Source organism: Leopardus geoffroyi, chromosome B1, assembly GCF_018350155.1.
Source record: "Leopardus geoffroyi isolate Oge1 chromosome B1, O.geoffroyi_Oge1_pat1.0, whole genome shotgun sequence".
NCBI classification, from domain to species: Eukaryota; Metazoa; Chordata; class Mammalia; order Carnivora; family Felidae; genus Leopardus; species Leopardus geoffroyi.
Genome location: NC_059327.1, coordinates 35,026,578 through 35,555,828, shown reverse-complemented (window position 1 = coordinate 35,555,828; position 529,251 = coordinate 35,026,578). Strand labels below are relative to the sequence as shown.

Genomic DNA, 529,251 nt, shown 5'->3' with positions numbered 1-529,251 from the left:
TCAGGAGTTGACGTCTCTCAGAGTTACCTCTCCAGAGCCCACATATCTGGGTGGGCTGACCATGATGATTTGAGAGATTCTCCGCAGAGCCCTAAGCACCCGCACTCCCCATGCCTTCTTCACCAGAAATTTGAAATTCCACCTATTCCTGGGAGTCAAGAACACAAATATCCCTAAGAGCTTAATCATATCAACAATTGCCACTTTGTAGCAAGTTTTTGTATGCAGGATCTTGACCTTTACAAAGATCCCTTTTTTACCATTTAGGAAATACATTCCCTCTGGGATGAAAAGTAACTTCACCTGGTGGTTAATTATTGCTGGATGATAATGCTTGGCTTATCAAGTCTTCTGAGCTCCAGCCTGGAAGGGGAGAGGGAACTCAGAAGCTCCTCTGGGGGGAGGTGCATATGGGGAAGAAGGTGGGAGCTCAAAAGAGAAGGCAAAAGTTGTTGCCTCTAGAACTTTGTATATAGGATTGCACTCCTTGTACCTCTTTTGCGTAGCACTCCATTCCTCCCTCGGGCAATGGGGACCTTGCCTCCCCCACCTAGACCCTGTGCCACCTCCCCTCTGCTTCATAGGGCTGATGTGAAGGAGACAGCAGAGTTCCCCAGAGCCATGGAGGTGGGCAACTTTGGCAGTTATTACTTTTTATTAGAGCTATAGTTAACACCCACCACCTATGGAAAGGATGGAATAGGTAATGACTGGGACCAGGGAAAGGAGGCTTCCTGGGAATAAATAAACTCGTGGTAATTATGTTCTTTTAATTACTATCATCAATTTTATTGGTGTTGCTGGGTGTGAGAGCTAGCAGTGAAACTGACCCACAGGAGAAACTCCCCTGAGGCCTGCTCTTCCCATCTAACCACCCCCTCACCCTGGGCCTTGCTCCCACCCTATGTTGGAAGAACAAGAGACACCACAGGCTACGATCCCACCATCTATCTCTAGGCACAGACATTGTGATCGAGGTGAAAGTTGAGGTTCATCAAGGAGACACATCCTTGTGTCCTTGGAGCAGAAGGATGTGACTGACTTAATAGGGGGCCAGCTCAGAAGGAACAAGGAGGTTGCGAAAGAGGGAAGGGACACCCATTCCTCTGGAGGAAAGGGTTCTAGGCTGACTGTGTGCATGTGTGCCTTGGGTCCTTTGGTACCTGCTACAGAACCACCTCCTTCCCAGCTGCCTTCCAGAGTCACCTGCCCTGACCTCAGCATCTACCCCTACTTGCTGGCAAAGACCTCCCCTGTATCTATTTGAAGGCTACCCAGCCGGGAAGGTCTCTCACATGGAGACTCCTGGTCCTGATGACTGTGCTTAGGAAATCTAAGGGACATCAGAGGTTTGCTCCTGAGAGCAGGACTCAGCATGGAGGGGCGTGTGGCTGGCAGCTGAGGGGTATCATCCTTCTTGGCTTTGGCAGAGTGAGTGGACTCTGCCTCTCACGGCCTTTGGTCATGAGATGTTGACACAGTCACCCAGCTACACTGGGTTGCTGAGCAACTCTCTGGACACACAGATGAACCCCCAGGGCAGGTGACCAGGCAGGCATATAGCAGAAAGCTGGGCATTTGGGGAGAGAAGAGTCTCCCACCCCTAGAAGGAGTCCTGGGGGGAAGTGACAGAATGATGTTTATCTTCCTACTGGGCAACAGAGTGCCAACGTGTCTGAGAGACTCAACCCACTTTCCCTGGCAACTTCTCCCTGGCACAATATGAGGGTCCATTGCCCATTTGAAAAAGCAGAACAGGAATTCCCAGGACAGTATGGCTGTGGAGCCTGAGGGGCACCTGCTAAGCCAAGAACACATGAATGTGGTTTGAAGAGGTGGAAACCCAGACATGTCACCTATGAGACTCCACTTTGAGGACTGGTCAGGGGCAGGCTTGGCTGGGCATCTGAGGCTACAGGTGAGACATAAGGCACAGGGGCTCTGAGACTGATGGCTAAGGAACCCTCAGCCACAGACGGCAGTTCTCCCCAAAGATCAACCTTCTCTCCCACCAAGCACTCTTCTCTGAGCCACCTCTGTATCTCATATGGTCCTAAAGACCAATACAAATCATAATTCTGTGACAGACACACTATTCCAAGGGTCTTTCATATATTAATGTATTGTATATTTAATGCATTTACATTTCACACTAACCCTGTCAGGTATGTATCTCGATTATCCACCTTTCATAGATGAGAAAACTGAGATACAAATAGGCTAAGTAACAGAGTTGAGGCCACCCCTGCTAGTAAGTGGCAGAATCAAGAACTGACAGTGTACGTTTTATTATCTACTTTACAGAAGGAGAAACCAAAGGCCAGGGAAATCAGTCAACTTGCTTGAAATCTCACACATAGGGCAAGGGCTGGCAGCAATGGGGGAAGGGGAGAGGAGAGGAGAGGGACTGCTGAGCTTGTCTTTGGCTATGTTGGTTGGAGTTGACCTCACAGAGGGACAGACTCCAATCTCAGTGGGCCCCGAGACTGTGATCTCCAGGAAGAAACAGCTGGGTCATGAGTCAGCCACAGGTGGTAGAGACTAGTCACACTTTCTCTGCACCTGAGTATCATCACCATGAACTCCTGACTCCAGGACCAGCTGACCTTGGGGTGCCCACTCGCTCCTCCAAGGAAAGAGAACATGGAAGAAGGGAGTCTGAACACTAGTGCTGCCCCCCCCCCCACCCCGCCTGCCTCCGTGAACAGCAGGGACAGAGGGCACAGCCCTGGCTCTGTTCTCAGTGAAACAGCTACCACCAAAGCCACTGGACACCTGAGAGCCAGCAATGGGGTAGGAAATTTTTATTTGCAGCAGTGAGTCGTAACATTGCCCCCAAGTGCCCCTGGGCATCTTGCCACCAGTATGCCCTCACACAGCCTGGGCACAGGGAGGTTTCCCCACCCTGTGCCTTCTCCACTGGTCTCCAGCTCAGAACTACCTATTCCCAGCATACAGCAGAGGGCAGCAGAAGCTTGACTCCCAGGTGCTACTCCCACAGGACCCTCACCCCCTCCACCACTCAGCTCGCTTTAGAAGGCAATGCATCTGGGGCCTGTCTCTGTGGACTAGAGAGGTCCCAAGATCCCCCAAGATGCTCTCTAGCCCTGCTCTACTCTTGGCACCCACCCAGTTGGCTCATGTTTGCAGAGTCCCTGGCTCGGCCAGCTCTTGGACCCACCTAAAGGAGCCTACACAGCTCAAGGTCCAATCCCAAAGGTGGGGCTGAACGACAGGGTGGTCTGAGGCTTCGGCAGCTATAGTAAAGAAAAGCTGGAAGGCTTTTATCTGGGTGGTCTCCTGTCCACAGGTGAGCGGCATTCAGGATCAGAGCAGGAAACTCCAGTAAGAACAGAGAACCCTAAGAAGAAGTCAGGGTCTGCTGTTGTTATTGCTTTGGGCAGAGGGGCTTTGCCCCCAGGAGATCAAGCTGGTGTCCAGAGGCTGGCACCACCATTCCCATCCTTATCAGCTACAGGGTGGGCACACCAGGGATGAGCAGAGGAGGGTGGGTACTTTGTGTCTTCTCCAAGAAGAGAGGCAAGGTGATGAAAGAGAGCCTCTTTAGGCAGCACTGAACCTGCATGTGTGCACACAGAAATGGGAGTGTCAGCAGGTGTGTGTGCGTGTGTCCACGTGTGCATGCAGAAGTACAGCATGGGTGAGTGAGCCCAGCAGTGTGAAGGATGTGGCTGTGGGCTGCAGGGCAAAGCACAAGTAGGTAAACAGACACCTGGAGCACCAACAGGAGAAACTGGGGAGTAGGAAGAATAAGCTGAAAAACAAGAGGGGGGGTGGCCCTGCCCTTCCTTCCCATACTCCTTCCCTGGGGCTGGAGCACGGGGAAAGCAGCAGACCAAGGGGGGGCCTTCAGGTAGGGTGTGGGGCCAACAAGTGTCCACATATGAGAGGGCACAGGGTTGCTGGGTTGCCTGGTGCGTATACAAGTCTTCATGCTGATTACAACTATGACAAGTGGCTCTCCTGGGCCAGTCCACAGTGTGGCCCATGCTCATGGGGGGTGCGGAGGGTGTATGTGAGGGCATGTACACAGGTTGGCTACATGTGTCTTCACATGGGCACACATGCTGCTCACACAGAGACTTCTGTTCAGTCTCAAGTGGCTGCCCGAGGAACACAGAGGCCTCGGCACCCCTCTAGGCACTGAGATCCACCACTATGTGTCGGTACACGAGCGTCTGTCCCTTGAAGCTAGGGGCCAGGAGCAGCTGAGCATCCCCAGCAGGCATGTAGCAGAAGGCCCGAGGGGCCTGCACAGCCAGCTCCTGGAACCGCACAAACTTTTGGCGCCCCTCATCCCACTGGTAGATCTGCGTGAAGGAGAAGTCGCTGCCCAGCGCCAGGTAGCGGCGGCCACCCACGAGGAAGGGCTGCATGGCCAGCGAGCCCCTGGAGGGCAGGGCCTGCACTTCAGAGAAGCGGGTGCCCTCCCAGCGCAGGATCTTGGAGTCACCGATGTAGCGGCTGAGACACAGGTAGCTGTCGCGCCCAGCACGGAAGTGTTTCACAGCCTGGGCATCAGGCACCTGTGTCACCTCACCCTGGGCCACAAACTGCTTCTGGGTGCGGCTCCACTGATAGATGACAGGTGCCTGGGAGCTACTGGACACAATCAACCGTGGCTTGCCCTCGCCATCTACAAACTCCAGGTCAGTGTCACGGTGCCAGGCATGCAGGGCCTGGTGGGAGTAGAAGCCATTCTGGTGCCAGCGGTAGAGGCTGGTGGCACCCGCCTTGGAGCTGTCGGCCACAGCAAAGTACCAGTCGCCGTCAATGCGGAAAGCCTCCAGGTCGTTGGGCTTGCGCACACGCTGTGGGTCGATATCCTGCAGCTTGGTGAAGCGTGTGGTGTTGGGGTCCCAGTGGTAAATGTAAGATCCACCAAACAGCTGGGCCACAACCACGTACAGCTGGCTGTCTACCACCATTGGCTTGCAGTGCACTGCAGAGGGGGCTGCCAGGGTGGAGGGAAGCAGGGTGAAGGCAGTGTCAGGCAGCCACAGGCCCCCAGCCCACGCCATGCCCTCGGCAAAGGGGGTCAGTTCCCTCCAGCCCCGGGCCAGAACTAAGGCTCTCCCCTAGAGCATCCCTCCCCCTGATGCCCACCCACTTTTCACAGCTAATAATCTGTCTCAGCATCATGCTCCCTCCGCCCTTGTTCCCAGAGTTTAAATATAAGCTGACACTAAGCACAAAATAGGTATCCCTAGCTATTGACCTGCTGTTTATCCATAATGTCATTATTGAACTTTTATTGTGTGAAGTCACTGTGCTAAGTGTGAACACAGTTCCTCAATTAATCACTCCGAAGTGGAATCTATTATTTTGCCCAGAAGCAGGCTCAGAGTCTAAGTGACTTGCCCAAAGCTACCTGACTGGCCAGATGCCAGGCAGGGGAAGGAGGAAGAGTCTGTGCCTGTCCACAGCCTGGTGATAGAGCCAAGGTATACAAAATGACAGCTTGATGTTTGGATAGTTGTGTATGAAAATGCATTCTCCTAAGAACTCCTACTTTTGAAAGGGCCTTAATGTATGAGGACGTCCACACAAATGTATTTGTCAACAACCAGACAGATCTGACCCCTTCTCAGGCACCCAAAGCACATGGGGCCACACTCTTTACCTATCTTAGTGTCCCCAGTCATCTCCTCTCCACCTCTCCCCTCTCCTTCCCCCCCTCTCCCCTCCCTTCTCCTTTCCTCTCCTCTCTTCCTTCCCAGTGCTGCTTCACCCATCCTCCTCCTCCCCTCCTCTCTCCCCAAGAAAGCTCAGGCTGAGCCCCAGGCTCTGGCAGTCACCCCCAAATCCCTTCCACAGCCTTGGTGCACCTGTGTAGATACTGATGATTCCCCCAGCACCCGAGCTGCAGCTCAGACCCTCCCTGCCCACACACCCAAAAGCACCTCAAACTCCAGCTGGCCATTACTGAGCAGATATGTGTCCTCAAACCTGGTCCTCTTCTCCCTCTGTGTTCTCAGCTTCAGTTTGTGGCTTCACCCAGTCCCCCCCACCAGAAACCTAGAGCCATCCCCAACACCTCCCTGTCTCTCACTCACCCACAACTAATTAGTCCTGAGTCCTGTCAATCCTCCCTTCTGCTTTCTAATATAGTTTGTGTAGGATTGCTGTTATTTTTTTTTCCCATAAATGTGTTATAGAATCTATCAGGGAGACCATCTGGCCCTGGAGTCTCCTTTTGGGGGAAGTTTTTGTTTTGTTTTGCTTTTGTTTTAATAAGGACTTTAAGTTCTTTTAGAGATACAGGGCAATTTAAATTTTCTGTTTCATCTTGTGTCAGTTCGCTCCTCCTTTCTAAATCTATCTCTCCACGCCACTACTATTGCCCCAGTCCAGGTTCCAGCAGATCCCCCTAATAGTGTACCCACATGACTTGGCCCATGCCAAGCCACACTGCATGCCGCATACAGAGAGAGTGTTCTAAAATACAGGTTGGGTTGGTTCACACACTCTGCTCAAAACCTGTCCATGACCTGGTCCTCATGTCTTTTGGGTTTCATCTGCCTCTCTCCACTTTGAACCATATGGTGCAGTCAAATGAGCTGCTTATGGTTTACACATGTACACATTCATACACTAAGCTGTTGCACTCCTTCTTGAATTTGCTCATGTTGTTCTCTCTGCCAGAATATACTTTCCACATTTTTTCTCTGAGCTAGGTATCCCTCAGCCTTCTAGATTCAGCTCAAATTCAGTGGATCCCAAACTGAGCTCACTAGCCACTCCCATCTCCTCCTTGGTTTACAGGCCCCACCCAGTTACTTAAGCCAGGCTCTTAGGCATCACCTCTGACTTGTCCTTCACCCTCACCTTCAAGACTCAGCTCAGGTGTCTGCTCCACTAGGAAGCCTTCCTTGATTGTCCAGGGTACACCTCTCCTTTGCGGTCCCAGAGCATCATGTACATATCTCCCTCCTCACACCCATCTATTACATGAATGTTATCTGTGTATATGTTGGCCTCTCCCCCAAAGACTGGAAAGTTATTATGGGCAGAGACCATGTCTCATCTATCTCTCTACCTATAGGAACCCACTGGAGAGGAACAATTAAGACCATCCCCACCCCAACCCCTTAAAGTGGGGCCAGCACAGCCAGACTGGGGCAGGTACCTGGTATTCTATCATAATCTCGAAGCTGCCGTTCAACATAGTCCCACTTGAGGACGGTGCAAGCGCTGGCACCTGGCTGGGCCAGAGCCAAATAGAGGTCACTGGAGTAAAGGAAGGGCTCGGCTGATACTGCTGGGAAGGGCAGGGTCTGGTACAGCACAAAATCTGCAGGGTCAAGAAGTGAGGGGTGGGGTGAAGAAGGGTAAGAGCTTGTTGGGTGATAAGGTTGCTGGATTGCAAGGCCAATGTTGGGGGTGGTTCTGGCAGTGCCTGTGGGGCTGCCCTGGGGAGGTCTGCTGGGGGCATCTCCTACCTGTGGTGATGCAGTCGAACTCCCGCAGCGGCAAATCCTGCACCTTGTGCTCTTGGAAGCGAGGCGGGCTGGCGCAATAGATGGGAGCCACCGTGGTGTTGGTGTGCACCAGCCACTCCACCAGCCACTTCACTTTGCAGTCACAGTTGAGTGAGTTGCCCCGCAGGTCCCTGGATCATGAGGGTGACGGAGGGAATATAGAGAGGAACAGGCTCCCAGCTGTTCTGCCCACCCAGGCTCTCTAGGTTTTTAGAAGTAGGTATAATCAAGGCCACTGCTGGTTGCTCACATGGCATCTTTGCACAGATTAGAGAAAGGTTCCCCTGGGGGTAGGTACACCCCTGTGGAGACATGCTTGGCCAGTGGAGTGGGAGCTGAGTTTTAGTCCCTACTTGCCTCCGAGGTCAGGGGCCTTTTCCAGTGTAGAACCTGCACAACTATGTTACATCTCAGTTCCTCCAGACCTTCCACAATCCTGGGTTGGTTTTCTTCTTGTGTAAGTACTGATTGATTGTGGCTATGCTCTAGGACTTCAGTGAAGGTTCAAATCAAACATAGATTTAAAAAGCACGTGTTTGGGGGCACCTGGATGGCTCAGTGGGTTAAGCACCTGACTCTTGGTTTCGGCTCAGGTCGTGGTCTCATGGTTCATGGGATTGAGACCCGCTGACATCATGGAGCCTGCTTAGGATTCTCTCTCTCCCTCGCTCTCTGCCCCTCCCCCCCCTCAAAATAAATAAATAAACTTAAAAAAAAAAACATATACACATAGTGTCTCGTGTGTATCCACACAGCCTTCCGGGAGGCATCTCCAAACCCAAGCCCTCCCAGCCTCTCAAGACCTTATGATCTTCCCAATTCTGGCTCCCACACCGCTCCCTCCAGGGATACGCCCCTCTGTGGCATTGTTAAAAGAAGTAGGGCTCAGCCTTACAAGTCACTCAGGATGTCCAAGGGCCGAAAGATGTCTCTAGGCAGTGTCTGCAGATTATTGTTGGCCAGTGATCTGCAAGAGAGACCCTGAGTCACCTGAAGATTGTGGCTAAGGCCATAGGCCACAGGAGATGAAGGGCTTTGGTCTGGTGTGCTTATGTACATGATGTACTCACAGGTGTGTCAAAGACTTGAGTCCTCTGAAGGTAAACTTGGATAGTGCCCAGATGTCATTGTTCTCAATGAAGCTGAGAAAATGAGAACTTGTCTTAGATGCCACTCAGCATCCCAGACCCCCAACCAGCTATTTCCCTCTGCTCCATCTAGATTTCTGCCCATGGTCCTAAGCCGGGCTTCCATTCTGATTCTGGAGACATTAAGCCTGTGGTGACAGGGCATCCAGGCAGGATGGTTTAGGCAGAGGGATGGATGAAATGACCCTCTGCTCGGGTCCTGCGGTCAGAGGATCCAAGGGCTCTCCACTCCCCCCATCTTCCCCCAGCCTTCCTCATTTACCCTCCCCTCTCAGCCCACCCAGGTCCCAGCTCCCTCCTCCCTTCTAGTTCCCATTTCCCGGTTCCTTGCCACACACAGGTACTGCAGGTGTGACAGTCCTGTGAAGGCATTGTCTCCAATCAGAGTAAACTTGTTGGAGTTGAGCAACCTGGAGAGACAGAGGGAGAATTAGAGCTTCCAAGCCTGTGCCCGCTGTGCCAGCCCCCAGCCTGTTGCCTCACCCTGGGGATTCCTCACAGACTGGCTGCCCTGCCACTCCACCTTGGGACCCCAGCCCCAGCCGGGAGCCCCAGAGAAGCCCAGCAGCAAGACTAGCCAGGAGCCTGTTCTGGTCCCAGAATCTTCTTCAAGGGTAGAAACAGCCAGGGGCAGATCTCTCCGGTCAAGCTGGGTCCTTCCCCACTGCATCATTCCTGTCTCCATCACCACTCTCTGCCTCCTACCCTCACCCCAGCTCACTCTGTCCCTTTCAGACTGGTGGTGAGTTTGAGGATAACCCACAGTGAAAGGAGTTGGGGTAACTCACAAGCACCCTTTCCTGCAACTGACTCTCCAAACAGAAACATTCCCTATTACAATTCCACACCCTCTCCTCCCTCCCTTTCAACCCCCAACTCTTCCTTCAAATCCTGGTGTCAGCGGTCTCTACGATGACCCTTCTCCCTGCAGTGTCCATCCTATGGCACCAGCCCAAGTTACTGACCCCAGTTCTTTTGGGTCTCCAGAGGAGGCAAGTCCATTCCTAATTGGGCCCTAAATATCCACTCTTGGCTTTTGCATGCACCCCCCAACTTCCTTCTTCCCACTGCGGCTCCCTTCACCCTTCCTGACTCTATGCTGCTGCACCTTTTGTGGCTATCCCATCCAGTAAAAGTAAGGGACACCTGCATGTTAATCTCCAATGGCTATCTTCATTTGCTCTCCTCCCCCCAGTCCAGGGTCTGCCCCCTTCCACTGCCCCACCCCCTACCCGCCCTTCCTCAAGGCCCTGTCCATACAGGAACTGCAGCAGTGGCAGGTGGGAAAACGCTCCATCCTGGATCTCCGAGAAGGCAGCATTCACCAGCGTCCTGCAGGGGACACCTGAGTCAGTACTGTGGGGACTTTGCAGGGACTGGGGGGGTGGGGGTGGGAGGGGCGGGGTTCACAAGGTGAACAGGGCAATTGTTCTGTGCACACTTGCCCTGGAAACCACTCATTTCACCAGCCTGGGCCACCCACCTAGGGCTATCTTTCTCTTCTCCTCATAAACTCATTGCCTTCCGTCTCACTATCCTCCCCTACTGCCTCCCTCAGTACCAGTGGCCCCAGGCTCAGCTTCGCTTTCAGCCAAAAGAAGGTTCCATCACCCATACCCTCAAGATCATCCAAACACCCACAGTGTGCTGGGTGCTGTGGAGGGATGGGGCACTGGGATGGCTGTGGGGATTAGCACCCTGCTTTCAAGGACCACACAGCTCATCTAGTCCCTGAGGCCACTTAACTGCAAGTGACAGGCTGGCTGGCCCAGTGCCAGAGTGGATGGGAGACCAGCGGCAGGCGTCTGTCCCCAGACAGGGCACTGTGTGGGTATATCCTACTTCTATCCTTTCCCCTGATTCCACCCTCCCTCCCCCCACAAAAAGCCTTTCTGCCCTTGGTGTGACATCACAGGCAGGAGCCCACATGCTCTTGTAAACAACCCCTCCCCCCATGTTCAGAGCCCTGCACACAGTAGGTCTCATTGATGCTGCCGGTGGTGATGATTCATTCTTGGCCATAAACTCCTGTTTTCCCCAGCCATGGCTGCTGAGCCTGCATGACTACAGAACTCCCTACCTGGAGGATGCCTTGAATCTCCAGTCCTGAGGACCCCTGGAGTCTTCCTGCTCCCCACGCTTTGTAGACGGGGAGCAAGGGTTTTCCCATCCACTCCCAGAGAGGCTCTTGCCTTCCTCCCCCTCTCCGCTCCCCCACCTCAGAAGCCAGGGCACTCACAGAGAGATGACCTCGGAGGGCAGGTTCCTGGGCACTGCCTTAGAGTCCACGCAGAAGGCGGTGTCCCTTGTGCAGGAGCAGCTAGGCGGGCAGGGGGGCGTCTTGGGGGGCCTCTTGGCACTGACTTGCAGCATCAGGCAGAAGCCGAGCGTGGACAGCGCCAGCAGCCGGAGCCCGGAGCCCCGCCTGGCCCGCAGCCCCGCCATGCTGACTGCAAGCAAGCTCTCCCTCGGGTCACCGGCCGCAGCCCCCGCCCCGCGGCTCTCCGCCACCCAGCGCGGGCTGGCACCTCCCGGCCACCGCCGCCAGCAGCCGCTGCCGCAGCTAGGGGCCCGGCTGCCCGCTGCGGAGAGCCGAGTCCTCCAGCCCTCGGCCGCGGGCTCCGTCCCCTCCCCTGCTCGTTCTCGCGAGCCGGCTGGGATTGCTGCGCGGGCCCGGAGCCGAGCGAGGGCTGACCGGCGGGGGCGGGCGCGGACTGCGGCGGGGGCGCGCGCAGGGCCGAGGGGGGCGGTGAGCGGGGGGGCCGGGGGGGGGGGTGTGGGACGGCGGGGGGAGTCCCGGGCTGGGAGTAGCCAAAGGAAGAAGTGGTTGCGGCTCTGGCCGCTGTATGCACTACCAGCGGTCTCTGGGGCCATCTGCTTGCGTGTCTGGCACCCAGAGGGTCTGTCGTGAGCGCAGGTGTGCGAGGTATACATGTGCATCCTATGATGGCATGACTGTGCACGCGTACACACCTGCCTCCGCACGGGAACGGGCACAAACTCCCTGCTGCGGGCATTTCTGCATTGTGGGTCCACGTGCTCTGTGTGCCTGTATATCTGTCCTGGCCCTTAGGGGACACATCCTCTAAACAAGAGTTCATGGGTGTGTCATAAGCCATGTATGTGTATCTGTGTTCTTTTGTTTCCAAGAGCCAGTGAACAGAATGTGCCTGTGTGTCTCTGTGGGAAAAGGGAAATGTTTGTCACTGAGTTGGACTGGGAGTGTGTGGAATTCTGGAACATATCTCACTACCCAACCACAGACTGTTGAAGCTGGGAAGAGCTTTGGGTGTTTTCCAGTCCATCTCTTTGTCACAAATGAGGAAACTGAGGCCCAAACTTGGAGGAAAGCAGCCAAGCTTTCCACAGTAGATGTCACATCCACTGTGTGGTGTGCCCTCTAGGCATGTAATCCTTCTAACCTTTTGAGGATGATAGTAAGCCCCCTTTTACAGATAAGAGGAGTGAGGCTGATAGTACCTGAAGAAAGCGACAGAACCAGGATTTCAACCCACAGTGCCCAATGCCAAAGTTCACAGTCATACTTCTACACCAGGAGTCTTCAAAGTGTGGTCCAGGGACTCCAGGGGGCCTTGAGAACCTTCCAGGGAGTCGCTGAGGTCAAAACAATTGTCCTAATAATGTTAGAACATAATTTTACCTTTTCACTTTCATGCTTTCACAAAAGTATCCTGGAATTTTCCAAAGGCTACACAATGTATCTTCTATTAAGCCAGAAATTAGGGGTGCCTGGGTGGCTCAGTCGATTGAGCATCCAACTTCAGCTCAGGTCATTATCTCACATCTCATGAGTTTGAGTCCCATGTTGGGCTCTGTGCTGACAGCTCAGAGCCTGGAATCTGCTTCAGATTCTGTGTTTCCCTCTCTCTCTGCCCCACCCCTGCTTGTTCTTCGTCTCACTCTCGTTCAAAAATAATAAACACTAAAAAAATTTTTTTAAGCCAGAAATTAAAGAGATTTACAGAGGGGTGCCTGGGTGGCTCAGTCGGTTAAGTGTCTGACTTCAGCTCAGGTCATGATCTCGCGGTCTGTGGGTTTGAGCCCCGTGTCGGCTCTGTGCTGACAGCTCAGAGCCTGGAGCCTGTTTCAGATTCTGTGTCTCCCTCTTTCTCTGACCCTCCCCTGTTCATGCTCTCTCTCTCTGTCTGTCTCAAAAATAAATAAACATTAAAAAAAAATAAAGAGATTTACAGAAATGCAAGGCAACAACATTCTTGCTTCTAATTTCTTTTGCTTTGTAAAATAAATTTATTTAAAAATTATGTTATTTATGTTAAAACATAGAATGAGTTTATCGCAATTTTCATTAATTAATTAACATTTAAAAATAACCTAAACAAAAGCTCTTTGGGGCCCTCAGTATTTTTTAAGAATTTTAAGGGGTCCAGGGCATCTGGGTGGCTCAGTTGGTTAAGTGTCTGACTTTTGATTGCAACTCAGGTCATGATCTGCATAGGGCTCTGCACTGTCAGGATCTTGCTTAGGATTCTGTCTCCCTCTCTCTCTGCCCCTCCCCAGCTCACACACACGCTTTCACTCTCTCTCTCTTTCTCTCTCTCAAAAACCAAATAAACTTTAAAAAAAAGAAGAAGAAGGATGTTCTCAAAATGTTTGAGAACCGCTGCTCTATACCTCCCTGGGGGTCCTCATGGGGACTGACTGTACCAAAAGTTCACAGGTACAGGACAAGGGGAGACTTGGTCAGGTTGGCTGGGCTCTCAGTCTGGTATTCTTTCCACATCAAGCCAGGAAACTGAGATCAAGATCACTGGGTTTAAGATGTGTCCCCAGCTGTCCCCAGCCTCTGCCAGTGGGGGCCTCTCTGGTAGGAGCTTATGTCCATATTCTCTCAACCAGGGATGTCCCTTCCCTTTGATGCTCACTTGCCAATGCCCATCCAGCTGCCCGTGCTGCCCTCCCATGCCAGCTTGTGGGAATACAAGCAATGGGGGTGGGGAACGTGGTTGGGGCAGCTGGGCAACCGTCCCCACTGGTCCCTGGCACGGCTCTGCCCAGCACACAAAGGGCAGAGTGAATCTTGTCCTAACCCCTGCAGCTGAAGAGCTGGAAGGAAGAAAAGAGGAGGCACACATAAAAGGAGTGGCTACCATAGGGCTTACATCACCCAAGGTTCTCCCAGAGGGATTTAACCTGGAGACAGACAAAAAGAGGGAGTCTGGGTCCTACTGTCAGCTAATGAGAAGAGATGTCTTGGCGGGGGGGGGGGGTGTCAGCGAAGTAGATGATGATAATCATGATGATCAGCTTGATGATGTCATTGGATCCTCACAAGAGCTTGGAGAGAGAGACAGAATGGGTAGACTGGTCCCATTTCACAGTTGTCCACACTAAAGCCTAGAAAGGCAGAATGACTCCTTTAGGGTCCCAGAGCTGTCAGTGAAGCATTGCAATGTCCACATACTGAAGGAACAAACTATCGACTGTTGGCCAAGAGCCACTTGGTGTTTGGCTATACCACTGAATATAATTCCATGTTGGCTGTGTGCATGCTCCTTGCCCTGCAACAGGTACACAGAATCCTCGGGGGAGCATGGTCTCAGGGCCAGTCCCAGGGAACATAGGGCAACAATAAGCACCCACATAGCAGAGGAGCACAGCAGTGGATGCTAAGTGGCAGGTTAAAGAGCAGCAGGAGACTGGGAGATTTTGGAGGAGGGATGGGGCACTGCCTGGAGTGGTGTGGTCACAGAGCAGGTGCGATTGGCTCTTGTCTGGCCTTTTAGGGTGGGTGGCTCTCAGAGAGGAGGAGAGGCATCAAGGGTGGGATTTCCAGGGGAGAAAAATGGCCTCAGTAAAGACCAAGACATGAGAAGTCTACAACAGAGGGCTGTTGTTGGGGCTGAGGTGATAGCTATGCATGCTCAGCTAAAGGTCCCTCCTCGCTTCCTGAGAAGGAAGACGAGGACTGCAAGACCTCTACTGGGTCAGTTCCAGAAGTCTCAGTGCTAGCATCTGGACTCCCCTTATGAAATTTGAGGGCAACGTTCTTTCCCCAATTGCTGAACAGGCAAAAACAAGTGTGTGTGTGTGTGTGGGGGGGGGGACCATAAAGCTTGTGAGAATTACAGCCCAAGGGCAGCCTGCAGGGGAGACTGAGGACCTGAGAGAGCAGAGGCTTCTTTCCAACAGAGATTCCTTTCCCTGCACCAGCTGATGACGGCAAGCCCTACACACAGCGCCTGCTCAGAACAAACTCCACAGCTGGACCATGCGGCCCCCTGAGATGCCCGCAAGGACCCCGAGATGCTTGCAGTCCTCCTTGGCTCTCCTGCTGGCCTCCTGCCCACCTGGCTTAGGCCCAGTGCATGTGAGTCAGCCAATCAATCCCAGCGTTGCCTGGACAACCAGGGGCGGGCAGGGGTGGGCACTGCAGGCAGCTGTCTCCTACATCTGGCACCTGCACACAGCCAGCCGAGGCTACACACAGTTGAGAGGAGGATGCTTCCCCCTCCTTCCTGGACCCCTCCCCCCTTCACTCCTCCTAGGACACTTGCTGTGAGAGGTTTTGGCAAATATTTAAAGGGGTAGTTGGGGCTATTGGAGGGTGGTGGGAGCAAACACCCTTCCCTTCCCTCTCTCCTTCCCTGAGCTTCTCAGGCACTCTCAGCTCAGATGCCATGCTGTTGTGCAACCTGGAGGCTGAAGGCCCTCCAGCTAGAGAGAGGGTCCTTGTGGGGAAGGGCAACCTGCCAGTGCTGGAGAGCTGGGGGTCAGCTCATGACTGAATGGTAGGGCCAAGGTGTGGAGGGAGCCCCCAGGGCAGGGACAGGAACTGGGGTGAAGTGTTGGAGGTAAAGTGTCAGGAGGACAAGGGAGTTAGGCCTAGAGGAGTGAGGGTGGGGCTCTGACTTACACACTTATGGAAGTTCCAAGGTAAAGGCACTATAGAGACCACCTGGCCTGGCAAGTGGAGGGGAACCCAAGAGAAAGGATGCAGCCATTAGTAGATTTGGTTTAGTACAACAAAGCAAAAGAAGTGTCTTTGAGGAAGGAGGTAAAGGGACAGAAGGGAGAAATAGAAGGTCCAGAAAGTGGATTATACTGGAGTGAGTAGCATTCCCAAGGCAAATTTAGGATCCGAGGGTATAAAAAGAGGAACACAGAGGAATAGGGTCATAGGCAGCACCAAGCAGATGAGATTCAAGGAAGAGGGGATTGGGACCCCATCAGTCACCACACCCATCCCTGTGCAAGGCTGCTGAGGTATAAGAAAGAACTGTCAGGTGTGGAATCTGCTATCAAAAGCCCTCAACTTGATCTCTGAAAATGGTTACTATTCACTTGATGCAGAAAACCCACAAAATCATTCAAATCAAGAGGTTCAAATCTTTACATTCATTTTAAGAACACTCATGAAACTTCCCAGATCATTAAGGGCATGTCTATCTGAAAAGCCACCAAGTATCTGAAGGATGTCACTTTACAGAAGCAATGTGTGCCATTCCATCATCATAATGGTGGAGCTGATAGGTGTGTCCAGGCCAAATGGTGGGGCTGCGCACAGGGTCAGTGGCCTAAAAGGAGTGCTGGATTTTTACCGCACTTGCTTGAACATGCAAAGAGTAATGCTGAACTTAAGGGCTTAGAGGTACATTCTCTGGTCATCGAGCACATCCAGGTGAACAAAGCCCCCAAAATGAGCCACTAAATTTACAGAGTTCATGGTGAGATTAATCCCAGCATGAGCTCTCCTTGCCACACTGAGATAATCCTTACTGAAACAGAGCAGATTGTTGCCAAACCAGATGAGGTTGCACAGATGAGAAAGATATCCCAGAAGAAACTGGAGAAACAACAGTATATGACCGGGGAATAAATTCAGCATAGAATAAATGGAAATGAAAGTAAAAGCGGTGGGGGGGGGGGGGGATGGCCTTCAGTTTACAAACAAGCCCAAAGCAAAGAAGGAAAAAACCACACATTAGTGGGTATGAATTTATAGCCAGAGGGGACAGAGTTTTCAGAATTAGGAAAAGAATGACCAGGGGCAAGTCTGAGGTTAGGTAGCAGATGTGCTGGAAGGGGCCAGGCAGGTGGCATACTTGAATTGAAAACGTGAGGCTCTCAGAGAAATGGCCATATATGGACCCCCACAAGGGATGCCAAAGCACAACCTGCCTTCAGCATTGCCTTTCTGGGTCCATAGGCACTACCTCCTCACTCCTGTTCCTGGAGCTCATCCCTATGCATGAGAGAAATTCTGTTGGGAAATGTGGTGGACTCCCCATTGGGTTAGACCCCTGGCTGCCTGAGAGGTTCAAGCTGGCAGAAGAACAGGGAAAGCCACAAGACTGCAGGGGCAGGTGCCAGCAAGAAAGGCGGCCAATGCCAGGAAGACACCCACAGTGAGAGGCGCAGATTGCCCAAGGGCAAATTTGCTCAGTGTGCCCAGCTTCGCTCTTGCCCGGGCCAAGAGGACTCATGTGCCACGGCCAAGAGCCCTTAGGCACTCTTGCAGCTGGCTTCTCCGGACATCAGTTCTGGAGGGCCAGGAACAAACAGGCTTCAAGGTCAAGGGCTTGGCTGGCAGAAGGGGCCTGGATCCTTCACCTCTGTCCCCTCTCCCTACTAGCACATATAAGATGCTAGTCACACTTAGGGGATGAGAGGGGAAGGCGTCTGCAGCAAGATGGATGTGGGCAGCAAGGAGGTTTTGATTGAGAGCCCGCCGGTGAGTGTGACCGTGTGTGTATACGTGTGTGTGAGCTGGGCCCTGCTTCATCCAACCTCTCTGAGACTGTTTCCTCATCCAAATTCATTCATTTAACTAACCCACGACTGTGCTAAGTTAGGGCAGGGACACCAACCACCAAGGCACAGTCCTTCGGGGAGACAGACGTGGCAGCCAATAATTCCAATGTGAGAGCCACCACAGTGGTCAATAGAAAGGGCTATAGAGAGCGCTGTGTAAGCAGCCACTACTTGGGAAGTCACAGGAAGCTTTGCAGAGAAAATGACATTTGAACTGGCTCTGGAAAAATAGGTAGGAGCTCACTAGGTGGAAGAGGCAGACATTGTAGGAAGAAGGGGGTAGTACGTGTAAAGGCGGGGAGGTGTGAGAGATTGTGGATTATTTGGGGGAACAGAGAGGGACTGGGCATGGCCGGGGTGCCAGGGGTCTGGAGGAAACAGCAGATGAGACTAGCAAAGCAGAGTCTCTTGGGTCTCTTCATGCTAGACTTCACGTCTAAGCATTTCTGTTGGAATCCAGGCCACCTCTTCCAAGAAGCCTTCTCTGATCTCACCCTCTTCTGCATGTCCATAGCATTGGTGTCCAGCTGTGGGAGGGTATCCAGCTTGTGCAGGGAGAAGAAGGGCCAACTTCATGATCTCACACCTATCTCCCTGCCTGCCTCACCATGTCAGGACTACTCAGCAGCCCCCCGGGGCCGGTTCAGCATCCCCTGCTGCCCTGTGAACCTCAAACGCCTCCTCATCGTCGTCGTGGTGGTAGTCCTTGTGGTCGTGGTGATTGTAGGGGCCCTGCTAATGGGTCTTCACATGAGCCAGAAACACACCGAGATGGTGAGCAGGCCTGGGATGGAGTGGGCAGTGGACACAGGACATGCCAAACAGAGGGGCTGAATGGGCTGGGTAGACAATGAATGGTCCAGGGGGACTGGAGGGGAGGAGGCAAGGGTGCCTCAAAAAAGGACAGAAGCACCTGGTGGCAAATCGGGCTTGGGTTTTTGCACCAGGCCTGTTGCTGGTATGGCAGCCTGTTCTTTCCAGGCTCTCTGAGCTATCAGGGAAGAAGGGATTGCATCTGAGTAAAGAGGGCTGAGAGTGGACATGGGTGCCAAAGGGATGAGTGGGGAAAGAGAAATGTCAGTCCACCCTATGCCCTCCCCCAGGTCCTAGAGATGAGCATTGGGGGACCAGAAGCCCAGCAGCGCCTGGCCCTGAGTGAGCGTGTGGGTACCACTGCCACCTTCTCCATCGGCTCCACTGGCATTGTAGCGTATGACTACCAGCGGGTGGGTATACCTGGACCGCCTGATGCTGGGGACGGGGGGCCAATGATGAGGCTTTGCTAGACCCACCCAGCTGTGCCATTTCATGCATATCCATCTCTCCCCAGCCCCTAGCTCTTTTGCTTGCCCAGGCTGATCCCCAGATTCCAATATGACTGCCTTCGGTGCCTAACCTAGAGGGAGATAGCCCAGGATCAGGGTTAGGGGGTGAGTAAGGCAGGGCCTTTCTGAATGAACCCTGGGGTTTCTGTCCTCAGCTCCTGATTGCCTATAAGCCAGCCCCAGGAACCTGTTGCTACATCATGAAGATGGCTCCAGAAAACATCCCAAGTCTTGAGGCTCTCACCAGAAAGTTCCGGAACTTCCAGGTGGGTGTGTGAGTGAGGAGGAATAAGTTGTCCCCCTCCCAGGGCTGCTCGGAGGAGCATTTGAGATGACAGCTATTTGTCACCTGTAGAGCGCTGCTCCTTGTGGGCTGCCAGGTGAGTGCCCCTCTCCAGACTCACCTGTGTCACACCTTCCCTCCTATTCCCCAGCCCCGCCCTGATGCTAAGCTGCTGGCCTCAGCTGAGCCTCACCACTTGGGGGCTTCTGACTCCAGCACAGCCCCCTCTTTACTGGTAAGGAAACCAAGGCTTTTAGGAGGCTCAGAGAGATGGTCTCACATGCCTGAGGTCCCACAATAAGGGCCACAGGTGGAACAAAAACTCAGTTCCCAGGCTCAAAATCAGGTGCTCTTTCCAGGTCAAGCCTGCAGTGTCTACCTCTAAGCTGGGCCAGGAGGAGGTCCGTGATGCTGGCTCAGCATCCTCTGTGGACCTGGACTTCCTGGGCACCACTGTGAGCACCCTGTGTGGCGAGGTGCCCCTCTACTACATCTAGAACCCCTCAGGTGAGCAGGTGTGACTGCCAGGGCACTGAGCAGCTGTGGCCCAGGAAGGCTTGGGCCACCTCCCCATGTCAGCTGACCAAGCAACAGGGAGGATCCACTGAAGCCAGGTCATCTAGGGAGCTCAGGGGAGGGAAGGTTCATAGATACCTCCCCCCAGTCTCTCCCTCTCATAATAAACAGTGTTTCTTTGCTTCTCAGGGCCTGTGGAAACCCCAAATGGACAGGAAAGATCCATGAGCAAAGGGTCTTTTGCAGAGACGCAGGAAGCTGCTCCTGCCCACACCATAGGGACTGGTGCTGGAGAAATGGGAGCTGTGGGGAGAGGTGGGAACGGGCAGCGGAGATGCTCCTGGGGCCAGGGGGCTACTACCATGAAAGAATAAAGCAACCCGATTGAAAAACGAAGGGTGAACCTTTTCTATCTCCCACACCCTCTCGCTCCCGCTCTTGGTGGGTGGGTCAGGGGAAGGGTAGGACCTTGGGGAAGCAATGGGGGTTTCCCCTTCCCACTTCGTCCAGGAGCGATGCGGGGGCGGGGGGGGCAGTGGCGAGGGGACTAGGCAATCCACGGGCTCGAGGCGCCCCCCAGTGGTGTCTCCCGAGGGAGGGAGAGAGACAGAGACAGCCAGACACCGAAAGACTGAACTAGAGAGACAGGGACCGCGATGGGAGAGAGCTAGGGTCCGAAAAAGGCAGAGACCGAGAGAGGCGGGCGGAGAAACGCAGTCAGAGACCGAGGGGGGCAGAGGCGAGCTGAAGCCCGGGAGAGACCTGACAGCGTGTCCCGCTGCCCGGGACGGGGCTCGGGCCCGGCGCCCACGGGACCAGCCGCCACTAGAGGGCACCTCGCGGGAGCGGCCGTCGGCCGGGCACCCCGGGGCCCGGCGCCCCCTCCCCGGCCCCGCCGCCCCGCGCCCCGGGCGGCCGAGCCCCCTCCCGGGGCGGGCCGGCTCTCTGCGGTCCCCGCCCCCGGCTGGCGCGCGGCCCGACCCGGCAGAGCGCTGTCCGGGACCCGAGGGAGGCCGAGCTCCAGGCGAAAACCCGCCCTCCAGCGAGCTCATTTCCCTAAAAAGGGGGGGGGGGGAGGGAGGGAGGAGAGAAGGAAAGAGGGAAAGAAGGGAAAGGAGCGGAGAAGGCTGGAGGCTCAGGGAGAGAGCCGAGGAGCCGCGCAGGAGAGGGGGCGGGAGACAGGAAGGAGGGGGGCGAGGACAGGGAAGGGGGAGAGGTAGAGACGCGCGAGGGGGGGGTGGTGGGTAGCGCGGGGAGGGAGCGCGCGGGCGAGCGGAGGGGAGCGCCCTCCCCTCGCCGCCAGTCCTCCGCTTCCCCTCTCGCCGGCTCCCGCGTCCGGGCGCGACCCGCCGCCGCCACCGCGCCCGCCGCCACCGCCGCCGCCGCGCCCTCCAGCATGCCCGGCGTGGCCCGCCTGCCGCTGCCGCTGCTGCTCTGGCTGCTGCTGCTCGCGCGCCCGGGCGGGCCACTGGACTTGGCCGACTACACCTATGACCTGGGGGAGGAGGAGGACTCGGAGCCCGTCAACTACAAAGACCCCTGCAAGGCGGGTAGGCGCCCCCCACCCCGCCGACCGGCAGGGGCGCCGGGGCCGGGGAGCGAGCAGGCCCGGCGGGGAGGCGCGGGCTGCTTAGGGTTTGGGGTTGGGGGAGGACAGTCCAGTGTGGGAAGCCGGGAGCTGCCTGGTTGGCAATGCAGTGGGGAACAAAAGAAAGAGGGAGAGAGGGAGGGGAAGTTTGGGGGACTTTTAGGACTGAAGTTTTGCTGCTATTTGTGGAAGCTGCTGCCGCTGCCTCCTCTTCCCAGAGGATTCCTGGGGAAAGCTCTTTGGGTCCAGGGAGAAACCTGCGGCCAAGGAGGCTTTTCCTCCTGCAGGAAACTTCTGGCCAAACTCCTGTGTGTGTGTGTGTGTGTGTGTGTGTGTGTGTGTGTGTGTGTATGTGTGCGCGCGCGTGCACTTTTCCCTTCTCCCCCATCTCAAGCTCCAGGACATTGGTGTTTTCCAGCCTGTCTGGGCTGCCCCCAGGCTGCACATCTGTCTGCCCAGGGGGTGCGGGAGGCCTGCATCTCTGAGCAGCAAGTCTCCTGAGGCCCCCACCCAGCCAAGAGAAAGAAGAAAGTCTTTCAAGGGATCCTCTGAAATCATGCTCCCTGGGTATCCCATGTGTCACCCCACCAAACACAGCAACCTTCTGGGACAGAGGAGACAGCTGTCAAAGTTAGAGAAGCCAGCCAGGGAGGGGGAATTACCTCTGCCCTTATGTGCCAGAGAGACCTAACAAGGCCAAGTTAGGGTGGAAAGGAGAAAAACACAGAGAACTCAAATACTGTATATCAGCTCTCTCAGTCCACAGACACTGGAGGCTAATTAGCTGAGGTCAGGGCCCTGGAGTGTGTGTTTGCGTGTGTGTGTTCTTTGTCCATGGAGACCCCAAGTAACCCCTTCACTCCTGCTGGGCCCAGAGGGGTCCTGCCCCTGGAGTGACCAGATGGCCAGGCACACAGGCCGTTTGCCTAATCAGATGACCCTGAACAGGCTGCCTGGGACAAGAGAACACACAGGGCATAAGATGTCAGAACCTTTCCTCAACTTCCTGCCTCTGATTTCAGCCTGTCTCCAAATAGCCAGGGCCAGGGGCAGTGGCACAGTCCCTAAGGTTCTAGGAGTGCCTGTATGTGGCATAAGAGGTTGGGTCACTCTAGTCCTAACCCTGGGCTCCCCACTTTGGGTGAATGGATCACAGTAAGCTGCAAAGTAGGAGACCCTTCTTCCAGTGGGAGAAGCAGAAGCCAAATCTCTCAGCCCTTCTTCTCCACCCCCTCTGGATTGTGGGTGACCCAGACATTAGCCATCATCTTTCTCCCTGGGCTTGGGGTGGGCATGAGGCTAAGCAGATAGAGCTTGGCCTTTGAAGGCAGGCCGACCTAGGCTGTCAATCCTGGACCCACAGCTCATTAACTCTACTGCCTGGCGGATGTTAATTATCATCTCTGAACTTGGCTTTTCTCACCTGTAAAATGGAACTGATAATACGTCTCTCTGTAGAGTTGGTGGTAAGGATTAAATATGAGAACATATATAAAACACTTATTAGAGATTAACACACAGTAAGCACTTAATAAATGTTTGCTGCCTACTCCCCTGTGTTCTGTGCCTCACACTCTCATTTCATTATTTTTTCTGAGGAATGGGCTTGGTTTTCAGGAAAAGGAAGTGTTCTCCCTGTCTCTGTCCTTGTATTACTTGTTTATTCCACTGGTCTACATGTACTGAATGCTGATATGTGCCTGGCCCTGGGCTTGATGTTGTGGGAGATACAGAAAAGTGTAAGACATGGCCCTTGCCCTCAGTGAGCTTCCAGTCCAGCAGGCGCACAAGACGTGTAAACAACAGCACAAACCACAATGCGTTATGTGCCACCTTGGAAGGAAAGGACTTAAAGGCTCAAGGAGCCTCTTGTCCCTCTGCAGTCCCAGTGGTGACGGTGGCAGAGAAACAGTGATCACAGCAGGCTGGGAAGGTTGGTGGGGGGGGTTCCTCATGCAGGAGGCAAGGCCTTAAAGAATGGGTAGGAAGTCACTCTGATGTATTTCACTCCTGGTTGGAATTGGAGTGATTTTTGGAAGAGGCAGCAGGAGGCTGAGGGCTCTATCCCCAGTCTCGGATTTCATGCTAGGGTGGGGCTGGCTGAGTTGGAACTTCAAACAAGGGCTCTGGAGAAAGCTCTGCACCAGGGTGAAGTGAGGCTGGTGGGGAGCTGGGCCAGGCCTGGGGGGTGGCCGAGAGGGCCCGAAAGCCTGACAAGGCCAAGATTCAGGGTTAGATCAGGCTTCCCTCTTGGGTGTGACTAGTGCAGCCTTGCGTACCTCTGCCCTGACTCCCTAAGACCCCACACTGACAACCCTCAAGCCTTAGGTCCCTGGGCTCTTTTCTCTATGTTGCTGTGTCTTCTTGCCCTCTCTGAGCTCTGGTGGTAGGTGTACCTGGATTTACCTCCTTTGGATGCACCTGATATGTCTGCTTCCCTCTTCTCCCTTGACCCTCTCCATCTCTCTCCTTTTCTCCTCCTTGCACACAGAGAACCAAGAATGAAAGCCCTGTTCACTCCCCTGGCTCACCTGTGATCTTTTCAAGATAACCAGGCCCCTTCATTTGAGATTACCTCTTGCAGTTACTGTCAGAGTTAGGGCAAAATTGAGGGAAGTAAGGAAAAATTAAGACCCTTGATACCCTGGAGAGTTCCCTGGATCTTCTGGGCAACACCAGAACAATAGGTGGGAAGCCAAATTGGCCTATGTGTGTGCTGATTGCTGGTCCCACCAAGCTTGCACTCTGGTGTGCAGGCTGTCAAATGCAAATACGAACTCTGTCTCTCTGTCTCTCTCATTCTCTCCCCCTTGCCCAGGGAGATTGCAAGTCAGCCCTGACTTCTTGTATGTTAGGATGCCAAACCATCAAGGGGGGAGGGGTCCTTCCCTGAGATTCCCAGCTCTGTTTGGTGCCCCAGGAGACTTGGCCATGACCCTCAGGACTCTGGGAGAGACCCAGGAGGCAGGAATTGGGACATAGTTGCTCCCATAAGCAGAGAAACACATAGGGACTACCCTTGAATCAGTGAGGACCTTCCTTTTACCTCAACCTGCATCCCAGAGGTTTGCTTTTAGGAGGTGAGGTATGGGGGTAGCTTACCAACCCTTATCACTCTCCTCAGCCCAGGGCCTTGTGGCCCAGATTTGGACTTCAAGGGGCCTTAGAGGAGTAGGTCACAAGCTCCGGAAGTTGAGAAGCAATCCCTTCTCTTGCCAGACCACATTCCCCCTCCAGACACTCTGAATGAGTCACCCACCCACCTATGCCCCTGCTCCCTGAGTCACCTTCTCTTTTAGGTGCCCCAAGGGAGGAGGAAAAGACAGTCTCCCTGGGCTCCAGATGGAGGGGAACCATGGGACTCCCCAGAAGAAGGAACTCTCAAGAATTCTAGTTTCTCTAGAGATCTGGGGAGAAGATATCAGGGGAGGACAGGGAGAGAGTAGAATGTGTCACTCAGGCCACTAAGGGCTTCCTAAGGGTATCCAGAGGAATCAGTTAATCTCTCTGTCTCTTTCTCTCTGTCTGCACCCCCCATCCATTTTTAAGGTCACCCTTCTCCTTTTGGGGGTATGGCCTGTGAAATGTGCACATGCAATTATTTGTATGTTTGAACACACTACGGCTTACACAGGGAAGTAGTAAGGATGGTGTTTGGGCACATTTATGGGTGCACCTCTGCTTTATGAGCAAGTCTCTTCAACTGTGCATATGGGTACTCCTGAGTACATGTAAGGATGCATGCAAATACGCACCTGTATATAAGCATACAGCTGTGATTAAGTATGTTCTCCCCAGCTAGAAGCTTGCATTTATGTGATAGGACATGCGTATACCCGGTACACATGGCATTGGGGCTCCATCACACCAGTGAGGGTCCTCTCCCTCTCCCCAGAAGGGGATGCCTTGCAACACCCTGTGGGGAGGAGACTCTGGAGTCAAGAGGCCTACCTAAGGATGGGCATATGAGGTCCACCTCACTCTTTTTCCTCTCCTGCTCCCAGCCTGGCAATGGAGCAGCCACGATTGCTCCTGGCTGGTTTACAGCCGGAAAACAAAACAAACTTTTGATCCTGTGTTGAAAACAACTACTACTCTGACCCTGACCTCAGGGCTTCCTTCCGGGTAAGGGTTAGGGGGGAGGTGTCCTGGACTTTCCAGCATCCAGATTCCCTAGCTTCCCCATGAGGGAATCCCAAATGGGCAGGGCCTTCAGGCTCAGCTCCTGGACAGAGAAGGTTCTCCTGCCCACCCCGTGTCTCCCCACCCCCACTCTGTTCCCACACATTCTTCAGTCATGACATCCCCACCACAGGACTCCGGCTCTGCAGAAGAGCTCTGCGGCCAGCCTAGGGCCTTCCCGCCTTCCACTTGCCCTGCTCCCTGCTCCCTTCCCCCACTGTCCTGGTTTCACAGGCCAGCACAGTTCTGTGGCCTCTGTACTTGGAATTCGAGGTTCTACTTCTGAGCACTCCAGGGCTTCCCTCAGCTGGGAGGCCAATGTGGGTGAACCAATGTGCCCTTGGAAAGTAGAGAGCAGATTATGAGCTTATGGGGCTGTTATTGGAGTAATATTAACAGTAGTCATTTAGTGGGTACTTACTGTGCTCCACACTCTGCTAGGTGCTTTATTTACATGCCTTATTTCATGCAGTAATTCTAGGAGACAGATTCCATTGTTAGCTTCTTTTTATGTAGGAGAAAATTGAGGTTTAGTAGAGCTTATATGACATGTCAGCTAATATTAGCCAAGCTAGGATTCAAAGACAGGTCTAACTACAAAGACTTTGCTTTTTGCTGCTGTGTGCAGAGACGAGTCTAAATATCCAACCACATGTGTATATGATAATGCCCACGGGCACGTGAGCTTGGAGGTACTTGTGTCTGTGCAAAGGTGTGAGGTTATTCATGTGGCATGAGTGTACCTGTCTGAATGTTGGTGTGCAGGAAGCCGTCACTGCCTCCTTGGAGTGTCCCTCTGATCCTATGATCTTTGCATGTCAGCTAAGAAATATCTTCTGTTGCTGTCCCACCAGTTCCTGAGCCAAGGCCACCAAGGGCGACATTTTACAGAAAAGCATATTGCTCGTGTGGTGGAAGAGATTCTGGGCCAGTTACCAGCTGGTGACCTTGGGCAACTCATTTCCTTTCTTAAGCCCAAGTGTTCTAATCACTAAAGTCGGGGAGGTGGGCTGGAATCTAGCCACTCGGTTCTCTCTCCAGCAATTTGTAATTGTACACGCCCAGGCAAATGCAGAGATGGAGTGTGGCTTAACGGGCACGTGCCGAGTGGGCCAGGATTAAGTGAATCCGTTAATGAGAAAGCACTTTGTCAACTAGGAAGCACAACATTGATTTCAACATTAACATAAGGTGTCATTATTGCTACCATTATTGGCTTCATGGGTTTGGAGCTTGCAGTTAGTTTGTGTGTGTTGAAGCTTGTGCATGTGTGTTTTTTTAGAACACGTGGTTTATGACTGTATTTTTGTGTGTGGATGTGTGTGTCTGAGTGAGTGTCTATCTTTGTGTATATGGCTCCACAGAGGTAATGAACTTGAGTGCAGTGAATGCCAGACCAGGAATCAGGAGGCCTGGGTTATGAATCCAGCCTCTCCAATGACTAGCAGTGTGGGAGACCATTTCCCTTCTGAGCCTCAGTTTCCATATCTGTAAAATGGAAGGCTGGCCTAGATAACTGCTAGAAGGACTCCCACGTTCTGTTGATCCAGGTGAAGTTCCCATCAGAGTACATATCTATGGGCATGTGTTTGCAGGCCTAAAGACTATTGATGTGATACTTCACTCGAATAAATGTTCTGGAGTGCCTTCTACCTACAAGGGTGGTGTGGGCGCTGCTGGGGGAGGGGGCATCTCTGTGACTCACATAGCTCTGTGTTTGAGGGCATGGCTGTGGATGTCACCAAATGTCTGTAGGATCACTAACCCATGTGGCTGATTCTCTGTGTGATGAAGTGTGTGTGTGTGTCCACCCAGCGGGCCATCTGGGGAGGAGAAACCTGTGTGCAAGGCCTCAAGGTTAAAATAATTTGTGTAATGCTGCCGCCAGGCCTGTGTAGCACTCAGGATGAGAAGCAGATGTTGCCATGGGTGGAGCTTCAGGGAAGCTGCTCTGCGCCCCACCTCCATCCAGCTCACCCTCCCGCCTCCCCAGCCCAGCTCAGCATGAAGCTCGCCTCTGAGCTCCTTCCAGAGCACTCAGCTTCCTCTTGCTCCCAGCTTCTCCAAAGGCAGGCAGATTGTTTAGCTCATCTCTCCAGAAACATCTCTCCCCAGGTCCAGAAATCAAAATGCCTATTCAGGGGGCTCTATTCCCCCAGGCCTTTCTTCCTCCAGAGAGGAGGCCCTGAGACTCAGAATAGGAATCGCTTGAAAACCGTTAAACTTTTTCCTCCTAGCTGGGCAGCTCCCATTAAGTGTCCTGGTTTCCCTAATAGGCCTATCTGCTCCAATTTTTGTTCACGGCCTCCCCTCAATTTAATTGAAACGGCACTTGTTGAGTGAATACCATAGGCTCGGAGCAGTGCCAAGGTTATGGGCCCACAGAGTAGATGCTCTATCATCTCACCCCCTTCTGTTTTCTTCATAGCATTCATCACTGTCTGGAATTCTTGGGTTCAGTGTTTATTTAGTTATGTATTGTTGAAGGTTAGCTCTATGTGAGCAGGGACCTCTTTTTTTTTAAGTTTATTTATTTATTTTGAGAGAGAAAGAAAGAGAGAGAAGAAGAAGAAGAGAGGGAGAGAACACAAGCAGGGGAGGGGCAGAGAGAGAGAGAGAGAGAATCCCAAGCAGGCTCCTTGTTGTCAGTTCAGGGCTCGATCTCACGACCATCATGAGGTCACGACCTGAGCCGAATCAAGAGTCAGATGCTTAACCGACTGAGTCACCCAGGTATTCCAAGCAGGAACCTCTTCTGTCTTGCTAATAACTCGAGTGGTACCTGGCTTACTAAATATTTGCCACAGAGCGATGGGAAAAGTGACATGATCGTGTCTTCCTCTGGTAGGGAGCGTGTATCAGCTTTGCTAGATTCCCAACTTAGAAGTGAGCACGAGTCTCCCCCGGGATCCTCAAATCCAGTCCCCTATGACCCCCTTCCTCAGAAGGCATTTGAAGACTGATGTTGCTATGGGGGTAAGGGTGGTACCCATGGGGTTGGAACTGTCAGTGCTGGGTAGGAGGATTAACTTCCCAGGCCTCGTCTTTTCTCTCTAGCTGCCTTCCTTGGGGACATCGCCCTGGATGAGGAGGACCTGAGGGCCTTCCAGGTGCAGCAGGCTGAGGACCTCAGGCAGCGTGCAACCCACAGGTCTTCCATCAAAACTACAGGTACTCTGGGTACAGGCGGGCCCTTCTATGTCCCAGAAATGGGTTCCAGAATTAGAGAAACAAGCAACCTCCCTGTTTCCCAACCAGGCCCTCTCAGGACAGAGGCTATGAGCTTGAACCCAGCATAATGGCTTATCTTCCCTTGGGATATCTTTGTCCCTTCCCCAGAGGAGCAGCAAGTATAGACATACCCAGGAGCAAAGAACTGACATTCTTTTTGCTTACAGTTTACAAAGTACTTTCACCAGCATTATCTAACCTTTCCCCAACCACCTTCAAAGGTAGATGTAGGACAAGTCCTGCATTGCAGATCCAGAAACTAAGACTCATGGAGATAACGTGACTCATTCAAGATCACATAGCTGGTCAGTGGCAGTGCTGGGACAGGAACCCAAGCCTTCTCACTCCAAATCTGATGCTCTTTGCTCAACACCCCAATCCCTCCCAGCTTCTCCTCATGCTCCCACTTTGCAAGCTTTTATACTTCCTTCAAAGCCCATCTCAAGAGCTTCTCTGATGAAATCTTCTCTGATCATCCCCCAGGCATGGTTATCCATCCATTTTCTGTGCTCTGTCTGCTCTCTGTTTACAGTATTAGTATCTCACTCATGGAACCATATTTCAATGATTTTTTTTATATGTCTATCTCCCCAACTGGACTCAAAGCTCTTTAAGGTCAGGGATGGGTCCTTCTTATCCCTGGGTGTGGCCTAGCAACCCACCTGGCACTTATGAATGGGTGAGAGAATAGGAAGAATGAGTGCCTGGGCTGGTTTAGTTCTGTCCAGCTTTGTCACTGCTCAGGAACATGGTGCTGCCCACAGGGAGCCCTCCCACTGACAAAGGATAGGGATTCTCATCCAGAGCCCATTCTGCACACACTCTGGTGGCTGTTCTGTCCAGCATGAGAGAGGATCTTGGCATGGGCAGCCATGGAGTAAAGGTCAAACTTCCCAGAGAGGAGCTGGCATTGGAGGGGAACATGGTGGCCTGATGACTAGCAAGGCTTACTTGGCCTGAGAGGGGACCAGCAGACATGGTTCAAGCAGAATGGAGGAACTGGAGCATGTGGGCCTGCCACTAACTCACTAGGTGACTTTGGGCAAATCTTTGGCTTTAGTTTCCTTATCTGTCGAATAATATACAGTGACACTTGCACAGTGCATCCCAGAGAGCTACTGTGTCAAATAAGAACATATATTTGGGAACACTTAAAGATGTCAAGCTCTATATGCTCCACAAGGAGGAAGTTTTATTAGATGAGAAGTCAACATTTCCTGGTCTCAAGTCCCCTATAGTTCCTAGGAAATTAGTACACCATTGTTCTCTTTTTCAGTTTTAGTCCATTCTTGCTATCTGTGGTAGTTATGAATAGAGTTATGGAATAACTTTGCTCTATAAAGTCACTGTGAACACTGAATTAACAAATACTGAGTCAGTCATCACTCCTAGGAGAAATACAGGGTTAGGTCTCTGCAAGCCTCTTGTCACAACATTCTCACCAACTGATCAGTATGTAACCCTGTCTTACGTATGTTTCTGTTTAAAGACCCCTTATTTAATACACAGTAGATTCATTAACTTTGAGCTATAGCCAACAGGACTGTAACTTAGGGGCTCAACAAAGCATATTAACACACGTGTATTTTCTCCATAGGGCACATCAGATCCTTCTTGCACTTAGGAACGCTGGACAGTGGTCTGGTGCCTCTGTACTATCAGGGCAGAAGGGGGTCATTTTAAACAGCAAAATCACCAATAAAAAGCCCCTACATACAAAAAAAAAAAAATGTGGCACCAAACAGACTATGAAAAAGATGCTTATTTACATTCTGAGAGCTGAACCAAGAAGGCAAAGTGTCACCTTGTTCAACCTCGGTTGGGTATGGGGGTGACTCATGTTTTTCACTGTCCTGTGCGTGTCAGTGATTGACCGTGAAAGAGCTAAGGTTATTGGTTTGGGGGTTACAAATAAATTTTAGTGAGTGGACAGATATGGAATCCCCCCAAAATGCAGATAGAGTATAATTTGTTTCCCCGTACTCCTATTCCTTCACTTGCTACCAGTGTCTTCCTCTCCCAACACCAGGAAACTCTTCTACCCCCAACTGCCAGAGCACCAGTGGGCAGCCACAGAGGAGAAACCGTGGGAGATGGAGAAGCAGGTCCCGGAGCCGGCGGGCAGCCACATCCAGACCAGAGCGTGTGTGGCCTGATGGGGTCATCCCCTTTGTCATTGGGGGAAACTTCACTGGTGAGCATGATGTTGTGGGGCCGAGGGAGCAGCCTGCATCGGGGCCTAGCCTTGGGGCAGCCTTGTCATGTGTAGTGGTATGAGTGGTGTCCTCTGCCTATCTGTCCAACAAGAGGCTGACATTCTGGCAGTGGGTTGAGGTGGGCCCGCCTGGACACTGTGGCAGCCTGGCCCCCTTCATCCTGGCAGGCAGTCAGAGGGCAGTCTTCCGGCAAGCCATGAGGCACTGGGAGAAGCATACCTGTGTCACCTTCCTGGAGCGCACTGATGAGGACAGCTATATTGTATTCACCTATCGACCCTGCGGGTGAGCAGGGGCCCCTGGGCACTGCACCCTCAGCCATCACCCCAGTCCACATCCTGCTCTGGGCACTACTGCTGCCCCATCTGGCACGATCCTACATCATCTGTCCCCACTCCTGCCATCGGGCATCTTTCCAGGAGCTGCCCCCTGGTGTGGCTATGACCCCTGAACACAGCCTGGGCATCCCACGCTCAGGCCCCTCCCCTGTACCTCACTCCCTCACCCTCCTGGCAGCCTCGCCCGGCCCCTGAGTGGATGCACTCCCCCAGCTCGGGACCGCCCCCCTGAGCTGGCCCCGCCCTCCAGGTGCTGCTCCTACGTGGGTCGCCGTGGTGGAGGCCCACAGGCCATCTCCATCGGCAAGAACTGTGACAAGTTCGGCATTGTTGTCCATGAGCTGGGCCACGTCATTGGCTTCTGGCACGAGCACACGCGGCCAGACCGGGACCGCCATGTCTCTATCGTGCGTGAAAACATCCAGCCAGGTACGCATCTTGGCCTGAGTGCCTAGCTGTGTGCCACACCTGCCCCCCCCCCCGCCCCCCACCCCAACCACTCCAGGGCCTCTAGTAGGGGTGGGAGCTGTTTCCTGGAGCCATAGCTTGTGGTCAGCTCAGTGTTGTGGCAGCCCTTGCCCAGGGCCCAGGTTGGTCCAGACCCTGCCCCTGAGGCATCTGCTTCCTGCCAGTAGCAGCTCAGAGACGGAAGATCAGTTGTGGAGCTGTTTGGGGGGCTGGGAGAGGTCCTGGTCCTGGACACACAGGCCATCCAGAACAGCCCAGAGCCCAGCTGGCCTTGGGGGGAGGGGGGGAGGGGGGGAGGGGAGAGTTGGCCCATCCCCCATGCCACCTCAGCCTTTCTCTTCACTTTTGCCCAGTCTTCTGCCCTCTGCCTATTCTCCCCTCTAAGGGTTTTTTTTTTTTCTCTTGTTTCTCCTGGCTACCCCCTCTTCCCTCCCTTCCTGCTTCCTTCCTCCCTCCCCAGGCCTCCTCTGCTCTTCCCTGCTTTCATCTCCCTGTGGTTCTAGAAATGGGTGCTTCCTTCCCATACTCTCTGAGCCTTCCCTCCAGCCAGTCCTCGTTGACCCTGCCCCTCTGCTGGACCGACTCTTCTAGAGACCCGCCCCTACCCCCCCAGACTTCCCTTGGCTGCTCCCTGGACCCTCAGGTAGGGGGGCACCTCTCAAGTACCTGAGGGGCCCCACTCCCCACCCTGAAAATGTGGCACTGTGTGGCACACAGACCCACCCCTCCCACCCCCCACACCTTTTTCCTGGTCTTCGCAGGGCAGGAGTATAACTTCTTGAAGATGGAGCTCCAGGAAGTGGAGTCCCTAGGGGAGACCTATGATTTTGACAGTATCATGCACTATGCCCGGAACACGTTCTCCAGGTGAGAGATGGGGCCTGGCCTCCTCTGGGGCAGCCTAATCCTGCCTTCTGTAGGGCATTCTCTTTGGGCCTCTCACTTTGCACTGGGCTGCCCTGCTGGGGCAGTCACCAAGGGTGAGAGTGGGCTTCTGGGTGGCCCCAGCTCCCGAGCAGAGGACCCATGGATGCTGCCTGCCCTGCTGTCCTCTTCCATTGAGGGTCCATGGCAGGGCCTGGACCCACGAAGCCTAGTACTGTGGACCCCTGGGATACCTGGCTCAGGAGGCTGAAGTCCAGCCATTTTGCCTGACACATATGTATATGCTGTGGCTCAGAACTGTATCAGCCAAGGGAGCTGAGCTTTTCCCTCATCTGTCAGCCAAAAGAGGACACATTTTTCTAATTGGGGGCATCCTTTGTAATCAGTTTGCCTTTTTGGAACCGGCTAATTTGCACAAAGGCTGGCTACTGCCCTGAACTAGCCCTTTCCTCTGCTTACAAGCGCACACACTCCTCCTGGGGGCCCACATTCCCCGAAATCATGACCGGAACCCCCAGAGGTAGTGGCCCAGCCTCTGCACCGGCAGCTTCTCCTTAGCAGAGTGTGGGAAACAGCCCCTCCCTGCTCCTTTACAGGCTCGCCTTCCAAGCCTGGCCTTTCCCATGCCTGGCTCTTTCCTTATCCTCTGTCTGCAGTCCTGCTCTGTCCCACGCACAGTGCTCCTCCTCAGTCTCCCTGCCTCCAGACCTGAGGGAACAGAGACCAAGGAAGGGTGGTGAGGTCATCCTGCCCCCCACAGCCACAGACCTCCCCTGGACATTTCCCACCACATCCCACCCCACCCCCTGCTGAGTTCCACCCAGCTGGGTGTGAGTCAGGGACCCTAGGGAGGCAGAGGGCCGCCTGTTTCCCTTCGTCCTGCTCCTCCCAGATGGAAACACCCAGGACTTAGCAGGCAGGAACTGGGCAGGGGGGACAGGAGACATGGATGGATCCGGAGTTGTGTGGTCTGACCACGGTGGAACCTGTCAAAAGCAGTCCATGCCAGCAAAATGAAGCACTGGCCTTGGTAGTCCTGGGAGAAGTTCAGTCACGGCCGAACGAGCATGAGGGGCCACAGAAGCAGAGGCTTGGTGAGGCTAGAGACATGGTCGCTAGGGGTCCCAAGCTCTCCTGAGGCTGGGGGTTGGACCTAGACTGAGCCAGAACACCACTAGGTTCCCAGGGCATGTGGAGCCTGTGTCCCTGACCTCCCAGCGTATTCCTGGGGCTCCCCCAGGCTCCAGCAGTGTGGCTGCCACGGAGCAGGGTGGCTGCTGGTCAGTGGGCAGCATAATGACAGGGTGAGCAATCTCCACCCGTCCCTGACCCTACTGAGGAATGTCTGGGCTCTGGCAGGGTCGTGACCTTGGGTACACACAGGCACACCACCCCTCCCTCCATCAGACTCTCACCCAGATCGGGGTTTTCCTCCTCAGGGGCATCTTCCTGGACACCATTGTTCCCAAGTACGAGGTCAATGGGGTGAAACCTTCCATTGGCCAAAGGACCCGGCTCAGCAAGGGGGACATCGCCCAGGCCCGCAAGCTCTACAAGTGCCCAGGTCAGGGCAGGGAGGGATGGACCAGGGAAGGGTGGAGGGCAGGGCCTGGGGCTGAGGAGGTTAAGGCTGTAAGTCTTAGAGAAGGCCAGCAGCTGCCTGGTGGTAGGAGTGGAGGTACCCAGGCAGGGGCAGTGTTCAAGTTAAGGAACCAAACTGGGGCTGGGATCAGGTGGTGAGGGGATCAGGTGAGATACTGAGCCATGTACCTTTAGAGGGACTGGGAGAATAGGGCAGTAGGAGCAGTAAAGGGGACTAGCAGCGCGATTCTCAGGGACGGAGGTAGAGTGAGGCCCACCAAAGGAGCTTGACCTTAACTCTGGAAGCCATGTTGCCTGGACAGCAGGGCATCCTGCAGCACTAGGCCAAATAGGTCCAATGGTGTGGGCTTATGTGTAAAGAGCACGGAGTGGATCTTAAAGGGACAGGACCACCCCAGACTCCTTCCTCTGCTTAGCCGTTCTTCTCTCCCCTGAGTGATGCCAGAGTTCAGGGCGTGGGAAGCCAGGAGGTTGGGGGAATTGAGCATCTGCAGCCAGCAGTTCAGTCATTTCCTTTCTCTGACAGCTTGTGGAGAGACCCTACAAGACAGCACAGGCAACTTCTCTTCCCCTGAGTACCCCAATGGCTACTCCGCCCACATGCACTGCGTATGGCGTATCTCAGTCACACCTGGAGAGAAGGTAACTGAGCGTCCCCTCCTCTGCCAGGACCCCAGAGTAAGAGAGCGTAGTTGATTGTGGCTGTGAATGACCTACCTGGGAAACGTAGACCCATTCACTGCACAAGAACGATGGAGCACTACCTTGAGGAGGGGCTGACTTACTACTCGAGAGGCACTTTTCCAAGGTCTTCTCAGATCTATCCACAGGGTTTTCCTGTGGTATCTGGACCTCTCACTCACTCCTTTACCTTCAGTGTCCTTCCGTGCATTTTTATCGTTCCCAATAGTCAACTATTCCTCTTGATTGGAATATGGTACTTAATGTACTCGTGCAGTCTTGAGCTTGACTAGATTTTATTACTGGTCACATTGTTCATTCCAACAGCTCTCAAGACCATTTGGAATCTGAATTGCACCATTCAGCAGGTGCCATCTCTCTTACTCTGTCCTGAGCTCATTTGATAAGCATATCTTTTCTGGGTCTTCTGAAACTGGTCTTTGATTGAAACATTGAACATGACATGAATCAAAGCAGAGCCAGGTTCCCTCTCTGAGCTGACACTGTTCATCTGCAGACTTTGGGCAGATTTATTCCACTGGCTATGATACCACTTGCTACACTACCATCCAGCCATGAGTCATCACCTTGTTGACTGCGAAGTGGGCTTCTCCGACCATGAATTTGTCACCTTTATATCCCTGGCATAGGAAACAGCTCATAAATGCTGAATATATAGATGGATTGCCTTACCAAATCAAAGCCACTGTTCCACCAGTTGGTGAAACACCTTTTAAAAAGGAAATGACATTTGTCTGATGTGCTTTATTTTAAGTGAACCTGAACCAGCTCCTAATAATCAAGTGTCTCTTTTCTAAAGGGTAGCAAGCTATCTGTTTATTTGGGGATTGACATTCAACTTAGTGGGTTGTGATTCCCAGGATTCACTCCAAACCCCTCTTCCAACACACACGCGCACGCGCGCACACACACACACACCCCTTTTGGAAACTGGCAAAGCTTTTGTTCTGAGTTTTCAAGATTACAGACACTGATCACATCTGTAAGTTATTTGAATGTCCTCTGATGTCATTTTTGAGCCTAGAGGCAACAGCCAATTTAAAGAGGTGCTCACTGACTCCCCTCCGATATGAATGAGTTTCTATTCCCTTTCCAAACTATGCTTCTTTTACTTTTTGCAATTTGAAGATCATTCTCATTTGTGGTAGTCTTTTATTGAGGGTTGAGTAATTCCGTCATCTCTCTCAGTTAACATTCTGTCACCCTCCCTCAAAAGTGAACCCACCCTAGGTGGCTCAGTCAGTTAAGCATCCAACTTTGGCTCAGGTCATGATCTCACAGTTTGTGGGTTCGAGCCCTGCATCGGTCTCTGTGCTGACAGCTCAGAGCCTGGAGCCTGCTTCAGATTGGATTCTATGTCTCCCTCGCTCTCTGCTCCTCCCTGCTCATGCTCTGTCTCTCTCTGTCTATCAAAAATAAACATTAAAAAAAAATTTTTTTAAAGTGAACCCATCCCTTCCTTGTTCTTTTTCTTGTCCTGAATCTAATTTAAAAATTGCTGTCCTTTTTGCTGTCTTCTTCTGACCATTCTCTGGCTTCCTTTATCTCTCTGCCAAAGGTCTCCACAACTTCTGCCTTTGGAAATCTCACAGCAAATAACAATAAAAACAACTAAAATTATTGAGCACATGATTGACCAGGCATGTGTTAAATTCTTTATGTGTTATGTCTTATAATTATCACAACAACATTCTAGGCCGGGTGCTAATGTTGTCCCCGTTCTGCATATGAGAGAACAAACTTGGAAAAATTAAGTAACTTGCCCAAAGATTATGACACAAAAGTCCATGATTGCAATACTGTGAATTCTAAACCCTGTCCCACATCAACAATTGCTAAAGTGCCCTTCCAGAGACCTGTGTGCCCACTACACACCCGGCATTGGGACAGAGAGATGCATGAGAGAGTCCCCAGCCCCTGAGGAACACAGAGTAGGGTAAAGCGTTGCTTTTTTTCCTGTTCAAGAAGTTTGCTCAGCCAGCAGGGATATGCCAACCTTGGTTAGGATCAGCTTCTTTCCCTGTGGTTCCAGGCTGGCATGGGCTGGCCCTAGTCTCTAGTAGACAAATGGACTTGCCCCAGGAGCCTCTCTGTGCCTTAGGCATGCTCCCTCCACAACACCCAAGAGACTCCCCATCCTTTTTCAGAGGCCTGCCTGGAGCTCCAGGAAGAGAAGTAAGCTACAGAGAAAAATTTCAAACTTTTCAGTGCGTAGCGGCAGAAATAGAAAAAGTAAAATTCACTCACGGTTCTGGATCAAATTGTAGAGCTGTAATTGAGTCAAAGATGGAACCCTGGGGGACAGGAACCCTCTAAGGGTCTGCAGAGGCTGGGGAGCCAGGGAGGATAGCGTCATGAAATAATAGTGACCATTCTTTGCTGTTTACCCATTACGTTTCAGGCAAAGTATTAGGCATCTTGTATGTATGACCTCATTATTCCCCACATCAGTTTTGTGGTGCAGGTGTTCTCGTCCCTTCTGTGTAGATGAGGGAGTCGAGGCTCAGAGGGCAGCAGTAAATCTGCCCACGTTTACACAGGCAGTCATGGTGGAACCAGCATTTAGTTCCAGGACCGTCCAACTCCAAAGTCTACGCTCTTTCAACAGTCAACCTTAAATAAACTCGCTTGCATTCGTGGGTGGACTTTGATGTTTCTTTTGTGCTGAGAGGTTGTTTTCACTTGCCTTCTAGTTCTCTGCTTATTGCCAGAAGTTTGAGTGATGCAGAAATTTTATGCAAGGCAGGGATATATCAAACAAGAAAGAGCCACTTTGGAAGGCTTCTTGTAGGACCCCCATGTCTCCACTGCACGTCATTAGCAGCTGTTCCAAAGAAGACTTAAGAGTGTTTCCCAAGCAACAAAGCCCACCCCTTAGGAGCAGGAAAGTGGTTTCAGGAGATCATGGTCCATTGTTGCAGCCGAGCCAAAAAGATAAGAACTTAAAATGTCTTTTGGATTTGGCAGTGTCCACCCTCATTCCCATCCCTGCCTTGTGATATCTTGCCTATTCTTCAAGTTCCAAATTCCGCTCATCTGTAATGCCTTCCCCAACCCCACCTCCAGTTCTCCAGTTGGGCAGCTATGACCCCTCCCTTAAGTCCCTGCTTCCTGGTGCTGAAGGGTGTGGGGCTCTGAGGGTGAAGGGAAAGTTGACCCTCATTCTTCATGCAGCTGTTAAGCAAAATTGACTGGCAGGCCTGGGGAGGCCACATGGAATATAAGTTTAAGGGTTTAAGTTTAAGACCCGAGTGCCTGGGTTTGACTCCCAGCCGTGCTATTTGCTAGATGCATGATCTTGGGGAAGTTGCTTAACCACTCTGTTCCTTTGTTTCCCCATTTGTAAAGTGGGTCTGATGGTTGTGCCTCCCTCATGTGGTTGATACAAGGATTAGACAAGTTAATGCGCGTAAAGTGCTCAGTGCTGTGCCTGGCACATGGCAGGAATTCCATCAATGTTGGCTGCTACTGTCATTCTGTAGCCTTTTTCTTTTTTTTTTTTTTTTTACATTTACTTAGAGAAAGAGCACATGTGCATGCATGCATGCAGTGGAGAGGCGAGAGGGATAGAGGAAGAGAGAGAACCCCAAGCAGACTCTGGGCTGACAGCTCAAGGGGCATGACCCCACAAAACTGTGAGATCATAACCTGAGCTGAAACCAAGAGTCGGATGCTCAATTGACTGAGCCACCCAGGTGCCCAATGTCATTCTATAGTCTTAATCTATTAAATCGGTAATCCCTGGTTGACTTCCTAGGTCCCCCTTTTGCCTCCTTCTACTTCCAGATTCTGGGATGAACCATTTCAAATTTCAAAATCTTAAGCAAACTCAACTCCAACAGTGAAATTAACTTTTTCTGAGTGGCATACACAGTACTATATATGTGTGGCATGTATGTATATTGCATGTGTGACACATACATGTGTCAATGTTATAAACTTTCCATGTATTGGTTTAATTCTCTAAGTCCTATGAGGTTGGTACTATTACCATTACCATCTTATAGATATGGAAATGGAGGCACAAAGGTGTTCAATGATGAGCCTAAGGTCATACAGCAAAGTCAGACTGAAGCCAGACTGTGAGTCCCCGGGGTCAACATATCGTCCCAATTGCTCCCTGAGAGCATCCAACAAATGTGGGGGGTGCTGCCCATTTGCGGGGTCCACTTGTGGACACTCTGCACCCTGTTTCTCATTGAATCCCCCAGCTCTTTATGATTACTGCTGTTTTTTAGACAAAGACACCAAGACACAAAGAAGTCAAGCCACGGGCCCATCATCACCAGCCAGGAAGTGGTAGAGGTGGCCAGGTTTTCTTTGGCAAAGGGCAGTGCCCCTGCCACCAGAGCACAGCTGTTTCCACATGACAGAAGCCATTACAACTCTTAATTAGACATCTCTGGTCTCAATATAGCCATGGTGTGCCCTCCTGGAGGATGCCTTTAACTGCCAGCACAGGTCTCTTCTTCCTGAGCGAGGTGACCACTGCTTCCTCCTGCCCCATAGGAGGTCTCGGGTGGGTCCTCTGGGCTTCTGCCGGTGGGCGTGGTTCTTCAGGAGGGTGTGAAGCCATCCTCCCTGGACAGAGCCAGCGTAGTTTCCGAGGGTGAAGGGAAAGTTGCTGCTGTTCTTGTCAGCTGCTGAGCAAAACTGATCGGAGGCCACATGGAATCGTGGTGAAGGATGTAAGTTTAGGAGCCAGACTGCCCTCACTCAGCCCTCTGCATTCCTTCATCCATCCAGCAACTCCTTAAAGATGTTTTTGTTGTTTGTCAGATATAGAGATAAGTATTTTGAAAAGTATAGGAATTCATATGGTAAAGAGTGAATATTCTGCCCTGGGTCCTCCTCCAAATCCCACTCCCCAGAGGCGACCAAACATTGGTAACACTTGGTATGTCCTTCCAGACTCTTCTAAGTATGTGTGCGTGCATGTGTGTATGGATATGTGGTCTTATGTAACTTGCCTTTCACTCAGCAGGAAATCATGGTCATTGTTCCATGTTAGCGCATCAAGTTCTACATCAGACATTTTGATGGTTGCTTAACATGCTGTCATCCCCATTCCTCTGATGTTTCATTTAAGTTTTTTCCAAGTTTTTATCATTACCAAAAATGCTACAGTAAATATCTCAAACCTGAGATCTTTATATACTTGGGAAAGTGTATCTATAAAATAGATTCCTAAAAGAAAAATCCTATCCAAGAAACATTTATTAAGCAACTACTACATGCCACACACCAAAGATTCCATATCGAGTTAAATAAAATTCCTGTCCTCATAGGGTTTACATTTTGGCAGAGTAGGGGTAAGGGGGAGACAGACAAGCAAATAAAAAGTAAATGCAATAGGTCAGATGGTAATAAGTGTTATGAAGGAAATCAGCAATAGGAGATAAAGGAGTGCGGTGGGGGTTACTGTAACATGTGGGATGGTCAGAGAAGGCCTCATTCACATCAGGTGAGTTGGAGTAGAAATGGATAGGAAGTGAGGGAACACATCAGGCAGGTAGCTGGGAAGAGCTTCTAGGCAGCAAGTGCAAAGGCCCCAAGGCAGGAGCAGGCTTGGTGTGTTTGAGGACCAGTAGGGTCCATGTGGCCAGAGCCAAGTAAGCAAGGAGGAAAGTGGTAGGCGATGGGGTCAGAGAGATAGCAGGGGGCTAGATTATAAATGGCCATAGAGGACATGGTAAGTAAGGACTTTGGATTTTACTCTGAGTAACATGCATTAAAGGATTTTGAGCAGTGGGGAGATATGATCCAATTACATCACGAAAGCTCTGCTCTGCTGGGAGGCAAGATCAAGAGCAGGGACTATTGAACTAATCTTGGAAAAAGATAATGGTAGGGCCAGGACTGAGAGTTCAAGAAGGGGTACAGATGGTTTGAGGAGAAAGGAGGAGAATGTGAAAGGTGTGCCTGGCAGCGCTAAGGACGCAATGGAGGTCAGTGGTCTCAAATTTCAAGTGAGACAAGCAACATGGTTGTATTTCCTCTAACCATGACTTCAGCCTCCTGGGAACAGGCACAGAGTAGGTGGAAAGTTGGATTGAAGCAGGGGTGTGGTTTTCCAGTGAATACAATGAGGAGAAAAGAGGAAAAAGAGAGTTGAGGTCCTATACAAGGAGGTGATGATAAAGATGGACCATGGGTTTGCTTTGAAGTGAGGTGACTGCCCCAGGCCTTTGCCACTTCATCTATGTCCTACTTTGGTCATTGATCCAGGCACACTGTCTGTCTCCAGAGCAAGAGCAGAACAGATTTTCAACTTCAGTTTTTCAAAATACCAGGACTTGTATCTTTATAATAACAATAATAACACTCAATGATGACTAATAATAATCATCAAGAGTAATAGGGTGCACTTTTCAAAACCTGGTCTTGCTCAATTTCATCTCAGAGTGCCACAATTCATAAATGTTTCCCCAAACACAAACACATTTCAGCTCATGTACAAATCAAAAGAAAAGAGGCAGGATGGGCTATGGATTCCAAGCCAGGCAAGGACTGATGTGAGTACGTGGAGATAAAGGGTGGGAAAACCCCATAGGCTCAGAAGGTGGAAGGTCATGGTGAACTGGAAGGATTGTTGGACTAGGTGTATGGAGCAAGTGAACGAGGAGAGATTGGGGCACGTGGATGGACCGTGGAGTGCTTGAACTTAAGCTTATGGGGGATGCACAGTTATTGATGATAACAGGGTCTAGGGCATGTCATGCCATGTGTGGCCGAGAAGAGGTGGAGAGAGGAAGTCAGGGAATGGGGAGGCCCAGAAATGGGAAGGGTCATCTAGGTGGCTATTGAAATCACCAAGAATTCTAAAGGGGTCGGTGTCAGGGAGTGACCGAGAGCCAGCGTTATTCTCTGACCATCGACCATCACAGCACTGACACAGGCTACAGACCACAGTTGCCAGTGCCTGCTTTGGGATCTTTTTCATTCTCACCTCCACTCTGACTGTCTCTAACTGCAGTGAGCCAGAGGGGAGATACACCTTGTCCCCTTTTCCTCCAGCAGAGAAGCCAGCTAGACCTAACAGGTGGGTTCCTGGGCCATTTGTGTCCACTGTATACACCTCTCAGGTCACCATGAACTGTTCCTGCTTGTTGGACTCTAGATACAAAAGAGGCTTTGAGGGCACATTCTGGAAACTACTAAAGCAATTTCCCTCTTGGAAAGTGCCTGTCTACTGTAAATATGCCCACTGGCTGAGGAGAGTTGGTATTTACCAAGGTGTCAAACGTTCCTCCAGTATTACATGACCATTTGATGAGCTCAAAGGCTGAAATGAGTTCATGAACAGGAGGCACTTAGGGCGGTGGCTGTACCTACGAGGTGCTACTTCAGGGTGAGGTGCTCTTTCCTCATTTCATGCTCGTGGCAGCTGAGGTCAGAGAGGTTGGGTGATTTACCCAAGGACTCCCAGCAAGAAATGCAGAGGTGACGTTCCAACCCAGGCCGATGTGTGTGGAGTCTGAGTTTTTTTACTCAGTGAGCTTTTCATGTGTATTTCTTATCCTTCTAAATCATGTGTATTTCTTATCCTTCTAAATCCTAAGCCCCTTGACAGGGACGGACGTTAAACCCACTCACAGGAAGGATTCAGATCTGGTATTCCCCTCAGCAGCTAGCATGACCCCTTGCCTGGAATCAACATTCAATGAATATGTGATGATGGGTGACTCAGCCCGTCTCTCTGCCTCTCCTCTCTGGACCCTTCATTTCCATTTCAGAGCCCCTGGTACCCACATGCCACCCTGGGCCCTTCCTATCACTGACACCTCATCCCTCTAATGGTGGTGTGATTGGTGTTGTTTAAGTCGACCAGGAGGAGAGATGGGTTTGTTTAACCCAAACCAGTGTCTCCTCACTAAGGGGATCAGTAAAATGAGACCTCTGGTCTTATACAGATATTCAGCAAGGCCATGTATGTTAAGTGATGACTGAGTTATCTGAGAAAGCTGGCCGTCATTGGCAGACAGCTGGGGAGAGGAGTGCCGTCTCTGCACCAGGAGCTCCTTTTCTGAGCCCCTTCACTATTTATGCAGAGTGAGGCAGGCAGTGGTCATGGGGCCAGCAGGCCAGGCTGGTGGGGAGCTGTGTAACCCTCTTCCTCTTCCCATTTCCCCTAGATCATTCTGAACTTCACGTCCATGGACCTGTATCGCAGCCGCCTGTGCTGGTATGACTACGTGGAGGTCCGAGACGGCTTCTGGAGGAAAGCACCCCTCCGAGGTAAGGCACTAGCCTGCCCCCTGCCTCCTCTGTGGAGCCTTCTTTTTTGTGTGAATTGAGGTCTAATTAACACGTAATACCCTCTTAGTTTCAGGTATACATCACAGTGATTGAATATTTTCATGTATTACTAAATGATCCCCATGATAAGGGTAGTTACCATCTGTCACCATACAACATTATTACAATATTATTGCTTATATTCTCCATGCCGTACATCACATCCCCATGCCTGATTTATTTTGTAACTGGAAGCTTGTGTCACTTCTCGGCCTTCTGGCTAAGATCAAGTGTACAACTGGAAGCTTGTGTCTCTTAATCTCTTTCACCTCTTTTGTCTACCTCCCACCACCTCTCCTTTGGCACCCATCAATTTGTTCTCTGTATCTATGAGTCTGTTTCTGTTTTGCTTTGTTTGTTCATCTGTATTGTTTTTGGATTCCACATATAAGTGAAATCATATGGTATTTTTCTTTGTTTCATTTAGCATCATACCTTCTAGGTCCATCCGTGGTGTCACGAATGGCAAAATCTCATTCTTTTCTATGGCTGAGTGATATGGATAGCCCACATCTTATTCAATCTATTCATCTACTAAGGGACACTTCGGTTGTTTCCATCACCTGGCTGTTGTAAATAACATTGCAATGAACATGAGATTGCATATCTCTCTTTGAATTGGTGTTTTTGTTTTCTTTTGATAAACACCCAAAAGTGGAATTGTTGGATCATAAGGTAGTTATATTTTTTTAGATTTTTTTTAAAGTTGATTTATTTATTTTGAGCGGAGGGCAGGGCAGAGAATGATGGAGAGAGAGAATCCCAAGCAGGAGCCACACTGTTAGCGCAGAGCCTTATGCACGGCTTGATCTCACAAACCATGAATGAGGTCATGACCCAAGACAAAATCAAGAGTCCGACACTTAGGGGCGCCTGGGTGGCTCAGTCAGTTAAGTGTCCAACATTGGCTCAGGCTGTGATCTCATGGTTTGTGGGTTCGAGCCCCATGTCAGGCTCTGTGCTGACAGCTCAGAGTCTGGAGCCTCCTTCAGATTCTGTCTCCCCATCTCTGCCCTTCCCCCACTCTCTCTCCCTCTTTCTCTCTCTCTCTCTCTCATCCTCTCTCTCTCTCAAAAATAAATAAACATTAAAAAGAGAGAGAGAGTTTGACGCTTAACCGACTGAGCCACCCATGCGCCCCGGTAGTTCTATTTTTAATTTTTTTTTTTTTTTTTTTTTTTTAATTTTTTTTCCCAACGTTTATTCATTTTTGGGACAGAGAGAGACAGAGCATGAACGGGGGAGGGGCAGAGAGAGAGGGAGACACAGAACCGGAAACAGGCTCCAGGCTCTGAGCCATCAGCCCAGAGCCTGACACGGGGCTCGAACTCACGGACCGCGAGATCGTGACCTGGCTGAAGTCGGACGCCCAACCGACTACGCCACCTAGGCGCCCCTATTTTTAATTTTTGAGGAATATCCATACTGTTTTCTAGAGTGGCTGCATCAGTTTGCATTCCTATCAACAGTGTACAAGGGTTCCCTTATCACCACTTCCTCAAACCTGTTGTCAGTGGTCTTATTTAAGCAAGCTCCACACTCAGCATGAAGCCTGATGCGGGACTTGATCCCATAACCCTGGAATCATGACCTGAGCTGAAATCAAGAGCTGGATGCTCAACTGACTGAGCCACCCTGGCGCCCCCCACCTTTTTTTTTTTTAACTTGTCTTCTTGATACTAGCCATTCTGATAGGTGTGAGGGGATATCTCATTGTAGTTTTGATTTTCATTTCCTGATGATGAGTGATGTTGAGGATCTTTTCATGTGTCTGTTGGCCATCTGTATGTCTTCTTTGGAGAAATGTCTACTCAAGTCCTCTGCCCATTTTTTAATCGGGTTGTTTGTTTTTTTTTATATTAAATTGTGTAAATTCTTTACATATAGTTTGGATAGAAATCCCTTACCCAATGTATGATTTGCAAACATCGTCTCCCATTCAGTAAATTGCTTGTTCGTTTTGTTGACCATTTCCCTCACTGTGCAAAAGCTTTTCAGTTTGATGTGGCTACTTCCTTCCTACACCTACTCATATTCTCTTCATCCTCCCCTGAAACCCATAGCTTGGCCAAGGGTGATCTGGTGTGGGAAACTGGACTCCTGATAGAGTTAGTGCCTGATAACTCCATCACCAAGTGTATAACTTTGGGCAAATCCCTTCCCTAGTCTGGACCTTAGGGTCTTTGGTATGGGCTTCTGGGCCTCCCTCAGAGGTGACTCTCAGTGTGTGGGTCAGGGGAGTCATATAAGTTGACAGAGGGAGACAGACAGGCACATCTCCACAGTTCTAGGCTCTCCTCATCTGGGCAATTTCAGAGGCTCTGTTTTCTCTATCTGCAAGGTCTGGCTTAAGGGTACCCACAATGCAGCCTGGCACACCACAGAGGCCTACCTACCTGGCACAGTCTTGTTTGCACAGGATACTTTGTCCCTTGGTGGTGGGGGGTGGTGAGTAAGTGGGGGATGTGTAGTCAGAACCACAGGACAGAAGTTATTTTAATGGACATGGAGTTAGGGCCAAAAGAAGCTTTTGCGTCAAGCCTGAGGAGCTGTGTGAATTCTCCTTCTCCAATCTGGACATAACCTTAAATAGCCCGGGACTACTCATTGTCACTAGAGTCTTTGCTCCACAGCCTGTGTCTGAAGCAGGATGACAAACCGTTACTAACCATCTCTTTTCCCCCCAGTTTCTGATATTTGAATATTTCTTATTAGTCACCCAAAGCAGCTGTCATTACAACACTTCCTCCTGAAGACATGTTAGCATTTCCAAGATTACAGTTTCTTTTTCATAACTTACATTCCTGGGTCAGCACCCTCTGTCCCTTGCTGAAGGTTGGGAAACACCCAATCTTACTCAGAACACACAAACCATCCCTACTTGATTCTCCACTACAAAGAATTCTACAAATGGCCAGCCTCATCTGCTTACACAGATTCCTGTCAGGTTTTATTTCAAAGGGGACATTTTCTGACCCAGTCCCTAGATTCTAGGATTTATTTGGGGTCCTCTGCCATCTCTTGCGTTTGGTCAAATGAAAACATTCTAAATGTACAAAGAAAGCTGAGTTCGTTCTTGGTTATTACTTGTTTGCATGAAGGTCAAATAAGAAAAGTAATGATAATATGCTCTTTGAAAAAAGTAAATAGGGCTGCTGGGTGGCTCAATTGGTTAAGTGTTTGACTCTTGATCTCAGCTCAGGTCTTAATAGGGTCGTGAGTTCAAGCCCCGCATTGGGCTCCGTGCTGGGCGTGAAGCCTACTTTTAAAAAAAAGGTAACTAAAACACAGATACAGTTTGATATTGTGCGAAGTCCCCTTTCCTCCCAGAACTCATATTCTATTCCTCAAGTGCATAAAATCCTGTAGAAGTCAGTACTCTCTGGCCCTTCAAGACCACACTAGACCTTAGACTAGTTTCAGGCCAACCGGAGGGCCTTGAGATTGTGTGCCAAGTGCAGACCAAGGCCAGAGCCCCTGAGCCCCTGAGCCCCTAGAGTGGTGGGACAGGCTCCCTGGAGGGACAGCCCTGGAGCAGGGAGGGGAGAGGGATCCACTTCAGGCCTCACTGCCCTCTGTCCACACTGTCTGCGCAGGCCGCTTCTGCGGGGGCAAACTCCCCGAGCCTATTGTCTCCACCGACAGCCGTCTCTGGGTTGAGTTCCGCAGCAGCAGCAACTGGGTCGGGAAGGGCTTCTTTGCCGTCTATGAAGGTACGGAAGAAGAGTGACGAGGGAGGATTGGGTGTGGTCCCTGGGGATCAAAACGCTCACTCCTGGCACACTAAGGGCAAGGTCAAGGGAGCATGAGGGAGGAAGCAGAGACCCCAGTGGGATTGGCCAGGCCTGGGGGTACTAAGAAGCTGGGGGGAGGGGTACATAGGAAGGACTGAAGGAGGGGAGAGAGGGGCTCTTGAGCTGAGCAGAGCATTCTAACTGACCTCACCCTGTGTCCCCAAAGCTATCTGTGGGGGAGATGTGAAGAAGGACAATGGCCACATCCAGTCACCCAATTACCCTGATGATTATCGGCCCAGCAAAGTCTGCATCTGGCGGATCCAGGTGTCTGAGGGCTTCCACGTGGGCCTCACCTTCCAGTCCTTTGAGGTAGGTCGGAGACCCTGCTGTCCCACCTGTTGTGGGTTTCCTGGTGTTGGGCCCTGGCCACCAGAGCTGCTCCAGCTGATCCAGCCCCTGACCCTCAGATCGAGCGCCATGACAGCTGTGCCTACGACTACCTGGAGGTGCGTGATGGGCACAGTGAGAGCAGCACCCTCATCGGGCGCTACTGTGGCTACGAGAAGCCGGATGACATCAAGAGCACTTCCAGTCGCCTCTGGCTCAAATTCGTCTCTGACGGATCCATTAACAAAGCTGGCTTTGCTGTCAACTTTTTCAAAGGTGCTCCTTCCCCATTCCCCACCTGGCCCACCCCCATGGCCAATCCATCTCCTCCATTCCTTCTTTTAATTTTTCAAATTGTGTTTTGTTGTGGTAAAAACACGTAGCTTGAGATGTGTCCTCTGGATGCATTTGTAAGTGTACTATACCATGTTGCTGGCCGAAGGCACGGTGCTCTACAGCAGATCTCCAAGTCTTATTTATTCATCTTGCTTGACTGTAACTTTATGCCTATTTGATTAGCAGCTCCACATTTCCCCCAGCCCCCAACCCCTGGCAGCTATCATTCATTCATTCATCCACTCATTCATTCATTCATTCATTTATTGAATCTATTTTAGATAGCTCGTATAAGTGGAATCCTGCAGTATTTGTCTTTCTGTAACTAGCTTTTTTACTGAATATAATGTTCATAAGGTTCATCCATTTTTATTCCACTGTGTGTATATAACACATTTTTTAAAGTGAAGAGTAATCGACACACAATATCCTGTTAGTTTCAAGGGTACAACATAGCGATTCAATGTTTATGTACATTATAAAATGGTCACCACGGTGAGTCTAGTTACCATCCATCACCTTACAAAGTTGTTACAATCTTGTTGACTTATATTACCTATGCTGTATATTACATCCCCACGTCTTGCTTTTTTTTTTTTTTTTTTTTTATAACTGGAAAACTGCACGTCTTAATTCCCTTCACCTATCTTGTTCATCCCTCCACCCCCTCTCCTCTGGCACCCATCAGTTTGTTCTCCATATCTATGAGTCTGTTTCTGTTTTGTTTTGTTTGTTCATTTGTTTTGTTTTTAGATTCAACATGTAAGTGAAATCATACAGTATTTATCTTTGTCTAGCTTATTTCACTTAGCCTCATACTTTCTGGGTCCATCATGGTGTCACAAATGGTAAGATTTCATTCTTTTCTGTGGCTGAGTAATATTCCACTGTATGTATATACCACATCTACTTTATCCATTCATCTATTGATGGGCACTTTAATTGCTTGCATATCTTGGCTGTTGTAAATAATGCTTCAGTGAACATGGGGCTGTATATATCTCTTCAGATTGGTGTTTTCATTTTCTTCAGATAAATGCCCAAAAGTGGAACTGCTAGATCATATTGTAGTTCTGTTTTTAAATTTTTGAGGAATCTCCATACTGTTTCCCAGAGTGGCTGAACCAATTTACATTCCCACCAACATGCAGAAGGTTCTATTTTCTCCACATCTTCCACCAACACTTGTTATTCTTAACTTTTTGATACTCTCCATTCTGACAGGTGTGAAGTGATATCTCAATGTGGTTTTGATTTGCATTTTCTCTGATGATGAGTGATATTGGGCATCTTTTCATGTATCCGTTGGCCATCTGTATATCTTCTTTAGAGAAACGTCTATTCAGGTCCTCTGCCCATTTTTAATCAATAGTCGTTGTTTTATATTGAGTTTTATGAGTTCTTTATATATTTTGGATGTCAACCACTTATTTCATTTAACATTTGTGAATATCTTCTCCCATTAGGTTGACTTTTTGTTTTGTTGATGGTTTCCTTCACTGTGCAAACGCTTTTTAGTTTGACGTAGTCCCATTTGTTTATTTTGCTTTTGTTGTCTTTGCCTGAAGAGACAGATCCAAAGAAAATATCATTAATACCAATGCCAAAGAGCTTACTGCCTTGGTTTTCTTCTAGGAGTTTCATGGTTTCAGGTCTAATATTTAAGTCTTTAACAGATTTTGAGTTTCTTTTTGTGTATAATGTAAGTAAGTGGTCCAGTTGCATTCTTTTGCATGTAGCTGTCTGATCTGTCCATTCATTGAAGAGGCTGTCTTTTCCCCATTGTATATTGTTGCCTCCTTTGTCATAGAATAATTGAACATATAATCGTGAGTTTTTTTTTTCTGGACTCTCTATTCTCTTCCACTGATCTATTTGTCTGTTTTTGTACCGGTACCATACCATTTTGATTTATTTGTTTTTGATTATAGCTTTGCACTACAGTTTGGAATATGGGAGCATGCCCCTCAGCTTTGTTCTTTCTCAAGATTGCTTTGGCTGCTTGGAATCTTTTGTGGTTCCATACACATTTTAGGATAATGTGTTATAGTTCTGTGCAAAATGGTATTTTGGTCAGGATTACTTTGGATCTATAGTTTGCTGTGGGTAGTATGGACATTTTAACAATATTAATTCTTCTAAATCCTGTAGCACATTTTCTTTATCCTCATCTGTTGGTGACCATTTAGGCTGCTTCTACATCTTGGCTATTGTGAATATTGCTGTGGTGACTTCATGTCTTCTTTATTCACCCATTCTACACAGAGATTCTATGAGGGATGCATAGACCATGGTACCCTGTGCTTGAATTTATGGCCTAACTGGGGAGAAGAGGTCAACTGCACTGAGAAACTGCATATCTCATTGAGTAAATGACACACATATGTAAAAGTAGCTGACACGTGGTAGGTGCTCAACTGTGAATTGAAATAGTAGTTCAGGAGTTGCCTTAAAGTCCAAAAGTTTGTGTAGAAGAAATGCCAGTGAGGCATAGAGGCAAGAAGTGCCATAAAAGCTTAGGGAGGAAGCAAGGCAGCATGGATTTCTTTTACCGGTGTGATTGTGGACAGGTAATCTGTCTGAACCTCATTTCCTCATCTGTAAAATGGGGATGGTAACAGTCCCTCCATCACTGGTCATGTCAGGATTGAAGGATAAATGAAGAAAGGCTGGGGAATGACACACAAGAGGCACCAATAAATGGTGGTGGTCACCAGCCCAGCCATTGTGGTCAAAGAAAGGCTCTGTGGGGTCTACCTGTCCCCTCCTTCAGGTTACTACCTGTCCCTTTGGGGCTCTCAGGAGTAGGAACCCCTGGGGACCGAGTTGGGGGGCTGGCTGGGGTAGGGAGGGCCACAGCCTCAAAGCTGAGTGGTCCACAGCTGACCCCTGTCCCCTGCAGTGGGGCTGGAGGTGGTCACAGGAAGCCTGAGGGACACTGGACTTGACTCTCAAGCAGAGCACAGGAGGCAGGCCCTGGCCTGGCAGTCACTGACACCCTTTCTTCCCAATTGGCAGAGGTGGACGAGTGCTCACGGCCCAACCGCGGGGGCTGTGAGCAGCGGTGCCTCAACACCTTGGGCAGCTACAAGTGCAGCTGTGACCCTGGGTATGAGCTGGCCCCGGACAAGCGCCGCTGTGAGGGTGAGTGCCTCCAACACAGCCCGAGGGCCCAGACCCTCTAGCCCAGATCTCTTAAGCCCTTGGACACACCCCTTCCTGGGAAAGCCCAGATTCCCTAGCACTTTCTTCACTCATCACCAACAAGGAATACATTTTATATGGCAGCCCTGCAGCCCCCTGAACACACTTGCCAGGTGTGATGCACTCTGGTATTTTTTTTTTTTTCATTTTTATTCACTTAAAATGCTGATCATGACCTGCTGATTGATTTCATCATCCTCCTGAAGGTCATGATCCCCAGTTTGGAAACCACTGTTTTCAGACAGGCAATGATTTTTCAGCCTCTCCCTATACCTGCCCCTGAGGTGAGAGCATTCCCTGCCAACTACCTGCAGCTCAGCCTGGGTTTGCTGTGTGTCTTTTCTCTACCCACCTTCCTCTCCCTGCCTCCAGTCCTCACTGCCCACCGGCCCAGCCTTCCCTGAGCCCTTCACTCCCCGCCTCCTTCTTAGCAGAGGCCCTGAGAAAGTAGAGTGTTCATGCATATGACTCCCCAATTCCTCATACTCTGAAGGTACACCCCTCACCCTGCCTGCTTCCCTTCCATCCTTTTTTTTTTTTTTTTTTTTTTAATTTTTTTTTTCAACGTTTATTTATTTTTGGGACAGAGAGAGACAGAGCATGAACGGGGGAGGGGCAGAGAGAGAAGGAGACACAGAATTGGAAACAGGCTCCAGGCTCTGAGCCATCAGCCCAGAGCCCGACGCGGGGCTCGAACTCACGGACCGCGAGATCGTGACCTGGCTGAAGTCGGACGCTTAACCGACTGCGCCACCCAGGCGCCCCCTCCCTTCCATCCTTGAGAGACCAGACACAAGCCCCAGGACTGCAGGGCATCCACACATCCCCCTCTTCTCCTTAATGCACCCTTACCCCTGGCCCTTACCTAGAGTGGGGACTCCTGGTGGCTGATGCCACCTCTGTTGTCCCCACAGCTGCCTGTGGTGGATTCCTCACCAAGCTCAATGGATCCATCACCAGCCCAGGCTGGCCCAAGGAGTACCCCCCTAACAAAAACTGCATCTGGCAATTGGTGGCCCCTACCCAGTACCGCATCTCCTTGCAGTTCGACTTCTTCGAGACGGAAGGCAATGACGTAAGTGCCCACCAGAGCTGAGGAGACTCAGGAAGGTCTGAGGCGTGGGAGCTCGGCTCAGTGCCTGTTTCCTTCCATATGAAATACCCAAAGAATGTAGAGGAGGAGAGACTGCTCCCAATTCCAGGAAGCAGGGGAGGGTCGGGGAGGAGGGCTTGAAGGTCAGGGAGTGCACAGGGGAATGTGGAGCAAGGCAAGACTCAGTCAGGGCTTGTGTGGGGAGCGCAAGAGGATCCTGTGGGGGTGGCTTGGCACCTTTTTGAGTTGTTAGATTATGTAAGATGGGTGACTAAAGACAAAAGGACAAAAGGGAGCCTTCCCAGGTGGGGGTGGTCAGGAGAGGCTTCCTGGAGGAGGCAGGCCTAGAGCTGCACTGCCCTGCAGGTGTGCAAGTATGACTTTGTGGAAGTACGCAGTGGGCTCACGGCTGACTCCAAGCTACATGGCAAGTTCTGTGGTTCCGAGAAGCCCGAGGTCATCACCTCCCAGTACAACAACATGCGTGTGGAGTTCAAGTCTGACAACACCGTCTCCAAAAAGGGCTTCAAGGCCCACTTCTTCTCAGGTAACCCGGACTACCCAGCTGTGAGCCCACCGCCCCTCCCCCCTGCCACACTACCCCTGCACTTTCTAGCCCTCTCTGTTACCAGGCCAGCAGGGTCTGTCCCCTGCTCCCCCCATTAGCCCACCACCACCAGGCCAACCCCTCTGCTCCTGAACCCCATTACTCCTGAACCCTCTGGGCTGTATGGGAACCAGCCTGAGGATGGGCAGTACATAGGCATGAAGAAATGAAAGGAGAGGGCTTTCCTTTCAGGAGCCATCATGCCGAGGCCCCAGAGAGGGCAGGCCCTGGAAACAGGGAGTTCAGCATGGCCAGAGAACGCAGGGTGCATGCAGAGGAGGAGGGTGTTTGCCTTGGAGTGTGTGGGGCAGATTATCTGGCAGCGGCCACATCTCTAATCAGACCCACATGCCAAATGGGTTCATGCCGAAGCCTTCAGAAACGATGAGGAGCCTCCCTCTCATCAACACCAAAGCCTTCCCACTCACCCTCAGCCCATAGGTGAGGGACTCAGATCCAACCAGCATATGTTTATTGAGAGCTGCCCCGTATAAGGCTTGTGATCAAGCCCCTTTGATGGACCCATTCTTGGGAGGCCTAAAATGCAGTCAACCTCTCTGAGTTGGGCCTCCAGGGGTCCCAGGAGACCTGCCCCCTGCCTTAGTCTTCCCTCAGTCCTCCATCCTGGGGCAAGGCTGGTGGTCTTTCAGAGGCACTCTTTGACTTGGGACATTGATAGTGTGGGGTGGGAACTCCATGAACTTGAGTTGGGGAGTGGGAGGTGGAGGGAGTGGCTGAAGCAGCTGGTTTTATATGGGAGTGGCCCAGGGATCCTGATCTCCAGCTGGCCTGGTGGGCCGGGCATGGGGTAGCAGGAAGGCAGGAAGCCCATGGCCTAGTCCACACTGCCTTCCTTTTCCCCCCCCTTTGCCCAGGGTCCTGCATCCTCAAGCCCCCTATGTTGCATCCCTGCACCCCTGCCTGCCCCACCTGGATGCCATGCACTGCCCCTGTGCACTGGTTCCCTGCTTGTCACTGCCAGCCATCCTGCTCTGCTTAAAGTGCCCCACAGCCCCTGCCCCACTGCTTGCTGAGACCCCCTCCCCTTGCAATGCGAATCCTTTTCTTCCCTAAGCCCACCTGGCACTCCTACAGGGTGCTCACCAGAGGGCCAAGGGGATGTAACACCTACTCAGGGGTGGGCTCAGCCCTGGGGAAACCATTACCTGCTTACTCTCGTCTCTTTCTGCCCTTCTGTTACTTGACTCTCAGAGGCGGGAGGGGGACCGACACATCTGTCAGGCTAGAGCCCAGGTCTCTCCACCCCTGGGTACTGCCCTGCCCTGGCCTGACACTGGGCCACCTGCCCCCTCAGCCCCACACAGAGACGCACACACACACGTGCACAGCCACACACACACACACACACACACACACACACACACACGTGCAATGCCCTGCTGCCTAAGAAACCTGCAGAGGACCCTCACCAGTGGGCATCAAGGTTCGTTCAGCCCTCAGGGCATGGGGCATCTGACTCTGGCCCCCCAGGAGGGGGGCTCTTTGGACTTTTGGGACACCCAGCGAGGAGACCCTAAGCCAAGAAGGAGAAGAAAGAGCCTGAAGACCTTCAGTCTGACCCCAGCCACCTTCCGGGGCATTTGGCACTGGAGGGTGAGTGCCGTCTCCTTGTCCGGGCCATGTCCACCCTCCCCGCTCCTGCCCCTCCTGCAACCTGCTCCCTGGCTCCTCGGCTCCTCTGAGGTGAGGCTGTGAGGCTGCCACTCCCACTCCCCACCCCCCCATGCCAGAGCCCTGCCCCGGGACGCTACAGCAGGCCTTCCTCAGGACTCACTTTTCTGTCACTCATCCATTCAGCCACCCACTTGCCCACGCACTCGTTCGTTTACTGGGCAGGTATTTCTTTTACCCCTCCTATGTGCCAGGCACCGTACTAGGTATTTAGGGTGCGCATATAGGGAAGGTGTGGGGTTCAAAACATTTCAGGCAAATCTTTGCTCCATTTGTAAGATGGGGCCCCTAGAGTTCCTAGTGTAGTCACAGGCGAGTTCCCGGGCTGTAGGGTGCCCCTCACCCCCACCTTCCTGCAGGGCCGGCAGCTTCCACAGGGCCCTCAGCGAGGATCCCCTGTGAGGCTGTAACTGAGAAGGAGCCCTGGGGAGGGAATTGGGGATCCCACCTCTTGACCTTGAGTTCCTGCGGGCCTTAAGGGGTCTGGCCCACCTGAGAATGGAGTGGAGAAGCCAGGCCTTCCGGAAGCCAGTGCTCAGGCCCCTCCACTACTGATGGAGACCAGGAACAGGGTCACCTTTGTCACAGACCCCACCTGCCCATTTGAATACCAGCGGACATCTTTCTACCTCGCGATTCCCCTCTGGAAATCTGGGTGTCCGTTCGATCTACACAGCTTCCCTGAACACCTGCCTCTGTGCCAAGCACACAGTCCCCAGAGTGACCGCAGACAGACTGGAGCATGTGTGGGAGTGACAAACACATGCCTGTAGCCTGTGTCTCTGTGTGTGTGTGCTCATGGGAGAGTGCGTGTGTGGGTTGACCCGAACTTGAGCAGCTGCATGTGTGAGCACACTTGAGTCCACAGGTCTGCTGAAGAGCCTGTGGTCTCTGTGTTTTTGTGTCTTTATACCCGCGTACTGGCCCCTGAGTGCCTGTCTATGCATCTGTGCGCACGCTTCCTCACACATATGTGGGAGGAAGTAGTGTGTGTCCCTTATGCACACGTGCACACAGGTGGATGGCTGGCCAGTGGTATGTGTGCATGCGGTCTCTATGTCTGCCTGTGGGTCCTGCGCCTGAGTGTGGTGTACCTGTGGGTCAGTGTCTGTGCCGCCCCAGTGGGACCGCAGTACATCCCCGAGGGATCCCGTGTCTGTGGGCATGCTGGTGTGGGTGTGTGTGTCTAAACACAGCCTGTAGCTGCAGCAGCCAGAGTGAGAGCTCGGAGCTCCCAGCCGGGCCCGCCCTTTCCGTGGGCTGCTCCCCTCTACCAGAGACTCTGTTTCTCTCCCTCCATATGTGCGGGCCTCGTGCCTACCCCTCCAGGCCTTCTTCCTGCCGTAGGCTCCCTTCCTTTCTGTCTCTGTCGCTGTGCCTCTTCCCACTTGCTCTTCCTCTTTGACCTGGCTGCGCCGGACATGGCCGTCCTGCATGTGTGTCCCGCCGCCTTCCCGCATTGCCCTGTGAATCTGCCTCTGAGGTCCCGGGTTGGTTTTCACTGCTCTCCCTCCCTGGTCCCTGCCCTCCACCCCCACCCCTTGGTCCCTTTTCTCCTTCTCTCTCTCGTTTCAGAAAAGAGGCCCGCTCTGCAGCCCCCTCGGGGACGCCCCCACCAGCTCAAATTCCGAGTGCAGAAAAGAAACCGGACCCCCCAGTGAGGCCTGCCAGGCCTCCCGGACCCTTTGTTACTCAGGAACCTCACCTTGGACGGAATGGGATGGGGGCTTCAGTGCCCGACCACCCCCCACCTCCACTCTGCCATTCCGGCCTGCCTCCTTCTGGCCGGACAGAACTGGTGCTCTCCTCTCCCCTTGTCCCCCCCTCCCATGGACAGGGGACCTTCCCTGCCCCCACTCCCTCCCATTTTGATGGTGTCTGTGACATTTCCTGTTGTGAAGTAAAAGAGGGACCCCTGCGTCCTGCTCCTTTCTCTTGCAGTCTGCTTGTCCGTGTGTCTGTTTTTCCACTTGTCCGTCTGTCCAGTAAGCAGGTAATGGTAGAGGGTGCCCATGTTGGTCAGCTCCAGCCCCCAGCCCTCCCTCCACCCCACTTCTACTTTCTCTCCCCACAGCTGGGCCACTCAGCTGGCTCCGCTGGATGCACTGCCCTGGACCCCATCGTGGCCTTGGCCCCCCCGGGGGGAGGAAACCCAGCCAGCCTCCCGCTTCCCCTGGGGTGACCACCCTGACCTCAGCCCTGCACAGACCTGGGCCCGCCTTGTTTGCTCCCCTGCAGACAAGGACGAGTGCTCCAAGGATAACGGCGGCTGCCAGCAAGACTGCGTCAACACCTTCGGCAGCTATGAGTGCCAGTGTCGCAGTGGCTTCGTCCTACATGACAACAAACACGACTGCAAGGAAGGTAAGCGCTGCCAGTGCAGCGCCCAGAGCCCCTCAGGGCCAGCAGGCCCAAAGGACTGGAGGCTGGGGACACGAGGACACAGGTGCCATCTCCATCTGGCCCGGTGTAGACTCAAGGTCACGAGTGGTCTCTGAGGTTACCTTGTTTTGCCTCCCACCTGGCCCACAGATTCTTCCGTCCTCAAAATATCCAAGCCACACATGCTTCCGTGTCTCCTTGTGCATGTTAGGAGAGGAGGGGCTCACATTCATCCCCAGGCTCCATTTTTAGACTGATCTTAGTGCTTCTTAAAATCCATGGGCAAGTCCTTGTCTTCATAACGACCTTCCTGTGGCAGAGAGTCGAGATGGCACAGAGGTCGAGAGCACAGGCTGGAGCCAGGCTGCCTGGCCCAGCCCCACTGCTTAGCCAGCTGCGCACCCTTGAGCACTTCTGTTTGTTCCTGTGTGACATGTAGGTCGCAATAGACCTACCTCATCAGGGCACAGGGCTCTCTGAAGTGCTCCAAGCAGTGCTGAGCTCATAGCAAGCACAGTCGTATGTCAGCTGTTATTGGTCACACTGCTGACCCCTGGGGACATTCGGAACAGGGTCACCGCCTCCCAGACACTAAAGCCCTGCAGATATTTGAAAACAGCCCTCATATCATCACCAACATCATCTTATAGCTCTTTGGACATGCTACAACACTGGCCTGTTCCAAGTCCCAAATGCCGTTGTGTCCCCCGCTTGCTGGGGCATACTATCCCAGCAGCACGACACAGACCTGGCTCTGCCACTGAATGTCTGTGTGACTTTGGGTGAATCACTGCACCTCTCTGAGCTTCCAGTTCCTCACCCATAGATGATTAACAATGGTAACTGCCTTGCAGCATACTAAAGTTTACAGATCTTGCTTGAACACTTAGCACAGTGCCTGGAAAATGCCTCTTCTCACTGTTCTTAGGTGGACAACCAAGGTATAAACAAATAAACTCCTGGATAAAATAAACAGAATTGAAGCACTCAGCAGTGACCCAATGGACACTAAAGAGCTTCCAACCCGATTACTTCGGTCTACCCAAATACAAAGTTCGTGATTCACAGGGCCTCCACGTCTTTTAGCTGGAGAGGACCTTATTCTGTGGTTGTCCAAAGTGCATTCTCTCTCTGTGTGTACTGTGTGAAAAAGAGTACATCAACATTAACAAGATAGCTGTGAGAGGTTTTACACTTCTAGGGTGGACGACCTGTACATAGCTGAGTCATTTTAGAAGCACTCATGATTCCTCCTCACTCAAATGATAGGCGAATTACAAATCAGTATTTCCTGACTCCTCCTTGCAGAGGTTGTGCAAAGTTCTGCAGGGACCTCAAGAGGGGAATTCCTCTGGGGTGCCTGGTTGGCTCCGTTGGTAGAGCATGCAACTCTTGATCTCAGGGTCGTGAGTTTGAGCCCCACATTGGGCATAGGGCTCACTAAAAAAAAAAAAAAAAAAAAAAAAGAGGGGAGTTCCTCTGCCCCCAGGAAGATTGCAGTCTAGCCAGGGGAGAAGTGGGCACACACAGAGAAGTTAGAGGGCCCCAAAGACCTGTGTATAAATGGGGGAGAGCAGCGAATGTGGCCTTGGAGAACCACAGAAGGATGATGGACACAGCCCATAGGTCCACTGTGGAGAGCCAGGAGCTCTGCCTGCCTCCACAGGGCCTCTGGGCAGCCTGCACACTGCTCTCTGGGCCTCATGGCTGTGTATTCATCCTGTGAGCCGCTGACCATAGGCACCTATCCATCCCTTTCTCCTCCCCAGCCCGCAGTGCACTGGCCGCCTGTTTTTCCCCAAGAAACCTGTCAGATTGGATGATAATAAATCATGAACATCAGCTTTTAAATTCGTTTGTGAGGCCACACTCTCAGAGGTGGGAAGGCAGATTGCAATGGATCAAAGAGTCATAAACAGTGAGAATGGGGTAATAGCAAGTTTTCTTGAAGAACAACTGAGAAGAAAAGGAGAAAGGATGGGTGGCAGCTAGAGGGGAATGTAGGGCTGTGGGGGAGTTACTTTAGGATGGGGCAAAGCATAGGAGGGTCCACAGGCTGGCAGAGATGGCACAGAGAGTGAGGGTGGATAATTTGTGGTACCAAGGTACCCAGGTGGACCTGGGACTCCTTTTTGGAGACGAGGAAGGAGGAAGGTGAGTTTGCAGGGAGGGGCTGGGAAGCTGAAGTTGTTCATATCTGAGGCCCTGATTTTTTTCAGGGAGGCAGGAGGTGAGGTGATCTTCTGAGAGGGAAGGGATGGGAGTGGAGAGGGCTGAAGATTTGGAGCCGTTGTTGAGGAGGTAAGGGGTGGAGGTGGTGAAGGACAGATCCAAGAGTATCAAGTGGTTTCGGTTCCCAGTGGTTGAGGTAGATGGGGTTTTCCGAGAGGACACAGTAGAAGGACAGTATGTTGATGAGCAGCTGGGGTGATCAGCCATATAGTCCAGCCAGATAGGGAAGCAAGTTAAGTCAACCAAGGAGGAAATATTGGGAGAAAATAGAAGGATCAAGACCCTGGAAGTCTCTCTAAAGCTGAAGAAGTGTTGAAAGGATAGTGAGGGCCTGAGCACCCTGGAAGAACAGGAAGTGGTCACAGAGAGGTGATGTGTTTGTAGCATCAGGAAATGGTAGGTGATGGCAAGGCCTAGAGTAAGGTCATGAGCAAGCCCGGCTTGAGAGGAAGAAGATAAGTGCCAATAGAGCTGAGAAGATCAGGAACAGAGAGGCTAGAGTGTTGGCTGACATCACCTGGGATGGCAGCAGGAATGGGTATAGAACTAAGTCAGGTGCCAAAGTCTTCTGTGAATGTGGAAGTGTGGCAGGATACCAGAGGATGACAACATCATGGAGGGCAGAGGGGGTGTGGCCAGAGGCCTCAAAGGTCCGGGGATCTGCACGGGAGTGCCTGTGAGGGCGGCTTTCATGGATGCTGCCAGGCAGACCTCGCTTGGAGGCAAGCAGCTAGATTTCCCCGGCCATGGGTAACCGAACAGAAAAGAAGTAATGTAAGCCTTCCATCAGTTTGTAGGTGGAGGACAAGAGAAAGAAGCAAGGAGGGCAGGAGGGAAGGGCTTTGTTCCTTTCCTCACAGGAGGCACTAGAGCACCGAGGTTCTTGCTGATCCCTTTACCCTCACTTCCCCACAGCCGGCTGTGACCACAAGGTGACATCCACCAGTGGCACCATCACCAGCCCCAACTGGCCTGACAAATATCCCAGCAAGAAGGAGTGCACCTGGGCTATCTCTAGCACCCCTGGCCACCGGGTCAAGCTGGTAAGGTACCCACACCCCAGCCTGCATGGGGACCCCTGCTCTTCCATGCCATCGGGCTACCACCTGTTTCCTATCAGTTCCAAAGCTCTGGGTAATTCAGAGGTCCTGACCAGAGCCATGCAGACTGCAGGCTGGTGGCCTGGCTGAGCCCACAGGGCTGTCATCCCTGTGAGGATCCTCATGAGCCCCAAGTCTGGTCTGGACAGAGGTCCGGTCCCAGTACATATTGGGGGTGTGCCTGCCATTACCCATTCCCGGGTCCTGCCTCACTGCTACCAGCAGTGCCCCTGGCAGGGGCTGCTTCCCTGGTCTCCATCAGCTGGGGTCTGGAGGCCTAGATTTGGGGCCACCTGCTGCCCCCCCACCCCAGACACATTCTGAACTTGCTATCCTCCCTCGTGCCCTCTAGACCTTCGTGGAGATGGATATCGAGTCCCAGCCTGAGTGTGCCTATGACCACCTGGAGGTGTATGATGGCCGTGACGCCAAGGCCCCCGTCCTGGGCCGCTTCTGTGGGAGCAAGAAGCCTGAGCCTGTCCTGGCCACGGGCAGCCGCATGTTCCTGCGCTTCTACTCCGACAACTCCGTCCAAAGGAAGGGCTTCCAGGCATCCCACTCCACAGGTGAGGCCATCTCAGGCTAGCCCAATGTCCTCACACTGTCTTGTTCTGCGAGCTTCTGCTGATCCTGCTCTCACAGGCAGGCCCAGGCTCTGGAGTTTCACAGGGGGATTAGAAAGAGTGTATGAAGGGACAGATGGACAGAGCTATGGCCTGGGTAGACAGAGACTGTGTTCTGAGGGTCGGGCAGGGGAGCAGAGAGTGAGCACTAAAGGGAGAGTGGGAGAGGTCCCGATTAGGGGCCGCTAAGTTGCCGGAAAACAGAGGACAGTGACGCCAGTGGGTGGGGAATCCAGGGATGGGGAGGGAAGCCCCACAGTCCCCAGCAGTAGGACGCCTGACTGTGTGGCAGCCCACCCACATTCCAAACCCAAAAGTCACTCATCTAGAGATATTTATTAACACATAACATGTATGATGAAGCAGTGCTCTAAGTGCAGGTCACAAAAATGAAGCAGACAAACATCTCAGGCCTTGAGGGGCTACTTAGCGATTGTTTGTCCATTTATCTAACAACCATTTGCTGAGCTCTGGCTGTATGCAAGACTCAGAGGGGCTTATGGAGGTGAATCAGGCATGAGCCCTTCACCCCTGCACACCAGGAACTCGCGGTCCAGAGGTGAGGTGGGACGTGCACAGATAGTTATAGCATGAGACAAAACATGATAAGGTCTAGCTCTGGGCAGGAGTTGGTGGGGTCATTCCAGCAGGGGGAGGAGCCCAGGCACAGCCACAATCCCAGGACAGCTCTGGGTGTGTATAGGTGACCGCAGGTCATTTCGTTTGGCCTGAGCAATTGGTATGTAAAGACAGGACAGTAGTGCAGTGGAAACAGTGCAGCAGTAGAGGAAGCCTGGAGCCCAGGCTTGGGAGGCCTGGAACATCAGGTGTCAGATGGGGGCTTCACAGGCTCCTTGTGGGTCTTGAGCCACCTGTTGCGGAGTCCCCAGGACTGCTGGGTCCAGAGCCTCTCATCCTTCCTTGTAGCTCAGGCCCTGTCCCACCCCCTCCTCACCCCTCCAGGGAGACATAAGCACCAGATTTCCTAGAGGCCAGAGGGCTTCCAGAGGAGGATGGACGCTGAGGACCCTGTCCTGCATGCTCTCATTTGCCCCTCCCAGCAGAGGGTCACAGACTGGAAGCCCAGAACTCTATCTGGCCCTCAGTTCCGCTCTGTTTGGCCCACAGTGTGTTTTTTAAAAATGTGAGCCAACATTGAAAAATCAAGAGTTTTCGCAGAAAATCCAGATGTGGTTCTTCTCTCTTAAGAATGGAAGCCCTGGCAACGCAGGGCCCACATTCTTCCATGACAGCCATCAGCTGGAGCAAATTAGCAATGTGCTCTTTTGACAAGCGTGCCCTCCCCAGTGCCTCAGTTCAGAGTTGCCTAACAGCCCGGTGTGTCCCTGGTCCTCTGTGGGCATCTATCCAGAAGTAGAGCAGCAGAGCACTTGTTCTGGGCCACGTCCCAGGCAGGTCCAAACCCACTCGCCCCTAGCCATGTGGCCCTCTCTCCATCGAGCCATGAGGGTTCAGCACAGTGAGGCGTGGTACCCTGTCCCTGGCCATGCTCGCGGGGAGTGGTGGCCAATCCTGTTGCTCCTCCCCCACAGAGTGTGGAGGCCAGGTTCGGGCAGAGGTGAAGACGAAGGATCTTTACTCCCATGCGCAGTTTGGTGACAACAACTACCCTGGGGGGGTGGACTGCGAATGGGTCATCGTGGCAGAGGAAGGATATGGCGTGGAGCTGGTGTTCCAGACCTTCGAGGTGGAGGAGGAGACAGACTGTGGCTACGACTACATGGAGCTCTTCGATGGCTATGACAGCACAGCCCCCAGACTGGGGCGCTACTGCGGCTCAGGGGTGAGACCCCGCCCCCTGCCCAGTGCCCTTGCCTCTGCAGGTGTGGGGTGCCGGTATGGGTGCTAGCACATGCCTGGCCCTTTGCAGGAGCTGGGAGACCCTGCCTGGTGGGTGGCTGCTCACAGAAGCCCGCCCTGCCCTAGGCCATCCCCACCCAGGAAACTCTGTCCTTTTTTGCCCAACACTGTGGTTTCTGCATCCACTGGGACAGGCCCTGCCCTGACCCAAGCCTGCTCAGCACCAGTTTGTTTGGACCTACAGGGTAGCTTGCATCCGGGGAGGTGGATGGAGTTCCCTCTACCACCCCCTCCCCCCCCCCCCCCCGCCCTTGTTCCAGTCCCAAAGCAGCTTACCAGGGCCCAGGGTCGGGGGCAGAGGTTGAAGCAAAAGCCAGGGACCTAGGACCTGAGCCGAACTGTGCTAACCAGTCATCTGGCTGAGCCATAAAAACACCCTCATCTCTTCCACTGCCAGTTTCCCTTCTTGGTGGGAGGCCAGCTGGTCCCAAAGCCCTTGGTGCTACTGTCCAAGCAGACACTGAGCATTGCTTCTTGGTCCATAAAATGGCACTTTCAGAGGCAGTGGGCAAAAGTTTGCTTGATTTTAACCGAAGCCACAGGAAAATGACAAAGGTGGATTTATGTTCCTCTCAGAGCTGTGGCTTCTTTTTGTTTTTGTGAATCCTTTCCCCTTTCGGAGAACACCGTCTTCTCCTCTCCATTACACACCCGTGCATGCGTGCACACACACACGCACACAAACACACACGCCCTCCTGCCCCTCACCTCCCTGGTCCCTCACCTCTCTCATGGCTATGCTCCAGTGTAACCTGGGCACCTTAGGAAGTGTTAAACTTCCTTCCTGGAGCAGCAGCAGCATCTGCTGGGCCCAGCATTAGCCAGCTGAATGTGCCCTTAGGACAGAGCTTCTGCTTCACAGGGTCTGGGACAGGGCAGAGAGGTGGGGGGGTGGGGCAGGAGCAGAGCACATAGGCCCTTCCCCTGCCTGGCTCACCACTCTGGAATCCCCTGGTCACCAAGCGGGCACCCCCTCCCCATTTTGCCCTTTGTAACTCCCTTGATCTGGCACATTCCAGTGAGCCACACACCAAATTGGGTGTCCCCAGGTGGCTTCTTCCAGACACTTCCACCAGGCTGGAGCCAACGGGAGGGAACCTGGGGAAGGAACCCAATCCTGTCAGGGCTTCCTGGCAGGGTTGCTGGAAATGTCCCCAAGGTTCTCGGAAATGATGCTTTCTGTGCCCTGAGAGCCAGGGCATCCGTGTGCTGAGGCTCTGTGGGCGGCTCTCACTCTGAGGGCCTGTACACAGAGGTAAGGAGGGGCTTGCAGGAGCTAGGCAGGGGCATCGCCTAGAGCCAACCATGGCCAGAACTGGGGGAGGATGGGAGGGGAATGGCCACAGCTATGTCTGGAGGACCCAGCTATTCTGTCTTCTCCGAGAGGCAGCTGAGACAGTGAGAGAGGGAGTGGGAGAACCCACTCCCTTTGCAAAACCCATTCACAACCACACTCTCATTTGCTCCCTCCCACAACCCCCATCAGCCCTTCTGAGCTTGGAGAGCAGGGAGCATTTACTCCCGCTTGCCCTTGAGGGAAGTGAGGCCCAGAGCGGGACAGTGCCTTGCCTGAGACTTCACAACTAACTTGTTAATAGCAGCGTTAATAGCAGCGCTGGGTATGAAGTGTGACTCTGGACTTAAGGCAAGCTCCTCTATCCCCTGCTTTTCTTCCCCTCCTCCAGGTGTCCCCTTAAACTCTTGCTATCAATAGTCTTCCCCCTGCTTCAAGGGGCTGGGGGAATCTGGTGAATGTCTGGGAGCCACCCACCTTCCTTAGAGCGGGGGATCCTGGGGAGGAAAAACAGCAGCCTCAGCCTCATGCCCATCCTTTTCCTCTGTCAGCCTCCTGAGGAGGTGTACTCGGCCGGAGATTCTGTCCTGGTGAAATTCCACTCAGATGACACCATCACCAAAAAAGGCTTCCACCTGCGGTTCACCAGCACCAAGTTCCAGGACACACTGCACAGCAAGAAATGACCACTGCCTCACACGGGGGCGGGGACGGGAGGCCTGCTGCCCTCAGTCACCTGGACTGGACAGTGGGAGGTGGGCAGGAGGTGGGCACCCCGTCCCTGTCCCCCAGGCGCCAGGACCTGCAGGCCGATGGTCCAGGTGAGGCTGTCCTCAGGAGGCGGGGGAATGGGACTGCTTCGTGAGCCCCTTCCCCGTGATCCCTTCCTCCTTGCCCCCACCAGAACAAGGGGCCAGGGCCAGGGAGCCAGAGCTTTCACGGAGACACTTGAAGTGGCCATTCCTCTCTGGGGGCCTGGCCTGGGGGGGGAGAGCGTCTGTCAGCAGACCCTCCCATCTTCCCTGCCCTCTCTAAGTGCACCGTATTGTGTATAGCCGGTGGCATAGCTTCATTGTAATGTACATTTCCCACCCCTTCTCCAACCTCGACATGGTTTTTTTGAGCCCCTATTTCCCCACTTCCTGGGGTGTGAGTTTCCATACGAGTCCCATAGGATGCACCGTGAGGGGCTGCAGAAGACGGGGTGGGGAAACAAGACAGGGCTTCTCTCAGGCCCAGCGGCTGGTCAGCCACACCAGGGCACACCAGCCAATAAACTGAAAGTGTTACAGCCAGTATCTTGTGCCAGATGCTGTCTGGGACATGGGGCGGGGGGGCGGGGGGGGGTGCGGTGCATCTCATTCCAGATGTGCAGGCTTGCTGTGTCTGAGACCAGCCCACAGCCAGGACACCTGGCCCTGCTGGCTGCACTTCCTTCCCTCGATTCCAGGACCCCTGAGGGTGTGATTTCACACTCAGGCACACACAAACACAGCCTCCTAGCACACTTCAGCCTGCAGGCGTACCGCATATACACGCACTGCTCATAGCCCTCCCACACAACGAGAGGAGTGGAACATTCTGTAAAGAGGCTGTTTGGGGGCGGGAGTGGGGGGAGGTAAGTAAAAGGGGATAGGCATGTGTCTGTCCAGCTGGTGTCCATCCATGTCTTCTGTCTCTGGGGAAGGGGTGGGTGGGCTGGAGGGTGTCCCAGGAGAGCTCGCCAGAAGCCAGAAAACTGGCATCAGCCTGAACGGATCTACTGACTGGCCCTGAAATCTGCCTTCCTGAAGGTCAAACACCCAGTGCTGGCCCCCTGCAGGTCCTTCTCTTCTCATGGAGACAAGAGCCAGACACTAGGCAGCCACTGAGCAAACATTCCAGCTCTGGCCCCCTCTCCCAAGGCTGTGTCTTGTCTGGCCTCCTCCTTCCTGCCACTGCCCCCTCCCTCCCCAGACAGCAGTGAGGCACAGACCTGTTTCCCAGAGACCAGGAGGAGAGAAGCCACATCCCTGCCCCTTCCATTCAGAGGAGCCTCTCTCTCCCTTTACATGGATCTCAAAGGGAACGAAAGAGAGAGGACCCACGTTCTTATGCCTGGGCTAGCCCCTCCCACATTTCAGAGAGAGCCAGGCATGCTGCTCCAACCCCCAGGGCTCCCTGAGATCCTTCAGTGGGTCTGTAGGTCTTTTACTGGCCTCAAGCTCCGCCCTATTGCAGAAGCACATGTTGTGCCTTATGCTCTCTGGACTGTGGGAGGGGACATACCCCTAGGCAGCATTATGGTACGGTACACCCCAGATGGGCCCTTGAAGCAGAAAGCAGTAGTGGAAACCAGACACATTGCTGGCATCTGATGTGTATGCAGGACCCTCTCCTTCCAGGAAGCCAGCCTGCTCCCAGTGTCAGGCTGCAGCCCTCTCTTTCCGTCCTGAGAGCAGATGAGGCCTTGAGGTCCTGCAAGAAAGGGGGGATGGCCCAAGGGGTTCCTGCCTATTGCTCCAGTGAGGTCACAGGCTGTGACATCATAACCACCCTTCCCCGCCTCCACCTCCTCTGACCTCGGTGCTCAGGACAGCCTGGAGGACCATGAGTAGAATGGAAAGGCCCGCAAACCATTGGAGCTGCCTGGGCATCTCACCCAGACACTTTGCCATTCCCACCTGGCAGAATTTGTAGTTGGTAGTCACAGCTCTCCTCACCAGCCCTCCAGGGCCCTCTGAAGCTCAGAGGACCCTACTCCCAGTTCACGAGTCACATGCCCAGAAGGAACCAGGCTCAGAACCCCCCCGGACTGTGGAGAGTGGCCTGCAGCCCAAAGCGAGTACCCAGTCTTCCACCCCGAACAAGGGCTCTGTGAACAGCAATGCCACAGCCAGAGGCAGTTCAGGATTGACTCATGCAGCCACCCCAGACGCCTGTCCCAAGACTCCATCACCACCATAGACCCAGATCCCTCTAACAACTTAGGAATCATGCTAGTGGGCCTTCCTTGTCTTCTCTGGGCCTATCTTCAGAGGCTGCCTCCCAGTGGTAGAGGCTGCTCAGGACCTGGGTGCAGGTCATTAATATATATTCCAGAACTTTATTCATGCACTCTTCAATGCTTTGCCCACCCTCACCTTCTGCCGGCTTCAGGGTTCTAGACTAGACCAACTCCAGTGTGGCTACCACCAGCTCAGTTGACTCCATGTCATGGGAAGGTACTCCTGCTCCCACAACTGTCTCCAAGCCCCAGAGGGCCCCCTGAGGGCCCCCTTGGTTCTGAGTACATGGCCAGTAGTGGAAGAGCTGGGATGGATCTGCCCGACTTCTAGGTTGAGATAAGCACCTGAAGCTTCAGACTTGTCCTTCCAGGAGCACCCTTTTAGCCTTCAGAGGACAGGACAAAAGAATTAGGAGACGCTGATCCAGGAGACCTGAATCTGCCATGGTTTGCCCAGTGGTGCTGGTCAGCTATTTCCTCCCTGGGCCTCTACTCCCCAAGCCTGTTATCCTCCCCAGCAACCCTCCTCCCTCCTGCCACTGCTGAGACAGACAAGAAGACTCAGGGTCTGTCTAGTCTCCAAGCAGCCAGAGAGCAGGGTTCCTCGTGGCGGGGGGGGGGTGGGGGAGTGGGGGGGGTGGATGTCTAGGGCCAAGTTTGGCTCAACTATAGTGGAAGGAAAGTCACGTGCCCTGTACCTCTGCTTCACTGTTTCTTTCCTCTTTTTCCCTTCCCCCTCCCCCAACCCTAACCCTATATGCTTCTCTGTCATGAAAAAGGTCACAAACTTGCATGCAAACATAGCCGGTTTTGAACATCAGTGCTACCATTTGGTGGCTGTGTGCCCCTGGGTGAGTCACTTAACCTCTCTGAGCCTCAGTTTCTTCATCTAGACACATGGAATGACAACACTTCACAGGGTTTCAAGGAAGGAATGAGATAACCTTTGAAGAGATCCTGGCAAATAGGAGGCTCTCCATAAATGGACCTTCTTTTCCTTTCCTCTGCCAGACAATTTTCCAGTTCCTGGACTACTCTCTTTCTATGCAAAAAGGAAACTTCTGGGTACACTAGTTTCCAGTCAAGCATTAGGAGCTTAGGGCAGATGTACTCCTGCCAGAGAAGGCAACACTTAGCCCGCAGCAAGGCGGGGCTTGTGGGGCAGCAGGAGACATTTCTGGCTAGCTGGTAGCCTTTCTGGGCACCTCCCAAGTCACACCCTGTGCTTGACTGTCCCTACACACAGGCTGATTCTAGAATCTGTGAAAAGATTTGCTGCTCCAGTTTGCAAAAATAGCAGTGTCTGATTTGGGGAGTGGGGATAGGGCAGCCAGCTGTCTTCCCCAGAGAGCCACGAGGCCCTCCCCACTCCCCCCCAACCCAGCCTCCTGCTGACCAGCCTGCTTCTCCTGCTCCAGCCTCCTCCCAACCCCACACCCTCCCCTCCCCCATCCCAGGAACATCTGGTTCCAATCTCCTCCAGATGCTGTGGCCAAGCTGTTTTACGGCCAATCACCTCAGCTCAGCTTCCTGAAGGCCTCCCTCCATTTGGGGGAATGGTCCCTCCTCATCCCTTTCCTTGGGACCCCAGCCACTTCTTTTCCTAACACAGAGAAGAGACGCACACCAAAACCATACAAAACTGTGAGGGTCCTCAGAACTGGCACCTCCCCTCCCACTACCTTGGGAGAACTGTCATCCATTCAAGATTAAAAGAACGTTGCTAGCCCAGAAGGGAAGGAATAGGCAGAGGAGACCAAAATAGGGAGGTGGAGGCATGAGTGTGTGTGTCCATGTGTATGTGTTGAGTCTATGCGTTTGTGCTATGCCCCACTTGTAACCTGGAAACACCCCTTGGTGGCCTCTGCCTCATTTTCCCTCTCTGCCTGTACTGGAGCGGGGCTAACTTGGAATCCCTTGGCTGGACAGTGGCAGCCACAGCCCAGGGTAATCTCTCCCCTTGTGGCTCTCTGTGGCAGCCAAGCGTGTCTTCTAAACCCAGCACAGGGAGGTGGTGTTTCTGTGTGTTTGCGTGTGCACCCACTCTCATGTAGACCTCTTTTCCCTCCACCAGGTCAGATTAGAGAAACACAGGCCAGAAGGGACCCCAGGGCAGATTCCAGCGAGTGCCCTGACCCAGCTCTGACGAGCGCCTTGAGCAGCACAGGGCTGGCAGTATGCCAGAGAGCAGCCATCTGGAGAGAGGAAGGAGAAGCAGGCTCTCTGGAGAAACCTGCATGTGGCTCCACCCCCACCCCCACCTCAGTTTGCTGCCTTCATCCCCCACTAAGAGGACACTGGGAGTCAATCTTTTCCTAAGAAACCCAGAGGGCTCACAAAAGGAAGACTAAAGCCTGCTCCTCTGGGGAGGATTCCAAAAACCCCTCTGGGGTGGGGTGGGGGTGTCCTGACCAGAGGTGGAAGGATGGATCCTGGAGGTCACTCCCCATCCATGGAATTCTGGACACCAGTGCTGCCCACTACTCCTTTAAAAGAAGGCTCCTTGGCATTTGTGACTCCACAGCCCCCCCTGGTGTTATTCAGGATGGAGGCGCAGCCTTGGTCAGCCAGAAGAGATGTGGAGGAGACCCTTGAGAGGGCCACATATTCGGATGGGCCTGCCCATGTCTTACGGCCCAGGTGGTCCCTGGCATACATGAGGGAGGACAGGACAGTGCAATGGGAAGATTCCAGCCTCTGAATCAAACCCAGGCACTGTCGCCTACCTGGCAATCCTTTTAACTTCTTTGTGCCTCAGTTTCTTTATCTGTTAAGTGGGAATATTACAGCACAGGGCCATTGTGAAGCTGATGTGTGTGAAAGCACCTGGCCAGATGCCTGGCCCATAATAGGCCCTCAGGAAGTGGTCGTTTGCCCTTCAGCTTTCCCCTAGCCCAAGGAGGCTATGCCCCAAGCTCTGGATGACACATGTTCATTTGGCCCTGAGCCCAGGCAAGTGTCAGCGAGGTGACTCTAATTTTTCTGGAGCTTTCATACTCTGGCAGAGGATCATTTTAATAAGTCCATAATAATAGACGCAGAGGTGACTCAGATCTGCAAATGAGGAACCCTGCTGGGGAGGGGACATTTGGGCTCTGGGGGAGGGAAATTCAGTAGCATCTGGGGTTGATGCAGTGTCAGGCTGCTGCACTGGGAAGGGCTCCAAAAAGAGGACCTTGATTAGGTCTGCAGATTGCTATAGGTTCTCCCTAAGAAGCCTCAGTTTCCCCTTCTGCAAAGTGCAAGGTCATAAGTACCAAAAGACCTTCAAAGTCCCTTCCAAGCTAGAGATATGGCTCTGCTCTCTGAGCTCTGCCTCCCACAGCAAGATTTGGAACACCCTTGGAGACAGTTCCAGATGTCTTGTCCTGGGGGGCATCCCCATTTGAGTTCCTCTGTGCTTGTGCAACTTGCCTAGTCAGAACTACCCCTCCCAGAGCCCAAAGAGAGTCGGGGCTCTCAGGCCATGGTGGTTTATTGATGCAAGCACAACACAGGCGGGTGTGCCCCCAGCTCAGGGCAGACACAGGGCCAGGGGAGAGCAGTGGGCCACCCCCACAGCAATGCTGTCAGCAGAGGCAGAAAAGGCCTGGGGGCCCATGTCCTCTCCTCCATGCATCTCCCAGGGCCCCCAGACCTGTTCTGTGCCACAGAGACAGCTGACCACACCACTCCCTGTGGCTACACAAGAGGCAACCAGCTGTCCCACCTGTGCCCTTACTGAGATATGGCCTTGTTGGCCTGCTGGCCCCTTCTGTACTTCATCACAGAAATCCGGCTCTCACTGTGGGGGCTGTTGTCCTCTGCCTGACATCACCTCCGTCATCCCCCAAACAGCTAGCTGCCTTCATCCACACCTCTACCCAACACCCCCCCGACCTGGTCCGCTTATCTCAGGGGTTCACCCTCACCACCCTCATGACCCATACAAAAGTAGGAAATTGGCAAAAACGCTGGGAAGCCCAGGAAGACTTCATCAAGAACTCCCCAGGGAAGGAGCTCTTTGCCAACAGGCTCGCAGTGGGGAGCAGACAGTGCCAGTGGGTGGGGTGTGAGGTGTGGTGGCAGGGAAGCCACAGTCCAGGTCACACACAGGCACAGGGCAGTCACGGAACCGTGGCAAAGAGAGCGAGCAAAGCGCACAGTCAGGCAGGGTGCCAGGGCTCTTAGGGAAAGCCCTCAATTCTAGTTCCACACTGGGTCCCCTCGGAGCGTGAGGCCGCCCATTCCTGGCCTAAAAGGGGTACCTCTGGGTCTCAGGGGTCTCTTTCCCCCTCCTCAACCCCAGTGGCTGCCATTGGGGGAACCAGACCTCAGTGCTCTGAGCAAGAGAGAAGGTATGCTGGGGTATTTATCATCTCCAGGTAAGAAAGGAAAAGTCCCAACAGCCCGGAGCCCCCAAAGCCGAGAGGAAAAAGAGGGCCCCTTTCTAGAGGGCAGGTGGAGAAAGGAAGGGACAGCTCTCCCCATGCAGGAAGAGGGTGCTGGGAGTCAAGGAGCAGCTGGGGGGCAGAGCGGTGCAAGAGACTATGTATAGAGGGAAAGGGCCAGGCCTGAAGTGGGAGGTCCCCGGCCCAGCAGAGCGGGGAGGGGCATTCTGTGGTTGGCCCTGAGTGGGGTGGGCGGGGCTAAAAAGGAGGACCCCGCTTCTCTCTGCTGTGCCTCTGGGGGCGGGCAAGCAACTCGTGGGCTTTGGCTAGGGTGGGCTGCTCAGCGAAAGCCCCCGGGCTGAGAGTCTCCGTTAAGTGGAGGCCGGAATGAAGCAAGAAACAGCAGGACGGGGAAACCGGGAATGGGGAAATCTCCAGAGATCTACCCTCCTTCCACCAACCTACCGCGGCTAAGAAGCCTTTCCAAGTCCGCCAGACGTTGAATAGGCCACGCCCACCAAGGGGACCGCCCTCTGTTGCCTCTAACGCCTGCGGGGTGGGGAAGGGGGAGGCCGTGGCGTGGAGGGAGCGGTGGGGGGGGGGGGGCAGAGGAGAGAAAGCCAGCTCCCTGAACCTAGGCCACCCATCGCCACCCTGCCTGTCATCTCTCTCTAGCCCCCCACCTCCCCAGGAGTCCCTAGCGGCCCACGCTGATGTTGCAGGTTTTGCAGCTGGGGTCTTTCTTGGCGTCAGCAGTGGACAGGCTCATGAGCTGGTGCCCGCTGATCTCCCCCAAGGTGCCCAGGGACAGGTCGACGGGCTCGGTATAGATGATCTCCAGGATGAGGTCCTGGGCATGGCGGAAGATCAGCTCCCCATCCTCCACGCTGCAGGTCAGGAACTTGTTGCAGGCAATGTCCAGGAGGGGCAGGCGGTCACGGCAGAAGCGGTCCCCCAGGGAGCCCTTGGGGGCCAGCACCAGGATGGCGTAGTGGTAAGCTGTGTACATACAGTAGAAGTCTGCAAAGTAGAGGTTGGTGCTGGGGTTGAAAAGGCGCTGGGCAGGGATCTGGAAGCGCCAGCGGCCGTAGGGGGAGTCCTGAGGCGGCTGGCCTGTGTTGAACTCTGTGTTGCAGCTGAAGAAGACGCCGTGGAGCATGCCACTGGTTGGAGAGCCATGGCTGCCGCTGTTGTCCTTCAGGTAGGGCTGCAGCATGTTCCCGCAGTGGGTCCTAACCACCCCCGGGGAAAAATGCCAAAGGGAAGAGAAAATGCCGCTGGTTAGCTGGGCTGAGGCTTGGCTGCTGTGTGTGGTTGAGAAGGGAGCCAGCGCAGCACCCCTCTCTCCCACCCGCTGCCGCCTCCATCAGTCACAAATAGAACATTCTAGAATGTGAGAGCAGGGAGAGCCCTGGAGATGGGCTGATGCAGCCCACTCCTTCGCAGAGGAGATGTCTGAACCTACCACTCCCCAGTTTAAAACTCTTTAATGGGGCTTTCATGAAAAGCAGGGCTATCACGATCTGTCCTTTCTAACCCCACCTCCCAACACCCCCACATCCGTAGGTAAGATCCTCCAGCCACATGTGAACCCCAACTTTCCTGCCTTTGTGCCTTTGCAGTGCTCTCCCCTCTGCCTGGACTGCCTTTCCCACCTCCTTTCACCTACCCTGGCAAATTCCTAATCATCCATCAAGGCCCAGCATAGGTATCCCCTGCTCTCAAAATCTTCCAGGAGCATCAGGCATTTGTATTCAACAAAACCATGTGCAGACACTGAATTTTACTCAACAATCACACACACACTCATTACATTCCATCTGTCTGTACTGTCCCCCCGATAGACTCTGAGGTTTTCAAGAGGGGGCACTCTGCCTTTATTCACCTTTATATCCTAGCACATATGGGTGCTTTCTGACTCTTTCTTACTTGCTGAAAGAGGAGCTCAAACTGGGCCAGTGAGCTCACCACACACCTCACTGCCTCTCTTCTTTAGTACAAACACCAAAGATCTCCCTTGTTCCCTGCTGCCCTGGGGTAGGGTCAGAACGCCCCACCCCAGCTGAATGCAATGACAAAGACAGTAAGAGTAGCAGCTTGCCCTAGTCCAGCCTTAGAAGGACAATGTCTTGGAGCAGTGTCAGCAGGCCTGGGAAGGATGGGCAGCCCCAGACCCAGCCTCACCCTTGCCTGGTCCTGGAAGTCTCAAGTAACTAGTGACTTACTGGCTTTCTGGGCTTCAGGCTCTCCATCTGTAGGCTGAGTGGGTTGGACCAGATCATCAATTGGATTGAATATTTCTGGACTACAGAGCCCCTCTCTTTCTTCCCCGAAGGAAATTATACATAGGCGGTCCATAGGCAATAAAATTGAAGATGTTCCAGCTGAATGATAGGTGTGGGGCCCACCAAGACTCAGCCTGATTTCTTCAACAACTCGTCAGTAACCCCCTCTCCCCCCACCCCAAAGTGCCCTGAGATAGCTTCCTGGAGCCTCCAGGCTATCCAGCACACAGTTTGAAAACAATGACCCTTCATGCATGGAAACCTGTCGCTCTGTGCTATCCTTACCACCTCCCCCAGGGACCCAGGGCTTGAACTGGAGAGATGGCTGACCCTTGGCATTAGAACCCAGTGAAAGGAACTGTCCCAAAGGAGGAACAAACCCGAGATCTTGTTCACCCAGGCCAGTTAGCATGGTTCCCCCAGGCAGCCCCATCCCAAGGAGAGCCCTCTCCTTCCTTGGAGCCCAATCCCAAATAGCCAGCCACCCCCCGAGAGCCAGCCTGTGATAAGATGCCATGGGGACTCTGGTCTGGCAATGACAAGGTGGGGGTGATGTCAGACAGCCAGGGCTGTGTGGACAAAGCAGAACCAGGGGAGGAAGGAGAGACCCAGGCCCTGCTAGGGGCCATGCTGTACCTGGCATGCTGGAAGTACTCCTTATGGTGGTTGCGGTAGAAGACAGAGAAGCGGAGCATGCGGCCTGCGATCTGTTCAGCCTTCTCCTGCAGCTGGGCCAGGTGTTCCTTGGCATAGTCTGCAAGAGTCCAGGCTGGTAAGCCCAGGGCCAGACTGAGCATCACAGCCTCCCACACTCACCCACTGTGCACATTGAACGCCAGCCCACAACTGTCCTCAGAGCAACAGGGGATACCAAAGAGTTACAGCACCTTGGACCACATAGGAACAGGCCAGGTGGCCCAGCTGGGAACATGGACAGCTGGGTGCACCTCTGCACCCTCGCTGCCAGAGGCTCAGGGCTCTGAGTCAGAAAGGGGCAGGGGCTGCCCAGTTAGACAATCACGCTGGGGACCCCAGGAGCTGTAATCACTAGCTATCCTCATGTGAAGAGGACCAGCAAGCAAAGGAAGGATTGAGAGGGGAGAATTTGAGGTCCTCTAGGGAGAACTCAAACCCAGCAGGCAAAAGGCTGTGGAAGCCAGTGGTAATTACAGGTGGGGGCTCATGAGGAGATCACAGAGCACTGAAGTGAATGGTTAGCCGGACCAGGGTCTGAGGCAGTGAGTGCATCTGCACCCCAGGAGAAGCAGGGAAGGCTGGAAACAGGATGGCAAGATTGGACACCTCCCAGGGCCAGGATCAGAGTCTGGGGCCCTGGGGCCCAGGCAGGGCGGCTGCTAGCCAAGACAGAGCCTTTGTACAAATTAGAAAAAGGTGCCCTTTCCTCCTTGCTGATGTAGCCCTGGCCAGGGTGCTGGGTTTGGCAAGAGTAGTGTGGACTGGACTGCAGCCATCCCCAACTCCCCAGTTTGAATTAAACTTCCACCATGTGTGGAGTTCTGGGGTAAACCCAGAGGCTTTCCCCACAAGGAGTGGGAGCACCTCCAGAGAGTGGGGTTTTGCAGCCGAGCTAAGAAAAAGCACCACTCAAAAGAGAATGGCATGTCAAGGAGACTTGGGGCATAGGCCTTGGCAGAGGATGGAACCAGCAGCTTCAGAGGCCCGGGGCTAAGAATGTTCCCTGCCCCTTCCTTGTGACAGAGAGAGATCTGGAGCAATTCTCACTGTGGACACCAAAGGAATGGAATATTGTGGGCAGATCGTGGGTCATCTACGACCAAGTACACATAAGCCTGGTGTTTGTTCATGCTGGAATTTGCCAACTGAATTCTGCTAAGAGGTTTGCAGGACCACCAAACAGGGGTCATTTTCCAGGCTAAGTGGAGCCTCAAGACAAGCAAATGTGATGACCTACTGAGTATCCATCTACCGACGATGGATGAACAATGTGTAGTCCGCACATACAATTGTTCAGCCTTGTAGAGGAAGGACGTTTTGACATATGCTCAACGTGGATGAATCTTGGGGACATTATGCTGAGCAAAATAAGCCAGTTGCAGAAGGACAAATACTGTGATTCCCCTCACGTGAAGTACCAACAGTAGTCAAGTTTACAGACCCAGAAAGTGGAATGGTGGTTGCCAGGGACTGGAGTGAGGAGGGAAGAGAGAGCTGCTGTTTAATGGGGTTAGAGTTTTGGTTTGGGAAGTTGAAATAGTTCTGGAGGTCAGTGGCACACCAGTGTGAACGTACTTAATACTACTGAGCTATACATTTAACAATGGTTAAAATGGGAAATTTTGTGTTGGTGTGCATTTTACTACAGTTCAGAAAAACATGCTTGCCCCAAGCCAGAAAAGTAATTCCATGCCTGTACGGGAATGGTATTGTCAACATGATTAGCAGGGCTCACGTCTGCCTCCTGTGTCAGACTGCAGGTTTGTTGCAGGCAGGGGCGAGGCTCATCCATGAGTATCTCCCTGACAGCCTGAGCATAGAGCCTGTATACAGCAGGTGTTCCTAAGTGTGTGCTGGGGTAAGATCACAACTAAGCCAGATGTGCTAAAGCGGCAGGACAGCAGGGCCTCACCCCCAGTGCAGAACTCGACTGTCTCGCTCCAGCCGGACACCAGGTACTCTCCATCACTCTGCTTTACGGCGGTCTGCACGGCCACGCTGTACTCTGTGCGGGGGCTCAGGAACCAGTGGCCTCTCACTGTCATGGGCAGTGGCACGGCCTTGGCCACAAGCTTGGTGGGGACATCCTGAGAAATGGGATACAGACGGAGAGCCAAGAGTCAAACTGGGAGTCACGTCCAATCTTGGCATTCTGCCAGACCTCACACTCCCCAGATGGCACCTGGGCCACCTGAGGAGGGCCAAAGTCTCCAAGATTCAATGGCTTGGTGCCCTGGGCACCATTTTCCTGAGGAAGGAAGCAGTGGCCATTGGGAAGGCCATATTGATAGCCCCCAGCCTCCACCCCTCATCAATGCCCCCTGACACCCACTCTCTTGGGAACTAGGGAGAAAGGCCACTGGGGTGGAGGCCGAAAAGTTGAGGGCGGTGAGACCTCCGTTTTCGAGGGAGACTTCGAGAGCTCTGCACACTGCAGTGCCGTCTCCACGGCAACGGCAAATGCTGAGAGCCAGGGAGGAAGGGAAAATATCCTTATTCTTTGGGGGGGGAGGGTTAAGGGGGTGGTGTTGAACATTCACGTCACCGTGGCAACTGGCCTGCCAAAAGACACCCAGATCGGGAGAGCCAGTTCCAAAGAGAGAGAGGGTGAGTAACCCACATGATACGGTCGTCGTGGGAACCAGCTCCTTCCCACCTCACTCTTCCCCCTTCATCTCTGCCAGCTTGAGAAGGTGGGAGCCTTCCTCCTGCCCACCCCCACACTGCTCTGACCCAGGGAAAGGACACTCCAGCCAGCGGAGGACTCTCTCATGTTTCTTTCCTAAACCCAGCCACACCACTAAGCCAGAGGGCCAGGGCCAGAGAGGATCACAGGGGCCTAAGAGGCGTCCTTGAGGACCAAGCAAAGGGCCCCACCCCTGCCCATGGCCCGAGTGGCCCACACAGTCAACAACAAAGCTGCTTCCTGAGTCGGGGGCTTTGTTGGATCCTGAGACACCAGCCCCAGGTGTGATGTCTGTGCCCCCCCACAACCCCCCACACCCCCCGCCCCACCCCCCCCCCCGCCCAGGTTTTCCTGATCCGTCTGAAGCCCAGTCATGATGCCGATAATGGTGTCCATGGTGGCTGGGCCCCAAGCCAGACACCACGCAAACATTACCTCACCAAAGCCTCTCACAAGCCTGCGGGGGCTGGCATTGTTATTCCCTTTTTACCAGTGAAGGAACTTGGGCTCAGAGAGGCTAAAGAACTTTCCTAAGATTACACAGGGTAATCTGAACCAGGCTACTCTGACTCCCGACGATCACCCACAAGCATTCCATCACCCTGCTCCCTTTAAGGAGGGGTGTAAACAAGAGGCCCTCTGCACACCCTCCACTCACCCGGTGCTTGAACTTGTTGGAGTTCTTATTCTCCTTCTTGTTAAGGTCAATGAAGTAATGGGTGACCCTCTCCAGGTCACTGTTCTCCATGGCCCAGGAGATGCGGAAGGAGTCACAGGTGATGTTGTTGACCTCGATGCTGTGGGGCGTGGACAGCAGCTCCATGCTCCCCTGTGGCTTGGCTCCTTTGGGGACTGATGGGAGAGGAAGAATTAGCAGCTTCCTCCCTGCCACCGAATTTTCTGGAATGTCTTGCTCCCAGCATCTCTTGCAAATTGGAACCTTGGGGATAATCCACTGATTACACCTGCCTCATCCAATCTGATGGGAAGATTGCATGGGAAGATTGCATGGTGGAGGGGTAAGACCAAAGGTGGGATGGGGTGTCCCCCCTGGGGGGTTCTTGGCTCTCCTCAGAGGGGTCTGCTGAGCAGACGCACCTGACAGGTGGCAAAGGCAGTGGGAATGCTGCAGACGCCAGGCAGGACAGATTTGCAGCAGATGGAACCGAGGAGGGGGGCTCTCAGCCAGCAGGCGTGAAAAGAGAAAGGGGGTGGGGGTGGAGAGAGCTGTGCGAGGCGTAGGAGAGACAGGAAGCACCCACGGAGGAGACCGGTGTGAGGGTTGAGGCGGGCAGAGGGCACTGGCAGCCGAGAGGCCAAGGGTGACAGGTCACTCCGGCTTGGGCCGCCCTCGTCTCTAGGGGTGACTCAGGGAGGGTCACCAAGATGCAGGGCTAGGAGGACAAGTGCCACGGAGATGCCCTTGGATACACTGGTGGCGGGAGGGGGCAGCGTGGGCCACAGCTCTTCTCTCACCCATAACTCTTCAACTATCACTCCCTCCTTTCAGCTGATCCTCTGTTGCTTGACTTGTTTAAATAATTGGTTTTACCTTTGACATTTTCCTCAGGCATCTGTGTGGTAATAATAACTGCATAAGCATCATATCGTGCAAACCTCACTCTCATTGCCCCCCATTTTATTTTATTTATTTGTTTTTAAAGTAGGCTTCATGCCCAGCACAGAGCCCAATGTGGGGCTTGAACTCAAGCCCCTGAGATAAAGAGTCGGATGCTTAACTGACTGAGCCACTCAGGGGCCCCTATCCCCATTTTACAGATGGGTTAACTGAGGTGGGGGGGTACCAAGATGCCAAAGGTCACACAGCCTAAAAAATGATTTGAATTCACATCTGAGTCCAGAGCTCTAACTCTTTATCATTAAGCCAAGGTTGTGTCCCCTCGTGTGTGCGTGTGCGTGTGTGTGTGACATGTGTGGCATGTGTATATGCATAGGTGCACATGGTTTTATTGCTATTTATTTTTCTTCCTTCTATCCTTCCCTTTCAAGTAACTGCATTTTCTCTCACCTTCCTCTTCTCTCACCTTTGCTTTTTCTACCCCGGCTGCTCTTCCAGGTATAAAAGGACCATAGCACTGTCACTCACCTGTGCTTTTGCTAGGAAGATCTGACCCTGTCCTTGACTGTGGCCTGGCTCATGAGGTCTGGGAAACAGGGTGGGGAAGGGAGAGGGAGTGGGGAGAGACTGTCTCTGGGACAAGAACATGAATGTGGGTTGGACTTGCTCCCGGGCATTCGCTTAGTGCCCAGTGAAGCTCATGCTTTCCTGGTTCTTTCTCAAGCCCCGTCCAAGCACACCTCAGCTTTCTGGAATGTGGTTTCCTTTTCTCCCCTTCTGCTTCTTCTCTTCTCTTTGCCCAGGTGCTAAGGGTAAGGGTACCTTGTGCCTTCGAAAGCAGGTACTTCTATTTATAGCTTCCAGAAGATCCAACCCACACTCTCCTGTCAATTAAGCCTGTTGTGGAGCCTGATACCTCTAAATTCATCCGTGGGCTGCCTGAGTGGCAGGCACAGGGTGAAGGATATGGGTGATGGCTTTTACCTATTCCAGGGTGTCCCCTGAGCCCTTGTTTCATTTGAGCTTCTTACCCTAAAGCGTGAGCCTGCCTGTTGTGAAGTCCAGCCAAATGCCGGTGGCTTGTGCACAGAGAATCCTACGGTAAACAAGCATGGGGGTGCTACCAGGTCCACCCAAAAATAAAACAGAATAGGATTGGTAAACAACTGGATGATAATAAACCAGTTTGCAATTCATGGGGACAGATGTGGAGACGTGGGGAGTTGCTATCCTCTGGGCTCCCTGTGAGAAGCTCCCCAGGGAGACACACGCATGCACCCACATGCACCCACACACACACACACGCACCAACACAACACACCAACACAGACACAATCCCACGCTAGAAAGGGCCTGAGCCACCATCTCCCATCCACAGGGGATTCAGTCTATGCCTACCCCACATGTGGACACCTATTCCTCAATACTCCTCTCTTCAGAGTCTCCTCCAGAGACGGGGCAGCCATCTTTGCAAAGGGGGGTGCATCTCCAGGACCTGGCTCATCCTTTCTTTCTACAGTTCTAGAAAAGCTGAGATTACTCCCCCATGCTAGTTTGGGAGAGTGGTCGTGAGTGACACTCGGGAGAACAGCAAAGCCAGGGTGGACCAAGGGTGGGTGTGAGCCCCAGTTCTCCAAGTCCAAGTGACTGGGGAAGGTCGGGGTGTGAGGGACAGGTTGAGACAGGACCTGAGAAACACCCACACTGCCAAGACAAGCATTTACACACCCACACACAGGTAGGCACATGTGTGCGTGCACACGTATACACACACGCACACATACACTAAATGTGCCCGCCCACACCTGCCGCACACGGGCTGCACACACCTCCTCGGACATTCTCGGTCCCACTCACTCACCTACGCACTCGGGTGCCTCCGCCACATTCCACATTCTAAGAATGTCCCACAGTTTCCCCTCTACAAGCTGTCACCTCCACACAGACCCACACATGTTCAAGTTCATAGGCTCACACACACACATATACAGGCACACATTCTCACAAGCTATATTTGGGGGGAAGAGAAAGCCACAGGCGCGTCCTACCTCCACAGAAGGCATACAACCCATATGCCTGCTTGCACACACATGTGTATTCACACGCACGTCAACCTCTGCCCATATTCTGATATTCTCTCTCAAGTCTTCCCCAGGCTCAAAGACCCCAGCTATGGAAATGTGGTTTGTCTCTAGCCACACTCTGCCAGCCCTGATCCTTCCCGTGCCAACAGGTTTGCCCACCTATGAGGGGCTGCCCACAGACAGTGGCTTCTGCCCACACTCTCCACCTACCTATCCCTTTCTGCTCTGGAGTCGCCCCTCCCCACATAGAAATGCTTTGGTTGCACGCATTCCCTCCCTCACCATGTACTCCCACACACATGACAAGTGATATGTCCACCCCATAAATATACTGCCTCACACTGCCCCCGCCCACATAACCCAAAGGCTACTCAGATAAGTGACCCCCCCCCACACACACGTACCTCACATGTACAAGAAACGTATGTTCCTAAACATGCCACACAGCTGTGGAGACCCACACATGAGCACAGGCGTGTACATACAGAACTATCTACGCAAGCAAACCTCCAGGCTCCTCGCAAGCATGCATACATGCCATGCACACGGATACCCCTTGCCCATGCCCATCCAGAAAAGCCACCCACAAGCCAGAGGGAAGTCTCTCCCCACCCCACTGTCCCTGTTGGCATCGCTGACTGCAGCAGAATGGTCACGGGGTGACTGACTGTGGTGCCCCGGGGACTGGATCCGGGGGTTAACCTCTTTGCCAAGGCCCTGGGGAACAGGGGACAAGGTCGTTGGCCCTGGCAATCCAGGTGGGTACCGTGGGCAGTGGCAGGCCCCTGGTGCCCCCACCTCCTAGCCCCTTGCCACCTGAGTCCCTCTCACAATTGACAGCAGGATGCTCTGGGGAGAAAGGGCACTCACCTGGCTCCACTGGGCTCTGCAGAGGAAGACCTGGAAGGGAGGGAAGGGAGAGACCTCTGTGTGGATGTGCTCCCCAGGGAGAGGGGCAGCGGCGACGCCTGGGTCACAGACAGAGGCGCGCTCGCTCTCCTCTCGCTCCTCTCGAGGCTGCCAAAGAGGCTTCTTCCATGCCCCGGCAGGCAGCTCCTGCCGGCTCTGCAGCGCACTGCTGCTGCCCCCAGAGAGGCGATGTTCCCAGCCAAGCGCAAGGAGAGGCAAGAGCGAAATCAAAGCAGCGTGGAGGAGAGAGAGAGAGGCAGAGAAGGCGAGAAAGAACGAGAGAGCCAGACTGAATCTGGCTCCACCAATGGGATCAGTGGCTGCCCAGCGTCAGGTGACGATAAGCAAGCTCGGTCCCTGATCGCTCTGCTCGCTCGCTCTCCTGGGCTGGTGTGGGAGGGGAAAGGGCAGAGGGTCTCCTGGGAAGCTACGGTGATGTCCTCAGAGATAGCAGCGGTGGCTGCCACTCTTTTCCTTGTTTTTCCAGGACAAGCTGCCCTCAGAAGTCCCTCTAACACACCCCTACTTGGAAATCTCTCACTTGAATGCAGCCCCCAAACTTTAGGTGCTGGGAGAGGGGTGGAGCTGTGCTCAAAGGCTTGGGAGCCCCTAAACAGGGATTCTGATTGGGGGAAGGGAAGGGGAGCCATGAAGGGAAAGGGTCCAGATGGGGGATGTGGGGGCGGTGTAGGGCAGGTTGGTTTGCCTTCAGTCTGGATTCTCTCCTCAGGGACTTAGGCTGATCCATGGCTCTATTTTTTTTTTTTTTTTTTTTACCAACTCTATCAAAACATATTAGACCTGCAGTCCCAGGGATTCCCAGTTGTCTAGGGAGAGTCCTCTGGCTGCTTAGGTGTCCCTGGGGAAAGGGACAAGAGAGAGGAGTTGTTGGGCAATGAAGGGTGTGCAGAGGCAAGAAAGGGGGTGGGAAGAACACACAGAGAGCCTGGAATTTTCTCATCCCAGCCAACCATCTGGGCCAGGGAGAGTACTATCTGCTCTCTTATTGACAGGAGGCTTTGCTACCACCAAAGGAAAACTCCAGGGATGCCACTGTGAAGAACACTCAAGGAAATTTGAATCAAGCAACCAACAGTGACAAAGAGTGTGCAGTGTGGAAAAGCATGGGCTTTACAATTAAACAGATACAATTAAAATTCTTGTTCTCTCACTTTCTAGCTGAGTGATCTTGGACTAGTTACTCAATCTCTCAGAGCTTTGATTTCTTCATCTGTCAAGTGACATTATAAACGCTGCCATCACTGAGTGAGAAATTATGTAAATCACTAAGCTGTGGGCCTGTACACCAGAAGGGCCCAGTCACCTATCAGAACTGTTATCATTGCCATCATTATTGACAATGTCTGCCTGCAAGGAGCCCACAGTCTTTTAGGGGGAAAAGGGTGGACATAGAGAACAAGAAATATACAACTAAGTTGCAAGGTACAGATAAGGATTCAGAGAAGAATTCGTCCGAACCAGCTTGAATACAGGTGGAGCATGGCCAAGAGGGGACCATGGAAGCAGGAGCATGGTGGGGGTGGGGAGGGCTTGGTGCAGGGGCAGCAGACAGACCGTGCAGGCTTCAGAGTGCCACAGAAGACATGAGCTGAGTGCACAGGACCCGGGGGCTGCGGACATCAGCAGGCGGTAAAGGTTAGAGAAGGTGACAGTGGACAGAATGTGAATATTGCACAGAAAGCAAAGACAAGCAGAAGCCAATCCTTCCCTAAATGGGTGTGGAGAATTTGAGCAAGTTGGGTCAGATCCTGAACCACAGAATGCAGTGCCGTGTGTTACACTGAGACAGGATTAAGCACTCCCTTCGCCAAACAGAGGTAGGTCCCGCCCCTTGCACACCTACACTGAAATGTTGCAATCCCGAAGAGATGCAAAACGTAATCTCATGGTTATGGCCAGCACCAAACATCTGGACCAAAACCTGGCCCTACAGCTAACCTGAGAGGCGGTGTGAGGAAAAGTCATGTTCTCTATGACTCGGTTCTCCCCTTAAAAGGAAGATGAGTCCCAGCACACCTCTGCCTCCCACCTTCCCGGGATGGCATGTGGAGACCGCGTGAGATCATGTGTCCCAAGCGTGAACAACAGCCATATGAATGCGCTTTTGTGGAGCTATGTGCTAGCATCAGGTGGAGGCACAAAGCCTCTCAGGGCTTCTGCTTCTTCTTGCCTCTGAGGACTTCTCTGCAGATCACATGAGAAAACACATGGTAAGAATGAAGCTTAACAAGCCAAATATAAGTAACTCTGTATGAAACCAAACAACCACCAAAATGCGCTTTTGCTGCATTTTTATTTTTAACAACTTTTTATTACACAAGTAATACATGATCACTATAGAATGATGAGAAATTTTAATTCTAAAATTTAGGAGAGAATTAAAATCATTCATTCCCCCACCATTCGAAATAGGCATATGAGATATATATTTTATTAACAAAAATAGAAAGTGTAAATACTGTTTTATAACCTGCTTTTTTCACTCACCAATACCTTTTCTGTTCAATACACAGTCTTTCTACAGTATTGTTTTAAACTGCTGTGTATGTTCTATTGTCAGGTCACATACCCTTTTTTTAGAGCCAATCCCCTATTCTTCTATGATTATTTTGTTTTTCTCCATTCTAAACAACACTACAATGCGCATTCTTTTTTTTATTTAAAAAATTGTTTTTTAACATTTATTTTTGAGAAAGAGAGCACGAAGAGGAGAGGGAGACACAGATTCCGAAGCAGGCTCCAGGCTCCGAGCTGTCAGCACAGAGCCCAGCATGGGGCTCGAGCCCACAAACCGTGAGATCATGACCCGAGCCGAAGTCAGTCGCTTAACCGACTGAGCCACCCGGGTGCCCCTACAATGCACATTCTTATGGCAAAACTCTTCCCATACCTTAATTATATTTCCAATTAAATATTAAAGGGTATAGACCTTATTTGGCTACTGACTTAAACTGTTCAAAAACAAACCCCATGTGACAATTGGGCAATTTGAATACTAACGGGGTATTTGATAGTTTTTAGGAATGACATTCTGATAATAAGATTTTATGGTTATTTTTCAAAAGAATGCGTCCTTCAGAGATAACTACTATAATATTTACAGATGAATGACATGATATCTGTGATCTATTTCAAAATAATCGGGGGGAAGGGGGACACAGGACGGACAGATGAAACAAGATTGGCATGGGTAGATAATTGTTGAAGCTGGGTCCTTGGAGGTCCAATAAACTATTCTCGGCATTTTTGTGCATGCTTGGAAGTTTCCATATTTAATAGTATATCTAAAGTATGATTCCAATGATAACAAAAGCATTTAAGTACCAAGACCCTAGGCACAGGATTCTCACAACAACCTTGAAAGGTGGATCTTTCAGTCTCATCTTGAAATGGTTGGTGGTGGGAAATGAGACTCAGTTCATAAGAAGTAAAACTAGATTCAAATTCAGGTCTGACTGCAAAGGCTGGGTTGTTCATGGTAGGACACAGAGCAAATAGAGTCTGAGGCAATAGATAGAGGCCGTAAGGAAAAAAGATTCACAGTCTTAATATTATTTGTGCATTTTAAAGACTGAAAATGTTTACGTGTATTTCCCCATGGTTGAACTAAGTGTGGAGATCTCAGGGCCAATGAATGCAAACACATCCAGACAGCTCATAAAAACAACTTTGTTCATTGACATGTGTTGGCAACGACAGGAGTGGGCAGTGACTATTTATAAGAACTGTGTGGATTTCTCAGTGCTTATTTACTTTATTGTTTTGAAATTATGTTTAGACCTCTTACAACCTTCACTACATTGAACGTTTAAAGTTCTTTAGCTGTTTTTTACTTAAAGACTTAATAATTTTAAGACTGGGAAAATGCTGAATTATATTTAAGGACACTGAAAAAGCTACAGGAGAGACACTAATGAAATGTTGGAGGGGCAAAAGGGACTTCAAGGGACAAAAGACCACAAGCAATGAAGAAAGAATCACAACCAAAATAAGAAGTGAAAAGACTAATATGATAAATCCATGGTCCTGGAATAGCCACTGAGTTACATCCGAGAGGACAAGCATAATGTAGAAGCTATGGAATACCATTGGGCACTTCCTGGCAAGACACCAGGGACAAGTCTTGACATAGTGTGTACAGAAACCGCTGCCATGCTGCAAAGGCTTCCCTCCACTCACTATTTGCTGCTTACCTACTTACTCTATGAAGCGACTTGCATGCAGAGAACCTATAGAGAAGACATACAGACACACAATGCAAAGATAGCTCTTACATCAATGGTGCTAAAGTTAAATCACTGATACAATCCACCAGAAAACAATCCACCCTTATTTCTCCAGCGCACATCTGGATTTGCTACTTGGTCTCAACACAAACTGGAATTCATTCATTCATTTAACAAAAATTTATTGGGGGCGCCTGGGTGGCTCAGTCGGTTAAGCATCTGACTCCTGCTCAGGTCATGACCTCGTGGTTCACGGGTTCAAGCCCCACATCGGGCTCTGCGCTGACAGTTCAGGGCCTGGAGCCTGCTTCATGGATTCTGTGTCTCCCTCTCTCCGCCCCTCTCCCGCTCATTCTCTCTCTCTCTCTCTCTCTCTCTCTCAAAAGTAAATAAAACATTAAATTTTTTTAAAAAATTTATTGGGTGCTTACTCTGTGTGAGACACTGTTTCTGGCAATTAGTATACTGTAGTGGAAGAAGGGGAAAAATCTCTGCTCTCATGGGGCTTACTTTCTGGTGGGGGGGGGGAAGACGGACAGACAAACCCTACAGTCTATTAGAGAAAATATATTAAATATATTAGAGAAAATATAGTGCTATAGATAAAAAGAAGTCCGTAAATAGGGAAAGAGAATGTCGTGGGGGAGGTTACAATATTTAATAATGCTATCAGAGAAGGCTTCCTTGAAAAAGTGACTCTGGGATAAAAAACCTGACTGAAGAGAGGAGGGGAGCTATGCAGAAATATGTGGGGGAAGGGCATTCCAGGTAGCAGGTGCAGAAGCCCAGAAGAGGAAACACATCAGATTGTTTCAGATACAGCAAGGGGACCAGTGCAACTAGAGCAGAGTGAGTGGGGGGCGTGTGGTAGGAGTCAAGGACAGAGAGATGGTGGGTGGAGGGATAGATTACGTAGGGCTGTGTAGGCCAGTCTAAATTCTTTGGTTTTTACTCTGAAATGGGAAGCCACTGGGAAGTTTAGAGCAGAGATGTGACCTGATGTGAAATGTGTTAATTATGCTACATTGAGACTAGATGGAGGGGGCCAAGGTGGAAACAGGGAGGCCAGTTAGGAAGCTATTAAAATGGTGACAGCAGAGGCGTCTGGGTGGCTCAGTTGGTTAAGCAGTTTGACTTTGGTTCAGCCATGATCTCACAGCTCATGAGTATGAGCCCTGCATTGACTCTCCTGTAGAGCCTGCTTCAGATCCTCTGTCTCCCTCTCTCTCTGCTCCTCTGCCTCTCTCTCAAAAATAAACAAACATAAAAAAATTTGTTTTAAATAATCACAGCAAAAAAAAAAAAAAAAAAAATGATGATGGCCAGGCCCAGGGTGGGATGTCAGTGAAGGTGGTAAGAAGTGGTAAGATTCGGGATAGATCTGGAAAAGCTGACATACTAGATGTGTCACACGAGAGAGAGGAGTGAAGAATAATTGCAAAATTTTTTACTTGAACTGCTAGAGGGATGGAGTTGCTGTGTATGGAGATGGGGAACACTTTAAAGTAGTTTGAGGAGGAGGGGCACCTGGGTGGCTCAGTTGGTTAAGCGGCTGTCTTTGGCCCAGGTCATGACCTCGTGGTTCCTGAGTCTGAGGCCTGCGTCAGGCTCTGTGCTGACAGCTCAGAGCCTGGAGCCTGTTTCAGATTCTGTGTCTCCCTCCCTCCCCTCCTCTCTCTCTCTCTGCCCCTACACCTCTCTCTCTCTCTCTCTCTCTCTCTCCCTCAAAAATAAATAAACATTAAAAAAATGGTTTTATGTAGTTGAGGAACATCAAAAGTTTGGGTGTGAGGGGCACCTGGCTGGCTCAGTTGGTAGAGCATGGGACTCTTGATCTTGGAGTCATGAGTTCAAGCCCCATGTTGGGTGTAAAGATTACTTAAATAAAAATAAAATTCAGGGGCACCTGGGTGGCTCAGCTGGCTGAGCATCCGACATCGGCTCAGGTCACAATCTCACGGTTTGTGGGTTCAAGCCCAGCATCTGGCTCCATGCTGATAGCTCAGATACTAGAGCTTTGGATTGTGTCTGCCTCTCTCTCTGCCCCTCCTTCACTTGTGTTCTGCCTCTTTCTGTCAAAAATAAATCAACATTTAAAAAATAATAATAAATAAACCTTAAAAAATTTGGGCGTGGACACAGGTTTGAGATGGCTCGCAGATATGCAGGTGGAAGGGTGGGCTAGGCAGAGATGCACATCTGGAGTTCAGAGAGGTCCATGCTGAGATAAGCAGTGGGGAGTCATCAGCATTTATCACAGGGGTTGAAGCTGAGAAACTGAACCATTGCCAAAAGAGTAAGTATAGAGAAAAAAGGGACGGGGTCTGAGGACTGAATCCTGAGCTCTCCAATGCACAGAGGTCAAAGACCTGAGGACGAACCAGCAAATAATGGTCTGCAAAATGATGCAAACAAATTAGGGTAAATTACTCATAGAGAACATGCAATGGCTTGAACTTGGATAGCATCTTCATACCACACGTTCCTTTTATTCTACACACATCCAAAACAGTTTCCTATTCATTTAGTATTTCCAATGCCCACCGAGAATTCATAGAAATAGGCTTTTGACAGAATGTTTATACCTTCTGAATTCTGCATTAGACCAAAAAAACTGTATTTGCTCTTGAGTTTATTAATTTCATTGTTATCAGAAAAGTATGAGATTATTGCCTTTACTATGAAATAGGTAGAAATAAAATGTTATTAATAAGATCGCTAGAACCACAGATGCAATGACATGGGGTTCAGCTGGTAACGATTTACAAGTTTCTTTTGAGGCTAGATAAAAGAATGTACACTCTTTGGAAGAAAATGGAGAGGGAGGTGTTAGAGTAAATAAAGAAAGGAGAATGGTGCCAAAAGTATATTAGTCTAATTAGAGGGAACACTGGAGAATATTCTTAATGAGAAATTACAGTAATTGTTGTTAGGAAGCAAGCCCCAAAATATTAAAGATAGAAGGCTTTCTTCTCTTGTCCTGTTGGGGTGAAAAATTTTGTGGAAATCCAATCAGCATTGCAGGAAGGAAACTGGTTAAATTATGGTGCAAGATAACAATGTGGAGTACTATTTAGCCATTAAAAACTATAAGGTAGGGGTGCTAGGTGGCTCAGTCCATTGAGCATCCAACTCTTGGTTCCAGCTCAGATCATGATCCCAGGGTCGTGGTATTAAGCCCCATGTCGGGCTCTGCACTGAATGTGGAACCTGCTTCAGAGTCTGTCTCCCTCTCTTTCTCTCTTTCTCCCTCTGCCCCTCTACCCCACGTGCACTGGCTCTCATTCTCTCTCCCTCGCTCTCTAAAATAAAAAATATTACAATTTAGAAGAATATTCAGTAACTCAAAAAATGTTTATAATATATTGTTAAGATGGAAAAAAAGCAGCTTTTAGAACCATATGTAAAACACCTCAATTTTAAAAAATCTACATGCATAGGGACATCTGGGTGGCTTGATAGGTTTGGCATCCAACTTGGGCTCAGGTCATGACCTCACGGTTTGTGGGTTTAAGCCCCACGTTGGGCTCTCTGCTGTCAGCACAGAGCCACTTTAGATCCTCTCTCTCCCTCTCTCTCTGCTCCTCCCCCACTCTCACTTTTTCTCTCTCTAATATAAAATAATAAAAACATTTTAAAAATCTACATGCATAGAAAAACAACTTTGTTTTATTACTACAAGTAATAAATACTTGTTTTAATACTTCAAGTGTATAACAGATGACTTTCATTTTCTTCTGGGTGCTTGTTAAAATTTTCCAAATTTTCTGCAATGAATAAGTATCTTTGTAAAAAACAAAACAAGAAACAAAAAACCTAGGAGATACTAAAAGGTCTCTGACCTCAGAGCCCAGAGAAATCAAAGCAACTTCATCTAGTGCTCTAGTCAGAAGGTAAGGGCTACTGTGTATAGCTCTATAGGAGACAGGAAGAGTCTTCCTTTGGTTGGGTTTAGTTATCATAAAACAATATGGAGAAAAGAAGTTGAAAAAAGTCTGGTTAGAAACTGACCTAAAAAAATATTAATTTAATATTAACATATTGAGAAATTGGCAAAAAAGTTTAAAATCTTAAGAGCCCGTACTCAAAAGGCTCCTGGGTGGCTCAGTCAATTGAGCATCCGACTTAGGCTCAGGCTCATGGTTCATGAGTTCGAGCCCTGCATCAGGCTCACTGCTGTCAGCCTGTTAGCGCAGAGCCCGCTTTGGATCCTATGTCCCACTCTTTCTGTGCCTCTACCTCTGTTCATGCTCTCTCTCTCAAAAAATAAATAAAACATTTTTTTAAAAGTATGTGGCAAAACATTACATATGTTATGTGCTCTACATTCCTAGTGGTAATGCATATTAGCATGACCCTTTTAAAAAAATTTTTTTTTTTAACATTTATTTATTTTTGAGACAGAGAGAGACAGAGCATGAACGGGGGAAGGTCAGAGAGAGAGGGAGACACAGAATCCAAAGCAGGCTCCAGGCTCTGAGCTGTCAGCATGGAGCCCGACGCGGGGCTCGAACTCACAGACCGCGAGCTCATGAAGTTGGACGCTCAACCGACTGAGCCACCCAGGCGCCCCAGTATGACCCTCTTTGAAAACAATTCAGCAATACAGATGAAGAACTATAAAATGTACAATGTTCAAAATGGTATAGCCATTGTGGAAATAGTGTGGCAGTTTCTTATAAAACTAAGCATATGCTACCATTCAACCAAACAATTGCACTCATGGGCATTTATCTCAGAGAAATGAAAATTTTTATTTATGTACTTACTTATTTATTTTTTGAGGGAGAAAGCATGAGCAGGGAAGGGGCAGAGAAAGAGGGGACAGAGGATCCGAAGTCAGCTCTGTGCTGACAGCAGTGAGCCTGATGTAGGGTTTGAACCCATGAACCATGAGGTCGTGACCTGAGCTGAAGTCTGATGCTCAATTGGCTGAGCCACCCAGGTGCCCCTTAATGTGTGTGTGTGTTGTTGTTGTTGTTTTTCAAAATTTATGTTTATACAAAAACCTGTACATATGTGTTCACAGCAGCTATATTTGTAATAGCCAAAAACCAGAAACAACCCAGATGTCCTTCAAAGAGCAAATAGTTAGGGGCACCTGGGTGACTCAGTCGTTTAAGTGTCTGACTTCAGCTCAGGTCATGATCTCACAGTTAGTGGGTTGGAGTCCTGTGTCAGGCTCTGTGCTGACAACTCAAGAGCCTGGAGCCTGCTTCAGATTCTGTCTCCCTCCCTTTCTGCCCCTCCCCCACTCATGTTCTGTCTCTCAAGAATAAAAAAAAACATTAAAAAACTTTTTTAAAAAGAGCAAATGGTTAAACAAACCATATATACTCAGCAATAGAAAGGAACGAACTAGTGATACATGCAACAATTTGGGTAATCTCCAGGGAATTATGCTGAGTGAAAAAAGCCATCCCCAGAAGTCACATACCATATGATTCCATTTTTGAATGAGTTCTACTTTTGAAATAACAAAAGTATAAAAGTGAAGAACAGATTAGTGTGGGCGGAAGGAGGGAGGTGTGGCTATAAAAAGGCAACAAAAAGGGCTCCTTGGAGTGATGGAAATGTCTTATATTTCCACTGTATCAATGTCAATATTCTGGTTGTGATATTGTACTATAGTTTTGCGGTATGTTTCTATTGGGGGAAACTTGAGACCTCTGTTATTATTTCTTAAAATCACATGTATACCTACTATCTCAATTTGTTTTTTTTTTTTTTTTTTTTAAAGAGTACATCTTCTTTTGGCCAGTTATCACAAGTCTGAAAAGTTGTCCTACGGAGGGGTGCCTGGGTGGCTCAATTGGTTAAGCATAGGACTCTTGATTTCAGCTCAGGTCCTGATCTCCAGCTGTGTGCTGACAGCACAGGGCCTGACTGGGATTCTCTCTTTCTCCCTCTCCCTCTGCCTCTCCCCTGCTTCAGCTCTCTTCCTCTTAAAATCAGTAAATAAACATTAAAAAAAAAAAAAAAAAAAAAAAAAGCTAGCCCTACGAATATAATCCAAAAGAAGAAAAAACATTAGATGCACCAGATGTTCACCACAGCATTATTTACGGGAGTGGGGGTGGGGGCAACCTAAGCGTCCAAATAGGAAAATAGGCAAATCATGACATAGTCATTGAGAATTACATCAGTTATTTGATGCAGCAACAAAGAAATGTTATTTCAAAAGGAAGGATTCAAAATTGTAGTACAATATGACAGCTCTATGAAAGGGATTGTAATATTTTACAGAAGTTTTAAAAGTAGTATTCTATGTGGAATTGTAGCAGAAATGTTTTCCTTCCCTCAAACTTTCCGCAGTATTAAGTGATTTTTACATGGTTTGGGGGTGGGGAGAAGAACAGTAAAGGCATTTTTTTTATGTTAAATTACAAATGCTGTAATCATCATAAAAGTTCTTTAAATTCTTGCCTCCCAGTCGATCAACCTTCGTTTTTCAGGTTCCGGGCTTGGAACAAGAGTCCGCCACAGCTGCCCTAGCGCTGCGCCCACAGCCCCACTACAGGACCCCACCAGGAATCCAGGGAAGGGACACCCCCCAAGCGAGGGCGAGGCCGGAGCCCAGAGTACAATGACCACTCCAAGGTCATCATCGAGCCCGCAGCCGCAACTCGGCCGGACCCAGGGATCCTCAACTCTGAGTCCGGATCTCGCTCTCGGCCCCTCGCCCTGTCCGGAGCCGCGACCCCACTGCTCCCAGAGGCTCCGCCACGGCAAATCCCCATATTGGGTCGTGCCGTGCCAAGACCCCCGGACCCCGAGCTGGACGCGTCTACCCACTCGCCGCTGTCCAAGACCCCCGAACGCGTCACCGCAGGGTAACCTACACCCCTCTTCCTTTTTCGCCCTCTCAACCCAGCTTTTCCCGACTCCGGGAAGAACCGGGAAGAGAAGGCGGAGGGGAGCGAGGCGCCGCGGGATAAATACTGTGGCCCGGCCCCGCCCATCGACCTCACTTCCGCCCCGCGGCAAGATGGCGGCGCCCGGACCCTGCCACGCAGACTTCCGCCGGGCGGAGAGACTCAGGGCCGGCTGCGGGCCGCGTCGGAGGTGAAGTCGGGACGCGCCTGGTGTGGAGCCACAGCTCGGGGGCGCTGGGGTGCGTTTCAGCCTCGTGCCTGACCCGGGTCCTGGGCAGAGGGCTAGCCAAGCTCTCTAAGTGGGTGGTCCGGGGAGTCTTGCCACGTGGAAAGGGAGGGACGCACTGACTGGGGGGCGGGTGGCCACGTGGGCAGGGTTCCGCCCAGGGTCCGCGTGTCCGCCCCCTCGAGTGACTTTGCTGCCCCTTTCGTCCTCTTCTCCCAGGCAACATGTCGCAAGGAAACGCCGCAGGCGAGCCGAGTGGTCCGGGAGGGCCCCGACCCCTCCTCTCTGGGGCCCGGGGGCTTATCGGGCGGAGGCCGGCCCCTCCACTTACCCCAGGTCGTCTTCCCTCCATCCGCTCCAGGGACCTCACCCTCGGAGGAGTTAAGAAGGTACCCGATGGCACCTTTCTAAAGAAACCCAACTACCTTGAATTCCAGGACCTGGGGTTCTACCGATGTTCACGTAGGGCCTGCCTTGTGCCAGGCGTGGCTTTGGGCCTAACAAATCTTGTCCCCAGACTTTGGCCAACAAATTCAAGGGAGCCTGCCCTACCTTTAAGTCTAGATACAGGGTACAAGATGTTGACATGTTTCTCAGAGATGGCTGAAGGGCCGAGAATCCTAACTAGTTCCCAAGCAACTTGAGCATTGTTTATTTACCTTTTTTATATGTTTTAGACACCTTTAAGAAACCATGGAAGCCAGCAGGCATAAATTTTGCCTGCAGTTTTAGAGTTACGAATTGGCCGTGGATCCTAAGGGGCAAACTTTTATCTAGAGTGTAATGAATCCTAGGCACAGCATAAGAGGCTCTGTGACCTTTTCTGTTGTGTTTATGACTGTAGATATAGGGATACCCCTGAAATTGGGGGGTGGGGTGGATAACAAGCATAAAGCAGCCAGTGTTTGAAGACTTGTTTGCATTGGAAAATGCTGGTGGCAGTCTAAGGCTATCATCCATTTGTGAGTGCTGGCCTACTTCCTACTTGAGCCTTGCTGCTAGACCTCTTTCCTGTGATACTCAATGGTTTCTATAGCTGTTTGAGGACAAGAAGTGAGATTAGATAAATAAGTTTTAGAAATCCCGAGGGCTCTCTTTTCAGAGGGCAGAAGCTGAGGCTGCTAGCTTAATGGTTTTTGGTATCCTGTTCCGTAAGCCCACTGTTATCATGACATGCTGTTCTTCCCTCTTAAGTACACGTATGTCTCTGTAAATCACTGGCAACAGTGTGGAATGTAGAGTGGTAGTCTTGGTCCATACAAGATGCCCTTTGAGAGTTGTCATTTTTCTCTGTACTTTGGGATCAGAACTTACCAAATTAGTGACTCCCATATTTTACTTTCAGAAAACCTTCACCCCAAATATCATCAGTCGGAAAATCAAGGAAGAGTAAGTAGCTGGGCCTTCTAAAAACTTTCCCCTTATTTACTTGCTCTGAATTTCGGTCTTTTGGGAAATAACTAGGTATGTTATTTCCTCAGACATCTAAATGTGCATATTTAGTTTTTTTCCCTAGTGATTTTCAACCCTGGCTCCAGGTGATTCTAATGTGCAAGTTTTAAAAAAAATATTGATGCCTAGAAATCCATTTCTAGAAATGGTGATTTAACTTTTTTGCAATGCAACAGTGATTATTTTTTTACAGCTGGAGTTGAGAGCCATTAGTTTAGACAAAGATGTATCAGGTTTTCACTTATGTTCTTTTGTATTACAACCTTTTGCTTTCAGGCAATTGTAAAAAGTCCACATTGGGGGCAGTCTCTGTAATTCAGCGTTTGAGTTATAATTCTAATACAGTTCTTCTCAAGCAAGAAGGTAAAGCAAAGCAAACTGAAAGGACGCTGCCCCATCAGGTAGAAAAGGTGCTAGCTAAACTTAGTATTGGGTTCTGTTTCTGATACAGTTACTGGCTCTCTACTTATCCACTCAGGTGGAGGAGCAGAGTGGTGTGAGGAAGTAAGACCAATTCTTTGAGGTGGAGTGAATGAGTGGTTTTCCTTAATCCATTTTCTTTTCTAGGCCCAAGGAAGAAGTAACCATCAAGAAGGAGAAGCGTGACAGGGATAGAGACCGGCAGCGAGAGGGGCATGGACGGGGGCGGGGCCGCCCAGAAGTGATCCAGTCCCACTCCATCTTTGAGCAGGGCCCAGCTGAAATGATGAAGAAAAAGGGTACCAAGCTGCTGGGGTTCCGGGAGGAAGGAATCGGTGGATTTCAGTTCAGACTGCCTGAGAGAAGGGCAAGGGCAGTAAAATTACCTTGCTCCCAGTTTAGTTTTCCTTGCTGTTGGCCTCTTCCGTACCCTTGGTGAACTGAGTGATTTCCTGCAGGGAACTGGGATAAGACAGTGGATGTGTCAGACATGGGGCCCTCTCATATCATCAACATCAAAAAAGAGAAGAGGGAGACAGACGAAGAAACGAAACAGATCCTGCGCATGCTGGAGAAGGATGATGTAGGTACTGGCAGACTGGGAGGAATGGGCTTCTGGGGGGCCGAGCTTGGTGGCAGAACTCTCTGATGTCCTGGAAGCCTGTGAGCAGGAGGAATCTTCAGTTAGAAAAGGCCGAGGTGGGCTGCAGTCCACCTGTGTGTATGCTAGCCAGACCACGTGACCCCCTGTCTCTTCTCTGGTAGTTCATCGATGACCCTGGGCTGAGGAATGACACTCGAAACATGCCTGTTCAGCTGCCGCTGGCTCACTCAGGATGGCTTTTCAAGGAAGAGAATGAAGAACCAGATGTTAAGCCTTGGCTGGGTGGCCCCAAGGAAGAGGACATGGAGGTGGATGTACCTGCTGTGAGAGGTACTCTGTGTCCATTAACGTCTCATCTCCTTTCCTGTGGATGCCCCCCCTCACCTGAATGCTCCCTAGGAATGAACCTCCCAGACTAATAAGCAGATCCCCCTCCCCCACGTTCTAGCTGTAAAATACATGACCTTACAGAGACTGTAAGTTCTCACTCGCAGAGGGTTCATGCTGCCATGGATCTGTGGGTCAGCCTCAGATAATCCTTTTTAGGTAAGTCATACAACTCCTGGGTCCTTCTTCATAACCATAACCCTCCAGCTTCCTAACTGAGTGACAGTGAAGCAGACAAGGATGAAGGGATGGGTACAATGAGAGGACGTAGAGGGTGGCCACTTGATAGCTCTTCCATTTGTTATCTTGGGCAGTGAAAGAGGAGCCCCGGGATGAGGAGGAGGAGGCCAAGATGAAGGTTCCTCCCAAAACAGCCAGAAAGACCCCAAGCCTTCCAAAGGACGTATCTGTGGCAGAGCTGCTCAGGGAGCTGAGCCTCACCCAGGATGAAGAGTTGCTGTTTCTTCAGCTGCCAGACACACTCCCTGGTCAGCCACCTACCCAGGACATCAAGCCTATCAAGACCGAAGTGCAGAGCGAGGATGGACAGATGGTGGTTATAAAGCAGGAGAAAGACCGGGTATGCTCAGGAGTGAGTTCTGTGAAAATGCGGGGGGACCAGGAAGGGAAACAGCAACCTGTTGGGGAAGCAAAAGTGTGCCACCCAAGCTGAAATGCCAAAATAATACACATTTGTTCTTTCTACCCATGAGGGGCTTGGGGCTTTGTACTTCAACCCCAATTACACGTGTTTACTTTTTACAATGAAATATTTTAAACATGTACAAATGAGAAAATGTCAGCAATTATGAATATTTTGTCCATTCGTTCATGTTTGCTTTGGGTTTTGTCGTTCAGCCAACGACAGGCAGCCTTGGGAAAAGGCCTTCTTGAGGAGCTCATTCTAACCTTTGCTGCTGCTGCCTTCCTTTAGAAAAGGTTTCATCCATGAAGGATGGAGGAAGCGGCTCCTTACCCAGTGTCCATCTCCTGATTCTCTCCACAGGAAGCCAGGCTGGCAGAGAATGCTTGTACCCTGGCTGACCTGACAGAGGGTCAGGTTGGCAAGCTGCTCATCCGCAAGTCAGGGAAGGTGCAGCTCCTCCTGGGCAAGGTGACTCTAGATGTAACGATGGGAACCACCTGCTCCTTTCTGCAGGTGAGAGCCTGTAGGGGTTGGGGATTATCACATGAGAATCATAGGACTGAGTAATGAGTTGTTTGGTTTGTTTCTCCTCACTGTCTCTGTTGGTTGGCAGGAGCTGGTGTCCGTGGGCCTTGGAGACAGTAGGACGGGTGAGATGACAGTCCTGGGACACATAAAGCACAAACTTGTATGTTCCCCCGATTTTGAGTCCCTCTTGGATCACAAACACCGGTAAAATGAGCAGATGGAGGATGATGGTGACTGTGCCCACGGCTGCTGCCTGCTCCAGACGTTTTGTTCTCAAATCTGTGCGACCCAGAAGGGGCCTGTTTAGCCCACCCACTCCAGCCTTTGGCGGCCATTGTCCCAGTTTTCCCCATAGGGCCCACGTGGCTCCCTCCCACAGCAGCTGTGAATGGCACAGTGGCCTTCCCACAGCATGGATCCTGCACATCCTCGCTGCTGGGGGGCTTGTCCCTTTTATTTATTTTTGTATTTATGTCTTATCTCTTCAAATGACTGCACCCTCCCCTGGTAGAGAGGGGAGGGTCTGTGGGAAAGCCCAGTCTCCTTCTCTTGCTGACTGTCTTGTTCTCAGGGTAGGAAGCATAAAGACTGCTGCTGCTTTTGCTCCCTCCTCCTTCCCAAGAAACAGTGTTGGAGAGAGAGCAGGGAATTTTTGAGTCTGGGACTCAGTGTGCGGTCCCAGTTCCATCAGTTACTAGCTGTGTGACCTTGGACAAACTACCTAACCTTTCTGAGCCTCATACTCCTCATAGGACAAAAATGAGGATAATACCTACCTCACAGGGTTGGTGTGAGGATTAAATGGAATGTTGTAGATGAAAATTCCTTGCACAAGGCCAGATATACACAGTAGGCACTCAATAAATGTTAGTTTCCCTTCCCTTTGCCTGAGTCTGTTTTCAAACAAAATAGAGGTTTCAAGAATCTCTTGAGAGAAGTGAATAGAGCTGCTGTATCTCTGCCTTCTTGCTGCACCTCCCATCACCCCCTAGGCCCTGAGGCTCTCAAGGTATAGGTTCAGGCCCTTCTCTGCCCATTTTCTCCTGAGCAGTTAAGTGCTGCCTGTTCACTGTGGTGAGTTGCAAGCCAAAGGTTCTACCAGAGGTGAAGTCAGAGACTCCTCCCAGCTCTCTACACTTGCCTTTGGGTGACATCATGGTCCCGGAACTCCTTCCTTCTATCCCTCAACTCCTCTCCCCTATCCCCCCAACTCCTCCAATAAGTAGCAGTACTCTTTTGACTTCCATTTAAATATTTCCCAACAGAATCCTGTGACCACTTAGAGTTATAACCACACTCAAATACTGCTGAAGAACAACCTCTGATAAGACAGAAATTAGGATTTATTGAAGAGCCGCCTCTTTGACACTTGACAGATGACCTCCCACTTCAAAGCTTCGAATTTGAGAGGCCCCCCTCTACCTCCTGTCCTACCGTCACCAGATCTGCATCTCAATCCCAGCTGGCCACAATGGCCTTTGAGTTCATGGGTCTTTGATCTTGTTTTTTGTACCAGGTCATTACACTCTTGAACCTTCCAGTGTAGTTTCTGGAGGAGCAGCTTCTCTTCCCTTGTCCACAGGCTGGGTTTTTTCCCTGGTTCAGTGGTAGGAGACATCTTTGGGATTAGGGAAGACTGCTCGCAGCAGTGTCTGTGGTTGTTAGATGCTGATGTCACAGCTCCCTGTTCACTGTAGTGAGGTGCTAGCTATAGGCTATACCAGAGGTAAAGTCAGAGACTCCTTCCAGCACCCTACAGTTACCCTTGGGTGACATCATGGTCCCAAGTTGAGAGCTTAGCCAACCACCTCTGGAACAGCGATGGACCACACAGGCTCATAAGAGTGCCTCCTCCTGACTTTTAGGTGGTCCCAGAGGTTTTGGATGGATATACCTTCCTTTGGTCTCACCTTTCTGTCCCTCAAGTCTGTTTTTTATTCATGACAGCTGGGGTTTTCCTGTCCTGAGCCTCTCAAACTGCCTAGCCAGCAGGTATGAGGGGTGATTGAACATTGCCCCTTCTGTAGCTAAGAGGTCACATGAACTCTGTTGGTAGTGTTGCTCTGGTGTCTTCATTATAAAGGACAGAAGTCTTCTGTGGAGGCATATACCATGAAAGTTCTGTTTTGTCTAACGCTGAGTTTTTGTTCTCTGGGCTTCAGTGCTGTCTTTTAGATAGCTAATGCACTGCCAGTGGGCCTCTTGTAATTCTCTGTTTCTCTTCTGTTTCTTTGGTTCAAAAAATCTTCTGCTTTTTTGGGCTAACTCAAAGGCCCTGCCTCCTTAGCTGTTTGGTATCTTGCAGTCTTTAGCTCTTTGACTTCTAAGAAAGCTTGAGGAAGAGTGTGTACCACTTTTATATTATTCATTTCAAGTATCTTAGGGATTGAATATTATGATCCTGCATCAGAGTCCCCGTGACCTGTCTCTATATCCCTGGTGTACAGATTGGAGGTCATCAGTGAAAGTGTGGAAAAAGATGAAGCAAGTCTGTTTTTTTAATTTTAGAGAGCATGTGCAAGTGAGGGAGAGGGGCAGGAAGAGAGGGAGAATCCCAAGCAGACCCCACACTCAGTGCAGAGCCTGACACAGGCCCAATCCCATGACCCTGAGATCATGACCTGAGCCGAAATCAAGAGTGGGACGCTCAACCAACTGAGCCACCCAGGCATGGCAGGTCTACTTTCTTTTAAAAAAATTTTTTTAGATGTTTATTTATTTTTGAGAGACAGAGCGCTAGCCGGGGAAGGAGAGAGAGAGAGAGGGAGACACAGAATCCCAAGCAGGCTCCAGGCTCTGAGCTGTCAGCACAGAGCCCAACATGGGGCTTGAACCCACGAACTGTGAGGTCATGACCTGAGCCAAAGTCAGACATTTAACCGACTAAGCCACCCAGGCGCCCCCCCAAGTCTACTTTCTTGACCAAGCCTCTGAAGTATACATTTCTACCAACAAATACATGCAAATAAGGAGAGTAAAAAGCCTAGAGTCAAGTTCATAGGTGTGAGTGCAAATGCATGCAAATTTATTACTACCTGCATCTGCGTGTAGGCATTTTGTTACGATTCTAAAAGAGAGAGCTATAGACTTTTTCATTTTTTAACTGTAAGTGACACAGTGTAGGCTTTAGAGTCAGGGTTGGGTTTTAATTCAGTTCCACCAGTAACTTTGGGGAAAATTGGTTACCCTTCCTAAGTTCAGTTTTACTCGCTTTCTGTAAAAATGAGTTCATAGTAGACTTTTAATAGAGTTGTTTTTCAATTAGAGCGAACATAAAGCGTTTATTTGTGTATGTACTGCTGAAGCGAGCACCATAAAGCATTTATTTGTTGCCAGACAGAAAAGTGTTTCTTGCAGAATGAGATTGGCACAAGTGTGACAGGAAACTGGGCGGACAGTGACATAAGCAATAAGGATGTTATCACCTGTAAGGAGAAGTCTAGAGATAAATGGCTCCAGACTTGGGCGGCAGCCAAAACGTTATCAAGATTTTTCTTAGATCCTTTGGTTTTGCTAGCCTCAGTACTGCAAAGTGGCTGCTACACAATGTCATTTCTTCAAATAACCGTCCAAAGACACAGCAAGAAGCAAAGTAAACAGCAGTAAAGGAACTTTCTCCTCATTGTGCTCTTAGGGAGGAAGTTCCTTCAGAGGCCCAAAGAGACTTGCCCCTGTGTTTCTGACAGCTGGGCCACGTAACTACCCTAGCATGGGGCACTGACCAAGAGGGATGGGTAGATCAGTTTGTCTCCTGGCCTTTGGCATCCTGTTACCTGAGACAGAGTTTTGTTAGTAGGGAAAAAGCAGCAATGATAGAGTTGAAGTATATCTAGGTAGAATTTTTTAAATGTTTAATTACCTTTTCTTCTAAATAAACCAGTTTTAACATTTTAGTACACGCTCTTTCAGACTCTAAAATTGTGTATATTCTGGATGATGATATAAACATTATACTGTCTTATGTGCATTATCTTGCTTGAAAGTATATATAGTTCTTTGTTAATGATCATCTTTTACTTAAGATACGTCTGAGGTAGGGGAGCCTGGGAGGCTCCGTCAATTAAGTGTCCGACTTCGCTCAGATCATGGTCTCATGGTTTGTGAGTTCATGGTTCTCTGCTGTCAGCGTGGAACCCACTTCAGATCCTGTGTCCCCTCTTTCTCTGCCCCTCCCCTGCTCGTGCTTTCTCTCTCTCTCTCAAAAATAAATAAACATTAAAAAAAAAAAAAGATATGCCTGAGCTAGCTGAACGAATTAAAGACAGGATCTTTTAATCCTGGACTACCCCTATGGTCCAGTTGAACTGATCACTTAACGCTTGGCTCTTTAAAGGAAAAGAGGTTTAATTCTAAGGTATTATGCACAGTTGCCTGTTCATCCTGTGATTCCACCACCATCCTAGTGCAAGACACTCATGGTTTGGGCTTTTGCCCTCTTCAGATGGCTGCAGCTAATGACAGATGTAGTATTAACAGCTCCTCTTGGACATGGTTCAGCTGCCAAAGTTCTCCAATAGAGGATAGGGACTGGAGTGCAGCTGGGTCTCAGGGTCATCCTCAGAAAAAATGGAGAGAGAATGCCAACTCTAGTAACTCCCTGTGTGGCCAACTTATGACTTCACTTTTCTGAAGCATTTCTTTCCTTCCCTTGTATTAGAGTAGTCATGGGTCCAACTCCACATGAACTGAAGCAGGGGTTGGGCTTTCTTCTATTTGTCTCATTTACATCTAAGATCTAGTCAGAAAAAATGTAGTCCTGATCATCATTGGCCTGACAACTGTATCTTGTGTGTTTTTCAAGGTTCAGTGGAAAAATAAAAACCATTCCAATTATTCTTTTTTTTCCAATTTTTAGTTAACCTACAATACAATATTAGTTTCAGGAGTAGAATTCAGTGATTCATCACTTCCATACAACACCCAGTGCTCATCATAACAAGTGCCCTCTTTAATACCCATCACCCATCTAGTTCATCCCCTACCCACTTCCCTCTATCAACTCTTGGTTTGTTCTCTATCTGTAGGAGTCTTGTGGTTTGTTTCCCTCTTTCTTCCCCCCTCCGCCCTTATGTTCATCTGTTTTCTTTCTTAGATTCCACGTATGAGTGAAATCATATGGTATTTGTCTTTCTCTGATTTATTTCACTTAGCATAATGTACTCTAGCTCCATCTATGTCATTGCAGATGGCAAGTTTTCATTCTTTTTGATGGCTGAGTAACATTCCATTGCATATTTACACCACGTTTTCTTTATCCATTCATCAGTCGATGGACATTTGGGCTCTCTTTTGGCTATTGTAGATAATGCTGTAGATAAACATCAGGGTGCATGTACCCCTTAGAATCTGTATTTTTGTATCCTTTGGGTGAATACCTAGTAGTAGTGCAATTGCTGGATTGTAGAGTAGTTCTATTTTTAACTTTATGAGGAACTTCCATACTGTTCTTCAGAGTGGCTGCACCAATTTACATTCCCACCAACAGTGTAAGAGAATTCTCCTTTTTCTGTATCCTCACCAACACCTGTTGTTTCTTCTGTTGTTAATTTTAGCCATTCTGACCAGTGTGAGATGGAATCTCATCTTGGTTTTGATTTGTATTTCCCTGATGATGAGTGATGTTGAACATCTTTTCTTGTGTCTGTTGGCCATCCGGATGTCTTCTTTGGAAGAGTGTCTGTTCATGTGTTCTGCCCATTTCTTAACTGGATTATTTGTTTTTTGGGTGTTGAGTTTGCTAAGTTCTTTATAGATTTTGGATACTAACCCTTTATCAGATATGTCATTTGCAAATATCTTCTCCCATTCTGTAGCCTACCTTTTACTTTTGTTGATTGTTTCCTTTGCTGTGCAGAAGCTTTTTCTTCTGATGAAGTCCCAACAGTTCATTTTTGCTTTCGTTTCCCTTGCCTCTGGCGATGTGTCCAGTAAGAAATTGCTTCAGCCAAGGTCAAAGAGGTTGCTGCCTGTGTTCTCCTCTAGGATTTTGATGGTTTCCTGTCTCAGATTTAGGTCTTTCACCCATTTTGAATTTATTGTTGTATAAACCATTCCAATTATTCTAAGCAGAAAAGTTTAATACAGGAAAATAAGTGTTTATAGACTCATTGGAAAGCTGGAGGAGTAATAGGTTGGGCCTCCAGGAATCAGAACGCCAGAGAAGGGACCACCAGAGGAGCTACAGCCTCCATCATAGTCAAGATGGTGGAGAATCTGGCCATAGAGCAGTTGAGTTACAGAACACACTGCATGCTGCATTCCAGTGATCACGAAATCCCCAGTCTCAATCACCTCTGAAGAGCCACAGAGAGAAAGACTGGACCCTGAAACACCTGCAGAAAAAAACCCACACAGATGGAGTGCCTCTGGGGTGCTAGATACAGTTGTAGCTTAGGATACATCAGTGTGAAACAGAAAGAACTCTGTCCTGCTGGAACTTTCATTTTGGTGAGGGAGACAGACAACAAGCATAAGTAAGTATGTTGCATGGTATTTGGAAGGTGACAAATGCTTAGCAATTTTTTTAAAATGGTAAGGGGAATCTACAGGTGGCAGCTCAACACATTATAGGAAGTTGAGAAAGTGTCATTTGAGGATGTGAACTGGCAGGATCAGGGAGTGAGGACAGCTAGAATCAGCAACAGTAAAGGAGGCTGGCTAGAGCTGAAACCACGGGAGACCAGTGGAAGAGGAGTTGTGGGGTGTGCATTCTAGGTCAGCCAGGGCTTTAGGCCACTGTAAGGAGTTTGGTTTTATTGTAAGTGAAATGGTTCACTGTGGCAAATGTTGTCTAAGTTTTAAAAGGTTCACTTCAGCTGCTGTGTTGAGGCAAAGGGAGAAGCAGTGACACCAATTCATAGACTGCTCCAGTCATCCAGGCAGCAGATGGTTGTGGTGTGGACCAAGGTGGGAATAGCGGATGTGCCTGGAAGTACTTGGACTGTAGATAGTTCTTTCAAAGGTAGAGCCAGCTTAGTCTGCTGATAGAGTAGATGTTAGGTGTGAGAGAAACAGAAGAATCAGACTCCACAGCTTTGGCATCAGAAAACAGCCAAAGCAGTGTGAAGATGGCTTTCACTTCCCCCTTTAAGATCTCAATTGGTAGAATCTAATTCACATCCAGAACCCCAGCACAAGAGATTTGGGGAAATGTGGTATTCCCTTTCTAACCCCGGATAATCAGGTGGCACTTGAGTGCTGGTAAGCTGTATTTACCAAGTTGGCTTCAGGATCCAAAATTTAAAAAAAAAATTTTTTTAAGTTTTTTTATTTATATTTGAGAAAGAGACCGCAAGTGGGGAAGGGGCAGAGACAGAGATGGAGACAGAGTCTGAAGCAGGCTCCAGGCTCTGAGCTGTCAGCACAAAGCCCAATGCGGGGCTCAAACCCATGAACCACGAGCTCATGACCTGAGCCAAAGTCGGATGCCTAACTGACTGAGTAACCCAGGTGCCCCAAGGACCCAAAATTTTAATAAAAGCTTTCTGTGACCATGTCATGCTGCCATCCAAAGTTAAAGTTCTCACTGATTCATTCCTTTAACACAGTATATTCCAAATGAAAACGCAGTTAGTACTTAAAACTAGCTGTACTGAGCATGGCTCTTAAACCTTTCCCCAGGGCAAGATAACCACAGGAATTCTTTTGCAAATGCCTCAATTATTTTCTTAGGATCCTTTATTAAAAATGGCTTTGCTGAGCCAATTCTATAACGTTTTTAAGGCTTTGATAAATACCTCCTGAGTACTCCTATCCATTCACATGCCCATTAGCAGTGTATAAGAGGAGGTTGCATACTTGTAAAGTTGAATGCATAGTCAAGATTCTGTGTTAAACTGTATAAATGTAGGAGGTGCCTGGGTGGCTCGGTTGGGCATCTGACTCTTGATCTCAGCTCAGGTCTTGATCTCAGGGTTGTGAGTTCAAGCCCTGTGTTGGGCTCCATGCTGGGCATGTAGCCTACTTAAAAAACAAAAAACAAAAAACAAACCAACAACTATATAAATGTTAAAAGATGCCAAGTAGCAGATCTGACCTGTACTCAACTGGCTGTCTGGATAGATAACTAATGTTCTTTCTCTCCCTCCATCAAACATCAGAGAGGGTTAATGTGGGAAGAATACACTGTTCCCACAATTGATTATATGCTCCCCAAAGTTGTGTTTTACTCAGCTCATTTTGGCCAGCTGTGTTCACTGTTGTAATTACATAATTCAGTTAAACATTGTATAAACTAATAAAGTATGAGGGCTAAGAGAAAGCGTTTCTGATGAAAATAAGGTAAATGTGTAACTAAGTTTTACATAAACTGATGAAATATAAGCATTAAAACAAAATTCTTATTTCTAAACTAAGGTAACTGCTGTGGGAAGACTTAATAAAGGTGAGTCAATAAAAAGTGCTGTTGAATTAAGTGTAGGCGAGATAAATGTATAAGTGTCATGTTAAAATATTTAAAATAGCTATGCTTCTTTCATTAAAAATGTTGCCCAAAATATCAGTTAAGATTAGATCAGCTATGAGAAACAAAGCCCCCCCCCCCAACAGTAGTTTAAACAAAATTATATTTCTCACTTATAAAACTGTAAAGATGCACAGTCTGAGCTGGTATGGCAGCTCAGCTCCACAAAGTCCCAATGGCCTAAGGTTCCTCCAGCTTATCTCCCTATGGTGTCTAGGGTGTGGACCTCATCCTCATGTTCTCAGTTGAAGACCAGAGCTCTATCCATTGCATCCCCACTCTAGGCAGCCAGACGAATGAAAAGTTCATACCCCCCACCCCTTGCCAGATGACAGGCTGTGTATCAGTTCTCTTAGGGAGGTTCTTGGGAGCTGTGTCATGATATTGATGATGATATACCTTTGTCCAGAAAGTAGAGACATAGTCACCCCTGGCCTTGAAGGAGGCTGAGAAATGTGGTCTTTGTCTTGAATGAGCATATACACTCCTAAAAGTCAAGGTTCATGATCATGAAAGAAACAGGATATTGAGGAATGACAAACAGCCTCTGTCACATCTATTTAACTTACTTTAAGAATAACTGAACAACTGCTGGTCCCAATTGTGACAGAGAAGAACTGCGAAGGCACATCACTTGCATAAGCAAACCCTCAATTGTGTAGATATCATGCGTGGTTGTTATAACCACTTCCTTGCATACACTCTCAGTGCCCTTGCCCCTCTCTCCTGTCTTATTCATTGGACAAAATCCCACTTTTAGGTAAATGGAAAGCTCTACCTACTCTGCATTTCCCCTGAGGGCTGAAACTTGGCTGGAGAAACACCCATCCAAGCTGATGATCTCACTTTTGGACCAACTTTCCTTGTCCACTTAACTTTCCTCACTCCCCAGAGAGGACCAGTGAATCCCTATTCCTGTGTCCTCAAACCTCCAGTACCTCTCTCCTTCTCACTCTTAGCTGATGACCCTGCCTCTTACTGCACTAAGAAAATAGAAGCACTCAGAATACGTGTTCCCTCTACAGCATCTATGGGTCTGTTTGCATCTGTGTCCGGGTCTACAGCCTCACCTCCTGTTACTATGGATGAACTGTCTTGCTCCTCCCTGAGACCATACCCTTCACTGGGGCACTCAATTCCGTCTCCTCTTGCCTATTCCAAGGGTATTGCTCCAGCAACCCCCCCCTACACAATACCCCAATTTCCCCTTCTATTAGATCAGTTTCGGGGCACCTGGGTGGCTCAGTTGGTTAAGCGTCTGACTTCAGCTCAGGTCATGATCTTGTGGTTCGTGAGTTAGAGCCCCATGTCTGGCTCTGTGCTGACAGCTCAGAGCCTGGAGCCTGCTTTAGATTCTGTGTCTCCCTCTCACTGCCCCCTTCCCGCTCACACTCTGTCTGTCTCAAAAATAAATAAGCATTAAAAAAATTTTAAAAAAGCAGAGACCAGTTTCACAGGATACAAATAGGCTCTTACGGATCCATCTTGAAAACAACAAATTTTCCTTCAAGGTTGTGTTGGCCTCCAGTTAACCTTTTTCCTCTGCTTTCCTTTTCAGCAAAACTTCTTGAAAGAGTTGTCTTTACTTGTCTCCAGTTGCTCTCATCCATTCCCTCTTGAACCCATAACAATCAGCTCTTCTCAAAGTCACCAGTGACGTCTTTACCAAACTTAATAGTAAATTTGCAATCCTTACTTGACTGAATCTGTTACCCCATTTAACACAGTTGAGCACTCCTTCCTTCTTTATGTACCTTCTTTTCTTGGCTTTGGAGTCACTGCCCTAACTGTTCCTTCTTGTCTCATGTTGGATGTGCTCCTCACCCTTCCTAGTCCCTCCCTCACCATCTCCCCACCTCTAAACATGGGAGTGCCCAGGGTTCAGGCCTTAGAGGGTTTCTCCTGTCCTTTCATCCCCTCAACAATCACAGCCAGGATCATGGTTTGAACTATGTCTAGGACTTTTAATTATTATCACCAGTTGGATCTCTCCTGTCCCCCGGCCCTATATCCAACTGGCCACTCTCCCATTTCTTCTTGAATGTCTACTAGGCAACTCAACCCTAACTACCAAATTTGGGGAAATACAGGGACCCAAAAAACATTAAAATCACCAAAGAGAGTCCAGTCTGCAAAATCTTGATTGTGTCTACAGGACTCCATTTCTTCAACAAACTGTAAGGGAAAAAAGAGAAATGAAGGAGGACCCTATAGATTAAAAGAAATTTAAGACAACTGTCTATCAGTTACAATCCTTAACTGATACGGATTCTGAGAACTGCAGAAAACTCTCAGCATGAACACTCCCTTCAAACCCCTGCCCTAAGGGTCTTGACCAAATTTTAACTTGGCATGTAACATCTCAAGGCCTCATCCCTGAGACAACCCAGCGCCTTTTGAGTTCCTGTTTGGAAAAGCTCAGCGCTGTCAAAACAAAAAACAACAACAACAACAAAAACTGCTGTTTGCTCCAGCTAACACCTGACGTCGGCCCCATCTCTTTTTCTTAGAGCACTCACTAAAAAGGGCTTACAACTGTGAATTCTTCCTCTGTCCCTTTGAGATGTATGTATATCTTCTATAACTCCCAACTCTGTCCCAAGGACCTGAAAGCCTTCCTTTGAAATATAATCAGTAAGGAGAGGGCTTCTGTCTCCCAGTCTCTGGGAGGATAGATTCCTAACTTCCATAATTGCCAGCTTAACAGATACTGCTGGCCTAATCACATTGACAGTGACCAACCCTTTGTAATTTTCAGCATGAGGCCCTGTTTTGCCCCTTTGCCTTCATTCTCCCTTTAAAATGCCAAGTTGCCTCTTCATAAATCAGAATGGAGCTCAGCTCTTTTCCCTGTTGTCAGTAGTTACTGAATAACTCTGTTTTCACTGCTTTAACTAATATCCAGCTTTATCATTGACATTTCTCACACATGTAAAAATAATTCATGAGGTAATCTGGTATGTCTATATGTCAACTAGATACTTGATAATATCAATAGTTGTTATTTTTTTTTTAATTTTTTTTTTCAACGTTTATTTTTTTGGGGACAGAGAGAGACAGAGCATGAACGGGGGAGGGGCAGAGAGAGAGGGAGACACAGAATCGGAAACAGGCTCCAGGCTCTGAGCCATCAGCCCAGAGCCTGACGCGGGGCTCGAACTCACGGACCGCGAGATCGTGATCTGGCTGAAGTCGGACGCTTAACCGACTGCGCCACCCAGGCGCCCCAATAGTTGTTATTTTTTAAGCCGTGATCATAGTGTTGTGGTTATATTTTTCAAAATCATAATTAAAAAGAATTTCTCCAGAATGTTACCACTTCTCACCACACTTCCAATCTAGCATTCTCTCTTCTGGGATTTCATGATTGCCTCCTAAACAATCCTCCTGCCTCTATACTGCCCCCCTGCCCCAGTCTGTTCTCAACACACAGCCAGAGAGATCCTGGTAAAATGTGCCATATCATGCCACTTTCCACCTCATTCAGAGTAAAAGCCAAGTCTGTTCAATCTACCAAGACCTCAAGGGACCCTCACATGTCCTTCATGACCTCGTGTCCTACCCTCCCGGGTCACTCAACTCCAGCCGCACAGGCCTTGCCACTTTTGAAACAGAGCAGGCAGGCTCCAGCTTTAGGTCTTTGCATTATTACCACCCCCCCCCCCCCAACCCCACCTAGAACCCACTTTCCCGGACATCTTCACATCTTGTTTTCTCATTCCTTCCGGTCTTTGAGACAACATAACCTGGATGCGCTGCATAAATTAGTGAAGTCCCATCTCAGACACTCCTTATGCCCCTTTTCCTGCTTTTCTTTTTTCCATAACATTTACCGCCATCTGACATATTATTTTTTTGTTTGTTTGATATTCCCTCTAGAACATAAGCTATGTGACAGTAGAGACTGTTTTGTTCATTACTGTATCCCCAGAACTTGAAATAGTTCCTTGCACATAATAGGCACCAAATGAATGTTTGTTGAAACAATGAAGGGATGACTATTATTATGTAGGTTGTAAGTGTGTGCTAAAGAACTGATAACCATATTCCTGACAAAGTGCAAAAAAGGACTTTTCAAGTCTCCTTTCTTCCTCCCAAGGGAAGAACGTTCCTCACTTTTCCAGAGAGAAGAAAGGATCTCATTGACCTTGTAGGCAGGGCTTTGGACCAATTCCATGTACTGTTCTCATGGCTTTCACTGCTGAGTGTGTAACTGGCACTGGTGTTTTCCATGAATGTACTGTGAATGCTCATAAGTGCCCAAAGGGATTAGACCAGTCCGGAATGCTGAATCAGGGAACTGCTAGTATTTGGCGGGACATCATAACCTTAAGGCCCCTTTGAGCTAAAAATCTCTCTAAATGATCATTTTCCTGATTGATCATTTTCCAAGGAGGCTGCCTTCACCATGAGGCACCCCTTGTTGGGGGTGGAGGTGAGGGGTTTCCTCCCTAATGTGGCTAAGAGGTATACCTCTTTTGAAAAGCAGTTCTTGTCAAAGCTGAGCGCCTGAAGGTGCTAGAACACACACCGATGGTGGCCTTGTGACAACTAATAACTTGGGAAAGGGCCCGACAAGTCTCACTGTTGTGATGGAAATGGTGTATTTAAGTCTGCAGCTGCCTGGCCTCAATGGCATTTTCAGCTTTACATGAAGAAAACATCTATCCCTTTGGGGGAAATGTTATCTTCTACTCCATAGCTAAAGCAAAGCCATTTGCTCAGTGGGGCTCTCAATCCACAGAGGCTCCCCTAAATGCCTGGGCGTGGTTCACTGATAGTTTGGCTATGCTGAAACCCATGATGTCCACTGGACTGCTGTGGCTGGTCGGCACCGGTGCCAGCTACGTGGAATGGAAAACAGATGTGGTCACTCCTCTCAGAGGGCAGAACTCAAAGCTGTCCTCACAGCTCCAGCCAGTACTCCTTGTTGAACGTTGTTACATTTCTACTGGCTGTTAACACTGGCCTAGCTGTTTGGTCTGCCACTTGGAAAACTACAGACTGGCAGATTAAAGACTTCCCTCTTTGGGGCCATGAACCATGGAAACAAATCGTGGCTGATGATGGAAATTTTTGGATCATTCATGTAAGTGCCCATGGTGAGGGTCCATTCTTTGAGACCGACTGGAGTCAAGCTGCAGGTTGAGCCTGCACCACCCAGTCACCTTTGCTGGGTGGACCCATCATTAAATCAGACACGCAGCATACCCACCAGCATAAACTGGGCACTGAGTAAAGGACTCAGATGCACCAGCTATTACTGTATGCCAGGCCTGTGACTCATAATAAAAGTTGAACCGTTTGTCTCTCCGTGAGGAAGGCCCATTGCACAGGATGAGACAGTTGAGACCATCGAACATTTGACCGCCTTCCTGGGGCTACCGGTGGTAGCTTACCACTGTTGATAATTTTTTTAGGTTGCAATGTTGCTGCAGTGCTGAGTCCAATCAGTTGGCTCTGGCTAGACCATTGTAACACTTGAAAGTGATATTTGTTATGTTTCTGGCTTTCCAGACATTTGCAGTCTGACCATGATGTATCTTTGATCGCAGTGAGCGCTCAAGCCACTCAAGGTATTTATTGATGGACCTTCTGTACCATCCACCATCCACAGGCATCTGTGATTGTTGAGCATTGGAGTGGATTCTTCAAAAATCAACTCAAAACGATTTCTGACCCTACCTCCATCACCTCCTCCTGATTCAGGCATGTTAGTTAGGCAGTGTGGTCACTAAATTTGACTGTTTTAGAAAGCAATCGTTTCTTCTTAACCACTGGTGGGGTGTTACATAGGCCTACTTTGAGAATTTGAGATTCTCTTATGCATGTGATGTTTCTTCCTCTTGAAGGCAACCCTGGAAGACCTGGTAGCTTCACCCTCTGGTGGCTGCCCAGCTAAAAGGGGGCCTTGGGGATTCAAATTTAATGCTGATTAAGTTTTTAAAATATTAACTTGTTATACGGTTTGTTAACATTCACACTACTAAGGAATATTAAATGTGACAGTCTGAATCCCTCCCCCAAGAATTTTGTGCCTAAAAGTAAATGATTTTGTGTTAGACCCCAGTTCCCAAACTGTATGTATCAGGAGGCTCTCCAGGGTGCTGCAGCAGTAAGCCCATGGGACACCACAGACTATTTTAAATGTTCAAGAGAAGCACCCTCGACATCTGTAGGAGACTGTGAACTGCTAGTACAAGGTAGATCATGGCTCCAGCATTAGAGTATTATCCTTTTAATAATGTCATATCTTTGCAAAGTTGGGTTTCCTGCTGTTGCTGTGATTAAAAAGCATGTACCATGTGAATATCAGTGTGGAACAAGCAATGAATATGGTGGTGTCCAATCTGACTCCAAGGTTTGAGAACTTGTACAGCACTCAGAACATCCCATTAGCAAATAATTATGGTTACTTAAAAATAGAATTAAAGTATTATATTTCTTCCAATTTATATGTATTATTTTTTCAAATGGTTACAAGCTATGACAACATAAATACGTGTTAAGTTACTGGGACCTCACAAACTAATAATGGGATTGTTAGGTGTTTCTTTTGTCCTGAGTTGCTGTGAAATAAATTACCCAGCACTAGGAACACAACCAATTAAATTTTATAAAATTACCCTTGTCCCTCTTGTACCTGACCGTTCTGGACAAATGGTCTTGGTGTGACAAATAGTAAGTTTACAGTTACTGGAATGGGAAACAGTGGAGAGAGAATAATGAATTACTTGCCAGGGAAAGACCACTTCAGTCCCTGAGAAGGCATGGGAGAGGGTGAGACCTTAATGATCTTTGTCTGTCAGAACTGCCTCTGAACTTCCCCGCAAAGGAAAGCACCTTGCTTCTCTCCACCTGTCACAAGCCCTTGACACTGAACTGACTGCTGAGTCGGCCTTCCTCTGCAAGATAGCTCTGACCTCCATTTGATCACCTTTCTCTTTAATCTTAGCTAGGGTCTATGGGAAAGAGCAGGAGCCGGTCTTAGCTTCTTCCCCTTCCACATGAAACACCCATCAGCACCTCCGGATTTCACCATCATTCCTGTAGCCATTGATCAGTCATTCCACTGGATGGATTGATGAATGCCACTTGGCTGGTGGTGTGGACAGGTAGAGGAGGGTGAACTGACTGCCTTCTAGCAGTCCCTCCAAAAACAAGGATTAGACTCAATTCTTTGAACAACACTATGAACCCCAAGGATTACAATCCTGCTGGGAGGTCACATTGGAGATACTGTCAGCCTGTACCCCTGACTGATGTAGGGTCCTACTAGGGGGACCCAACAATTATAAACCATGCTTTTTTTTTTTTTTTTTCCAGAAGCACCATGAATACTTTTGATACATGGAAGCCAGGCATTAACTTGCCTGTATCCCCAAATCATAGTGACTTGTATGTACTTTGGGGTGAGTAATAAGAGACCATGAGAACATGACTAGTAGATCATGTGGCTCTTAGACAACTGTAGAGACCTCTTCAAAATGAGCCTGTCTTTTATTACTGGGAGATAATTAGCTTGTTATTTGTGTGGCACTACGTGGGGAGTTATCTTCATGATGGGAGTTGTCCTATTAGAAAAAATGCTATAAAATTTGTCCTTGAATTTAGCTGAAGTGATTAATGACACCACCTTGACTCTGGAAGGTACTCAGACCAGAGCCCTTTCTTTCCAATTCTTGACAAAACTTCTTTAGAATAGCACTTGCAGGGCACCTGGGTGGCTCAGTTGGTTAAGTGTCCGACTTCAGCTCAGGTCATGATCTCACAGTTTGTGAGTTCAAGCCCTGAGTCTGGCATGGATCCTGCTTAGGATCCTCTGTACCCCCTCTCTTTGCCCTTACCCCTTTCTCTTACTGACTTTCTCCCTCAAAAATAAACATTTAAAAAATTTTTTTAATGTTTGTTTATTTTTGAGACAGAGAGACAGAGTGCAAGTGGGGGAGGGACAGAGAGAGAAGGACACACAGAAAATCTGAAGCAGGCTCCAGGCTCTGAGCTGTCAGCATAGAGCCTGATGTGGGGCTCGAACCCACGGACCGCGAGATCATGACCTGAGCCAAAGTCAGACACCCAACCAACTGAGCCACCCAGGTGCCCCCAAAATAAATAAACATTAAAACAGAAATAGAATAGCACTTGCTACATAATAAACTCCATATGAATATTTGTTAAACAACAAGTACATAAACAAAACCAATAAAGCCTGTGATCTGTGTTATTCAAGTCTTCTCTAACCTTACTGATTTTTTTGGTTTACTTGATCAGTCAATTACTGAGAGATGCATGTTGTCAACTTCCAGTTTGTTGGCGGGTTTTTCTATTTCTCTTTGTTTTCATCAGTTTTTGTTTTACATATTTTGATGCTATGTTATTAGATGCATAGAAATTTGGAATTGTCCTTGAATCCTCTGACATTAATTGACCCACTTTTTGTCTAATAATACTTTTGCTTTAAGGTTATTTTGTCTGAAATTGATACAGTAGCACCAGCTTCTTTTTTCTTTTCTTTTTTTTTTAAAGCATTTGACTTTCAGCCTTCCTCTATTATTATGTTTTATGTCTATCTCTACTTAATATTTATTAAACACCATATCATTGGACTTTGTTTTTTATTTTTTATTTTTTGGATTTTGTTTTTTATTTTATGTTTACTGAGCTGTCAGCACAGAGCCCAACGTGGGACTCAAACTCACGAACTGCAAGATCATGATCTGAGCCAAACTTGGACGCTTAACTGACTGAGCCAGCCAGGCGCCCCTGGATTTTGTTTTTTAAATCTAGCCCAATAATCTTTGTCTTTTATTTGGAAAGTTCAGTCCATTTGTATTGTAATTACTAACACTGTTGGATTTATTTCTACCATTTAATTTGTGCTTTCTCTTTGTCCAGATTTTTTCTATGATTTATTTTTCTTCTTTCTTGCCTTTTTGTTTGGATTGAGTTTTTTCTCATTTTTCCTCCTACTGATTGGAAATATATGCATTTACTTGTTTTTTTTTTTTTTTTTTTAATTTTTTTTTTTCAACGTTTATTTATTTTTGGGACAGAGAGAGACAGAGCATGAACGGGGGAGGGGCAGAGAGAGAGGGAGACACAGAATCAGAAACAGGCTCCAGGCTCTGAGCCATCAGCCCAGAGCCTGACGCGGGGCTCGAACTCACGGACCGCGAGATCGTGACCTGGCTGAAGTCGGACGCTCAACCGACTGCGCCACCCAGGCGCCCCTGCATTTACTTGTTTAAACAATTCTTAAAATAGGACTACCACATGATCCATGTGATCCAGAAATTCCAAATTCCAAGTGTGTGTGTGTGTGTGTGTGTGTGTGTGTGTGTGTGTGTATGTATTTGGAATTTCTGTATATATACATACATATATAATTCAGCTGTAAAAAGAAGGAAATCCTGCCATTTATGATGACATGGATGGAATTGGAGAGTATTATGCTAAGTGAAATAAGTCAGAGAAAGACAAATACCATATGATCTCACTTATATGTGGAATCTAAAATACAAACAGGCTGATAGATACAGAGAACAGACTGGTGATTGCCAAAGGTGGCGATGGGGGTGGCAGGGTGGGAGAGAAGGATGAAGGGAGTTAAAATGTACAAATTTCCAATTATAAAATAAATAAGTCATGGGATGTAATGCACAGCATGCTGACTATAGTTAATATGTACTGCATATTTGAAAGTTGTTAAGAGAGGAAGCCACCTGGGTGGTTCGGTTGGTTAAGCATCCAACTCTTGATCTCAGCCCAGGTCTTGATCTCACAATCGTGAGTTCAAGCCCTGACTTGGGCTCCATGCTGGGTGTGAAGCCTACTTAAAAAAGTAGGGGAGGTGCCTGGGTGGCTCAGTTGGTTAAGTGTGGGACTCTTGATTTCTTCAGCTCAGATCATGATCTCACGGTTATGAGATCGAGCCCAGCATCAGGCTCTACGCTGGGTGTGCAGCCTGCTTGAGATTCTCTCTCTCCCTCTCCATCTGTCCCTCCTCTGCTTGCATGTACACTCTCTCTCTCTCTCTCTCTCTCTCTCTCTCAAAACAAAGAAAGAAAGTTGCTAAAAGTAAACCTTAAAAGTTCTCATCACAAGAAAATAAATGATTTTTTGTGATTACATAAGGTAACGAATGTTAACTAGACTTATTGTGTGATCATTTCACAATGTGTACAAATATCAAATCATTATACTGTGCACCTGAAACTAATGTAATGTTTTATGTCAATTATACCTCAATTTTTAATTAAAAATTTTAAATTGTATGTTAATTATACTTCAATAAACAGTATTTTTTAAAGTTTTAATATGCATACTTATAGAGTGTAAAGTTAATTATTATACTCTCCTCCAGAACTTCATAATACTTTAATTCTAGTTACCTCCCTCTTACCTATTATTTTTCCCAACCTCCTGGCTCTCCCTTTTTTTTTTTTTTTTAACTTCACTGTATTGGACACCTCTTATGTCTCATTACAAATCCTCTTGGCCTTACTTCTCTTTATACAGCCAGCTCTGTAGTGAACAGTTCTCTGTGGGCACTCACCAGGTCTACACAATTACAATCTGATAATGCCTAGCCTCAGGCTTGCCCTGTCCATCCCCTGCCTTCTCCCCTGAGAAGGGGATGATGCCAAAGCACAGAAGAGCATAGGGACATGCTCTCTCTCACCTGGCATGGTGCACCTAGAAGGTATGAGGGGTTAACGCTCCTTGAGGTGAGCCTTTGACCAAGGGAAAGGAGAGAATCAATGGATACATGCATCCCCCTTACTCTCCTAGGTAGCGTCCCCTCCCCCCAGGATGAAGTCTTTTTTTTTTTTTTTTTTTTTCTTTTTTTTTTTTTTTTGAGGGTAGGGGGCGAAAGTGAGCAAGGGGCAGAGATTCAGAGAGAATCCCAGGAGGGGCAGAGGAAGAGAGAGAGTGGGAGAGAGAGAGACGGGGGGCACTTTTTTTTTAATGTTTATTTATTTTGAGAAAAAGAGAATACAAGTGGGTGAGGGGCAGAGTGAAGGGGCAGCCCGATGGGGGGCTCAAACTCACAAACTGTGAGATCATGACCTGAGCCGAAATCAAGAGTCAGTACTTAACTGACTGAGCCACCTAGGCACCCTGAGATAGAGAGAATCTTTTTTTTTTTAATGTTTATTTATTTTTGAGAGAGCACAAGTGGAGGAGGAGCAGAGAGAAGGGAACAGAGGATCCTAACTGGGCTCTGCACTGACAGGCTGACAGCAGCAAGCCCAATGTGGGGCTCGAACTCATGAACCAGGAGACCATAACCTGAGCCAAAGTCGGACACTCAACTGACTAAGCCTCCCAGGCGCCCCTGGGAGAGAGAGAGAGAATCTTTAAATTAAAAAAAAATTTTTTTTATTTTTAGAGTTTTTTTTAGTTTTACAAAAGAATTAAGCAGGAAGTATAAAGATTTTTTACATAACCTAGCCTCCTCAACTCCCCCCTCACTTCCCCTATTAGCATCATTATGCATTAGTGCAGTACATTTATTACAATTGATGAATTTTTTTTTCAATATATGAGGTTTATTGTCAAATTGGTTTCCATACAACACCCAGTGCTCATCCCAAAAGGTGCCCCCTCCTCAATACCCATCACCCACCCTCCCCTCCCTCCCACCCCCCATCAACCCTCAGTTTGTTCTCAGTTTTTAAGAATCTCTTATGCTTTGGCTCTCTTCCACTCTAACCTCTTTTTTTTTTTTTCCTTCCCCTCCCCTATGGGTTACTGTTAAGTTTCTCAGGATCCACATAAGAGTGAAACCATATGGTATCTGTCTTTCTCTGTATGGCTTATTTCACTTAGCATAACACTCTCCAGTTCCATACAATTGATGAATTAATATTGGTACATTATCATTAACCGAGCCATAGTTTACATCAGCATCACTCTCAGTGTTGTACAGTTCCATGAGTTTAACAAATGAATAATATTATGTATCTAATACTACACTCTTCTACAAAACACTTTCACTAATTTGAATATCTCCTTTGCCACACCTATTTTTTAAAGTTTATTTTGAGAGACAGACAGTGCACATGAGTGGGGGAAGGGCAGAGAGGGAGAGAATCCCAAGCAGGCTCTGCACTGTCAGTGCACAGCCCAACGAGGGACTTGAACCCACGAAATGTGAGATCATGACCTGAATGGAAATCAAGAGTCGGATGCTTAACGGACTGAGCCACCCAGGCACCTCAGTTGGCCACACCTATCAATCCCTTCCTGAAAGAGAGAGAGAATCTTTTTAATGTTTATTTCTGAGACAGAGAGAGACAGAGCATGAGTGGAGGAGGGGCAGAGAGAGAGGGAGACACAGAATCAGAAGCAGGCTCCAGGCTCTGAGCTGTCAGCACAGAGCCCAACGTGGGGCTCGAACTCACAACTGTGAGATCATGACCTGAGCTGAAGTCGGTCGCTCAACTGACTGAGCCACCCAAGCGCCCCAGAGAGAGAGAGAGAGAGAATCTTAAGCAGGCTCCATGCTCAGTGCAGAGCCCGGTGTGAGGCTCAATCCCACGACCCGGAGATCATGATCTGAGCCCAAATCAAGAGTTGGATGCTTAACCGACTGAGCCTCCAAGGCACCCCAAGATGGGTAGTCTTGATAGGTACTTCATATGGTTTCTTAAATGGTCCTGAGGAATGGAGCAACCAGACCGTTGTAGCAGTGGCCAAATTAATCATGTATCCTTGAATGAACTCTTCTGCCCTACAATTTCCTCCGTCCCTTACTCTTGTTCCCTAAGATCACACATACCAATAAAATCCTTGCACTTAAACTTTTATCTCAGGCTCTGCCTTCTGAGGAATTCCTGTTAAGCTACCCACCTATCAGACATTATTATTATTACTTGATTCAGACAACTACTTTCCTTATGACTCCTTTTTTCATCTCAGATTTTTCTTTTGGGTTCATTTTTCTTCATTTTAGTGTTTAGAATTTGTTAGAGAGGGTTTGTTGGAAGTAAATCTCTCTTCTTGTTTGTCTCAGAATGTTTTATTACACTCTTGTTCTGGAAAGAAAATTTCATTAGATATGCAATTTCTAGGTTGACAGTGTTTTGTCATGTTTTTTTCCCCCTCTTAACTTTTCAGCCCTGTGGATATATTATACCACTGTCTTCCAGGCTTTTTCTGTTGAGCCCATTTTCTTTCATTTGTAGGGAATGTGTTTTTTCTTATGTTTTGATATTCTGCCACACAATGTGATGTATGTATGTAGTATGATGTGCTAAGTGTAGATTTCTTCTTTTCTTTTGAGATTCACTGGGCTTTCTGATTCTTTTTTTTTTTTTTAATTTTTTTTTCAACGTTTTTTATTTATTTATTTTTGGGACAGAGAGAGACAGAGCATGAACGGGGGAGGGGCAGAGAGAGAGGGAGACACAGAATCGGAAACAGGTTCCAGGCTCTGAGCCATCAGCCCAGAGCCTGATGCGGGGCTCGAACTCACGGACCGCGAGATCGTGACCTGGCTGAAGTAGGACGCTTAACCGACTGCGCCACCCAGGCGCCCCAAGGGCTTTCCGATTCTTAAGATTTGTATCTTCAGAGGTGCCTGGGTGGCTCGGTCAGTTAAGCGTCTGACTTCAGCTCAGGTCATGATCTTCTGGTTTGTGGGTTCGAGCCCTGTGTCAAGCTCTGAGGTGTCGTTATCACATGCAAAACACATTCATCCCATCCCAGTACACACCCTATCCCCTAAACTTTTAACCCATTCCAGTGTTAACTCCCAGTCCAAAGTCTCATCTGGATATCATCTAAATCAAGTTTGATTCATCCAGGTAATTGTCCTCTCCAGCTGTGAACCTGTAAAGAAGAAACAGTTTTCCCTCCCAGATTGGGGTGTGAGTCCCAGCCCTGACATCTCTGAGTCACCTTTGGGGTTATTCTTTCCTCACCTTAAAGGATAAAGCAGACTGAATAGCTGTATTGTCCTGTCTTCTAGAGTCCCAGAAGTCCAAAAGCCTTCCTTTCTTTCATCCAGGCTCTGTTCCTTTTGGTTCAAACTGGCAGTGTCTCTGCTGGTTATAATCCCATCTTTACTCCCAGTTTCTGCTGAGATAGCTGATTAACTCCATAGTTAATCTTAGATAATCTCCTAATGGACTGGATTGTCTAGCCACACCCTTGGTGTTCTCTCCAGAGCAAGCTTTCCCATTTTTGCAATATGGGTAGGCTGAGAACTTTCCAAATCATCAAGTTCTAGTTCCTTTTTGCTTAATCTTTCATTCAATTAAAAAAATTTTTTTTAATGTATATTTACTCTTGAGAAAGAGAGAGAGAGAGAGAGAGAGAGAGAGAGAATGAGCAGGGAAGGGGCAAAGCAAGAGAGGGACACAGAATGCAAAGCAAGCTCCAGGCTCTGAGCTGTCAGCGTAGAGACCTACTTGGGGCTTGAACTCACAAGCAGTATTATGACCTGAACTGAAATCAGACACCCAACTGACTGAGCCACCCAGGTGCCCCAATCTTTCCTTCAATTTCTCTCTCTCCTCTCACATTTTACTAGAAGCAGGAAGGAGAAGCCAGGTCTCACTTTCAACATTTTGCTTAGAAATCTCCTTAGCTAAATACCCAAGTTCATTGCTTATGAGTTCCACCTTCTACAAAACACTAGAGCACAATTCAGCCCAGTTCTTTGCCACTTTATAACAAGGATTACCTTTCCTCCAGTTTCCAATAACATGGTTCTCATTTCAGTCCCAGATCTCACCAGAAGCACCATTAACATCCGTGCTTCTACCAACACTTTCTTCAGGGCAATCTAGGCTTTTTCTAGCATGCACCTCAAAACTCTTCCCGTCTATACTAATCACCCAGTTCCAAAAACACTTACAAACTTTTATGTATTTGTTACAACAGCACCCCACTTCATGGTTCCAAAATCTGTTATTAGTCAGGGCTCTCCGGAAAAACAGAACCATTAGGGTACATATACGGTGCTGTTTCAGTCTGAGAGCTGACAGGCTCAAGACCCAGAAACAGACAATGTTTTAGTCTGAGTCTGAAGGCAGGAAAAAGCGGATATCCCAGTTCAAAAGCAGTGAGGTAGGAGGAATTCTTTTTTTTCCAGAAAGGGTCAGACTTCTTGTCCTAATTAGGCCTTCTCCTGATTGGATGAGGCCCACTTACACTAGAGAGGGCAGTCTGCTTTATTCAGTCTCTCAGTTCCAATGTTAATCCCATCCAAAACACAAAATGTTTGACCAAATCTTTAGGCACCCCAGAGATGGCCTAGTCAAACTGATTAATAAAATCAAGCATCACAGGTATTATCTGTCTTATTTATTATAAGCATTCTGGTGGGTGTGAAATGATATCTCATTGTGGTTTTAGTTTGCAGTTCCCTAGTGACTAATGATATTGAGCATATTTTGCATGTGCTTACTAGCCATTTGTATATCATCTTTGGTGAAAGATCAGTTGAAATCACTTGTCCCCTGTTTTTTTATTGGATTGTTTTGTCTTCTTATTGAGCTGTGTGTGTGTGTGTGTGTGTGTGTGTGTGTGTGTGTGTGTTTATATGTTTTAGATTTAAATTGCAAATAACAAAAGAACTGTTCACTCATTTTATTGACCCTAAATGTGTTTTGTATGTATCTATTTTTCTTGTGAGTTCATATTTACTGACACTTTTTAATAGGACATTTGAGGCCAGGTTGAAGCTATATTTCTCCTGGGAGGATCTGTATTTACTTATACCTGAAACCCAGAGGTACTATAGACATAGGTCTACTTCCAAGTAAATCCTCCCTGTAGTTTCTAGGCCCAACAGGCAATGTAATTTTCTGCCCTTGACAATGCTGTGGCTGTGGTGACTATATTTTCTGAACAAAAATACTCTGGGAATGTGGTCAGAATGGAAGTAGTTATGAGGACAAAAGGCCAGAGTATTTGAAGTCATGATTGCCTGGGAAAATCAGATTGCAGGTAGTTATAGGGTCATCTTCATCCTGAGCTTTAGAGCCTGGCAGGGCTAAGTAGATGGAATTTGGTTTTATGAAAAGATCGTTGATAATTTAATTTTAAATACTTAAGACAGTATGATGTATGCGTGCTATTTTTAATTGATATCCTACGTATGGTTAATTAACAAGTGAAGTACCCTGATGGGGAGTATAAACTCCAGGAAAGGTTGATTAGCTTTTGAAAGATTCTAAGCAGATGTCCACACTTTAGAGAGCTTCAACCATCTTTATGTCCACTCAACACTGAGACTATATGGATTTTTCTTTGGTGAAATAAGTAGTATTCATAATGTATGGATTGGCTAGAAACACTGTACAGAGGCCACCTACTCTTGCATGACAAGGAACCCTAAATATGCCCTTTGATATATTACCATTACCCTTAGTAATGGTGCTCTTGGTTTAGGTTCCCAAACTGACAGCTTCAGAACATTACCTGAGAATTGTTGTTGTGAAGATCTGCTGAATCCTGCCCCTGAAATATTGTTTCCTGGGTATGGAATAAATCTTCCATGCGAAGTTTGATGAAAGTACCCAGAAGGATAGGTAGTTGGGACTTTACCAAGGTTACAAAACAGTTTTTATTATTGTTTTTGAGTGCACTTGCTACTAAATGTTTGCATGGGCAACAAAATTCTGCCTACTATATATGTTATTAGAACATAACATTTTAACATTGCAAGGCAGGAAGGTAGTAGGGTAGAAGAACTTACAACGTTACAACGTTAAACAAATAATATCTACAAACAGTAAAGGGGTATCTTGCAGATAGATCCCTGCTTTGTAAATCCTCCTGCTCCAATAATTTTCAAACTCTATTCTGATTTGAGAAAAAGAGGAGATTCCTTGAATGTGTGGATTAAAACAAGGTATGAAATATCTGAGGTTTGGAAAAGCCTTCTCTAGTGCTATTTCATGCAGAGTATTTGCATGTCTCAGCAGCATCAGCCAAGGTTTCTTGAAGCTTAAACCCATCCACCTTGGAAAAGCTGGATTTAGGTAAGGGTGTAGTTATTTGCCAAAATATTTGGAGTGGGGGAGAAATCTTTATTTTTTTGGGTGAAAATATTCTATAATTGCAAAATTAACCACCAATACTTTTATATACTTTGGAGAAAGCTTTTCTTGGCTAACAGATTCAAACATCCATAAATAATAATAGTAAGCAACATTTATTGCAGGCAATCTTGTGGTAAGTAATTTATATACATCATCCCATTAATGATGTATTTCCATACAACCCTGTGAACGGATGTTTTTATTCCTATCTTATATATAAAGAAAGCGAGGCACAGAGATCACATAATCAGGTGACCTTGAGTTTGAATGTAAACTCAAGTTTACCCTTTATTCACCACCTGTATTCCTATATCCTCTGAGAAGGATGGGGCAAGTCACTTACATTATGGACAAATTTTTTAACGGGAGTTGCCCACAGAACGGAGTCTAGAGCTTAGAAAAAACACACTTAATTAGGTTTACCCCTAACTTCCGGACACCTATTTCTAGCACTTCCTTGGTGATGAACCTTCTGTAGAACGAAGCTGCTAGAAAGGGAGAGGTTCTTTTCTGAGACGAGCCAATGAGATGGCTGCATCATGTGAGTGGCACGTCGTTTAGCCAATGGGTTCAGCCCTTGAGGCCTCGCGAGAAGACCAGAAATTGGTCTGGAGCATGTGGGCCTTTCGGCGTGTCGGGGGTGTTGAGCACCGGTTCTCCTGAAGGCCAGCAGAGCGGGGCGACGGCTGGAGATTGGTGAGTGGACGGGACGCAGGTTTGGAAGGCCAGGGAGGCGCAGCTGCTCCGGATGCAGGCCAGGTGGCCTTTCGCTCAAGCTCCAGGTGGCGAGTGGGGGCGGGGAGGGTTCCTTTCGGCCCACTGCGGACTCTCCACCCTCCACTCCCCAACCCCAGGCGGGAGGGGCTGTGGGTCCCCGGTGGGGCCGGGGCCTGGGCCGGGGCCAGGGCGGGGGCGGGAAGTCGTTATTTGAGGCTGGGTGTGTAGGAGGAACGCAAGGACTGGAAAAGGTGGGAAGCTTGTGGCCAGAGGAGAGCGTGAAAGTTACTTAGACGGAAACGGGGAGTGGGAACCCCGACAGAGCTATTGGTTTGGGGAATAGGACTTTGTTCTGGGGTGGGAGAGTAGGGTTCGCCTTCACAGGCCTCCCTTCTGGTTAGGCCCCAAGTCATGGTTCCCCAGCCCAGAGCTCCCACCTGGAGAGGTCGGGAAGGTAGGCCTGACCTGGGGCCCGTCCCTATCGCGCCTTCTAACCAACCGGCTCTCTGCTCACTAATCAAAGGAGAAAAGTCCATACTAAGGGAGGGCATACTGTAGGAGGAGCCTGAATCCCTAGAAGTGATGATGGAGATGAGGGAAGGGCTGAGAAAGAGGAGGATTCCAGAAATCCTGTAATTGGTAGGTATTATAGCGCCTCTCAGTGTGTGCTGGTTAGACAACTGATTCTTTGGGTGCTGTTGGGAAGATGTGAGCAAGGAGGCCAGGGCAACTGAAAAGGAGTTTAAACAATTAAAGGGGAGTACTATTGTAGCCTTTAAGGAAGGGAGGCATATCCTGCCATTTTAGTTTTACATTTATAGTTTAGTTAAAAATCAAAAGTTTGTTTTTTTGTTTTGTGGTTTTTGTTTGTTTGTTTTTTCCCAGATCCTGAACTATAACCATCTGTAGTATTGACTTAGGAATTCTGTCAGTCTTTTCTGTATGTGGATGGCCTGATTTTTTGTAGCTAATACTTAAGGCAAGTTTGCAAAAGTTAAGAGGTTTCCTTGTCAGTTAAGGGATCAGGGGTGGGTCAGGGCAATGAAGGAAGCTCTTTAAAGAAGGAGTCCCGACTTCTATAGATTATAAAGTGATTTTGAAGAGGCCTGATGGTCCTGAGATTTGAGGAGCCAGGAAGAGTCTTATCCCTGGTTACCTGGGTGAGAAAAGAGTGTTAAATGTCACCCGTGAGACCCAACAGGTATTGCAAGCTCAAAGCAGAAGAGTCTGCATTCTAGAGACTTCAGTTCTGGTAGAGTTTGAAAGAAGAGTTTTATAGAGAAGAATTGGATAAAGATTCAGAGAAGCAACTATGGAGATCAAGGGGGAGATGGAATAGTTTATGTGAAAGTAGACTGGGAAAAAAATTACGAGTCTAGTAGAGAAAAGAGAGGTCCAAAACGAAGCAAAACCCATAACTATTTACTGACAGAATAATTTTGTGGTATGATTATGTTAACTGTGAATTTGTTCATAAACCAAAATCCTGTCCATACATAAAAAGTGCTTCCTTGTGCAGTAGGTAGTTAACTCGCAGGACTGGGCTCTCTGAGAGGCTGTTTGGGTAGAAAATACAAGTACCTTTGAGGAGAGCTTGGCTTTTAAGGGCTTGCTGATGGAGAATATTCAAAATATTCTGGGCTAAATAGAGCTTTTGAAGTGAACATGATATAGGAAGGAGGCTGGTTGTATTACTGGTCTGACCTAAAGAAACTATATTTCCAGGGCATCTGGGTGGCTCCGTCAGTTGAGAGTTTGACTCTTGATTTCAGCTCTGGTCATGATCCCAGCATCGTGGGATTGAGCTGCGTTGGGCTCCTCACTGAGCGTGGAGCCTGCTTAAAATTCTCCCTCTTTCCTCCCCCACCCCTGGCTTTTGTGTGCATGCGCTCTCTCTCTAAAACAAAAAAATCCAACTATGTTTTTAATGCTTTGTGAATCTGTCTTGAAGGAAAAGGAAAACAATTGGGAATCTTTAATCTTTATAAAATGAAATGTTGGCAGGTAATTTATCAGAATAGGATCGACACCAGTGTCCTCTGCAGCCGTTCAATGGATCCTGTCCAACCACCCTTCAGGGGCTCTTCTGTGAACCCATCTCAGTGTGTACGGATGCCTGGCTCTTGGCCACAAGCTCCTAAACCTTTGGACTCAGCGCTGGGCAGGGCAGGATCTACAGGCAGAGGCCATGTATTTGGGAAGCCAGGGAAACCAAGCCCACGGAGTGGGCCAGCACAAAGGGTAAGACCATGTCTGGATGCAGATGTAGCAGCATACAGCTTATCATCAGAGGAAATAAGAGATTTCAGAGTGCTTAGAAAACTGAAGCCCTGTATGAAAAAAAAAATGGTTGGGGTTTTTTGGTTGGTTGGTTGGGTTGGGTTGGTTTTTCTTTAACAAGTAATTGCATGCCGGGCATCTGTTTCAAATCCTAAAGTTGCGAGAGTTTAGAAAAAGTGCCTCATAAAGAATGCTAAATAGATTTGGGTAAATGCTTTAGTTCCCTAGCATCTATACATATAAATGCATATACACAAATGACAAGTTTAAAGATAATAGCTTGTTGTTCTTTTCTAAGTGTTTAGATTTTCATGCTGGGTTGGGCTCTGTGATATTAGCAGACACTCCTGCTTCTGAGGTAATAATTGTTAAGAAAGTTTTTCCAGAAGGCTCCTTGCCCAAATCTTAAATAAAAAGATCTTCAGCTGTTGCTTTTAATGTGTGTACTCTTGCATGTATATGCATTCTTAATCTCTTAATTATATAGTAATTTTAAGAGTGGTATTTGTAATTTAAAAATCTCAAAGAATAAGGAGTTAGCACATATAGGAAGAAGCTGATAAACAGTTATGACAATTTTAAGAGTCGACAGTGTCAAATGTAATATTCTGTAGGAAGAAAAATTGATGACGTTATGTTGTATTTTTACTCAGATGACTTGCTTGAGTCTATAAGTGGCAGCTCTAACAGGTGTAACGGCAGTAAACTTTCAAAACTCCCGCAAGAAAACAGCAAGTTTTGTTAGAGGTTGTTAAAAAAACCCCACAAACTTCAGATACTTTTAAATGATCCAGTTTTTCTGAAAATATATTAACTAGTATATGTGTTTTCTCTTATCTTGGGTGTATAGGAAATAAACTAGAAGAATTGCACTCTGTTACTCTATACATCAAATCATGGGCTATAGCTGTATATATGCTTGACAGTCTAATGTGACATAGTTATAAATGTCATATATAGTCACATGTAGTTATAAGTGTTTATTAAAAGTGTTTATTGGGGTGCCTGGGTGGCTCAGTCCCTTAAGCATCTGACTCTTGATTTTGGCTCAAGTCATGATCTCAAAGTCATTGGATCAAGCCCTGAATTGGCCTCCATACTCAGCATGGAGTCTGCTTGGGATTCTCTCTTCCACTCCCATCCCTCCCCTCCCCCCGCCATGCGTGTTCACTCTCCTGCAAAATAAATAAATAAATGTTTTCTTTTTTAAAGGGTTTATTAAATATACCTATAATTTTTTTTATAAAGCATTTTTTCCTTTATAGTTGTAACATGTATAGAATTCAAAGATGATTTTTATTACATCTTCTTAAACACTTCACTATGTGCATTACAGAATGTGCATCACTTCCAGTCATTGAAATAACACTGTTATTTCATTTTAGAAATGAAATACATTCTGCATCTTAGAATAACTTTTGAAATATATCTTAGAATAACTCCACTCTTTTCATAGGAATGTGTGGATTTGGTCTCCATGTTCCGAGGACTGGGCCTTGAAACAGTGTCTCGGACCCCTCCGAAACGGGAAATGCCTCCATTAGGTATGTGAAAAACTAATTTGAAAAAAAATGTGGTGGTATGTATGTATGGTTGCTTTGTTCTTAAATTCGTACAGTTTATCTTCAGGAAAATAATTGTACTTTAAAACATTTTCAGCTCACAGTTATAGTTGGGTTTTGGCCCTTCCATTCAGGTAGAGGCATTTTAGGTCGAGGCTTGTCTACCAGTATGGTACGCAAGGACAAAGAAGAACCCCATCCCACTTTTCTGGATCCTTCAGTGCTGGCAGCTGGGGATAACAAGATGGCAGAGGCCTGTGTTGGTTGGAATAGGTAGGTAAAGTTGCCTTCTCAGGTAAGTGTCAAATTCAGATGAAATAGCTCTGTAAATCCAGAGAGCAACTCTGAAAAGGGTTGTATTATCTTTTAAACAATGCATGGTTTTATATTAAAGTATGGATATTTTGCAAGAATAATTAGGAGCCACTGATGTAATCAGTCATTAGAAAAGGGTAAAAAGTAGTTCTCCACTGAGCAGTTTACAACTCCGTTTGCTCTATTAAGTTAACCTGATTGTGTGGTTCTTTAACCTGGCTGATTCTAACTTCCACCTCAGTTCTGCCATGAAAGTTGGCCCTAAGAGTCAGTATTAATAGAAATTAGCGAAATGAGTCATGTAGGTGTATTGGATCTGGAGAGAATCCCAAGGTTGGGTCCCTGTTGCTGACTCCTCCAGGAAAAGAATGTAGACTTGGAGGAATCATTTAGATGGGTTGTAGATGGTCAAGAAAATCCTGATTTGTTCTCTTTCCAATGTTTCAGAATGCTTGGAAGAGGGAATTCGGATATGTCTTTATTCCCTTTGGGAAGAGCAGCTGGTGGTATAGGCAGAGGAGTATACAAGGCTCCTGCTACTCTCAGCTTGACTTCTCGGGATCCTGCCCAGCTGTCATCACCACCACCTCTGCCCCCATCCTCACCACACTCTCTGGATCACCCTCTACTTGGGACTGTAGAACACAAGGGAAAGTAAGTCCGGAGCACTGCCTTCTCTGCTTGGCATTGATGTGGGGAGAGGCCTTCTCATAATATTGTAAACACTGTTTTCTGTTGTATCTAAGCTCCTTTGTGGGTGGTAGCTACTGGAGGGTTGTTTGTTGTGTTTCTTGTTTTTTTTTTTTGCCAGTGGGGGGAATGACAAGAGGTGGGACAATTCCTGATGAAGTAAAATGGGTTGATGGTATAGATAGCATGTACCAGAGAGTGATTCAAGTGATTTTTCATTCTCTTCTCAATTCAGACACAGCAGTTCTTTGTCACATTGAAGATAAGGAAGTCATCTAGGAAAGATATTGCAGCAGTTTATCGTAGTGGAACTAATTTTTGTGTTCTTAGTTATCTGGCCTAGATTATTCCATTTATATTACTGGAGGAAAGAAGGTGAACTTGCCTCTCTAATTAGAAATTGCTAAGAATTTAGCTTCTAGCCTTCAAAGCTTGCTTTTGTGTGTCTTGTGTAAGCTAAGTGTAAAATATTACTTCCCTCAATGTTTTTTATTTCTTTTTATTTATTTTCTTGTGGTATGGGTTTGCACTTTTGTTTTGGGTATATATGCATGCTTTTGTTTATTTTTCAGAGAGCTTTTTATGAAGCAAGGATCAAAAGGTACACCTCAATCTTTGGGATTGAATCTTATCAAAATACAGTGTCATAATGAAGCAGTCTATCAATATCATGTGACTTTCAGGTATTCACAGCTTTTTTCTCTGTATTCACTTCTTAGCATTAATGAAATAGTTTTCCTGGAAAAACTGAATATTTTTCTGTGTGTTTCATAATGAACTTCTGCCTACAATAATGCAAAAACTCTGGTCTTTGCATTAAATTTAAGGTTAACGTTATTTATATTTAGCTATGTTACCATTTCAGATTTTGTTATTTTTGTTTTACCATTTTATGCGCCTGTAAGGTGGATTTTCTGTGAACTTAATGAAGCTTAAGTGCAGGGCCTTTTACTTGTATAGACCCCTTCCATAATCTTTTAACTTATTTTGTATCTATTATTTTGTATTTCTTGTCTTAAGGAGAGACCCCTCTCCCCCAGTGGTGTGAGACCCACATCTCACAAAACGCAGATCCTCCTTGCAATAAGTCTTCTACCATGATGGCTCTCCAGTGACAGTCTACGACAAAATCTGAGAGTGAGGGGTACCTGGGTGGCTCAGTCACTTGAGTGTCCGACTTTGGCTCAGGTTATAATCTCACTGTTCGTGGGTTTAAGTCCCATATGGGGCTTGCTGCTGTCAGCGCAGATCCCGCTTCAGATCCTCTGTCCCCTTTCTCTCTGCCCCTCCCCCACTTACACTCTCTCTCTCAAAAATGAATAGATATTGAAAAAAATCTAAGAGTGAGAAAATCAGAGAGAATAACTTTAATATTATGTCAGTAACTTCAGGGTTTCTCATTCTTAAAAATTAAGAAATCATTTTAGTTTGTGTTCTCTTTTAAAATCTCAGGAAACTTATTAGCTGGAGGTTATTGCTAGAATTGTGAAAATGAGTGTTTTGGAGTATCTTTGGGGAGAAAATAGGAAAATGGAAGACTGAATTTTTGAAGCACAGCTGCTAATTGGTACAAGAGGAATACGTGGAGTGTAAGAGAGAAGAAAGGAACAGTTAGGAGGAAATACCCTGAAGATAGATTATAAAGACCAAAGGAAGGGCTTCTTTGAAAAATTTTTTTTTTTAACGTTTATTTATTTTTGAGACAGAGAGAGACAGAGCATGAATGGGGGAGGGTCAGAGAGAGGGAGACACAGAATCCGAAGCAGGCTCCAGGCTCTGAGCTATCAGCACAGAGCCTGACGCGGGGCTCGAACTCACGGACCTCGAGATCATGACCCGAGCTGAAGTCGGCCGCTTAACCGACTGAGCCACCCAGGCACCCCAAGGAAGGGCTCCTTTGAATGAGAAGGAGGTGGTTGACTTTGGCCACCGTAAAAAAAGTTAACTGAATTTACTTTCAAGAGCACCCTTGTTGATTTGCTAGTAGCTTTGTTAGAGTTATAGAGAAAAAACTAGACTAAAAGAACCAAGGAGGGGCACCTGGGTGGCTCAGTTGGTTAAGCATCCGACTTCAGCTCAGGTCATGATCTCACAGTTTGTGAGTTCAAGCCCCCAGTCGGGCTCTTTGCTTTTAGCACAGAGCCTGCTTCAAATCTTTTGTCCTTCTCTCTCTGCCCTTCCCCAACTTGTTCTCTTTCTCTCTCTAAACAAACTAAATAAAACTTAAAAAAAAAAAAAAAGAACCAAGGAGAGCATAGGCCATGAGAAACAGCCACTAAATTGGCCATTTATTTAAAAAGTATGTAAGAGGAATGAGAAATGGAATGATAATTAAAGAGAGTACCAGGATGATTGCTTTAAAGCTGAGCACATTACAGATGAAGAGAAGGAACTAAAAAAAGAGGGTAAAATTGAACCCCTGAGAAGGGAGGGTAGTGGGAATGTCCCTGCTCTGGAATGTAAGGGAAAGGAATGAGCATTAACAAGAGGAAAGAACGCTTTCTGTGGAAATGGATTGACAAATGTTCATGATGCAGAAAGGAGTATGAGTCCTCACAGGTCTCTGCATTGACTGACAGTGAAAAAGACATGGATTTTATAAATTTTAAGATTGTAGATCTGGACCTTTGAAGCTGCAATATGAAGAGGATGCCAGGCCATGAAGAGGATACTCAGAAGATGTATTATAGTGGAGTGGTCATCCTGTGGCTTCCTTGTATTATGTGAAGGGAGTCCAGAAAGACAATTTTAAGTGTTGTGTTCAGGACATAGTGCCTTTCATGTATATGTATTTTTTTTAGAGAAGCTTTTTGAAATGTGATGTTAGCATGTGCGTGTTTAGTTTTGGGGACAGCTACGTTTGATTACCACTTGACGTTTTTATTTTTATTTAAAAAATTTGTTTTAACGTTTCTTCCTTTTTTTTGTCTTGAAATTTTTTCTTAATGTTTATTTTCTTTTAGAGAGAGATAGAGACAGAATACGAGTGGGTTAGGGGCAGAGAGAGAGGGAGACACAGAATCCGAAGCAGGCTCCAGGCTCCGAGCTGTCAGCACAGCACAGAGTCCGACACAGGGCTCGAACTCATGAGCTGTGAGATCATGACCTGAGCCGAAGTCGGTCGCTCAACCTACTGAGCCATCCAGGCGCCCCTTAACATTTATTTCTTTTTCAGAGACAGAGAAAGAGCACAAGCAGCAGAAGGGCAGAGAGGGAGGGAGACACAGAATCTGAAGCAGGCTCTAGGCACCGAGCTGTCAGCACAGAGCCCAGTGCAGGTCTTGAACTCACGAACTGTGAGATCATGACCTGAGCCGAAGTTGGCCGTTTAACTGACTGAACCACCCAGGAGCCCCCAATTTTTTAATCTTTCATCATGTACTTGAACATACTTCACCCTTTTAAGCCTTAGATTTGTTTAAATTTTGCAGTTAGAGAAGAGATGGTGTGTTACTGAGATGAAATGGGACAGTCCATTGTACCAAAGTAGCTACTGGAGCTTTTCAAAGCTGTAAGATTTGTGACAATGAATCAATAAAGTGTAGAAATTGCCACAAGTGAAAAAAAAGAGTAAAATTTTTTTATTACTTATTACTTATTTTTGTTAATTTTGGAGTGCAAGTGGGGGAGAGGGGCAGAAAGAGAGAATCCCAGGCAGGTTTCACGCTCAGTGCAGAGCCAGACTTGGGGCTGGATCCCATGACCCCAGGTTCATGACCTGAGCGGAAATCATGAGTCACATGCTCAACTGACTGAGCCACCCAGGCACCCCATAAAATCATGTTTTTAAAAAGTTTTTTTTAAAGTGTGTATCTCTGCAGGTTCTAGAGCAGGGATTGGCAAACTATGACTGGCCTGCAGGGCAAATCTGGCCCCCCCATCCATTTTATAATAAAGTTTTACTGGAACATAACCAGGCTCATTGGTGTACATACCATTTGTGGTGTTTAGGTACGTGTTGGTCAAGTTGAGTAGCTATACCAGAGACCATGTGGCCTGTAAAACCTAAAATATTTGCTATCAGGTCCTTTAATGAAAAAGTTTTCTGTCTGTCTTGTCTAAAATCTGGAAGAACATATGCTGACATGCTAAGGCAGTTGTCTTTGGGTAGTGGGTTTTTTTTCTGTGGGCAGGTATTCTTGGGTTGAAGTTCCTTTTGTAGTCAGGTAAACTGTATTTGAATTTTTCATACGACCACTAGATGGAGCAGTAGTTACAACTGACTGGTTCTTAACAAACCTATTTAGTAAAGGCTGCCATTTGAGCAAATTGAAGTAAAATCCTTTTTGTTTTCTAGCCCCAATGTGGAGTGCAAAAGCATGAGGTTTGGCATGCTGAAGGACCATCAAGCTGTCACCGGCAACGTTACTGCTTTTGATGGATCCATTCTCTATCTGCCTATTAAACTTCAGAAACAAGTGAGACCAAATAGGAAATGTATTTTGGAATGAAACCTAAGAGAGTTCTGGTGTTTTGAGTGGTAGGAAGTCATAGACATCCTGACGTTTGAGTTGTTCTTTCCTATTCTTAGAGGGAAACAGACTTCTCCATAACAACGAAATGTCAAACTAAGCCACTTTTTCATCTGAGTTCTCCAAGAAGTCCCTTCTTAAATAAGAGGAGTGGTTTGAAGCCTGTGAACTCAGTGATAGGAAATGGTTTAAGATTTCAGATGGAAAGGGATCTATTGCTAGTCAGTTCTCCATTACATTTCTCTTACCAAATCCTTTCTTAAATCCTTGTTGTCATGCTATGATTTTGTTCAGTGTGGACAGCAAGGTAAGGGGAAAGTGGAAAATATAGTTAAGATATTTCAGTGTTTTCTAGAACACATTTGATGAGATTAGGGCTTGGTAGTTTTGTCATTTTTTTTTTTTTTTACTTGCATATATTTATTTGTTAGGTCCTTGAGTTAAAAAGTCAAAGGAAAACTGATGATGCAGAGATCAGCATTAAGATTCAATTGACAAAGATCCTGGAGCCCTGTTCTGACTTGTGCATTCCCTTCTACAATGTTGTTTTCCGTCGGTGAGAAAACAGCTTATTTTCTTTAATCACAGTCTTGTGTTTGTAACAGTGCTCTTCAAGAAGCTTGGATGGTATTATATACCACAGTTCCTATAGAGATGAGTTTGGAAACATTTAATAAATAAATGGATGGTATTGAGGCTAACTTATTAAAAAATTATGTCAAGTGATTAGCCAGATTTGGGTATAATGAAGGTCAGTAGCAGGATGGGTTCCTTGGAATCATTCAGGAACTTTAAAAGTAGATGTTTATATTGTGTAATTTAATGGTGTTACTGACGGGGCTATTCAAAGTGGTAGTACACAAAAATTTTTGCTGGAAGAATTTTTTCTAGGTCCCTTGAATTTTTGGATACAGACAGTTCATATGTTTTTAACTTTTTATAAGATCCAAATTTTCATAAAACTTATTCCTGCACCACCTCTTTTTAAATGAAACACAGAACCTGATTTCTAACTAATAAGCTGAACTACCAGGTCAAACATAACTTCCTATGCCAGAGTGATCTTTACAAACAGAAATTGACTCTCTTGCATTCTTTTTAGTTAATTGTGAAAAATAATGTAAATGGAACTTGGGAAATCAACTCAGTTTTTGGTTACCTAGTAACTAAGACAACCTGTTGTCAGTTGTATGTACTCCAGGATAAATGCTTTGATAATTTTTCTTTTTCGTTTGGCAAGCGTGTTCTCAGCATAAAAGCTATATTGTGCAAAGGACACCAACATTTTTGGCATTTCAGGCTTTAAAAGGAAAATATAACTAAGAGTAATAGAGCTTAATTTTTTTTCGTTCTTCTCTAGAAGACCCATTTTTGCTCTTTATTTCAGAGTAATGAAACTTCTAGATATGAAGCTTGTAGGGAGAAACTTTTATGACCCTACAAGTGCTATGGTTCTACAGCAGCACAGGTCAGTGGTGTTTTTCTCTTCCTTACTTTGGAATGTTCTGGAAAGAAATTTTTCATTGTGATTACCATATTTAGTACAGAAATCTCAACAGTATTTTATGATTGTGAATACAATTTATCAGTTAAATCTGTTCCACAATTTAGTTTTTTTAGTAAGTTCACAATGATGTTGATTTAATTTGATTCGTGGTGCTTTTTCCATTGTTACTAGGGAGGCGGGTGGTATTTACTCACTTGTTTCAAATGGGGCAGGGAAGTATCTGTGGCCCTTTTAGAACCCTAAGATAAAACTCACCTGTCTCTTCAGGTTGCAGATCTGGCCAGGCTATGCAGCTAGTATCCGAAGAACAGATGGAGGTCTTTTTCTGCTAGCTGATGTCTCCCATAAGGTCATTCGGAATGATTCAGTGCTGGATGTCATGTGAGTGAATGGTGGGATCAACATTTAACAAGCTAACAATTTTCTGAAAAGTTTAATAATAGCTGGTAATAAATACAGATTGGCCATTGTTCTCTTTGGGTTTTAAATTGTAGAACTGATTAAGGGTACTGAATATATGTGCTCTATTGATAAGTCTTGCTGAGGTAGGTATTACTTGCTGTACTTTGAGGAGGAATTGTATTTAATGCTCTGGTTAAGAAGGCTTGGTTTATTTTTTTTTTTTTTTAATTTTTTTTTTTCAACGTTTATTTATTTTTGGGACAGAGAGAGACAGAGCATGAACGGGGGAGGGGCAGAGAGAGAGGGAGACACAGAATCGGAAACAGGCTCCAGGCTCTGAGCCATCAGCCCAGAGCCCAACGCGGGGCTCGAACTCACGGACCGTGAGATCGTGACCTGGCTGAAGTCGGACGCTTAACCGACTGCGCCACCCAGGCGCCCCAAGAAGGCTTGGTTTAAAACATTCACACCCTGAGGTACCTGGGTGGCTCAGTCGGTTAAGCGTTAAGCATGTGACTTTGGCTCAGGTCGTGATCTCATGGCTCACGAGTTCAAGCTCTGCTTCCAGCTCTGTGCTGAAAGCTCAGAGCCTGGAGCCTGCTTTGTATTCTGTATCGCTCGCTCTCTCTGCCCATTCCCCACTCGTATGTGCATGCGCGCTCTCTTTCTCTCCCTCTCTCTCAAAAATAAATAAACGTTGAGAAAAAGTGAAAAAAAAAAACACACTGACACCCTGGATTTTGTTTAAATGTGCTACTATAGTGAATCATTTACTATAGTAAATATAGATGTGTACAATTTGTAATGGCTTCATGAAATCTCATCTTATAGATTAAATCTGCGTTCATCGCAGAGTCTTTATGGCTATGTACTTAGAAGTGGAATCACTTAATGAAAGGGCTGAACATTATAGAAGCTTGATAAATATTTCTATAATAAAAATACTTAAATATACGTTGACAAATTACTCTCTAGAAGACGTTAGTTCATTTTTTTCACCATCTGTGTACAACTACTGGGTGTTATCAGGCTTATAAATCTTTGCTTATCTGATAAATTGATTGATTCATTCAATATGCATTTGAGCTCCAATTACATACCAGAGCCTTGAGATGTATCAGTTAACATAACAAAGATCCCTCTTCTCATGGAGTTTACATTGTAGTCAGGTAAGTGAATTGTATAGCGTACTGGAAGTGTTGAGAGCTTTGGAAGGAAGAAAAAGAACACAGGGTAGGAGAGATGGGAGTACCAGGGGTGGGATGGGGTAGGTTGGAGAGCTGTAATTTTAAATAGAGTGGTCAAGTTTGTGCCAATACTTGCAGGAGATGAGGGATTTAGCCAGGTGAATATATGGTCGAAAGGACTTGTCAGAGAGACAGCTAGGATAAAGGCCTTTAAAAGACAGAAATATGCCTGGCTCATTCAGGGAGTGGCAGGAAACCCAGGGTGGCTAGAGCAGAGCAAGTAAAAGAGTGGTAGGAGGAAGGGGAAGATGGAGGAAATGACAGTATAGGAAGGCTACTGTAAGGATTTTATCTTTTACTTTGAAGTGCAGGACTGGTGGCTGGAGTGACATGATGTGGCTTGAGTTGTAAAACGATCCCTCCCATTGCTGCGTGGAGGAGAGACTTTTAAAAGGGTAGGGATAGAAGTGGGGTGACCAATCAGGAGTCTCAGTGGCGACATGAAGATGGCAGCAGTGGAGGTGGTGAGAAGTGGTTGACTCCTGGTTTCGTGTGTGTGTTAAAACTTAAGTTTATTTATTTTTGAGAGCAAGAGTGTGAGTGGGGGAGAGGCAGGGAGGGGGAGGGAGGGGGGAGAGAGAGAGAGAGAGAGGGAGGGAGAGAATTCCAAACAGACTCCACACTGCCAGTGGAGAGCCCGATGCAGGGCTTGAACCCATGAACTGGGAGATCATGACTGGAGCCAAAGTCGGAAGCTTAACCAACTGAGCCACCCAGGTGCACCCTGGATATATTTTGAAAGTAGTGCTCAGTTTCTTTTCTACTCTTTCACCATTAAGTATGTTATCTGTGAGGTTTTTTTTTTTTTCCTTCAGTGTTCATTTATTCTGAGAGAGGGAGGGAGAGAGTGAGCAGGGGAGGGGCAGAGAGAGAGAGGGAGACACAGAATCCAAAGCAGGCTCCAGGCTCCGAGCTGATGCGGGGCTCGAACCCGTAAACTGTGAGATCATGACCTGAGCCGAAGTTGGACTCTTAACCGACTGAGCCACCCAGGCACCCCTCTGTGAGCTTTTTTAGAAGCCCTTTTTCAGATTGAGGAAGTTCCATTTTATTCCTAGTGTATGAAGTGTTTTTATCATGAAAGGCTCTTGGGTTTTGTTAATTGCTTTTTCTATTGAGATGATCGTTTTTTAAAATTTTTTTTTTAATGTTTATTTATTTTTGACACAGAGAGAGAGAGAGAGAGACAGAGCATGAGCAGGGGAGGGGACAGAGAGAGAGGGAGACACAGAATCAGAAGCAGGCTCCAGGCTCTGCACTGTCAGCACAGAGCCCGATGCGGGGCTCGAACTCACTGCAAGATCATGACCTGAGCCAAAGTCAGACGCTCAACCGACTGAGCCACCCAGGCACCCCGAGATGATCGTTTTTTATTTTTTTTCAACGTTTTTTTTTTTATTTTTATTATTTTTTTATTTTTTTATTTTTGGGACAGAGAGAGACAGAGCATGAACGGGGGAGGGTCAGAGAGAGAGGGAGACACAGAATCGGAAACAGGCTCCAGGCTCTGAGCCATCAGCCCAGAGCCTGACGCGGGGCTCGAACTCACGGACCACGAGATCGTGACCTGGCTGAAGTCGGACGCTTAACCGACTGCGCCACCCAGGCGCCCCGAGATGATCGTTTTTTAAAAAACATCCTGCTTTTAGGGCGCCTGGGTGGCGCAGTCGGTTAAATGTCCAACTCTAGATTTTGGCTTAGGTCATGACCTCACAGTTCGTGGGTTCAAGTCCCACGTCAGGCTCTGTGTTGACAGTGCAGAACCTGCTTGGACTTCTCTCTCTCTTTCTCTCTCTCCCCCTCCTTCCTTTCCCCTTTCTCTGCCTCTCCCCTGCTTGCTCTCTTGCTCAGAACAAATAAATTTTATTTAAAAAATCCTTTTTTAATTGATCTTTGGATATTAAATCAACCTTGCATTCATGGGATACATCTTACTTGCTCATGGTGTATGATTTTTTCTATATGTTGCTAGATTTGGTTTGCTTGTATTTCGTTGAGGATTTTTGTCTGTATTCCTAAGCAATATCTGTATCTTTCTTGTGAGGCCTTTGTCTGATTTTGATATCTCGGTAATACCGGCCTTATAGGAAGAGTTGGGAAGTATTCCCTTCCTCTTCTGTTTTTTGGAAGAGTTTGTGAAGGATTAGAATTCATTTTCTTTTGAACGCTTGGTAGAAAGTCAACAGAGAAGCCATCTGGGCTTTGGTTTTTCTTTGTGTGCAGTTTTTAAATTACTAATTCAATTTCTGTACATGTTAGATATTTATCAGATTTTCTGTTTATTTTTGGGTCAGTTTTGGTAATTTGTGTCTTTCTAGGAGTTTGTTCATTTTATTTAGTGATCTAATTTGTTAGCATATTGCTGTTCAAAGTGTTCCCTTACAATTCTTTTTATTTCTGTGAGCCAGTTGTGATGTCCCCTCTTGAATTCCAGGTTTTAGAAATCCAAGTCTCCTTTTTTCACAGTAGTCTACCTAAAAGTTTGTCAGTGTTGTTGACTTTTTCAGAAAACCAGTATTTGGTTTTGTTGATTTTCTTTATTTTCTGTTCTCTATTTCATTAATTCCCACTCTTACTTCCTTCCTTTTGCATACTTACGGTGTAGTTTGCTCTTCTCTTTCCAGTGTCTTGAGGTGGAAGGTTAGTTTATTTGGGATATATTTTTTTTTAATATAGGCTTTTACAGCTATAAATTTCTCTCTAAGTAATGCTTTAGCTGTATCCCGTACATTTTGGTATGTTGTGTCTTCATTTATATCTAGTTCAAAATATTTTCTAATTTCCTTTATGATTTCTTGTTTGATCCATTGATTATTTAGGGGAGTGTGTTGTTTAATTTCCATATATATATGAGTTTTCTGAATTTCTTCTGTTTTTGATTTCTAATTTCATTCTATTGTGGCCAGACAACAGAATTGTATTTCTATCCTTTTATATTTATTGAAGTTTGTTCTATGATCTAGCATATGATATATATTGGAGAACGTTCTGTGTGCGCTTTCGACATTGTAATTTTAACTCAAATTTTTTTTTACAAATCAAGGAAAGTGCCAGAATCAGAACAACTATGGTATACCTTTATATTGGAAGGAGAAATTCTTCCAGGCAGAGTTTGAGACTTTTGACATAGGCAAACTTAATGACAAACAAGAAAGAGAAGCACTAAAGTTGTCTAAGGATGTGTGTTTGTGAACCGTATTTCAGGTTCCAAGCACAGATAGAAAGGGCCATGAGATCAGTGATCCAACTATCATTGACCCTGGAATTTGAACTAAATAAACACAGTGAGCTTCTTTCACAAATTGCCAAGACAAGAAGTGCCTTCCTAACTAACGTTTGACCACTTGCTTTTTTACAAATTGGTTGCTGGATTAATGGACCTTCAAGTATGATGTCTCTGAAGTGGATTAGCTTAGTTTGGAGGCTTTATCTGGTTTATGCCTCCATGCATTCTCTATAGAACACCCTCATACATTTAATAGAGACAAGGAAATCTAGGGCAAAACAAAAACATATGAAAGAAGACTATGCATCTAGACAAATAACAGCAAAAGCAAAGTAAGCAAATGGAGAATAATCAAGTTAATGGCAAAAATAATTTTCAAAACGAAGACTTGGGTCCAAACAATGACTTTTTTTTTTCTTTTTTAATTTGCATCCAAGTTAGTTAGCATATAGTGCAATAATGATTTCAGGAGTAGAATCCAGTGATTCATCTCCTACGTAAACTACTCATTGCTCATCCCAGCAAGTGTCCTCCTTAATACCCCTTGTCCATTTAGCCCATCCCCCCCACCCAGAACCCCCCCCACCAACAACCCTCAGTTTGTTCTCTGTATTTAAGAGTCTCTTATGTTTTGTCCCCTTCTGTGTTTTTTTTTTTAATATTTATTTTTGAGAGACAGAATGCGAGCGGGGGAGGGGCAGAGAGAGAGGGAGAGACAGAATCCAAAGCAGGCTCCAGGTTCTGAGCTGTGTGTCAGCACAGAGCCTGACGCGGGGCTCCAACACACAGACTGCAAGATCATTACCTGACCTGAAGTCCGACGCTTAACCAACTGAGCCACCCAGGCACCCCCCTTCCTATTTTTATATTATTTTTGCTTCCTTTCCTTTATGTTCATTATTTTAAATTCCACATGAGTTAAGTCATATGATATTTGTCTTTCTCTGACTAATTTCGCTTAGCATAATACACTCCAGTTCCCTCCACATTATTGGCAAATGGCAAGACTTCATTCTTTTTGATTGCTGAATAGTACTCCATTGTGTGTATGTGCGTGTGTGTGTGTGTGTGTGTGTGTGTGTGTGTGTGTATCACAATCTTTTTTACCCATTCATTAGTTGATAGACATTTGGGCTTTTTCCATACTTTGACTATTGTCAATAGCGCTGCTATAAACAGTGTACGTGCCCCTTCAAAACAGCACACTTGTATCCTTTGGAGAAATACCTCGTAGTGCAATTGCTGGTCATAGGGTAGTTCTATTTTTAACCTTTTGAGGAACCTCCATACTGTTTTCCAGAGTGGCTGTAACAGTTTGCATTCCCACTAGAGTGCAAAAGGGTTCCTCTTTCTCCACATCTTTGCCAACATCTGTTGTCGCCCGAGTTGTTAATTTTAGCCATTCTGACTGGTGTGAGGTGGTATCTCATTGTGGTTTTGATTTGCATTTCCCTGATGATGAGTGATGTTGAGCATTTTTTCATGTGTCAGTTGGCCATCTGGATGTCTTCTTTGGAAAAGTGTCTTTCATGTCTTTTGCCCATTTCTTCACAGGATTACTTGTTTTTTGGGTGTTGAGTTTGATAAATTCTTTTTAGAGGATACTAACCTTTTATCATATATGTCATTTGCAAATATCTTCTCCCATTCCATCAGTTGCCTTTTAGTTTTGCTGATTGTTTCCTTTGCAGTGCGAAAGCTTTTTATTTTGATGCAGTCCCAGTAGTTCATTTTTGCTTTTGTTTCCCTTGCCTCCAGAGACATGTTGAGTAAGGAGTTGCTGTGGCCTAGGTCAAAGAGGTTTTGTCTGCTTTCTTCTCTAGGATTTTGATGGCTTCCTGTCTTATAGTTAGGTCTTTCCTACATTTTGAGTTTTGTGGGTGTGTATGGTGCAAGAAAGTGGTCGAGGTTCATTCTTTTGCATGTCGCTGTCCAGTTTTCCCAGCACAGTTTGCTGAAGAGGCTGTCTTTATTCCAGTGGATATTCTTTCTTGCTTTGTCAAGGATTAGTTGGCCATATATTTGTGGGTCCATTTCTGGGTTCTTTATTCTTTTCCATTGGTCTACGTGTCTGTTTTTGTACCAGTACCATACTATCTTGATGATTATAACTTTGTAATATAGGTTAAAGTCCGGAATTGTGATGCCTCCAGTCTTGGTTTTCTTTTTCAGGATTATTTTGGCTATTCAGGGGCTTTTCTGATTCCATACAAATTTTAGGATTGTTTGTTCTAGTTCTGTGAAGAATGCTGGCATTATTTTGATAGGGATTGCCAAACAATGACTTCTAACATGAAAGGTCATTAGGCATCCAAAGCCTAATGAAACTAGTCAGAGCTCAGCTTGTTGTTGGGATTGACTCACTGCAGCAGATCTGGTGGACAAATACAGTTAAGCACAGAAGGCCCAGTGAGTGCATCTGTTGGTCTGAAACTCCTGGAGTGTTGCTGAGGAAGAGCTCCCATAGTTACCTTGGTGAAACCTTCAGAATTGCCAAAGAATGATGAGACTTCTGTTTTATCTGAAATAAAGAAAAGGCTGAGTTCCTGCTTATTGCAGTAAAAAGAGACTGCTGACCTTACATAGAGTATTGGAGAGGTATGGAGTTCAGGACGGCAGTCTTGCAGAGGGGCAAGCAGTAGAAAGTGGTTGCTCAGGCAGTCTATTATTGATTGATTAGTACTCTGTGGGATGCTTATTGGATTAAGGTGTTTCTCAATGTATAGAAACAAGGGGTTGACATTGGTTAGATAGCTTGCAAGAGGTGACTTGATACGGATGTATTAAAACTGGATCTTATGGGGGTGCCTGGGTAGCTCAGTCGGTGGAGCATCTGTCTGACTTAAGCTCAGGTCGTGATCTCACGGTTCATGTTCGTGCTGATAGTGCAGAGTCTGCTTGGGATTCTCTCTCTTTCTGCCCCTCCCCTATTTACCCCCCCACCTCAAAAATAAACAAACATTTAAAAAAGTGTTTTTAGGGGCACCTGGGTGACTCAATATGTTAAGCATCCGACTTCTGCTCAGGTCAAGATCTCAGGGTTCTTGAGTTCAAGCCCCACGTCAGGCTCTGCTTTGACAGTGCGGAGCCTGCTCGGGATTTTCTTTTTCTCCCTCTCTTTCTCTCCCCCTCTGCCACTCTCTCTCTCTTTCTCCCTCTCTCTCTCTCTATCCCCAAATAAATAAAACTTAAAAAAAATTTTTTTAAACTGGATTTTATGGCTACTGGTTACTGTGGCTACAAAATTATCTTTTCCAAAGTTTGTGATGATTTCTTTTTTAATTTCCAGGAGGATGTGAATGTTTGTTATCATCTACTTTTATTACTTAATTTCTAACACATTAACATTAACTTAATAAGAATTTATTTTGTAAATGATTAGCAAGTGTTCTTATCCATTTTTTAATGATATATTTCCCCTCACTAACTTGAAATGCTACTAGTGATCACTGGACACTCAATCCTAATGTATATTCCAGTCTCATTTGGATCTTATTCTATTCTGTTTTTTCTTTTTTCAGATTTAGTAGGGCACAGTAGACACAATCAACCTTATACATTTAAAGTATACAATTTGAAGAGTTTTACTATACTTACATACCTATGAAACATCGCAGTGAAGATCATGAACATACCCATTTCCCACTCAAAATTTACTCATGTCTGTTTCAGACCTCTCTCTACCCACCATGGGCAGCAAGCACTGATCTGGTTTCTGCCACTAGAGATCAGTTTGCATTTTCTAGAATTTTCTAGAAATTGTAAGTAGAATTATATGGCATAGACTCATTTTTTGTTTTTTTGTTATTTGGTCTGCTTTCTTTTCAGCATGATTTTTTTTTTATTTTAATTTTTTATTTTAATCTCAGTAGAGAAGTCAGAGTAAAATAGTGCAGTTAAAAATCATTGATTTTTATCTACTTTTCAATGTTGAATATTGGAGTAACAAGATATAGGTCTATATTCTTTATCTCCTGCCTTCCTCAGTCCATTTTTAGCTTTTTCTTGATTGGGCCTCCCTCTTCCACATCTTCCACCTACCTTTTCTAATGCAAAAGACAATGATTAGGGGAATGGGCTTTGGTGAGAGAATATTAAAAACTGTCATGGAAGATTTTGAAAATAAATTACAGCTTAAAAAGTGTTTGAATATAGATTGTATACTAGTGGTTACTTTTGACTTCCACAGCTGCATATATATAGCGAACTGTGTTTGTAGCCATCTCTCCTCTGTATTTAACCTAGCAGACAGAATAAGGCCACACACACACACACACACACACACACACACACACACACTGCATCCGGCATGTATCAAGCACTGATGGCAATGATGGAGATGATATTTGCAAGCACTTAACACAGTTCTATTATCTGTGCTAGGCACTGTTCTCAACGCTTCATTTATATAAAGTCATTGTGTTCTCTCAACAACACTATGAGTTAGGTTCTTTCACTGACCCACTTTCACATGAGGAAACCAAGGCACAAAGAGCAGTAACTTGCTCAAAAGTTTCATAGGCTAGTAAGTGTAAGACGCAAGATTTGAACCCAGGCATTTTGGCTCTGGGTCTGTCATCAATGTTGAACTGCTTCAGGTGTCTGATTTTCATCACTTACTATATAGTCTTTCTTAGGGAGAGTTCTGCAGGACACTAATTATCCAGAGTGGTAATGAACTGAATGTTCATTCTGTGAGGTAAAAAGGAAAAAGGTGGGAGGAATCTGGTTAAATACATTGGAGGTAAATCAAGCTAAGTATGTTTCTTTAGTAGCCTGATATGCTAATGTATGCAGTGAATCTCTAAGCAGGGCTTATAATATGCAGAATGGACTCAACTTTTTATTTTTTTTATTTTTTTAATTTTTTTATTTTTGGGACAGAGAGAGACAGAGCATGAACGGGGGAGGGGCAGAGAGAGAGGGAGACACAGAATCGGAAACAGGCTCCAGGCTCTGAGCCATCAGCCCAGAGCCCGACGCGGGGCTCAAACTCACGGACCGCGAGATCGTGACCTGGCTGAAGTCGGACGCCTAACCGACTGCGCCACCCAGGCGCCCCTGGACTCAACTTTTTTGATTGTACAACCTTTTCCACACTTCTCACAACTTCTCAAGGGACCAGTGTTTCTGAAGAATATACCCTGGGTGACACTGACCCACAGAACAAAGTCCAAGCTCCGATCCTTGACTTACAAGGACATTCACATCTGGTCCCTGCCTATCTTCAGCCTGTGCTTACCATCTTCTGTCCCTGTTCCACCTCCTTGTCCTCCCCATCCCCAGATCCCTGCTTGTCCCCTGCATACTGCTGCCTCTGCCTGGAGTGTCACTCATTCCTCTGCCCCCTGGCATTTCTGCTTGGCAGATTGCTTCTTCAAGTATCAGCTGCCTCTGTAAACTTTCCTGGACTCCCTGGGCATATTCACACATGCTTCCTATGAGTTACCTGTGTTGGGCTTGTTCACGGCATTGTTTAGAGGTTACCTTGAGGGTACATTTGCCTATGGTGAGTCTGCTTATCTGCATCTTCAGCATCTTCACCAGTGCTGTATAATGATAGGTATTTGTAATCCTTTCCATTAGCTCAAAAGGGCAAATATAGTTGAATGTTTTGTTGTTCCACTGTAGACTATCCTAATAATGATGATACAAAATAATTATTTTGTTTGATTTGTTTGAATAAATGCCCTTTTTGAAGGCAAACTATGAATTTTACTAATTTGTAGTTGCTGTTTTTGACTTTTACCTTTTCACTATTTTTTATTGATTTTGATTTTTTTGGTAATGTTAAAGAAAAGAGATGAGAGTCCTATCTCTTTAAAGAGACAACTGGAGCCTTCTGGTGCTGTATAGCTGTGATAACATCTCACTTGCATCCCCTATCCTTTTCATTGTGCTCTGCATGTACAAATATGATGAACAGTCTTTTGTCTCTTTCCAAAGGCATGCCATGTATCAGCAGAACAAAGAAAACTTCCAGGATGAGTGCACTAAGCTTCTGGTTGGCAATATTGTTATAACCCGATACAACAATCGTACCTATCGCATTGATGATGTGGATTGGAATAAGACACCAAAAGATAGCTTCACAATGTCTGATGGGAAGGAGATCACATTCTTGGAATACTACAGGTGGAAGGAAGAGACTGACTGGGCTTGTGCCTTTGGGAGGGTGTGGAATGTAATCTACCATTCTATTGCAGGATATTGAGTTCCATAGTAGCAAACAGCAGGACACTTTTAAAATAATTGGATTGGTAATACACCTAAGGTTGAATGAGTTTGTTTGTGGGCTTTGATTTGAATATGCTACCCTTACAATTTCATTTCTTTTAGTGCATTTGGAAGTTACTTTATAAATTAATGCCAGGGCTTTGAATTATATTTCTTCTGCTGGTTTAGAAGTCTGGTTGGAGAGATGAAATTCGAGTCATTAATCATTTGACTATCATTTTGCCTTTCCAGTTGCCCAAGCCTTCAACCTGATACAGTTTTAAGCAAATTTTTCCCTGGACTATTAGACAATTTCTCCTCCATTTAATTGCAGTGTTAACTTGAGCCTGCCTTTTCCAGCTATAAATACGCTATAATGAGTTTCTAGTGGATTCTTGACAAGGGTATTATGCAAATTGCTTGCCTCAGTGCTAGTTAAGAGAGTCAGAATGTGTTGCTGTTAAGAGTAGTGATGCTGCTTCTGAAATGTTTTCCTGCCTGTGCCCTGCTCTAGCAAAAACTATGGGATCACAATTAAGGAAGAGGACCAGCCACTGCTGATCCACAGGCCCAGTGAGAGACAGAATAACCAAGGGATGGTGAGTGGGGAGTGTCAGATTTGTACTTCCAGCTTAAGTTCTTCATCTTCATCCATGGTGCTGGGGACCCTGGAGCAGAGTTACAATGTGGTTGGGGAATGCTGTGCACGGCTAGGACTTGCTTTTGAAGCCCCCGTGGTGAGGAGCTAAGTATCCATATGAGCAAGTTAGGTTAAGGAAGAAAGAATTTGCTGCTAAAGATTAGAGCACTGCATCCATTAGGGAAGTTGTAGACATTTAACAAACAGGGCTAGGGGCCAGGGGAAAGTGCCTTGATACTGATTCCTCGGTCTTAGGTGAGAAAGCTGAAGATCAATGGGTTAGATGAGATGGAGGTATCACATTAGCTTGTATGGAGGCCCAAGAGGGACAGATTGTTTTCTTCTAGTTTTTCCTTTCTTTTTTACCATATCAGTATTTTCCCCTTTACCAGGGTGCCTGGGTGGCTCAGTTGGTTAGGGTTCTGACTTTGGCTCAAGTCATGATCTCATGGTTCATGGGTTCAAGCTTGGGTTCAAGCATGGGGCTCTGTGCTGACAGCTTGGAGCCTGGAACCTGCTTCAGATTCTATGTCTCCCTCTCTCTCTGCCCCTCCCTTGGTTGTACTCTGTCTCTCTCTGTATCAAAAATAAACAAACATTAAAAAATATATTTTTTTCCCTTTACCTAATACAACAGGCTCAAAGTATTGTGACTGAAGGGAAAAGGGTAAAATACTTGCAGTGTTTCATTGCCCTCTTTGGGGTTTTATGTTCCCTAGTGTGCCAGTTATGTCCCTGCAGGCCCAGCCATGAGCATGGCATGTCTGTCAGGTCACGGGAACAAGACAATCTTCTACTTCCCTATTTTTGCTTTCCATTCTCTCTTCAAAGCTGCTGAAAGGCGAAATCCTGCTGCTGCCTGAACTTTCATTCATGACTGGAATCCCTGAGAAGATGAAGAAGGACTTCAAAGCCATGAAGGTGAGAACTGCCCATGTTGAATGGAAGTCCTTTTTGATAGCAGCTTGAGCTAGACCTGGGCAGGCTTGTGGCATCACCTGGGTAGGTCTGTTCTTCCAGGCTCCAGTTCTCCTTTCTATAAAACATGATCCAATGTCCCTTCCCACATGCTATGAAAAAGCTGATCAGATTTCCCTTTTGAAGAGTGTTAGAACAATGGAATGATTGGATTATAAGGTAAAAGGAAACAAGTATCTCTGTTTTAACCCTAACCAATCAAATAGATGACTGTAAGCTAGTCATATGATCATAAGAGGTTTTTTGAGAGCACTGAGTTTTTCTAGCATTGCTACAAGCCTTCAGTCTATTTGAAGGAGTGGAGGAGATAATGTAGCAAAAGGCAATCCACAAGTCAGAGGCTGACGTGAAAGGATAAAAGTTTATCTTGGGGCTTGTAGTGTCCAGGAGGTGTCAGGCTCAGCCCCCATAGGAAATAGCTGAGAAGCAGAGACGTGCGCAGCAGCATGAATCCAGAGCCAGAGTGCTTTGCCTCCACTCTGTCTGCAACGCTTGGGACTTTCCACACTTGAACTACTGTGCTGCCTCACTTTTTCAGCCCTTGTCTGTGTTACCCTTGGATCCATTCCTGTCTCCAATGCCACAGACTATTTTCAGTAACATCGTCAAGAGCCTGAAGTGAAGCTTAACATTCTTGTAAGAGATTTCTTTCATGTTTACTTTTGTTCCTTCTCTGTTTCTTACATAGGTCAAGGCTCCTTCCTTACAAGGCTCAGTCACCTAATGATTTTATGATCACAGAGCTATCTGTGTAGCCACGTTGACTGGTGCTAATGACTGCCTCGCAGGGAACAACTGTACTGTTCTTTGGTCTCAGAAAAATAAAGAACTCACTTATGTGATAGTCTTCATATACACCTTCTAGATAGATATTCATTCAACGATAACATTTAGAAAGCACCTATTATTGTTGAGTCATTGGACAAAAAGTGTCTTATGGTGACATTAAATATAGTGCTCTGTAGTATGACATGAAGATTAAGACTGGATGTGATTTTCCATTCTGTTATGTTTGACTCTGTGCTGGGTACAGAACGCTTTCCCCCATATTTTTCCGAAATATTAAATAGGTATAATCAAGCCCCCTTTGCTCCTGTTTCATAGACTTTCTTAGGAATTTTAAATTCAGAACCTGGCTTTGAGAAAGAGATAAGGTCATATGGGAGAAAGAAACAATAACATTTCAAATTCTTTTATGGTTAAAATTTTAACTGTAGACCTCATTCACATTCCTGACAGATGTTTATTAAAATCCTTGGAGGTATTTGAAAATTCTACAGATTTCAATGGGAAAGAGGTTTTCTTTTGGAAATGTTTTAGACACATTGGGGTTTAACTTCATGTTGGAGAAAGTAATACTTATAACATTATCTCTGTCTTAATTCTATTTAGGATTTAACCCAGCAGATCAACCTGAGCCCCAAACAACACCATAATGCTTTGGAATGCTTGCTGCAGAGAATTTCGAAGAATGAGACAGCTAGCAATGAATTGGCGCGCTGGGGACTCTGTCTCCAGAAGGATGTACATAAGGTGAACTGGAGGATGTAGTGGAGTAGGAACCAGCATTGGCCAGCAATTTTAAGAGCTTAATGAATGAAACTGGCTGATAGCTCCCTACCTTATCTTTATTTTGGAGTTTTGCTTTATTATCATACTTTTTTTGGGTCCTAGTCATAATATTTGAATTTCCTTATCTGAATTTGCTACTAGCTCTTACAGATTTTTCTTCTGTATTTCCCAGGGCTCCGAGGTGTTAATTTTTAGGCAGATGGCACAAGGAATATTGACTTAGAATTTACCTCATTTTCGGGTTTCCAACCCAAATAATTCTTAAGGTTCTGTGTGTCCTTTTCTTTTTTTTTTCTTCTCCAAGAAGTAACTTGTGATTCTTTGAATATACTATTGTCATGCTTTCTGTAGGCATAGAGAGTCTTAGTCTTACACAATCGAATTTTCTTACAGCCCTTTCTACCTGCGGTTTGCTGGAATCTGCTATGTTGTACTTTATGCAGTGTGATACGTAGGGCAGAGGCAGCATGAGATGGTGGAGTCCTTGGCCTTCAGTATCTGCTTATTTGTCTTTGAATCTGGGGGCGCCTGGGTGGCTCAGTCGGTTGGGCATCCAATTTTGGCTCGGGTCATGATCTCAGGGTTCGTGGGTTCAAGTCCCACGTCAGGCTCTGTGCTGACAGCTCAGAGCCTGGAGCCTGCTTTGGCTTCTGTGTCTCCCTCTCTGTCTGCAGCTCCCCCCTCTGTCTCTCTCTCTCTCTGTCAAAAATAAACATTAAAAAAAATTTTTATTTGGCTTTGAATCTCAGCTCTACCACTTGCCATCTTAATTACTTTGAACAAATTGCATAGCATATTGTAGTTTCTTTATCTGTAAAATGAGGATAATGATTGAATTATAAAAATTTAAATGGTACCATCTTTCGTATAATATGTGACACATAGCAGGTGCTCAGTAAACATTAGCTGTTGTTATTTTTCACCTGCTTTCGAGATTATACCCAAATAATTAATTCTGTCTTTTCTGTAATTCTTTTGCATTTTGAATTGACTCCTTGTTAAAAATTTCTTTTTCTCGGGGTGCCTGGGTGGCTTAATCAGTTAAGCGTCCAACTTCAGCTCAGGTCATGATCTCACAGTTCGAGCCCCACATCGGGCTCTGTGCTAACGGCTGGGAGCCTGGATGGAGCCTGCTTCAGATTCTGTGTCTCCCTTTCTCTCTGCCCCTCCTCTGCTCACACTCTTCTCTCTCTCAAAAATAAAGAAATGTTAAAAAATTTTTTTTAATTTCTTTTTCTCTGTTTTAATAAAAGTAATGGGTAGTGAATAAGGAAAATTTGAAATTTTAGAAAACATAAATAAAAACATCAGTAATTTCATCATCCAAAGATGATATCTCGGTGACTTATTTTAGATATTTATAAAAGATAACTTCAGGGGCACCTGGGTAGCTCAGTTTGTTAAGTGTCCAGCTCTTTATTTCGGCTCAGGTCATGATCTCGAAGTTGTGGGATCAAGCCTTGTGTCGGGCTCTGTACTGAGCTGAGCGTGGATCCTACTTAAGATTCTCTTTCTCTCCCTCTCTCTCTCTGCCCCTCCTCTGTTCACACATGTTCTCTCTCAAAAAATAAATAAATAGGGGCGCCTGGGTGGCTCAGTCGGTTGAGCGGCCGACTTCGGCTCAGGTCATGATCTCGCAATCTGTGAGTTCGAGCCCCGTGTCGGGCTCTGTACTGACAGCTCAGAGCATGGAGCCTGTTTCAGATTCTGTGTCTCCCTCTCTTTGACCCTCCCCCATTCATGCTCTGTCTCTCTCTGTCTCAAAAATAAATAAACATTAAAAAATTAAAAAAAATAATAATAAAATAAATAAATAACATAACAAAATAACATAAAATATACTTTGGTGTATTTCCTTTCCCTACACATTTTTCTGTGAGAATAAATCTTTTTCTTACAAAGTTGTGATTATATTGTGTATGGTTTTACATCTTCTTTTTCATTTAATATCATATCCTGAACATGTTTTCATGTTATTTAGTGTCAATTTGAAGACATAGAAAACATAAACCAAAGAAGAAAAAAGTTCATCTTGCTGTATCAGGATAACTACTCTTAACATTTTGGTACATAACCTTCATTGGATTTGTGTGTGTGTATGTATGTGCATGCTTACATGCTTACGCACACTCACACATAGCATGTATTCATATAGTTTCCTTTTTTCCCCTCAGTTTTTCCATGTCATTTAATATTTTTCTGAATATTTTAACGGCTGCCAGATAGTTTATTAACAATTTCCTTTTCTTTTACATTCAAATTGAATTTAGTATTTTTCTGTTAGAAATAGTTATTCAATGAAGAGCCTTGTAACTGAATCTTTTTACATGTTTATTTTCATAGTCAAATTTATGGAAGTGGAATTATTAGGTCAGGGGACACTTATGTTTTTAGTGCTTTTGTTGTATATTGCCAGTTGCCTTCTAGGCTCAAGTTTCAAGGTTTGAGGTTCAAGTTTTTACTTTCATATCATGAGTTTGATTCCTTACACTCTTGCTAATATGGGCATTGTTATTCTTTATGTTAGATTTTGATAATGGTAATTAAATCATTGAAATTTCTTTTGATTATAGATGAAATGAGTAGATATATTTTTTTAAATTTTGTATGTTTTTTATTTTTGGGAGAGAGAGAGAGAGTGTAAGCAGGGGAGGGGCAGAGAGAAAGGGAGACACAGAATCTGAGGCTGGCTCTGCTCTGAGCTATCAGCACAGAGCCTGATGTGGGGCTTGAACTCACGAACTGTGAGACCATGACCTGAGCCGGAGTCAGATGCTTAACTGACTGAGCCACCCAGACGCCCCTGTTATTACTTTTTTGTATTAAAATTTTTTTAATGTTTATTTATTTTTGGGAGAGAGAGAGTGCAAGCAGGGGAGAGACAGAGAGAGATGGAGAGACAGAATCCGAAACAAGCTCCAGACTCTGAGCCCAATGTAGGGCTCAAACCCACGGATTGTGAGATCCTGTGCCAAAGTCAGATGCTCAACCAATTGAGCCACTCAGGTGCCCCGCCTCTGTTATTTTTTAATAAGCAAATGGTAGAGATCATAGGAAGTAAAAATCCTCTGTAATTATACATCCCCAGAGATAATCACCACTAAGTGTAGATGCATTCAATTTTTTTTTTTTTTTTTAGTTTATTTTGAGAGAGAGCGCAAGCAGTGGGGGTGCGGCAGAGAGAGGGAGAGAGAGAATCCTAAGTAGGCTCTGCACTGCCAGTACAGAGCCCAATGCAGGGCTTAAACCTATGAACCTTGAGATCATGACCTGAGCCAAAGTCAGATGCTTAACTGACTGAGCCACCTGGGCGCCCCAGACTCAATTTTTATGATGCATACATTACTATTTATTTTTTTGTAAAAACAGGATCATATTACATGTTGTTACAAAGGGGCTGCAGACTGGTGCTGCCAGTCTGGAAAAGAGTATGGAGGTTCCTCAAAAAATTAAAAATAGAACTACCCTACTACTCAGCAATTGCACTACTAGGTATTTATCCAAGGGATACAGGTATGCTGTTTCGAAGGGACACATGCACCCCAATGTTTATAGCAGCACTATCAGCAACAGCCAAAGTATGGAAAGAGCCCAAATGTCCATCGATGGATGAATGGATAAAGAAGATGTGGTGTATATATATATATATATATATATATATATATATATATATATATACATACATATATATATACACACACACACACACATATATACACACACATTGTATACACAATGGTGTGTATGTATATATATGTATATATATATACACACACACAATGGAGTATTACTCGGCAATCAAAAAGAATGAAATCTTGCCATTTGCAGCTATGTGGATGGAACTAGAGGGTATTATGCTAAGCAAGGTTAGTCGTAGACAAATACATGATTTCACTCATGTGAGGACTTTAAGACACAGAACAGATGAACATAAGGGAAGGGAAGCAAAAATAATATAAAAACAGGGAGGGGGACAAAACATAAGAGACTCTTAAATATAGAGAACAAACAGAGGGTTGCTGGAGGGGTTTTGGGAGGAGGGATGGGCTAAATGGGTAAGGGAGTTAAGGAATCTACTCCTGAAATCATTGTTGCACCATGTGCTAACTTGGATGTAGATTATAAAAAATAAATTATAGAAAAAAAGTGATTTTAATGTTTGCAAAATAGTTCATTATGCTGTTACATCAACTAAATTATTTTCCTGTGTTTGGATATTTAGATCTGATTGACTTATTCCTAACTTTAATTTGTTCTTTCATTATATTTATGTCTTTTCCTGCCTGCTTTTCTTTTTAGAGTATAATAGTAGGTATAGTTTATGTTCAGCCTTATTGAGAAATTTTACTTTTCGGCACCTGGATGGCTCAGTTGGTTAAGCGTCTAGTTTTGGCTCAAGTCATGATCTCATAGTTTGTGAGTTCAAGCCCCACATCAGGCTCTGCGCTGACAGTGTGGAGCCTGCATGGGATTCTGTCTCCCTCTCTTTCTGCCCTGCACATACGTGCGCGTGCTCGCTCGCTCTCTCTCTCTCAAAATAAACTTTAAAAGAATTCTTTTTAAAAAAAGAAATTTTACTTTTAATTTTCTACTTGCAATTTGTCCCTTAAAATATTTTTAAAGATTATATTCCTATTTATCTTGAAATTATAGTTGTTTTATATGCATTGTCTACTTCTAAAGAGATAATGCTTTCTAATCCTTGTTTTGGGAGACCATGTTGGAAACTTCAATAATTAAAAAGCCTTGCCTATAAAAATTTTACCTGTATTTGTCCAGGGTTTTATTGACCTGGACTCATTGCTAGCAGTTTCATTTTTGTGCCATTCTCAGGGGTTATAACAGGAACAGGTCTATACAGTGGAGTTGACAAGGCCCAAGAGAGAACAGCGTCAGTGTTTTTTCCTAAATTAGTGTTTGCAAATGACTCATGTCATGTGTTCTTTGTTTTCTGTTATAGATTGAAGGACGTGTTCTGCCAATGGAAAGAATTAACTTAAGAAATACTTCATTTATCACATCTCAGGAGCTAAACTGGATTAAGGAAGTAACCAGAGACCTTTCCATCTTGACTGTAAGTGACTTTTAAGGTGGTGAAGAGAGAACCAGTATTACTAAAAATATGGAAATTAGAAAGCAGGAATGATTCAGTGTCGTCTTTTTGAGGGAGAGTACCAACTGAATTCCCATCCTGAATTATCTGCTAAACAGGGGTCCTTCAAATAGAGCAAATTCATGAGTTGTTAGAGGGAAGCACTTTGGTTGGCCATAGACTTAGGAAAAGGAAATAGATTGCTATGGTAATTCATATAGTGCAAGCCTATACCCAGTCTCCCATTTATTTTCCTTTATCTTCCTGGATTTTCCCTGGGAGTTCCTTGAAGATGTTTTTATCCATGAAAGAAGTAATTAAAACAGTCTCCCACCAAGAGAACTGAAGAACAAAATTGTGTATCAGTATTTTTAAATGTTTTTGGCTAATGTGGTCTTTTTGGCCATGCATAAAGTACATCTGTTTCTAAAACTTTTTATTGAAATATATTTAAAGGAAACGTATACTTACAAGTGTACAGTGTTCCACTGTGGGAGTATGCCACAGTTTACTTATCACCCACAACTATGTTAGTTATAGGAATTAGATCAAAAAGGACTCAAGCAAGAGAGAATTAAAAGCAGTTTCTTCTCTAGACTAATATCTCCTGGGTGTGAGTTTGGAGTGTTTAAGTTGTGGGAAGTGCTAAAAATAGCTTGTGGTTATTCCTAGGTCCCCATGCATTTCTGGGCACTGTTTTACCCAAAGAGAGCAATGGATCAGGCCCGAGAACTGGTTAATATGTTGGAAAAGATAGCTGGCCCCATTGGTATGCGCCTGAGCCCACCAGCCTGGGTTGAACTAAAGGATGATCGAATTGAGACCTATGTCAGAACCATTCAATCCATGCTAGGAGTTGAGGTAATAAACTAATTTGAGTATATGAGTAGAATGCTTGTTTTAAAATACTTGCATACTTGATTTTAAATTCTCTTGCTTATCAGTCTGCTGTTTATGATGCCCAGAAATCTGTGTCTTACTCATGTACACATGAAATACTATACCAAGTAGTCTTCATGCCCTTTGGTTAATTGATTCTCTCATTCTATGTTGGCAGTAGTCTCTCTCACTCTGGTGTTCTTTTTTCACGTAATTGACGGAGAGAATAGCTGACTTAACTTTAGTTCGTTATCTGTATAGAACATGTTGTGCTCAGAAAGCAACTTTTTGGGCCCAGTGCCATTTTGCACAATTCAGTACTGCACTGTCACGGTCTGGTCTGGCTTAAGATTTGAATTGCTCTGGCGATGAACTTGGCACCTGGGCCATCAGCTCGGTCCTGATAGCTGATTGTGAGCGCTGCAGCTGAGCAGGTCATAGCACTCATAACTCAGTAGTTCAAGCCTGCGGTTCTTACCTGTTTGCACACAAAACGGAGGAAGAAGCTTAAGGAACAAAAGCAGAGCAAATGTTTTGAGAAGTAATTAGTCTTTGACTTGAAGAGTCCATTGTTGTGAGATCAGTACTGGAATTAGATTTTTCTGGGATCTCTCTGATCCCCAACTCTGGGTTATCACCCAGAGCAGCATCCTCATATTCTGTCTTTGTAATTTCCTTCTGGTTCCCCATGCTAGCTGTACTCTGCCATGGCTACCCCCTGAGCCTGATCATTGATAATTCTGCTCTGCTTTCAGAAGAATTGCCCAGTGTAGTGCATCAACTCCCCAATCTCATACTTGTTCATGTTCTCTTTAGAAGAGTGTACTGCCAACAGTTTTCATGCAGCATGGATAGAAGTTTCATTCATGTTTACCAAACTTAACTCATCTTGGTCTTACTGTCTCTTTGTCATCTTTAGGGCATGCTGTTTTATTATTTTTATTATTTTATTATTTTTATTATTATTTTATTGTATGTTATTATTTTATTATTTATTAATTTATTATTATTATTTATTTATTATCCCACACATGTCTGCAGGAGCCAGATGAGAAACACAAGTGTAATGGGCTAGGAGGGGACTGTAGTGAACTTAAGAGAGTAATCAATCCCATGACTGCAGATAAAAGCCCAGCATTATCAAATAAATTTTTGATTTATTTGTTTTTCAGTAGAAGCAAAAAATCTGGATTTGTATGTGTGTGCCCCTCCATATGTTTAAATGTTAATTAAAAAAAAAAAACAAACATGTAACTCATTGCAGGGACTAAAAAGCTACATGTGTTTGATAGATCCAACCCATAGGCTCCCAGTGTGCAGCCTGTGTTCTACGTGACTTCAGAAGTTCTTTGATGTGATTGCTGGAACGTGTGTTCTCTGAGAAGTCTTAATCTAACACTAATCTTGATTTGGAATAATATATTATTGATTTACCATTAATAGCTGTTTCTGGCATAAAGGATTGGCACTTTCATTTCCCTTCAGTGCTACTTTTCTTTATTTATGCTGAAAGATCCTCTGTTTCCAGTGTTGGATCTCTTAAATGGTGAGGGATCACAGATGTTTATATGAGATATGCTGCTGGCAATATCATTCTCTCTCCTAACCAGGAAGGTAGGAAAAGCCACTTACAGGTTTGGCAATAGCTTCATTTCTTTGTACTTGGCTCTGAATCTTTTCTTGTGGTATTGCATCCCATGTTTGCTCAGTTTTGTGGTATGAATGTAATAAGGTGCTTGGTTTACTGAAGAGAGTGGTAAAAGCATTCTAGGGAATTGAAAGCAGCAACTAAAAAGTAATCTTTGCAAATTTTCAAGCCTGCCTTGTTCAGGCATCTTAATTTTCCTAGGGAAGAACTCAGGTAGTCAGGGCTACCTCTAGATAATTTATGGTATTCTAGCCCATATTTCTACAAAGAAGCCCTGAATCCAGCAAAGGTTCAAGGACCTGTTTGGGTTTGGAGTGTCTACCCTCTTTGTTTCAGTCCCTTTTGCCTTAAAGGTCCTATGACTTCACAGGCTCTTAGACTGCCCACAGCTGGAGTCCCATCAAGGTCCCCTGCGACTTCCAAAGCCTGACTTATATGTACTTTATCTCTTCAAGAGGAAGATACAGATGGTTGTTTGCATCATCATGGGAACACGTGACGATCTCTATGGGGCTATTAAAAAGCTGTGCTGTGTGCAGGCTCCTGTGCCCTCACAGGTGAGTGGAGAGCTAGGCAGGAGGCATACATGGAAACTCTATAACCTCCCTTGAGGTTTTGAAAAGAGGGGTACAGATGTTCAAAAACTGAAGTTACTATTAGAAGCCATCATGTGTAACCCTTCTGGTGGAAAGTTCCCCTTATTAGAGTAACCTGGTGAAAAGTAGAGGCTCTTTGTAAATAAATACTGCCTTCATATCCACAAATGAGTACTCTTGCTGGTTCAGACAGTGAGCTGCTGGGTGGTTTCACATGACTGGGTTCTGAGAGTATAGGCTTCACTCTGAAAGGGGAAAGCTGTTAATCCTAAGTAGGTTTGTTTGTTTGTTTGTTTAATTTATTCTGTGTGAGATCCTTTTGAAAGTTTTTGGGTTTTGGTTGTCTTTTTGTTTTGATGTGTGTTGTGTGTGCGCGTGCATGCCTACATAGAAATCCTAGAATTAGAGCTAGTCATGCATAGTGTATTGCCTGCTAACTGGGGTTTCTTAAACAAATGTAGTGTTTACTTCAGGCTTGTTTATATCGTCTGACAGGCTTATAGTGTCCCCTTTCTCCACACCCCTTTATTATAGGTCATCAATGTTCGAACCATTGGTCAGCCAACCAGGCTTCGGAGTGTGGCCCAGAAAATTTTACTTCAGATTAATTGTAAATTGGGTGGTGAGCTCTGGGGAGTGGATATTCCTCTGGTGAGTGATGCTGAGATGTTTCTTCATTCAATTTAGCTCTCCAGAGACTCCTACCTAGCTATTTTCCTAGTTTTCCTCATCGAGTTATCCTTATTCTCCATGCTTAGTGGTCTAAATGGTTCATGGCCTGCTTTTGTGTAGCCCACGTGCTGAGAATGGTTTCTATAACCTTAGTTGAAACCAATAAAAATAAGACTGATATTTTCTGACACAGGAAAATTATATGACATTCCATTTTCATTGTCCTTAAATGCAGTTTTATTGGAATATAGCTATACTTCTTTACAGACTAACTGTGGCTGCTCTTGTGTTGTAATGACAGACAAAATTGAGTAGTTCCTACAGAAACTGTGGCTCACAAAGCCCAGTGTTATTTACTGTACGGTCCTTTACAGGAAAAGCATACTGATCCTTGCTCTAGATCTCTGACTTATTCATAGTGTTTAAAAAAATGTCAAGTTGATTACAGTCTCTTTCTTCCTCCAGAATTCATTTTCATATGTTGCTTTTGGAGTTCAGATAATAATTGAAGATGGGGTGATGGATTGCTTGGTTTTTCTGGTTTGTTTTTTGTTTTCTAACCCAGAAACAATTAATGGTGATTGGGATGGATGTTTACCATGACCCCAACCGAGGCATGCGCTCCGTGGTTGGCTTTGTTGCAAGCATCAATCTGTAAGTCTACTCAGTTCCATTTTGTTTGGTTACCTCATTTTGATGCCTAATCTTATTGTAAATCCAGCAAATGCTTTTTGAATATTTTGTACTATAGTAAAAGTATACTTTAGAAAAGAATACTAAACTCTATTTTCTCCTTTATCTTTCTATTAGTTTATGCAGTCTGTTTAGCAAGCTTGTCAGGTCTGTAAGTTTGTTGCCTCAAATGTGGTCTGGTCTTCTTCAGAATGGGGGCTCTGTCTTGGTGTTTTTTCCCCCTAGGAATGAGGGATTTTTTTGTTTGTTCTGATTAAAAACAAGACCTGTTCATGCAGATACTTGCAGAAATTTAGAAAGTGAAGGTTCCTCGTGGACCATCTTTTATTGACCACCACCAAAGGTTTGAAGTATATATACTTTTCAAATTCTCACTTATGTGCATAGTAACACGTATAGGTGGTGCATGTATGTTTACAAAATGGCATATTGCTATGTATACTATTTCTTAACTTGTTTTATGTACTTAAATTGTATATTGTAGATATTTTCACATATCAATACAAAGAATCTCAACCAATTCTTTTTAACTGCTGCATGGAATTTATTGTATGCCAGAACACTATTTACCTAGTCCTCTGTTGGTGGATATCTGAAATTTTTTCAGTTGGAAGCAGTTTTGTATCAAATACCACAATTATGCCTATATTTTTACATTCTGTGTATGGTTTACATATATATCTTTTCTCATATTAACGTATGTTTTTATCTGTAACATAAATGCATTCACTAGATACCGTATCAGTGCATAGAGGCGCCTGTGTGCTGACGTTCAGACTGTGAGCCTTCCTCTGTGAGTGTGTGTTCATCTCTCTCTCCCTCTTTACTACCTCCTCCACAGCACACTCACAAAATGGTATTCTCGAGTGGTGTTCCAGATGCCTCATCAGGAGATTGTGGATAGCCTGAAGCTATGCCTGGTGGGCTCCTTAAAAAAGTTTTATGAGGTAAGGGGAACAGAAATTCTAGAGTTGTTTTTAAGGACTACCTATCTGACCACTTTAAGAGGAAGTCTGATTTAGTGGGAGGGATCCCATATTGGAGGTGAATCTCCTAAACAGACTGAAAAGTTAGTCATTGTTGAACAGGCAGCTCAAAGGGACTGCTTTCAGGCTTCTACTTGTACAGAGCAGCATAAAGAGATAAATGCTTTGATTTTGCTGGGTAAGTAATGATTATTTCCCAGATTGTAATAAGCCTGATGCCTATAGATATAATCTCATGCCCTTATCAGGGAAGTGAGGGTAAATTTCAGCAATTAAAGCTTTTGAATTTACTCAGCTTTTTATGACTATTATTAGGCACTTTTCATTTTGGTTCAAGACAAATGCCTCCCTATAATCACCCCTAGAACTCCCAGGAATGCTAACCATAGAGAATTGCTGTCATTAAACTGATACTGGGTCTGGCGCAATGAGCAAGCAAAATACTGGGTTTTGCCTAGGCCAGTACATCAAAGGAAGCGTTGATAAGTGGCTTTCATTTCTTAGGGTCAGAGTTAGCCCTTTGCATGGAGATTAACAGCAAGAAATTTAATAATTTCATATGATTACAGTCAGTCACTAGAACTCTACCTTGTTTCCTTTTAGATTAATGTTCCCTACACTGTCCTTCAAACAGTTTGATGTTTTTCAGTGTTAGAGATAAGGAAAAAAAAAAAAGTTGAATTTTGTCTCTAAGGAGACCTGTATGATACACTACTTTGTCACCAAGTTCTAACACCTTCATTTTTTTTTCCTTTTCCTTTTTTTTAAAATTTATATTCAAGTTAGTTAACATACAGTGTAGTCTTGGCTTCAGGAGTAGAACTCAGTGATTTCATCTCTTACATAAGGACACCCAGTGCTCATCCTGAAAAGTGCCCTCCTTAATGCTTGTCACCCATTTAACCTCCATCCCCACCAGCAACCCTCAGTTTGTTCTCTGCACTTAAGAGTCTCTTATGGTTTGTCTCCTCTGTTTTTATCTTATTTTTCCTTCACTTTCCCTATGTTCATGTGTTGAGTTTTTCAAATTCCACATATGAGTGAAATCATGATATCTGTCTTTCTCTGACTGACTTATTTCACTTACAACATAATACCCTCCAGTTCTAGCCACATTGTTGCAGATGGCAAGAATTCAGCCTTTTTAATCTCTGAGTAATATTCCATTGTATATATATACCACATTTTCTTAATCCATTCATCAATTGACGGACATTTGTGTTCTTTCCATAATTTGGCTATTGTTAATAGCACTGCTATAAACATTGGGGTGCATTTGTCCCTTTGAATCAGCACTCCTGTATACTTTGGATAAATGCCTAGTAGTGCAATTGCAGAGTTGTAGGGTAGTTCTATTTTTAATTTTTTGAGGAACCTCCATACTGTTTTCAGAGTAGCTGTACCAGTTTGCATTCCCACCAGAGTGCAAAAGGGTTCTCCTTTCTCCACATTCTTGCCAACATCTATTGTTTCCTGAGTTGTTAAGTTTAGCCCTCCTGACAGGTGTGAGGTGGTATATCTTATTGTGGTTTTGACTTGTATTTCCCTGGTGATGAGTGATGGTGAGCATCTTTTCATGTGTCTGTTTGCCATCTGGATGTTTTTTTTGGAAAAGCACCTCTTCATGTCTTCTGCCCATTTCTTTACTGGATTGTTTGTTTTTTTGGGTGTTGAGTTTGGTAAATTCTTTATAGACTTTGGCTATTAACCCTTTATCCAATATGTCATTTGCAAATATCTTTTCCCATTCTGTTGGTTGCCTTTTAGTTTTGTTGATTGTTTGATTTGCTGTGCAGAAGCTTTTTATCTTGATGAGTTCCAAATAGTTCATTTTTGCTTTTATTTCCCTTGCCTCCAGAGACATGTTGAGTAAGAAGTTGCTGTGGCCTAGGTCAAAGAGGTTGCTGCCTGCATTCTCCTGTAGGATTTTGATGGTTTCCTGTCTTACATTTAGGTCTTTCATCCATTTTGAATTTATTTTTGTGTATGGTGTAAGAAAGTGGTCCAGTTTCATTCTTCTGCATGTTGCTGTCCAGTTCTCCCAGTACCATTTGCTAAAGAGACTGTCTTTTTTCCATTGAATATTCTTTCCTGCTTTGTCAAGGATTAGTTGGCTATTTATTTGTCCATTTCTGGGTTCTCTATTCTAGTCCATTGGTCTATGTGTTTGTTTTTACAGGTTAAAGTCCAGGATTGTGATGCCTCCAGCTTTGATTTTCTTTTTCAGCAGTACTTTGGCTATTTGGGGTCTTTCGTGGTTCCATACAAATTTTAGGATTCTTTGTTCTAGTTTTGTGAAGAATGCTTATGTTATTTTGATAAGGATTGCACTGAATGTGTAGATTGCTTTGGGTAGTATTGACATTTTAACTGTATTTGTTCTTCCAATCCATGAGCATGAAATATTTTACCATTTCTTTGTCTTCTTCATTTTCTTTCATAAGCTTTCTATAGTTTTCAGTGTACAGATCATTTACCTCTTTGCTTAGGTTTATTCATAGGTGTTTTATGGTTTTTGGTGCAATTGTAAATGGGACTGATTCCTTGATATCTCTTTCTGTTGCTTCATTATTGATGTATAGAAATGCAACTGATTTCTGTACATTGATTTTATATCCCACGACTTTGCTGAATTCATGCATCAGCTCTAGTAGTTTTTGGTGGAATCTTTCAGGTTTTTCCATGTAGTGTCATGTCATCTGCGAAGAGTGAAAGTTTGACTTCTTTGCCAATTTGGATGCCTTTTATTTCGTTTTGTTGTCTGATTGCTGAGGCTAGGACTTCCAACACTATGTAAAACAACAATGGTGAGAGTGGACATCCCTATTGTGTTCCTGACCTGAGGGGGAAAGCTCTCAGTTTTTCCCCATTGAGGATATTAGCTGTAGGCCTTCATATATGGCTTTTATGATGTTAAGGTATGTTCCTTCTATCCCGACTTTCTTGAGGGTTTTTATCAAGAAAGGATGCTGTACTTTGTCAAATGCTTTTTCTGCATCTACTGACAGGATCATATGGTTCCTATCCTTTCTTCAAATGTGCTGTATCATGTTGATTGATTTGTGAATATTGAACCAGTCTTGTGCCTGGGAATGAATCCCATTTGATCGTGGTGAATAATTCTTTTAATATACTGTTGAATTCGATTTGGTAGTATCTTGTTGAGTTTTTTTGAATCAAGGTTCATCAGGGATATTGGCATGTAATTCTCCTTTTTAGTGGGGTCTCTGGTTTTGAAATCAAGGTAGTGCTGGTTTCACAGAATGAGTTTGGAAGCTTTCCTTCTATTTCTATTTTTTGGAATAGTTTGAGAAGAATAGGTATTAACTCTGCTTTAAATGTCTGGTAGAATTCCCCTGGGAAGCCGTCTGGCCCAAGACTCTTATTTCTTGGGAGATTTTTTTGATAAACGATTCAAATTCTTTGCTGGCTATGGGTCTGTTCAGATTTTCTATTTCTTCCCGTTTGAGTTTTGGTAGTGTGTGTGTGTGTGTGTGTGTGTGTGTGTGTGTGTGTGAATTTGTCCATTTCTTCCAGATTGTCCAGTTTGTTGGCATAGGATTTTTATAGTTCTCTTATAATTGTTTGTATTTCTGTGGTGTTCGTTGTGATCTCTCGTCTTTCGTTTGTGATTTTATCTGTTTGAGTCCTTTCTTTTTGAGAAGTATGGCTAGGGGTTATCAATTTTGTTTATTTTTTCCAAAAGCCAGTTCTTAGTTTCATTGATCTGTTTTACTGTTTTTGTTTTTTTATTTTTTTGGATTCTGTAACATTTATTTCTGCTCTAATTTCTATTATGTCCCCTTTTCTGCTGGATTTGGGCTTTATTTGCTGCTCCTTTTCTGGCTTCTTTAGGTGTAAGGTTAGGTTGTGTATTTGGGACCTTTCTTTTTTTTTTTTTTTTAATTTTTTTTTTCAACATTTATTTATTTTTGGGACAGAGAGAGACAGAGCATGAACGGGGGAGGGGCAGAGAGAGAGGGAGACACAGAATCGGAAACAGGCTCCAGGCTCTGAGCCATCAGCCCAGGGCCCGATGCGGGGCTCGAACTCACGGACCGTGAGATCGTGACCTGGCTGAAGTCGGACGCTTAACCGACTGCGCCACCCAGGCGCCCCTGGGACCTTTCTTAAGATAGTCCTAAATTGCATTGTATTTTCCTATTAGGACTGCCTTTGCTGCAACCTACACGGTTTGGACTGTCATGTTTTCATTTTCATTTGCTTCCATGTATTTTTTTTTATGTCTTCTTTAAGTTCCTGGTTAACCCATTCATTGTTTAGTAGGATGTTCTTTAACCTCCATGTATTTTGGGGGCTTTCCAAATTTTTTCTTGTGGTCGATTTAAATTTCATAATATGAAATACTCATGGTATGATCTCAGTCTTTTTGTACCTGTTGAGGGCTGTGTCACGACCCAAAATATGATCTATTTGGAGAATGTTCCATGTGCACACTAAAGAAGAATGTGTATTCTTCTGCTTTAGGGTAAAGTGTTCTGAATATATCTGTTAAGTCTATCTGGTCTAGTGTGTGATTCAGAGCTCTTGGTTCCTTATTGATTTTCTGCCTAGATGATCTGTCCATTGTTGTAAGTGAAGTATTAAAGTCTGCTAGGGGCGCCTGGGTGGCTCAGTCGGTTGAGCATCTGACTTCAGCTCAGGTCATGATCTCGCAGTCCGTGAGTTCGAGCCCCGCGTTGGGCTCTGTGCTGACAGCTCGGAGCCTGGAGCCTGCTTCGGATTCTGTGTTTCCCTCTCTCTCTGCCCCTCCCCCGCTCAAGCTCTGTCTCTCTCTCTCTCTCTGTCAAAAATAAATAAACATTAAAAAAAATAAATAAAGTCTGCTACAATTGGGGCACCTGGATGGCTCAGTCAGTTGAGCGTCCAACTTCGGCTCAGGTCGTGATCTCGTGGTTCGTGGGTTCCGGCCCTGCTTCGGGCTCTGTGCTGACAGCTCGGAGCCTGGAGCCTGCTTCGGATTTTGTGTCTTCCTCTCTCTTTGCTCCTCCCCTGCTCACACTCTGTCTGTCTCTCAAAAATAAATAAAGATTAAAGTCTGCTACAATTATGGTATTATTATCAATAAATTTCTTTGTGATTAATTGATTTATATATTTGGGTGCTTTCATGTTGGGGGCATAAATATTTACAATTGTTAGCTCCTCTTGATGGATAGATCCCTTAATTATGATATAATGCCCTTCATTTCTTGTTACAGTCTTTAAAATCTAGTTTGTCTGATACAAGTATGGCCACTTCAGCTTTCTTTTGATGTCCATTAGCATGATAGATGGTTTTCCATCCCCTCACTTTCAGTCTGCAGGTGTCCTCAGGTCTAAAATGAGTCTCTCAGAGGGGTGCCTGGGTGGCTCGGTTGGTTGAGTGTCCAACTTCGGCTCAGGTCATGATCTCGCAGTTTGTGGGTTCGAGCCCCGCGTCAGGCTCGGTGCTGACAGCTTGGAGCCTGGAGTCTGCTTCGGATTCTGTGTCTCTGTCTCTCTCTGCCCCTCCCCTGCTTGTGCTCTGTCTCTATCTATCAAAAATAAATAAAATGTAAAAAAAATTTTTTTTAAATGAGTCTCTTAGGGGTGCCTGGGTGGTTCAGTCAGTTAAGTGTCCAACTTTGGCTCAGGTCATGATCTTGCAGTCTGTGAGTTCAGGCCCTGCATTGGACTGTGTGCTGACAGCTCCAGAGTTTGAAGCCTGCTTCCAGTTCTGTGTCTCCCTCTCTCTGCCCCTCCCCAGCATGCATGCGTGTGCTTTGTAGCTCTCTCTCTCTCAAAAATAAATATTAAATAAAATGAGTCTCTTGTAGACAGCATATAGATGGATCTTGTCTTTTTATCCAGTCTGATACACTGTGCCTTTTTATTTAGTCCATTTGCATTCAGAATCATAATTTAAAGATACTAATTTAGTACCATTCTGTTATCTGTAGATTTCGTGTTTGTTGTGATGGTCTCTCCACTCACATAGTCCCCATAGGATCTCTTGCAGGGCTGGTTTAGTGGTCACAAACTCCTTTAGTTTTTGTTTGTCTGGGAAAGTCTTTCTCTCTCCTTCTATTCTGAATGACAGCTTTGTTGGATAAAGGATTCTTGGCTGCATATTTTTCTTATTCAACACACTGAATATTTCCTGCCCCTCTCTTCTGGCCTGCCAAGTTTCAGTGGACAGTTCTGCTACTAACCTTATGTGTCTACCCTTGTAGGCTAAGGACCTTTTGTCCCTAGCTGCTTTCAGAATTCTCTTTTTATCTTTGTATTTTGCCAGTTTCATTATGATATGTCATGGTACTGACCTGTTTTGTTGGTTTTGAAGGGAGTTATCTTTGCCTCTTGGACTTGGATGCCTGTTTCCTTCCCCAGATTAAGGAAATTCTCAGCTATAATTTGTTCAAATAAATCTTCTGCTCCTTTCTTTTGCTTTTCCTCTTCTATTACTCCTATGATAAAGATTTTGTTTAATTTCATGGAATCATGTAGTTCATGATCTAGTACTTTCCTCTCTCTCTTTTTTCAGATTATTTTCCATAATTTTATCTTCTGTTTCACCTATTCTCTCCTCTGCTTCTTCCATCCTTGCCTAGTCACTGTAACTAGTTTACTAGTTTACTTTGCATCTCAGTGATAACGTTTTTAAATTCATCCTGACTAGTTCTTAGGTCTTTGATCTCTGCAGGCAAGAGTTTCTCTGGTGTCTTCTGTGCTTTTTTAAAGCCCAAGTATTAGTCTTATGACCATTACTCTAAATTCTTGTTCACCTATATTGTTTATATCTGTTTTGGCAATTCTCTGGCTGTGATTTCTTGTTGAACTTTCTTTTGGGGAAAATTCCTCTGTTTTATCATTTTGGCTAAGTTTCTGTCTTTTGCAGGTTTTAAAAGCTTGTTATGTGTCCTACACCTGAGAGTATTATATTAAGAAGGAATCATAACACTGTCTAAAGCCTGGCACTTCAGCAAGTGTTTTAGGCGTGTGTTGCATGCACTCTGTTGTGCTTTGGCTGCTTTATCCCACTAGTCAGTCCTCTGTAGAGCTCTTCCTTGATTGTAGTAGTGGGGTGTTTAGACCTTCAACCAGGTATGCTTTGATTCGTTTGTTGAAATAACCCTGGGAAACAAAAGGAAAGGTGAGGGGAAGCCTTGATCCTGCCAAGCTGTCTCCCTCCAAATGTGGAGATCCTTCTGCCACTCCACAGATCAATTTCCTGGGTGTTCCAGGTGATAATGACCTCAATACAGCTGTGTTTGAGGGACAAGGAAAATCCTGGTTCCCCTATTTCTCTGCCATCTTAACTCCCTCCCCACACCTTCCTTTTCCTTGTTGTTGATGCTGTGGTTTTCCTTCAAGTTCTGTCTGTTAAGGCCTAGCTCAAAGATTACTTCTGTGAAGGCTTTTCCATTTCTTTCCACTGCTCTTTCCCGTAAAGAGACTTATTTCTTTATGTTCCTTCCTCTTCCAAGGCCCTTTGTTTATATTCTGTGTAGTGGATGTTATATCCTGCCTTATATTAGTTATTTGCATCCTTATTTCTCCGGGTTGTAAATTACTTGAGCACTGCTTGGTTATTGATGGCTGTGTAACAGATTTACCATAAAACTTAGTAGCATGCAGTGAGCATTTATAACGTTTAAGTCAAGAAGTTGGACAGGATGCAGTGGGCTCTGGTGCCTCTTCATGTGGTCTTTCCACATGAGCTAGTTTGGGCTTCCTCACATTGTGGTGGCAGGGTTCAAGATGTACGCTTTCCAAGAAACTGAGAGTCACGTGGAAGTCATGTTGCTTTTATACCTTAGCCTTGAAAGTTATGCAGTATCACGTTCACTGCATTCCATTTGTCCAGTATATCATTATGAATATGCTTTATAATTGGAGGAGCCAGTGTGGAGTAAGGATAGATTTAAAGAAACAACTAATCTGCTCTTTAAAGCTGTTACATACATTTTCATATTTTTGTTCTAATTTAATTGCCTTCCCCCCCCCCCTTTGATTTGCCACTGTTTGTACACAATAAATTTGTACAGAACTCTTTGGCATAGAAAGTAGCTGGTGGTTTGTTAACCAATCTAGTTCTTTCTCAGGCCATTTGTTCCATCAGTTTTATATCCTGAAGAAGCATTAACCCAATTTCCCAATATATTTGATTATCAGTATCAGGATTATCATAAGATTTGTTTAAGTAATATAACTGAATCTTGCCAGTGAGGTTAGTGTCACATCACATTGTGATATGGTAGTAAATATAATCTGAAATTTGAGTCAAAAGATAGTGGCATGTTGCTAGAGTCCCACTCAGGCATGAATAATTAGTCTAGTTTTTCATCATATTACATGACCAAAATGTCTCCCAGGACTATGCCAGTTACATTTCCAGACTTCCATTTGACATTGTCAGGTTCTAAAAGTAAAAGTAGTCTCAGCAACATGGCTTCACCCTTTCAGGTTGCTGGTATACTTGAGCTAACACAAAATAGGATCATCTCTTACTCTAAGCCTATTTGAGATACAAATACAATATTGCATAACGATTGATTCATTCTTTTATCCTCAGCTCCCATTCTTTCATCTTTCCAGTTCTATCCTAACATTTCTACCTTTGGAGCCAGTGTTAGGTTTGGCCACTGTACTGGTGTAGATTGCTGACAGCAGTGCTAGGATGGCAGGTGCTTCCCCCTTAATCCATTCTCATTAATAGGGAAGGGTTACACAGGTTCAGAATTAGTGAACTCTCTGACCTCTAGCTAAATACAGTTTATAAAGGTTTTTTTTTTTTTTAATGTTTATTTACTTTTGAGAGAGAGAGACAGAGTGTGAGTGGGGGAGGGGCAGAGAGAGAGGGAGACACATAATCCGAAACAGGCTCTAGGCCATCAGCACAGAGCCCAATGCGGAGATCGGACTCATGGACAGTGAGATCTTGACCTGAGCCAAGTCGGGCTCCCAACTGACTGAGCCACCTAAGCGCCCCTAGCTAAATACAGTTTAGCTGTATTTCCTGTGAACCTCCATTTTGCTAGAGGGGATCAAAGCACAGTCCACCTCATGAGGCCCTTAGGAATTTTATCATAAAGGTTTAAAAATATAGTTATAAAAAATATATACGACTACAGTTTTTTTTCTGTAACATTTATTCATTTTTGAGACAGACAGAGCACAAGCTGGGGAGGGGCACAAAGAGAGAAAGGGAGACACAGGATCTGAAGCAGGCTCTAGGCTCTGAGCTGTCAGCACAGAACCTGACACGGGGCTCGAACCCACAAACAATGAGATTATGACCTGAGCCGAAGTAGCCTGCCCAACCGACTGAGACACCCAGGCATCCCTGATTACAGTTTTTTGCTTAGGGATTGTTATAGGTTGAATTGTATCTCCTCCTACCCCCAACAAAGATACTGAAGTTCTAACCACCACCCAGTACTAGTGAATGTGTTTGGAAATAGGACCTTTGCAGATGAGATGGAGTTAAGATGAGGTCATTAGAGTGGGCCCCAATCCAATATGACTGTGGTCTTAATGAAAGGAGGAGATTTGAACACAGGGGCGGATACATGTAGACAAAAGACAATGTGAAGACAAAGATCACCATCTACAAGCCAAGGAACACTTAAGGCCACCAGAGGCTAGGAGGGAGGTCGTAGAACAGATTGTCCCTTATAGCCCTCGGAAGGAGTCAACCCTGCCAGCACCCTGATGTTAGACTCTTGTCCTCTAGCCCTGTGAAACAATGCATTTGTGTTGTTGAAGCCACTCAGTTAGTGTGGTACTTTGTTATGGTAGACCTAGTGAACGAATACACAGTTCATCCCAGTTCTAACACCTGCAGTTTCAGCTCTGGTCTGAGAACCAGTAGGAAAAAAGAATATTGAGATCTTGTGGGGAAAACAAAATATTGTTATGCTAGCATTCTTCTCCACTCCCCCTTCTCTAGATCCCCCAGGGAAGGGGAGGGACATTTTCTGGGCCCTGTTCATGTTGAATGTTAGTACACACTCTTGAAAGCATACAAATCAGCCTTTCATGACTTTATCCCTTTGGTGTTATACAAAAAAACGTTTCAATTGCCCATTCTATTCTCTACCAAACTGTTACTCTGAGGGTGAAAATATGTTCCTTGATCTGAGGAAATGTGAGTTGGCAGTCCAAATTGGTGCAGTATCTTCTGTTTCAGTCTTTTGTTTAGTATTTTGAACATTTATATCTACCAGCAGGTATGCATAGCCCAGTCAACAATAGATGTCTGTTTATGTCAAGAACTGTTTGTTGCCTCCTGGAGCTACCAGGGTCCGTGTAACTTGCCAACTATGTGCAAGGCCTTCCGCTCAGGGAATCTACCCCAGAACCATCTGCATTCTCTGTATCTCCTCTTGTCAGAAGAATTCCTGTTGGCATTTTGCACTTCTGAGGGTGTAAGAGAAATATCGAGATTCAACCCATTTCTGCATTGCCGTAGCCCCCAATGTCATTTCATGGATCCAGGTGTCACCTCAGACAAACAAGCACACCAAAATAACTGCTTATTAGTTCCAACCTCTTTTTGATCCTCAAGATAATGATTCCCCATTTACTCTCCCCCCTACTTACTGATTATGTCTACTGTGCTTTTCTGTCTCTGATTTATTGATTTTGGGTTATATAGAAGTAATCGTAAAATGCATGACATTTTGTGTCTGGCTTATTGCTTCAGTGTGTTTTTAAGGCTCATGCAAGTTGTAGCTCATGTAGTTGTAGCTCATGCAAGTTTTGTTTTTTTGTATGGATGAATAATATTCCATTGCATATTTATTTCACAATTGGTTTATCTATTCATTATTGATGGACATTTGGACTTGTTCCCACCTTTTGACTATTTAGAATACTGCTGTAACATGCTTGATTATGTATTTGCTTGAGTACATATTTGCATTTCTTTTGGGTAGATACCTAGGAGTAAAACTGATGGGCCATAAGGTAATTCCGTATTCAACTTTTTGAGGAACCAGCAAACTTTTCTGCAGTGGTTACAGCATTTTCTTTCCTACCAGCAATGTATAGGGGTCTCAATTTCTCTGCATCCTTGCCAATACTTTGTTTTCCATTTTTAACTATAACCATTGTGAAGTGGTATCTCATTGTGGTTTTAACTTGCATTTCCTTAATAACCAGTGATGTTGAACATCGTTTCATGTGCTTATTGTCCATTTGTAGATCTTCTTAGAAGAAGTCTTTTCAGATCTTTTCCCCATTTTTTAATTGAGCTATTTGTCTTTTTGTTGTTGACTTGTAAAGAGTTTTTTTTTTTTTTTTACATATTTTGGATACAGAATGCTTATTTGATAAGTGATTTGCAAATATTTTGTCCCATCCTATAGGATGTCTTCACTTTCTTGATAATGTTAATTTGATGCATAAAAATTTTTAGTTTTTATAAAGTCTAATTTTTGTATTTTTCTTTTTCTTTTTTTGCTTTTGGTGTCAAATCTAAGAATCTGTTGCCAAATCTGAGGTCGTGAACATTTATCCCTATGTTTTCATGTAACAATTTTGAGTATTACCTCCTGTATTTAGGTCATTGATCCATTTTCAGTTATATTTTGTATATGGAGTGAGGTAGGGATCCATCTTTATTCTTTGACATGTGGTTATCCGCTTATCCCAGCACCACTTGTTGAGGAGTCTGTATTCCTTCTCCATAGAATGGTTTTGGCATCCTTGTTTAAATGGTTTTGGCATCCTTGTTCGGTTGAGGGGCATCTGGGGGGCTCAGTTGGTTCAGTGTCCAACTTCATTTTGGCTCAGGTCATGATCTCATGGTTCATGAGATCAAGCCCTGTGTTGGGCTCTGTGCTGACAGCGTGGGGCCTGCTTGGGATTCTCTCCCTCTGGATCTGCCTGTTGGTCTGCTCACTCTCTCTCAAAATAAATAAATTAAAAATTTTAAATAAACTTTTTAAAAAATTTAAAAAATCAGCTGGGCATAGGGGTGCCTGGGTGGCTCAGTTAAGTGTCAAACTCTTGATTTTGGCTCAGGTTATGATCATGCAGTTTGTACGATCAAGCCCCTTGTCAGGCTCTGCACTGACATAGCTTGCTTGGGATTCTCTCTCTCCCACTCTCTGCCTGTGCCTCCCCTGCTTGTGTGTGTGCATACTCTCACTCTCTCTCAAAATAAATATTTTTAAAAAATCAGTTGGGCATAGATGTTTATTTCATAGAGTTTATCTCTGAACTCTAAATTCTGTTGGTCTAAATATTCTTGTCAGTACAAGACTGTTTTGATTACTGTTTTTTTATTTTTACTTACTATTTTTTATAATGTTGATAGATCTTATTTTTTTAAATGTTTATTTTTATTTTTGAGAGAGAAAGAGTCCAAGCAGTGGAGAGGCAGAGAGAGAGAGAGGGGGAGACACAGAATCCAAAGCAGGCTCCAGGCTCTGAACTGTCAGCACCGAGCCTGATGTGGGCTCAAACTCACAAACCTCAAAATCATGACTTGAGCTCATTCAACTGAATGAGCCACCCAGGCACCCCTGTTTTTTATTTTTTAGGTAGTTTTGAAATTGGAAAGTGTGAGTCTTCCAGGTTTTCTTTTTTCAATATTGTTTTAGCTGTTCAGTGCCCCTTAGAATTTCATATGAAATTTCCATCTCTGAAAAAAAAAAGCCATTGGAATTTTGATAAGGATTGCACTGAATTTATAGATTGCTTTGAATCTATAAATTTGAACTTACTAAGGAATAATTTTAAGTGTTTCAGTATTAAGTATATGTTAACTGCGAGTTTTCCGTAAACTTGTTTTATCATGTTAAGGAAGTTTCCTTTTGTTCATAATTTGATGAGCATTTTTATGTTGAAAGCATGTTGGGTTTTATCAAATGCTTTTTTTGCATATTAATTTTTAACAATCCTGTTCAGATTAATACCAAGTTGATTTCGGTAGTACATAAAAACTTTGTTCTTATGTGATTCTATTCTTCTCCTGTTTTTGTGTGCTAATTCTATATTATGGTTCTCCAGAGAAACAGAATCAGTAGTGTGTGTGTGTGTGTGTGTGTGTGTGTGTGTGTGTATAGAAGGAGATTTGTTTACGTTAAGGCTTACATAATTTATGGAGGCTGGCAAGTCCAAAAACTTCAGAGTGGGTCAGCAGGCTGGAGACCTAGAGAATAGCTGATGTTGAAGATCAAATTTGAGTTTATCCTAATTTGTATTCCTTAGGCTTCTTGGATGTTCAGTTAAATTTTTCATCAAGTTTGGTAATTTCGGGTCTACTGTTTCTTCAGATATCCTTTTTGACCCTTTCTCTCTCACCTCTCCTACTGAGACTACAGTTATTTGTATTTGATATGTTTGATGACATCACATTGTTTCAGAGGCTGTGTGCATTTTTCTTCTTTTTCCTTCTTCTTTTTCATACTGGATAATCTCAATTGACCTATCTCCTGCTTCAATGGTTATTTCTTATGCCTAGTCAAATTGCTGTCAAGCCCCTCTGGTGGAATTTTCCCTTTCAGTTATTACACTTTTTATCTCCAGAATTTTTTTTTTTTTTAATGTTTATTTTAGAGAGAGAGACAGACAGACAGATCACAAACCAGGGGTGGGAGGCAAAGAGAGAGGGAGACAGAGAAACCCAAGCAGGCTCCAGGCTGTCATCACAGAGCCCAGCGCAGGGCTTGAACTCATAAGCCATGAGACCGTGACCTGAGCCGAAAACAGATGCTTAACTGACTTGACTGAGCCACCCAGGCACCCCATTTAACTCCAGAATTTCTATTTGGTTCTTGCTTGTAACTTCTTTCTCTTCATTAATGATCTTTTTGGTGAGATACTTCCTATACTTTCTTTAAAGATTTTAGATCTGGTTTTCTTTAGTTCTTTGAACAGTATTTAAAAAAAATTTTTTTTAACATTTATTCATTTTTGAGAGACAGAGACAGCGTGAATGGGGGAGGGGTAGAGAGTGAGGGAGATACAGAATCTGAAGCAGGCTCCAGGCTCTGAGCTGTCAGCACAGAGCCTGACGCCAGGCTCGAATCCACAAACTGTGAAATCATGACTTGAGCCCAAGTCAGATGCTTAACCATATGCTTAAGCGACTGAGCCACCCAGTCAGTTGAGCCACCCAGGCACCCCTGGACAGTATTTAAAATACTGGTTTGGGGACGCCTGGGTGGCTCAGTCGCTTAAGCGTCTGACTCCGGCTCAGGTCATGATCTTGCAGATCATGAGTTCGAGCCCCGCATCGGGCTCTGTGCTGACAGCTCAGAGCCTGGAGCCTGCTTCAGATTCTGTGTCTCCCTCTCTCTCTGCCCCTCCCCCATTCGCTCTCTGTCTCTCTCTCTCTCAAAAATAAACATTAAAAAAAAATAATAAATACATTATAAAAAATATATAAATAAAATAAAATACTGGTTTAAAGTCCTTGTCCTTGTCCAGTAAAGCCATCTGGATTTATCCCAGGAAGTTTCTATTGACTACTTTTTTTTTCATGTGAATGGGCCATATTTTACTGTTTCTTGGAAGGGCTGGATTCTTCTGAGGTTTCTCTTTTTGTCTTATAGATGACTGTCTTCATCCTGTGTATATCAGGATCTGTGTCCTGATATCTTCCTTTTTTTTTTCTTAGTTTATTTATTTATTTTGAGAGAGAGAGAGAGCACATGTGTGCACAAGTGGGGGAGGGACTAAGAGAGAGGGAGAGAATCCCAAGCAGGCTCTGCACTGTCAGCATGAGCCCGATGCAAGGATCAGTCCCACAAACCATGAGATCATGGCATGAACTGAAATCAAGAGTCAGATGCTTACTCAACTGAGCCACCCAGGCACCCCGCCTAATATATTCTTATAAAAGCACTACTAGTCATATTTGATTAGAGTCTGTTCCTTGTATAAAAATGGGTGACAGTAGTTTAGACTTAATCGAGGCAGTAAATAGTCAACTGAAAGATGGGGTGCCTGGGTGGCTCAGTTGGTTAAGCATCTGACTTTGGCTCAGGTCATGATCTCACGGTTGTTGAGTTCAGGCCCCATATCAGGCTCTCTGCTGTCAGTGCAATGCCCGCTTCAGATCCTCTGTCTCCCTCTCTCTCTGCCCCTCACCAGTTTGTGCGCACATGCACACGAACTCTCTCTCTTCTGTCTCTGTCTCTCTCTCTCTCAAAAATAAACCAAAAAAAAAAAAAAAAGTCAACTGAAAGATAAGAAAAATGTCAAACTGAAACATTGAGATACAAAGGGATGGGAGATAAAGGGTTAAAATATAATATATGCATAAGTGGCCCAGAGGGAAGTTGAAGAGGGTATACAACAGAAGAAATACCTGAAAAGACAATAATAAAGAATATTCCAAGAGTCATGATAGAAAATAACAAAGCACAGATACAAGATACCCACAAAATCCCAAGTAGGATGTATAAAAACAAAAGTATACTAGGCACATTGTAATAAAAATCTTGAAAGACAAATACACACACACACACACACACACACACACACACACACACACGTTAAGAACAGTGAAAGGAAAATAAAAGAAAGGTTACGTTAAAAGAGCAACAAATGGACTAAAAGCTAACTTGTCAAAAGGAAAAGTGTAAGCCACAAGATAATAAAATTAATAGCTATACAGTGCTTAAAGAAAATAACTGCCAGGGGTGCCTGGCTGGTTCAGTCAGTAGAGCATGCAACTCTGATCTTGGGGTTGTGAGTTCAGGCCCCATAATGGATATAGACATTATTGAAAAAAAAAAAAATCTTAAAAAAAAATTGCTATCATAGAATCTAGTATTCACTAAAACTAATTTTTAATAAAGTGAAATAAAGACATTCCATGACAAATAAAAAAATTGAGGCTTTTTGTCACTGGCAAGCTTGTATTGAGGAAGATACTAAATGGCATTCTTTACCTGGAAGGAAAATTATCCTAGAGAGCAGCTTAGAAGTGGTTTTAAGAATAAAAGTGGGGGGGCGCCTGGGTGGCTCAGTCAGTTGAGCCTCCGACTTCGGCTCAGGTCATGATCTCGTGGTCCGTGAGTTCGAGCCCCGCGTCAGGCTCTGTGCTGACAGCTCAGAGCCTGGAGCCTGTTTCAGACTCTGTGTCTCCTTCTCTCTCTGCCCCTCCCCTGTTCATGCTCTGTCTCTCTCTCAAAAATAAATAAACGTTAAAAAAAAAAATTTCAAATTAATGACATTAGTACATACATCAGGAGGAAGTAAATGAAATTCCGTTGCTTTTAGTTGCTTGAACTGTTTAATATACCAATTTATATTACACTAGATTCGTTAAGGATCTATGTTGTGATTTCCAGGTTAGCCACTAAAAGTATAATAAAAGTATATAAATATCAAGATAAGAGAAAGCATAATAATTTTTTAAAAACTTAAAAAAAGGAAGAGAGGGAAAATGTGGAACAGGTGAGCCAAATAGCATGCATTTCTTGAATCTTGAAAATGTTATACCACATTAAAGAAGCCAGTCATTTCAGTGAACAGAAGACCACAGATTCCATTTATTCAGGTGTTCAGGGGGTACCTGGGGGGTTCAGTTGGTTAAGCTTCCAAGCTGAAACTTCCAAACTGAAACTCTTGGTTTCAGCTCAGGTCATCATGTCATGGTTCGTGAGATCAAGCCCCACATTGGGTTCTGTGCTGGCAGTATGGAGCCTGTTTGGGATTCTCTGTCTCCCTCTCTGTCTGCCCCTCCCCCACTCATACTGTCTCTCTCCAAATAAATAAATAAACTTAAAAAAATTTTTTTTTAAATGTTCAGGAGAGGGAGATACCAGAGACAAAAGGTATACCAGTGGTTGCTTAGGCCTGAGGTGGGGAGAGAGGATGAAATGGTGGTTAAGGTGGTAATGTTTCTGATGTAATATTGTACGTATCTATGAATATACCAAAAGTCAGTAAATTTTACACATTAAATTGGTGGGGTGTATGGTATGTGAATTATATCTGAATAAAAAGATGTTTAAAAAAAATTTTCAAAACCATACAGAAATTCTGGAATGTAAAATACAATAAATGAAAATTTCACTGGAGGAGTTTAATATCAGATTTGACTAGGCAGAAGAAATAACCAACAATCTTGAAGACAGGTCAATTGAGATTATCCAGTGTGGGGAAATGAAGAAAAAAAGAATGAAGAAAATGACTCAGAGATCTCGTGGGACACCACTAATCATACCAGCGTAAACATAATGTGATTCTCAGAAGGAGAACAGAGAGAATGGAGAAGAAAGAATATTGGAAGGAATAATAGCCCCAAATTCTCACATTTGATAAAAAACCAGTAGCAAACTTATCCAAGAAGCCCAATGAATACTAAGTAGTAAAAACTCAAAGATAACCACACCTAGACACATCACACTAAAATTGCTGAAAGAGCATGAATCATGAAAGCACCAAGAGAAAGCCACTTACTATATTCAAGGCATCTTCAGTAAGATTAAGACCTGATCTTTCATCAGAAATCATGGAGATCAAAAGGAAGTGAGATGACATATTCAAAATAATGAAAGAAAAAGGTTGAATAAGAATTCTATATCCAGGAAAAACTGTTTAAAAATGAGAGATACCTTGACAATATTAAGCTCAGTGAAAGAAGCTTGACGTAAAAAAGCTGCATTTTATATTCTTCCATTTCAATGAACTGTCCAGAATAGGCAAATCCATAGAGACAGAAAAGAGATGACTGGTTTCCAGAGAATGAGGATGTGGGTGAGAGTGGGGAGTAATTACTAATGAGTACAGGGTTTTGGGGGGTGGGGAGTGATGAAAATGTGGGATTAATGTTGGTAACTGCATAGCTTGGTGAGCATATTAAAAACCACTGAGTTATACACTTTGAAATGGGAATTTCATGGTATGTGATTTATGTCAGTTTTTTTTTTTAGATAAAGACATTTCCAGATAAAAACTGGGAGAATTTGGCACTGGTAGACCTGTCCTACAAGAAATACTAAAAGGAGTCCTTCATGTGGAAATAACACTAGACAGTAACTTGTGTCCACATGAAAAACTCAGTAGCACCAGAAATGATAACCATACAGATAAATATAAAAGAGAGCAAAAATGTATTTTGTCACTTTTTTTCTACTCCATTTTTGAGAGACAACTGCATAAAGCAATAAATGTGAGTGGATGTGCATACAGTGTATTAAGATGCAATTTGTCTGACAATAAAGGCACAAAGGAGAGAGGAGGGAATAGAGTCATACAAGCAAGAGTTTTTTTTAATTTTTATTTTTTCAAGCAAAGTTTTTAATATTGCTGGAATTTTATATTAGTCAACTAGATGATACTATTCCAAGTGAATATGTTAATTGTAATCTCCAGGGAAAACTCTATGAAAAGCACTCTGAAAAATATAAAAAAGGGAGTTAAAATGGTAACTAGAAAGTGTCTAATAGAAAATATAAGGCAGTTGTTGAAGAACAGAGGGACAAAAAAGTTACAAAGCATGTGGAAAACAGTGAAATGGCACATGTAAATCTTCCCCTCTTAGTAATTACCTTAATTGTAAATGGACTAAACATTCCATTCAAAAGATAGAAATTAGAAGAAAAAAATTAGAAAATGGATTAAGTGTGGGGCGCCTGGGTGGCGCAGTCGGTTAAGCGTCCGACTTCAGCCAGGTCACGAGCTCGCCATCCGTGAGTTCGAGCCCCGCGTCGGGCTCTGGGCTGATGGCTCAGAGCCTGGAGCCTGTTTCCGATTCTGTGTCTCCCTCTCTCTCTGCCCCTCCCCCGTTCATGCTCTGTCTCTCTCTGTCCCAAAAATAAATAAACGTTGAGGGGCGCCTGGGTGGCGCAGTCGGTTAAGCGTCCGACTTCAGCCAGGTCACGATCTCGCGGTCCGTGAGTTCGAGCCCCGCGTCGGGCTCTGGGCTGATGGCTCAGAGCCTGGAGCCTGTTTCCGATTCTGTGTCTCCCTCTCTCTCTGCCCCTCCCCCGTTCATGCTCTGTCTCTCTCTGTCCCAAAAATAAATAAACGTTGAAAAAAAAAATTAAAAATAAATAAACGTTGAAAAAAAAATTAAAAAAAAAATGGATTAAGTGAAAAATACATGGTTATGCTTTCTGCAAGAGACATATTTTAGTTTCAAAGACACAGTGGATTGAAAGTAAAGGATAGAACAAGAATATATACCATACAAATAATAACCAAAAGAGAGATGGAGTGACTGTACTAACACCAGACAGAATAGACTTTAAGATAACAATTGTTAATAAAGACACGGAAGGATGTTTTATAATGGTAAATCTATGAGGAAGACCTCTTTCTCTCTCTACCCCTCTTCTGCTCATGCACACTCTCAAAAATATTTAAAAATAAACATTAAAACAACAACAACAGGGATGCCTGGGTGATTCAGTCGGTTAAGCGTCCAACCCTTTGACTTTGGCTCGGGTCATGATCTCGTGATTTAATGGGGTTGAGACCCACATCAGGCTCTGTGCCGGCAGTGTGGAGTGCAGAGCCTGCTTGGGATTCTCTCTCCCTCTCCGTCTGTCTGTCTGTCTCTCTCTCGATTCTGTCTCCCTCTCTCTCTGTCCCTCCCCCACTTTCTCTCTCTCTCTCTCTCTCTCTCTCAAAAAAAAAAAAAACAAAAAAACAAAAAAACTTAAGAATGTTTAAAAAAAAAATTAAAACAACAAAAAAAACTCCCAGAAAACTAGCAATGGGAGAACTTCATAAACTTAATACAGAACATCTGCAGAAACCCTACCGCTAATATTATTATTAATTATGAAACAGTATATACTTTCCCCTAAGATTGGGAACATGTATTTCCCCTCTCACCTTTCCTATTCACATCATACTAGAAGTTCTAATGCAAAAATACAAGAAAAGGAAATAAAATATATAAATATTGTGAAGGAAGAAAGAAAACTGCAGATAGACTGTCTATGTAGAAAACCTCACAGAATTAACAACTAAAAAACCTGGAATGAACAAGAATTATAAAGTTGCAGGATACCAGGCTAATATATAAAAGTCAGTTTTTTTCCTATTTACCAGTAGTGAGCAACTGGAATTTGAATTTTAAAAATGCTATTTCTATTGGCACCAAAAAATTAAATAATTAAAGTATAAATCTAACAAAGTTGGTATAAGATCTACATGAGAAAATCTATAAAACTGTGATAAAAAAAAGAATAAATGGAGAGATATTTCATGTTCATTGATACGAAGACTCACTACCATTAATATGTCAGTTCTTCCCAACTTGATCTGTAGAGCCAATGCAATTCCAATAAAAATCTCAGCAAGTTATTTTGTGGTTATCTACAAAGTATACAGTTTACACGTAAAGGCAGAGGACACAGGATAGCTAGCAGAATACTGAAGAACAAAGTTGGAGGACTGACATTGCTCAACTTAAAGAGTTACTATAAAGCTATAGTAATCCAGGTGGTGTGGTCTTGACTAGAAAAATAGATGTCAATGAAACAGAATAGAGAGCCCAGAAATAGACTTCTACAAATAGAGTCCAGTGATCTTTGATAAAGGAGCATAGACACTAATGGAAAAAGTGTGGTCTTTTTTTATTTTTTATTTTATTTTATGTTTATTTTCTTTTTGAGAGAGACAGAGTATGAGCCGGGAGGGGCAGAGAGAGGGGGAGACACAGGATCCAACGCAGGCTCCAGGCTCTGAGCGGTTAGCACAGAGCTTGACACAGGGCTGGAACTCATGAACTGTGAGATCGTGACCTAAGCCACCCAGGCAGCCCTGGTCTTTGCTTTAAAAAAAAAAAAAAAAAATTTTTTTTAAGATTTTATTTTTAATCTCTATACCCAACATGGGGCTCGAACTCACCTTCCTGAGATTTAACAGTCACATACCCCACCAATTGAGCCAGCCAGGCACCCCAAAATGATAGTCTTTTCAAAAAATGATGCTGAAACAACTGCCTACAAAACACACACACAAAACCTAAATGCATACCTTTTACCAAAATTAACTTAAAATGTACCACAAACTTACATTTAAAATGCAAAATGTTAAAACTTCTAGAAGGTGACATAGGAGAAGTGCCTGGCTGGCTCAGTCAATACGGAATGCAACTCTTGATCTCAGGCTTGTAAGTTCAAGCCCCATGCTGGACATAGAGATTACTAAAAATAAAATCTTAAAAAAAAAAAACAACCAACTGGAGATATAGCAGGTTACCATAGGGAAAAAAATCTAGGTGACCTTGGGTTTTGGTGATGACTTTTTCAGATACAAAAGTACAATCCATAAAAGAAAGGATAAATTGGACTTAATTAAGATTAAAAACTTCCCCGGGGTGCCTGGCTGGCTCAGAAAAGCATGTGACTCTTGATCTCAAGGTCATGAGTTTAAGCCCCGTCCCCCATGTTGGGTCTAGAGATCACTTAAATAAACAAAACTTTTTTAAAAGATTAGGGGTGGCTGAATGGCTCAGTCGGTTAAGTGTCTGACTTGATGCCAGCTCAGGTCATGATCTCCCAATTTGTGAGTTCAAGCCCTGCATACAGCTCTGCACTGACAGTGCAGAGCCTGCTTGGGATTCTCTCTCTCTCTCTCTCTCTCTCTCTCTCTCTCTCTCTCTCTCTCTCTCCCCCTTCCCTGATTTTGCTCTTTCTCTCAAAAAAAAAAAAAAAATTAAAAGCTTTTCTGTGAAAGACACTAAGAAAATAGAAGCTATAGCCTGGGAGAAAATATTTGCAAAAAACCCACCTATCTGATAAAGGATTATTATCTAAAATATAAAGAACTCCTAAAACTTAGGACAGTCTAATTAAAAGATGGCCAAAACACTTGGGGGCAGCTGGGTGGCTCTGTCGGTTAAGCATCTGACTCTTGGTTTTGGCTCAGGTCATGATCTTGCAGCTTGTGAGTTCGAGCCCTGCATTGGGCTCTGTGTTGATAGTGTGGAGTCTGCTTAAGATTCCCTCTCTCCCTTCCCCTCCCCCCCCCTCCCTCCCTCTTTCTCCCTGTTTCTGTCTCTCTCCCTCTCCTCCCTCCCCCTCTCTCTCTGCTTGTCACCCACTTGTTCTGTCTCTCTCAAAACAGACATTAGGAAAAAAAAGATGGGCAAAAGACTTGAACACATACCTCACCAAAAAAGTTATAAAAATGGCAAATAAGTGTGTGTGTGTGTGTGTGTGTGTATGTCTGTAGGTGTATATATATATATACATACAGACATATATACACACACACTCAATATGTGTATATATATATACATATACATGCATATATATATACATACATATATATATATATATACATACAGACATATACACACACACACACACACACTCAATATAATACTCAATATAACATTGGGAATTGTAAATTAAAACAATGAGATAACACTACACTACACTCCCATTAGAATGGCCAAAATCCAAAACACTGACAATGCCAAATGTCAATGAGGATGTGAAGAAACAAGAACTCTCATTCATTATTGCTGGTAGGAATGCAAAATGGTATAGATACAGTGGAAGACAATTTGGCAGTTTTTTTTTTTTCAAAACTCTATTAAAAATACTCCTGAAGTGCCTTGCTGGCTCAGTTGGTAGAACATGCAACTCTTTGATTTCATGGTTGTGAGTTCAAACCCCATGTTGGGAGTGGAACCTACTTAACAAAAAGATATCTCTTACCGTAAGATCCAGCAGTAGCACTTCTTAGTATTTACCCAAATGAGTTGAAAATTTATGTCAGTGCAAAAACTTTCACAAAGGTATTCATTGCAGTATTATCCATAATTGCTGAAGCTTAGAAGCAACCAAGATGTCCCTCAGGTAAATGGAAAAATAAACTGCAGTACCACCAGACAATGAAATGTTACTCAGCAATAAAAAGAAGTGAGCTATCAATTCATTATGAGATGTGGTAGAACTTGAAATGCATATTACAAAGTGAAAAAAAGCCAACCTGTAAAGACTACATACTGCGTGATTCCAACTCTAGCACATTCTGGAAAAGACAAAACAATGGAGATAGTAAAGATCAATGGTTGCCAGAGGTATAGGAGTATAAGGAAGGGAAGCATAAATAGGGGGAACACAATGAATATTCAGGGCTGTGAAACTATTATATATGATACTGCAATGATGGACACATGGCATTATGCATTTGTCGAAGCCTAAAGAACATACAACACAAAAAATGAACCCTAATATAAATTATGGACTTTACTTACTAACAATGTGTCAATATTTGCTCATTAATTGTAACAAAGATACCATCTTAATATAATATGGTAGTGGGGGAAAATTGTAGGTAGGGGAGGGAGTATGTGGAACTCTGTATTGTCACCTCAATTTTTGTGTGAACTTAAAAGTGGTCTAAAAATAATCTCTTAACATACAGTGAGATACCACCTCACACTACAGTGGCTACAGTTTTAAAAGATACTGTGTTGTTGAGGATTTGGAGGTACTAGAATCCTCATACATTGCTGATGGGATTGTAAAATGGTGGAGCTACTTTAGAAAACAGTTTGGCAGTTCTTCGGGATGGTAAACATAGAGTTACTGTATGACTCAGCAATTCTACTCCTAGGTATATACCTCAGAGAATTGAAAACATGTCCACATAAACACCTGTACACAAATGTTCGTACAGTATTATTCATAATAGCTGCAAATGGAAATAATCCAAACTGTCCATGAACAGATGAACTGGCAAACAAAATCTGGTCTATCCCACAATGGAATTTATTTAGCAACACAAAGAAGTTAAGGACAGATATATACTACAGTATGGATGAACTGTGAAAACATGCTAAGTGAAATTATTTAGTTAGAAAAGACCACATGTTTTATGATTCTGTCCAGAATAGGCCAATCCAAAAAAAAAAAAAAAAAGAAAGTACATTGATGTGTTCCAAGAGGGGTGGGGGGCAATGTGGAGTGACTGTTAATATGTGTGAGATTACCTGTTGAGGTCATCAATGTGTTCTGAAATTAGTGGTGAAGATTGCAAAATTCTATAAACATAAAATCCTTTGAATTTTATACCTTAAAAGGGGTGAGCTTATGGTATAGCAAATTAGAACAAAATAAAGCTGTTCAAAAAAAGAAAACACCTCCAAACCTTCTAGCCTTTTAGGCACTTTTGTGGAATCATAAAACCAGCAACTGTTGCCAGGGGAAGAACAGATACAGAAGCCTGGTTTATTTCCTTAGGCCCCCATTCTCACTGATGCTACCTGGATCTAAGGCCTTCCCCTGAATGTTTATGTACTTGGTCCAGCTTTTCAGTTGTAAGGTTTCCTCAGTATTCCTGGTCCACCACCTGAAGCATTGCAGGCAAGCTTTAAACTCATCATGGCTTTATTTAATATCTATATTTAGATTTATATTTCTAATCCAGCCATTCTCAAATTTTTGGTCTAAGGAACCTTTTACATTCTTCAAAATTCATAAGTTTTTGTTTATATGGTATATATCTACCAATAATTACCTTCTTCAGAGTGAAAACTGAGGAACTTTTATTTTTTTTAACTATTTTTTAAGTTTATTTTATTTTTGAGAGAGAGAGAGAGGGAGACAGAGAATCCCAACAGGCTACATGCTCAGCGCAGAGCCCCACATGGGCCTTGATCTCGTGAACCATGTGATCATGACCTGAGCTGAAATCAAGAGTCAGACACTTAACCGACTGAGCCACCAAGATACCCCTCTTAATGTTATTTTAAATTAAATTTAAAAATATAAAACATTGAAGGCACCTGGGTGGCTCAGTCGGTTAAGTGACTCATTATTTAATTTAGAGCACTATGTTAATTATATCACTGTCAGCACAGAGACTGATTGGGATTCTCTCTCCCTTTCTCATTGCCCCTCTCCCCCTCAAAATAAATACATAAGCTTAAAAACCAATAAGAAATACCGGCAAGGTTGTGGAGAAAAGGGAACACTTGTGCACTGTTGGTGGGAATGTAAATTGATGCAGTCTCTATGGAAAACAGTATGGAGGTTCCTCAAAAAAATTAAAAATAGGACTACCATATGATTCAGCAATTCCCCTTCTGGGTATTTATCTGAAGAAAATTAAAAACACTAACTTAAAGTGGTATATGCAGCATTATTTGCAGTAGCCAAGATATGGAAGCAACGTCATTATCCATTAGTGGATGAATAAAGAAATTGTGGTATATATGTCACCATGGAATATTACTTAGCCATTAAAAAAGAATGAAATCTTGGGGCAGCTGGGTAGCTTAGTTGGTTGAGCGTCCGACTTTGGCTCAGGTACCGATCTCACGGTTCGTGGGTTCGAGCCCCGCGTCGGGCTCTGTACTGATAGCTCAGAGCCTGGAGCCTGCTTCAGATTCTTGTCGTCCCCCCTCCCAACCTTCCCCTACTCAGGCTCTGTGTCTCAAAAGTAAATAAAGATTAAAAAAAATTTTTTTAGGGGCGCCTGGGTGTCTCGGTCGAGCAACTGACTTCAGCTCAGGTCTTGGTCTCATAGTTTGTGAGTTTGAGCCCTGTGTCGGGCTCTGCTGACAGCTCAGAGCCTGGAGCCTTCTTCGGATTCTGTGTCTCCCCCTCTCTGCCCCTCCCCTGCTCATGCTCTGTCTGTCTGTCTATCTCTCTCTCGATAATAAATAAACGTTAAAAAAATTTTTTTTTTAAAGAATGAAATCTTGCCATTTGCAACAACATGGATAGACCTTCAGGGCATTATGCTAAGTGAAATAAGTCAGAGGAAGAAAAATACCATATGACTTTATTTATATGTGTCATCTTAAAAAACAAAAAAATAAAATATCTAAGTTCATAGCAGATTGGTAGTTGCAGAGGTGGGGAGCAAGGAGAGTGGACAAAACGGTTGGAAAAAGTTGAAAGGTAGAAGTTATAAAATGATAAAAGTCAAAGAGATGTAGAGAACAGCATTATGACTATAGTTAATAAATATCACATGTATATTTGAAAGTTGCTAACAGACTAGATCTTAAAAGTTCTCATACAAGAAAAAAAATTGTTTTATGTGGTGATGAATGTTAAGTAGATTGATTTTAGTGATGATTTTGCAGTATCTATAAATATGAAATAATTACGTTGTACACCTGAAATGAATGTCCTGTATCAATTATATCATAAAAATAAGAAAAACTGTAAACTCAGTGTATTTTTGTTTTTATTTTACATATTTTTTAAGTAAGCATTATGCCCAACATGGGGCTAGAACCATAACCCTGAGTTCAAGAGTTGCATACTCTACTGACTGCGCCATACAGGTGCCCCAATAATATAACATTTTTTAAATGTTTATTCATTTTTGAGAGAGAATGAACAGAGGAGGAGCAAAGAGAGAGGGGAACAGAGGATCCAAAGTGAACTCCACACTGACAGCTGCGAGCCTGATGTGGGGCTCCAACTCATGAACCATGATATCATGACCTGAGCCGAAGTTGGAGGCGCAACCAACTGAGTGACCCAGGCGCCCCAATAATATAACATTTTTAATTAAAGATAACTATTTCCAAAATGTTTAGTGAGAAGAGAGCCATTGCTTTGCATTTTTGCAAAAGCCTTTAATATTTGGGTTAACAAAATGCGAGTAAATATTCTTTTTTTTTTTTTATGTTTGTTTTTGAGAGAGCACAGGGGAAGGGCACAGAGAGGGGGACAGAAGACCTGAATTAGGTTTTGTGCTGACAGCAGCGAGCCCAATGTGGGGCTTGAATTCACAGACAGAAAATCATTACCTGACCTGAAGTAGGACACTCAACCAACTGAGCCACCCAGGCACCCCGCAAGTAAATAATCTACATTTAATCTGTTGTGATGTCACATATCATTTACTCTGGAAAATTCTAGTATGTATTTATGAGAGAATTACAGAGAAAATGGCAGATAGTGTAGTAATAGCAGCAGCAGCAGCAGCAACATATTTTTGACTTTATGGACTCCCTAGAATGTTTCAAGGACTTCTGAGTAGAGAAAGATGGGACCCCAGAGAACACACTATTCTATACTGTTCATCTGAACTCCTACTCTCATCTCCAACTACCTACTTGGCCTCTCTAGTTCAGTGTCTCAGGGGTCATTGAAACACCTAGTATGTGAGTCTGAATGCCAGTGTTTACTTCTGCTCAAGTGTGAAAATCAAAACCAAGCCACCTCAGCTTTATCACTCGTGATGAGTGATCAGCAGATATTCAGTTCATCGGTTATTTTGCCTGAGCTTAAGAAGCTGGAACTCAGCTCTGATCAACCCTTGTTGCTGCTGATGTGATTCTGGCTGTGGCTAGGACTATGTAGGGCTAGAGTGTTCTTGACTAGTATTTGACTTTAGAGGGGGAAGAGCCAAGGTATTGCCATTGGAATGAAAGGTTGCAGGCAGCTGTAGAATATGTGGTATGGGTTCTTTCTGCTTTTCAGTTCCACCTTCACTTCTCTTTTCTTAGCAGAATTGGGAAGAGATTGGGGCAGAGTGCTAACTTGAGCAAGTGATTATTATTTCGAGGGGTCTTCCAGATGTCAGCCTGTCCTTCCTGAACCCACAGTTGCCAGTAGCTTGCCTGGCCTCTTCTTACTTTTTTTTTTTTTCACATTTTATTTAATTGAGTAAAATACATATAGCATAAAATTTACCGTCTTAACCATTTTTGAGTAACAGAGTTCATTGGTTTTAAATACATTTATAATGTTGTGTAGTCATTACCACCACCATCTCCATAATTCTTTTCATCTTATAAAACTGAAACACTGCACACATTAATCTCCATTCTCCTCTTTCCCCAGCTCCTGAGCAACCACCATTCTATTCTTTTGATTTGACCAAGTACCTCACATAAGTGGAATCACGCAGTGTTTGTCTTTCTGTGACTGACTTATTTTACTTAATGTCCTGAAAGTTCATTCATGTTGTAGTATATTGCAGAATTTTCTCCCTTTTTAAGACTGAATAATATTCCATTGTATGTATGTATGAAGTTATGATTATCCATTCATCTGTCTATGGACGCTTGGGTTGCTTCCATGTTTTAGCTATTGTGAATAGTGCTGCAGTGAACATGGATATACAAACATCTCTTTGAGAGCCTGCATTCAATCTTTAGGGTATATATCCAGAAATGGAATTGGTTGAACATATGGTAAGTCTTATTTTTAACTTTCTGAAGAACTGCCATACTGTTCTCCACAGCAGCTATACCATTTTACAACCCCACCATAAGTGTGCAGCGGTTCCAGTGTCTCCACATCCTTGCCAATACTTGTTTTCTCTGTGTGTGTATATATTAGCCATCCTAATGGACATGAGGTGGTATGTTATTGTAGTTTTGGTTTACATTTCCCTTCAATTCTGTCATTTTCATATATATTGATGATCTGTTATCAACTGTATACATGTTTATAATTGTTATATCTTCTCACAGTTTTGGAACCTTTTATTAATATATAATGACCTTTGTCTCTTTTGTTTCCAATTTGAAGTCTGTTTTGTCTGGTGTTAGTATAGCCCTCCCTAGTTTCTTTTCATTACTATTTACACAGAGTATCATTTTTCATTATTTCTGTTTCGGTCTGTGTTTTGGATCTAAATTGAGTCTCTTGTAGACAGTATATAGTTGGATCATGTCTTTTTATCTATTCTTCCAATCTTGGGTTTTTTTACTGTAGAGTTTAATCCATATTAATAAGGGGAGAAATTCTGTCATTTTGCTATTTGTTTTCTATATGCCTTATTCCTTTTTTTGTCTTACATTTACTGTATTACTGTCTTCTTTTGTGTTCAGTTCATTTTTTGTAGGGAAATGGTTAAATTCCTTTCTCATTTCCTTTTTCAAAATTGTGTAATTAACATACAATATATTAGTTCAAAGTGTACAACATAATGATTCAATAATTATTTTTTTTTTTTAATTTTTTTTTTCAACGTTTATTTATTTTTGGGACAGAGAGAGACAGAGCATGAACGGGGGAGGGGCAGAGAGAGAGGGAGACACAGAATCGGAAACAGGCTCCAGGCTCTGAGCCATCAGCCCAGAGCCTGACGCGGGGCTCGAACTCCCGGACCGCGAGATCGTGACCTGGCTGAAGTCGGACGCTCAACCGACTGCGCCACCCAGGCGCCCCAATTATTATTTTTTTTAATGTTTATTCTGAGAGAGATTACACAAGCAGGTGAGGAACAGAGAGAGAGAAGAAGAGAGAGAGAGAATCCTGAGCAGGCTCTGGGCTGTCAGTACAAAGCCTGATGTGGGGCTCAAACTCATGAACTGTGAGATCATGACCTGAGCCAAAATCAACAGTGTGCTTAACCGACTAAGCCACCCAAGAGCCCCTGATTCAACAATTCTGTACATTACTCAGTTCTCATCAAGATAAGTATACTCTTAATCGCTTTTTTCTATTTCACCCATCTTCCCCACCCACCTTCCCTCTGGCAACCACCAGTGTGCTCTCTGTATTTAAGTGTCTGTTTTTTTGTTTGTCTCTTTTTTTTTCTTTTGTCCATTTATTAAATTCCACATATGAGTGAAATCATGTATTTGTCTTTCTCTGACTTGTTTCACTTAGCATTGTACTCTCTAGCTCCATACATGTTTTTGCAAATGGCAAAATATTCTTTTTTGTGACAGAATAATATTCGAGTGTGTGTGTGTGTGTGTGTGTGTGTGTGTGTGACACATCTTTGTTATCCATTCATCAGTTGATGGATACTTGGGCTGCTTCCCTGTCTTAACTATTGTAAATAATGCTGCTATAATCATAGGGGTGCATATGTCCCTTTGAATTAGTGTTTTGTATTCTTTGGGTAAATAGTAGTGCAATTGCTAGGAACCTCCATACAGTTTTCCACAGTGGCTGGACCAGTTTGCATTCCCACCGAACAGTGCACAAGTGTTCCTTTTTCTCCACCTCTTTGACAACACCTGTTTCTTGTGTTTTATCCGTTAGGACAGGTGTGAGGTGATACTGTAGTTTTGAGTTGAATTTCCCTGATAGTAAGTGATGATGGACATCTTTTCATGTGTCTCTTGGCCATCTGTATGTCTTCTTTGGAAAAAATGTCTATTCATATATTCTGCCCATTTTTTAATTGCATTATTTACTTTGGGGGGTTGAGTTTTATAAGTTATTTATATATTTTGGATACTCTTTATTGGATATGTCATTTCCAGATATCCTCTACCATTCTGTAGGTTGCCTTTCATTGTTGATTATTTCCTTCACTGTGCAGAAGCTTTTTATTTTGATTAGTTCCAATGCTTTATTTTTGCTTTTGTTTCCCTTGCCTCAGGAGACATATGTAGAAGAATGTTGCTATGGCTGATGTCAGAGACATTACTGCCTTTGCTCTCTCTTTTCTAAGGACTTTAAAGTTTTCAGGTCTCACATTGAGGTCTTTAATCCATTCCAAATTTATTTTTTATGTATGATTAAGACAGGTCTAGTATCTTTCTTTTGTATGTTGCTGTCCAGTTTTCCCAACACCATTTGTTAAAGAGACTGTCCTTTTCCTTTCCTGCTTTGTTGAAGATTAATTGGTCATATAGTTATGGGTTTATTTCTGGGTTTTCTATTATGTTCTATTGATATATGTGTCTTATATCTGTGCTAGTACTATACTGTTTTGATTACTGCTTTGTAATAGAACTTGAAGTCCAGAATTGTGTTGCCTCCAGCTTTGCTTTTCTTTTTCAAGGTTGCTTTGGTTGTTCAGGGTCTTCTGTGGTTCCATACAAATTTTAGGATTGTTTGCTCCAGCTCTGTGAAAAATGCTGCTGACATTTTCATAGCAATTGCGTTAAATGTGTAGATTGCTTTGGGTAATATAGACATTTTAACAATATTTGTTCTTCTAATCCATAAACATGGAATGTCTTTCCAGTTCCCTTCTATTACTGTATTACTGTCAATTTTTTCCTTGTCTGTTAATAGTTACTTTATATATTTAGGTGCTTTTTTGTTGGGTGGATAAATATTTATAATTGTTATGTCCTCTTGTTGGATTGTTGCCTTTATCATTATGTAATGTCCTCCTTTGTCTATTTTGTCTAATACAGATATTACTTCCCTGGCTTTTTTTTCACTTGTATTTCATGATAAATGTTTCTCCATCCATTTGTGGGGGTTATTTTGTAACGCTTATTTATTTTGAGAGAGAGAGAATGCAAGGAGGGGAGGGGCATAGAGAGAGAGAGAGAGAGAGAGAGAGAGAGAGAGAATCCCAAGCAGGCTCTGTGCTGTCAGCATGGAGGCCGACATGGGGCTCAGTCCCATAAAACATGAGATCCATGACCTGAGCTGAAACCCAAGTGTTGGACACTTAACTGACTGAGCCACCCATGCACCCCTCCATCCCTTCATTTTCAATCTTTATGTGTCTTTATATCTGAAGTGATTTCTCTTGTAGGCAGCCTATAGATGGATCTTGCTTTTTTATCCATTCAATAACCCTATGTCTTTTTATTAGAGCATTTAGTCCATTTAAATTTAAATTATTATTGATAGGTATGTGTTTATTAACATTTGTTGTTTTATGGTTGTTTTTATAGTTCTTCTCTATTCCTTTCTTCTCTTGCTCTTTTGCCTTGTGGTTTGATGGCCTTCTTCAGTGAACTGCCTGTATTCCATTTCCTTTATTTTTTGTGTATCTGTTACAGGTTTTTTATGTGTGGTTACCCTTAGGTTCATATATAACATCTTATGGGTCACTTCAGTTTGAACCCATTCTAAAAGCACCAAATTTTTATTTCCCCACCCCATGGTGTATGTATATGATGTTCTACTTTATATCCTTTTATTTTGTGATTCCCTTGACTGATTTTTATAGATAGAATTTATTTTACTACTTTTGTGATCCTAATTTTCTTCTATAATGGCCTTTTTTCACTCAAATAATATCCTGTAATGTTCTTGTAAGGCTGATTTAATGGTGATGAACTTCTTTAAGTTTTGTTTGGAATACTCTTTATCTCTCCTTCTATTCTGAATTAATAACCTTGCTAGGTAGAGTATTCGTAGATGCAGATTTTGTACTTTCATTACTTTGAATATATCATGCCATTCCCTTCTGCCTTGCAAAGTTTCTGCTGAAAAATCAGCTGATAGATAGGTTTTTGAGGTTCCCCTTATATGTAACTGTTTTCTTTTCTCTTGCTTCTTTTTTTTTTCTTTTTCTTTTTTTTTTCTTTTACTTTATTTTATCTTATCTTGTTTTGTTTTGTTTTGTTTTGTTTTGTTTTGTTTTGTTTTGTTTTAGAGAGCACATGAGTGGGGAAAAGGAGCAGAGGGAGAGGGAGAGAATCTTAACTAGGCTCCACTGTCAGTGTGGAGCCTGATGTGAGGCTTAACCTCACATCCCTGGGATCGTGACCTAAGCTGAAATCAAGAATTGGACACTCAACCAATTGAGCCACCCAGGCGTCCTTCTTGTTGCTTTTAAAATTCTCTCTTTAGGGACACCTGGGTGGCTTGGTTGGTTGAGTGTCCAACTTCGGCTCAGGTCATGATCTCACAGTTTGTGGGTTCGAGCCCCGCATCAGGCTCTGTGCTGACAGCTCGGAGCCTGGAGCCTGCTTCGGATTCTGTGTCTCCCTCTCTCTCTGCCCCTCCCCCACTCATCCTCTATCTGTCTCTCTCAAAAATAAAACATTAAAAAAATTTCTTTTAATAATATAAAATTCTCTTTACCACTGCTTTTTGCCATTTCAATTATTATGTGTCTTGGTGTGGACCTCCTTGGGTTAATTTTGTTGGGGACTCTCATTTCCTTTTGTGTATATGTTCAATAGCTATTTTGTATGAGGTTACTGTGAGGATTACATTTAATATCCTGAAGTTAAAACACTCTAATTTGAATGTATAGTAGTTTAACTTCAGTAACATATAGAAACGTTGCTCCTTTACAGGTCTATCTCTACCTCTTTAGATGTTGATGTCATAAAATTATATACCTTTATATATTTTGTGCCTTCATATATAGACTGATAATCCTTTTAAATACATTTGTCTTTAAATTTTGTAAAAAAGACAAGATTTGGAGTTATAAACCAAAGTTAAATAATACTCGGTCTTAGACTAATGCTTTTTTTTTTCTTTATTTACTTGAGTCATAAATCATATAGAAAATTTTTAAATGTAGTACAAACCACTGTTACGATAATACAATGATATGTCACCTTTATTGAAATCTTTATTTCTCTCTATGGCTACACATTACTGTCGAGTCATCTTTTATTTCATCCTACAGGACTCCCTTGACCATTTCTTGCATGGCATGTCTCTTGGCAAGAAACTCTCTGAGCTTTTATCTGGGAATGTCTTAATTTCTTTCTTATTTTTGACAAAGAAATAGTTTGCTGGTGTAAGTTTTGAGTGGCGGTTTTTCTCTTTTAGCACTTCGATAATCAACCCACTACATTCTGGTCTCCAGAGTTTCTGATGGGCAGTCTGCTGATAATCTTTTCTGCCTGCAATGATTTTCTTCTATCTTGTTTTCATGATTTCTTTTATATTCTGCTTTTGAAAATTTAATTGTGTGTATCAGTGTGGTTCTCTTTGAATTCATATCACTTGGAGTTCATTGAGCTTGACTGTTTATATTCATGTGTTTGATCAGATTTAGGAAGTTTTCAGCCATTATTTCTTCAGATATTCTCTCTACCCCTTTTCTCTTTTCTTCATGGGAGTCCCAAGATGCAAATATTGGTCTGCTAGATTGTGTCCTCCAAGTCCTTTAGGCACTGTTCTCTTTTCTTCAGTCTTTTTTATTTGTGAACAATAATTTCCATTATACAATCTTCAGTTTGCTGGTTCGTTCTTCTACCTGCTCAGATCTGTATTTGAATCCATCCAGTGAAGTTGCAGTTATGGTACTTTTCAGCTCTGGTAGTTATTTTTGTTTACTTTTTAGGTTTTCTCTTAATTATTAATACCTCACTTTTTCCAAACATTGTTTACTTTGTCCACATCCCCTTTGGTTCTTTGAGCATCTTTAAGACCATAGTTTTTTAGTTTTGTTTTTACTATTTTAATGTTTATTTTTGAGAGAGACAGAGACAGTGTGTGAGCAGGGGAGGAGCAGAGAGAGAGGGAGACATAGAATTCAAAGCAGGCTTCAGGCTTTGAGCTGTCAGCACAGAGCCCAATGCAGGTGTTGAACTCACAAATCATGAGATCATGACCTGAGCCAAAGTCAGACACTTAATTGACTGAGCCACCTAGGCACCCCTTTAAGACCATTGTTTTAAGGTCTTTGGTCAGTGTAACTGCCATGAGGTTTTCGTCACTGACATTTCTATTGATTTAATGTTTTCCTTTGGTCCATACTTCCCTGTTTCTTTCTTTGCCCTATGACTTTTGTTGCAAACTAGACATTTGAATCTAATAATGTGGTAACTTTGGAAATCAGATTGGCCCCCTTCTTCAGGCCTTTGCTCTGTTTGTTTTTATTTCTTGACTGGTGTAGGTTATGATTGTGCTGGAACTTAAGGTCTTTCAGTGTTTTGAGCTTTTATCTGAGCATGCATTGTCACTTTCTGATTTTTGACATTTATGCAGTTGTTTTTGAATGTTCCAGTCTTTAATGTCTGACTTCCAAAAAAGGATAAAGAGAAAAATGAAGGATCAGGGGAGGATGGCACTTGCCCATTAAATACCCTGGAAGTCACTTCAGCTGGAGAGTTAGATGCAACAAGAATGGCTGCCAGCCTCTTTGTCTGCACTTCTAGGATCAGAAGCAGCACTCAGAGAACAGATCCCAGTGTTTGTAGGACAGGGCCCTGCAGTGTGGGTGAGCATAGGTATAGGACAGCTTTTGTACCAAGAGTGGAAATTAACAGCAGTTCACTGTCCACATCTTCCCTGGGAAATTGCAAGCCTTCAACAAACTCCAGAGTTCCAAAATTATTCACATCAGACAGATTCTGCTAGTACATTTGTTATCTAGGTGGGGAGAGAATGTCCTTTTCTTCCTCCTCTGCTATCTCCCCAGAATCCTGTCAGTCTTGTCTGTTCTTGGTAAAATTTCTGCAACCTCAGGCCGCCTCTTCCTGCTACCCACGTTCACTCTTGTCATTTGTCTCATGGATGCTTCAGAAACTCACTGCTCCTTTTTGAAGGCTCCTCTGTTCAAGTTCATCGAGGCTTTCTTGCTTCCACTGGTCTTTGATAGTCCCGTATGTAAGTGTGATTTTTATATTATTTTGATTTTTGTGGTGTTACCATAAGAGTGAAGGGTTTCAGTGTTCTCATTTGACATCCTCAACTGGAAGTGATCTGGTCCTAATACTCATTCTTAATCATCTTTGATCTGTTTGTAGATGGTTGCCAGAGTAGTTTTCAAATGTATGACTGATAATATAGTGGTCTCCAGTTGTTTTCTTACCCCTTGTCCAGCCACAATCTAGGCCTTTGCTTGTGTTATGCCTGGAAACCTTTTACCCTTCTTTGCTGCCTGAATTATCTGCTGATTCTTTCATTACACCTTTTCCTGAAGCATAATGTTGACTTTTCCCTGCAGACACCAAATGTTATCTTTATTATGTTAGTTGTAATTTATTGCGAACATTTACTTTATGTGTCTGTCTCTCCAGTTCTAATTTGAGTTCCGTGAACATTTGGATTGTATCAAAGTAATTTTTTAATTTTGTGAGACTAACACAATTGCTTGTATGTAGTGGCATTAAGTGTTTATTTTATGAACGAATGGAGCCATGCCTAAAAGAACATCTCAAACTTTCAGCAGATATTTATTTTCTACTTGATCCTTGCCATCGTACTCAGTGCTAGCAATACAAGTCAAATAGGCACAGTCCTGCTTTCAAGGTACTCATTAATTTATTAATTTATTTACTCTTGTACTGAAGTGGTTTAATAATACACATTTAACATTTATGTTTCAATATTGTGATTTGTCTTATATCCTGACCCTTGTCTAGACCCTAATCTTAACCATTTATGAAATAAAAGAGTATGGATTAGATGACCTAGAAGAGTTACCATTGTTGACTATTACTAGATTTTTAAGCTCCTTGATAACAGGAATCATCTTTCACTTCTACTGGCAGCTTATATTATAGGGCCAAGTATAGTATCTCACACTAAGTGGTTGCTTAGCAAATTTTAAAGAAAGAGGTGATGTCAGTGAATACTTCAGATGAATTTGATTCTATTTTTCACTCCATTTATCTCGTTATGTTACTTCTCGATGCTTTGGAATATCTGTATTTCCTTAATCTAGTGCATTCTGAACAACTTTTAAAAATATATGCAGTTGGCTGTTGAACAATGCAAGGGCTAGGAGTACTTACCCCCTATGCAGTCAAAAAACTGTATACCTTTTGACTTCTCAAAAAAGTAACTACTAATAGCCTGCTGTTGACCAGAAGCCTTACCAATAACATAAACAGTAGATGAAACACATATTTTGTATGCTAAAGGCATTATATGCTGCATTCTTACAATAAAATAAGAGAAAAAAATATTAAGAAAATCATACAGAAGAGAAAATGCATTTACAGTAATGTACTATATTGAAAAAATTCACATATAAGTGGACCCACACAGTTCAAACTCATGTTGTTCAAGAGTCAACTGTGTATATTTTTTACTTTATCCCCCTTAACAACTCTGACAAGAAGATAAGGTGGTGGTTTATCTCCATTTTTCAACTGAGGAAACAGTGTTCTGAGATCATAGCCAAGGAACAGCAGAATCATACTCAGTCCCAGGTCTCCTGACCCCAGATGCATTGGACTGCCACTCTGTTTCCTTCTCTGAAATGATGGTTTCCTCCTGATCTAAGTACCCCTGGTATCTACCTTTTAACATAGTGTATCAGTAAGGGGTCTTTGAGAAGTCATAGAAATGTGTTAGCTTTAGCAAAGTGAGAATTAATTGGTAAAATCATGGAGAGTGTCAGATGATTGGTGAGAAGGCTTAACATCAAACTGGGAAATGGACAGGAGTCAGGGTAGCTCCTGGAGTTCCAGACGCAGGGACCTAAAGAGACACCACCACAGAGGGACCATACTCCAAGTGATTTTCGTTATCTGCTCAAGATTCAAAGCAAGGAGGTGCATTATGTTGGCATAACTTGGGTCATCTTTATGTCCTTTGATTAGTGCAGTGGTCCTCAGCTGGTGGCAGTTACGTCCTCCCAGTGGGCAATGTCTAGAGGCATTTTTAGTGGGGGGCGATTGCTACTGACATCTAGTGGGTAGAGGTCAGGAATACTTCTAAACATTGTCAGCCCCCCAAAACAGAATAATCTAGCTCCATAGATCATGAGTGTTGAGATATCCTGGATTAGGGGAAGGCACCTCAATTAATAGTCCCAGCAGACTTATCCTGTTGGGGGAGAAGGAAACTAAATGTTCTTACCAAAAATGATAGAATAGATTCTGGACAGCCAAAGACAACACAAAAACAGAAAAGTCATACAAACAAGAGCAATAATTACAGTTTGGGACTGTGAGGTGAATTACACATTTGTAAATGTAATACTTGAGGTGTCTCAAAAAAAGGCACATTTATAAAAATATTTGAAATTCTGAGCTTTAACTTCAGCAAGATTCTAGGGGATTATTTTTAAAAAGTATTCTTTGAGGGGCGTCTAGTTGGGTCAAGTCGTTTGAGGTTCTGACTCTTGATTTCAGCTCAGGTCATGATCTCACGGTTCATGGGATCGAGCCCTGCATTGGGCTCCGTGCTGACAGCCTAGAGCCTGCTTGGAATTCTCTCTCTCCTTCTCTCTGCCCCTTTGCCACTTGCATGTGCACGCTCTTTCTCTCTCTCTTTCTTTCTCTCAAAATATGTAATAAAATAAACATTTTTTTAAAAAGGGTTCTTTGGGGGCACCTGGGTGGCTCAGTCAATTAAGTGTCTGACTCTTGATTTCAGTTCAGGTCATGATCTTATGGTTGTGAGATCAAGCCCTGTGTCCAGCTCTGCACTGTAAGCGCAGATTTTTGGGATACTCTTTCTCCCTTTTTCTGACTCTTCCCCACTTTTTCTCTCTCTCAAAAATAAACATTTAAAACATTTTTGTTTAATGTTTATTTATTTTTGAGAGAGACAGAGTGTGAGCAGGGGAGGGTCAGAGGGAGATGGAGACACAAAATCTGAAGCTGTCAGCACAGAGCCTGACACGGGGCTGGAACCCACTAGCTGTGAGATCATGACCTGAACCAAAGTTGGACACTTAACAACCGAGCCACCCAGGTGCCCCAAATAACCATTTTTTTTTTAAAAAAGGATGCTTGGAGCACCTGGGTGTTTCAGTAGGTTAAGCATCCAACTTTGGCTCGGTCATGATCTCATGGTTTGTGAGTTTGAGCCCTACGTCAGGCTTTCTGCTGTCAACACAGAGTCCACTTTGGATCCTTTGTCCCCCTCTTTCTTTGCCCCTCTCCCACTCAATGCTCTTTCTTCCTCTCTCTGTCTCTGTCTCTCAAAAATAAATAGAACATTTAAAAAAAATAGGATTCTTTGAATTGAAACTTAAAAAGAATAAATGTATAAAGAATGTATAGTGTATATATATTTAATTCAGTAATAATTTAGGTTTCTGAGGGGAATTGTGAATAATCTATACGACTTGATTAGAATCAAACTACCACTTACGGACTGTGGACTAAACTAAAGCACTTTTCAGGGAACTTCTAGTTTAAAGTTAGAACAGCTTAGGGGCACCTAGGTGGTTCAATCGGTTAAGCATCTGACTCTTGATTTCAGCTCAGATCATGATTTCATGGTTGTGAAATAGAATCATGTGTCAGGCTCAGGGTTGGGTGTGGAGTCTACTTAAGATTCTCTCTCCCCCTCTCCCTCTGCACTTCCCCTGCCTGTGTACATGAGCATTCATTTTCTCTCTCTCTCTCTCTCTCTCTCTCTCTCTCTCTCTCTCTCTCTCCCCCCCCCCAAAAAAAGAACAGCTTATTCTCTTGAACTATTGAAATCAAACACAGCTAGAACATAATTATATTCTCTAAATGGGAAAAGCATTATTCTTCAAACTGATTGAATCCAGCATCCAAATTTGATTTGGGTCCATGGATAATTTACCATAACTGTATACTAATTTTAATTATTTAGTAAAAATGTTTCACATTATACCTGATTGTAGGATAATATTTTGTAAGGGATCCTTTCACTTGTTAGCAACTTTAGATGTTGCTTGTACATAAAAATGTGAAGAAGATGGATCTGTGGGTTGTGCAGTCCTATGTTAGAATTTCTCTAACACTCACCTTGTTCTTTGCCTAAATGGTAATTCATGTGAAATACAAGTCAAAGGAAGGTTGATTCATCCCATAATTTTCCTACCATTTCTTTCAACTTTGTTCATATTTTTTGAGTATGGGCCTTATGTATGTGACTCATCACTGGCTTATTTTACTTTCATAGTTTATAACACTTTTGCTGTACCAGGTCTGTTTTACTACCCTGAGGAAGTCTAGAAATGACTATAAGCTTTTCCTCCCTTCCCTTCTGACATGGCGGCTTTGGGCCCAGCTGTCAGAGGGACCTACTGCCAGATTGCCAAGCTGTGTGCTGAGTGAGCTTCATACTGCCTGCGGTCATCAACCCCAGACTCCATAGTTCACCTCAGGAGGGTGTCGTTTCAGGTGAACCACTGTCTCCCAGAGAAGATTGTGGTATACCGTGACGGAGTGTCTGATGGCCAACTAAAGACAGTTGCCAACTATGAGATTCCTCAGCTACAGAAGTGTTTTGAAGCTTTTGAGAATTATCAGCCCAAGATGGTAGTATTTGTAGTTCAGAAGAAAATCAGTACCAATTTGTACCTGGCTGCTACCGAGCACTTTGTGACTCCCTCCCCTGGGACTGTGGTAGATCATACCATAACAAGCTGTGAGTGGTAAGTGGGGAAAACATTATATTTCAGCAAGAATAGGTTGGAGGGGTTATTTGTTCCTTGGGTATTGGAATGGGGAGGTTGACTAGAGAGATGTGGAATGGAATCCTCAGAGATTTTATGGTCATAAAGTATTTTCAAAACAACTGAAGAACAAACCAACAATAAATCTTTTACCTCTTAAGTATAAAATATTGAACGCACATTCTTTTCCTAAGATTATGTATACTTTTAACTTCCTGCACACAGATTTGGTAGTTTCTGCTACCATTCCCTTTTTTTTTTTTTTTTTTTAACAATTTTAAGTAATTTTACACTCAACGTGGGACTCAAACTTAAAACTCTGAGATGAAGAGTCACACACTATTAACTGAGCCAATCAGGTACCCCTGTAATACCATATACTGTTGAGTCCAGATTCCTGAGCTATAATATGGTTTGGTCTGTGTGTATCCTTGATCCAGTCATTTGACCTCTCTGAGCCTTAGGTGAAGGAGGCAAAATGATCACCAAGATCTTCTTCAGCTCTCTTTGGCCAAATCTGACCATATCATCCCTTTGTACTTTTTCCTTCCTAGGGTGGACTTCTACCTTCTTGCCCATCACGTACGGCAGGGTTGTGGCATTCCTACCCATTATGTCTGTGTTCTCAACACTGCAAACCTGAGTCCTGATCACATGCAGAGGTGAGCTGACCAATAACTTACTCTTTCTCATAATTAATCATGGCCAACTAGCTAAGATGGGGTCACTGCCACCTGACTGGAATATTTACCCTTTAATTTTTTTCATGTCTTTCATAATGGTATTTTTTTTGAAGAGTGATTGGTAATTCCTGTGCACTTTAAAATTACTTGAAGAGCTTAAAACAAAACATCGGTAAAGCTGATGCCCAGGCTTTACCCCAAGCATTCTTAGGCATTCGTATTTTAAGAACTGCTCTGGGGGCACCTGGGTGGCTCAGTCAGTTAAGCGGCCGACTTCGGCTCAGGTCATGATCTCACGGTCCGTGAGTTCGAGCCCCGCGTCGGGCTTTGTGCTGACAGCTCAGAGCCTGGAGCCTGTTTCAGATTCTGTGTCTCCCTCTCTCTGACCCTCTCACGTTCATGCTCTGTCTCTCTCTGTCTCAAAAATAAATAAACGTTAAAAAAAATTAAAAAAAAAAAAAAAAAAAGAACTGCTCTGGGGGTGCTTGGGTGGCTCAGCCGGTTAAGATTCTGAATTTTGATTTTTGCTTGGGTCATGATATCATAGTTCATGAAATCAAGCCCCACATCTGCTCTGTGCTGACAGCAGGGAGACTGCTTGGGATTCTCTCTCTTTGGCCCTCTGCTCACTTGCATGTGCTTGCACACATTCTTTCTCTCTCTCTCAAAATAAACATTTTTAAAATTTTGTTTATTTTACTTAAAACAATTTTTCAATTTTTTAATGTTTATTTATTTTTAAGAGAGAGAGAGACAGAGTGTAGGGGCGGGGGGAGGAAGAGAGAGAGAGGGAGACACAGAATCCAAAGCAGGCTGTAGGCTCTGAGCTGTCAGCACAGAGCCCAATGTGGAGCTCAAACCCATGTGGAGTTGTGAGATCATGGTCTGAGCTGAAGTCAGATGCTCCACTGACTGAGCCATCCAGGTGCCCCTTATTTATTTATTTTTGAGAAAGAGAAAGTATGAGCTGGGGAGACGCAGAGAGAGGAGAGAGAGAGCATCCCAAGCAGGCTTGCACTGTCAGAGCAGAGCCTGACACGGGGCTCAAACCCATGAATCAAAGTCAGAAGCTCAACCAACTGAGCCACCCAAGTGTCCCAAACATTTTTTTAAAAAATAATTCTTTTAAGAAAAGAGACTACTCTGGATAATTACAACACACAGCCAGTTTTGAGACCCAATGTCATCGGGCTCAGATTATTTCAGTACTTTGCTGGGGTACTTAACGCATTCTTCAGGCTATTCTTGAGGCAAAAAAAAAAAAAAAAATTCTGTTGTTTTCCTTGTTTCAGTCTAAAAATGAGGGTACCTAAAGTGAGGGAATTTACCCATGTCCTCTTACTTACAAATAAAAATGAAATGAAATAATTCCACTTAAAAGTAATGATTCCCAAAAGTTGCATCATGTATTTCTTAGTTCCCCAGTTTTCTGGAAAGCATGCTGTGTGTCATACACCCATTAGTACCTAATCATGTCCCAAAATTAAAGGTGGAGAGTGATTTGGATCCTATTTTCTTCTTGGCCTACAGGTTGACTTTCAAGCTGTGCCACATGTACTGGAACTGGCCTGGCACCATCAGAGTCCCAGCTCCCTGCAAGTATGCCCACAAGCTAGCTTTTCTGTCAGGACAGATCTTGCATCATGAACCAGCCATCCAGCTGTGCGAAAACCTGTTCTTCCTGTAACTGGGCAGCCAGGATATGGGTGCTTAGGGAGATTAGACTTCTGAACTCAGCTGCAACTCAGGCAGGATCAAGAGGGACCCAAGGGGTTTTTGTGTTGGTGGTGGGTTGTTGTGTGTGTGTGTGTGTTTTTTACCAACCTGGTAGAATAAGATTTCTTTTTTCTTTTTTTTCTCTTTTATACCTGATATCACCAAGAAGTAAGTTCCATTTCTAAATATCAGCTGGAAATTTCCTTGTTGCCTTTGTAGAGCAAGTGGTGGCAGTACAGGTCCTGTATATATGGAGGGGGTGAATACAAGGGAACCTCTAAAAGCCCCCATAGCCAACATGAGCTGTGGAAACCTGCAGAAACAGCAGTTACACCTTGTAAGTTATGCTTACTAAACACTTCCTATTTCTGTGCCAGAGGTGATAATGAATGAAGTCATTCCAAGTTTCTTGAAGTAGAGAGTTACTTTATTTGGGCAACTGAGAAAGGTAGTAAAAACACCTGTGAGGCAAAGTTTTTCTAGATATTGTGATTGCTGGTAAGTGTGAAAGGCACATAGTAAAACCAGCTGGTGGCGTAGTCAAGTCCTACTGACCTAATCTTGTCTGGGAATTGAGTTTATGACACCTGTGCCTTGAGTTGGCTTTGAAGCTTTGAAAGGGGCATTTAGCCATTCCTTGGCCTCCTGAGAAAGGCCAGATGAAGTTTTTTTCTTTATATTTTAGTTGCTTTACAGTGTACCATGTTGATTTCTTCCTACACCACCTCCCCCGCCCACCGCACCCCCCCCACACACACACATTGGCTCTTTGTTATTGATCTTTAATAAAGTTTCAGCTTTTATTTTTTATTTATTTATTTTTTTTTTTTTTTTAATTTTTTTTCAACGTTTATTATTTATTTTTGGGACAGAGAGAGACAGAGCATGAACGGGGGAGGGGCAGAGAGAGAGGGAGTTCGACGCGGGGCTCGAACTCACGGACCGCGAGATCGTGACCTGGCTGAAGTCGGACGCTTAACCGACTGCGCCACCCAGGCGCCCCTAAAGTTTCAGCTTTTAAATTAAGAATCAGAACACGGTGAAATTCAGCAGCTAGGAAGATTCATGATGGAGTGAGTCTTTCTTAAACCTTTTTCCTGGATGTGTGGCCTTCTTTTCATTGATGTGTTTGTAAATGGAATCACTCATTTCCCTTGCTCAATAACCTATTCCTGGCTGTTGGCTCATATTATTAGGAATTTTTCTGAATCCAGCTTAAGGTTTCCAAAAGTCAGCTTTGGAAAACATGACACTCCTGCCAGAGTCCAGACATTTCAGCTTAGAAAATTGTCAATATGCCTGTGGGGTTTTTTTGTGTTTATTTTTCTGTTTTAAAATCCTCTGACCCCTTCAGGGTTAATTCAGTTTTAACTTGCTTTAACTGGTTTTAAACGCCAATTTTATTTACCCATTTCAAATTTGTATTTATTTATTTATTTTTTGGTGTGATGGCAGGGAGGGGACAAAGCAGAAACTCCCATTTTATATAATAGTGTCTGAGAAGAGAAACTTTAGCTTAAAACTCCTTAGAAGAATAAAAGCAAGCAAGTTTTCAGTTTGTTGCAGTGCCCCACAGTGGTCGAGGAACTTTGAATGAGTGTTGCTAGTCCTGAAGTGCACTCCTAGTTTCATTTAGAGTGTGGGACATAGGGCAAGGCTAAAGCCTGGAATTTAAAACCCACTGAATCAAACAAATTGGACCACTGGTCTCCGTCTCAACAGATCAGCTTTCTGATTCTCTGTGGAAGCATTTTGAATTTCTCTTTTGAAGTTGGATTTCCTAATACTCATTTTCTCTTATATAATCAGAAAAGACAAATGCTTGAATATAATACAAAATTTCTTCACTTTTTATTCCTGTTCTCTTGCCTTTTTTTTCAGTCTTAATGTGCAATGATTGGGCTGTGGGTGGGAAATAAATAAAAACAAATTTGTATAAACATGTAGTTTGAAATAGTGCTGTTGATATATTGATATAGTTCTTTTCCTTTGTAGAGCTGTATAGCATTTGTTAGAATTACTGATTTATTACTCAGCAAGCAAGGTGCAGCTTCAGTAATATTAGGTAATTTCACTGTGATCTGGTAGTAAGATTTCTTGGAAAATAAGACTAATAGTCTTACTTCTGGGACAATTGAGGGGTGTGTGTGTATGTGTTGTTTTTCAGATCTGTTTTCCCATCAGACAGTTTCTATTAGCCTATGTGAAAGCTCCAAGAGTGGCCTCTTCTCTCCCCTTATTCTAATGCTTGCCCTTCTTTCCATATACTTTACAGTGTGTCTGTACCCCCTTAAAAATACCTTCCCAAAGCACCCTGGTTGCTTGCTTCACTACTACATCTCTTTCAGTTTATTTAGAAACTCCATTCTGAAATGGTGCAGTGCTTCTTGAACTCATTCTCAAGAGAACCAATTTTTTAAAAAGTAGGCTCTTTGCCCAACATGGGACTTGAACTCATGACCCCAGATCAAGAGTCACATGCTCTACGGACTGAACCATCTAGCCACCCCTAGACAGAACCTAATTTCTGTACAATGTTATAGGGCCCTTTTCATTGGGCAACATTTTGTTGAATGATGTGAAAGGAAGACGTTTTTTAAATGACTGTCTTTCTACATTGAAAACAAAATTTGTGCCTGAAATTTCTCAGTGATTTGAGATTATTGGAGAAGACCTTACTTTCACTTTGTGGCTCCATACCTAGCTTTATCTGAGTTTCTTAGTTTTCCTGTCTGGATTTATTTTGTTTCTTTAAAAAATGAGGAAAATCAAGAGAATGAGAAAATGACCCATAGACTAGGAGAAAGTATTTGCCAAAAATATTGGTAAAAGACTTATCCAAAATATACAAAGAACTCTTAATAGGAAGAAAACAAACAGCCAGATTAAAAATTGGGCAAAAGACATGACCATACTTCTCATTAAAGATATATACTTGGTAGGGGCACCTAGGTGGCCCAGTTGGTTTAGAATCTGACTTCGGCTCAGGTCATGATCTCACAGTTCATGGGTTCGAGCCCGTCGTCAGGCTCTGTGCTGACAACTCAGAGTCTGGAGCCTTCTTCCGATTCTGTGTCTCCCTCTCTGCCCCTCCCCCACTCACACTTAGTCTCTCTCTCTCAAAAATAAACAATAAAAACTTAAAAAAAAAAAAGATATACACTTGGCAAATAAGTATATGAAAAGATGCTGAGCATCACATGTCAGTACAGAATTACAAATTAAAACAAGATACACACCCAGTAGAATGGCCAAAATCCAGAACACTGACAAAATCAAATGTTGACAAGGATATGGAACAATTGAAACTTCTGTTCATTGCTGGTAGGAATGCAAAATGGTACAACCACTTAGGAAGACAGTTTGGCAGTTTTTTTTATATACACTCCAAAAGAGGTAACGCTGACTGAATGTATAAAAAAGCAAGATCCATGTATACGCTGCCTAGAAGAGACTTAACTTCAGACCTAAAGACACCTGCAGGCTGAAAGTGAAGAGATGGAGAAGCATTTATCATGTAAATGGTAGTGAAAAGAAAGCTGGCGTAACACTACTTGTCATCAAACAAAATAGACTTTAAAAGAAAGACTAATAAAAGTCAAGGGGCTGCCTGGTTGACTCAGTTGGTGGAGCATGCTCTTGATCTTGTGAGTTCGAGCTCCGCATTGGGGGTAGAGATTACTTAAAATAATAAAATGGTTAAAGTAGCAAAGGTTATGTGTGCTTTGTTCCAGTTAAAAAATTTTTTTAAGCAAAAATGGACACGATATGGGGCGCCTGGGTGGCTCAGTCGGTTGAGCAACTAACTTCAGCTCAGGTTATGATCTCAGGGTTCATGGGTTCAAGCCCCATGTGAGGCTCTGTGCTAACAGCTCACAGCCTGGAGCCTGCTTCGGATTCTGTGTCTCCCTCTTTCTCTGCCCCTCCCCTGCTCATTCTCTGTCTCTTTCTATCAAAAATAAATAAATGTTAAACTAAAAAATAAATGGACACTATATGATCATAAAGGGAACAATCCATCATGAAGATATAAAAATTGTAAATATACACCCAAGGTGGGAGCACCCAAATACATAAAGTAACTAATAACAAGCATAAAGAAAGTAATTGATAGTAATATAATGGTAGCAGGGGACTTTAATACCCCACTTAGATCAATGGATAGATCACCCAAACAGAAAATCAAGAAGGGAACGGTGGCTTTGAATGACACATTGGACCAGGTGGACCTAACAGCTATATTCAGAACATTCCAACAGAATAACACATTCCTTTCAAGTGCACTTGGAACATTATCCAGAACAGATTACATGGTAGGCCACAAAACAAGTCTTAACAAATTCGAGAAGATGAAGTCCTGCCGTGCATCTTTTCTGACCATGGTCTGAAATTAGCAATCAACCACAAGAAAAAAATCTGGAAAAGACACAAATACATGGAGGTAAATAACATGCTACTAAACAATGAATTGGTCAAAGAAGAAATCAATGAGAAAATTAAAAAATGCAGGGAGAGACAAATGAAAACACAGCAACACAAAATCTTTGGGATGCAGCAAAAGGTGTTCTAAGAAGATTATAGCAATATAGGCCAACCTCAAGAAACAAAAATTCAAATTAACAACCGAACTTCACACCTAAAGGACTAGAAAACAAAACCAAAAACCAGTAGAAGGAAGGAAATAATAAAGATTAGAGCAAAAATAAATGAAATAGAAACTAAAAAAAAAAAAAAAAAAATCAATGAATTCAGGATCTTTCTCTGAAAAGACAAAATTGATAACACTTTAGCCAGACTCCTCAAAAACTAAACCTACTCTTACCATATTCTCTGGCAGTCAGTCACACTCCTTGGTATTTGCTATTTGCTCAAATGTGTTGAAAACTTATGTCCACACAAAAACCTGCATGCAGATGTTTATAGCAGCTCTATTCGTTAACTGCCCAAACTTGGAAACAACCAAGATGTCCTTCAGTGGGTGAAAGGATAAATAAAATGTGGTACATCCAGATAATGGAATATTATTCGGCAGGAAAAAAAAAATCATGCCACAAAAAGACTTGGAAGAAACCTAAATGTTTATTACTAACTGAAAAGCCAATCTGAAAAGGTTTATGCTGTGTGATTCCAAATATTCTGGTGAAGGGAAAAACCATGGAGACAGTGAAAAGATCAGGGTTGTGGAGAGAGAGGGATGAACAGGCAGAGCACAGAAGGTTTTTAGGGCAAGGACATTTCTGTATGATATTGTAATGATGGATAGATGTCATTATATATTCATCCAAACCTGTAGAATGTGAAACATTAAGCATCAACCCTGATATAAATTATGGACTTTGGGTGATTATGATGTGTCAATGTAGGTTCATCAGTTGTGACACATGGGTCATTCTGGTAGGGGATATTGGTAGTGGGGGAAGCTGTGTGTACATGGGAAATCTTACTTTCCACTCAGTTTGTGTGTACCTTAAATTGGTCTAAAAAATAAAACATTTTTTTTTATGTGAGTAAACTAGGGAGACCTCTGGCAACATGGCAGACTGAACTGACCATACTGACAAATGTTGGCCAAAATAGAAAAAAAGATTTTTTCCTTTGGTTAGGTAGCTGAATTTGGGGGGAAATGGAATGGGGAATGGGAAAGGAAAAAGGAAAGAAAATATCAAGGTACAAGAAAGAAAGGGAAGCCAGAATGGTAATAGCTGATTCCAACACAGCTCCCAGGGATACAGACAAAAATGCAGGAGCAGGAGCCCCCAGGATTCTTGTTCCAGTTAAGGATAGAAGATACGGTCTCACACCGTATGAGGTACAGGATCCCAGGACTGAAATCTCTTGGATGAAGAGAGCTGGAATCTAGAAGGGGAGTCAAGGGTCCCTGCCAACCATCAGCAGCAAGGAACTCCGGGGTAAAAAGGCATTCGTGAGAGATCTCAAAGCTTGGGCCACATGTAGGTATGTGCAGGCTGAATTTATATTAGGAGCATGTGGAAGGATCACAAGCTGAAAAATTACCACGAAGATTGGCTCAGACTGGTGAGAGACGCTGAGCCCTGCGGAAACAAGTGCAAAGTCAATTGAATTGCAGCCCAAAGAGGTGTAAATGGGAACTATGCAAGAAAAGTGACCAGAGGAGGAAAAAAAGAAAATGAGAAAGTTGATGTTTGTCTGATAGGAGCTCTTGCAGCTTAGAGAATGAGTGACACAATATGAAAAGGTAGGATTTTCCAGAATTCAAGACAAATATCAATCCTCTACTTGGAGAAACTCAGGATAAAGAAAAGCACATTCACTTCTAGATGTACTGTAGTGAAACTATAGAACCCTAAAGACAGAATCTTAGCAACAGTTAAGAGGTGAAAGACATTGCTTATGAAGTTCATCAAACTAGCAGCAGACTGTCATCATTCAACAATAGATGCTTAACACAAAAGGAATAATAAAAATGCAGCATCAACTTAGAATTCTTTTCCCAGCTAAACATTCATGCAAGGGACAGGGCAAAAACAATGATATTTTCTAATAAAGATCAGAGCAGAAATTAATGAAAGAATAGACAAACGAGAGAAAATCAACAAAATCAATTTTGAAAATATTTGAAAAGTGGGCAAACCTCTAGCTAGTTTGGCAAAGAAAGAAAAGACTCAAATTACTAAAATCAGGAATGAAAGATAGGGGATTACTGACCTGACAGAAATAAAAAGGATTATAAGGGAATACTATGAACAATTGTATGCCAACAAACTTAAGTTATCTTAGACGAAATGGGAAAATTCCTATAGTTGTTACTTAATCAAGTGTTATTTTTACCATTTGGCTTTTTTTTTTTTGTCTGCTGAAAGCATTAGATGAGAACAGAAATGACTGAGGCTGAAAGGATTCTAGCTCTTTTGGCTGACAGAGTGTGTGTGGAGTGCTGGTGCTCTGACATGATTTTGGTAAACCAGAAACTTACATTTCCTCTGATCCTCTTAAATTCATTAAAACATGCAAAAACATGAAAAACTTGGAACGCCTGAGTGGCTCAGTCGGTTGAATGTCCAGCTTCAGCTCAGGTCATGATCTCACGCCCCGTGAGTTGAAGCCCCGCGTGGGACTCTGTGCTGACAGCTCAGAGCCTGCAACCTTCTTTGGTTTCTGTGTCTCCATCTGCCTCTGCCCCACCGCCACTCGTTCTCTCCCTTTCTGTCTCTTTCCCCCCTTCTCTCTCTCTCCTTCCCTCAAAAGTAAATAAACATTAAAAAAAAATTTTTTTTTTTAATTAACATGGAAAACTCATTTTTCCCCTTGAAACTATCTTACCCGGTCATTGGTTTCTCTCTCCAGTCTCTTTCAACTGTTCTGAGAGCTGAGGAGTAGAAAGGGGATCTTTGGCCCACCCTGCTGATCAAGTTGCCTACCTTGTCAACAGAAACCACAGAGCGAATTTTTGTTTTCTGAGTCCCCATCCCATTTTATACACGCTCATAGCTGGGGTTTTATTTCTCTGGCTTCTTCCCCAAGGCTGTTTCATTGGCTTCAGCTATGGGTAATCTGCATATCTTTTGGCTGGTAGCTGTGGTACCTTGTCAAAAGGGAAATAGTCAAGAAAATGTCAGGTTTTTGTGCTTAGTTCCCTTAAATATCATCCAACTTCAAACTTTTAGTGAGCTGGCCTATTCATTCATCCATCAAATGCTGAGAATTTCTTACATGCAAGATGTTATGTTAGGAGATGCAGAAATCTTTGATAATCCAGACAGTTTAAGGTCAAATTAAGTTAGAAATAAAACTGAAATAAGAGGGAAATGCAAGTACCATAAACCATAAAATGTGGTGGTGTTTTTTTTTTGTTTTTTTAAAATAGGCTCCATACCCAATGTGAGGCTTAAACTCACAACCCTGAGATTAAGAAGTTGCATGTTCTACAGACTGAGCCAGCCAGGCCTGAACCATATAAAATATTTTAATTCTATGCATCATAACCCAATATTGGGTCCTGAAATCAATTTAGTGGGCTTGTTATCACTTTAAAAAAAAATTGAAGCAGGGGCACCTGGGTGGCTCAGCTGGTTAAATGTCTAACTCTTGATTTCAGCTCAGGTCATGGTCTCAGCGTTCATGGGTTCAAGCCCTGAGTCTGGCTCTTCACTGACAGTGTGGAGCCTGCTTGGGATTCTCTCTCTCTCCCTCTCTCTCTGCCCCTCCTCTGCTTGCACACACACATGTGCACACACACTCTCGCTCTCTCTCTAAATAAACTTGAAATTGAAGTAAAATATAAAATATCAGTACATTGCATGTACAGTGAAACCTTAGATTGCAGGTAATTCTGTGAGTGTTCTGCAAGATGAGCAAACATTTCTAATAAATTTTAACTTGATAAAAAGTAATGTCTTGCAATATGAGCAGTATGTGATGCCAAATGTCACATGATCACAACTGAGCCAATGGTTCTTCTCTGTCTCTCACTGTGGAATTGTGGGTGATTGTCTTCCATGCTCTGATGCTGTCTCAGGCCACAGTGTTTGGCAGAAATCAGTGAGTTTTCAGAACATTGGATGGTGCCCACAACTGGCACTAGTGTATCTTTGTCACTTCAGAGCACCTATGGACAGTCCTTTGCTTTTCCATACAAGAGTAAGCTTAAGAATGCTTGGCTTCATTCTAGGTCAGGCTGCCTGCAGATATAGACCATTTCCTCTGCTGCCTTATTGCCAGTTATATTAAATATAGGATATGACAAGAGTTTATTAATACTGTACTGTAGTCAACATCCGTGCAAGGGTATACAATGGCCCCCGTGCAGAAAAATGTTGAAAAGAAAGGCAGTAAGAGGAAGGAGATGATTATGGTGGAAGTAGGAAATCACTGAGAAGTACGAAGGAAGTTTGTGAGTGGCCAAAATTGCAAGATTTTGTAAGAAGTCTACATCTGCATTTCTTCTTCAGAGGAGGAGGGGGAAAAGGTGGAAGAATCACTCACTTCAAATGATATTAGGGAGGTGCGTAAAATGTGGAAAACTGCAAAATTTTGTAGAAAAACACCACCTGAATAAGTCTGTAGCAGTGTGAGTGATGAAACTGTTTAACGACAACGCAATGTCACATTTCCACGAAATCCTCAAAAGGAGGCAAAAGCAAGTGTCATTGGATAAGTGCCTTGTTAAAGTTGCTTGAAAAGAAGAAGATTCCATTGAGCCAATAGATAGCAGTGATTCAGTTAGTGATAGTGAAAGTTGTCCTACACAATAACCCTCACATCAGCTGCAAAGGTTTTCAAGGTAAGTGTGGGTTAATTTGTTTATTTTTCTTTATATTTTGTATTTTCTTTATTATTTTGTATTATATTATTGTAATCATTTTTACATGAATATTTTTGGGTTGTGGAACAAATCATCTGAGTTTCCATTATTTTTTGTGGGGAAATTCACTTTGATATACAAGTGCTTTGGATTACAAGCATGTTTCCAGAATTTGTGAGCGAATTATGCTCACAAACCAAGGTATTATTGTATTAGGGAAATTCTGGAAAACATTTGTTTGCTATAATGTTATTTATACTGGAGTTGCCGTGTAAAATATTTTTTAATGTGGGTTACAGTCAAAAGAGTTTGAAAGGATAGGTCAAATGTGCCACAGAAGAATCAAGAAGCTTTCTGAAGGGAAGTAGCTTTGAAAAGTTAGAATTTTAATGAGTAGAAATGTGGCTCATAAGAGGAAAAAGGCATATTATGCAGAAAGAAATATAGAATTGTGGGCCCAAGCATGGCACCAGGCATAAAAAATTGAGTACTACTCAGCAACAAGGAGAGACTTACTGTTCACCTGAAGAATTTTGTGTGGGGCTGGATGTGAAGAGTTAAAACCTTTTGATTTTAAGCTATGTTAATAATTAATTGTATTCCCCTAATGGATTACTGATAGCTTATCAGTTTTGGTGGACTTTGGCAACTCTACCCTTCAGTCTGGTTGCAAACAAGTGAAATGCTGTCGTAGGCCCTGTGGTGGGGTGTCTTGTCCTGCCTCCTCCTGTCTGACAGGAGCCTTCTTGCCTTGTTTCCCTGTGTGTAGTGCTGACACCTTGCCTGGAAAAGCCATGGGATTATTTTTGGACCTCAGGTTTAAGAAAAGATTAACACCCCTGTGTAATATGCATTTATAGCCTTAAAAACTTTTCAGAGCTGTATAGAAGCATTCTTGTTTGATTTAATCTCTGGCTCAGCTGCTCATTCCCTTTCCAGTACTTTAAGAAAAGGAAGGAATGGTATAGACTGGACCATTTCTGACAGCCCATTGGAGATGGGATTAAGTCCCAATGGATGACATAATGTCTGAAAAATACTCTGAGTTTAACCAAGAAGGACAAATATTAAGGGTTATTACAAAGATGAAGGGGCTCTGAGGGAAATTCTGCAAGAGATACCATTACTTTGAAATCACTTGGAAAATGAGAGGACTATCACCCCACCCCTTACCCAACTGGAGCACTGACTGTAATTGCAGGATGAGAATAATTCAATTTTAGAAAAACCAGGGCCGGGCTAGTCTCTTCACGAGTGGCATAAACAATCTGGCCTCCTCTGGCTTTGTTTCAAGGCTTTCTTTTTCCCTCTCTACCCAGTCCTTAGGAACAAGCTGCCACTGAACTCTGGATTCTCCCTGCTACATGCTCCACGGATTGTCTGCACTGCCAGCATAAGGGTTCTTCTCTCCAGAATTTGCAGCATGGGATACGGGGCCCCTTCCCTGTGCAAATTCACAGAGACACTAAGTGCCAGCTAGGCACCAGACATTGAACTACAACTGGTACCTGGATACCAACTGGCTACAGTTCTGCTAGACCTTTCCTGTGGGTCCCCTAGACCCAGGTGGCAGCTGGCTTAGCTGTAGAGGAAATAATCGTGATGTCCACCAGAATAGAACAATGGGCGTTTAATGGGTGGCTTATTTTCTCAAGAAATTTCCATTTCCGAGGCTTGATATCCATCTCAATAGGACTATCCCACAACGGAGGAGACTCCTAGGACACGCCTCACCCCCAAATTAACATTTCTCCCTGACTGGGGTTCAGAAATGTGGTTCCCTTAAAAAGCCTGATTATTGGGGGGGGGTGGGGGAGGGGTTGTGCGACATTTAATTGGAAAGTGAGTATAGTATGGTTTACTTGGAACTTGAACAGGAAATTATTTTAATTTTTGTTCTTTTGGCTGGTTGAAATATGGAGAAGAAACATCGTCTATGGGGCGTCCCCTTTTAGGGCACATTTCAGAATTGAGTTGGAGGTTGAGAAGCTTTTTACATTAATCAAAAGTGTTAAAATATAGACATACATATTAGGTGAGTAGCAGTCTTACTACTAAGGGATGGAGACCAGGTTGTAAGGGGTTCCCACGTGGAGAGGGAAAGGTCTAAATGGGAGTTTCCAGAGGAAGGAGGAGTCAGTCTGTGGGCCTAAGTGAATGAAGAATGGAATTGGCAGAACGGTTACAAGATGAAGCTGGTCCGCCTAGGATCCCGGAGAGCTAGGTCTCCTCCTGGGCCGGCGAGGCGCCGGCGCTGGGCCGGGTGGAGCAGGCGGCGGGCTGACAGCTCGCGCACGTCGCCCTATCGTGGGCCGGGGCCCCACGTGGCAGGCCCTGGGGAGAGCAGGGTGGGGCGAGGGTGGGGCGGGGCCCAGGGACGGGGGTGGGCCCTGTCGCTGACGCGCAGGCTATATAGCAGGGCATGCGCGTCGTGGCGGGGACGGACGCAGGCAGGGGGGCGAGGGCACGCGGGCTACCCGCGCGGACGCACCGACCGAGCTGCCGCTGCCGTTGCCGCTGCCGCTGCGGGCCGCCGGAGGGCCAGGCTTGTGAGGTTGCGCGGGGCCCCGGTGGCGTCCGCCTGAGCTTCAGGTGAGGGCGGAGAGCGTGCGTACCGGCGGGACCGCGCAGTGCCCAACAGTGCGGCATCGCGCCGACAAGCGGCGCGCCTCCAGCGCTTGGGGTCACCGGGTGGGGGTGGGGGTGGGAGTGGGGGCCTGGCGGCGCCGAGGACCGAGAGCCCGTCTCCGGACTCCGAAGCCTCGGGTTAGAGCAGGGAGGCGCCCGGGAGGATCAGCACATGGGCCCGGACGCTGGATGGAGGCGACACCTGGCTGGGGTGCCACGATGGGGGATACTTTGTGGTGAGGGGAGGGGGTTCGCAGCTGCACTCCTTTCGACTGGAGATCGCGGGATGTGGGAGCTAGATAGAGAACGGTGTTCGGCACGTAGACAGCCGCACTAAAAAGCCGAGAGGCTTCCTGAAACCCGCAGATAGGAGGACAGAAAAAGCAGAGGGAGTAGATGGGCAAATCTGGTGGGCAGTTCTTGGGGCAGCTCCGATGGGACACTGGTCTCCGGACTTTGCTTTCTGGGAACTGTGTTCCTACCCTGGCCAGATCACCTACCAGCTGGAGGAAAAAAAATGCCGCGGATTTTCCGGCCGACTAGTAGCAGGAGCTGGAGAATGGCACTGGAGCCACTCTGATAAACCCTGAGCTGGCTTTAGCCATAGGCACGGTTTTTTGTGTGTGTGTGTGTTTTTTTAAGCTATTTTTGGTCCTACCGACCAAGTTGGGAGCTATAGCTCAGTCTGCCCTCTCTTGGTGGGTTAGGGCAATGGGACAAAATAGCCATCCAAGCAGTTTCAGGAATGATTCTGAAGTTCAGTTAAAGTAAAAGAAAAATTTCCCAGCTCGGGGTTGTGGCTTCGGTTTTGAGGCTCTAGTGTCTGCCAGGGCCTGGGTGTCCAATAGGACGCATGATTTGATGAGGGCAGAGTGCTCACCTAGGGCATAAGGAACATAGGGGCAGGAGCAACTTTGCACCTGACTTTTCTTCCTGGACTTACCCTGGGTTTGGATTTGTCTTTAGAGTCATTTTTCCCTGGAAACCCCAGGCCACGTGGGTAGGCTGCTGGGAAGTGGTGGTGGTAGTATGTACTGGAGACTGGCCTGGCTACCCTGGTCTCTGTCCTAGCTCTGCCTCTAACTTGCCCTATGATCTTGGGAAGGGGTAAGTGCTAAGGTCAGAATAGATCTTTTATCCAAAACATCTGTGATTAATCCTTAAGTCTTAAACAAGAGCCAGAGAAACTGAGAGGATCTTGATGATGAAGCAAGAGAAAGAATGTCCAGAATTGTGACTTTTATAGGGTGGAATTAAAAACTAATATTCCATTTCTTTTTGGAGGCTCAGAGGTGAATTTTCATATATCATGTGATAGCTAGGAGATAGACTAGTGGTACTCCTTCTTCCATTGGTCTACAAGTATGACTAAAGGGCACCAACCGGAATTATTGGCTTTGTCATTTAGGCAAGAAGAATAAGAACTGCAGGTTCTATGACTCTCAGATGCATCCTCACCCCTCTGGTTAGCCAGTACACAGGGCCTGGTCTGTGCTCAGCCCTTGGAGTAGCCACTGCCAAGTGCAAAGAGGGGATGAGGCCTGGCTCCTGTAGACTTTTGATGGGGAGAGAGAACATCCAGACACGAAGAATAAGGTAGCAACGCAAGAGAGGCCACGCTGTTGTGTTCTGTTAAGTTCAGAGAAGACAGCACTCTACTAAAGATGGTATGAGGTGGTAGGAAAATTCTGGACTTTTGAGCTAGATGAATCTGTTCAAATCCTGGCTCCATCACTCTCCAGCAGGTTTCCTAACCTCTGTGAGCCTGTTCTCCCTGCCGTGAAGCATGTTGTGATTGTGCCTGGTACATGGTAGAGGTTTGTCATCATCACAGTCATCATTATCATCATCTGTGTGGGATGGGGTGGATTATTTAGGGGTCCCAGAAGCTTTTAGGTAGGTTGGGTTGTAGGAGTGGTATGAGCTCAGACTTAGTGTTGATTCATCTCCTCAGGAACATGGATGCAATTTCCCTGCCTTTCTGAGTAGGCCACTTTTCTGTGCCCTGCTGGAGATTGTCCCACAGAATCACTGGGCAAAAGGAAAAGAGATTTTTTTTTTCCACCTTTAGTTTTGGGAGCTACTCTGATTTCTTCAGGTAATAGAAGTATTCCTTTTCTGCTCTGATAATAGGCTGGAAGGACTAACATTGAGTTGGGGGTCTGGGCACTGGGTATATATCAGTCACTGGGCTTGTTCTCTTTTCAAACCCTGCTCAGTCTTCCTTTTTCCCTACCTGCTCAAACCCACTTTATTCCAGAGGAACCTGAATCCGTGTACAATATTCACAGGATCTTGGGATCTAAATGGTAGTGCTGTGAATAGATTGTATATGTCTGGGAATTGGGACCTCCTTCTCCCTACTGTGCTAAAATAATTCAAACTATTTGCAGTGGATGCCTGAAGAAAGTAATGCTTAGGCATTTTGCAGAACTACAGACAATAGGATGTTGAACTGCAGGGACTTTGGGAATCTTCCAGTCTAGTCTCTTTGTTTTACAACTAAAGAAACTAGGTCTAGAGAGGTTAATTGGTATTCCCAAGTCACATTGCTTGCTAGTGACCAAGAAGCTTGATGGAGAAGACCAAAGACAGGTTCTGTTTTTATTCCTAAGTATAATGATGAAATTGCTGATGATTCTAGTCTTTTCCTTAAAAGCATGAAGAGGAAAGGAGCCAGTTATCTCTGGTGCTTATTTAGGGGGAAGGAAGGTACTTTGCTTTTGTAGATAGAAGTCACAGCACAGTCATCTTCTTCTGGAGGAGTCCTGCTTCTCTTTCCAGAATGCCTTGAGACATGCGAGGATGGGGTGTGGAAGGGTCATGCCACTGGGGCCCCAGCCAGGACTCACTAGATGTCTACAGTGGGACTTTTCTGACCTCGAGGCTGGCAGATTGGCGGCACGCCAGCAGATAAGGAGTCCAGAGTCTGCTGCCAGCCAGGGGCCTTGTGCACTCCGGGGGAGCCAGCAGGGCAGCCTCACCGCAGGGTCTCTGACACCTACCCTTACTGTGGTCACCAAGGCTCCCAGAGACATCCCCTTACTGGGCCCAGCTGACATCCAGAGACAGAACTCTCTGTGGGTTCTCTGGGACCCCCACAAGGGCAGGAGGGAGAGTGGCCACAGAATCAGCCTGGAGAGAGCTTGGCATGCCCAGCTGTGGGAAACCACATTCCCTGCCTTGGAAAGTCCAGATCTGACTGTGTTCTCAGGCCTCCTAACTACCTTCCTCCAGGAGAGTGCTGGGGTTTGATGGAACAAGGTGACAGTCTTGAATTTGTTACCATTGGGTCCCTAGGGGCTCTTAGTCAAGGCACTCAGTAGTTTTAAAAAGTCAGCTTAGGGGCGCCTGGGTGGCGCAGTCGGTTAAGCGTCCGACTTCAGCCAGGTCACGATCTCGCGGTCCCTGAGTTCGAGCCCCGCGTCGGGCTCTGGGCTGATGGCTCAGAGCCTGGAGCCTGTTTCCGATTCTGTGTCTCCCTCTCTCTCTGCCCCTCCCCCGTTCATGCTCTGTCTCTCTTTGTCCCAAAAATAAATAAACGTTGAAAAAAAAAAAAAAAAGCTTAAAGTAGGGAGTTTTAAAACAATCCATGTTTTATTTATTTATTTTAATTTTTTTTTAACGTTTATTTCTTTTTGAGACAGAGAGACAGAGCATGAACAGGGGAGGGGCAGAGAGAGGGGGAGACACAGAATCTGAAACAGGCTACAGGCTCTGTCAGCATAGAGCCCGATGCGGGGCTCGAACTCACGGACCGTGAGATCATGACCTGAGCCGAAGTTGGACGCTTAACCGACCAAGCCACCCAGGCACCCCAAAACAATCCATGTTTTAAACAATTCATTTTACTTTAAAAACATATGCATCTATTTTTCTTTATTCACCAAAACTGATTTAGGGCTGAGAGGCCTTTTCTTTGGGTTTCTAGGTACTCTAATTAAACTTGCAAATTGTATATAAAAATCACACCTACATATATCACCTGCAATTTCACGTTTCCTTTTATTAAATTTTTTTCACTAGGCTATATGTTCACATAGTTAAAAAATCAAAAGGTTAAAAAACCAACAATACATGTACACACAACATACCGGGCAGGCAGTGAAACATTGTACCCCTGCCCCCTTTTTCTTACAGTTGGTTCAAGTTAGCACTTTAGACATGTTGTTTAGCACCTTGCTTGTTTCACCTAGCAACTGTATAGGATCTTTCCATATGGGCACATAGAACCCTTGGGTCATTCTTTTATTACACCTGCACAATATTCAGGATATGGAAGTGAGATAATTTTTTAACCAAGATACGAGGGTCACCTCTCTCTCTCTCTCCCCAGCCCAGAACTTGGGTTGGGTTGTTTCCATTATTTTGTCTATTTTGCTGTTATGTCCGAGGCTGCAGTGAATAATTTTGTTCAAATGGCATTTCCTACAAGTGTAATTATGACTCTAGAAGAAATTCTCAGAAGTGAGGTTGCTGGGTAAAAATATATATATCCGTTTATTAGTTTTTCTTAAAGAAGTGAAAAGACGTTACATATCACTCCACATGCAGAAATCTACTTTTTAAATACACTCACCTAACATAGTCTTTTTTCCCCTCGTTTGTAACCTGTCTTTCTAGATGAGCAGTTCTCAGACTTCTTGATCTAGGATTCTTTAATATTATTGTCTTTTGTGTATGTGCCAAATCTATTGATATTTACTGTTTTAAAAATTAAAGCAAATTAAAAAAGTTTTCATTTAAAATAATATAAGGTCATTACATGTTAACATTAAAAGCATATTTTAACGAAAATGTTCTCCAAAATTAAAAAAGGAGAGAACAGAATGGCATTGCTTTTACATTTTTTGCTGATCTGCAGGATTTCAAAATAGTGATTTATTACATGATGAGATAGATTATAATAAGTCTAATGTAAGTTTGCTGGTAAATATTCAGTTGAAGTCCTGAGAACAAACTGAGTTAATCTCTGAAAACACACATGTTTATACCCTAAACTTTTACCATGGAAATCTCTACAAAACTCAAGACCACTATATTCACCACACTTCACTTAGCCTCTGAAACATGAGCATGAAAAGGCTTTTAACATTTTAATATTATTATAATAAAAATAGTTTTTACCTGACAGCCCTCCTGAAACGGTCTCAGGGACCCCAGGTTGTCCTCAAAGACCAGAATTTCAGAATTGCTTTTCTAGATCACTTAATTTTCATAGAAATCAAACCTTTTCCTTTCTGCACTTACATTTCAGTTGCTGTTCAGTTCAGTTATAACCACAAAAACAAATGGAACCAGCATGAAGAGGCTTGGGCATAGGCACAGCTGACTTGGTAAATGTGACTGACTGGTGGCAGCAGAGGGGCAGTTTGCTGAAGGATGGGTGGGGGAGGGGGACAAGCCAGTGGAGCTCAGCTGAGAGCTTCCACTTGGGGAAGACAGGCAAAACACTGTCTCTGTTCTGAAGATGCTTGTAAACCCATGTGGAGATGCTCCAAGAACACGTGGAAGTTTATGTGCTATCTTGTGGGTTTGTTAAGTGACGTTGAGTGGAACAGGTGAGCTACTTAAGCAGGCTGGGAGAAGGTGAAGTGATTAGGGCAGGAGTGGTCTGGGAAGGCTTCCTGGAGGTGGAGTTAAGCCACGTTTTGAAAGTTATGGAGAAAGGAGAACAGGAGGAGGAGTCCTAGAGAGAAGGGCTGTGTGAATAATGGCAGAAAGATGTATTATCCTGAGGCAGGGGGTGATCATTTTAGGGCAGGGGCTGATAGAGGGAAGAGCAGGTGACAGGCATGGCTGGAAATTTAGGTTGGATACAGGGGTTTTAGAGGGCTCTGGGCTCTAAGGTACTGATACTCTCCCAGAACACTTAGCTGTTACCATGTCAAAGACTTACTGCTCTGTTTCAGCAGCCCGCCCTCTCTCTTGGGGTTCAGACTGCACTTACCTAGAACAACTCTGTGGCCCCAAATCTATATCCTTTGCACCAGTCCACTGCTACCTCCTGCCTCCTTCTAGCCCTCCAGAGACAGGGAACACCTTTTTATCCCATCTTAACACAGCCCTCTCTACCTTAAAAGCCTCTACCACAGCATCCCCAAGCAACTGTTTGGTATTTTTTAAAATTTTATTTTGGGGGCGGCGGGGTGGCCCAGTGGGTTGAGCGTCTGACTTCGACTCAGGTCACGATCTTGCGGTTCTTGGTTTGAGTTTGAGCCCCGCATTCGGCTCACTGCTGTCAGTGCCTGCTTTGTATCCTCTGCCCTGCCCCTCTTCTCTGCCCCTCCCCTGCTGGCACCCTCTCTCTCAAAAACAAACATTAAAAAAAAAAGAAAATTTTATTTTTTTCTGATTATCAAAAGTAATGCATGCTTGGGGCACCTGGGTGACTCATTCCGTTGAGCGTCCAACTTTGGCTCAGGTCAGGATCCCACAGTTAGTGAATTCAAGCCCCACATTGAGCTCCCAGCTATCAACGCAGAGCCTGCTTTGGATCCTCTGTTCTCCCGCCCTCTCTGCCCCTCCCCTGCTTGTGCTCTCTTATAATAAATAAAACATTAAAAAAAATAAAGTAATGCATGTTTAGTATAAAGAAGTATTGGAGAAAAAGAATTGTAATCCTGCCACCCTGAGGCAATCTCTGTTAACGTATTGCACATTTCCATATAATTGTTTTTTCATGATACAATTGCAGGGATCCTAACCTTAGCATCAAAATTTCTCCTTAAGCATTGGGTCTGCGTTATGGCTCTATAATAACCTAGGTGACCATTTCCTCTTAAACTTTTTATTTTGAATTAATTTTAGATTTAAAGTGGCAAAAAATGTAACAGTTCCTTCTATCCCTCATCCTATAGTGCTTTTATCAAGAACAGGAAATCAACATTGGCAAAAAAAAAAAAAGTTTTTAACATTGGCAAATATTATTAACTAACCTGCAGGCCTTATTTGAATTTTACCAGTATTTTCGCTAATGCCCTTTTTTTGTTCCAGGATCCCACGTTGCATTTAGTTGTTACTTCTCCTTAATCTCCTCTAGTGTGTAACAGTTCCTGTGTCTTTTCTTCTTAGAATGGGGTTGTGCATTTGGGGCAAGAACATCACAAAAATGATGTTGCATCCTTTTCAGAGCATCCTATCAAAGCATTCATGATGCCCGTATGTCTTATTACTGGTGATGTTTTCCTGGATCACTTGGTGAAACTGGTGTCTGCTAGACTTCTGCACTGGCAAGATTACTTTCTCCCAAGGTGACTCCTTATGCCTCAAATCCCTTTTGCCAGGATGAGCCTATCTCCTTCAAGGGCTCACCTAATTAGTTCTGGTCATATAAGGTAATTTCTGTGTTTTTTTTTCTTTAGTTTCTCTTAATGTTTGTTTATTTTATTTTATTTTGCGCATGAGTGGGGGAGGGGCAGAGAGAGGGAGACAGAGGATCCAAAGTGGGTTCTGTGTTGAGAGGAGAGAGCCCTATGAGGGGCTCAAACTCATGAATCGCAACTCATGACTGGAGTCAAAATTGGATGCTTAACCAACTGAGCCACCCAGGCACCCTGACAATTTCTCTGTCTTAAGATCAATGAATTTGGTTAGCTGACACCAGCAAAATCCCTTTCGCCAGATTATGTAACATAATAACGGGAGTGGTATCTCCTATTTGTAGGTTCTGCCCGCACACCAAGGGTGAGGGTTCCTGGGGGTCATCTTAGAATTCTGTCTGCCAGCCCAAGAGAACCCCAGATAAAAGTGATCAGGCCTTAATTCTAGCATCAAAATATTAGTCTCCAATGGCTGCTCTAGCAAATTATCACAAACTGGGTGGCTTGAAACAACAGAAATGTACCCTCTCCCAGTTCTGGAGGCCAGAAGTTTGAAATCAAGGTGTCAGCAGTACCACACTCCCCCCAGAGGCTTGAGGGGGCATCTTTCCTTGCCTCTTCCAGCTTTTGTTGGCTCCAGCTGTTCCTTGGCTCACTCCAGTCTCTGCCTTCATCTTCAGATCTCCTTCCACTGTGTCCCTCTGTCCAAATCTCCCTCTTCTATCTTGTAAAGATACCAGTCATTGGATTTAGGGCCCACCCTAAATACAGGATGATTTAATCTCAAGATCCTTAACTAATTATATCTGCAAAGACCCTATTTCCAAATAAAGTCACATTCTGAAGTTTTGGGTAGATAAGGATTTTGGGGGATAGTATTCAACCCACTACACTCACAATGGGGGGAAATGTCCTTTGTAGACTGTCATTCACAGAGCTGCAAAAGAAAAGGGAGGTTTCTTTTTAAAATCAAGACAGAAAGCAGGCCTTGATACTGAGGCAAGGGCCTGGCCTCAGCCTGCCTGCTCCCATCCTGTTGACACAGATCTGGAGACCAAGTATAAATTATATAAATTTTTTTAATTTTTTTTTTTTTTTTTTTTTGAGAGGGCGACAGAGTGTGAGGAGGGGAGGGGCAGAGAGGGGGACACAGAATCTGAAGCAGGTTCTAGGCTCTGAGCTGTCAGCACAGAACCCCACATGGGGCTTGAACTCATGGACCTCAAGATCATGACCCGAGCCAAAGTCAGACGCTCAACCAACTGAGCCACCCAGGCACCCCACCAAGTATAAGTTATAAAGCTGCCCTAAGAGGCTTTTCATGCTTGGAATCCAGACACTTTGCAATCCCAACAACTTGCCTTTGCAAGGAGCTCTCACTGAGTGCTAGTTTCCCTGTAGGATAGACAGGGCAGAGACTGTGGGACTCATTTGGCAGAGGAGGGGGATCTGACTTCAAAGAGTTGAGATAAATCACAGAATGTTAAAACTAGTCTGCGTCTAGTCCGGCAGTCCTGAAATGATCTCTCAGAACTAGGTGTACAGGTACCTGGATCTCGCCCAAGAAGTTCTGATCCCAGAGAACTGAGGTTGAAGCCCTGCTCACTGGGGCGGCCAGGTTAGGGAACCAGGCACAGATGTAGTCAAGCCCAGGGCAGAGGAGGACTGCAATCTATCTCCACACTCTTAAGTGAAGATCTTTAAAAAGGGGAGGGAAAAGCCTTCCCACCTGGTCATCATTAAGCCTTTCCCATTTCCTAACTGGACTCTTAAAGTTAACTTTCTTGTTAAAGGAATACATGTTCATTGTAGAAAATGCAGATGAATAAAAAGGTAACAGAAGTTACCATTAAAGCCACCATCAAGAGATAACAATTATGCATTTTTAGTTTTTTTCTGTGAATGTATACATTTTAAGGAATGTCTGTGCCTATAGTTTTATAGGCTCTGTTTATTTTTTTCCACTTAACATATCATGAACATCTTTCCATGTTAATCTTTCCCCAAATAGCTAGCATTTATCGAACAGTTACTGTGGATTGGGCAATGTATTTATATTCAGTGTCTCATTTACTTTCTTTCTTTTTTTTTTTTTTTTAAATGTTTATTTTGAGAGAGAGCATGAGTGGGGAGGGGCAGAGAGAGAGGGAATCAGAGAATCCCAAGCAGGTTCCGCTGTCAGGGCAGAACCCGATGCAGGGCTCAAACTCAAGAACCATGAGACCATGACCTGAGCTGAAATCAAGACTCACTTAGCCTAGTGAGCCACCCAGGTGCCCCTCATTTACTTCTCTTACCTGCTTCTCAGGAGGGACTGTCAGTAGGCTTTGTTTTTCTGTATAAGGAAAATAAGTCTTGAATTTCTGACTTGACCCAAGCCCTGAAGCTAGTAAAAGCAGATTCAAGATTGTCACTGAAGTCTGTCTCACCCAGAACTGAAGCTCCTAACCTCTGTGCTCAAACTATAAACATTTTGTTATATGGATTGCGGTACCTTACTCTAGTAGTCCCCTTCTATTGTGTACTTATTTATTTTATTTAAAAAAAATGATTAAGTAATTTTTGAGAGAGAGAGAGAGAACGCAAGCAGGGGAGGGGTAAAGGGTGGGGTGGACAGAAGATCTGAAGTGGGCTCTGCAGGGTCAGCAGACAGCCTGATGCTGACGTGGGTCTCAAATTTACAAGCCGAGCCACGAGATCATGACCTGAACCGAAGGTAGACAGTCCTTAAAGCCTAGTACCCCCTTTCAAAATGATTTCCATAGGACAAATTCCCAAAGGGAAGTATTGGGACTAGACAAGATGACTTAAAAGTTTTTTTCTGAAAGAATGAATGTATGAGAATAGCCAAAAACAATTGAAAGAAAATAGTGGGGCACTTGGCTGACTGCAACTCTTGATCTTGGGGTTATAAGTTCGAGGCCCACATTGGGTGTAGAGATTACTTAAAAATAAAATCTTTAGGGGCGCTGGGTGGCTCAGTCAGTTGAGTGTCCAACTCTTGATATCAGCTCAAGTCATGATCTCACAGTAGTGAGATGGACCCCTGCATCAAAGCTCTATGCTAGGCTCCTTCTCTCACTTTCTCCCTCTTTTTTAAAAAAAAAAAAATTTTTTTTTAACATTTATTTATTATTGAGAAACAGAGAGAAACAGGGCATGAGCATGGGAGAGGCAGAGAGAGGAGGAGACACAGAATCTGAAGCAGGCTCCAGGCTCTGAGCTGTCAGCACAGAGCCCAACGCGGGGCTTGAACTCACAAAGCACAAGATCGTGACCTGAGCCAAAGTCGGACCTTTAACCGAGTGAGCCACCCAGGCACCCCTCCCTTTCTCCCTCTTATTCTCTCCCTCTCCCCTCCCCCTTCTCAAAATAAAATAAAATCTTTTAAAAAATAAAAAATGAAGAAAGTAGTGGAGTTAGACTTGCTTCACCAGAAAAAAATTTTTTTTGGTGACATTGGGACAGGATAGGTAAATGGAACAAAATAGAAACATCCAAAACCAGACCTCAATACGTGTAGGAATTTAGCAAATAATGACATTGTTTCTTACTAGTTGCAGTCTGATTTTGAGCAAATATTCTATGTTTCCAAAATAGGGAGTTTCATGCAGTGTCTTTTCCTACTCTGAAAAGCTGCCCTTGGTCCTTTTATAATTAGGGAAGTCCTGTAGTCTCTATCGTAACTAAGTTTGTTGAGAAGATTAAATGAGCATGAGAACAAATTGCTTAGCCATGGTGCCTAGTAGACAACAATAAATCCTAGCAATTCTTACTGTAAAATTAAGGAAGAAAGGATTGTGGGTAAGTTACAGGGGTGTTTAGATGCAAATGACAGAGTCCAATCCATGCTGGTTTAGCAGATAACATATAAAGCATCTGGCAATTATCTGTGGGAGGTCCATGTTCCCGCTTGGTGCTGCCTGGGAGTCCCAGGCTCTCCTCTGTGTATATTTCTGCTCGCCATCCTTTTGCAGGTAGGACTTTGTTCTTGTTTTCGCTTGCCAGCCTGTCCCCTTGAGCAGGAAGGAGGAAGGGAAAGAGATGGCACCCATGTTTTATTAGCTACAACAGCCACCTGTATTTGACTTTATCTCTGTTCTTTTATCTTTTATAGACTCTATGGTTGAGGTTTATAAACAGAATAGACTGTTATATTGGATAATTGGGTATTTTAAGTTAAATTTTCTTTCTTACACTGTGACAAATCAAATTCTAGAGGACAGATTGAAATTTTTTAACTGCAAGAAAATACATGGGGTACCTGGTTGAGCGTCTGGCTTCACCTCAGGTCATGATCTCGTGGTTCCTGAGTTTGAGCCCCACATCACTGCACTGCTGTCAGGGCGGAGCCTGCTTCAGATCCTCTGTCCCCCTCTGTCTGCCTCTTCCCTGCTTGCACTCTGTCAAAAATAAAAATAAACATAAAAAAATATAATAATAATAAATCAGGAAAATACAGGTATGTATTTCTATAATTTCAGAGTGGGGAAGGATTTTTCCAAGCATACTACCTAAAGCAGAAACCTTAAAGGATATGTGTGATATATTTACTTTGACTCTATTTTTTTTTTAATTTTTAAATGTTTTATTTATTTTTGAGAGACAGAGCATGAGCAGGGGGGTGCAGAGAGAGAGGGAGACACAGAATCTGAAGCAGGTCCCAGGCTCCAAGCTGTCAGCACAGAGCCCGACGTGGGGCTCAAACCCACAAACCACAAGATCATGACCTGAGCCTAAGTCGGACGCTTAGCCGACTGAGCCACCCAGGTGCCCCTAGAATACTATTTTAATAGTCAATATTGGTGAGTATCTTAGGAAATAGGCATTCTTGTACACAGATATTAAAAGTATTAAATTAGTTAAACCTTCAGAAGGGTGGTTTAGCATATCACGTAGTAAGTTCTTAATAAATATTTGCTGACTGCCACTCTGGGGCACAACTTGCTCCTGGATCTCACTGATTACTTTCCTTCTGCGAAGACCCCCTTTACCCCTTAGGGCCTCTCCCGTGTGCCCTGCTGCCAGATGGAGGTTGAGGGAGGAGGCAGTCAGCTTACCTGAAGGCCTTTCTCCACCTGCCCCAGGATTACTGAGCTGTCCTCCCAAAGGGAGGAAGGGGAGGACAGACCCAACAGCTGTTTTTTTCTCTTTTTTATCGGAAGCCTGAAAGGTTGGTTTGTGAGGAAAGGGGGTGGGGTATGTTTGTGTCCTGCTAGTCAAGAAAGCCCTGTAAATCATGGGGGACAGGACACTCTCATCCTTTCCTGGAAACTAGACGGCTCCCAGCCAGCCCTGTGGACTCCAGTTTTCTTCGAGCACGGAGAACATGAGGCCTGGGGCGAGGTGGAACCATGTTGGCCTGGGGAAGCTCGCTCTGCTTTTCTTCCAGGGGATGAGCCAGAGGCGTTAGGCCCTGAAATCCTTTGCTGCCTCTTTCTTTCCTGCTGCTCACAATGGCATGTGTCTGTGCTCTGCCATCCCAGGCCCAGGTGACATTGATTGGCAAGTATATGTTTCAGTGCTGACCATTTTTCTCCAATGTTGGAGATGTTCCATATGAGAGGCCAGGCAAGTTCTCAGGATACTAGGCCCCTGGTTAGTTTCCAGGGGCAGCAAGCCACGACTGTTGTCATCACCTTTCCCAGAAAGGTGCAAAAAGTACAAAGTCACCCACTCCTCCAGACTTGGGCCACTAGCCAAAATGGCTTCTGGAGTAACCTGACCAGCCCTAGGAACAGAGATTGTGTCCCAGGCCCTGCACCTCTCTCTTCAGCCACCCCCACATCTTGCAGACACTGTGGGGATGCCTCCCATGGCTGAGGCCTTGACCACGGCCAAACTGTGGTGTGTGCACAGCCCTGCCGGCCAGATTATGCTTGTGACCTTGACTATTCTCACACCACTCCCTCTTGGCAGCCACTCATGAGCCCCTCCCTCTGCATTTCAGGATGTGTGCAGTTGGCACATTTAGAGGTTATGTGCAACTAGGCTGAGACTCACAGTTTCCATCAGCAGCTGAGAAATTCTAGAAACAGCCTGTACTTGTGGAGTTTCCTTAGGTCCTTTTCTTCCCCTGCCATGGGGGAAAAGTTATCATGTTATTTTCGGCAGGATTATCAGATGGTTGCCCATCGTTGCACGTTTGTCTATGGAGTTGGAGGGAAGGGCGGCTGCCTGCCTGTGCCTGTTTCTCCCCCACCACCTTCCTCTTGGATCCCCCACTACAGTTGATGTTTCTCTTCAGTTTCTCTGCCTTATGTTTTTTATTCCAGCTCCAGACAAACTTCTCTGGCTCTCTAGGGGTCTTCATCTCTACTTAAGCTACAGGAGAAGGGGTCCAGTCCCTAAGGTTGTTAATAGTTCAACTGTGGACAGAGACCAAAGAACAATACGATTCTAAACTGTTGGCAGCTGGGAAATTAACACTTTCATTCAGCAGGTATTTTTGGGGGGCTGACTTAGTGCCAGCCACTCATTCCTCCACCCTCTGGGAGGGTCATAGACCTGGAATCTGCACCACTGTAGAGCTTACACTGTTGTAGTAAGAGACAGAAAATAAATATGTAATCAAAACCAGAGAAAGAAGACTATTTTATAGATAGTGACATACGCTAGGAAGAAACTGAAAATGTGTGTTGGGATTCTGAATGACTGAAAGTGGACTTTTTTTCCTTTTGAGTCACCTGGCCATCCACTTTGTAGAGGTGACATTTGAACTGAGGCCTATGAAAATCTAGGGGGAAAGCACTCTAAGCAGAGGAAACAGCAAGTGCAAAGGCCCTGAGCTCAGAATGCATATGCTACATTAAAGGGACAGAAAGAAGGCTGGGTGGCTGGATCCTAGTGAATGAGAGGCCTCAAAAATGTCAGTGGGGTTGGCAAGGGCCAGAGGACAGTTTAGGTTTTATTCCATTTGTACTGGAGAGCCATCAGAGGGTTTAAAGCAAAGAAAGTACTGTGATCAGATTTTTAGTTTAAAAGGATGACTTCTTTCATTGAGCTATCCACTTAAGATTTGGGCACTTTACATGTGTGTACTTAAAAAAGAAAGGACTGACAGCATGGGGGTAGGTGCTCAGTGGAATCTGGAAGGCTGGCTTAAGAGGTTTCATTTCAACCAGTCTTTCAACATTTCCTCCACTCAAATTCCCTGTGCTCCATCGGCTTTACAAGGAAAACTGGAATGGGCTCTTGTCCTCAGGGAGTTTACAGTGTAGTGTCTTCAGTTTCAGACAGTCCTTCCAAATCTTCCTGGAGGGGAGAGATCTTGAAGAATGAGTGGTATTCACAAGGCAGTTGTTATTAACATCTTGTAATGTACACTCAGTGTTAATGTAGCAGTAGCTGACTCACTTTTGTTTACTATTCTTCCATTGTGAGAATTGGTTAGTTTATTCATCCACTCCTGCTGATGGGCTTTTGGGGTTGCCTCCAAAGCTTTTGTTATTGTGAACAATACAGCCCTAAGAATTACTCTTTTTTCTCTCTGTTTGGGGTGGAAAGTTACCCAAACTACAGCATGTCTGAATTGCAAGCTAAAATCAGAAACCCTTTCCAGGAGGCAGTCTGATTGCCCCTTGGCATTGGGTTTGGGGTTGGCGAGAGAGGAGTAAGCCTTTAAGTCTGGTCAGAATGTTGATCCCTTTTTAATAGGCAAGCAGTTATAGGACATAGGGGAGTGGAAGGGCAAGTGGAAATAGGAAGTCACTTCTGTACCACAATGCCCAGACTGCTGCCATACCCACAGCCTTGAGGATATTTTAACCTGGGGAAGGAGAGCTGTACCCTTTGGGTCTTTTGTTGGCCCTGGTCTGTATCTGAGTGTGATAGGAGCCAGAAACCTGGTTGCCTTTGCTCTGGAATCCATCTGTTTGTGCTCTTGACAGCCTCTCTAGAGCTCTGGCAGAGAAGGGACCATCTGGAGGGAAAAGGGTCAGATCCTCATGCCCTCCTTTGCTTCTTTACAGAGGGGGTTTGGGAAGATAGTCGTCTACTCCTGCCCTTGACCCCTTGGCTGTAAGCGGGCAGTGAAGTCTATCCCAGCCATTCTGTAATCTCTAGAAAAGGTGGGGGTATATCTGCATACCATATGCAAGTTCAAATGAATATTTACATATTCATGCAGCAAGTACTTCTTTAGGTCCTAGCAACCCAGGACTGTTATGAAAGACTTGGGAAGTTAGCCTAAAACATTAGAACCAGCCTGGCCTTCTAGGAGAGGATACTATCAAGACGGGGTTGTTGGGAGCCAGAGGAAGGCAAGGGTGTTTACTGGGGTGGTAGGGCCTGTGCTGGGGAGGGTTTGGGGTCAGGGAAGGAGCTTTGGTCTGCAGGTCAGCCTTCTTTTTTAAAACAAACAAACAAACAAAACACATCCAGGCCCTCATACCTTGTGGAGAAAGTGCTGGAAACACATGCGGACTTTCTGACAGGCATTTCTAACAAGTTAATCAGACTTCCTAGCCTGTGGGTTGCAGAGACAGGAGGTGCTGGGGTAAAGTGGGGCAGAGGCAGGATTCCGGGTGGAACCCAGGGTCCAGGCCAGAGAGTAGAGGCAGGTTATGGTGAAAAGATAGAGCCTAGTTGCACGGAGCCTTAACTACAGGTGGAGGGACTGAGCTCCGAGTTTGCTGTAGGGTGGAGGGGAGTGCCCAAAGTTAGCATTATAGCAGCAGGTAAGGTGGCATGGGGCTGGGGAGGGGAGGGGGGGGAGGGATGGAGTGTGTAAGCAGATAGCATGAAGCTGTGGGTGGCACTGGTTTCTCTTCAGGAATGGTAGAAAGAGGGACATTCTGGTCACATGGCGAGGCCCACAGTGAGGAAGCAGAGGATGTGGTAAAGCCTTTTGCTTCAGTAATCAGATGGTGACTGCCAGTAACCTTGGTCCAGTGATGAGCCATGTGGTCAGTTTGGACAGTGGGAGGGAAAATGGAGGAATTATGATTCAGGAATGTAATTACTCAGTGCCCTTCCCTTTCCTGCCACTTTCCCCGATTTGGAAATATGGGCTTTTTCTTTCTTTTCCCCAGTAATCCCCTTTCTCATGAGAATAAGGCTCATTACTCTGCTGAGAACGAATTACTTTGATGGTCACTGAGAAATCTAAGGCCCCAGATGGAGCCTATGCCTGTCTATTGGGGCCTCTGGTCATGTGCAGGAGCAGTAGCTGGGCAGGAAGGGGTTGCCCTCTTTGGTGAAGAACTCTGGAACTCTAACAAAAGCTCTAGATCTTGCTCTGAGAGCAGTGGTCCTCAGACTTTAGGATGCATCGAGATCACCTGAAGAGTTTCTTAAACTAGATTGCTGGGCCCCACCCCAGAGTTTCTGATTTAGCAAGTTTGGGTGAGGCTAAGAATTTACATTTCCAACACATTTCCCCAGCTGATGGTGATGCTGCTGGTCCAGAGACTACACTTTGAGAGCCACTTTTCTGGAAAAATCACACACAGTTCAGCATCTGAGCTGTAGAGATTGGCAAGGTCCAGAGTCTTTGAGGAGGAGTGGGGGGCTTGAGCGGGCTTGAGGATGGAAGGGTTGTGAAGGGGGAAGTAGTGGTGCAGCAGGACATTGGAGGGGAGGGGTGGGTGGAGCAGCTGGCCTCAGGGCAAAGATAGGCTCCTGCAGACCAAGCTGTGGAGCTGCCCAGGGCCTGGCTTCTATAGAGAGAGCTTCACTGCGCCAGGGAAACCCAGCATGCCTCTGCTGGCTGTAGCTCAGGGTCTTATAAAGGCTCACTGTCTGAGAAGAGCCCACCTCACCTACTAGAGGGAGCCTGAGGCTCAGAGGATAATTCCTAACCCATTTCGGGAAGAAGACAGCATAAGAGACTTCTTGTCAGAGCCGTTGGTGGCCAGTTCTGCCCACAGCATTGCTGCCAGGGAGTTTGGAGTTAGCATTTACAAATGGCCCTCATATGACAGCAGGACAGTTAAGCAGACTTGTCTCAGCGTGATTTAGGAAATGATGGCAGTAGGTGGGTTGGTCTTCTCGAACTCACTCTGATACTTTGGTTATGAGGACAATGTTGTGGCTTATTCCTCCCCTAGTAGCGGCTAGAGAGGAGCCTGTTCACTTCTTTAATGGAAAACTATGAGGCCAGTGGCTGCAGTGGCAGAGGAAGCACCCCAGGCTGTGTTGAAACAGGGAGAAAGAAGCCTGGCTCTTTAGACCAAACTGAGTGCTGTGTTCTCTCAGCTGGCCACCAGAGAACCTCCTGGTCCCCCAACTTCAGTTCTTAACCACCTCAGGCCCCTTCTCCACACTGCAACCAGGCTGATAAACTAAAGCCACAAATCTGATCACGTCTCTACTGAAAATGAGGTCCAGACACCTTAATGTGGCCTATAGGCCTTGTCCCTGCCTTGGCCCCACGGGACTCTGAAGTCCTTACATGCACTATGTTAACTGAGTCTGTCCAAACTCAGCTACATTCTGGAACATTCCACCACACCCCCATTCCCTTTACTTTTACCTGACCTGCTTTTACATGTCCTTCATGTCTCTGCTATAGTAGTATGTCTTTGCAGGCTTCCTCCGATCTCTGACACTAGATTTGACTGTCCTGCTGTGTTCTCCACAGCCTCCTGTACCCCTCCTTGTCATGATCCATGATGAGTAGTGTGCACTGGCTTCTTCACCAGACATCCGTGGTCTGTGGTTTATTTCTGTTTTCCCCATGTGTTTATTAATGGCGCCTCCTTTCACTATCAAGCCCACTACTTTGGATAATAAATTATGGTCCAACCCACTGAAAGTGGAGAATCAAAAACTTTCCAGGCATCCTCGCACTAAAATTGCCATTGTGACTTGGACTTGCCGGTTAGCTGCACTCCAGTCTTAAGTGTATGGCTTTCCTCTTCCTCAGGATGGACCCCAGGATGTCCATTTTGTGGGTGTTAGACGGTGGCAGGGGTGACATAATTCTGGAGCAGGCAGCTTCTTGATGCCTTAGCTACACGATGGCAGCAGCCATCTCTGTACTGCGATTGGGGGAGGAGCTCCTCCATCGGCAGTGTTTCTCCAGCTCTTCCCGTGATTCTCTAAGCCATTTAATATGGTACACAAAATCCCTTTCTGCTTAAATAGCCTAACTGAACCCTGAACAGCAGGTAAACCTTTTCATCATTGTTCTTACAAGTTGAATTGTTCGCTTTCCCTGCTCTGTGAAGACAGGTACTAGGCATACCCAGTACCGAGCGTTATTCCTCGTATGAAGCCAGCATGCAATGAATATGTCTTGAATAAGTTAACTCTTGCACTCAGTTTTTGAGTCTGATGGGTGTAGGTAGCTTTTAGTTCAATGAATATAACTGAAATTGAAGGAATGGGGATTGTTTAGTCTGGAAGAGAGTGAGTGGTGTTGGCCACTGACTTCATATAGTGTCTGTAGGCCCCAGGTGGGGGCGACAGGATGTCTCTGGAAGGAAGCACTGAGTTCACTGTTCCTATCTGGGTGTAGGAGTGATGACTCCATGCCTTCTAGCAGAAATCCTCTGCTTCTTCCTTGTTTGCCCAGCACTGGTCTAGGCACTGTGTTCTGGGGAGGGCTAAAGGGAGGGCCCTCCTTACCTTCAAGGAACAAAAATCTGTTGGGAAGGATCCCTGGGAGACCAGATAATGAGGAGTCCAGAGTAGTTGGGAAAGAGTCCCCAAAGTCTGGTCCAAGATGGCTTCCTGGAAGAAGAGATAATTGAGCTGCCTTCTGAGAATAGGCAGGAGTCAGCTCTGGGTGAAGGGATTGTCCTGAGAGCTCCGGGGATGGAACAGAAGGAACAGACCTAAAGCTATGACCCTTAAGCTCTCTCATTTACCAAAGTGCCCTGCGAGGTGGGACATTTCATAGCTTAATTGTGCTGGGGACATACGGTAAGTGTCCCGTGGCAGGCCCCAAATTTGAACCCAGTTCTGCCCAACTTGTCATGTTGTCTGATGATTTGGCCACTAGATGATATATTTTTCTTATTTATTTGACCTCAAATAACAAGTCACAGAGTTTTGCTTCAAGCAGGTGACGTAAGTGGTGGACGTGAGCACCGTGTTTCCTGAGCCACATGGCCTGACAAACAGGAGTGGACTTAAGGGACAACAGGTCAGAATTTTGCAACTGAGTGTCTGGGAAGTGGTGATGGATGAATGATCAGAACAGCGGTGACTCTTGCCCTGGCCTCTGGTGGGGAAGCCCCCAGCTGGCCACTATTCCCCAGGCTGCGTGACTCAGTTAGTTAGTTTTGGAAGACTTCTCTGCTGAACGGTGGAGCCTGGCAAATGCACTCCCTCTCTCCCCTACTAGTCCAGCCGCCTGGACCTGGCAGTCATTTCCTTCACTCAGGGCTCAGCAGGTGGCTAAATCAGCCGCCAGCCACCCCACCCCCACCCCTTTGCCCCACCTCCAGCTGTCTGTACTGGGCCCGACACCAGGCTCTGCCCTTCCCAGTCTCCCTCCCACAGGCACTGACACACACAGTGGGGGCTCAGTAAATATTACCCGACAGGGAGCAGCAAGCTGCTGGTTCTAATTTTGTTCCCTGCTTCTGTGTCCCCACTTTTTTGTGTGTGTGTTTTCTCATCCTGCCCCTCCCAGTGATGGGGTTTCCTGGGTTAAGTAAAAAAGGCACTGCCTCCTGGTAACACCACCCTTCTTCTTGCCCCCAGACCTTCTGCATTGTTTTTGGAAATCTCCCATGCTGGGTGGCCTTGGTTGAGCCAAAGCTTGAGGCTAAGGATCTGGTAGTGGGAGCTGAGAGAAGAGAAGATGTCCTTTTAGGGTTTGTAAGAGAGCTAAAAAAGCAGAAGGCTGGAGGGGGCAGAAGAACGGACCCTTTGAGTCCTGGGCCTCTTGGGTGAGGCCGCCTGCTGGCTACAATGTTTGCCCTGTACTTGGGAAGGGGCTTCAGCTTGCCCTGGAGGAGAGTGGCTTCTTGGATGGTGTTCATCTGGTGGGTGGGGAGGGCTGCAGACTGGGTAGTTTTTCTCAAAATTCTTTGAACTCCAGAGAGCCAGTAGGGTGATATTTACCTGAGGACCACTCTGTGAGACGACTGGTTTTCTAAGTGGGTCTGTTGGTACTTAAACAGACCACTGTATCGTTATTAGTTTGACCATGAACACTGGGAGTATGCTCATTATTTATAGAACACTGGGCAGTGTTTGTAGTCTGATGTATTGATCATTGCTTTTACAAGTTGTACGTGTTGTGCCATACTTAGAAAGTTCTCCCTAACCCCATGATTATAAAAATAACCACCCGTATTTTCTTGTATTGCCATACCCCCACCTCCCATCAATGAGTTGAAGTAAAGAAAAAAAAAAAAAAAAAAGGCAAATACTCCAAATCCCACCATTCAAATAGTCATCACTACTATTAAATGAATACTATTCTGGATAACCCTCCAGGCATACTCATGGATACATGCATATAGAAATAAATAATCCTGTAAAGTATTTAAAGTTTCCCTGAATATAACAGAAGAAAAGAAAACTAGCAAAATTAAAGGAATTATTAAGCTTTAAAGAAATGTTTTTTGCCAAGAGATTATTTCATGAAAGAGGTTTTAAAAAACTTTGTGAGTCATATCTATAATTACCCATTTTATTTTTATATTTTTTAATGTTTTATTTATTTTTGAGAGTGCATGAGCAGGGGAGGGGCAGAGAGAGAGGGAGACAGAGGATCCAAAGCAGGCTCTGTGGTGACAGCAGGGCTGGAACTCACAGACCATGAGATCATGACCCGAGCCAAAGTCAAGCTCCCCTCTAACTACCCGTTTTAGATAGTATTTATTGACTCTGCTATGAAAGATGAGGACATTAGCATTTGCACTTTTTTTTTTTAAGTTTATTTATTTTGAGAGAGAACAAGAGTGGGGCAGGGACAGAGAGAGAGGGAGAGAGAGAGAATCCCAAGCAGGATTCTCTCTCTCTGCCCCTCTACTTGCGCTGTCTCACTCTCTCCCAAAGTAAATAAATAAACTTTAAAAAAAAAAAAAAAAAAAGAGTTGGTTGCTTACCCAACTGAGCCACCCAGTACCCCTCTCATCTTTTTTTTTTTTTTTAATGTTTTATTTATTTTTGAGAGACAGAGTGCAAATGGGGGAGGGGCAGAGACAGGGTGGGGACAGAGGATCCAGAGTAGGCTCCACTCTAACAGCAGAGAGCCCTATGCAGGGCTTGAACTCACGAACTGTGAGATCATGACCTGAGCCTAAGAGCCAGATGCTTAGCCAACTGAGCCACACAGGTGCCCCTCATCTTTTGATTGTATTAATTGTTATTAGTGAATTTGTCCATTTCTGTAGCATTTAGATTCTGTCCTGTAGCCATAATCCCGTGTGTGTGTGTTTGTGTGTGTGTGTGTGTGTGTGTGTGTGTGTGTGTGTGTGTGTGTTTAGGGGAGAATATTTTGAGCAGGGGAGGGGCAGAGAGAGAGGGAGAGAGAATCTCAAGCAGGCTTTGAGTCGTCAGCACAGAGCCCGACTTGGGGCCGATATGACGAACCGTGAGATCATGACCTGAGCTAAAGTCAAGAGTCAGACACTCAACCTTCATTTCTTTTTTGAAGGGCTTTAATGTTTACCATCAGTGCATTATCATGGTTTCTGCATTCCTGTGACCTTTATTTTTATTAGCTAATTTCATTCTCCTGTTTTTTCACTCTGGGAAGGAGACTATAGCCTCTGACATCTTTCATGCTTGAAAATTTCTGCCTGTTGTCCTTATAGATTTGTGTGACATCTTGGCTGGGAACAATGTATGTGGGTTTCTCCTTCACTGTGTCTCTCAATGATGTAAACATTGTTGCCTTTTCTTCTGATACTGAAGGTTCCTCTGGTGAAGATGAAGGCTGTCTGAATTTTCTGCCACTTAAGAGAAGTTTTAATATGTATCAATTTTTGTAGTAAAATATTTTGGGGGAAAATTTTTCTTTGAGATGCCTGAAAATGTCTTTTTTTTTTTAAGTTTATTTATTTTGAGAACGAGTGCACAGAAGGGGCAGAGAGAGTGGGAGAGAGGATCCCCAAGCATTCTCCATGCTGTCAGTGCAGAACCTGACATGGGACTCAAACTCACAAACCATGAAATCATGAGCTGAGCCAAAACCAAGAGTCAGATGCTTAACGGACCGAGCCACCCAGCTTCCCCAAAAATGTCTTTTTTAAGTTCAGCATTCTGCATCAGATTTTTAAGTTGTGGGGCTTGAACTCACATCCTGAAACCAAGAGTCAATGCGCTCTACCAACTGAGCCAGACAGGTGCTCCTCATTGCTTTTTGCTTTTTTCTTTTTTTCTTTTGAGAGAGAGTGCAAGCAGGGGAGGGGCAGAGGGAGAGGGAGACACAGAATCCAAAGCAGACTCCAGGCTCTGAGCTGTCAACACAGAGCCTGATGTGGGCTCAAACTCGAAGACTGTGAGATCATGACCTGAGCCGAAGTTGGATGCTTAACAGACTGAGCCACCCAGGCGCCGCAACTTTTTTTTTTTTTTTAAGAGGAAGAATGCAAGTGGAGGATAGGGGTAGAGAGAGAGGGAGAGAGAGAATCCTAAGCAGGCCTCACACTGTCAGCGAAGAGCCCGACATGGGGCTCGATCCCACGAACTGTGAAATCATGACCTGAGCCAAAATCAAGAGTTGGGCGCTCAATCAACTGAGCCACCCTCATTACATGTTTTAATCTGTCTTTTCCTTCTACATTCACTGTGGTTATTTCAGACCTTCTTTTGTCAGTATTTCCATTTTAAATTACTGGCAGAATTCTGTTCTCTGTTCATGATTATTTATTTATTGGTTCTTTAGTGATGTTTTGTTCTTTTTTTTTTTTTTTAGTAAGCCTGCATCCCTTTTGATGTCACTTTGTTTTATAATTTCATCTTTTAAAAAAAATTTTTTTTTTTTTTTTTTTAACATTTATGCCTTTTTTGAAAGACAGAGAGAGACAGTGTGAGCAGGGGACGGGCAAAGAGAGAGGGAGACACAGAATCCGAAGCAGGCTCCAGGCTCTGAGCTGTCAGCACAGAGCCCGATGCGGGGCTCGAACTCACAAACTGAGATCATGACCTGAGCCGAAGTCGGAGGCTTAACTGACTGAGCCACCCAGGCGCCCCTAATTTCACCTTTGAGCTCTGGTTTTATTGCATTAATGTTCTAATTAACTTATTCTGCAGTGTGAAGCAGTTGTGAGGAATTGCTTTCTCTGGAGTTAATGTTTTACTTTGGGTCGACATCTTTGTCTTTTGCATGGTTCGCCTGCTATTCTCATCGTGTTCATGCTAGTGCTCTTGGGTTCTGTCGGCTCTAAAACGAGACTTTCTTCCCACTGCGTTGAGGCTGACTTGCCCCTCCACCACAACGACAGCAGGGTTGAGAGCCGGGTATTCATGTCCTGTTTTCTGTGGCCTGTAGCGAGTGGAGAGGAGCTGCGGTGGGGGAGCTGGATCTGCCCCAGATTCTGGGTTTTGGTAGCAGCCCCCATGGCGTGGGCGGCCACGTATCTAGGAGGTGCGTTCAGGTCTGTTGGAAGGGGAGGAATACTCACTGGGAATTGGATCACTTCCCCAGTTCAGTATGTGGCCTTGGGACCCTGATTTCCCTCCAGGAGAGTCGCTCATTGTTCTTGTTCCAGTGTCACCTGTTTGTTTCCCAGCAACTTTTCCCACTACTCCTTAATTGAAGAGAAAAAAGATTTGGCAGCTGTTTGCCTGCAGATTTGGGAGAGGTCAGTGAGAATTCTGGCTCCTCTGTCCTTGCTGTGGCTGTGAGGGCTGGGCCAGGCCTAGGAGAGAAGCCATGGATGGTGCCTCCTGCATTTCTTTTTTTTTTTTTTAATTTTTTTTTTTAACGTTTATTTATTTTTGAGACAGAGAGAGACAGAGCATGAACGGGGGAGGGTCAGAGAGAGGGAGACACAGAATCTGAAGCAGGCTCCAGGCTCTGAGCCATCAGCCCAGCGCCCGACGCGGGGCTCGAACTCATGGACCGTGAGATCGTAACCTGAGCTGAAGTCAGACTCTTAACCGACTGAGCCACCCAGGCGCCCCCCTCCTGCATTTCTTAACTTGCCTCTGGTTTTGAAGTTACTGATCAGCTTATGCTCATCTCTGTGTTTGGTTGCTGTTGGTGTCTTTTTTTTTCTCTCTTTTTTTTTTTTTTTTCTGATTTTACTCAAAAAATTTTTCTTTTTTAAATTTTATTTATTTAAAAAAACATTTTTTTTCAAAGTTTATTTATTTATTTATTTTTTAGCGTTTATTTATTTTTGAGACCGGGAGAGACAGAGTATGAACCGGGGAGCATCAGAGAGAGAGGGAGACACAGAATCTGAAACAGGCTCCAGGCTCCGAGCTGTCAGCACAGAGCCCGACACAGAGCTTGAACTCATGGACCATGAGATCATGACCGTGAGATCATGATCATGATCATGGATCATGAGATCAGAGCCGAAGTTGGCCGCTTAACTGACTGAGCCACCCAGGCACCCCTCTTTTTTAAATTTTAGAGAAAAAGAGCATGCAAAGGGGTAGAGAGAGAATCTCAAGCAGACTCCACACTCAGCATGGTGCCCGACAATGGGGCTCCATCCCATGACCCTAGGATCGTGACTTGAGCCTAAATCAAAAATATGCTTAACTGACTGAGCCACCCAGGTGCCCCTTGGTACTCAAATATCAATCAATGATCAGGGAAGGAAAATTGTGATGCCAATTTCATTTCTCCATCTTAACTCAGAAGTCTTTATTTCCATATAATGTTTCAACATACTTTATATTAATACTCAAAATTCTGCATGTTTATTTTCCTCTTTCTGAACTAAGGAAACAGATCTAGTGAGCTCAGTGCGTTGCTTGGAGTTGCTGCAAACTGGCCTTCTCATACCAGGTCCAGTGGTCCTTCTGTTGCCAAGGCTAGAAGTACACTTCTTTGGTACTTGGACCCACTAAGACTGAACGCCGGGGCGGGAGGGAGGATTTGATTCCTCAAGACCTCCCCCTCCTCTTCCCCTCCCCCTGGCTTTGTCTTTTGTCTGCAAGTTTCAGGGTTTTGCACGTCTCCTAATGGAGGCTCAGGAATGTTGCCCCCTTGGGTCACCTGGACCCATCTGCAATAGTTAACCATTAGTGGGGAGTGTCTCCTGGGGAGACATTCCTCCTGGGCTGACAGGTCACAGCCTTAGAATGGGGTGGGGGTAGAGACTGGAGAAAGACCAATCTGTTTGAAGGTGTTCTACAGAAGTGAACTGTTGACCAGGAAAGAACCCTCGAGGGGCAGGGAATGGCCTTGTAGCTAGTTGGGGCCTTGTAGCTAGTCACAGACCCGGAGCCCTGAATGTGTACTGAGGTAATAGGTACCTTAGTGTCCTTGCTGTCTGTTCCCAAGAGGAACATAAGAGAACTAGACACCTCTTTTGACATCCTTTGGATTTTAGGTGGGGGAGAAAACAATTGAGGGGAAAGCTTAAGGTGATTCATTAAGGCCAGGGGTTCTGGGGAGCCATCATTTCTATCACTATAGTTTCCCCTTCCCTCCACCCACACCTCCTCTTCCACCCCTTCAACCCCCATGGTCAGTGTCTTTCTTTCTTTTGTATAGACAATCAACCTTTTCTCAATTTTAAGTGCTTTTTGTAAAAACCTAGTTGAGGCTGCCCTTCCTCTGATTGCTACCCTTCGACCTGCAGGTAAGACCTCAGCTTAAGAGTTCTAGCTTTATAATTTGTTGTGCTCCCACATAGCCCATGCCTTGAGGGGCACAGAATAGGCACAAGTAGGTGGGTTTACAGACAACATTGTTCACCCATTTCCTGTGGCTTAACAGTGGCCTTGGAAACAGTTGTTCCTTACCCATGTTTGTCTCTGGAGCATTCAGTCTTCGTGTTTCATTCCTCAACCCAGAAGTTTCCAAGAGTTGAGTGAGAATGGTGGTCTCTTTGGCCAGCTGGTAGTTGGGGAAGGGAGTGGATGTTTGGAGGCCTGGCACTCCCAGGCCCGTTGGGTCCCAATGTCCAACCTCTGCACCAAGCGTCATAATCAGTCGCTGCTTTGACACTCTAGCTAGAAGTAAATGTTTTTGCTCCTAGTAAATGGGCATAGATAACCAGCAGCCTGTTAAGTACGATAGTTAAACTATGTCCACGGGACAGAAGTGCCATTTTTAGGATGAGATACTTCTGGATCCAGTGAAGGGATGGCAGGCAAGTGGAATCCTAATTCAGGAGCCTCCAAGATGGTGAGGAAACCTAAAGTTTCACAGAAGGTCTGAGAGCAAGCATCTGTTGCTGACTTTCTTTTAGGATTTTTATTTCCCCCTAGAAGGATTGGCTCTGGCGCCTTGGAGGCAGACCTAAAGGCACTAAAATAATTTACTTCTTTGAACCCAAGCGAGGTGAACAAAGGAGTGGAGAGACTCCAACTTGTCTTTAGTGGGAGGGCCTGGTCCTCTGAGCCAAGAGCACATTTGAGCCTTTGTCTCTTTCCAGCTTGTTTTCATGCCCTGCCCTGTTCACTCTTCTTACTACTCCTGGAAGGTGTCCTTGAGGGCAGCTGGCTTGGCTCCCTGGGACTGGGGGCAGTCCACCCAGGGGCCCGCCCATTTCCACAGCCTTAATAGACCCGGGCTTCCTCCCACAGCTGGGCCCATGTGGTGAGGACCCCTGCCTAGCTTCACCCTACAGCTGCATCAAGAGCTGTATGTGTTCTCTTCCTCTCTCCTTTTTTTCCTCCAGACAATCTTCTATAAACTCTTTTTCTCCCCTAAGAATAACTAGTAGCTAACAAAAAAAATCTCCATTGGAGCAGAAAGCTCCCCTTTTGTGTCTGCCAAAAGGCCAGGGTCACTTGAATTTGAAGTGTCTTTAGCAATGCCAAGATCCCTGGACCAGGACTTCTGAACTGCCCTCCTAGTTGTTTTTAGACTCTCGGGGGAGTGGGTCATGTCTTGAGTGTTGGGTCAGGCGGGAGGTTCTGCCTGTGCATTTCAGGAGGCTCTCCTGGCCACACCGAGGGGCCAAGGGGCCGCGGAGTTAACAGAGAACAGATACTCTTTGTAAATGCTTACTTTTGACATGAATGCCCAGACAGGCAAAACTTTTCAAGTTATGTGGGCTCTCTCACACTTGAAGTGATTTTGTTTGTTTGTTCTGGATGTTTTGGAGTTGCTGCAGATAAATTCGAGAAATATAGCTGAAGTGAGGACCGTTGTTTTGTTGAAGTGATTGTACAGAAAGAAGGCACCCTGTAACACAGGCTAGCCTCTAACGTGTACCTGTGGGGTCCCTTGCACAGGTCTTCAGTGCATGTCATGCCTAGACTTGGGGTGCTTGTTGGGCTGATAGAAATTGGGAAGAGCTAGGGTGTCTGGCTGGCTCAGTCAGTAGTGCATGCGACTCTTGATCTCTGGGTTGTAAGGTCGAGCTCCACGTTGGATGCAGAGATTACTTAATTTACTTAAATAAGTAAACAAATAAAATTGGGAAGAGCTGCCTAGAGACCTGCAGGATTTTGTGGACCTCCTTGGGGACCCAGGGTGCGTATTTTATGTCTCCATACAGCGGTGAAGTGGTTCAGAGTATGCTGACTTTCCCATCATTCAGACTGGCTTCAGTTCATGAAAAATTTAATCTACTTGACTTGTTGCTTATGGATCATGTTTCCTAATTTCTGAAACCAGGTTTCCTCATCTATTAGGTAAAGATAAGTATCCCAGCTTCTCTTCAAGGAATCCATAACTGTCACGGGCTTAGCAGCGTTGGTGCTGGTGACACCAGCTGCTGACCTCAACATCTCTTTGCCCTCCTTTGCCAAATCCACGCGGCCCTCCTCTCCGTCGCTCTGATAGTACAACACATGCCTCAGATTATAGTGTGGCCAGGTAGAGGACGGTTTTCTTTGTACAGTGGATTTTAGCCATTTCAGCCTAAGATCCCACCTGCTGACTGTAACTTAACTTCTGGTTCTCAGTGTCGATTTGAGAGTTGTTAGTCTCAAAGTAACCCTTTACTCACTCCTATTTTTGCTGATGGCTAATCCATCTCTTTGTGTGACTCAAAGTACATTCCTTTGAAGAGGGATATTTTTCTGTCTCCAGATGCTGTGCATGCCCCATGTGTGGCAGCTAATGCCTGGAATGTCCCCTGGTATACTTGTTGGGGAGACCTGTGGGATATGTGTGCTACAGGCCTGGAATAAAGTTAGCCATAGGGATATTCCCAGTAGTTCCATTAGCAGCTCAGTATCTCGGTTGGGAGGGAGTCAAAGTGGATTAATTATAATAAAATCACAGCATTTGATTGAGTGCTTTTGTATGTAGGTCAGGCACTTGATGACTTGCTGTAGCTCATGTCATTAAATTTTCACAGTAACCCAGTGAGGTGCATACCCATTTTATAGATGAGAAAACAGGTAGAGCCTAAGTAACTTGCCCAAGGTCACTAATCTGGCCAGCAGAAATTCAAGCCAGGTCTTTCTGACACAAAAGGCCAGGGTAAGCTGCATCACTCCTCTTTTTAAGTTTTATTTAAGTAATCTCTACACTCAGTGTGGGCTCAAGCTCACAACCCCAAGATCAAGAGTCATACACACCACTGACTGGGCCAGCCAGGCACCCCTGCATCACTACTGCGAGTGACTCTAGAATGTTTAAATATCTTGCCCAAGATCACACGCTTTGTAAACAAGTGGCAGAACCAAGATGCAAACCAAACAAGCCTACTCTTAACCACTCTGCTCTAGCTCCTCTGTCACAAGCAAAGGCCCTGAGGTGGAGTGATCCAGTGAGAAGAGTGCCAGGGCCCTGGGAGCCTGGGAGGTATGGAAACACCTGTAGTGATGGGGTTCCCGGGTCTGGATTAAATAGGAGGCTCATTTTCCCTACCTGGTATTTGTTTATTTCACTAATTAAATTATAACTGTACTGAGGAAGTGACTAATGAAAGAAAATCATCAGCCCTGCTACTTTAGGCGTATGTTTCCCTGTTCCTTCTCACTTCCTACTTTTGTTACATAATTGTTCTACTTGTTTGCTTTACATGAAACTCATGGTTTCGTTTTTATAGCTGCATACTATTCAATGAAATGGATATAATTTGCTTGATCATAATTTTCTGCCTACAGCCTTTGTATTTTTGGATTGCTTCTATTAGTATAAATTCCAAAGGTAGACTTAATAATTCAAAGGATTGAAATGCTTTTATTATCATATAACTTTTCGAGTCTCATGATTTATGTAGCCACCAGCCATATCTTACTCTGTTGTTTAACCTCACTAACATTCAGGTGTGTCTTTTGTAAATCTGTTTTGCTATTTTAATAAGCAGCAATATAACACTGTCCATCTTTTAAACTTGTATTCTTTTTTTATTGAACTGTAGTTGACATACAATGTATTGGTTTTGGGTATGGAACATATTGACTCAATACGTATATGCGTTACACATTGCTCACCAAGGTAAGTGTAGTCACCATCTGTTACTATACCAATTTATTACAGAATTATTGACTATGTTCCTCAAGCTGTACTTTTCATCCCTGTGTCTTATTTATTTTATAGCTGGAAGTTTGTACCTCTTCATCCCTTTCACCTGTTTTGCCCATCTCTCTACCCCCTGAAGTTTCTATTCTTAACAAACGAGAGAATCTCAGTATTTCTTCATGTTCTCTAATTTAGGCAGTATAGGTAAACCTTTGTCATGTTTGATGGTGTATTTATTCCCCTGGTCTATTTTTTTTCCCCTCTTTTAGTTGTAGGTTTTGTTTGTTTGTTTGTTGTTGAGAAAGAGAGAGAACAAGTTAGGGACAGGCAGAGGGGGAAAGAGAGGATCCTAAGTGAGCTCAGTGCTGACAGCAGAGAGATCCATGCAAGGCTCGGACTCATGAACCTTGAGATCATGACCTGAGCCAAAGTTGCACTCTTAGCTGACTGAGCCACCCAGGCGCCCTGTTATTTATTTATTTATTTATTTATTTATTTATTTATTTATTTATAATTTAACTTTTTATTTTGGAGAAATTTCCAATGTACAAAAGTAGAATAGTATAGGGGCTCCTGACTGGCTCAGTGGGTAGAGCATGCAACTCTTGATCTCAGGGTTGTGAGTTCAAGCCCCACATTGGGCATAGAGCCTACTTAAAAAAACAAAAAATAGAATAGTATAATAAATTCCCATTCACCTAATTGAGCAGTTTCATGAGTTATTAACTCATGCCTGATGCCTGATTGTGTCTCATCTATGTTCCCAATGCAAATACTCCCTCCTTTGTTATTTTGAAGCAAGTTCCAGGTAAGATATCCTTTAATCCACGATTATTTCTGAATCTCTAAAAGATAAAAACTTTTTAAGCATAATCAAGTAGTTTTTTACTGTGTATTTTTAAGTTTAGTCAAACCTGTTGAATTTGTCCTTTTATTATTTTTTTATTCCATGCTTTGAAGAGAAGTGTTTTTCTCAAAAGCTTGGTAGAGGCATTAGGGAAGGGTAAAGAGTTAGAGGGGGAGGGAAGGCTGTCTGGAGTGAGGCTGCCATGTCTGGTGGGGAAGCCAGAGGAGAGGGTCGGTTTCTGGAGCCTCTCACTCACCTGCTTTTCCTTCTTACAGGCTTATTTGCCACCATGAAGCTGCTACACCCAGCCTTCCCTGACTGCTTCCTGCTGATCCTGCTCAGCTTATGGAGTGCTGCTATTCCTGAAGCTCATGCTATGTCCACAGGGACACCAGCCATCAGCGCAGCCTCTTTCCTACAGGACCTCCTGCATCGATATGGGGAGGGGAACAGCCTTACCCTGCAGGAACTGAAGGCCCTGCTCAACCACCTGGATGTGGGAGTGGGCCGGGACAATGTCACCCAGCCTTTGCAGGGACAGAGGAACCTCTCGACGGTAAGGCTCCAAGTGTTGCTGAGCACTGTCTGCCCTCCTAGGGTCACAGTCTGGTTAGGCATGGGGAGCCCAAGCAGCTTGGAGCAGGTGAGCCTTGATGGCAGAGCAGAGGGGCCAACTCTTCTTCCTCCCGTTGTCTGGGTCAGTGAGTCTGAGTCCCCAGCAGCACCTCCTGCCCTCCCAAATGGCTGTTTTGAAGCCCTTACCAGAGGGAGCTGTCAGTGGGGGTTCTCGGCCTTCCACAAACTTCCTTGCAGCTGCACTGGGATCACCTGGAACTGCTGGCAAGCCGGAGCTCCCTGACAGCTAGCATTTCTCATAGGGCTTACAGTTTACAAGGCCCTTTGCCTGCAATCCCAGGTGAACCTCACACTACCTCAGGTGCAGGTGGAAAGTCTTCATTGTTTAGAAAGCAATACTGAGGGTCTCATGGTGACTCCTGGAGAGCTCAGGACTGGGACCCAGGTTCTTTGTTCTTTCTTCCATATCATCTTTGCTAATCCTAGTCTGAGGCTATTTGTGGCAGCCAAATGTAAGCCAGCCAGCAGTGTCTTTATATATCTGCTTTGTTCCTGTGCTGAGGACTGTGAGAAAGAGAAAAATGAGTCATGTTGAAGGGTTTGCTGTCACGATGGGGAGCTTAACCAACTGAGAACAGAGTCATCTGATAATAACATGAAGTGTTAAATTCTGTGGGCTGGATCGTCTTCATAGAGTTGAGAAATGAGACAGGGAGGGGAGTGTATGCTAGAGGAATCGAGGGAGGTTCGTGGGTTAGGCATCCGGGGGCTTCAGCCTGAAGGAGAACAGTTTGGAGAAGCCACGTAGCCAGGGGGCCAGGCAGCCTGGATGCAGAACCACAGGCACGCGGTAATGTCTGAGCTGGGGAGAAGGCTGCCCTGACAGGCTCTTGCAGACTGACCCCAGAGGGCCCCTTGGCACGGCAGCAGTAGCTTGGGGTCACCAGAGTCCAGCCCTCAGCTTTGTAGGCCCAGAAGCTCTCACTTGTCACCACACCCAGAGGGCTGTTAAGACGGATCTGTGTAAAACCGCCTCAGATAAAGACTGATGTGTAGGTATATAAAGTATAATTAGAAGTAAAACTGCAGTGTTTCACAGGAACGGTATGTGAGAGTACTAACCTAACACCTCCCAAGGGGACTGAGCGTTCATGTCCTCTGGCCAGCCCATACTTGCTCCAACGTACACTGCATCTTTAGATTTTCCTTCCTTCCTCCGCTAATCTCTGTCAACACATTCTTCAGACTGGGGACACCATGTATAGGGTCTTGGGGACTGATGTTCTTCTTTAGATGCCAGTGCTCAATAACAGCTCTGGACAAGTATCTGGAATCTGCATTTTAATATAACAGCTCCTCAGGCTATTGTGATGTGCAGCCAGATTTGGTATCTGAACGAAGCTGTTTCTTCAGGTATGCAAATAGATCATGTTTTCCACAAACCACACCCTGGTCACAAAGATTGGAATTCAGTTGTTCCCAGACCTTCTGGGCAGCCCTGTATGAATGGGTGTGTGTAAAGTGTGTGACTTTCACTGCATGGCTGATCTCTGAGATTACCTATCAGTTTTTCAAGTTTAGGGACTACCTTGCTCTCGTTCCTAGAGATTAGTCTACAGATTCCCCAAGATTAGGAAGGGTTCCATCTTCATTTTCTCCTCATGGAAGGCTGTTGGTTGCTACAAGGGGCCAGGTGTGACTTTGGGTTCTGAGAGGCTTCCTGCCTCTCCCACTTTGTCTCAGTGTTTTAGTTCTGGAGACCTCTTTGCTGCCCACAACTTCAGCAACCAGTCACGGATTGGAAGGAGAGAGTTCCAGGAGTTCTGCCCTACCATCCTCCAGCAGCTGGATTCCCGAGCCTGCTCCTCTGAGAACCAGGAGAACGAGGAGGATGAGCAGACAGAAGAGGGGAAGCCAAGCGCAATTGAAGGTGAGCTGAGACAGGAAGGCAGGGGCCTGGGGCCGTGCTCATGTCACGTGGATCCCTGGGCTGATAGATGGTGCCACTCACGGAAGGTCTCACAAGTGACCAGCTCGTCACCACTAGGGGAGTGAATCAGAGTAATGATTACACTGATACCTTCTGCATTCCCAAGACTGCTCCAGCATGTTGTCAGACCGGCTGCTCAATGTTCAGTGTTGGGCTTTTGGACCAGCCTGGTGGGGTTTTTTTGGCTATTTTTTCATTTTTGTTTTTATTAAACTACAAGGGACTAATGGCCTTGGGTTTTTTTGTTTGTTTTTGTTTTGTTTTGTTTTGAGTTTAGCTGCCCCCAGCCCACTTTATCCTTTCCCCCACCCTGCCCAGTACCTCTGCTCCAGCCACAGTGGACTCACCATGGTCTGTGAGTGTCTGTGACTCCTGCGGGCCTGGGTTGCCCTTCTGAAATCCTGTCGCACTGATGTGCGCTGCCCACCCCTTGGTACCTAGCATATGCTGCCTTTGTTGTTTCCTGCTATCATCATTTCACTCCTATGGTTTTTTGGACTTTACTGTTTTCACTTGCTTCTCCATCTAAAAGGTAAGCTTCTTTGGATAGCGACTTTGCTGGGTTGTTTTCAGACTTCTCCACCGCACCCAGCAAGAGATGGACTCAACCGTTAATGTACTGACGGGTTGGTGCTCTCTGTCTGCCCAGATGGTAGCTGAATTGAGAATGGGCCACCCCAGGCAGCAAGAGCACCCCCACCCTCAGTAATGGAGGCCCTCGTCTGTTCTTGTTCCTCCACAGTGTGGGGCTTTGGCTTCCTCAGTGTTTCACTGATTAACCTGGCCTCTCTGCTGGGAGTCCTCGTCCTGCCGTGCACGGAGAAAGCATTTTTCAGCCGTGTGCTCACTTACTTCATCGCCCTGTCCATTGGAACGCTGCTCTCTAACGCGCTCTTCCAGCTCATCCCAGAGGTGCAGTAGAACAGAAACTTGCGCGTCCTCTTTCCCTGGGGGCCCTGCAGCTGAGCCCCTACCTAATGGCCCTGCCCCCACCATGTGTTCCGAGGCTCCTGACAACTGCCACCTGGAACATTCACTTCTCCCTCATATCAGGGAACACAAATGACTTCTGACTCTGGATCTCAAGGGACTTCTCTCCCTCCTGGGGCACCCAGGTTGGCCTGTGGCCTCTTCAGGTGATGTCAGATGCAAGGCTCTCCGCATGTGCCCTCGCTGTTGGAGATCTCTCAGCCTCCCTTTCCCAGTCCCTGCCTCTCCACTGCCCCGTTTGCAGGGCTCAGGAGGAACACTGCAGCTGGTGGTCACTGTCCAAGTCCTGGTACTCTGTACGTGCTTTAAGTAGAGGCCCTGACAGTGTTCAGGTGTGGCCACCAAGGGATCACCCATCTGGAATGAGGTGGAAGGAAAAGAGGTTACCAACTGGTCAATAGAATTGGCCTAAAAAGTGAGGGATCCTTCCGCCCCACCCCAAGTAGGCCATAATTCGTAGCATAGAGAGCCAAACAGAACAAAAACTATTTAACAAAAACAAATTAAAATTCCAAGATAAATGAAAGGGGCACTCAGGCCTTCATACCTTGCATCTTGACTTTTTCCTGGGATAGGACTGACTTCCTGGTGCCCTTACTTGACTGTTTGAAATATTTGTTAATTTTGCTTTTTAATTGTGACCACTGAGGAGCTAAAAAAAAAAAAAAAAAAAAAAAAAGACCCAAGTTGATAGTCTGCCCACTCTGTCAGCTCAGGCAGGGCTGTGCACATGCAGTAGGGGTGATTGCGTGGGGACCCCCTTGGGGATTGGTGGCAGCTGCCTTTCATAAAGAGCCCATGTCACTGGCTGCCCAGCCTTTGCCAATCAAAAGACTCTCACCAGAATAGATGCCAGACGCAAAGCCCAGGCCTTGCCTGTTCCTTCTAAGTGAGAGAAGAAATCTGGTTTAAGAGTAACTATCTCCATGTTATCTCAAAACTCCACATGAATCTAACAAGTGCTTCCAGGGGAGACCTCATCTTGGGCTTTTATTTATTTTTTTTTTCAGCTCCAGAAACTGAACTTATTAATTTTTTAAAGATTCAAAATGAAATGCCTTGTTGCTTATTAAATGGAAAACAATAATTGTACATGCTCCGCCCCTGGGGCTCCCAGGGGAGTGCCTCATCCTGGCTCAGTTTTGTCCTACCTGGAGTGTGTGACACTGGGAAATGATAGAGGAGATCTTTTTTGTGACAAGGTGATCTTGGAACTCTGTCCTCCATGCTGGAGTTCTCTCGGAGCAAATGGAAACAAACTTGAGACAAACAAACCTGAGAAGTTAAGAAACTAAGTTATACGGGCATTGGGTTTTACTGGTTCTCCATCCATCTGCCCTGCACGTCTGACTTGGTCTGGTTTTGCAAGATAAAACAAAGTCCAGGTGGAAGTGCGTGTGCCTATATGGTATAAGCCAGATGTGAAAAGCAAACATGGCAGCCAGCACAATGAGCTCTCTTTGTCTCCTTGATCTTGTTTCCTGTTGAAGAGAGCCCTCTGAGTCCAAAGTCTGCCATGGGCAGCCTGTGGATAGGCCTGAGCACACCTCAGCTGTGTGAGGAGGCAGTGCCCCGCCCTGCAGCCACACCAGCTGGCAGGTGCACCTCCAGGTGTCACTTGGGCCACCAAAGGCAGCAGCTGGGGTGGGAGCCACGGGTTCCAAGGCCACCTTGAATTCCTCTTCATTTCTTCTGAACTGATTGAAGGAAATTTCATCAGACTTGAATCACTAACAAATTTTCTATTTCTCTCTCCCTCCCTACTTGTCTCTCTGATTTTTCCTTTTTTGTTTCCTTGTTAATATCCACCAAAACCTTCCTTGTTGCCCCCCCGTCCTTTCCACCCCATGTTTCCCCTAAATGGTGGTCGCTGTGAAATGGGGCGTTTGCCCTTCTCCCTGTCCTGGGTGGGGCTGGCTCTCCCCCAACGGCAGTGTGGGGATACGGTCTCCTCTGTGTGACCGTCATCTCCCTCTGCTCCCTCATGGGGGCCAGCGTGGTGCCCTTCATGAAGAAGACTTTTTACAAGAGGCTGCTGCTCTACTTCATAGCTCTGGCGATTGGAACCCTCTACTCCAACGCCCTCTTCCAGCTCATCCCCGAGGTATGGCAAGCCAGGGCTTTCTCACACAGGAGCATGCCAATCTCTGGGGGGGACCGCGGGGCATAGCGGGAGCACCCTCCACTTCTATACAAGGCATAGGAAGGAGGTCCCTTCCTTGTGGAAAGTGAAGTTGAGATTGACTCATGAGTTAGGGGGCAGCATAGCATAGGTTTGGGAGCTGGGTAGGAATCCCAGCTCTACCCTTCTACAAGTTCTGTGACCTTGGGCAAGTCATTGAACTTCTCTGTGCTTATGTTTCCTCATATGCAAAATGGGGGAAATGATAGGACTGATCCCACGTTGGCATTGTGAGGGCTACATGAGTTAGTATTTGTAAAGTGCCTGGTGCCTGGTTCATGCTCTCTGACTGCTGGGTGAAAAGATGTAGTGCAGTTAGATCACTTGATGGCTCCCGATTTGAGGCTGCAGGCACACACACAGAAAAACCGACAGAATCCCTAGATCTCAATAAAACGATCCGTTCTCCGCAGTAGGTTGTTTTGGGACAAAGGTAATCTAAATAAAATGGCCTGGTTTCACATACATTGATGGCACCTTTGCCAAGGTTAGTGGGAAAATCTCCACAGAACAGGAGGAGCTTAGTCTTTGTAATGTTTGGCAGGCAGCCTTGGAGAAGCTTCATCTGATTTGGTGTAATCTCTGCAGTAGACCTGCTAATGAGTATATGCAGGAGGTGTCTCCTTGTAGGTGGTCTGACAGGCCTGGGCCGAGCCAGAGTTGAAGCACAGAGACGATGCCACATTCTGATAGTACCTTATGTTTTCCATGATGTGGGTTTGTGTTTTCCTAGTTGACTTCTTAGATCAGCTGATGTCTAGAGAAGTAGGGTTTTACCCATTTAATAGAGAACAAGAAAACGTATCCTAGAGGCCAGGTGTTAGAACTGCTAAAGCCATGCTTTTGTACTCTGCCATTCTTCATGGCTTCCTGCAGAGAACTGTCAGTGGACAGTTTTCACTCCACTCTTCCTTAAGATGATTTGCCTCTCCTGGAAATTGGGCCTGTGTGTGTTGTTTCTTGACATACTAGAACTTGACCTTTATGTCTCTTAGAAAACTACACAAGCGAGTAGAGATGGATTTTGTCCCTTTAAAACAGAAAGGAAAAACATCTTTTAAGCAGCCCAGCGTTCCTGGTACTTATGGTCACTTTTATCTTTGACCTATTCATGAGAAGGCTGGTTTATTTGAAAGGCTTGCTTCCTGTCAGAAAATGGAGGGAGCAAGTCACTGGACAGTTACCCAAGGCCCCACCACAAGTCAGGAATATCACTGAGAATGGGATTCTCCTGATTCCTACTCCAGTGGTTTTCCCAATGGATTCTTCTTTGCCCCCCTTGATAAGTGAAGTTTCCAGAAATAACCCAAAACAAAAACCCCAAAATTGACATGTGCAGTGACACAGTCTGCTTTTTTGGCTTTGTGGTCACTGGAAGGTCTGCAGTCAGGAAGATGCCACAATTCTTACTATTTAACTGGGGAATGGATTTCCCATTTTAGAAAGTATAATTACACCATCTCTCTTTGTGTTTACAGGCAGATCAGCTGGGAACATTAGATAAGGAATGGAAATAAACATAAGTGTCTCCTTAAGTATGGAATTTGCAGGCAGGTTCTGCCCTTGTAGCAAAGGAAAAATGAAGACAGAGTCCTAATTAAAAGTAGAAAACCATATCCAAGGCTGTTCTTGGGAGTATAATTCTAAAGGGGACTGATCTTTTGCATCAGAAAATGAGCTAGAGAGAACCTAACAGGCCCTGGTGATATGGCATGAAGGACAGTCAAGGGCTCAATTTTGCTGGAAGGGCAGGAAGGGGTAAGGCGGCAGAGCTATCACAATGAGTGCGTCTCTTTCCTTTCCTAGAATCAAGGAAGTGGTTAAGAGATGAGAGGGGACCCGTGGAGATTTTTTTATTTTCTTAAACTCATTTTGTTTTCCTGGGTCCACAGGCTTTTGGTTTCAACCCTCTGGAAGATTATTATGTCTCCAAGTCTGCGGTGGTGTTTGGGGGCTTTTATCTTTTCTTTTTCACAGAGAAGATCTTGAAGATGCTTCTTAAACAGAAAAATGAGGTGAGGCCTAATTGTTAGTAAAGGGAAAAGTGCTTGTAGGGAAAGCATCCATCTGAGAAATGTCTGTATGTCTTGGTAGTGGTGTCACCAATGCAGTGAGCTTACCTGCTGTCCCCCCTCTTCCCCCAAGAGTGGATTATAACCGACAGATTTCAGGAATAGATCTCCCATCTCCCCTCACAAGGATATTAGCAAAGGCTGAGGACAGACCAGAAGCCCGATCTGGCCCTGTGTGCCTTTTGCTAGGCAGTGGTGTATCCCCTCATTTTATTCTAGATTATTTTTTTAATATACCTTTTGTACTTTAGGAGGTGAAGGAGGGGCTTGGTACATAGTCATTACATAGGAAGTACCACTGCAGAGAACAGAGGAATGATTGTTGCGGTATAGTTCCAAAAAGGTATCTTTGGGTGCCTGGCACACAGTGATCAGTTGCCAAATGGAATAACATTATCCAGTGCAACGGAGGAGCTCTAAACCTCACTAGCAATACCACCTCGTTGGACCAAGTGATGGCCATGAGGTCACTGTTTTGATCTCTGTCCTACACTAAGCCCTTACATTCACCTTAGTTCAGCTTTCTATAACAGCTTTCCCTTGGTTTCTGTGTGCATTGCCTGCTTATGTTTTCTCTGATGGTGGGAATGAGGTCTTCCCAGTGCTGGGAGCACCTACCAGTGCTCAAGAAGCTTTGTGGTTTTGGTGAGTGTCATGCTGACCCTTCCCCATGGTTCCTCCAGCATCATCATGGACATAGCCATTATGCCTCTGAGACGCTTCCTTCCAAGAAGGACCAGGAGGAGGGGGTGACCGAGAAGCTGCAGAACGGGGATCTGGACCATATGATTCCTCAGCACTGCAGCAGTGAGCTGGATGGGAAGGCCCCCATGATGGACGAGAAGGTCATCGTGGGCTCACTCTCTGTCCAGGTCAGTGGGCCATCTGCTGTTGGCCTTTAACCAGTAATGGCCTTGATGATTCGGGCCTACCTTGAAGGTCCATCATTCATCCTTTGACCTGGGGCCGTGGGGATGGGCTTTATTGTAGGACCTGCAGGCTTCCCAGAGTGCCTGTTACTGGCTGAAAGGTGTCCGCTACTCTGATATTGGCACTCTGGCCTGGATGATCACCCTGAGTGACGGCCTCCACAATTTCATCGATGGCCTGGCTATTGGTGCCTCCTTCACCGTGTCTGTTTTCCAAGGCATCAGTACCTCGGTAGCCATCCTGTGCGAGGAGTTCCCACATGAGCTAGGTGAGTGTGCCTGCACTGCTGGCGTCCCCTGCAGCACCCTTCATGTGTCCCACTGCCCCCGCCCCCAACTTCAGAATGCTTGTTGTAACTGCTTAACACATTCTCTGTGGTAAAATCTAACCACCAATTCTTACCAGTTGAATTCATAATTGAAAATTGATCACTGGGGCGCCTGGATGGCGCAGTCGGTTAAGCGTCCGACTTCAGCCAGGTCACGATCTCGCGGTCCGTGAGTTCGAGCCCCGCGTCAGGCTCTGGGCTGATGGCTCAGAGCCTGGAGCCTGTTTCCGATTCTGTGTCTCCCTCTCTCTCTGCCCCTCCCCCATTCATGCTCTGTCTCTCTCTGTCCCAAAAATAAATAAACGTTGAAAAAAAAAAAAAGAAAAAAAAAAAAAAGAAAATTGATCATTGAAAATGATGAAGATTTTTATTGGGATGTTTGTTTCCCTTCCCAGTCCATATCCTGTGCTATTTCCTCACCTCTATAATGGGGTTAATAATAATACTTACCTCATAGATTTTTCATTTATTTTTGAGAGAGACAGAGTGTGAGCGAAGAAGGGACAGAGAGAGAGACAGAATTCAAAGCAGGCTCCAGGCTCTGAGCTGTCAGCACAGAGCCTGACGTGGGGCTTGAACTCATGAACCATGAGATCATGACCTGAGCCGAAGAGGGGCGCTTAACTGACTGAGCCACCCAGGCACCCCTCATCCTATTAGTCTTCCAGAGGCTGAGATGTCTGTTAGAGGTCTGGTGGGTGGAAGAAGTAGATGAACCTGGAGTTAGGGGGTTAGTTTTAGCAGAGCAAGAGTATAAAAGACCTAGAGTGGGGCGCCTGGGTGGCTCAGTCGGTTAAGTGTCCGACTTCAGCTCAGGTCACGATCTCGAGGTCCGTGAGTTCGAGCCCCGCGTCGGGCTCTGGGCTGATGGCTCAGAGCCTGGAGCCTGCTTCCGATTCTGTGTCTCCCTCCCTCTCTGCCCCTCCGCCGTTCATGCTCTGTCTCTCTCTGTCTCAAAAATAAATAAACGTTAATTAAAAAAAAATTTTTTTTTAAATAAAATAAAATAAAAGACCTAGACTTTGGAGGCTCAGGGACTCAAGGTCAAGTTCTACCTTTGCCAATTTACTGGCTTGTAACGTTGGGCAAATTACTTAACTTCTCTCAGTCTCCATTTTGTTTCCTAAAAACATCATTCAGTATAGTTGTGAGGAAAAAACTTCTACTTCACCATCAAGCAAAAGAGCAATTGCTAGCAACTGCTAGTTGGTTGGCTATGTTGAAAATCCTGTGCATTATTTTCAGCCTCTAGGCTGAAAGTATGCGGCTAAGTTTTGCAAATGGAGACCACTCCTAGATGTGAAGAGGTGAAGAGGAGGGGTGCCTTAGACTTGTCCCTGCGCTCTCAGGTCTGAGGCTGTCTTGATTTTCACCCAGATGTTATGTATAGTTCAAGCAGTCTGTCCTCACTGTGCTCTCTGTCTGTGACCTGGTGTAACTCTTCCACACCCGTTGCCTCTTGTTATCCCGCCTTAGGAGACTTTGTCATCCTGCTGAATGCTGGGATGAGTATCCAGCAGGCTCTCTTCTTCAACTTCCTTTCTGCCTGCTGCTGTTACGTGGGTCTGGCCTTTGGCATCCTGGCTGGCAGCCACTTCTCTGCCAACTGGATCTTTGCACTGGCTGGAGGAATGTTTTTGTATATTGCTCTGGCTGATATGGTAAGTCTTCCATAGTTCATGCCATGTAGGCAGAATTGCACTAGGTTATTCTTTGGAGGGGAGGCAGCTAAGAGGACATGAGTTAGTTTGTTCATAATAGCTTATTGAGGAATCATTCATATACCACACAGGTCACCCATTTAAGGCATATAGTTCAATGCTTTTTAAGAGGACATTAGATTTTATTTATTTTTTTAAGTGAAGCAAGTATTTTATTTAAATCAGTTGTCACATCACATTTTATCCAAATGAATATAACATTGTCCTTAAAAGAGTGGGCACACATATGGCACAGACATAATACAGTATCTATCAAAATACCATTTGTAAAGAACCTGACTTACCTCATGCTGTGTATAAATGTGGTCCAGCATATAAGAGTAGAATAAAAACTTAAAATAGTCCGTTATTTTCTTGATAAGATGAAAAACATTTCATTACTTTGCCTCAGGATTGAAGCACACTCATTTGGAGGACATTAGCTTTTAAAGGACAAAAAAACTTACCAGCATATGTTATTAAAGAAGATGCTTGAACCCAACTCAACACTTCTTAATGAGTGTTGCCAGTGTCAGTGGTGCCTAAAAGCATGCATTATAACGGTACCCGCTGATGTTTGGTGTAGCCCCTTTAAGTGGCTTTGAGTTGGCTAATGAAATACCTGGTTGGTATTTCATTATTCATTATATTTCGCATAACGAGGTTGACTTCTTGTTTGTTGGCATGACCTGTTCTTTGAGGTCATATTTTGCATGAATTATTTTCCATGTCCCTCGAAAATAATACTTTTGTTGCAGTGATAAGAGTGCTGACCACCATGACCCATTCTCACTCCCTGGAAGCATTTTAGATTCTCTCCTCTCTTATGGGGAGCTCCCCACCCCCCCACGGTTAAGACATTTTTCTGGATTGCTTGAATGAGAAGGTCTGCTCTCTGTCCCCTGCCTTCTGGCCAGCAGCGGGGCCCTTGAGTCCTAGGAGCGTTACAGCCCCAAGCTCTGGTTCCTTCCACAGTTGCTCAATTTCCCAAAGAGGTGGCAGCAGCATTTTGGTAACAAAAAGACCTTCTCAAATGTTTTTAAAGTCCACAGCAAAAAAATTTATTTTTATCAAAGCAGTAATTTTTTAGCCAGCATCTAAACCTTTCCAGGGCTACATGCACGTATAATACTGTTTTACCTCAATAGTTGAAAAGTACTGGTAGCCACCGTGGGCAAACGCTGTGAAGGCTATTGCTGCTAATAGTCATATATCTTAACTACATAGTCTCTATATAATAATTGTATATTATATAATGGTAGATAACATATATTAAGTTATAATATGGCAATTGTTGTGTTAATGTTCTAACAAATATTTTTAGGATACGTATCATAACGATGATTCGGTATACTATCTCTCTCTTGCTGAGTCGTCCTGGACGTACCAGGTTGAGAAAAACTGCAGCTCTCTTGTTTTTCTCCTCTTTCTCAGTTCCCTGAGATGAATGAGGTCTGCCAGGAGGATGAAAGAAATGGCAGCATCTTGATCCCCTTTGTCATCCAGAACCTGGGCCTCCTGACTGGTTTCACCATCATGCTGGTCCTCACTATGTATTCAGGGCAGATCCAGATTGGGTAGGGCCCTGCCAGGAGCCTCTGGGATTGGAAGTTGCCCCTTGGCTGCCCAATCCCTGGCCCAAGGACTCGGCAACCACGACGCACCTCAGAAGAGGCAATTGTATTAAAAACTGTGACACGGACTGTATTCCCGCATTCAGATGTCAGCTGTTTTTAAACATGCTCAATCCTAGGAATAAGCTGCCCTGGTAACCAGTCTCTAGATAGTGCCTCTCTGCCTTTCCTCCCCCTTTCTCAGAGTGACCCTGGAACCTGAATGCAGCTTACTTAGCAGACAAGCCTAACTTTTTTCCCTGGTTACCCTGGCCTCTTTCTCTTTGAACCAGCACTGAGAAATTTTTTAATCCTTGCCCTACAATGCAAAAATATAGCCAGTGCTCATGACTTGGTTAGAAATACCAGGAGGTGAATCTGTAGTTTAAGGGCCTGTGAATCTAAATGTGTGTCCTAGACCTCAAGATGACCCATTTTGGAATAAATTCACCTGTTTTTACAGAAAAGGTACAGGAGACAAGAATCCCTCCTATTTTTTCAAGGTCTGTTCAGTTGCCTGTTTTCTCAAAAAGACCTGAAAGTTAGAACACATGTGTAGGGCAAGAGGAGGCAAGGATGATCCCGAAGTTGGGGGGGGGGGGGGGGACAAGGAGAACTGACAGTGTGTGTCCTGTTGTGGCAGTCACTTGTTCCCACTGGGCTGCGATGTTGATTTTGTGGCTGCAGCTGGCGCTTCACGGCTGTATGGGTGAGCTAGGGCTCGCTGCTGGTGAGCTGCTGTGCAGGTTCTGTTGCCTGGACGTCCCCTTCTTTCACAATGACACTGACAGAATGGAAGGTGGAGAATGGAGACCTGCAAGAAATCCATTGGTTTCATTGTCATTTCCACCTCCCCTTCCCCTCTCCCATCTTCCGAGCAACTTTAGCTGCCTCCCTAGAAGCACATTTGGAGCACATTTACAATCTTCTATTAGAGGGGAGACTGCACAAATGTCCCTCCCCCGGTCAAAACTTCCGCTGCAAAGTGGCAAGTTTACTTGTGCACTTATGGAGTGCAGCTTATGGGCTTCTTAGACAGAGGTGATCAGCAATGGAATTGGTGTGGGCACAATTTAGGATCTGCTAATTACATAAATAAAAGTATGAGCAATAGAATTCTGAGATGGAAGGTCCAGAACTTGGGTGGGGCACTGCAGATGCTTGCAGAATAGGGGCTTCCTGATGACGCTGAGAGTACGTATTAGCGGCATGGCCTGGGTTCCCCTTCCTTCCTCACCCCGAACAAGAAAGGGCGGGTCCTGTACCGAATTGAATATTAATTGCTCTAACCCTCTTCAGAAGATGGATTTTTAGACTTGTCCGAGAGACTGTAGGCCAGCCTCAGGCACTGTGGAGCCCTCTCCTCAGAACTCTGGCTTCAAGGGGAGCTCATCTCCAGGTTCACTAGGTGAATTGATTTATTATTATCATATTGATAATGTGAGATTCTTTAGCCACTTTGGGGAGCCAGTCTCTCCAGAAGCCTTTCTTAGTGGTGCCCACAGTTGCAGCCCAGGGGCTGTGTTCACTGACTGATTTTTGTGCATGATTGACGAGTGCTGGTCGTGGCCAACACCTGTGAGTTTTTCTGTTCTTACACAGGAAGACTTTCCACTATACAGTAATTAAAAGCAGCATCTATTTTGTTTTTTTTTTCTTCTTGGGAAATGGCCCTCAAACCAGGAATAGTCTTGAAAAAGAGTATGCGTGGGAAAATTGCTGGTGATGCTTTATAAGTTTGTCTCCTTCTCTTGCTGTTGACTTTGATAGATTTGAGAATGGGCTGAAGAAGAAGAAGGAAAACTTGAGTTCTCAAGATTCTAGAGTAAATATCAGGACTGACTCCTGATAGGATTAATGGTCCAATTTTACCAAAGAACCAATTCCTTGAATGTTGGAATCTAACTTTTATATTATCATTCTTTTTATTATTGTTGTTACTGTTTTAAAACGGTTCTTTGTCTTCTGTTTTATTTTCCTCAGTGTCTGACATTGCTTTCAGGAGCTAGTAGCAAATAACACTCAAACTTTAAGACTTTACAAGATTTTTCTTTCCCTAATTCACATTGATAGATGAAATGTATAATTTTAGCATTCCCTGTAGATCTGCCATTCCTAACAAATACCGTTATTCTTGGAGTAAAATACTAAGTTAGAGTTAGTGGGTTTCTAGTTTTAGGAGAAGAGCTTGAAAATGTAATCTTTAACAAATTAAAAAATAAAACACGAAGTAATAGGGTGCTTTCCCTTTTCGTGCACATCCATATTAACTTAAGAACTTTCCTTTTATAGACCGCTGCCTCAAAGGGAAATTCTCTTTAAACTGTAGTTGGCCCAGAGGCCGGTGCTGGCTGGAGCTCGGGGGTGGAGGCGCTCGGATAGTACAAGCTAGTACAAGCGAGCAAATGTTGCCATTGGCAGCAGAGTTGCCTCAGGTGTAGAAGTTTGTGGCGATTCCTTTTTGACTTTTAAGTGTTAGATTTGCTGTTTTAAGCATTTGTACATATTAGAAGTCTGAGGAGTAGCAAGTTGTGAGGTCTTGTTTGCCCCCGGCATTGTCCTCTTCAGCGTCTTTCCCCAGATGACCAGCTCCTAACATCAGCAAGGAAAGCACATGTCCCATGCAGGAGCAGTGACCCAGGAGCAGGGTTGTGCTGCTTCTTACACTTGCCCTGGAGTGCGGGTTGCCTTCTGTCCTTGCCCCCTGAGGTGTTCAGTGTCTTTTGTGTCTAGTGTCAGCTTGGGGCTTTCCCTCGTTTGGTCCTTCACCCTGGGTTTAAAAGAGAATGCATCTCTGTTTGGGTATCCTAAGACTTGTTTTTGGTAAGTCCTCTTCCAAAGAGATGGTAGTATTGTGGAAATCTGCTTAAAAGACTAAAAGCTGTCTGATTTTTGCAAAAGAGAGGTGAGGTTTTTATTCATATTTCCTTTTACAGTTCTGCAGTTCCATCACAGTATTTTTTTAAATAACTCAGGTGTTATGAGATAAATTAGAAAAGAAAATAACTTATGTGGACTGTAAATGTTTTATTTGTAAGATTCTATAAATAAAGCTATATTCTATACTGCTGAATCCCAAGTGTGATTTTTTAAAGGAATGTGGGTGTAATGGAGGCTGAGGGACACAAGGTGGCGATGGTGTCTCACTGATTTCTAAAGCTTTGTTTTACTGCCCCGCCTTACATTTGAAGGGGAGATTTTAGGAGGAACCTTAGGTATAACCTGCTCACTTTAAAATGATTTAGGCGGGGTACCTGGCTGGCTCAGTCGATAGAGTATGCAACTCTTGATCTGGGGTTGTAGGTCTGAGCCCCATGTTGGATGTAGAGATTACTTAAAATCTTAAAAAATAATTTTTAATTTATCTTCTATGGAGCCTATGACTTGACTGCTGTTGCATGATAGAAGAACTGTTGTGTTTCCTAAGAAGAACTTTCTGTCAATGCTGTTTCCCCATGTGTAATTCTACGATTTGAAGCTCATAGAGTGTGCTTGGTTCATTTAGACCACACCTCCTGTATGTCTTAACAGGGAAAAATCCTGTCATGGGACCTAAAAGTTTAAACCTGTTCTCCAGTTTAGTCATAGGGCCAGGGCTGTTGTTTTTCTTCCACAACAAAAATGAGCAGTAAGGTATAAGAATTGATGTGACCTTATTACCACACTAGAAAATCCCAAATGCCTATTGCTCAACCCTTCCATTATTTAAAACTCAAAAATTATGTAGCTCATGCTGGTCTTCTAAGTTGCATTAACCAGCTACTCTATGGGGCTGCCATCTGCCAGAGTTCTTCAAAATGACATTCACTCCACTCTTCAGCTTGTATGCCTCCTGTGGAAAGCTTTCCTGGGTTGGCATTGGTGCCTCCCTGTACATATCCCAGTCAGTGGGCTTGCGCTGTAATCTGTCTCCAGACACCAAGTTCCTACTGGGTGGAGGCTATATCTGGTTTCTTGTGATTTCAGCACCTGCCACATAGGAGGAATGAATGGGAAAAAAAAAAAAAGAAACGTCTCAAAGGTCTGTGAAAACAATCTTTTTCCACCAGCAGCTATTCCATTGGTGTTTTTCTATCTTTGGTGTTGGTTTTGCTTATGTCTTCTTATTACTCATTTTTTTTTCTTAATTTTTTTTAATGTTTTAATTTATTTTTGAGAGAGGCAGATCACACAAGCAGGAGAGGGGTAGAGAAAGAGGGAGACACAGAATCAGAAGCAGGCTCCAGGCTCTGAGCTATCAGCACAGAGTCCTACGTGGGGCTCGAACTCGTGAACTGCGAGATTAGGACCTGAGCCGAAGTCAGATGCTTAACCGGCTGAGCCACCCAGGTCCCCCCTCCTTTTTTTTCCTTAACATTTTTAAGCTTTTACTTTTAAAAGTAATATCCATGCCCAATGTGGGGCTCAAACTCATGACCCCAAGATCAAGAGTTGCTGTTAACAACTGAGCCAACCAGGTACCCCTGGTCCTCCTTCATTTAGAAACAAGTTTGAGAGATGAATTTGTGACCCAGGTGGAACAGAGCTAAGCAGAGTAAACAAGTCCTTCAGGAGGTTAAAAGTTAGATATTAGACCATTCTTTGTAATGTTCTTAACCAGCTAGGCCATTTGGGACATTTTTGGTGGAAGGTAAATGCTTTTCTATTGCCTTGCTTCTAGAAGCACACTCTTTATCATGCGGTGATGCTGAGATGTGATCTGAGCAAAGCCCCCTTTAAGAAATAATAGAGACACCAAATGTGGACAAAGCGTTTTTAAGTAATCTCTACACCCAACATGGGGCTCAAGCCTACAATCCCGAGATCAAGAGTCATATGCTCCAGCCAGCCAGATCCCCCAATGCTCATCTGTTTTAAAGATTTTTTTATTCTTTTTTTTTTAAGATTTTTTTTTTTATTCTTAATGCTTTAGTGTGAAATACCTAAACTTATGAAGAATGATAGGTTCAAATACCAGCAGAAGTGAATCCCTTTCATCCTTCGGGAATAAAATGGATTAACATTCCATTTATAGCAAAAAAATATTAGTGGTTGGAAAAGATTCATAGGTCCTTATCGGCCTTTGGCTAAGTATGTTTAGAACTGCTGGTCAAAAAAATCATTTTTCTTACCAACATCACAGCACCTTCTTGCCAGATACCCATTCGTGGTTGTTTTTTTGTTTTGTAATTGAGTAAGCTCCACACCCAACGTGGAACTTGAACTCACATCCTCAAGATCAGGAGTTTCATTCTCTACTGACCGGGCCCAGCCAGGAACCCATCATGGTTTATTTTTATTTATTTTCAACCTAGAATTTTTGTAATGTTTATTTAAACAATTTTTGAGAGGGAGGAGAGAGAGAATCCCAAGCAGGCTCTGCCCTGTCAGCATAGAGCTTGACGTGGGGCTTAATCTCATGAACTAACTGTGAGATCATGACCTAAGCAGAAATCAAGAGTTGGATGCTTAGCAAATAAGCCACCCAGGTGCCCCCACTCACGGTTTGTTTTACATGAAGGAAGGAAGTTAACAGAGACTATCCACCCTGTATAACAGCAATCTTTGACCCTGGCAGTAGGTGGGATTCCGTGATGGTAGCATCAATTACAGTTAAGGAATAACTCAAAAGTGTTCTGACTCTGGCAATCACAAGCCAAGAAGTAGTTCTTTCTTCCACTGGGCTCTCGATTTTTTTCTCTGTCTGTGGTTTGTTTATAGTTGTTTTGGAACACTAAGAATAAACTCAGGCAATAATCCATAAGGGTTTTTACAAAGACTATACACATCCTAGAAAGCCATCAGGCAATTCTTATTGGAGACCCCTGACAAGACCTCTTTTGATGAAGTAATTGTAACTGTGAGATGTGCTCTTAAAATACATATTGCCCTGCATTTGGTTTTCTGTGTGTGCACATTTAATAGGAGGAGTGGGGTACTGCTGTCTCTGTCAGTGTGTATAGGGTGGGAGGGAGACAACCAGGGAGTAAGAGGCTGTTCTGGCCCCAGGCTGGGGAGAAGGATGCGGACTGAGGGGACGGGGTGGGTAGGGTGGTAAAGCTCTGCACACATCCTTGGACCACAGTCCAGGCCCACTCTGTCACCGAAGCAAGAATCGAATACAACAAGTGCAACCCCGGTGTTGGGAGGCAGGAAAGGGAAGGCACCGGACACATGTGCAGCCCACATTCAGTGCTGCCGGGTCTGGCCCACCTCCTGGCCAGACCCTCTTGACTGACCACCCCTACCTCCATCCCTTGGAGCCAGGCAGGACCCCGATGTAGCTACTAGGTCTTAAATCAGTGATCATCAGCCGAAGCCACCACCATGTGGCCAGTGCCTATCCCGATGGCCCCTGCACTGGTTCTGCAGTCTTGTTGATCTAGGAGCAGAAGGAGCGGTCGAATGCTTGGATCAGCCACAATCCCTCTGGGGTCCACAGCTCCTCCCACGGGAGCCAAACTTGAAAAGGAACTCCACTGGCACTGGACACCCCCACTGAATGACTGGAAATCCTTCACTACAACTGCATTCCTGTTTACAAGATGGGGCCCTACAAAGTGCCATTGGGCTGGGAGGTAAAGACAGAACTTGCCGGCCACGATGCGGCGGCCACTCCGGGGGCCTGTGAGCCAGCTCTGATCTTTGTCTTAAACGAAGATGCTGCCCCAGTGGTTGTCACAGCCACACTACCATCTCCCTTGGTGTCCACTGCCACAGCTAGAAGGCACTGAAGCTGCCCAGGTGATGCTCTCAAATCCCAGAGCACATCTTCCCAGAACTGGCCTTCACCAGAGAAAATCTGGATACTTTGGTGGTGGTTGTCTGCTACCACGATGCTGCTGCTGCTGCTAGCTGGCAGGTTTGGTCTCCTCCCTTCCATGGCTGCCAACATGGAAGATGGGGGTGTCCTGCTTGAGTCCTGCGCTGTGCTCAGGCTGCCGGGAAAGCAGAGACTGGACACAGAGCCGGGCAGGGCCCAGGGGAAGAACGTGTGTTCTGCTTGACTAACCGTTTAAAATGCAACAAAATCTAAGAATGACACCCAAGCCGGTTAAATGAAAATTCCTGCCAAACATGTTAACCTTGTGGGTTTTATGGGAAACAACTAATTCAATAAAGACTTCTTGTTATTGTTGCTTAAAATAAAGGTTTAGGTCTTTAATTACAGATGCTAGAGAGGAGGGAAAAAAGTCTCTTTGTTCTAGTGTATCTTCCCAGAATAGGAAATTCTTTCAAGTGGCATGTTTTCTATAACTTCTTGGGTTAATAAAACAAGCTCTTTTGAAGCCAGTGGCTGGTTGCATCGTAGAGACGCGGCCCCTGAGAAGAACTCTCTCAGTCTGCTAAATTCACACAGTTTAAACATTTTGTATTAATTCTCCAAATAATGTAGTTTCCACATCCCCACCCCTTCTCTTGAAAATTGTGTGAGCAGAAAAGAGATTAAATTCAGATTTTCCTGGGGCACCTGAGTGGCTCGGTTGAGTGTCTGACTTCGGCTCAGGTCATGATCTCACAGTTTGTGGGTTCGAGCCCTGCATCAAGCTCTGTGCTGACAGCTCGGAGCCTGGAGCCTGCTTCGGATTCTGTGTCTCCCTCTCTCTCTGCCCCTCCCCCGCTTGTGTTCTGTCTCTCTGTCTCTCAAAAATGAATTAACGTTGAAAAAATTTTTAATTCAGATTTGCCCTTTTTCTAGAAAAACTGACTTTTGTTTCCCAGTAGGCTCCACACCCAAAATGGGGCTTGAACTCACAACCCTGAGATTAGAGTCACATGCTCTATGGATAGAGCCAGCCAGGTGCCCCTGGAATAACTGATTTAAAAAAAAATTAGATTAAACTGATTTTTCAAGATAGATGGTTCAATTGTGTATCATAACTAAAAGAGTAGATAAAATTGAAACATTAGAGATCTCAACATTGTTTTCATTTGATTTTAAGGGTTGTTATATTTATTCCTGCAAACTGATTTTCCTAATTATGCTCTACTTAGCCTAGCAGAAAACTATTTTGCATTCCTTGGTTCATACATTAAAATTTTCCCTGAAAACTGCCTTGATCTAGCTGATGGTAATAATTTTTCATTGAAAATTTTAATGCAGCCTCATATGCTAGTTTAAATAAGGAAGTCTTTAAAAAAGTGTTAAGTTTGGTGCTTTTTAAAGCCAATGAAGATGAGCAAGAATGAATGCAAAACTACTAGCCCAGGATTCTGGATTCTGTCTTTGTCTTCACGTGAAAGAGCACAAGATGTTTAGGCCAAAAGAATGGATTTGTCATTCTGTTATTGACCAGCTATGTGAACTGCACCTCAATGCCTTTATATCAAGTAGAAACTACCATTTCTATCCTATCTCCATAGATGGAATGAGAACTAAACGTATGAGAAAGTGCTTTATAAATTATAACTCTATACCAGTGGTAATTAACATTTTGCTGTTTGGATTCCTCTGAGAATCTGAAAAATAAAGGTTTTCCAACATTTCTCTCACACACTCCCAAAAGCACTTGCAAATGTACTCGAACCCTTAATTTCATTTACAGTTAGGAAGGAATGATTTGAAAGCCTTGCACCACAGGTTAAGACCTTCTGCTACAGGGGTGCCTGAGCGGCTCAGTCGATTAAGCGTCTGACTCTTGATCTCGGCTCAGGTCATGATCTCACAGTTTGTGAGTTCAAGCCCCACATCAGGTTTTATGCTGACAGCACAGAACCTGCTTGGGATTCTGTCTCTCCCTCTCTCTGCTCCTCCCCGCTTGCTCTCTCTCTGTCTCTCTCCCTCAAAATAAATAAGCTTAAAAAAATAAAAAAGAACTTCTGCTCCAGGCAAGAGTAAGATATCCGCCCATTCAACAAATTACTGAGCTCCGACTTCATGCCAGACACAGCAATGACAATGGCAGTGCCAGTGAACAGACAGAAGAAGGCACTTCCCTTAAGGAGTGAGGGTAGACCCAAAGAAACAAGTGCTACAGGTAAATTAGGGTAATGAGGTAAGAGAGTGGTGGGGGTGCCCTAGCTTTAGTTAGCACAGTGATCAGAGGAGGGGCATTAGAGCTAGCCATAATCAGAGGAGACATTTGAGCTGGCCATAAACAATGAAGAGGCAGCTTTGTGAGAATGTTCTAAGCAAAAGAGATGGCAAATGCAACAGCTCTGGGACAGAAAGGAGCTTGGTCTGTGTGAGGCCAGTTTGTATAAATCTAGTATATACAGTATAAACAAGGCCACCATGTTTGAACTTCAGCAGCCATAGGGAATGAGGTTGGAGCTGAGTTCAAAGAGACAGGCCACTTTGGAGAAAGGAAGAAGCACTTGAGGGTTTCAGGCAGAGGAATGACATAAATCAGATTTATGTTTTCAGTTTCGGAAGATTTGTTGTGTGGCAAAATGGACTGTAGAGGGCATCAGTTGACAGGATATGTCCTGTGAGGGATCTTGCCTCCTCCTCCAACAGCCCGCCCATTCTACATTTCTGGCACAAGTGACTTGATGAATGTCAGTGCCATTTCCCTTGTGGGGCCCAGATGTGAGAGAGGTATTAAATTCCGCTCTCCTAGACGATTGTATTATGTAGCCAATAATGACTATCACCATTATCTCCTGCTTTGTAATGATGTAAACAAAAGTAATAGGGAATGATGGCAGCTTTGGGGCTCCTTGTCACATCACAGTTCTCACAGTGTTGGAGTCTCCCAGGAAGACCAAGGGAGACCTTGGTCCAGGAAGACCACTGCTAAGACATTTGCATACTGCCCCCCAAAATGGGCTGAATATCAACCTATGAATACATATTACACATTATACAGCCAGCAGAACTTTCATGAGATTTTACTTACAACTGTCTAGAGGGATTCCTAATTTGATATCAGGCTATCATAATTAGTAGGATGTTGCTTTGGACTGTGTTTTTTCCATTACAAAATATATAAATATATATATTTTTTGATTCACTAATTTTTTTAGACATCAAGACTGTGGAGTTTCCACACCAAGGTAATTTAATCGAAACTAAGCATACTCAGGAAGATATGAATTAAATATAATACAGTATATGATGTCTATACCATATGTATTACTAACTGGGGTGCCTGGCTGGCTCAGTCGGTAGAGCATGCAATTTTTGATCTCAGGTTGAGCCCCCATTGGGCATAGAGACTGCTTTAAAAAAATTATGCAGTGCTTTTCATATAAATTTAGGAAGTATATACCATAAAAGACCTTTCCTGTGTAGACATCTTGAAATATTTTTTAATGTTTATTTATTTTTGAGAGAAAGAGAGAGACAGAGCATGAGTGGAGGAGGGGCAGAGAGAGAGGTAGAGAATCTGAAGCAGGCTCCAGGCTCTGAGCTGTCAGCACAGAGCCTCATGCAGGGCTCGAAACCATGAACTAAGAGATCATGACCTGAGCTGAATTTGGACACTCAACTGACGGAGCCACTTAGGCACCCCTGTGTAGCCATTTTAGAAACCTTCATTTTACTCTAATTTTAAAAAAATTCTATAGTTCTCTTACCTGCATTTAACACAGAAGTTTAATATTTAATGGCTTCATACAAATCAAAACTGAAACCAGGTTACTTTTATACAACAATGGAAACTAGGATTCCCTGTACATTTGTTAAATTGAAAGCATTAATAATTATTTCTCAGAAGGGCTGGTCATTAATTAAGATTTATAAAGTGCCTTGGGAGTTTCATAAGGAAATACACCAAATCTCACAAGCTCTGTAAAATGGAAACCTAGATTTGAAGAGATTAGTAGAAATGCCAATTACACATGGATCTTGGTGATTTCTAAAAAAAATTTTTTTAATGTTTTTATTTTTGAAGGAGAGAGAGAGAGAAACAGAGCATGAACAGATGATGAACAGAGAGAGAGGGAGACACAGAATTCGAGGCAGGCTCCAGGCTCTGAGCTGTCAGCACAGAGCTGGATGCGGGGCTCAAACTCACAAACTGTGAGATCATGACCTGGGCTGAAGTTGGATGCTTAACCAACTGAGCCACCCACCCAGGGGCCCTGGATCTTGGTGATTTCTAATAGTCAATCATAACCAATGCAGAAAGCAAAAAGAAAGAGAACCAGATTTGCTAGTTAGATAAAAATACCACATACCCTGGCCAGGTGAATGGGTGTACAAACTGAATGAAATAGAACATTCGATTGTTGCTGGAAACTCTTAATGTCATGACTAAAAAAAAGCATCACCACTACCAATAAGCTTGAATCTCATTTATTTAAAAAAATTATTTGGGAAGGAGCTTAGAGTTTTCTTTTCATATTTTCATTGAGTGGCTCTGATCAGAGAAATCTGTCAGAAAATCCCCCAAATGAGTATGTAACACTACTGGAATTAGGCCAGGACAATAGGTCTTTGAAAGAAAAGAGCTCTTTATTTTCACCTAGTTATAAAGTAATACTTCCTCAGCATAGACAATTTGTAAAATGCGGAAATTATTGTTCATTTGTTTCTCCTAGGCCACCCTTCTCCTAAGTCACGCTACCCAGAGATGGCTACCATTAACATTCTTTTCCACAACAGACAATGCTCCGTGAGGGTTTGAACTGTGTCAATTTTAGTTCATCACTGTATCCTACAGCCTAGCATAGGGCCAGCAGGCACAGCTGGCATTTGATTAATGTTTATTGAACGAACAAATATTTCCTTCTAGCCTTTTTATGCATACATTTGCTTGTTTGTTAACAAAGGGGGTCCATACTGTACATTATTATATTCTATTATTTCCTGAGGCTTTTCTCATATAAAATATCTTTGTAGTCCAAAATATGCTGTTTTTTGGGGGTGCCTGGCTGGCTCCGTCAGAGGAGCATGCCACTCTTGATCCCGGGGGTTGTGAGTACGAGTCCCACATGCGATGTACAGATAACAAAAAAAAATTTTCATTTTTTTTAATGTTTATTTTTGAGAGAGAGAGAGAGGGAGACAAAAGATCTGAAACAGGCTCCAGGCTCCGAGCTGTCAGCACAGAGGCCAATGCGGGGCTTGAACTCATAAACCGCCAGATCATGACCTGAGCCGAAGTCACCGACTGAGCCACCCAGGCACTCCCCCAAAATTTTTAAAATATGTTGGTTTTTCCTAAAACATAATGTTCCATCCGATATATTTCGTTTAACCATTTTCCTATGCAAATGAAATAATATAGTATGTCTTATTTTGTATCTCGCTTCTTTTGTTCCCCATAATGTTTTTGAGATTCATCCATATTGTTGTATGTACCAGTAATTATTTCTTTTATTAGCTGAGTAGTATTTCATTGTTTGAATAATCACTGCTGTCAGGTAAAACACCTAAGAACAGAATTACTGAGTCATAGAGTAGGTGTATATTTAACTTTATAAGAAACTTCCCAACGGTTTTCCAAAGTAGGTATAGCATTTTACTTTCCCATCAGTAACGTGGGAAAGTTGCAGTTGCTCTCACCCTTGCCCAACACTTGGCACTGAGAATCTTTTTTTGGTGGGGCACCTGGCTGGCTCAGTCTGAAAAGTATACGATGCTTGATCTTGGGGTCATGAGTTCAAGCACCATGTCGGGTGTAGAGATTACTTAAATAAATAAAAAGTTTTTTTTTTTAAACTGCTGTATTTTATTTGTTTATTTTTAAAGGGCTTTAACTCATGACCTTGAGATCAAAAGTCACATGGTCTACCGACTGAGCCAGCCAGACACCCCAGTATTGAGAATCTTTAGTTTCAATTACTCTAGTAGGCTAGTGAAGTGGTATCTCAATATGGCCTATTTTACATTTTCTTGATGACAAATGATGTTGACAGAATCTTTTCATTGGCCATATGTAATCTCTTCTTTATTGATACTGACAAATCCCTTTCTAGAGAAGTTGTGCTAATTTGTAATTCTGCTAATAGTGTCACCTTTTCAAAATGTTTTCCTATTTGCTATGTGAAAAATGGCATCTTGTTTTAAATTGATTTTTTTAATTTCTTCTGAAGTTGAACATTTTAAATGTTTATTCTTTTATAAACTCTTTGCTTATGGCCTTTACCCATACTTGTAGAGTTCTTCTTTTGAATAGTGAAAGTTCTTTATCTTGACTTCCAAGATGCAAATATCTTCCTGCTTTTGTGCCTTTTAATTGTGTTTATCTTTTTCAAGTAGTCAAACATAACATTCCTTTGTGATTCCTTTCAGTACTTTTGAGCTTAGAAAGTCCTTATCTGAATTAACTAAGTTGTTTTTGATCTGATAAATGGGGGGAGGGAGCATCAGTATCTGTTGGCATCTATTAGCTCTGGAGTTACGCCAATCAACAAAGTAGGATAACTTCTTCATTTTCTTCCAGGTTTTTTTCTTTTACTTTTGCATGTAACTATTTTTTTTTTTTTAAAGATTCTTTCTCTTTTAAAAATGTTTATCTGTTTTTGAGAGAGGTGGAGAGAGAGAGAGAGCGCACAAGCAGGGGGAGAGGGCAGAGAGAGAGAATCCCAAGCCGGCTCCACCTTAGTGCAGAGTCCCGCATGGGGCTGTGAGATCAGGACCTGAGCCATAAACCAAGAGTTAGCCAACTGAGCCACCCAGGCGCCCTTCGACGTAACTCTTTAAACAAGATTCACTTTATTTTGATATTATGGAGTGGCTCCAACTTGAGATCCAAATGGTAACTTTTCCACTACTACTATTATTATTATTGAAAAATCCATCTCTTCACATTGGTTTGCAATGTTTTCTTACCATTTTTTGTTTTTTTAGCTATGTTCTTCAGATGAATTTTAGCCTCTACTATGCTGCAGGCACCACTTTAGTTTTGACCTTTAAAGATTTGCTCTGTTTGATAGAAGTGTGGTGTTCTCATTACTTTCTTTTTAATGATTTTTTTAAAGTTTATTTATTTTGAGAGAAAGAGAAAGCACAAGTGGGGGAGGGGTGGACAGAGAGGGGGGGAGAGAGAGAGAATCCCAAGCAGGCTCCACACCATCAGCGTGGAGCCTGACGGAGGGCTCAAACCCACAAACCATGAGATCATGACCTGAGCTAAGTCACACACTTAACCAACTGAGCCACCCAGGCGCTCCAACTTTTTTTTTTTCTTAAGGTTTTTGTTTATTTATTTTGAGAGAGAGAGAGTGTGCAGTGAAGGGGCAGAGAGAGAGGGAGAGAGAATCACAAGCAGGCTCCATTGCTGTCAGTACAGAGCCCGACACAGGGCTTGAACCCATGAACCATGAGATCATAACCTGAGCGGAGGAGTGCCTGGGTGGCTCAGTTGGTTAAGTGTCCAATTCTTGATTTTGGTTCAGGACATGATCTCAGGGTTGGTGAGTTTGAGCCCCAAATCAGGCTCTGCACTAACAGGACAGAGCTGTTTAGTATTCTCTCTTGCCCCTTCCCTGCTTGTGCTCTCTCTCTCTCTCTCTAAAAAATAAATATTTTTTGACAATTAAAAAGATAGCTTTAAAAAAACAAAAATTAAAAAAAATGATCTGAGCCGAAACCAAGAGTTGGACACCTAACTACCTGAGCCACCAAGGGGCCCCACTCATTACTTCTTAAATGAAGAACTTCCTCAGGATATCTGAACAATTCTTTTGGGTGAAAGCCTTAAGTTAAGACCCAAGAAAACAGTACTAAATTAAATCCAGCTTCCAAAGTGCTCCTACCTTGTTGGGGTTGCTGTGAATGGCCTTAGGTCAAAACTGCCAGGCATAATTCAAGGGATGCCTCCAATGTATACCCCCCAGATCTCCTCCCAATACATAAATCTATATTAATGGAGATTTAGGCTTTAACCCTTATAATCTTTTAGTTAGAGGCTGTCCAACAAGACTTTGTGCTATGATGGAAATGTACTATGCTACCATGTCCAATAGGGTAGCCACTAGCCTCAGAGTTATTGAGCGCTTGAAATGCACTTGAGGAACTGAATATTCAAATTTTTAATTCTATTTAACTTAAATGTGTATAACCACAAATGACTTATTGGCCACCATTATAACTGTTAAGACTGGTTTGACTCTGTTTCTTGCATCTCGGTTTCAATATTGCATTATCATTGCTAAACTCAAAATATTTTTGACCTTGCTGGAAGCTATACTCAGTGAGGGAAGGCAGTCATAGTTTCTACTCTAGACTTACAATGTAAGGAAAGAAAAGGTCGGTTTTTAACCCAGAGATGCGCTAGATTATTAAGACTCTAGAGACTTGCCCATCGTGTTCCACAGGAAGCATCAGCGGGGCAAACAGGTACTGTGTCACTGTGTCAAAGGGGAAGAGGTGTTGCTTCTAGCAGAGTAGGGGACACGCAGAGCATAATTATAAGGTCAGTTCCTTGCACAGTGGAGGTCTGGCTCAGGGGCTCCCTGGAGCGGCTGCCCTCCCTTCTGTTAGAGGTGGCAAGGAAGTGAGGAGGCCACCGAGCCTCGTAGGGTCTCAGGCCACTTGGAATCTGAGTCGTCCCCCCCCCCCCCCCCCCCCCCCCCCCGTCCTGGACTGGAACTGGCATGGACACGAACGTAATTCTTACAATACTAACTGCACTCAACAAATGTGCAAACTGAAATCAGGTCTTAAATGGGTTTGATGAATCGGGGGAGGATAAACTATGGGAAGGAGCGTGGTCAAATTGTTAGGGACTCCGACAGACAGAGTGGGCGGAAGACCAGAAGAAAAAGAGGGAGGCCTCCCGTGGGGAAGGTCTGGGAAGACAAGGGCTCTCGGCAAGGTGGGCCCAGGGTGAGGTTCGCACCTCCACCGAGCTGCTGCTGGGTCGCTGCGGCCGGGGCACAAGATGGCTGCTGCTTCGCTGCGGCTTTCCGTGCAGGACCCGGGGGCTGGTGTTAGGTGCTGCAGGTCCGGGCAGCGGCAGGCAGCCCAGATGGAGTCAGCTGCGGGGAGGGCAGGCTGAGGAGAAGGGAAGACGGACCGTTGGAAGCAGGAGGGGAGAAAGGAAGCACGCGAGCGCGGAGAGCGGCCGCGGAGCCCTCAGGCCTCAGGAGGGGGGTCGGCAACGACTGGGGGGGGGGGGGGGAGGCGGGAAGTCAGGTGGCCGCCTCGGCCAGGGCAGCGGGACCGCGCGTTGGGCTTCGGCAAAGAGGCAGCGCGCGCGCACGGGCCGCCGGGAAGTTGGGAGCGCGGCGTGCGGCGGCGCGCGCGCGCGCGCACGCGGGCCCGGGCCGCGAGCAGCCGCGGCCGCCCCAGTTGCCTCCCTTACCCCGGTGTGCTCGGGACTCGGCGCCTCAGGAGGGAGCGGCCAGTGGGCTAGCATCTTGTCAGTGGGGTTCTGAGGCCAGGCTGCCGCGGCCACCTCTTTCTGGTGCCTGAGCCTCCCGGAGGGGCCGGGGCCGGGTCACGGCGGGCTGACTGGTCCCGGGGAGCTGAGACTGCTGGACCCGAAGGCGGAGGTGCACGTCCGGCGGTCGCCTGGCGCCGGGAGGAGGCTGAGGGGACCATGTCTGGGAGGAACTTCCACCTCTCCACCACCGAACGCGTCATCAAAGGTGCTGGGCGGGCTGGGCCCTCCTCGTCCACCCGCGGGAAACGGCCCTCGGCCGGGCGGTGGCGGGAGAACGGAGGGGGAGAGCCGAGGAGGGAGGGCGGCGGCGACCCAGGCTGCTTCCGTCCGGGAGGAAGAGGACCTGGAGGGGCTATGGGACAGAGGAGGGGGATCCCCTCCCCGCGGGGCCCCGGGCATTTTCTGTTGCGCCTTGACCCGTAGTTTGCTGGAGATTGCTGATTTACCTCCGGTCGAGCTGGACTTGCAGGTGGGGTGGGGATTTCTTCTGCCACCACCCCAAAGGGCCAGGATCCCCATCTTTTTAAAAAAGAAACAATTCCTTTTTTCTCGTCTTGTATCTGGTGAAGCCATCTAGAGTGGCGTGGGCAGGGACTTTAGCAGATTCTTCCAAGTCAGATCTTCTGCCGCTCGGCTCCCCGTCTTTAGGATCTGATTATCTCGCCCCTCCCCCACCTTTTTTAAAGGACGTTTACGCGTACCTTTTGGCCCACTTTCTAGAGATCATCACAAGTCACTGTTGTTACTAAAAGAAACAGTGTGGTGAAATAAATACAAATAAATCCATTTGGGAATGTGTGAAAGGGATTCACAGATCTCTTGACATGATGTTGGTGTTTTATTTTTTGGCCAAAGAGACTTGGAGAAGGATGTTCTCTGATTCAGAGGTCTAACCAAAACTAAACTGTTCCTTACTAATACTTGTGGGATTTTACATTGTTGTTTCTATTCTTAAACTAAGAATACTGGTTTAAACATAACCACTAATTTATGCACTTTTGTTTAGCGTTAACACTTAACTACAACTCTTCTCGCCCGAGTTTTAACAATCGGTTTGATAGCACGATTTTATAAGAAGGGCGTATACCTCGACAAGCCGTGTTAGTGGCTTCTGGATAAAGGGGTTAGCTGTAAGAGGGGAAAACTATTAAAATGCTCTTATTTTTTCATTTTGATAATTAGAAGGAGAAAAGAAACTAAGATTGGTGACAAGAATGCATATATTTTTTAAGTGGAAAAGTCTCTTGAATGTTCAGTGAAGGGGGAGAATTTTAGCGTTTAACTTAGATTTTTTTCCCCCCTAAAACGTGAATCATCATAAATGTTGATTTTCTACACTACATAATTCTAGTGTGTAACTTAGTTTTTTCCCCTCTAAAAAGCCAGGAGCATAAGTGATGATCATAAACATACACTACATAATGTTTAGTAAAGGTAATGGGTTTTTGAGATTTGTCAGTTTGTTTGGTTTTATTAAGGATCTAAGTGAATTGTTCATATAACTGACAGCCCTTTAACTGTTAAATATTTTGACCATTTTAATGTCAGTTTATATAGCATATAACCCATAAAAAGTATAAATCTTCTCTTAAGATAAAGAATATACTAAACATAACCTTTTTTGATGAATCAAGGTCAGTTGTGTACATTAATTTCTGTCCTGTGCTTTTAACATGGCTGGTGCATTCTGCCGAAAAAGGGTGTTGGCAGTTTCTTCCTGTACCAAAATGACTCCTTACTGCTATACCATTTAATGCTTTTGTCTGTTTTTAGTTTATCTCCTCCAGGACTGTTTGCTATCTGTCAAAATATGCCCTTCTAATCTGCTGTTTCTAAGCTGAAGTAGGCAGGGAAACCAGATAAACCAGAATTGTGTGTCAAGTCAGAATAAATAGGATCTGAGCGAAGCTTAGTGGCAGTCCTCAAACCTTCAGGTATTATCAAATTCTGATCGCCATTGTTGCATGTAATTTCCATCATAAGATATAAAAGAGATATTAAAATAACCCTCTTAGACCCTTAAAATATAAAAGTAAAGTAAAATGAAACATAGTTAAAAGGCAGGTGCTGTCTTAGTGCTAGGCATGCTCATAGTTAAGAAAACACCCTCATTGTCTGTATCATTTAAGTTTGGTTTTTGGCGAACTTATAAATTAATGCATGTTGTATACTTATAAGATTACTCTTAAATAAATTAAATATAGTGATTTCAAGCCCTTAGAAATGTATGGATTTATCTTGTATATAAAAACTTTAGTGTGGGGCACCTGGGTGGCTCAGTCTTTGAGCAGCTGACTCTTCTGAGGTGGTGAGATCGAGCCCCTCGTAGCACTCCGAGGTGAGCTTGGAGCTCTGCTTGGGATTCTCTCTCTCTACTTCTCTCTGTGACACTTCCTGGCTTGAGCTCTCTCTCTCTCTCAAAATAAATAAACATTAAAAAAAAAAACAAAAAACAACAACAACAACCAAACACTTTAGTGTAAGAACTTGACCACAGCAATTTTGGCTTCTCCGTGACTTATGTTGCTTTTTTTCTGGGTTTTCCAGAGTTTGAAATAGTTGAGGTTTGTTCTAAGAAAGTAAGGTGTCACTGTATGTATAATACAGCTAAGATCCATTGTACTGGGTACTAAATCCTGATAGGATGTTATCCTGCCTGGCCAGAGTTGTCTGCAGTTATTCACAGCTGGAAATCTTTTTCAGAGGTGAGACCACACCAGAGTTATTTTTGGTTCTGTCATTTCCTGTTAACTTAAAAGTCTACTTAATTGTTTTGTTTGAACAAATCTTGGAGAAGAGTGGGTAGGTAGGAGGGAGTGATTAGTATTTTAAGTGTCCTTTGAAAAGCAACTTTCCTAAAATGAAGGACTAGGCTGATCATCAGAAAAACCTAGATTTTACTGTCTCTGGAACTTACTTGTAACCTTGAAACTTTCTCTCTCTCTCTCTTTTCTACAATCTCATCTGCATAGTAGGGTTAATGATACCTTCTTCGTCAGGCATCTGAGCCATGCAAATGATATAACTGACATGAAAAGCTTAAGACAAGGTAGTATTACGGGGGCCCCTGGGTGGCTCAGTAGCTTAAGCGTCTGACTCTTGGTTTCGCCGCAGGTCGTGATCTCACAGATTGCCAGTTCAAGCCCTGTGTCAGGCTCTGCGCTGACTGAGTGGAGCCTGCTTGGGATTCTCTCTGCCCTCTCTCTCTCTGCCCTTCCTGTGCTCGCTTGCACGCTCTCTCGCTCTCTCAAAATAAATAAGCTCTCTCAAAATAAATAAATAAAGACAAGGTAGTATTATGAAACATGATAGTAGTTTGATAATAAATCAGTTTCTACAGAAGTGGTAGGTAGAGAAATTGTTAACATTTGAAACATACCAGAATTAGAAAGTATATGAAATTATAAGTTAGAAAACTGAAAATATCTCTTCTATAATTTATTATTTTATTTTATTTTTTTTAAGGTTTTATTTTCAAATAATCTCTATACCCAATGTGGGGCTCAGACTTGCAACACTGTGATCAAAAGTCCCATGTTGGGGCGCCTGGGTGGCTCAGTCGGTTGAGCGGCCGACTTCGGCTCAGGTCATGATCTCGCGGTCTGTGAGTTCGAGCCCCGCGTCGGGCTCTGTGCTGACCGCTCAGAGCCTGGAGCCCGCTTCTGTTTCTGTGTCTCCCTCTCTCTCTGCCCCTCCCCCTTTCGCACTCTGTCTCTCTCTGCCTTTCAAAAATGAATAAATGTTAAAAAAAAATTAAAAAAAAAAAAAAAAAAGTCCCATGCTGTACTGACTGAGCCAGGCAGGTGCCCCATTCTCTCTTACAGTTTAGAGGGTATCTGTCTGGGTGGAGTGCCATGTGAAAGAAAGTGAAGAGAGACCAGTACAGTTCTGCCTAGTACTTTCTTGGCAGCTGGTTTCTTCCCCAGCAGTTGAAGGTGTCTGGATCTAAATTTTTTTTAATGTTTTATTTACTCTTGAGAGAAAGAGAGACAGAGCATGAATGAGGGAGGGGCACAGCGAGAGAGGGAGACACAGAATCTGAAGCAGACTCCAGGCTCTGAGCTGTCAGCACAGAGCCCAACGCGGGGCTCGAACTCATGAACTGTGAGATCATGACCTGAGCCAAAGTCAGACGCTCAACCGACTGAGCCACCCAGGTGCCCCAATGTTTATTCATTTTTGAGAGAGAGACAAAGAGCGTGAGTTGGGGAGGAGCAGAGAGAGAGGGAGATGCAGAATCCAAAGGAGGCTCAGGCTCTGAACTGTTAGCACAGAGTCTGACGTGGGACCCGAACCCACAAACCGTGAGATCGTGACCTGAACCAAAGTTGGACGCCTAACCAACTGAGCCACCCAGGCACCCCTTTTTTTTTAATTTTTAAAGTAACAGTTCTGAGTGTCTCTAGAATAGTCCATATGCATTGGGGTATCACTCCTGGTGACTGGTATCGAGAGCAGAAAACCCCAGAAACTCAAATGACTGAATTGTGAAAATCTTTCAGCTTGATCTTTTTTTTTTCTTCCGGTTTCCAAGTTTCTTTTCCTGTTTGAGGGAATTTTTTTCTTTGACAGTGATTGTTATAAACAGTTTTTTCCCCTAGGCTGAATCTTTTCAGAAGCAGCAAGGAAATTTCACCAGGAATTACATGACAGATGTAGAGAATCCATTGTTGGTGGCCAAATGGCGTTTTACAGAAAAGTCTGACTTCTTTTCAATAAGATGCTGATATATTGCTCCCATTCATTTGGAATTCAAGTATATTCACAGAAAGAATTGTGTCCTTGGTAGCACACACTGGAGGCTACTGGTTCTTTAATATCCTGCCAATTGGAATAGTGTGGCTATGGTTTTCTTACAGGATTTTAAGAATAGTATGGACAGAAATTGCTGTTTTCTCAGGTATACCCTGAACCCTGTTTCAGTTTCTGGTACCTATTCCTCATTTATTTCCACATCTCTTTGTCTTCTCTTGCCTTTTTTTTAATTTTATTTTTATTAGGAGAATGGATTTACTAAGGTGTTTTTGTTTTTGTTTTTGTTTTTAAGTTTATTTACTTATTTTGAAAGACAGAGATCATGTGCACATGGGTGAGCAGGGGAGGGTCAGAGAGGGAGAGAGAGAATCCTAAGCAGGCTCCATACTGTCAGCACAGAGCCCGACAAGAGGCTTGATCTCTGAACTGTGAAATCATACCCTGAGCCAGAATCAAGAGTCGGATGCTTAACTGAGCCACCCAGGCGCCCGCCAAGTTTTTTCTATTCAATGTAAGCTCAATCCTGCTTATTATAACATTTGAAAGGCAGAAAGGGAAGAAAACAAAGGTGTCATATTCCTTCCCTGCAGAAACAAGTTCTCTTAATACTTTTCATGTATTTCTATCTGCTAGTGTATTTTGAATTCAAAGAAGAATGGATCACATATATTAAAGCTTGTACTTGGCAAATGTTTCATATTATTTTAACACAAATATTGTAATTTTGCCTAAATACTCATGATGATCTCAACCAATATGAAAACGGTTTGAAAGTGCTTGTATTCATATTTTGGTCCTTTGTATTTTCAATCATTTGATACAGTGCCAACCTAGAAGAAACATTTTTAAGTATAAATATTTAATGTGGTCAAGTCATATAGTACATATCTGTTGAATTTGTCAACACCATTTAAGTTATACTTAGTTTACCATTGTAATTAACAAGCCACCACAACATTTAAACACTGGAAATCTATGCTATTTGAGTTTCATACCTCTCAGTGGAAGTCTCAAACCTTGGAAAGGACATCTTAATGTAAACACTTAAATCTTTTTTGAGCAGGAATAAGGTGTTCTTTCTTACCTGTATGTTAATGGTTGTGATTAAAGCTTTATTTATAACACATGTGGTAATAAATCTTTCTTCTATAAAGCAACATATTACCACTTTTAGTAAAGTTAAAAAAATGTTTTTGGGGACACCTGGGATTCTCTCTCTCCCTCTCTCTCTGCTTGGCATTCTCTCTCTTCCTCTTTCTCCGCTCCTTTCCCACTCTCAAAATAAATAAATAAAACTTAAATGTTTTGGGGGCACCTGGTTATCTCAGTTGGTTAAGCGTTGACGTCAGCTCAGGTTGTGATCTCGTGGTTCATGAGTTCAAGCTGCATCGGGCTCCCTGCTGTCAGCATGGAACCTGCTTTGGCTCCTCTGTCCACCCCCTCTCTCTGCCCCTCCTCTGCTTGTGCCTGTGTGCGCTCTCTCTCAAAAATAAACATTGGGGCATCTGGGTGGCTCAGTTGGTTAAGCATCCGACTTCAGCTCAGGTCATTATCTTGTGGTTTGTGAGTTTGAGCCCTGCGTTGGACTGTGCTGACAGCTCAGAGCTTGGAGCCTGCTTTAGATTCTGTCTCCTTCTCTCTCTGCCCCTCCTCTGCTCCCGCTCTTTCTCTCAAATAAGTAAATAAATAAATAAATAAATAAATAAATAAATAAATAAAGTTTTTGGATCATTTGAGTGAAAAATGCTAAGGATTCAGTAGTTAAGATGAATTAAAGAATTAATTGAAAACCTTTCTGAAGTGGTATTTGGTAATAAAATACCTTACCATTAAAGTAACATTTTGGGAAAAAAAATAATTTTTAGACATATCTATGAGAGACAAAATTGTTCAGCTAATTCTTGGTATTTGTAGTCATTTTGGAGCTTTGCTGCTACTTAATTGGAAGGACTAATGGAAATAAAGGGGTGTCTGGTAATCATTATCATCCTTTGGTGCAATCATTAATAGACTATTATACTCTGTTTTAAAGTTTTCATGTTAAATTTTAGCTGCATTTTATTATTTTTTTTAAGTTTATTTTGAGAGAGAGAGCAAGCACATGTGGGGAAGGGGCAGAGAGAAAGAGGGAGAGAGAATCCCAAGCAGGCTCTGCGTTACCAGTGCAGAGCCTGATGTGGGGCTCAAATTCACGTAGAGCGAGATCATGACCTGAGCCAAAGTCAGACAGTTAGCCAACTGAGCCACTCAGGTGCCCCTTAGCCGCATTTTAAATTGCAAAACTGAGGTGTAAAAATTTCAGCTCATCCTTGGTGGTATCTGACTTAGGTATTTTTATAATCTACCTAATTATTCAGATACATGCACAGAGTACTTTTAGTTTTATTTATTTGATACAAACTAGATTTTTATCAAGAAATTTGTTTCTTGAGTCTTTATTATTAGAAAAGCGTACAACTTGGTAACTAGATCTCTAGACTGGTGACAGAAAGATACGCTGTATAAGCTGGCCAAGGCAATGTGCATTTTCTATGATCATTATTAGATTTATTGAGTGTGAACAATTCATGAGATTTTGTGCAGTCTAGACAGTGTTAGCCCAACAGACTGAAACAAATGAAATAAATACTGGGAGACAATTTAAGAATTTATTCAACAATTACCTATATAATCCTTGCTAAAAATGTTTAATCTGGATCAAGTTATAATAAACAATCAGACAAATCCAGTTTGTGGGATTTCTCTAAAACAACTGGTCTGAACTCTTCGAAAATGTCAAGGTGATAAAAAATATAAAAGGCAGAGAGACTATTATAGATGAAAGAAAATGAAAGAGAAATGACAGGTATATTGCCAAGCCTGGACTGGGAAAATAAAAAGCTGTACAGGCCATTTTGGAGACAACTGAGGAAATTTGAATATGGAGTATATAATAGATAATAACATGTCAGTGTTAAATGTCTGGATCTGATGATAATGGTATTGTGCTTATAAAGGAGAATGTTCTTGTTCTTAGCCAATACCTGATGTAGTATTTATGTCGAAATGTCATGATGTCAGCAATTTGCTTTCAAATGGTTCAGAAAAAAAAATTATGTATTTGTTGAGAGAGAGTAAAAGTAGCAAAATGTTCACCATGTTGAAAAGGTAAGGAGCAAATGTGTATTCATTTAACTATTCTTTTACTTTTTTTTTTTAAGGTGTTAATTAAATTTTTAAAAAGCTTTTATTTATTTGTTTTGAGAGAGAGGGAGAAAGCCCGAGTTTGAACAGGGGGTGGGGCAGAGGGAGAGGGAGACTGAGAGTCCCAAGCAGACAAAGAATCCCAAGCAGGTTCTGTGCCCCCAGCGCAGAGCCCGACATGGGTCTCAAACGCCATCCAGGCGCCCCAAGATTTTATTTTTAAGTAATCTCTACACCCAGCGCGGCCTTGAACTCACAACTCACAAAAAATCAAGAGTTGCACACTCCACCCACTGAGCCAGCCAGGTACCCCTAATCTTTTACTTTCTTATAGGATTTCAGCTTTTCAAAATACAAAGTTGAGGAGAGAAAGGCTTCGGAAAGGCTACCATCGTATTTAAGGATTCAGTAGTGTCTTAGGGAAAGCTTAAAAGAAGAAAATTTTAAAGTATATTATACCTGATGTGAAGTAGAGGTAACTTCTTTAGCAGAACAAGAGGTTATTGCAGTTACATAGGGTTTGGAAAAACATGCAGAAATGAGGATGGAGAAAAACAAAGTGTATTTGATTAGGGAGTAGACAGGGTGGGTAAAACTAGAAACCTCAAAGAATTGAAAGAGGTAAAACAAAAAAGAGGAAGAGAGATAGCTGAAAACTACTAGGGCAATTGATGGTGATTTTATTAAGGGAATAGCAAGATTATTTTGGTGGCTATATGTTTTTAAAAACCCAAAGCTTAATTAGCTTATAAATGTAACTCAGAATTATAGGTAATTGAGGGGCGCCTGGGGGCTCGGTCAGTTGAGTGTCCGACTTCGGCTCAGGTCATGATCTCACGGTTTGTGAGTTCGAGCCCCGGGCTGGGCTCTGTGCTGACAGCTCAGAGCCTGGAGCCTGCTTCGGATTCTGTGTGTCCCTCTCTCTCTGCCCCTTTCCCACTTGTACTCTGTCTCTCTCTCAAAAGTAAATAAAGCATTAAAAAAATTAAAAGAATTATAGACAATTGAAACATCGTACAAATAGAAATTGTGGAAAGTGAGACCTGTTTTAATTTTATTGAAGAAATTATGAAAAAAGTGGGAAAAGGTGGCATAGGGATAAAACAAATATTCAAAAGCACTAATAAGCAGAGAAGATAGAAAGGATTTTCTAAGTGTATTTCCCCATCCCTGTTAATCACACCACTTACCCATTTAGTCACTGGCTCAGATGACAAGCCTGGGAGTCAGGCCAGACCCTGTCCTGTCCCTTGCACTTCACATCCAGTTCTTCCAGACTCAGTTCTATGGACTTTTGGTTTGCACATAGCCTTCTACTTCATCTCCCTCTCTGACTTCTTGTTTATACCATTGCAGTAGCCTTGTGCTAGGGCTATTTAATCTAATGTCCATATTGCCATCATGATCTGTAGATAATGTAAAGGATTATTCTTATGCTTGAAATCCTTCATGAGCCTGTTCTGCCCACAGAATGAACTCTAAACTCTGTTGATCTATAGTTCCCCTCATGCTAAACTGTGTGTTACTTTCTCCTCTCATTTCATACCCCTGTTCCCAAACTTTACTACTGCTTGTGGTCCCTAGAATGCAATGAAATTTTATATCTGTGAATGGGTTCTTTGTATTATTTTTATATAGAATCTTGTGCCCCAACTTGACCAGCTCCTATTTCTCTTTCAAGATTTAGCTAAGAGGACATCTGAGAAGCGTTTTCTCTTTTACTAAGAGGCTGTCTAGAATAATGGTTTTTAGAACACGGGCTTGGAAGTCAGACATACTTGGATTCAAATGCTGCGTCTTTTAGTAGCAGTATGACCTTGGACCAGTCACTTAATCTTGTTTTTCCTCAGTTTCTCTATCTGAAGAAAAGGGATAATATAACCCACTTTACAGGATAGTTGTAAGGATTAAATAAACTCCACAAACAGTGATAGGGGCCTAGTAAGTGCTCAATGTATGTTAGCTGCTATCATCATCATTAGAAGGGTTAGATACTGGGGCCCCTGGGTGGCTCAGTTTGTTAAGTATCTGACTCTTTTTCTTTTTTTAATATTTATTTATTTCTGGGGAGAGCACAAGCAGGGGAGGGACAGAGAGGGGGGGACAGAGGATCTGAAGCAGGCTCTGCACTGACAGCCTGACAGCAGCAAGCCCAGTGTGATGCTGGAACTCATGAACCAGGAGATCATGACCTGAGTGGAAGTGGGTCGCTCAACCAACTGAGCCACCCAGGTGCCCTGCGTCTGACTCTTGATTTTGGCTCAGGTCATGATCTCGCAAGTTATTGAGTTTGAGCCCTGCTTTGGGTTCATATATGTATGTGTACATATATTTGTGTACATATATGTATATATAAAATATATACATATATATATATATATATATGAAGGGTTAGATATTGCTCCTATGAACAGTCTCATTGCTTTTCAAATTTCTCTAAATATTTTTGTTATTTATTTACATTAAACTATTCTCTTCAAGGGCAAGAACTGTGCATTATTAATGCTGGATACAGTGCCTAGCACATAAATGCTTAGTAAATGTTTAAGTAAGTGAAAGCTTAAGAAGCTTATTTTATGGAAGATAGTGTAGAAAAGGGCACAGGCTCTGCTAATTACTAGCTCTGATACTTTTTTATTTATTTTCCTTGCTTGAAGTTTATTATTTTTAAAAAGAATTTTTAAAATGTTTATTTATTTTTGAGAGAGAGAGAGAGACAGAATGAGCAGGGGAGGGGCAGAGAGAGAGGGAGACACGGAATCTGAAGCAGGCTCCAGGCTCTGAACTGTCAGCACAGAGCCCAACACGGGGCTCGAACCCGTGAACCGTGAGATCATGACCTGAGCTGAAGTCTGACGCTTAACCGACTGGGCCACCCAGGTGCCTCTATTATTATTATTTTTTAAGTTTATTTATTTTGAGAGACAGAGCGAGCAGAGGAAGGGGCAGGGAGAGAAAGGGAGAGAGAGAATCCCCAGCATTCTCTGCAATGTTAGAGTGGAGCCCTGATGTGGGACTCAAACTCATGAACCTTGAGATCATGACCTGAACCAAAATCAAGAGTCAGATGCCTAGCTGACTGAGCCACCCAGGTGCCCTTCCTTGGTTTGAGTTTAAAATCAGTGATAACAGGGGGCGCTTGGGTGGCTCAGTCAGTTGAGTAGACTTTGACTCAGGTCATGATCTCGAAGTTCATGAGTTTGAGCCCCACGACGGGCTCTGTGCTGACCGCTCAGAGCCTGGAGCTTGCTTTGGATTGATTCTGTGTCTCGCTCTCTGCCCCTCCCCTATTGTATGTAAAGCATAGTACCTCTAGTGGGTGCTTAATAAATGTTAGCTGTTCTTTATTAAAGGAGTTAATCTTGAGTCTTAGTGAGATTTGATAGCAGATCTGTTTGACTTTAAGTGGCATATGTGAAATGAATGTTTAAGAGTGTTGTATTTTATGTTTTCCAACTGTAGTCTCCTTAGGACTTTTGAAAGGATTTAAACCTAAAATGCTTGATAAGGAAATTTCCTTTGGGGCATCTGGGTGGCTCAGTAATTAAGCTTGTGCCTTTGTCTTGGATCATAATCTCAGGGTTCATGAGTTCTAGCCCCGCATCAGGCTTTCAGTGCAGATCCTGCTTCGGATCCTCTGTCCCCTTCTCTCTCTGCCCCTCCCTTGCTTGTGCTCTCTCCCCGCCTCTCAAAAATAAACATATAGTAAAAAAAATAAGGAAATTTCCTTCTATAGTATAGATAGAATTTCATAAATCATAAATTTATAAACATATTTGATGAATTCCTACCACAAGAAACACATTTCTCTCTTAAGCTTAAATACAGTCTTGAAAAGTACTCAGCATATAATAGCTTCCCAAAAGCGTGACAGAGATTAGAAGTATGGAGCTTCCTAGGACTAATACCACCATGGAGAGCAGACATCTAAATGGTAGACTGTATCTGATATGAAATCTTTGCTTCCTCACTCTACAAATTGACAATCCTTTCAAGTTTAAACTTTGGACATTGATCAGTAGCCCAAAGAAGTAAGACTCAATTTGTGTTTTTTTTGTGTGTATCCATAGGTACATTGTGTTCTTGTGACCTAAGGGTTTGTGGAGGTTTAAAAATAACATAGGATAAAACAAAAAACTAAATAACATTAAAAGAAAAAACCATAAATAAAATAAGAGTTTCAGTGAATGGCCAGAGTAATAAAGGTAATTGGTAGATTTATCCATAAAAGGAAGCTAGTTATTTTTGACTATTGCATGCTGTTTTATTAAAAACTATGAATGTCACTATAAACTTACTGTTTCTATCAGATTATCATTGATAGTGATTATTACTTAATTGGTTCTGGGAGGGCTAGTTCCTAATATTTTGAAAGTGTGCTCTGGGACTATCAGAGAATAGAGGGAATGATCTCAAAGAGCTATGTCAGATCATTGAAATAAAACTACTTGTTCTAGTAGGTTATGAAAGGATCTGAAAGCTACATATGACTTTCGGTAATAATACTTAACATAACCTCTTCAGTGGTGTTTAACTGGTTCATGATTGGAAAAGCAGGTGAGTAGATTAGGAACTAAGTCTGCAAAAGTAGGGCAGGCTTGCTGGCTTAAAATAGGAATGAAAGCAGGGTTATTTGTAGTGAACAGAGATAGCTATTTGGGTAAATCCTGGTGTCCCATGGGGGTTAAGACCACACAATAATCTAAAAATAAAGCTTATAGGCCAGTAGCTTTTAAGGTTTATATTTCATAGTTGCTGCTGGATTAAAGTGGTCATCACCAATGTTTTCTTTCTCTTGTATGCAGCTCTGCACCTGATATTAGGTATATTTACCTAAAAATATCATTTATGTAGTAGATCTATATTGTAGCAGGATATTGAACTGATTTTGCCTGTGAAGAGGCTGTAGAATTTCTTCAGTGTGCTTTAGAAACTTAGTTTAAAATTTTTATGAGGTTTTTGTTTTTAGATTATAGATTCATAGGATGTTGCAGAGAATGTACAGAGAGAGGTCCTACGCATCCTCCCCTAGGTCTCTGTCCTCCACAGTGTCAACATCCCACACTACCACAGCACTGTACCAAACCGAGAAATTGACATTGGCACAGTTCATAGAGTTTATTCAGGTTTCACCAGTTATACATGTACCTGTGCACGCGTGCATGTATGGGTAGCTCTATGCAATTTTACTTGCGTAGACTTGCATAACTACCACCATGATCGGTGTAACTCACCACAAGACTCCTGTGTTACTGCCTCTTTGTAGCCACACTCATCCTCTTCAAGAAACTCAATATTGTTTGTTTATTATGTTCTTTAAAAGTTTTATTTATGGGGCACCTGGGTGGCTCAGTAGATTAAGTGTCCAATTAAATAGGTTAAGTGTCCAGCCTGATCTTGGCCCAGGTCATAATCTTATGGTTTTTGGGATTGAGCTCCCTGTGGGGCTCTGCGCTGACAACATGGAACCTGCTTGGGATTTTCTCCTTCCTTTTCTTTGTGCCCCTCCCCTGCTCACACTCTCAAAAATAAATACATAGATAAATACAAATTAAAAAATAAAAATTTCATTTATTTTAAGAAATTTGTGCACCCAACATGGGACTCAAACTCACAACCTCAAGATCAAGAGTCACATGCTCTTCTGACTGAGCCAGCCAAGCACCCTTGTTTGTTTTAAATCATGTGTACGCTTGGTTGGATTAGGGTTTTTGATTCTGAGTTGGAAGCACTGTAAAAATTTTTTTATTGAAATACAGGTAATCTAACAACAACTGAATCATGGTAAAAAGCTAGGTTAAAATGTATCAGCAGGGATACCTGGCTGGCTGTCAGTAGAGCATGTGACTTTTTTTTTCTTTAAGATTTTATTTTTAAGTAATCTCTACACCCAACGTGGAACTGAAACCTATATCCCTGAGATCAAGAGTCACATGCTCTACTGACTGAGCCAGCCTGGTACCCCAGAGCATTTGACTCTTGATCTCAGGATCTTGAGTTCAGGCACCATGTTGGGTATAGAGCTTACTTAAAAAAAATAATACGTTAGCAATTTGAGAGCACTAAAAAGTTTCTTGGATGAATATATATAGGCTTAGAATGATGGTCCTCAACTAATCAGAATCAGCTCTGGAGCTTTAAAAAAATGCAGAAAAATGGCTTCTGTGGCCCCATTCTAGATAAGTCTAGAAAGCAGTGTCGAGTATAAAAATGTAAGTTCCAAAAAAAAAAAAAGTGAGTTACAAAAGGATGCACAGTATGATACCGTTTATATAAAATTTAAAATATACTGTGTTGTATATAGATATAACAAATTATATACATGTGGGAAGGATATACAACTACTTAAATGTAGTAATAACCTGTGGAGAGGAAGGAATCGGATGAAGGTTGCTCAATTATATCTGCAACATTTTATTCTTTTTTTAAAAGAAATTTTTTTAATGTTTATTTTTGAGAGAGAGAGAGAGAGATAGAGATACAGAGGGTGAGCAGGGGAGGGGCAGAGAGAGAGGGAGACACAGAATCTGAAGCAGGCTCCAGGCTCTGAGACGTCAGCACAGAGGCTGACGTGAGGCTTGACCCCACAAACCGTGAGATCATGACCTGAGCCGAAGTCGGACACTTAACTGACTGAGCTATCCAGGCGCCCCAAGCAACATTTTAGCTCTTAAAAATATTTGAAACAGATATGGCAAACTTAATATTTTAAATCTACATGTTAGGTATATGGGTAGGTAGCAACATTTGAATTATTAATATTATTTCCTATACCATTTTATGTAAAACTATTTTTGAAATATTTCATTAAAAATATCCATACAGGGGCACCTCAGTGCCTGAGTGGGTTAAGCATCTGACTCTTGATTTCTACTCAGGTCATGGTCTCACAGTTTGTGAGTTCAAGCCCCACATTGAACTCTGCACTGATAGTACAGATCCTGCTTGGGATTCTGTCTCTCTCTGCTCCTGCTCACGCACACTCTCTCCCTCTCTCTCTCTCTCTCTCTCAAAATAAATAAATACACTTAAAAAGATTTAAAAAAATCCATACATGCAGTATATTAGATGTATGTCTGTCATTTCTTCCTTTCTCTCTTTTAGTATACCTTTTATTTTGGTGCCAAGAGTCGAGTGCTGCTATAACAAATACCTAAAAAGTGTGGAAGTGGCGTTGGAACTTTGAGAAGATCCAGCTCAAGTCTCAAGTTTCTGATGTCCTTTCTTGATTTCTGTAGCTACAGCTGACATCCCCTTTATATTCTTCCATGCTAAGAGCCTGTACCATACAATGTATTGTTTAACTGTTTTGTGTTCATATTAAATCTTGTTTTATGTGAATTCTTTTGCCTACTTAAATAGAACATGGGGCACCTGACTGGCTCAGTCGGTGCAGCAGGCTACTCCTGATCTCAGAGTTGTGAGTTCAAGCCCCACGTTGATTACTTAAAAATAATCACTTAAAAGTGCAGAGATTACTTAAAAATAAAATCTTTAAAAAAAATTTTTAATGTTTATTATTTATTTTTGAGAGAGAGAGCTAGTGGGGAAGGGGCAGAGACATACACACACACACACACACACACACACACACACACACACAGAATCCAAAGCAGGTTCCATGCTCTGAGCTGTCAGCACAGAGCCTGATGTGGGGCTCGGACCCACAAACTGTAAGATCATGACCTGAGCTGAAGTCAGATGCTTAACTGACTGAGCCACCCAGGTGCCCCAAAAGTAAAATCTTTAAAAAAAAAAAAAAAAAAAGTAGAGCATAAAGTGCTGCTATGTGTTAAAACTGTGTAATCTATAAATGACTTACACAATGTGAGCATGTAATAGGTGCCAGATAAATACTGAATTATTTAACTCAGAATATAACTACTTCCCTAGTATTTTTTTTTTTTCAACGTTTATTTATTTTTGGGACAGAGAGAGACAGAGCATGAACGGGGGAGGGGCAGAGAGAGAGGGAGACACAGAATCGGAAACAGGCTCCAGGCTCTGAGCCATCAGCCCAGAGCCTGACACGGGGCTCGAACTCACGGACCGCGAGATCGCGACCTGGCTGAAGTCGGACGCTTAACCGACTGCGCCACCCAGGCGCCCCCTTCCCTAGTATTTTTGAATTTTACTTAACGAACCCTTCCAGCTCTCTGTATCCTATAGATTTCAGAACTTTAGACTTTAGCAGATATTATTATCCAGTTCCAGGAAGGCTAGCTATAGAAACTTAGATCTATTCAGTTATTGAATGTTTTGTTTTTTACTGTCATACAGTCTTTCAGCTTTTACAAGGATGACACTGGATAATTAGACTTGAATTGTAAATTGCAGATGAAGGTAAAATGCCAGAGTTTCATAAAGAAACAGGAAAGATTTGGTGATTGTATCCAATCTTTCCTAGCTCCAATTATTAGGAAGAGAGATAGTGAATTCTTCTAAGTTAGCTACTTTTAAAACAAATAGCAATAGTAGGTAGAATGATAAGAGTATAAAATGCTTCATTATTATGAAGAACAGTGCAGTCTTAGCATGTGTAGACTTCACATATTGAAGTTGACACTAGAAAGGTAAATTTAATAATTTTTTTTTAAATCTCTGTTCTCTTTTATAATAGAGCCACAGATTGCTTAGTACTCCTTATGCAATCCCGGTGTGAAGTTGTTACTAACAACATTGGAAGTTCTGAAGTTTTTGAATGATTTTGTATATTTGTCTGAGAATTAGGGTGGATTCAAGATGACCACTAATAATCACTTTATTGTCACTCACTTTGTTGTGTGGGCTTTTTTTTTTTTTTTTAATGTAAAAGAGACAGTTAGAGCTAATTTATCTAGAATTGTGTACAATCTTTTTGTTTTCCATGAGAGTATGTTTTGTGTATTTGTTGTGTGTTATGCCTACATAGTTCTCATTTGGACTTACGCTTTAGTGGCCACTTGGCTTATTTTCATTCCTTCCCATGTTATATCATGTTGATTTGTATATTAAGAAAAAGTATTAGAGATTATTTGGTAAAGCAGTGTAGCGAAAGAGGGAGAAGAGCTTACTTAGGCTCTGGACTCCACTGACATGGGATCAAGGTCCAGCTCCTCTAGTTGCTAGTTGTGAGGTCTTAGACAAATTTTCTAACTTCCTAAGCCTTAGTTGCCACACCTGTCAAAAAGAGAAAATAATACTTCATAGAGTGTTATTAGGTTAAATGAGAGTATATATAAAGCACATAGCATAATGCCTGTTGTGTAGTTAGCACACAAACAGTAAACATCATGGTCATTATTATTATTGCAAATCCAGTTAAGAAAATTGAAATCTAAAACCTATATTGAAAAGGCTTTGTGGATACTGTAGTTTTAGCAGTTTAGCACAATATAAATAATTTAGCATCAGATATTTTTTAGCAAATTGAATGTACTTTTTTTTTTTAAAGCAAATTGAATGTATGAATTATAAGAGTAACACATCATTAGCAAGTAGGGTATATCCCAGAAATGCAAAATTGGTTTGAAAATCATTCAGTGTAGGGGCATCTGGGTAGCTCAGTTGGTTAAATGTCCGATTTTTGACTCGGGTCATGATTTGTGACTCATGAGTTCGAGCCCCACGTCAGGTTCTCTCCTCTCAGCACAGAACACACATGGGGTGTAAAGATTGCCTGCAAATAAAATGTTAAAAACATAAGTAAAATAAAATTTTGCCCGGAGTTGAGGCATCTGGCCAGCTCAGTTGGAAAAACAATGCAGCTCTCAATCTTGGAGTCGTGAGTTCAAGCCTCCCATTGGGTTCAAAGATTACTTAAAAAATAAACATTGCTTAGAGTTGAAATGCCTTTTAAATAGGGAAAAAAATATCTGCTCTTTATTGCTAGCTTTAATATGTGGGTGTGTTTTTAGTGATCTTTTATACTTCCCTGCAAATCACAGAAAAAGAGAAAAAGAAAAATGAGCAAAGGATACAATGTTTATAGATAATTTATAAATGAGTACATTTAAATGGCTGATAGGGGCGCCTGGGTGGCACAGTCGGTTAAGCGTCCGACTTCAGCCAGGTCACGATCTCGCGGTCCTTGAGTTCGAGCCCCGCGTCAGGCTCTGGGCTGATGGCTCAGAGCCTGGAGCCTGTTTCCGATTCTGTGTCTCCCTCTCTCTCTGCCCCTCCCCCGTTCATGCTCTGTCTCTCTCTGTCCCAAAAACAAATAAACGTTGAAAAAAAATTAAAAAAAAAAAATAAATGGCTGATAAACACGTGAGCTTATAATGTATGAACAAAGATACTTGTTGCTACATTATTCATAAGAGCAAAGAAAATAAAAATCTGCAATGTTTAATAAAGCAGATTAGTTAGGTGAATTATGTTATCTCCATGATGCAGTCTGAAAATTATAGAAGAACATTTGTTGTTATGAGAAGATTTTAGTAGTTTACTACAAAATTTAACAAAAGATTACAAGATTGTATAGTATAACTGTTTATAAAATAATATATTTAAATATTTAAAATGTTAAGATATATACCAAAATTTTAAATGGTTATCTTTGACATTCTAAGAGATTTGTTTTTGTCTTGTGGTAGTTACTGTTTTTTGTGCTCTTTAGTCTTTTTTTTTTTTTTTAATTTTTTTTTTTTTTAACGTTTTATTTATTTTTGAGACAGAGAGAGACAGAGCATGAACGGGGGAGGGTCAGAGAGAGAGGGAGACACAGAATCGGAAGCAGGCTCCAGGCTCTGAGCCATCAGCCCAGAGCCCGATGAGGGGCTCGAACTCACGGACCGCGAGATCGTGACCTGAGCCGAAGTCGGACGCTCAACCGACTGAGCCACCCAGGCGCCCCGTGCTCTTTAGTCTTAAAAAATTCTTTTGCATTGAGTTATAATGTAGTATCTTTGATTTAAAGCAATCTTCAAAGAGTAGTTTGAAGGTTGATAATTGATACTACATGGGTATTCATTATGCTGTTGAACATTTTATAAGAAAAATTTGCTGGGACACCTGAGTGTCTCAGTCAGTTGAGCATCTGACTCTTGGTTTTGGCTCAGGTCATGATCTCCTGGTCCAAGGGATTGAGCCCTGTGTCAAGCCAAGCCCCAAGTCAGGCTCTGCACTGACTCAATGGAGCCTGCTTGGGATTCTCTCTCTCCCTCCCTCCCTCCCTCCCTCTCTGCCCCTCCCCTGTTTGCTCTCTCTCACGTTTTCTCACTCTCTCAAAATAAGTAAATAAACTTAAAATCTTTAATAAAAAATAAATTTTACTTATTTTGAGAGAGTGAGAGTGCAATAGAGAGTGGGGGAGGGGCAGAGAGAGAGGGAGAGAGAGAATCCCAAGCAAGCTCTGTGCTGACAGAGTAGAGCCTGACGCTGGGCTTGATCTCACAAACCCCGAAATCATGACCTAAGCTGAAATCAAGGGTCAGTTGCTTGGGTTGCTGGATGGCTCAGTTGGTTAGGTGACCGACTTCGGCTCAGGGCACAATCTCCCAGTCTGTGAGTTCGAGCCCCACGTCAGGCTCTGTGCTGACAGCTCAGAGCCTGGAGCCTACTTCAGATTCTGTGTCTCCCCCCTCTCTCTACCTCTCTTCTGCTCTCTGTCAATAATAAATAAACATTAAAAATTTTTTTTTTAAAAAGAGTCAGTTGCTCAACCTACTGACCCACCTAGGTGCCCTGAGATTTTGAATTTTGACATAAAGATCTATTGATGATATATTGATGATGTTAATGTTCTGTAATCCCTCTTAGCCTTATAGAAACAGGCAGTGAGTTTTCCTGTCTGACAGCCAGCAATACTATGATTCCTGGATGAATTGTTAACTGATTGTATATTGGTAGTGTAACTGTTGGTTGACTCATTTATGATAAGAGTTATATATATTTGTAGATTCTCATTTTATTCTTTTAAATAAATAATATAACATGGTATAAAAATTTTTAAAGGTATATAGCAAGGGCGCCTGGGTGGCTCAGTCAGTTAAGTGACCAACTTTGGCTCAGGTCATGAGTTCATGGTTTGTGAGTTCAAGCCCTGGGTCAGGCTGTATGTGGACAGCTCGGATTCTGGAGCCTGCTTCGGAGGCCCTGTCTCTTGTTCTGTCTCTTGCTCTCTCTCACAAAAAAAAAAAAAAAATAATAATAATAATAATAATAATAATAAAAAGGTATACAGCAAAAAGTCTTCTTCCTATTCCCAATTCTGGGCCCCCAGTTGCCTGCCTTGGGAATGTTAAAGCCCACGGCCAACGACCACCAGGAACATATCTGTAATCAAAAATAAGTTCACATGTATTTAGCTTGCTACAGCAAGGAATGACACACACCAGAATAACTGTGGGGCATCTCAGAAGGAGGCAGTTAGCAAAGAAGATACACAGGGTTTTAGGAGCTGAGGTTAGTTATAAAGTGATTTTAGGATGGAAATTAGTTTCAGTGGGGATTGGCTAAAATCTGTAATTTAGGTGAGTTGCTGGAATAGGCAATGGTTTTATCTTTAGTACACAAGAGTCCCTGAGAAGTTATAGCTAGATCACTTTGACTATGGTATTGGAACATAATGAGCTAATGTTTAAAGAAATCTGAGCTTGGATAGTATGTGATGCACATTGTGGTTTGGTTTGGTTCAGTTTATCTGTTTTATAAGTCATGGTGTTTTTCAGAGTGTTTGTGAGCACTTTGTGGTTTCTCTTTCAATTCTTAGTCTCTGCTTTTGATCATTTTTTTCTAAGCTGGAGGATTTAACTTTTAGGGGAAGTGATCAGTCAAGATCTATATCATTGTTAGGTAGGTTGTGAATGTTTATCAAGCTTTTGATGGTAGGAATTTTGACCTCTGTAAACACCACAACCCTGTTCTGTTTCTTAGATGATCATGTGTTAAATCATCTGGCATGATAATACCTGACCGTAGCATTTAAGACCCTGGAAATTACACATACATGGTTTCTGCAACAAACAAAACCTCAAACGAGTTACTATTAAAGTTTGAAATAATGTCCTATATGTACCATTATCTATTTGGATCTTCCTTTAGTAACCAAGTAAATTTTTCTCCTTTAATTTTGAATGTGGATTATTTGCCTTACCAGTGTCTGAAGAATTCGTCCTTTATGTAAAAGTGATTGTCAAGGATAAAGGTGTTGGTAGTACTAAGAATAAAGGACAGGGTGTTTGTTGACAGTCTGGAATCTTTTCTTTTTCTTTCTTTTTTTAAAATGTTTATTCAGGGGCGCCTGGGTGGCGCAGTCGGTTAAGCGTCTGACTTCAGCCAGGTCACGATCTTGCGGTCCGTGAGTTCGAGCCCCGCGTCGGGCTCTGGGCTGATGGCTCAGAGCCTGGAGCCTGTTTCCAATTCTGTGTCTCCCTCTCTCTCTGCCCCTCCCCCGTTCATGCTCTGTCTCTCTCTGTCCCAAAAATAAATAAACGTTGAAAAAAAAATTTAAAATGTTTATTCAGTTTTGAGAGACAGAGAGAGATTGTGAGCAGGGTAGGGGCAGACAGAGAGGGGAGACACAGAATCTGAAGCAGGCTCCAGGCTCTGAGCTGTCAGTGCAGAGTCCAATGCAGTGCTCAAACCCACGAACTGTGAGATCATGACCCAAGCCTAAGTCGGACGCCCAACCGACTGAGCCACCCAAGCGCCCCTCTTTTTTTTTTTTTTTAATACTTTATTTTTTTGAGAGAGAGAGCAAGCGGGGGGCGGGGTGCAGAGAGGGAGGAAGACAGAGGATCTGAAGTGGGCTCTGTGCTGACAGCAGAGAGCCTGATGCAGGGTTTGAACTCATGAACTGCAAGATCATGACCTGAGCCAAAGCTGGACGCTTAACCTACTGAGCCACTCAGGTGCCTGACAGTCTGTAATCTTGAACCAACAGAGAAGAAAATAGCCATGAGGATAAAGGACAAAATCATGCAAAGTACATGGTAATCAGTGGCTTCTGAGCATCTGAGAAGTTGTGTTCTGATGATCTTGGAAATAAGTGGTCTGTTCACATTGTTGTCTTCTTTTGGATCAAAACTGTTCTGAAAACCCAGATTCAGCCACAAGGTCTGTCTGCAGCAATGATGTCAGCAGAACATGTAATTCATTCTCTGCAGCATCAATAGTTGTAAGTGCATGATGCATACCTTTATAGAAGTTCTTTCGATATATCTCCACACAGTTCAATACTTGATCTTAGATTATAGATGGCAACTTTAAGTGAATGTAAGGAAAAAGCAGAAACCACTTGTGGATATTGAGCTATAGGCTTTAGTTAATTTATTATATTAACCAGCATTGTTAACCAGAATCTTCTACTGATGTATGTAATCAGGTTTTTTTTTTTTTTAATGTTTATTTATTTTGAGAGAGAGAAAGAGAGAGCAAGTGCATAAGCAGGAGAGGGGCAGAGACAGAGAGGGAGAGGGAGAGAGGGAATCCCAAGCAGGCTCTACAGTGTCAGCATAGAGCCTGACATAGGGCTCGATCTCACCAACTATGAGATCATGACCTGAGCTGAAACCAAGAGTTAGACACTTAACTAACTGAGCCACCTGGGTGCCCCCATAATCAGTTTTATAAGGAGTTAGTCACTGATTATCCTGAAAGTAAGAATGTACTATGCCAAATCTCCAGGCCTTTTATTTACCCTATAAAATGCATCATGAATTTCACCAGTACAAACTTATTTAAGCCTCGAGATACAATCTGTGTAGACAGCTGTTGTGTCAGTCTTTGTATATGAAGGTTTGTTTCCTTTAACCTGAAAGATACACAAACATTGAAGCATATTTTACTCACACATGATTAACTTAGGAAGGTTGAACTCTTTATCAGGTTTTTTTTTTTTCTTTTAACCCAATTTTAATAAAGCAAAAAAGCTCTCATAATAGTTTTGAGTTAATTAAAAATTGGAGAATGCCAAACAAAGCTAATAAATTCTGTAATCCTTTAAAAACATTTTTAATAAGATGAAGGACCAAATCTTTATGTTGCCTAATGATCATTTAGCATAAACCCAAAGATGTCATAGGTGTCAGAAGCATCTTAACAGTTTTATTATTCTGAATTTGGAGAAGAAGAAAATCAAAGAGAATTTTCATTTGACAAAATGTAAGTCATGACTATCCAAAGAAACAGTTATAGGCAGTTTTTTAATTTATTTTATTTTTTAATTTTTTAAAAGTAATCTCTACCTCTAATATGGGGCTCAAACTCAAGTCCCCAGGATCAAGTCTCCTGCTCTACCGACTGAGCCAACCAGGTGCCCCCAGGCAGTATCTTCAAAAACAGCGATAAATGACAGTTAACTTTTCCCTAAAAGTAAGGAACTTAAAAAAAAAAGATTTATGACTAGACTATTTCAAAAAGCAGAGAGAGTTAACAGAATATTTTGATGATGTAAGGGATGTTTTATCTGGGCACAAAACATTTGCTTTTTTTTTTAACAAAGCAAAGCTATTTATTTATTATATTTTTTAATGTTTATTCATTTATTTTTGGGAGAGAGAGAGGAAGGGGCAGAGACAGTGGGAGGGAGAGAATCTCAAGCAGGCTCTTTGCCATCAGCACAGAGCTGAACATTGCTGTAACGCATGAACCGTGGGATCGTGACCTGAGCTGAAACCAAGAGTTGGACCCTTAACTGACTGAGCCACCCAGGAACCCCTAATTTTTCTTTTTTAACAAAATGAAAATTAAATTCTAGATTTAGTCTATTATTCATGAAGAACCTACATTAAAAGGATTTATAAGGTTTTATTTTTTTATGATAAACCTCTCATATTTGACCAATTTTTGTCAAAAATTTTAATATATTTCTCCCTTCACATTCTTTTTTTTGTAACTATTACAAACCCAGACAAGTAAAGTGTACTTATTCTTAGACCTTCTTCCCTTACAGTGTATTGTCAAATTTGTTTCTCACTAGATTCTTTCACATCTTGGTACAACCAGAAATTTCTCTTTTTTTCCAGCTTTATGGAGATACAATTGACATATAACATGCATAATTTTAAGGTATGCAGTGTGTCAATTTGATACAGCTATATATTTTGGAAAATGATTACCACCGTAGGATTAGCTAATGACATATAACACCACATAATTACCATTTCTTTTTTGTGGTAAATCATACATTACTTATTTAAGACAAAGTTATCCTTTTTATTTCTAGATAAACAAAAGCATTTCTGATACTATGCATTCATATTCCCTTGTCTTCACACACATTCTTTTATATTCCTCCAAAATCACTGTAACTGCAAGACAATATTAAAGTGAGAAGGAAACTCTAGAGGTGTTAGGAATTGCTCTCACTGAGTAATCTCATAGCTTCCCAGAGAGTTAAAATTTTTAAGGGCTTTTAATTGTTTCTTAAGGATTAATCTTGAAATTCTTTCTAGGGTGATGCCAACTAGCCTTTTCCAGGTTTTGCATCTTGTAGGCACATCAAAGTATGGACTAATTGATTTGGGAGGCCTACGCAAGGCTGATTTTTTTTTCAGTAAACTTTCTGCTTTTTACCCTGGGGTTTGGGAATTCTTTCAGGGAGGCAGTTTTAGAATTTGAATTGCATTTAAAGAATGCAAACCATTGGATATCAGAGTTCTGGTTCCTTTTTTCTTTCGAGGTGCCTCTCAAACAATCTTGTTCATGTCAAAATTTCCCCAAGAAGACATTTGTAATTCAGAATTTTTCCTTCATGAAATTATTGTTGAGTTATATTCATAATCTGAAAACAGGAAAGAAGTAGATAGAGAAAGCACAGAGTAGGCGTGGATTTAGACTGAGAAGATTCTTATGTGACCTACGGTAATTGGTGAGGATGGGGCTTTTGCAACCACCTGTCTCCAGAAGACATGAAGTGACACCAAAGATTGGCTGTCATCATTTGAGGACTTAGCAGAACCTCAGCTCCAGGCAGACAGAACTAAGCAAAACATATCTCAAGATTATAAGGACTAAGGAAGTCCTTAAGAAGTTTTAGGAAATGTGTCCCAGTACAAAGTTTATGTAAAGACACTGGTCTGATAAGACCTCCTGGACTTGTCAGCTTTTGGAGCTGGCTGGAAGATGTACATATTAGGCCTATGTCTGTCCTATGCTGTGGAGTTCGTCTTACAGATGCATGACACTCAAGATACTGAAAAAGGGGTGCCTGCCTGGCTCAGGCAGTAGAATATGTGACTCTTGATATTGGGGTTGTGAGTTTAAGTCCCATGTTGGGCATAGAACCTACTTAAAAAAAGGTACTGAGCAAGTAGGCAGATGATAGGAATGCTGTTAATTAGGCAGAAGCCAAACTTCACTCATGAACAGTATAATCGATAAGACTTAAAGTCAGAGGACCCAACTATCACCTCAATCCTGAAGTGCTCAACAAAATTACTGAGGCTCAGATACCTCACTGTCACAGGCAGGATGGCCTTGAGCAGGTAGAAATCAGTGGTCACATACGTGCACACTGTGGCAGAGAGTCATACGTCTCCCCAGGAAAAGGAGGTCGGCTGAATCTTGGAAATGCCAATTGTTAAATAGTAGGACACCCATAAACCACCTACTAAAGATCATCCAGGATTTACTTGTAGTTAAGAAAAAAAAGTTAGGTTTATTTAACCTGCTGCAACAAGCAGAGAGAAGTGGAGGAACTTGGGATCTTCTCAAAATGGGAGGACAGTTAAGAAAGGCTGCTCATTGAGACTGTTGTTAGATTAGGGACTGTTGTTAGATTTTAGGGTGGAAGTTTGTAATCTGATCAAGGATTAGATAGAATTTGTGTAAAAGATGAGTTGGTAGAACTTGTGAAGTTCTAGTGTAAGATCAGATGTAGTGTTGTGCAATTACTATTAAATTAGTTTGTGTGAGGTCTTATCTTGGAACATATGGATTTGAAGGATGTGGTGTTAAAAGGAGTTTGAACTCAATACAAAAAAAAAAAAAAATCTGATTAAGAAAAGAGGAGAAGACTTGAATAGACATTTTCCCAAAGTAGACATATAGATGGCCAACAGACACATGAAAAAATGCTCAACATCACTGATCATCCGGGAAATGCAAATCAAAACCACAATGAGGTATTACCTTACACCTGTCAGATGGCTAAAATCAAAAACATAAGAAATAACAAGTGTTGGTGAGGATGTGGAGAAAAGAGAACCCTGTGTGCTGTTGGTGGGAATATAAATTGATATAACCACTATGGAAAACAGTACAGAGGTTCCTCAAAAAGTTAAAAATAGAAATACCACGTGGTCCAATAATTCCACTACTGGGCATTTACCCCAAAAAATGAAAACAATTCAGAAAGATATACATGTCCCTATGTTTATTGCGGCATTATTTACATTAGTTAGGATATGTAAGCAGTCTAAGCCTGGGTGTCCATCAATAGATGAATGGATAAAGAAGATGTGGGGTGTGTGTATATGTGTGTGTTTATGTCTATATACATATATATGTACACACAGTGGAATATTACTTGGCCATAGAAAAGAGACCTTGCCATTTGAGGCAATATGGATGGACATAGAGGGTGTTAGGCTAAGTGAAGTAAGTTGGACAGTGAAAGACAAATACCATGTGATTTTACTTGTATGTGAAGTTCAAAAAATATAACAAATGAACAAACAAAAAAACAGACTCAAATACAGAGAACAAACTGGTGGTTGCCAGAGAGGAGATAGGTAGGGGAATGGATGAAATAGATAAGGAGAAAAATGGAAAAATTAAAAGTTTGAGCATAGATAGTCTGTGTTGCATGTTGTGGTTTAGTTCTGTTCAGTTTATCTGTTTTATGAGTCATAGTACAGTTATAAGGTGTGACTTCTGTTTTCAGTTCTAAGAGACAGCCCATGTTAGTTTCTTGTGTATTTAAAACTGTGTTTATAATTGTTGAAGGGACGTAGAAAATAATTTTGAAAGAATTCTGCATTAGTTTTCTTTCTTTTTTATTTTTTAATATTTATTTATTTTTGAGAGAGAGAAAGAGAGAGTGGGAGAGGGGCAGAAAGAGAGGGAGACAGAATCTCAAGCAGGATCCAGGCTCCAAGCTGTCAGCACAGCACCTGATGCGGGACTTGAACCCACGCTGGGAGATCATGACCTGAGCTGAAGTCGGATGCTTAACCAGCTAAGCCACCCAGGTGCCTCTGCATTAGTTTTCTATTGCTGTGTAACAAATTACCACAAACTCAATGGCCAATTTTTAGCTCAAAGTTCTGTGGGTCAGAGTCCAATCATGACATGGATTTCTCTGCTCAGGGTCTCAAAGGCTGAAGTCAAAGTGCCCACCAGGCTGAGTTTTCATGTGGAGCTTCTGGGGAAGAATCTGCTTTTAAGCTCATTGAGGTCGTTGGCAATTCTTGTGGTGGTAGGAATGAAGTCCCTAATTTTGCTGTCTGTCAACTAGGGGTCACTCCCAACTCCCAGAGACCACCTGCATTCCTTGCTAAATGGCCCCCTCTATTAAAGCCAACAATGCAGAACTTGCACATGAAATCCCTCTTGTGCTTCAAATCTCTGAAATCCTACATATCTGACCTCTAGATCCAGATTTAAAGGTCTCATATGATTAGGCCAGGCCCATCTAGATAACCTCATTTAAAGGTCAGCTGATTTGGAACTTTTGAATTTTGTTTTTTAATGTTTATTTATTTTTGAGAGAGAGAGAGAGAGGGACAGAGCATGAGTGGGGGAGGGGCAGAGAGAGAGAGACACATAATCTGAAGCAGGCTCCAGGCTCTGAGCCATCAGCACAGAGCCCAACAGGGAGCTCAAACTCAAGAACTGCGAGACCAAGTCGGATGCTTAACCGACTGAGCCACCCAGGGGCCCCTGATTTAGGACTTTTAAAAAAAATGTTTATTTTGAGAGAGAGAAAGAGAATGGGGAGGGGGGGAGCACAGAGAGAAGTGAGGAGAGAGAGAATCCCAAGCAGGCTCTGCATTGCCAGCGCAGAACCTGATGCAGGGCTTGATCTCATGAACGGTGAAATCATGACCCAAGCTGATGCCAAAAATCGGTCGCTTAACCAACTGAGCCCCCCAGGCACCCCTGGGACTTAAATTATGTGTGTAGACTTCCTTCACAGCAGTACCTACATCACTGTTTGCTGGAATAAGTGGGATGAGATGTGTGTATATCATGGGCCATGAATCTTGGGGAGCCTACCTCCAGCCTACCATAATGTGTTTTTAACATTTTAAGCATAAGCCTCTGGGTCATCTTAGTAACTCTTGGTGGTTTATAGGTGTAACTTAAATTTGAGGTTGAATTTTTGAATGTTACTGGTAAGAGTCAGCTTGGGATACAGCTCTGCTGATATGAGAAAAGTCTTATTCATAAAACTGAATAACAGAAGGAAAGTTATTGCCAATGTGATTGCTTTTTTTTCCCCTTAGTGTCTATTACTTTTCTTTCAATAAAGTTTATAAAAACTTGGAAAAACTCAAATGTAGGGCAAAGCAGATAGAAAAATAACAAAAATCACCTGTAGTCCAAACACTCTTCCTTATACTTTTATCATTTTCTTCCAGTTTTTATTGTTCAATTAAAAGAATATTATTATAATCGTGTATATATGAAATAATTATATATACTGACTTCCTAAGTATATGTTTTTTTCTGATTATAAAAGTAATACAGGGGCGTCTGGGTGGCTCAGTCAGTTAAGCATCCAGCTCTTGATTTTGGCTCAGGTCATGATCTCATGGCTCATGAGATCAAGTCCCAGGTCAGGCTCTGCATGGGATTCTCTCTCTCCCTCTCTGCCCCTCCCCTGGGTGTGTACTCTCTCTCTCAAAATAAATAAATAAACATTAAAAAAATAAAAATCAGTCATTGGGGAAAGTTAAAAAAAATAGAAAAGTAATAAGAAAAATAAAATAATTTAGAATCTTGTTACCCAGCACTAATACTTGGGTATATTTCCTTAGTGCCTGTTCTAATGCATTCCTTGGTCACAGATTAGATCCTATTGTATGGATTTATTTTTTTTAATTTTTAAAAATGTTTTTATTTCTCATGCACTATGAAATCATGAGCTGAGCTGGAATTGAGTCAGACACTTAACAGAGCCACTCAGGCTCCCCTGTATGGATTTATTTTTAAGTAGAGTTAACACTGGAACACTTGCAGATTTTAAATAAGAGGCATTTGACATATTACTTACTGCCTAGTCATTTTTTTTTTGTCCTAACCATTAAAACAACTTCATTGATTCTGTATAAGTTTGTTTTAGATTCATAAATGTGCTTTTTATTTTTAAAATTTTATATATGCTTGTAGTTGTATATATTTGTTGTATATATTTGTATTGATATAGGTTCATAATTCAGTATTTAATGAAATAGTAAAAGAACACACAAAAAACTCCATTGCTCAAATTGATTCACTCCCTAAGGGTCCCTGACAGCTGAGTTTTCACTGTACCTTGTTTATTATTATTATCAATGGGCCAGGGACATCAGTGTTTCCATTGGCTCTTCCCTCTTGCTCCTTGGGACAAGATTCCCCTGGTTCTGGCATCCCTGTGGGGGCAGCAGTTTAGGAGAAAAAAACACTTTGAAAAAATTTCTCAAAAGAACATTCCAGACTTAGTAAAACAGAGCACTATGTGCCCCCTCTCACCTCTTCTCCTGGTTTCTTATACTGACTATCATGCCAGAATGTCTCAGCTGAAGGTACTGACTGATATCAGTTCTCAGTGCAGTGTCTTTCTGCTGAAACACTGACAGACTGGGCTGCTTTTTTTTTTTTTCTTTTAGAAAGAGAGAGAGTGAGCACCTGCAAGCCGGGGCAGAGGGAGAGAGAGAATCTTAAGCAGGCTCTACATAGAGCCCAACTCAGGTTTGATCTCATGTTCCTGGGATCGTGACCTGAGCCAAAATCAAGAGTCCAATACTCAACTGACTTAGCTACCCAGGTGCCCCTAGACTGGGCTCTCTTGGCTATGTGTTTGTTTGTTTGTTTATTTATTTATTTAGTTAGTTAGTTAGTTAGTTATGACAGAGAGAACAAGCAGGGGGCGGGCAGAAACAGAGGGAGAGAGAGAATCCCAAGCAGGCTCCACACTGTCATTGCAGTCACCAGCCATGTGATCATGACCTGAGCCGAAACCAAGAGCTAGAGGCTCAACCAACTGAGCCACCCAGGCTCCCGTCTTGCTATGTGAGTTTTTAAATAATACGGAAAATTATTATTTGAGTTACTTGGCAGTGAAAATAGTTTATTACTTACTGTGCTTCTGCTTTTGAGGAGAGAGGGGAGGGAAAGACAGATATTTTGTTATGTAATTTTCCTTGCAGAGTGTCCAAAATGTAATTTGGATGTGGTTATCAACCATGTCAAGAGAGTTTCTGTTTTAACAATGGGATGAAAAAAATCATTCCAGAAACACCTTTCTGGGACTGGGAAGGAACTGAAATGGAAGTTGTTATGCACACGAGAAGTTTGATCTCAGAGTTGCATAATCTTGAAATCAACCTGGACTTCTGAGTCTAGGGTTCAAACTAGATAAAAGCTAGACTTGAAAATCTTTAGTACCATGATAGCTTCATTTTAAACTGGGAACTTGCCATTTTATTTTGAATCAAGTATTTTAAAAATGTATACTTTACATGGATAGTTTATTTTTGCATTTTTATCCCTTCTGTTTATTTAGAAGGAAAAAAATCTTGATTTTTTTTAACAACTGGCTAATAAGAAAATATTTAGTTTATGCAACTTCTAATATAGCAACCCTAAATTATTTTGAAACATTTAGGAATATATCTACTTTAATGTTTTCCCTGTAATAAGTGAGTAAATATTCTCATTTGGTAATAGCTTGGAAAATATAGGACGGCCATTTATTTTTTTTCTTATTATTATTAAAAAAATTTTTTAATGTTTATTTATTTTTGAGAGAGAACGAGAGAGAGAGAGCACGAGTAGGGCTCAAACTCATGAACTGTGAGATTGTGATCTAAGCCAAAGTTGGGTGCTTAACCAACTGAGCCACCTAGGTGCCGCCTCTCTTCTTATTTTTTAAACATGCCACTGCATGAATTTTTTAAAATTATTTTTTATGTTTATTTTTTTGAGAGAGAGAGAATCCCAAGTAGGCTCTGAGCTGTCAGCAGAGAGCCCGATGTGGGGCTTGATCCCATAAACCACGAGATCATGACCTGGGCCAAAAGCAAGAGTCAGACGCTTAACAGACTGAGCCACCCAGGCGCCCCTTAAACATTCTTACCACAAATCAACAGGCTGTACATCTTAAACTTACACATTGTTATATGTTAATTGTGTCAACGAAGCTGGGGGAGAAAGGTCGCTTCAGTTGCTGTAAAAGGCCAAGACCTGGAAGACACAGTCATGGCTAGACTAAGGTAGTAGTGATGGATGTGTTAAAAATTATTGAATCCAGAGTTTGTTTTATTAGGGAATATTTATTCAAAGCAATTAAAACTGCTGCCTCAAAAAAATATACACCTTGGAAAACCTCCCCCCACTTTCAAAAGACAGAAACTCAGTGTGACTGCATCTGCTTGGAACTCCTGCCTACACTGTACTCCCAACATAAATGAGGGCTAACTGGAGACTTTCTGAATTTAAAGTATATTTTAAAGGTAGAATCAGCTAGGGGTGCCTGGCTGGCTCAGTTGGTAGAGATCAGGTAGGGCATGTGACTTTTTAAAAAATTTTTTTAAACATTTATTTATTTTTGAGAGAGAGAGAGGGAGAGAGATCAAACAAGATGGGAGGGGCAGAGAGAGAGGGAGACACAGAATCTGAAGCAGGCTCCAGGCTCCGAGCTGTCAGCACAGAGCCCCATGAGGGATTTGAACCCACAAACCGCTAGATCATGACCTGAGCCTAAGTCAGGTGCTTAACTGACTGAGCCACCCCGGCGTGGCATGTGACTCTTGATCTCAGGGTAATGAGTTCAAACTGCATGTTGGGCGCAGAGCTTACTTTAAAAAAGGAAAAAAAAGAGAGGCACCTGGGTGGCTCAGTTGGTTGTGTCTGACTTCAGCCCAGGTCATGATCTTAACGGTTTGAGAGTTCAAGCCCTACATTGGGCTCACTGCTGTCATTCCAGAGCCTACTTCGGATCCTCTGTCCCCCCTCTCACAGCCCCTCCCCTGCTTGTGCTCTTCCAAAAATAAACATTTAAAAAAAAAAAAAAAGAGCTAGTCTTGCTGATAAATTGGGATTTGGGGAGAACTGGGGAAGTCAGGATTAAGGGAAGATCCCACAGGTTTTTGGCCTAAGCACCTGGGTTTAACGATGTTTCCATATATTTAGATGGAAAAGATTAGAGGCAGTCTGGGAAATTATAAGTTTAATTTTAGACATGTTTTTTTTTTTCTAGTTTTATTGAAAAATAATTGGCATACATCACTGTATAAGATTAAAGCATATAGCATGATGGTTTGATTTAGATATACAGTAAAACATTGGATTTTGAGTAACTTGTTCTGTGAGTGTTCTACAAAGTGAGTAAACATTTCTAATAAATTTTAACTTGATAAAGTAGCAGTGTCTTGCATAATGAGTAGTACGTGACACTCAATATCACATGATCACAACTGGGCCAATGGTTTTTGAAATTTGCTTTGATATATGAGTGCTTTGGATTACAAGCATGTTTTTGAAACAAATTATGCTCATAAACCAAGGTTTCACTGTATTTTGAAATGATTACCACAGTAAGTTTGGCTAACACCCATCTTTTCATATACATACAATAAAAAGAAAAAAAAGGAAAAAAATTTCTCCTTGTGATTAGAACTCTTAGGATTTACTCAACAACTGTTCTGTCATATAGCAGTATTAGCTGTGGTTATCATGTTGTATATTATATCCCTAGTACTTTTTTACCTTATACAGGAAGTTTATATCTTTTGATTATAGTCCTCCATTTTCACCTCCCTTGCCCCAACCACTACCTCTGGCAACCACAAGTCTGTTCTTTTTTTCTGTGAGTTTTGTTTTGATTTGAATCCGCATATAAGTGAGATCATACAGTATTTGTCTTTCTCTGTCTGATTTATTTCATTTAGTAAAATCCTTCAAGGTCCATACATGTTGTCACAAATAGTAGGACTTCCTCATATTTTATGGCTGAATAATATTCTGGTGTGTGTGTGTGTGTGTGTGTGTGTGTATCACAAGTTCTTTATCATTCATCCATCAGTCCACTTTTATGTTGTTTCCATGACATGTTAAATTTTAAATGCTTATTAAACCTCCAAGCAGATATTAAATAGGCTGTTGGATTTAAGAGTCAAAGGAGAATTTAGGCTAATCATTTTTTAGAAGTTTTATGATGAAATCCTTGGTTGTATTTGTAAAAACAACTCTATGATCATGCTGTAAATTGTATTATGAAATGAAACATTTTCATAATTCTTAGTTTCGTATTTAAAGATAAAATGCCAAATTGTTTTCCCCCACAGTTTACTGTGTATGTTTATTTTATGTGGATACACTTTAAGTGGCCTTTCTTAGTACCAGTCATCTTTGAATAACAAGTACCTCCTCTACTCTTCAAAAAAAAGAAAAATACTGTAGTTTTATTACCCATGAATTATTACATTTCTGGATAAGTGATGTTTCGGTTCACATTTTTTTTTTAACTGTGTAGTGGTGTTTTGAGACCCTTCAACCCTCTGTTAAGTCTCCTTTCTCATTGGTAAGGGTTGTAGTTTATAAAATAACAGACCTATATTAAAGATGAAGGGACTGCTCTCTCCCCCAAATTAGGATATGATATAACCAGTAAAGCAGTAAGTAACTTGAGCGCTGACACTAGTGACATTTTGGTTCTTTCATTTAAAAATGCTTACTTCAGGGGTGCCTGGGTGGCTCAGTTGGTTAAGCTTCTGATTTCAGTTTGTAAGTTCGAGACCTGAGTCAGGCTCTGTGCTGACAGCCCAGAGCCTGAAGCCTGCTTGGGATTCTGTGTCTCCCTCTCTCTCTGCCCCTCTCCCCACTCGCACTCTGTCTCTCTCTCTCTCTCTCTCTCTCAAAAATAAATAAACATTAAAAAAAAATAAAAATAGAGTTTTAAAATTTCACTCGAGAACTTATTTTATTTTTAAGTTTATTTATTTTGGGAGAGAGAGAGTGAGCACGAGTGGAGGAGGGGCAGAGGGAGAGGGAGAATCCCAAGCAGATTCTGCACTGTCATTAGGAGCCCAACTTAGTCTCATGAACCATGAGATCATGACCTGAGCCGAGATCAAGAGTCAGATGCTTAACCGACTGAGCCAGCCAGAAGCCCTTAAAAATAGGGTTTTAAAATTTAATTGGAAAATTCCTGCTATTTCCTATCATGACCAAACTTAGCTAGATTCCCTTTAGTCTTCTCAGGATGGTGGCTGTTCCCATTCTTCTATGAATCAACCTCAACTATATTGTGTATACAACTATCTAATAAAGGAAGGAAGTTGTAATTTAGGGCTTCTAAACATAGCTAGGAGTAACTTGAGAGGGGATAGGACCCACTCCTTTAAAGTTGAAGATTCTTTTCTTTTGATTTGAAGGAAATTGAATTTATTTGCCCTTACTTAAAAACTTAGGATTCTTCTGGAACTTTCTGTTATATATGTTGTCTCAAGCCAATCTTAATTCCTCTTAGTGTTCCTGGATCAGCTGTGTCCCATTTCTCTTAGCTGGGCATAATCCCCTTGATCCATTTCAACCTTGCTTTTGCTTTCATTTAATTAGGTGACTTGTTTACGTGTTTTAAGTAAATTGCAACTAGAGACTTTGAAAGAAAGAAAAAATATCTAATTTTTTTTCTCGGAAGGTCTTTAGGTTGCTTATCTCTTTCATAACTTATATGATACATAAGAAAAATGGTTTCCTATTTTGTAAACTGTTACCTGATTGCAACAATAATGGAGGAAAATTATTTTTATTAGTAGGTATAATACTACTGGTAGAAGTCAAGTAATATTTTGTGGATCTCTTGTCTCTGGAACTACCTCTATATATAATACCTTTTTTGTCAATTCCAATATATTTGATTTTGTATTATTTCATTTTATTTTTAGTTTGTTAACCAATTTCAATTATTTACAAAGTGGGGATTAAAAACAAGCTGGCTTCTTATGGGGTTCATTTCAAAATGGGGAAGGGCAGGTTGGCTAGCTAGAAATTGAGAGTAAGAGTTTGAAAACCGAAAAAGAGGTAAACTAGGTATGAAAAGGGGAATGATTAAATGTGGTATCTTCCATTTGTTTTTCTGGATCAAGATTTCATAGGACTGAGGGTTCTCTGAAGTCACAAACAAGTGATTAAGTATATCTCTTGATTGAACCTCATGTAAGTTTCTCTAAAGAAAGTTTCTCTAAGACTTCCACTCTCAGGGGCACGTGGATGGCTCAGTCAGTTAAGTGTCTGACTCTTGATTTAGGCTCAGATCATGATCCCATGGCTCATGGGATCAAGCTCAGAGTCGGGCCTTACGCTGACTATGGATTCTGTCTCTCACTTTCTCTTTGCCCTTCTCCCGCTCATGCCTGCATGCATATACGAATTCTCTTTTGCTCTCCCTGAAAATAAATACACTTAAAAAAAAAAAAAGATATACTCTTAGTTTGGGCAACTTTTCCACCTTTTTATGATAAGTATTTCAACCATATTAGAACAGTAGAGTGAATAGTATTATGAACTTCCAAGTAAACATCATCCAGCCTCACTAGTTATTATTGACTCCTTACCAGTTTTTTTTTCATCTGTACCCCTGCTTATTCCCTGTCCTCTCACTGTTGTGAAGCAGATTCCAAATAGCATATAATTTCATCTGAAAATATTTCAGTAAGAATCTCTAAACTATAAAGGATTTTTGTTGTTAAACACAACCATATTGCCATTACATTTTAGTAAAAATTTAAGTAAGTTTGTTTAGGACTTACCTTTCACTCTGTCTTAAAGACTCACCAGATAAATAAATAAAAGATTCGTCGTAATATCTTATACAAATTAACACAAATTAAACTGATTTATCTTTCAAATTGGAATACTTGTGAGAGTGAAAGGGGGTGCTATTAACAGTTATGCTAGGACAGCAGTGGAAATCTAGGACTGTCCTGATTAAACTGGGATATATGTGGTCCTCTCTTTCAAAGTAATATTTGCTGTTTGGATAGCTACATTTTTTCAATAAGCTTTGAATTGCCTAAATTAGTCAAGTTGTAGCTAGGAGCATGATGAAACTTACCATAGAATTTTCAAGTCTAAAAATTAAAAAAAATTTTTTTAAATGTTTTTATTTATTTTTGAGACAGACAGAGACAGAGCATGAGCAGGGGAGGGGGCAGAGAGAGAGAGGGAGACACAGAATCCGAAGCAGGCTCCAGGCTCTCATCTGTCAGCACAGAGCCCGACACAGGGCTCGAACTCACGGACCGTGAGATCATGACCTGAACAGAAGTCGGATGCTCAACCGACTGAGCCACCCAGGCGCCCCTCAAGTCTAAAATTTTTATAGTGCCTGTAGATTTCAACTTGTTTTTTTTTTCTTTTTAAGTTTTTTATTATTTAAGTAATCTCAATGGGGGGTTCAAACTCACAACCCTAAAATCAAGAGTTGCATGCTCCTGTGACTGAGCCAGCCAGGCACCCCTCAACTTAGTTCTCTCTCTTTTTTTTGAGAGGTTTTATTTTTTAATTTTTATTAAACATTTTTTCTTAATGTTTATTTTTTTTTTATTTGAACTTATTTGATTGATTGTGATTTTTTACTATGAAATTTATTGTCAAATTGGTTTCCATACCACACCCAGTGCTCATCCCAACAGGTGCCCTCCTCAGTACCCATCACCCACCCTCCCCTTCCTCCCACCCCTCATCAACCCTCAGTTTGTTCTCAGTTTTTTTAAGAGTCTCTCTCTCATGCGGCGCCTGGGTGGCGCAGTCAGTTAAGCGTCCGACTTCAGCCAGGTCACGATCTCGCGGTCCGTGAGTTCGAGCCCCGCGTCGGGCTCTGGGCTGATGGCTCAGAGCCTGGAGCCTGTTTCCGATTCTGTGTCTCCCTCTGTCTCTGCCCCTCCCCCGTTCATGCTCTGTCTCTCTCTGTCCCAAAAATAAAATAAACGTTGAAAAAAAAAATTAAAAAAAAGAGTCTCTTATGGTTTGGCTCCCTCCCTCTCTTTTTTTTTTTCCTTTCCCTCCCCCATGGTCTTCTGTTAAGTTTCTCAGGATCCACATAAGAGTGAAAACACTTGGTATCTGTCTTTCTCTGTATGACTTATTTCACTTGGTGTAACACTCTCCAGTTCCATCCACGTTGCTACAAAAGGCCATATTTCATTCTTTCGCATTGCCACGTAGTATTCCGTTGTGTATATAAACCACAATTTCTTTATCCATTCATCAATGGATGGCTTAATATTTATTTTTGAGAGAGAGAGGCAGACACAGAATCCTAAATAGGCTTCAGGCTTGAACCCATGAGCTGTGAGATCATGACCTGAGCCAAAGTCAGACACTTAACCAACTGAGCCACCTAGGCACCCCTAGAGATTTTATTTTTAAGTAACCTCTACACCCAGCATGGGGCTTCAACTCAAAACCCTGAGATCAAGAACCACACACTCCACAGACTTGGCCAGCCAGGTGCCCTCAACTTGGTTCTTTTTTTTTTTTTTTTTTTTAAGTTTATTTATTTCTTTTGAAAGAGAGAAAGCACAAACAGGGAAGGCTCAGAGAGAGGGAGAGACAGAATCCCAAGCAGGCTCTGCCCCATCAGCGCAGATCCCAATGTGGGCTCAAACTCATGAACTGTGAGATCATGACCTGAGCTGAGATTAAGAGTCAGTTACTTAACTGACTGAGCCACCCAGGCACCCCTCAACTTGGTTCTTTTTTTTTTTTCTAGGTTTTTTAAATGTTCATTTTTGAGAGAGAGAGAGAGAGAGAATATGCATGTGAGGGAGGGGCAGAGAGAGAGGGGAGACAGAAGATCTCAAGTAGGCTCTCTCTGCCCTGTCAGCACAGAGCCCAATGTAGGTGGGCTTGGACTCAGGAACTGTGAGATCATGACCTGAGCCAAAGTTGAACGCTTTAACTGACTGAGCCACCCAAGTGCCCCAACTTGGGTTTTTTGTTTTGTTTTGTTTTTGTTTTTTTCCAATTTCTTCACATCCTTTCCAATACTTTTTATTTTCTGTTCTGTTTTTGTGTTTTTCTTATAATCATTCTACTTGGTATGAAATGGTATCTCATTGTGGTTTTAATCTGAATTTCCCTGATGATTAGGGATGTTAAAGATCTTTTATTGACTTATTGACTGTTCATGTATCTTCTTTTTTTAATGTTTTTTTCTTTCTATAATTAATTTATTTTTTATAATTTACATCTAAGTTAGCATATGGTGCAATAATGATTTCAGGAGTAGATTCCTTAATGCCCCTTTCCCATTTAGCCCATCCTGCCTCCCACAACCCATCCAGCAACCCTCTGTTTGTTCTCTATATTTAAGAGTCTCTTATGTTTTGTCCCCCTCCCTGTTTTTATATTATTTTTGCTTCCCCTAACTTGGTTCTTAATGAGACTTTCATAAAAGTAGAAGTGGAACCATCAGGCATAAACCACAAATTGAAATGAACCCCTTGTTTAAATGTATAGTTTATAGGCTTGTGGATATTAGATCATAGAGAATTAGAATACATTATACAGTAGATTAGGTAAATGAAATGATGGTCAAGTTTAAAATGTCAAAGGTTTTTTCTGTTAAAGTTGGTAATTCACCATGATATTAGATTAACTTTATACCCAGCATAAACTGAAATTAGTTTTTAGCATTTTCAGATTAGAAAACACAACTAGACCTTCTTTATCTATTCTTCTCAAGTTTATGCTGTGTTACCATAGCAAGTAATTCTCAGAAACAGCTCCATCCAGTTAGTGTTTGCTTATTATCAGTAATATTTTAAGCAACTACCTTTTTAAAAATTTTTTTTAATATTTATTTATTTTTAATTTTATTTTTTATTTTTAAAAATTTACATCCAAATTAGCATATAGTACAACAGTGATTTCAGGAATAGATTCCTTAGTGCCCCTTACCCATTTAGCCCATCCCCCCTCTCACAATCCCTCCAGTAACCCTCAGTTTGTTCTCCATATTTATGAGTCTCTTCTGTTTTGTCCCCCTCCCTGTTTTTTAAAAAAATTTTTTTTTTCAACGTTTATTTATTTTTGGGACAGAGAGAGACAGAGCATGAACGGGGGAGGGGCAGAGAGAGAGGGAGACACAGAATCGGAAACAGGCTCCAGGCTCTGAGCCATCAGCCCAGAGCCTGACGCGGGGCTCGAACTCAGGGACCGCGAGATCGTGACCTGGCTGAAGTCGGACGCTTAACCGACTGCGCCACCCAGGCGCCCCTCCCCTCCCTGTTTTTATATTATTTTTGCTTCCCTTCCCTTATGCTCATCTGTTTTGTATCTTAAATTCCTCACATGAGTGAAGTCATATGATATTTGTCTTTCTCTGACTAATTTTGCTTAGCAGAATACCCTCCAGTTCTATCCATGTAGTTGCAAATTGCAAGATTTCATTCTTTTTGATTGTCGAGTAATACTCCATTGTGTATATATATCACTTCTTCTTTATCCATTCATCCATCGATGGACATTTGAGCTCTTTCCATACTTTGGCTATTGTTGATGGTGCTGCTATAAACATGGGGGTGCATGTGTCCCTTCGAAACAGCACCCTGTATCCTTTGGATAAATGCCTAGTAGTTCAATTGCTGGGTCGTAGGGTAGTTCTATTTTTAGTTTTTTTGAGGAACCTCCGTACTGTTTTCCAGAATGTCTGCACCAGCTTGCATTCCCATTAAGCAGCTACCTTTTAATAATAAAGTATACATCTATGATTGCCCCGATCAGGAGCTAAAGTCAGACTTTTAAAACACAATTCCATTAGGCCAGTTCTTTGGAAAAATAAATACCCTTTAGTGTTGAAATTTCTTTCCTTTCATTTTCTTTAACCACAGTTTCAGTTTTAATACTTTTTCTATAAGTAAAAGATAACTCATATCATCTAGTTCTTTATTTTTTAGTTTATTTTCTGAATCAGCTTCAAGTCTTTGACATTTATATGTAAAACAGTATAATTCATACATCCACACACTGACTTCGACTTTGTGGCCTTTTTAAAAATTAGAATCGATCTTCTGTAACATATAGTATCTTAGATTTTTTTCCCCCACATGGTTCTGTTGCTGTGGATTTGAAATCATGGTGATGTATTAGGTTTAATTTGTTACATTAAAAAAAAAATGGGTTCACAGTTCTCTATGCATTTAAGTATTTTGAATTACTTTTCCTCTCTTTCTAGCTGTCCCCTTTCCTCCAACCCAACGGCTTACTTTGAAGGAAGTATTTGAGAATGGGAAACCTAAAATTGATGTCTTAAGAAACCATTTGGTGAAGGAAGGGCGACTGGAAGAGGAAGTAGCCTTAAAGATAATCAATGATGGGGCTGCTATCCTGAGACAAGAGAAGACTATGATAGAACTAGATTCTCCAATCACAGGTATGAGAAATATTTGGGTGGCACTTAGATTTGAGCTTATTTGAAAAATTATTACAAATAACCAACTAAAATGTGTGATAATTTTTCTAGGAATTATGAGGTAGTCTTAGGATTGTTTGTTGTTTATTGAAGAAATACAACTTAAAATATCTCATATTTCCTATAGGACTATTCAGTATTGATAGATTGACTACAATTATAGAACAGTCCAGTCAAAAGCTAAAGTGATTTCAGTTAAAAGTTAAACTGTGATCTTATTGATGTACTGCCCTTTCTCTTCTAAGACATCATTTTTTACCTCACCTTATGCCCTTTTTTTCCTAGTGTGTGGTGACATTCATGGACAATTCTTTGACTTGATGAAGTTGTTCGAAGTTGGAGGATCACCTACTAACACACGCTACCTCTTTCTGGGTGACTATGTGGACAGAGGCTATTTCAGTATAGAGGTAAAAATTAAATTGGATACGTGGGAACTTTCATTACCTTTTTTTAGAACTTTGCTTTCTCTTCTTCGGTAGAAGAAATTAAAATGAGAACACTGGCAGAAGTTATAAACCTTGTTACTTTTAGTAATTAAGGTGTTAGAAAAATGTTTTCACTGGTATAAGAAAGTTCTATTCCTTCTTGTAGCTTCTATATGTGGTAGACATATAGAAGGGGCTATATTAAACCCAGCTTTGCAGGTAAGTCAAATGTTTACCAACCTTTCTTCTTTGAAGATAGTGTACAGGCTGTATATAAATGGCATAAATTGCTATTCACCCTAAACAGGGTTTGGATTAGCAGACACTAATTCTAAAACCACAAGCTGGTGGGCTGTAATTTACTCTTAGATTAACTTCCAATGCTAAACCACCAGGCACTTAGTTTACTGTAGGAATAATTTTTGATACTGTTATGCATAGTAAGCACTTAATAAATGTTCATTGAATAAAAAAATGATTAAAATTAATGAAGTTAATGGAAACTCAAAATTTACTTTCATGTATTTTGAAAACTGAATGAAGAGAAAAAATGATTGGAATTAAAGTATAAGCTGTTGTGTATAAAAAATAAAACTATTTTAGAACATCATGCAAAGACTTGAGTACAGTGGAACCATATTCATATTTAATATCAATTGATTTAGCTGTACATGCTTGGCAAATAAAAGGCAAGTAACGTTTGAAATAGTACAGGTAATTGAATTTATAATGTGCCCAAGAATAAGCATGAGATGAGAAATTGAGTCCACTTGCTGTTCTTGTAGTCTTTAGTCCTGCCTCTCCCTCATAGTGTGACGGTCTCAGTGTATTTAGTGTGTTTCTAGTGGTTAAAGGTTTATTTATGCAGCATCACTCCTAAATCCAAGTCAACTATCTCACCTAGTGCTTAAAGAAGCAGTGGTTATTCTAAAGCTGGAAGAAACTCTTTAGTTACATAGATGTGTCTATTCATGAATCAGTGAAGTTCAGAGTTATGTGCCAGTGCCCCAAATTAAGTTAGTGTCATCTGTGAGGACAAAGGTTAATGGTAGAAGCTAAGAAAATTATCTTCTTGCCCCGCTGCTCAGTAAATTCCCAAGGTCTCCAAGTAGGTACCTGGGATGAGTGGAGATGATACCTGCAGACTGTATCATTGAAATGCTTCTCTATTCCAGGTATCCTAAGTGTCCATTGATAGGGACACCTGGGTCGCTCAGTTAATTGTCTGACTTCAGCTCAGGTCATGACCTCACGGTTCATGAGTTTGAGCCCTGAGTCAGGCTCTGTGCTAACAGCCTGGAGCCTGCTTTGGATTCTGTGTCTCCCTCTCTGCCTCTCCCCTGCTCATGCTCTGCCTCTCTCTCTCTCAAAAATAAACATGAAAAAAGTTTTTAATTAAAAAATTGTCCATTGATAGATGAATAAATAAGATGTAATAAATATATATAATGGATATAATATAATAGAAAATTACTCAGACATAAAAGAGAATGAAGTGTTGCCATTTGCAACAACATGGATGGACCTAGAGGATTTTATGCTAAGAGAAATAAGTCCAAGAAAGACAGATACTTATAATTTCACTCAGGTAAGGAATCTATAAAACAAAACAAGTGAACAAACAAAACAGAAGCAGACTTATTTATAAACACCAAGAACAAACTGGTGGTTGCCAGAGGAGAGGGGAGTAGGAAGTCAGGATATAGGTAGAGGGGATTAAGAGGTACAGACTTCCAGTTATAAAATAAATAAGTCATGGATGAAATGTACATCACAGGGAATATAGTCAAAATACTGTAATAACTTCATATGGTGACAGGTGATAACTATCCTTATTGTGGTGAGCATTGCATAATATATAGGATTGTTGAATCACCATGTTGTACACCAAGAACTAATATTGTATGTCAACTGTAGTTCAATAAATAAATAAAATAAAATAAAAAGGGAAGCAAACATAGTCTAAAAAGGAAAAGCTTTCTAATTCCTATTCACATCATGTTTCAAGAGACAATCAAAAATACGGATGTTTGAAAGACACATTGAATGTTTACCTCTTTGGGTATTGATTAGCATGAAGAGGTTTTATCTATCTATCTATCTATCTATCTATCTATTTTTGAGAGAAGAGAGAGCCAGTGAGCGAGGGGCAGAGAGAATTCCACGAGTTGCAGAGAGAGAGGGAGAGAGAGTACGGAGCCCAGAGCTGGGCTCAAGCTCACCCAGAGCGGGGCTGGAACTCACAAACCATGAGATCATGGACCTGAGCCAAAGTTGGATGCTTAACCGATGGAGTCACCAGGTGCTCCAGCATGAAGAAGTTTTAGAGGCTGAAGAGAAGAATACAGAACTTACTGAATTTTTAATTAGTCATTATATTTAATGAAACAACTTCTTAAAAAGATAATATTATGCCAAATCATCTTCAGGTTGTTGTTAACTGACATATTTACAAATAGTTTCAGTGCATTAATACATTCAATATAAAGCACACACTGAAAAACTCCATAATGATTTTTGTACACACATACTATATTCAGAATATTTTCTGTTACATATTTTTTCCTCATTCATCAACAAATGTTTCCTGATTGCCAACTATGGCAGGCTCTGAGGATAAAATATTGAATAAGATTTATGCTTTCTATTTTTATTTGTTTTTAAGATTAATGCTTTCTATAGGAGCTGACAGTCTGTTAGAAAAGATGCACTTGTAACTAGATTTTTCAATACAGTATAAAAGTGCTTGTTTAATTTTCTGCAATATTCTTCATATTAAGACCTAGCATACTAGCATGGTACCTGACACATAGTTAGCACTCAATAGTTGGCACTCAATATTTGCTCAATGAATGAATGTTAATAAATCATAGTTTGTATTTGGTTTTATCCTGTTATTTGACATTTGACTAACTTAAAGGATTTTTCTGGAATAGCTTAAGAGGTAAATGGATCAAAACATTAAAGTGACAATGCTATTTTATACCAGTTTTAAAACTAAAATTCAGGGTGTATATTGTGTTAGTTGGAAGTCACCTACTTATAAACTACCAAGGTTATAAACTTCTGTAGGCTACAGCTTAGTCCAGCATGATATAGGTATATACTTGATCACAGTTGTTTTTTTTTTTTATCAGTGTCCTTGATAAGCATGAGTATGTTGTTTTTGTCAAATGGATGAAAATAAGGTAATGGAGTCCTTATTACATTTTTGTTGTTGTAAATAGTTCATTTTTGTAGAAAAATTGGGAAATGTAGACTCTAAGAAAACAAAAACTTGTATAAATCACATATAATCACTGTTAATATCATAGTTTTTTTTTTTCTTTAAGATTTTAAATTATTTTTTAAAAGTAATCTCTACACCCAATGTGGGGCTGTAACTCACAACCGCTGGACCAAGAGTTGCATGCTCCACTGACTCAGGCAGCCAGGTGCCCCAACATCTTGTATTTTCTTGCAGTCCTTTTTCTTCTTTTACATTTGTATTTATCCTTTTTTAAAGAAAATTGAAATCATTTTGGACATTTCCTTTTGTAGTCTTTTTTTCCCCACTCAGCATTGTATTGAAAACACTTTTCTCTGTGGTTAATGGTAAAAATACCAGAATTTACTTCACTATTCTTTATTTTTGGATGTTTGGTTTGTTGATACTGCTTGCTGCCTATCTTTTCTCTCCTTCTTCCTTACTATCAAAATTCTATTTTTTTCAGATAAGTGAGATTGGGGTTTCAGAGAAAACCTTTGATTTCAGTATGGGGAAGCCCTTAACCCAGCCCCAGGGAATGAATTGATTGGTCTGAGCTAGTCATATAAACCCATTCCTTGTCACCAGTGATTGGTCTAGGGATAAACATGGGATTCTGTTTTGCCCAGTAATATATAAAGGGAACTCTGCTGGGTGCTTTTTAGGTGTGTGAGTGTGTGCGTGCGTGCGCATGCATGCTGACACACTTTGAAACACTTCGTTTCCAGATGAAAAGACTAGCAAGGTGAAAGTTTCTGAACCCCTGTTTAACTACAGCATATCAAATGTGGGTGGGTACACTATAGCAGCCATTTTGTGATCATGAGGAGGTGCTAAGGATGAAAAGCAGACCTGTGAATTACAGATCATAGAGGGAAAGAGGACATGGTTTCTTGGTGACAGCATTAAGCTGGTACACTAAATCTGGACATCTTACCTCCAGATTTCTTGTTTCATGAGATACTTAATGTCTTTATGGCTTAAACAATTGTTAATTGGATATTTATCACTTGTACTGTAAGTGGATGTTTTCTAGTTACTTCTGCATATTGTTACACCTTTCTGAATTAATAACATTTCTGATATTTACTTAGGTTAGATTCTTATAAGTAAAAGAAGTGGATGAAAGACTATGAACATTCTATTTTTTTAAAGTTTATTTATTTTGTGAGAGCAAGAGAGCACGTGAGTGCACAAGCAAGTGGGGGAGTGATAGAGAGAAAAGGAGAGAGAGAATCCCAGGCAGGCTCCTTGCTGTCAGGGCAGAGCCCAACATGAGGCTCTATCCCATGACAGTGAGATCATGACCTGAGCCAGAGCTGAGAGTCAGACACTTAATGGACTGAACCACCCAGGTGCCCCAGACTATGAACATTTTAAAGACTTTTGATACATATTGCTTAATTGTTTTCACAGAACTTTATTCACTGTATTTATATTTTCTTTCTATACTTAATAATTGTTTTCCTTAAGCCTGTGTGAAATAATCAAGGCAAGATGATTTTTTTTCATGCCCAGAGCAAGCATATGTCTTTCCTGAAGCAATGCAAACTTTGATTAGTACAAATACTAAGGACTTTTGGCATTTAGGGACTGATCCAAATGTCATTGACAAAACAAAATAGTAAAGGTTCACTTACTTCTGAGATTTTAGACATCCCTTCTTCATTTGTACCTATTATAAACTACTTACTCTGAGGTAGGGCAAGCTAAATTTTAGTTTCTTTTAACTGATTCTTCAATAAGAGAAAGGGCTAAAGGGGATTTTTTTTTGAGAGAGAGAGAGAGAGAAAGCAAGAGAGAGGGGCAGAGGGAGAATCTTAAGCAGGATCCATGCTAAGTGCAGAGCCCAACGTGGGGGTTGATTTCATGAACCGTGAGATCTTGACCTGAGCCGAAATCAAGAATTGGATGCTCAACTGTCTTGATTCACTGAGATGTCCGGGTCCTACTGGCATTTAATGGGCTGGGTCCAGGGAAACAAACATCCTGCAATATGCAGAAACTCCTAAACAACAAAGGATCATGCTTTTCACATAGTCAGTATTACCTCTGTTGGGAAACACTGTTAAATTTTGGGGATGGGTGTGAACAAACAAAGCCAGGTCTTTTACTGTGTTTACTAGTGAAAGGGGCAGCATTGTGTATTTGTTTAGTGTTATGAAAATCAAATCAGGGTAAGGGACTAAAAGAGCCCGAAAGTATAGCTAATTTAGATGGAGATTAGGGAAGGCTTATCTGAGGAGGTAACATCTGAAGAGAAACTTGAATGACCTGAGGGAATGAGCCCTGCTTACCTGATGGGAGGTGGGGGAGGGGTGAGTACATTCCAGCAGAGGACATATCAAGTATTAAAGCTCTGAGGCTGGAGCACGCCTAATGCAGTCCAGGAATAGTAACAAGGCCAGTTTGGCTAGATGGAAAAATGAGTAGGGGGGAAGATGTAGGCGATGTGTCAGAGGGATAGGCAAGGGTTAGATGATATCAGGCCTTGGAAACCATAGTAAGGAGTTTGGGTTTTATCCTGAATGTGAAAGGAAGCCATTGGAGATTGTTTTGAGGTGGGAGTGACATATTCACATGTATGTTTTGAATCGGTCACTCTGGCTGTTTTGTGGTAAACTGTGGAAGCCTAAGAGTGGGTACAGGGAGGCCAGTTAGGAATCTAATCCTGTAAGCATGGGCAAGAGACATTGGTGATTTAAATTAAGCATTTTGGGAAGCATCTGGATTTAGAATTTTGAAACCTTTTTTTGGGGAGGTGGGAAAATCTCAGTTAAATTCATCAAGCTGTTCAGATCATGACACATTTATTACTAGTCATTGCAAAGTCCCTCTCTGTTTTATTTTTTTCTTATCTATGATCTCTATTAATATTTTCCCCCTCTTGCCATTATATATGTTTCTGTTATATTTGGTATATGCCTCAGAAGACATATAATACATTACGCTAATTTTATAATATGTAAGGTTTTGGTGGATAAAAGTATTTTAATTTTACATAAATATGGTAGTGTTCAGTGTCCTCAAACTCAAGCATACATCATAATTTCCTCGAGCACCTGTTCAAAAACAGATTGCTGGGCCCCACCCCAGAATTCCTGGAGTCTGGGGGCGCCTGGGTCGCTCAGTCGGTTAAGCGGCCAACTTCGGCTCAGGTCATGATCTCACGGTCCGTGAGTTCGAGCCCCGCGTCGGGCTCTGTGCTGACAGCTCAGAGCCTGGAGCCTGTTTCAGATTCTGTGTCTCCCTCTCTCTGACCTTCCCCCGTTCATGCTCTGTCTCTCTCTGTCTCAAAAATAAATAAACGTTAAAAAAAACAAAAGATTAAAAAAAGAATTCCTGGAGTCTGAAAATCTCTGTCTCTAACAAGTTACCATGTGATGCTAATACACTACACTTGAGATGAATGTGACCACGCTATGGCCCTGTTTCTGTTGATTTGAATTTTCATCTATCATGATGTTTTTAAGATCTATCCAAGTTGCTGTCTCTCAGTCATTGCTTTCTGCTTGCTGTAGAGTATTCCATAGTATACATCTATGACATTTTAGTTCTTTATTCTCAATGGTGGACACCTAGGTTGCCTCCAGTTTCTTTTTTCTATGAACATTACTGTTATGAATATTCATAAAAATATAAATCTACTGATGGTACCATGTTTTAGTTTCTCTGTGGTTTATGTACAAGAGTGGGATTGACAGAGAAAAGGGTATATACCTTCCATACTTGAACTGACCATCACAGATTCCTCTTCAGAATAGCTGTACTAATCTATACGCCTGCCTGTAGCAGCTAAGAGTTCATATTTCCTTACAGCCCTCTTTCCAGAATTTGGTTTTATCTCATTTTCTAGTATTTACAAAAATGATGGGTATAAAATAGTATTTTATGTTTCAAGTAGTATTTTTCCAATTACTGATGAAATTAAGCATCTCCTTACATGTTAGCCATTCCACTCTTATAATCACTGTTAAGAGTTTCTTATATGACCTTTAAGATATAGGTTAAGCATTTACCAGCATATTTCCATATCTATTTTTAAAAAATAAGTGTACTTATCAGTGTACATTTGCCCTTTAAGTGCTGCTCTATCTGGGTCCTTCAGATTTTGACCCGTATTGTTTCTATTATCATTCAGTATTTTATATTTTAAGATTCTCTTTAACCTTAACACAATGAAGTAGTATGTTTTTTGTTTCTAGTCATGCAAGATTTTTTTCATAAAGTTAATATTTTGTTATTGATTTTATTAGTGTAATTAATTAGAGAACATAACCTGGACATATTCATTCTTTGGAATTTATGGGGACTCTATTTTTGATGAGATACCTAGTAGATTTTTGTGACTATCTTTTTTTTTTTTTTTTAAGTATCTCTGCACCCAAATGGGGCTTGAACTCATGACCCCAAGATCAAGAGTCACATGCTTTACCAACTATGCCAGCCAACCACCCCTTTATGACTGTCTTGTGTATACTTGAAACTTAATGCATTCTCTGTTGAATTCCCCCTGTGACGTTCATTACTTTTGTCTGCTTGAACTAGGAGTTACTTTTTGGGTGTTTCAGAAGAGCCAACTACAGTTATTACTGATTCTTACCATAGTCCTGTCAGTTGTTGCGTGTGTTTTGAGACTGTGAGATATGTAATGAGGGAGTGTGTGGCAAGCTGAGGGCAAAATGCAGGCTAAAGCACCCCCTCTCCCACCTCAGGTGGAGTATGCATGATATTCTGTGGACACTCCTGGCTACCCAAGAACAAAGGAAAGGGGTTAAAGGGCTTGCCATGGTAATGTGGGAAGCAAAGGCAAATGAAAAATTAAATTCCATGCTGCCTGCAGCCCATTGACAAGTCCTTGAAACCAGCAGAGTGACCTCCCTTTAGGATCCCAGCTGCCTTAAGGATGACATTTTTGCTAGGGGCAAAAGAGAATCTTAGCTTAACCTTATCTCAACCTCCAGGATCCTGTAAATCTACTTCCTTTATCTCAAGTGCCCCAAGATATATGCTGGGAATCATACTCCAAGCTTAATGCCCACCCCCCATACATCTGAAAGGTCTCATGACTACGGTTTTACTAAATGGTAATAAATGGCATTTCCCTAGCAACAGCTGGCCTCTCAAGGTCCTGGAAACCTTGCTTCCACAATACCTTAGGTACTTACTCTATACCCGACCCCCTCCCAACTTGAGGGTATATAATCATATAATCAGTAACCCATCACAAGCACAGTGCAGCTCTTCTGCCCCATGGGTCCTGTCCCCATGCTTTAATAAAATCACCTTTTTGCACCAAAGATGTCCTCAAGACATCTATTTCTTGGATGTTGGCTCCAGACCACCCCACCATCACCCCAAAACTTCATCAATATGTGTACTTCATTATTAGTATATACGATTGCTCTTCATTATTTGCAGATTCCGTTTTGCATACATGCCTCCCTGCTAAAATTTATTTGTAGTCCCAAAATCAATACACATAGTGATTTTGAGGTTCTAGTCCCTTTCATCAGGAGCTAGGAAATACATATAAGCATACTAAGCTGCACATATACCCACATTTTTATCTGTTTCTTTATCTATCTGTGTATACCCTTAGAAAAGTGAGTTTTGATTTCAGTCCAAATTCACAAGATTCAGCCTAACCTTACCTCTTTCCTACTCTCATGATTTATAATATATTCACTTGTCTGTTCAATTCTAGTATACTCACAAAGTAGGTATATAGCAGCCAAATCATGCTTTGAAAACAGATTCACTAACTAGAGATACAGCATTTGTGTATATTTCTTTGTGTCTTTGCCTTGCAGTATGCAGTCAAAATGCTGTTTTCCAAAGTTACTTGGGTTCTTTTTTCCCCATACCCTCCTTTGTTGCTTTGTTTTTCATTTATAATACAATTAGGTTTATTACTTGTTTGCATTCTATTTTGGGTTTCTTTCACATGCTGGTTGATTACCTGTTTTGCGGAGGCACATGTAGAACATTACTGCTGTTGTAGAAAATCAAAGCTATCCAAAAAGGTATGCTTTGAGAAGTGTTGCACCCTGCTCATCCCCCTTAAAGTGTTCTCAGTGCTCCCTTCTTTCCACCCCTTTCCTCTGTGCCCTTTGTAGGTAACTGATGTCTCTCTCTAGTTTCTGATTTATACTTCCTGTATTTCTTCTGCACAAATGAGTAAATACATGTGGATCTCTTATATCCTTTCTTTATTACAGAAACAGTAGCATACTTTTTTGTACTTTGCTTTTTTTCACTTCACAGTATATTTTGGAAATTGCTCTAAATCTGTTTATAGAGATCTCTCTCTCTCTATTTTCTTTTTTTTTTCTCCCTTTCTTTCTCCCTTCTTTCCTTCCTTCCTTCCTTTCTTTCTTTCTTTCTTCCTTCCTTCCTTCCTTCCTTCCTTCCTTCCTTCCTTCCTTCCTTCCTTTCTTCCTTCCTTCCTTTCTTTCTTTCTTTCTTCCTTCCTCTTTCTTTCTTTCTTTCTTTCTTTCTTTCTTTCTTTCTTTCTTTCAGCTTCATGGTACTTTATTGTGTTTGCTCAGCCTTACATCCTATGTATAGTTATTTAGTTTGTTTCTAAAATTTTGCTATTATAAGCAACACTGCAACTTTGTGCATATGTATTTTCTTATTGTTGGAAGTGTATCTTTAGGGTATGCTTCTAGAAGTGGTCAAAAGTTAAATGAATATGTTGTTTTATCAGTTTTCGCCATTTTTTTTTTACTGTGCAAATTACTTTTATTTGCAGATAGTCAAATTTATCCATTTTTTGCCTCTGGTTTTTCGTCATTAGTACACTTTATCTTAGCCAAAAGGCCGAGAAACATTTGGTTTTTTGTCATTAGTGATAAAGTTTTCCCCTACACTAAAGGATAAAGAACTCACCACTTTTTCTTCTAGAACTTGTATGACTTCATTTTGATATATTTGTTTTTTGATACATTTATCTCCCTTATCCATTTGTCATTCATTATGTGTTATGTGAGAAATATAGATCTAATTTTTTTGAAATGCCACCAATTGTCCCAGAGGCATTTTTTGAGAAGTCCATCATTACCCCCTGTGATTTAGGATGCTACTTTTATTATATACCAATATTATATGTACTTGGATTAATTTCTGGACTGTTTTATTCCACTGGTATATTTATTTCTATATGTGCCAGTACTACTGTTTTGTTTTGTTTTGTTTAAGATTAAAAAAAATGTTTATTTATTTTTAGGGGCACAGGGGTGGCTCACTTGGTTGAGCATCTGACTCTTGATTTCGGCTCAGGTCAAGATCCTAGGGTCGTGGGATCAAGCTCTGCTATGGGCTCTGTGCTGAGTATGGAGCCTGCTTGGGATTTTCTCTCTCTCCCTCAGCCCCTCTCCCCAACTCGTGTTCTCTCTCTCTCTCTCTCTCTCAAATAAATAAAATGAAAAAAAAATTTTTTTTAATCTTTAGCTTTGAGAGATAGAGAGAAACAAGCAGGAGAGGGGGAGGGGCAGAGCGAAAGAGGGAGGGAAGATCTGAAGTCCGGTCCATACTGACAATAGAGAGCCAGATGCTGGGGCCCAAACTCAGGAACTGAACCTCGAGATCATGACCTGAGCCAAAATCAGATGCTCAACCAACTGAGCCACGCAGGTGCTCCCAATTATAGAAGCTTTACAGTATCTTTTAATATCCAGTAGGGCTAGGCCCCCTCCCCATTATATTTCTCTTTTTCAGTGTTTTTTGTTTTTGTTTTTTGTTTTTTCCTGGCTGTTTCCTGGCTGTTCTTGCATGTTTATTTTTCCACAGAAATTTTATTATCAACTTATCTAACTCCATAAAATAACTTGTTGGTATTGGAATTGCAGTGGTTTTATAAATTAGGAAGAACTGATGCTGAATCATCCTATCCAACAACAAGGAATGTTTTTCCATTTGTTTTTGCCTACTTTTGTGTCTTCCAGGAGATTTTTAAATTTTTCTTGGTATTAGTTTTGCACATTTCTGACTAAATTTATTCCTGTGTGTTTAGTCTTTTTTGCTGGTATTGTAAATGGAGTTTTCTCCACCATGTGTCCTATTTATTGTTTGTGTATGTTAGTTTTATATCCTGCCTTATTACTGAATTCTTTTATTTTTTGAATTAGTTTAATCATTGATTTTTCTGGAGTTTTTCAGGTATACTATCATATCATCTTCAAATGGAGTTGTTTTATTTTTTTCTTTACCCATTCTTAAGCTTTTAATTGATTTCTCTTGTCTAATTCAATTAGCCAATACCTCTAATATAGTGTTGAATAGTAGCAGAGATAGTGGATATCCTTGTCTAGTTCCTTATTTAGTGGAAATTTCTCTGGTGTTTCCTCATTAAATAAAATACAGATTTTAAGATATATGTATATATATATATTTATATGGGGGTGGATTTGTCACAGAGCTCTAGATACTTGGAAGAACCGTGGAAATAGAAATTAAGGAAAGGTATCTATCAAATCTACTCTATGCTCTGTTGGAGTCTAGGGCAACAGCTTGTTCCTTTCAAAAAGCTGGAAGGTTTCATGTTTCAGTTTGGGAATGACAATTAGATATGCCATTACAACAAGTCATTTAAGTCATTTGAATTCACGTAAATTGTCTTTGTGCGTTGTCATGGTCACAAATAAAAATTTATCCTTATGTTTGTCTTTTTATAGTGTGTGCTGTTTTTGTGGAGTTTAAAGATTAATCATCCCAAAACAGTGTTTCTGCTTCGAGGAAATCATGAGTGCAGGCATCTTACAGAATATTTCACCTTCAAACAGGAATGTAAGTATGATCACTTTTCCAGAACCTTTTTGTTTGTTTGTTTTAAGTAAACTGTACTCCTCACAGGCTTGAACTCACAACTCTGAAATCAAAAATCCCATGTTCTACCGACTGAGCTAGCCAGGCGCCCCATAACATTTTTAGTTACCCTTTTGTCAGTCCCAAAATGAATCGCAAGAAACCAAATAAAGAAACTAATGGAACCCAAATGGTTTCTGTTGTTTATTTTCTGATAAGAACCAAGATTCTACCTTTTAAGACATTTATTTTGAAAATATCTTTTGTGGTTTCTCCCTATTATGTAATGTAATACATTTGGGATATTTGAAAACATAGAAAAGTCCAAAGAAGATAAAAGTTGTCCACAGTCACGCCACTTAAAAATAATAACTATTATCTCACTATTTGAGATATAGTCTTCTTTTCTGCATATATAAAAACCTATCATGAAATAGTTGAAATACATATGTATCTATACATATTTTCAAAAAAATTAGACTATTAAATGTACTGTTTAATAAATTGCTCTTTACATTTTATATAATAACTTTTTCTAATTAAATCATTAAGTACCATTAAATATCTTTGAACATGGTTTTAAAATGTTATTATAATATTTTAAAAGTATTTCATCTTATTGATGCACTATCATATATGTAGCCAATTTAGTAACAACTGTATGACATTTCTGTTGCTTCCAACTATAAATCATACTGTACTAGTAAAAAAAGCTTATTATTAAGGTAGAATTTTTTTGAAAGGCAAAACATTGCTAAACCATTTGAAAAAAAAAAACAAAAAAACTGGCACATTTCTTTGACCAGCACTCACAGTTGACTCTTAACATTCAGTGTGATGGTAACTAAATTGGGCTTGTTTGAGAGAACTTGCCCCAGGGCATTTGTGCTTATTGTTTCTTGTCTTCCCAGATAACTATCCTGTTTATATATAAGACCTACATCCTTACTTCATTCTTGTCATCTCCTCAGAGACTTTCTTCCCTGGTTCCTTTTTCTAAATTAAAGATCTCATCATTTTACTCTCATACCTTGTCTTTTTTTTAATGGTATCCATCAACGCCTGAAATTTATATATATATTTTTTTATATAAAATTTATATTCAAGGGGCATCTCGGTGGCTCAGTTGGTTAAGTGTCTGACTTCAGCTCAGGTCATGATCTTGTGGTTCACGAGTTCAAGCCCTACGTTGAACTAGGTGCTGACAGCTCAGAGCCTGGAGCCTGCTTAGGATTCTGTGTCTCCCTCTCTCTCTATCCCTCCCTCTCTTGCACTCTGTCTCTCTGTCTCTCTCTCTCTCAAAAATAAATAATCATTTAAAACTTTTTTATGTAGCATTCTTTAAAAAAATTAAATTTATATTTAAAAAATATATTTATTTGTTTGTTGTTTTTCTATCCTGCCGTAAGTTAAATTCCATGATGACATGTTTTATCCACTTATTTTTCCAGAATAGTATCTAATAACTCATTGGAGATGTTTATTTTTTTTTTTTTTATTAAAAAAAATTTTTTTTTCAACGTTTATTTATTTTTGGGACAGAGAGAGACAGAGCATGAACGGGGGAGGGGCAGAGAGAGAGGGAGACACAGAATTGGAAACAGGCTCCAGGCTCTGAGCCATCAGCCCAGAGCCCGACGCGGGGCTCGAACTCACGGACCGCGAGATCGTGACCTGGCTGAAGTCGGACGCTTAACCGACTGCGCCACCCAGGCGCCCCTCATTGGAGATGTTTAAAAATAGTGGTTGAATTAATTTGTTAAATGAATGATCATCTAGGATTTGTATCTTAGCACAAATTCTCAGAAGAGAATTACTAAGTCAGAGAGCATGAACATTTTAAAAGACTTTTTGATACATACTCTAAATAGCCCTCCAAAAAGATTATATATCAGTTTATATTTTAATGAAGTTGTATATTTTTATATAAGGTGAAAAGAAAATACTGAAATAAAAACCACAAAATTTTACCTTTTCTCATTCCTAAAATTTAGTATATTCTGTATAAAATAAGGAAGCTGAACTAAATTCTTGGATATTGTCTGGCTCTAAAATCTGCTTCTTTCCTCAAATAATAATAAATATATACAAATGTTTTAATGTCATATAACTGATAGTTTGATCGGATTTCACTTTGTGTCCTATTCCAATGATTATCTTGGAGGAATCTATTATAAAATATTTAAAGTTTTATTCCCCCCAAAATATTCAAAGTTGAAAAAAACTGATCCTGGGTGACTCACTCGGTTAAATGAGCGACTCTTGATTTCAGCTCAGGTCATGATCTCATAATTCATGCGTTTGAGCCCCACATCAGACTCCACTCAGTCGCTGTGCGGAGTCTGCTTGGCATTCTCTTTCTCTCTCCCTCTCTGCCCTTCCTGTGTACTCTCTCTCTCTCAAAATAAATAAATAAACTTAAAAAAAAAAACTTTTATTTAAAATTTTTTTTTTCAACGTTTATTTATTTTTGGGACAGAGAGAGACAGAGCATGAACGGGGGAGGGGCAGAGAGAGAGGGAGACACAGAATCGGAAACAGGCCCCAGGCTCTGAGCCATCAGCCCAGAGCCTGACGCGGGGCTCGAACTCACGGACCGCGAGATCGTGACCTGGCTGAAGTCGGACGCTTAACAGACTGCACCACCCAGGCGCCCCCCCCAAAAAAAACTTTTAAATTTGTTTTCTGAGACTCAAGAGTTTATCCAATCCTTGGCCCCAAAATCCCTTTAATTGATACAACTTGGTAGTGTTTCATATGCTCATATTAACTCTTGTTACCATAGCTTCCTACACTGAAGTTGACAGTTGTAATGATGGCCTTTCTCCTAGTAGATCCTGAAAGGAAAGGTCATTCTTATTACAAAAAATTTTAGAGAATGAACACTTAAAAAAAAAATTCCTCTGACAGAACAGTCAGCTACAAGTGGGCTTTTGCCCTACAGATCATTCCAGCCCTTGCGACTTATTAGAATAAACAGTTCAAATCAGTAGGTAATAACCAGGAAATTTTTTTTTAAAGTTAGATCTCTTGGTGAATGTTTAAATTGCTATAAAGTATTTGAACAGCAGTTTTGGAATTTCTGTAAAAATTTTTGACCCAGCAGTTTGGCTTCTAGGAATGTATCATGCAGATTATATAGGTGTTTTGTTTTTGGTTTTGGTTTTTTTTTGGATTGTATAGGTTTTTTAATGCTATATAACAAATTACCACAAATTTAGCTGTTTATTTATTTTTAAAGTTTATTTATTTATTTTTAAAGCTTATTTTGAGAGAGAGAGCATGGGGGAGGAGCAGAGAGAGGGAGAGGGAGAGGGAGAGAGAGAGAGAGAGAGAGAGAGAGAGAGAGAGAGAATATCCCAAGCAGGCTCCACACTGTCAGTGCAGGGCCTGATGTGGGGCTTGAACCTTAAACTGTGAGATCATGACCTGAGCCACAGCCAAGAGTCAGATGCTTAACCGACTGAGCCACCCAGGCGCCCCAGGCTTATTTATTTTTAAAAATTTATTTTGAGAGAGAGAGCGAGAGCACACATGCATACACACATATGCATGTGAGTGGGGGAGGGACAGAGAGAGAGGGAGAGAGAGAATCCCAAGCAGACTTGGTACTGTCAGCACAGAGCCAGATGTGGGCTTGATCTCACTGACTGTGAGATCATGACCTGAGCGGAAACCAAGAGTTGGACTCTTAGCCAACTGAGCCACCCAGGCGCCCTTGAGAGAGAGAGAGAGAATTTGAATATCAATAAGGGACTGCTTAAATAAGTGATAATATGTTTTAAAAAATGGAATACTAGGCAGCTATTGAAAGATCACCGTGGGCCTAGATGTGCTCCTTTGTAAATTAAAAATACATAATGTGTAGGGGCACACACACACACACACACACACACACACACACGAGGAATATATATAGAGAGAGAGAGCAGAAGAAATTGATAGCAGTGATTATCTGTGGGGAGTTGAGTCAGCAGGACTTGTATTTTTGATTTTGTATCTTCCTGTGGTGCTGCTGGAGTTGTGCTTCATCACCACCGTGTACTACTACTGTAAGAAACTTTTAAACTGGTAACTTCAAAACCACCTGGATGGGTGCCAAGCATTTAAGAGGCTTTTTAAAGACCCCAGATAATTGTCCTGCATGCAGCAGTTTAGCACACCTGCTCCAGAGGTTTGGAAAATATCTACTATTTTTCATTTGAGAACCACTTCACCAAATAGTTGAAAAATTGCAACTATTTTGTATTATTTTTCTAAGCCAAATATGGGGATATTACTCATTACACTTCTCTTTCTTTACCTGGGAAAATTAAATAATGCATATCAAGCAGTTGACAAAGGCCCTAGAATGATTAGTATTTAGCAATAGATAAGTAATAAGAAAGCTGCCTCAGGATGCCTCTGTTCTGAATTAAGGTTTAGGTTTTTTTAGGCAACATTTTATCTAGTTCTTCCTCTGTTTTATCAGAGTTCTTTTTTTGACTAGTATAAATTGGTTCAGACTATTTTTAGAAGATAGAACAATAGGTTTGGGAAACATTTTAAGTGTTCTCATTTTTTCACAGAATTTCTTATCTTCGGTTTTTATTTGCTTTTCACATGCTTTAAACCAGGTTTCTTTTCTTCTCTTACCTACAGACATACTCCTGTTTCATTCTAATGCTACATCTGAAATGTGAATAAGTCTTGGAACAAATACACAAATATAATTTCAAATTTTGTTCTTATAAGCAAGGAGCAGGTGTGCTGCTTTGCATGGATATTTTCAGTGATAAGCTGATCTCTCGTAAAGGGCCACCATGGCTTTTAGAATCAGCACCTTATAATTACTGCTAAGTGATGCTTAGTTCCAGATTGTGCAGCTGTAGTCTTGAGAGTATTTCTAAGGGAGTTAGAATATTTTGTAAGGGAGGAGTTGTTTTTTCCTTACATCAATTCTTTAAAAAACATTTTTTTTTAATGTTTATTTATTTTTGAGAGAGAGAGACAGAGTGCAAGTGGGAGAGGGGCAGAGAGAATGGGAGACACAGAATCCGAAGCAGGCTCCGGGCTCCAAGCTTTCAGCACAGAGCCCAACATGGGGCTTGAACTCACGAACCACGAGATCATGACCTGAGCTGTAGTTGAACGCTTAACTGACTGAGCCTCCCAGGTGCCCCTCTTACATCAATTTTTGAATTGCTTTATATTGCAGGGGTCTTTAAATATTCCTCTCAGGGTACCTGGGTGGCTCAGTCAGTCGGGTGACTGCCTCTTGATTTTACCTCAGTTCCTGGGATCGAGCCCCACATGGGGCTATGTGCTGGCAGCGTGGAGCTTGCTTGGGATTCTCTTCTCTCTCCCTGCCCTTCTCCCACTTGTGCTCTCTCTCAAAATAAATAAATATTTACAAAAAATAGGGGTGCCTTGGTGGCTTAGTCGGTTAAGTGTCTGACTCTTGATTTTGGCTCAAGTCAGGACCTTGGGGTTAGTGAGTTCAAGCACAGCATTAGGCTCTGCGCTGACAGTGCGAGCCTGCTTGGGACTCTCTCTACCTCTCTCTCTTCCCCTCTCCCACTTGTGCTGTCCCTCAAAAATTAAATAAACATTAAAAATAAAACAGTATTGTTATGACAGTTTATATTTTGGACAAGTTTTTTCTTTTTTAATAAACAAATATTGTTTGTCGTTATTACAGTATTATTTATAGTAGTAAGAGATGGGTGTGGTTAGATTGTGGTATATCCTTAAAGTGAAATTCTCTGTAGATATAAAAGAAATAATTACAAAGCTCTCCGTATAAAGATGTTCTCCAAAATGTGTTAAGTACAAAAAGTGAGTGCAAAGCAGTGTACATATGCTTCCATTTATGTAAAAAGCAAAAGGATGTTGAAAAGAGAATAAATGTACACATCTTGTGTGTTTGCATACAGTATCTTTGTAAAGACACCCAGAAAACTAGTAACACTAGTTGCCTTCAGGGAGTGGGTAGGAGGAGTAGGAGTAGGAGACAGCATATAATCTTTTGTGACTTTTGCTTTTGAACCATGTAAATGTAATTTTTTTTTTTTTAAATAATGAAAGCAAGTGAAAATCAAGACAAGTGTATAATCAGTGGCTAGACCAGGTCATGGTTTCTTACAAATAGTGCTGACTCTCAAAATTACTTTTTTAAAAATTTTTTTAAGATTTTATTTTTTTAAGTGGGGCTCGAACTCACAATCCTGAGATAAAGAGTCACATGCTCCACCAACTGAGCCAGCCAGAAGCCCCTCAAAATCACTTTAGAGAATATTGTTGAAATTTTGTTTTGTGAATGTTATATTATTGATACTAGTTAGAACTTGTATCATCTGTGTGATCCCTGTGACTGAGGTGCATTTTTCCTTTATTATAGAAATGATTGTTTTATGAGATGTAGCTTAAAATTTGTCATGAAAATAAAACACTGAGTCAACTAATTTAATGTTTGGGAATTACATATTTGGCTATTTAAATTCTCCTAGTAGATATTTCATTTCAAATAATGATTGGGAGGAGTATCACATGGTATTAAGAGCATAAGCAGGTTCAATTTCCAGTCCTGCCACTTACTAGCTTGCAACTTTGGGCAAGTAGGCCCAGTTCCTTCAGTTTTTTAAGGACGATACTAATAGCACTTGTTTCATAGGGTTTCTGTGAAGATAAAATAATTTTATTAGTTAACACTTACATAGTATCTGCTGTGTGCCAGACATTATCAAAGCATTTTACATATATGACATATAAGACTTCACAGCAGTCTTGTAACATAGATATGTATTGTTATTATGCCCATTTATAGATGAGGAAATCAAAGCACAAGGCATGAAGTAATTTGTGCTGAGTACGGCAGCTAGTAAGCCAAGGTTCAGATCAGGGCAGTCAGGTTCCAAACTCCATTTTCTTGACCACCATACTGTGTAGAACACATAGCTCCCTGGTGGCACAGATGAATTGTGAGCCTTCAACAAATTTCAATAATAAAGGTAATATAATAATAAATGTTACTATAAAAGTTATATATTCATTGGAGAAAATACAGATAAACGAAGTAAACAAAATATATAGATATCATCTTCAGTCTAACCCCTCAGAAAACAAATATGTTGGTATTTATATACCTATTCATATACTTTAAGAAAATAACATTTTGGGGCACTTGGGTGGCTCAGTCTGACTTTGGCTCAAATCATGATCTCGTGGGTTTGTGTGTTTGAGCCCCGCATTGGGCTCTGTGCTGACAGCTTGGAGCCTGGAGCCTGCTTCAGATTCTGTGTCTCCCTTTCTCTCTGCCCTTCCCTGCTGCTTGTGTGCATGCTCTCAGAAAAAAAAATGAATAAACTTAAAAAAAGTTTTTTTTAAAGAAAATAGCATTTTGTAAACTACTTTGGTCATGTGTTAATACAGCATTAACTCCTTTTTGCTTAATTTGATTCATCATCTCCTGGGTTTTTGAAAAAATTTTATCAAATTTTTTTATTTTAATTTCAGTATAGTTAACATGTAGCGTTATCTTAGTTTCATGTGTACAATATAGTGATTCAACAATTCTATACATTACTCAGTACTCATCATAAGTGTACTCTTTTTAAAAAATTTTTTAATGTTTGCTTATTTTTGAGAGAGAGAGAGGGAGAGAGAGACAGAGCCCGAGTCGGGGAGGGGCAGAGACACAGGGAGACACAGAATCTGAAGCAGGCTCCAGGCTCTGAGCTATCAACACACAGCCCTATGTGGGGCTTAAACCTATTTGCCATGAGATCATAACCTGAGCAGAAGTCAGACACCCAACCAACTGAGCCACCAGGAGTCCTGATAAGTCATAATCCCTTTATCTGTTTCACCCATCCCCCTATCCACCTCCCCTCTGGAAACCATCAGTTTGTTCTTTATGGTTAAGAGTCAGTTTCTTGGTTTGTTTCTCTGTCTCTCTCTCTTTTTTCTTTTGTTTCTTAAATTCCATATAAATGAAATCATATGATATTTCTTTCTCTGACTGACTTCTTTTACTTAGCATTATACTCTCTAGCTCCATCCATGTCATTGCAAATGGCAAGATTTCCTTATTTTTATGGCTGAATAATATTCGTGTGTGTGTGTGTGTGTGTGTGTGTGTGTGTGTGTGTATTACATCTTTATCCATCTGTTGATGGACACTTGGGCTGCTTCCATAATTTGGCTATTGTAAATAATGCTGCAGTAAATGTAAGAGTGAATGTATCCTTTCAAATTAGTGTTTTTGTATTCTTTGGGTAAATACCCAGTAGTGTGATAACTGGATCATGGAGTAGTTCAATTTTTAATTTTTTGAAGACCCTCCATACTGTGTTCCACAGTGGCTGCACCAGTTTGCATTCCCACCACCAGTGCACAAAGGTTACTTTTTCTTCACATCCTCACCAACACTTGTTTCTTGTGTAACCTCCTGTTTTAATGTACAAAATGGAGGTAAGATACTGTATTGCTTGCCATCTTTCTCTAGATTTGATATTCTTTTGGAAGTAAGCTAAGGAATTCTTATGAGTCATTCATAGAGGTTTCTCCAAAGAAGACCTACATACAGCCAAGAGACACATGAAAGATGCTCAACATCGCTAATCATCAGGGAAATGCAAATCAAAACCACAATGAGCTATATCACCTCACACTAGTCAGAATGGCTAGTATCAAAAAGACAAGAAATAGCAAGTGTTGGCAAAGGTGGGGAGATAAGGGAACCCTTGGATTCTGTTGATGGGAGTGTAAATCGGTGCAGCCAGTATGGAAAACACTATGGAGTTTCCTTAAAAAATTAAAAATAAAAGTATCATATGATCCAATATTTCTATCACTTAGATACTTACCCAAGGAAAACACAAACACTAATTTGAAAGATAAACGCAGGGGCGCCTGGGTGGCTCAGTCAGTTAAGCGTTCGACTTCGGCTCAGGTCATGATCTCACTGTCTGTGAGTTCGAGCCCTGCGTTGGGCTCTGTGCTGACAGCTTAGAGCCTGGAGCCTGTTTCAGATTCTGTGTCTCCCTCTCTCTCTGCCCCTCCCCTCTTCACGCTCTGTCTCTCTCTGTATCAAAAATAAAAATAAACATTAAAAAAAAAATTAAAAAAAAAAAGAAAGATAAATGCACCCCTATGTTTATTGTAGCATTATTTACAGTAGTCAAGATATGGAAGCAACACAAGTGTCCCTTGATAGATAAATATATAAAGAAGACAGACAGACAGACAGACAGACAGACACACACACACACATACACAGGAATATTACTCAGCCGTAAAAAAAAAAAGAATGAAATCTTGCCATTTGTTACAACATAGATGGACTTATAGGATATTATATTAAGTGAAATGAATCAGAGAATCAGACAGAGAAAGACAAATACCATGATTTCACTTATATGTGAAATCTGAAAAACAAAACAGAAACAAACAGACTCATTACATAGAACAAATCTGTAGCCAGAGGGGAAACAAATGGGAGAATGGACCAAATGGGTTAAGGTGATTAAGAGATACAAACTTCCAGTTAGAAAATAAATAAGTCACAAGGATGAAAAGTATAGCATAGAGCATATAGTCAATAATATTGTAATAACTATATGATGAAGATGACAACTAGTCTTATCATGGTGAACATTGCATAATGTGTAGAATTGTTGAATCACCCTGTTGTACGTCGGAAACTAATATGACATTGCATGTCAGCTGTACTTCAATTTTAAAAAATCCCTGCCTATATGCAAGCTTAAGACTCTTACAGAGGAATTTCTTTTCTTTTTTTTTTTTTAAGTTTATTTATTTTGAGAGAGAGAGAGCACACGTGCTCGCAGGAGTAAGGGGAGGGTCAGAGAGAAGAGAGGGAGAATCTCAAGCACGGAGAATCTTCGTGCTGTCACCGCAGAGGCCAGTGCGGGGCTTGATCCCACAAACTGCGAGATCATGACCGGAGCTGAAATCAAGAGTCATTCACTCAACTGACTGAGCCACGCAGGCTGCCCCTTACAAGGGAATTTCTTATTGACATTGACAACAGGGAACTCTGGCTACAAGGATTTTCAGGAGAAAAAGTCAATCACTAGCCACAAATGAAAGGATTTTTTGTTTGATTTTTTTTCTTACATAGCCTTTATGGCCAATATGAATCTACTTTCATAATAGCCAAAATTTAATAGTGTTCAAATAAAAAGAATATAAGGATGTAATTGTAAGGAGATGTAAAGATGCCTAAGATCTGGCTCCTATTAACTTGGTTGTCATAATAGAGTTAGCATATGTTGTGAAATAGATGATCTGAACTGCTGTCATGTAATAGAGAATGCTCTGAGAGTTTTTAAAGGAATCCACAAACTCCCTTAGTGTCCTCAAATCTTGACAATAAAGAGAAAAAATCTTCACATTCAAGGATAGAAAGCTTTATAACCTCAAATATGGTCTCTTGGTTTATACCTTCCCTTTAGGAATGTCTCTCCAGACATGTCTGTCAACCATGCATTGTACTCTGGCCCAAATTTAGACCATTACCCTTCACTTTATTCTCCCATGGCTTGCCACAACCAGGCGCTGATACTTAAATACAAGAAGGAAATACACAAATAATTATCAACTGCATAATCTAACTCGCTTGCTGTAGCTTTGTAGCTCTAGGTCCTGTAGGCTCTGTTTCATCTTCACAGAATCTTGGAAGAGAAGGAGCTCAGTTCTGTAGGGCTGCCTGCCTGTATGATCTTTGGCCTTCTCTACCAACATGCCCTTCCAAGCATGACTTGACTCTGAAATCCAAGGCCAAAGAAGAAGAAAATATTCCCTTTCTTTTTAAACTAAAGCCATCTTTCAGTTTCTCATCTGTTAGTTCATGATGGATTCTTTCTGGATAATTGTGGAGACCCTACCCTCTGCTCACTGGAGTATTTCCTTGTTCTTTAGCCCCAACATGACAACCACATCAAAATACAATTCATTAAGATGAGCATTTTTACATAAAATAGAATCAGGACAAAATTTACTTAAAGACTTTAAAAATCATGAGCAAAGATTATTGATATTTTATTGATTACTCTTTTTTTTTTAATTTAATGTTTATTTTTGAGAGAGAAAGAGACAGAACATGAGTAGGAGAGGGGCAGAGAAAGAATGGAGACACAGAATCCAAAGCAGGCTCCAGGCTCTGAGCTGTCAGCATAGAACCAGATGCTGGGCTCGAACTTGGGAATGGCGAGATCATGACCTAGGCCAATGTCGCAGACACCCAATCAACTGAGCCACCCAGGCTCCCCTTTTGTTGATTACTCTTAAAACATCAGTTTCCACTTGCATGTCTTCAGTACCCCCAAGGAGTCTTTTTAGACCCAACAAAATATTCAGGCTTACAGGACTGCCAGGGGCCCATACTGGCATTCATCTACTTAGGAGGATACAGTCCAGGAAGGGGCAGTGCTAGGCATCCCTTTTCAGTGGAGTAGTCCTCATAGGAGTGGGTATAGCAGTCCAAAGGTTTTCTCACTTTCACTTCTTCCTTCCCCAACCCCCTCCAAGTCACAGCTCAGGTGCAGGAAAACAACATCCACATTGTGCAGATCAGGGACCCACCATGGGTTAGAAGCCTCATATAATACAACTGCTAATATCTCCCATAGAAGCTTTATTGGTATAGATTCCAGGGTCCCCTAGGGACATACCTTGAGTCATCCCACTCAGAAGTTCAAAGCTATAGCTTCCCACCAGGTAATTGAGTGATTTTTACCATAAGCAATGTTGCCTAGTAACTCAGCTGACATTCACCTTATCAGGTTTCCAGGGCAAAAGAGATAGAAAGTTAATCCAAGGTCACACTTGTCTTTAAGGAGATTTTTTTTACCTTTTATCCACAACTTCTCAAGAGTATTTTTATAAAGATGACTGTGATTTCAAATTTGCCTGAAATAAATGGCTTTGAAGTAGCTTCATAATTTTGTGTCCTATAATGGTAAATTTTAGCTTTTCTTCCTTTGACTGTTTTTCCTTTTTTGATAGGTCGAATCAAATATTCTGAACAGGTGTATGATGCGTGTATGGAGACATTTGACTGTCTTCCTCTTGCTGCCCTCTTAAACCAGCAGTTTCTGTGTGTACATGGAGGGATGTCACCTGAAATTACTAGTTTAGATGACATTAGGAAAGTAAGTAATCTTTCATTAGTCTCATGGAGTATATATATCTTTAGTTCAGTTTTTTTGGTTTTTTGTTTTTTTGCAGTCAGCTAATATGCCTCCGTCTGAAAAATTTTAAATACTGATAATCAAAAGTAAGAAACTGGAAATCACCTACAATCTCATTATTGGGAGATAACTACTGATAATATTTTGCTATTCCAGAAAATTTCTGTAAATTTTAATGAAATCTGTACTTTTACCAAGTAGAAACATAACATATTTTGGGTACAGTCCTGAGACTTTAAATAAATTGTGTAGCAATACGAAAGGAAGGAAATCAGGATTCTAATCCCTGTCCTGCAGTCAATTGTGCAATCTTGACCAAATCCCTTAAGTCTTAGTCACATTTTCTTCTCTGGGAAATAAGGAAGTTAGAATGGATGGTCTGAGGACTTCCAGCTCTGAAATTTGTTGACATTGACATTTTAAATGATAGAGTTTAAGTTGCTATACTTGCGTGAGTTGATGATTATTATTTTCAGGACTTCAAAAAAAGATGATCAATCTTTTTTCACTTCTGTTGTTCTACATTACCATCTTCTTTTCTCTACCTTTGTATTCTTTTACCTGTCTATGTAGGTACTGAAAGTAAAGATTTTTCTGTTTATAAAACTTTTCTCTGAATTAAAGTTACTTTCCTCAGGGTAAGAGGGTGTGCCTATATCTCTGCTGCCTTATCATCTTTAAAATAACGAGAATTTCTCTTTTACATTGTAAGTCTTGAGTTTCGCAATTCTGAACCAACTGTATTAAAAAAACACTCTCCTTTCACTTAGTAGAAGTCCTCAGGTATTTTAGTTACTCATTTTGCCTTGGTTTTTACGCTGCTAACCAAAGCAGCAGTGACTAAAGGCTTTAAATTGATAACTTACATTGAAATGCCTCCACTGCATAGAATGGAAAGGATGAAAGTCCTTTACAAAATAAAACTAGAAATCTCCATTGGGATGAGGTAAAAAATGAACAGAACCATTGTAAAACGTTTGCTCCTTTGATGGTAACCTTAGCTTACCTAGGCAGTTGAAATGAAGACTTTCCATAGCCTTTCTCAATAATAGTATATCTCTATAGTGGTTGATTTCACATTCGAATTAAATGAGTACTGCTTTTAATATTAGGATGTAAAGCAGTCCTTTTCTTAGATGACAGAAATATTTATAAAAATTTATTTCAAGAAAATAATAAAAATTGTATATCCAAATTTGTTAAGTGTTTGTATTCTTCCTAAAGGAACAGTTCTTTAAGGTGCTTGCTGCTTTTTCCCCTAATACATTCTTGTGGGTGGGAGGTTTTTGGCTTTTGGGTTTTTGATGCATACCAGTTTCCAAAAGGTCTTTTGCTTTCATGATTTTTCTTCTTTTGGCTCTTGTGTATCTTCTAGTTAGACAGGTTTAAAGAACCTCCAGCCTTTGGGCCAGTGTGTGACCTGCTTTGGTCTGATCCCTCAGAGGATTATGGCAGTGAAAAGACCTTGGAGCACTATACCCACAACACTGTCCGAGGGTGCTCTTATTTTTACAGGTAAGCTAATCCTCAAAGTTGTAAAATTAGGAAAGGCAATTGCAATATGTTTCATCAAATTATTTTTAAGTATTTTATATCTTTAATTTGTATAGTATCGGACCTTCTGTTTAATTTTTTAATTAACAGAAGGCAGAAAACTCTTGTTTGTTTTGTGTTTTATATCTTAATTGGCATTATGCCCTCATATATGAATACCCTCATGATACTTAAGTGTAATATACTGAACATGACTGAACAGAGTATCTTGCAGTGCTTAAATGTTATTTTCAGACTCTAGATAATCTTGATTATTTGTTCCCAAACATCATTGATAAGCTTTTTTAAAAATAAAGGTTTGTTGACTCTTCCCCCAGAGATTCTGATTGAGTAGGTCTGAGACAGGAAAATCCTGTTATTTTTTTAAAAGCTCTCCAACTTCTGGAACCACTGCTATAGGCAAAGATATAAAAAGAACAGGACATTGTGAACTAAGCCCAGGACATTTCCTGGAAGTTGGCTGTTGTCTTAAATCTCACATGAGCTTTTATTGTGTTCTGCCGTTCAAAAATAGGGAGGTAGAGGGAGGTTTGAAGTCTAAATATTTTTAGTTCCAATATTTTACTGTGACAAGTAATGCATAAATGTAGTCCCCTAAAAAATCTGTTAATTGCCTAAGATAATATATTCATGAAGTGAAATCCACATACAAAAAGTAAAGAACTTCAAAATTGCCATAGTTTTAACATTTTTCTAAGAAACCTTGTTTTATTCCTTTTTGAGTCATTTAAATTTTGCTTCTCTTGGGGCACGTGGGTGGCTCAGTTGGTTAAGCGTCCAACTTCAGCTCAGGTCATGATCTCGTGGTTCATGAATTCGAGCCCCACATCGGGCTCTGTGCTCCCAGCTCAGAGCCTGGAGCCTGCTTCAGATTCTGTATCTCCCTCTCTCTCTGCCCCTCCACAACTCGTGCTCTGTCTCTCTGTCTCTGTCTCTGTCTCTCAAATATAAACATTAAAAAAATTTTTTTTTACTTCTCTTTACATTGCTTAAAATAAAGAGCATCATTTATTTTTTTATTGTTATTGTTTGTACAGTATAAACTGGTACAGTCTCCTTGGAGATCAGCTTGATAATATCTCTCAATTATAAATGTCCACCCAGGGCCTTTGAACCAGGAGTTCTCCTTCTAAAATGTAATCCTATAGCCATAAGTCAATCCTCGTTATTTATGAATTCTGAGCTGTAAATTTGCCTACTTGCTAAGAATTACTTGTAACTGCAAGGTCACCACTTAAACACTTTCGTGGTCATTCACAGACATGCACACATGCAGAGTGATGCAAAATTCGAGTCACCCCATGTGTGTTCCTAACTGAGGTTAACAAGGAGCTGCTCTGCCTTCTTTTTCCAGCTTTCATACTACAAGACTATCATTATACCATTCTTTCTGTGATCCATTTAGTGCAACATTTTTCACATTTTTGGTTGGCAATTTTGCTGTGTAAAATGGCCCCCAAGCATAGTGCTTAAGTGCTATCTCGTATTTCTATGTGTAAGAAGGCTGTGATGTGCCTTGCAGAGAAAATACGTGTATGTTATATAAACCTAATTCAGGAATGATTTGTGACATTGTTGTCCATGAGTTCCATGTTAATGAATCAACAGTATGTATTAAATAAGATGTCCTTAAACAGAAACACACATAAAACAAGGTTATGTATTGATTGATTAATGAAAATGTGACCAGAGGCTCCAGGACCCTATGTATTTTCTCTAGGAGCAGTGGTTCAGTTTTGACTAATTCCGTTTTTGCAACAACTTTATAGAACATAGCTACTGCAAATAACAAGAATCAACTATATAAATGTGCAAATGTGTAAAATGTATGTACAGCTGACCCTTGAACACGATGCATTTGAACTATGCAGGTCCACTTATACATGGATTTTTTTTTTAAGTTTAGTTATTTATTTTAAGAGAGAGAGGGAGGGTGAGAGGCAGAGAGAAAGGGAGAGAGAGAGAATCCCAAGCAGGTTCTACACTGTCATCACAGAGATCGTGACAGCCATGAGATTATGACCTGAGCTGAAATCAAGAGTCAGATGCTTAACCAACTGAGCCACCCAGGCGCCCCTACATGGATTCTTTATATAAATATAATACAGCACTATAAAAGTATTTTTTCTCCTTTATGATTTTTAAAAATAATTTTTTAATGTTTATTCATTTTTTGAGAGACAGAGACAGTGTGAGTGGGGGAGGGGCAGAGAGAGAGGGAGACACAGAATCTGAAACAGGCTTCAGGCTCTGAGCTGTCAGCACAGAGCCTGACATGGGGCTCGAACTCATGGACCATGAGATCATGACTTGAGCCGAAGTCAGATATTCAATTGGCGGAGGCACCCAGGCGCCCCCTTCCATATGGTTTTCTTTTTTTTTTTTTTTTTTTTTTTTTAATTTTTTTTAACGTTTATTTATTTTTGAGACAGAGAGAGACAGAGCATGAACGGGGGAGGGGCAGAGAGAGAGGGAGACACAGAATCGGAAGCAGGCTCCAGGCTCTGAGCCATCAGCCCAGAGCCCGACGTGGGGCTCGAACTCACTGACCGCGAGATCGTGACCTGAGCCGAAGTCGGACGCTCAACCGACTGAGCCACCCAGGCGCCCCCCATATGGTTTTCTTAAGAACATTTTATTTTCTCCAGCTTATTTTAGTATAAGAATACAGTATATGATACATACAACATACAGAATATCTGTCAGTTGACTGTTACGGGTAATACTTCTGGTCAGCAGACCAGTAATTAAATTTTGGGGGAGTCAAAAGTTATATACATGAGGGGTGCCTTGCTGGCTCAGTAAGTAGAGCCTGCAACTCTTGATCTCAGGGTTGTGAGTTCAGGCCCCACATTGGGCATGGCGCCTACTTCAAAAGAGTAATACATGTGAAAAAAGGTTATACAGTTACACAGTTATAAAAAGTTACACAGATTTTTGACTGTGCAGGGAGTTAGCACTCCCTACATTATTCAGGGGTCAATGGTTCAAGGTTATTCATTGCTGTATTATTATCTTTTTAAATGTTTATTTATTTTGAAAGAGCATGAGTAGAGGAGGGACAGAGAGAATCCCAAGCAAGCTCCATGCTGTTAATTTTGACACTTAAGCCAGACACTTAACCAACTGAGCCACCCAGGCGCCCCTCACTGCTGTATTATTTATGATAAAAGATTTAAAACAATCTAGATGTTCAATAGAAGGCTAGTTAAATACCTTGTGGTACATTCAGACAGTGGAACGTGCCAGACTATACAGTGAAGCTGTTTTTAAAAAAGAAAAAAAAAAAAAAAAAAAAAACCTTTGTACACTGATATAAAATCCTGGCATACTTTGTTTTATTGCACTTTGCTGTATTGTACTTCATAGATACTGAGTTTTTTTACACATTGAAGGTTGGGGCAATCTTGTGTTGAGCAGGTCTCTTGGTGTTATTTTTCCAAAAGCATTTGCTCATGTCATGTCCCTGTGTACATTTTGGTAATTCTCCCTATATTTCAAACTTTTTAAATTGTTATTATATTTGTTATGGTGATCTGTGATCAGTGATTAAAACCACTGAATTCTCAGATTATGGTTAGTATTTTTTGGCAATATTTTTAAATTAAGATATGTACATTGTTTTTTAGACATAATGTTATTGCACACTCAATAGACTACAGTATAGTGTAAACGTAACTTTTTCATGCACTGGGAAACAAAAAAATTCATTTGACTCACTTTGTTTTGATATTTGCTTTGTTGTGGTGGTGTGGAACAGAACCAACTATATCTCCAAGGCATGCCTGTAGAACATCTTTTAAAGAGTACTCAAAGAAACTAGGAACATTGGTTGTTTCTAGGGTAGCTGGAAGCTAGATGTAGGAAGAAGGAAGGCATTTGGGGTGCCTAGCTGGCTCAGTTGATCTTGGGGTTGAGAGTTTGAGCCACATGTTTGGTGTAGAGATTACTAAAAATAAATAAATAAATTTAAAAAAAATGAGAGAAGGGAGGTATTTCATTGTATAATCATTTGTATCTTTCAATTTTATACCAAATGAATGTACAATCTATTTTAAAAGTTAATATTTTCTAATGAGCATCATAAGAAACAAAGGTTTAAACATAAAGTAAATAATTGGGGCACCTGAGTGGCTCAGTCGGTTAAGCATCCAACTCTTGGTCTCAGCTCATGATTCTTGGTCATGATCTCACAGTTTGTGGGTTCAGGCCTTGCACTGGGTTCTGCACTGCCGATGCTGAGCCTGCTTGGGATTCTGTCTCTCCCCCTCTCTCTCTGCCCTTCCCATGCTAGTGCTTTCTCTCTCTCTCTCAAAATAAATAATGATAAAGTAAATACTTAACACTTGGATAATTCCAGGATAATTTGGTATTTTCCAGTTCTTCCTATCAGGTATTTCTAAATGTAGAAAGATAACATTACTGAAAGAGAATGTTAGGAGCAGATGTAAATATCAGACCTTTCATTAGAATACGGTTGGGTGTAATATTTGTATTTACTCCTAAAATATTCCTGTATAATATTAATTTGGCATAGATATTACCTGTGAAGCTGTTAGTAGATTCTTTAACTTTTCAAACCATTTGACAGTTTGAAATTTGTGTATTCAATTTTTAGCAACTAATAATCTTTCTCTGTCTCTCTTTCTCTCACACCACACACACACACTCTCTCTCTCTCTCTCTCTCTAGCCCTCTCTCTCTCTCTCTCCCCCTCTCCCTGGTACTTTTTTTTATATCAAGACACAAAGAGGGGCGCCTGGGTGGCGCAGTCGGTTAAGCGTCCGACTTCAGCAAGGTCACGATCTCGCGGTCCGTGAGTTCGAGCCCCGCGTCGGGCTCTGGGCTGATGGCTCAGAGCCTGGAGCCTGTTTCCGATTCTGTGTCTCCCTCTCTCTCTGCCCCTCCCCTGTTCATGCTCTGTCTCTCTCTGTCCCAAAAATAAATAAACGTTGAAAAAAAAAATTTAAAGACACAAAGAAAAGTTTTGGTCTTGTATTATTATGGATTAAGACAAAGACAGTTAAAAGGTAAAGGAGCTTTTTTTCTGTCGTAAGGTTATCTGTTACCTGTATATTTGATCTGGAATGAGTTATATTCATGAAGTAGAAAAACAGTGACGATTTCTAAGCCATAAATAGAGGTTCAGTGGTGGGGTGCCTGGGTGGCTCAGTCGGTTAAGCATCCAACTTCAGTTCAGGTCATAATCTTGAGGTTTGTGGGTTTGAGCCCTGCGCCAGGCTCTGTGCTGACAGCTCAGAGGTTGGAACCTGCTTCAGATTCTGTCTCCCTCTCTCTCTGCCCCTCCCCTGCTTGCTCTCTCTCTCTCTGTCTCTCAAATAAATGAACAATCAAACAAACAATAAAAGTCCAGTGTCAAAAACCTGTCTTTTTGAAACAAATTCAACTAATGTCATCTTGACTTTTCCCCTTCCTCCTATTAAAAAACAGTTGTTTTAGTTCTGGATTTATATTTTCTAATTTTCTATTCCAGTTACCCTGCAGTTTGTGAATTTTTGCAGAACAATAATTTGTTATCAATAATCAGAGCGCATGAAGCCCAAGATGCTGGGTAAGTTAGATTTATACTGTACCAGATATCACTGTGGAGTTTTTGCCTTTATTATTAAGACAGACGGACTGTTATTTCTCTTCCAGGTATCGAATGTACAGGAAGAGCCAAACAACAGGCTTTCCATCACTCATTACAATTTTCTCTGCCCCCAATTACCTAGATGTCTATAACAATAAAGGTAAAAGAGTCCAGCGATATTTGAGTTTGAATTTGTGAGTAAATGTGAGCTCTAGTTTAATCATATGTGTGTGTGGTTTTAAAACATATGTAAATTTTAAATAAAAAGAAAAGAGGTCTTAGTTGAAACAAAGGCCAAGAAACTTAGAATTTAGGCTACTGCTTGGTTTCCATTTCCTAAGGAGTATTGGGCTCTGTAAATAAATAATAGGTTTGGTTTGTACTCCTGAATCAAAATATAAGACAAATAAATTACTTCAGGTTCAAGTTAGAATAGTCACCATAAATTATTAGTTTTGGTGAATTTATTTGTAACAGTACCTCAATAAAATGTCACTGTTTGGTGTTTTAATGTTTGTACATTATTAAGCTGTTTTTGGTTTTCTTGAGGAATGGTATAGGCAGAGTGAATACCATAAAAAATTAAGAAAAATCATTTTAGTCCAATCCCTGCCAGAAACTAGTAGTGTAACTTTAGGTCTGTCATGTAATTTTTCTAAACCTCAATTTCCCGTATTAAAAAGGAGGATTAAATATAAATATGCCTTCAGTCCAGAAGTTCTCATTCTAAGACTTTATCCTATTGAAATTTTTTCTTTTTAAGTATGCCCAATGTGGGCCTTGAACGCATGACCTTGAGATTGAGAGTCACATGCTCTATTGACTGAGCCAGCCAGGTGCCCTGAAATCTTCTTTTTCTTTCTTTCTTTTTTTTTTTTTTTTAATTTTTTAAGATTCATAGTTTGTAAGTTTTGTAGCAGGGCAGACTTCCTCTGTAATATCCTCTGTAACATCCTCTGTAACTATTTTGTTGTTTATAAAGTATGACTATAAAATAATAGAACTTTAATACAAACATGCCAGAACGTATATATCCAAGTGAGTATTGTCCCTTCACAGTAGTTACCTTGGGAAGCTACACGCTTATTCCAACAATGCTGCCATTGTTCAAAACGTTTTTGGAACTCCTCTTTTGGCCTTGCCTTCGGAATCTGCGACACATTCTTTTGATTATCCTCAGTGATGGGAAACCTTCGTCCTTTGAGGGTGGATTTGATTTTTGGAACAGCCAAAAGTTATTCGGAGTCAAGACTGGTGAATAAGGTGAGTGATCAAGCTAGATGGTACCATTTGGGGTCAGAAACAAGGTATGATTATAGGGTAATGAGACTGGTTTTTCTTGTGTTGCTTATAAAATGGGTCTGGAGGCAATTCCACAAGAGGAGTTCCAAAAATGTTTTGAGTAATGGCAGCATCTTTGGATTAAATATACAGTAAGGCAGCAAGGTGTATTGAAAAGAGCACTAATAAGCTGAGTCAGAAAGTCTAGTCTAGCCCTGCTTCACTTTTCAGTCCACAGTAAACATGACACTTAATTTCACATCAATAAGATATTTAACTTCTCTGAGCCTCAGTGTATCTTTAAAATACCTGCCATATAGGGTTGTTGAAGATAAGTTGGAATAATAAAAATAAATATTAAAAAGCATGAAACTCTACATTGCTGTAGTACTATAACATTTTACAGTTGTGCCTCGTATGACTATGTCAAAGGACCACACTCATCTCATATATAAGGTCTGGTGTGTTTGTAGTTGGTGGTTTCTTAAGTCTCATTACTTTATAGTCATACCTTGTATATGCAGGTGGGGAGTCAAGTTTAAAAGCAGTCCACAGTATACTCACTACATAACCTGAGCCTGTGTAAAGGGAAACCATGGAATGGCACATCTCATTTCAATCTGATTTGAATCAGTCATCTTAGTGTGTCCTTCAGTGGCTTCCTATTCATTTTTAAAAACACTTCTTTGGCTTAAGCTCTCCCCCAGCCGTATAGTTCTTTACATCTCGTCATTCTTTTCTGAGTCTTAGCTGTCTAGCCACAACACTCAGCTTCTCCCTAACTCCATTTTTTCTTATTTCCTTCTTCCTAATATGCCCAATATATTAGAGACTTAGTTTTGTTCTTGTTTCTTCCATTGTGAGTGGTGTGTGTTGCTTGTGTTGGTAACTTCTTCAAGAATACTTAGTGGCTATAGTCCTCATATTTGTGATGAAGACTGTCCCTTCTCCCTTTTTAGACCTCAGCTGGTAAGTGTGTCTCTTGATTGCACGGTGGATTTATCGGTGTGCTCAACTAAAACGTGCCACCCAAAACAGCAGTCATTTTACTGACTCACTGAACACCAGCTCATTTTTGGCCCATTCTAACCTGGTATTGATCTTGATTATTCCTTTAGCAAACTTTTAAAGTCACAGTCCAGTTTACTGGATTTTTCTGTTGACTTTGATATAACTGGTAACTTTATCTTGAAACATTCTTATTTTCCTTGCTTTTTCTCAAAAATTTTTTTTTTTAGGAAAAAGAAAATGTGGCATCTGAACCAATGTCTGCTGGTACTCAATTACTCCCCACAGAAGTACTTCTTTTCTTGAAAGACAAGACCACTTGTCTTGCAAGACAATTCACTTCCCCTTTTCTTTTTCTCTCTCTTCTTCTGTTGCTTTTCTTGCATATTGGTACCAACAAGTAATTCTCAGTTCCAGTGATTATGTGAAAGGTCCTTAAGTCATAATTTTTAAAGATTTCTATTCCTATTTTTTTTGTTTCCACTGGGAACGTACACAAAAACAATTTTTTTATCCTTTCATTTATAATTATCCACTGTAAAGACCCACCTTTCACCTCTTTTTCCTGTGTAGATTGAGGAAATTATTGAGTAAAATATATGCATAATAAAATACATATACACGAAAACATTGTATCTAGTGGCAGGTTTTTAAGAGCAGGCAATCCTACTTTCATGTATTTTCTTCATGATGTACATTTTAGACAGCCAGTAACTTACATTTTGAGCACACTAGGCAATCATTTAATAAGCAAAGAAACGGGAACCAGGGAATGACCTGTACCTCATTTCTGGAGTACTTCATACCTGATTCTATTTATGATCACTATAAGAGTAAAGAGAATAATGCAAACAACATCACAGTGCTTTTGCTCATGGTGAAGTCCAAGAAATTGGATTTCAAAACTTTTAAAATATAAAGAAAATTAGTTTGGTACCAAAGTATGTGTACAAATAAATAAACTGGTTAATTTAAACATTTATACAGTGCTAGCAATATACTGGCTGTGTATAGGAGAGATGGCTGTTTTAATCCTCTTTATATATGTAGATTATTTAATCTACTTTTGAGCCTTGTAAATTGCTCTAAGTTTACCATCTGTATCCCCCACTGTGAATTGATAATTGCTATGCTATAAACTCCCAGAGTTTATAAAATCTTTGGCTCTGGATAATGACTAGCAAAATAGGCTGTGTTCATTTAATGAAAAATGTTTGCCTTCAAAAGAGAGCTGTAATTGTAACCATTTGGCCTATAAAGGGAAATTATGACAACATTTTTCTAATGTGGAACCTGAGATTTCTATAGATGGTTACTGTGCAGTGGCCCTTTGAAGTTTCAGAGCTCAGTTTCTTTTGTACTTTTATTATATGGGATCTTCAGGTAACTTTGTTCCTTGGGGTAATTCTTAAAAGAATGAGGTGTATAAAATGCTTTAAGATTTTCCATCTGCTCTTAAATACCGAGGCCTGAATTTACAAATGGAGAGTAAGTTCCTGAATTCTGTTTAGTAGGTATGCAGCTGTATGAAGCATGCCAGTTGCTGTGTCATGTTCCTCTGTGCCAGATTCTCTTGCTTTTTCCTTTTTAGCTGCTGTGTTAAAATATGAAAACAATGTCATGAATATCAGGCAGTTTAACTGTTCTCCACACCCCTACTGGCTTCCAAACTTTATGGATGTTTTCACATGGTCTTTGCCTTTTGTTGGGGAAAAAGGTAAGGAACTAAAGCATCTGGGCTATCAGTTGTCTTAATTAGTAATGGAGTACACTTTTATATTTGCATGAGTCTCCTGATGGTTCAGAAATGTTTTTCTTAAAGTTATAAGAAGTATTTTCGAATTTTCTTTGTTCTCTACAAAGGTTTTTAAATGGTACTTGGTTTTTAAGTTAAAGTTCTAGTCGATTATGTTCTTCTTATTGTAAATATCAACTTAAAATAGCTATCCTACTGTGATCAAGATGTTAAAATAACATAAGTCACTACACCATTCCTTCAGGGACTTCTTCAGTGGTAAAGATATTTAAAAAGAAAATACTGTCCTTAGAATTTCATTTGTGCACCTATACAAATAAGCTATGCAAATATAAAATAAGTCTGTTGGACATAGACATGGTGGCTTAACTTCTTTGTAAAATGGGAAGAAATCTTTTCATGTACATCAGTGAGGAAAAGGTTCTGGACAGCAGTCTCATGAAATCAAGTAATTAATGCAATAGAATCATCAAGACCGAACTTTCATCGAAGCAAGTAATTTCCCCAAATTCTATATAAACCCAAAGGTCTAGATTTAATGCTACTCTTTATGAATACTCTTAGTAGCATAATGACAAATCATTTTTGTCTATGTTTATTTAACATGTATGTTTAGACAGCCACATCATTATAGAGAAAGTACCTTAATAATTGTATAAATTTTGGGTTATTTTGTCTTATTGTATAGTCACAGAGATGCTGGTTAACGTTCTCAACATATGCTCTGATGATGAATTGATTTCTGAAGATGAAATTGAAGGTAAACTTGCCTTTTTCTCATTTGAACTAGAAATGAAGAAGTTTTGGTTTTGGTTTTAGTTCGTTTTGAATAATTTTTTTGACTTATTAAAAAAGAATTATGTTCTTTCCAGAAAAATTAAATTTGAAAAATACAGGAAACCATAAGTAAGAACAAAAAAGTTACCTATAATCCTGCCATCTCATAGATATCCACTGTTCACATCTTGATGTGATACTGTGTTACCTGTCTTTTATCTTTGCATATATTTTCCCATTTTTTCTTTTTAACAAAAATGAGGTCATATAATAGTATCACAAACATTTATAGTTACTTATTTTGAGAGAGAGAGAGATAGAGAGAGAGACAGACAGACAGTGCAAGCAGGGGAGGGGCAGAGAGAGGGGAGAGAGAGAATCCTAAGCAGGCTTTGCACTGGACATTCAGAGAGCCCAATGTGGGGCTTGAACTCACAAACCATGAGATCATGACCCGAGCTAAAATCAGGAGTCAAGATGCATAACCAACTGAGCCACCCAGGTGCCCCTATAGTTTTTTTGTAGACTAATTTTTAACAGTTATATAGTTGTCCTTGTTGATAATGTTTTGTTTTAATCAGTCCCCTGCTGTTGGATGTTGGATTTTTCCGACATTTTTGTTTTAAAACCCCACAGTTTGGAAAATTCTTAAAGATAAATCTTTATACATTCTGTCAACAACCACTATTTATCACATGCCTAATATATGGCAAGTACTGTTTGGGTCCTTGCATACAATAAGCTTATATTCTAGTGGAAGAAAGAGAAACAATAGATAAGTGCAATATATGGTATGAAAGAAAGGAAGCAATATTAGGATGTTGAGAATAACATTTTCTTGATTATTTTCATAGGATAAATTTCTAGAAATTATAATTTAAATCAGATACAGATAACCTCTAGAAAGGTTGTACTAGGTTATATTTTTTGTGTGTGATGCATAGTTCATAGTGCTCTCTCCAATTATAGTTTTTATAATCTGGTGCTTTTTATATTTTAATTTGTATTTTTATGATGACTAATGAACATTTTTTGTTGTATTTATTGACCATATATGTTTTTCTTTTGTGAATTTGTCTATGCATACCTTTTGCCCATTTTCCTACTGGGTTATGTGCACGTTTTTTTGTTTTTTGCTTTTCTTACTGGCCTGTGGGCGTGAGGGATCTTTATGTAGTAACATTTTGTTATATATATAGCCACGTATTTTTTTCCTAGGATGTTGTGGGAGGTTTGATTTTAAATATATATTTTTTAATGTTTATTTATTTTGAGAGAGACAGAGACAGAATGTGAGCAGGGTAGGGGCAGAGAGAGGGAGACACAGAATCTAAAGCAGGCTCCAGGCTCTGAGCTGTCAGCACAGAGCCCATCGTGGGGCTCGAACTCACAAACCGCGAGATCATGACCTGAGCCGAAGTTGGACGCTCAACCTGGACGCTTAACTGACTGAGCCACGCAGGCGCCCTGAGGGTTGATTTTAAAGTTAGGTCCTAACTTATCTGAGAATGCAGAAGATTTTGGAAAGATGGTGGTACCTGAGTTCAAAACTCTGGCTGTCTCATTTTCCAAGCTGTGTGCTAAAGTGATTCACTCAACTGTTAGGATAAATTATCTACGTCGGGGAAAGCCTAGCCTACTTTGGGCAGATAGAGTCTTAAACATATTTATGTTTTAGATTCCACAGTGAAGGTGAGGAGCAGATGGAGCATAGCTTGTGAGTGCCTTTATGTAAGATAAGAGATCACTAGAAGGAACCAATTCTTTGTGAAGGAAGAGTACAGACAAGGAAAATTGAAACGAAATAAAGAATTTAAGTTGGAGGAAGAGGAAGAAATAGATCTAGTAGAATTTATATTCAAATTTAAGTGGACATGGAAGTTATTGTGAACTCTATTATATGTATTAAGAAAGGATTCTTAATGATCATAAAGGTATGCTTATAAAATTATGCCAAAAATTGCATATATATATATGTATATATATATATAAAAGGATTGCAAATATATATATTACAAAATTGCAAATATATATATTAAAGAATTGTTATAATAGCAACAGATTCAAAGCAATCTAAATGTCCCTCAGTGGAGAGGTGGGTAATTCAATTATGATATATCCATATGATTGATTCTCTACATAGAATATTATTTTCTTCATGCAAACCTCCTTTGTCCCATTCTCTTCTAGTCAGTTCTTATTCAGCTTATTGTAACATCCTCATGGAAGACATTTCTGACCTCCCTGACTAGATCCAATACCCCTGTCATGCTGTCTCATATCGACCTGTACCTCTCCTTAGCATTTGATAGAGTTGTAATTTTGCATTTATTTATATTATTGTAAGATTAATATATTTTACTCCCACTCAACTGTCAATTCCCTGAATGCTGGGACACAATTGGTTTTTGGTTTTAGGGCTTACCAGTATAGCCCTAAAGCCAAGTGTAGTGCAGTGAGCATGGTAAAGTAAATATTTGTTGAGTTAGATTCAGTGATATGAAGGGCAACTATTAAAAAAAGAATGGAGTAAGGCTATCAGTGCTAATATGGAAAATTTATTAGATATTCTGTTAAGTGCAAAAGTGAATGAACAGAATCCTGTCATTCTCATTTTTTACAGGATGTAAAGATATCAGCTGATACATGCTTTCTAATTTTTTTTCTGAAAGGAAACAAAGAATAACCATCTAGGTTATAATGGTGAATTGAATACACCTCTAATTCCATTCCTTCCTGAAACCACACTAAAACCACAGTACAATTTTGGTTTTATTTAAGTGATATAAATTAAGGATTTCCACTTTGGTAATATCAGACTAGATAGTGTAAATCAACCCTGACTTAAGATCACTGCAAAAGCTACACGCAGGATTGTAAAATTTGCTTTAAAGGCATTCAGAAAGCTAACAAAGTAAAATAATTACCAAGTTGAGATCTGGAAAAAGGCATAAATCCAGAGAGGTAAAACCAACATTTGGGACTATTTGTCTCCTGGAGATATTAATGAATTTCAAAAGAGAGGGTAAGAGGTTGAGCAGCCCTCTTGATAGAAGCTAAAAAGTTAGGGGTCATGGCTTGCTAAGGATGATGTGAGTGCTGGTAATTTTCTCCTCATTGGTTTGGGATCCCAGAAGGTCGCATCCATGTAAGTAAAGGTAAGGGTGAACTGGAAATAGAACAGCCCTCAAAGGGACTACAGCTTACCCTCAAATCATTTCAATCCATGAAATTTAAATGAAGTAGCCCCAGGCACCTGGCAAAAGCAAACCTCTCTAGGCTAAGATAACATCATGTAGGGCCTTAAATTCCTACAAATAGCCTTTCAAATATAATACGTGGCTCACAACCAAAATAACTAGGCATATGAGGAGATAGAACAACATGAATGAGAACCAGCAGAAACAGCAAAAAATAAAAACAGATGCCAGATTCTCCAGACATTGGCTTTATCAGACTGAACTTTAAAATAGCTATGCTAGGGGCTCCTGGGTGGCTCTATCAGTTGAGTGTCCGACTTAGGCTCAGGTCATGATCTCATGGTTCTTGGGTTCAAGTCCCACATTGGGCTGTCTGCTGTCAGTGAGAAGCCTGCTTTGGATCCTCTGTCCCCAAACCCCCTGCACCTCTCCTGCTTGCTCTCTCTCTCTCTCTCAAAAGTAAATAAAATAAAAAACATTTAAAATAAAATAACTGTGCTAAAAACAAAACCAAAACAATGATTACTGTGTTCAAGATCATAAAAAACTAGGTTGAAGGGGCACCTGGTCAAGCATCAGACTTCAGCTCAGGTCACAATCTCACAGTTTGTGATTTTGACCCCTGCATCAGGCTCTGCACTGACAGTGCAGAGCTTAGTTGGGATTCTCTCTCTCTCTCTCTCTCTCTCTCTCTCTGTCTTTCTGTCTTTCTGTCTTTCTCCCCTCCCCCCACTGCCTCCCTGTCTCCCTCTCTCTCTCTCTGCCCCTCCTCAACCTGTGCTTTCTTTCTCTCTCAAAATAAGTAAATAAACTTAAAAAAAAAAAAAACTAGGCTGAAAATTTTGGCAAAGAATTGTGAATTATAAAAGGAGATGTAGCAGAGTTGATAAAGTACCAAAAGAAAATGCTAGGAAGGAAAAGTAAAATAAAATTTAAAACTCTGGACGGATGAATTAACAGATTCAATAAAGCTTAAACTGAGAATAAATGAACTAGGTAAGAGGTCAGAAAAAAACAATCTAGAATGAATGAATCATGAAAAGAAAAAATAAAATACCAAAAAGAAAGCCTAAGAGACAGAGGATACAGTGAACAGGCATATCATCTGTGTGTTTAGAGTCCCAAAGAAGAGATAGAGTCAGGGACAGAATCACTGTTTGAAGAGAGAATGGATAAAAATTTTCTCAATTTGTCAAGACATTAAGCTGCAGGTCGAAGAAGCTCTGTAAACCAAAGCAGAATGAATTTAAAAAATAATAATACCATCTTAAACGCATCATAGTAAAAGTACTTTGGATGACAAAAAAACTTGTGGTTGTAAAGTCAAGCCCCAAGTTCGGTGTAGAGATTACCAAGTAAATAAATAAATAAACTTCTAAAATAAAACAAAACAAAACACGTCATACTTTGGTAAGAAATGGGTGTTACAATTTAGAGTAACTTTCAAGAAAAGAGAGTTTTTTTAAGTATGTAACTTTCAAGGGGCACCTGGGTGGCTCAGCTGGTTAAGCATCTGACTTCGGCTCAGGTCATGATCTTGCAGTTCGTGAGTTCAAGTCCCACGTCAGTCTCTGTGCTGACAGCTCAGAGCCTGGAGCCTGCTTCAGATTGTCTGTCTCCCTCTCTCTCTGCCCCTCCCCCACTTTCTCTCTTTTTCTCAAAAATAAACATTAGAAAAAAATATATAACTTTCAAGTTTTAGAAAAAGTGGAACGGTAGAAAAATAATCCAGAAGAATGCAAGAAGGGAGGAAAGGTACATATAACAGTAAGATAAATAGAATAAATTATCATGGTAAATGTTTCAGAAGTTTTATTAAATGTAAATGGATAAAAGACAAATTATCAAGTAGGATTTTTTTAAATTTTGTTTGTTTTTTAACTTTATTTATTTATTTTGAGAGAGAGGGCATGTGCTCGAGCAGGGGAGGGACAGAGAGAGAGGGAGAGAGAGAATCCCAGGAGAATCCCACTGAGGGGCTTGATCCCATGACCATGAAATCATGACCTGAGCTGAAATCACGAGTTGGACACTTAACTGACTGAGCCACACAGGCACCCCAGACTTTATGTTTTATAAGAGACAAGTTCACAGCATAAGTATACAGAAAGTTTATAAGTAAAAGGAGAAGAATAAATAATATCATGCAAGTACTAACCAAAGAAAAGTTGTTACAGATAGAGTAATATTACATGAAGTAGAATCTAAAAAATAAGATGTAACAATTTAAAATGTATATGCAATTAAATAATACAGCTTCATAATATATAAAATGAAAAATAACAGAAGTATAATGAGAAATAAAAATATTCACAATGGGTAGTAGGAGAATTTAACACATACCTCTCAGTAATTGATGGAATAAGCAGACAGACAAAATTAGGAAGATCGTAGAAAATTAGAACAATGTAATTAATGAACTTGACCAACATATAAAGAACACTGCGTCCAACAGGTGCTGAATACACCTTCTTTTCAAATACACATAACATTTACAAAAATTTACAGAGCTAAAAGCAAGTTTCAGACGTCAAAGGATTAAATCATAATGACTATGTTCTTTGACCACATGCAGTTAATATATAAATCAGTAACAAAAAGATAATCTAGAACACCCTCATAATATTGGGAGATTTAAGAATATACATGATAGGGGCTCCTGGCTGGCTCAGTTGATAGAACATGTGACTCTTGATCTCAGCATCATGAGTTCAAGCCTCATGTTGGGCCTAGAGCTTACTTTAAAAAAAAAAAAAAATGTATACGGGGCGCCTGGGTGGCTCAGTCAGTTAAGTGTCCAACTTTGGCTCAGGTCTTGATCTCATGGCTTGTGAGTTTGAGCCCCATGTTGGGCTCTGTGGTGACAGTGCGGAGCCTGGAACCTGCTTTGGATTCTGTGTCTCCCTCTCTCTCTCCCCCTCCTCTGCTTGTGCTCTGTCTCTCTCTATCTCTCAAAAATAAATAAACATTGGGAAAAAAAAAATTTTAAGTATACACACACACACACAAACACACAAACACACTTGATAACCAATGAATCAAATAGCAGATGACGTTGAAAATTTGAAAGTATTTTGAGCTGAATGACTATGAAAAGTAGTACATATTAAAACTTGAGGACAGGCAGCACACCAGGCAGGCCTGGGTTTGGGGCTGGAGCCTAAACCTTGTGGCCATGTCAGCAGATGCTAACTGGTTGATAGCAGAAGAGAGGAAGTAAGTTATACTTGACCTTAAAGTAACAGGATGGTCAGAATTAAGTGAAAGAGATGCCATCTACAAAGAATTATTTAAAATTTTTATTTTTAAGTTTGTTTGTTTAAAGAGAGCATGTGTGAGGGGGAGGAGCAGAGAGAGGAAGACAGAGAATCCCAAGTAGGCTCCACACCTCTAACAGAGAGAGTCCCACACGGGGCTCAAATTCAAGAACCGTGGAATCATGACCTGAGCCAAAATCAAGAGTTGGACGCTTAACTGACTGAGCCACCCAGGTGCCCCTCCTTCAAAAATTTTAATCAGGCATTTGGCTTCATGTCCTGAGTTGCCCTTGAAGCAGAAAAGATGAATCATCACCCAGAATGGTTCAGTGTGTACAGCAAGGTCCGAGTGACTCTCCTCTGTCATGACTGTGGAGAACTGACCAAAAGATGTGAAAGTGGTCAAGCTTAATGACTAATCAGCTGCTTCGGTGTGAGTTCTTCCAAAATGCATATAAAATCTTGCATATGTCTTAGTTGCAATGTTTTTTTAAGGCATCTTCCACGAACAAATTAAGTTGTAAATTTAGTTCATCTTATACTACATTTGTAGTATAAAATCAGTGCTTAAACTCAAACCAATTTAAACTTGGGGGGGAACAAAAATTGGGTGTATCTAAAGCCATGCTTAGAGGAAAATTTATAGCTTTAAATACATATTTGGAAAAGGAGAAAGGCAGAAAATCAGCATCTATCTCGAAAAGTTGACAAAGGGTAGATAGCACTTTACACCTAAAGAAAATAGATGTCACAAAATAAAAAGAATATTGTTACAAAATAGGAAAAAAGATACAGAAAAGCAGTAATAACCAAATTGTGCTCTTAAAAGAGACTTAATAAAATTGATAAATCCCTGGTAAGACTTACCAAGTAAACAAAATGGAGACATCGGACCCTATAGACATTAAGAAAATAATGAGAATAGGGGTGCCTGGATGGCTCAGTGGGTTAGGCATCTGACTTCGGCTCAGGTCATGATCTCCCAGTTCATAGGTTCGAGCTCCTTGTCAGGGTCTGCGCTGATAGCTCAGAGCCTAGAGCCTGTTTTAGATTCTGTGTCTCCCTCTCTCTCTGTGCCATCTCCCCATCAAAAATAAATAAACATTTAAAAAAAAATGAGAATAAATTTATACCAGTGAATTTTAAAACTTAGATGAAATGGACAGATTCCTGAAAAACGTAACTTACCCAAACTGACACCATATAGAAAATCTTAATAATTACAGTCCTACCAAGAAACAGGATCTATAATTTTAAAAAAATTTTATGAAGAAAATTCCAGGTGAAGATAACTTCACCAACAGATTTACCAAACATTTAAGAAAGAAATAACACCAATCTTAAACAAATTCTTCCTGAGAATAAAAAGAAGAAATGCTCCCCTATAACTTAGTGAGGTTAGTATAACTATGATCCTAAAATGTGAAAGGACATTAATCCTAAACAAAACATCATCAAATTGAAACTAGCAATATACATAAAAGAATTCTGCCTCCCAACCAAGTTGGAAGATTTAACATTAAAAATTTAATCAGTATTACTAATGTAAAATCTTTTTTTTTTTTATTTAAAAAAAAATTTTTTTTTTCAACGTTTTATTTATTTTTGGGACAGAGAGAGACAGAGCATGAACGGGGGAGGGGCAGAGAGAGAGGGAGACACAGAATCGGAAACAGGCTCCAGGCTCTGAGCCATCAGCCCAGAGCCTGTCGCGGGGCTCGAACTCACGGGCCGCGAGATCATGACCTGGCTGAAGTCGGACGCTTAACCGACTGCGCCACCCAGGCGCCCCCCAAAAAAAATTTTTTTTTCAACGTTTATTTATTTTTGGGACAGAGAGAGACAGAGCATGAACGGGGGAGGGGCAGAGAGAGAGGGAGACACAGAATCGGAAACAGGCTCCAGGCTCTGAGCCATCAGCCCAGAGCCCGACGCGGGGCTCGAACTCACGGACCGCGAGATCGTGACCTGGCTGAAGTCGGACGCTTAACCCACTGCGCCACCCAGGCGCCCCACTAATGTAAAATCTTAATACTAGTGGAAATTGCGAGAGGGGTGTATGTGAACTCCATAGAGTCTTCACTACTTTGCTGAATGTCTAAAACTATTCTAAAATAAAAATTTTATTTAAAAAATCAGTATAATTCACTGCATTAAAAACCATAGATGTAGAGACAGCTTTGGGTAAGATTCATCCTTCTTTTGCAATAGATCCATTAATCTAGGCTTGAAGAGGAATTCTTTAACATATTTATAAAAGCCTATTGCAAACATCACATGGCAGGATGTTGAAAGTTCTCCTTAGTGATTGGGAACAGGTAAGGATGTCAGTTATTAATACCTCCATATAATACCGCATTAGAAGTTATACCCAGTAGGGGCGCCTGGGTGGCTCAGTCGGTTGAGCATCCGACTTCAGCTCAGGTCATGATCTCGCGGTCCGCGAGTTCGAGCCCCGTGTCAGGCTCTGTGCGGACAGCTCAGAGCCTGGAGCCTGTTTCGGATTGTGTGTCTCCCTCTCTCTCTGACCCTCCCCCATTCATGCCCTGTTTCTCTCTGTCTCAAAAATAAATAAACGTTTAAAAAAAAAAAAAAAGAAGTTATACCCAGCATAATAAGGCAAGAAAAAGCATCATAGGGTATAAAGATTAGAAAGAGAGAAACAAAGCTATCATTATTTATAGGTGATTTGACTGTGTGTAGAGAAAATTCAAAGGAATTTATAGATTGTTAAAATCAACAAGGGCATGTAGCTGCTGGATACAAAGTTAATAAGCAAAAATCATTTGTGTTTCTATTACCAGCAACAAGCAAAATGAAATTTTAAAGGTGCCATTTACAGTATCCTCCCTAACAATAAATCTGACAAGTGGTGTGTGATACCTCTAAGCAACAAACTATAAAACATTACTAGAGAAATTAAAGGAGATCTAAATAAATGGAAAGAAATAAAATGTACATTGAGTTTTGGAAAACTCAATATTGTAAAGATATGTTATTCCCAAATTGATCTGTGGATTCAGTACAAAGTCAACTATTAACAGACCATTTGACTGTAAAATTTATATGGAAATACTGAGGATAGATTCTAAAATTTGTATGAAAATGCTGAGGATAGGTTCTAAAATTAGTGTGGAAATAGTTTAAGTCTTGAAGAAGATCAAGGTTTACTGCAAAGCTAGAGCATTTAGGATTATTAGTGCAAGGACAGATGAGCACTGAAACAGAGTAGAGAATCCAGAAACATCACAGCATTTGTGGACACTTGATTTACACCAGAGGTGGTCCTGTAGAGTAGTGGGGAAATGATGGTATTTTTAATAAGTGTTTTGGGGATATCTGAGAAAAAAATTAAACCTGACCCATATCATATTTCAAACACAAAATAAATTCCAGACGGATTAATACATTCATATATGAGGGGCACCTGGGTGGCTCAGTCGGTTGAGCATCCGACTTCAGTGCAGGTCATGATCTCGCAGTCTGTGAGTTCGAGCCCCGCATCGGGCTCTGTGCTCACAGCTCAGAGCCTGGAGCCTGTTTCAGATTCTGTGTCTCCCTCTCTCTCTACCTCTCTCCCACTCATGCTCTGTCTCTCTGTCAAAAATAAATGAACATAAAAAATTTTTTTTTAATAATTCATATATGAAAGGCAAAAAAATAAAGCCTCTAGTATTTATAATACAAAATATCTTCATGACCTTGCGGGAAGAGGACAATTTCTTAAATACAGGTCACAGAAAACACTTACCATATGGAAACTATTGATAAGTTGGACTACATTAAAAGTAAGAATTTATATTTATCAAAAGACCCTTTTGGGGCGCCTGGGTGGCGCAGTCGGTTAAGCGTCCGACTTCAGCCAGGTCACGATCTCGCGGTCCGTGAGTTCGAGCCCCGCGTCAGGCTCTGGGCTGATGGCTCAGAGCCTGGAGCCTGTTTCCGATTCTGTGTCTCCCTCTCTCTCTGCCCCTCCCCTGTTCATGCTCTGTCTCTCTCTGTCCCAAAAATAAATAAATGTTGAAAAGACCCTTTTAAGAGTGTGAAAAGTCAAGGTACAGAGTGGGAGAGGGTATTTGCAACACAATCAACAAAGAGTTCACTTGAAGAATATATGAAGAACTCCAGGTCAGTTAGACGAGACTTGAATAAGTACTTCACAAAAGAGAATATCAAAATGGTCTGTGAAGATATAAAAAGATATCCATCCACATTAGTGATTGTGAAAATGCAAATTAAAACCACACTGGCTGATTCTATACACCCACCAGATTGGCTAAAATTAAAGATGAATTAAAGATGACACCAAGTGCTGGCCTGGACGTGTAGCAGCAGGAATGCTCATACACTGAAATATAACTTCGTATGTCCACTTTAGTAGATAATATCTAACTTATCCAAAGTTGAACATATACATACCCTATAACTGATCGTTCTAATTCTAGGAATGTACTTCACAGAAATAGCAGTAAAGAGAAACGCATAGGAATATTCATAGCAGTTGAATTCACAATAGCCAAAAATTGGAATTAGACCAAATAACCACTGATGGTAAAAAGGAAAATTGTGGCATATTCATATGGTGGAATTGTATACAATAATGACCGTGAACTGCAATGGGCAAAACATGGATCAGTCTTACAAACATAATGTTGAGCAAAAGAAGCCAGACACAGAAATACATATTTGATTGTTCCAAATACAGAAAGTTAAAAACACAATGAAAACCATAGCGTTTGTGGATACCCACACGCTTACATGGTAAAACTATAAAGAACAACAAGAAAGTGATTTCAATAAAGGTCAAGAGAGTGATTTTCTTTGGGAAGAGAGAGACATTTTATATTTGTTTTGTGCACTTTTCTGTATGTTTATCATACCTCACAATAAAAAAGTGATAAACCTAGAAAAATGTGGAGATTTTTATAGGAACTTTTAGGAGCTGGGAAACATGAATAATTTGTGTTCCTCACTTAGCTAATTCAAGAAAGCTAAAGTAATGTGGAATGCTGAATTATAGCACAGAATCCTCAAAAAGCAAAGGAATTGGTAGTACCAGTTTCTAGAATTGGGGACTGGGTTAGGGGGAGTAAGGGGATGGGCACTGAGCTAAAAAAAAAAAAAAAAAAAAAGACTAGGTGGAAGCTGTTTCAAAGGCAGTTAAAATCCTAATTGCCACTGGGCAGTTGCCTCTCCTCCAGGTCTGGAGGCAAATCTCTAAAAAAAGTGTAACCAAAGAATTTCTGGGCTAGGAATACAGCTGAGGGCATCATTACCTGGCCCCAAACCAGTGAATTAAGCAGCCATGTGCATCCTCAATACTGATAAAGAGAATTATCTAACAAAAGTTCACCCTGATCACAACCTGTAAAGCTCCAAGTCTGCAGTCTACCTGGCAACTCTGAGAGCCTTTTAGGCCCTCATTCCTAATCAGGAGCCGACACCAAGGATTACCATCCACCTCAGCTGACTCCAAGACAACAGTCAAACAACAATACAAACAGCAAAAAACAATGTGAATGAACTTGAGATTCTCAAGAAAATATAAAACTTAAAAAAGGAAAACCTATAATATCTCCACAAAGGTATAGGAAGATAGTGAATCCATTAAACAAAAACATACTGCTCTTATTACGAGATTTGTAGGCTGTTCATTCTGTCCTTTGTTTTTTGTTCCTTGTTTTCAGCATCGTTTTGTTTCTTAAGTAATATCTTTTTCTTTGTCTAATTTTATTTTCATGATTTGTGGGGATGGGATATGTTCGATAAAAACAGATGTGAAATAATGTAAAACTATAAACTTTAAGAAATGGAAAACTGCTGACAAGAAATTTGTAATTTAATGTTCTATCATGATACCAAGGATGTCTCTTCTGAGCTGATAAAGATAGTAGCCTGCTTCTCTCATTGCATTTCACTTTGATTTTTTTTCTCTCTTCCATGTAAACTTAAATTTCTCTTCTCATATTTCTATCTTCATCTCCTTGTTTCTTGGTGTCTCTTCTCCCTGAAGATCACTACATTTCAAGCTATCGGAAAGGTATCCGACTAAAATGTGCTAAGAGCTTACTACTCGCTGTCTGTCACACACAGTCTATTAATTTTATTGGATCTTTTTTAGTTGTAGTTGAGTAATTTCAGACAGGCTCTCCATCCTCCCTTTCTGTTTTAATGTGAGTGTTTTCTCTGGACCTGCCATATAACTCTGCAGGATATTGAGAGCTGGAGGGGTGAGGAAGGAGAGACCATGTTTCTCTTTCTGACTTTTGAATGTGGTCACCTGGTGCATGCCTGGACCTTGGCTTCTCATACGTGAGCTGTTTCCTGAATCATAGATGGGAAAAGGCCATAAAATGTTGTAACTTTTTTTGATGTTGCTTTATAAAGACCTTACCCATCATCATGATTTGTACCACACAGTTGTCTATGGTAGGCAATAACTCACCAGTCTGTGAGTAAGTGAGGATTATAGAATGAAAGTAGCCCTCACTAAGTTCAGGAGAGCTAGCTGTATATATGCAGAAGACAACTGCTTGAATCATCATTTGCCATTTGGCAGGCCAAACCCTGCATCCTAAGGTGGCCCACAGCATTTGCAAAAGAGATCTTTGCTGTAGCAACTGTCTTTGTTTATGTGTATATTTCATTCTTTGCTGTGTTCTACATTTCAGAACCACAAATAAGTTGCTACCTTTCATAGATCCATCCAGTCTGTCTTTGTTGTGACCCCTCCATTTTTACTTCCATCTTTTTCCCCCCCTTCTTCTGGGTTGTTTTCTCTCTTGCTCCTTAGAACTTCCTGGGATTTTTGTTTGTTTAAACAAACTTAGGCCTTGATTTCTTTTTTTAAAACAATAATTTCTTTAAGTTAGAAAGATACTTCATCCTGCATATTTTAAAACTAACCTTGTTAACACATTCTTTTAACTCACTTATTCTTTGTATTCTTTAAGGAGGCACTACAGTTCGAAAGGAGATCATCAAGAATAAAATCAGAGCCATTGGGAAGATGGCACGGGTCTTTTCAATTCTACGGTGAGGATAAATCTGTCATTACAGTATGGGATAAAAGTATTTTGAGAGACAATTAGAAGTTGATTTTAGAACAGTTTTTTTTAGAATTAAAGTGTAGTACGATTGGATAGGTCTTCAAAGCGGAGTGCAGATTGAATCTGACCTATCTATTAAAGTGACTAGAAATGTTTTGGCAAACATTCATTTGGTACAAGCTTAGGTATAGTGAATGGAGTGATTTAGTGTGAATTCTTGGATCCAGATTGCCTGTTCACATCGTGGCTCTACCTCTTCTTAGCTGAATGGTTTGGAGCCTCAGTTTCCTTGTCTGTAATACAGTGACAATAACAAGACCTGCCTTATACGGTTATTAGGAGGATTAAATGGTATGATATATGGGAAACATTAGAACAGCGGCTGCCTATTAAGTACCTCTAATTGAGAAGCAAGAACTGGCTGGTGGTTTAAAATTGGAATATTTTCATAAAACATCTGTTTCTTTGGGTCAGGGAAGGGGTAGGAAGAAGGAGAACCTGTCCTCCATCTCTGTGCATCCTTTCTTAACTTCCTTCTAGTATCTTTGAACTGCTGAGTGGTGGACACCCTGGCGTTAATGCAGGACTTTCACCTTCCTTTGCAGGGAAGAGAGTGAGAGTGTGCTGACTCTCAAGGGCCTGACGCCTACAGGGACACTCCCTCTAGGTGTCCTCTCAGGAGGAAAGCAGACTATTGAGACAGGTGAGTCTGAGAAATACTGCTTTCATGGAAGATGTGCTCCCATTACCCAGCAGTCAACATAAAATCTAAAATTAGGGCTTCTTTGAAGAAATAATACTGGAGCAATGGGACATCCATTTGGGGGAAAAGTGAATCTTGACTCTTCTCTTTTCATATGAAAATTAATTCAAAATGAATTATAACTTAAATATAAAAGATAAAAACAATAAAACTCCCGGAAGAAAGGACAGAGAGTATTGAGGTAGATAAAAAGTCCTTATATAGGACACAAAAAGTGCTAACCTTAAAAGAAAAAAAATCAACTAAATTCCATAAAACTAAGAATTTCTAAAAAAAAAAAAAACTTAAGAATTTCTATTTACAAAAATATATGATTAAGAAAGGGAAAAGGCAAGCCATTAACTGAGAAAAGATTTTTTGCAATATGTATGTCTGACAAAGGGCTTGAATTCAGAATATATAAAGAACTACAAACTCAATAAGAAAAACACAACTAATGTTTTGTAATTTTTTTTAATTTAAAAAAAAATTTTTTTTTTTAACGTTTATTTATTTTTGAGACACAGAGAGACAGAGCATGGACGGGGGAGGGTCAGAAAGAGGGAGACACAGAATCTGAGACAGGCTCCAGGCTCTGAGCTGTCAGCACAGAGCCCGACACGGGGCTTGAACTCACGGACTGCGAGATCATGACCTGAGCTGAAGTCGGCCGCTTAACCAACCGACCCACCCAGGTGCCCCTGTAATTTTTTTTAATGTTTATTTTTGAGAGAGAACAAGAGAGGCAGAGTGCAAGCAGGGGAGGGGCAGAGAGAGAGGGAAACACAGAATTCAAAGCAGGCTCCAGGCTTGAGCACAGAGCTTGATGTGGGGCTTGAACTCACAAACCGTGAGATCATGACCTGAGCCGAAGTCAGACGCTTAACCGACTGAGCCACCCAGGCGCCCCACACAACTAATGTTTTTGATGTCAAAAGATATTAACAGGCACTTCACAAAAGAGGGTATCAAAATGGCCAATGAGCATATGAAAAGATGCTTAATAAAGTTATCTGGGAAATAGATACTAAAATCGCAATGAGATGCCACTACATATTCACCAGAATGGCTAAAATTAAAAGTCTAATAACACCAAGTGTTGGTGAATTTATGGACAAGAGAACTAGATACATTGTTGGTGTACTTGGAAATTCGTTCAGCCACTTTGGAAAACCGTTGGGCAGTAAAGCAAAAACATATGTCTTACTCTGCAACCCAGCAATAAGACCTGGTATATATTGAAGAGAATCAGTGCGTATGTCCTCCAAAGGATAGGCATAAGAATGTTCACTGTGGCTTTATTCGTAATAGCCCCAAACGGGAAACAACCCAAATGTTCAGCAATAGTAGAATAGATAAATGTGTTCTATTTATACAATGGAATACTACACAGCAATGAAAAATCACGTTATGAATACATGCAAAAACAGGGTTGAACCTCACAGACATTATGGTAAACTCAAAAGGCTAGGCACAAAATGGCACAGACTGTCTGGTTTACAGAATGTTCAAGAATAGGCAAACTAGCCAAATGGTAATAGAAGTCGGAATAGAATGGCACTTCCTCTGGTGGGAGACTAATTGACCCCGAAGGAGCAGAAGGGACTTCTGGAGTAGTGGGGGTGTTCTGTATCACTCTCTGGGTAGTAGTTACACAAGTGTATTCATACATAAAAACGTATAGAGCTGTGCACTTCAGATTCGTGCACATGATATGCCTCACCTAATGTATATTTTATACCTTAATTTTGGGTGTTCGAATGTCTCAGAGAGGGAGTTTGCCTCTGCCTACAAGCCATGTTCTACTCCACTGCCATGTCACCTATCCAAACAGAGTGTCTGTTCTAAAAAGTGTGTGGGTGCTGGCTTGTAAGGAGAGGGCTTTATGGAACCCTGGAGTGAAAAGATCGATATTTGTCAGAATAGACATAGATCTGGTCAAGCAAGACAATTAATTCTAGGCACAAAAACTGGAGTCGAAGCATTAGCAACTTAGAGTTTCACTGCTTTTTGCCCCCTTATTTTATTGAATTGTTTCTATTTAAGTTTTTTTTTTCTTGTCATCCCATTACTTACAGGAATCCTTTCCATTTTGTGGAAAGTCCACTGATGTTGATTACTAGGAACAAGCCCCTTTTTCCCCTTTCTTTTTATAGGATTGATTTTCTCCTTCTCTTTCAAATTAAATACTGGAATGTTGGAGTTCAGCTATTTAGAAGGAGGAAATAAACATTTTCTCCTTGGAAGTATATAACTAATTTTCTTAATTTGTTTAGTTTCATAAAAAGGATCAGTAAACTATTTTAGATTGAATTTTTTCTCTCAAATGAATGTGCAGTTTCTTGTGAGGAAATACTTCCCACTGTTACTTTGGTAATTAGTCACGTGAGCTACTCTGAGAGCTGTTTTGGTAGGTTGGAATTCGTTGGAAACACCATGGGTGAAGAAGAAGGGAGTGTCTTCTACAGCCTTTCTTGAAAAGTTTTGGAAACTTGCTGATCCACAAAGTTGTTGTTTTAATCTGGACCTTGAAAGAGCAAATCAGAGATGAATAATGAAGAGAATTTTATAGATGTGTTGTTTGGAGATTTGTTTGTTTATAATCTTTGGTCTGCCTTCTGTTCTCAGTCCCAAGTATATTGTTTTCTTCATTCCTAATTGGAATATTAGTTTTAATCACATAAGGTTTTTCATTGATAGACATCTTCAGGAATGTGTAAGAACAGAACTGAAGGTGGAGCCAGCTGTTTAGACTTCCTTATCTCTCTCACTGATTGACAGGAACTCAGCTTATTTTGTCATTTTCCCATCAGAGTCTCAGTTCTGTAGGTTCATTGGCAAACTGGAACATTAGCTAAAAAAGACCTTTTATTGTTCTTGTAACTTTTTAAAAAATTATTTACGTGATTTAATTTTATTTTTTAATATAATTTATTGTCAGGTTGGCTAACATGCAGTGTGTACAGTGTGCTCCTGGTTTTAAGGGTAGATTCCCATGATTCATCGCTTGCATCCAACACTCAGTGCTCATCCCAACAAGTGCCCTCCTCAGTGCCCATCACCCATTTTCCGCTCTCCTCTACCCTATTGTTCCTGTAACTTTACTTGGAGACCTTTTAACCAACAATATCCCATATGGCCTTATAGCACGCATTCACTTACATCTTACCTTGTTCCACGAGGGAATTGAGTAAGTTACAGTACACACATAATACAGGGAAGTAAAGTAAAGAAGCTGGGAATTTGGAGCACAAAGGAAAACAAAACAAAACAAGCCAATAGCCACAATTTTTACTACAAGCTTCCTAATACCAAAATAAAGAGGAGTGCCAAGAACTGAACAGATTCACAAAGACCATAAAATAAAAAAACAGATTAGGTATAAATTGGATTGCATCAGAATTAACATTTGTGCTGCAAACTGAGCCATCATCAAGAAAGTAAAAAGACAAGCCATAGAATGAGTGACAGTATTAACAATCATGCATTTGATAAGGGACTGGTATCTAAAGAATTTAAAGAACTCTTATAATTGAATAATAAAAAGACAACTCAGGCAACAACAGATGTTGGCGAGGATTCAGAGAAAGAGGATCTCTTTGGCATTGTTGGTGGGAATGCAAGCTGGTGCAGCCATTCTGGAAAACAGAATAGAACTAAAAATAGAACTAAAAACTAAAAATAGAACTACCCTATGACCCAACAATTCACTACTAGGTATTTATCCAAGGGATACAGGCGTGCTGTTTCAAAGGGACACATGCACCCCCATGTTTATAGCAGCACTATCAACAATAGCCAAAGTATAGAAAAAGCCCAAATGTCCATCGATGGATGAATGGATAAAGAAGATGTGGTGTATATATACAATGGAGTATTACTCAGCAATCAAAAAGAAAGAAATCTTACCATTTGCAACTACGTGGATGGAACTGGAAGGTATTATGCTAAGCGAAATTAGTCAGAGAAAGACAAATATCATATGACTTCATATGAGGACTTTAAGAGACGAAACAGATGAACATAAGGGAAGGGAAACAAAAATAATATAAAAACAGGGAGAGGGACAAAACAGAAGAGACTCATAAATATGGAGAACAAATAGAGGGTTACTGGGGGATTGTGGGCGGGGGGTGGGCTAAATGGGTAAGGGGCATTAAGGAATCTACTCCTGAAATCGTTGCAGTATATGCTAACTAATTTGGATGTAAATTTAAAACAATAAAATTAAAAAAAAGAGAGGATTAACCCTAAAAAAAAAAAAGACAACTTAATTAAAAAATGGGTAAAAAAGTTGAGTAGACATTTTTCCAAAGACATACAAATGGCCAATAAGCATGTGAAAAGTTGTTCAACATCATTAGACATTAAGGAAATACAAATCAAAACCACAATTAGATGCCACTATACCCAGTAGAATAATAACAAGTGTTGGTGAGGATGTGGACAAATTGGGACCCTCATACGCTGCTGGTGGAAATGTGAAATGATGTGGTACTTTGGAAACCAATCTGGGAGTTCTTTGGATGATTAAACATACAGTTGACCTTATGAGCAGCCGTTTCACTTGTAGTTAAATACCTCAGAGAAATGAAAACATAGTCACACAAAGACTTGTACACAAATGTTCATAGCAGCATTTTTTTCTTTTTTTTAATTTTAAAATGTTTTATCTATTTTTGGGAGAGTACAAGCGGGGGAAAGGCAGAGAGACAGGGACACAGAATCCAAAGCAGGCTCCGCACTGACAGCAGTGAGCCCTATGTGGGGCTTGAACTCATGAACCATGAGATCGTGACCTGAGCCAAAGTCAGATGCTCAACTGACTGAGCCACCCAGGTGCCCCAAAGCAGCATTTTTCATTAGAGCCAATAAGTGGAAACAGCCCAGATGCCCATCACCTGATGAGGTGGATAGTCACAGAATAGAATACTATTCAGTCATAAAAAGGAATGAAATACTGATGCAGGTTTCAACATAAATAAACCTTAAAAATACTAGACTGAATGAAAGAAGCCAGTCACTAAAGTCACATATTGTGTGATTCCGTTTATATGAAATGTCCAGAACAGGCAAATCTGTAGAGGCAGAAAGTAGATAATTGGTTGACTCTAGGATCAGGGGAAGGGAGGCGGGAGGTAAATAGGTTTCTTTTTGGGGTGATGAAAATGTTCTGACCACAGACTCTCCTGTTGGTTGTACAACTCTATATCAAATTGTACACTTTAAGCAAGTGAATTTTATGGTGTATGAATTATATTTCAGTAGAGAAAGATATTTCAACAAAGAAATAAAATTTCAATAAATATAATAAAACAAGAAAAAAATATATAAATATGAATAAATAAAATAAACCAGTTTCTCAGTTTTATGGGACTATTTCTTATAATGTCCTTTAATGCAGGCTGGTATCTAAATACCCAATGCAAAAAGCAGTTCTAGGAGGACCCAAAACAGTGCAATACTAGTACATATTTTACCACATAGCTTTTAAACTCCAATTAGAACAACAATCTGTATACAGTTTCAGGCTGCACTTTGTTCGTCAGCTTTGTAATAGCACCAGTGATATACTGTTTGAAGGCACTATCATTTCCTTGTGAAAGTTTATTCTATTTGAGGAGATTAGGGAGGGTGTGACATTGCTTTACCACAGGCCTACAAATGGTTGATATATTTAAGCACTTGATAAATTGATTCCAAGTTTCCATTTTTCACATTGTGATAGGAAGTTAACTGTCAGTTCTTCCAGTTTCTCCTCTCTTATTGACACATAAAACTTCAGGACAGCAAACTGTTACTGTTCATTATTCTTTCCTGACTTCTTTTTAAAAATTGGTACTGGAGGAACTGAGAGGGTTCTTCTAGTAGGATCTTTCTTGCTACAACCTGTGACCTTTTCATATATTCGAGTTTTTACTGTTTTAAAAAGATGATACTAGGAAACTTAACTGTTGGCACTAATTTTTAAATTGGTTCCTTTTCCATCACCGAAGGAGAAGGCCTTAATAATTGGCCTGCCCTCCTGCACAGTAAATGGAAGCCGTATGGGTTGGAAATGTCAGCTTCTGCTGTATCTCTAATCCCAGATGGCAGGTGAATTTGTATCCAGGACTGAGTAGTTTTATGCCTTTGCCAGCTTAGTACTCCATCCCTGGGACAAGAAATAATCGCTCACTTATAACCCACGTTCCTTTCCCTTCCAAATGCTAGTCTGTTATTCAAAGGCCATTCATTTTTTTATTAAGTAATTAAAAAGGACAGTTGGACCCCACATAAATTGCTTAAGAGCAGGAAGTAGTTTTAAATAACTGTTTTGAATAGGTCCCAGCAACAGCTCATTTAATACCATCTGAGCTGTTAGAAACTAAAGAACAGTTGTAATGTTAAATTATTTGATTCAAGCTATTTTGATACGTGAATGTCAAGACGTAAATTAGCAGTTGGCTATTTAAAATAAGGAAAGCAACATAACTCTTGGTTGTTTGTAGTCAGCTTGACTGACCCATTGTCTTAGCTATGGATGCCATTAGTTTAAAAGGTTCCCATGCCACCTGAAATGTTAAAAATAATAGACCCTCTCCCCGCCTCACATTTCCCCGCAATTTAGTTTCTCGCAGCAATCCTTGCTTCTCTAGTTGACTTTTGTTATGAATGGGAATAGGCTGAGGTGGGAGCCTGGGATGTCTGTGCTGGCAGCAATGCTGTTGGTTTACTCACTCTTTTTCTGTCTTCATTTTTGCATGCCACTGCTCCTGCCTCTTACAGCCACAGTAGAAGCGGTAGAGGCCCGGGAAGGTATGGCCATATTCCTGTGTTAGATGTGATCATGTGTCTGTCTACTAGTTTTAAAGAGCTGTGTCAACATTTGAAATCTTCAATTATTGCATCGCCAGAACTGTAACAGTGAGAAAAGAATTAAGTATTTCTAGGCATGCTCATAAAGTGTTTCCTCTGTGTCCTGTATTGGTGTTAATTTAAATGACTTTCTCCACAGCTGAAGTCCTCTCTGGGCTCTATCAGTTTTTGTTTTTTATTTTTGTAAAATGTTTATTTTTGAGAGAGGTGGGGAGGGGCAGAGAAAGAGGAGAGAGAGAATTCCAAGTAAGCTCTGCACGGACAGCACAGAGCCTGATACAGGGCTCGATCTCATGAACCTTGAGATCACGACCTGAGCTGAAATCAAGAGTCAGACACTTAACCAACTGAGCCACCCAGGTGCCCTTGGGCTCCATCAATTTTAATGCAATGGCTGAAGCTTAAGCAAGTGGTCATGAGGGATCAAGTGGTTTAATCCAGTAGCCCCTCCTTGTAGAAGTGATTTCTATTTGATTACTAGAGACTCAAACAGGTCAGCTTCTTTTTCTAATGATTCTAAAGGACATCAAGAACAGAGTCAAAAGTAGACAGGGATTTAGTTTAATTCATTTCTGAGGTTGCACTAAGGCAGTCAGGCTAAATTATCTTTGTTTCTAAGAAAACAAGTTTCAAGTAACAAATCATCTATGAATCTGATGGTGAAAATCATTGGAATTGGGTAAACATGTGTTATAAATTTAATTGTTCTTAAGTAAGGTGATTGAAAATGGGAAGGCCTTCCCTTGGTGATACAAAAATTCAATTAGAAAGATCTCCAGAAGCTCTTTTTCAGATGGCTTTTAGCTCCTGGTTGTGCTAGACATTCAGCTCCTGGTTGTGCAAGACAAAAAGCTGTCCTTCTAAACAAAAAGATGAGCTCTTATTGGTACTTTTTTTGTGGCCAATATGGTATTTGTGTTAAAGTTAACTACTCTGTTTAACTTGTTCTGTTATTCTGGTCTTGCCTTTTTTTCTGACACTCAGCATGTTTTAGGCCCATAAGAAACTCTCAAATGTGTTACGGTTGGGAACGAACCTCTTAGCCATTTGTCAGGCGTGCTTCTGCCATGATTAATTACATAGAGCTTCTGTGAAAAGTACTTCCACAGTGTCAGCTGCCCTCTGAGCCTTAAGGAAGCAGTAGCTTCAGACAAGTCTGATTCAGATCAAATATTGCCTATTTACCGTCACCAGACGTCTGCTCCAACCCTGTATGGTACTCTCTAGGAGGTTGCTGTGTGCTAGCATGCTTTAAGCTTGTTGCTTTGCTGTCTAACTGAGCTCCTCCCTTTCCTGTTTTCCTGTAGCCATCAGAGGGTTTTCGCTTCAGCACAGGATCCGGAGTTTTGAAGAAGCCCGAGGACTGGACCGAATTAACGAACGGATGCCACCCCGAAAAGACAGCCAGTACCCTGACGGGCCAGTGAGACTGCCGGCACAGCCCAGCGCTGCGCACAGGAGCGACAGGGGGAGAAGAGCCAACAATGACACAGAGCCCTGCTGTGGCACAGGTGGATCAAAAACTTAAGAACAAATTTTATTTATTTATTATTGGAAAACAAAACAAAAACAACTTCAACAACTTAAACCTGGAGGTGCATTCATATACACTTAGCATTTATGCTGTAAGAAAGGTGACCATTTTATAAATTGTTTTTAATTTATGTTTAATATATATAAAAAGTGCATCTGTTTTGTTTTTCCCTTTTCTTCCTAATTTTTAGGAACTGATCTGATTGTCTGATACATATGTGAAGTCTTGTGCTACACAGGGGACCTTCCCCTAATAAAAGGGCCTTGGAAACCTCCACACTGGGCTTCTGACTTGAACTAGCCAGCCTTTTCTCCTGTTCTTTTGGAAGGTGATAGCTTTCATTTCAGACTAATAATAGTTTTTCAAACATAAGAGGGTTTTTTCTTTTCCCTTTCTACAGGGTACTGTTGAAGAAGATGGCTTGGATTTCACTGGCTAAAACTACTCTTCTTATGGAAAACTTGATTATAGTCAAACTTCTCAGTGAATAACCCAAACCCAGTGATTTTGAGGGCCAAGGAGAATGTTTTCCATATAACCTACTTTCTTCTGGACTCTCAATTCCTTTTAATATGTTCTAGTAAGATAAAATAAAAAGCAATGAGAGATTTTCTTAGAATTATTCAAAACCTGTTCTTCCAACCATGGGCATGGTTGGTTTAAACTTCCCTTAGAATTTTGGAGGTTTCTTATCCCAAATCCTTTTGCTTTCATTTTTGAAGCCCAGGTAATTTACCCAACTGCAAAGGAAGCTACATTTCTAAATATTTTATAAATGTCCTCCGTAGAACTTTCAAAAATAAGAGGTATTTGTGTCCTTCTGTGCGATTGTATCAGCTATTGCGTCTGTTCTCCCCATTGTCCTTATATTCCTGTGTCAGCATTTTAAAAACCAACTGGGGTAAAGGAAACTGACTAGGGTAGAATGATCCCCTTATGAATTGGGAGTCTTGCTAAAGGACATTGGACAAGTGAGGATTTCCTATTTTCTGTATCGGTTACTGGGATGTTTCTCCACCTTACACACTCATTAGGTTGAACTGTATGTCAATCTCCATCAACAAAAACAAGTGTTCAGATACAGTGTTTGAATAGTCTTCTCAACAACCAGTGAGTGAAAGAAATTTTGGTGATCCTTGGGCTCCCATTTTTGGTTTAGCCTGGAGACAGGTACCGTGTTGTAATGCTCATTTGTCAGCTTTGCAGTGAATGTCCGTGTCTGGGCAATACTACACCAAAGTGCATATTTACACAGCTCTTAATATCATTTGGCATGTAGGAGTCAAGCATTGAAGCAAGCATCTCAGACAGTAGTACTTGATGTTGTAAGCTTAAAGGACACCAGAAACCTTTTTCAAAGAAAAACCCACAATTTCACTAGAAGAATGAGGATTTAGCCCATCTATGTTTCCCTATACCTTTTGCTAATAACAGTTCCCAGTTTATGAGAGAGAAAGCATGTTGGGGCTTCGGATCTGGTGGCATGGATTACTCTGTTAATAAAAAAAAAGATAGGAAGGATATGGGGGAAGGAGATAAAAGACCTCTTACCAGGTTGTGAGTAAAACCTGTGAAAGGAGGGAGACAAAGTCTTGAATAGTTTCCTTTACCGATGGTCATTTCTTTATATTCAAAGAGGGGATTCATCATCTGCATAGCCTCGTACTCCTCCCTCCCCGAGTCCCACTCTAGAAGGGACACTGTTTTGGAAATCTCACCTAATAAGAAGGTCAGTCCACATGACAGTTGATGGATGGGAATCCCTTACCCCTTTCTCCTTTTCTTCTAGCTGAGGCTATTGTTATACATATATAATCCACAGGTAGAAACCACTCTTAAGGGCTTCAGTCAGCAAGTAAGTAGTGAAATAGTTACTACAAATCCTTACAAGCAAAAGATACTGTACTAGTAAAAAGGATGATTATTTAGAAATGTCTTCATTATCTTCTCAAAAACAAGCTTTCCAGTAAAGCAAGTTTCCTTGATAGAGGATGGCAAAAGACCTGTACATACAGAGAACAAACTGAGGGTTGCCAGAGGGCACGGCGGGGGAGGGGGTGCAAAATGGGTGAGGGGGAGATACAGGCCTCCAGTTATAGAATGAGTAAATCATGAGAATAGAAGGCACAGCATAAAGAATACCATCAGTGATACTATAATAACGATGTAACAGGACACATGGTAGCTACAGTTGTGGTAAACATAGCATAATGTATCAACTTGACAAATCACTGAATTGTACACCTGAGATGTAACGTGTATCGACTATACTTAAAAGAAAAAAAAAAAAAAAAAAAAAAAGATGGGGCGGGGGGGGGGAGGATGTATTTTACAGGTACCCTGGGAGCTGTTGAGGGATCAGCCAGAGGGGTAAGAAGTCATGATTCAAGAAAATCAGAGTGAGTTGAAAATAAAGCAACAAGGAAGTTAGGTTTGAAAATTCAAATTTTGTTGAATTCTAAAGATAAAGGTATTTCTTATGTTCTGTAGAAAGCTGGGGTGTGTGTTTCAGCAGTTGAGAAAGTTGTGTGGTAAACGTGTCTCTGTGTAATACACACAGCTTCTGAAAGTGAGACTGTCAGTCTATACTTTATATGTATTTACACCTGTGACTCAAGATGGTTTAGAAGGCATGTGCCTTGGGGAAGTATATATATATATATGTGGATATATATATTGTGGTGACAGGACTTGTTCTTCACTTTAGACTTCGTTGGAGGGTTTTAACATATTTTCGAATGTTTTCATCTAAACAGTAGCTCCCAAGATGGCTGGCTGCCTGTTCTGGGTTTGCCTAAGGCCATCATTTCAAACAAACATTTTCACTGCTGTCAGAGCTCTGCAGTATTCCCATTTTCAAAGCCTCTTCTATGATAGTAAATCATACCCCTGCGAGTTCTAAAGATACTAAAAATACTTTTCTCTTGTTCTCTTTTACTTTAAGGTCCTTAGGGACCTTATTTTCTTCAACTTCTTTTATCTGGGGAAAAAAAACAACAGTTCTTACATCAGTTCCCTAGACATGTTGGAGGACTCTTTTATATACTTTACTGAAATATTTTAAAAATGACACTTCCCAAGGACCAGTTTTTCCATTTGTGTTTACGTCTGCATCATATGAAATTTCAAATCGATCAGGTGACCGTTTTTTTTAAATAAAAATTTAAAAACTCATCTAACACAAGTTTAGAACATACATCCTTTTTAAATCTCTGTGTTCTGAATATTTAAGAGCAACCCCCCCCCCCCCATAAGCCAAGGGATGTGTGTGTTTAATGGAATACTAAAACAAACGCCGCCTCAGTTTCTTTTAAAACTTCAAGGCAAGCACGTGGTTATGGGTCTGACATTGCTGGTCTGCTGGCCTTTTGTGACTAGATATTGACCAGCAGAGTGAAAATTGCTTGTCACTGTCTGATGGGCTTGATCTGGCTTCTTGCCTAGAGATAGAAAATCAGGCCCTCCAGGAACATTGGTAAATTTTATCTACATTTATATTGCCTTTTCTGTTTCTACACAACAGTTGCGGTTCAATGAAACAAGTTCCTGTCAATAACAAAGAGTTGATTTCTTATCCTAATAACTTAGGTATGACTTCCTGATACTGTTCAAAATAGGAAAAGAAAAATCCTTTTATTTGTTTTGTCAACAGAATATTATTATTTAATATTATTAAGGAGCAAGGGTGGGAGTTTTTATTTTTTAAAAAATTTTTTTTTTTTCAACGTTTATTTATTTTTGGGACAGAGAGAGACAGAGCATGAACGGGGGAGGGGCAGAGAGAGAGGGAGACACAGAATCGGAAACAGGCTCCAGGTCTGAGCCATCAGCCCAGAGCCTGACGCGGGGCTTGAACTCACGGACTGTGAGATCGTGACCTGGCTGAAGTCGGACGCTTAACCGACTGCGCCACCCAGGTGCCCCAAGGGTGGGAGTTTTTAAAATTAGGTAACTTTGGGGCCCTTTCAGCCTTGTCATTGTCTCACAGATCCTCTTCTAAGTAATTTTAAAACAAAGTTTGAAGCAGCTGCCCTTTGTAAGAACATTACAAACCATGCTTACATGACACACAGCTGGGCTTACTGCTCATGGTCATTACTCGCGGGTCTTCTCCAGCCTCTCTGAAGGAGCAAGGCTAAAATCACTTCCCTCCACCCTCCTTTGTTGTATGTACATATTGTAGCTGATCTCCAGAATTTTTGACCATACTTTATCTATAAATATAAAATTGAAGTTCTTGAGAATTAACCGTTTAAGTTAAAATAATTAGGAAGAGCTTGCCCCAGGTCGACTAATTTATAGTTTTTCTTTGTATTACCAGTTTTTTCCTCCAGTTTTTCTATTGAAAAGTATTCCTGAACCCATAAAGACTTGTTAAGATATCATTCTAGAATCCCCACTATTTATTATAGTTGTTATAGTAACAGTGGAACCCAAGTTTTTTTTCAGAGCATTATTCAGTTTTTCATATGTAGGCAGAAATGATTTCAGGGGAAAGGTGAACCCAAAGCCCCAGTTGTGGGCATTAGGCTCCAATTTCCTAAATCATTGGTGGTTATAATGATGGATAGATACCACCTTGTCTGGCACCTGGTCCACAGCTTTCCTGAAGTCTGCTATAAGAGGGAGTAAAGGGCAGCCTGGGGGCCCCCAGCAAGAGCTGGAGGAGGGTCTGGATGACCTGGAGGGTAGTTCCAAAGCAGTGTTGCCACAGCCCCTCTTTGGCACTGCTGTGATCAAATGCTCATAGGAAAGCCTGAAGAGAGAGCAGATGTGTATGTAGGGGAAGAAAGCTGTGTAGTCGAAAAACAGGGTTGTTTTTCTTGAGTTGTACAGAGAACTGTGTTAACAGTAAAGCTTTGTGCCATTGACAGGGTGTGAAAGAGGTAACCTGTGTTACTCTGAGACTTGTGACCTGCCCTGCCTATGTCTAGCCAGCCAGAGTGAATGGGGCCAGGGTTAGCTGCCTTCATCTATGCAGTCACAAAGGTAAAGGTGATACTGGAGAGGATATTCCCTCCTGGGAGGCCTTGGCCTCACGCCCCACCAACCTTGGCCAGACTGGCTAAATATCACCTTTGTCTGAGACAGGGTTATGCATGTTCTCCTCTTCTACACCCTCATGACAAGTCAAGGTGGCTTAAGATCAAGAAGCAAGGACATGGATGTGGACTATCCCTCCGAGCAGCTCTAAAGTAGGGCCATGCACATTGCCTTCCTGTAAGTTCTTGCCCAGATTCCCTTCACTTCCTTGACGTAGCTATCTCCAAATAACTTGTTGTGTTTTGTTTTGCATGTTAAAGTGGAAGTGCATGTAATAAGGAGGCCTACCACAGATTTTGATTTGCGGCAGTAAAGACACATTTTTTGGTCTGTCAGAGAACCTTTTTGAAGATGCCATCATGAACACCTTTTCCTTTCTCAGTGCACTGTGACCAATATTGTTTTTTCCTAATAGAAATGTCAGCAGGCATTTTCTAAGAAAGGATCCTGGTTTCGCTTCCTGAGGTGGTCAGACATAAGAGTAGCTGGTGATGGTCATTTTTTTGAAGGCTCTTCTGAATGATAGATTATGTGCTTGTGCTGAGAGATTACTTGCTTTTTCTTGCTTTCAGTTATGTTTAAGAAAATGGTGAAAATGTTATTTATTGGCAGAAGTGAACAAGTCTTTTTTGTGATCAAGAAATTAATTTGTTCAAATTTTATTGTAAATTGGAAGTCATCTTTAAAAAAAAAAAGCACTGTTAAAATTAAATGATAACTTTATTGGCTTCCTGTGTCTTTATTTCCTTTATTTCCTGTTAGAGGCACTTATATTTGGCTCTTATCCATTAAATAATTCCAGAAGTCAAGGGAAGGCCTGGTGTTTGATGTCTGGTCTGGTCTCTGATAAAGGAATCTCATCACAATAAAAAAAAGACCTCTTTCCTTCACCCTCTTCAGCCCTTCTTTTAGTTTTAGACAGGCTTTGGTGGCTGCAGGGTGCTGTCCCACTCAGAATCCACTGCCTTGCCCCAGCCTCCTTCCCAGCACTCTGCCCACCACTAACTCAAGTTCCAGCTCCTTCTGTTGCTTCTCTGGCAGAGGCCACTACTTGTAGAAAAGGAAGAAAGACAGGGGCGCCTGGGTGGCTCAGTCGGTTAAGCGTCCGACTTCGGCTCAGGTCATGATCTCACGGTCTGTGAGTTCGAGCCCCGTGTCGGGCTCTGTGCTGACAGCTCGGAGCCTGGAGCCTGCTTCCAATTCTGTGTCTCCCTCTCTCTGACCCTCCCCTGTTCATGCTCTGTCTCTCTCTGTCTCAAAAATAAACATTAAAAAAAAAATTAAAAAAAAAAAAAAGGAAAGGAAGAAAGACATCCCAGAAAATGTATAGTCTTTACAAAAGATATTAAAAATACTTTTTATTGTAGTAATTTAATAACTCTGCATACGATCCTAATAATAACTGGCATGAGTTCCATCTTGGGAAAAGTCAAAGGAGCCAGAGAGGCGTTGAATGTGGAGCTGAACTAACAAGAAAAGGAAGTGTAAGACCAGCCTTTTGATTCCTTTGAAAGCAGAACTACCCTGAGGTGCTATGGACTCAGAAGGGAAAATAAATGGAAGATTGAGGGTAGGGCAAACACCCAGGGCCCTTGCAGAGGAGAACGTATCTGAAGGAGTTTTATCAGTTCTGGCAGTAGAGGCAGAAAGTCTAAATCGAGGCCCTGCCAGGCCTAAGTAATGCAGTTTTACCAAAAGTACGGCCACATCAAGGGCCACAGTGTAGTTTACAGGCCTAAAAACAAGCCCAGATTTCTAATAAGCTGGGTATGCATTTTGGGATCTTCATTATTCCTCAATAGCATCCTGACTTAGCAATGTCCTTATACCGCAGCTAAACATTGAGTAAAATGAGGCAGTGTTTGCCCTTATTTCCAGAGTTGTGAAAAAAATTATTTAAAATACTGGAAATTAAGAGCTAAAATGCAAACTCATGTTTACCTCCCACTACATGGAGACTCAACCCCTACTTGGCTGCCTGCTTTATGTAATTACATGGTCTTTCTGGTTTTTCTATTGTGACTTGCAGGTTTTAGGAAGAAACTAATGTTGATCTAGTAGATTCATAACAGTGGGAAATTAGGCTTTTTAATGTTGGTGCAGTTCAGGGGAAGGTTCATCATAGAATCAAGGAGTGGGAAGACAAAGTCCTACTTTGAAGGCCAGTGGACACCATAAAGTTGTGCTCTGATCAACATATCAACCGTCTTGTCTTCCTCATCTCAGTTTACCTGCACTAGGAGAGAAGGTTGATGCAGACCTACTTTTCCAGCTCCTGGTCTGTGTGCCCTTCTTTGTGGCTGAGTTAACTTGGCTGGGTTTTCCCTCTGAGGTCATCATTTATTTATCCATCCCTTATAAAACCTGCTTTCTAAAGAGCTGACAGCCATTTGCTCGCTCTTTCTTTCCTGAGAACTAAAAGAGGTCCCTCCAGCTCAGCTCTTCTCAAAGGCACCACATCTGCACGTGACACTTGTTCACTCATCTATAAAAGGAGGGAGAGAGAACAGTCTCTGATGTGATGTCAGTGTAAAGGCTTCCTTGAATATAGACTAGACAGTTGGACAAAGGGCTGAGTTCTCTCACAGCCTTCGGGCTGGAATGGGACTGACTCAGAGGACCCTGAATAGGTGTCGCCTGTTCCGTCCTGTGTGTGCTAGGGGGAGATCTGTGCAAGGCAGGCCTGGAAGCCGCCTCCTCCATCCCCGTGAAGGTCCACTCACTTGCCCCAGCCGCCGGGCCCCAGCACTGACCATATTTGACCTGTGGTGGGTATTTTTTCACTCCGCTCTGGTCTGCTGGCTTTGTTCCCCTGGCAGGAAGAGAACACTCTTCTGAGAGTACAAATAAATTTGCTCAAAGCCTAACCAAAGAATATACTAGAGTTTATCCATGTGGAGGAGAAGAGAAGGAATAGCAGATGTCCTTCCTTTGCCTAATGTGGAAGGACTGAGGCACCGGGCCAGGAAGCCACTTAGCTGCTCAAGGGTGGATCCCAGTGCCACATTCAAATGCCAGACTCCCAGTACTAGATAAGGAAACTCCTCAAGAAACGGGACTTCAGGTGTATGTCTTCTGGGATCCCTGGCTTCTTTTTCCTCACTTGAGAACTAAAACTGAACTCTCTGCTCACTTACTTACAATAAAAAGCTACTTAAGGGCTCTTTCTACTCATCCTTCCTCTTGGTGACACAGGTTGGTTTTCAGAGTGACCCATATTTCTGTATGAAGAGCCACCTTCTTCTCCTGAGGCTGCATGTGAAGAGCCAGATCTATTGGGAGTCTCTTGGCTAATCAGGGTGGTGGGCATGGACAGATCTCTGTTGACATGAGTGTCATGGGATAATTCACAGAACAAAAGGTGGCAGGCTCGAGGATCAGGTGGGGGTGGGGCATACTCCCGACCAGGATCAGATAGCTAGGAAAAACAGAGTAGTTATGTAACTGTGTTTACTATGGCTCAGGTGACTCTGAGAAGGCAGAGGCAGCCCCCTGACAGAAGGCAGTGCCAGAGACTGGGAAGAGTCACAGGGAGGGAGGTCCCTGTTAGATAAGGGAGTCACCAGAGGAGACAGTGTATTGGGATGAAAAGAATTTTTTTGTTGTTGACAACAGCCTGTCACCTGGGACAGCCTTCTCTATCCTTAGCCTCTCCCTAAAGCATGCCAGCTGTCTGTGGGGTTGAGCCAGCAGCAAGCAGAACTGAGGGTGGAGGGAAGACTCGAGAAATCAGATCCCTGTTTCTTGGCTAAATCTTTGGACTTTGCTACTTCCCGCTCCCCCCACCCCCCAACCCTTAATCTTCTACTTTTCCTAGGAGGGATTCTTGTCCCTAAATGTGGGCAGGAAAGAAAGGAATCAGTCAAGGTTCCTTATGCTCTATGCTCCCACCAATCTCTCATCCTCCTTGCCATGAGGCTGGATGGCCACCAGGGAACCTGCAGGGATCTTATTCTAGCTCCTCCTTGGTCTAGGCACATGGCCTAAGGCTCAGAAGGAGAGAAATTTCCACTGGATCAAGGGCCGAGCAGGTTCTGATCTGAGAGAGGTGATAAGCCCAGTAGAGCCTGGGCTTAAGTAGACAGGTAGAAGTCAGAGCAACTGGGGAGAAAGGCTCAGGCCTCCAGTGGGACCTACCCGGCCTCCTCCTACAAAGCTGTTTACTGGACTCGCTATTCCCATAGAGATGAAGCTGGTAGCCAGTCCCCAGCTCCTTGCCCCTGGCGGCTACCTCCCTTTGTGAGAAACAGGAAGTGAGGACCTTTGTCAGCTCAGCTGCACCGTCTACATTAAATATTTATCTTGGAGTCCAGGTCAGAGCCCTAGAGAATAAGAGACGCTCGCTGCTGGTGAGAGAGGGTATGGCCAGGATTCCTGGAATTGGAAGATCTTCAGCTTCACCATCTTTGGAGAACAAGGAAGAACATGAACGAGATGTGGCCCTTCTTAGTCGCAAGGATTCTGACAGGTGGGAAAAGACTGGTGACAAGGGAAACGGGCACATATTTTGTCCCTGAGGGAGACAAGAGGATGCTGCCCAGGGTGGGTAAGCAAGTATCCAGGCTTTAGGGGCAGGAAAATGCCCTGCTGCTTGTCCTCAAGAAGTCCCAGAAGGCCTATGCTCCTTTCTGCAGCTGTCTTCTGTGGGCGGGGCTATCTATCCCCTCCCTCCCCTCAGCTTTCCTGGAGAACCATGGATTGTTGGAAGGGGCCTTAAAGGTGAACCCGTTCAGCTCCCTGCTCGGTGCAGCAATTGCTTGTATAAAGATGCCCCATAATCGGTAGGCTTGGAACCCCTGTAATCATTCTAAAAGTTCTTTGGAAACCTTGGGCCTGCTTCCAGGTATGCACCCAAGGGTCTCACTTCTGCTAGTGCAGCCGGTCTGTTTCCCCACAGCAGTCCCGCAAACACTGGAAACTAGCAGCATGCCTGTCTCTCAAGCTTCTCCACAACCTAAACATCCCTCCTTCCTCTTTCACATGCAATATTGTTTCAAGCTGGTTCATCACACTGGGATAGCGCTTTTAACTGAATTGAGAAAAGATAAAGCTAATAGCATCAATAATGGTGGGATTATTTTTTTTTTTTTCATCTTTCTCCATACTCTCTCCCTTCTCAAATTGGAGTGGAACGATGTGCTTGGAAAACACTCTAAAGTGCATGATGGCCCCAGGGCACCAATCTTAAACCCATAGGTACACATAAATGTTTTCTTATTTTTATAATTTATCACTGATTACTCCCAAAATGGATCTGAAATTGCCCAATATCTACTTGCTGTTTGGTTGTTTTGGGGCTTGGGGTCCCAGAGACAAGCTAAGGGCTAAGATGTACTCCAGTCTTTACATTAGCAGTAAAATCTACACCCTCTGTGGGGACACAGAGGCTTATGGGAGAGGGGAAAGAAGGGATGGCCTGAGGGGTTGGGAGCCAATGGGCGCGGGCTCTTGGGACTGGTGTCAGAGCCTCGGGAACAGCGGAAAAGCAGCAAAATCAAAACAAATACGGTGTATGGGAACACCAAGACCCTGGTAACCCCATCCCCGCCAAAGGGACCCCGCCCTCATCCTCTTCAGGGGCGCGGCGCGCCCAGGGGGCCGCTCCCTAAGGCCGATTTCCTCCCGCCACCGCCCTCGGCGGTGCTTGCACGTGTGTGAGCATCCGCCCATTTGCTGGTGCACGCGCGCCTGTGTGCGTGTGTTTGTTTGCACACGCCCGGACACGTGCTTACGAAAGCACAAAGTCTGTCTCCCCAAGTAGGGAGGGAGGCGGCGGGACCTTAACTCGGTCCGCTGAGCTACTCCACTTGTTGGGGTGCCCTTATCTCGGCCCCAGCCTGTCTGCATCTCGGTCCTGTCTCCGGGGCTGCTGGCTCGGTATCAGTTGCTGGCTTGACCCGGGACCTTTAATCATTCCTGCCCCCTGTCCAGGCTCCGCCGTGCAGGGCTGCCTTCCCACACGCTGGAAATGTCGCTGGAAACTCTGAGTGGCGCTCGCCAAACCCCCTCCCACCCCCGCCCCCCCCCCCCACGGCCCGATGCCAGCCCTGCGGTGGGGGCCGAGGAAGGCAGCTGGGAAACCAGAGCGGGCTCCCCAGGGACCCTCGGCGGCCCCTCCCGGCGCCGCCCGCGGCCGGCCCGGCCCCCTCGGCAGGGGGCCACAGCGTCCCAGCAGCGCGCCCCGACGGAGGGCACTCGCACGCCCCGGCCGGCCGGCCGGAGCCCCCGCCCCGCAGGCTGGAGAGGCCCAGATTGGAGGTAGACAGACTGCGCCGCCCGCCCGCGCGCTTGTCGCGGTCCTCCCTCCCTGCGCGTGCCCTCGGCCCGGTCGATCCCCCTCTTCCTCCTCCCGCGCCCTGCCTCGCGGAGCCGGTCCTGACCCGGTCACGAGGGCGGGTGGCACAGCCCGGACTTCTCCCTGCCCTCCCTCCTCGAGAGCCCGCCGCGGCCGCACCAGGCAGGAGCCGGGCAGAGATGCTCCTGCCCTCCCGGGCGTCCTCGGTCCGCGCCACCTGCTTGCTGGGAAAGGTAGGTGCTGCTAAGGGGAGGGGGCGCCGAGGAGGCGGGGGCCCCGCAGGCGGGGAGGGACCCGTGCCCAACCCGAAGGCAAGGCAGCGTGCCCCTCCCCCTAGAGTCTCGTCCCCAACTCTGGGGTGGAAAGAGGTGAAGAAGTCCCTCCTCAATCTAGAAAAGGCGAAATTCGAGAAAACTTGCCCTTGTCCACGTGGACTTGTATCTGGGAAATACCTGGAAAAACGCCTAGGGCCAAGCCCCCAAGGAAGGTCTGTACTTGGAGGTGCAAAGGAGTCTGTCAACTACAAACAGGGAGCTACTTCACCTCTTGCAGCCCTTGGGGTGAAGGACTGCCAGAATTCTGGGAGGACCCCAGAGGTTTCCTGGCACCCTCTCTGTCCTCTGCCAGGTGCAGGACCAGTGCCTCCGTGCCCCCATCTCCATATGAGTTTCTTAGTTTCTGCTGGCACAGCCACTGAGAGAAAAAACTCAGCCCACTCTTCCCCACCCACAGCTGCCTATCTCTAGAGGATACCTGCCACAGGCAACAGTGTTGGGGAGTGGCTTGCTACACCACCAAGGATCAGCAACCCCTAAAAAACTGGGTACAGGGAGGGGGCGACCTCCTGTCCTCCCCATCCTACCAGAGGGCAGTTCTCTTTGAGCACAGCAGGGTGGGACGGCAGGAGGGGGAAGGAGGCCTGGGTCAGCTGATGGCTGGGACTGCAGATGCTGACCTCGCATCTTGGTTTCAAGCAGTCAGCTGGGAAGGGAGGGGCTGCTGCTGGGACCCAGCCTGCCCCAGGCCTCTGAATCTCCTGCTCTCCCCTGCCTCAATTTCCCCCTCAAGGGGAGGGAGAACAGCAGGAGCTGGGGTGTGTCTGCATGTTTTGCTTTTGGTAGGAGTCCTAATTGGATCCAGCTGGGGAGCTGCCCCTCCTCCAGCCTCAGCCCTCACTCCCCCCACAGCCAGGGATGGGCAAGGAAGAGCACTGTCCCCAGTAGGTCTTTCAAACGGTAGAAGAAATCCCCACTCAGAACAGAGACAGGGACCTGCCACCAGCCTTGTCAGTACCCTCCAGCCCCTGTGGCCTGAGCAGGAACAGGGCACAGGATGTAATCACAGCCCCCTATTGTATCTTCATCCCCTCTAGTCTCTGTAGACCTTGTGCTACCCCTATGAACCCCTGCTGCACAGCACCCCCCCCCACAGCTACCCTTCAGCTTACATCCTTCTGTACCCACCTGCCCCCCATGCTCACATGTGTCCCACCCCCACAGTACCTCCCACACTTCACAATCACAGCTCTGCACTTACATTCCTCACCACACACAAACACAGCACCTCACAAGGCCCCCTGGCCCTTCTCACGAGCTCCCAAGCTCCACAGGCACACACAGGCCTAACTCGAACACACAGGCCAGAATGGGTCCAGCCCCGGAAGTGGAGGTTGGCCTAGCTCTGGTCCAGTCCAACAGCACACGTGAGGAGGAACAGCCCTGTTGGGCAGCCTGACCACCTTCATCTCCTGGGTGCCTGGAGTCCCCTTCTCCTGACCAAGCCTTTGCATGAGGCAGAAGAACTAGGCTGGCCAGTCAGGTGTGCCCAGCTCTCTGTATCCTCAGCCTCTCCCTAAAGCATGCCAGCTGTCTGTGGGGTTGAGCCAGCAGCAAGCAGAACTGAGGGTGGAGGGAAGAGTCGAGAAATCAGATACCTGTTTCTTGGCTAAATCTTTGGACTTTGCTACTTCCCCCCACCCTTACTTAATCTTCCACTTTTCCTAGGAGGGATTCGTGTCCCTAAATGTGGACAGAAAAGGAGGAATCAGTCAAGGTTCCTTGACTTGTTCAAAAAACAGCATAGGGGCACCTGGGTGGCTCAATCGGTTAAGACTCCAACTTCAGCTCAGGTCATGATCTCGCGGTTCGTGTGTTCGTGTCCCACGTTGGGCTCTGTGCTGACAGCTGGAGCCTGCTTCAGATTCCGTGTCTCCCTCTCTCTCTGCCCCTCCCCTGCTCATGCTCTGTCTCTCAAAATGAATAAATGTTAAAACAAAACAAAACAGCCTAGAGGATAGGGGCACCTGGCTGGTTTAGTCGGTACAGCATGCGACTCTCGATCTTGGGGTTGTAATTTTAAGCCCCATGTTGGATGTAGAGATTACTTTAAAAAAATAAAATAAAATCTTAAAAAAAGAAAAAAGCAGCCTGGAGATATAAAAGAAAATGGTGTATGGGGGTGGGGGGCACTCAACACCACCTCTCCATCATAAGCACCCCCCACTTTGTTCTTATCCACGGCTTTGCTTTCCATCCCACCCCTCACCAGCACCCTGAGCCCTCTGAGGCTTCAGTTCCAGGGAAGAAGGCCAAAGAAGGGAGTGGATAGTCCTTTGAGCCTAGAAGGAGTGGTTCCTGCTGCCTGGAAAGGCCCCCACACTCTCCCCCTCCCATAACCTTGGCCCCGTTGGGCAGTGGGCCGGTGGCCTTGCTGTTGTTCAGGGCCTCTCCCGCAGCCCAAGTAACTTGTTGTGCCTGCTGGCAAGCCGATGCTCACAGAGGGACTGGAGGAGACAGAGGGAACTGAAACAAAGTCCTGAGTGCCCAGGCCCTCCTCTGCCAGCTGCCCCAGTTCCCTCATCCTTCCCTCTGGGGGAGCAGGCTGCACTGTGCAGTGAGAGCCCCAGAGGGGCTGGCCAGCAGGCCCGTGTGCCCAAGGCTTTGTCCAGCAGGCCTGCTCCTGGCCAACCTCCCCTCCTCCCTGCCTGACTTCCCCCTCCCCCACTCCCACCCGGAGCTCCTGGCCCGGGCCTAACAAGCAGCCCATTGTGCCTCTGAGAGCAGGCACGGGCAGCCTGCAGGCAATCGCCTGCAGAGGCCTGTTTCCTGGGTCCTTGACTCCCACCCAGCTGGCCTGACCCCCTCCCACAGCTGTCCCCTCCAATCCCCCACCCCAAGGTTGAGCCCAGAGGGCATGGGCAGCCCGAGCCCAGCAGGGCTTTCCCTTCCTCCTTCCTTCCCCACAGAGGGCACACAGAGGAGCAGCTGGTACACCAGGAGCCCTCCAACCTTGATCCAAGCATGCAGGCTCCACCCTGCAGCCTCCCCGCTGGGCTCAGCCTGGACGACTTCATCCCTGGCAATCTCCGGGCTCACATAGGGTCATCCTCCCAGGGGGCACGGGTGAGTGACAGTGAAGAGAGGGTTACTGTGGGCCCAGAGTTGATGGGGACCTCAAAGGACAGGTGGGGGAGCAGGAGGATTAAAGGGAAGGAAGGGGCAGAAGATAGCTCTAGAGAGCTTTGCTGGCTACCTACAAAGGGGTTAGGCTGACCCTCCAGCGCTCACCATGGGGTAAACCTTGTCCATGGTTCCCGCCCTTCTGCGGAAACTTCGGGCCTGAGCTGCTGCTCCTGGCCCCTCCCCACAGGTGCCTGTGATCCGGAATGGTGGCTCCAACACCCTTAATTTCCAGTTTCATGACCCTGCGCCCAGGACCGTGTGCAATGGGTACTTACCCTCCAGGAGAGATGCTTCCCGGCACCCAGGTGGGTCTGCTCCAAGATCCCCATGTTGGGGGTGGGGGGATCAGAGCTTCATGGGCCTTTGACCTGGTACCACCCTGTGATGGGCAGGAGGGCCAGGAAGGCAATGGCAGGACTCTCAAGGTCCTGGGCCTCCAAGCTCAGCTAGCTGCCCTTCTCCGTGTGAGCACTGGTGTCCTGTGAGTGTAAAATGTGCTGTGGGAGAGCAGACCGACGCATCTCTTCCCCTCCTCCTGTACCCCAGTGCCAGGGGAAGGAAGTATGCAGGGGACACAGTCTTGGGAGGCTGGGGGACCTCTAGCAGACAATAGAATAGCTTGGATTTGGGATGGAAGTGTGGAGGAACGTGAGCATATGTTGTCTGCCGAAAGTGTGGGGGCCAGACCCCACAGCAGGGCCTAGGGGCTGCTCCAGTCTGTACTCACCAGCCAAACGAAAGTTTGGAGAGGCAGCTCTGAGAGCCCGTCAGCTCCTAGGCTCCTACCAGTCACCAGAGTCTGGGCCATGGGGTCCAGAAGATCCTGGGACCTTCTGGGTGCAGGTCTACCCTGAAGGCCCCTCTCCTGAGGAGGGAACCTTCTTCTTTGAGCATCCTCTTGAGGCAGGCTCTGTGTCAAGTAGTTTATTCATTTGACAAATAATTGTTGAACACTTAGAGCTTGTAGGACACTGAAAAGACACATTCACAAGCCTTATTTCATTTAATCCCTTGAAGTCCTGGAAAGGTAAGCTACAATTATCAGCATCTTCCTAGTAAGGACCTGAGTCTCAGGGATGTTCAGTTGCAGAGGCTGAATCGAGATTCAAACCCTGGTCCTTCCAGGCCTGAAGACCTTCTGCTGCTACACTGGTGACTTGGGGGCTGAAGGTTCTGGGAAGTTGAGGATGGTAGCCACTGTTGAGATGTAGCCACGTCTGGTGAATGAGTTTCTGTCCCTTATCAAGAGCCTTGAGGGGCACCTGGGTGGCTCAGTCGGTTAGGCGTCCGATGTTGGCTCAGGTCACGATCTCGCAGTTGTGAGTTCGAGCCCCACGTCGGGCTTTGTGCTGACAGGTTGGAGCCCGGAGCCTGCTTCGGATTCTGTGTCTCCCTCTCTCTCTGCCCCTGCCCCACTCGTATTCTGTGTCTCTCTCGAAAATAAAAACAAACATTAAAAGAAAAAAAGAGCCTTGTGAGTATGTGTCAGGCACTGTGCTCGGCACGGTCACACACACTGGATCTCCCTGGATTTTTGACATGATTACCCTTGTTTTACAGAAGTGGAAACTGAGTCACTGAGAGGTTGCTTGCTGTGCCCCAGGTCACACAGCCAGTAGGTGGCAAGCTGGCATCTGAATTCTTTGTCCCCTCCACCCCTTTTCTGCTGCACCCTGCTGCCTTCCCAGCTGGGACTGTCCCCAGCATTCTCTGCCAGTAATGATTCGCAGCCCTCATCCTGAAGACTTTTAGGGCAGCCCGAGGAAAGGATAGGGTGGACTTGGGCACAGATTTCTCAGGAAAAATCCACTTTCATTCACTCGAACTTAAAAAATAAACAAAGGCCTGTGGTCTTGCTGGGGATGGGGAAATTTGTAGGGTCCAAGCCATCAGTCCAAACAAACAAGGAGATGTTTAAATTTTTTGCACTCACAGGATCAGTGTTCTGAAGAGCAAAGGGACAAACAAGTCCAGGTGGGGCCGCTGCCCTTTGCTAATGCTCTACTGCACACTCCCCACAGACCCTGCCTGGTATCAGACCTGGCCAGGTCCTGGGAGCCAGCCCCTTGGGAGCCAGAAGACCCCTGCCTCCCAGCACCCCCACAACTGGTCAGCCACATGGACCAAGGACAACAAGCGTCGGGACAAGCGCTGGATCAAGTATGAAGGAATCGGGCCCGTGGATGAGAGCGGCATGCCTATTGCCCCCCGATCTGTGAGTCCAGGGCTGGAGGCCACTGACAGATGGGGCCTAGGGACCCGCGCTGATCTCCACTTCTGTGAATTAAAGTGGGAGCAACAAAGAATGCACCCAAACCACTTCAGACTAAAGCAGGGCTCAACCATGATGGGTTTTGGGGGGTCATAAGCCACATAAAATTACAGGTGCTCTTGTGTGTCTGAGTTGCACAAGTGGTCTGTGGGGGGAAAGGGGATCTAGAATGCCCCCAGGTTCTCAGAGGAGCAGAGTTCTTGCTGTAAGGGCTGAGCGAGGCAGGGCTCCCCTCTGTTCACAGCCACGGGGCCTAGCACAGCCAAGGAGTGAATGACTGGGCTGAATGAGCTAGCGAGAGTCCTCTGAGTGAGAAGGCCTCACATGGTGGCAGGCATGGAAGGATCCAGGGCCCAGGCTCTGAGGAGCCTGCCCTTCTTCCACTGCATGCCTGTCTTGAGCCGGCCACCTGCCTTCAGTTCTCCACCCGGAACTGAAGTTGGTAACATGCTTCCCACAGCTGTTTTCAGCCTCCAGTGAGGCAGGAGCCATGAAATAACAGCCTGTGTTATTGCATTTATTCTTCATTGTGTGCAAATATATGTTTGTTGTAGAAATACCAGAAATATAGAAAAGCAAAGAGGGAAAACAGAAAACACCCCAAATCTCACAGCCTCGGGACCATCACTGAGGGAGATCCTTCCCTATACCTTGTTCATATGTAATGTGCTACATGAAATTACTGTTATTAGACATATCACAACAGCCCCCCCACTGGGGCTTCAAGGGTGGCCAGAGAAATGACCAGTGTGGAAAAACTCCTGTGGCTTCATATCAAGAGGGTGGTCTGACTTTGTCTTTTCTGACTCCAGAGTGTTGACAGCCCCAGGGACTGGTACCGAAGAATGTTCCAGCAGATTCACCGGAAAATGCCAGGTGAGACACGCTTCTAGGGCCCTCTCTCTGCCTGATTGGGCTCCACCTCTGAGGCAGGGGGAGGGACGGGCAGAAAAGGGAACGTACCTGCTCAGGGAGGTCTCCACCACCCCAGGCTCTGTGGTGAGCGGTCCCTAAAACAGGCCAAAGGGTTTGGAGCCTCCAAAGTCTTCTCTGTCCTTGGGCGGGGAGGGGGGACGATGACCAGACACTGTCCCTGGTATCCTCTGAGAGTTCTAGGAAGCCATGCAGTCACTCATTTGTCACATCAGCCCCCTGGTCACCTATTGAGCACTTACTGTGTGCTGAGCACTATTCTGGGTGCTGAAGATAAAATAGGGAATAAAAAAGAATGTCGTTGCTGCAGTGAAGCTGAAGACAGAGGGAGACACAGAATGAACAGATAAATATTTAATATGGCAGATTGTGGTAAGGGCAAGGGAGAAAAGAAAAGGTCAGTGCCCACTGCGGGCTGGTCAGGGAAGGCCCTGATAGGTGGTGGCATCTGAGGAGAGCTGAGGGAGGGAAGGAGTCGGCCCTGCAGAGCCAGGAGAGAAGCCTGGCAGCAGGGGGAGTGGCAGAGACCCAGAGGCAGAAGCAGGCCTTTCTGGAGCAGCAAGGAGAGGCTGGGCTGGGGTGAGAGGGGCACTGGTGGGAGACAGAGGCAGAGTGATGGGATCTGGTCACGGTGGGCCTTTAGGGCCATTATCAGACTTTGACTTCTACTCCATAAGAGCTGAGGAGCCGCTGGGAGGTTCTGAGCAGAAGAGTGACCTGCTCTGGAGGCTGGCCCCGGCTGCCGGGTGGGGAGGAGACTCTGGAGGCCCGGCTGCCAGGTGGGGAGGAGACGAGGATGCAGGATGCGGTGAACCACTTAGGGGGCCTGGCTTTAATCCAGGTTAGAGACGGACAGTGTCTCAGACCAGGGCAGTAGCAGTGGGACTTGTGGGATTGTGGAGACAGAGTCATGGGGATTTGCTGATGGATTGGATGTGGCATTAAGGAGAGACGTCACGGATGACTTGAAACCTGAGCAAGTCAAAGAGCGCCCCTCTTATAAGTACAGGGAAGTGAGACAGGTACAGTCTAAGGGGTGTTCAGTTTTAGATGAGGTCCATCTGCTTGGGGGTGTCAAGCAGGCAGTTAATATGCAAGTCGGCAGTTCAGGGGTGAGGCCTAAGCTACAGATGGAAATACCTGGGATTCACTCAAAGATATTTTGATTTAAAGCCCCCCAACTAATTCCAATGTGAATTCCTGCAATAGACAGTATTTTTTTTTTTTTTTTAAGCCAGAAGACTAGACAGGATCACCTGGGGAGATAGACAGAGGCCCAAGGACTGAGTCCCCAGGCACTTGGATATTCAGAGATTTGAGAGATGAGCAGAAATCAGCCAAGCAGACAAAGAAGGTACAGCAGGGAAGCCAAGTGAAAAAGAACTTTCCAGGAGGAATGATCCACTGTGACAGATTGACCATTTTAAAAAATATTTTTAAAGTTTGTTTGTTTTTGACAGAGAGAGAGTGAGCAGGGGAGGGGCAGAGACGGAGAGGGAGAGAAAGAATCCCAAGCAGGCTCCACGCTGTCAGAGTGGAGCCTGATGCGGGCTGGAACTCACCAACTGTGAGATCGTGACCTGAGCTGAAAGAAAACAAGAGTTGGAGGCTTAACTGACTGAGCCACCCAGGCACACTGACCATTTTGATTTGGTAACATGGAGGTCACTGGGGTCTTTCATAAGAGCAGTTGGGGGCAATCTGTTGGAGCTGAAATCTGCTTACCAAAAAGGGGCATTGGAGACAGTGAGTTAGTGATGGCACAGCTGTTTCTTGCAAAGGAAAGCCAAACAGTCTAGGAGCTGGAGGATGTATGGGATCTGGGGAGAGGCATTTTGGTTTGCATTTAAGACAAGTGCTGTTGTGGCACGTCTGCATGCCAAGGGGATCAAGTGGGTTGGCTGGTCAGCAGCTTTTCCTAGGAGGCCCCGGAAAGTCATGAGCGCCATGAGGAGTGGGTCTGGGCAAAGGGGGAAGGACAGGCATTCAGAAGGGGGTGCAGAAAGGGAAAGAGGGAGAAGGGGAGGTGGAATTTCCCCAACCTGACATGGTGAGGGCAGGTTTACAAAGGTCAGGGAAAGGGTGTGTGTGGGAACATGGGGAGGGAGGAACAGGAGGGTTTGGGCAAGTCCGCTGCCTGGGTTGGCTCACTCAGGCCCGACGTCTGCCAGAGGCATTTCAAGCCCTCCAGAGAACTGCCCTCCTAATTCCTTCCCTCCCTCGGGACATTCTTCAGGCCCTGACTCAGCCCCTTGTCCCCTGCTCTAGCAGGAGGATGGCTGGGAGCAGCTGAGGGAGCCTCACAGGGCTCGGTGTCCTCACTTGCGGCCCCATCCCTGATCTGGTCCTTTCTGCTCCTGCAGACCTGCAGCTGGACTGGACCTTTGAGGAATCACCCAAAGGTGAGGGGATGCGGGTGGCCCGCCCCAACTCAGTGCCTGCATTTGCCCATCTCGTAAGCCGTGCCTGGCTTTGAGGCTCCCCCGTTGGCTTCCTTCAACTTGAGAAGTTCCTATAGCCCTTTTTCAGTGAGCTTCAAACCCCCTGGTAGGTGGCGATGAAAAACCTCAGCTTCGCTGTCCAGTCGACATCTTAGCCCTGGCTCTGATTTCTCTGGGCTTCTCTCTCATCATCTGTAAAATGGGGACACTACCTACCCCAGAGTTGTGGAGATTTAGTAAAGAGTGTGAAGCCCTTGGTGCAAACCCCAACCCTGTTCCCACAAGCCACCCATGAGCATGTGTGAGCGTGGGTGCCAGAGCCTTCAATGGTCACCCAGGTATCCTCAAGCTCAGCTCTCACTTCCCCTGGCCTGTCTTCTCCCACCCTCAGTGGCTTCCTCCTGTGTGGCCTCTGCAGACTCAAGGCATCCAGCGCCCCAGCAAAGACCGGCTGCCAGGCCAGGCCAGGCCTCTTCTCTGAGTGGGTGAGCCATCCTAGGAAAGGGGCCCAAGTGCTGCAGAGGGGTGCTAGCTTCCTTGTGGGGACTGGCACCCCCTGGTGGCCATGGCCGGTGCAGCCTCTCCGTGCCCCCCTCCCTCCGCCCTACCCCACAGCTCTGCTCCTCCTTAGGGTCCCCACCACTCCAGATACCCTCCTCACAGCCAGGGCCAAAGGGGAATGGCGGGCAGGGGTGGACTCCGCACCCATTCCTGGTCAGGAATGCCTGTGATTCTTTTGTGGTTGGTAGCAGGAACTCATCACACCAAAGATCCACAGGTCATATGGGGTGGAGAGTGGAGTGGCCCACAGGCTGGGCGTGGACCTGTGGCCATTCACTCCACAGCCTTAAAGAAAACAAGGGGTGCAGAGGATCCCAAGTTTCCTCCCAAGTCGGGGGAGATGAGGATGAGAGAGGCACCCTTCCACATAAGTGAAGGATGTAGTTCCTTTGTTCTGCACAAACCACACAAGCCCAGCCCAGGCTGCCAGGGTCCTAGAGGGGCTCAGCCAGACCTTGAGAATCAGGAGCTCTGCTCACAGTGAAATCAATGGGTTTCTTATTCCTTTATAGGAAGGGATTACCCTCATTAGCGTGGCCATAACTGGCCTGTGGCTCTTGGTGTCATCAGTAAGATAGAGGCTAAGAGCTCAAGATTTGAACCCAGAGTTTGGATTCAAGCTGCTGTGCTGCCACTAGCCATGTGACCTTGGGCACCTTAACCAATCTCAGCCATCTGTTGAGTGGGGACCACAAGGTGGTTGTGAGTATAAAGGCCCATAGCAAGTCTCCACAAATATCACTAATATACAGGATTAAATATGACTAGAGCTCCCTTAAATTAGGAATGGTGTATTCTATTCTCATTACCACTGTTATTACTAATATCATTATTTCTAAAATAGAGAATAGAGTCATACAGCCAATAAATCCTCACCTTCCGGTCAGACATTCCATCATTTGATAAGCTTGGTACAGTGAATCCACTTGGTGGAAACATTCAAACTCAACAGAGGCTGGAACATTTAAGCCAGCCAAGAAAGGAGCCCTGGAGGGGAACTAGGGCAAATGTGACCGTGTGGAGCTTTGGTGGCTGGAGTGTTTTCACAGATGACGTCACTGAATCCAGAACCCTTAAGGGACTGAGGCTGAGGGAACAGAAATAGCTTACCCAGGCTCCTGAGTCAGGGCCACAGGCTCTTTCCCCTGCCCTGGGTTCTCCTTGGACCAGGATGTGGTCCCACACTCAAGCATGTGTGTAAGACCGCTCAGCTGTGACAGCCAGAAAGACCAGCTTCATCAAAGCTGCACAGACATACATAGCCACAGCCATGGGGCCAGACTGAACACGAATGTAGAGTATTTCACCAAGGCCAGTAGGAAAGGTCTAGCCATAGCTTCACCACACCCTCATGAAGGTGGGAATCCTACTCATATTATAGGTATCGAATCTGAGGCTCTGAGAGCCCTGTAACTTGCCAAAAGGTCACAGCTAAGTGGTAGAGCTGGCATTTGAACTCAGAGCTCGTAACTTTCCACTATGTAACACTGCTTTCGCAGGCTGGAGCCAGTAGTGAGGGGTGATGTGTGTATGTGCAGGGCTGTGTTTTCATGTATGCCTCAGTCTCCCTAAAAGGAAACTGAAGAGATGTCCTCCCCTGTCTTTAGAAGAAGTTGGGACCCCTCTGAAGAGTCTTCTAGAAGCACCTTCAACTGTAATCCTGGAGCATCCTCCCTACACCAGACCCCACATCAGGTAGCCTTCCCAGCATCCTCCCCACACTACCCCCAATGCTGTGCCCTTTGGCCAGTCCCCTCTGCCGAAAGAGTATAGATAATGCCCTTTCAGTTTGGGGCCTGTCCTGTGCAGCCATGAAAGCCCAGAATCCTTAGGAGGGCACTGGCAGGCACAGGGGTGAGGCAGTGGCCTACAAGCCTACTTTTTGAGCCTGGACAGTCTCCTGGCACCCCTCTACTCAAGCTGATGCCCACCAACTTCCATGCAGGTGCTCAGACGCCAAGAGAAAGTGGAAAATGTCTGGACGGAAGATTCTTGGAACCAATTTCTGCAAGAACTAGAGAGTGGGCAGAAGGTGAGTGTCCTCCTGGCCCTCTGAGAGTGGTCATACTCCTTAGCTAGTGCATTTACGAAAGGAGATTCACCCCCTCTGACTTACCTTTCCCACCCTTAGCCCAAGAAACCGCTAGTGGATGACCCTGTTGAGAAGCCCTCCCAGCCCATTGAGGTGAGTGCTGCAGGATAGGTTGGTGAAGGAGAGAGACAGCTATGTTGGGGGACAAATGAGGGAGACTCCTGGGTGGTATTGGCCCCAGTGACCGTGGGCAAAGGCCAGAGACCCAAAGCTCTGACCCTCTCCAGTCCCATAGAGTTGACCTCTGTACGCCCAGCACCTGGGACAGTACCTGGCATACAGTATACACTCAAATATGTGTTGAATCAATGTCTATTGACCAAAGCAGGACCAGAGAAGGGAGTGGTCAGTGTGGACTTGTCAGGAAGTGTTCTTGGAGGTGGAGCTGGGCTCTCAAGATTTGGGAGAGCTTGTTGAGCCAGAGAGAGAGCACTCAGTGTGGGGAGACACAGAGGCAAAGGCTGGAGGGGCTGCAGGAGGGAGAGCAGGTGGAGTACAGGCTGTGGAAAGCACAGAAGACTTGATCAGAGAGGAAATAGGGAGCCTTATAGGCTCTGGAGCAGGGAAGTAACAAGACAACAGACACTATCAGGAAGTACTAAGGTACTATCATGGGAGTAGGGATGGGCGAGCCCGGTCAGATGGGAGGGGCCAGTGAGAAGCTGTGGAAAGGCCATCCTGATACCCTGAGACAGCTCTGGGCAGGCCCACAGGCAGGGAGCCTGCCCTTTACCCAAGCACTGCGTGCTTTGTCCAGCTGCCCATTGGGTTTCTCACATCTGACCTTCGATCAGCGCTCCCGCACTGTGTCCTCCACCACCCCGCGCTCCCGCCCCTTCCTCCCTCTCCCCACCCCCGTTACTGCCCAAGTCTCTCCCCATAACCCGCCCCCAGGTCCTGCTGGAGAGAGAGCTGGCCAAGCTGAGCGCGGAGCTGGACAAGGACCTGCGGTCAATTGAGACCCGGCAGCCATCCCCCAAGGTACCGGCCTCCCAGTCCCCTCCTGGGACCCTGAGCCCGCAGCAGCTGAGCGTGGGTGGGAAGGGCAGGCAGACCAGAGGTGTTGCCTCCAGCGCGACCTTGGACGGACTTCATCCCTGTCTGCTCTCTCCTTTATAAAATGCAGGGCGTTGACTTTTCCAAATGACCCCTAAGAACCCTTCCAGGCCGACTCCACGTCAGCCTGACGTCCTAGTGCCGGGGGCTCCCCGCCCCGGCCTCGCCCCGCCCCGCACCCCCCCCCCCGACCTCGGCCCGCAGGGACCCCAACCCTTACCCGGCCCCAGTTTCCTGGGCCGGCCTCCCCTCTTCCGCCACCCCACGGTTCCTCCCCCGGCTCGTCGGCTCCTCCCGGGTTCCCGGCCCTCCCGCCTGCGCGGGCGACTCTAGGACCCCGCGTCCCTCCTGCCCCTTCCCACCCCTCCCGCCCTTCCGAGCCGCAAACTTTTCCGGAGGCGGCGGCCTCGGCTGCCGCGGGGCCCCGGCGTCCCGGGCCCTGACCGCGCCCGGTCTCCCCGCACAGAGTTCCCAAGTGCCCCGACGGTGCCGGGAGCCGCGGCCTCCAGCGCGGTGAGTGGCCCGGCGGGGCGCCGGGGACGTGGCGCGGGGAGGGGGCGGCCGCGCTGGGAAGGGGGGCGAGCCCCGCGGAGGGCGCGGGAGGAGGGGCCTGGGAGGTTGGCCAGTGGCCGCGGAGGGAAACCTGTCCCCGTCCGAGGACTGGGTGGCCGCGGCCAGCGGCGGAGCGAGGCCGAGGGAGCCTCGCGCTTCCCACGCGCCCTCCCGCGGCCCCAGGCCGCACCCTTTCCCGGCCGCGACCGCTGGGGAAGTAGGACATCCTGTTCAGAGCCCGGGACGTGGGAGACGCCTTGGGAGGAGGCGGCGGGAGATGCGGGGAGACATTTGCGCGGGCAGGGGTGAGCGGCGTAGGGTGTGAGGCCCCGGACAGGTGGCTCACTCGCTGTGTCCCGCGCAGCCCGGCCTCCGCCTGGAGCTCCAGTTACCCGAATGCACTTTACCAGGGTTCCTCCCGGCCCCTGAGCCCCCACAGAATGGCGGATGGAACAAGCCCCTTCCTAGGTCGCAGGGACTTTGTCTACCCTACCTCGGCCCGAGGTAAGGACCAGCTCTTTTTCTCACCCAGACGCCCGCCACCACGCACCAGTTAAGCTGATGCCTGGGCTGGGGGTGGGGGGCGGTGGGGGGGGGAGGCAGGACGTTCATAGAGCCCCCTGCTTCCACTGGTCCCTGTCATGGGGTGGGGGGGGGAGCGGAACACCATCCCAACTCCGCCCCCCCAGACGTGGCGTTCCCAAGCTGAGGTAGCGCTTCTCCACAGACCCTAGTGCCTCTGAACGAGGGGGCAGCCCAGCCAGGAAGGAAGAGAAGAAGGTAAGGAGGGGTGAAAGCACTAGGGTCAGGGTGCGAGGGGGTCTGGGGTGGGCCCCGGTGATGGCTGTTTCAGACCCGCCGCCTGCTTGACTGAGGTGACTCCCTCTGTCCTCTCCTCCTGCCCAGAGGAAGGCCGCCAGACTCAAGTTTGACTTCCAGGCACAGTCCCCCAAGTAAGTGCCCTTCTCTCTCCTCCTCACCCCCAGGACTGTCTCTGCACCCTGTGGGAGGAGGGGAGGACAGGGCTGCCGGGGCCTCCCCAGAGGTGGGTGAGACTCTGGGTGCACTAGACAGGGTCTGAAGGGAAGGAGGATTGGGAGGGCCTCACTTTGCTGGATGTCCTTACTCTGGCCTGCAGGGAGCTGACTCTGAAGAAGGGTGACATTGTCTACATCCACAAGGAGGTGGACAAGAACTGGCTGGAAGGGGAGCACCATGGTAGACTGGGCATCTTCCCTGCCAATTATGTGGAAGTAAGCAGGAGAGCAAGCAGGAGTGTGGCCTGGAGGGCGGATGGGTTGCAGAGACTTAGGGTGCAGACGCACTGACCCCTCCACAGCCCTTCTCTGGAGCTGACTGCTTCCCACACATCTCACAGGCTTCCTGATAGGTAAAACTGTGAACTCCAGGGGCAGGGGCCTGGTCAGCCTCATTCATGCCCTTGGCCCCCACAGGGCCGCACCCAGTACCTGTACTCAGGACATGTTTCTTAAATGAGGACTAAAGGTAGAGCGCAGCCCATGGAGGAGAACCAAGTGACCCCATCCCTGTGCCCAGACTTTCACCATTCAGCAGCTCTCTCAAGCTGTCTTTGGGAAGGATCCCGAGGGCAACTGGCAAGGGCATGTAGTGTGTGACAGCTTTCTAATCACATCACATATACATGCATCACTTTCTTCATCTGTAGTACCTTCCTTGTTCTCTCATTAACCTGAGAAGAGATCAGTCATCCCCACTTTACAGATGCGCTTGTAAGGTTCAGAGACAAGTGGTTAAGTACAAGATCCAGAGGTGCCTGACTGGCTCAGTGGGTAGCGCATGCGACTCTTGATCTTGGGGTTGTGAGTTTGAGCTTCACATTGGGAGTAGAATTTACTTAAATAAATAAAACTTTATTTCCCTTGAGTATTTACTGATACAAATTTCTCTGTAAGCACTGATTTAACTATGCTCCACAGGCTTTGATGTTTTGCTTTTTTTTAATTCAACTCAAAGTATTTTCTCATTTCCTTTGTGACTTCCTCTTTGACCCATGGATTGGGTTATTGTTTAATTTGGGCTCTTGATTTGATAAGAATCAGTAGGCCTCCCTTACCTTCAGAACAGTCTCTGTGATTCTGAAACTCCACCAAATATATGCAGTATCCCGTGTTATTAGTCATTTACATATTAGTATGAAATAGTTTACTAGCTTCTTGATTTTTTTTATGAATAGGGTGAAGCAAAGGGAATGTGGGGATTCTAGGCACCTGGTGGGGTAGAAGGGACAGGGAAGAAGGATACTTGGTATCGGCAGTGGTGTTAGATCCTCACTTTTAGATCAGGTTGCAAGATGTTCCCTGCTTTTTAGAACTCTTCATTTACTTCTGTACTCTAATTTAAACTGTCTCTTAGGACTGACTTCCATCTTTGTTCTTCCACTGCCTACTCCACATACCACAGGGGAAATTCTTCCTCCAGTAGCCTTCTGGGACTAACCAGCCCTTGGCTGTGCTCATCCTGGCCACCCCAAAGCTTGTGTCTGCTGTCTGTATCCTTGCTGGCTTCTGGGGCACATCTCACCGATACCATCTTCTCTTTGTTACCTCACCCTCCTGGGAGCCTCAGGTCTGCCCAGTTGATGCCCAGGCTTAACCTTTCTTCCTCTAGGTGCTGCCTGCAGATGAGATCCCTAAGCCCATCAAGCCTCCAACCTACCAGGTGCTGGAGTATGGAGAAGCAGTGGCCCAGTACACTTTCAAGGGGGATCTGGAGGTGGAGCTGTCCTTCCGCAAGGTGCGGCCAGGCAGGAAGTGGGGGGGCGGGGGGGCGGTCAGGGGCTGGTGAGGACATGGGTAAATATGTGTAGCTAAAACATTTTTTTAAGGAGTCAAGTGTACCCATCTTCTCCCAGTATTTAAAAATTTTCCTAATCTCTTTGCATATTTTTCCCCTAATTTAGCCCATTTTGTAAAAGTTTGAAACTTCTAGAGTAGTTGTGCTTTTTTCAGTGGCAGGTTGGTAGGCTGTGAGGATCATAATCAGCATTTTTATAAGAACAGAATGGAAATCTTATAATGCCTTGCATGTAGAAAGGGTATTTTATCAAACTTTTAGGCACTTACATATGTACTCATGTGCATGTGTGCATACTGGGTTGTTATTAGAATGTTAATTTTTACTATAGATCATAAGGAAGTTTGAAAAAGTCCTAGAAAGCGGGGAGCTGGTCTCGCTTTGGTTGATTTTGGGGGCAGAGACCGTGAATGCCCCTAGCGAAGGTCCTCCAGAAGAGCTAGCCCCAGGGAGAGAGAGGGAAGGAGCTGGCTGGGTAGTGAGAGGTGGGGGGCGGGAGAGGGCTGGAGACCATCCTCCCCAGGGCAGCCCTGCCTAATGTCAGTCAGCATGTGGGCTTGAGGACACACTGGCTGTCCCTGGGAGTTTGTTTTTTGATGCACTGGTGATAGATCACCCAGTGAAGAGGCAGGGACAGGACCGTATCACGGCAGTGGCGACTGATGGCTGTCCAGTGCTTCTTACCAGTCGGCCACTGATCTCTCTTGCTCCTCACAGCAACACGATTGTTATCCCCACTTAACATGTGAGGAAACTAGGCTCAGAGAGGCACAGTAACTTGTCCGAGGCCACACAACTTGAAATTGGCAGAGCCACCAGGTTCCCCCGTGACTGGAATTCCGGGGAGAGGGTGCTTTGGAGTCAGAGGGGTACATGTCACATAGGCTTCCCAAAGAGGCAGGACTTGATCCGTGCCCAGTGCGGCATGTTGTGGGAAGAGCCCAGGCAGCTGGGGCTTGGCTCCTGATTCCACCACCTTCTAGTGACGTGACTGCACGACCTGCTGACCTGCTCTGAACTTGCTCTGTGCAAGGCATTAGGTTTAAATGAGACAGCCCCCGTGGGCACCCGCAGGGGGCATGGTGCCCAGGAGGGCCTTGCAGATGCTGATGCTTTTCTGCACCCCCAGGGGGAGCGTATCTGCTTGATCCGCAAGGTGAATGAGAACTGGTACGAGGGGCGCATCTCCGGCACAGCGCGCCAGGGCATCTTCCCTGCCAGCTACGTGCAGGTGTGCCGTGATCCCCGGGTCCGGATCTGTGACGATGGCCCCCAGCTCCCTGCATCTCCCCGTCTGACCACTGCCCGTCTGGCCCGGCACTCCAGCTCCTCATTAGCACCACACAGCCCAGTCGATCCTGACTGGGGGAGCCAGACCTCCCCCCGCCGTACTGGCTTCTCCTTCCCCACCCAGGAGCCCAGAGCCCAGGGCCAGGTAAGGTGACCTGCCTCAGCTTAGAGAGCTGATCCCTGCTTCCCACACTATTTCCTCCATTCCTTTGACAGAATCCTTTGGATTCCTTCCTAGTCTGCCCCAGGACAGATCAGTGGAATAGCTGGGCAGAACCTTGCACGGCAGAGCCACCCTGGCCTTGTGGACCACAGACCTCTCAAGTTGGTTCTGGCTCTTGAGCTGCAGCCCAGGAAGGCATGGGGCAGCCAGCTAGTTTTAGGTGTGACCCCAAAGCCAGCCCCGACCTCCTGACCATATAGACTCCACTCTTGTGATTTGCCTGTATCAGTTTCTAGGACAGGGTCATGTGGGAGTCAGAGGTCTGCCATTCCCTTGCGTCTGACCTTAGGCAGATGACATACAGTCTCTGGATTTAGGTTTTCTCCGCTGTGGAATGGGGATAATAATTCCCACTGGAGAGGGTACTCGGGTGGGTTTGAACTAAAAGCTTATAGTAGCTGATGGGGAAAAGATATCATTGGTACTTACGCTGACATAGTCCACAAACAGGTACGCTCACTCCTGTGCTCATCCATGCACTCAGCAAACCTATGTGAGCATGAGGCACGTCCCATGCCTGGCTTTGTGCTGGCGTTTAGAATCGGCCACCTACCCTAGCTGGGCCTCAGCTTCCCAGCCCCTGTGAAGTGCAATGCTCAGACAGACCTCTCTGCCATGGGGGTTCAGAGGATGAGATGGGGGCAGGAGGTAAAGTGGGAGGGCCCACTGCACTTCCCCTCCCTCATGCCTGCATGTGCCTGCCTTTCCTCCTGTGGACCCCCCAGGGTTTCGGCACCTCTGGGTCAGCTCTGTCCCATCCTGGAGGCTCCAGCCGTCCCGTGGACCTGGGGACCTCCCCCAACACCACTCAGATACACTGGACCCCGTGAGTACCATCTGGGGGTGCTTGGTCAGGGGTGGAGTGTTGCTTGCAGGCAGTGCTGAGCACAGTGACGCCCCCCCCCCCATAGCTTGCCCTTTTCCCACTAAGATAGATTTGGTAAACTCCTGCCTTTGTCACCAATGGATGATTTGCTGGGGGGCCACTTGTCTGTGGTGGTCCTGACTTGTCTCTGCTAGCCCTTTGTCCTTAAAGCAAGTTTCCCACACTCTGCCCCTTGGCCTCAGTCTCCTCACTGTGTTTCCAGCCCTGAGGTCAGTGTGTGTATGTGTGAAGTGTGGGAACTGGTAGAACAGACCTGAAGGCACTGGGAGCTCAGAGGAGGAGGGGTTGGGGTAGTTAGGGCTTGGAGCACAGGGTGCAGGCCTGGGAAAGGATGCACTGAAGCCAGACAGAGTTGCCATTCTAGAAGCTGGGCCAGGGGCCAGTGGGATTATCTGGAAAATTCAGAGGACACAGCAACACTTGAGTTAGACTCTCTGGGCCTGATCTGAGGCAGGGGCCAGACTCTAGTTGTTGCCATGATGCTGTCTCCCACAGGTATCGGGCGATGTACCAGTACCGGCCCCAGAATGAGGATGAGCTGGAGCTGCGGGAGGGGGATCGGGTGGACGTCATGCAGCAGTGTGATGATGGCTGGTTTGTAGGTATGTGGGCCTGGCAGGTGGGCTGGGGGGTGGCAGGTTGGAAGGGGTATTTCAGGGTCCCAGGGAGATGGGCTGAGGGGCAGACCAGAAGGGGATATCTGTGAGTTCTGGGCAGGATAGCTGGGGAATATCTCAGGGTCCTGGGGGATGACCCAAGGGACAGGTCAGAGTGGGTATCTTGGGGTCCCTGGGAAGATTTAGTGGGCTGTCGGCCTGCCAGTGCCGATTCAGCAAAGATTTGCAGTCTGACCGACAAGCCCAGGGTCACTGATGAAGTCAGCATGGACTCAAGACAGCAGCGTTCCTGACCCTCACAGCCCTGGTCCTTCCCACCACACACCTGTCTCTGATGGGAAGGACCAAGTCTCACATCCAAATATACCCACCCCCACCCCCAGTTAGCAGCTGGCTCCCCTGCCCACAAGAGGGAGTAGAGAAAGATCCCGGCCCTTAGGGCTGGTCCTAGGGCAGCTCAGGCAAAGGACTAAAGCAGGAAGCCTCAAGTTGGCCTTGGCCTGGTTCAAGGTAACCAACCCAGAAGGCTTCACACAGCCTGTTTCCTCCAAGTGGGCAGGGCCATATAGGCCTCAGCTTCAGAGGAAGGGGCCGTTTTCAGAGAGTAGCGAGCAGCCAGAGCCCCCTCCCACAGCAGGCTGCCGAGCCTAAAGGGTGGCAAGGCTGCTTGGTGGCCCCAGGGGCAGTCTCTTGACCTGGCAACCCACCGTTTCTCATCTGAATCCTAGCACCTCATTGCTGACCAAGTTTCTGACACACCAGCGATCACGGAGCACTAACGTGTTAACAGTGCTTGCCTCAGAGGGGTGGGCTTGGGGGGCACATCCTCATTTTCCTCTGTACACTTCTGCTTTTGCTGGATTTACTTAGTTTATTTATTTATTTTGAGACAGTCAGAGAGCGCAGGGGAGGGGCAGAGAGAGTGGGAGAGAGAGAATCCCAAGCAGGCTCCACAATGACAGCACAGAGCCCGATGCGGGGCTTGAACTCACGAACTGTGAGATCATGACCTGAGCTGAAATCAAGAGTTGGATGCTTAACCAACTGAGCCACCCAGGTGCCCCTGCTTTTGAATTTTTTTTCTTTACTACTAATAAAGCTTTGCAAATGTAGACAAGAAGAAAAAGCACCACTTTTGTGGTATAAGCCACAAGTGCTTTTAGAGGAAAGACTTGGAAAGTTCAGTATCTTAGTCATGCTAGCACAGTCCAAGAGCTTGGTAGCTACATGTGGCTAGTGGTTATCATTTTGGACAGGGAAGGCTTCCTGGAGGAAGTTGGGGAGCTAGGCCTTGAAGGGCAGGGGAAGGATTAGGGGAGGCATCCCAGGTAGGGGAACAGTATCGGCAAGGCCTGGGGACAGGGTGAGCATAGGCTGCTCGTAAGGAAGTCAGGATGCCAGCCTGCTAGGAGGGGAAGGTTCAGGACTTTACTTTCATTTTATATTCCTGTGTCTTCTAGCATTCCCCCTTCTCCATCCCTAGAACATGGGTTTCTTTGGGGTTGTAGCAGACCCAAGGCCTGGATTTTACTCCCACCTCTACCCCTAAGTGCTTTTGGGGAATTCACTCGGCCTTCTCTTTAGGCCTTGCCTGCCTGTCCCATCTGTAAGATGAAGGTGAAGGACGCCTAGGTGGCTCAGTGGGTTAAGTGTCTGACTCAATTCTGGCTCAGGTCATTGATGGTGGTGACATGGAGGCCTGCATCCAGCTCTGCACTGGGTGTGGAGGCTGCTTGGGGTTCTGTCTCTCCCAAAATAAATAAATAAATAAACATTTAAAAAAATAAATTGAAGGTGGGGCATCTGAATGGCTCGGTTGGTTAAGCATCCAGCTTAGGCTCAGGTCATGATCTCGCGGTTTGTGGGTTCCAGCCCTGCATCAGGCTCTGTGCTGACAGCTCGGAGCCTGGAGCCTGCCTCTGATTCTGTGTCTCCCTCTTTCTCTGCCCCTCCCCACTCACACTCTGTCTCTCTGTCACTCTCTCTCTCTCTCTCTCTCTCTCAAAAATAAATAAACATTAAAAAGTTTGTTTTTAGGGGCACCTGGGTGGCTCAATCAGTTAAGCGTCTGACTTCTGCTCAGGTCATGATCTCGTGGTCTTTGAGTTCGAGCCCCGCTTCAGGCTCTGTGTTGACAGCTCAGAGCCTGGAGCCTGGTTTCGATTCTGTGTCTCGCTCTCTCACTGTCCTTACCCCGCTTGCACTCTCTCTCTCTCTCGAAAAATAAACATTAAAAAAGTTTTGTTTTTTTTTTAATTTTTTTTTTTCAACGTTTATTTATTTTTGGGACAGAGAGAGACAGAGCATGAACGGGGGAGGGGCAGAGAGAGAGGGAGACACAGAATCGGAAACAGGCTCCAGGCTCTGAGCCATCAGCCCAGAGCCCGACGCGGGGCTCGAACTCACCGACCGCGAGATCGTGACCTGGCTGAAGTCAGACGCTTAACCGACTGCGCCACCCAGGCGCCCCTAAAAAAGTTTTTTAAATTGTTTTAAAAAATAAATTAAAGGTGAGAACAGTGAGTTTCCTCCATATTTAAGTTCTGCTAAATCTCAGATTTAAGATCTGAATTCATCCTCCTGCTTACTTTCCTGAGGAAGACTGGGTAATTCAGTGCTGTGTGCAAAGTTATATGCTGTAGAGTACTCAAACTCGGAGTCATTGAATTTAGGAAGTGTAGCTTTGCCCAGCTGCCCGCTAGGGGGCAGAAATGAGGAAAGCAAATCCTTCGTCCCTGGGACAGGGACTCCACATGCAGTTCCGGGCGCTGCCAGTAGGGAGAAGGTCCCACACCCCCACATTCCTACTAAATAAATAAAGAAGTTTAGGGAATGCCTTTTCTCTTTTTCTCTTTCAGGTGTCTCCCGGAGGACCCAGAAATTTGGGACATTCCCTGGAAATTATGTAGCTCCGGTTTGAGTGGTGGTCTCCGTGGCAACTCAGAGCCAAGCCAGGATGGGGTGGGGAGCGGTAGTGCTTACAGGAGGGAGAGAAGATCCGCCCCCCCCCCCCCCCTTCCCCAAGACCTGAGCTGCTGGCATCTGCAGACAACTCCAGCAGCCATTCTTTGGAGCCCCCTCGAAGCCCCCTGGACTGCTTCCCACCCACAACTCACAAACATTCCTCCAACAGCCTTTTTATTTCCTCCCCTACCACACTCCCCAAATATAGAGGTCTGCTTTGAAGTGGAGACTGTTTCCAGGCCTTATTGAGACCAGACCCTGGAGCCCCCCACCACGCCCTGCTATGGCATTTCCTCTAACAGGGACCAGCTCCCAGCTTCACCCCCATGGGGTTCTTCTAACAAGGACCAGCTTCCTAACCTAACAGAGACCAAAGGCCTCCTCTGCCTGGAGGAGATTCCTCCTCTTTCAGTCCAGCTTACCTGCTGCCCCCTTTGCCTTCCTGCCTCCAGCTGGGCTTGGGAGTGAGGTGGGAGAGGGACACAGCACCTCCTTAGTGCCCAAGGCCTGGTAAGAGGTCTTGCCTGGAGGCGCCCTCTTCCCAAAGGCTGCCAAGCCCTGGGCTTGGGCTGTGTGGGCCATCCTGCTGCTGTAGTGCCCAGGAAGGGCTGGGCCTCAGAGGACTGGCCTATTCCAGGTGTTTTCCCAGAAGACTGATATGTGCTGCCCTCCAGCCTCCCCAGCTCCTCCAACCCCCAAGTCCCCTCTGAAAGAGAATGTCAAATAAATCTGGATACCAGGGACCTTGCCAGTCCTTTTCCTTCTGGGCAGGAGAGGGCTCCTCCTGCTTAGCGTTGTGGGAATTCTCTCTGCTGTCAGCTGTGCTGGGAACCAGGTGGGATGTTGAGTGTGTGTGTGAAAGGGGAGGCTGGAAAAGCACCATCATTGTCTCTAAAGATCTCAGCCCCCGGGTCTCAGGCAGAATGGGGCAGCCCCCAGGACCAGACAGCAGTCTGACAAGCAATGCTGAGAGAGAACTCACGTCACAGGGCCCAGGGCAAGGCCTGATTGTGGGGAGAAACCAGAGATGGGAGCTGAATGTGGCCTTGTGTGCAGGCTGTTTTGATTCCGGAGTGGCCATGGGGTTGCTGGACTAGATGACATTTCTAGCTCTTCTGCTCCTAATGTTTTCCTTCTGTGTGCTCCAGTTCCACACCAAAGGTCTCGTGTGTTTGTTTACTTTCTTCTTTGAGCTCGGGTTTTTGAGCAATCAATTGCGGGAAGCTGGGAGTGGTGGGGCACAGCTTACCCGAAGCAACTCTTCTCGCCCAAGGTTTCAGAGTCCTGGGGCCTGGTGGATCCTGCTAGGTGACAGCAGTGGCACCGTCTGGGCCGGCTGCTCTGCCAAGAAAGAAAACTCCAGTCCTTGGCAGCTGCTGGGAGTTGAGCAGGGCATGAGGTGCTACACGTGTGTTCTCTGACGTAAGCGTCTCAATGACAGGTATATGATTCTGTTTTATAGGACGAGAGACCTAGGTTGAGAAATTAAGTTGTCTGGGCCACATGAATGTGAAGTCAGGTCCAATGACTCTTGCCACCTGTCTGCACAAAGTGTATCAAATGCCCAGGCAGTCCTTGTCCCAGAGAAGGAAGGTCATGCAGGAGGCCAAGGACTTCCCTGGGGCCGCCCTAGGTTGGGCCTCCTTTATATACTTCCTGGCAATCCTGTCTTCCAGGCCTGTGGGTGGGAAGAGGTGCTGGTGCCTTGCTCTGCCGGGATGGGGGTGGGGGAGACCTGTGAATGACAGGGCCATAGCCTGGGTGTGGCCTGGGCCCCAACACTGGTTAAACAGCAGCTGGAAGAACAAGACCTACGTGCACACCATCTGTTCTGCCCACCCTGGTCCTCACCGCGATCTGCTTCTAAGTTGGTAGGTCCAGCCCATCTTGTGCAAATGATTATTCTCCAGGAACCCACTGGCCTGTTCCTCATCCCCTGTCCCAGCTTCTCCACATTCCCTGATGCCCTCATCAAAGATAGCAGGGTTGTGACTTCCTTTCCCTGGGGCAGAAACCAAATCCACACCCTCTTTGATAGATCCCTGAAACCTCCCCAGCAAGCCAACCCTACGCCCCTGGGCTGCCTGCCACGACAGACCTGCCTGTACAATGACTACTTCTGTGCCTTGACCTGGTGTGAGGCAGGAGGTCACCGGAGGATCACAGGCCTGAGGGGTGAGGGGGACCTGTGGGGTCAGAGTCAGAAAGGGCTGTAGGCCACTGGGGATGCTCATGCCATTAGAGAGGTGAGCTGATAGATTTGCCCAGGGCCACAGAGTTGCTTAGAGCAGGACAGTACTCCCTTCTGTTCCACAGGATCCTTGTCCCTGGGTCGGACGACTTTGTCTTTGTCATGAGTTTTGTGACTGCATGGCCCACAGAGCAGAAATCCTGTAGATTAACCTGTAGATGTTTCTAGAGACCAGTGCAAAGTCAGGAGCACAAAGAGGTGTAAAACAGAGGCCCTGCCACAAATTGGGGGTGAAGGAAGGGAAATTAATCCATTCAATCATTTCAAACAATATTCATTCAACATTTATTGAATGCCTACTGTGTGCCAGGCACTGTACTAGGCTCTGGGAATGGAGCAGTGAACCAATCCCCCCACCCTGCCCTAAGAGGAATCTGCACGCCAGCAGCTTTATATGAGAGGACAGTCTATGCAACAGGAGGCTAAAGTATGCATTATGCTCACTTTACCTGTGGGGAAACTGAGGAAATTACCCAAAGTCCCACAATAAGAAGCAGATCATGCATTTGAGGCTAGGTCTGTGTGACCCCAAGGCTGTGCTTGCCTGTCCTGCAGCTTCCTGCTCCCTCAAGGGCTTCCAGCCTAGTCGGGGAGGTAGAGCAGATGTACCAGGCAAAGTGGCCATTCCAGGAGGCCCAGGACTGGTTGGTGGGAGAGTGGCTTAAGCACACAGAGGACAGAGGCTCTGGGAGGGAGACCCAGAGTCTCCGGGTTTGTGAGTGCAAGGAGGACGAGACACAGGGCATAGGTTGGCGAGAGGGATGGTGAGGGCACTCCTTGCAGAGGGAACCTGGAGGGACTGACTCATACCTGAAGCAGGCAAGTTACAGCTGTGCCCACGGGTGTGCTTCCCTGAAAACAAACCAGCCTGACAGAGACAGTGCGGACTGGAGGCCGGTGGGAGATGCCAGAGCCAGCTCTGGTGGGCCCCGAGGTCCCAGGGTGAGGGTTGCCAGGTATGGCTCCGGGGAACCATTTGCCAGATGGTACTGAGCTGGTTCCTGGGGCCTTTCTTCGGCTGTCCTCTCCAGAGCCCTAGAGCCTGGGTTCCAGGTGGTTGGCAGAGGGCTGGCCACATGGGCAGCGAGGGCCAGTGGTGACTGTTAGGGCTGGCCCACCCCAGGCGGGGCAGCAGAGAGCGTGAGGGGAGGGCAGCTAGGAACGGAAAGAGCATCAGCCCGGGAGAGTGCCCAGCGCCCTCCAGCCAGCAGTCTCTCCATCTCTTGGGCCTGGAAGGTCTCCCTGAGCGGAGCAGGCTTGAGAAGCATCTCAAACAGGGAAGCTCTGAGCAGCCCGAAAACCCCAGCAGTCTGTGCCACCGACTAGCCGGGGCGCCGGCCGTTGGGGAACGGAGTTGAGGAGGTCGGAGGGGCGGCCGGGGCTGGGGATCTGTGGGTGTCGGGGCTGCAACCGCGCCTGTGTCGGAGCCTGGAGTGGGCGGAGATGCCAGGCGGACCGCAGACAGACCCAGCCGGCCCTGTCCCGCCCCAGCCCTGGGTGTGGGGGTGCTCGAGGGGCCCTTCGAAGGCGGGTGGGCGCGACCGGCCTGGGGGAGCTTCGGGGGGGGGGGCGCCAGTCTCAGCTGTTTGTGAAGTGGGGCTCGCGACCCGTCACCGGAACGCCTCCGCGGCACCCTCAGGGGGCAGTCGGGAGGAGAAGGGCACCTCGGGGACGACGACCGCAGCCTTCAGGGGGCTCTAGGGAGAGACCCTCCCCCCACCCGCACACCCCCCGCGGGGCGCGGGCCAGGTGGCAGCGCCGGGGCTGGGCTGCGCGGAGGAGGCGTCCTCCCCGGCCAGGGGCGGTGGCAGGGGCGGCTCCGGGATCACATGGGCGGAGGCAGGTCCTGGAGCCCCGGGCGGGCTCTCCCCAGAGTCGGGCAGACGGCGGCAGCGGCGGCAGCGGGAGCGGCGGTGTCTCCACACCTTCCCTCCTTCCCCTCCCTTCCCTACCGGGCCTGGCCTCCCAGCCCGACGAGTGAGAGCGAGCCAGGTGAGCGGGAGCCAGGTGAGCGCGCCCACCTGCGCACCGTCCGCACGGCCGACGAGCTTCCCGGCTCCGGGGACCTCGCAGCTCTGCGCGCCGCGTCCCCTCTGCGCAGCTCTCAGCGCCTCGGCTCTTTCCTCCGCCCACGGCCTGCAGCCTCCCTAGAGGCTGGTGCGCCCCGCGTGCTGAGCTTTCCTGGTCCCGGGCGCTCCTCCTCCAGCCCCCGGCCCGTGGGTACTTTGGCCTCGGAGCACAGAAGGTGCCAGAACTGGGAGAGCCGGGCCGACGGGCTGGGCACCTCCCCGGGGCCCCGGGCGCGGAGTCCACAGGCAGGCTCAAAGGTCTGAGACTCCAAAGCGTCTATGAACCGCCAGCGCCAACCTAGGGACCTAGGCAGGGACAGGGGCTGGTCCGGAGCAAAAGGGGAAGCCAAGGACCGGGGAGAGGGCAGACAGCTCCTCTTGCTTGGGCGTCCTCTGCCCAGGTTCCTAAACACGGGAAGTGGCCCTAGTGTCTTTGATTTGATTGGCAGCACTTGCAGTCACTGGGCCTCCCCAGGGGCAGCCCCAGGGTGGGTGCTGGGCAGGGTGGTGGCCCAGGCTGGCATTGCAGCTTCCTGCCTGGGTTGGCTCCCAGCTCCATAACTAGAGGCTCAGGAAATCCTACAAGGGCTTGGTGTGCAAGGACACTCCCTTGCCCAGCGGAGGGGGCAGTGGATGGGAGGCCTGTGGCCCCAGCTAGCAGGCAGCATCAATCAGCTCAACCTGCCGGCCATTGCCAGGGGGTGGGTGTGCCCAACTTGGCAGATGAGCCCGTCCTCCTGGCCGGGGCTGTTCAGAGGGCAGCAGGCCCCTGGAGGAGGTGGGAAGCCCAGTCTTGCCTATCTGGACCACATCGCCAGGGGCCAGGCAGGCAGCCAGGAGGCCCCTCTGAAGACCTTGGGCCAGTCCCCATCCAGCCAACTACTTGAAGAGTCTGTGGTGGCATCACCCCCTTGTTTGCTATCACTCCTGTTCCCAGAGTGCTGCCCTCCCCCAGAGTGGGGAGGAAGTACCTTGTGCAGTCAGTTTTGGGGACCGGAAGCCAGCACTGGTGGGACTTAACCTTGTGGTGGGGGAGGGGGAGAGGCAGGAAACCATGACATCTCCTACCACCTGCTAGCCCCTGCTGCCTGTTCTGCGGCAAAAGGCCCTGTGAGGCACCCTAACAGCCTGCCTTTGGGGAGTTGCTTTGCTGAAGATGGTGGCGGTGAAGGGGGAACTCAGAGTCACGGCTTCCCAGGGCGGGGGAAGTGAAACTGGGGGGGGGGGAGGGAGGGAGTTAGTCACTTCCTCTACCCTCCCCTTCACCCGCCCAGCCCCTGACTGGCTGCTCCCTGGACCTGTCATCCCCTCTCTTTTACCTCTTCCATCACCTTACAGTGTCTCCATCCCTTCTTCCTCAGATATGGCCCTAACAGTGGATGTGGTGGGGCCAGGGCCCTGGGGCTTCCGGATCACTGGGGGCAGGGATTTCCACACGCCTATCATGGTGACCAAGGTAAGGGCTAATTCCAGGAGCTAAGGCGGTACCCCCAGAGTTAGGGTCTACCCTGTCTACCTGGTCCCCACAGGCACCTTTCTTTTTTAATTCTGGAGCCAGAAGGCCTGCTTCTGGGAGTGTTAGCCTGGGGAGGACCAGGCTCCTGGGCCCTGTTGCCGTGGGGATGTGGTGACCACTTCAGGAGCAGACTACTAGGGAGTGAAAGGGAGCTGGTCCAAGTACAGGGCCTGCTCTTTTCTCCTTGCTCACCAACCCCATACCTGCTGGCAGCCATTTTGGGAGGTTACGAGAACAGGAGCCCCAAGTTCTTGGCAGTTTCCTCTTGACCCAGGCCCAGGCCAGGGAGCATTCATGCAGAAGGCCTGTGTGCAGGCAGCCACCTGCATGGTGTGATTTGCACGGGCAGGGCTCTCTATCCAAAAGTATTTCTAAGCACAGTCCCTGAAACTCTGCCATTTCTTCTGGAGGCCCCTGTTAAAGTGTCAGTGCTGGCGTGGGGGGTGGGGTTCCACTCCAGCTTTTGGAGGGGATTAGCTGATAAGCTGGGCAGACACTGCTGTGCAGAGAGACAAAGGGGGACACAGGCCAGTCTGGTTCAAACCAGGTTCTGTGTTTCTTGGGCAGGACAGAGAGAAATCCCCTCTCCTCCATCCCTACATGAATGTCATCACTGTCTGAGCAGCGGTGCCTCAGACCACTTGCTTCTCATCCCCTCCAGGTAACTGAGAGGAGCAAGGCTGAGGCTGCTGACCTCCGGCCTGGAGACATTATTGTGGCCATCAACGGGGAGAGTGCTGAGGGTATGCTTCATGCTGAGGCCCAGAGCAAGATCCGCCAGAGCCCCTCACCCCTGAGGCTGCAGCTAGACCGGTAGGCCCTCCACCACTGCTGGGCCTGCCAGCATTCTCTTCCCCTCACCAGCCCACTGCACAGTGGCTGCCCTCACCCCCTGTTCTTAGCCCCAGCCCGGCCTTCCTGGGCCCTTTTGGCTCATCTTTAGACGGTCGAGAGTGGGCTGAGGGGTGTCCCTGTACCTAGCTGGGCATGTAGCCATGGGCAGGGCAGGCTGGCATCAGCCACCTGGATGCCCGGGTTTGACTGGTTCCCAAGTGTGCAGGGCACAGGGTGTGGGCATGAAGTGGGTTGAAGAGGGGAAAGGTGTGCCTTAGGCTGGGTCTCCTGGGCCCCTGCCTCCAAGAGGGGATGGCCTTTGTTCACGTCCTGGGGAGTAGGTTGAGGAGTTTGGAGGCTCATTCCCCAAAGAACCCCTCTGTCCTTCCCCTTTGCCTCTCCAGGCTGTGTTGGTGAAGGCAGATTCCTGGGCTTGGGTTTTCAGTCCAGAAGCCTGGGTTGGGGAGGGGAACAGGTGGCTCCCTGGGGTGGGGCATCATAGTGAGTCACAGGGAAGGAATGCTGGAAGATCCCCCAGCCAGGAGAACCCTCTGGGCGGGCCTTGAACTTGAGTCAGATACCTCCTGCCTCTCTGCCCCTCCCCCCCTTCCCCACTGGGCTCTCTCTGGGCCCTGGCTCCATGCCCTCTCGTCACTTCTACCATCCCACAGTGCTGTAGAAGCTGGCTCCCATGATGTCCCGGCCCCTTTAGTGACTCCCTCATGCCACTCAGACTCATGAGTGTTTGCAGGAGTGGGACCCAGACGAGGAGGGTGGAGAGTAGTACCTCATGGCAGCTGGGAAGGGGACCAAAATCTACAAGAGACTGCAGAGTCGGGTGGGGGAGGGACAGGGAGCTGCTGACACCACCATTTCCTCTCAGGTCCCTCTTAGAGGGATCCAGTCCCATCAGGGAGTGGGCCTGGCCGAGTCCCTCCAAGCCTCCAGCTCCATGTTGGGCAGGTCAAGACTCTCTGCCTCTTCTTTCCCTTGCCCGGCCTGCTCCTAAACCCTCCTAGTCTTCCCCACCTCAGGAAGCCTCTTGAGCACCCAGAGCTCTGTGGCAGGAAGCAGTGCTCTGGACTGGAGCCAAGGCCCAAGCTCCCTTCACTCTGATCCCACACCCCTCCCTGGGGAGGCTGAGGCTGGTGTGTGTGGTGACTGAGGTTCTTGTTGACCTCTCTAGAAGTGGCCAGACAACCAGGAACGGTATAGTGGGATTGGGACATGGCAGGCTCTTTCTCCACCCTCAGCTAGTACCAGCCCTCCGATGTCCTCCTGTTCAAGGCTCCAGTGGGAAGGGCTTTGAAGGGGGTCTCCTGGGGTTCTTCTCTTGCTGGCTGCCTTGGTGATTGGTGGAAAGCTGGGCCTACTTGTTGCCCTGGCTCTCCAGGTCCTGCAGGAAGGGGGGCTGGCTCCACCCTTTGTTTTACGGAGAAATGTTTAGAAGAGACCATGGAGCACCTGGGTGCCTCAGTGGGTTAAGCATCCGACTCTTGATTTTGGTTCAGATCATGATGTCACAGTTGGGGAGTTCAAGCCCTACATCAGGCTCTCCACTGACAGTGTGGAGCCTGCTTGGGATTCTCTCTCTCTTCCTCTCTCTTTGACCTCCCTCATGCAGCACACGTGCTCCCTCCCTCTCTCTCTCTCTCCTCTCTCTCTCTCTTTCTCTCTCTCTCTCACTCAAGAATAAATTAATTAAAAAAAAAAAGAAGAAGAAGAAGAAGAAGGGACCAGGAATGATCCTCCCCAAGATATTCTAGCCATTAGCAGCAAAGCTGGTGGGGAATAGCCTCTGGCTGGGCAGAGGAGAGTGAGCAGCTGGCCCAGCCATTGTTGGGCTTTAGGAAACTCACTTTCCTTCTCTAGGCTTCAGTTTTTCTATGGGTGAAAGATAAAAAATTATTTATGTGAAATCAGCAATCTTCCCCAAAGTTGATCTACAAGCTGATGCTGACCAGTGACAAAGTCTGTATGAAATTAAAAAAAAAAAAAAAAAAGGAAAGAAAGAAAGAAAGGAAGGAAGGAAGGAAGGAAGGAAGGAAGGAAGGAAGGAAGGAAGGAAAAGAAAAAGGCCTCTGGGCTGGCTCAGTCAGTGGAGCATGTGACTTTTCATCTCAGGGTCATGAGTTTGAGCCCCACCCCACATTGGGCACAGAGATTACTTCAAAAAAAAAAAAAAAAAGAAAAAGGGTACCAGTGTGGCTCAGTCGGTTAAGCATCTGATTCTTGATTTTGGCTCAGGTCAGGATCTCACAGTTCATGAGTCTGAGCCCCGTGTGAAGGCCCAGAATGGGGCCTCACTTCAGTCTCCAAGCTGATAGTGCCTATGGATCCTGCTTGGGACTCTCCTGCCTCTCTCTGCCCCTCCCCCGCCTGCACCCTCCCTCTCAAAATAAATAAATAAGTAAACTTTAAAAAACAGAAAAGAAAAAAAAAGACAAGAGATAATAGGAGGAGTTTTTACTAAAATTGAATTTATTGAACTTTTCGCTGAAATTCTACATACTGATGCTAAACCTTCCATTCCTTTGAGAAATGATGGTAGTTGTTAACAATAGTTGTTTGTTTTCAATTTGGCAAAGTTGAAATTTGACAGCCTGATGTCCAAATGTTTTGAACCTTGTACTAGTCTTGAGAATCTTGTGGGAACAGCTGCAATCTGTGGCCCTTAACCCGTTAGTGGGGGGCCAGGACCCCTGTGACTTGCCTCCCCCCCTACCCTCTCCTCAGGTCTCGGGCTGCTTCCCCCCAGCAGACCAATGGGGAAAGCTCTGTGGAAGGGCTGGCGACTCGCTTCCAGGTAGGATGGTGCCTTCTGCGGGGAACTCCAGCACCCCAAAATGAGGGGAGACCTGAGGGGCAGGGCTGGTAGGGGACGGGTACCCCCTTCTCAGTCCTTCTCTCCACAGGGCTCCGTGAGGACGCACACTGACAGCCAGTCCTCCCTGAGGTCTTCCTGCTCCAGCCCAGTCTTTTCCAGCCCCCAGCCCGGCAGCCCGTTCTCTGCCCCCCTGCCCCCCACCAGCCCGCAGGCCCTCCCTGGAGAGACTGTTGTCAGCCGCAGGTGAGCCCAGGGGGTGAGCACCGTGGCCACAGGGTCTGGACCAGGCCTCTCAGGCTGAGTAACTGGGTTTAGGGGAGTTAGAGGGTACCCTCCTCTTCCCTGAGGCAGGCTGGGTGGGACGCCCGGCGCACACATCATCCATTTCCCCCATTTCAGTTTCCAGAGCCTGGCACATTCCCCAGGATTGGCTGCTGCTGACCGCTTTTCCTACGGGGGCCGCCCCAGAAGTCGACCGGTGAGAATACCTGGTGGGGAGGATAGATCCTCCCATCCTGGCTGGTTGCCAGTGGCACCCATTGGGCTGCAGATGGCGGGTCCCACCTGGGCAACCAGCGCCTCATCTCTTAGCAACAAGCATGCCCCTCTCCTGAGCCAGAAGGCCACTGTGTCTGGTGGTAGGCCACACTTCCTGTGCCTGGGGCCCTGCCCTGCCAGTCCCAGGTGGCCTTCTACCTCTTGTACTCCCATTTGCCGCCTCCCCCCTTCTGCTAGCTTCCTCCCTTCCTGAGTGTTTCTCTTGGGCCAGGGCTGAAATAGTTTTGCTGCTGTTGTTGGGATGGTTCCCTCTGGCTCTGGCTGCATCTCTTGAACACATTCCTCCCCATTCCAAGCCCCATGCCTGCCCCCAACTCCCATCACCCCATCCCCCTTCCTCCTTGTCTGACTCAGCCCAGAGAACCACCAATGGGACTGCGGTTCTGCCTCAAGTAGCACTTGGCTTACTCTCTGTCTGCCCCTCTCCCTGCTCTTCTACCCTGGATGCCCCCCTCCCAGGTCCCACTGTGAACTAGTGACAGCCTTCCCCCCCCTCCACCTCCCTTAGCATTTCTCCTCTCTAAGGGCAGGGGTGGTGAGGAAGTGAGGGACTGAGTCGGCCGACAGTCCTGGGCCACAGCTGCTGGGGGCAGAGTTGGTGGGGGCATGTCCAGCCTTTGGGGTGAAAGGGATGAGGCCCAGCTGCTGGAATCCTACCTCTGGTTGATTCTGCATTCCAGAAAGCAGAGTCTTTGGAGATGGCTGGGGGAGGGAATTAGAAACTGGGGGCTCTGGAGAAGGAAGGAGTGGGCTTCACTGGGGGCTGCACAGTAGGGGCTCCCCAGTGGCCTGCTATGGGCCTACCAGGTGGCCTGCCAGGCAATGTGGGCATAGAAATGCATTCAATAAGATCCCGTCTTTAAAGAATTTAAAATGTAGTTGGGGAGATAAGACAAACATGTAAAGCAGTTTTGGAACAATTAAGTACTAAACAGTGTGGTCTTAATTATAAAAGCAGGAGGCATTCTGGGAGGGGAGAGATGAATGTGGGCTGGGTGGCCTGAGAAGGCTTTGTCAGGAATTTTGCTGGACGTCAGAGGTAGGACCGGGTAGGGTTTAGATTAGAGAATGATAAGCCAGGGAGACGGGAAAGCAGTGTGTAAGCAAGACCTGGCATGTTTGGGCCCGGTGAGGGGGGGCTTCTCTGGGAGATCTTTGGGCTGAGACCAGTTGGGAATGTGCTTGGCCCAGGGCGTGGCTGGAGAGGGCCCATCCATCTTGGCCTTCTTCCTTGTGGTGTCCCAAACTTGGGCAAAGGGGAGATGCTGGTGGTACAGGGAGTGTCTCCCAAAGCAGCAGCAACACCTTGGAACCTGTTAGAAATGCAAATTTCCAGGCCTCAGCCTGGACTTACTGAATCAGATGCAGGGGTGAGGGTGTGGACAGGGGGACCAGTCTGTGTTTTAAGGAGCCTTCAGGGATCTGATGCATCCAAAGATTTGAGGACCACCCATGCGGTGTAAACAGGAGCCCTGGGCCGGGTGGCAGAGAGACTTGGGTTAGTCCCACCTCTACCATCTAACCTTGGATAAGCAGTCCCCATGCACCAGGTTCCCTTCTTTGGCCCCAAGGACCGTGATCATTCCTTCAACAAATTTTTATTGAGCAGTTGCTTTGTGTCAGGCACCCTTCCCAGGCTCTGGGGATGCGTTGGTGGATAAACAGATATTCCTAATCCAATGAAGTTTGCATTCTGGTCTGCCAGTGAGGCTGTGGTCAGATGGTGTGGGAGTGTCACGGTCCCACACTTCCCTCTTGGGAGTCAGTGTGTACTTTTAGCACCTTAAAGACTCTAAGAAGTCCCGTGAGAAATAGATTTAATTTTATTAGTTGTCTAAACTTGTTTAACTATAGAATTTCTCCTGGAATCCCCCCGCCCCAACCTGCCACTCACTTATTAACATCCCTGTGTTCCCCAGAACACATTTTGAGGGGTGTTGGCCACAGATGAGCTCTTGTTGGGCAGGTGGACAGCTTTGCTGGACTTGGAGATGAAAGGTTCCTTTTGTGAAGGCAGGTATCCCTGGCTGACTAGGATGGAGGGAGGGAAGAACTTTCTCCAGGAAGGGAGTTGGGCTCCTCTCTCTCAGGGCACAGTGGTCTGGAAGGAGGAAGGGGGTTAGAGGTGAGTGTAGATGAGGTGTCTGCCATGGCCATGATTTTGCTGCTGGCTTTCGAGCTGGCTGAGGCTGCGCTCAGTCCAAGGCACGGGACACCACCAGCCTCCATAGTACCCTTCTGGAAACTGGAAGTTGCCACCTCTGGGTAGGTACACGCCTTGCTGAGCAGATGTGAAGACAGCACCCCTCTGGCTGGCATGAGAACTTGGCTTACAAAGGGAGCCTGGGCGGATTTCTCCCTGCGAGCCGCTGCCCCTGTGCAGGGCACGTGCTGGCTCAGGACAGCGAGATGGGATGTCGTTCTTAAGTAACTGGTGCTGACTGTCCTTCCTGAGGAAATTATCTTACCGTCTGTCAGTTGACCGCAGGCCACCAAGTGTAGGAGGAATGTAGACTGGGGGAAGACGGCTGGGGGAGTGAGGGTCTGGGGCTTTCTTCTCAAAACTCTGCAGTTTCTGTTTTTAGCTTTAAAATCCATGCAGTTTTACCATTTGACCCCATAACTTGTCCTTGATTTTGAATTTTAAAATGGAAGAAAGTTGGCTTTCCAGGGAAATGTGCCCTCAGCTAGTGCACGGTGGCCTGTCTTTTTGTCTCTGGGGTTCCCCTTTCCGTGGGGGATGGCTGTGGAGAGGGGGCAGGGTAGTAGGGGAGGGTGCAGAGGTGCATGCCAGAAAGCAGAGCAACAATGAGGTTGAAGGCAAGATTTCCAGGTAGACGGCAAGTGAAAAGAGCCCAAGATGGATAGCACACACCTGGGGAGGGGGAGCTGCTGCTGGGGTGTGGGTCCAGAATGGGCCTGGCCCCCAAGGCTCCGTGGGGCAGAATTAGACCTCCCAGGGCAGCCAGAAGAGGCTGGTCAGCCCAGACCCCGGGGCCCTCTTAGGAGAGGAAGTGTGTGTAGGAGAGAGGTCCCTTGTGCTGCCCCATCCCTGACTCCAAGACGGGTCCTTGGGCCCTTCACTCCATCCCTTTGTGTTTTCTTCTCACTGCAAAAGCATCTGCTTTCTTCCTCTCTGCTTGTTCTGCCCCTTGCCCAATTTCCTTGCAGAAACTTCACACCTCCATAGTTGGGTGCTGGCCTCTCTCCCCTTCTGGGAATGAGCAGAACACTCCCTAGTGCCCCGAGGGTAGGATTTGGTGTATTGGGCCCTTGCCGCCTGAGGGCCTGTTGGTCAGCAAGAGCTGGGGGCCCTCTGGTGTCGGGCCTGGGGAACAGCCGGGCTTGGCTCGGCAGCCCAGACGGGTGTGCGGGCCAAAGGCTCCAGCCACTGACTCCTCCCCTGGTGCCTCTCTGTCCCACAGGCCAGCCTCACCCGCGCCTCGGCTGGTGACTCGGCTGTGCTGGTGCTGCCGCCTTCCCCGGGTCCCCACTCCTCCAGTCCCAGACTCAGGTACCCGGTGGACTCCGGAGGGTGGGGTGGAATCCTGGAGGGCCTGGGAGGGGCAGGAGACAGATTGGCTTTCCAGAGAGGGATTTGGGCAGGGGGAGGTCCCAGGCCACTTTAAGCCCATTTGGCTTTCCTCTGAATCCTCTGAATTCCCTCAGAATGCCTTCCCCTGGACACTCTTTCCCTGCCTTCTTGCTGGTCCTCATACCCGGGAAGGAACCCTCACTCCTGGCCGCTCCTGTCCCTGCAGTGTGGACTCAGAGGGGGGAAGCCGCCTTCTGGAGGAGGATTCAGAAGTCTACAAGATGCTGCAGGAAAATCGTGAGGGGCGGGTGGCCCCCCGACAGTCCAGCTCCTTTCGGCTCTTGCAGGAGGCTCTGGAGGCTGAAGAGAGAGGTGAGCCCCTTGGGGGCTTGGGTGCAGGAAGGAGATTCCTGCAGGATACCCCTGGACCCTGACTGGACATGATACAGAACAAATATTTCCTAAGTGCTCATCATAGGAATAGGCTCCAAGGGAGTCCCTGCACTAAAGAAGCTTTCAGTCTGGTGGGTGTTGTAGGGGTGGACCCAGAGGTGCTGGCTGGGGTCAGGAAAGTGCCAAGGGGGAATGAGAAAGGTGGGTGGTGGGCCCTGTGGGGGCTGGGTCTCCAGGGTGGGCTTCGTAGAGGAAGATGGATTTGACTTGACCCTTGAAGAAAGATCAAGATTTTAACAAAGGGCCTTAAGATGGTGGCAGAGAGCGCCGTGGCATGCAGTGGTTGGCAGCTGGAGGGCTTTGGTGTGGGAGCGAGAGAGAACAGCGGGGCCTGGCAGCATGGAGGGTGGTCTCAGAGGTTAAGTCCTGGCCTCACGTGCCAGGCTGAGGAGTGCCCTCACCTAGAAGGGCTGGTTAAATGATGCCCAGGCAGTGCATCAGATGCTGAAGTGCATAAGAGATATGGGCTCTTGCCAGCCATTCAGTTGTTCACTCGACAGGCATTCACTGTGCCTGTCTGATGGGCCAGTGATGTGCAGAGTGTGGAGGCTGAAGGCAGACAGACAGGCCCACCCAGCGCCTGAGGTGTGGTCAGTGCTGCAGTTGTACTGTGTGTGTTGGAGGGGCACCGGCCTAGTCCAGGGGAGAGATGAGAAAGCCTGGCCTGGGCAGTGGCTTCCGGGAGGCAGAGGATGGGACATTCAGGACTACGGGATCAGCAGCCTCGCCAGCACAGTATCTGGTGGCTGGCTCCAACTCTGACACTTAGCTCCGGGGGTGTTCACTGGGGTCAGGGTGAAACGGTTTGGAGCAGACCTTGCGCATCATGACCCGGAGGCCTTGGCAGGCCCCGGGAGAGGCCCCGGGGGGAGGGGAATGCAGACGGTCAGTGGCTTCACCACTGGAGTCCCGGAGCCCTTGGCTGCAAACAGGGACCGTACCCGCCCAGTAACATCTGTGCTTCATCTTCGTGTTGTTCCAAGGCTCGCATGCAACTGTGCCCGTAAGAACCGTTTGAAAACTTTATAACGGTGTTGTGGCGCTGTTACTATCTATCAGCAGCATCTTTTAATCAATATCACCATGCCTGCTTGGCGGGACGTGGGAGGCACCGCGCAGACACTCCTCAGGTTGCCCCAGGTTGGGCCAACTCAGCCTCAGCCAGGGAGCTGCCATGATCAGTCCCTTCCTCCATTACCCACCCGCCTTCACACCCAGTGTTACTTCAGGGGTCTGCATGGAAGCGCACCTTTTAGGAGTCTCCTGGGAACTGTGCTAGCGGAGTGTGAGTGAGTAAACACAGCCCGGGTGCCGCGGCCAGTGGACGAGCTCTGATGTGTCCGTCTGCCCCCACCCCTCCCAGGTGGCACACCTGCCTTCCTGCCCAGCTCGCTGAGCCCCCAGTCCTCTCTGCCCACCTCCAGGGCCCTGGCCACCCCGCCCAAGCTCCACACGTGTGAGAAGTGCAGCACCAGCATTGTGTGAGTGTCTATGGCCTGGGAGGCAGGCACACCCTGACAGGGTGGTGTGGGGCGGGGCAGGGCACGGGATGCCCCCGGGAGGAGTCAACACCAGTCAGGGGCCCTGGAGGGGTGTTTCCACAGCAGACCTGTGATGGGCTATGTTGGGTATTTTAAGCCTTCTTAAAATGTCTTGCTGGCTTCTTCCTGCCGCATCCCCTTCTCCCTGATTTCTTCCTCCCTCCTGGGAGGAGTAAGAAATGACACTTCTGATTTCTCTGCAATAATCTCAAGGCCTCTGGAGATCTGCCTCTAGATGCGGTGCCTCCTCCTGGAAAATTTTGCTCTTGCCCCTTCCTCACCCCCTTTGGAAAGGGATGACTTTTCCAGAGGTAGGTTCATTTTTCCTCACAGGGTAGCATTGTAATGCAGCCACATTCTCTGGAAAAGTGCTGAAAGTCCACCCGCTCCGCCATAAATTTCTTACATGCCATGATGACGGTCAGATGACTCACCTTAGGCAAATCCCTTAGCCTCTGCAGGCTTTACTGTCTCAGCTCCAGAATGGGATACTATGCATGCCTGCCGTGCAGACACAAGGGAAGTGTTGTATGTGGTGGTTCTCAAAGAACAGCTGCACAGTCCCTGAGGACTTGTTAGAGGGACTGCTGGCCTGTACCCCAGAGTTTCCTCTTCAGGAGGTCTCTGGCCCCAGCATTTGCATTTCCAACTTGTCCTCAGGTGATGTAGTGCTATGGTCCCAGTACCTGGGAGCACACCCAGAGGACCACTGCTCCATTAACAACCCAGAAAATTCAGGACGAGTTTATTTGCCTTTGTGTAAAGGAGAAACAGCTTAAAAAAATTTTTTTTTAATGTTTATTTATTTTTGAGAGAGAGAGGAAGAGAAAGAGAGAGCGTTAGAGGGGGAGGGGCAGAGAGAGAGGGAGACACAGAATCTGAAGCAGGCTCCAGGCTCTGAGCTGTCAGCAGAGAGCCCAACATGGGGCTCAAACTTGTGAACCACAAGATCATGACCTGAGCCAAAGTGGGATGCCCAACCAACTGAGCCACCCAGGTGCCCCCCTTTTTTTAAAAAATTAGAAGTCCCGGAGGTGGTGGTTGGGGGTTATTGAAGTGAGATTCCTGAAGGAAAGCTTGGGGAGTCCAGTGTCTGAGATTTGGGGATCTTTCCAGGTCCTGACTGTGGGCCTGGAACTGGCCAGGAACTAGGCTCCCTGGGAATGAGAATGGCAGCATCATGCTATCACCCTGCCTTCCCCCACCCCCCTCTCCCCCAGGCTAATGGTTCTCCCCTCTGCATTGCCCCTGCAGGAACCAGGCTGTGCGCATCCAGGAGGGGCGGTACCGCCACCCAGGCTGCTACACCTGTGCGGACTGTGGGCTGAACCTGAAGATGCGTGGGCACTTTTGGGTCGGAGACGAGCTGTACTGCGAGAAGCATGCCCGTCAGCGCTACTCCTCGCCCCCCGCCCTCAGCTCCCACGCCTGAGTACTCGGCTAGGTTCTCAACCTGCCCTAGACCTCGTAGGCACCTGTGCACCAGGACCATGCCAATAGCAAGTTGGCATGGAAGGGTGGTGGTTGGTGGTGGGGCCCCTGCCTCCAGGCTGGGTGAGGCTAGAGCCTGGGACCTGTGATGGGCTGTGGATGAGGACAGCCTCACCATCCCAGGCCTCTGCTAGATACTCACTTCCTCCTGTAGAACAGGCTGTGCACCAAAGTGTGAGGTGGGCACTGCATTGGATATCTTTGTGCAACAGGGATTAAGCAGGTTGGGATACAGAGATAAATATGTAGAAAGAGAGGGATAGGTCAGAGGTTAAAGGTATTCACTCTGTAAAGTTTTCAGCATATGAACTCTATAAATATACATATATGGATGAAACAAAGTAGCTCTTTCCTCTTCTTCTCTGCCTCTGCCCCTGGAGATGAACTCTGTCTACCACTGGGCAAAGAGTTTTTATTGACATAATTTTCCCCCTTTATTCCCCACATCCCCAAACCTTACCAAACCTTACCAGGTGCTTCACCACATGACACCCTCTAATGAAGAGGCTTGCATTTTTTATTTATTTATTTATTTATTTATTTATTTATTTATTAAGTTTATTTATTTTAAGAGAGACAGAGACAGAGACAGCATGAGTGGAAAGGGCGCAGAGAGAGAGAGAGAGAGAGGGAGACAGAGAATCCCCAAGTAGGGTCTGCACTGGCAGAGCCCGACGCAGGACTCGATCCCACCAACTGTGAGATCATGTCCTGAACCGAAACCAAGAGTCAGATGCTTAACCAACTGAGCCACCCAGGTGCCTCTAAAGATTTTATTTATTTTATTTATTTTTATTTAAAAAAATTTTTTTAAACATTTATTTATTTTTGAGACAGAGAGAGACAGAGCATGAACAGGGGAGGGGCAGAGAAAGAGGGAGACACAGAATCTGAAACAGGCTCCAGGCTCTGAGCTGTCAGCACAGAGCCCGACGCGGGGCTCGAACCCACGGACCGCGAGATCATGACCTGAGCCGAAGTTGGACGCTTAACCGACTGAGCCACCCAGGCGCCCCTAAAGATTTTATTTTTAAGTAATCTCTGCACCCTGTGTGGGGCTTGAACTTACAACCCCACGATTAAGAGTTGCATGCTCCATCAACTGAGCCTGCCAGGTGCCCCTCCTGGACTCTTTTATAAAGATGCCAGTTTTACTGGGATAATCTCTGGTACTTTAGAGGAATGAGTTTCTCATCCGGAGCCTGGAGAAGAGGAGGAATGCTGGAGGGCGGGCAGCAAACAGGAGGCAGGCCCGGATGTCCATGCTATCCAGGCCAGGCTCAGTGACAGTCTCATGCTCCACCAGCACTGGCTGGGCTGGCACTTGGTGCCCCTCGCTCTACTTGGGGTGAATGCTGCCAGCCCAGCTGACCTACCCAGATGAGCCGGGTGGGCAGGAGTGGGGGCAACATGTAGAGTATCTTTTGCACTCCGCCAAGGCTGTCTGCACGCACTTGAGAAAGATAATCACCAGCAATAACCTTGAACTGGGCTGCAGGTTAGTCTTGCCTGGGAAGCATACACCAGAGGAGCCCCACCCTGAAGGACCTACCCCCCAAAGGTCCTCACATCCAAGCCAGGCTTGCTCTGTGTGTCCCTTCCCTGGGAGACCCTGCTGGCTTCAGTGGTAGTTGATTTGAAAAACAAACAAACAAACAAACAAAAAACCCAGAAACAAAAATAATGGGTGACTAGTGTTAGGTGTGCCTGCCCTCAGGTATGTTTGAGTTGACACAGGGGGCAGTGGTCCCCTACCAGATTTTAGGCTTGATTCACCCACCACCCCCAGTCCTAATCTCAGAGACATTTCAGAAAGGTGCATGAGTGCTCCAGACCCACCCTGTTCCCCAGTTAGCCTGAGGAACGGGCCACAGCCTCAGCTTTATTTTCACAGAAAAGATCAAAGCTGGGCTCCAGAGGGTGTTTGTGCTGTCTGGTTCTTTTGGGAAGGAATCTTGGTGGACTGTTGGTGTTGGCTCCTCAGGCACCTGTTGATATAATTTACACCTTGATTTAACTGTCTCACCTTTTGCCTGGATGGCTGCCTTTATTTTCATAGAAAAGATCAAGGCTTTCTGTGGTTCAGGAGTGGGTGGGGCCAGAACTTTGGTCGGCAATGGGATAGTCTCCTTGACGCCACCTAGTGTCAGGTGTAGCCCATGGCCGGGGAGAATGCCTGCAAAAGGGGAATTCACCCCTCTGGAAACACTTGGGTCCTGGCACAGTGAAAATACAGAAATCTACTCCTGAAGGTAATAGTCAAGTGGCAGCCACTGAGCTGGCATGAATGAAATAATACTACATGGCAATGAGTGCTAAGAGCGGATGTGGCACATTCAGGCATGCCCTATGCCCTGTGAGTACAGAGCAGAGACCATCTGTGTGTAAGGACGAACAGGACTTGGGCAGGTGGAGGAGACAAACGTCCAATGCCAGGGGTGAGGGCAGGTGGAATGCTCAGTTTAGGGCAGCGGCTGAAGCAGGTACCAAGAGAAGACTGGAAAGGGAGATGGGAGCCTTGAATGCCAGAAGAAATGGTTTGACTTCACCTTGAGGCTCAGGAAACATTTTGAAATTTTTAAGCAGGGAAGTGACAGGTTGGAAAGGGTGGGTTGGAATATGAACATGGTGGGCCAGCGGTGTTCTGAGGAGTAGAGGAGAAGAAGTAGGAATGAAGACCCTTGTGAAATGGGTATGCCTGGGAGTTGTTGAATGCCTTTCGAAGGCTGGACGGGTTCAGGCTGAAATCCACCTCTTTAGTTGTGGCAGGCAGCTCTCCTCCCAGGGGTCGGAGGGTTTCAGAGTGCTTTGCGGCTACACAGCCAGCTCAAGCTTGGGGCAAACTTCTTTGGGAGATGGGAGTTATTAGTCAGACCCATTTGTCAAAGAAGGTTGGGGTCTGTCTTTGATCTTTTACCCTTGCCCTCAACCCCACCCCAAGCCAGCTGTGAGCACCCACCCCCTGTGTCCCAGTGGGGGGGGGGAGATCACCTAATTTTTTTAACCTTTATTTTTGAGAAAGAAAGAGAGAGAGTGCAGGTGGGGGAGGGGCAGAGAGAGGGGGACAGAGTGGGTTCTGTCTTGACAGCAGCGAGCCTGATGCGGGGCTGGAACTCACAAACTGTGAGATCATGACCTGAACTAAAGTCGGATGCTCAACTGACTGAACCCCCTGGGCTCCCTGAGAGACCACCTAATTATATGACTGCAATTTATCCAGTACTGTACCCTCTACTTTTTTTTTTTTTTTTTTTTTTTTGGCATTTTGGGGAATAACCTCAGAAATGATGACAGATTCAAGTTAGAGTTTCCCAGGGAGAGCATCTAAGATAGCCACCTTCAGTTAGAGATGGGAAGGTGACATTCCTAAGTTACAAAGGTAGATAATTCTTTTTTTAAAATAATTTTTTCATGTTTATTTATTTTTGAAAGAGAGAGAGAGAGAGCGTGAGTGGGAGAGGGGCAGAGAGAGAGGGAGACACAGAATCCGAAGCAGGCTCCAGGCTCCCAGCTGTCAGCACAGAGCCCGACTCAGGGCTCGAACTCACGAGCTGTGAGATCATGACCTGAGCTGAAGTTGGATGCTTAACTGACTGAGACACCCAGGTGCCCCACAAAGGTAGATAATTCTAACAGCACGAACTTTTTGAGTGCTTTAATCGCCCACCTACAGAGGTAGGTATTCCTTGTTCTGTAAATGAAGACACTGCGGACAGGGAGGAAAGTGACTGGTCCAAGGACTCCTACTTGGTAAGGGGGTGTGCATGCTGGGAAAGGAACCTGGAGTCTGAATTCTGAATTTCTGGTGTGGGGTGGGGGCTCTTGCCCCTCCATCACCAGAGGCTGCCTTCCAGGCCACAGGGAGGTCACCATGGCTCCCAGCCATCTTTGCTCTGGCAGGAGCTGCCCTCTGCCTTCTTGGCTTTGCCCTTCCTCCCACAGGGCATAGCTCAGTGCTGAGCTTGCAGGAAATGTGCTTCCTGAAGCTGGGACTTCCCCATGGAGGTGGAGGGGCAGCTGGGCATCCCTGGCCTCAGCCTAGGGAATGACTCTGCTCAGCCACCATGCATCTCAGGAACTCAGGGCAGCTGCTCACCCATCAGGTGGGCAGCGAGGGTGTGGCTGTGCTCTGGGCACACGGCTGCTCCAGTCAGGGCCGCAGAAGGCAGATGGGAGGGAAGGGTGTGGCCCCCAGCGAGGGATCCCCAGCACGATGAGGGCTCAGGCACATCTACATGGGGGTCAGGCAGTGCAGGAGCCCACCACCCGGAAGGGAGTGTGCTTGGGTGTGTGTTGTGGGGGTGGGGGTTCTTTTGAGCCCACACAAAGCCTTGTGCTGAGACACCACATTCCTGCTGGCTGGGCTTCCTGTTCCAGATGCATTCTTGCCCCAGAGTCACCAGGGAGACCGCTTGGAATCTGGCCCCACATTCTCCAAATTCAGGGCGAGATCCGACAAAGGTTCCCTCCCTTTCCCTCCCTACCCTCTCACTTTGGAGGAAGGAAGCCACCTGATAGGCCAGCCCTCCAACTCCCCGACCCAGGGAGGGCTGGGGTGGGGTATGACACTGCCTGCGGGGTTTGGTGCCACACATCCTGTGGGACCTGCATGAAGCAGTTCCTGCCAGGCCCTGCGTTCATTTCCCTGTCTGTATCTGGGAAAGAGGAATGGGGCGGGGGTGCTGTCTAGGAGGACAGGGTTAGGAGGAGGCCACCCAGACGACCTGTGGCTAGCAGAGAAGGGCTTGGCCTGAAAATCAAGGTGTTAAGAGATGTCAGGTAATTCAGGCACTTGGCTCTCATTCTTTCTCAGACCTGGTTATAGGCCTCAGTTTCCCCATCTTCTACAGTCGGAACCTTACAGTTTGTGGCTCTCTGGCGAAGGTTCCTGTGTAAGGTATTTGGGGAAGGGTATGAAGGAGCATGGAGCAGAAGGGGTGGGCAGACTGTTTTCTCCCTCCCAGTTAACAGCTGCTTCCTCCCAAGGGCTCTGGTTCCAGCCCCTCCCCCAGAGGCTCAGGTGCAAGTTTGCACGTCCACCAGCCTCTTTATCTGCCTCCAGGGGATTTGGGTCCTGCTGGGATTTTTCCAGCCCTGTCCCCTTCCTCAGGAGGATGAGGTTTTCTTAGAGGCCAGCAGCCCTCTGGTCACCAGGCTGTGTCACCTTCGGCAGCTCCCTAGGCTACCAGCTTGAAAGCAGGCTGGGACCCTTTAAGGGTGGGGGCTGGTGGAATCCCAAGGGCCAAAAGAGGTTGGGGTTGGGGGACAGGGAAGTATTCACACTTCCACCGCCTTCAGGCTGCTTCCCTGTTCGCCTGGCTCACTTCCCTAGATCGTGAAGTTCCCCCCCCGCCCCCCCAGGCCCCAGCTTTAGGGTGCTCGGGTGCGGGAGAGGTACGGGACGAGGAGGGGATCAGATCTAGTAACAAGGCGCTCTGCAGTTGTTGGAAAGGATTTCCACGTGGACAGGAATCATTTCCCCCTTCTATCGCGTCAGGTTTCCGAGTGGCTGAGTGACGTGCCCCAGGCACACAGCAGGGAGTGCAGGGACAAGCGTGCAGCCAGCACGTGGGACTCCATTTCCTTCCGCGCGGCTGTCCAGTCCCTACCGACCCTCCACCCCCATTCCCAGCTTCGTTTCGGCGGCAGGAAGACAGACCAGCATGTGAATCGCGGGTGGGGGGTGCCCGGTAACCCCGCACCTCGAGCCAGACAGCGTCCCCAGGCGGGGGCCTCCGTTCCCCGGCCAGGGGCGGGAGCGTGGGACTGCCCGGGGCCCGAAGGACCGGGGACCCAGGCCTTTTCCCGGCTCCCCCGCGCGCTCCGCGCTACCGGGCTCCCAGCCCCCGCCCCTGCCCCCCACGGCCCCACTCGGCGCGCCCACCCCCAGCCGCCCGCACACCTGCGCGCCCCTCCCCCCTGCCCGCCCCTTCCCCTCGCACCCGCGGGGAGTGTCCGGGGGCCGCGCCCAGCCGGGGCCGGACGCGCGTGCGAAGCCGCCCGCCCGACAGCGGCTGGGGAACGTGGGCCGGGATCGCGGGGCGGCTGCAGCGGCCGCGGCCGGGTCGCCGCGTCGGGGCCGGGAACTGGGCCATGCCGGGCCGGCGGCGCGTCTTCGCCGTGGAGCCGCTCGGCGGCCGGGGTGAGTCGCCCACCCCCAGGCCGGCCCGGGCCTCCTGCCCTGGGGCCGACTCCCGCGCCCGGGCCCCGGTCTGTGTCCCCTGCCCCAGCCCGCACACCCCGCCGGAGGCGCCCGTCCTCGCCGCCTCCCTTCGGACGGGCTGAGTGATGGCGCCTCGCACTCTGGAGACTCTCTGGGTTTGGGCGTTAAATCAGCCACCACCTTCCATCCCACTCCCTTCGGGCTCCACTTCCCTCTAATTCCCCATCTGGATCCTTCTCCGCCCAGCCCTTGCCCCGGCCGGCAGGTCCGAAAGCCCCCCCCCCAGAGGCGGCGGCGGACCCGTTCCCGAGGTAGACTTCCTGGCTGACCTCCTTGGCCAGAGGGGCCTGGCCTGGCACCCAGCTCTCCTGCGTGGCCGGCGGTGAGACGTGGGCGGCCCTCCACCCTCTCCAGCCGTAGTTTGTGCATCATTATAAAGTTGGGGACCCAGCGCGTGGGTAACCTCTGCCGCTGCTTCTCCTCCTACCCCCTCCTAATTCCAGTTGGGTGTGTTTTTTTCCCCCCAACTCTCCGCAAAATCTTCACTATTTCCCATTTAAAAGAACAGAAGCCCGCAATGGTTATAGCTGTTGTTATTTTATTACTCTCCCCCAGGAGCTCCAGGAGAGACGACTTCTTGCATCCTGATGCTAGTTTGGACCCCAGGCTTCCTGCTTTGTGCCCTTTCCCGTCTCTCTGAAAGCTGGAGGGTGGGGGTGGAGGTCATAGTCATGCTGCACGGTGGGGAGCAGTTGAAGAGACTGGGGCTCCTCATTCATGACCTGGAGGTCTTAGGCTGACCCTAGGCTCCAGAGCACAAGGGCTTCCCAGAAGAAAGTAGCTACTCCCTCAAAGGAGGGTGGCCATATAAGGAGCTGATAAATAGGACCTGCAAGGCTTTGCCCATATCCTGGGTCTGTGATCCTTAACAAAGACTTTTTGTGAAGGGATCTTGTCCTACCTTCTCCAGCCAGGGATGGGGAGATATCTGGGCGGGGCCATGGCTGTCCAGTCCCGGCCCCTCCCTTCACCTCTGGCCCAGGACACTCCTCCCCTGGGAATTTTGCCAGCTTCCAGGAATGCTGGGGGCGTTCAGGGCAGCCTGCCCAGCCTGATACTGACTGTCCTTGCAGATGGGGTTGGCGAGGACCTGGCACGCAGCTGTGTAGTACCTGGAGTCAGCAGCACCTACCGAAGGATCCCGGACGCTGTTCAAGGTTGCTCCCTGGACTCCTGGAAAGGGGATGGCCAGCTGAGAGGTGTCAGGAGGCAGGAGCCACTTCTCAAACTGGCTTCTCGGGACTCTGGAGTGGAGATGGTGGTTGGGGACAGCCCCCTGGCCACCTCACCAGGTCTTCCTCAGGACTCTCTGGACTTTGAGCCCACAGGGAGCCCTGATCCCCGGGCCCTTGCTGCCATGGAGCCTCCTGCCCACCTGAGCCGGCTCCTGGCCAACCGTAAGCTGGAGCAGGTGCTGGAGCGGTCCCGCCAGCTCCCGACTTCCCCTGTCGGCATGTCACAACACCAGTACTCCCTGAAGCCACCTATCAAGTCTGAATGTGAAATGCCCCCTTTTGGAGCAGGGGAACAGGAGGCCACTGAGGCAGAAACTGACCTAGAGGCAGGTCTGGAAGGAGCAGAGGTGGTGAGTGTCAACTCTCAGCCTGGGTGAAGAGTGCAGTGGAAACGGTCTTTTTACATGGAGGGGTGGGTTGCTGGCTGGTGGGTCCTCCCTGACTTCTCCTTGGAGCTCTCTTGGGGTGGGGCATTCCTTGCCTCTAATTGATGGGTTGTGTCTCGGCTTGTTGCCTCAGCCCACTCCCAGCTGTGTGGAGGTGAGCAGTATGGGGGACAGCCTGGCAGCATGCCTGGCCGGGCACTGGGAAGCCAGCTAGGGGTGTGTGCCTCCTCTCCCTGGTCCCTCTGTTCCCATCTGCTGACTGCCTAGGACGGGAGTCTGGTTGAGTTCAGAAGTCTTCCTTACCTCACTCTGTCCCACAGGTGGGGGGCCTGGGGCCTAAGGCCTGGGCCTGTCTCCCAGGGCAGGGTCTCCGCTATCTGGAACACCTGTGCCTAGTGCTGGAGCAAATGGCAAGGCTCCAGCAGCTCTACTTGCAGCTGCAGACCCAGAGGCCCCCAGGGGCGAGCGAGCTGCAGGTCGGGCAGGTGAGTGGGGGAGGCAGAGGAGGGCTGGGAGCCCTGCAAGCAGGGCTGCCTTCAGAACAGGCCCAGCCATCTAGTCAGGTCTTGAGTACCCGTCTCTCCTGTGCACAGGATCCTGAAGCGGTAGAGGGGGAGTGGGGGGAGCAGCAGCAGCGGCCACCGCCACCAGCCCTGGACCCTTCGCCTCCACCTTCTTGTGCCCCAGGCGGTGAGGTACAGGAACTGCTCAGCCAGACCCAGGAGACAGGTGAGCTGCCATTGTGTTTCCCTGTGTGTCTTGCCAACCCAGGGCCCCCCACCCCGGGCGGACCTCCTCAGTCCTGGTTTTGATGGGTGGCTTCCTGTTTCTGGCCCTGGGTAATGGGATTTTCTTTCTGAAGGGGCCAACACAGCTTCACCCCTAAAGGTAGGGGTTCCCAGTGCCAACCCTCCCAGGCTTTTAGAGGCTTCAGCAGAGCCAGCTCATATCTTTCCATCCTCCCAGGGACACAAGGTAGGTGATGGGTATGTGTGGAGGCAGGTGATACAGGATGGAGTCGGGGGTAGGGGGTGGTTGGGTTTGTAGATACCCTGAAGGCCAGAAACTCTGGGAAAATGACAGAATTCCTGATTGGAGCAGTCCTGGCTGTGGCGACTGCTATCTCTGGGAGCTCAGGCAGGGGTATGTTGTGGGGAGGAACTCTGTGGTGATCCCCTCACGCTCTGCTCAGCGGGATCTCTCCCACTGGAACAAGGTCAAGGTCCTGCTCAACCGGATCCGTTGGAGAAGCTCGAAACACTCTGAGTCCCCTGCCCCTCCTGATGGCCCTGCCCCAAGGTGAGTCCTGCGGCCCAGCCCAGGTTAGGGCAAAGGAAGGAGACTGATGAAGCCAGAAGCTGAGACTTTAGTGCCAATTGTGTTTTTTTGTTTTGTTTTGTTTTTTTTGTTTTTTTGTCCCTTTGAAATCTGAGAGGTGTAGATAGTCTTGGTGAGGGTGGTGGAAGAAACAAAGTAGTTAAAGTGTCCCATTTACAGATGAAGAGGATGGGGACTGGGCTGGGGAAGGAAGTCGCTTTCTGAATCTACATGCATGCAAGTCAGTGACAGAGCCAGGACCAGCATATGGGGAGTCTCCCTCATGCAAGCCCAGCAAAAGCCTTCACCCCTCACAGCTGAACCTTAGGCCACCTCCTGGATTTGCTGGGAGAGCAAGGTTGGGACACAGAGGATCCCACAGGAGATGATGGGGGATAATGCTGAATAATTCTGTGGCGATAAGAAGCACTACGTCAACATCCCCAGGCTCCCCACGGCAGATAAGCAATGCTCCATCAACTCTGGGGCCATTGTTACCTTGTTTCCTCCTCCTAGCCTAATGCTTCCTTTCCTTTTTCACAGGATTGAGTCAAGGGGTGTCCCTGAAAGACCTCCATTCCAGCCCCTCCGGAAGACCTTTATGCCATCATTTGTGGTTAAGAAGCAACGAGCCAAAAACCTTTCTGTATGCTGAGAATTCCTGGCGCAGGGACATGACCTTGGGTGGAGGGGTGTGCAGTGCAGTCATCTTCCTCGGCCTTTGCCCTGTTACTGTTTCTGGGCACTGCCAGGAAAAGCTGCTGATGCTCACCCTTCTCTCTGAGGAGAAGGCTGGACCTTTCTCTTCTGGGCAGCCTGGCAGAGGAGCCCTGGTTCCCTGAGTGGCCCCAGGGTGTGGCAGCCCCTGGGCGCCTTGCTGGTTGCCAGAAATCCCTGGGCCTAGACAATGTGAACTAACTTATTTATCGGGAGTCCATGGAGCATGTTTGGCCTGGTGATCTGTTGGGGCCTAGCATGTCGCAGATGTGTATTTATGCAAAGTGATACGTGTATCTCTGCAAGTCTGTCACTGTTGTGAACTGGCTGGATCCAACCATGTCTTCTGAATCATGCATTCAAAGGGTTGGTCTGGGTGAGGTAAAGGATGGCCACCTTCATTCCTCAGTGGGCAGTTACTGATTTGGAATCTTGCTTTCCTCCTCACACCCTCGTTGGCAGCCCTAAGACAGAGAAGGGTGCTATCTTGGGTTCCTTTGCATTGAGTCTTGCCTGTGGAGCAGAGCCCCTGAAGACTGAACCTGGAATAGAAAGGTCAGGGACAACATGGAGAATAGCAGAGTAAGCTTCAAGGTCTGCCTTTAGCTGCTTTGGTCCCTGATAACCTTAACACATCAGAGTTGAAACCAGAGACTCATTCTAGCTTTTGACTCTAGACTCATAGCTTCCTACTTAATCTCCCAAATGGTCTAATGATACCTGCCCTACCTACCTCACAGTCTTATTAATGAAGATAAAACGAGATGAAACTGTCTCAGAGTGCTTTGTGAACAGGAAGGGGGAGGGTATGGGTGTTGGAAGGAGGCCAAGCTGGAGGGATGATGGGAAGGCCAGAGGATAAGGGAGGACTGGGGTTGCTAATGGAGACTAAAACGGCCAGTGATTAGCAGCAAGACTTATAGCAGGTCACTTTACTGAAGTCTCAGGTTTCCTGGGAATTAGGGCACTAATTCCTGACCTAATCTTCCAGCCTTGGGAGGACTAAAGGAAATATTTCCTTTTTTTTTTTTTTTTTTTAAACTCTCTGAGAGAGTGCAAGAGTGCACGTGCACGCAGGGTGAGGGGCAGAGAAAGAGAGAGAGGAGAGAGAGAATCCCAAGCAGAGCCTGACGTGGGGCTCCAGCCCACAAACCATGAAACCATGACCTGATCAAGAGTCGGATGCTTAACTGACTGAGACACCCAGGCACTCCTAAAGGAAATCTTTCTGAGAACATTATAAATGTCTACCAAAATGTTGTGGTAGTTTATTTACTACAGTCTGGCAGGTTCCTATATGTTTGCTAATTGAGAAAGGGCAAAAGTTTAGTCTCCTGTAGATATTCAGAGGACAGGAGAGGAGGAGGTGTGTGTGTGTGTGTGTGTGTGTGTGTGTGTGTGTATTGTCAATGGGAGGACAGGGCTAGGGATAAGGTCACTGGCTTAAACCTGGCGTCTCCTAGAAATGGCACTGATCAAGCACTCTCCTCCTTTACTCAGGAGGGGCTGGTTCTCTTGCGGCTGCAGCCCTGGGGTCTGCCAGAATGAGGCCAGATGTGGGGTGGTAGGTGCTCTCTTCCACTTGGGGGTCCAGCTCCTGCTGTCTTTGGACAAGGAACCAATGCTCTAAAGCCTGCTTTTCTAATGGGACACTTAAGCGAGGACACCGCGGAGGCCCAGCTTCCTCACGCGCATCCGATCGGGGAAGGTGCAGTTCCGTTCCACAGTTGGAGCGGGATGGCAGGCCGGCGTGGGGGAAGGGAGAAGTCGGTGGAGAGGAGGGAGGGACCATATCCGGGAGAGTGGTAGCTTCCGACCAGTGGTCGCGCTTCCGGAGAGGCGCTTCCGGTGGTGGCGGCAGCAGCGGCTGTGGTGGTTCCGGGTGTCTTTGTCCCCCCGGTGTCGCGGCCCTGGCCCGCAGGTGGGTTGGGGGGCCCCCCGCCGCCCCTCTGCCCCTTCGCCCCTCCCCCGGCCGAGGGGCGGCGAGGGCCGGGCAGCAAAGATGCACGGGGCGCGGAAGGGGCCGAGCCCCCCTTCGGACTGCAAGTCCCGTCTCCCTGGCAACGGCCTCGGCCCTGGGGGCGGGCGGGAGGAGGAGAAACCGCGCGCCTTCGTCCTCCCACGGTGGCCCCGCCGCGGCCCGGCCCGGGAGGCCCGGTGCCGGCGGCTGCTGAGGCGGGAGCGGAGGCCCAGGGAGCACGGGAGCAGGAGCGCGGGCGGGCGCGCTGCCGGATTCGCGTTCGGCCGAGCCACAGGGCTACCTTCCTACCAGCCCGTCCGGGGAACAACGGGCCGGGCTTCCGGGGAGAGGGCCCACACCTTCTCTCCGGCACCAGCCTCCTCCATTTTTCCGGGCCTTGCGTGGAGCATTTTGGCGGATGTATTTGAATGAATGAATGTCACTGGGGCTCTTTCCAATCCCCCCACTCTCCCCAAGCATCTGCGGGTGGTGTGGCATAGTGAGAGGAGCGTTAAGTTGTTGGCGACCTGGGTGCGAGTCTCAGTTTTGTCACCAACTGGTTCTGTGTGGCCCTGGGCAAGTCTCTTAATCTCTTTGAGCTTCAGTTTCCTTTTCTTTCAGATAGCTTGACAGTATCACCCACCACTAAGTTATTGTGAAGGCAAACTGGAACAATGTAATTTTTTCATTTCCTGCCCCTCTTTATGTTCTCTCCATCTCCATTCATTTTCAGTACCCACCTCACCTTTATTAAGATCTCAGTTACTTTTGTGGGGGGCGGGGGGAGGGCTCGGTGGAAAATTTCCCTCTAAGCTGTTAACACTGCTTTTTCAATTAAAGGTTTTTTCTAAGACTCTGAAAGAGGACAGCATTCCCAATGTCCCAGTTTAAGCGCCAGCGGATCAACCCGCTTCCAGGGGGACGCAACTTCTCAGGTGATCACCTTTATTCCTGCTCGGCTTCAAACTGAGTAGTAGTTCGTGCTTTGGAGATAGTCTTTTAAAATGTGGCTTTTGGGGTTTCCTTGGTGGAGTGTGATTGGTTGCCAGCGTTTCATAGGAAACTAGGAGATGAGCTCAGTGGTGGCCAGTGAAACCCTGTGGAGGAGTTGGTTAGAGCCACTTTGCTCTTTGGGCCTCCCGTATCTTTGAGCTGACTCCAGTGCTCAAAATGGTAGGCGCACTTCCTGGAGGTTGCTTCTCTGTCCACATAGGCGCAGCTTCAACATCTCTTCTGGGTCCTCCTCCTGGTTTGCTCACTCCTCCTGTGGCCACAGACCTGTCCCAAAATGCCAGGCACCTTCAGGTAGGTTGGGCATTTTTTCTAGTGAGTTTCAACACTCAAGACTACCACAGCATGCATGGGTGCCTGGTGCTTTCATTCTTGCATTGCTATGTTCATCCTTCCTGACACTCCCGGCCTGAGCCAGGATGGAGGTGACTAGACACCTCTGACTGGGGAGTCCGAAGTCCTGGCTCTAGGGAGATCTTTAGGCTGCTTCTGGGAATTAGAAAACTGGAAATCCTAGAAGCAGCTGGTGACCTTAGAATCAGCATGATCTCCCCCCATTCCTCCACAGATTATAACTATTGCACACGCGTGCCTCCTTCATGTGAACCTTGATGCAATACTCTGCTGAGCCTGGTGCGGTTTGGCTGGAGAGGAGATGCTAATGGCAGAGTGTGGACAGATGCTCTCTATGACTTTCAAACTGCACTATTCTCTTACAGGGTGGGGAGAAGCAGCGGGTCTTCACTGGCATTGTTACCAGCTTGCATGACTACTTTGGGGTGGTGGATGAAGAGGTCTTTTTTCAGCTAAGGTAGGCTTGAGGTTAGTCCCCTTCTGGAAATGCTTATTCAGTTCAGTTCTGTCACCATGCTGATGGGACCCCTCTGAAGCCATTGCTTTGCTGTTTTTATGCAAGGTGTGAGAAATCTTGATGGGAAGGGCCTCATAGGGGCAGTCAAGGTGGCTTGGCCAGGGTCTCTCTCCTGACTGGGTCTCCTGGCTTGTGTGCTGGCAGTGTGGTGAAGGGCCGGCTGCCCCAGCTGGGTGAGAAGGTGCTGGTGAAGGCTGCATACAACCCAGGCCAGGCAGTGCCCTGGAATGCTGTCAAGGTGCAAACGCTCTCCAACCAGGTATCCATCTTTCCTCGGCATGTGCGTTGGAAAGGGGAGGGAGGGAAGCCCCTGTGCCCTGAAAGCTGGGCGAGAACCTTACTTTTGTCAAGAGGTGGGGCTGCATCTTTCCAAGGTGGTGAGCAGATCAACCATGGGATGCCCTGACTTTCCTGGTTATTGTTCTGCAGCCCCTGCTGAAATCCCCAGCACCTCCCCTTCTACATGTGGCAGCCCTGGGCCAGAAGCAAGGGATTCTGGGAGCTCAGCCCCAGCTGATCTTCCAACCTCACCGGATTCCCCCGCTCTTTCCTCAGAAGCGTGCGTACCAGTGGCGTGGATGTTGGGATTTGGCTTTATAGGGTACTCTGGTTGAATGGGCCTGTAACTCTCAGGTTTGCTCTCAGAATGGAAGTGGGTACTTCTGTCACTGGAAGAAAGGGACAGGGAAGTTGGGCAGATATTTAGGGTTTTTGAGTCACCAACCATTTCTTCTCTGCAGCTCTGAGTCTCTTCCAAACATCCCACACACTTCATCTGAGCCACCTGAACAGATTTCCTGCTCGGGGCCCTCACGGACGATTGGATCAGGGCCGAAGGTAAGAGAATGATTAAGCAGGGAAGATATTTTATTTGCCCCTAGGAACAGTGTCTCTTTCTTTGCCACCTGTTGACGCTAACATTCTCTTTCTGCAGCTAGATTTCTCTTTCTAGCTAGGCCCTTTACCCTGAAACAGGCTGATGCATTGAGATGTATATGCAAATATTAGAACTATATAAACTGGTTCAGCAAGCAGGGATTTGATGTAGTTCAGCTTTCAAAATACCATATTGAATTTTTAAAATACATAATTTTCTCTTTTATTTTTAGTCCTTAAGATTGAGGTGTCAAAAAATCAAAACTATCAAGAAAATGATAATTGTCCAAAAAACATAACATCGTAGTGTAGGTTTTTGCTGATATAAAACGTGTTTGTTTATATATGCTACGCATCAGTGTAGTGTTAGAATGTGTATGTCGCACTCTGCCCTCAAGCCCAGGCCTGTGCCTTGACCATGCAGATAGATTCATGGCCCCTCTGCAGCCGGCATAGTGACTCTGGGACTTTGGAGGTGTCCTAGGCCATCTTCTGTCATCCGTGAGCTACAGGGACTGTGAGAGCATGCTGCCTATTCCCTCTAGCTCCTTGTCTTTATCCCGCCTTACTCTCTCTCTAAAAGTTTTCACTTTTATCCTTAAGAGTTAAGCTCTGGACTGGTTTGCTTAAGACTGGTTTTAGTTCTTCTGTTGGTCCTCATTTTAATTTTTTATTATGGAAAATTGTAAATATAGGTAAAACAAACAAAAAGATGATGAACCCTCATATACCCACCATCCAGCCTCAACAAGTGTCAATATTTTCCATTCTTTTTCATCTGTACGTCCATCTATTCCCTGCCTTCTACCTTTTTTTAATTAAAAAAATGTTTTATGGCAAATTTTATATAGGTTGAAATGCACAAATCTCAACCAGTTTTGACAAATGGGAAATCCCATGTAACCCTCACCCCAGTTAAGATATAAAACATTTCCGTCACTCCAGAAAGGTCTCTCATATTCAGGTTCTTTTTTGAAATGAGAACTCTACTGATGAGGAAGATCTCCAGATGCCAGTAGATTATTACATGATGAGGGCTGAGAATGAACTCCAATGTGAACTCTTAAAAGGAGCATGGAATAACTCAGGGAAAAAGTTTAGGCAGAGGGCATAGTCTGCTGAAGCTAGTGGTGGTTCCCTTGGGCTAGGTCATTATGATTTCTAACTAGGAGGATGGTTCTCTCGTAGATCTAGGATTGTTCTCCACCATGTCCCCACTACATGAAACACTTTGTCCTGTTCTCAAGTGACTGGTATATATTTTGCATACACCTGCACCCCTTCCTTGTCCCTGTGCATTTTCCTGGTCTTCAGTTTCCAAGGAGTTTCTACCTGTCACATTCTGTGAGTTTATTAAAGGCTTTATTACCAATTCCCAGCAAGTGCCCTCAGGGATAATGTAGCTTGGGTGGAAATCAATGGCTGCTATTGACTTTTTTCTTTAGGTTCAAATTCAGTCTTTCTGTACAGTCATATGCATTTGATTGTCCTGGACATGCTAAGCCCTGTGTAAGGCCTGTTGGTATTACTTTTGCCATAATGCTTCTGTGTTATGGTTTCTAGAGAAAGGAGACATTACCACTGGCAGGGAGATACACCATTAGTGCAGAGAATTTCCAAAGTAGGAAAGGGGGCAGTAGGAGTTCGGTCACTCTGATACAACAGCAGTTTACAAAGGAGTCAGGCTGTGTTAGCATTTTGGCTGGAAGCCAAGTTTTATTTTAAATTTCAGGTTCTGGGATGGAGGTAACAGTGTCTCCGTTGGACTGCCAGTACTGAACTACTGAGGTTTTTTGGACAGGTGTGTCCAGCGGGATATGCCATCTCAGTATCCTGCTGAGGTTACAGAGATGTCTCTCACTGGTACTGCTTTCCAATGTGTTCCTGACGATTCACAGTAAGGAGAGAAAACTGGCCTTTGATTCCAGGATTCAGTGGGACGTCCGGTTTCACTAGGGGTGGACAGCATTTCCCAAAGAGTTCACTCCAGTCATGGGTGAGCTGGAGAGAGCTGTCAGAATTACTGTGTTAGAAATGTGGAAGCTGACATTCTGTAAAGGCGAGATTAGAAGGCAGCTTTTGGATGGAGATGCTAATAAGCAGGGAAATGAGCCAGGCAGATAGAGAAAAGAAAAAAACCCTCTGTGTTAAATGTAATGAACTTAGATGCTCAGGGCCTTAATGACAAGGGAAGCAATGCAGACAGGTCTGAGGGGAAGAGCAGAGGCCTTCTGGCAAATAGACTGCAGGCAGCCCAGTTACCTGGGCAGGAAGACCTGACAGTTGATTTTACTTCTCTAGAGACACAGGAGTTTGTTTTCCCCTCATCAAACTGGCATTTTTTTTAATGGTCTAAAGGTTTTTCTCTTCTATTTTTTTTAGAGGTGGGGAGGGGCAGAGGAAAGAGACTCTTAAGCAGGAGCCAGATCTCACAACCAGGAGATCACTACCTGAGCCAAAATCAAGAGTCAGATGCTTAACCAACTGAACCACCCAGGCACCCCTCTTCTATTTTTATTTATTGAATCCATAACATAGTGATACTATAATAGGTATTATATCATAGAAGTGTATAAAGTAGTACATGCTATTATATAAAGCCAAAATAGTATAAAAATGAGTCATTTCCTCTTTCCCTTTAAAGGTAATAACCATTCTTAAACACCTTTAGAAAATAATTTTGAAAAGAGAAATTATTTACGGCTGCTTTTTTCCCTATGTCCTTTTCTGGTCTTTATAGAGAAACATACTTTTTATGACTCTAATTAAAAAATTAAAAAGTTTTAATTTTAGAGCCCACATTACTATCTTTTAAGTATTTTTTTTGAGAGCGCGAGTAAGCGCACACGCACATGCGTGAGTGTGGGGGCGGGGCAGACAGAGAGAGAGAGAGAATCCTAAGCAGGCTCCTTGCTGTCAGTGCAGAGCCCCATTCAGGTCTTGGTCTTGCAACCATGATATGACCTGAGCCGAAATCAAGAGTCGGATGCTTAACCAGCTGAGCCACCCAGGTGCCCTAGAGTCCAAATTCTTTTTATACATTATGATTAAGGTGATTAAACATTTTTTCCATATTGCAGTTTAATTCTCACGATTGTTTTAACGGCTGTATGATTATTGTATTTATTTACTATAAAAGTTCAGGTGTTGCTGGATGTGAATATGGTTTTCTTACTCTTGGTTTGAATTTTTTCCACTGTTTATAACCTCTGTTTTTCTTTTGAATTAACTTCCTTGGGATAAATTTTCAGGAGTGGAATTACTGGACCAAAGGGTTTGAGTGTTTTTCTGACTTTAACGTGTATTGTTAAGGGTTTGTTATGAGAATGGTCTCTTAATAAAACTTGCTTTATAGAACCCTTTGCATGGTAGCATATATGTGTCTCATGTTAGAAATCAGTTAAAATCTTTGCTCGTTTCAAAAAATTATATGTTCACTGTAATTTTTAAAGTTCAGAAAATATAAAAAATAAAATTACAAGTTTTACCAGAGGCATTTATCGTTAATACTTTTTTTTTTTTTAAGATTTTTTTTTTTTTTTTAAGTAATCTCTATATCCAATGTGGGGCTCAAACTTACAACACTGAGGTCAAGAGTCATATGCTCCATGGACTGAGCCAGCCAGGTGCCCCAATACTTTATTTCTTTTCAGTTTTTAAAAGGTTATTTTGCACAGTTGAGGCACTACTGTATACATATTACTGTGTACTAGTCTTTGCTTATCATGGGTGGTTTTCTGTTATTAGAAATATTTAAATACTCATTTTAATAACTTTATAGCTATGTGTCATAGGGCTGTTGGCATGGCTTCTTTATCCATTTCCTTGATGTTGGGGATTCAGACTTTTTCCTTGTCAGGCCAGTGTGTATTGAATCTTAACGTAACAGTGTGGTTTCTTCCTTCCGGTGACGGGCCAACTTCCAGCGATGACTATGACTCCAAGAAACGCAAACAGCGGGCTGGTGGAGAGCCTTGGGGTGCTAAGAAACCAAGGCATGACCTGCCTCCTTACCGGGTCCATCTCACTCCCTATACTGTGGACAGGTGAGTGGCAAAGCTGGGGTGGGGGCTGAGGCTCACAGCTGGTAACAGTTTCTTGTGTAAATGAAATACAGTCTATGCAAGAGACTGTGTGTATATGGGGTCATGTGCTTGGGACCTTTTTGTTTGTTTTTTTAATGTGACAGTTTTTTAATTTCTAAGTCTCAAATTTGGACCAGCGTAGCACCACTTACATGGGTTCCCTGATAGAACTTCTGTGATTTGATCACCAGAAATACTTCTGCCAGGTTATCGTTAAGGCTTACCAATTCAAATTCGGGTACCCAGTACTAGTTCTAATTCAAGTAGAAACTACAGATCGTAAGAGCCCTGGGACTCGTTTTCCAGGGAACCTCTCAATCCTTTTTCAAGTGCTGTACGGTGTATGAGGACTCTGGCCTGCAAGCCTACCTATCTCACTTAGCAACTCACTGACAGAGGTAGATGAGTGATTCCAGATTCCATCCAGCAGTGGAGAGGCAGGGCTCCAGCCACTGCCCCAGTAGCAAAGTTCACTTAAGCCCGAGCTGAGGTGGGGTGGTGGCCTCCTGGCTACTGCTCAAGATGGAAGGGAAAGAGGGCTGTTCCCGCTCCACCTGGCATCACCGCTTCCTGTCCATGGGGCCAGGCAGGACCTCTCCTGTGCTCCATGTTGAGCCACCTGCCTCACAAGACAGTGTGGTCCCTGCATCAGCCCTGCATCAGGGCTGCATGTAGAGCCTCCTCACATCAGTCCAAATGTGACTGCGAACAATTTGCCACACACAATGTGTCTTTTTGAATGTATTTAGAAGCTTCTTGTATATACTGTTTGGTATTTTGCTTTTTCACTTAATACATCTTGGAATTTCTTCCGTGTTAACATTTATTAGGTTGGGGTTGCATTCTTTTCAGCAACTACACAATACTCCACTGAATGGACAGACACTTTATTTAGCCAGTTCTCCATTTTCACTTTTTAATTGTTGTAGTAAACATTCTTGTACAAACATCTGCGTGAACAGGCACAAGTATTCTGTTGAGATCAGTTCCCAGAACTGGAGTAGCTGGCTCAAAGGTCTGATTTTAAACTTGGACATATATTGCCAGTTCTGTCCAAGAGGCTGTGTCGATCTACGTTCTCGCCAGTGGGGCATGAGGTACTTGTTTCCTCCTGCTGCAGCCGGTGTACCTTGTCAAACGTTTGGATCTTTGTCAGTCTCATAGGTGAAAAGTGATCCTCTGATTTGCATTTCTTTAATTTTAAGTGAGATAGAGCATGTTTTCACAGGCTGTTAAGTCTCTTTTCTTTTTTTGTTAAGTATCTGTTGATGTCAGTTTTCTCAGACTTGTCAACTTTCTGTTAGTCATTTGTGGGCTCCTCATATCAAGACGGTTGAGCCTTAGTTGTCGTGGATTGTAAATGTTTTTCTGTTTTTTCTTCTCCAGTTCGACTTTATTTTGCAATTAGAGGTTGAAGCATTTTAGTGGTCAAATCTCCATCTTTTTCTTTTCAGAGACGTCTTCTTTCCCAGGTTAGAAAATATTTTGCCCTTTCCCCTCCAAGTCTTTTATAGTTCCATTTTTTATTTATTTATTTTTTTTTTGGTTTATTTATTTATTCTGAAAGAGAGCAGGAGAGGTGCAGAGAGAGGGAGAGAGAGAATCTTAAGCAGGCTCCACACTGTCAGCATGGAGCCTGACGTGGGGCCTAAACTCATGATATGGTTCCACTTTTAAAAATAATTTAGCCTTGCCCAGTCTGGATCTTTGCTTTCTTCCTGCAGCCCCACCTGTGACTTCTTAGAACTCCAGCGCCGCTACCGCAGCCTCCTGGTTCCCTCAGATTTTCTGGCTGTGTGTCTGAGCTGGCTGTCAGCCTTTCCTCTGAGCCAGCCCTTTTCCCTCCATCATCCAAGCCGTATCCAGGTATCTTCTGAGAAGGAGCCAGCTCCAGACACTGGTGCTGAGCCCATCCCTGCAGACAGCGATCCCACTTATAGTTCCAAGGTAAGTGGGCTGAGGTCCTGCCGCTTTGTCCGGTTGTCGGAGGCCGAGAAAGCTCTCGAGTGTGTCCTTCACGCCGCCCCTGCACAGGTACTGCTGCTCTCTTCCCCGGGACTGGAGGAATTGTATCGTTGTTGCATGCTCTTTGTGGATGACATGGCTGAGCCAAGGGAGACACCAGAACATCCTTTGAAGCAGATTAAGGTAAGAGCTGGTGTCCGTGAGGCAGGATGCAGTCATTGATAATGTCCAGGCCCTGTCAGGTTTTCGGCAGCTTGGCTCCTATTCGTGAACTTGTAGAAACCAGCAGTCTCAGAACTGAAATACCACTACCACTCACTTCACCAGGACCGTATGGCTCAGGATCTTCTTGTCAGAAAAAGTTACATGGCTGGTTCACGTTCATGGGTAGAGAGATCCACCCCTCCCTGCTTCCCACCCTGTGTGGGGGATTCTTCACCACATCCTGCTGCTTTCACTCTCAGGGGTGTAGGCTGCCTCACGGGAGATCCAGGTAATTGGGTTTTTGTTTTTGCTTTGTGTTTTTAATCTCGGATCCATTTTTGCAGTTTTTGCTGGGCCGGAAAGAAGAAGAGGCAGTGCTGGTTGGGGGTGAATGGTCTCCTTCTCTGGATGGCCTCGACCCCAAGGGCGACCCGCAGGTGCTAGTCCGCACCGCTATCCGCTGTGCGCAAGCCCAGACCGGCATTGACTTGAGCACCTGCACAAAGTGGTGAGTGGCTGCCCCAGGCTTGTCTGTGGCTGGCCCTCTGTATTGGGGAGACTGTTCAGGAGGTCAAGTTCCTGTGCCTTTCTGACCTGTTAGCTCTCTTCTGTGTCCTAGTCCTACCTCATTCCTCCCTCTGGCCCTCAGTGACAGTCACCTTGGTCATGACCATGACTAGGAATGTGTATGTGTGTTGAGGGCCAGCTGACCCTCCAGGGCTCGTCAGATGGGATCCCTCCGCCATATTAGCGGTCCTTGTTGCTTGTAGCACCTTGGATAATAATTGTCTCCTTATTTGCAAGTCTCTCCATTGATGAACCATTTCTTGAGGACTTGGTCTCTTTCGTTTTTGTATTTTCAAAGCTTGCTGAAAGCAAGCACTGAAGCACTTGCTTGTGAAGGTCATGGGTCAGTTCTTCCTTCTTCCTTTTGCTGTGAGCAGGTGGCGCTTTGCTGAGTTTCAGTACCTGCAGCCGGGCCCACCGAGGCGGCTCCAGACTGTGGTGGTGTACCTGCCAGACGTCTGGACCATCATGCCTACTTTGGAAGAGTGGGAGGCCCTGTGCCAGCAGAAAGCTGCAGAGGCAGCTCCCCCACCCCAAGAGGTGTCCGTGGTAAGACTGAGCCTTACAAATAAGGGGGCAGAGTAGATGCCCTGACCCCTGGGCCCAGGTGGTCACCGCTCTTGGCTTTTGTCACAGGAAGCAGAGCCAACGGAACAGGCAGCTGATGTATCAGAGCAAGCAGCAGACGCCTCTAAACAGAATGCAGAGAACCCAGAGGCCACCGCACAGCAGGAAGTGGACACCGATCTCCCAGAGGCCCCTCCACCCCCTCTAGAACCTGCTGTCATGGCACGCCCTGGCTGTGTAAACCTGTCCCTCCACAGTATTGTGGAGGACCGGAGGCCAAAAGAAAGGATCTCTTTTGAAGTAAGTGTAGGAGTCTGGGGGGGGCTGTGCAGTAGGGTATCTGGGACGGCAGGGCTTGAACATTCCCCTTTTCCTGATGCTCATGGACCTCTGCTGACTCTCCTACCAGGTGATGGTGTTGGCTGAACTGTTTCTGGAGATGCTGCAGAGGGATTTTGGCTATAGGATTTATAAGATGCTGCTGAGCCTTCCTGAAAAGGTTGTGGCCCCACCTGAACCTGAGAAAGAGGAGGCAGCTAAGGAAGAAGAAGCAGTCAAGGAAGAGGCTGCCAAGGAGTCCAAGGATGAGGTACAGAGTGAGGGCACAGCTGCCGAGTCAGACGCCCCACCGGTGAGTACCTCTGCTGCCCTGCACGGGCACTGGGGCTGCACACAGTAGTGCTGCGCCATACCAGGCGCTGCTGGGGGGCCTCACGGGGCTCCTCTCACCACTCCTCTCGCTGCCCGTGTGTGCCTTGCCACCTGGCATGTCCTCAGGAGCAGGGTACCTCGCTCTCCCACCTGGCTGTGCAGCTAGGAGTTGGCGTGCTGAGGAGAGGGGAGGCGGGCCTGGCGGCGTGGTTGACCTGCCAGGGTGGCACAGAAGCCTCGGTTACTAATGCTGTGGGGAGGACGGGTGTTTGGACTGCTTGATGGTTAACTAGAGCACCGCATCTTCTTAGCCCTTTCTAAAGCACATAGGTCTGTTTCTTGCCTGATGCCATCAAGTACGCATATAATTTCTTACGGGACCGTGACTGACTCCCAAAGAAAACTCCGGGTGCCCCGGAGCCGCCCTGGTGTGCTCTGAACCCCACGTAATGAAGTGCAGTAAATGGGAGCGTGTGTACAAACCCCTTACCACGGTGCCTGGACACGGTTGATGCTCAAATGTTGGCTGTTCTAATTGTTAGCAGTTAGAGATGACCGTTCTCGTCCGGGTCTGTTTCTAGAAGGAAGATGGGCTTTTGCCCAAACCTCCATCTTCTGGGGGAGAGGAAGAAGAGAAACCCCGGGGTGAGGCATCCGAGGACCTCTGTGAGATGGCGCTTGATCCGGAACTACTGCTCCTGAGGGACGACGGAGAGGAGGAGTTCGGTATGTGCGGGCATCACACAGTGGCCTCCTGGCTCTGGCTGGACTGCTCTCCTGTTACGGCTGTGGGATTTGGGCCCGTGTGGTCCCTGCTCCAAGCTTATCTCAGGCTTTCTGCAGCAGGAGCTAAGCTGGAGGATTCTGAGGTCCGGTCGGTTGCCTCAAACCAATCGGAGATGGAGTTCTCTTCTCTTCAGGACATGGTGAGACCTCTCTTCCATCCCCAAGAGTCCGTGAGGCTTACTGGCGAGGTCTCTGACTCACTCCTGGGAGAGGGAAACTTTTACCATTTGATTCTGATTGACAAAAACCAGAATGTGGTTCTTGGCTCATGGAGTGGGGTGTTCATAGGATCGAGGGCACTTCAGTATCTCCATCTGGGTGAATCTGAGTGAGGTATCTGATCTAGGAGCGTACTCACTTCCTCTGTGTGTAAAAGTGGCCTGGGGGCCTGTCTTCATGCGGAAGGGTGCCCCAGTGTCATTAGGTCAGCTACGTCCTAGGTGCTTTAGCCGCTGAAAGCACTCTTTGTAAATCTTGTCCATCCTCGTTTCTCTTGCAGCCCAAGGAGCTGGACCCCTCTGCCGTGCTCCCTTTGGACTGTCTCCTTGCTTTTGTCTTCTTTGACGCCAACTGGTGTGGCTACTTGCACCGGCGGGACTTGGAGAGGATCCTGCTTACCCTTGGGCTCCGGCTCAGTGCAGAGCAGGTGCCTTCTCTCACATCCTCTCCACCCTTTCCAAGACGGCCTCCCCTAACGTTACAGGCAGACACTGGACTCCTGTGGGTGGCTCAGAGAGCTCTAGTTCTAGGCGCTTGCATACCACGGGGGCAAGGGCTCGCGTCTTCTCATCAGTGGGTGTCTGGGGCGTATGTCTTCTGCAGGCCAAACAGCTGGTCAGCAGGGTGGTGACCCAGAACATTTGCCAGTACCGGAGCCTTCAGTACAGCCGCCAGGAGGGCACAGACGGTGGGCTTCCTGAGGAGGTGCTCTTTGGTGCGTCCTGGTGCCTGTAGCCTTCTGTGGAGGATGGGGGGGGCACACTGCTTTCTCCTGAGAACTCTTCCTTCTATCTCTTTCTCGGCCCCTTCTAGGAAACCTGGATCTGCTACCTCCTTCTGGGAAAAGCGCAAAGCCGGGCGCCGCCCCCACGGAACACAAAGGCCTGGTGTCCCACAACGGCAGCCTGATCAATGTGGGGAACCTGTTGCAGCGCGCGGAGCAGCAGGACAGTGGACGGCTCTACCTGGAGAACAAGATTCACACACTGGAACTGAAGCTGGGTGAGTGGCCCGAAGCCGCAGGGACCCGGCACGCATAGGACGTGCAGCCGTGGGTGTGGAGATTAAGAGGGGTCCCTCCTTACGCTTCGGGCCTGTTGCCCTGTGCGGCAGCGCTTAGCTTAGCAGCGGTCTTTCTGCCGTTTCCCCCCCAGAGGAGAGCCATAACCGCTTCTCAGCCACTGAAGTAACCAACAAGACACTGGCGGCGGAAATGCAGGAGCTGCGGAGCCGGCTGGCCGAGGCCGAGGAGACGGCGCGGACGGCCGAGCGGCAGAAGAACCAGCTGCAGCGACTGCTCCAGGAGTTCCGGAGGCGCCTGACCCCCCTGCAGCTGGAGATGCAGCGGATGGTGGAAAAGGTGAGCCTCTAAGGGCAGAGCCGGCCGACGGTCGGTCATTCGTCATTCGTCATTCGGGAGGCTTGGTTGGGGTGACAGGTGACAGCCAGCCAGCACGTCGGTCCTCCTGCCCTTGCAGGGCTTTGCCTCGCCTCGCCTTCTCCACCTACTGGTTTCTTGGGGAATCGGTTGGTAGCAGCTGCAGCCTGGTCTCCCGGGAGGAAGTGCTGCTGTCCTCCCATCTTGGCCCTTTCTCTTGAGTCCTGAGTCCTGATTCTCGTTCTAGGCGGACAGCTGGGTAGAGAAGGAGGAGCCGGCACCTAACAACTGAGGGGCCTGGTGCAGGAGCTGTCCTCCCGTGAGGTCAGCGATGGAGCCTGCTGACGTTCGAGCCCTTTTGGTTCCAGAAAGAAGCTGGAGCAGGACCTGGGAGCCACAGGCAGGGGTGGCTGACCCCTATGCTCAGCCTCCGTAGAGGAGCTCAGGCCATCAGGGTGGGGTCTGTGCTATGTGGGACGGATGCGTGAGGAACCCCGGTTCCACTTAACAACTAAATCCAACACCTTCTGCACCCCTCGAATGTCATTTTGCCCTCCACCTTGGGATTTTTCCTGGGGCCCTTTAGTCTTGTGCTGACTTTTCTCCTGTCCTCTTCCAGTTTAGAATAAGACAGGGGAGGAAAAGGCTTCCGAGTATGTCATAAGGTCTGATGCCAATAAACTGAGGAAACAGACGTGGACTCTGGCAGGGGGTAAGAGCCCTTCCTCTGGATGGCACAAGTCCTGCCAGGTACAGGAGCAGGTTCCTAGGGGAAGGGTCTTCCTTGGCCATCGCAGAAATGGAGTCTGTGCTGGCGAACTCTTGGTGTCGGGCTGTGTCTGCCAGAGAGCACTGTGCTCCAGCCACCCTGGACTTGCCAGAAGATACCAGCACCTCCCCGTGTTCAGAATGTGGTATTGGCTCTGGCCCAGCCTTTTTCCCTGTTCCCCAGAAGTCTCGCCTCTTTCCATAATCCGTGGTTTCAGTTTGACTTTGTATATAAAGTTGGTTTTTTTTTTTTTTTTTTTGGCTTTTTGTTTTTTAAATAAACCAAAGTCAAAAACAAGCTAAGTGTCCTCCATAGCTCTTACCTTCTTCCTCTTCTAGGTCTCCCTGTGCTGCCCCCTTCCTTCTAGTCCTCAGCCTAGCCTCTGCTGGATGGAGGGTGCAGCATCTCCAGAAGGTGGGGCCGGGTGGCAGGAAGACGAGCCCCAGGGTGCTCTGGGTCCTGCCCCCTGCTGGTCAAGAGACACTATGCCACAGGGGTGCTGTCAGCTCAGCAGAGGGCAGCACCACCCTGACACAAACCTGGGGTGGCTCTCTTCTCTCCTCAGTTACAGCACAGTAACAGCTGGCAATTTTATTGAAAACTTTACTTGAAAAAATAAAATTTCCAAATATTCAGGTGAGACAAACCCACTGTTATTGCTTTGAGGCCTGTGAATCAGGCTGTGACATTTTGGGTGGTTGACAGCCTATTTACATGAGCTGAGTCTGGTTTCCTAGGGAACCTACAAGGCTTGGGGTTCTTCTCTGCACTTGACCTAAGGGATAGAAGTGGGTGAAACCAGGTTTTATCATGCTGGGAGTCTGGGCTAGAGGAGAGGCAGTGTCTTGGGCCTCTCCCAGAAAAGAAGAGTCTGAAGGGGAAAGGCAACGAGGGTGGGTGGACTCCCAAGGATGGGTCTTTCTTTGGAGGTAGGTGAGATCACAACCATGCAGGCAAGGCTAAGACCTCAGGTGAGCGGACAGAGCCTGTGCCTTTGAAGGCTGGAAGCTTGCTCAGGTCCTAGGCCAGGCTGCCCTTTGGACGGTTCTTTTGGAAACAAAGCCCTTGGAGTTTTTCTGTGCTGCTTACCTGTCTGGGTTCTTGCTATGGGTGGGGAGGCAGCACCCTGCTTGGGGCTCCTGGTGCCAGGCTCACTGCAGAGGTCTGGTGAGGTAGAACAGGGGCCACTGCTGTCCCCATACTTCTCTCGGGGGAGAGCCTTTTGCTGGTTGTCGCCTGAGCCTAAGCTTAACAAGGGCTAAGACCAGAAAGATTGACTTGTATCTCAGGAGTCTGAAACGGTGGCAGGGACTCAGTCATCAGCCACAATGGAGAGGGCTCTGAGCTCACTCAGTCTGGCCTCATTCTCCCTCTCCCGCTGCTCATCAGTGTGGCCAGGCTGGTCGAGCTGCTGGGTCAGGTCTCCGAAGATCTTCTGCATTTCAGAGTAGTACCCAACCTGGAGGCAGGGATGGAGAAGGAGGTTGGCAGGTGCTGGGCTCCTGGGGTACAAAGCCCCCTCAGCATTGCACCCCCTGGGCGCATCCCAGAGGCCCACATGCTGCTTGTTCTCTTAAGCAGAGCACTCAGGCTGGATGGAGGCGGCTGGCTTCCACTCTTCCCTCCATCACTGCCCTTCCTCTCAGCCCGTCTCCTGAAACTGCAGGGCAAGTAGGGAAACTGAAGCCACAGACCCCAGCCCTTCAGGAACATCCACTGCTGCTGCCAGGATGGCAGAGGAGGGGGGGCAAGGGGGCCTTGGTGAGATGGATGGAGGCGGGGGTTCTGACTTTGGAGCCCTCCAGGCAGCTGAGGGGTGTTGGGGCCTGTGCCGGGAGATATAGGACAGTGCAGCCTGAGGCTGGCTGAGAGCACTGGCAGGACCCTCCTTGAGTCCTGGGGAAGCCAGGGAGTCAGGCACTGACTCAGGGTGCTTCAAGAAGCTAGACCTTTGTCCATGGGGAAGGGGCGTGGCTGGGCCCCAGAACCCTGAGAGTCTCAGAGGTAAAGGTGAGAAAGGTGACCACCCCCCACCCGCGTGTTCCTTCCCAACCTGTCCCATTAATCACGCTTCGGCTGTTTGGCTGGAAAGCAGGGTTCGCAGACCAGCTTGTTTCCGTGTCCCTATGTGTGTAGGCACCGGGGCTGATGGGAGAGGCCTGTGGCAGTGGGGTGGGGGTGTGCTGAGGACAGGGGAGACCCCTCAGCAACTCTCTGATGGCTGAGGGCTGCTCAGACCAGGGGCCACTGCCTCGTCTCCACCTCCATGACCAAAGGCAAACACTTCTGTGAAAGTGATCCACACTATTCAAAACTCTATTCAGACACTGCTTCCACTCTAGACAGTGGAGTGCTGTCACTGGGAAGGCCAGACCGAGTGGCAGGTTTGGTGGCAGGGCCGTGGCTCAGCTGCTTCTGAGGAGGGGTCTCTCATACCCCCACAGCTAGATTTCCACTGGGCTGAGGGGAGCTAAATGAGGGTCTCCAAATGCTGCTGTCCCCTGAGGGGACGGGGCGTAGACCAGGGCCGGGAGAGGGCAGGGGATGGCCTGCCCTACCCCCACTCCCCGCCCCAGAGCCGCACTGCGCAGGCTGAGTCACTAGGAATGCTCACTTCTCCAGTGACTAATGGCAGCGACAGCCTCGGGAGGGGGAGGCTGGTGCTGAGGAGGCAGTAAACAGTCCCTATCCACCCTGCTGCCCGGTTACGGGGCATCCCTAGCCCCTAGGGCACCCTGGAGCTTCCTCCAGTGAGGGACAGAATGGAGGGGGCAGGGTAGCATGCAGGGGGCCGGGAGCAGAGGTGGTGGCACAGGGAGGGAAAGCACGGGTCTCCTTAAACACATTCCTCCACAGCCTAGGCTGGGCCTCTGGAAGGAAGTCCTCGTCTCCAGGAGAATGCTCTGGAGGCAGGTGTGGAAACCCACCCCCCCGCCCCCCTTCACTTGTGCATGTTGGTGCTCTGCCTCATTTCTCCCTAGCAGCCAAAAACATGGTCACTAAGTTCCAGCTCCAACATCAACCCTGCTCGGGGTTCTGAGCACAGGCGTGCAGCCCCATGGGTTTTGGTGTTCTCCAAAGGCTGATAGGCTGGGCAGGTAAGGATAGGGCTTTTCCTTGGGTGCCCTGAGGCCTTTCAGCTTCGTCACCTTGTTGACTGCAAGGAGTGAGTGTGTCCACTAGAGGGCGCCAGACACCCAGGCCAAGCACCGAAGTGGGCAGGAGGGGGCCGAGTCTTTAGCTTTGTCACCGGCTGGGGAACGGTGGGAAAGGTGGCAGGATGCTGAGTGCCTGCAGAAGGCTGATGCGGGGGCCCCACATGGCAGAGACCTCTTGGTTTGGCACCTTAACCTCCTCTCTTTTACAATGGGGAGAACAATCCCTGCTAACGGTTTGAAGAATGGCAGGGGCTGGGGGGCGGGGGGGGGGGGTTGCTACGCAGGAGCTACATGTAGCTGGACATTGTGTCCTCAAACCCTCGAGTGGTGGGAGGCCTTAGCCTGCTTCCCACCCTCCAGCTGCCCGGCCCCGGTGCTACCCCGGGCACCTCCATGCACACCTGGCCAGAGGCCGCCTGCCTTTCCACTGGAAGGTGCCCTGTGGCCTGGCACCCAGGCAGAGGCCTTGAGCATGGCCCTCCCCAGGATGTAGGGAACCCTCCAAGGGTTGCTAGAAGTCAAGAGAGCCTGTGGTCTCCTGCCTAGCGAGGAGGAGCAACTAGAGCGGGGAAGCAGGGGTGTGGGCCTTTGCCCTGCAGGCCTCTGTGCCGGACCTGAGCACACGAGGCAAGAAGAACCTGCCCGTCAAAGTGAGGTGTTGACAGAGTGGCTCTCTTCTTGCCACTGGTGGTACAATGAGAGGAGAGAGAGAACTTGAGGGAAAAGCCATTCAACAAAAAGGGGTCTCATCCTGGGACTGTGATTCACCAAAGAGCAACGGAGGAGCCCAGGCGGTAAGTCCAGCAAATGCTCAGAGTCAGACGCAGACACGGTGCCGGGGGCAGGGTGGCAGCACTGCTGACTTGGCGGAGAACGGCTAAGCCACCCTCCCAGTTGGGAAGCGGGGACGGGCGCGAGGGTGTCTACAAAGCCCAGGACCATCTCCCAGGGGAGCAAGCATTCGCCGTCCGTTGGGGCAGGGTGGGGAGCCGCCTCACCTGCGCTCGGATCAGGGACTCAAAGCTGGGCTGGAAGTAGTCCAGGCGGCTGTTGTAGAACCGCGGCATCTCATCCAGGAGCTGCTTGTTCTTGGCCTCAAAGTCGTCCCGCACAGGCCGAAGCTCTTCTCGGGCCTGAGGGACAAGACACTGGGTGTCACAGCTCTTGGTAGCTTATCCAGAGTGTATGCTGGGGGCACGATGTGTATGTTGGGGGCGGGGGTGGGGTGGGGATCACATCTGGTGTCTTGGTGTCCTAGCCCCCAAAGCTGGTCCCCAGGTGAAGGAGGAACTTGCCACACGTCACCCACGGGGCCCGTTGTCCACACCCACCTCTCCCTTCTTGGTACCTGGTGGAGTTTGGCCAGCACTGGCCCCGTCTTCTCCTTCTCCTCGTACTTCTCCACCTTGGCCTGCAATCTTCTGTAGTCCTGCAAGGCCTGCTCCCGCCGCTTCACCGCCATGTTGAGGCTCGGGAAGACACTGCTAAACCTGCCGCACAGATACAGGCTGTTCTTGGAGCCGCAGCCCAGCAGCTCGGCGTCCATTCAAAAATACATACTGAGTGCCTACTAAGTGCCAGACCCTGTTCTAGGTCTTGGGGATTTCACGTGGGTAAGACAGATGAGGCCGTGGCCCCTGGGGAGCACCCACTGCTGAGAATGCCGTCTGGGGTAAGGCCACAGGAAGGAAGTAGGACCAAGGGTCACTCTACTGATCAGAGTGAGCCACAGGGGCAGGAATGCAAGGAAGCCACTGGCATGGCCACTGCCCCTTCCCCACCCATCTCATATGACCCCGCACATGACAGAGACCTGTCACAGAGCATGGGAGAGCTGAAGACTCTTGGGAATAATCTGTCCAACATCTTCCTTTAACACAATCAATGAAATTGAGGCCAGAGAGATGACATGACTTGTCCAGGGTCACAACCAGGATAGTGACTGTCCAGCAGAGAGCTCAAGCATCCCAGTTCTCTGGCACCTCCCTGCCACCTCATGGTGTCACTAGCAGTGACAACTGCAGTCAAAACCTAGTCTTGGCCTATTTCTATCAGCTGACCGTGAGAAAAGCAGGAACCCTCGGGTTCTGCCACTGAAATGGCTGAACTGTTGAACCAGATGTTTGAGGAAAATGACTCAAGGACATCTTGTTGCCCCACCGGGACTAAAAAGGACCACAGGGAAATGCTGAGGAGTGGGCCACTCACAAAGAGCGGCAGCAGACACTTTTGGCCCCTGTGGGCATCATCTTTGTGATGACTGTCATCTTTGGGAAGAGCAATGAGGTCTTGAGACAGACACCGGGCAGGACTGCATCCCAGGCAGGGACGCTGTATTTCCCTTGATTAGAGTGTCGGAGAAGGCAAGGCAAGCCTGCAAGCAGGTTTTCTGGAACTGGACAGGAAGAGATGGGGCAGCTGCCTGGCGAGCAAAGCCTGCAGGGCAGGAGGCGGCAGGAGGCATCTACCCTGCAGGTCGGGCCCCGCAACTGAGGAAAATGGTGGCATGGTGGTTATTTGGGGTTGAGAGGCACAGAGGGGGCACTCAGGGCCAGAAGACTGGGTTTCTCTAGGAGCGGCCGGGACAACATGCTGTGGGGACCTCCCCTTCCACAGTGCTGGGGCCGGAGGTGCCCATCAGCTCCCGGGCCATCTTTAGGCAGTTCACATGCCACAGGAAGAACAATTTTCCAAGTCTGCCTCTCAAAGAAGCATGATCATGAATTTGGTTTTTAAAAGCCCCAACAAATCACGAGTGCCCGTGACATAAGAGTAATGAAGATTTTTGCCAGAGAACAGAGAACATAAATTTGACCAAAGCACTGAATTCCCCAGCCAAGGCTGTAGATACAGGCAGTAGGTTCTGGTCAAACAAAAGCCTTATCCCCAAGAAAGGACACTAAAATGAGTCCTTCTAACTGACTGGGTGACCTAATGGGCTCACTACCTAACTGGAAAGGCTAGAAGTGGGTAAGACATGCCCTTAGACAAATCAGTCATCAAATCGATACTTGAATGACTGATCTGCCAGCAGAGGAGCCTCCTTGCTGCTGTGTGAACTGGGTGTGGGGAGCAGTACCTTCAGGACAAAGGTCCCCTATCCTGAGTAGGTCTGAACAGATAAGACCATGGGCAGGGACCAGCCTCACTGTTTGTGCCTCAGGCGGCAGCTCTGAGGGGGTCTCAGTTGCTGGGCAAGCCCCTCTCCCCTCCTGGGAGGAGTGTGACCAGCAGCTGAGCGGCCTGTGACTCAAGGAAGCAGGTGCAACGGAGCCTGAGAAACCACCACCACCACCACCACCCTCTTGACCCCAACCAGACTAGAGGCCACCAGTGGCCACCCTCATTCTCTCATTAGAAGTGGCCTGCTTAGGTGGCCCCAGTGCCTGGGCCTCTGCTGTCCATGCTGCTGGAGGCCTGGGAGGAATGGGCACGGACAGGACAAGAATGGGGCAGGAAGCAACAGGTGGAGGGTTTCCTCCTATTAGGAAAGAGGGCAGCACCAGGGATGCATTCTGCGGGTGCCAGGCGGGACGACCACCATGCTGGTGGCTGAGCAGTTCCGGATGCCCTCTGACCCCAGAGCACTCGTCTCTTTGCTCGCCCTCAGTTGTCACCTGGGGTTGATTCCCAGGGCTGGGATTAAAGGCACAGAAACGACAACTAAATGCCATTGCAGGGGTTGGGTTCAGGCCTCCCCTTCCACAGATGGGGAAACAGATTTGGAGGAGCAGGGCGCTGGCCAGGGTCATGGGCTGGCTGGGGGCCAGCTGGGACTGCCCGCCCAGCACTTTCCCCACTCTGCTGCAAAGCGCCCCCTCGGCATTTATGGACCATCCTGGTCTTTCTTCCTGAGAGCGCCATCATGGCTTCAACACTGGGTCACAAGCTCCTAAGATCTGTGTTGTGTCCGCCCTCCAGAGAAAGCAGAACAGGGCTGGGCCTACACCACACCCTCGCTGAAGCTCTGCCCAGGTGACTGTCCTAAGGTTCAACCAAACTGCCTCCCCTGGGTAAGCAGTGGGGTGAGGAGGCAGTGAGAGGGAGGAGGGAAAGGGGGAGGGAGAAAGAGGCCGGCTGGGAGGTAGGCTGGGAGCAGCCGGCCCTGGTGGGGAATGCCTGCCATTCCTCAATCTGTGCCCACACAGCCGGGATCTTCCACCCACCAGGAAAGGGAAATTGAAAGCATCCCCATCCGACCATGTGAACACAGCCCAGAGACTGGGGGATTAGAGGCCGAGCCCCCTGGGGGGAGGCTGGGGGCGGCAGGGTGGCCATGTGGTGATGTTCTTCATCAGAGGACAGGAAAGCTGCAGTTTCCTGTTTCCGGTACTGGGGTCCCTGGGAGCTTCTCTCCTGGCAAGAGGCGGCAACAGGCAGTGCCGGTTTTATGTGGTTGGGGGAGATCGCATGTCGGCTACGGGATGGAGAAGCCGGCCGGGTAGGCAGGCAGGCCTGGGGGGCTCAGGCAGAGGTCAGCGGATCTGCTGCGGAGATGGTGCCCGCCTCCTGTGCCACTCACCCACCTTCCTGGCAGGTGGTGGGCTGCTGGGGCGGTGGGAAGCAGCCGGGATTTCTCTCCATTTGGCTCTAGGAGCCAGGCATCAGATTTCAAGGCCGCCTCCTTGGTTGTGAAATTGAGGTTGGAGTCAGTCCCCTAGCTCTCTGAGCTGGTGTCCCCTGCCTAGCTCTGCCAGCCATGGGTGTCTCTGTGGCAGCTCCTGGAACGCCAGGGGCAGGGTCTGCTCTGCCCGTGGTCCTTCCCACCCAACTGCGAACGCTCGGTCCTGGGGACCCAGTCAGAAAGCCACCAGCCACGGAGCCCCTGCTGCCACCTCCCTCCTGAGCCACCAGCCTCCTCGGCACCCAGTTCCTCGTGTGGCCCTGCAACCTGGGCCCGAGCAGGGGGTAGGGGAAGGGGTGCAGGGAAGGAGGGTGGGCCGAGCCTCCAGACAGCCTGGCTCAGAAAGAGCTTTCCCTAACCCCACCCCTTGGACCCGAACAGGGAGTGAAGAGCTCAGTAACCTCAAAGCCAGGGGCTAGAGGACCAAAACCTACTCTCTTCATCTCCCTCCGGGCCCCGATCCAGGCCTAATGGTAATTAGCAGAGCCTCATTACCCAGGCCTGGTGAGGCAGCTGCCAGGGACCACCACAGAAGAGGTAATAAAGTGCAGCTGCCGGGCTGGAGCGGGAGCCTTTCTAGGTCAGAGTCAGTTTGGGAGAGGCTAGGGGGGCAGATGAAGTGATGTGGAGCTTCAAGGCAATGCTCCTGCCTGTCCCCGCCCCCCCGCCCCCCCCCGCCAGCCCACCACCTCAGGGGACCGGGGGATAGGCCTGTCTGATCGCTGCCCAGAGCCTGCCTGAGAGAAGATGAGCCTCGCAGAAGAATTTCTGACCCTGTCGGGTCACGAGTTTGGGGACCTTCCCAGGCAGGACCCTGCTGCTGCGCCCTTCCCCATGTGCAGCCACCCCCACATCTCCGAAGCCGGGCGCCGCAGGCAGCTGCTCTCCCGGTGCGGCGGGGAGATGAAAGGCCTTGCTCATCCCCGCTGAGGGCTGGCCAAGTGCTCTGCTCGCTTCATTCAGCAAGCTCTGGGACCTCTGGCTCTCAGTCGGGAACAGAGGGAAAGATGGCAAAGTGACCACTGACTAGAGGCTGTCTGCTGGGGCAGACCGCAAGTCACTGAGTGCACTGGGCAGGGCGGGTGCTCTGGGGCCACAGATCACATCGCCAGCGTCCCTGTTGAGTTTCCGGTCAGCTCCCTGGGAGTCTGGGGTTCTAGGCTGCTGGAAATGATATTCGGTCCCCAGTCGGCCAGTTGACCTGCCTTTCCAATAAGCGCCCCCAGCCTAGTTCCCTCAGGCCTGTGGTCCCCAGATGACCACTACTCACTTTTTTAAGGGTTCAATCACAGTCTTTTGGATCTGGTTCACCTGTTGAAAGAAAGACCCAATGAATCAAGACCAAGGGGAAGTCAGACTCTTCCTAAAAGGGGAGGATCTACGTTCCTGAGAAAGGGGACAGTCAGGGCTGTCCTGAGAGCCCTGGGTGGGGACGAGATGGGGCGGGAGCACCCCTGACTCCGCAGCTGGAGCTAGGCGGAGAGGACGACAATGGCCAGGACGCCGAGGGCAGCAGGGAGTACTGTTCTTGTTCCAGGTCTGTTCTCCTCCCGCCAGCACCGTCTGCAGGCTGCTGACAGCCGTGCTCAGGGGGCAAGCTGGGTGGGCAGCTACAGAATGTGTGAGGGGCTCCGGGTGAGCAGAGCTGCCCTGCCTCCCTCGGGGTCTCACAGTGAGCGATACGAGCTCGTGGGAGTCACGGGCAGCACAGGGTGCCGAAGCAGGTCCAGGAACGAGCTCACGGGGCTCGTGACACACGGGTGTCAGAGCACTGAGGGCGTCGGAAGACCGAGCCCTGGGAGGACTCTGCACGGGCGCTCCACCCAGGCAGAAGCCATGGGAAGGGGGAGAGCAAGACCCCAGCTACCTTCTCCTGGTTGAAGGCGTCCATCCGCTTCATGGCTGTGTCCAGGGCTGTCACCATGTTCAGGAAGTCCTGGTCTTGCTCGCAGAGGGGATTGGAGAGCAAGTCCAAGGATATCTTCACAGCAGATTTGGATAAGGCTGTAAGAAGTCAAAGCTCGGTGAACTCGGTGAAGGGACAGGCTTCAAGGTCTTGTCCTTAGGACCCTGTCCTTCCTCAGTCCAGCGGCCATACCCTGACCGCCACCCCGGCCACAGGCCAGAAAAGCTACAGAGTACCACAAGCCGAAAGTCACCGGTCCTTACTGGATGGTGTTCGCTCCTGACCATCTGAGGCTGCTCTGGGTAGTTCTTCGGAGCACCTTTACCTTTGGCAATGACTTCATTTCCCAAACTCTGGGTTTTAACAGAATCCTTTGGGTGGGAAGCTGTAAAAAATACCTATTTTCTAGCTCTAAAGAGTCCATCTCAGTAAGTCTGTAATCCAGAAACATGTATCTTAAAGAAACTCTCCAGGTGGTTTGGGCATGAAGCTTGGTTTGGGACCCTCTCACGGACAAGAGTAAGAGTGTGTCCCTCCAGGGCTGGCAAACATACCATAAGGGCTACAAATCAAGATGGCAGGCTGTGTGGGCTGCATGGTTTCTGCTGCAACTACTCAACTCTGCCACAGACAGTACCTAAAGAACGGGTGTGGCTTTGTTCCAATGCCCCTTTATTGACAAAATGAGGCCAGATTTGGTGTGGCCAGGCAACCCCTGGTTTCAATGACATACACTCAGAAACTTGCTTTCCCCTGAGCCTCTGGAGCTGGTACAGACCCTACCGAGCAAGCACGGCCCCTTCCCAGTCTCTTCCTGCCCCTGTAGACTTTTGTTTGCACGTAATGGAGACTGAAAGACTTGTACTTTAGACCAAAAACTCCAAAGCTGCTGACAGGTTTCCATCCTGCCTCTGCAGGGTTCCCATGCCCCCACTGTTTTATCCAGGGCTCATACAACGCAGGAGACATTTCAGGTAGTGTATTTTGGCCCCGTTTTACAGACGAGGAGGGTGAGGCTCCAAAGAGGTTATAACTCCCTCAAGGTCAAACAGCTGTAAGTGCCGAGCCAGGACTAGACCCTGGGCACCCGCCTCGCCACCCACTCCTCTCCTGGTGATCCGCCTGGAGACAGCTGTGGGCAGGCCCCACAAGGCTCTGCTGCGGTATCTGCTTATGTTGTTAAAGGTCTTCTCTGGTACCATTTTTCCCACAGATGGAGGCCACTGCCCTGCTGTAGCCTTGTTCACATGTTTCTACACTGTGTTTGACAGAGGATATGGGGATCTGGGGAGCCTGGAAATCAGAGGGCAGCTCCAAGGCAGGATGGAGATCTATTGACAGCTTTGGGGTTCTCAGTCCCATACAAGTTTTCGGGTCTCCATTATTTGCAAACAAACAAACAAAAAAATTCTAGAGGGGCAGGCAGAGAGACTGGAGAAGGGGCATGCTTGCTCCATAGTGTCTGTACCAGTTTGAGGGTTTCAGGAGAAAAGTTTTTGAATGTATTCCTCACTACTTTATGCCACTGAATTTAAGATGGTAACACACCATTAATGCATAGCCATTGAGAAAGAAAAACTATGCTGCGAATTATGTTACGGTGTGTTGATTTCTGAGATGTTAAAAGTGAAACAATGTCTTTGAATCAATGAAATGAGGTCCACTCCAGTTAACCAGAGATGTGCCCCTGCCTTGCCATATGAGGAGCGCGTTGGCCCCACGCGCCTACTCCTTGGCCCCAAGGGCCTACTTCTCTGTTTCCGGTGGGAGAAACGGAAGCCTAGTGGGTCCCTCTCCACTCAGGCTCCTCCATATGCCAGCAGAGAAGCCCACAGTGGATGACTGGCTCACGCAGCACCCTGTCCTGGGCCTCCCTCGAATCTGGTAGCCTGCTGCAGTCACCCAGCAAACAGGCACAGTATGGGAGAAGCCTGGAAATATATACTTCCCAGAAGTGTTGAGGCAGTGGAGCTAAGAACCCTCTTTCAAATCTGTGCAGTGACTTTGTAGGCTTAGGAGCAAACATCATGTGTAACTGGACTGGATCATGAAATGGTCACACACAGTATAATTAAAGGATAGAAACTTGGGACAAAACTGGAAACGTTTTTGAAAAATTGCTTCCACTACTTTTTAATATTTGAGGAAAAAAATCCTGAAAAGGTAGGGCAGGGGAGACTTCCTTCCCAATTTTCCTTTTCTTTCCTAAAGCCTCACACTTCAGGCCTCTGCCTCTGTCTTTGTTGGAACCATCTGAAGTCAATTAACAGTGTGGAATCCCACTGGGAGTCCTCACTGGCCTATGTGAGTGAGTGAGTGCCGCAGGGCAGGGCCATAGAGCCTCCACTCTCAGGGACTGGGAGGGTGTGGCCAGCCCAGCACCAATTGGGAGGCTGGTGGTCTTCGAACCTTAAAGAGAATGCCGGTCTCCAACGCCACATGGGTCTCTGGAACCCTGATGCCACCTCAAAATATAAGGGTCGAAAAAGACCTAACAGGGACTGGCGGTGCACAGATGATCTTGTTTGGGAACACAGAATGGGATTTTAGATCTTGTCCAGGCAGTTGATTTCCCTCAATTGTCTGGGGCAGTGGTTCTCAAAATGGGGTCCCCGGGCCAGCTGCCTCAGCACTGCCTGGGGGTGGGCTGGACAATCTGCCTCGTGGCGGGCCTTCCGGTGACCCTGATGCACTGACTGTGACTGCTTCAGGAGGGCTTTCTCTGCCCAGATTCTAGTTCTGACCGGGGGCGGAAGAGGCCAGGAACCCTGGGCCCCAGGGATCCCCCATTTATTTTGATTTCTTGTGGGGAAAACCATGCTCTCCACTTCATGGATCCCTGACGTTCCACAGCTTCCAAAGCTGCCCACTCTGAAAACACAACCTTCCCTTTATCTGTGCTCTGACAGTGCAGTCTATCTGGAGAAGTACCAAAGAAAGGAAGCAATAGGTCACAGCTTCTCCTGTACTGGAAAGGCAGTGGCGAACGATAAATATGCCACCCAGGGAACCTGGAACTATCCACAAAACAAATAACAGATGGGCTCCGTAATCAGACCCTTGGCTCGCTGCACACGTAGTCTGGAGATGCCAGGGACAGTCATGTTCAGACCCACCCATGTCCTCTGGATGAGCGGTGACATGAGCATCTGTGCACAGACCACAGGAGCCAGCCCTGACGTGACGGAGGGGCAGAGGTCCACCCATGACCTGGCCAGGCCCGGCCCAGCTCTGGACTATGCCACCTACCCAGATCAGCATCGGTGCCCTTCTTCATGTCCTTCTGCAGCCTCCTGGTCTGCTCCTCCAGCCTGCAAGGCAGGGGCACAGGCTTAGGCACCTGGCATCATCGGCTTGCTTCAGCCCCCTTCCTTCCCATCTACCTGAGTGAAGCCCAGCCTGATGCCCTGGAAGGCCTGCCAGGAGAGGGGGCCCCTGCTCCATGGGGAGTTTTCCCACCGACTGAAGGGCTGCTACCGGCTCTGCACGAGGCCAAGCACCCAAAGGCTATGAGTTAACGACTGTCACATAGCCATCAGCTGGGGGAGAATTTCTGGCAGGCTGTGAACTGAGCTGCCCTCTGCTCCCGCGGCACTTACGGGACAGATGAGCGGCCCACTAATGGAGGTGCCAGAAGGGGCAGTGCGGGAACTGAGACCTGGTGGAAGGCTCCTGCCCTTCCCCCCCTCGCCCCCCCCCCACTCCCCCCAGCCTCCATCCTTCTGGGCTTTGACACTCACTGCTGGAGTTTTCCATACTCCCTTTCAAAATCTCTCTCCACCTGTAACCAAAGAGATAACTCAATCATCAGAGAAATGACAACACGCTGGAAAAAATCTGCCAGCCTACTGAAACTCCCTCTCCACCCTCCCCCCAGCTGCAGAAAACAACACGGTCCAGTTCATACAAGCTCCAGCAGATCGTTAACGACACAGTATCCCTGTGTTCCCAAATTAATTAAGTGTTTGATTTAGGGCACAAGACTCCCCTCCCAGATGGGCCAGCCAGGCAAGTAGCAGCGGACTGTGGCTCTGTTCCTCTACCACAGGGAGCCAGGCGCTGGGCTGCGTTCCCTCTCTCCTCACCCTCCCATCGCGAGGCAGGTGAGGTGCTCAGAATGTGAATGTGACTGTGACTGAGACTCGCAGCGGGGGAAGCAGGCGGGTCCCCTCCTACTCCTGGCCCTGGTTTCCTCACAGGGCTTACCAACTGTGAGGTTCAGGGTGGACCAAGAAACGTCCTGTCTGCACGCTCTGTGTGCTGGAATGTACCGAGCACAAATACTATTGCTACTGACCGGCAAGGCTCTCTTAAAATTCTTGATAAGTAACCAGATTTCCCCGATGCCAGCAAGACTGACATCAGATGGGTGTTAAGTCCTGATCCCAATTCTGCCACCTGCATGTCAGGTGAAGTCAAGAAAGTCACTTGCACGTCCAGTGCCTGAATTTCTCCATCCGTCAAATGGGGCCCTGGCAATGGCCTCTCAGGAGAGTGGCCTGTGAGGGATATGACACCTGAGAGCCGAGAGGAGGGGACCGAGGCCTGTCCTGGTTCCCTTCTGCAGAGGCAGCAAGAGCTCCCTGGCCGGTGTGCTGAGCCTCTGGGCTGAGGCGCTCAATTAAGAGCAGCTAACATTCACGGGGTGCTCGCCGCATGCTTCTGTGAATGGCTTCTCCCCCACAACTGCAGAGGCAGGTGTACTTGTGGCCCTCACTGCACCAAGGAGCTCCCTAGGACAGAGGGGACGTATGCTGCACCAGCTCACACAACTAGTGAGTGGCAGGGCTAGGATCTGGACATAGGCAGCCTGGCTCCAAGGCCTGTGCTCTTAACAAGCATTCTACCAAAAAGGGGAAAAGGTATTTGCTGATGAATTAAAGCCACGACCCGAGAAAGGTGCCTTCTTGGCTGCTCCCCGAGATGCCTTCCAGTGAGAGCCCTAAACCCTGGTCCTCACTCTCACAGCAGGCTGAAGGTCACGGAGCCCAAAGCTGTGGAAAGTGTCAAGGCCCCATTGTTCTTTGCCAGCGCACCCTTCCATCACAGTGCCCCATGAAGGAGCATTCTGAAAGCCCACGGACCTCACACTCATGTGCATTTAGGTAAACTCAACACAGTCACAGAAAAGCAAAACATTATTCAGGCCGATTATTTCATGTTACAAACACAGAGGATGAAGCCCAGAGACGGGGAGTGATAAGGACGCAGGGCTAGTCAGAGGCAAACCAAGGCTAGAATTCAGACTCCTAGTTCAGCACTGGCCCCCCTTTTAAAATGACATTCAATAACCTCACAAACATTTATTGAGCACCTATTAAGTGCAACGCAATCTGCCAGGTGAGAGAGATGCTCTGGTGAATAAACGATGTGGGTCCTGGCAGGGGAGATAAAACAAATACACCTCTAACCTAAACCATGGACAGCCCCTTGGAGGACGGGGGCTAGAGAATGGCACGGAGAACCTACTTAGCTAAGGTCCCGGGGCACAACCACATGTCGCCCTTGCATGGGCACACCTCACGTTCCTCAACTGAAATGTAAAATTTAGAAGCAGGAACACAGGCTCTTTCCTTTTACTTTCTGACCCCAGCACCTGGGTCTGACACAAAGTCGTGAAGTAAAATTCACCATCGGTTTCCCCCACCCTACAGTCTTTGCCCTCTTTTCAACAGACCCCCTGTTTTTCCATCCAGGAACCCAATGTTTTCATCATCACCTTCCTATGATCCATCAAAAGCTGCTCTTAAGAGGAAGCTCAAACTTCGCTCCCACTAAAGCGTATGTTCCTGAAAAAAGCTTAAAGTGCTACCTGTCCCAGGGGATGTGTAGCTGGGCAGGAATCAAAGTCTCAGCCAAAGGCCGGAAGAGCGTCTGGCGCGATGCAGGCGGGAGATTTGTTCTGGGGTAGCGAGGCCTCGCCCGGGCCCAGCAAGCCCGCGCTGGGACGGTCCAGCCCTTTCTCCACCAACACCGTCGACGAAGGTGGTGGACAGGAACGAGCAGAGACGGATGACAGATGGACTCTGATACCAGCTGTGCAGTATTAAAAATACTACCTAACATTTTTGAATCTCACGTACTTTTCTAGAGGAACGGGATAACTCCATTCGGCCTTCCCCTGGGAAGATTTTCAGTGGCTGCCAAGGAAACGGGGTAGCAGTGTCCGTCTTGTTGGCTTGTTTAGAGGATCACCGAACAGTCTGTGTAGAGCACAGAGCTCGGTGCCTGGCCTGTGGATAGGGTTTCCTTGTTCTTCTCCCATGCACTGGGGTGCTGGGGGTGCCCAGAGAAGTCTGGGGGTGCAGACTGGTCTGTGGCCCTTTGGCAAAGCACGGGGTCAGTTGATAGCTAGGATGAACGCTGATTTGGGCTAAGCCAGGATCCTGTGCCCGGGGGTTACACCTGGGCCTCCCTTAACTGGACATATCACCCCTCTTATTTTGTAGGATGTGACGGCTAAGCAGAGTCTTTACGTATTAAAAGTATTCTTTTCCAAAAAGACGAAGTCAAGGATGTCCTGGTCAGAGTCCAGCTTTTCTAAAGATGAAGAACATGCAGTGGGTGCTCCCAGAGGGAGGCGGGTGCAGAGAGCTCCGGCCTTGGCTCCTGGCGCTCTCTTTTGCAATCCCCAAGTGTGCCGGTGCGTGTGTGGGATGTCAGAGAGCACCTGGTCCCCCTGGCTGGGAATGCTTGGACTTGCACGGAGAGCGAGCGACTGCAGGTTTCCAACTGGGCTGGAACATTCTGGTTGGGGAGCCGCTTGAGGTCTTACCCTGGCAGCTGAGAAGTATGTCGGGGTGGAGTTCGATCCTTCTGCTGCTGCTCACGGCCACGTGAGAGCCTGAGATGTTCATGAACGTGTCCCCCTTCTGCCTCTGGCAGCCAGGTGTGGGTTGCTCTCAAGATCGCTCTCCTCCCTTGAGGAAAGATCCGAGGCAACACCACCAGGATTCTGGCCCCTCGGATAATGGATAAGGGAATAAGGAGACACACTGGAGTCCTAGTGCAAGGTATCTCCATTCCGAGGGAAACAGCCAAACACGGAAGATCTGAACATCTCTGAATGCTTGATGCTTTTGCCAAAAAGGCGATTAGCCCCCAGTCAACAATGCAAGTGCAAACACATGTGCACGGCTGTCAGCGGGTCAGGGCGGGCCGGGCCGGGCGGCGAGGTTAGCGAAGGGGGAATGAGCACCAGACGGCCCGCTGCTCTGGGCATTTGCAAAGGCTCAAGGTGGAGGGGTGAGACTGTATTGCTCAGCGCTCTACCCCCGCGCCTAGGGTCAGGCTGGCATGGAGCAGGAGTCAGTATTCGTTAAATGAATGAGTGGGCTGAGGTCTCACCCAAACGGACACTCGGAGTGAAGTGAAGAAGGAGACCGGCAGGCAGGGCTCCGGCTCTAGCCCCGGAGCTAAGCCGTGTTGGATCAGAGCTGAGGCAGAGGGCACACTGGGTGATCTCGGAAGCCCCCTCTTGGAGGGGTGCTAGGGGCGGAAAGCAGCCTCCCTTTGGTGGATCATGTGTTACCACATGATCAAATGAGGCTGAGAGGCTCTCCACTTTGCAAGTGGAGACTGTCCTCAAGTGGGGGCTCCGTGTGGCAGGATGCTCCCCTGCCCTGACGCTGTGGCATGCCTGCCTAGCTCGGAGTCTAAGAGTGTGCTTTCCTTCATGTGCGAGACCCAGGGTGACCCCTGCTTCCAAGAGCTCTTCCCTCCTCAAAGGTTACGGACGGGGAAGCGGCTGCTTTTTGCCATGCCAAGATGCTCCGGCTACCTTATGGGACTGGTGGGGCAGGAGGGGTGTAAGCAGAGGGTGCGGAGGGTTCGGACTGGGAGGTGGGCGAGCTTTTGTCCCTCCGCCTCCATCCAGTGGCCAGCCCCTGCAGAGAACATGCCATTCCCTTGCCAGAGCCTTGACAACAATGGAATTCGTGTTAATAACCTGGGTGCAGAAGAACAGTGAGAGCAAACACACAATGCTTTCTTTGTGTCTGACAGTTGGGTACCTTGAGCCAAAAACCTCCTGAAACTCCCTGAAGATAACGTGAGCGTTTCTTCCCATGACGGGGGCGCCATGACTTCCAGGCAGCAGGCAGCCACATCTGCGCCTCTGACGGTGCCTGGGCAAGAACGGTAGCGCGTCACCACTGTCTGGGGGCAGCTGCCGGAGGCGCTGAGACGGCTGCCCGGGCTCGGCCTATGATGGGGGCCCGGAGGGGCTTGTGCGGCAGAGAACGAGATTGAAGAGGCAGGCTCTCGCTCCCTATACTTCGGTGCCTCTGGGGAGTTGAGGGAGCAAGTAACTCTCTTCCAAAGCCTAAGTCGGCTTTGATTCCTTGTGAGAGATCAAAGGCCCGGCCTACCATTTCCTTGTAGTAGGGGATCTGGCTGCTTGGAACAGGCTGAGTCCTCGGTGGTTTCTAAAGAGTCAAATCAACTATCTTCCCACAAGGTAGTTAATATTTATTGAGAGCTCATCATGTGCTAGACACTGTGTTAAGTGGTTCATACACATGACCTCATGTACACAAGACTCATACTATATCAGTGGCATAGGTACTAAGATCCTCACTTACGAAGGAGGAAACCAACGCTCAGAGACAGTAAAGGGCCTTGCTCAAGGTCACATACAGCATGTGGCGGAGCCAGTGGGAATCCAGGCAGGAAACCTACCACATCTGGCTTCTTAACCACTACTTGGTGCCCAGTCTGACTGGGGGAGCAGATTCCAGAAGTCAGAGGACCGCAGTTCCATCCCAAACAAGACTGACGTGAGGAGGGGAAAAGGGAAGCCACGGGCCCATCTGTGGGCTTGTCTGTAGGGCTGTCCATAGGTGCTGGGATTGTCCATTTGTCCCTCCTCTGGGGAGTCCTTGCCACTCCTCAGATTAAAAGACCCAGAGATCTTTCCGTCAACAAACTGGCAAAGAAGCTAGAAACTGAATTCTAACCTATACTTTTCTGTAGAGAACAACGGCTATCTCTATAGAGGTAAGGGTGTTGGGAGGGTTTTCTGTTTGCCTGTTTGTTTTTTGGTAGTGAGCGCTGGGAATAAAAGACCCTTCTCAAAACCACTTCCCTTTCAGATCTGCCCTGGATTAAACTCTGGAGACACAAAGCCACACCTTCCCACTTCCTGTAGCCGGCTAGAGCCCAACATTTGCACGCCCAGATTCTTTGCGCTTCAGCTGAGAGCCTCCACAGATGGTCAGCCTCTGCATGGGAGGTAAACTCTCAGTCTGTCCTCGGCCTGCCTTCACTTGAAAGAGAAACGCAGCCCATTTCCTTTTAAGTGGCCTGCCTTTGGATTTTCCAAAGACTGAGCCATTGGTCAGATGTATGCTGAACTTCCCTTCCTGCCAAAATGAAGCAGGAGCTTTCCTGTAGTCCTGAGTTCTGAGCCAAGGAGGGCCGAGGTTATTAAGACAAGGAGAACTGTCAGGGGCTCCAGTAGGCTGACAGTTGCTGGAACTGTCACAATGAGAGATACTGTACAGTTATGGGTTCCCACGGTGAAACCAACAGCCTGATTAGATTTGGGGGTGAGGGAGTTCAAGAGGCCATTCTTTACTAGAATTCCCAAACATCGGCAGACCTTCACAGCCTGAGTGAGGCAGCATAGAGCAGTGGAATGTGCATTGAACAGAGACTCCGACTTGGGTTCCAATTTCGGCTCTGTCGGTATTAGGGTTTAAAAAAAAAAAAAATTTTTTTTTTTTGTTTTGTCTTAGGAGCACTCATGAGTGGGGGAGGGGAAGAGGGAGAGAGCAGCTCAAGCAGGTCTGCTTGAGAGTTGGATGCTTAACTGATTGAGCCACCCAGCTGCCCTAGTGTTAGGTTTTTTACAACCTTAGAAAGTCATGGTGGCTTCGTGGGCCTTGGTTTTCTCGTAAGGAAAATCAGGTTGGATTAGATGATCTGTAAGGGCTTCCAGCTCTAAACTTTCTAAAAATCTGTGATTCCTCTCCCATTCTGGAGATTAATAGAGATAAAAATTGTGGGTTCTCAAGGAGGTAGGATTCAATCATGCCCTCCTGACTCTGGGTCCTGGCTAAGAATTCCTTTGGCAGTGGAGAGAAAGGGACCTGGAGCCTCCTGGAGAAGCTTCCTGGTCTTCACACAGCCTGAGGTGGCCGGAGATAAAGGCCTGGGACATGTCCTTGGCAGGGGCCTAGGTTTCAGGAGCCCACTCAGGAAAGTGCAGAGTGCCACGCCAGACTGCAGAGATGGGCTGTCACCCACCTGTCACCCACCTCCTCCACCTGCCCCAGGATGGGGACGAGCCAGCCTGATTTGCAGAAGGAAGATGTCCCAGGCCAGGAGGCCTCTGCAAGCCCCAGTCTAAGTGAGGTTCCAGAGCGACACGGCTGGAAATGAGGCAGCCCGGGTTCTGCCCTTCCCAGCCCCACGATGTGCTGAATCAAACCTCTGGTTCTCTGCAAAGACCATGTGAGACAGACGGAGTCTCAGAATGAAAGAATCAGGTTACTCACTGTTTTAGGGACAATCTGTTTCTTGGGCTGCCCAATCTTGAAAGGAATCCTAGGAGAGAAAGAGACAAAGAGGGATTTTAGGAGAAATGGGGAAGGATGTAGCTGAAAAGTACTGATGAAGTCAAGGCCACTTTTCCCTGGAGGGTAACGAGAGACAGTGGCCTGCTCCTGGCACTCGAACCACACGCCCTGTGGATCTAGGGCCATCGGCAGCCAGGCTGGGCTCTGGAGGGTGATCTTCCCATGGACAGTGTCGGATGGAGGTCCTGGGCACCACCTTCTGCCCCAGAGCATCTTTCCTACTAGTAGCCGGGTGTTGAAACACGTTGCAAAGGTGAGGGCAGGGAAGGGGAGATACCACACGACAGACAGTCATTGTAAATCTGTGTCCTGAGGAGCTGCAAAGTCAGAATTACAGGCTCACTGGGGCAGCTATCATCCTTGAAAACAAGCGTTTAAAAACACCATGAGAACCACTTATCGTCTGTATTAGGTGCTTTGCTACTTCTCTATAGAGGACTTGTTACATGGCTGGAGACAGAGGACACACTACAGGGCATGAAGGCCCAGCCAGGCTGGGTTATTTCTGGTGAGAACTGACAACCTGAAATGTGGCTAACTCAAAGAGGGACCTGAATCTAGCCCAGGTCTGCCCTCTGCACCTCAGGTTCTCCACTTGGAAATGGAAAGCAGTTTGGCATAACAGAAGGAGGGTCAAGAATCTAGCCTCTAAATCTAGGCCCCCCTCCACTGGCCCCCACCGCCTCCCGCTCTGAGGAGCGGGCTGCCCCCTGGCAGGTAACGACTGCCCTGGGATTCATTGCCCACTCTGTGAAAGGACAGGGTTAGACTGGATAATTCAGAAGCTTCCTTGAGGCATGAAAAATTCTGATTCTACAATTCTGAGAAGTGTGGTCCCGCTAGGAGCAAACACACTGCATGCCAACTGCTGGTGAAAAAGAGGCTCCCCAGAGCCCCCAAGGTAGCAGTGAGTGAAGCACCCCTGGGATCAGCTCAGGGCACAGGGAGTCAGCAGGAGAGTCCCCAGGGCACGACTCCACTCCCACTCTCCTCTCAGTGCTCAGGACGCTGCAGTCCCTCCCTTTCAAACCTCCCGCTTCCAGCTTCCACCGCTGCTGCACCCGCCCCTTCCCTCTGCACCCCCTTCTGCCCAAGCCTGCTTTCTCTTGGCCCAAACTGACCAACACTGTTGCTAAACCCAATGGTATAATTAACCACCGATAATAACCCCAGACAACGATCCGGTCGAGAGGATGGGCCAGCCTGAGTCACAGTGGTTTAAATTTAATTTCTGGAGGACATCCTGTTTATTGTTAACCCAGCCCGGTAATTTGGGAGCGTTAACCCTTTGGGGGCTGGCTGATTCACGTGGCTTCTGTAAACAAATAATCAGTGGCTATATAATTACCAGGGGAAAGGTAAGCTCTGGAACTGAAAAGAAGAGAAAGGGAGAAATTGCTCTTTCCCCTCCTCAAATCTAAAGAACAGAGGTTAAGGGAGCTGAGCTCCATAGTCCCCTCCTCGTGTCCCCAGTTACTTTTCCCCAAATCAGGGATTGGAGTTGACTGACACAATGGTTTTGGACAGTGAACAACTGCCCTCAAGGACTATTTTGGTGACAGTGCAAATGAGGTCCTGGTGGCATTGAGAGAAGATTGAGCCTGCACGAAGCATGTTGTGGGATAATAAGCTTTGGACCAGGAATCAGAAAACTGATCTCTGCCTTTGACTAGTTTTGTGATGCGAACAAATCACGGTCTCTCTGGAGCTTTTTCTTTCTCTTTCTTTCTTTCTTTTTAAAATTCTTTTAATGTTTATTTTTGAGAGAGAGAGAGAGGGAGGGAGAGAGAGAGACGAACGTGAGCAGGGAGGGGCAGAGAGAGAGAGGGAGACACAGAATCCTGAGCAGGCTCCAGGCTCTGAGCTGTCAGCACAGAGCCCAACGTGGGGCTTGAACTCATGAACTGTGAGATCGTGACCTGAGCCAAAGTCAGCACTTAACTGACTGAGCCGCCCAGGCGCCCCTGGAGCTATTTCTTAAACTCTAAAACAGAGGAGATGGAAACTTGAATTCTAAACTGAATCTCTGTTCCAGGAACATGGGGGCAGGGTGAAATTCTACAGAATTCTCAGAGTGGTCTTCACAATGATTCTAACTTGGAGTCTAGTACTACAGACTAGCTATAAGAAATGAAGAACTTAGATGCCATTATTTGTGGTGCCACAGCCTCTCTAAATCTTAATTTGGAATCACAGTATTTTTAGAATTGCAAGTTACCATAGAAATTGTTCCAGTTCAACCCTCTCATTTTGTAGATGAGAAAACCAATCTGGAAAGGTCCAGTGACTAGCCCAGGATCATTCTGCTGGTTCACGACTGAACCAGGAGTAAACAATCCACTTTTCTCTCTGCTATTCTTTGCCATGAATTTGTTATGTTTATTTGAAGGAACTAAGGAAAATCATCTGATCAAAATACCTAACCTTAAAATACTGTGGAATTTCAAAGGGGCTCACTATTCTTGAAAAGACTGGAAATGCAAGGAATGAGGAGGGCAGCATTATTGGGAGGAAGGAGGCTTGTGCTGACCCGGCTCCGTCTGAACAAATGATAGGTTCCACGTATCATGTTGGCTGAGTGCAAAACGTCACTGATAATGTCTTTGAGACAACAGGTAAAGAACCTGGACTGTCCAGGGCAACTGGGACACATGGCCATTACACCCACATGGAATGCCTTCCCTTCTCCCAGCTTGATCAAAGCTGTTCTCAAGTCCAAAACCTTGCTTACCTTCTTCTAAATGTCTAAGACTTCATTTGGCATTAAAAAATAGCCTACCTTTTATATTAATTGAAGTTTACCCATTTAAAAAGTAAAACATACTCATCAGAGAAAACTTGGGAAATACAGCAAAGTCAGAGACAGAGAGAGAGAGAAAGAGAGAGGGAGAAAGGGAAGGAAAAGAAGGAAAAAACCAAAACAGTGCACGGTCTCATATCTAAAGATAACCAAGGCTAATGTTTTGGTGTTAATTATATTTTAAAAGTTTGCAGAAAGAAAAAAATCTGAAGTAAATATGCCAAATGCTAATAGTGGTTAATTCTGGGTGGTAAGAGTGTGATTATTGTTTTCTTCTTTGCACTTTCCATATTTTTCAAATAAACTAAAAAAAAATCCCTTGTTTTTTTCCTTGACTACAAAAATAACACCTGATCAGTGTCAAACACTTGGAAAACATGGAAACACACACACACACACACACACACACACACACACACACACACACACACAGAAACAGTAACACCCTGAATCTGTGTGTAAATACACGGACATGTGTACATATGCATATTTATATAACTTAACCTAAACATATCATAAAGGCTTCTATATGCCAAGATGTGGTTGTCATCAGCCTGCCCTGTTAAGAGCTTCCTAGTATTTCATTATATATCCCTATTTTATTTTTGTGATCCCCATCCCTTACTAATGATCATTTCAACTGTTTCCAATTTTTCTTCTATTATTAAAAACACTAATAGCTAAATCTTTGTGTACGTCAAGGATTAGTCACATAGGATAAATTCTTAGAATTGGAATTGCTGGGTCAAAGGATATATACATGTCTAAGGCTTTGATACATTTGCCAAATTGCCCTGGAGGCAGATTGAGACAGTTTACATTTTTTAAAAGATTGAAATGGTTTACATTTTACCACTAGCCCTTTGGCCTGTTTATCAGGATTTTTTTTTCTGGTTTAGCGTTTGCCTTTCCCTTTTGTGCAATTAATCTGAGTTTGCTTTTATCAAAGTTACACGTGTGCATGGTTTAATAAGACAACAACGTTTGTTAAGTGAAACATGAGGTCCTATCCTCCCTCCCCCTGCCCTAATCTCACTTGCCCAAGACAAGCACTTTTCGACTCTGCTGGGTTTTTTGGCATGTACCTTTGCATCTCTAAATAAAAATGCATCTATTTCTATCTCTGGTTAGGTTTTAGGCACTAGCTGCTGACTTTTTCTTTTGCAAGGGGAAGATTTAACGAAACCAACCAACTGACCAAGCTCTTGCAGGCTTCTACCTGTTACACAAAGGCACATCCGAATCTCCTCTTCTTCTCGATACAGTTACGTGATTTGGTCAGATCAATAAGTAAACTGTTGGGAGAATAATGTGATTTCTTGTCCTTCCTGCATGTGGCAGCCAGCAGATTTTTCAGCCTCAGCCAAACCTTCAGAAGCTGCAGAATTCCGAGCCAAGCCTCCCAGCTAGGCCACTCCCAAATTCCTGGCCTGCAGAAACTGGTACTGTTGATTGGAGACGCTAAGTTGTGGGGGAATTTGTTACACAGCAATACGTAACTAATAACACTGCATGTTTTCGCTCCTAAAATTGTCATTTTTCTTTCACGTGCTGAATTTTCTATGTATTTATTGTCTAAATTTACTCTTAATACATTCACTCGTGTCAGGTATTCACTTCTTGAAGCGGTGTCCGAGGCAGCCTCCAAGCTGCTCCGGTCAGGACCCGTCGCCTCGGCCCCTGGTATAGAGCTGGAGGCCCAGGCTCGCCCTTCTCCTGCCTCCTAAAGGAATTCTGACAGCTGGAATCCGGGTCTTCCTCTTTGCTGGTTTACTCCTCGTTTGGGCAGAGTAAAAGTGTGTGTGAAATCACCTTTTGAGACTTTGCATAACCAAAACCTCTTTGCTCTGACTCACACCAGTTAGTCTGATTGGGTATAGAATGTAGGTTGGACTTCATTTCTTTCAGAATCTCACAGACTTTGCTTCCCTGGCTTCTCATTTCCCAGTGCTATTGTGGTGAAGTCTAAAGCACTCCGATTTCTATCCTTTGTAGGCAACCTACCCATTCTTCATGCAAGCTTCTTGAATCATGTTTGTCCCTGGTGGTATAAACTTTCACAGTGATGTACTTCGTGGCTCTAATTGCACTCACTGTGCTGGGATACGCACCAAATTCTTTCAATTTGGCAATTTGTAATCTTTCGTTCTGGGCTTAAAAAAACTTTGTTGTGGCTCGTGTCTTCCCCCATTTTCTCTGTTTCTCATTTCTGAAATTCATTTTTTTTTTTAATTTTTAAAGTTTATTTATTTTGAAGGAGAGAGAGAGCAAGCATGGGAAGAACAGAGAGAGAGAGAGAGGAACAGAATCTGAAGCAGGCTCCAGGCTCCGAGCTGTCAGTACAGAGCCCAGTGCGGGGCTGGAACCCACGAACAGTGAGATCATGATCTGAGCCAAACTTGGATGCTTAACCAACTGAGCCACCCAGGTGCCCCATTTATTTCTGAAATTCTTGTAATTCCAGTGCTGACCCAACTTGGTTGCTTCTCCAGTTTCTTTATTTTTCAACATTTCGTATCTTCTAATACTTGTAAAGTTTTTCATTTCTGCTATCATATTTTTAATTTCTGAGAGGTCTTTTTACTTTTCAGGATGTCCTTTTTTTTTATGGTATCTTGTTTTATTTCATGGATGGCTTCTCTCTCTGATGATCTTTAAAAAAATTCTTTTTTAATGTTTATTTTTGAGAGACAGAGAGAGACAGGGCATGAGCGGGGGAGGGGCAGAGAGCGAGGGAGACACAGAATCCAAAGCAGGCTCCAGGCTCTGAGCTGTCAGCACAGAGCCTGACGCGGGGTTTGAACTCACAGACCGTGAGATCATGACCTGAGCCAAAGTCGGACGCTCAACCGACTGAGCCACCCAGGCGCCCCATCTCTCTCTGATGATCTTAATGACAGATTTACAAAAAGTTTCTTCTGCCTTCCTTCAGTCTCAGTTTCCCCTCAAGTTGTTTTCTGCTTTTGCCTCCATTTTTCACACTAAACACTCCCCTTGGGAGTGTGGTAATCTTGGGTGTCTGCTCACATACGGGACTGGAGACAAGACAGCTGATCAGAAGCTGTGAGCGCTCAGATATTGTCTGTGTACTGTGTGCAGTGACCTGGCTGAGCAGTGTTGTGGGGAGCCCCTGATGTCAGTATCTGTACTCCCGGGCAGGTAAGATTTCCTAGAGAATTTTTCAGTCTCTCGCCATGGGAGTAAAGGCCCAGCAGAGTTGTTCCGAGAGCTCAGTGAGTAGAAGAGGTCACTCGAGCACATGCCATGCGTGCAGGTGCCATGGGGGAGGGGAAGAGTTGTCTCGGCACTCCCCATGCATTTCTTCACTTCACCCTCCTGCCTTCAGGATGGCAGTCCTGCCCTCAGCTGGGCTTACAGTGGATCTGTGTTTTGTGGGCCCGAAGCTTATATGATTTTGTATGCCTTTTAAAGAAAATGAATTTACAAATATCAAAATTGGATGGGGCCCCTAGATGGCTCAGTTTGTGGAGCATGGGACTCCTGATCTCAGGGTTGTGAGTTTGGGCCCCAGGCTGTGTGTAGAGATTACTTAAAAATAAAATCTTTTAAAAACATTAAAACATATTAAAATCGGCATGAAAGTGTTTATTTAGACAGAGAAAAGAACATAATAAATTACAAGTTATAAAAGCTGACAAATAACATGAAATCAAAAACTCAAGAATAACCTAAAATTTTATTAATCATCTGCCTGACACACCTCTGTATTCATTTCCCTGCATTTTTTGGCTGCGTAGTCTATGATTGCCTCTTCATGTGACACCGAGTGGGTAACATCATTTTTGTAGAGAAAAGAAAGGTAATTCAGCCTTTCCTCTAGTATGGTTGACTGAAACTTGTTTTCTATTATTGACAGTTCAGAAAAGCTTTTTTTTCCAGCTTACCAGTAATATATAAATATAATAAAAATTTTGCTGTAAAACTTAGGAAAATCTCGTTTCCTTCATAAATAAACTGTAAGATTTCAGGACACATTTCAAGGTTTCTTGTATAATGACTACTCTTAACCACTCTCTGAATTAATGGGGGTAACCAGCTTTTCTGTTCCTGATGTCACTGGAAGAGGGCCCATCATGAGTTTTGTCATCTTCGTTATCTTTCGTGTTAAGAACTTTAAATTGTTTTATCAATGTGTTCTAATGATTTGCACCTCTTTATTAACTAGATTATCAAACCATCGCTCCTCTTTAAAACTGATCTCATTCTTTTTTAAGAAATATTCTTAAAAAAAATTTTTTTTTAAATGTTTATTTATTTTTGAGAGACAAAGAGAGACAGAGTGCAAATGAGGGAGGGGCGGAGAGGGAGGGAGACACAGAATCCGAAGCAGGCTCCAGGCTCTGAGCTGTTAGCACAGAACCTGATGCGGCGCTTGAATTCACGGGCTGCGAGATCATGACCTGAGCTGAAGTCAGATGCTTACCCGACTGAGCCACCCAGGCAAACCCCTGATCTCATTCTCTTAATGAATGACTAGGTTTGAGTACAATTTGAAAATGTTTTGTTGCACTTTGATTTCAGAATAATATCTCCTGATTTAACTGCTCACCTGTGTCACTTTTGTTTTGTGTTGTTATTTTTTACCCAACTTTTCCCTTAGTTTTTTTCTTCTTTAAAATTTTTTCCCCAGCTTTATTGAGATACAATGGATCTATATAACACTGTGAAAGACATACAACTTTTTTTTTTAAATTAAGCTCTACATCCAATGTGGGATTTGAATTCATAACCCTGAAATCAAGTCGCATGTTCTACTGACTGAACCAGCCAGGCACCCCTTTCCCTTAGTTTTTAAATACATTTAAAGATCACCAAAAGAGGTGCCCTCTGTATATTTCCAATTCAGGAACCTGAAATTTCTCACGGTTTTATCAAAGTTTTCAAAAAATGTCTACAAACTGCAGCTAAAACAGCATATTTCCAATTCAACCCTCCAGTCACATCCCAAAAGGCCTAGGCTACTCCAAAGCTGCCTGACATGAGGGGTAGTATCAAGTAGCAAAAGGAGGAAGTGAAGGCAGAAGTTTTCTTAACTGAATGCAGTATAAACACATGGTTGATGTTTGCAAAAACACAGGATCATGTGAACACACAGCTAAGGTTCCTTCTGGGTCTTGGACAAGGTCCATGCCAGCAAGGGGCCCTGAAGCTTAAATTTTATTAAATAGTTTTTACATAGTAAATCCACCTTTGTGTGCCTAGTATAGGAACTCCCTGTCTCATACTCTCCAAGGGGTGGGGCCCCTTCATTCTTTTGCTAGGGTGAGGCAGGGACAGTCTCCCAGGGACACCGAAGTTGGAGAGGAGATGGCAGGGCTCTAAACTTACTCAGAAACAGCTTTCAACCAGTTCTTCTGATCCGAGAGCTCGGCTTCACCCCACTTCTGGAAGTACCCAGTGCCACCGATTACTGACCCTTTGAGGATTCTGTGATGTAAGTCATGATGGCTTGTGGTTTTCCTAAATGCCAGTTTAGGATCTGGCTTTCCTGGAACTAAGTCAGTTACTGCATGCAACTGCATTCCAATTCCCAAATGTTGTTGATGTCTCTATCCTCCCTGTATTTGTAGATCTATGCCTTAAAAAAAAAAAATCACTTTATTGTGCTTTTTTTGTGGGATGTGTGAGGGAGATAAACTACATGTACGTATTCAATCTGTCATCTTTGCTTCGAAGCTGGTTTATTAATTTTTAAATAAGAGCTTTATTGAGGTATAATCCACACACCATAACGTTCATCAAGTGTACAATTTGGTTGTTTTTGGTATATTCAGAGAGTTGTGCAACAATCACCATGATCTAATTTCAAAGACATTTTCATCACCCCTAAAGAAACACTGTATCTGTTAGCATCATGCCCCGTTTTCTCCTCTCCTTCCAGCCCACAGGCAAACCAGTAATGTACTATCTCTACGGATTTGCCTATTCTGGACATTTCAAATCAATGGAATTATACAATAAGTAGCTTTTTGTGTTGGCTTCTTTCAATCAGCAAAATGTTTTCCAGGATGATCCATGTTTGGGCATGTATTAGTCCTTCATCCCTCTTTTATCACAGAATAATAGTCCATTGCAGGGATACACGACATTTAGCCACACATCCACTTATCCAATTATCCGTTCATTGAGTGGTGGTCACTTGGGTTGTTTCTACTTTTTGGCCATTATGAATGCTGCTGCTATGAAAATTTGTGTACATATTTTTGTGTGGACATACGTTTTCATTGTTCTTGGGTATATACCTCAGAGTGAAACTGCTGGGCCATATGGTAAGTCCACGTTTACCCGTTTACCCTTCTGAGGAGCTGCCAGACTTCTCCAAAGTGGCTGCGCCATTTTACATTTCCACAGTAGTGTATGGAGTTTCCAATTCCTCCACATCCTCACCAACACTTGTCATTGTCTTTTTTGTCTTAGCCACTCTGGGGGCTATTTCACTGTGGTGTGATTGGCATTTCTGTAATGACTAATGATGTTGAACATCTTTTCATGTGCTTAGCAGTCATTTGTAGGTCTTCTTTGGAGAAACATCAAACCCTTTGCCTATTTTAAAAATGGGTTGTCTTTTTAAAAATTTATTATTATTATTTTTTTAATGTTTGCTTATTTTTGAGAGACAGACCATGAGCGGGAGAGGGGCAGAGAGAGAGGGGAAGAATCTGAAGCAAGCTCCAGGCTCTGAGCTGTCAGCAGAGAGCCTGATGTGGGGCTTGAACCCATGAACCATTAGATCCTGACCTGGGCTGAAGTCGGACACTTAACTGACTAATCCACCCAGGCTCCCCATCTTCTTTTATTGTTGAGCTGTAAGAGTTCTTTATTTAGGGTACAAGTGCCTAATCTGATATATGATTTGCAAATATTTTCTCTCATTTTTGAGGTTTTTTTTTTTCACTCTTTTAATGGTATGCTTTGAAGCACAAACATTTTAGGTTTTGAAGAAGCCTAATCCATTTTTTTTTGTTGTTTGTGCTTTTGGTATCACATCTAAGAATTCTCTGCCAAATTCAAGGTCATGAAGACTTACCCCTATGTTTTCCTTTTATGATTTCATAGTTTTAGCTTTTACATTTGGGTCTTTGATCAATTTTGAGTTAATTTTTGTATATGGTGTGAAGTAAGGGTCCTACTTTATTCTTTTGCATGTGGATATCCAGTTGTCCTGACGCTGTTGAAAGGACTATTCCTTCCCCGTTGAACTGTCCTGGCATCTTTGTAAAAAAAAAAATCAACTGACCATAAATGTAAAGGTTTATTTCTGGACTCTTAATTCTATGCCATTGATCTACGTGTCTATGCTAGTACCACAATGTCCTAATTATTGGACTTTTGTTGTAAGTTTCAAGATTGAGAAGTATTGAGCCTTCCAACTTGGTCAAGACTGTTTTGGCTACTCTGTGTCCCTTGCATTTTCATATGAATTTTAGTGGTTTATTTTTTATATTTAAATCATCACTCCATTTAGAGTTTGAATGTTGGCCAGCCAGTTGTTTAGTTATTTTAACATAATCTAAAAAATAAACTATCTTTGAAAAATCATTTTATTAGGGTTAAATACTTCTATTCCATACCACAGACCTGTCTACTCTTTGGCCAGTAACACAGATTTAATTATTTAGGGTTATAATAGCTCTTAATTTCTAGACAAACAGATCTCTTCTCATTACATTTCATTTTCAGGTAATTTACTGGCTATTTTAATTTGTCTTAATATTTACTTATAAGTTTATTTATTTGGGGGGGAGGGGCAGAGAGGGAGACACAGAATCCCAAGAGGGCTCTGTGCAGAGCCCAACATGGGGCTCAATCTCATAAACTGCAAGATCATGACCTAAGCCAAAATCAAGAGTTGGATGCTCAACCTCCTGAGCCACCCAGGGGCCCCTGTGTTACTTTTTTTTTTTTAACCTTTTTTTTTACATTTATTTATTTATTTTTGAGAGACAGAGAGAAACAGAACACAAGTGGGGGAGGGGCAGAGAGAGTGGGACACAGAATCCGAAGCAGGCTCCAGGCTCTGAGCTGTCAGCACAGAGCCCAACGCGGGGCTCAAACTTACAAACCACGAGATCGTGACCTGAGCTGAAGTCAGAAGCTCAACCAACAGAGCCATCCAGGCGCCCCTCCCCTGTGTTACTTTTTAAGATGAACCTCAAAATCATAGGTGGTGCGCCCCCCTCCAAAATCAATATACTTACTACTGAAAATGCATTATATTTATAGATTAACTTCTGAAGATCTTACATTTTTACAAATACTACATTTGCTCATTCAGGGCCATAACATTTCTTTCCATTTATTCAAGTCTTTTTATTAGGTCTTTTAGTCTTAAGAGTTTTTCCATATAGTTCCTCTACTTTTATTTTGTTTAATACCAAGATCCCAAAGTAACACTTACATGTGAAATTTTTAGCCCTACACAGTTCTTAGGTACATTCCACGAGATTTTTAATTTTTGGTTGTACTGCAAATGGAATTCTCTTTCTCATTTTATTGTCCTGGTACACAGGAAAGCCATTGGGTATTAAATATTTACCCTGAAACCATTCATCACACCTATATACTTAAGCTATACAGCCTGAGAAACTCAGGTAGGAAAAAAAACCCCAGAATTAGATTTTCTAAATAGACAAGTCATATCACTTGAAAATAATGATAAAATTTCCCTTTTCTTTCTCAATGTTTCATACCCACTTCTTGTCTTGTGTGTTATAGCATTGGCCAGAAATTGGAGAAAAATGTTTCTGACTTTAGTAAGAATGGTTCGAATCTGATCTTTCACTATTAAATAGGAAGAAGGCTACTGGTTCCATTCAGAAAGACTTCTAATAGCAAGGAAATATCTTTTTGTTTCTAGTTTCCTAAAAGACACAAAGATTGGATTTTTAAATTATATCACAGTGCCTTTTTCAGCATACATTTAGATGACCAGTTTGCTCTCTTTGACCCAGTACTGCGATGAACTGTGCGAATGTATTTCCTAAGACTGAGCCACTGCTTCCTTACTGAAGAAAATTCTGCTTGGTAAAGGGTCAGGTTAACTAGCTTTGCTGTGTATGCATCTTGCTTTCTGATTATGCCACATAAGCCCCTCAAGTGCAGGGACTGAATGTTACGGTTCTTTGCAACTCCCGTAAGTACCGTACAAGGTACAGTGTTATTTTCAACCTTTCGTTGAATGGATGTTCGGTAAATATTTATCGAGGGCCTCCTTTATGCCTAGAACTCTGCTAGGTTCTAGCAATATCAGGATGAAAAAGACGACTCATTCTATGATCTCATGGAGCTCATGGTCTAGTTTTGCGCACACAGTAAACACTGGATAAATGATTCAACAAATAAACAAGTACATGGCCCCAAGGGCCCTATATAATACCATACTCTAATTTAAGTTTCCTGAAAAAAGTTACTCTCAGATAAGGCTTTAGAAAGAACAAATAAAGGTAATATCACTGTCTTTGGGTCTCCCAGTCCTTATCCGACTCAAACAAAAGCTAAAAAGGGGAAAGTGCACTCGTGGAGACCGAGGAAACGGAGGTGGCCTTTGGCGTCCACAGTAAAGCCAGGTGATGTTATCAGAGTGTGGGTTTAGGGAAAACCAACATTTCAAAGAGCTTAAGAGGAAATATGAAGGGAGAAGAGTCTCCTGGGCTTATTCCAAGGCTGCCAAATGGTCGATATGCTCCCAGAAAACTGGGGCCAGAAAACTGGGGCAGGTGCCCCACCACCACTGAAGCAGTCAAAGGGCGACGGGAAAGCGAGTAGAAAGAGCAAAACAGCCACCCTTCAAGCAGCTCTTCTGCCTCTTCCTGCCACTGCCTCCCTGATCTCCCCCTGTGGCTCTAGGGACTTCTTCGGGACAGACAGCTGCTCTGGAAGGCGTGTGGCAAGAGCAACAGCATCGCAGCAGCTCCTCGGCCCAACTGGGGTGGTGGGTCGAGGCTGACAGTCCTCCAGGACCCGGGAAGGCTCACTGGGCCTCGGGACCTCAGTTCCCCTCCTCCTCACAGCTTTCCTTGGGCTCTCCCCTTGGCATGCGGTGGGTAAGCAGAGGTCCGGAGAGAAGACAGGGCCTGCTCCCCACAGGATGTCTCTGCTCTGGAAGAAATCAAGAGGGCTCTGAGCTCCCGGCCTCTGGAGTAGGATTCCTTACTTGGTTCTACTTGCTATTCCATAAATATGAGCACCGGAGGGCAGGAGGAGGGATATTTTGGTCTGAGCAACAAAATGCAGAGAGCAGTTCTCTCAAGCGTACTCTCCTCCAACCCCCAACATGCCCCACCTCAAAACAGAAAAAAAGTTCTATGTATACAGAGGGAAAGGGGGAAAGATTTACTTTCACAATAAAGAAAAGTCAACAGGATGTTCTCCAAAGCTACAAATACACTTTTTCAAACAGTAAATATCTCTATTAACAGCACGATGCCAGTTGGCTAATTCTGTCTGTCTCAGTAAAACCTTTCCAAAAAAGCTCCTGCTCTTGTGTAATGTCTATTTACAAAAACAGCTCTTTTGCATTTTCAATTTGCTAGGTTTCTCAATCTTTTGCTTCCCCACCCCCTCTGCTGCAGAGGCAGAGACAAGAGGCAGGCCCAGATGGCAGTTGGGTGGGGATCCCCTGGTCACCCCAGCAGATCCCTCGAGCCCCGCCTTCTTTGGAGAGTCCTCTGCTTCCATTACAAAGATGAGTGGAAAGAAGCTGAAACCTACACATTCTTCCCTGGTCTTCACCTTGGCCTCTGGAATTCGTTTCTGCTGAATGTGAATAAGCCTCGGCCTGGCTTGGGGGTGGCAAGAACCCTGAAATGATTCAGTCTATCCCACCCCACACTTTCTGATGGATCACAGTTGTGGGGGCAGGGAGGAGGTGAGGGAGGTGAGAACGGAGGGAGGGCTGAGCAAAGAGTAGGCGGCAGCTGATAGTGGCTGAAATCCTGGCTCCCCGGGGAGTGGTCTGGGCCTGAGTCACTGTCTCGGCAAGAGCAGGAAGGTGGGCGAGAGGCAGCAGCTTCTGAAGGCTGGAAGGACAAGCCCCTCCCCCGTCCTGGCCCTTCTGTTACCCTGTCCTTGGGTCACTGCCTTCCCTGGTCTGAGGCCCCACCAAGGCTATCGCCACCTTGACACTGGGAGAGAGAACAGAGAGCCGGGGGCCCGGACAGGGCTTCTGGAGAGGCAGCCAGCTCCGGCAGAACAGCTGCTTGCAGGGTGTCATCCCCTCTGCAGGGCCAGCTGGCCATGATGCCAACCGGCCACACAAAGTTCAGCCTGAGCAAGGAGGTGAGAGACCCCATCACAAGGGGAAATGAACTGAGCTGCAAAATACCCATTTCCAGCACCTCTGACCACAGCGCCCCCTCTCACCCCCCACCGCAGTCCTTCCTCGAAATTAGCCACATCTGAAACCAGAGCAACACACACTACCCTACTCGCCACCAGTCCGGGGAGGTATGTGTGTGTTTAAAAATAAAAGGCATGACTCTGTGACTTGGCTGACTTGTCACTTGGACTAGAACAGTCCCCCAGCTCAGCTGTGATCCCTTCTTCCCCACTGTTCCCCAGGCTGACCTCTGAGAAGTTTAGACAGAATGAATCACAGGATGGTCAGTGTGATCTCACAGAACGTGAGATCACAGAAATCATCCAATTAAAGTGACCATTTATGGAGCATCTACTATTGCTGGTTTGGGCTGGGTACTTCAGAAACATCCGCTCATTTAAAGCGGTCCACTCCTGTATTCCTCACAAGAGACAGTGCGCTGGATAGGGGGGCGCGCTCTGGAGCCACACTGCTTGGCTTTAAGTCCTTGCTCTGCCAGCCGCCAGCTGTGAGGCTTCCGACAAGTTACCTAACCTTTCTGTCTCTCAGTTTCCCTGTCTATAGACTGGGACAATAATATAGCTATCACGTGGGGTCGCCGTGAAGGCCAAATGAGTTTAGTGCTCAAAACAGATCCTGTCGTAGGTCAGCAGCCTGTAAGTACTGGCAGTAAAGGCAGTGGTGGTGATATTTTGATGATGAAGATCAAACTGAGGCCCGAGGGGGTGGCTCACACTCAGTTACACAGAGGTAAGTATGGTTAGGAAACCTGAAACAATTCTTTTCTGTTTGGGGGGCAATCAGCCACTGCCAGGCCCCCCCAAGTGAATCCATTTGCCAACAATGAATGGGGACTTCCTCCCAAGTAGTAAAAGGATCTGTCACAGAAGTCTGGAGGCTGATGGAGCATCTAAAGGTCAAGAAAAGGGAGGAAAGAAGGCAATTCAGGGAGGGAGGTTGTTTGTTTATTTTGTAGCTCTTTAGAAAATGGGTTCTCCCATGTTATAAAAGGGAAACAGAAGGCATTGCGAGGTGAAAGTCTTCTCCTGCTTAATCCACAAGCTGGAGACAAGCCTCAGGGGCCTGCTTTCCATGCTGATGGGCCCACGGTGGCTCAGATGCCCACAGACCGCGAAGGGCCGGGCCAGTTGTTTAGCTTCTGAGGCACGAGCTCTAATCTCATGTTCACTTCTCTGTCTCTTACCAACGAAGGATTGTACAAAGAGCTTTCAGTCTACCTTTTCTCTTATCTGCTGAAGGTTTGGAAGCAGGACGGAGGAGGAGGAGGAGGAGGAGGAGGAGGAGGAGGAGGAGGGCTGAGATGGAAACTCGGAAACTCGCTCCTAGGCCCACTGTCTTGGGACATCCTCACCTACCAGCCGTAGGAGGCAATAATTCCCTTGCTATGACTAGAGGTCAGCTCTAGTCGTGATGGCAGTCAGGCTAGGCATGACAAAAGTTAACAGAGAGTATTATAAAATATTGCCAACACTCAGAAAGTTAGAATACATAATAAATACTCCTGTATTCACCTACTGTTATCGCGTTTCTAATACTGAGCCACACTTGCTTCAAATCTTACTCTTTAAGCAACGCAACAGCTCAGATACTGTTGATGCAGTCTGATTCCATTTCCTTGTCTCTCCTCATGACCTTAGCGGTCACCACGACCCTGAATTTAGTATGTATTATTCTCACCCTTTCACTACATTTGTTTAAATCTGTGAGCACAATACAGTATGGTTTTATAGGTCTGAACTTTATAAAAATAGCACAATATTGAATGTATTACTTTGAAACTAACTTTTCATGACCAGCATCCTGTTTCTGAGATTTGTCCGTGTTGATAGATATAGCTGCACTTCATTCATTTTGACTACGTGTTTCATTATGTAAAGACAGCACATATAGGCTGGACATCTCTAAACAATGAAGCAACTAATACTCCCCTGCACTCACCTGCTGCAAGAGAACTCAGGTTTCTCTGGGTGACTGTAGAAATCTCCAAAGTGATTGTATTGTGTCAATTTTTACCTCCACGCTCTACGCCACCCTGCACCCGATGCCAGTGGATGGGAGCTCCTCCTGATTCTCATCCTTAGATACTTGGCATTGCCAGACTTTAAAATTTTTGCCAGCCAGATGGCTGTGAAATGGCATCTCATTGTTACTTTAATCTGTTTTTCCCTGATTACTAAGAAACCAACATCTTGGTATAGGCTTTTGTCCATTTGGGTTTTCTTTTCTATAAAGTGATGACGTTTTTCACATCTATGGATTAAGTTCTTATAAAGTACATGGCTGGTGCTCTTCATAGTTGCCCCTTCCGTATTTCTTATTATAACCCACAAAAAACAACTAAGTAAACCAACAACACGGAGTCATAGCTATTATCTTATAGCCTGAATATTTGTAATAAACACCTAGATCAGTGTGTTTCTAAATGGGATCACTCGTCAATCATGTAAACCGCTATACGTTATTCCAGTGTGTTTGCCCACAACACACCGGGTCCAAATTAGACATGGGATCAATTGAAATGCATCATTCTTTTAAAAATTAAATAGAACAAAATAGAAAATATAGGAATGCATCACACATATACCATGTGAAACTTTTATTTGAAGTATAAATGTTTTTGTGTGCTGCAATAATGAAGGTTTTTTTCTTTCTTTCTTTTCTTTTCCTTTTTTTTTTTTTAGGCTTCATGCCCAGCGCAGAGCCTAACACAGGGCTTGAATTCACGACCCTGAGATCAAGACCTGAGCAAGAGTCGATGCTTAACTGACTGAGCCACCCAGGAGCCCCTCAAAGGTATTTCTAACTGCAAGTTGTGGTCAAAAAGTTTTGGAAGCCACTGTCCAAGTTAGCCCCCTGGCTCCATTCTTCCTCTTGCCTGAAGTACAGACTGTTGCCAAATTAATCTGATTAACTCACTGATTTCCCCATGCCACTTCCTTGCTCAAAACCTTCAAATTTCAAAAGCTTAAGCTCAATGTCAGTCCCTCAGCATGGCACTCAGAGTACTGACAGTGGGGCCCCAACTGCCATCAACGAAGCCTCTACCCAAATCACTACTTGCTAAACCCAAGCTGGTCTCCTGACCGTCCACCCCAAATACTCTTGATGCATTCCGTCTTCACACACCTTTTCCACACTATTCTTCTAATGTGGACCCCTCGCCCCCCACTGTAACAAATCACATCCTCTGAAATCTTTCTTGACAATGCCACACCAACATTTATTGGCTGTCATTCCTATGAATCCCGGGCACTTTCCAGACACTGGCTGAAGATAAGTATCGATTCTTACAGCCTTCTGACTGTCCACCAGTATTAAGTATCAGCACAGGCCCTAGTACATTATAAATGTTCAATGAGCATTAAATCAACAAAAATTTTATTGAGCATTATCTGTGTGCAACATGTTATACTGGGTCCTGTTTAATGGACTAGCTACCAAAATAGTGGGTTCGGGGAAGCAACAGCTTAACTGCCAACTCCAAAGCCACTTCAACACATGTACGTCAAGAGTGTAACACAGAAGAAAACTTCTTTGATGAAGAAGCTGTGGGATTCAAGATACTTGCCTCTTTCCAACTACTCCCAAATCTGGAAAGAGCCCCTTCCCCTCTCATTACAAACAACTGGAACAAGAGTGAGATGTTTTACATTTGTGCCCAAAGCAACGTCAAATACAGGGTCTCACAGACTCTTCAAGGGGGTCCCTGCCTTCTGGGCATGACCATGCTCGGTATAGAAGAAGAAGCCTGGGGGGAGTCTGGTCTGCCCGAAGTGAGTGGGAGGGCCACCCAAGGCGGGGAAGCCTCAGAGTACCACAAAGCTGACATGGTCCAGAACACCTGGAGGTCTGCAGGACACAGGACTTCCTCTTCACTTTACATGTGAAAACTGACAACTTCCTGTAACTCACTACCAACCTGGTAGTGTTCATACAGACCAGCAAAGTAAAATAGCGTCCTTTGGGACCCAATCAGCTTGGGAATGGTTTTCCACTTTTCAAGCACAGAGAATACTCAGATTTTAGTTCTAGCTCTCCCAGGTACTCCGTGAGTGAATTCTAATAACTTGTCAAAGGGAGATAATAAGACCCGAACTGCATACTGCCAAGGGTAGATGTGAGGACGAAATCAGATAATGGATGGGAAGGTAACTTGGAAAGGTAAAATCACTATACGAATACATGATAGCAAGAGTAATACTAGAGGGAAAAGAGATTCCACTGAGAACATGTTTGAAACAGAATGGATGGTTCAGACTAACCCAGCAGTTTACCTTCTTTCCTTTTATAGTCCATTAACTTCATTTAACAATTACTGACTAGGTACTTACTATGTGCAAACAGTGCGCATACACAAACGTGAAGAACTTGTAGATCCTGCCGCCACGGAGTCTGTGTGGGAGAGGAACACGTTTTTGGTCCCTGGAAGGATGTGGAAGTGCTACAGGAGTTCTATGCAAGTTCGGAAGAGGATAGTTTGGGGAGGGGGTGGAGAGGAGAGGGGAGAGAACAATCAGAGACAGCCTCAGGGAGGCGCTGAGGCCACTTCTTCCCTCTTTGATTTAACAACAGCACGCTTAGAGGCTCCTCATTTGAGGAAGTGGCTTATAGGTTCTGCACATTTTTATCTGAAAACTTTTCCTGAGCTGAGGCAAGCCAGGAAATGGAAAAAAAAAAGTGCTCATTCATACATTCAGTAAACATGCACTGATTGCTGGGAATACTACTAGGGATATAGTGATGACCAAGCCACAGTCCCTTTCTCAGTAACTTGCAGACTAGGGGGTCACTGACAAGTAAACCAACGATTCAAGTACAGATGCTAATGAGGGTCAGAGCAAGGGGACCCGGCTCAGTTTAGTGGGGTGTGGGGGGCTGTTCAGGGGAGACCCTCAGAAGAGGCAAAGCCTGCCCTTATTCTGGAAGAATGAGTGCACCTTGGCCTGGTGGATGAGGCGGCGAGGGGTGGGAGCAAAGGGCATTGCAGCAGAGGAACAATGCATATTGAGGGGCAGAGGCACGAGAGGCCAGGGAAAGCTGAGACACAGGAGTAACATGGACAGCCAGATCCAGAAAGGCCTTATAAGTTACGGCCCAGAGTCAGGCCTTTATCCTGAAGATGATGGGGAGGGCATGTAGGGTGGGAACATGGCGGGGGGGGACAGGTCCCAAGGAATACCAATATTTAAGGGGCAGACAGAGGTAGAAGAGCCCAGAAGAGTCAGAAAACAATCATATTTGCATAGTCTCCATTTTTTTCACAACAGGCTTGGGTGGCAGCGTCAGCTTGGATTATCCATTCCATGTCAGAGGAGGAGAAAACAAGACTGAGGAAGGTTATGTGCCTGACCAGACCACACTGTGAAGGAGGGAACCAGAACCTGAACTCAGCCCTCTACCTCCCAGCCACATTTATCTGCACTGACTCTAATTTCCTTCATTCTGAGTCAAACCTCTGGATCCCTAGTATAGGAAGATTTCCTCCAGGACTACTTTTTCCCTTGACATTGAACCCAAAGAGCATCAAGGCATGTGGTTCCAGGGAAGGCTATAACCCCTGAAGACAGCGAAGCCAGGTAAATAAGCCAGATTCTTCTTAATTCTGTTGAATTCTCCCTCCATACAATAATAAAGACACATACACATAAGAAGAGAGAGGAGACCAGCAGAAGGAGAGGAGAGGGAAGCACCTGACTTAAGCTCAAATGGTGAATCAGTGATCTGACATATGAACATAAAATGCCTCCTTCCTCGCAGGGCACACCACTGGACAGCCTGGCTTAAAGACACGTGGGTGGTCAGTGGGTGAATGCATGGGTAGATGAACAGGAAGGCAGCAGGTACCCACAAAACAAACGGGGTGGGCGGGCTGCATGCACAGAGGAAGCGAGGAACAAAGACCTCTTACTCTTCATGCAAAATCCACAGTGTGCAAAGGGCATCAATATTGGACATTTCTCACTGTGACATTTTGAAAGCCTGGCCTAGCCCAGAACAATGGTTACCCTCTGGGGACCAGGGGCTGAGTGCCCCTAGGCCTTATTCAATGATGGCTTGGCATACCCCATGTGCTTGGTGAACTCGACCTTGGGCATCAGCCTCCCATGATGGCTCTACGTCACTCTGGTCTCTTCCCCCACTGAGAATTCCAGTCTTGGATGAATGGATGGATTCATTCTGGGAGCAGGAAAACCACTCCAGGAGTGAATCAGAAGGACCCAGCCCTGGTCCCTTTGCCAGCCATTGAGCCAGGAACTGAGTGTGATTGTGTGCCCAGGCGCCGGTGCTGTTCCCCTCTCAGGGAGATAGGGTCAGGGTCCACGTAAGAGATGACGTAGTCGCCCTCTAAAGAAGAAGAAAAAGGAATCTCAGCTTTGAGGGACAAAGCCGCCCTTTTGGTTCTGACCCTCAGTCCAAAGAGGTGCCAAGCTGCACATGTACTAATAAGTTAATTCTACAGGATAAAAATCGCAGCTTTTGCTGAACAGTTAGTTGTCAATTTCAATTCTCTGCAGCCTGACAGACCTCAGGAAATAGGCTACTACTTTTTCAGAAAAAAGCTTCTTCAAGATGGGTGGGAACAGCATGCCTCAGATCACCAAGAGAATATTCTACTCTGGTCTGGGCTCTGTTCTCCTCCCGATTTGTGAAGAAAAGGTCAATTTATTTTTAAATTTGTAAATGCCAATGTAAGCAATATAAAGCATCTGAACTTCCTGCTTTCTTACCTTGAAAAATTAAGCAAGAGAACTACAACGATTCAAGGTGCAGCAGGCAAGAGGACATCTGTATCACGAGGCTGGGAGACCCAGGCTGACATTTTAAGGAAGTAATTCCTCTAGGAAAGGGAACTGAAGGATTGCCACTTTGCCCATCGTTAACTAGGTTATAACAAGATGGGAAAGTTAGCTAACTTTCAAGGCTCTAGCCCCGTATCGGCCTCCTGGAGCTAAGGTGGAGGGAAAAGGAGCAGTTCCTACCGGGGCTTATTAGGGCACAGCTCCAGGCTGCCCTCGTGTGCAGGCACCACCTGTCTAACGTTTGTCCATCAATCTTTGTCTAAGAAACAGGAGGGAGGAGGGGACAGAAATGGTTTAAATTTTGTATTACAGAATTGTCCTGAACACTGACTGACATTAGCTGCTTGTCGCCAGAGCTTAGTCTCCACTAATGGTCAAATGTGAGCCTGTTAAGAGCCTTCCTAAAGGATACTCTACTATCTTCATTCATTCGTGACTAGTTATCACACATTTACTTTGTGTAAAGAAACAGCTAGACTATGAGGACAGAGTGGCAAACATGTTCCCGATGCTAATGGACCTTGGATTCCAAAAGGTTTGATTCATCTTGTACATCCCCGGGGGGGGGGGGGGGGTCAATGTATTCAGACAAGCAAACTACAGCTGGATCCTCTGAGGTTTCGCATTATGGATATGCAGGTCCTTGGGCCTGAAGGTAAGGCCCTTTGGGCAAACTGAGTCTTACAAAATAAATCAACCATTAAATATTATGAAGTATCTACCATGAACCTAGCACATATAGCAACGTACCTTCCAACTCTGGAGTCGTGACTCTACATCTCTGAGACTCCTAGCATCTTTTCTCACGGCCTGCTAGTCCCCATAATGTTTAAGCTTACCAAACGCTATTTTCAAGAGAAAGCAGTGAGTGGGTAATGGTCCTGGAAATGATTAAAACTAGTCCAATCCCACACTGGGAGTGTGGGTGTGGGTGTTCAATTCTGGACCTTTCCAAAAGAGAAGCAAGTTTTGTCCTTTGAAGACTGTCAAGTGGTGCAAAGGCTAGTCATCTGAAAGCGAGTGGCTTTTTGATCAGTGAACTGGGCCCAGACTGCCAGTGAGGGCTACAGCTCTGGGGCCGCGGGAGCGGTGAAACGATGCCCACAGGGAGAAAGAAGGCATTTACTCCACCTCAGCGGATATTTACAAGAGGAGGAGACGGGAAAGTTCCTCACTTCAAGCAGCTGGGAGAAGACGGGACGAGCTTGGAAGAGAAAGAGTCAGGAAACAGACGCAGGATTCCAGGCCAAGGAGATTCCCCGCCCCATATACCGGTGAGTCCTGCCGACAGACGGAGCCTCCGGGAAAGCACCGGAGGAAGGGCCCTCGAACGACCCTGGGTGGAGGGTCCGTGTGGGCAAGGCAGGCAGCGGGGGCGAAGGGACTCAGGTGGGCGCGGGCAAGGCGCACGGCGGGCCTGGGGCTCCAGCGGCTGTGCTGTCCCGGCCTCACTCACCAGCTCATGGTCCTGAACCTGGCCCTGCTGCCGGGGTCCTCGGCCGCTACAGGGTCCTCAGGGATCACTTCCGGATTCAGCCAGTCTCCAGGAAGTGACGTAAACCCCGCCCACTGTGCCCGGAAGAGGCGGGGGTGGGCGGGGCTCGGGGAGTTAACCCTTCCGCGGCGGCGGGCGTCCCGCGCACTTGCCCCGGCCCGCGACCTGGGGTATTGCCTCACGGGGCTTGGGGTTCAGCCTGTGTCGGCGGCGTGGGAACCCCCGGGTGCGTTTTCTGCCTGAGATACTGGCTTGTAAAATTCTCATTCGCTTACTACACGTGCCTCTTAACCTTGTTATTGCCTCAGTTTTTCTGTCTGTAAAGAGATTTCTAATCCAGAGACAGTAGCGGTATTTGTTGATGGGAGAAGGAGCCATGGGGTCATCTGAAGTCTGGGGAGACTTACATTCACTGTATGGTCTTTAATATCTTTTAAATTTTGTACCCTGCACATGCCTTACCTGTTACAAACAAAGAAACAAATGGATCTATTCCCTTCTGTGAGATGGCATAGGACTCTGAATATAAACAGGTGCTTTTCAGGTTGGAAATGTTCTGTAGCCTTAACCAACAAAAGAGAAAAAAGAGTAAGGATTGCTCCATGTCTCCCAGTCCTTCCCTCTGCTCCCCTCTACAGAACCCAGATGATGTGAACGGTCCCATTCTTTTTACTTGGTCATTTAACAAATATTCACTGAGCTCCTGCAATGTGCCAGGCACTGTGTTAACCTAAAGGATACAACCATGAAAAAGAAGTAAGGATCCTGCCCTTATTCTCTCCCAGAGCTACTTACCTAGAGAGAGAAGTAACTGGCAACTATGTAATAACATAGGTTGGAAAAGGACAGGGCACTGTGGCTGCCTATAAGGGGCTCCTGCAAGCTGCCCATGGGTTTTAGTGAAGGCTTCTATGAGACACCAATGTGTAATCCAAGTCCTGAAGGCTCATCAGGCTAGGTAGGTTAATCCTAGATGAGGGCTGGAGAGGGTCCAGGCAGAGGAAACCTGTCTTAGCTGAGAAGGGGACTGAGTTCCAGGTAAACGGCTCACTTTGGGTCTCCCAAAGTCAGAATTCAGGTCCTTAGTGCCTCAGAAACTGCCTGGGGTCCAGGGCCATGTTGGCCTCCTCACCCCTAAGAACCTCTCTGCGTTAGAAGAGAGGAGCAGGCAGTGAGGCCTGTACAGGTTAACTGCTGGGCCCACAAGGGCCTTCTCTCTGAGAATTCTCTTCTTTCAAATGGATCTTAAGTGTTTTAGGGTCATTTGGAGAGCAGCTAAGTCATTGAACAGAAGACATGTGTTACTTGTCCTGACTTCCTAGGGCAGAGTGGACAGCTTGGTCAGGAGGAGTAGGGGGCTCAGAGGATTGTCCACAAGAGACAGTCTCTCATTTGTGTTTCCTGTTTCCATCTTTGAGGGTCTAGAGTTTGACTCAACAGAGGTTTTCCAGCCAAGTGTGTTACACAGATCGGCTTCATCACCATGTTCTTCCTCAGGAAACAGGCCAAAATGAGCACTAGAGAAGGCTTGAAGAATAAAGATGAGGAGAAGTCACCAAAAGGCAGCCAGGGCACAGAGTGGGCAAAGGGAGGGACAGTCCCTGCTGCTGTGTACAAGGTGTGGTAGATGCTGTGGTTTAGGAACCATCTGACATTCTAACACCTGCAGATGGCTCTCCGACCTGCTTCTTCCTTTCCCCACACTCTGTATCCCTTAGTTATTGTCCCAGAGTGTTAAATAATTTCTAAAAGTATTAGCCTAGGCAACCACCATGTCCCAGGGGAAGTCTGTTTCAAGGCTGTGGGTAGGAGACACATCCTATGGGACAAGAATGATGAGTTCTGGATTAAGAGTCTGAAGGAGCCCTGGGTTCTAGTTCCGTCTTCGACACTAGGACTGACCTCAGGAAATCACATCCTCTCTCTGGGCCTTGACCCCCTTGTCTAGAAGATGAGTGGTTGGATATCACCTAAGTTGCCAACACTCTGAGGTTTTAAGTTGACTGTCTTGTTGACTGAAGAAGCCCTCAGGAAATAGGAAAATGGGGAAAGCCTGTGGGGGGGGGGGCCTGCACAGAGAAGCAAGCTGAGAGAAGTGAGCAGCTCTGAGGAATCAGTGACATCTTGGGAGGAAGCCAAACATGAATCTTCTGGAAGGGAAGGATTCAGCTTGCGGCCAAGCTAAGGCTGCTTACCTCCAATCCCTGCTATTTAATGTGGCCTGCAGGACCTCGGAGGGTACTGGAAAGGATGCTGGCCTCCTAGGAGTCTGTCAGGAAAGTGCCCCTGCTCTGAGTTCTCATCTGTGGCTCATTTGCTCAGCCTGAATGAGGTGTGCCAGGCTGAGGATGGATGGCCAGGTCCCCTGCTGCCCTGTGGACCCACAAGCTTCCCTCCATGAGCATGACTTGCCATGTGGCATTGATTCCTGGGCAGCTGAACAGCAGGAAGCACAAACACCTCCCACTGCCCTAGAAAACTCAGCTGCAGGGTCTCCAGACCCAGGGGTGGGAGCTATGTCCTTCTTCAGAACCAAAGAGCAGCACCACACAGGCTGATCCTGCCCCTTCAGGGGAGGGGTGGAAAAGGAGCAAATTCAGTGTCTATGTGGAAGCTGAGAGTGGAGGATCTTGGGTAGAAGTGGATGCTTCTGGCTGCAAGCCTGGTGAACACGGCTTCCTCCCCCAGAGTCTGAGCCTGAAGTTCAAAGAGTATTCAGGTGGCAAAGATCTGCCTGGGCAGACAAAGTTGTGCACCAGAGGGAAAGCAGCCAGAGAACCAGCTGTGCCACCACACCCCTTACTTCTTGGAGCATTTCATTCAGAAATTGGTAAGCAGCCCCCCCCCCCATGCCCCCACTGACCCTCCTCTCTGGGCTTGTCGTATATGCCCTCCTCACACAGAGGTCTAGGCCTGACTCTTTGATTATCTCACCACTCCAGCCTCTAATTAGCTAAGAGCAAGGATTCCAGAACTGGAGCCGGGCCATTAGGGGTTTCATCACAACATAAGGGCTGAGATTTAAGGGGCTGACTGGTAAGGGGCTAAATTATTGGGCTGAGCCCCCTTGCAGCCCCAAAGTCTTTGGTGCCCAGGAGGCTCCTGCAGCATAAATTAATGACTGAGACCCTCAGGTTTCTATATGTCTTCACTACCCACTTGGCTCTGTATCTGCTCAGCGAGATGCCTCAGAACAAGAGTTCCTTGGGCAGCCATGGGCCAAGGACATGGGAGAGGAGCAAGGGTGAAGGAAGATGGAAGCTATGAGGGTAAGAGTTTCCAGTGGTGGGAAGCACACCTCAGTGGCTCAAAGGTCATGGTAGAGTGGCAAGTCAGAGGCTGCGCTAGCTAAGCAGTCAGGACCAGGAATAGCTGTCTGGACCCTGGCTCTGTCTCCACGTAGCTTGAGGGAGTCTCTTCCCCCCTTGGGGGGCATCTCATCTTTCTTGACTGTAATATAAAGAGTCCAGGTTAGATCTGGGATGGCAAATGGGTGCCATCCCACTTGCCAGCTCCAATTGCTGGTTACTGGCTGCCTGGAGTGCCATACTGAGGCTTCTGGAGAGTCTGCCATTGGCGGGGAAGTTCTGTGATTGATTAGCAATGTCTGCTTTGGGTGACTAAGAAGGTGCATTCCACTTTATTATTTTGTTGTTGTTACTGTTTTTATTATGAGCTAATAATTGAGCTCTCACGATGTGAGTGAGTGGTTCTGTTTTAGTTGTTTACAACAACCCTGTGAAGTAGGTACTATTACTATGATCAACACAGAGCACAGCTGGTAAGTAGGGAAATGGAATTCTGACCCAAGCAACCTGGCCCTGAGCCTTATGCTCTTCCCCACGGTGGTTGGTACATCACTTGTCACTGGTGATTCCTCAAGTTCCTACCACTTCTGACAACCTATAGTTCTGTCAAGGCCAAGTGGGAGGGAGCAGCAGATGCCTGCAGATAGGAGAAACACAAATGGAATGGTGGGGTTGGGGCTGGAGGGCAGGCTCGCAGGGGACCAGGCACCTAACAAGGGACTGGCGCTCGGCCTCATCCTGGGCGCTTTTATATGCTTCCTCCAGCTTGGCAAGCTGAGGACCAGCAGGTGGCAGCACCTGGCAGGGTGAGTGAGAGCAGAGGGCAGATCCTGACTTGGCACGGAAGTCCTTCAGGGATCAGACAGCCCAGATGTCGAGGAAAGCAAGGACAAAGGAGGGTGTGCAGGAAGGCTATCCAAGGGCCAGGAGAAAGAAAGCCCGAGCCTCAGACCCACAGGGAGCTCCCATGGCCAATGCTTTAGTTCCACCCGCAGCGTGAGCCTCTCAGCTTGCATTTCATGGTGCCTGCTGTGGGCTTTTTTTTTTTCCTCCACTCTGGGAGAATGACTAACTTTAAGGACTAAAAAAAAAAGTGTTTTGATTACACTGCCTTTTTACCAACTGGGAGCATTAGTCACCGTGGATTGCTGCAGATAACGGGGAAGGCGAGCAGCATCCCCCTCCTCCCCCTCCTTCTCCCTGATTAGCTCACAGAAGCCAAGGAGGAGACATGAGTGAGAAAGAGTGCACCCAGCAGGGGAAACAGTGCCCCTGGACAACACGTGTCCCAGGCATCATTCCCAGGGCAGCCCCCTGATGGCTTCACCTGTAGTAGGAGGCACCCACTAGAAAGAACTGGCAGGGGGAGCATTGAGCCCATGCTCCCCGGGGTCTGAGTTGGCTCCAGGTGGCTGTTCCTCCAGGTGGGTCCAGGGTACACCTGGAAGGGGGAAGACAGAGGGAAGTCACTGGAGACATAGCCCCTGAGGTGGGGCATTGGTGGCTGAGGAGGATGAGGGAGCCCACGATGGCTGTGACACAGGGCTGGGGCCCAGGCTGTGGTGGGGCTAGACAGTTGCTGCCTAGGGCTGGGGCCTCAGAGCTCAGCCTGGGGTTGAGCAGTTCCTGCAGGTGGGGACAGTCCCACTTTCCATGCCCCAGACTCCGGCATTCTCCCTTCCTCTCCATCCTCAAGGCGGCAGTATCGGGCACCTTGCATGGCCTTCTTTGCTCCTGCCTTGGTGCCGATGGGGCAGAGGAGCCAAAGCGCTCTCCCGGTCTGTCCTGTTGTCCTGGGTGCCAGCGATGGGAGCTCTGCACCTCTCTGGGGAAGGCACTAAGGCAGGGAGGGTTGAAGCTGGGCTGTATGAGGGACAGGACGGCCCTGCGAATCCTGTTCTTTTGGCTCAGCCCTTTGGCCCATTCTCCCCACCTGGGAAGAAGGAATTTGTCTGAATGGCCCTTCAACTGGCCAGCCACTCATGGATATCCATGTAAAGAGTCCCAAAGATGAGGGCAGATAACCTTTGGATTATATTAGTAAGGGAGAAGAAACAATTTTATTTCTACATTTCCCAAGATCAAAGCTACTTCATCTTGATTTTGCTGTTGCTGATTCTCTTAAAAAACCAAAATGTCCCCTGGTGCTGGGTGTTCTATGACCACGAGGAGCTTATATGGCATCACCTCAGAGCAGACGGGGTTGCAAGAAAGAGAAGTCCCGAGGGAGGTCCCTCTCACTCCCGTGGAGGATGTCCAGGCACTGGGGTTGCTGTGTGGGTTGTCCCATCAGCCCTGGCATGTCTTTTCCGAGTGTGGCAAAGTTGGCTTCCTCATGTTCCCCACCCCCATTGTCTGCTCTTTGCAGTTCTCCATAATAATAACCATCATTGTGGAGTGTTACTGGTGCTGGGTGAAGCATGTGACATGTATTCAATAATATATTCTTTTTTTTTTTTTTTTTTAAGATTTTATTTTAGAGAATCTCCATACCCAACGTGGGTCTCAAACTCACAATACCAAGATCAAGAGTCACCACGCTTTACCGACTGAGCTAGCCAGGCGCCCTAAGATAATGTATTCTTCATAGTAACTTGATGAGGCAGCTCCTCTGAGGATCCCTTTTATAGATGAGGAAACCAAGGCTGAACGAATTGCCCAAGGTCGTAGAGTTGGCCAAGTGACAATGACAGGTGTTTAAAACCAGGTTATGTAAACTGCCTTGGAGTAGAAAAGAAAGTAGCAAGGTGGGGGGTCAGTGGGGGGAGCTGGCATTTATAGGAGACTCACTCACATACCACCTCATTAACACTTGCTGTCTCCCTAAAGAAGGACAATGAACTTGTTGGTCTTGGTCACAGGAGAGCCTGGGATGGTCAAACAGAAGTCCTTCTTGCTGCAAAGCCCATGCTCCGGCTGTGGTACCGCCCAGAGGTCGGCTTGCAGCCAGAAGGGGTGCCCAATGATATCAGACCAGTACAGGGAGGACAGGCTTTGAGCTGATTGTGGGTGATACAGTAGCCTTAAGACTTTTGTCCCCTGGCTGGGATAGCCCTCCACCCTCGGCCAAAGCCACAGGGTGCTCCAGGTGAGCACAGCCCCCAGGAGAGCATGGCTTGCCTAGGGAATCCTTGCAGATCCCACATGCGGTGAGAGCAGATCTAGGGAGTGGGGAGGACTGCCCTAGCCTGACCTTGCTCCAGGCCTGGCTGCCCAGTGTCCGCCCCCTGCTGCTGCGGCCGAGACAGCCCCCAGACACCGGCAGGGCAGGTGGCAATTATCCCTGGGCACTGATTACACTGCGGGGCCAGCCAAAGCCCCAAATAGCCCAGCAGCTCAGCCTGGCACAGGGAGTGGAGAGGGGGGAGGAGAAGGGTCCTGCTGGAGAAGATCGGGCAGGACCAAAGGGGTGCATGGGGAGGATGTGTTTGGAAGGACCGTGGGGGTAGAGAGGGCATCACATCAGGGGTTCTGCCTTCTGGGCAGTCGAGGACACTCAAAGAAAGAGATGGGGTCTTCACTGTAGCAGGCCAACCCAGAGAAGCGGGTCAGTGGATGGGGTGGACACCACTACTCTAGCCTTTCAGAGGGTACCTCTGCAGTGAGAAGGTGGTGCCCAGCAAGAAGGGTCATGTAGAAAGGGTCTCATTGCCCTGCAAGAGGAACCAGCGGTGCCACTGAGGTCAGGCCAGTGTACCTCCAGTCCTAGCCTGCTCTATCTCTGGACCGATCAGGAAAGAATTCTTAAAGAAGGCTCGCAGTGCCCAGGAAGAGAGGCTAAGGGAGGGTGTGGAGTGTGCGGGGGCTCGGGGGGCACAGACTCCCCCTGCCTCAGAGGGCCAGGCCAAGGTCTCGGTGCTGCCCAGGCATTAGCCCCTCTTCCAACCTCTTCCCCTGCCTTGGAGGACATTGTAACCACCCCCACCCCCACCCCCCAGGACCCCAGGGCCCTTCCCTCAGGTCAGTCTTCAAGCAGTAACAAAGGCAAGCAGCAGTGGACTTGGGAGACTGGAACCCTGGGGGACGGGGCGGCCCTGAGCCCTTGGGATGGGGTGCCTGGCGAAAGTAGTCAAGGCAAGGAGCCCTGGCTTCTCGCCCCTTCATTTCTAACTGCTCTCCCCACTGCCACATATCTGAGGTGTTAGGGAGGCTTGAGACCTGTGGGGCCCGTGCCTCCACAGCACAGGCTGGGGGAGGTAGCCATGGGGAGCGGGCTGGGCCTCAAGGCACTCAGGTGCAATGAGCGGCAGGTTCCTTTGCGGGCCTCTCTGATCCACCACCCCAACCTGGATCTGGCATCTTTAGAGGCTTGCTTCTTGGAGGCATTCAGCCTGAACGCTTCGAACGGCTGAATGGGAGGAGGCGCTGGATGGAAACAAAATGGACAAAGAGAAATATACCCCCAGCGGTGCATACCGTTTTCCTTCTTGTTTAAGGATAGATTCTCCTGTGTTGACCCCCCTCCCCCACTTTGAGAGTCTGCAACCACTGTGATTTCCCCTCCAGTCAGCCAAGGGAGGGGGCTGAGCTGCTGGTCCCTCCCCCACACCCAGAAGCTATAGCTGAGGGCAAACCAGGGCAGAGTTGTTCCCGGTATTTGCCAACTCCGGGACCAGGCAGGGCAAAAAGCTGGTGTCCCGGAGGTCTCTGCCTGAGACACTCACAGGGATCCACGGTGCCCAGTGTCTGCGCTCCTGCCCTCCCCACCGTGGGACCTGGCGCCCCTCTGGCAGCACCTGCTTGAAAGCCACCTGTGAGTTCTCCGGACCCGGGTCAGAGAAGGAGACCGCCAGTGGCTCCAAACCACCTCTCCCAGCAACTCTGCTCATCCAAATAAGATAGGGAAAAGGCAGTGGGAGGAAATGATAGTTTCATGGTTATTTTCAGAAAGGAAACAAAAAAAAAAAAATGCAAACAGGAGCACACCCTGCATTTTGGTGCAAAATCTAGGAGTCTCAGGGAAAAGAACCGACAGTGCTTCCTCCTTCTTGTCCCCTCACCAGATGCTGGGAAGGGGCTGCCTGGGCTGCTTTTCCTCCTAGGGAAGGGAAAAGGGTGAGAGGCTTAGGGAGCAGACCACAGAGACCCTTCCCACAAAGGCAGGCTGGGCAACTGGAGAGCTGGGAAATTCTGGAGCTGAGGCTTGTAAGGCACAGTGGCTTGTGTAGGATTGGTGGGCCGGGAGGGTGTGTTCCAGGAGCATAGCACAGAAAGAGAACGGAGAGGGGGAGGGGAAGCTGGGGAGCCTGGGCTGTGGGAGAATTGAGCGGGGGCTGCGTGTGTTTGTGCAGGGGGCACACACACAGATGGGGGGCTGTGCAAGCTGGGCCGCACCCAGAGGGGACTGCCCAGGGCCCCACCGGCACCAGAAGGCTGTGCCTTCCTGTCCCCAGGGGGAAACTGGGCTGCGCTCTATATCCTCTAGGTTTCCTGGCTAATGTGGGGAGGGTGCAGAGGGAAGCGGTGACCTGACTCTCTGGGAGCTTTTTCTCAGGGGTTTTGTTGGACTTGTTCGCAGACCTTTACAGGACAGCCCGCAGAGGCCCGAAGGTAGGAGGATGGGGACGGGAGAGAGGTAGGAGCCGAGGACAGCTGGTACATGGGAAAGAGGGGCATGGTGAACTAAGAATCCCATGTGGTGGCAGATGAGGTGTTCTAGAGCAAGGGCGAGAAAGAGCTGAGGGTGAGCAGACCTAAGAAAACTGGAAGGAGGCCTCAGGAAGGCAGCTGGCCCGGTGTCCCGTCTGAGGCCGGAGCAGTGTTACTATTCCCATCTTATGGAAGTGTCAGCCGAGGGTCAGAGAGGTTAGTCGCGGAGTCCAAGTTTCCATGACTAGCCAGAGAAGGAGCTGGGGTGGAGAGATGGGCGGGAAGCAAACTCAGGGCATCTGTTGGGTGGTGTAGTTGGGGGGGGACTATAGTGCTGAGGACATAGGAGTGCCCACCAGGCACTGTTCCAGGGAAGACAAAGTCAGGCCAAATACCAGGAAAATCCTGGTCCCAAGAGGCCTGTGGGGGCCTCGGAGGCTCCCCACATGGAAGGGATGAAGCCTTCCCTCCCAGCTTGCTAAACCAGACCAAGCCCTGGGACCTGGAAGGGTTGGGGAGGAGATGGAGGTAATGACTCAACCCATCCGACACAGGCTTGACCTAGGGGTGGTTGGGTAACCCAGCAGACGCTCCAATGTGGGGAGGGATGGAATAAATGGGTGATGCTCAAGATAAAGGAGAGAAGGCAGCTGGCAGGGAGGGGCCGGTGGTTCCGGGCAGCCTGCTTGGGAGGAGGATGGGGGGAAGCGTGCTCGGATTTTGGGGATGGGAGGAATGAATGAGGTTTCAGGACATCTTGGGAGGCCTCTTCTGACATGAGGCCCCTGTAGGAGAGGCAGAGGCTCTTGGGGGCTAATATCCCAAAACAGAGGATGCCTAGAAGTAAGAATTCCCAGGGTGGAGGCCTAAAGGCAGAACTCTGAGTTCTCCACAATCCCGCAGTTCCCTCCCCAGGGCAGTGGCTCTGTTCAGGAGCCAGCCACCCTCTGGCGCCTTCCAGTCCATGGACCCGGGGCTGATCCGTGCACCACAGGCCACAGGTCCCAGACCAGGGGACCTCACTAAATGGCATCTTATACATATTTGGCTTAGGCCAGGAAGCCAGTAGGGATGGAAAGAGGTCAGAGCTTCTGAGCAGTGGCAGGTAGGATCAAGTTTGGGCCCAGGAGGACACGAACAGAGACCTTTTCCTTGTCCTGCCCCTGCTGGGCTGGGGCTCATCCCCCAGCTATGAGGTGGAGGGGTGGGTCTTGTGTGCACAGGGTCCTGGGACCTCCAAGGTCCCAGGTCCCAAGGTCCCATCCAAGCTTGAAGAGCCATATGGATCCACCCCTAGCACTACTCACTTTTCTGATGGGAACTTTAAGACCCAGAGGGGGACTATGGCTTTGCAAACATCATATAGCTTTGTCCAAATATCAAAGTCAAGATCAGGAGCCATGGACTGGTACCATGGTACCATGCACCATGGTACTCCTGGTGCAGTGCAGGATTACCATATAGGAGTCCCAGAGATGTACAGCTGTTTGATGATATGCATTCTCATTGGAGGAAGATTTCAGACCCAGAAGGTATGGTTTCTAACAGTGCGGCAGGGATCATTTCTGGGCTTGTCACCTCTGACCCATCTGAACCTATATAGTTTCCTCATCTGACTTAGTAAGAAGAGTGACTTTAGTTTAGACCTGGCTCCCGGCTCTGCCTAGAATATCTGCCTGGAATATTCACCTGTAGAAGGAGAAAAGTGTTCCTCAACACTCTTCTTCAGGCTTCTGGGACAGGATAGCTCTCTTTCATAATTTTACATTGCAGCAGACCTCTCAACAGCCATGTAGAATAGGGGTATTAACCCCATTCTACAGATGGGAGAACAGAGGCTTGGCCAGGTTATGAGACTGACTTGGTCATATCTCACATCTCTTGGTCTGATATGGTTAACACAGAGAGAAAAGTGATGCTGGGGCCAAAGCTAGAGCTTTGGTCTTTTGGCTGAGAGGTCTGAGCTCTCCAGTGAATAGCAAAGGAGAAGGAGGTGGATGGGTTGAGGGAAGGAAAGCAGAGGTTTGTGTTTGGAATTGTGGAAGTAGGACTCTAAGTGCCCAAAGAGAAGAGGATGTGCGGTAGCCTTTCCTTGCAGCTCACCGTCTCAGGTCCTGGACTGAGGAACAGGCAGGGAGGTCGGCCAGAGGGATGCTCTGTGCAGACCAAGGAGAATCAGAAGATGGATCTCCCAACATATGCCCTCCCCCAGCCCTGGAGCAAGAAGAAGCTACCAGAATATAACACAGGGAAGTGTCATCTGGGTTGGACAACCTCCACCAAGCCAGCTGGGCATTCTCCAGAGATGCCAAGCTGCTGTGTTGCTTCCTGGGGCCCGTGGGCCACTGGGACTTTCTTTTCCTTCTCAGGGAAAGCGATAAGAGAGTGAGCAGCCCCACAGGGCACCAGGTGAGCATCCTGGGGTTGATCCACTCTACCTAGAGTCCAATGGGATAATTTACGAAGAGACCTTTGCTCAGCGCTTGGCATGTAGTGAGTGCCCAGTACCTTGGTGGTTTCATTATGATTGAGAGACACATAAGAGGACTTTCTGAGACCCTCTGAGAAGTTTCCTTCCTCCCGACCCTTGATCTGCCAGGCTCTGATTTAGGTGTCTTTCTATCAAAGACCACCATCACAGGATATCGAAACCATCTGTTTATGTGTCTGCCTCTCCCCCGACAGAAGGGAAGACCCTCGAGGGCAGGGGCGGTGTCCTGTTCATGTTCACCTTTGTATTGCCTGTGACTCCTCCTAGCCCCATGGACAGGCACGCACCTGACTCCATACAGTTTTGCTGAATTAATGGATGAGCGAATGACATGTGAAGAAGCCCTGGATGATGGCAAGTTGCCAGGGAAAGACAGACACTCAGGGGGGCTTTTGGAAAGACATGACATGGAAGACCAAAAAAAAGGAGGAGGGAAGAAATTTCTCTTTTCCAAATGAAATTTCTTGGACAAGCCTATAGATATGCCACAGCACCAGGATTTGCAGTGAGCTCATGGTGAGGTATACAGTGGACCAAGTGATTTGGGGGCTGTCCCATCTCGTAAATTCAAGGCTTGGGGTAGGGGTGAGAATATGACCGTATTGGAGGAACCTGGCCAGCTGCCAGCTCTTTGCCAAGGCAAGAAACATGGCCAGTCCAGCCATAGATGGAGGAAGCTGGCTCCGCAGGAGCATTTTCTGAGAGCCGAGGCCCAGGGGGAGTCCCATTCTGAGACTGGGCAGCAGGAAGAGGCATCCATCTTATTAGGGACTCAGCAGTAGGGCAAATGTCAACAGGAAGAGAAAGGGTTCTCAGGCTGGGGTTCTAGAAGGAGGCAGTTCTTTCTCTCCTTGGCCAAACCAGGGTTTAGGAATCATCACTGGCCTCTGAGAGGACATAAAAGTAAGGTTAAGAAGATCGCCGCAGGGATCGGTGCAGGGAGGGGGAGTGTTGAGGCCAGAGAGGAGAGGCAGCCTGGGCAGAGGGAGAGGGCCTGGCAGCCTCACATAGACCCTGCTTTCTCCCCTTCTTCCTGTGGCTGACCCCTTTCCTCTCTTCTTTCTAGCCACTCTGGCCCCATGCGGCTCCTTGAATAGTTCAAGAATACCACCACCAGGACCTTATACTTGCTGTCCCTTCTTGCCCAGATGTCCACATGGCCACCTCTGGCACTTCTTGCATCTGTACAAAGGCCCCCTCCCAGTGAGGCCACCCTAGAACACCCTACATCACTGTAACCCCCTCCCCAGCACTTCTCATTCCGATTGCTCTGCAGTATTTTTCCTCTATAGCACATATCACAATCCAACATACATGTTTGTTTTTTACCTGCTTCTGCCCTGGAGAAGGGAAGCTTTGTGAATGGAAGGATTCTTTGTTCACTACTATATCCCTCAACAAATAGGTACTAAATAAATGAAGCAATCAGCAGCTTTCCATGGGACCTCCCACTGATAGTCTGAATCTGAGATCCTGGCTCTTCCTTTATTGGATGTGATCTTGGAAAAGTCACAGAACCTCTGGAGGCCTCCCCCCCCACACACTTTTTTTTTTTACCTGGAAAAGAGGGTTCAGTGGCCTCTTAAGGTCCCTTATGACTCTACAAATGCAGGGGAACCCACCTAAGGGGATGGGATGAGGTAAGGGCCCTGATGTCCATGATTCTCTCATAGAACATCACTGCCATTAAAGCTCTGGATGGCGCTTCTGCTCCTAAACTAGGGTTGGGCAGGGGCAGTTCCATCAGCCCTGAGGCTGGAAGCTGAGAACTGGCCAGAAGGCTGAGGTCAAGGATGGATGACTAAGAACAAGCCTCAGATCCAGAGAGAGGGACAGACGGGAGGAACTGGAGCTGCTGTGTTTTATTTAAATCCCTGATAAGGATCAGGAAGCAGGCAACAGCCCAATGACACATTAATTAACTTTGCAGATGATACTGCATCAGGAAGGTGTTACATCCACCCATCTAAGTGAGAGAGACAAGAGGACCTGGGATGGGGTCAGGAACCAGCCAGGAAATGGCAACAATGAGCAGCAGCTGTGGCCGGGAGTGGACAGGACTTGTGTCCTCTGGGCGGATTGGGGTGGGGTCGAGAGGATCCATTTTCAGAATACAGATGTCCAGTGGAGGGCTAGAGTTGGAGGCGGGTGGTGAAGACACGTGGGTTCCCTTGACTGTATTTGAATTTGGGTACAGACCCTTGGTGGAGAGAGAGCCTTCTTTCTTGCATCTGTGTTTGGAGGATGGGGAAAGGGGACAGGATAAGGGACAAGGAAGATAAGTAACATTTGTGGAGCACCCACAATGAACCAGGCATCATACACATTGCCTCATTTGACTCTACAACAGCAAAGCTAAGACAGGAGGAAACTGAGGTTTAGAGAGACTAAGAAACTTGTCAAAGGTCACACTGTAAGCAAGTGGCAGAGTTGAGATTCAGATCTAAGATGGAGGTGGAGATTCCAAAGCGGGCTCAGGGCCCCAAGGGAAAAGCCAAGTAGCTGCTGGGTTATCACAGCACCTCTCAATTTTCAGGATGGAGACCTGAGTAAGGAACAAGTGCCTCAAAGGAGACTTTCCTTAGTGCTCTTGGGTCACACAGGCACTGGAAGTTTTCTGCTTTCCTGCCTAGATGGCCTGACCTTCCTAAGCAGTGAGGAGAAGGGAACAAGGAGAAATGGAAGAACTTTAGGTACCTAGACAACCTGGAGGGGCAAAACACTGAGGGGCAGAAAGTGCTAGAACTCTTGCAGTGTGTGCTTGAGAAGAAGCCAATGTGCCTGGAGGCCCAGTTCTGTTCTGGTCACTAATCTCTCTTTGGTGGAGACAGGGACCTGATGTATCTGGGTGGGCAGCCACCCCAGAGAATACAGGTCCACAGACAAGGGTAACTTGCCCTGAGGAGGGTTGGGGTGTCCCAAGCCTCAGTAGTGTCAAACAAGTCTTTTCCTCCAGGGAGTTGAAGAATGGGAGCGTTCCTAAGACTGTAACTAGGAACTCAGTGGGTAACTCAAATAGGAACTCCATTCAGCTGTTTACTGCATCAAAAAAGGCAGTCTGTTTCTGGTTAGGTCATGATGCCGCTGTGAAAGGCCAAGGTAAAGATGGCTGCGGGCCCTGGGCAGGCCTCACAGGGAGAGCCAGCCTGAAGGATTAGTGATCACGCTCCATGCAAAATGAGCAGGGCCCAGAGAACATCATTGGGGGAAATGATAGGATGGGACACTTGTAGAGTCTTAGAGGCCCTCCTGAAGGAGGAGACTGTAGGCAGAGGGTGGGCTGCCTGAGGTCCATGAGAAGCATTCTGAGGCCCAGAGAGTGACTTCCTTTGTCCTTTGTCCAGGACCTTGAGAGTAGAGGAAGATATCGGTATACCAGGGAAGCCCCATGTCTTGGTCCTACGAGAATGTGCTAGAAGCTTTCCTGGAGACAAGTCCAAGAAGCAGGATAGGCAACATTAAAGAAACCATATGGTGGCCAAACTCCCACCCAACCTAGAAGTGAGAACGTTTTGTTCAGTAGCCAGCACCGTCTAGAACCTCGTATTCTCTAATTCTTCTTGGTCGTGGCTTTGGGCCATGTTCTGTTTGCATTAGTTCCTTAGTAAGATTGCCCAGAAACCTTTCTTCTAGCCATCTGCATGTTTTCTGGAAGGGTAGAAATAATGTTTTCACACCCAGGTCAGTGGGCAGAAGAGCACTGTGTCCCCGGTGGCCAGCAGAGGTGGTGGCAGGTGGCGGTGTCCCAATTCCAGGAGCCAGACGAAGCAGCCATGTTGAGGATGGGGAATGAGGATCCTAGGCAAGCGAGTCAGGGTCTGGTCCCTTCCTGCCTTGGCATGGACATGTCAGAGACTTTAGTGCAAGTTGGGGAAAGCCTCATCACACTGCCCCCAAACCTGGCCCACCTCTGTTCTTTCAGAGGCTGTGAAAATGATCAATTGTTGAAAATATGAGAGATGGGGTAGGAAGGAACCTTCAAGCAAAATGAATGGTGAAGTTTCAAAAGCTGGGATGTTGGGAGAAGCTGACAAGACCAGACATGTTTCTGGCCTCTGTGGATGACTGATGGAGCAGTGACTGTTCGTAGCATCATCCCAGGGGCTGGTGTGGCCAAGGGGCTCTGAGATTCACTTGGCTCTTTCCTCTTCCTCTGGAGACCTCATTCCTCTCTGTGCACAAAGAATGGGTTTTCTAAAAAAGGACCACTTAGGATAGATTTAGGATTATGACCTATTTTGAAAACCTCATGGCACCTTTTAGAAAGTCATTTTCCCCCGGTCATTAAGATTTTGCCAGTATGACTCCCAGTCTTTGGGACACACAGAGGCCTCCTACTTTCCCTCTGCTTATTATCCCACGACACCAAGGGAGCCAATCAAGGCCAGGAAAGGGCAGCTCACAACCCCCTCACCTATGGCAGGCAAATTCTGGATTAGTAAAAGGGGGTTACTAGCGACTGGCCATAAGCTACCACTTTGCTATAGTCAGAATCTACCTTGCTTTCCTTTTGATATACTTGAGAACAATACATAGACACACACTTATACACACTCATCACTACTGCCACCACCATTTAAAAACATACTCCAGGGGCGCCTGGGTGGCTCGGTCGGTTAAGCGTCTGACTTCAGCTCAGGTCATGATCTCACGGTCCATGAGTTCGAGCCCCACGTCGGGCTCTGTGCTGACAGCTCAGAGCCTGAAGCCTGTTTCAGATTCTGTGTCTCCCTCTCTCTGACCCTTCCCTGCTCATGCTCTGTCTCTCCCTGTCTCAAAAATAAATAAAACATTAAAAAATAAATAAATAAAAAATAAAAACATACTCCATTCTTTGCCCTCACTTGTCACAAAGTATCTCATTTGTACCAACCCTCTTTCGCTGAGTAAAATTTTGCAGAGTCATTGCCTTCAGTAAGCTGTTCCAGAGGTGTGTGTGTGTGTGTGTGTGTGTGTGTGAGAGAGAGAGAGAGAGAGAGAGAGAGAGAGATCTTTCCATTTCACCCCTCAACACCTTACAGGTTGCTTCAGACGGAGCTGTGCCTCTACCTCTTCTACACTTTTATTCTTGATTTTGCTCCAGGCAAAGTTTACATTGATCCTTTCTCATGATAGCTCCATCCAAGCCAAGGCTTTCCCTCTGCCATCTCCCCACTTCATCCCTAAGGTTGAGGGTTGAGTTTCCTCTCCCCATATTTACAAAACCCAGGCAGGTTGGGTTGCTGGTATGATGCTATCTGGGACAGTCTTATCTAGCTATAAAGTATGAATCAGAGATTACACCACACAGGGCTGGTGCCAGCCAGGCGGGCTGCCATATTGTCAAGTAACCCAGTGGTTGAACCAGGTTGGGTTGAGTAATATGCACCAATGGGAAGTGAGTTTATTAATCATGCAGCATAGTACACTGTTGACGAAAGTGTAACTCTGAAGGCCTGATGTGATTGGAGAAGGTGCAGGTGGGGCTGGATGCTAACTATGAAGACACCCAGTGACGCTATCTTCCTCTGATAATATGCACTTGAAAAACACATAGAAATCTGGAAAGGAAATGTCTAGTTTAGCATAGAGGTGGATTATATGCTCAATCATTAGGACTTTTCAGCCATCTTGGATGCCCTTTGTTAACAAAGGATACCTCCTTGGGGCTGTAGTTGTTTGGAATTCTGAAAGTTTCATGAGGTGAGAGAAGGGAATTCAAGATGGCAGCCAGTGACCTGGAATTGTGTGGGTGAGAAAATTTAAGATTCCATACTGCATTCTCTTTATTGATCTCTCACTTCAAAAACATTCTTTTCTAAGGCCACAGCCCACCATCTCCACCCTGGTCTGCCCTCAGCTTCTTGGTAACTACAGCCAAACAGAAATACCACCCACATTTTTCAGTGTGATGGGCCTGACTGGGGCGGCAAGAGAAGTTCCTGTCACTGTATGGTTTCTTCAGGCATGGAGACACTGTCCCTCAGTTGCAACGTGGTGCTACATTTACATAGCCCAGGATCAGACACCAAGCCCCTAAGCTTCAATGAGGCAGATGATATGCGAAATACATGACACAGAAGCCCAAGTGAGTGAGTGTTTTAGAGGGCAGGTAGGAAGAAAGGGAGAAGATAGGACTGATCCGTCCAAAGACTGTTCTAGAACAAGTCTCAGGAGGATAGAGGATTCTAAAACCTAAAGGGAAATAAGGTGAGGGAGCAGGATGGAGACGGGGGCACATGAAGAAAGTGGAGGGTATGTATCTCTTTCAGAGAACGAGAGAAAGCTCTAGGGCTGGCAAATAAACTCAGTTATGAAAGGGGAAGGTTCTGGGCAAGAAAGCTCATAGAGTAAGGGAAGCATCACTTTTATGGGAGATAGAAGTTGTATGATGCAAGGGGTTAATGCTATATAAAATATTCCCTGTATGTTCTCCAAATCCCAAATGTTCTTTCTTCTCTCAGAAGCATCGGATCCCTGGGTAGTTCATAAGAGCAGCTTTTTCAGCCAAGACCATCTTTCTCAGGCAGCTACAAACAGTGAGGCCTTGAGAGTCCTGTCCAAGTGGGATTGAAGTTGTATAATTTTTAAATCTGATTTTCCCCAATTATCTGACCACAACAGAGGCTCCAATCTCTCTGGTTATCTTGCCAACATTGAAGAACCCCTGTCAAGTCTCCACCTGTTTTTCAGGCTTCAAAACCTTTAGCAAGAGCACTACTCAGTGTGGCTGTAGTGACTCTATAGGGTCCTGTTCTGGTGCCCCTGTTACCTCGAGAGAGATAGTTCATAAGCCAGAAGATCCCCTCCCTTCCACCCTCAATACCCATTAGAAACCAGGAAGAAAGGTTCTAGAAGTTTCCAGTCACTAGTCCTGATTCCCATGAGTTTATCTGATCTGCCTAATCTCTCTGGCAGTGTGAGACTCCCAGAAGGGTGGAGGAGAATCCTATCCTCCTAGAACCACAGTAAACACTCGACACTGGATTTGAAACACCGGAGCGCGCAAAATTCTGACCAACTTCTAACATTGCCAAATTCCTTGTTTTACATTGAATTTACAGAGCAATCACAGCAAAACCAGGCATAGGAAGCTACCGAGCCAACCATCAGCCAAAAACAAAACGAGACAAAAAACAGGCCAAACCAAAACTTTATACTATGAAAACAAGAAATAAAATAAGGAGATTTATAGGCCGGCTGATTGTCAGCAAACACAATATATTTACTGTATTAGCATTTGCTCACAGTGCAAATGGTACAACATTACACCATTTCAATATTTCGGTTTTTAAAAATGCTGTTTTCATTAACTATATTATATTGGCATAACAATGTGACAAAGGAGCAAATGAAATATTGGTGAAGAATTTCACCTTTTCACAATATCAAGCATATTTTGTTAACCTTAGTATAAGGTACTATAAATCCAAGAAATAAAAACATCCACAAAATATATTACATCTGGTTTGTCTTTTTCTAAGTACTCAACTTTATACAAAAGTCTTTCAAAAAATATCATTCCCCATAGGTTTTCCTGTTTAAAACCTGATTTTTTTTCTCTCAGTTCACATAAGTTAGAGTGCATTTTCTTTTGTTGTTTTTTAAAACATGCAGACATATAAAAAATCTGGATAGCACAACCTTTTGGCAACAAAGTTATTTTTCTCTTAGTTTAAGCTTAAATGTCTGAGAACAGTTTTATTAAAACAAAGGAAAACTCAGATGATCATGCAGTGGCATGCATAAACCAGAAGGAGCAAGGAAAAAATATTAAAGGATATTTGATTCCTCCTTCCAGCTTTGAAGTGACCAAAAATTTTGTTTTTAATAATCATCACATTATAAAAAGTATTCAGCAAAATACTGTCTCTGCAAAGAAAGATTTTACCCTTCAGCTGAAAAAATATGGGCCCTCCTGGCAAACTTCGTCCTCTTCTCTCTCCTTCTACAAAAAGTCCAAGTACCTGGAAATTCACAAGCCCCCTGCTCTTTGATTTTTTTTTTTTTGTCCCTTTCACTAGACTCCTTTTAGTATTATTTATCCACCACCAAAGAAAACAAAAACCAAAAAAACAAAAACAAACCCAAAAAACAAACAAAACAAAACAAAACAAAACAAAAACCTGGTGCTTTTCTTTTTTTCTTAAAAAAAAAAAAAGTGGAAAACGCATAAAGTGACTTTAAAAACAGACATTCTGTAAACTCCAGACCTTTGTTCCTTCTCTCTGGGCAGCTCAGTGACCACACGCTAAGAGGGAACAGTACATTCAGTCAAGACTGTGCTGGAAGCTGTGTCAGAGAGCAACCTTCCCTACTACTCCAAAAGAGTCACCCCTGTGTGGGGGGAAGTGCTGGGGAGGAGGGGGTGCCTGAGAAGAGGTGAGGTAGGGCGGGGAGTAGGTGAGACTGGGGTATGGAAAAGATATGCCTCATTCAGCAATATGGATTAATGCAAAAATACCCATATCTTTGAGGAAAATTTGGACAGAGATGAGTGCATGTGTGTATATGTGGGTATACATACATACATATATATGTGCATGTATACATACACACACCTATGTAGATACAATCTCATCAGTTACGTTTTTCATAAAAAATAAATCATTTAAAGCTTATATACCTACAAATTCTCTTTATGCCGGTGCACTGCACTGGATAGCCAAGTACCTTAGAGATTTTATTGTGTGTATGTATGTTGCATATATGTATATATGTGTGTATATACACCTACATACATACACACACACCCCAAGTACATAGATCTGAATTCTACCTATTGTGTTGGGGATGGCAAAGGATGAAACATGAGCCTGCTTTCCCATCATGGGGGGGGGGGGGGAGGAGAAATGGGTATGAGTGAGAGAAAACAAAAAGATGGTAAAAGGTGGCTGGTTGAGGCCTGCCTTTCCGGAAGAAGATTTTGAAAGAGATGGGAGAAGGCTTAGAGAGAAGGGAGTGGAGCGGGAGAAAGGGCAGAGGGCAAACTCAGGAACGTAGAGTTTAAAAAGTGGGGTTGAGGAAATCTGTTGGTTAAAAGGCAGGCTTAGTGATGGCCGCTCCTTCTCCCCGCAGATCAAACTGCCCTGAGGCCTAAGAGGGAAGCGCTCGGAAAAGGAGGGGTGCTGAGAGGCCAAACCCTAAACGGCGGTAGCAGCACCGCGGCGGCGGCATCCGAGGCATTTCTGTAAGAAACATTATTTCCGAGCAGATGGAAGACCGTCTCATCCGGCCACGTGCAGGCCCCCAACCTGGGACATTCCCCCAGCGGCCTGGGGACCCGATGTGGGGAAGAGTTTGGGGTGGACACAGCCCAGCTCAGCTCAAGAGTCACACACACACACACACACACACACACACACACACACACACACGTGTGTGCGCGCGCGCGCACACACACACGCACACACAGAACACTCACGCGAGCACGCACACTCGCGCGCATCCCCGCACGCAGGCGCGCGTGCGTGCGGCGGGCAGCAAGCTCTGCGCTTTGGTGCGCTCCTTACCCCCTCCCCCTCTCGGGTCTTCGAGGGGGAACCGAGGGAGACGTGGGGGGAACCGTGAGGTGCTTGGGTCGGGCGAGGCTTGGACGGGCCCCGCCTTCAGTCCCCCGCAGGTCCTTGGCGCGGCCCAGCGGCCCCAGGATCAAGACGATCCGAACTGAACAAAGCGGGCTAGACGCCACCTTTCCGCCCCCACGCCTTGGTTGGGGGGTGGGGGGGTAGCGAAGGGAGGGCGCCTCCTGCCCTGGCCCCCGACCGTTGGCCGGTGTGAAAGGGTGGAAACGGGGGACATCGAAGGGGAACAAGGGACCTTACGTCCATGGAGAGGCCAGGGCGCGGCCCCTGCGCCTCCGTGGCTAGCTTTCCCGCTGCTTTCAGGCGAGCAGCTGGGAGACACTGGAGGGGAAAAGTGGGGATCTGGGGGCCGAAGCCTCAGGCGCAGGTGGTGACCACAGGGGCCAGGGACACGGGGGGCGCCGAGGACGCAGAGGGCGCACCCCCCTTCTCCGCCTTCTTCTCCTTTTGCTTGAGGTGGATCTTGGCGTGGCGCTTGCGCTCGTCGCTGCGCGCAAACTTGCGCCCGCAGAACTCGCAGGCAAAGGGCTTCTCGCCCGTATGCGTGCGGATGTGAGTGGTAAGGTGGTCGCTGCGACTGAAGCTCCTCATGCAAATCCGGCATTGGAAGGGCTTGTGGCCCGTGTGGATGCGCAGGTGCCGGGTCAGCTCGTCCGAGCGGCTGAAACGGCGGTCGCAACCCTCCGCCGGGCACGCGTGGGGCCGCTCGTGGAGCGGGGTCTTGCTGGGTCGGTTGGGATACTTGCGGGGCCGGATGGGCTTGAGCGTGAGCGGCGGCTGGGGCAGGCTGCCAAAGCCCGGGTGTATCTGCTTGTCTTTGAATGCCTTGATGGTCTCCAGAGGGGTAATAGGGGGCGGATTGACCCGGATGGGGTCCATGCCCTGGAAGGGCTTGTGCTCCGGAATGGAGCCCATGTCGTTGGGATGGTGGTATAGGTTGTAGTCAGGAATCATGGGGAAGAGGTTGCTGTCCAAGGCCGGCTTGGCCGATTGGTAATCCTGGGGGGAATAGGCGAGCCCAGGGTTGCCCTGGGGGTCGTGGAAAGACACAGGCTCCGAGTAGAGATCACTGCAGTTAGAATAGGGGGGCAGCGCCGGATACATGGCCTCCACGTCGCCCTGCGGTGGCTGCACCATGCTGGCCGTGGAGGTCTGCGTGCTGAGTGCCCCTGAGGCCGGGGGCACTCCCAAGATGCCGGCGCTCATGAGGCTAATGATGTTGTCCTGACACCAGTTGGAAGGGGAGTCGAAGGCGAACTTTCCCAAGTAGGTCACAGTCTTGTTGCCGGGGGCTGGCTGGAAGGAGCCCGAATAAGAGAGTTCCGGGTTGGGCTTCTCGTTGGTCAGACCGATGTCCATCACATTCTCTGCGGAGAGCGGGGAAGAGAGGGGAGGGGTGAGTGAAGCCGAGCCGGCTCCCGGACCGGGGCGCCCGGGTCCTTGCTCAGGTGTGGAGGGTGCGGCCGGGTGGAGTGAACAGCGCATGGGGTAGGAGGACAGCTGCGCCCCGGCGCAAAGCGGGCGGTGCCGCGCTCCCGGGCGCAACCTGGATACAGCAAAATACTACGGATCGGGGTGTGGAGTGGCTGCCGCACACACACCGCACACGCCGCGCACACACTCACGTACCACACGCACACACGCGCGCGCGCGAGAAGCATTGTTGTTGTTTCCGAGGTGGGGCGGGCAGGTAGCTGCAGCTACAGGTAGTTTCAGACCCGGAGCGCGCTGGGCTCTCGCTCTCTAGCGCACACAACTCGGCCTCTTCCCCTAGCCCTGTCCGCGCCGGGACGCCGCGCCTTTCCTGCCCCGACGAAGCCCCCAGTGCGCACCGCGCCCGGGTCGCTGACCCGGAGCGCTCCGACGCTTTGTCCTCGGCGCGTAGAGGGGTTCTGCCCGCAAAGGGAGCTCTCCCGCAGCCTTCCAGGGCCCCAGCCTTCTCCAGGCCCGAAGGAGCTTTCGGCTCTTGCTGGGGGGGAGAAAGCCCAGCCTCGGCTAGTGAGGGGTGGAGGGCGGCGGAAAACCGGCCCGTGCCTCTATGGCGGGAGTGGCCACTCTTCCCAAGCTCTACGGCTAAGGGATCGCCCCCCGTGACGGCCCCCGCGCCGGTGGACCCCCTCCCTCTCCCCGCCGTCCCCACACCCCCACGGCGTTGCTGAACGCCCCGGAAAGGCAGCGTCGCAGTACCTCTCCCACCGCGGGGACTCCACGCCGCACATGGCTCCATCCCGGGTGGGAGGCTGAGGGAGTAAGGAGGGGGGGGGGAGCGCGGGTGAAAGGGACGCTGGGCTCCTCCCGGGAAAGGGGGCGATAGCACCACGCCTTGCGCGCAGCCTGGCGATCGCGCCCCTTAAGTGGAGAACCCCAGAGCCGCTCGCACCTACCTCCCTCTGGTCGGCGGCTGCCCCCACCCGGGAGAACCGAAGCCTCTATCGTGGCGTCGCCAACCGAGCCTTCCCGATCGGGGAGGGCGGGAGGAGTGGGTGGGAAAAGCAACTCGCCCCCTGGAAAATTCCGAGCGCGCCCCCCATCTCTCCATCCATCCATCCACCATCCATCCATCCACCCATCCATCCATCCATCGATAGCTCGTTCCCTCCTCCTCTTCTCTCTCCCTCTCCTTCCTCGCTGCCTCGCCGCCGCCTCCCCGCCGCCCTTACCTGTAGCCATCTGATTGTAATGGGCTACCGAGTCGCTGCTGCCAGAGAAGAGGTTGAGCGCGCTGGGGATCTCCTCGGGGTACAGATTGTCAGGCAGTTGGTTTAGCAAACTGCTCATGGTCACCGGCAGCTTCTCGGCGAGTTTGCCGGTCATAGCACTCCCGAGCTGCCGCCGCCGCCACCGCCGCCACCGCCGCCGCTCGCTCCTAACGCAGCTTCCAGGCAAGCGGCATCGGAGAGGCGATCCGTGGTGCAGGGGAAAAGCATGCGAGAGGGAAAGTTCGGGGGGAGGGGGAGGGAAGAGGGGAAGGGGTGGGCCAGGGGAGGGGATCTTCTCTTTTTGGGGTGGGTGGGAGAGAGGGCAAAGAGGGGTAATCCTCTTGGGTGCCTCAGCTGGTGCCTTAAAGAAGCTGGGGGGGGGGCGTGTGCGGGGGGTGGGGGTGGGCCTGGGCTGGGGGAATCTCGGCCCGAGGGGTTGGAAGCGGCCTCAGTATTGATCTCACAAACAGATGCGCGCCGGCGGCCCCCCCGCCCCCCGATCCGCCACCGCCACCGCCGCCACTGCCGCCGCCGCCGCCTCTGCCGCTGCTGCTGCCGCTGCTACCACCACCACCAGCCCCGCCGCTTCCTAGCAAGCTCACTGCTGCCCAAAAGCTCCCAGCCAGGGAACTCCACCAGCCTATTTATCTGAGCCCCGGGAAAGCTCCGTGACGTAGCTGCCCATATATGGACAGACAAAGCCCAGCCGAAGGGGCGCGACGTCACAATGGAAGCTCCTCACAATGGAACATTAGAAAGCAGGAAGCGGGCCGCAGCCAACGTGCGGCGCCCGCAACGCTCGCGGATCTTAAAAAAAATGAGAGAAAGAGAGAAATAGAAGAGAAGAAAGAAGGAAAATTCGAGAGGAGAGAGGAAGGAGGGAAGCAACTGAACGCAAAGCGTAAAGCGCGCAGCGCAGGATGGAAAAAGCAATAGCCGCCAGTGTGTTTATTTTAGGTGCGCTCTAGGAGAGCGCGCTGATACCGCGAGGGGCGGTGGGATGGAGTTGTTTGCAAGTGGCCCCCAACACCCCAAGCAGGGAGAAGGGGAGTTGGAAACACCGGGCGAGGTCCCTTTGCAACCTGGGAACTTCTGGGGAACCCGGAAGGTGTGCGCTTCGACCCGGCTCCCGCCGCATTAAAGTCTCGTATCTAGGACCCTGCCCGAGACTGAGAGAAAGAGAGCGCGTCCCTTTGAGGAGGATTCCAGCGTGACAGGGATCGCTGATCCAGCATCCCGATCACTTTCGAGCTGCCCTCACTCTGATTCTCCGCCCACACCCCGCGGCTCCCCGGGCCCCTGACCCTGCGCTGACTCCTAGCTGAGCGCGGTGGCCGCGAGCTTCGTAGCTGCAGAGCGGCTGCGCGGGAGGCGAGAAACCCGCACTTTTGGGGTCGAGGATGTGCGGTTTGGGTGGTGGAGAAGTAGGAATGGAGTTGAGGGAACAGGAAACACGTGCACCAAACCCCTGATAATTCTCTAACGGTTCCAAAACACCCCCTTTGGCCACGGGATGGCAGGAGGGCCCAGCAGGCCCAGGCACAGTCCCTGTCTATTGCTGCCTGCGAAGGGCCCGCCACTGAGTTGCAGCAGGAGCCTGCCGAACCCACAGTCTCTGAACCACCTCCTCTAGTCTCTCTCTACCCTCCCCCTCGCCTTCCACAGGGCTGTCCCCTTTGCTGCCTGCCGGCGCCCCGCAGTCAAGGGCCTCCAGTTTGCCGACCGGAACGCTGTCACCTCCCGGAGCGGCAGCAGATTCCGGGGGCGGCTGCTACGTTCCCCAAAGGCCTGCTCCGGCCGGGGCCGCGGGAGAGCGGGAGGAGAGAAAGGGAGCGTGGGGGAGCGACCCCGAATCACACCGGCACCGGCTTGGCGTGGGAGGATTCCCTCCTCGGTGGCCGTGTGGGCGCGGTGAATCCCGTGTCCCCCCCGCCCCCCCCCCCCCCCACTGGGGAGTCGGGGTTGGGGGAACGTGCATTTCTCAGGGGGAGTGGGAGTGCTGACAAGGAGGAAGAGAGGATCCCCGGGCCTCACTCCGTGGGAGGGCCACGCGGGCCGGGGACGTGTGGGAGGAACTCCCGAGCTGCACATTGCGGTGGGGGTGGATGACAACCTCGCTCCCCTCCCCTCCGCTCGGCGGAGAACTGGGGGTGGGAGGGCCCGGCCTCCCCCGGATCTTCTCCGATTCTTAGGAAAGGAGGGATTCCCGCCGCCCGCGAGCCCCCTCACCCCGCCCCTGCCGCCGCTCCCGCCTGGCTCCCCACACCTATACAGGGGAGGCACTGCGCCCCCGGGCTCTCCTCCGCCTGCGCGGCGCTGGGAGGGAGAGCGCTCTGCAGCGGTCCCCGGCTCCGGCCGGAATCAGGGCATGCAGCGCCTCCCGCCCCCGGCTCCCTCCCTAGGGGGGCGAGCGGCCGGCCCGGGGGCGTGGGCGGCAGTGTGAGCCCGGCTGGGCGCGGGAGGGGCCCGGGCGGCTGCAGGGAGGGTCGCGGGGCGGCGGGCCAAGCCGGGAAGAGCCATACAAGGAGCGGATCCGGTGACGCGCCGGCCGCGCCCCTTCTCCTCGATTTGGCTGCTGATTCCGGTCCCCGGATTTGCATATTTTGGCATCCAGTGGAAAAGGAAAGAGGAACGGAACCCGCAGCCTTTAAAGGAACCGCACAGACTCTAGCGTCACCTAGGGAGGCGGTCTGGGGGGCGTGAAAAATTAGCCAGCGGCTCGGGCCTCTGGCCTTAGAGCCTGGCAGTAAGCGAGAGGCCGGGAGCCGCGGTGACTAGCGAGCAACGCCCGCACCTGGCCTTTTCTGTGGCGCTTTGTGCTAAGCGTGCACCGAGAGGTGGCAGGGGTCTCTGCGGGTTCCTGCCCAGGGCCAGGAGACGCCACCAGGTCCGCGGCCTTGGGCGTGCGGCAGGCCCCAGTATTGACTGCAGTGCCCTTGTTTCCCCGCGCGAGGCACAGCTCAGCCTGCGGGGGTGGCGGGAAGGAAGCCGGAGACCTACAGGCTGTCAGGCTCGACTCCGGAGGACCCTGCCTTGATGCACCTCCTCGCCATCTGTTGAGACCTCTCCCCAGGCGAGGGGAGTAAGGAGCTGGAAACCCTAGTCCTGTTCGATGGGGGCCCACGTTAGGAAAGGCAGAGTCAGTGGGAGAATTTGGGATCCTTGAAAGCTTCCAGGACCCCAGAGGCTGTGGAGGAGTGTAGCCACTCCAGAGATGGCCCTCAAACACTTCTAGGGTAGCTGGACTTGTTGCACCCGAGTAGCAGAGCTCGTCGGGCGGCTGCACCCCCTGCTTACCTGTTGGTGAGGTTGGATAGGGGTCTTTGGGCACAGATTGCCCCCCCCCTCCTTCTTACTAGTTCTTTTTTATTTTTTTATTTAAACATTTTTTAAAATGTTTATTCATTTTTGATAGAGAGGGACGTAGTACAGCTAACAGGGGAGGGGCAGCAAGAGAGGGAGACACAGAATCTGAAGCAAGATCCCGGCTCTGGGCTGTCAGCACACAGCTGGATGCGGGGCTCCAACCCACCAACCAGAAGATAACCACCTTAGCTGAAGTCTGACGCTTAACGGACTGCGCCACCCAGGCGCCCCATCCTTCTTCCTAGTTCTTGATAAAGAATGGGAGCCGTCAGTTCAATTAAATAAGTATTCATTAAAACTTCAGTGTGACCTTGGGCAAATTTCTGAATTTCTTTCTTAGCCTCAGTTTGGTTGTTTGTAAACTGGAATAGTACCTATCCCTTAGGAAGCATTAAGCTAGGTAATCCTCATAGAGTCTTTATGCTAGACCCCTTGCAAGCATTCCATAAACGGCAATATTGTTGAACTATATTCTCCCCCGACTCTACCGTGTGACAGAAAAATGCTTTCCCCTCTTATGAGTGAGCATAAGGATATAGGATATGGATATGATATAGGGAGTAAAAAGGGCCGGGTATCCCATAGCTGTGTGATCATATACAAGAAGTATTAAAGTTTATTATTTGGGGGGGAAAAGAAAGTCCTGTTTGTGTGCCAGGTACCCGCTGGGCGCTCTGCCAATTTAGAGATGCTTGAAAAAAAGGTCCTCACTCTGCAGGAGTGACATAAGGCAGGGTACAACGAAGTCACTCATCTGCACTTTAACACTCTGGAGCATCCTTCTAGACTTTCTTGGAGGCTGGCTCTGGCTCCTGGGGTGGGGTGGCGGACTCTCGCGTCCCTCCTTTGCCATGGAAGGAGCCACACGGGGGAAAGACTCTTTCTGCCAGCATAGGTCCTCACTGCCTCGCTCCTGTTCAGGTTGTAGCCCCTCTAGGTGCCCCCTGTTACCCTGGATGATGGTGGCGGACAGAGGCCAGGGTTCTGTGGCAGGAGGGGACAACCCTGGGTATGAAGTGGGTGTGGGGTGTTTCGAATGGCTGCTTATAGACTAATGGCCTTCTCCCTTCTGGTTGCCAAGGCTTGAGTTTAGTACAGAAGGAAAGTTTTCTTCCTTCCCTCCCCCCTCTTCTTTCCTCTCTCCCTCCTAAACAGGGCTGAGGGTGATTGTCTCAGTTTTACTGGCAGGCTCAGGTGAGATTGCCAAGGGCCTAATTACCTGAACTCCAAGCCCTGGACTTGTCGGGGAGCGAGTAGGCACTGGTTCAGGGCGTCCTCAGCCTGGAGATGGTGAAAGGCAGGCCCGGCCCCTCTGCAGTGGGGCCAAGGCCGCCCCTTGGTTGCTTTCTCCCACAGAACCCAGGTAGCCTCACCGGCTACATTTGTGGGGGCTGCTACTGCTTGTGGGGGTGACAGGTGTGTTTGTCTTGGCGGAAGGATAAAGGAAGGAGTAGATGTGGCCCTGGAAATTCACCCCTGGAAAAGGCCAGGTTGTTGCTCTGTCTTGCTCCTTAATTCCGCAGTCACCTCTGAACTTCATTTAGATCCCCTTTCACTAAAGATATCCAGTCCTTTTCTGCTGTCTTACAAGACCCCCACCCCACCCCAGCTAATCCAATCTGGGGTGCTAGCAATTATTGTACTGCTCTTCTCAGGAGCCATTTGCATTTTAAAAGAAAATGGTCAGAGAGGGTAACAAATAACCCAGAGGAATGAAGCCCAGTGCTTAGCCTGATGCCTGGAAAATGGTAGGTGTGCATTAATGCTGGTGGAATGAGGTCTGACTGTGGACTACCAGGCCCTTGTCACTACAAGGAATGGGAGGTTTGGACTACAGAGAGTGTCTGCGGTTCCTCACATCATTCCAGGCACCTATGTCTAGGGCCCATCCTGGTGGGATTGCTCTGGAATGACAGTTGTCTCAAAGGTATTCAGTTGCTTTCCATTTTGGGGTGCCCCACAGGATGTTCACAGGGGAGGGGTCATGGGTGGAATCTCCCTGGCCAGCCCTCCCTGGCATTCTAGAGGTCATTGCCATTTGTCTGATAATGGCAGTCAGCTGAGGCTAGGTGGGCTTTGCCTAGAAGCTTTTGGAAGGGAACTATTATTGACAGCCATGAAGACTTTTGAAGGTGGTGGTCCTCCCGAAGCCACGGAAGATGGGACCATGGGAGCCCTGTGGACATACTTCATTGTCTTTATTCTAGTGGGTGCCTGGGTAGCTCAGTCGGTTAAGCATTGTCTTTATTCTATACAACAACCCAGTGAAAAGGCTTTTAGGGCTGCACCCTTAACATTTGCTTTTAAAGAAAAAATGAAAGGTGAACGCATTGGAAACAGTCTGAATTGTTAATTGGAGGATACTGGGCCAGGAAGTGGCTGAGCTGACATTTGAACTCAGGGCTTCATGACTCCAAGCAACTGCTCTTCATTCCAGCCTTTGTCCCCATTGTGGCTGTCAGAGGAAGAAATGAGATGGCAGAGGTGGGTAACAGGATGGATGTATATATAGTCTATGGAGAAGGTGAAGGGGAGAAGAAAGATCAACTGGAATGGTGCCTCCAGCTTCGACACAGCATGGGGTAGGGGAAGAGCCCCGGCTTCAGGGAGAGTCAGGGGCTACAGCACTCAGGGAGATTGGGGCGGGTGGGCAGTGTTTCCACGGGGCTCTCGGTAGGTGGAATGGCCACTGTGCCACTCTGAGCTCAGGTCCCGTAACCCTAGGTTGTCTCAGAGACCACAGGGGCCTCTCTGTGTCAACCATGCGCTTCCATTTTAAACACCTGCTTGTGTCTCAATTCAAAGTAACTTATTATAGTCATGTTGACTCAGGGTGGTTTTTGATCAAGCTTCCAGCAATTTTGGGGCGAGTCTGGTGACCAAAAGGGAGAAAGTCTTGCCACAAAGTAACATTTGCTGGGAAGGGGCCCCCAAGTGGTCCTGGAGACCCATCCTTAGGCACAGGTCCAAGGTTGCGAGTAACTGCCACAGGGGTCAAGAGGATGAGACTTTAGGGCCGGGCCGGGGCAGGGAGGGAAGGAAGGTCTTGGGTAGAAGGCAAGATTTGAAAAAAACTTGCTATATGGGGAAGTGGAAAGTACAAGCCCTGGCCTGGGATCAGGACTCTTGAGTTCTGCCATGGATGATCTATGTGACTTTGGACCAGGTCCTCTTGTTCCTGGGCTTCTGGTAGGAACTGGACTGGACAACCCACCTCTAAGTTCTTCCCAGCCCCGTTAACCCATGAGTTTCAGATTCCATGGGAGGGGCTGGGTTAGCATTCCTAACCAAGTCTGGGGCTCTGTAATGCTTGGTCTGGGATCCTTGCGGAGAAGGAGGTGTAGGTCAGGGGATGAGGCCTTGTAATGGGAACTTTGCTGTGGTAGCTTAGGGGCTCATGGAAGGTAAGTGGAGTCATGTGCTCAGAGAGCCTGTCTCTGCCCCTGGGGGCCACTGTGGGACAGCCCCCTTCTCAGGTGGGAGGGATGGTGTCTTAGCAGAAAGGACTCTTGGGGGATGGGACTTTTTGGAAAGAGGAACTTTGTCATCTGAAATGAACCAGAAAATGTGTGACTGAGAGGGGACGGGGGGTGGGGGGAGGCAGTTGGGGGGGGCAAAGAAAGAGTGAGAGAGAAAAGGAGAGAGCTGAGAATAGGTTCTCCCCCCACAGACCCCCACACAAGCAGCTTCTTGTTGGATTGCAGATTCACCCATGGGCCAGGTGCTGGATCCAAGAGGCTAGCAGGTTCCTCTCCTCCCAGCCCTGTAAGGAAAACCTGTGGGAAACCAAAGAGCTGTGGTCTTTAGATCTTTGCCTCTTACCAGCTCCCTGTCTCAGGACCCTCCTCAGCTTCAGACAAGTGGGTCTTTCGCCTCATCCATCAAGGTGAGGAGTTGGGGACAGACTCTTGGGTTCTTCTTTGCTGTTCCATGCAGCCAAAAATCTGGGATCCGGGGAAAAGCAGTTAATGACGTTTGGGTCCTGAGTTTGAGCTCCTCAGTTGTATTGGCACCCTCTTTCACCAAGATGGCTTAGGCAGGGCTTCCTGACCTTTGTCATGCCTTAGCTGTCCTAGAAAATGAAACCCTTTTTTATAGCCACTGGGGTAAAGGACTGATGCTGCCCCATCGGGCCCTGTTCTGTCACCCTGGGGGATGGGGGAACAATACCTGCCAGCTGGGGCCCATTGGAAGTCTGCCCATCAGCTTGGCTGATGGCATGAGCTTCCCTGGCAGGGCTTAGGGCAGATGGACAAAAGATAAAGGGCACGATCTTTCTCTCTCAGATACTGCAGAATTATTTGGGATGTTTAGAATTATTTGCCCCAAGATTACCCAGAAAGTTACTGGAAGACAAGAGATGGCATCCAAGTTCCCAGAGGGCAGAGACTGAACTCAGTCGTCTTTGGGCCTGCCCCAGTGGGGGCTCCTGTAAGAACTTGTTGATCCAGTTCAAGGGCCCACCTTGGTGATTCTGAAACATGGTCTATTGGAGGAGTGGTCTGATCCACTTGACCCTTCCCACCTGGTCCTTTCATTTCTACTGCCCCAGCGCCCCCTGCACAGTGGGCGACCCCTTGTCCACCACAATTCCATTTTGTCAGGAGTGCTCCTAGGCCTGGGACTTAGCTCTCTTGCTTCAGTGAGGCAAACATCTAGGGAGCACTTCCTGGGCACTGTTTGTGGAGGGAATCAGACTTGAGACTGAGCTCCTGCTGTCAGTGAGCAGGCAGCTTATAGTGAATGAGGAGTGAGGCTCTGTGGAAGTGAGCGTGCCCAAGCAATCTTGCTAAGCGTCCCAAAGGAGGCACAGGCAGGGGGTTCAGAGGGGCAAGGACCACCTTGGGCGTATAGAAGGGACTTGTCCAGGAAGAGGGGAAGGCCTGACTGGGAGGGGGGCTTAATTAAGGCCCTGAGGAGGGGCTGAGACACATAGTGAGGAGGGGAGCAGACAGAAGGGGAGAGTAGGGGAGGGGGATTCTGTGCCAAGGGCTGTGATTTCTCCCTCCCTCATTTTCCTATCAACTTAATATTTTTCATCTCTGACACTAGAAGCCATTAGCATTGTCCTTCCAGGACTTCTGTCTCTCAGAGTGCCTAGCCCCGGCCTGATTATGGCGTGTTGTGCAGATGGATGAGGAACCGCAGAGGGAGAGAAGGGAGACAGTACTGAGCCTGGATATGCTAGATCCCATCAGATGTTTGGCACCTTCTAGAATGTAAGGTGCAGAAAAGCAAGGGCTTGGGTCTGTGACCGTCACTGCTCTATCCCTAGCTGGAACCTGGCTTATAGCAGTGCTCCATACATATTTGTGGGAGAATGAATGTGCCAGACACTCTTTCAGGCCCCGTTCCTGATTCTATGAGCAGAGATAGGAAAGGGGGATAACTCCAGGTGTGAAATCCAGGAGAAAGAAGGAGCCTAGGGAGTCCAAGGCAACATGGATCCCAGGTTGGGGGCGGGGTAGGATTAATCATACATAAACTCAAGTGGTAATAGCCCCGTTAATTGAGTGGTAATGATCCTTGGCATTTTTCATCTTCAAAGTCAGGAACAAACTGTAATTAATACTCCAGCCACCCGGGGGCAGGGTGGGGGGTGGTGTGGAGCATCTTGAGCTGAGGCTACTCAGCCCAGGGAAACTGAGGCATTGGCGTTGAAACTGGTTAGGAGAGTGGATACAAAGCCCAGCAGAGCCCAGAATCTTCAGGGGTGCCTTGAACACGTTGCAGGGTGGCCCCCTCCCAAACCCAGGCAGCTGGGGAGCCCGGATCATGAACGAGGAGGGGGTGCTGGAGACCCGGGAGGGGCAGGGAAAGGAGTTTCCGCCATGGGCCTGGCCAGGCGAATCAGATGTGCTGGTGGCTTGGCCCACGAGAGCCGGCCCAGGCCCAGGATGAGCCCAGGGTCGGCCCTGGAGTGGTGGGCGGAGCCGGGAAGGGGACCCGGGAGTCCCTGGCGCCCAATGGCAGGCCGGCTTACGGCACACTCAGCGTGAGTCACCAGCGGCTCCGAAATGCCTCCCGGTTTCCTCATCACAGTCTGGCTGCACCGAGCCCGGAGGGAGTTTTTCATTAAGGTGATTACCCTGCCGTCATTAAAGGCTGGTAAATAGCACCCAGGGACCGAGGGCGCGCGCGGCTGCCTCTGAACTGCGGCCCGGGTTCACAGGCACCCCTGGCGGAGAGCGGCGCCGCTGGGCCTCCTTGCCACCAGTTGGAATCCTCCGTATCCAGGGGCCAGGAGCCCGTGGCCTCGGAGTTCCCAGAAGCAATCCCGTCGCTACGCTACCCTACGTCTCACACCGCGTTGCGTTTTCTCCTAGACTGTGATGTCCTCGAGGGACAGACAGTTCAGCGCCCGCTTACTCAGGAAAGCCTCCCCTGTGACACCCTCTCCAGATGATAACCAAACTCCACTTCTAGGTTGCCACAATCCTGTGTATCTTCTTACATTTATTTGTGTCATCCTGCGATGAGCGTCCCCTCCCACCTTCCAAACGTTCCAGAAAGGCAGGCACCCACTACTGATTGTGCGTTGTTTACCTAATGTGCCCCCCCTCCCAGCCCCCTCTACCGCCACTTATCCTGCTACAGGTGTAGCAGGCCTCTGTGCTTCTGAATTAACAAGTCCCTGTGAGGCAACAAACTGATGACTCTGCCCCTCTGTCCGATTGCTGTCCACATTTGACAGGGATCTGTTGTGCACCTACTATGTGTCAGGCATTGGGAAGTCCTTGCTGTGGGGAGACTCGAGGCCTAGTGAGTGTTTAGGGTGGGGATGGGCGATAGCAAAAATATAGGAGGTGGTGGTAGGTGATATGAGAAAAAATAAGGAGAAAGGGAGAGAGTGAGGAGGAGTGCATGTTGAGATCCTGTTTTATGTAGTAATTCTCCCCATCCTTGCATTTTGGAGCTAGCTTCAGTGCCACTGATAATAAAGTCAGAAATTAGAACATGTGGGTCTGTGCTGTAGTCTGGCTACTTTATTGTGTGCCCTCTAAAAAATTCTGAATAAGTACAATCTTTGCTTTAAAAAATTACATCAAAGTCCGCTAAAGAAGGTCAGGTCTCTGAAGGCAAAGTTACTTGGTCCCTTGCCCCCAGCATCAGTCCCTCTTCCCTGGGTCAGCTTTCCTGCCTGCCACCAGGTGGCCAGAGATAAAATTCTGACAGTTCCAGAGGACGCAGTAGTTTTCAGCAGCTTCTGGGGAAGAGATGGCAGTGGGCCAAGGGTGACTGTGGCTGTGGGTACCCCAGCCCCGAATCTCAGAGCTGCACTCCCCTCTTGTACAAACCGTCTCTCAGATTGGTGGGAGAGCTTCTTCTAGACCCCAAACGAAAGAAAAAGTCGCCGCAATGGAAACTCGAACTAACCCTCCCTTCTTGCCCCACTTCCCTCCCGCGCGGTCACACTTCCGGCAGCCACCACAGGGTATTTTGGGTTCGAAAACAAAGCGTCAGATCTATTTGAGCAACTTTTTTTTTTTTTTTTTCCATTGGAGTAGAAGCCCAGGGACCTGTGGCCACCCTGGGCTCGGCCACTTCCCCAGGGAACTGACGCGTTTCCCCTTCTCTGCTGAGGACCAATTTAGTAATTCAGACTGGCCACTTTTAGCTTCTCCTTTCCTTGGCCTGGCAGCAGGCGAGGTAGGGCCACTGGGAGGACGGGTGTGTGTCTGGGTGCCTTCCTTGTGGACTTCAGGGGAAGGCCTGGTTTCCCTCCTCTGCCAGAACCTCCCCCTTACCCTTCTCCAATCCCCCCACCCCTCACAAACGCGTGTGCACATGCGCGCACACGCGCACGCACACACACACACGCACAACGTCCACAGCCACTGCCCCAAATCCACTTGTCTGGTCCTAAGTCTACTCCAAAGGGTGCTGTGTCTGTGTCACTGGTGGGCTGGTGTGTACATAGGTTGTGAGCAATGTGGGTGTGCACATATGGAGACTGCATGTACATGCGAATTCTATGTTCACAACTGCCCGGGCTGAACAACATGTACACACAGCTTGCATGATGTCTAGAAAGAGCTTGGCAGAGTTGAAACCCTGGAGTGTCTAGCGGGTGCATACACCATGTGATTTTGCGTGGGCTGGTATATTTACAGTATGTGTGTGCAGGATGCGGATAGTAGAGGTGTGTGTAAGCGTGCGCACGCACGTTTGTATATGTATGGGTGGGCTGGCCTGGTTCTTGGGGTGCAGGGGGAGGAAGACAGGAGAGCTCTGGACAATGGTGACCCGCGTCCTTGTGGGCAAATGCACACAAGGTCCATCAGTGGACCAGGGTTTGAGGGCAGGGTAGTGAACTGCAGACCTGAGTGTGTACCTGGGGGACACGCGCTAGGGGCCAGCCAGTTTTCTGTCTCCCCCGGTGCCTTTACGCTTTACTTCAGGACCCTCACAGCCCTGTGAGGCCTCTCTCCTCAAGCCCCCTCTCCCTTCCACAGGCTGCCCTATTTCTTCCTGGCTCCAGCGCCTCTCCCTTTCTTACTTGTTAGCCCGCCTTCCTACCCCCGGAGCTGAGGTCCTTAGGTCTCCCAATCACAGGACTCCTGAGGGAGACCTTCCAGTGAGCAGGGCCCCGCTAGGTTTCTTTTTCAGTTTCTTCTGTTGTTTTGCGCACAACAGAGCCCCCATCGATGCTGGAGAATGGCTGACGTCCATTGCCTTCTGTAAAGGGTCTGCTGCTTTATGGTGACTCAAAAGTGCACGTCCAGCTGTTTCTGTGTGTGTGTGTGTGTGTGTGTGTGTGAATGAGTGTGCAAGCACGTGAGCGGACGTGAGGGCATGTAAGGGAGTGAACTGAGTGGTGTGGGTGAGGGTGTATGAATGTGTAGGTGTGTGGGTACATGGCGTCTGGACTCCTTTAAGGTGCTGCTCATGTTCGCCCTTCCGTCCAGGCCCTGAAGGGTCAAGCCCACTGTCCATTTTCTTCAGAGAATGGAAACGAAAGTGGGAACTCAACGCCTTGCTGTGCCTGCCTTTCTGATAAGTTCAGCCTCTTTCCTCTGAACCCTCTGCTCCCTGCCCAGGTGACTTATGCCAGTGGGGCGGACTCCAGCTTGTGAGGAATCAAGGAAGTGCTTCTGTGTCCTGCCCTCATTTGGAACATGTCAGGAGGCTCTGTGGTCACTGGGTGCAGACACAGGGCTGTGTGCTTCTCCACCTTCCCTCCACCAGGCTCTCTGAATGGGCTTCCTCCTGCCTGGATCTGGGGAAGATGAGCTCTGTTGCTGGTTGTTGCTTCTGGGAGCAGGTTCTCCTGAAATCCCAAGGTCTTTAGCTCCCCAGACTAAAACCTTTTAGCTTGGCCCTCCTGGTAGGGACTTCTGCAGCCAAATGCATTTGGCTCCTTTTTATTCTCAACCTAAGGTTCTACCTGGTTCTGGTGGCTTCCTCTCACCTATCCCCACTCCTATCTGGCCAAAGGGACAGTAGTAGTGGCTTTTTCTACCATTCCCCAAAATAGGCACATAGAGTTGCAGAATTTTCAGCTAGAGGGGACCTCAGGAAACACCCATCCCAAGCTATTCTATAGATGAGGAAAGTGAGGCCCAGAGAGGCCAGCTGACTTGTCCAGGCTCACACAGCAGTGAATGGTACTAAAATCAGGTCCCTACATCCGACCAGATGGCCATGCCTTTCTTTTCTATTTCCTTCTTTTTCTGCCTCTTTCTCTTCCTTTCTTTTTTTAATCAAAATATTTCCTTTCTTCCCTTTGAAATGTCCTCTTTGTGTTAAGCAGGACAACTTGTGTCTGGTGGCCCCAAGGTGGCACTGAGCCGAGACCTCTGTCCTGGCTCAGTTTTCTTCAAGTCTTTTCCAAAGGCTTTTCTCTTTCCTGGTCCCTCTCCCACCAGGATGCTAAGGGGGACCCTGTCTCCCCCTCTCCCTGAGCCAGACTATTCAGCTCCTGTTTTGCCTTCTGAGTACTCAGAAGGCAAATGGGAACCCTCAAGGAATTGGCTCCTCTCTAGAACCTTAGTTTCCTAATCTCGAAAATGGACCAAGGGTCTCTGAAGGGGGAATATGGGCATTTGTGTATATATGTACATGCAGGAGGGCGTGTGTGTGTGTGTGTGTATGCATGCCTCACGTGTCTCCCAGCAGCTCCTGGGGGTAAATGGGAAGGTTAATTAGCACCAGGATGAAAGGTGCTGTGGGATAATTACAGGTAATATCAGGATGGCCAGGAGGGTGGGGCAAAAGGCCTTAAACCTGGGCAGGGGGTGGGCAGCCCCTAGCCCCATTCCTGCAAAGTGCATCAGACACCTGGAGAGGCGGTGGGGGGGGGGGTGCGGTAGGAAGGAGCATTCTGAGTGAAGGGTCTTTGTCTTTACAGAGAAATGCTTGTTAGTTGCTAAGGAACTGGGCTGTCTTCCCTGATCCGAGCCTCCCAATGTTTTGCTAAGCTTGGGAGGGGGATGCTGGGCTGGGGCCTGAGGATCCCTTGGCAGTCAGCCCTTTCCCTGGGGCCACTGAGACTCGGATGGGGCTCTTGGGAAGGACTCTCATCTGGGGAGGGTGGCTCTTTCCCACTACCCGAAGTCACACTACTTGCTCTGGCCCAGGTGGGGAGCAGAGCAGGGGAGTGGAGGCAGGGAAGGAGAGAAAAACACGCATTTACTCAACAGCCTGCATGCCAAGCACTGCGCCTGGGTGCCTTGCCTGCTATCTCATTTAACTGTTGCAATAGATCTTTAGGAAAGGCACTTATTTCCATGGTTTTTTCATTATACTGGTTTTGTTTTTGTTTTTGTTTTTCGTTTTTTTTTTTGCAGTTGAAACAGGTCCAGAATAGTTGAGTAAATTCCCTGAGGTCACAGGGCTATGAATGGTAGAGATTCTATGTGAATTTAGGTCTGCTAAGTAAGAAAAGGTTTTAAACTACACCACTTAAAGCATCTACCAGGCTTTCCTTCTTTCCCGTGGTTTCTCAGCGGTAACCTGGACCCACCACCACCGCCATCATCATTATCATCATCGTTGTCACCGGGAAGTCTTCCCATATGGCTTTCCCTCCTTTTCCACGTCTCTCCCTTCCCTGAGAGCAGTTTTCACACAGGTGAGGTTCTTGGGGAGACGGGTGATTCAATGCATTGAGGGCGGTAAACCGTTGGGGTAGCTGCCTTGGGCAGGTGGTGGTGGGGGGTGGGTGGCAGACCAGGCTGTTGCCATGAGCGTCTAGGAGCTGGCCCTCCTCACAAACCACACTTGGTCTAGAATAGCTGAAGCTGGGGGTAGGGAAGATGCTGGGTGAGACTCCCCTTAAATTCTTCTGGAACTCCCAGCCTTCCTTCTGCCCCACCTCACTTCTGAAAAAATAGAAGGTCTAGCCTTTATTTTATGTAGCTCAGAGAGTAAAATGAGAGTACTGCTTATCTCTGAGTACCTAGCGT

The 529,251-nt window shown here is 46.0% G+C and overlaps 15 protein-coding genes and 1 pseudogene across 55 annotated transcripts; 12 read left to right on the top strand and 4 right to left on the bottom strand.

Moving 5' to 3' along the window:
* Window positions 1-2,789: 2,789 nt before the first annotated feature.
* On the bottom strand, window positions 2,790-11,335 carry LGI3 (leucine rich repeat LGI family member 3). 2 transcript variants are annotated; one of them, XM_045457666.1, is made up of 8 exons: window positions 10,890-11,330; window positions 9,911-9,982; window positions 8,989-9,060; window positions 8,573-8,644; window positions 8,398-8,469; window positions 7,464-7,633; window positions 7,151-7,315; window positions 2,790-4,975 (listed from the first exon to the last, which is right to left on the bottom strand). In XM_045457666.1, the coding sequence occupies exons 1-8, from the start codon at window positions 11,093-11,095 to the stop codon at window positions 4,158-4,160; spliced, it is 1,647 nt and encodes a 548-aa protein (XP_045313622.1). In that variant the 5' UTR covers window positions 11,096-11,330; the 3' UTR covers window positions 2,790-4,157. The 2 variants fall into 2 exon arrangements, with proteins under 2 accessions (XP_045313622.1, XP_045313632.1); XM_045457676.1 differs by lacking the exon at window positions 7,151-7,315 and having other exon boundaries at window positions 10,890-11,335.
* Window positions 11,336-15,610: 4,275 nt separating this feature from the next.
* Window positions 15,611-16,542, top strand: LOC123587696 (annotated as a pseudogene).
* A 689-nt stretch (window positions 16,543-17,231) lies between these two features.
* SFTPC (surfactant protein C) lies at window positions 17,232-19,963 on the top strand. Of its 3 annotated transcripts, XM_045457624.1 has the most exons (7): window positions 17,232-17,363; window positions 18,059-18,217; window positions 18,547-18,669; window positions 18,924-19,034; window positions 19,203-19,286; window positions 19,411-19,558; window positions 19,757-19,963. In XM_045457624.1, the coding sequence occupies exons 1-6, from the start codon at window positions 17,295-17,297 to the stop codon at window positions 19,546-19,548; spliced, it is 684 nt and encodes a 227-aa protein (XP_045313580.1). In that variant the 5' UTR covers window positions 17,232-17,294; the 3' UTR covers window positions 19,549-19,558; window positions 19,757-19,963. The 3 variants fall into 3 exon arrangements, with proteins under 3 accessions (XP_045313580.1, XP_045313589.1, XP_045313597.1); XM_045457633.1 differs by lacking the exon at window positions 19,203-19,286 and having other exon boundaries at window positions 17,233-17,363; XM_045457641.1 differs by lacking the exon at window positions 18,059-18,217 and having other exon boundaries at window positions 17,307-17,363.
* Window positions 19,964-20,047: 84 nt separating this feature from the next.
* Window positions 20,048-20,962, top strand: LOC123596343 (translation initiation factor IF-2-like; the record flags this gene model as incomplete). The annotated part of the gene is given in 1 exon segment (XM_045474915.1): window positions 20,048-20,962. A coding segment is annotated over 1 exon segment (915 nt), but the record flags the coding sequence as incomplete, so codon positions are not given.
* Window positions 20,645-64,940, top strand: BMP1 (bone morphogenetic protein 1). 3 transcript variants are annotated; one of them, XM_045457597.1, is made up of 20 exons: window positions 20,660-21,117; window positions 28,395-28,508; window positions 30,598-30,762; window positions 30,952-31,069; window positions 31,373-31,551; window positions 32,352-32,457; window positions 33,915-34,039; window positions 34,604-34,719; window positions 42,915-43,017; window positions 46,674-46,790; window positions 47,038-47,183; window positions 47,282-47,477; window positions 50,556-50,681; window positions 51,656-51,816; window positions 52,201-52,381; window positions 56,372-56,497; window positions 59,663-59,790; window positions 60,200-60,413; window positions 62,024-62,274; window positions 64,197-64,940. In XM_045457597.1, the coding sequence occupies exons 1-20, from the start codon at window positions 20,964-20,966 to the stop codon at window positions 64,329-64,331; spliced, it is 2,961 nt and encodes a 986-aa protein (XP_045313553.1). In that variant the 5' UTR covers window positions 20,660-20,963; the 3' UTR covers window positions 64,332-64,940. The 3 variants fall into 3 exon arrangements, with proteins under 3 accessions (XP_045313567.1, XP_045313553.1, XP_045313559.1); XM_045457603.1 differs by lacking the exons at window positions 20,660-21,117; window positions 28,395-28,508 and having other exon boundaries at window positions 30,645-30,762; window positions 31,336-31,551; XM_045457611.1 differs by lacking the exons at window positions 56,372-56,497; window positions 59,663-59,790; window positions 60,200-60,413; window positions 62,024-62,274; window positions 64,197-64,940 and adding an exon at window positions 55,709-56,073 and having other exon boundaries at window positions 20,645-21,117.
* A 5,148-nt stretch (window positions 64,941-70,088) lies between these two features.
* LOC123587654 (phytanoyl-CoA 2-hydroxylase interacting protein) lies at window positions 70,089-81,448 on the bottom strand. The gene is made up of 5 exons (XM_045457586.1): window positions 81,202-81,448; window positions 77,327-77,520; window positions 75,895-76,069; window positions 73,923-74,040; window positions 70,089-72,233 (listed from the first exon to the last, which is right to left on the bottom strand). The coding sequence occupies exons 2-5, from the start codon at window positions 77,489-77,491 to the stop codon at window positions 71,699-71,701; spliced, it is 993 nt and encodes a 330-aa protein (XP_045313542.1). The 5' UTR covers window positions 77,492-77,520; window positions 81,202-81,448; the 3' UTR covers window positions 70,089-71,698.
* An 11,005-nt stretch (window positions 81,449-92,453) lies between these two features.
* On the top strand, window positions 92,454-97,505 carry POLR3D (RNA polymerase III subunit D). The gene is made up of 9 exons (XM_045457579.1): window positions 92,454-92,601; window positions 92,808-92,977; window positions 93,934-93,977; window positions 94,608-94,759; window positions 94,919-95,043; window positions 95,226-95,394; window positions 95,766-96,031; window positions 96,458-96,610; window positions 96,711-97,505. The coding sequence occupies exons 2-9, from the start codon at window positions 92,813-92,815 to the stop codon at window positions 96,831-96,833; spliced, it is 1,197 nt and encodes a 398-aa protein (XP_045313535.1). The 5' UTR covers window positions 92,454-92,601; window positions 92,808-92,812; the 3' UTR covers window positions 96,834-97,505.
* Window positions 97,506-121,613: 24,108 nt separating this feature from the next.
* PIWIL2 (piwi like RNA-mediated gene silencing 2) lies at window positions 121,614-201,562 on the top strand. 2 transcript variants are annotated; one of them, XM_045457566.1, is made up of 23 exons: window positions 121,614-122,839; window positions 124,865-125,101; window positions 126,597-126,684; window positions 126,837-126,975; window positions 127,465-127,671; window positions 128,280-128,390; window positions 132,005-132,125; window positions 132,611-132,735; window positions 133,567-133,647; window positions 133,954-134,067; window positions 144,508-144,696; window positions 145,292-145,376; window positions 146,249-146,338; window positions 147,788-147,928; window positions 152,928-153,041; window positions 153,732-153,920; window positions 156,042-156,143; window positions 156,717-156,833; window positions 157,420-157,508; window positions 158,389-158,467; window positions 198,098-198,351; window positions 198,927-199,034; window positions 200,586-201,562. In XM_045457566.1, exons 2-23 carry the CDS (start codon window positions 124,913-124,915, stop codon window positions 200,740-200,742), a joined length of 2,889 nt encoding a protein of 962 aa, XP_045313522.1. In that variant the 5' UTR covers window positions 121,614-122,839; window positions 124,865-124,912; the 3' UTR covers window positions 200,743-201,562. The 2 variants fall into 2 exon arrangements, with proteins under 2 accessions (XP_045313522.1, XP_045313515.1); XM_045457559.1 differs by having other exon boundaries at window positions 158,389-158,494.
* Window positions 201,563-212,435: 10,873 nt separating this feature from the next.
* SLC39A14 (solute carrier family 39 member 14) lies at window positions 212,436-258,764 on the top strand. Of its 3 annotated transcripts, none has more exons than XM_045457546.1 (9): window positions 212,436-212,646; window positions 243,586-243,866; window positions 245,630-245,816; window positions 248,801-248,970; window positions 250,941-251,063; window positions 251,804-251,992; window positions 252,111-252,318; window positions 253,855-254,039; window positions 255,513-258,764. In XM_045457546.1, the coding sequence occupies exons 2-9, from the start codon at window positions 243,600-243,602 to the stop codon at window positions 255,657-255,659; spliced, it is 1,476 nt and encodes a 491-aa protein (XP_045313502.1). In that variant the 5' UTR covers window positions 212,436-212,646; window positions 243,586-243,599; the 3' UTR covers window positions 255,660-258,764. The 3 variants fall into 3 exon arrangements, with proteins under 3 accessions (XP_045313502.1, XP_045313491.1, XP_045313507.1); XM_045457535.1 differs by lacking the exon at window positions 248,801-248,970 and adding an exon at window positions 246,619-246,788 and having other exon boundaries at window positions 212,482-212,646; XM_045457551.1 differs by lacking the exon at window positions 212,436-212,646 and adding an exon at window positions 241,776-241,800.
* A 13,016-nt stretch (window positions 258,765-271,780) lies between these two features.
* Window positions 271,781-372,333, top strand: PPP3CC (protein phosphatase 3 catalytic subunit gamma). 8 transcript variants are annotated; one of them, XM_045457482.1, is made up of 16 exons: window positions 271,781-272,155; window positions 312,200-312,397; window positions 312,722-312,846; window positions 324,790-324,901; window positions 336,929-337,074; window positions 338,489-338,628; window positions 344,162-344,239; window positions 344,326-344,420; window positions 348,141-348,266; window positions 348,994-349,065; window positions 361,553-361,579; window positions 362,493-362,574; window positions 363,194-363,291; window positions 370,099-370,128; window positions 371,496-371,699; window positions 372,123-372,333. In XM_045457482.1, the coding sequence occupies exons 1-16, from the start codon at window positions 272,107-272,109 to the stop codon at window positions 372,131-372,133; spliced, it is 1,593 nt and encodes a 530-aa protein (XP_045313438.1). In that variant the 5' UTR covers window positions 271,781-272,106; the 3' UTR covers window positions 372,134-372,333. The 8 variants fall into 8 exon arrangements, with proteins under 8 accessions (XP_045313438.1, XP_045313441.1, XP_045313437.1 ...); XM_045457485.1 differs by lacking the exon at window positions 361,553-361,579; XM_045457481.1 differs by lacking the exon at window positions 372,123-372,333 and having other exon boundaries at window positions 371,496-371,998.
* Window positions 372,334-375,651: 3,318 nt separating this feature from the next.
* On the top strand, window positions 375,652-405,986 carry SORBS3 (sorbin and SH3 domain containing 3). 9 transcript variants are annotated; one of them, XM_045457434.1, is made up of 22 exons: window positions 375,652-376,942; window positions 381,079-381,233; window positions 386,305-386,461; window positions 386,754-386,826; window positions 388,543-388,736; window positions 389,606-389,669; window positions 392,090-392,128; window positions 392,559-392,652; window positions 394,336-394,423; window positions 394,674-394,760; window positions 394,860-394,913; window positions 395,715-395,801; window positions 396,343-396,389; window positions 396,793-396,932; window positions 397,156-397,208; window positions 397,335-397,381; window positions 397,567-397,681; window positions 399,078-399,203; window positions 400,393-400,698; window positions 401,502-401,602; window positions 402,158-402,264; window positions 405,138-405,986. In XM_045457434.1, the coding sequence occupies exons 2-22, from the start codon at window positions 381,127-381,129 to the stop codon at window positions 405,197-405,199; spliced, it is 2,148 nt and encodes a 715-aa protein (XP_045313390.1). In that variant the 5' UTR covers window positions 375,652-376,942; window positions 381,079-381,126; the 3' UTR covers window positions 405,200-405,986. The 9 variants fall into 9 exon arrangements, with proteins under 9 accessions (XP_045313390.1, XP_045313379.1, XP_045313358.1 ...); XM_045457423.1 differs by having other exon boundaries at window positions 386,709-386,826; XM_045457445.1 differs by lacking the exons at window positions 375,652-376,942; window positions 381,079-381,233 and adding an exon at window positions 383,170-383,293 and having other exon boundaries at window positions 386,709-386,826.
* Window positions 405,987-408,431: 2,445 nt separating this feature from the next.
* Window positions 408,432-422,659, top strand: PDLIM2 (PDZ and LIM domain 2). Of its 4 annotated transcripts, none has more exons than XM_045457526.1 (10): window positions 408,432-408,450; window positions 410,925-411,019; window positions 411,741-411,892; window positions 414,650-414,719; window positions 414,829-414,983; window positions 415,140-415,218; window positions 418,724-418,812; window positions 419,060-419,205; window positions 420,650-420,767; window positions 422,082-422,659. In XM_045457526.1, the coding sequence occupies exons 2-10, from the start codon at window positions 410,927-410,929 to the stop codon at window positions 422,257-422,259; spliced, it is 1,080 nt and encodes a 359-aa protein (XP_045313482.1). In that variant the 5' UTR covers window positions 408,432-408,450; window positions 410,925-410,926; the 3' UTR covers window positions 422,260-422,659. The 4 variants fall into 4 exon arrangements, with proteins under 4 accessions (XP_045313482.1, XP_045313481.1, XP_045313480.1 ...); XM_045457524.1 differs by lacking the exon at window positions 408,432-408,450 and adding an exon at window positions 409,353-409,486; XM_045457523.1 differs by lacking the exon at window positions 408,432-408,450 and adding an exon at window positions 409,355-409,501.
* Window positions 422,660-428,251: 5,592 nt separating this feature from the next.
* On the top strand, window positions 428,252-432,966 carry CB1H8orf58 (chromosome B1 C8orf58 homolog). 8 transcript variants are annotated; one of them, XM_045457335.1, is made up of 7 exons: window positions 428,252-428,460; window positions 429,615-430,126; window positions 430,483-430,647; window positions 430,756-430,891; window positions 431,025-431,137; window positions 431,355-431,461; window positions 432,023-432,966. In XM_045457335.1, the coding sequence occupies exons 1-7, from the start codon at window positions 428,412-428,414 to the stop codon at window positions 432,132-432,134; spliced, it is 1,194 nt and encodes a 397-aa protein (XP_045313291.1). In that variant the 5' UTR covers window positions 428,252-428,411; the 3' UTR covers window positions 432,135-432,966. The 8 variants fall into 8 exon arrangements, with proteins under 8 accessions (XP_045313291.1, XP_045313293.1, XP_045313325.1 ...); XM_045457337.1 differs by having other exon boundaries at window positions 428,254-428,460; window positions 431,379-431,461; XM_045457380.1 differs by lacking the exon at window positions 428,252-428,460 and adding an exon at window positions 428,506-428,870.
* Window positions 432,967-433,995: 1,029 nt separating this feature from the next.
* On the top strand, window positions 433,996-448,399 carry CCAR2 (cell cycle and apoptosis regulator 2). 6 transcript variants are annotated; one of them, XM_045457310.1, is made up of 21 exons: window positions 433,996-434,117; window positions 434,997-435,091; window positions 435,370-435,461; window positions 435,887-435,978; window positions 436,183-436,297; window positions 436,468-436,597; window positions 436,779-436,875; window positions 440,841-440,960; window positions 442,724-442,946; window positions 443,034-443,147; window positions 443,513-443,676; window positions 444,113-444,284; window positions 444,372-444,602; window positions 444,712-444,933; window positions 445,535-445,679; window positions 445,800-445,879; window positions 446,239-446,385; window positions 446,562-446,673; window positions 446,772-446,960; window positions 447,113-447,318; window positions 447,584-448,399. In XM_045457310.1, exons 2-21 carry the CDS (start codon window positions 435,034-435,036, stop codon window positions 447,626-447,628), a joined length of 2,754 nt encoding a protein of 917 aa, XP_045313266.1. In that variant the 5' UTR covers window positions 433,996-434,117; window positions 434,997-435,033; the 3' UTR covers window positions 447,629-448,399. The 6 variants fall into 6 exon arrangements, with proteins under 6 accessions (XP_045313266.1, XP_045313246.1, XP_045313270.1 ...); XM_045457290.1 differs by having other exon boundaries at window positions 433,997-434,117; window positions 445,797-445,879; XM_045457314.1 differs by lacking the exon at window positions 433,996-434,117 and adding an exon at window positions 434,309-434,576.
* A 282-nt stretch (window positions 448,400-448,681) lies between these two features.
* Window positions 448,682-490,999, bottom strand: BIN3 (bridging integrator 3). The gene is made up of 9 exons (XM_045457390.1): window positions 490,789-490,999; window positions 468,293-468,341; window positions 461,534-461,574; window positions 461,043-461,104; window positions 457,755-457,891; window positions 457,158-457,198; window positions 452,612-452,753; window positions 452,262-452,396; window positions 448,682-449,564 (listed from the first exon to the last, which is right to left on the bottom strand). The coding sequence occupies exons 1-9, from the start codon at window positions 490,794-490,796 to the stop codon at window positions 449,418-449,420; spliced, it is 762 nt and encodes a 253-aa protein (XP_045313346.1). The 5' UTR covers window positions 490,797-490,999; the 3' UTR covers window positions 448,682-449,417.
* An 18,330-nt stretch (window positions 491,000-509,329) lies between these two features.
* Window positions 509,330-515,745, bottom strand: EGR3 (early growth response 3). Of its 3 annotated transcripts, none has more exons than XM_045457242.1 (2): window positions 514,439-515,745; window positions 509,330-513,145 (listed from the first exon to the last, which is right to left on the bottom strand). In XM_045457242.1, exons 1-2 carry the CDS (start codon window positions 514,590-514,592, stop codon window positions 512,136-512,138), a joined length of 1,164 nt encoding a protein of 387 aa, XP_045313198.1. In that variant the 5' UTR covers window positions 514,593-515,745; the 3' UTR covers window positions 509,330-512,135. The 3 variants fall into 3 exon arrangements, with proteins under 3 accessions (XP_045313198.1, XP_045313187.1, XP_045313209.1); XM_045457231.1 differs by lacking the exon at window positions 514,439-515,745 and adding an exon at window positions 514,163-514,349; XM_045457253.1 differs by lacking the exon at window positions 514,439-515,745 and adding an exon at window positions 513,966-514,142.
* Window positions 515,746-529,251: the final 13,506 nt, after the last annotated feature.

Excerpts from the sequence above, each read along its gene's own strand:
- LGI3 (XM_045457666.1), bottom strand. The coding sequence starts at position 11,095 with ATGGCGGGGCTGCGGGCCAGGCGGGGCTCCGGGCTCCGGCTGCTGGCG. Across the intron at positions 9,061-9,910 it reads CTGCCACTGCTGCAGTTCCT|GTTGCTCAACTCCAACAAGT; the intron begins GTATGGACAGGG and ends CTGTCTCTCCAG. Across the intron at positions 7,316-7,463 it reads GTTCGACTGCATCACCACAG|ATTTTGTGCTGTACCAGACC; the intron begins GTAGGAGATGCC and ends TTGACCCTGCAG.
- SFTPC (XM_045457624.1), top strand. The coding sequence starts at position 17,295 with ATGAGAGGGGAAGGCGTCTGCAGCAAGATGGATGTGGGCAGCAAGGAG. Across the intron at positions 19,035-19,202 it reads GAAAGTTCCGGAACTTCCAG|CCCCGCCCTGATGCTAAGCT; the intron begins GTGGGTGTGTGA and ends CCTATTCCCCAG. Across the intron at positions 19,287-19,410 it reads GCACAGCCCCCTCTTTACTG|GTCAAGCCTGCAGTGTCTAC; the intron begins GTAAGGAAACCA and ends TGCTCTTTCCAG.
- BMP1 (XM_045457597.1), top strand. The coding sequence starts at position 20,964 with ATGCCCGGCGTGGCCCGCCTGCCGCTGCCGCTGCTGCTCTGGCTGCTG. Across the intron at positions 28,509-30,597 it reads GTCTTCCATCAAAACTACAG|GAAACTCTTCTACCCCCAAC; the intron begins GTACTCTGGGTA and ends TCCCAACACCAG. Across the intron at positions 31,552-32,351 it reads GCGTGAAAACATCCAGCCAG|GGCAGGAGTATAACTTCTTG; the intron begins GTACGCATCTTG and ends TGGTCTTCGCAG.
- LOC123587654 (XM_045457586.1), bottom strand. The coding sequence starts at position 77,491 with ATGGAGCTGCTGTCCACGCCCCACAGCATCGAGGTCAACAACATCACC. Across the intron at positions 76,070-77,326 it reads CCAACAAGTTCAAGCACCGG|GATGTCCCCACCAAGCTTGT; the intron begins GTGAGTGGAGGG and ends CCCATTTCTCAG. Across the intron at positions 72,234-73,922 it reads GAGTACTTCCAGCATGCCAG|GACCCACTGCGGGAACATGC; the intron begins GTACAGCATGGC and ends GGGGGTGGTTAG.
- POLR3D (XM_045457579.1), top strand. The coding sequence starts at position 92,813 with ATGTCGCAAGGAAACGCCGCAGGCGAGCCGAGTGGTCCGGGAGGGCCC. Across the intron at positions 94,760-94,918 it reads TGAAATGATGAAGAAAAAGG|GGAACTGGGATAAGACAGTG; the intron begins GTACCAAGCTGC and ends GATTTCCTGCAG. Across the intron at positions 95,044-95,225 it reads GCATGCTGGAGAAGGATGAT|TTCATCGATGACCCTGGGCT; the intron begins GTAGGTACTGGC and ends CTTCTCTGGTAG.
- PIWIL2 (XM_045457559.1), top strand. The coding sequence starts at position 124,913 with ATGGATCCTGTCCAACCACCCTTCAGGGGCTCTTCTGTGAACCCATCT. Across the intron at positions 153,921-156,041 it reads AATCCATGCTAGGAGTTGAG|AGGAAGATACAGATGGTTGT; the intron begins GTAATAAACTAA and ends TATCTCTTCAAG. Across the intron at positions 156,834-157,419 it reads GGGGAGTGGATATTCCTCTG|AAACAATTAATGGTGATTGG; the intron begins GTGAGTGATGCT and ends TTTCTAACCCAG.
- SLC39A14 (XM_045457546.1), top strand. The coding sequence starts at position 243,600 with ATGAAGCTGCTACACCCAGCCTTCCCTGACTGCTTCCTGCTGATCCTG. Across the intron at positions 248,971-250,940 it reads TCTTCCAGCTCATCCCCGAG|GCTTTTGGTTTCAACCCTCT; the intron begins GTATGGCAAGCC and ends CTGGGTCCACAG. Across the intron at positions 251,993-252,110 it reads TGGGCTCACTCTCTGTCCAG|GACCTGCAGGCTTCCCAGAG; the intron begins GTCAGTGGGCCA and ends GCTTTATTGTAG.
- PPP3CC (XM_045457481.1), top strand. The coding sequence starts at position 272,107 with ATGTCTGGGAGGAACTTCCACCTCTCCACCACCGAACGCGTCATCAAA. Across the intron at positions 272,156-312,199 it reads CACCGAACGCGTCATCAAAG|CTGTCCCCTTTCCTCCAACC; the intron begins GTGCTGGGCGGG and ends CTCTCTTTCTAG. Across the intron at positions 348,267-348,993 it reads GCCTTTTGTTGGGGAAAAAG|TCACAGAGATGCTGGTTAAC; the intron begins GTAAGGAACTAA and ends CTTATTGTATAG.
- SORBS3 (XM_045457423.1), top strand. The coding sequence starts at position 381,127 with ATGGCCAGGATTCCTGGAATTGGAAGATCTTCAGCTTCACCATCTTTG. Across the intron at positions 392,129-392,558 it reads CTTTGAGGAATCACCCAAAG|TGGCTTCCTCCTGTGTGGCC; the intron begins GTGAGGGGATGC and ends TCCCACCCTCAG. Across the intron at positions 392,653-394,335 it reads CAGGCCTCTTCTCTGAGTGG|AAGAAGTTGGGACCCCTCTG; the intron begins GTGAGCCATCCT and ends CCCTGTCTTTAG.
- PDLIM2 (XM_045457526.1), top strand. The coding sequence starts at position 410,927 with ATGGCCCTAACAGTGGATGTGGTGGGGCCAGGGCCCTGGGGCTTCCGG. Across the intron at positions 411,020-411,740 it reads CGCCTATCATGGTGACCAAG|GTAACTGAGAGGAGCAAGGC; the intron begins GTAAGGGCTAAT and ends CATCCCCTCCAG. Across the intron at positions 415,219-418,723 it reads GCCGCCCCAGAAGTCGACCG|GCCAGCCTCACCCGCGCCTC; the intron begins GTGAGAATACCT and ends TCTGTCCCACAG.
- CB1H8orf58 (XM_045457324.1), top strand. The coding sequence starts at position 429,458 with ATGGGGAGATATCTGGGCGGGGCCATGGCTGTCCAGTCCCGGCCCCTC. Across the intron at positions 430,127-430,482 it reads GTCTGGAAGGAGCAGAGGTG|GTGGGGGGCCTGGGGCCTAA; the intron begins GTGAGTGTCAAC and ends TCTGTCCCACAG. Across the intron at positions 430,892-431,024 it reads CAGCCAGACCCAGGAGACAG|GGGCCAACACAGCTTCACCC; the intron begins GTGAGCTGCCAT and ends TTCTTTCTGAAG.
- CCAR2 (XM_045457290.1), top strand. The coding sequence starts at position 435,034 with ATGTCCCAGTTTAAGCGCCAGCGGATCAACCCGCTTCCAGGGGGACGC. Across the intron at positions 435,092-435,369 it reads AGGGGGACGCAACTTCTCAG|GCGCAGCTTCAACATCTCTT; the intron begins GTGATCACCTTT and ends CTGTCCACATAG. Across the intron at positions 443,677-444,112 it reads TTGAGCACCTGCACAAAGTG|GTGGCGCTTTGCTGAGTTTC; the intron begins GTGAGTGGCTGC and ends TGCTGTGAGCAG.
- BIN3 (XM_045457390.1), bottom strand. Across the intron at positions 457,199-457,754 it reads ACGCCTTCAACCAGGAGAAG|GTGAACCAGATCCAAAAGAC; the intron begins GTAGCTGGGGTC and ends TTCTTTCAACAG. Across the intron at positions 452,754-457,157 it reads GTGATTGAACCCTTAAAAAA|GTTTAGCAGTGTCTTCCCGA; the intron begins GTGAGTAGTGGT and ends TCTGTGCGGCAG.
- EGR3 (XM_045457231.1), bottom strand. The coding sequence starts at position 514,340 with ATGGATGGATGGTGGATGGATGGATGGAGAGATGGGGGGCGCGCTCGG. Across the intron at positions 513,146-514,162 it reads CAGCCGCCGACCAGAGGGAG|AGAATGTGATGGACATCGGT; the intron begins GTAGGTGCGAGC and ends CGCTCTCCGCAG.